Source organism: Stegostoma tigrinum, chromosome 2 (assembly GCF_030684315.1).
Source record: "Stegostoma tigrinum isolate sSteTig4 chromosome 2, sSteTig4.hap1, whole genome shotgun sequence".
In the NCBI taxonomy this organism is placed as follows: domain Eukaryota; kingdom Metazoa; phylum Chordata; class Chondrichthyes; order Orectolobiformes; family Stegostomatidae; genus Stegostoma; species Stegostoma tigrinum.
The window spans coordinates 150457322-150947391 of record NC_081355.1 but is presented as its reverse complement, the minus strand read 5'-3'; the positions used below and the strand labels follow the sequence as shown (position 1 = coordinate 150947391).

General features: G+C 43.5%; 5 protein-coding genes and 1 long non-coding RNA gene across 25 annotated transcripts; 2 read left to right on the top strand and 4 right to left on the bottom strand.

The window, feature by feature from the left end:
• Positions 1-2692: 2692 nt before the first annotated feature.
• On the top strand, positions 2693-231173 carry zbtb47b (zinc finger and BTB domain containing 47b). 11 transcript variants are annotated; one of them, XM_059640211.1, is made up of 8 exons: positions 2783-2847; positions 107819-107919; positions 135059-135146; positions 138040-139422; positions 212264-212411; positions 216877-216992; positions 220135-220279; positions 224751-231173. In XM_059640211.1, the coding sequence occupies exons 3-8, from the start codon at positions 135105-135107 to the stop codon at positions 225140-225142; spliced, it is 2226 nt and encodes a 741-aa protein (XP_059496194.1). In that variant the 5' UTR covers positions 2783-2847; positions 107819-107919; positions 135059-135104; the 3' UTR covers positions 225143-231173. The 11 variants fall into 11 exon arrangements, with proteins under 11 accessions (XP_059496209.1, XP_059496194.1, XP_059496201.1 ...); XM_048521254.2 differs by lacking the exon at positions 2783-2847 and adding an exon at positions 81735-81838; XM_059640218.1 differs by lacking the exon at positions 135059-135146 and having other exon boundaries at positions 2784-2847; positions 224751-231172.
• Positions 225092-249770, bottom strand: klhl40b (kelch-like family member 40b). The gene is made up of 6 exons (XM_048521328.2): positions 248529-249770; positions 247101-247261; positions 240688-240795; positions 239115-239300; positions 235695-235841; positions 225092-232369 (listed from the first exon to the last, which is right to left on the bottom strand). Exons 1-6 carry the CDS (start codon positions 249663-249665, stop codon positions 232258-232260), a joined length of 1851 nt encoding a protein of 616 aa, XP_048377285.1. The 5' UTR covers positions 249666-249770; the 3' UTR covers positions 225092-232257.
• Positions 249771-290357: 40587 nt separating this feature from the next.
• LOC125446597 (protein-cysteine N-palmitoyltransferase HHAT-like protein) lies at positions 290358-353540 on the bottom strand. Of its 5 annotated transcripts, none has more exons than XM_048520319.2 (12): positions 353257-353540; positions 333136-333291; positions 320158-320225; positions 314415-314528; positions 309411-309605; positions 305815-306024; positions 304615-304786; positions 303071-303215; positions 301333-301368; positions 300531-300732; positions 292969-293113; positions 290358-291037 (listed from the first exon to the last, which is right to left on the bottom strand). In XM_048520319.2, the coding sequence occupies exons 2-12, from the start codon at positions 333239-333241 to the stop codon at positions 290925-290927; spliced, it is 1506 nt and encodes a 501-aa protein (XP_048376276.1). In that variant the 5' UTR covers positions 333242-333291; positions 353257-353540; the 3' UTR covers positions 290358-290924. The 5 variants fall into 5 exon arrangements, with proteins under 5 accessions (XP_048376276.1, XP_048376272.1, XP_048376257.1 ...); XM_048520315.2 differs by having other exon boundaries at positions 333136-333288; XM_048520300.2 differs by having other exon boundaries at positions 353299-353540.
• LOC125446626 (uncharacterized) lies at positions 353453-394950 on the top strand. 2 transcript variants are annotated; one of them, XR_007246440.2, is made up of 3 exons: positions 353453-353686; positions 371980-372043; positions 394437-394950. It is a non-coding gene; the product is annotated as an uncharacterized LOC125446626 (long non-coding RNA). The 2 variants fall into 2 exon arrangements; XR_007246439.1 differs by lacking the exon at positions 394437-394950 and adding an exon at positions 381127-381506.
• On the bottom strand, positions 380945-423337 carry ccdc13 (coiled-coil domain containing 13). 4 transcript variants are annotated; one of them, XM_048520264.2, is made up of 15 exons: positions 423017-423337; positions 413376-413524; positions 408104-408246; positions 405487-405585; positions 404281-404397; positions 403291-403395; positions 401780-401950; positions 400254-400430; positions 399814-400020; positions 397059-397213; positions 394236-394319; positions 390542-390661; positions 389859-390007; positions 388235-388349; positions 380945-382230 (listed from the first exon to the last, which is right to left on the bottom strand). In XM_048520264.2, exons 1-15 carry the CDS (start codon positions 423256-423258, stop codon positions 382074-382076), a joined length of 2190 nt encoding a protein of 729 aa, XP_048376221.2. In that variant the 5' UTR covers positions 423259-423337; the 3' UTR covers positions 380945-382073. The 4 variants fall into 4 exon arrangements, with proteins under 4 accessions (XP_048376221.2, XP_048376238.2, XP_048376229.2 ...); XM_048520281.2 differs by lacking the exon at positions 390542-390661; XM_048520272.2 differs by lacking the exon at positions 394236-394319.
• Positions 423338-429053: 5716 nt separating this feature from the next.
• On the bottom strand, positions 429054-440615 carry LOC125447922 (HIG1 domain family member 1A, mitochondrial-like). 2 transcript variants are annotated; one of them, XM_048522716.2, is made up of 4 exons: positions 440497-440615; positions 431757-431864; positions 431240-431374; positions 429054-430253 (listed from the first exon to the last, which is right to left on the bottom strand). In XM_048522716.2, exons 2-4 carry the CDS (start codon positions 431857-431859, stop codon positions 430180-430182), a joined length of 312 nt encoding a protein of 103 aa, XP_048378673.1. In that variant the 5' UTR covers positions 431860-431864; positions 440497-440615; the 3' UTR covers positions 429054-430179. The 2 variants fall into 2 exon arrangements, with proteins under 2 accessions (XP_048378673.1, XP_048378682.1); XM_048522725.2 differs by having other exon boundaries at positions 440486-440614.
• Between the last annotated feature and the right edge of the window lie 49455 nt (positions 440616-490070).

Below are 490070 nucleotides of genomic sequence, written 5' to 3'. Positions count from 1 at the left end.
CAAAATCAGAAGTTGCTGGAGAAGCTCAGTAGGTCTGGCTGTACCTGTGCAGACAAATCAGAGTTAGTGCTTCGAGTCTCGTGACCCTTCCTCGGAACAGCTGAACATTTAAGAATGCCCCTTGATAAAATGGAGAGTTTATCTTCTGTCATTTGGGCCATTGGCCATCTGGGCAGTGATGGTCTAGTGGTGTTGTTGCTGGACTGTTAATTCCAGAGACCCAGGTAATGTCCTGGAGCACGAGGTTTGAATCCTGCCATGGTAGATGGTGGAATTTGAAGTTAATGAAAACCTGAAATTAAGAGTCTAACGATGACCGTAAAACCTTTGGTGATTCTCAGGAAAAGCCCATCATAGGGAAGGAGACCTAGCATGTGACTCCAGACCCACAACAAATGTGGTTGACTATTAACTGCCCTCTTAGTGATGGGCAATAAATGCTCCTGCCCCACCGAACTCATCTCCACCTATCTGGACTCCATTTTCTCCCCTTTGGTCCAGGAACTCCCCACCTACGTCCGTGACACCACCCACGCCCTCCACCTCCTCCAGGACTTCCAATTCCCTGGCCCCCAACACCTCATATTCACCATGGACGTCCAGTCCCTATACACCTGCATTCCGCATGCAGATGGCCTCAAGGCCCTCCGCTTCTTCCTGTCCCGCAGGCCCGACCAGTCCCCCTCCACCGACACTCTCATCCGCCTAGCTGAACTCGTCCTCACCCTCAACAACTTCTCTTTTGACTCCTCCCACTTCCTACAGACCAAGGGGGTAGCCATGGGCACCCGCATGGGCCCCAGCTATGCCTGCCTCTTTGTAGGTTACGTGGAACAGTCCCTCTTCCGCACCTACACAGGCCCCAAACCCCACCTCTTCCTCCGTTACATTGATGACTGTATCGGCGCCGCCTCTTGCTCCCCAGAGGAGCTCGAACAGTTCATCCACTTCACCAACACCTTCCACCCCAACCTTCAGTTCACCTGGGCCATCTCCAGCACATCCCTCACCTTCCTGGACACCTCAGTCTCCATCTCAGGCAACCAGCTTGTAACTGATGTCCATTTCAAGCCCACCGACTCCCACAGCTACCTAGAATACACCTCCTCCCACCCACCCTCCTGCAAAAATTCCATCCCCTATTCCCAATTCCTCCGCCTCCGCCGCATCTGCTCCCACGATAAGACGTTCCACTCCCGCACATCCCAGATGTCCAAGTTCTTTAAGGACCGCAACTTTCCCCCCACAGTGATCGAGAACGCCCTTGACCGCGTCTCCCGTATTTCCCGCAACACATCTCTCACACCCCGCCCCTGCCACAACCACCCTAAGAGGATCCCCCTCGTTCTCACACACCACCCTACCAATCTCCGGATACAACGCATCATCCTCCGACACTTTCGCCATTTACAATCCGACCCCATCACCCGAGACATTTTTCCATCCCCACCCGTCTGCTTTCCGGAGAGACCACTCTCTCCGTGACTCCCTTGTTCGCTCCACACTGCCCTCCAACCCCACCACACCCGGCACCTTCCCCTGCAACCGCAGGAAATGCTACACTTGCCCCCACACCTCCTCCCTCACCCCTATCCCAGGCCCCAAGATGACATTCCACATTAAGCAGAGGTTCACCTGCACATCTGCCAATGTGGTATACTGCATCCACTGTACCCGGTGCGGCTTCCTCTACATTGGGGAAACCAAGCGGAGGCTTGGAGACCGCTTTGCAGAACACCTCCGCTCAGTTCGCAACAAACTGCACCTCCCAGTCGCAAACCATTTCCACTCCCCCTCCCATTCTCTAGATGACATGTCCATCATGGGCCTCCTGCACTGCCACAATGATGCCACCCGAAGGTTGCAGGAACAGCAACTCATATTCCGCCTGGGAACCCTCCAGCCATATGGTATCAATGTGGACTTCACCAGTTTCAAAATCTCCCCTTCCCCTACTGCATCCCTAAACCAGCCCAGTTCGTCCCCTCCCCCCACTGCACCACACAACCAGCCCAGCTCTTCCCCCCCACCCACTGTATCCCAAAACCAGTCCAACCTGTCTCTGCCTCCCTAACCGGTTCTTCCTCTCACCCATCCCTTCCTCCCACCCCAAGCCGCACCCCCATCTACCTACTAACCTCATCCCACCTCCTTGACCTGTCCGTCTTCCCTGGACTGACCTATCCCCTCCCTACCTCCCCACCTATACTCTCTCCACCTATCTTCTTTTCTCTCCATCTTCGGTCCGCCTCCCCCTCTCTATTCCAGTTCCCTCTCCCCATACCCCGCTCTAATGAAGGGTCTAGGCCCGAAACGTCAGCTTTTGTGCTCCTGAGATGCTGCTTGGCCTGCTGTGTTCATCCAGCCTCACATTTTATTATCTGGCAATAAATGGTGGTCTGGCCAGTGACACCCTCATCCCTTGAATGGGTACAAAACGTTGCTGGATTCCCACGCCTGAAGGGTGCAGCCTCTTTGATCAGACAGCTCCGCATGGGCTTTTGAAATGTAGCTCTGTCTGAGGATAGACGCGATCTCTTTAAGAGGGCTGTTCTGTCTATAACCCGCCTCCCATCGACACAATGCGGAAGAGTTTCTCCATACCCTGAGGACTAATTGTGAACCTGGAGTGTCTGGTCTGGCGGGGGAGGGGGAGAAGTGGAGCGGGGGTGAGAACGCACCCAGAGACACAGGAGGGCAGAGGTGTATAGAGAGGGGCGAAAAGAGACGGACAAGAGTTTAAGAGTGTTGTACTCCTGTCAGATCCTACTTGTGGCTAAAGCGGAGGGCGGCGGGCAGCAACACCAGGAACTTGGCTTTTACTCTCGCTGTGCAAACAGAGCGTGGGTAAGTTTTTACAACCGAGAGTTCGCGTCTCTCTCTCCCCGCCCAAGTTCAAGTCGACTTTGCCCGTGCGACCTTATGCTTAACTTTTAAATACATTGTCAATGTTTTTTTTCTGAGCAAAGATATCTGGCTCAGCCCTTGAGCCGCCCCCGTTCAACGCGGTTGCATGTACTTAAAGTAGCTCTTTCCACTTTTAAGTTAAAACAATGATTTTTAATTAAATAAATAATAAATATATGTATATAGAGTTTCTCCTCTCAGCTAGGCCCTCGCTTCCCAGGGCAGTCCTGGTGAATGTAGTGCACACTATTTCAGATTATTCCTGCAGCTGGGAATCCAGTGAATTTATTTAATCCACGCGCTGCCGGCTTTTACTCATCTCCCTCCCTCAGATTGGGGAACGTGTTGGTTAATCTGGGGGTACAGTGGTCCCTGAGACATTCCACTCTCTCTTCCTCCGTCGCCCGCCCCCACTTCGGGATTAACCCAAATTCCTCGTAACAAGTTGATATCCCTTCCTGGGAATTAAAATTATACCCAACTTTTTTTTAAAAAAGCAAATAAAAACCGAAAGAACTGCGGATGCTGTAAATCAGGAACAAAGACAGAAGTTGCTGGGTTTTTAAAATATATATAGCATTCGTAGGTTGGATACAGCGTATGGGGAGGCCATTCTGCCCACTGGGTGGATTCTAGCTCTCTGCAAGCTTGCCCAGTGCCATTCTTCCCTTCTCACCTCTGCCCAAGGTTTCAATGTTAAGATAGTGATCCAATTCTCTTTTGAAAGTCACAATCAAATCTGACCCCACTACACTCAGTCCTTTCCAGGTCCTAACTACTAACTATGCAATACTGGACTTTCTTCAACTCGCTTCTGGCTGTTTTACCATTTATCTTAAATTGACGTCCTTTCATTCTCCAATCCTTCCCACCAATGGGAATGGTTTCTTCCCCCTACCCTCTCTAATTTTGAACACCCCTATCAAATCTGCAGTCTATCTTCTCCCAACAGAAATCAGTCCAAACTTTTCCAAACCACCCTTGTAAATTGAGGGCCCTGATCCCTGGAACAATTCTTGTGAATAGTTTCTGCCTTTACACTCTCCCTAAAGTGCAGTGCGCAGAACTAGATTCAGTCGGACCCAGGTTCGTTCTTTGGGCATAGAGTTTATTAACTACTCTATCTTGCAGCTCCTTCAACACAATACTCCCGCTTATTTCCCCTTCATATTGACTCAGTCAATAATCAATTCATCCCAGTCACAGCTTAACTACTTGCTAAACTGTTGAGGTGCTGGTCTTGGATTGGAGTGGACAAAGCCACAAATCACACCCCTTCAAGGAGCAGCGCTCCTAATGCTTGTAATTTCAAATGAGCCTGTTGGACTGTAACCTGCCGTTGTGTGATTTCTGACCTGCAATATTGACAGATTTCCCATTTCTTTAAGATAAAACTTTTGAAGACCCACAAACAAACCTTAAAACAAAGCTAAATTAAAAGAAAATACATTTTCCATACCTTATGTTGGAATTATAACTGATCAATGACAAAATTACACTTTTTGTTCTGTATAATACAATCAACTTTCTCCAATGTCTCTTTTCCAAATAAATTACAGTATGTGTACTTATAAATTGACAAACAAAATAGTATTTTTTCATGTCAGCTCGTTAACACCAGAAGTCCCTCTTCAAGGGTCTCAAATAATTTGTTGGAGCAGGTGCCTTTTATTTGTGAAACAATCTGACAAAGGGTAACTTTCTTTTTTCTGTCTTGTTTTTCCTAATGTTTCCCCTGTGGTAACAAGGTCAGTCCTCACCGTTTTCTCAGCAACATCCTTCACTGAAAGTACATGTTCCCAAGAGTAGGATTATCCACAAAACGTTCCACAGACAAACATTTCTCAAATTGCACAATGAATAGAGTTTCCTTCAGAACATTGGATACATACACCCCAGGTCAGCTTTAAGTTGAATGCAACCTATTTCCAGTAAGATGAACCTAACTGAGATATGCCACACTCTTGCTGCATCTTTCAACATATTTGTTTAATTTCCACAATTTTCTTTCTGGGTGTTTTGCAAAATTCTTCCCCCTTTAAAGTTGTCACAAAGTAACAGTTGACTTTTACCTTAATTAACTTCCATTCACAGGAGTATGTAGCTGCATTTAAAAGGCACCTGGATGGACATATGAACAGGAAGGGTTTAGAGGGATATGGACCAAATGCTGGCAAATGGGACTAGACTAATTTAGGATATCTAGTCAGCGTGGACGAGCTGGACCGAAGGGTCTGTTTCTATGCTGTACGACTATGACTCCTGATCATTTTTTTTCTGTAGTAGGGTAATCTACTTCAGTATTTTGATCACCAAGTTTCTCTCCTGGATTTTCGGGCTTTATCTCTGTATGTTCCATCAGGGAGTCCCTCTGCTGTAGGACAAGGCTCGTGGTCCTCTGTCTGGAAACTCGGTGTATACAAGAAATGCTTTCCAGCTCCCCAACTCTTTTTGTTTAGCCCCTTTTATCGGTTGATCCTCCAATTAGCTGGTAGCCACTAAAACTTCTTGATCATCCATTTCTCATTCCTTAGTCCTTCTCTTCACAAACTGTGACCTGTCTGTGCCTTCCTGTTCGTTCTGGGGGACTGAAATGAGATCTCCCCTTTTCTATTATTGGAATTCCTTCTGCAAGTTCTCAATCATTTCTTCAGGCCATGTTCACATCTAGGTCACTTTCAGAACATGTGCTACATTTTTCTGGCCCTCCTCATCTTTGCCGCGTATTTACAACCCGTGGATCTTATCTCCAATCACTCATCCAGTAAACGTAACCAATATTTGCATTTACCAGTGGCTTTCCCTGCTCTCCCTTCCATTTATTTGACCCCTTGGGCATATACGTTACAATGGTGCCATTTTTAAGTTGTCCTCTGGGACAAGGAGCTTTGTCCTGCATCCGTTCAAAGAATGGCAAAATCTAGTTGCCGTGTCTACCAAGTAAAATATGACTGTTTATTCACCCCTTTATCTCACGCTTTGAGTCCATTGTTGCAGCTACAGTAAATTCTCCAGCATCTGCAGTTCCCATTACCACTGATACAATTTTAACCTCACTGCGAAGCCTCTTCCAGGGATGCCTAACCTGAAGAAGTTACCCTCCTCCCTCCGGATCAACCTCAGGGAATCTCTCTCCCACTGCAACTCTCTTGTACCTGTCCGTCTTCCCTGGACTGACCTATCCCCTCCCTACCTCCCCACCTATACTCTCTCCACCTATCTTCTTTTCTCTCCATCTTCGGTCCGCCTCCCCCTCTCTCCCTATTTATTCCAGTTCCCTCTCCCCATCCCCCTCTCTGATGAAGGGTCTAGGCCCGAAACGTCAGCTTTTGTGCTCCTGTGATGCTGCTTGACCTGCTGTGTTCATCCAGCTCCGCACATTGTTATCACAGCAGACGATGGAATTTGAATTCAATTTTTTGAAAAAAAATTAAGAGTCTACTAATGAGCATGAATTAATTGTTGGGAAAATTGCATTCTGAGGATGCATGAAACGTTAACTCTGATTTCTCTCCATTGATGCTGCCAGACCTAGAACATAGAACATTACAGCACAGTACAGGCCCTTCGGCCCTCGATGTTGTGCCGACCTGTCATACCGATCTCAAGCCCATCTAACCTACATTATTCCATGTACGCCCATATGCTTATCCAATGACAACTTAAATGTACCTAAAGTTGGCGAATCTACTACCGTTGCAGGCAAAGCGTTCCATTCCCTTACTACTCTCTGAGTAAAGAAACTACCTCTGACATCTGTCCTATATCTTTCACCCCTCAATTTAAAGCTATGCCCCCTCGTGCTCGCTGTCACCATCCTAGGAAAATGGCTCTCCCTATCCACCCTATCTAACCCTCTGATTATTTTATATGTTTCAATTAAGTCACCTCTCAACCTTCTTCTCTCTAATGAAAACAGCCTCAAGTCCCTTAGCCTTACCTCGTAAGATCTTCCCTCCATACCAGGCAACATCCTAGTAAATCTCCTCTGCACCCTTTCCAAAGCTTCCACATCCTTCTTATAATGCGGTGACCAGAACTGTACACAATACTCCAAGTGTGGCCGCACCAGAGTTTTGTACAGCTTCACCATAACCTCTTGGTTCCGGAACTCGATCCCTCTATTAATAAAAGCTAAAACACTCTATGCCTTCTTAACAGCCCTGTCAACCTGGGTAGCAACTTTCAACGATCTGTGTACATGGACACCGAGATCTCTCTGCTCATTTACACCACCAAGAATCTTACCATTAGCCCTGTACTTTGCCTTCCGGTTACTCCTACCAAAGTGCATCACCTCACACTTGTTTGCATTAAAAGCTGAGCTTTTCCAGCAATTTCTGTTCTAGCTCACTAATGTCCTTTAGGGAGGGAAACAGCTGTTCATACCTGGTCTGTTGTATGTGAGACTGCAGACCCACAATTATGTGGTTGATGCTAACCGCCCTCCGGTCAAGTAGGGATGGGCAATAAATGCTGGCCTGGTCAGAGATGCCCTCATCCATGAAATCAGTAAATCAAAAAAAAGGTAAAATCCTGACAGCAGATTCTGTCAACTTGCCATGAGAGCCTTGATTTCTTATATAATGGTGGGTTTTATGTGACTGGTTTTTAAATGTAGAGAGTAGATGCAGCCTCCTAATAATGAGGAAATGCTCTGTAGTTTTAGAATGAAATTTGTTTGGAATGAATTGTTTTCGAATGACTGTGAAAGTGGAGAGGAGAGCAGCAATATTTTTATAAATGTGTCGCTATTTTTAACACAAGAACGACATTTGTGATTCAGCACAATGCTATCCATGTTAAGCCATTGATGGCACCATCAGAATGTTTTTGAGATAATGTATTTTCTGTCTCAGTGCTAAGCTAGTATTTCAATTGTTGATGTACCCCAAATGAGATCTCCGTCCGTGTTAATTGTGTGATTTAGTATTGTTTTGATCTCTCAATTTTTCACTGGAGACGATGTTCTTTTTCTGGGTGACTGGAAAACAGTCTGAGTCAAAGAAGATCATGTTAACTATTAACTAGGCTTTGATGGCATAAATATTTTTCAAACCCATTTCTCCCTTCTAAGACAATATTGCCTCTGCTGGAGCTGAAGTTAAGCAGCTTCAGTGTCTCTAAGAATGGGCTTTTAACTCCTTCGAAACTGTGATGGAGGTGCTGAATGGTTATAAGTTTTGAGGGTGTGTACACATGCATGGACATGTGTGTTCACACACGTGAACCTGCTCCTTTGCATGCTTAAAATGAGAGGTTTTTTGCAGCAAGGCTAGTTGGACTGCCCTTAGAGAGAGCAGCAGGGGAATAGAGGGCCAAGTAGCCTCCTTCTGTACAGTACCATTCTCCTGAATCTGGGAATGGGAATGGATTCCAACCTAATGGAGGTCAGGCATGGGTTCTGGACTGACAGGGTCTCAGTTCGTCCCCACGATTTGAACAGTCTTTTATTCACTTGTTTATGAACTGCCCAGCACCAAGAACCTTTTCTTTGCAGGGGCAAGAGCAGGAGTGGGGCTATTTGAGTGACTTTTATCAGAGAGCCAGCGGCAATAATGATGGACAGAATGGCCTCTGAATCATGCATGTCTGGGCCTCTTGCATCTTTTGGTTAGATGTGGTTATGCGTTTGCCAACTGAACAGTGACTAGAATCTAAAAGTTGCTGATTGTTCCCGAGAGGGTTTGATGCTGCAGTGAAGCGTTCGTAAATACAAGTTAATCTGCCTGGTTTCATCATGCTAGTGCTGATTGTTTGGCAATTGTCCCTTTTGTCACTGTTTGGGAAACGAGGCTGTCTTGGGTTTAATTTTGCCTTTTCCTCTCAATTGTTTTTCTGTTGTACAGAGATTGCCCCTTTTTCAATTTGTTGTGAAATTGCTGACGTGTTTTTGCTTTGTGAAGGCATCTTTTCTGTTTCTATGAATTTCGGTCTGTGTCTGTGTCTAGTTTCTTTCACAACCACACCCCCCCGTAATCTCCATTTTCTGTTATCTCCTCCAACTCTCCAGTTGTAGAGTGATGCAGTACGGAAACAGACTCTTCATTCAAACTCATCTGCATTGACCATTAAACCTGAACTGATCTGGTCCCATTAGCCAACGTTTGGTTCATATATCAATCCAGATTGTGACAATGATATTGTGTGTATGATATAATTTTCCCTTTCTATGGAAGGAATCTGTACCTCTTGCTCAGAACCAAAACTTGCCCTAGCCAATTCACATAGGCAGGAAAACTAAATGCTATTCTCTGAAATCAAGGAGAAATGAAGTCAAACTTACAAATGGGGGCAACTCCTGGCGTCCTTCACGTTGCCATTATTAGTTTTTGGCCATGCCCTCGGTTGCCTTGACCCTCAGCTCTGGAATCCCCTCTCTGCATTTCTCTGCCGCGATTTCCTCCTTTTAAAATACTTGCTAAAACCTACCTCCTTGACCGGGGATAATGGGAACTGAAGATGCTGGAGAATCCGAGATAACAAGGTGTAGAGCTGGATGAACACAGCAGGCCAAGCAGCATCTTAGGAGCACAAAAGCTGATGTTTCGGGCCTAGACCCTTCAGGGCCTGAAACGTCAGCTTTCCTGCTCCTCTGATGCTGCTTGGCCTGCTGTGTTCATCCAGCTGTACACCTTGTTATCTCTTTGACCAGGGTTTTGATACGCGTATCTAATGTCTCCTTGTTGTCATTTTAATATCCCTGTCAAGGGCCTGGAGATATACATACATAACACCTTTAACATAATAAACTAAGTTGCTGTTGGACGTGGGAAGTGGAATTAAACTGAGTTGCACTGCTTCCTGATTTGGTGGGAGTTTTCTTGTGAAAACCCCACAGTTATTTTGAGATTTTACATAATTTAACTTTTTAGAATATTTTTATCTTTATTTTTGCAGTCCAGTTCTCTTTGGGAATTACTTGCTGTAATTTTCCATAGTTTCTGTAAAGATAAAAGACTATGGGGAGAAGGCAGGAGGAGGGTATTGAGTTGGATGATCAGCCATGATCACATTGAACAGGCTCGAAGGGCTAAATGGTCTACTCACGCTCTGTTTTGTTTATTTTTTTGATTACAAGCCCAAAAATGCCATTAATCAGCAAGACTGCAGAGGGTGGTAATACCCCATTAAATCTCAGTATTAGTGCAGTGCAAAAGGTGACCATTCAGCCCATTGTGTCTGTGCTAGCTCTCTGATTGAGCAGTTTACTTGGTGCCATTTCCTCATCAGTCTGCGCATTCCTCCTTTTCTAATAATTCAAAAGGGAATGAGTTTGTTACCTGAACTGAACCTGCCTGAACCACACAATCAGCTCTGAACTATGTACTAGTCACATGACTTTATCCTCATTCAACTTTAGAACGTAGAACATAGAGACCTTGGAGCGCAGGTTCATAGTTTCTTGAAAGTGGAGCCCCAGGTAGACAGGATAGTGAAGTAAGCATTTGGCATGCTTGCCTTTATTGGTCAGTGCAATAAGTATAGGAGAAGGGAGTACAGCATAGGAACAGGCCCTTCGGCCCATCATTTCTATGTTGACCATGATGTCGCTGTAAACTATTGCCATCTGTGTGCACGTGGTCCATAATCCCTCTATTCCTTGTCTGTTCATGTCTGTCTAAATGCCTCTTAAATGTTGCTATTATAGCTGCTTCTACCACTTCCTGTGGAAGTGGGTTCCAGCACCTACAACCCTCTGAGTGAATAAAAATTTCCCTCTCCTTTAAATTGTCTCCCTCTCACCTTAAACCTATGCCCCCTAGTATTTGACATTCCTACTCTGGGGAAAAAGACTCTGACTATCCAAACTTTCCTAGACTTTCACCATTTTATATACTTCAACCTCTGACACTCTAGTGAAAACTATCCAAGTTTGTAGAGTCATAGAGATATGTAGTACGGAAAAAGACCCTTCAGTCCAACCTGCCATCGTCAACCAGATACCCTAAATTAATGCAGTCCCATTTGCCGTCATTTCGTCCACATCCCTCTGAACCCTTCCTTATTCATATATCCATCCAGATGCCTGTCAAATGTCATAATAATACCAGCCTCCACCACTTCCTCTGGCAGCTCATTCCATACTCGCTCCATCTCTGTGTGTGTATAAGTTTCCCCTCAGGTTCCTTTTATGTCTTTCCCCTCTCACCTTAAACCTAAGCCCTTGAGTTTTGGACTCTGCTACCCTGGGGAAAGGACCTTGTCTATTTACCCCATCTATGCCCCCTGATAATTTTATAAACCTCCATAAGGTAACCCCTCAGCCTCCGACGCCAAGGGGAAAATAGCCCCAGTCTATTCAGCATCTCACTATAGCTCAAACCCTCCCACCCTTGCAACATCTGTTAAGTCTTTTCTGAACTCTTTTCAAATTTCGCACCATCCTTCCTACTGGCAGGGAGATCAGATTTGCACAACGTATTCCAAGGTGGTCTAAACAATGTCCTGTACGCCACAATATGACCCTCTTCTCCTATAGTCATTGCACTGACCAATAAAGACAAGCATGCCAAATGCTTTCTTCACTATCCTGTCTACCTGGGGCTCCACTTGCAAGAAACTATGAACCTGCGCTCCAAGGTCTCTTTGTTCAGCAACATTCCCCAGGTCCTTACCACTAAGTGTACAAGTCTTGCCCTGATTTGCCTTTCCAAAATGTACCACCTCATTTTTATCTAAATTAAACTATATCCTCCTTTCCTTGGCCCTCTGGCCCATCTGATCAAGATCTCATTGTACTCTGTAACTATCTTTGCTGTCTACTCTACCTCCAATTTTGGTGTCACCTGCAAACTTACTTACCATACCTCTGTAAGTGATGAAAAGCAGTGAACCCAGCACCGATCCTTATGGCACACCACTGACCTCCTGTCTGACAAGCAACCATCCACCACCACCCTCCGTCTCCTACCTTTGAGCCAGTTCTGTGTCCAAATGGCTGGTTCTTCCTGTATTCCATGTGATATAACCTTGCTAACCCGTCTACCGTGAGGAACCTTGTCGAACCCCTTACTGAAGTCCATATAGGTTACGTTCACCGCTCAGCCATCATCTTTGTTACCTCAATCAAGTTAGTGAGACATGATTTCCGACACACCAAGCCATGTTGACTATCCCTAAGCAGTCCTTGCCTTTCTAAATACATGCAAATCCTACCTGTCAGGATTCCCTCCAACAACTTGGCCATCACCTATGTCAGGCTCACTGGTCTGTAGTTCCCTGGTTTTTCCTTACCACCTTTCTTAAATAGTGACACTACATTAGCCAACCTCCAGGTTTCTTGCACATTGCCTGTGGCTATTGGTGATACACATATCTCTGCAAGGGCCCCAGCTTCCCACTTCCCTAGCTTCCCACAGAGTTCTAGGGTACACCTGATCAGGTCCCGGGATTATTCGCCTTTGCCTTTTAAGAGGCCCAGCATCAGCACCTCCGTAACATGGAAACGTTTCAAGATGTTGCTATTTATTTCCTCACGTTCTCTATCTTCCATATCCTTCTCCACGGTAAACACTGTGTCTCCCCCATTTCCTGCGGTTCCAGACATAGGTGGCCTTGCTGATCTTTAAGGTTCGCTATTCTGTCCCTAGTTACCCTTTTGTTCCAAATGCATTCTTAAAATCCCTTTGGATTCTCCTTAGCCCTACTTGCACACCCTGATTTCCCTCTTAGGTATAGTCCTGCCGCCTTTATACTCTTCTAAGAATTCAGTCAATCCCTGCTGTCTGTGCCTGATTATGCTTCCTTCTTTTCTTGACCAAAGCCTCAATTTCTCTCATCAATCCCTACTCCTACAAGCCTTGCCGTTTACTCTAACAGAAAAATACTATCGCTGGAGACTTATTACCTCATTTTTGAAGGCTTCCCATTTTCCAGCCATGTCCCTTTACCTGCAAACGTCTGGCTGTAATCCTTTTTTGAAAGTTCTTGCCTAATACCGTCAGATATAGAACTTTTACTTTTAGATCATAGATTACTGAATCCCTACGGTGTGGAAATGGGCCTTCGGTCCAACAAGTCCACACTGACCCTCAGAACATCCCTCCCAGACCTGTCTCCCCATAACCCACCTAATCTACACATCCCTGAACACTAGATCCATTCTATCCTTTTCCATTACTATTTTAAAATCAGTAGAATTATGGTTGCTGCCCCCAAAGTACACCTCACTGATACTTCAGTCACTGTGCCTTATTTCCCAAAGGTAGGTCAAATTTTGCATCTTTTCTAGTAGTTACATCCACAGACTGAATCAGAAAAGTCTCTTGTGCACACTTAACAAATTCCTTTCCATCCAAACCCTTAACACTATGACAGTCCCAGTCGATGTTTGAAAAATTAAAATCCCCTACCATTACCACCCTATTATTCTTACAGATAACCTCCTTACAAATTTGTTTCTCAATTTCCTGCTGACTATTGAGGGGTCTATAGCACAATTCCAATAGGGTGATCATCCTCTTATTTCTCTGTTCCATCCAAATAACTTCCCTGGACGTATTCCCAGGAATATCCTCCCTCAGTACAACTATAGTGCTATCCCTAATCAAAAATGCCACTTCCCCTCCTCTCTTTCCCACTTTCAAACCCTCCAATGGCATCTATACCCTGGAACATTAAGCTGCCAGAGCTGTCCATCCCTGAGCCGTGTTTCTGTAATCACTATGATATCCAAGTCACATGTTCTCAGCCATGCCCTGACTTCATCTGCCTTACCTGTTAGGCCTCTTGCATTGAAATAAATGCAGTTTAATTTTTCTGTCCTACCTTGTTCTCTGCTTGGTTCCTGCCTGCCCTGCCTGTTTGTTTGACTTTCTCCTTTTCCCAACTGTATCAGCCTCAGACTGCTGTCTTTCCTCACTGTCTCCCTGGGCGTCCCCCACCTTTACTAGTTTAAATACTCATCGGCACTCTACCAATTGGAGTTTAACCCTGGAAAATGTGAGGTGTTTCATTTTGGAAGGACAAACTTGAAAGCAGAATACAGGGTTAATGGAAAGATTCTTGGCAGTGTGGAGGAGCAGAGGGATCTTGGGGTTCATGTCCACAGTTCCCTGAAAGCTGCCACCCTGCTGGATAGAGTTGTTAAGAAGGCATATAGTGTGCTAACTTTCATGAATAGAAGGATTGAGTTCAAGAGCAGTGAAGTTATGCTCCAGCTGTACAAAAGCCTGGTTTGGCCACATCTGGAGTATTGTGTCCAGTTCTGATCGCCTCATTACAGGAAAGATGTGGAAGCGTTGGAAAAGGTGCAGAGGAGATTTACCAGGATGTTGCCTGGAATGGAGGGAGGGTCTTATGAGGAAAGGTTGAGAGAGCTAGGGCTTTTCTCTTTAGAACGATGAAGGATAAGAGGTGACTTGATAGAGGTGTACAAAATGATCCGAGGTATAGCTAGAGTAGACAGCCAGAGACTTTTTCCTAGGGTGGAGGTAGCTATTACGAGGGGGTATAGTTTTAAAGTGAGTGGAGGTAGATATCAGGGAGACGTCAGAGGTAGGGTCTTTACTCAGAGAGTGGTCGGGGCATGGAATGCATTGCCGGAGAGGGTAGTGGAGTTAGCCTCATTAGGGGCATTTAAGCGGCTATTAGATAGGCATATGGATGGATGTATAAGGTAGCAGTGGATGTTAGATAGACCTTAGGTTTTGGGTAAAAGTTTGCCATAACATCGTGGGCAGAAGGGCCTGTACTGCTCTATGTTCTATGTTCTAAATCTCGCTGCCAGTATATTAGTCCCCTCCAATTCAGGTGCGATCCGTCCATTTTACACAGGTCACTTCTACCTCAGAAGCCATTCCAAAGATCCAAGGAGGTGAAACCTTCTCCCTTGCACCAACTCCTCGGCCACTCACTCATCTGCTCTACCCCCCTATCCCTACCCTGACCAGCTCACGGCACTGCGAGTAATCCAGATATCACTACACTCGAGGACCTCCTTTTTTAAATTCCTGCCTAACATCCTATATTCTCTCCTCAGAATCTCACCCTTTTCCTACATGATTAGTTCCACTTTGTACAATGACCTCCTGCTAGTCCCTCTCTCTCCTTTTTGAGAATATTCTGCATCCTGGCTGAAATATCCTTGCTCCTGGCACCAGGGAGGCGACACACCATTCTGATGCTAGTTTGTTAGCTGCAGGAACATCTTCTGTCCCACTGACTGGAGATTCCGCTTTCACAGTTGACTGCCTGGAACCTGACGTACTCCTCAATACATTACAGCCAGTCTTGGTGCCAGAAACCTGGCTGTCCGTGCTGCATTCCCCCAAGAACCCATCACCCCCTACATTTTCAACCTCTCCTTCTAGATAGTGCACTCCAATCCTGGCAACATCCTGATAACGGAGATAATGGGAACTGCAGATGCTGGAGATTCCAAGACAACAAAATGTGAGGCTGGATGAACACAGCAGGCCAAGCAGCATCTCAGGAGCACAAAAGCTGACGTTTCGGGCCTAGACCCTTCATCAGAGGGTTATCATCCTGATAACATCTTTTTCACCCTCTCCAAAACCTTCACATCCTTTCTGTAGTATCAGGACCAAAAACTGAGCACAACACGCCCAAACGTGGCCTAACTAGAGTCTGAAAGAACTGCAACGTGACTTGCCAACTTTTAGACTGAATGCCCCGACTGATGGAGGCAAGTACGCTCATTTACCACCTTATCCTCTTGGGTTGCCACTTTCAGGAGGCTGTGTACTTGCATCCCAAGATCCCGCTGTATGTCAGTGCTCCTCAGGGTCCTGCCATTGACTCTATACTTTCCTCTTGCATTTGACCTCCCAAACTGCATCACCTCACACTTGTCCAGATTAAGTTCCATCTGCCATTTCTACACCTCGCTTTCCAATTGATCTGAACCCTGCTGTATCCTTTGACAACCTTCCTCGCTATCCACAACCACCAGTTTTCATGTCATTGACACACTTAGTAATCAGACCATGTTTTAATTCAAATCATTTATGTAATTTACAAACAAGAGGTCTCAGCATTGATCCTTGCAGAATACCGCTGACGTCCAGTCATAAAGAAAATCACTATACAACTACCCTCTGTCTTCAATGACGAAGACCATATTGTAAACAGTTTGCCAACTCACCATGGATCCCATGTGACTACCATGAGGGACCATGTCAAATGCTTTAGTGAAGTCCATGTCGACAACATCCACTGCCATATCCACAACAATCATCTTCTTCATTTCCTCAGAACTCAATCGAATTTGTGAGCCAAAAACCTCCCTGCACAAAACCATGCTGACTACTCCAACAAGTCTGTACTTTTCCACATGTGAGGGAATTTGTTAAAAGTGAGTTGACTGGGTGTGTGTCTGAGGCACCAATTGACATTTGCAGGACCTTGCTTTGCACAAATTTGCTGCTGGTTCTCTTGTACGATGACAGTATGTAACTGTCTATGTATGACTGCTTTGGCACATCTTGAGGTTGAGTAGGGTGCTATTAAAAAGTGAGTCTTTTGGAGACACAAGCAGGGAGTTTGGCTATTCCAGTGTGGGGAGGGAAGAGAGGGACACCATGATGATACCGCATGTGGTGCCTCAGTGTGGGTGAGGGTTGGAAGAGGCTAGTTTGCAGATGAAAAGAGCAGATATTAATTCTGAAGTGACAATCTATGATTCTTTTCAGAGAAAGCTTTCAGATGGAGACAGGATCTAATTAAAGTCTGCTTAAAAGCAGGCAGGCAATCATGCTTTGGATCATAAATATTTTGCTTTTCTGACTTTAGATTTTGCAAGATCTGTGTGCACTTGCACCTCACTATTTCAGAGATAGTACAAACTGCAGATGCAGATGCGGTGTACAAGGTAATGAGAGGCATGGATAGAGTTGATAGCCAAAGACTGCACCCAGTCGACTCACTTTCTTCAGAAAGGGTCTAGGCCCGAAACGTCAGCTTTCCTGCTCCTCTGATGCTGCTTGGCCTGCTGTGTTCATCCAGCTCTACACCTTGTTATCTCCACCTGACAGCTTGATGAGAGGCTGAGCTGCGCATGCGTTGAGTGCCATTTGGTAACTTCAAGCTAAAACTGAAAAAGGCTGCAATAGGCTCTGATCTGATTTGTAACCTCAAACTCACATTTCTGCTGATCCCCGATCACCTCCGAAGATCCATACTGGACTCGAAACGTTAACTGTTTCTTTCTCTCCACAGATGCTGCCAGATCTGCAGCATTTCCAGTGTTTGTTTCAGATTTCTAGCATCTGCAGTGTTTTGCTTTTAATTAACCTTTCACTCTGCACCCCACATTAACAAGAATCTACCTAGCTCTGCCTCCTTTCACCACCTCAGAAAGAGAGTTCCAAAAACTTTCATCCCTTCGAGAGTGAAGAAATTTCTCAAATCTGTTTGAAATGGCAACCCATTGAGTTTTAAACAGTGACCCCTATTTTTTGAAAGGCCAAACATTGCATGAATGAATATCAAAGCAAATAGAATTAACTTTTCAAGGTGCACATGAAGCTTCTCCAGAAGAGATTCGTGACTGGTTTGAAGAATGAAGCTCTTCGTTCTTCTCTCTCCACTCATGCTGCAGGTTTCCAGCATTTTGCCTTTATTTCTGATCTCGCAACTCTCGCCATTATTATGATCGGTTTCATATTGGTCTGATCAAAGGAGATCTTCCCTGCTATTCTTCAAAGTGTTACCATGAGCTTTTAATAAACCACCTTGTTCTCATGCTAACATTTCCGTGCTCGGCCTGCTCCAGTGCTCCATTGAAGCTTAACGCTAGCTGGAGGAATAACACCTCACTTTCTGCTTTGGCACTTTATAGCTTCTTAGACTCAACATTAAATCCCACAACTTCAGACCTCTGTCCTCCATTATTCTTCCATCCCCAACCTTTTCCGGCTATTTTATGTTTTGTGCTTTGTTGGCTTTACTGTCAGCAAAGGGGACCTGTTTTAACCCTTTCACACCATCATTCACATCTATTTCATATCTGAATCACTCCTTTGCCACCATTCCATCACTCCCTTTTTATCTTTTGCCCCAGGAACCCTCCTTATCTCTCCCACTTGCTCCTTCTCCCACTCTATCTAAAGAAACACAACTTTCCAGTTCCTTTCTGTGCTGAAGAAGTCATCCTGAACCCAACGTTAACTCCGCTTCTCTCTCTGCAGTGCTGCTGAATTTCTCCAGCACTTTGTTTCTATTTCATTAGATATTTTAACACTTTTCGGACCACGGATTGACATCTGATCTGAACAAGGCTTTGTTGGAGGGACTTGATTTATGTGTCCAGGCCTCTCTTATTTCTAATCATTTCTAAACTAATTATTTCCAATTATTTCTAAATAAAAACCGAAAGAATTGCAGATGCTGAAAATCAGAAATGAAAAGAGAAATTGCTGGAAATGCTCAGCAGGTCTGGCAGCATCTGTGGGGAGAAATCAGAGTTAACTTTCCAGTGACCAATCCTCAGAACTCAATATAATTTGGAGGTGAGAGTTCTATTAATAGGTCCACAGCCGCTACATGAAGCTGCTTACTTCACATCTTGCTCAGGTGTTTGACAAAGTGACACTCTGTCACAATAAGAGGCCATCTCTGAGGTTTGAAGGATGCCAAGGTAGAATAACCTTGAGAGGGCTTTATTTGGGATATAACTTATACGTCTTGGATGTTAGGATACCCAAAATGGGGAATTTCTCTCTCACTCGGTGATAAGCCAGAACAAAACTTAAAATTATCTTTCAAAGTTTTAGTATCGTTTCAAATGTTGCTCTCCAGGTTTTGGATAGTGCTGGAGAAATGTATGATTGACATTTAGCACCCAACCTCGTTGTCACATCAGCATAGGTTAGATTCAAAGTGAGCTCTAGTATGTTACTAACAACGTGTTCTTGACCTTTGGCGTTCACTTGGTAATTGTCACGAACCTACATCAGGAGAAGACATCAAGGAGAGAACTAGGGTTTAATGCTGACTCTTCTCTTTATGCACCTTCTCTGCAGCTGTAACATTGTATTCCTCGCTCTGTTCTGTTACCCTTATGTAGTTTGTATGGTACGATCTCATGGTTCTTTACTCAGAGTAGTAAGGGCATGGAATACCCTGCCTGCAAAGGTAGCAGAGTTGCCAACTTTAAGAGCATTTAAATGGTCGTTGGATAAACATATGGATGATAATGGAATAGTGTAGGTTAGACGGGCTTCAGTTTGGTTTCACAGGTCGATGCAACATCGAGGGCCAAAGGGCCTGTACTGCGCTGTAGTGTTCTATGTTTTATGATCTGCCTGTTGAGCACGCAAAACAAAACTATTCACCGTACCTAGGTGCACATGACGACAATAAATAAAACTAAAATCAAGAGAAATAAGAGCAGGCATCCCAGATAAAGAACAAAATGCACACAAAATAGATCAGCTGGGAACATAAATCCTACATTTTAATTCAAACATCAAAACATACAGCTTTGTCTTTCAAGCAGACAGTGCTAGTTACTTGCTTCTGTATTAAGTAATATTTAAATGAGGACCTGTCTGCAGAAAGCCACAGCATAAAACGATTTGGAAGTCCTCATCCATGAATCACCAAAAATACTAGGAAGCCAAGTTCAGCAGGTATAGGGAAGACACTTGGAATGTTGGCCTTTATTCCAAAGAGAATGGAGTATAAAAGTAATGAGGTTTTGCAACAACTATATGAGGCACTCATCAGTGCACAGCTGGAGTACTGTGGACTGTTCTTGACACACTCTTGAAGTAAAACTAACCTGAAAATCCTAGAATCATAGAATCTACAGTGGGGAAACAGGCCATTCAGCCCACTGAGTCCATACTGCCCCCTTGGGGACTTGATGGTCTAAATGGCCTACTTCAGCTCCTCTGTCTAATGTTCTGATTTTTTTTCAGTCATGAATAGTCTTCTCTGTTTTTTGAGCATCTGTATTAAATTTTCCTATAATCTTCTCTGTTTTAGGGATAACAATCCTAGCCTCCTGATCCTTACGTGACCACTTTGATTTGATTTATTATTGTCACATGTATTGGGATACCGTGAAAAATATTATTTTGCGTGCTATGCAGACAAATCATACCTTACATAAGTACATCAGGGCAGTAGAACAGAATGCAGAATATCATGTTACAGCTACAGGGAAGATGCAGAGAAAGATCAGCTCTAATATATAATAGGTCTGTTCTTAAGTCTGATAACAGCGGGGAAGCAGCTGTTTTTGAATCTGTTGGTATGTGTTTTCCAAATTCTGTATCTTTTGCCTGTCAGGCAAGAGTGTAACCAGGGTGGGAGGAATCTTTGATAGTGTTGGCTGCTTGGCCGAGGCAGTGGGAAGTGTAGATGGAGTCAATGGATAGAAGCAAAAATAGAAATTGCTGGAAAAGCTCAGCAGGTCTGGCAGCATCTGTGGAGAGAAATCAGAGATAATGTTTCAGGTTGAGTGACCCTTCCACAGAACAGCAGATGCTGCCAGACCTGTTGACCTTTCTCAGCAACTTCTGTTTGTTTCTGATTTACAGCATGGGCTGTTCTTTCAGTTTTTATTCACTGGGTGGAAGGCTGGTTTGCGGGATGGTCTGGGCTGTGATCACAACTCTCTGTAATTTCTTGCAGTCTTCCTGGAAAATGATTTAAATGCTTAGTGATTGGTTCAGACTTGGGATGTGATGTCTGATCTTCGTTCACAAGAGCTCGAGTAAGCTAACTCACTCTCTATTGTCATATGAAGTACAACCATAGCTGCCAGTATTTATGGAATCTAATCCAGCGAGTGTCTGTAGGAGAAGCAAGGGGGAGGAATGGATATTAAGGTAGGGGGAACATGGCCAGCTTTGACTCATGAGATGAACCTGGTTTTTTTTTTCTCCAAATTGGTCATGAAGGCCTTTTGCTGTGCTTAGTTTTATTTTTTAATGAAATGGTGAAGGATCCCAATGTGGACGTAAGGATCCTGGCAAAACCAGATTAACTGTGGAGATTGCATCTACGCTCACCTATCTCTCCAAACTGCCAGGGATATATTGCAGACTTTGGGATATGGGAACCTAGAATTTAATTAAATGATTTAAGGCAGCTAACCCCCTCCATTTCGGTTTGTTATAGCTACCTTTTTAATTTGATTGCTTATTAAGAAATCCTGCAATCAAGTTCTGAAACAATTACTTAAACTTTATTGCATGTCACAACTAAATAAGTCCCCTGAAGTAAGCAAATTAAGCCTCACACCCCAACTTGGCTGTTACTTTATTAAAGATGGAATTTAGCTATGACTCCAGCCAACAGTGCCTCACTCTGGGTGTGTCCAAGGTTTGAGCCTTGTGCAGTGTTTCTGTCTGGAGTTCTGCTAAAGAGTCATGGAGTTGAATTCTTGTACAATTTTCTATCCTTCAAGTTTATGGTTTGACATTATGGATGGCCTTCTATCCACAATATTGACGATTATGTTGGAGCTATCATGTTTGTAGCTTGCTTTCTTGTCAGAAGTAGCTTTCCTGTTCCTCCTCATGTTTTTTTTTCCCTTTATTCATTCACGGGATGAGGGTATTGCTGGCCAGGCAGCGCTTCTTGCCCATCAGGCAGTTCAGAGTCGGTGGGTTTGGAGTCACATGTAGGCCAGACCAGCTAAGGATGGCAGTTTCCTTCGATTGGTGAATCAGATGGGTTTTTTCACACCCCCCCCCCCCCCCCCCCCCAGCAATCAGCAATGGATTTACTGTCATCATTAGGTTCTTAATTCCAGATATTTATTGATGGGTCCCCAGAACATTATCTGGATTAACAGTCCATCGATAATACCACTAGGCCATCGCCTCCACACATTTGGCATTGACTGGCACGGTGTCTCAGTAGTTAGCACTGCAGCCTCACAGCACCAGGGACCCGGGTTCGATTCCAGCCTCGGGCGACTGTCAGTGCGGAGTTTATACATTCTCCCCGTGTCTGCTTGGGTTTCCTCCGGGTGCTCCGGTTTCCTCCCACAGTCCAAAAATGTGCAGGTTAGGTGGATCAGCCATGCTAAATTGCCTATAGTGTTGAGGGGTGTGTGGGTTGTAGGGGATTGGGTCTGGGTGGGATGCTTCAAGGGGCGGTGTGGACTTGTTGGGCCAAAGGGCCTGTTTTCGCACTGTAGGAAATCTAATCTAATCTGTCAGTTTGAACACACAGCTTCCCTGTGATTAACTCCTTAAGTTCTTCTGCAGGACAGTCAATTGTCCATGTGCCATAAGGCAGCCAAACAATCTTCAAAATCTCCCCTACCTGCCCACTGCATCCCAAAACCAGCCCAGCTCATCCCCGCCTCCCTAACCTGCTCTTCCTCTCTCCTATCCCCTCGTCCCACCTCAAGCCCCACCCCATCTCCTACCTACTAACCTCATCCCGCCCCCTTGACCTGTCCATCCTCCCTGGACTGACCTATCTCCTCCCTACCTACACTCACCTTTACTGGTTCCATCCCTGCCTTTTTGACCTGTCTGCCTCCTCTCCACCTATCTTCTCCTCTATTCATCTTCGATCTGCATCCCCCTCTCTCCCTATTTATTTCAGAACCGTCTCCTCCTCCCCCATTTTTGATGAAGGGTCTAGGCCCGAAACATCAGCTTTTGTGCTCCTAAGATGCTGCTTGGCCTGCTGTGTTCATCCAGCTCCATACCTTGTTATCTCAAAACAGTTTTGTTTATTTTGCTTTAACTCCTTTTTTTCCAGGCATGGCTTATAGCTTTCAATCCCTTATAACGGTTTATCCTTGACCCTTAACAGTTTATTTCCAGACAGAGTTATTACTGATTCTTTCAATCCATGAGCAGTTATTAAACTTCTGAAGTTTACAGTATCACAGGTTGAGGTAGTGATGGTTAAACAATACCAAACTTGGGTTTAAATAAGTGCCTTTTGATTTCAAAAGAGGGTTCAGAGAGACCACAGGAGGGTGGGTGTTTGTGTGTGTCTCTGGGAGTATGTGTGTACATGTTTTATTGAGATTTAAGCATGGAATTTACTTAGTGGATGTTAGATATAAACTTTATCTGATAGAATGTTTCTGTAAATGCTAGATACGCCCACATCATCTGGCTGCTTTTTAAATGTTAACCACAAACCTTTCTGCAAAGCAGAAAGCAGAGCTTTCATGATGCACAGATTTGTCTGATCTTTAGTAAAGGTCATGTCCCACTTTCCACATAAACTTTAAAATAAAGAATTCTCGTTTGTTTGACCAATTTATCCTTTGTCTTCCAAAGTTGAACTGAGGTATAAACCCTGGAGGTAGAGGAACCAATTTAATCTCTGCTAAGCGCCAATTGTCTTAGCTGGAGGACAGTTATCCTGTATACTTTTGTATTGTTTATTGAGGGGGACACATGAACTTTTTTGTTGAGGGTGTCACTGGCTAGGCTAACATTTAATGCCTGATTCTAATTGTTTAGAATAAGCAGTTAAGAGCCAAGCACATTGCTGGTTTGGACTCACATGTAGGCCAGACCAAGAAAGGATGACATAATGAACCAGATATGTCTTAACAACAATTAATAGTGGTGATACAATCACCATTTTGCTAGCACTTTTTAATCCAGACTTCTGTTAAGTTCAACTTTCAATGCTTAGTGTGGTGGGAATTGAACCCATGGACCTTGAACATTAGCCCAGATTTCTGGATTACTAGTCCAGTGACATTACCACTATGCTACTACCTCCCACTAAAATAAAAGCGTTTTCACATAACTCTGTGTACGTGCACAATCTCAATCCTTCTGCAGTTTTGCATGGAAAAATGCCTTGGCGTATAAGTCTGCTCCTGATCAAAATTGCAATGTAATACAAATAGTTTAGATCGCAGGCACTCCTGTCTGCCACACATGGGCTAATGCAATTTGTTTTTCACACTTTTTATGAAAGATGATGAAATCTAGAGCTTTATTTGCAATGCACAGAAACATTCTCATGGGACAGATGACACCTGAGACAGACTCTTAGCAGACCTTTCCAGCATTTTTAAACTTCAGTATCAGTTAAAGAATGTAGAATGGTGGAATTAACTGGCCAAATGTTTACTGAATGTAAAATGAAGTTTGCAACCTTAAAAAAAAAGTCCTGATAACTAGCAGAATAATAAATTGCAGCGTGTTGCACGATTTCCCTTTCGAATTCGAAATATTGTCTGTGGCTCTGTGGTAGCACTCTCACTTCTGAGTCAGAAAGTTGTGGGGTCAAATCTTACTGTAAAAACTGATGCATATTATTTAAACCAATGCTTGTGTACAGTACTGAGGGACAGCTACGCTGACAGAAGTTCTCTCTCTGTGACCTCTGTTTAAGTTTTTACCTGGCTCCCTCTTCAGTGGATTAAACAAACCCATGACCCTAATTTGCAATGGATGTCTCAATGTCCTGGCCACTATTTGTTTGTCAAATGATCATACTACTCCGATTGAGGCTATTTGGCCCATTAAATCTGCACCAAATCTTTCAAAAAGTAATGCAGCTGTCTGGCACTTTGCTGTTTGTGGGAGCTGTCTCTGCACACATTAACAGCTGTGTTCCCTGTACTACCGAGTATCTACACTTTATGTGTACTTCACGAGTTGTTCCATGATTTGGGAATATGCTGAAGTAGTGAAAAGTGCTATGTAAATTCAGGTCTTTTGCAAAGTGTCATGGAAGACTTGTGGATACTTTCTAATCAATCTGTTCAGAGACATTATTTCACAACTCAGGTAGGTTGGTCTTAAACTTAGGCTTATCTGATTCTAAGAGATAGTAAGAACTGCTGATGCTGGAGTCAGAGATGAGTGTAGAGCTGGAGGAACACAGCAGGCTAGGCAGCATCAGAGAAACAGGAAAGCTGATGTTTCAGATCAGGACCCTTCTTTCCTGCTCCCCTGATGCTGCCTGGCCTGCTGTGTTCCTCCAGCTCCGTACTGTGTTATCTCTACTTGCTTCTAAGGTTGGAACGCCAGCATTTTGGCATAAGAGCCCTACCTAGTCTTACAAGCTGCACTGGAAGTATCAAGCTATATAAAAGCCTTGTCAGGCCACATGTGGAATGTTGTGTGCAGTTTTGGTCATCACATTACCAGAAGGACGTGCAAGTTTTGGACAGAGTGCAGAGAAGCTTCACCAGGATGTTGCCTGGTGCCAAGAGCGTTGGTTATGAGGAAAGATTGAAAAGACTAGGACCGAAATGTAAGCTTTTGTGCTCCTAAGATGTTGCTTGGCCTGCTGTGTTCATCCAGCTCCACATTTTGTCATCTATGATTGTTTTCACTAGAAAGACGGCAGCTGAGAGGAGACCTGATAAAGGTCTACAAGATTATGAGAGGCATAGATAGGATAAGTCAGAGGCTTTTTCCCATGGTTGAAGTTTCAAATACAAAGGGGCACAGGTTCAAAGTGAGAGGGCAGAAGTTTAAGGGAAATGTGTGAGGAAAGGTTTTCACACAGAGAGTGGTTGGAGCCTGGAATGCTGCTAGAGGAGGTGGTGGAAGCAAGCACATCGGCAACATTTGTGAGGCATCTGGATGGTTACATGAATAGGGAGGGAATACTGGGATATGAACCAAATAAGGGCAGAAGGTTTGTTTTTATATTAGTTAGGGCATGACGATGGGCATGGGCTTGGGCTGAAGGGCCTGACCCTGTGCTGTACTTCTCTTTTGTTCTTTTTGTTCTTCAGTGTCAATCTTTTATGCCTGACTACCTTAACAGTCCTATCATTTATTGTTTCTGACAATTTATATTAAAATTTGTCTTTTTTTATAATTTAAATAAGTTAGTGCAGTTTAGTTCAAAAGGACAAAGACTTAAGATTTTATGACTTTTTTAAAGATACCTGAGGATAACTGGGGATTTTCCTAAAGCACTAAAGTTCTGAGGAAGGGTCACTGGACCTGAAACATTAACCCTGTTTTCTCCTTCGCAGATGCTGCCAGACCTGCTGAGCTTTACCAGCAACTTTGTTTTTGTTCCTGATTTACAGCATCTGCAGTTCTTTTGGTTTTTAATTTGCTGAGAGCATTTGACAGCCAATAAATTATTTTTGAAACATGGTAATTGGAGGAGGTGATAGCCTACTGGTATTATCACTGGTCCATTAATCTGGAAAAACTCATCTAGTTCAGTAATGTCCTTTTAGTGAAGGAAACTGCCATCCTTATATGGTCTGGCCAACATGTAACTCCAGACCCACAGCAATGAGGAGTTGACTCTTAAGTGTTCCCTGGACAATAGGGGATGGGCAATAAATGCTAACATGGCCAGCAATGCCTTCATCCTGTGAACGAATTTTTAAGTCTCTATTTTAATGCAGGAAATTCGATCAAGCAATTTGCAGTAAGTGAAATCAAGCAGAAGACTGTATACCATTGCCAAGGAAGTTGTTTCTAGCCCTGTGGGTTGAGGGAACAATGCACTTGTTTTTCCACATGGTCTTTTGGGTATTTTTTATATCCAGTCAGGAGGGATAAATTGGACCTCAATTTAAGATCTCACCTGAAGACACTATCTCTGGTACTGTAGTACATCATTAACACTGCACTGGCACTGGCACTGTCAGCCTAGACTCTGTATGGAGTTTGGACTTGAATCTTACTTTCAGGAAAGTTTATAATCTGAACTGTGGCCATCATTTATTTATTCCTAAATTTACAAAACCTTTCCCTGATTTTGTATCAGTTTTGAACTTACTAAAACTAAAAAGACTGTGCAGTTGTGGAGAGGATCCTGTCGAATCAATTGACCTGTTCTATCCCAAATTTACAAAAACTTTCCCTGAAATTATATCAACTTCTAAAAATCAAAAGGGTGTGCAGTTGTATGGAGGATCCTGTGGGATCAATTGATCTTTTCTATCCTGAATTTGCAAACTTTTTTTCTGCAATGTTACCAATTTTGAGCTTTCTAAAAATCAAAAGTGTGCTGTTGTACTGAGGAATTGGGGATCAATTGATCGTTTCCATCCTACATTTGCAAAACGTTTTCCTGCAGTCATATCAACTTTGAACTTTCTAAAAATCAAGAGTGCGTAGTTGTACAGAGGAATCTGTGGGATCAATTGATCTGATCCATGCTAAATTGCAAAACGTTTTTCTGCAATCACATCAATTTTGAACTTTCTAAAAACCACAAGGATGCGCAGTTCAACAGAGGATAGTGTGGGATCAATTGATCTGATTTGTATAGAAGAGGAGGGTAAGGAAAGTTGCTTAAATTTTGTTTTTCTCTGCATGGTGCAGCAATACACTAGGGAGAACTTGTATGACTGAGAGGGAGAGAATTGGCTGCTTTTAAATCGAAGCAATCCTCATCTGATTGAGAAGCACCAATCAGAGCTGGTAGTGATCAAGGATGTGCCATTGTGTGTGTGTGTGCGCGCTGGTGTGAACATGCTGGATGAGCCGGTGCAGGGACAGAGCTGAGACTGAGAGCTTGGGGGACAGGGGGCTGAGAGACTGTGCATGGACGGCGCAACCTTCCCGCACGCCTTGTGCTCGCCTCAGAGTGCGGGGAAGAAGAGGAGCAGGAGGAGGAGGAAGAGGAGGAGCTGCACTGCACCGCCAAAACTGGCTTCAAAATGGTAAAAAAAGAAAACCCACCCCTCTCTCCTCCTCTTCATTGTCCATTTTATTCTCATCATTGACGCTGCTGAAAAAGAGAGCTTTAATGTAAATACTGTGAGAGCATTATTTTAAAAAAATGTGAGGAGGGGGTTAGAGAATGCAAGCGATGTGTTTTTTTTCCCTGCAATGCTGCGGATTTTCCCAATTTTTTTTGCAGGGTTGGGAAGAGAACCTTTAAACCCCCCCCCCCCCACCTTTCCATTCCAAGGGAGGGAATAAGGGAAAGAATTCAATCCTTCACTCCCGGCAAAAAAAAACAATGGGACCCAGTTGGTAACAAAGAGTTAAATTCCTTCAGATGGGAAATGCTGAAGGGAGGGAGCGTGGCTGCAGAAATAGGCCAGGCCCGCCTTGCCATTTAAAGCAAGTTTTTTTTCCCGCACTCTGGTTTCTTCTCTATCTCCATTCAGATTTGGTTTAAGGAAGAGGTTCCAAGCGGCACCTTGATGTTTCCATTGCTATTTTGTAACGAGTTTTTTTTCCTGCTCTCATCTCCATCTCTAATTTGAATACATTTTGTCCATGGATACATAATCAGGCCTTAGGGAAACATCCCCGTTCTCTCCTGCTTTCTCCTCCTTTTGGGGTTTTGAGCTCCTCTGCTGGGAGTCTGTCATCTCTGTCTCCCTTTTGTGTTTTGTTCTTTCTGTTTTTTCTCTCTCTGTCCCTTTCTCAATGTTTAGCCGAGGCAGCGCCATTTCTCTCTCACCACAAAATGCTGATTGACATCTTAGGACAGAAATAGTTAAAAAAAGAGGAGCATATCCCCCAATGCATTGGATTTCGGATTAAGAAAATGTTTCGCAAGCTGATTGTTTCATTTTGTGCTCATGTTATCCACTCCCTTATGTGTGGTTTTTTTTATTGTCAAAATTAACCCAGGTATCATAAGATGTTACTGTTTTGCAAAACTGGAATTGTTAGAAGGTTTAGTTTATTTTAAGTGCAGATGTCTGTTTGGTTTTTTTTAAAGAACAAGTGCCCACTTTTCAGATGCCATCTGGTGTACAGAATTTTTAAATGTTTTTGTTTAGCAGTGCAGATTTGTGTGATTGAATCAGTTTGTCTTTTGCTCTCCTCGTGACCTGGATCTCCTTAGGCCAGTACTGGAATTCAGTGTATTTAGTTTTGAGAGTGGCTGGATTGAGTAAGGTTGAATGCAGGATCCCAGCTGCAAAGTATAATTGTCGAATGTAATAAAACTTTTAATACCTTTTTGTGTGGTTGGAGGGGTGATGACTACTTCCTTAGCAGACAACTGATATACTCTGAGATGTCGCACATGATGATGGTTGACTCACTTCAAGCCTTAATTCGGCAGTAAAGCACATGCATTGATCTAGCACCTTTTGAATACCTCCATACTAGTGATGTAGATAAAAGCAAAAGAATGTGGATGCCAGAAATATAAGAAAAACACAGAATGCTGGGGAAACGCAGTAGGTCTGGCAACATCTTCAAGGAGATAATCAAGAGTTAGTGTTTTTAACTCCAATATGACTCGAACTATTGATGTATAGTTAACTGTTGTAATGTGGAAAATTTGTCAGCCAGTTTGTTCGCGATTGAATATAGGAGTTGGGAGGTCATTTTGTGGCTGTACAGGACATTAGTTAGGCCACCTTTGGAATATTGTGTACAGTTCTGGTCTCCCTACTAGAGAAAAGATGTTGTGAAACTTGAAAGGTTCAGGAAAGATTTACAAGGATTGGAGACTTTGAGCTGTAGGAAGAGGCTGGCTAGACTGAGGCTATTTTCCCTGGAGCGTTGGAGGCTGAGGGATAACCTTACAGAAGTTTATCCATGCCCCTCATGATTTTATAGACTGAGTAGCCAAGGTCTTTTCCCCAGGGTGGCAGAGTCCAAAGCTAGAGAGCATAGATTTAAAGTGAGAGGGGAAAGATTTAAAAGGGACCTAAGGGGCAACTTTTTCATCCAGGGGTTGGTGCATGTATGGAATGAGCTGCCAGTGCAGGTGATGGAGGCTGGTACAGTGAAAATATTTAAAAGACATTTGGATGGATATATGATTAGGAAGGGTTTAGACAGATGTGGGCCAAATGCTGGCAAATGAGATTTAGATTAATACAGGGTATCTGGTCGGTGTGGATGAGTTGCACTGAAGGGTCTGTTTTCATGCTGTATATCTCTGATTCCATGCCTGTCAAAGTTTCAGTGGACGGGGTCAAGGCAATCTGTTTTTTGGGTGTAAGTGGACATGGAATTAGCAGTGAGAGTAGGATGCCTGCCATACGACAGCTTATATTTACTTTGGGAATAACTCAAGCTTGTATTTCAAATTAAACCCAAATATAGTTCATTCCATTTCCAAACATTTAACCAAAATTTTGAATTTATTTGGTTTGACAATGTACGATCTTTAACGTTTGTGAGCAACACCCAAATTTTCACTGGCACCTCTTTTTCACCATACAATGAATTACCAGTTTCTCGCACTGTGGTGCTGTGGATAGTTGTGACTCGTTATATGGGGGGTCGCCCCATTTTTCAGTTGTCTCTGCCTTACCTTCATCTGATTCGTTGGCTGCGAGAGGCAATGACTTGCATTTTCTTCTCTCAAACTTGTTTGCAGCCATAACGTGGCGTTGATCATCATCCCCTTTATTTTCTGTCTGACCCATCCGCCAACATTTTTGTTCTTGTGGGTTTCCTGTGTGTTCCACCCATCCTATGGCATTCTTGCAAATAGTTTTCTCATGGTATTCGGCCCCTCAAGCCTGCTCTGCCATTCAGACAGGTTGTGTGGCTCATCTGGTGGTGGTCTTGATTCTGCATTCTTGCTTGTTGTCGATACTGTTGACTCCCTTGTTAAAGTAAAATCTGATCACCTCTCCTTCAATGATCCTACCTCTGTTGCTCTCTGAGGAAGCAACTTCGAACACTCGTGATGCTCTGAGAGTGAAATATTCTCCTAGTATCCATCTGAAATGGATGACTCCCTTCTTTTTAAAACTCCATTTCCCCCCAAATTCCAACAACTTGCAGGGGAGCACCCTCTCAGCTTTATGTCCTCCCAGGATCTTGTGTGCAGTCATTCCTCATTCTCCTATATTTCAGGACACCGGAGAGAATTTTTCTGCTCTTGTAAGTAGTGCAACACGATTGTTTGCCACCTTTTGAGGGAGGCTGGAGTCTTAGTTTAATGTCTGTCACATTTAATCGTGCAGCTCTCCCTTGTACTGACTGCTCTGAAGCATCTAAATTTTCTTCTCTGTAGTGGACTTGAGACCGGGTCAGGACTTTTACAGTTAATGGGGAGCTTTGCCAAACAGAGAGACCTAGTTCCTAGGCAGGTGAATAGTTCCTTGAAAGTGGTGTCACAGGCAGACAGAATGGTGAAGAAAGCATTTGTTACGCTTGCGTTTATTGGTCAGTGCACTGAGTATAGGACTTGTGACAATGTTGTGGCTGTACAAGTGGATGTGGGCACAATTACAACATTTTAAAAGACACTTAAGTGAGTAGATGCACAGGAAAGGTTTGGAGGGATATGGGCCAGGAGCAGGCAAGTGGGACTGGATTAGTTTGGGGTTATGTTCAGCATGGACTGGTTGGACCAGAGGGTCTCTTTCTGCGCTGTGTATGACTCTATGACATTGGTGAGGCCACTTTTGGAATACTATAAAATTCTGGTTGTTCTTCTAAGGGAAAAGCTGTTATTAAACTTGGAAGTTTTTCAGGAACGATTTACAAGGACATTGCTGGGATTGGAGTGTTTGAGCTATAGGGAGAGGCTGAATAGACTGGGGCATTATTTTCCCTGGATGTTTGGAGGTTGAGTGTGACCTTTTATAGAGATTTATAAAATCATGAGGGGTATGGATAGGGTCAGCAGCCAACGTCCTTTCCCCAGGGTAGGGGAATCCAAAACTAGAAAGTAAAAGTTTAAGATTAGAGGAGAAAGATTTATCAGGGACCTAAGGGTCAACCTTTTTGTGCAGAGGGTGGTGCGTGAGTGGAATGAGCTGTCAGACGAAGTGGTGGAGACTGGTACAAATACCCATTCAGATGCCTTTTAAATGTTGTATATGAATAGGAAGGATATGGGCCAAATGCTGACAAATGGGACTAGATTAATTTAAGATATCTGGTCGGCGTGGACGAGTTGGACCTAAGGGTCTGCTTCCATGTTGTATGAATCTGACTGAGGAGATGCCAGTGACACCCACTAAGCTGCAGTTGACCCCTTTTGAAGACCACTTCCCTGGAGGTTGTTAAAACTTCAAAAAGATGGTCTGGCGCCACTTCAGCTTCAGCGTGTGATCAGACCTCCTGAATTATATTGCCCGCACCCAACGGGGTCTTTGACTGAATGTGTGCAAAACAAGGGGAGCTAGTGAGTGCCGAGGAAGGGTCTCCGGACCTGAAATGTTAACTCTGCTTTCTCTCCATTGGTGCTGCCGGACCTTCTGAGTTTTTTCCAACAGTTTCTGATTTACAGCATCTGTGGTTCCTTTCGTTTAGTTTTTTATTCGGTGTGTAGCTCAGTCTGGCTGTTGGTGAAAATTCATTGTATATTTATTTGTGCCAAAGGTTTTTATTTTGCTGGTATCCAGCCAAGTAGGAATAAATCTGTTTGCCATTAGGGTGGACTGGTCTAGATGGAATGCTTTACCTTTTAATGGTCACCCACCTCAAAAAAAAAGACACAGATTGGAGTTGTCCAGGTCCTGAGTTGGAGCTGGATCATAGAACCTTTTTTGGGTGTGCAAGTGACCAATGATTATGGGTAGACGACTGATAAGAGAAATATTGAGGATTGTCTGGGATGGGAGTCAGTGTGATAACTTCCTGGATTGGTCCCCTGGGCAGAGGAGATTAATACGGGAGCAAGTGTACAGCTTCTGGCTGCAGGACTCTGGTGGCTCAATCAGAACATCAGACCATTCATCTGAGAGGTACTGTTTTGGGCACAAGTCATCCAATTTCCTTAAAATGCCAAATGAACAAAAATGTACAACTTTTGGCTCTTCCTACCTGTTTTGGCATTTACTTAAATTATCAAGGGACGCAGTGCGCATGTCACTGGGCTAGCAATCTGGAGGCCCAGGCTACTGTCTAGATCCATAACAATGTGGTTGATTCTGAATTGTCCTGTGAGATGACCTTAGCAAGCCATGCAGTTCAACAGCAATTAAGCATGGACAACAAGCACTGGGACTGGCCAATGACCCCCACCCGCCACATCCCATGAAAGAACAGATTTTTGAAAAAAATAAAATGTACCAATAAGGAGGAGTGCCACTCAGCTTCACCAAGCAATTTAATCATGGTTGACCTCCTGCATCAGCTCACTTTCCCACCTATTCCCATTTGCTTTGATTCTGTCACCTGCTCAAACATTTTGTATTTATCCAATAGTTTGAGTCTTCGCAAAAAGATATTTATTCTTTTCATGAAATGTGACTATCGCTGGGAAGTTCAGTGCTTGTTGTGTATCCCTAATTGTCTGCCAGTGGAATAGTTTGCTCACCCATTTCTGAAGGCATTTCAGAGTCAACTACATTGCTGCTGGTCAGAAGTCTCATGTGGCAATGCTGTAAGAATGTCAGATTTGTTTCCCTAAAGGATACTGGTGAACTAGATGGGTTTTTCTGACATTGGTGATAGTTTTCATGGTCAACGTCACTAAAGCTGGCTTTTAATTCCATATTTTATTAATTGGATTTAAGTTCTACCAGCTGTCATGTCTGTGGAACATTAGCTGGGGTCTCTGGGTTACTAGCCTAGTGGCAACTCTCTGGGATAAAGATTCACACTCCTCTTAAGCAAAAGAGTATCTCTTTATTTCTGTTCTAACTTTCTTCCCCCTTATCTTGAAGTCGTAACTCCAGGGATTGGACTGTCCAGGAAGTGTCAGTAGACTCTTCCTATTTACCCTGCAAAGCCCAAAGAATTTCATATGTTTCAATGAGATCACCCTCGCATTCTTCTAAACTCCCGAGAATACTGACCCAATTTAGTCCATCATAAACATCGCTGTTGAAGCACCCCTTTAATCTTCTGTGCTCAAGGAAATGTAAGCAATCCTCACAATTTTACCCTTTTAATTTCAAGTCAACTTCTATGAATGGAGGAATTGACAGAGTCTTGAATGAAGATGACAGAGACACTGAATAATGTGGCTTTTTTTTCAGATTTATATTGATGATCCTACGTTTTCTGTTAAATGAATCTGGTTTTAAGATCTGTGTGTTTTTCTGATTTTTGATGCACAGTAGATTAATGTGTTTTTTAGATTGTGTCCACTGCAATAGTAGGGAGAAGTACAGTATTAATTTCTGCAGCTTCTGAGCAAGGAACAGGATAGTTTTAGTTACATCATTTGTGCACTACATTTGACACATTTCAGTGTCACTTAGATGTCCAGAATCTTTCTAGCCTGCTTTGGCCCCAACATCCCTCCTGATCTCTATGACCTTGTGCAGCCTCAAACCCCCCCCAACCTCCACCATCTCTAACTCCCCATTGGCTCTCTCAAGCCTCCCATGTCTAACTACCTCCAAGCAATCCTACTGCCCATCTGTGTAACCACCTCCATTCTGACAAGCCTCCCTATCTCTGTGACCTACCCTGCTCCTGGTGAATCTTGCAGATTTCAGCTCCACTTTACTGCCTAACTATGGCCTCTGGAGTGTTCCTAAGTTTCATAAACATACCAATGGTATCCTCCCTGGATACTATGGTCCCTCCTTACACATTTCCTTTTCTTTGTCTCTCTGCCTCGTTCTCTGTCTGTCTGTCTGTCTCTCTCTTTACCCCCTTACGCGCTCTCGCTCTTTCTATCTCGCTCCCCCCTCCCTCCCTTGCCCTCCTGTTCATTTGCCCCCTCCCTGTATATCTTACCCATTTGGTTTTAAAATTAATTCAGTCTGGTGTGACACTTGTGGGGAATTTGCAGTCAAATTGGCTCTTACTGTGTGCCAGCTGCATTTAGAATTGTGTGGAGGAAGAGAAAAGTGGACAAATCCAGCTATCAGCTCAATCATGGTTAAGTGAGGTGGTATGTGGGATGCTGGGTGAACCTTTTTGGTGCATACCTCATTGTCTTTGCGAGAAACCACATGACGATGAAACTGATACTTCAACATCTTATTACACGCATCTGAGTGTCTGACTTTACTCAGTTTGTCATTGCTTGTGCAATGACTATATTTAACTTGTATGAGAGAGGTGGGTGTGTGGGGAACAAATTAAAACTGTTAGATACAAATAACTTTATATATTTTCTGATGTATTTGGAGAAATGAAGTTTGAACTGAGGATTCAGCGTCTTTTTCCCCAAACATTGATCCCCCTGTTCAGATGCATCAATCTTCGGGATTTGAATTCGGGTTTGTTTTGATTACAGAATACAAGTAGGAATGTGAGACATGGGGCAGCAGGAGGCCATTCAGCCCCTTGAGTCTGCTGCACTATTCCAGATCACAGCTGATCTCAAGATCACCACAATTCTCCTGTGCAATCTTTGTTGTCATTGGTACATAGAAATGCATCGGCTTCTGTGTTGCATGTAGTTAATAACTGAGCCGCCACAACTCTTGGGAACAGAATTCCAAAGATTCGCAATCCTCTGTTCCTCTGAGGAATTTTGGCAATGCGCTTCTGTTCATGAATGGGAATAAAGTCAGTGTTACAGTTCCATCTGATGACTGCATGCAGGACAATAAGAGTCTGTGATATGAGTGTATGATATATGCACATCTTATTAGGACAGGCTTAGTCCTGCCTTGACATTCCCTGTGCTTGTCTAATGCTTATCATCATCTCTAGGGAGCTGGGGGGTGTAGTGGGAATGTCAGTGGACGATTAATCCAGAATCCCAGTCTAATGTTCTAAGGATATAGGTTCACGTCTCATCAGGGCAGGGATCAAATTTGAATTCAATAGATTGGTTCTCCTAATACCCTTTTAGAGAAGGAAATCTTACCTGGTGTAGCCTTCACGTGACTCCAGACCCACTGCAAAGTGATTGAATTTTGACAGCCCTCTGAAATGGTAGCAAGCCTATAAGTTCAAGGGTCAGTTCGGGATGGCAGTAAAAGCTGGCAAATGCCCACAATCCACAACTAAATATAATAAAAAAAACAAATCAAATTTTAGGATTGGTGTCTAATAGCACAGAAACAGACCATTATGTCTGTGCTGGTTATAAAATATCCAACTGCTGTAGTCCCAATTTCTAGCTCTTGGTGCATTAACTTTGTAAGTGGTGATTTTAATTACATCTTGGGTGTCCTAATGGCTTCTGTTTGTCCCACCGCCCTCAGTTTCAGGTACCCACCACCTCCTGGGTGAAGACCTTCTTTAAAACCCTTCCAAACCTCCTGCTCCTTGTCTTAAATCTAAGCCGTCAGTTATTGATCCTTTACTACCCTACCTGCACCCCTCACAACTATGTACACCTCAATCAGGTGCTTCCCCCCCCCCCCCCCCCAACAAACCTTAGCCTTCTCTGCTCTAAGGAAAATGACCCAAGTTTATTAAGCCTCTTCACATTTGAATTAGTCCAGCTCAGGCGTCATCCTGATAAATCACCTCAGCTTCCTCTCTAGACCAATGTAGGAGAAGGAGGAAACTGTTTTTCCCCTCAAATCTTTTTTATACATCTAAAGTCTATAGCTGTCTTTTTCCCTATATTTTATGACTCGGTAAAATTACTGATGGGTCCTGCGTCAATTGCCGTTTCGCAGTAGAGAGCTTCAAACATCTCCCACTGTCTCTGTGTCAGTGTTTTCTAACTTTAACTCTGGAAGGGAGCATTGAAAAATCAAAAATATGATGCCCTATTTGAACCGCTCTGTAGGTGGAGAAATTACTCAGGAATCTATTTTATCTGACATATTAGTTACTGTTCTATTTGTTATCTGATATCAAACTGCTGTGCAAGTGGAAACAGATTTCTTGTCTATCTCACCCTTTTATGATTTTTTTAAAATAGCATTTTTGGAACACTTTCCCACCCCCTAAAAAAAATTCTATTTTCTGAGGCAAAGAACATCACCCTTTCTAGACTTTTTGAGACTGTTATAAACTTGTTAGTATTCACTTTCTGCTATTCTAGATCCTGCAATATTGCACACTGACATAATGATTTAGGATCATTTAGTCCAGGCCTACTCCTACACTTTTCCTAGTTTGTAGGTTTGTTGTTTGTACTGTTTGATTTATTGTTATTACATGTACTGAGATACAGTGAAAAATGTTGTTTTGCGTGCAGTGGGTGAAGATAGTGGACTATTGGTGTTATCACTGGACTGTTTATCCAGAGACCCAGATAATGTTCTGGGAACCTGGGTTCGAATCCTGCCATGGCAGATAGTGGAATTTGAATTCAATTTTAAAAAAATGGAATTAAGACTGTAATGATGACCATGAATTCATTGTCATGAGAAAACCATCTGGTTTACTTAAGTCCTTTAGAGAAGGAAATATGTGACTCCAGACCCACAGCAATGTGGTTGACTCTTAGCTGTCCCTCTGGGTAATTATGGATAGGTAATAAATGCTGGCCGAGCCAGCGATGCCCACATCCCATGAGTAAATAAAAAAAAAATTACTGGCAGATCGTACCATACAAAATGCAGCAGGGTGGCAGAACGGAGTGCAGAATATAGTGTTACAGCCGCAAATAAGGTTCATGGGGAGAGAGAGAGAGAGAGAGAGAGAGATTAGAATTAACATTTGAGAGTTTCTTTTCAAAATCTAAAAGATAACAGCAGGGAGAAAGCTGTTCTTGAATCTGTTTGTACACGTTTCCAAACTTCTACATTTTTCTGATCGATGGAAGAGAGTATAACTGGGTGGGAGGGGTCTTTAATTATGTTGCTTTCCCGAGGCTGCAGGAAGTGTAGACGGAGTCGGTGGGTGGAAGGCTGGTTTTGGTGATCGTCTAGGCTGTGTTCACAACTCTGTGTAATTTCTTGTGGTCTGGGGGAGAGCAGTTGCCGTACCACTCTGGATGCTTCCTGTGGTGTATTTATGTGGACGTGCTGAATTTCATTAGCCTCTTGAAGTAGAGGCGCTGTTATTCTTTTGTGACTGCTGTGTTGACGTGGTTGGACTAAGACAAATTGTTGGTATTGTCACTCCCAGGAACTTGATGCTCTCCACCTCAGCATCATTGATGCAGAGAAGTACGTGCCCTCCTCTCCCCTTCCTGAAGTCAGTGACCAGTAAACTTGTTTTGCCGTCGTTGATGGAGAGATTATTGCCTTCACACCATGTTGCCGAGAGCACAATCTCTTTCTGTCTCATCGTTGCTTGAGACGTGGTCTCTTCAGCAAACTTGTAAATAGATTTGGGGCAGAATTTGGCCAAGCAGCCCAGAATCTGTGAGGAGTGTACTAGAGGGCTGAGTACGCAGCCTTGCACGGTGTCAGGGTTGAGGAATGTGGTAGATGAGTTGTTGCCTATCCTTGCTGATTGCAGCCTGTGGGTCAGGAGGTTTAACTTGTATAGCCCAGTGTTCTTCTCACACCTTCATCCGTGGCATTTTTCTTTGGCATCATTAAGTCCCTGTAATTTTTTCCCCCCAACAGTTCACTTCTATTTTTATTTATTGTGATCATTTAAACCATGAACTGTTTTAAACCACTGAAAGTCTAGTCTATTGTGCTTATTTGGGCAGTTTGGAGAGGGAGTTTTCGAACTCTGTGAACAAGTCGGCATATTAAAGTGGGAGCCAAGGGAGAACACATTGACCTCGCAATCAGCATTATGAAACTTCTTCTACATTACAGTTAAAACTTTCTAACCTTAGCCGTTTCTGCTTTGTTGCCACCTTTTTATAATTTTAAAAAATAGTCTGGAAGCTTCTCTGGTGGAGTTATGGGCGTTGGCACCAGACCATGTAAGCTGAGAGGTCCCCAATTCGATTTGTTCCCTTCATTTAGTTCCTCTTTGTTTTATATATAGCTGTTCATAGTTGTTCCCGTACTTTGCTGTTCCTGAGAAAATGGAGATGAGCTGCATTCTTGAATATATAAGTGTGTCTAGCTGGGACGTTTCAGAGCGTTGTTAAAGAGTCAGGCACGTTGGAAAGAAAAACTCTCACTTCTTTATATAGCCCTTTTTACGACCACTGGATCTCTCAAAGCACTTTAATGCCAATGAAGTGTTTTTTGTTTAATTGCAGCTGATGTTGGAACTGCAGCTGCCAATACTCATGTAACACACCTCCCCACAAACAGTAGTGCAATAACGACTTGATGATTTTGTCTGAGATGTCATTTGAAGGAATTTTAATCCATAAGTGTCACGGGGATAAGAGGCAGGGATGTAGAGTTGAGGATTATCAGATCAACCGTGATCACCTAGAACAGTACAGCACAGTACAGGCCCCTCAGCCCACGATGTTGTGCCAACCTATTATTCCACTGAGATCAAACTTCCCTGCATACCATACATTTTACTATCCTCCGTGCGCCTATCCAAGAGTCGCTTAAAAGTCTCTAAAGTATCTGACTCCACCAACATTGCTGGCAGTGCATTGCACGCACCCACCACTCTCTGTTATAGGACCTACCTCTGATATCTCATAGAACATAGAACATTACAGCACAGTACAGGCCCTTCGGCCCTCGATGTTGTGCTGACCTGTCATACCGATCTCAAGCCCATCTAACCTACACTGTTCCATGTACGTCCATATGCTTATCCAATGACGACTTAAATGTACCTAAAGTTGGCGAATCTACTACCGTTGCAGGCAAAGCCTTCCATTCCCTTACTACTGTCTGAGTAAAGAAACTACCTCTGACATCTGTCCTATATCTTTCACCCCTCAATTTAAAGCTATGCCCCGTCGTGCTCGCAGTCACCGTCCTAGGAAAAAGGCTCTCCCTATCCACCCTATCTAACCCTCTGATTATTTTATATGTCTCAATTAAGTCACCTCTCAACGTTCTTCTCTCTAATGAAAACAGCCTCAAGTCCCTCAGCCTTTCCTCATAAGACCTTCCCTCCATACCAGGCAAAATCCTAGTAAATCTCCTCTGCACCCTTTCCAAAGCTTCCACATCCTTCTTATAATGCGGTGACCAGAACTGTACACAATACTCCAAGAGCGGCCGCACCAGAGTTTTGTACAGCTTCACCATAACCTCTTGGTTCCGGAACTTGATCCCTCTATTAATAAAAGCTAAAACACTGTATGCCTTCTTAACAGCCCTGTCAACCTGGGTGGCAACTTTCAAGGATCTGTGTACATGGACACCGAGATCTCTTTGCTCATCTACACTACTAAGAATCTTACCATTAGCCCTGTACTTTGCCTTCCGCTTACTCCTACCAAAGTGCATCACCTCACACTTGTCTGCATTAAACTCCAATTGCCACCTCTCAGCCCAGCTCTGCAGCTTATCTATGTCTCTCTGCAACCTACAGCATCCTTCGTCACTATCCACAACTCCACCGACCTTAGTGTCGTCTGCAAATTTACTAACCCATCCTTTACGCCCTCATCCAGGCCATTTATAAAAATGACAAACAGCAGTGGACCCAACACCGACCCTTGCGGTACTAGTAACTGGTCTCCAGGATGAACATTTCCCATCAACTAACACCCTCTGTCTTCTTTCAGCAAGCCAATTTCCGACCCAAACTGCTGTATCTCCCATGATTCCCTTCCTCTGCATTTTGTACAATAGCCTATTGTGGGGAACCTTATCGAACGCCTTGCTGAAATCCGTATACACCACATCAACCGGTTTACTCTCATCTACCTGTTTGGTCACCTTCTCAAAGAACTCAATAAGGTTTGTGAGGCATGACCTTCCCTTGACAAAACCCTGCTGACTATCCCTAATCAGATTAATCTTTTCTAGATGATTATAAATCCTATCCCTTGTAACCTTTTCCAACACTTTACCAACAACTGAGGTAAGGCTCACTGGTGTAAAATTACCAGGGTGTCTCTACTCCCCTTCCTGAACAGAGGAACCACATTTGCTATCCTCCATCTGGACTATTCCTGTAGACAATGACGAGTTAAAGATCAATGCCAAAGGCTCGGCAATCTCCTCCCTGGCTTCCCAGAGGATTCGAGGATAAATCCCATCCGGCCCAGGGGACTTATCTATCTTCACCTTCTGAAGGATTTCTAGTACCTCTTCCTTGTGAACCTCATTCCCACCTAGTCTAGTAGCCTGTATCTCAGTATTCTCCTCGACAACATTGTCGTTTTCTAGAGTGAATACTGTTGAAAAATATTCATTTAGCGCTTCCCCATCTCATCTGACTCCACACACAGCTTCCCACTACTATCCTTGATTGGCCCTAATCTTACTTCTGTCATTCTTTTATTCCTTAAATACCTATAGAAAGCCTTAGGGTGTACCCTAATCCTATCCGCCAAAAACTTCTCATGTCTCCTCCTGGCTGTTCTGAGCTCTCTCTTTAGGACATCCAATCACCTTAAAATTATGACCCCTTGTAATAGTCATTCTGCCCTGGGAAAATGTCTCTGGATATCAACCATATTTATTGCCTCTCATCATCTTGTACACTTTTATCAAATCACCCCTCGTCCTTCTTCGTTCCAATGATAAAAACCCTGGCTCCCTCAACCTTCCCTCATAAGACCTGTGCTCCAGTCCAAACATTGAACGACGCGGCAGTCTCGATGGGCTGAATGGCCTACTTCTGTCCCTATGTCTTGTATATGTTCGACCAGATCATTGGGGGTAACTCGATTGCTGTTCAAATTATACCGTGGGATCTTTTTAAATCCATCTGAAACTGCGGAAGAGGCCACTGTTTGTCTCCTCTGAAAAATGGTCCCTTTGACAGAATGGCACTCCTTGTGTATGTGTGTGTCTGCTTGAGCTGCTGAGAGTCTGGGACTTTGGTGTAGGAATGATGGGGACAACAGCTTTCCTCCCCTAGTCGATAGCCATGATCCAGGTGAGTTTCCGTGAAAGTCCAGTCGTTTTTATGGGTAGCGTTACTAACTCTCTCTTCCATAAAATTCTGGATTTATTTAATGAACTGATTTGTTAAATTCCCCAGCTGCTATTTAAACTCCTGTCCCTACATTATTAGCCCTCCCCTCTGCCTCACTAATCCAATATCATAAACTACTCTGGCAGTGTTCCCAATTATAGATTGCATGTGGGACACTGTGTTTGGACTGTACTGTCAGGCTTGGAAGGCAAAACAAAATCGTACTGACATTAAACCCCACCCCCACCCACTGTCTCTTAACTCCAACCCCTTTGCCCATCCCAAACAAGACTCTGAGGTCCTTCCTCCCAAGGTCGAAGAGCTGGCTTGAATTCTATGATTGTGCTGCAGCCTCAGCACTGGGACAATATTTGTGCATTTTGCCACTTGTTAGTGGGTAGCATTTCACCTTCTGAGTCAATTGATGGCAAGTTCATATGTCATTCGTTAGAATTGGGAGTAAAATCTAAGCTGACATCACACCCTGTCTCAGTGCTGCACTCAGACGGTGACTATAGTCCCAGTCTACACCATGTCTCCTCATAAACCAACCCTCTCCAGTAGGGAATCAACCCCGTGAACGTCCTGAGCACTCGCTCCCATGTCAGTCAATAAACTTGCACTATCTTGCTTGTTCTTTGTTTCTCTGCTCTGGTGCCATCCCCCAACCACCACCAATCCTTCACCCCCACCACACAAAAAAAAACAAGCTTATTCTTTCTCTTTTCTCACCTCACCTCTCCGCTTTGTAAAGTGATGTTATGACTTGGTTCCCAGAGGCTTTTGTTAAAGAGGCAAACTAACCCAGGGCACATGACACACCAGTCAGCTTAAATCAGTGTGACATCTGGGCACGGAGAATGGGCTGCTAACTTTTTAACTGAATAGCTTTGGACGTTCTGATTGCAGTTATTAGGTCTGGAAGTGGCGTTGGTGAGGGTGTGCATTGGCATTTTCCCTTCAGCGTGGAAAAGCTGGATAAAATGGACTCTTTGCTGTACTGTTGTGTTGTACTCTGTGACCATTGGAGCTGGGATTGCTGAGCCTGCTGGCCTCTGTTTGAAAGTCTCCTTGTTTTTGCTTGAAGCCTGCATAGGGATGGAATGTAACTGACTCAAGGCCAGTCTGAAACCTGCACCTAGTGTTAATACTGCCTGGAACATTCCCCTACATGGCTTTGCCCCATTTTGTTTTGCATACGAGAATTCATTGGACCTCGGAAGCTTGCAGTATTGGAGGATGCCATTCTGCCCTACATGTCTGTGCAGATGAGATCAAAGAACACACAAAGCAGAAGCAGGTGCAGGTTATTCGGCCCATTGAGCCTGCTTTATCAGCTCGATAAGATCAGAGCCGATCTGTTTGTTGCGCTAACTCTACTCTGCTGTCCAGGAAGTATGGTGCAATGTTTACATTTTATTCATTCACAGGATGAGGATGGCATTGGCTAGGCCAGCATTTATTGTCCATCCCTAATTGCCCAGAGGACAGTTAAGAATCAACCATATTGCTGTGGGTCTGGAGTCACGTGTAGGCCAGACCTGGAAGGACGACAGTTTCTTTCCCTAGAGGGTATTAGTGAACGAGATGGGTTTTTCTAAAAATGGACAGTGGATTCGTGGTCATCATTAGTCTTTTAATTCCAGATTTTTATTGAATTCAATTTCTGATATCTGCCAAGGTGGGATTTGAACCTGGACCTCTGGAGCAGCAATCAGCGACAATACCACTAGGTCATCATGACCCTTAAGTTGTCCCTACCTCTGAGCCAGGAGGCCTGGATGCAATTCCCACCTGCTTCAGAGGCATGTCATAACATCTCTGAACAGATTGATTAGAAAATATCTACCCTATTTTAATATACCCTTTTCCTCTTCAACACACTAAAACAGCAGCTAATGAACTTAAAAGACCCTATACAGACACCAAGCAAAATGAACGTCATCTACCAAATACCTTGCAAGAACTGTGACAAACACCACATTGGACAAACGGGCAGGAAGCTAGCCACCAGGATACATGAACATCAACTAGCCACAAAACGACATGACCCACTATCACTAGTATCCTTACATTCACATGAGGAAGGACACCACTTTGATTGGGACAACACATCCATCCTAGGACAAGCCAAACAGAGACACGCACGAGAATTCCTAGAAGCATGGCATTCCAACCGGAACTCCATCAACAAACACATTGATTTGGAGCCAATCTACCATCCTCTGAGAAAAAGAACAGGAAATGACATCACCAACCCAAGGAAACCTAAACAGATAAATAGAAAGCGGGACATAACACCAGCGCTTCATCGGAGGCGCACTGATGATGTTACCTAGAATGGTGACGAAACGTCTAAAAACTAACCTTCCAGCTCAGTGAGCAAACTCACATACAGAACCTCAACCTGGGCTACCAATCTTCTCAAAACTTGCTAATAATTCATGGTAGTTGGCATGGTTACCATTACAAATACAAGCTCCACATATCGCAGAATTATTCATGGCGTTCAAATTCGACTAGCTGCCCCGATGAGATTTGAACCCATGAACTCAGGACGATAGCCTGGGTCTCAGTGTCACTAGTCCAGTGATATCATCGGTAGGCCTCTGCCTCCATCACACAGGGATAGTCCTCACTAATGGGGCTCCACTAATGAAGTAGCAAACATTACAAATGTCATGACAATGGAATGATTCTGTCTAGGAACGTGGCCATCTTTCCATTGTACAACAATGTGGTATGTGCCATGGTTTGGTAAGGAGGGAGGCCATTTGGTCTTGTTCCTGTGCTAGCTCTTTAGAAAGGGCTACCCCAATTAATTCAAGTCTTTTCCCCACCACTTCCCGTGCTCGTGTTTACACTTCTACATGTTGGATTTGAAAGTTGCTGTTGAATCTGTCTGTGTTGCGATTCTTGGGTAGCACTGCACTTAGAAAAAAAAAGCTCCCTCACCCACTCCCAATGCCTTTGTTGATTATCTTAAAATAAATTGTTTTGGAATTGGACAGACCAGTTTTATTTGGGTGGGAATTTGATTGCTAGAAAACCCAGACAGCAAAGGTCTGGTTGTGAGTTGGTAGAGTAAATTCTTTAGCCATATGTGGGCATCACACACTGAGTCAGCATTCTCTCTTCATGCAGTCAGCACAGAGCCTGAACTCTAGTGCTTCCAGACCAGTCCGGGACTGTCAGCCGTCTCGGGGGGGCTTGCCTGCCAACTCGGGAGTGTTTCTGACGGCGTTGTAAGACAAATATATACTGATTACAACATTTCAAGTGTTCATGTTCAAGATTATGGGCCAAGTGCTGGAAAGTGGGATTAGAAGCAGCCTGGATGGGCCAAAGGGCCTCTCTGTACTCTCTGACTTATGTCATGACTCCCCAATAGTTTGAGCTTTTGACTTGCCTGAGAGACTTGACAACTGCCATCACTTTTTGTCGAATCTTCTTAGATAAAGCTAAGACTTATCCATTCAGCTCGCTGAATCTGTTCTGCCATTCAGTGAGATCGTGGCTATTCTGACAATCCTCAACTCCACTTTTCTGGCTTTCCCTATAATCCTTGATTTCTTCCCTGCTTAAAAAGCTGTTTATCCCAACCTTGAACGTACCCAGTTACGCAGCCCCACTAATAGCCCCCTATGGTAAAGAATTCCGTGCACTCTAGGAAAAGAACAGGGAAATGGGGGACAGATATTTGAATAAAAGCTGAAAGAATCACAGATGCTATAAGTCAGAAACAAAAACAGAAATTGCTGGAAAAGCTCAGCAGGTCTGGCAGCATCTGTGGAGAGAGATCTGAGTAAACATTTCAGGTCCAGCGACCCTTCCTCAGAATGGAAGGGTCTGACGCTGTGACTGGTTGATGGGCTAAAATGTTTAATTAGATTAGATTTTCACTGTGCCCCCTCTACTGTGACCTATTGGGCCAAGAACAATGTGGTCCCATCACCAGAGTCTCTTCTCAAGGATACAAACAAAAATGTGGCTGTCTCAGGGTAAAATATAACTGTGCAGATCCCAAAGAGGACTGGAGGATGGGGCATTTGCAACAGAAGCTGAATACTCCAAAGTATAATGTTTGCTGGGGTAGGGAAGGGGTGGCAGGTGGTAGGGGAGTGGGGGGGATGACCTTTCAGGGATTAGCAGCAGCACCCGTCAGGTCAGTGGCGCTGTGACTGGCTCTGAGGCTCAGGGGCAACGGGTACAGTCAGTCAGAGCGATACTGATAGGAGACTCAGTTGTGAGGGGGACAGACAGGAGATTCTGTGGCCGCAGAAAAAACACCAGGATGGCTGTTGTCTCCTGAGTGCCAGGGTCAAGGATGTCTGAGTGGTTGCAGAACATTCTGAAGGGGAAGGGTGAACAGCCAGAGCTCAAAGGGATGGGATCCTGCATAATGAGTATATGGAGTTATGTAAGAAGTTTAAAAAGCAGGACCTCAAGGATAGTGATATCTGGATTACTCCTAGTGCCACGAGCCAGTGAGGATAGAAATAGATCAGATGAATACAAGGCTGAGGACCTGGTGTAGGGAGCTGGGTTTTCAGCTGTTGGATCATTGGGATCGCTTTTGGTGTAGAGGTGACCTGTACAAGAGGGATGGGTTGCGCTTGAACCAGAGGGGGTCCAATATCCTTACGGGGAGATTTGCTGGTGTTGCCTGGGAGGGTTTAAACTAGCTTGGCAGGGGGGCCTCTGAATAAGAGAGCGGCCTTGAGAAGTCAGGAGAAATGTATTACTATCGAGAGCAAGTTTACTATTCAGGTTAGCCAGGGGCACAGTAAAGGGAGGAAAAAGGCTTCTGATTTAAAGTGTATTTAAGTCAACACACAAGGCCTGACTGGTCAGGCAGATGAGCTCAGAGCATGGTTTGGCTCTGGGGACTGGGATGTTATAGCTACAACAGAAACATGGCTGAGAGAAGGGCACGACTGGCAGCTCAGTGTTCCAGGATACAGATGCTACAAGTGTGACAATTACAAGTAGGAGTGGAGGGGGAGTGCTGACAAATAGGAGGCTGGAAGAACACAGCAGGCCAGGCAGCATCAAGAGGAAAGGAGCAGTCAACATTTCAGGTATGACCTTCTTCAGGACCTTTTGATAAGGGAGAACGTCATAATGTTGCTCAGAGAAGATATTCTTGAGGGGTATCGAATAAGGCCATGCGGTCATTCTAGGACTATAGTATCGATCCCCAAATAGCTGGCAGGTACGAGAGGAGCAGATGTGTAGAGAGATTTTAGATACCTGTAGGAATAAAAACAAAGTTGCTGGAAAATTTCAGCAGGTCTGCAGCGTCTGTGAAGAAAAAATCAGAATTAGTGTTTCGGGCCCGGTGACTCTTCCTCAGAACTGATGGTGGCTGGGAAAACGTCCAGTTTATGTGCAGAAAATAGGGAGGGACGTGGGGTAGGGAGTAAATGATAGGATGGAGCCTAAAGAGAGAGAAGGACAGTTGGACAGACAAAGGAGATAACAGGGTGTCGAGCTGGATGAACACAGCAGGCCAAGCAGCATCAGAGGAGCAGGAAGCTGACATTTTGGGCCTAGACCTTTCTTCAGAAATGGGGGACAGACAAAGGACTTGATAACGATCAGGCTGGGAGGGTGAATTCCTGTTAATGGGGACTATTGATGACTAACAACAGGTGGTGGGAGTGGCAGGCTATGTGGTAACAAGGCCTGGTGCATGGAGTGGGCGGCTGGGACACGGGAGAGTTTAGGCCCTAAAATTATTGACCTCCAAATTGAGTCCAGAGGGTTGTAGGGTCCCCAAACGAAAAATGAGATATTGTTCCTCCAGCTTGCATTGAGCTTTGCTGGAATGCTGCAGCATGCCAGAGACACAGATGTTGGCCAGGAAACAGGGAGGTGCGTTAATAAAATTGGGAGGTTAATAATAGAGTACCATTGGCTGGAAATTTTTATTTCCCCTGGATTGACTGGGCCACCCAGAGTGTAAAAGGTCTGGATGGGGTGGAATTTGTCAAATGTGTCCAAGAAAGTTTCTGAAATCAATATATAGACGGCCCTACTTGGGAGGGTGCAACACTGGATCGCCTCTTAGGAAATGAGGTCAGGCAAGTGACTGAAGAGTCAGTTGGAGACCACTTTGGGTCCAGTGACCATAACTCTCTTAGTTTAAACGTAGTTATCGAAAAAGATAGGACCAGTCCATTGGGTAAGGTGCTAAACTGGAGCATGACCAATTTTGGGGCCATTAGGCAGGATCTAGCAGAGCTCGATTGGCTGAGTCTTTTTGAAGGAAAAGGATTGACTGGCACAAGGGAGGCTTTTAAAAGTGTGATATCAAGAATCCAGGGACAAGACATCTCTGTTAGGGTGAAGGGAATAGATGGCAGTTTTAGGGCTCCCTGGCTGATGAGGGATATTGAGGATTTGGTCAGGAAAAAGAAGGTGACATACATTGGGTTTAAGCTATCAGGCTGAAGTGAATCCCTGGATGACTATAAAAAGTGCAGGAGCACACTTCAGAGGGAAGTCAGAAGAGCATAAGGAAGGTATGAGATGAATCTGGCAGATAAGGTTAAGGATAATCCCAAAAGGCTCTGCAGCTATTTTAAGAGTACAAGGGTGGCTAGGGAGAGACTAGACCTGTTCTAGGTAGCCATGCAGATTTTCGGATGGAGGCACAGGAGATGGGGGAGATTTTTAATGAATAGTTCTCCTCCGTGTTTACTGAGGAGAGAATCATGGGTGCTGAGGGAATAGGGAAACAAGTGGGGATGTTGTGGACACCATACATGTTATCAGAGAGGAGATGTTTGCAGCCTTAAAGCGCATTAAGTGGATAAATCCCCTGGGCCGGATCAAGTCCATCCTCGGGTGTTGTGAGAGGTTAGGGAAAACGTTACAGAGGCCCTTTCAGAGATTTTTGCTTCATCTTTAGCCACTGGTGAAGTTCTGAAAGGCTGGAGGGTAGCTGATGTTGTTCCATTGTGCAAGAAAGGCAGCAAAGACAAGCCAGGGAACTACAGGCCAGTGAGCCTGATGTCAGTGGTAGACAAGTTATTGGAGAGGATACTTTGGCACAAGATCAACCAACATGTGGATAGTCAAGGTCTGATTGGGGATAGTCAGCATGGATTTGTGCATGAAAAGTCATGTCTGGCAAACCTATTAGGATTTTTGAAGAGGTAACTAAGAGGATAGATGAGGTTTGGGCAGTGGATGTTACCTATATGGACTTTAGTAAGGCCTTTGACAAGGTCCACATGGCAGCTAGTCATGAAGGTTAAGTCACATGGATCCAGGGAGAGGTAGCTAATTGGATTCAAAATTTGTTGTATGGTACAAAGTAGAGGGTGATGGTTGAAGGTTGTTTCTCAGACCGGAGGCCTGTGACCAGTGGTGTGCCACAGGGGTCAGTGCTAGGACCTTTGTTATTTGATATTTACGTAAATGATCTGGTTGTGAATGTACAAGGCATGATTAGTAAGTTTGAGGATGATAAAAATTAGGAGGTATTGTTGAAAGCGAGAAAGGTTACCAAAAATTACAGAGGAATCGTGATCAGTTGGGGAAGTGGGCTGAGGATTGGAAAATGCGGTTCAGTACCGATAAATATGAGGCGTTGTACTTTGGAAAGTCAAACCAAGGTTGGATTCATACAGTAAATGGTAAGGTTCTGAGGAGTGTTGTGGAACGTAGGAGTACAAGTACATAGTTTGTTGAAAGTGCCATCACAGGTAGACAGGGTGGTGAAGAAGGTATTTAGCATGCTGGCCTTCATCGGTGGAAGCATTGAATGTAGGAGTTGGGACGTGATGTTACAGTTGTATAAATCGTGAGGCCACACTTGGAGTGTTGCGTACAGTTTGGTCACCCTGCTTTCGGAAAGAGATAGTTAAACCGGGAAATGTGCGAAGAAGACTTACGAGGATGTTGCCAGGAATGTAGGCCTGAGTTTATAGGGACAGGTTGGCCAGGATAGGACTTTATTCCTTGGAATGTAGGAGAATGAGGGGCGACCTTATTCAGGTGTATAAAATCATGAGAGGCATAGATAGGGTGAATGCATATAGTCTTTTTTCCCAGGGATGGGAAATTGAAAACTAGAGGGCATGGGTTTAAGGTGAGAGGGGGAAGATTTAAGCAGGACCTGAGGAGCAACTTCTTCACGCAGAGAATGGTGGTATGTGGAAATGGGCTGCCAGAGAAAGCGGTTGAGGCAGGTACAATAGCAAAATTTACAAAACATTTGGATAGGTATGTGGATGGGAGGGGTTCAGAGGGATGTGGACCAAACACAGGCAATTATAACTAGCTGAGTGGGCATATGGACCAGTTTGGGTTGAAAGTCCTGTTTCCATTCAGTGTTACTCTTTGACTCTATGAAATTGGGGTAATGCAACCAGTTTCTGCATTATGCTAACAGTGGGCTTTCAGTTCCTTCAGTTTTGAGATGGTGAAGGGTTAATTAGCCACTTGTTTTGGGGAAGCTGGAGAAAGATGCGTTTTATACAAGGAGATGAAAATTTGAGAAGAGGGTAATTGTGGTGTTTGCCAATGGAACCAATTGACAATTGATGTTGCCAATGCTGGATTTTTTTTCTAAGGAGCCAGACTAAAGTCAGAACTTTCTTGTGCTTTGTGTAAACTCTCCGGATTTCTAAATAATATTCTCAATGGGTGGCAGTCTGACCTACAAGCCGTTAAGGTTGAGAGTTCAAGACCCATCCCAGAGAATGGATACGAGAGTCCATGCTCACTGTGCAGGTGCAGTGCTGTTGTGTATAAATTACCACAACCTACCTTCACTTTGGCTACTTAATAAGAAGTCACACAATGAAATTGCACCGAGCAACCGAAATAAGTCTCCATAAATAGCAAAAGCCTCATCCCCCAACCTGGCTGTTACCTGATTAGTGGTACAATTTGGCTACTATTACAGCCAACCTCATCTGTCTCTGGATGTGTCCAGTGTTTGATCCTTGTGCAGTGTTGTTCTCCGGAGTTCTGTGTCCGAGGAATCCAGGATTTGAATTTTTATACTGTACAATTTTCTGTCCTTCAAGTTTATGGTGTGACATTATTGATAATGCTTTAGATTCATTCATCTAAAATATTTACGACTCTGCTGGAACTATCAAGTCTGCAGCTTGCCTCCTTTATAAGAAGTAGCATTTTTGCTCCTTGTTATGTTTAGCATTAACTGTTTGAAGACCCTGCTTTCCTGTGATTAACTCCTTAAATCCTTCTCAGGACAATCATTTGTTTGTCTGACACAAGGCAACCATTTATTAAGCAGATGTCAAAACAGTTTTGTTTATCTAGCTTCAACTCCCTACTTTTCCCAGACATGGCTAATTGCTTTCAATTCCTGTGTACCACTTCGTCCTTGTCCTTTTAACAGTTTATTCCAGGCAGAGTTATTGCAGCTTCTTTCAGTCTATAAGCAGTTATTAAAGTTCTGAGGTTTACAGTGTCCTAGTGCTGAGATGGTGCTATACTCAAGAGTTGTAGCCTGGCAACTTGACCTTCAGCCCACACTGCAAAGACAGTTCATCTGAACTTTTTCATGTTTTTCTGTGTGGGAGTTTGATGCGTTTATCTTAGCTGTCAATGTTTCTTAAATCGCAATTGTGAGTATAAAGTGATTAACGGGCTGTATGTGTTTTAGGAAGTCCTGTGACTATGAAAGGCACTAGATAAATGTAAGTGCTTGGAATGTTTCTGAATCCCTAGCCTGACCAGGAATAGCTGATACCAGCCAAGGGGGCTTTGTGGCCTTGGGCTGGTGACCCCTTGTAGCTTATCAAATAAATTAACACTAGGTCATTCAGCCAAACTAAAACCTATTACAAATATAGCTTTAAATAGTCCTTTTGTATTACAGGAATTGAAAATTGTTGCTAAAAAGACATGTATTGTCAAAGCTTTCATCTTGCACTGATCTGGGCAATATGCAAGAGTACTCAAATATAGTTTTTATCACACCTGCATCAAGTTTTGTACCCTGTTCATTTTTGTTTTGACTCATTGGATATGGGCATCATTGGCTGAGCCAGCACTTATTACCTTTTCAACAGCAATTAGAGACAGGCAGTAGTGAGCTGTCTTCTTGAATTGCTGCAGATCGTGTGGTATATGCATGCTCGCTGGCATTAGGAAGCGAGTTGAAGTCAGGAAGGTGCGTGGTTTGGAGGAGACCTTGCAGCTGATGGTGGTGGTCCCTTACGACTGCCACTCTTGTCCTTCCTGATGGTCAGGAAGATGATGTCGGAGGAGTATTGGTGAGTTGCCCGAGAGTGACTTGTAGATGATACACCCTGGTACCTCTGTGTGTGAGTGGTGAAGAGATTGAATGTTGTAGTTGGACTCGCGCCTATCAAGCAGGCTGATTTTTGTCCTGGATGGTGTCAAGCTACTTGAATGTTGTTGGAGCTCCACCCATCCATGCAACTGGGGAGTAAGTGTGCTCCTTAGCTGAAGCAGGACACAGAACTAAAGCTGACCAACTGAGGGAATGCATCGCTGATGACTGCGCCACCCTGGTGTTTTGAGTTGATAGCTGCTGTTTTCTCTCAGAGGGTTATCTGCCTGTAAACTTGTCTTTCCCAGAAACCAGTGGAGGCTGAATCATTGAATTTGAGGCAGAGTTAAATTTTCCGTAGACATGGGAGCTGATGAGCCGACAGAACAGTGGATGAGACTACAGCCAGATCAGCCTTGATCTTGTTCAGTGGCAGTGCAGGGGCTGAACCCTGAGCTGTCACAGTCCATTAATCCTTCTGTACCTGGGAGGGAATTGCGGCAACTGTGTCGCGCTTTTGCAAATACCTCATTTGCCATCCGGTAACGTCCCTCTGTTGCTTTTCAAAATTGGAACAATTGCTTCCAATTTGACCCATTGTTTACAAAGGCTCATAGCTCACCAGCAGTGACCACGTCAAAGGTGATGGTGGTATAATGATCAGTTTCTGGATTAGTAATATTTATGAGCAAGATGCCCAGGTCTGCAGATTCTGCAAGTTCACAGCCTGCCATCACAGTTTGGAAGGAAAGAGCCAGTAGCAATAAAATTTAAATATATCGCTGTTCCTTCTGTTGTAATTGGAACATGCTATAAAAGTTCTGACCTGATTGACAGCTCCTGCAATCATTGATGGTATTTTGTTTTGGAAAGGTGTATTTTATTCATAAAATATATAGCAGTACATGGTACAGCAGTTCATGTTCAGCATCACAGAACATGCAATTCCGATCAATTTCCTGAAATGTGAGGGAGGTGCCTGTCACACCTCCATTCCAAGTAATATTTACAGTGTTCAACTTGTATGTTAAGCTTTCTCTGCGTACATCTCAAGGGGTTTTAGAAAATTATCTGCTCCCTCTGAGCTATGGCAGAATGCCTTCAGATGGTGGGCTTTCCTCAGTTCACCTCTATAGAGCATCCCCAAGCTTCAGTGCCTCGCATCACACACAATCCAGGACCTGGCCCATCTACAACTGAATGAACAGCGCAGTTTGGGCATCTTTCATTGAACTGATGATTGCTGAGCTGGTTCCAGCAGTAATGGTCTTGGTGGGTGTGCATCCTAGGGAGCACAGAGTCCTGTGTCATGGAGCCGCTGAGGATTAACTTTGACCAGACCCGTCGCGTCTCTTTCCAGACCTGCTCTGCAAAATTGCGCCCTGGAAGGAGCTGGGGGACAGTCTGTTCCTAGCCAACTTGAGGGCACGAAGTGTTGACACCCTGAGCATCCAAAAAGCATTGGACATGGAAGGGTCCTTCTCACCAGCAGCATGGCTACATTTTCGTGCTCATTAGGATGTCAGATGATGGGGCGTTCTGTGAAATGGCTTCAACAGCCTCCTCAGGGAAATATTCATCAAGGTCAGAGATCATGGTAACTGCAGATGCTGGAGAATCCGAGATAACAGCGTGGAGCTGGATGAACACAGCAGGCCAAGCAGCATCTTAGGAGCACAAAAGCTGACGTTTCAGGCCTAGACCCCTGAAGGGTCTAGGCCCGAAACGTCAGCTTTTATGCTCCTAAGATGCTGCTTGGCCTGCTGTGTTCATCCAGGTTCACACTTTGTTATCTTGGATTCATCAGGGTCCGTTATTTTCTTTTATTCCCTCCGTGGCCCAGTGTGGAGCATCCCCACCAGTCAGTGCTTTGTTTTTTTAAGTTTTTATATCTATAAAGGACAGTTTCAAAGCACAGAAAAATTCAGCCAAAAGTAGCATTTTGCGGCAATGTGACCAGACCCATCCCATGCAACAGAGACTAATAAAACGTCTGCACTCTGATAGTTGGGGTTTTAGTACTGAAGATCTCTGCTCAGACTTATGCAGCCACACACAAAGTTGGCCCTCGAGCTCCTAGCAAGATTCGCTAAGTTTCTACCAACACCTCCCACTAACCCCTTCCTCTCACCCACCAAACCTTATCTAGAGTTTTGTATATAATGTCTTTGATGGAAACTGACGATTGCAGGCCAGACTTTGATCGCAATGAGTTTTATGAGCTGTGCCCTGCCTGAAGATGAGTGCACTTAACGTTTAAAATCTGCTGGTTCCACCCTTTAATGAAATAAATATTAATATAGAGAGTATCTGGAATTTGATTTTTTTTTAGATTTAGCCTGAGTGTAAAGGACATCTTGGTGACTTGAAGCCTAGCATGGTGTGGCACAACCGGCCTTGTGTCCATCCAAGTTAACAAGCCTTGGCCAAACAATGGTGAAGTGTAACACCATAACTTTTCAGAGCAAAAATAGGCCATTTAGCTCAGTGCATCTGCTTTACCATTCAATAAGATCATGGCTCAAGTGATAGTCTATCCCCCATAACCCTTAATTCCCTTACTGATTAAAATTCTGTCTACCTTAGCCTTGCAAAAATGTAACTCTGCCTCTGTCGGGAAGAATTTCCTCATCATTACTGTCATAAATGTGTGACCCCCTTATTCTGAGATTGTGCCCTGTGGTTGTAGACAGTTACTCAAGGAAACAGCCTTTCTGTACCAAGTTCTTGTCAGAAGACTGTCCCTCCGTAGGTGGTTCCCGCACGCTAAAAATTCACTGGACTGCCTCCAGTGCCAGCGTATTTCTTCTTAGATAGGAGGCCCTGAAGTGTTCACAGTATTTCAGCTGTTTTCAGATGACCTGATTGCCACTGGCATTCCTGGGTTACAGAATGTGAGGGTCAAACGTGCGTTAACTCGCTAATTTTGGCTGCCTTTGGGAAGGTACCATAGTTTTGGATCTATCTCCTCTGCAGATCTTGCTGCATTGTCCTGCTGTGGGACCATATGACAGAATAGCTGATGTGTTACTGTACAGAAGGATGCCATTCAGCCCATTGTGTCTATGCTGGCTCTTCTAATGAGCATCTTTACCTCATGCCAGTAAAGCACCCCAGGAGTAGATGATGCCACTGAAGGACGTTGTTCAGTAACCTGAACTCTCACCAAGATTGACAGTTACTGATTTCAAGTCCCCCTCCAGAGACCTGGACAAGTAATCCCAGCCAACAGTGCAGCACTGATGGAGTACTGTAGTGTGGGGCTGTTGCCTGTCTTGTGAAATTTTAAAGAGGCCCCAGCAGCCCACTTGGATGGATTTTAAAAATCCTAGGACACAACTTTGTTCACGCTTCTTCTTTGAAGTAGTCCTGGGGCCCTGATAAATATTTATCCTTTGGGCAGAGTCACCTTTTTTGGGAGGGGATTAAAAAAAACAAACAGATGATCGTATTGCTGCTTATGGGAGCTTGTGCTATTCAGTTGACCTCCCAGCCTTGTCAGCTTTGTAAGGGAGAGACGCTTTCAGTTCCTTTGCTTGCTTTTGTGTGAAGAATGAACTCCTGACATTGTTACAGAGTAGTTAGAATGCAGGACATGGCCATTTGACCCATCCTGTCCATGTTGGCTCTCTATAAGAGCAACTTGGCTAGTCCATTTATAATCAAACTTCCAAATGCATGGTTGCTCAAGATCCGTTGACACCGCTGTGTGAAAAGGACAATGGTATCCCCTTACTCCAACATTCCCTGTCACTCAATCAGCAGATCACGTACACCCCACTGGGTGTGTGCCAACTGTGAGTCTCCGTTCCCAGCTACAAGCCCAAATAGAAAACTCTGGCTGCAGAGCGCTCTTGAATGCCCTAATCCAGTGGAAACGGTGTCTGCCCCCTCTCTCTTTTATTTAAGCGATTTTAATCTCCGTTCAGTCGCCCCTCAATATTGTACACCTGAGGTAGCCTGGGCCTCGCCAATCCAACCTGTCCTTGTGATTTAACCCTCTTGGTTTCCAGGAACACAGGATTGGTTCTCTATCTGACGTTTGCTACAATGGTGTAGTATGTGGCAATTAAACTGGAAGTTTTCTGCCCAGCACCATGACAACTGAGAGAATTTGATTGCCTTAAATTGGTAATATCTTTATTCCCTTGTGTGCTTTGTGTTGGCAGCGACTACAGTTCTTTCTCATAATAAAGAACATCTTTTAAAAGCACTCAAAATCCACAGTATTATCTGTAAATGTGTGATGGATTATGTCATGAAGCAGTGATATGTGACCAGGTTGGGATGACCCTGGTGTCATTACATGTCATTTGACCTCCTCCTTAAATATTTATCAGTTGCACAGACAGATTATGACACACTCCATTGCTTTGTGCTACCTTGCTTTTTTACATTGAGCTATGGAGCCTAGTGGGTGCATTGCTGAGCTTGGACCCTGCTTAGTATGGAGCCATCCCATACGATATGAACAGAAACCATTCAAACTGTGTCTGCGTTGGACAGGGTACTAATGTATTGCTAGTATTTCCATCTGCCCAACAACACCAACAACATGTATTTTTATAGCAAGTTTAACATAGCGGAACGCCCCCATGAAGTGCAGTATAAATAAAGACACTTCTATTCAGAGTTGTGATGATGGAGGACCACGCACTTGGTGGGAATTGCAGATTTTAGAGACAGTCTTATCAGAGGAAGGAGAGGAAGAATAGCAATGTGTGAAAACGGTCTGCGTGACTTGTTTTACAAAGTTTGGAGGCTATTGTTGGCTGTAGGAGCAGGAGTAGGCCATTTGGCTCCTTCTGTATCATGGCTGATCATCTATCTCAATACTGCTTTTCTGAGCTAACTCTTGGGAATCTACTGAGCTTCTAGAGCCTCTGGGAGAGACAGTTCTGAATATTCACGCCCTCTGAGGATATTCTCATCTCTGCTGAAAATAGTTTGCCCCTTTTTTAGTTTGGAACTCTATCCCCTGGCTCTAGACCATCACCCTCCCGCCTCCAGACACTACATGCTTTTTGAATCCCCCCCCAGTACACTGGGTAAGAATTTTGTAGGTTTCATTGAGATCGCTGCTCATTGTTTGTTTAAAACTCTGGAGAATACCGGCCTAATCTCCTCAACTTTATGAGGAGAGCGGGGCCAGCCTCACCATCCCAGGAATCAGTCAGGTGAACCTCTGCTGTATCCCCTCCATGGCAGATATATCCTTCCTTGGGTAAAGGAGCCAAAACTGCAATAGATACTTCAGGTGCATCTCACTAAACTTCTATTCAAATGGAACAAGACTTTATTCCTCTCCTCACAACCTCTTGTGATTAAAGTCTCAACATATCATTTGCGTTTGAATACCCTTTATTGTCATGTGTACTCCAGTACAGTGAAAAGTTTGTAATGTTGCCTCTCGATGCCATCTTGGGTACAGAGTACCTACGTACAGATACTTCTAAGTGTTGTTGCAGAGTTTTTAAGAAATAAGTAGGTTAGCATGGGAACTGTTGAAAAATCCCAGAATGATGATAAAGAGATACCTTACCTTAGTTCCAGTCCGTGCCCACTGCTCCCAGAGCACGAGGCCACGCTGCCTCCACGTGCCGGCCTCTATCCAGGACTCGCCTGGCCAGCACTGACTCCGGCCCATTCCCTCTACCGCCGAGTTCCGCTGTACCTTCATGTTGGGAGATCTTTTCTGCATCATATCTTCATCCAGTTTAACTGTTCTGTCAGTAGCTGTGGGGATGGTAATAGCACTGAAAGCCAATTTAAGTGATGTACGAAGCCTGGTGGTAAGGTTCTGTCGTGCAGAACTATATCGGTTCCTGGTCCACCAATATCTTGATTTTTGGAAAATTTACGTCCTCACCTTTTGAATCTGTCCACAGCCTGACCTCCTGTTATCTCTGTAACCTTTTATCCAGTTGTACAATTATTGGAAATTTTTGTGCTTGTCTTATTCTGGCTTCTTGCCTATCCCTGACTTTTAAATCTGCCATCACTGGCAGCCATGCCATCAGCCATCAACACCCTTAGGTTCTGGAATTTCCTCCTTGGCCAGCTCTGCCTCCTTAAAATCCTGCATTGAAAGTTGCTCTTTGAATGGTCTTTTGGTCACCTGTCCTTGTACCCCCTTACGGTGTCAAATATTGTGAAATGATTTTGAGTAATTTACTCTGTTGAAGGTGCTATCTCAACGCAAGATGTTGTCTCATGTGATTTTTTTGGTCTGAGGTTTCAGATAAAGTTAAACAATTCAATTTGAAACTACTTGGGACTTCTTGAGACAGTGTATAAAGAATACTTACTGGCACTGCGTCCTGGCTTCTGCTTTCCTCCCTGTTTGGGCGCTAACTTTTGTTTTTACGGAGCTTCAGCCAGCAGTTTGTGGGTTAGAGTAATTTTTAAAAGGTTTCCCATCATGAAATGGGCCATAATTAGTTTTGGGCCTGTGGTATGTGGTTGTGTACTTAGTGTTTGTTTTGAAATCAACCACTCTTTGTTAGTTAGCCCATGTGTGATATTGTCTGTACTGTCTTTTGGGGTGATGTTCTATTTCATTCGTATGTTTGGTGTGACATGCTTAACATGTTGCTTTCTGTCACTTGGGGTGTTTCGTGAATTGCCTGGACAGTAATATGTTCAAGATGTCAAATCCTAGTGTGGAAATCTGAGCATAGCCATACTCCAATGTAGTACTAAAGGGTCTGAGGGGGAAAGAATATTCTCCTCATCTATGTTAAAATGTAGAGCTTTTGTTTTAAACCCACAGTTTCAATTCCCCACACCGCCATGAGATAAGGCAATTTACTAGTCCCACAATCATTCCTCATTCTTCTTTGGTACAGGCCTAATCTGTTCAAAATTTCTTTGCAAGATAAGTCCTTCGTCTCAGGAATGATTGGAATGAACCTTTTCTGAACTGCTGTTCAGGCTTTTCAAATAAGGAGATCGAAACTGCGTACAGTGCTCCAGATGTCTCACCACAGCTCCGTACAGTTGCAGTAAAATTTCTGTTACTTTCATAACCTATTCCCCATGAAAGTCAGAAGTCACGTGACACCAGGTTACAGTCCAGCAGGTTTATTTGAAAACACATTAAAGTTGAGCCAAAGAAGAAGCAATTATGGTACGAACTTGATCAAATCTCCAGCACAGCTTCAATGATGATGAACTACACCAAGCTCCAGCACCCCTCCTCTGTCAATATGGCCAATTATTCTAATATTGTTGTGAAATATGACTCCCCTGACTTCCTTCATTTCCCATTGCCAATTATCTTTGTTGCAACAATTGTTGTAAGAGTTCATGGCTTTCTTTGTTACCTAGTATTGGATCAGTTTCTCACCTGTTTGTCTTACCTCTCCCTTGACAGTCAAATAAAATATGTGGTTTAAATGTCTTTCCTTTCACTGCCTGATTCCTTGAATCCATAGGAGAGGCCGTGATGCTTTAGCAACGTGAGTGGATTTGTAATCCCGTGCTGTTCTTCTGAGGTTTCGGGTTTTAATCCCACCATGGCAGACACTAAAGTTTGAACATGAGTCTGGAACAAAAAGCTAACCTAATGACAACCTTGCAACTACTGTTGATTATTGTAAAATCCCATCTGGTTCACCACTGTCCTTTTTAGTGAAAGAAATCTGCCATTCTTACTTGGTCTGGCTTATGTGTAACTCCAGACCCACAGCAGTGTGGTTGACTCTTGCCTTCTCACAAGTTATCAATGGATAATAAATGTTGGCAGAGCTAACGATTCCCACATCCACTGAACAAATTGCTTAAAAAATTTCTCTTTTCTATATCGATGCTGTTGTGGGCATATTACCATAAGCAATCTTTATTTGGGCTACTTATTAAGAGATCTCACAGACAATCAAGTACTGAAGCAATGATTTAAACTATATTGCGTGTTGCAACTAAAATAAGACCCCTCAAGCAAGTTAAACTTCACAACTCAACTTGGCTATTACCTGATTAAAGGTGCGCTTTAATTATGATTCTAACCAATAGTGTGTGTCTCCGTATGTGTCCTGGGAATAATGCTTATGCAGCGTTATCCTTCAAAGGTTTCTGGAATTAAATTCGCACAGATTTTTGTCCTTTACGTCTATGGTGTGACAATTTTGATTCTTAGGTTCTTTCATCCAGAATATTGATTACTCTTCTGGAGTCCTTGAGCTTACGGCTTGCTTCCCTATCAGAAGTAGCTCCTCTATTCCTTGTTACATTTGGCCTTAACGTTCTGCTTGAAGACCCAGCCTGTCTTGTAATTAACTCCTTAAATTCTTCAGTCATCTGTCCTTGTGGCATAAGGTAGCAAGTTATCGAGCATTTGTCAAAACAGTTTTGTTCATGTAGCCACAACTCCTTTTCCGCGGCATGGCTAATTGCTTTCAGTTCCTGTATAAGATTGTCCTTCTCTTCTTAACAGTTCATTCCAGACAGAGTTATTGCTGCTTCATTCAACCTGTGAATAGCTATTAAAGTTCTGAAGTTTACACTATCACAAGGTTATTGTTATAAATTGTTGTTCATATCCATCCTCCCTTTTTAAAGTCAGCCATCATCTAACGCATGCTTCTCTGCCCTGGCATTTCCAACCTCCTTTCCTTCCCACACCTTTTGCCGGTATTGATAGATCCTAGCCAAATCTTTCTTTTTATACATCTAACTTTAATCACGATAGCCCCCGCTTCCCGTTCCCAATGGTTAATGCTGATGGCGAGACTCATACTCCTGAATTCAGCTTATGTGAAAGTACCTGTGTTGTTGCTACATTTCACCAGCTGACATCCCAGCCTAGAGTTGAGGGAGAAGTTGTGATGTCCTCTCAGTAGGTATTGTACTAAATTGGTACAGTACAGTGGCTCAATAGTTAATACTGCTCTCTCACAGTGCCAGGGACCCAAGTTCAATTTTACCATCTGGTGACTGTGAGGAGTTGGCCTGTTCTCCCCATGCCTGTGGGTTTACTCTGAGTGCTCCAGTTTCCTCCCATGGTCCAAAGATTCGCATGTTAGGTGGATTGGCCATGCTAAAGTGCTCGTTGTGTTCAGAGATGTGCAGGTTAGGTGGAGTAGCCATGGGAAATGCAGGGTCACAGGGATAGGGTAGGGGTTTGGGTCTGGTGGGATGCTGTTCAAAGGGTTGATATAGACTTGTTGGGCTGAATGGCCTGTTTCCACACTGTTGAGGTTCTATGATCTTATGCGAAACGTTCTTTGGAGAAGTGAGAGAGACAGAGAGAGAGATTGATTTTGGATCTGTATAAATTGGTCACAATTGGGTGCAATTAAGAATGAGTGTAATGAGCGAATTATTCAGTGACTTTCTTGATAGAACACTGGGTGCATGGATTATGCAGTGATTTATTTTATTCATTCATGGGATTTGGGCATCGGTGGCTGGTCCAGCATTTATCGTCCATTCCTAAAAATCAAACACATTGCTGTGGGTCTGGAGTCACATGTAGGCCAGACGAGGTAAAGATAGTAGACTTCTTTCTCTAAAGGGCAGCGGTGAATCAGATGGGATTTTACAATAATTGACTGTTTGCAGGGTTGTCATTAAACTCTTAATTCCAGATTATTATTGAATTCAATATTGAATTGAGCTCGGAGTTTTTTCATTGGAGAAAAGGAGGACGAGTGGGGACCTAATTGAGGTATACAAGATAATGAGCGGCATAGATAGAGTTGATAGCCAGAGACTATTTCCCAGGGCCGAAATGGCTAACACGAGGGGTCATAGTTTTAAGCTGGTTGGTGGAAAGTATAGAGGGGATGTCAGAGGCAGGTTCTTTACGCAGAGAGTTGTGAGAGCATGGAATGCGTTGCCAGCAGCAGTTGTGGAAGCAAGGTCATTGGGGTCATTTAAGAGACTGCTGGACATGTATATGGTCACAGAAATTTGAGGGTGCGTACATGAGGATCAATGGTCGGCACAACATCGTGGGCTGAAGGGCCTGTTCTGTGCTGTACTGTTCTATGTTCTATGTTCTAAATTCCTCTGGACATGGCAGGTTTTGAACCCATGTACCCAGAACATTACCTGGGTCTCTAGATGATAACCTAGTGATATTACCACTAAGCCATCGCCTACTCAATGATCTACTTAATGGGCTAGTGTATGCATGGAAGAAATGTACACATGGGACAATGCTGGAGTTACTGTTAGTGTGAACCACACCATGTAAAAGAAAAGCAGACTTGCATTTAAATATCACGTTTGACAACATCAGGGGTCGCTATATCTTTTAGAGCCACTGACGTGACTTTGAAGTCCATTTTAATTGGTCTCCCTTCTCCCCCGTCCTCCTCTCTTGACCTGTAATCTTTTTCAATTGGCTTTTGCAAGTTTGAATTGAATCTGCTTTGACTGTCTTTTCAGGCCGTGTGTTTGCAATAATAATGACTTGATGTGTGAAATTGTTTCACCTCATTTCTACGAATGGTCCTTCCATTGCACATTTGTATAGCTTAGGCCTTTTTGGTTGCTGATTTCTCCCTTCTGCAGAAATAGTAAATAAAGTAAAATTATGTCAAAAATCATTGTAATTTTGAATTCATTTTTACATTTCCCCTCAACCTTCTCTGATCCAAGGAGCATATTCCCATTATACAGCCTCCCTCTGTGTGGTGAACACTGTTCTTTGGAGGTTTAGGTGAGAATAGGGTTGATGGTAGAGGGTCAGAGGGATGAATTATGTCTGAAAATGTCGGTATTTCAGGTGTTACACTGGTCAAAATAGGTTAGGGTTAGTCTGCTATATGATATTACTACCTTGCACAGTTGATCCAAAAATAGCCTGCTTGTATTCTAATTGTATCAAGTCCTGTCCCCGTAAGTCTAATGCTTGCTGATCCACACTGGCAAGAAGTTTTGGGAACAATGGTCACTATTGTATTGAAGGAAAAGTGACAGCCAGTTCACAGATAACAAGCTACCACAAACAGGAATGTGATAATGATTGGATGATCAGTTTCATGTGATCCTGGTTGAGGGTTAAAGATTGAGCAGTACTCCAAGGGCCCTCTTGTTGTACAGCGGTAGCATCCGTACCCCTGAACCTAGACACTCTGGGTTTAAGTTCCACTTGCTCCAGAGCTGCGTAATAAGATCTCTGAACCGGTTGATTAGAAAAATAGGTGCACAGTTGTTAGCGTCCCTATCTCAGACCAGAGGCCTGGATTCAAGTCCCACCTGCTCCAGAAGTGTGTAATAATATCTCTGAACAGATTAATTGATGAGAAACCTAGGATAAATTTTTAAAAATATGTAAACAAAATTTGAATGGCCTTCCAGAGAGGGACCCTTGTGGAACAGTGTCAGTGTCTCTGCTTCTGGGTTCAAGTCCCACAGTGTCCCAGATGTGTGTTATAAGATCAATATCCTGATTATTACGCAGGGATAACTTCCCTGCTGTTCAAAATAGCACTCTGATTTTTATTTTGCACCTATCTGCAATGCCTTGATTTAGCATCTTGCTCAAAAGATCTTATCCCCATCAATGCAGCAGTCCCTCAGCCCTGCACTGGAAGCTGAGCAAGAGGCTTGTGAACCAGAGGCAAGGGTTACTGTCCATGGGTTAACTAGCAAAATGTCAACAAAGTGTCGAAGTTCATTTTGCACAGTTGTCTGTGTGGTTCAGATTTATTCCGTTTCCTTGCTCAGTCAATCCGACAGAAGAAAATAATTAGCAACTACAAAACCAACCAGCCACAAACTGAGTGAAACCCACGTCATGAGGAATGTGGATCATCTGATGTGCTCCTACTTTGCAAGACTAGGATGAAAGTGCAAGGTTAGTGGTGGGGCGGGGGCAAGAGTGGAGGTTGACTGCTTTTCATTTTTACTCACTCTTTCACTGTTTTAGGCTTTCTGACAAAATTGGAGTTTCTCCAAGTCCTTCTGGTATCAGTTGGTGTTCACATTGCATCTGTTCCCTGCTGGCCCTGCGGTTCATGTACTTCCTGTTTCAAATCACAATGGCCCGAGGGCCTCAGGCTCCGATCTTGAGGGGGAGGGGGTTGGTGCGGGAAGGGGGCTGGAATGTGTTTGTTATAAATCCCTTTAGCATTCTTGGACTGTTGAGTGATTAGCAAGTGTTATTGTTCCTGATTATTACCTGCTGCATGCCTGCGAGGACTGAGAGAAGCCAGAATCTGGTTTTGTTGTTATGCCAGTTTGCAAGAGAATGCATTGTTGACAGTCTGGTTTCAGTGGATTTACTGATCTCTGTTTGGGTGTATTGTGCTAGGTCAACTCTAATTGTCAGAAAACACAAACTGTGAACTTTAACCTTCGAAACTTTGTTGGAGCAGAGTATTTTTAGCTGTGTAGCACTGGGGTGAATTACTGCTTATAATAGTTATTTATAGTGTTTAGCACTGGAAACGATAAATTAGGAGTATGATGCATGAAGTGCATTGGCCTATTATAGTTTGTCAGATGACGCTTTATTTCCTGCCCTGTATGGTATTGATACCCAGTGTTCAGAGAACCTGGTGATGGCCTTGATTCAGTTAATCAATGTTTCCTACAATGTATCTATTTCAAAACACAATTAACTTGGAAAACGTTTCAGCTTGTCCTGCGGTCATAAAAGGAAGCTGCCTTAAAATGGTCCTGTCTGGCTATGCGACAGGGTGGCACGGTGGCTCAGGTGACTAGCACTGCTACGTCTCAGCGCCAGGGACCCAAATTCGATTCCAGCCTCAGCCAACTGTATGTGTGGAGTATGCGCATTCTCCCCATGCCCTCGGGTGCTCCAGTTTCCTCCCACAGTCCAAAGATGTGTAGGTTAGATGGATTGGCCAAGTTAAATTTCCCATAGTGTGCAGGAGGATTAGGAGCATTAGCCATGGGAAATGCAGGGTTATTAGGATAGGGCGTGGGTAGGTTGGCTGCTGTTCAGAGAATTGGTGTGAACTCAATGGCCTGAATGGCCATTTTCCACATTGTTGGGGTTCTATGGCAGGTCCTTCTTTTGAAACTCTGAGCTTGTTGCAAACATCCATCTCTCTTGTTTCCGACCTTAGATTTCAAAAACTTAGCCCTCTGACTGCTTAGAACTGCTGGGACAAACATTCTGAACTGCAGCAATTTCAGATTACATGATCTTACTTTGACAGACTGTGGGCATGTTACTATGCTGAGAGGACAAGTTGCTTTATATTCTAGACAAATGTCAAAGTTATTTTAAAGCTTGGGCTAGGATAATTCTTCAGTTTTCCAATCAAGTTTCTAATACTACATCTCAGTACATTCTTGTTCCATCTACCGTCAATTGCAATGTCAACTATGTTTTGTACCTTTTGTTCTACATTGATTATTTAATTCTCATCCTTGACCCAAGCTAGAATTTGCATTATAAATATTTATAATTAACCTGTTTAGTGTTGTACCACAAGGATTCATTCTGGGTCCTCTTCTTTTTGTGAATGATTTGGATGTAGGCGTGGGAGGGTGGATTAGTAAGTTCGAGGACGATACAAAGGTGGGTCATGTTGTGGACAGTGTGGAGGGCTGTTCTAGGTTACAAAGGGACATTGACAGGATGTAGAGCTGGGCTGAGAAGTGGTAGGTGGCGTTTAACCCTGAAAAGTATGCGGTGATTCATTTTGGAAGGACAAACTTGAAAGCTGAATACAGGGTTAATGGAAAGATTCTTGGCAGTGTGGAGGAGCAGAGGGATCTTGGGATTCATGTTCACAGTTTCCTGAAAGATGTCACCCTGGTGGATAGAGTTGTTAAGGCATATGGTGTGTCAGTTTTCATTTAATAGAGGGATTGAGTTCAAGAGCCGTGAAGTTATGCTCCAGCTATACAAAGGCCTGGGTCGGCAAGTCTGGAGTATTGTCGAGTTCTAGATGGCTCATTACAGGAAAGATGCGGAAGCGTTGGGAAAGGTGCAGAGGAGATTTACCAGGATGTTGCCTGGAATGGAGGGAGGGTCTTACGAGGAAAGATTGAGAGAGCTAGGGCTTTTCTCTTTAGAATGATGAAGGACGAGAGGTAACTTGATAGAGGAGCACAGGATGATGAGGGGCATAGATAGAGTGGACAGCCAGAGATTTTTTCCTAGGGTGGAGGTAGCTATTACGAGGGGACATACTTTTAAAGTGAGTGGAGGTAGATATAGGGGAGACATCAGAGGTAGGTTCTTCACCCAGAGTGGTAGGGATATGGAATGCATTGCCAGGGAGGGTAATGGGGTTGGCCTCATAGGGGCATTTAAGCGGCTATCATATAGACATATCGATGATAGTATAAGGTAGGGGTGGAGGTTAGATAGAACATTACAGCACAGTACAGGCCCTTCGGCCCTCGATGTTGTGCCGACCTGTCATACCGATCTCAAGCCCATCTAACCTACACTATTCCATGTACGTCCATATGCTTATCCAATGACGACTTAAATGTACTTAAAGTTGGTGAATCTACTACCGTTGCAGGCAAAGCATTCCATTCCCTTACTACTCTCTGAGTAAAGAAACTACCTCTGACATCTGTCCTATATCTTTCACCCCTCAATTTAAAGCTATGCCCCCTCGTGCTCGCCGTCACCATCCTAGGAAAAAAGCTCTCCCTATCCACCCTATCTAACCCTCTGATTATTTTATACGTCTCATTTAAGTCGCCTCTCAACCTTCTTCTCTCTAATGAAAACAGCCTCAAGTCCCTCAGCCTTTCCTCGTAAGGCTAAGGCCTTTCCTCCATACCAGGCAACATCCTAGTAAATCTCCTCTACACCCTTTCCAAAGCTTCCACATCCTTCTTATAATGTGGTGACCAGACCTGTACACAATACTCCAAGTGCGGCCGCACCAGAGTTTTGTACAGCTGCAGCATAACCTCTTGGTTCTGGAACTCGATCCTTCTCTTTATAAAAGCTAAAACACTGTATGCCTACTTAACAGCCGTGTCAACTTGGGTGGCAACTTTCAAGGATAAATCAGAGGGTTATATAGCCCTGAGGTTTAGGGCAAAAGCTCGGCACAACATCGTGGGCCGAAGGCCTGTACTGTTCAATATTCTATGTTACGACATGCAGCTGGAGCAGCTCGGGTTTAAACCCAGGCCTCCTGAGTCAGAGGAAGGGAACCTGATCTCCCTTTTCACTACTGGTCATCATCCACCGTTTCGTTCCGTTTTCTGAATGGAGACATAAGAACATAAGAAACAGGAGCAAGAGTAGGCCATCTGGCCTATCGAGCCTTCTCCACCATTCAATAAGATCGTGGCTGATCTTTTCATGGACTGGACTCCAGTTAATTCCAGCATTCATTGGGATTGCTCATCCTTTTGTAGTCAAATACCTCTGATTCACTGAGCTTCTTTGTGGTTTTTTTTTAACGTTCTCATTTGATTGTTGGATGTTTTTAAAATTGTATGACTGTGCATTCTATCAGGAGTGGGGGGATAAAAAGGCTGTCAATAATTTATGATCAGTGATAATGCTGTTCAAAAACACTGGATTTTGGTAAGGCAAATCAGGGCAGGACTTAGATTTGAAAGGTCCTGGGGCATGTTGCTGAACAGAGAGTCCTTAGGGTGCAGTTGCAGGTAGACAGAATAGCCAGGAAGCCATTTGGTATGCTTGCCTTTATTGGTCAGTGCATAGAGTATCAGAGTTTGACGATTGTGTTACAGATGTACAGGACATGGGTTAGGCCACTTTTGGAGTATTGCGTTCATTTCTGGTCTCCCTGTTATAGGAAAGATGTTGTGAAACTTTGAAAGGGCTCCAAAAAGATTTACAAGGATGTTGAGGTTGGAGTGTTTCAGCTATAGGGAGAGGCTGAATAGGCTGGGGCTATTTTCCCTGAAGCGTCCGAGGCAAAGTGGTGTCCTTTCTAAGTTTATAAAATCGTGAGGGGCATGGATAGGGTGAGTAGTCAAGGTCTTTTCCCAAGGTTGGGGAGTCCACAACGAGAGGGCATAGGTTTACGGTGAGAGGGGAAAGATCTTTTAAAAGAGAACTAAGGGGCAACTTTTTCATGCAGAGGTTGGTGCCGGTCTGAAACATGTCTGGACCACCTATGGGGCAGAAGATGCTTGAAGCTTCAGGTCAGATGCCCTGCCTTCGCCTCTGCCTATTCTGAACGTAATCTCTCGATGCCATGCTGAATGAGCTTTCTCTGTTTTGGCCAGTAAACCAGTTGATGTGGTGTATATGGATTTCAGCAAGGCGTTCCATGAGGTTCCCCACAGTAGGCTATTGTACAAAATGCGGAGGAATGGAATTGTGGGAGATATAGCAGTTTGGATCGGAAATTGGCTTGCTGAAAGAAGACAGAGGGTGGAGGTTGATGGGAAATGTTCATCCTGGAGACCAGTTACTAGTGGTGTACCGCAAGAGTCGGTGTTGGGTCCACTGCTGTTTGTCATTTTTATAAATGACCTGGATGAGGGCGTAGAAGGATGGGTTAGTAAATTTGCAGACGACACTGAGGTCGGTGGAGTTGTGGATAGCGACGAAGGATGCTGTAGGTTGCAGAGAGACATAGATAAGCTGCAGAGCTGGGCTGAGAGGTGGCAAATGGAGTTTAATGCAGACAAGTGTGAGGTGATGCACTTTGGTAGGAGTAACCGGAAGGCAAAGTACAGGGCTAATGGTAAGATTCTTAGTAGTGTAGATGAGCAGAGAGATCTCGGTGTCCATGTACGCATATCCTTGAAAGTTGCCACCCAGGTTGACAGGGCTGTTAAGGCATACAGTGCTTAGCTTTTATTAGAACATAAAACATAGAACATAGAACAGTACAGCACAGAACAGGCCCTTCAGCCCACAATGTTGTGCCGACCATTGATCCTCATGTATGCACCCTCAAATTTCTGTGACCATATACATGTCCAGCAGTCTCTTAAATGACCCCAATGACCTTGCTTCCACAACTGCTGCTGGCAACGCATTCCATGCTCTCACAACTCTCTGCGTAAAGAACCTGCCTCTGACATCCCCTCTATACTTTGCACCAACCAGCTTAAAACTATGACCCCTCGTGCTAGCCATTTCTGCCCTGGGAAATAGTCTCTGGCTATCAACTCTATCTATGCCTCTCATTATCTTGTATACCTCAATTAGGTCCCCTCTCCTCCTCCTTTTCTCCAATGAAAAGAGACCGAGCTCAGTCAACCTCTCTTCATAAGATAAGCCCTCCAGTCCAGGCAGCATCCTGGTAAACCTCCTCTGAACCCTCTCCAAAGCATCCACATCTTTCCTATAATAGGGCGCCCAGAACTGGACGCAGTATTCCAAGTGCGGTCTAACCAAAGTTTTATAGAGCTGCAACAAGATCTCACGACTCTTAAACTCAATCCCCCTTTTAATGAAAGCCAAAACACCATATGCTTTCTTAACAACCCTGTCCACTTGGGTGGCCATTTTAAGGGATCTATGTATCTGCACACCAAGATCCCTCTGTTCCTCCACGCTGCCAAGAATCCTATCCTTAATCCTGTACTCAGCTTTCAAATTCGACCTTCCAAAATGCATCACCTTGCATTTATCCAGGTTGAACTCCATCTGCCACCTCTCAGCCCATCTCTGCGCCCTGTCAATGTCCCGCTGCAGCCTACAACAGCCCTCTACACTGTCAACGACACCTCCGACCTTTGTGTCGTCTGCAAACTTGCTGACCCATCCTTCAATCCCCTCGTCCAAGTCATTAATAAAAATTACAAACAGTAGAGGCCCAAGGACAGAGCCCTGTGGAACCCCATTAATAGTGGGATCGAGTTCCAGAACCAAGAGGTTATGGTGAAGCTGTACAAAACTCTGGTGCGGCCGCACTTGGAGTATTGTGTACAGTTTTGGTCACCGCATTATAAGAAGGATGTGGAAGCTTTGGAAAGGGTGCAGAGGAGATTTACTAGGATGTTGCCTGGTATGGAGGGAAGGCCTTATGAGGAAAGGCTGAGGGACTTGAGGCTGTTTTCATTTCATTAGAGAGAAGAAGGTTGAGAGGTGACTTAATTGAGACATATAAAATAATCAGAGGGGTGGATAGGAAGAGCCTTTTTCCTAGGATGGTGATGGACAGCACGAGGGAGCATAGCTTTAAATTGAGGGGTGAAAGATATAGGACAGATGTCAGAGGTAGTTTCTTTACTCAGAGTAGTAAGGGAATGGAACGCTTTGCCTGCAACAGTACTAGATTCGCCAACTTTAGGTACATTTAAGCCGTCATTTGATAAGCATATGGACGTACATGGAATAGTGTAGGTTAGATGGGCTTGAGATCGGTATGACAGGTCGGCACAACATCGAGGGCTGAAGGGCCTGTACCGTGCTGTAATGTTCTATGTTCTAAGTCAGGGTCTCCCATAAGTTGCCGGGAATGCTTGATGTCTTCGGGGACATCCCTGCAGCGCCTTCGCCATCTTCCCAGGAACCTCATACGAGACATAAGGCAATTGCTTTGAGAATCTGATGTCAGGCATACTGGTGACAGCTTGTATTGACTTGGCACCTTGATACTGTGATAAAATAGCCCAAGGCACCACATGGGAGCATCAAGCCAAAAGAAGAGGCAGGGATTACAAAGAGAGGCATCTCCTGCTGTGCCCTGTTGGTTATACCAGTTTGTGCTTGTTTGGGTATTCGCATTTTTGCTCAATATGAAGATTTTGCAGCAAGTGCAACCGAGTATCTGGGACTTGTGAAAACATGACAAATGTTGCATCAGAAGCAGAAATTCCTGGAAAACTGAGCAGGTCAGGCAGCATCTGGAGAGAAAGCAGAATTAATATTTCAAGTCCAGTGACCTCCACCCCCACCCTTCAGAAGAAACATTGTTTCCCCTGAACTAATTCAAATTATTGCAGAAATTATGTTTTAAAAATTTGTTTTTATCACTGGCCAAGCCTTCATTTATTGGCCCTCCGAAGTAAATAAGGGCCAATCGTACTATGTGTAGGGCAGATAATGTAAGGATGGTACATTTCCTTCCATTAGGAACGCAAGCTTTTATGATAGTCGACAGTCACTATTACACCAGCTTTCTATTCCAGATTTTTACTGAATTCAACTTTCAGCACCTATCCGGTTGGGATTTGAACCCATGGCCCTAGAGGTTTATAAGCGTCATGCCACCTAAGGTGAATTAGAATAGACAAGTTCAGTGTTGGATCAGGCACACAAATAGGAATAAAAAGAAGGAAGGAAAGACTGGATAAAGAGGGGGAGAAAAAAGGCAGGATAAATCAGAAAAAGATTTGAATTTAATGCTTGACAATTTTTTTAAACCATTCACAAGCTGAAGGATTGGGGCTCCTCACCACAAATTGGTGTCTTTCTGACCAAAAGTGATTTTTCTTGCTGATAATGATCACTCTGTTAAAGGGTATTTGAGTGTGCTGTTCATTACCAGACTTGATTTTGTATGTGTCTTTATCAACTAATTAATATGCAAATTTGCAACCCTCTGAGTGAAAGGATTTCTCCTCATCTCAGTCCTAAATGATTGACATTGTATCCTGAGTCGGTGCCCCCCCCCTTTTTTTTAAGATTTCCCTGCTAGCGGAAATGATCTCTTGGCATCTAACATAGTCCTGTGCACACAGCATTGTTGGGTGCATACAAAATTGAATGGCCTTGATGCTCTCACACATTATGTAGCACACATGTTTGACGCTCAGGGATGACGACTGTTTCTTTTAATCCGATGCTTATTCAATTCCTACAATAAGGAATTTTACAGCACTGAAGGAAGCCATTTGGCCCATCATGCCAGACCTGGCTGTTTTGAAAGATGGATTCAATTAGCCCCTCCTGCTCTGCCCTTTCCCTGTCCTCTTTCATTATATATAAAAATCGCTTTTGAAAGATAGTATAATTAATAAAGCGAAGCAAGAAATTTTTACCATGCCCTAGAAGTGCTTTTTGAATGTGCTCCCAACGTGGAGTCTTGAGTTAAATCGGTTGTTGTGTTTAAAGGGAAGCTATGCATGTTTGAAGGACAATTTATGTATTGAAAAGGTTTGGTGTTGTAGGATGGGGGAAACTTGTGGGAAGTATAAATGGCATTGAACCAAATGGCCTGTTTTTGTGCCATAAGATTGTATGCATTTTAGTCTGGAATTTGGGGTTATGTGGTGTAAGTGGGAAAGTAGAGTTGAGGGTTATGAGATCTGTCATGTTCTCGTTAAATGGTAGAGCAGACTTGATGGGCTGAAGGGCTAACTCCTGCTTCTATATTTTATTGAACCTGCTTCAATTATCCTTTTCAGGTAGTGTACTCCAAATTAAGTGCTTTAAAAACCTTTTATTATCATTATTCTCTCCCTCACTCTTCCTCTCTTCCCCCATAGTTGTCATTAACCTGTGATCAGATCTCTTGAATCTGTGTCCATTCGTTATCCAGTATCCCTTTTCATGTGCAGTATGGCTTAGTGTACAGAATTGAGGGTCTTTCTGAAAGAAGCCTTGACTACAGCTGTGGAACAGTACTTCCGTAGAATAGGGTAGCACGGTAGCACAGTGGTTAGCACTGCTGCCTCACAGCACCAGGGATCTGGGTTTGATACCACCCTTGGGCAACTGTCTGTGTGGAGTTTGCATGCTCTCCCTGTGTCTGTGGGTTCCCACCATGCTCTGGTTTCTTCTCAAAGTCCAAAGATGTACAGGTTAGGTGAATTGGCCATGCTAAGTTTTCTGTACTGTCCAGGGAGATACAAGTTAGATGGATTAGGCATGGGAAATGTAGGGGTTAGTGCATAGAGGTCTGGGTCTGGGTGGGGTTTCGGAGGGGAAATGCAGACTTGATGGGCTGTTTGACCTCTTCCTGCACTATAGGGATTCTCTGCTTGCTAGGTCACCTTGAGCGCTCTCTTTGCTATGCTGTGTATTCTTGTGCCCCCTTCCTGGCCCCACCTTGGTAATGGTAAAATACACTAATTATGAATAAGATTTCTGCTTCGTGATTCCAACTTCACTTGTAATGCTTGTGCTCTGCAGATTGCATTGCTTCCCTGTTTAGGGCTCGTGCATAGAAATGACATGACAGGAGTACGCCATTCAACCCATAGACTGAGCTTTGCTGCTAACCAGGAAGGCCGACAGGAGAGAGAGAGGGAAACCTGTGTTGGACTGAAAAGTTAGCTCATTGCTGGGTGCTAAGAGGTGGCTTTCACAATAAAAGGTGATAGTGCTAAATATCTGAATGGAAGAGTAGGCCATTTAGCCCCTTGATCCTGCTCTACCAATTTAGATCACTGGCTAATCATCTACCTCAACAGCATGTTCTTGCATAATCCTCCATATTTTTTAATGCCATTCATATTTAGAAATCTATTGATCTCAATTCTGGATATTCTTATTGACTCTACTTCTGCAGCCCTTTGAGGTGGGGAATTCCAAAGATTCAACTGGAAATTCAAATTAGGGCAGCACAGTGCCCTCTCAGTGCCAAGGACCTAGGTTCAATTCCACCCTCAGGCAACAGTCTGTGTGGAGTTTTCATATTCTTCCTGTGTCTGTGTGGATTTCCTCCGGATGCTCCGGTTTCCTCCCACAGTCCAAAAATGTGCAGGTTAGTTGGACCGTTGCCCAGAAAATGAGATTTGTCACGGGAAATGGGAGGGCTAGGATAGTGGGAGGTGGGTGCATTTTGTGGAGAGTTGGTGGGCTAAATGGCCTGCTTCCACACTGCAGGGATTCTGAGGAATATGCTCCAAGTGGGGAGCAGATGGAACTCGTTGAGCATCATCCAAGCATTATTGTGGCCCCTTTTTAAAAAAAGGGAGTGTAGCAAAATGCCATCCTTCATTATAGGTGCTGAGTGTGTATTTCCGACATTGATGTTTACTTGGTGGTTTTTGATGATCATAATGAGTTCTTGAGTTGGAAATTGTTGGGGAAAAATCTTTAGATGAAGCATGAGGTTTGTGCATAAGTGGTATTTTAACAATATGCCCTACATTCTGTTTAACCTGCCTCAGTTTCTCAATTCGATTCAGCAGTGAGTGGTTTAATCTCTGGATGATTAAAGCTCAGGACAGGACCGACTGTAGTGATTCACTATATATACAGTGAAATGATGGGCTTTAAAACCTGGTGTTTTGTGCTGGTATTTCCTTCTGGATTCTGGCAGTGAATTTGTGATGTTATCTTATTCTTTTCTCTCTCTCCGTATCACTCCTTTTGAAAGGTAGAATTTTATTTTATTTGTTCTGAGGACTTTGGAGGTTTTCACCAGAGCTCCTCCAAAAACCTGATGTGTAAACTGAGATGGGAGATTCATTTATCCTGTCACTTTTGCAACCTTGGCATGCCTCAACGCACTATCCAGCTAATGAAGTATGCTTGAAGTGTAATCTCTGTCATAGTGTAGGGGAGCACAGCAAGTTCCCACAATGATCAATGAAGTAATGTTGGTTAGATAATAATTCCACTCCTCCTTTTATTGCAAAGGGATCTTTTAAATCCACCCGAGGAAAGAAAGAGCCTTGATATTACATTTTACCTGAAATACAGCAGCACTGACTGTGCAGTATTCCCTATTTCTGCCCTGGAGTGGAACTTGAATCCATAACTACTCTAGGATGGGTATGGTACTCACTGATCCAGGGATAATTGGGACTGCCCATGTACAGTCAGAGTCAGACAGTATGGAAGCAGACCCTTCAATCGAACTAGTCCACGCTGACCATGTTCCCAAACTAAACTAGTCCCACTTACCGGTGTTTGGCCCACATCCCTCCAAAACTTTCCTATTGTGTACTTGTTCAAATGCATTCAACAAGATTCCTTGTGGTAGACTGATTCGCAAAGTTGGATCACATGGAATACAGCGAGAACTGGCCATTTAGGTACAGAACTCGTTCAAAGGTGGTGTTGGACGGTTGCCTTTCAGACTGGAGGCCTGTGACCAGTGATGTGCCACAAGGATCGGTGCTGCGTCCACTGCTTTTTGTCATTTATATAAATGATTTGGATGTGAACACTGGAGGTGTTAGTAAGATTGCAGATAACACCAAAATTGGAGGTATAATGGACAGCAAAAAAGGTAACCTTGGAGTACAATGGGATCTTGATCAGATGGACCAAAGGGCTGAGGAGTGACAGATGAAGTTTAATTTTGATAAATGTGAGGTGTTACATTTTAGAAAGGCAAATCAGGGCAGGACTTAGACGCTAATGGCAAGGTATTAGGGAGTATTGCTGAACAAAGAGACCTTGGAATGCAGGTTCATAGTTCCTTGAAGGTGGAGTCGCAGATAAACAGGCTAGTGAAGAAAGCGTTTTGGTATGCTTACCTTTGTTGGTTAGTGCATTGAGTAAAGGCCCTGGGAGGTAATGTTGTGGCTGTTCAGGACATTGGTTAGGCCCCTTTGGGAACACTGCGTACAATTTTGGTCTCCATGCTAAAGGAAATGTGGAAGGGTTTGGAAAAGATTTGAGGATGTTGCCAGGATTGCAGAGTTTGAGCTATAGAGAGCGAGGCTGAATGGGCTGGGGCTATTTTTCTTGGAGCCTCAGAGGCTGAGGGGTAATCTTGTAGCAGTTTATAAAATCATGAGGGGCATGGACAGAGTGAGTAGCCAAGGTATGCCCCGCCTAGTTTTGAAATCCCACACCCGAGGGAAAAGACCTTTTGCCTTTCTATAAAGGTCACCCCTCAACCTCCTACGCTCCAGTGAAAAAAGGTCCAACCCTATTGAACATATTTTTATAATTCAAACCCTCCTGGTAAATCTTTTTCTGAACTCTGTCTGGTGCTGAGCCCTTACAGACCGGGAGGTTTTTGGTTTACGTCTGATTTCAGCCATGTGTAGTGAAGCTGAGACCACTTCAGGTAATGTGGGAAAGTAGGTGGAGTTCCTGCTGAATGACTTCTGCTGGAACTCTCACTAATGTAGGCATTAGGCAAGGACAAGAGTGAACTCTGTTATGAAGACCTCTGCAGTTGGATAGCATGTGTGTGCTTGAACAATAGACAACAGAGTGAGGTACTGTCATGGGGGATGTTTGTGTTTGGGGCGGAGGTGCAGATATCTCCCTTGACATGTTCCCTCACTCTGTGCCAACAATTTAGGCTGACTGGGGAGGGAAGAAAGATGAATTTCAGAGCTCGGGACTGAAGTCACAGTTGCCAAAGATGATGTAAGTGGGTGATGAGCAAGAGCCCGAAAGAGTTTTCGGAGTGATGTCGGGCTGGAGGAAGTTTGAGTAAGGTGCAATTTGAACACAAAGTTGAGAATTTTAAATTTAAGGTGGTGTTGGACTTGGGATGAAAGAGCACAGAGCTTAACAGGACTGAAGTGTCGGTTTGGATGCAGAGAGTCATATTCTGGATGAGCTCGGGTTACCAGCAGGTGGAAGATGGGAGGTGAGCCGAGAGGGTGTAGGCATTGTCAAGTCTGAAAGTAATAAAGGCTTAGGTGAGCCATTTCAGCAGATGTTGGATTGGCCATGGAGTTGGAGCATATTCAGTAACACACCTGGCTACTTGACTGTGTTCTGGGATGATAACTGTTAATAGGACACTGGATTGTACATGGAGGGATTAAGGGGAGGAACCGAGACTCGTTATCCTCACCATCCACATGTACATTGTCTGGCAAGATGGGGTGGGGGGAGAGGATATAGTCACTGCATTGTCACCCATGCTGATCCTTAATTTTTAAACTTTAACTTCTTTATTCATGCTGCCAAGATTGATTAGGGGTTCTAAGTGTGCCCTTCTGTTGGTTTGGATAGACAGGTTATATCTTAGAGAACTTAAATTCTAAACAAAAGAGGCTCTGGAACTTACTCCTTTAGCCGCCACTACTTTTAAGATATTCCTGCTTTCTGCTAATTGCTCTAAGTGGCTCTGTCAAATTTTATCTGAGGATGCTCTTTGAAATGTTTTGCTTTGTTGAAGGTGCCACTGTAATGCAAGTTTCTAAAGTAGAGACTCCCACAGTTCAGGAAAAACACTTGCAAAACTTTCATATTGCTTTTCCTGCCCTCCGATATCAATGTTTGTTCTTGAGTGTTGTTGGCTGGCACTATATTGGCAAGATCGCTTAAGGCCCCCAGCATGGCCAGTGTGGGAAACAGAAGAGTGTCATGCTGGGAAAGGGAAATGAGTAGGACAGTGCTTTTCTTTTTATTTTGAGCTCTTTTGTGTGGCACACTGGAGGTTGGCAAGAACACTAGCTTTGCCAGTGCCACTCTCCTCCCGAGAACAAAAAACAGTTAGGACTTCCTGCACATAGTTGCCATTTCCGAGTGATGCAAAGGAATGCTGGTTTGCGACACCACCCCCCCTCCCCAACCATCCTGCATTTTTTTTTGTCTGCGGCATAAAGTAACTGTTTTATTGGCGTGTTTGGAGTTGACAGATGCATTGATTCTGATCAGGTGTTTGAGGGAACTGAGAACATTAAGGAGACCCCAGGTACTCCAGTTTTGAAGATTTTGAGAAAGGTACAGCGCTGCGGTGGTCATTTAACTAAACTAAGACATGCAGGTGTTTACACTTTAAGTGAAAAACTAGTACTAATCTCTTTTACTGAACCCAGTTCCAGTCGGGCAAGAGGTTGTTGGAACTCTTGATCCCAGCATGGTCCAGGTAGGGTATTCTGTTTGGCCAGAACAAAGAGTATCTTACTTTGTTACTTAACCCAGGAATTTTTTTTCTTGTCCCGTTTGGTTTGTATTTTGCTTGAATCTATTTTAATAAATCTGTTAGGCAAGTGAACCTGGATCTTTCAGCTCAGAGGTAGGGACATGACCACTATACCACAAGAGTTCTCTTGTATATGGTTTTTTTTTAAATCAGCATGTCCAGAGAGATCAGTATGCACCTCTGGAGCTGGTGTAGTGTGAACCTGGGTCTCCTGGTTCAGAGGTGGAGACATTTATGTTCATGGTCTTATTTAAAACGTAGGTATTTATTAATTAGTTGCTGTGACAAAATGGCAGTGTGTGAAGATTTAGTGATTTGGGAATCCTCACTGGCTGCCCTGAAATAGAGAGAATTTTATTTCCTCTCCAATCACAGGTTAAAATGTATGAGCATAAGTAGACCGTTCAGCCCATTTGAGTCTGCTCCACCATTCAATGAAATTATGGCCGATCTGATACTCCTTAATTCCACTTTGCTACCTTTTGCCCATAACCTTTGATTCCCTTTCTGAAAATAAAATCCCTTTATCCAATAACCCAGCCTCAGCAGCTCTCTGCGCAAAAGAATTCCATGGATTCACTCCACTCTGAGGGAAGAAATTCCTCCTCGTCTCTGTCCTAAATGGGTGACCCCGTATTTTGAGATTATTAGTTTAGTTTAGAAAGACATAGAGAAATCTTGATGCCTGAAGCCTCTAATTTAGAAATTCTACTTCATTTAAATCTGTGCGTATTACAAAAGGAGAAGAAAGTTTGTTAATTCCATTTTTAAACTCTGCTGTTTAGCACACAGATCTCTAAAAGGAAGCCCTCCCAGCAACAGGTCTTGGTGAGTGATTGGCAGTTTACCAGTAGCTTTGCTATAACGGCCTAATTATATTATTGCTGGGATCCGGAGATTGAAGTAATGTTCTGGCAACCTGGGTTTGAATCCTAGCTGAAGGTGGAATTAAGGATCTAATGATGACCGTCAATACATTGTCAATTGGCTTGCTGAAAGAAGACAAAGGGTGGTAATTGATGGGAAATGTTCATCCTGGAGACCAGTTACTAGTGGTGTACCACAAGGGTCGGTGTTGGGTCCACTGCTGTTTTGTCATTCTTATAAATGACCTGGATGAGGGTGTAGAAGGATGGGTTAGTAAATTTGCAGACGACACTAAGGTCGATGGAGTTGTGGATAGTGACGAAGGATGCTGTAGGTTGCAGAGAAACATAGATAAGCTGCAGAGCTGGGCTGAGAGGTGGCAAATGAGGTTTAATGCAGACTTTGGTAGGAGTAACCAGAAGGCAAAGTACAGGGCTAATGGTAAGATTCTTAGTAGTGTAGATGAGCAGAGAGATCTCGGTGTCCATGTACGCAGATCCTTGAAAGTTGCCACCCAGGTTGACAGGGCTGTTAAGAAGGCATACAGTGTTTCAGATTTTATTAATAGAGGGATCGAGTTCCAGAACCAAGAGGTTATGGTGAAGCTGTACAAAACTCTGGTGCGGCCGCACTTGGAGTATTGTGTACAGTTCTGGTCACCGCATTATAAGAAGGATGTGGAAGCTTTGGAAAGGGTGCAGAGGAGATTTACTAGGATGTTGCCTGGTATGGAGGGAAGATCTTACGAGGAAAGGCTGAGGGACTTGAGGCTGTTTTCATTTAGAGAGAAGAAGAGGGTTAGATAGTGTGGATAGGGAGGGCCTTTTTCCTAGGATGGTGATGGACAGCACGAGGGGGCACAGCTTTAAATTGAGGGGTGAAAGATATAGGACAGATGTCAGAGGTGGTTTCTTTAAGGGAATAGTAAGAATTCTTTAGTAAGGGAATGGAACGCTTTGCCTGCAACGGTAGTAGATTCTCCAACTTTAGGTACATTTAAGTCGTCATTGGATAAGCATATGGACGTACATGGAATAGTGTAGGTTAGATGTGCTTGAGATCGGTGTGACAGGTCAGCACAACATCGAGGGCCGAAGGGCCTGTACTGTGCTTTAATGTTCTATGTTCTAATTGTTGGAAAAACCCGTCTGGTTCACTAATATCCTCCTAGGGAAGGTAACTTTGCTGATCTGGACTACATGTGATTCCAGGCCCACAACAATGTGGTTGACTCTTGACTGTCCATTGGGCAATTTCGGATGGGCAATAAATGCTGGCAGGGCTACTGCATAGTATAAAAGTCTCTTGAGGGAAGTGGGAGCAAGAGGTTTGGTTTGTTTTTTTTGTTTGGATGCAGTTTGGGAAACTTTTCCCGATTTATCTGACATGATGAGCCAAGATGAATGTTCTCATCCATGTTTACCATGCAAATTTCATTCCGTTATATTTCTTTCATTATATACGGGTATCTAGGGTGAGACTGCATTTGTTGCCCACCCTTAATAGCCACTCAGTTCAAGGGCAATTTCGGAGGGCAGTTAGGAGTCAACTTCATTGCTGTGGGTCTGGAGTCACATGTTGGCCAGATCAGGTAAAGATATCTGTTTATTCAGTGTTGATGAACAATCATTCCTGACCTTTTCTGCTACTGGTGGACTAACCTGATCTTTACTGTTTCTCTCCTGGTACCCCAAACACATTGTGCTCACCTTGCCTCCCAGTTTTACCCTGCACTTTGAAACCTCCTCTAGTCTAAGCCTTTCCTTTCACCTTTTAGCATGTACTTTGAAAGATGGGATTTTGGGTGTAGTGATTGGAACAAGGTCAGCCAGGTAGATCTCCCTGATTACGAGTGCCCTGTTGGCACAGGATAACAGCCCCATTCAGGGAGTCCTGGCTGACAGATATGAACAGGAGTGTCAGACATTCTGACAGTCTGAGAGGTGGCTATGAGCAAGCTGTCAGAGTCTATTTATTGTGCCCATTTAAATTAGGATGGCTTGGTGACAGGAGATTGTGGAGTTATTTCATTGAGGGTGCCCAGTTACTGTATCAGCGCTGATAGATGTAGGAAAAGATCGTCCTCCAATACTATGCAAATGCTTATTTTTTTCAGCTGTGAAGCATATTCTGATGCCCATATAGTGCAATGTTGATCTAGGTTTTGAAGCAAAATAGTATGGATGCTGGAAATCTGAAACAAAAACCAAGTGCTGGAGAAACGCAGCACTTTTGGAAGCATCTGTGGAGAGAGGAACCGAGTTAGTGTTTCAAGTCTGGTATGAGTCTGCCTTAAACTTCCAAGAGTCACTGGACTTGAAACGTGAACTTTGTTTCTCCCTCCACTGATGCTGCCAGAATTTGCTGAATTTCTGCAGGACTTTCTGCTTTAATTATTAATCTAGTTGGTTTTTATAATGAACGTTCAAATACAGCTTCCAGAAGGTAAATGGCACAGCAGCTTCTGATGTTTTGGGGCAGGGCCTGTCATAACGGACTCTGCTAATTCCCAGTCTCTGGGCTGTTTTTAGTGACATGATAGAGGTTGGTTCATTTGGTATTTCACTGAGAGTGACTGTGGATTTTCTCCCTGGTAAATGGGTGGTATGCAAGAGGCTACTGGCCCTAGATGTGGGGGAGGTGGTCATCCAGAACCTCTGTCACAGGGATGAGAGGAGTACTGGGTTAGGGTCTCCCAATTTGTCATAGCCGCACAGCTGTCCTGTCATATTGTTGAGGGTGGGGTCCCTTAAAGAGTCAATGCTGCATGCACCCCCTCAGTGATGTTGGTGGAGGGGATTCCCTTCATTGGGTTATATACCCACAGCCCCCTCCCCTTTCTGGGTGATGTTGCTGATTTGGAGGGGGTTCCGCCCCATGGGTCATTTCCCCACACCCCACCCTTCCTGGTCATATTGCTGAGGTTGAGGAAGCGGCGGGGGGGGGGTCACCTCAATGGGTCGTTACCCACACCCCCCCCCCTCCGTGATATTGCATAAGTGGAGGAGGGGGCGTCGCCTCAGTATGTCATTACCCACGACTCCCGCCCCACCATATTTCTGAGGTGAAGGAGGGGCTTCCCCCTGGGTCGTCATCCACACCCCCTCCCCCCCATTCCCCGGTGATATTGCTGACGTGTTGAGGGGGTCTCCACAATGGGCCATTAGCCACACCCCCCCCCCGTCATGTTGCTGAGGTGGGGGGGGTCGTCTCAATGGGTCATTACCCACACCCCCCCCCCCGTCATATTGCTGAGGTGGGGGGGGGGGTCGCCTCAATGGGTCATTACCCACACCCCCCCCCCGTCATATTGCTGAGGTGGGGGGGGGGTCGCCTCAATGGGTCATTACCCACACCCCCCCCCCCCGTCATATTGCTGAGGTTGGGGGGGGTCGCCTCAATGGGTCATTACCCACACCCCCTCCCTCCCCGGTGAGCTCTCACCACCCGAGCGCCCGCCCCCTCGGGCTCTGAGTGACAGCTCTCGGGGCATCTGATGGTTCCACGGGGCTCCTCCGCCGCTCCGAGCGGGCTGGGTGAGCCGAGCCGAGGCGAGGCGCCGCTCCGGCCGCCAGAGCCGAGTGATGTGGGTAAGAAAACACGACCAAGGGCACCGGGAGGGAGCGCGATCGATGAACCCCTTCGCTCTCCCCCCGGCTTAGAAAAGGTGGGTGGGGGGTCGTCCTCTCCCGGGGACCGGGGGCGCGGAGGGAGGGGGGAGGGTGCTGTGCCTGAAGTCGGGTGTTTCGGTGGGGGGGGGGGGGGGAGCTGGTTGGGGGGAGGCCTGTAGGCCGCTGCGAGCCTCCGGGCTCGGTTAGCCTCCCTATACCCAGACGTTGCTGGGTCGGATTTGAAGCTGCTAGCGATGGGAGGCCCCCGTGGCCCGGAGCTGGCCTGGATCTAAGCCCCTCTCCCCGCCACCCCCGGGGATGTAGTATGTGTGTCCCGGGAGGCCGCTGACAGCAATGACACTCCTTTAAAACTGCACTAGACTTGTTGCGAAGGGTTTGCGGTGGAGAATGTAGACTCCCTTTCTTCTTTAACCAACCCCCTCCCCTTTTATGTTATGAGAAGTATGAGGAATGCTCGTGTGCAGTGTCTCGACCGGAGATTGTTGCTAAATTTTGCAGGTTTTTATTCTGTTATTCAGAACGATTATCCCTAGCTGTTAGCCTGAGAGCTTGTTCTCATGCAGTCTATTTTTCGGGGGTGGGGGTGCGGCGGTCTGCCCTTGCACTGTATAGTGTTACTGCTGTTGGACTGACCAGTGTGGGTCCTATGTACAATGTATTATTCCAGGGATAATATGAAATATCAATTGTTATGAATGTAGAGCTGATAATGTAATTCTATGTTTTAAAAATATGTAGTTTACCATCTTGAGTTTGTACTGTTTAAGCATGTTTGGGAATACAAAGATGGGAAAATGTTGACTGCAAATGTTGGAATAGTTTATATTGTATAATCCAATGCTGCTTGGACTTTTCACCTATTCATTTACATTTGTGAGCAACCTTACAATAAATCTGAAATTTCCATGTATTTACATAGTGTCAGTAGCCAAATTTGACACCACTTTTCCTGATTGAAGGTGATGCAGAGTTGGTTGCAGTAATACTGATGAACACTTTATTTGCTAACTCTTCCCTCTGCTTTGAACATCTGACTTTTTCATTTTTATTTAAAATGAAATCTGCAGTTCTCGTTGCTGGTTAAAATTTGTAATGTGTAAGAGAGCAGTAAAGGCAAAGGAGAAGAACTAGGAAGGCCCAGAGAGAAGTGGAAAGAACTTGTCGCATGTTTCGTACTCAGCAAGTCCAGCAACATCTGTAGAGAGAGAGCACATTGAGCTTTCTGATCAAAGGTGAACAACCTGAAGGGTTAACCATTTCTCTCTCCTCCAATTGCTGTCTGATCTGTGGAATATTCTGAGCATGTCTTGTTTTAAGCTCAGATTTCCAACATATATGATATTTTGCCTTGCTGCTGCATGTCTCAATTTCATATTTGGCCAAAATTTCTCCTTTTCCGATTGCCCTTTATTTTAAAAGTCAGTTGTTGAACTGAATGCTGAACAGTTAATAGTTCTAACTTAGACAATGAAAATTTAAAATGTTACTTTTTTGAGATAAAATCCATGTCTACAAAGAGAAAGCAATAAGCATATTTCTATTTCAAATTTCAACTTGTTTTTCAGTAGCTAATTTGTGAACTTTTTACATTACCTTGCAATTTCCTTCAGATATTTACAATGCTGCATCTCCATGTTGTGCCCTGTTTACTCTCGTATTTTGTGGCTAATCTTGTGGCTACCCAGTTTTATAATCATTGACAACATTAGAAACTGGCACCCTCATCAATGGAACAGACAAAGTCCACCTTAGCCCTACCAGATCATGAGGTTTCTTTTTCATTAGAGAGAGGGATAACTGGTCATGGTTTAACAACCCCTCAGGCGAGGGAAGAGGTTGAGAAGGAGAGCCCTTTTGTAGTCATCTCAGCCGGTGCAAGAGTTAAACCCAAACTGTTGATGTCACTCACATTGTAAACCTGCTGTCCAGGCAACTGAGCTAACTAACCCCGTTCAGCCCCTGAAGACTACTCATCCGGACAATAAGATAAATGGCTGGTCTATGCTTTAATCACGTGTACCTACCACTGCTTCATATTCTTAGTATTACTTCATAAATCATACTGGTATAGAGCCTTTCAAGTTTCCATGTCACTTTTTGTAGCAGTACTACCTGTTTTTTTTTAAATTGAAGAGACCAGTTTTAATTTTAAAATGATACCTGCTACTGGATTCTCCCACCAGAAGTTCTATTTATCTTTATCGGATCTAAATCTTTTTAAACACTTTGATTTGATCAGTCTTCTATGTTCAAGTGAATGAAAATTAAGTCAATACGGAATATTCTCAGAAATTAATGCTTTAAATCCTGTTATAATTCAATATGTTTTGTAACCACTCACAGACCAATATATCCTTTCTACAGTCATGAATCTAGTGGAGCATAAATACAGGGGGATTTGGCCAAAGGGAGCTGACACAGAGAGCCAACTTAAAACCTTTGAAGCAGAGTTTTAAATAGTTCAGGTGGGTGATCTGGGCTGTCCTATTACCTGTTTATTGTTTAGCAAAGAGCTGGGTTGGTCCTGGTGAGCTGAGTGTTCTGTGTTGCAAACGTTTATGGTCACGTTCACCTTCTTTACTCAGAGTAGTAAGGGAATGGAACGCTTTGCCTGCAACGGTAGTAGATTCGCCAACTTTAGGTACATTTAAGTCGTCATTGGACAAGCATATGGACGTACATGGAATAGTGTAGGTTAGATGAGCTTGAGATCGGTATGACAGGTCGGCACAACATCGAGGGCCGAAGGGCCTGTACTGTGCTGTAATGTTCTATGTTAAGGATCAGGGCAAAAGCAGGAGACCCAGGTTTTTGCTTTGATACTTTTAATGGTGCTCCTCGTTCTTCTGCGCTGTAAAATGTTTCACTTTCCCTGAACGGCACAGTCAAATTAGGACTTTATTCTTGCTTAGCAACTTTAGGAGCAGCACGGTGGCTCAGTGGTTAGCACTGCAGCCTCACAGCGCCAGGGACCCGGGTTCGATTCCAGCCTCGGGCGACTGTCTGTGTGGAGTTTGCACATTCTCCCCGTATCTGCGTGCGTTTCCTCCAGGTGCTCCGGTTTCCTCCCACAATCCAAAGATGTACAGGCTAGGCGGATCGGCTGTGCTAAATTGCCTGTAGTGTTTCAGGGGTGTGTGGGCTATAGGGGGATAGGTCTAGGTGGGATGCTTCAAGGGGTGGTGTGGACTTGTTGGGCCGAAGGGCCTGTTTCCGCACTGTAGGGAATCTAATCTAATCATCTAATTTTGTGGTTATTTCCCATTTGTTGCTCTTCCCTGCAGTTGTTTCACTTGATGCCTGAAACTTCTCATCTAGTCACTGTTTCTTTCATTATTTAAAAGTAGCCTGACACACAGATGCACATCTCCACCTCGGGTTAGATCCCCACTTGCTGTGCAGGATTCCATTTTTTTTGGGAAAGAGCCATTTCTTCACAAACAAAGTTGTCATAAACCAGACCTGTGAATTCATGTTCCTGTTTTCATGCTGCTGCCACTTTTTTGTACAAAGTGTTATTAAGGCAAGATTATTCCATTTTACGTTCCTTCTTTTAGGGGCTAGGGCTAGTTGACCTCACTGCACTCACCCTTTCTCAAAGGCTTAATCAGCATAGTTAACTGACTGAATCCTGTAACCTTTCAGGCTGATAAAAACTCAGCTATTCACTGAACAAATTTCCAAAACTGTTGCAAAGGCTTGGTAAACTGTTACTGAAGGACTTGCTCTTAATCCTACTTGCATTGAGTAAAGAAGGTTGCAATACACTCTGCAAAAAGCTGAGTGCTGAAGTAGCGAATATTATCAGAACCTCAATTAAGTCTTGTATGCTCAGCCTCTGCTCTCTTGTATGTTTTTTATTCTGGCTCCCTGTTTAGTGGATAAATTCCAGTACATTCAATGGTATGATCATTTCTGGCACATGTGTGCTGAAGTGAATTATTCTGTACAGTTTCTGGCTGGATTTATTTTTTAAAATATAATTTTATTTGTGTAGCATTCAAAACAAAATTATATCAATATCCAGACACCAACCCGAGCAAGGTGTAAAAGTGATTGTTTTCTCTCCTTTTAAGACCTCAATTATTTTTCTTTAATATCTACATATCTTCACTTCCCCTGCCTCATTACCAACCATCCAACCCCAAACACTAGCACAACCGTTTGACTCGCTGTTAAACTGGGTGTTTTAGCTTCCTGTAGATAGTTCTCAGTGGTACCAGTGGTTTATATTGTTGCCATTTATTCTATTTCAGCCATGCTTTAACATTAAGTACCAATGAAAAAGCTACAGTAAACTCAAGGTGCCGTATTTAGTTCATATGACATTATAAAGCTCTCAACCCTGCATCATCGTACCACACTATAATGCTGTTTATCCTGATGTATATGAATGAACTTTGTCATACTGAAGTTATTACTCTTTACAAACCAATCAGTCTGCACTTGCACCACACAGTGTGGTAATCATGCCTTCAAACCAAGGAAATAATGAAGCTATTTGTGGAAATATCTGGTATGTTGCCACCTTCATAAGAGGACAGAATTGAGAGTGAAATCATAAAACAGATCTTTTAAAAATCACTTTACAGAAGTGAATGTAACTTGTGTTTATACTTTTAATATATTAAAAACCTAGTTCCCATACAAAATTACTCTGGAGAAAGTGGTAGTGAGTTGCAGTCTTGAACCGCTGCACTCCATGCAGTGTGCATAGACCCCCAAAACAGGCAGTGAGTGAGGGAGTTCTAAGCTGGTGGCAAATGGAAGTCAGGCCGGTGTGTTGCTTGGAAGGGAACTTGCAGGTGATGATGTTCCCATGTATCTGCTGCCCCTGTCCTTCTACATGGTAGTGCTCATGGGCTTGAAAGGTGCTGCCGAAGGAGGTTTGGTGCATTTATACAGTACATCTCGTAGATGGCACATGCTACTGCTCCTGATTGTTGGTGGAGAGAATGATGTGGGCTGCTTTGTTCTAGATGGTTTCAAGCTTCTTGTGTTGTTGCATCCATCCAGGAATAGTCCCCATTTGTCAACACACCCCTGGCTTGTGCCTTGTTGATAGTGGATAGACTTTGGAGAGCCAGGAGATAAGTTACTCGTTGCAGGATCCCTAGCCAATGACCTGCTCCTGTAGCCACTATTTATATGGCTAGTCAGTTCAGTGTCTGGTTGATACTAATCACTAGAATGTTTATAGTGGGGGATTCAGTGATGGTAACACCATTGCTTGAAAGGGTTCAGAAAAGATTTGCAAAGATGTTGCCAGGGTTGGAGGGTTTGAGTTGTAGGGAGGCTGAATAGGGTGGAACTATTTTCCCTGGAGCATCGGAGTCTAAAGGGTGACCTGGAAGTTTATAAAATCATGAGGGCGTTGATAGGGTGAATATCCAAGGTCTTTTCTGCAGGATAGTGGAACCCTAAACTAGAGGGCATAAGTTTAAGGTGAGGGGGACAAGATTTAACAGGGACCTAAGGGGCAACTTTTCCTCTGGCAACTCGTTCCATACATGCACCACCCTCCGCGTGAAAGCTGGTACAACAGCAACATTTAAAAGGCATTTGGATGGGTATCTGAATAGCAAACATTCAGTGATATGGGCTAAATGCTGACAAATGGAACTAGGTTGATTTCAAGGTATCTATCTGATCAGCGTGGACGAGTTGGACCAAAGGGTCCGTTTCCATGCTTTATGGCTTGATGTGTCTGTGTGAATGTTGAGACAATGGTTAGATTCACTGTTGCCTGAGATTACCATTGTCTGGCATTTGCATGCTGCAGCTGTTATCTGTTTAGGACTTAGCTGTGTGACCATGCATGGTGGAGTAACCAAAATATGGATGAGCAAGATTCGAAGGAGAGTAGATATTTTGGGGGTGGATGGGGATTATGGTGTTGATACAGAAATATGGAAACAAGAAGGTGTGGAGGAACTTTAAAACCAGCGTAAGAATTTTAAAATTGAGTATTTGCTAAACTGGGAAGGAATGCTAATTAATGAACACAAAAGTGACTAGTTTGTCTAATTAACCTGCACATTGATTAGTAATCAGATTGTGTATTTGATCATCTTGGCAGATTTGTGCTCAGTTACACCTTGTGCCTTCTAAATTTGACATTCAGGTCCCTAGCTGATTTCTGACATTCTGTCCTCTAAATCTGTTGTCACCTGAGTCTCCATCCGTTTTGTACTTGCTAGCTTGTTCACTTGTCGCACCGTTTGCTAATGTGCATTGGTTCAGCGACAAGCTGCATCTTTATTTAAAAATGTTTGTCCTTGTGTTAAAAACCCTCCATGGCCTTGCCCCTCTCAGTTCCTAGTTTCCTAAAATGTGAACTTTCCACCCTATATGGCTGTGGGCCACCCTGCCACATGGCTCAGTGTTATACAGTTTTATAATGTTTCTAGTACCTTGGGATGTTTCTGTGCTTGAAAGTCACTATCTAGCTTAATTTGTAGCTGACAGTGATGATGGAAAGGGAAAACCCATCCCTTGACCTTGAGCTAGTCAGCTGTAATTATTCACTAACAGCACCTGCAAATTCTAACACCAAAATTGGCTGCTTTTTAAAACCAGATGTGATTTTTGTGCTGTAATCACTTAGCATTGGTGTTTTGTGTAGTGTGCTGTTCATGGATTAATGCCTTTTTATTGAAAAGATGTTAATTTTGTAGCTACTGTGGTGAAAGATGGGTTGACCACATGTTGCATATTTAGGGTAGAATCCCTACAGTGTGGAAACAGGCCCTTTGGCCCAACAAGTCCACACTGAAACTTGGAGCATCCCACCCAGACCCATCCCCCTATAACCCACCTAATCTGCACCTCCCTGATCACTCCAGGCAATTTAGCATGGCCAATCCACCTAACCTGCACATCTTTGGAATATGGGAGCACCTGGGGGAAACCCGCACAGACACAAGAAGAATGTGCAAACTCCACACGGTCACCCGAGGCTGGGATTGAACCCGGATCCCTGGCGCTGTGCGGCAGCAATGCTAATCACTGTGCCACCGTGCCACCCCAAACCTTTACGAACCTTTTGAAGGCTTTTGTTAAATGTGGAAATCTGTGGTCAACTGACAGCCAAGAACACAAAACTGCATTCATCATCTGGCATCAAAGGTGTTTGTAACACTAGTGCTGTAGTTTCAGGAAATCTGTATTTTAACTATGGATTGATTGTTCATATCTCCCACTTTGTCCTCACCTTTCATGAGCACAAGATTTTTATGGAAAAGGAAAGCCATTGAATCTTACATCATCCACTTGCATATGCTTCAGTTTCTCCCAATGTTGGTTGTTTAATGGTTCCACCATTTTTGCCTTGGTCATCGTATATTTAATGTCTTCATGTTTAACTACAATGAATTTCAAACTCTGCCCTAAACTTGCTAAAGAGAGATTTGCATTTATCTAGTGCTTTTTATGACCTCAGGCTATCCCAGAATTCTTCAATGTACAAAAGACAATCAATGAAGCTTTTTTCGAAGTATAATGCCAGAAGCAGAACAGCAAATTCATGTACAACAAGCTACCACAAACAATAAAGTGAGAATGACTAGATCATCTGTCTGTGGTGTTGGCCTAAGAGACGAATATTAACCAGGATATCAGGGAGAGCTTTATGTCCTTGCATATCTGAGATGTGCACATGGGGGTTCAATTTTTAAAATCTTGTCCAAAGGACAGTGCCTCTGATAATACTGCGCTGAAGATTATTTGGTCAAATGTCTAGAATGTGGCTGAAACCCGTGATCTTTTCACCCATGCATGAAGGTATTACTACAGGGCCATAGGTGACACAGTATCTCTGAAGTAAATTACATGAGAAGATTAGAAGATTTTTTTTCATCCTGTGAATTACCTCTGTGAACTGCTCCATGGTTTATGGCTAGCCCATGGGATCAGCAAGTACTGGATGGATCAGAAGTGAATTGATTCAGTTCTGGCAACGATGCTATGAGGCACCACTGTTCTGGTCATTATAAATTTGCCTCACCTTTTTTATATAAAATGGCAGTTCAGTTCAGTCCTCAAAAGGTCGGCTTGTTCTTTGTTAGAGACATCACGTATACTTGGGATTTAACCCTTACGTGACCTAACCCGAAAATGAACTTTCTCCAAATTGTTTAACCCTATCCATTGACCATGATTCTCTAATTAAATACCTACAGCTTTTTGGCACAGCCTTAAACAAAATGCTGCTGCAACTGCCTTGACTTTGGATTCAGGGATAAAATTGGCTGCTAATCTGCTAGTTGAAATGTTCCATTTTCTATGGTTGTTTTACCTATGTTTAAGTTCCTTGTAATGACACAGTCCATCTCTAGTAGCAGTGAAGTGAGAAACAAAAGTTAGGTCTTTTAACTGAGATGACGGGTTAATGGGTGTTGAGAGTGAGGTGTAAAGAAAACGGAGATCTCTGAACTAAATCTTGGTTCAAAATAAGCCATATTAACAGAAGCTTTGGCAAAGGTTTAAAGTTGAATATTGAGTACTTTGGGATTCCAGTGCACCCTATAAAATATATTTGCCTTCAGAAAGATAGTATATGTATGCGCTGTGCACATTTTGTTTCCCTTTCTCCCCACAAAACCAGTAAATTCTGTATAGCCTGAATATCTGAATAGACTAATACTTGCAGTGCTGCATGCTGATTTTGCTAAAATACTGGATATTTTCCATTGTCATTTATGAAAACAATGATTAGTGTTTGTCAAACTGAGAATTAATGTGAACTCTCTTGAAACCATGTGATTCTGCTGTTTTTCCCTGGCTCTGGGAGACCTTTCTGGTGGTGTGCAGTGACACAAGTTATCAATCATAACAAAATAGGAGAAGGAATTGGTCATTCACTCCTTTTGATTGGCAGCATGGAGTCAATGAGATCAATAGCAACATTCAGGAAGCTTGACACTATACAGGACAATGCCCACTTGATTGGCACTATATCCACAAACATATACTCTCTCCACCACTGATGTTCAGTTGTAGTAGTGTGCACTATGTACAAAATGCACTGCAGAAATTTGCCAAAGGACCCTAGCCCCTTCTAAACCCACAAATACTTCAGTCTACAATGACAAGGACAGCAGATACATGGGAACACCACCGCTCACAAATTCCCCTTCACTATCCTAACTTGGAAACATTGTAACTGTTTCACTGTCATTGGACCAAAGTCTTGGAATTCACTCCCTAACAGAAGTGTGGTCTGTCGAGAGCTCGTGGACTGCAGCGATTCAAGAAAGCAGTTCACAACCACCTTCTGAACTGCAGCTAGGGTCCGGCAATAAATGCTGGCCCAGGCAGTGACCTCCACATCCCGTGAGTGAGTTTAAAAAAAATCGTGGCTGATCTTCTACCTCAACACCACTTTTCTGCATTATTTTCATATCCCTTGATGTTTTTAATCTGTTGTTCTTAGTCTTGAAGCATACTCACCCATTGAACCTCCACACTTCTCTGGGACAAGGACTTGAGAAGATTGACCATCCTTTGAAGAAATTCCTCATTGTCATCCTGAATTGCCTGCCCTTTTGTTCTGAGACTGCGTCCCCTGGACCTAGATCCTCTGGGACAAAAAAAATTCCAATTCTAATTGTGAAAATTTCAATTCCAGTTCACACTGAAGAAATTCCTCCTTTTCTCAGTCGTAAGTGGCCTACTTAAACTAATCCTAAACTCTGTCCCCTGCTTCTGGACAGTGCCTCCCACTCCCACGAAGTGTCTGCTTTTTGAGGATTGATGTTTGCCTTCTAAGGATGGGACTTAAACTAATTTAATAATTTTATTTACTTTGTTTACTTTGTTTTTGCAGTTATTTTGTAGTATTTCTCCGTGCTTCACCTTGCATCCCGTTGCCTTTCAGTGAAAGATTGCAAGGCTGCTTAAATACTGTCATTTTAAGCACTTGTTGAACTACTGATTTTAGCTGGCAGATTCTTGAGTATTTTAAATTCTCCTTTGGGTCCTGCTGGGGGTTTGTGGCATTGGAACATGTGGTGAGATCTGTGTCTTAAAATACAATTTGACCTCTTTTGGGTTCATCTTGGTTGGGCTCTGCTGAGCTGGCAGTTGACATGTGGCCAGAAGCAAAGCTTCTGAAATTGTGTTCACTTTTAGGTTATGCTAGCTAAATGGTGCAACCTCAAACAGGTTGGCTGGTGGCGTTGGATAATCTGTTGTTTCCTTTCCCCCTTGTTTGGCAAAGATATCAATAGGCACACCATAAATTGAGATGAGATTAAATAGGATTCAGATTTCATTATATCTTGTTTTACTATAGCTCATGTAGTTTGTTTTATTACCAAATTCCATTTGTAAAGTTTTTTCCCTGACCTCTTGTAACTACTACTTGTGTTTTTTTAAATCTGTTATATAAGGTAATGGTTTCTCTAAGCTGTTAATTGATTTGAATAAGGACAACGAGCCTAAAAATATTTTGCTGGACATTGTAAAAGTCTTGTGCTGGTGCCTGGCTGTGTTTTGCTGGTGGAAATACTACTTCATTATGTCCTTGTACTTTCATCTGTGCAGTGCACAGTGAGGAAAGTTAACATTTTGGAAATGGAAGTGAAAGTGGAATGACTGCCCAATTCTGGTGCTTCTGTAGTGAGGTCAATGTATTAAAGCTGCTGCTACTATTCATTGCCCAAATTTTTTTTTCATAATTATGATTGTCACTTCTTTAATCCATTTATAGGACTTGGGGTCACTGGCTAGGCTAACATTTAATGCAAATGCCTAATTGTTCAGAGGGTAGTTCAGAATCAACCACGTTGCTGTTTGTCTGGAGTCACATGTAGTCCAGACCACGTAAGGATGGCAGATTCTTTCCTTGAGAACATTAATGAGCCAAATGGCTTTTTACGCCAAAAGTCACTGGATTTGTACTCAACATTAGACACTTTAATTCCAGATTTCTTTTTCACCCATTGAATTCAAATTCCACTATTTACCATGGTGGGGTTTGAACATAGGTCCCCAAGACATTAATGGTACCTTTCGATTAACAGTTGAGTGATAACATCACAAGGTCTTTGCTACCCCTGCTGTGGTTGCTGATATGCAGAGTTTATGTAATCCAAAAAGTAGACATTCTTCCTTGTACAAAATAGCCTGCGTAAGATTGAAGGAGTGCAAGAAATAATTGCAATTTTGAGGCGTAAAATTTCCTGATGTAAGAAAATATCTTGGTTTAGACTTGGAAATATTAGGGCTTTTACCTGCTAGAATAAATAATGTTCTGGAGTGATTTAAAAGATCTGTTTAGGATGAGGTGTAATAGAAAGAAGTAGCCTGTTTTCAATGGTTGTCAGCTCTAGATAAGAGGACGTAGAGATCTCCACTGTAAGAGATTTAGGAAAGACAGCAGTTACAGAGGGCTGTGAGCTGTGAAATGCATTGTGTGCGCACTTCAGATTAGCTTTACTGGGGTGCTTGGAAACAGTGAAGGTATACAGGAACAAGATAGGAACATTGGCAGAAACTGTTTCTTTATGGAGTATTTATACCAGAATTGGCTGTTTTTATGCCACCATTTATTGTGAAAGATTTCAATATAAATACCACTGAAGGTGAAAAATTTAGGAAGCAATAGGTTAAGTGAGTGAGAGGTAAATAGAAGGCTGACGAGAAAGGTTCCCCGGAGCACGTGCTACTCTTGACTCACTGAATCATACTGTCATGTATGGGTTTCAGGTTTGCATGTTCAAGTTCTTCTTGAGACTTGAGTGCATAATCTGGGTTGGCACTGCTCTGTAGCATGAAGGGTGTGCTGCAGTTTGAATGCAGGAGAGTTTTCAGTGTCCTGGCTAATGTTTATTCCTCAAATGGCATCACTGAAAATAAATTCTGAGCATCATAATATTGCTGATTCTGGGAGCTTGCGTGTAAATTAATGGTCATATTTTCAGTTCAGAGGAAGAGTCACCAGAATGGTCATTTTTTCTTCACAGATGCTGGCAGACCTGCTGAGCTTTTCCAGCAACTTCTGTTTTTGTTCCATATTTTCTGTATTGCTAGATTTCAAAAATGTAATTGGCTCTAAATTTGTTGTGTAAATGCAAATATTTCTTTGCACCTAGTGTCTGACCAGCATTGGAAGGCAGGGTATTGTATCTGAGGGACCTTTCACAATGGAGGAGTGCAGTATTTTGAGATTGAGTTGGTATCCATCACAAATTCAGGTGAAGCTATATTGTATTAGATTTTTAAGTGTGTGCATATATATGTGTCAGAATTCATTCTGTGAAATTGTACCGAGGTAATATTGTGTCTGAGCTGTTTCATGTGTTGAGAGAGGTCCCCAGTTCAAACTCATTTTCTGTGGATTTTGAGAGTACCCTGGGATGATTTGACCAGATTCCTGCTTCTATGGCTACACTGCTAGAAATGCACATCTGTCTATGCTTGGCCCAGTGCTAGGTCTGGTTGTGATTTCCTCCAGAGTTGGTTAACTTGCTGTATTAGTTGTGCAGGCTGATTTGCAAATAAAGGCTACGTATTAAAGGGCTTTCAGGAATATGAAAAGAAAGAAAGTTGGAGTGTGGAACAAAGTTTGTGTAAACAGATGTTTGGTAGGAGGTTTTTTAAACAGGATAATAAGACAATAGTTTGATAGATACCTAGAAATAATGTTTCCAAGTCAGAAGTACTATAAATTCTTGTTCCAGTCACTGATCAATCTTGCTGAGATAAATGAAACTACTTGGCAACACAGCTATGCAAACAGTTGCTAAATTCGTAAAAGGCTGAAGATATAAGGGTGTTAGGGACTACTTTTTGAGAGGTAAAAAGTAACTGAATGTATATCAGAGCTGCTACACTTAGTTTCAGTCAATAAATGTGGAGCTGGAAAAGCACAACAGGTCAGACTGTATCCAAGGAGCAGGGAAGTCAATGTTTCAGGCTGAAACCCTTCTTCAGAACTGGGGAGGGGACCTGAGAAATAAATAGAGGAATAGCTGTGGGGCTATGGGGAGGGTAGGTAAAATAGAGGTAGGTGGATGCAAGTGGGGGTTATTGTGGTTGGTCAGTGGAAGGGTGGAGCAGATAGGGGAGTCAGAAGATGGACAGGTCGGGGGAGGAGAGCTTTTGAAGCTGGTGAAGTCAATATTCAGACCATTGTTCGGAAATGTCCAAGGCGAAATATTGTGTGTTCTTCCGGTTTATGTTTGGCCTCACTCTGACAATGGAAGAGGCCAAGGATGGGCATGTCCTGGGGCATGGGAGGGGTATAGTTAAAGTGGATACCAGCAGGAAGGTTGGATTGGTTGGTACATGCAAGTGCTCAACGAATTGGTCCCCGACTCTGCGCTTGACCTCCCCAAAATAGAGGAGACCACATTGGGAGTAATAGATGAGGTTAAATGTACAGGTGAGGAAGGATTGTTTAGGGCCTTGGGCGGAGGTGAGAGGGGAGGTGTAGGGGTAGATATAGCACCTCCTGCAGTTGCAGAGAAAGGTACTGGGTGTGGTGGCTGGGTTGGTGGGGAGTATGGAGCTGATGAGGGAGTCGTGTCGTGATCGATCCCTGCAAAAAGCCGATTGGGGTGGGGAGGAGAATATCTTGTTGGTGTTGGGGCCTACTCCAGAGGTGAATAATATCACAAGTTGATTAGAAAGTATTAATAAAGGAAGTACCACTCTGACTAGATTCTCCTTCATGAAGGAGTTTTACTTGACTGTTGTGTCCTCAATAGTACTGTTGTATTGGGGGTTTCTAAATCACTCTTTGGAAATCTTGGCAAATCTTGTAAAATTAGCTCAAATTTGGCATCACAAACAATATGGAATTATTTTAGGTGCATCCAAGTTAAATAACATTATCTGTTTGCTACCATATAAGGCCTCACCCATCCCTTCCAAAATTGAAGATAATAAAATGTGAGGCTGGATGAACACAGCAGGCTCAGCAGCATCTCAGGAGCACAAAAGCTGACGTTTCGGGCCTAGACCTTTCATCAGAGAGGGGGATGGGGAGAGGGTTCTGGAATAAATAGGGAGAGAGGGGGAGGTGGACCGAAGATGGAGAGAAAAGAAGATAGGTGGAGAGGAGAGTATAGGTGGGGAGGTAGGGAGGGGATAGGTCAGTCCAGGGAAGACGGACAGGTCAAGGAGGTGGATGAGGTTAGTAGGTAGGAGATGGAGGTGCCGCTTGGGTTGGGAGGAAGCGATGGGTGAGAGGAAGAACAGGTTAGGGAGGCAGAGACACACTGGACTGGTTTTGGGATGCAGTGGGTGGAGGGGAAGAGCTGGGCTGGTTGTGTGGTGCAGTGGGGGGGGAGGGGACGAGACGAACTGGGCTGGTTTTCGGATGCAGTGGGGGAAGGGGAGATTTTGAAGCTTGTGAAGTCCACATTGATACCATTGGGCTGCAGGGCTCCCAAGCAGCATATGAGTTGCTGTTCCTGCAACCTTCGGGTGGCATCATTGTGGGACTGCAGGAGGCTCACGATGGACATGTCATCTAAAGAATGGGAGGGGGAGTGGAAATGGTTTGCGACTGGGAGGTGCAATTGTTTATTGCGAACCAAGTGGAGGTGTTCTGCAAAGCGGTCCCCAAGCCTCCGCTTGGTTTCCCCAATGTAGAGGAAGCCACACCGGGTACAGTGGATACAGTATACTACATTGGCAGATGTGCAGGTGAACCTCTGCTTAATGTGGAAAGTCATCTTGGGGCCTGGGATAGGGGTGAGGGAGGAGGTGTGGGGACAAGTGTAGCATTTCCTGCGGTTGCAGGGGAAGGTGCCGGGTGTGGTGGGGTTGGAGGGCAGTGTGGAGCGAACAAGGGAGTCACGGACATGTTTTTCTTGGCTTCATCCCCAAATTTATCTATCTTCTGAAACTGTCCATCAACTGTGTGTGTTGTGGGGAAAGTGATAATGCTCTTGAGCAACTGCCTACCAACATAGGACAAAGACAGAACATATCACCGGGCCTTCCAGGGTAGTGCTCTTGTTTGTTTGGTTAGGTATTGATTTAATTGCATAGTCACCCAGATGAGCAATAGCTTTGTCAGTGGTGAGATTTTGAGCTCTTTAAATCCACTTTCAAGTTAGGTCAGCAGATGCTCCTTGAGAGTGTAAGTAATTGTCTGGTTTCCTCCAAAGCTGCAGCTGGGATGGTCTTGGTGACCTCACAAATGTTGGCTGCTACTCAAAGGCCTTGGCCAGTGAGGGAATTGCATAGGACTAGGAGCTGGGAAGGTGAAGTGGTGGGTATATCTAGATGATGCACATTGTTGAATTGCACACTTACAGATTTAGAGTGGGTAGGTTGGTACCACATTGGGGATCATTATTATACAATGGCAAGCCCATAGTTCCTTCAGGTCATGGTCATTGTACTAATGAAGTATGAACAGTTTACGGAGGAAACTGCTGCAGGTTTTAACTTCTACAGTCTTGATGAGATGGCCTGTGAGTGAGAGTCCTGTCAAGACTGAAACTGGGTTTGAGATAACGGGAACTGCAGATGCTGGAGAATCCAAGATAACAAAGTGTGGCGCTGGATGGACACCTGGCCAAGCAGCATCTTAGGAGCACAAAGCTGATGTTTTGGGCCTAGACCCTTCATCAGAAAAAGGGGGAGGGTTTAAGTTTTGTTTCAGCCTCTGGTCAACCAGGGTGATGATCAGTTCCTTCTTAGTATTAATTTTGTGAAGATGAAATGTGTTGGAGACTGGTTTACTGATACTTAGCTTCAGGAACCATGTCTTGCAGAGGCAGGCCAGTTGTGTGATATTCTTAACTAGTTCATCTTGCAGCCATGGATGTTTGAATCTTTATTGCGCAACAGATGCCATCTTCATAGATAAATTTCTAGGACCATGATGGTGTATCACCCTGAATTGAGCTTAATGTTGAGCATGCTGTATGTATTTTAGTTTTCTCAAAGCATATGTTGGAGTTTTATCCTTCTTGAGATTCTAGTCACAGCCCTCCATTCAGAAACGTACCCTTCCACTGCTACCCTCTGTCTTCTGTGTCTGAGCCAGTACTTTTTTTAATCTATCTTGCAAGCTCACCTCTGACCCTGTGCGACTTTTCCTTCCGTATCAGTTATAGGAGCAGTATAAGGGGCAGTTTCTGTCTTTGATATAGGGGTAGAATTAGGCCATTTGGCCTATTGAAGTCTGGCCCACCATTTGATCATGGCTGATATGCTCCTTACCCCCATTTCCTGCCTTCTCCCCAAAATCCTTCAGCCAATTACTGATTAAAAATCTAGCTCCTCCTTAAACTTACTCATAGTCCCAGCATCCATCGCACTTTGGGGTAGCAAATTCCACAGATTCACAACCCTTTGGGAGGAGTAGTTTCTCCTCAACTCAGTCTTAGGATAAGGGGTAGCAAATTTAAGACACTGACCTGTCATCCCAGAATGCCCTACAAGAAGCAGTATTGCTCCACATCTATTTTATCTGTATCTTTTATCATTTTGAATGCCTCAATTTGATCTCCTCTCAATTTCTAAATTCCAGAGAGTATAGGCCTTAACTGTTCAATCTCTCTTCATATGACAATCCTTCATCTCTGGAGTCAATCTAATGAATCTTCTGAACTGCCTTCAGTGCCACTATATCTTTCCTCAAATAAGGAGACCAAAACAGTGCACAACAGGCACAGTGGCTCAGGAGATAGCACTGCAGCCTCATAGCACCAGGGACCTGAATTCGATTCCAACCTCAGACAGCTGTCTGTGTGGAGTTTGCACATTCTCCCTGTGCCTCGTGGGTTTCCTCTGGATGCTCCGGTTTCCTCCCACGGTCCAAAGATGTGCAGACTAGGTAGATTGGCCATGCTAAATTGCCCGTAGTGTTCAGCGGTGTGTGGGTTATTGGGGGATGGGTCTGGGTGGGTTGCTTCAAAGGGCAGTGTGGACTTGTTGGGCCGAAGGGCCTGTTTCCACACTGTAGGGAATCTAATCTAATCTAAAACACTCCAGGTGCAGTCTTACCAATCTCTTGTATAGCTGCAACTATGCTTCTTTGTCTTTATACTCTAGGCTAGGGCTAGTTGAGGATTTTTGTGTAAACTCCTTGAATTGAATAACACAAGGTCTGATTTCTACCTGAAGGAAGTGCTAGGTTTTGTAATTTTGGAGTATTTGAAATAAAGTGTATTGAGAGTTTCAGTGAAGCCTCACTCTCTGGATTGGTGAGGATAACCCTGCAAAATATTTTTGAGCTTGAAGTTCATCTCATGATTAAAAACTAGAGATGAAACCTAAACCCAGATGAATCTACACACCCACATTATGTATATTTTTGTCTCTCGAAAATATTGGTTTTATAGAATGAAGTGTGAGGTTGGAGTTGACCTTTTCTTCACAAACCGCAACTGCCTTTTTAGTCTTTTGAAAGAAAAACTGTCATTGTTTTCCTCTGTTTTCAGACTACCCCAGCGTAGGTACCTATTGAGTATTTCCTCTGCCACCCACACCTTGGCCTCTTCACTAGCACAGCAGAAATTTCTGATAGTGGCAGGAGGATGCTGTACTTGTTTTTAAATCTGAAAGTTGCTAATTGTCATTAAATTGGTTAAGCCTGTGTGCGTGAATGTAAACTTTCAAAGTTTATTCAAAGGGATGCTTTTTGCAAAATAGGCACCACCCTTTCTATTCAACTAAGTTAAATTTCTGCTGTCCATGCTTTGGACACTTCAGCCAGTTAGTGCATTTAAGAAACAAAATATTCCTTATTTTAAAAAAAGTCCACATTTCTCAAATTCTGCCAATATTTACTTTTTTATCTGGCTCAACCTATCTGAGAAAGGAAAGACACAACAATCCACATGTTTGAGTTGGGCTGTTGGAATCTGCTTCCTCTCTGCTGTAGGGTTGTCTGTCTTCCATGAAAGTGGGTTCCACAGATCAGGATGTATCTTCTGGATCTGCTGGGGTTGTCAGTGCAATCTTTTGCCATAAGCCTGACTGCGAGTGTTCATTTGAGGGAGTATTCTCTCTCTTTCCAACATTCCCCCCCCCCCCCCCCCCCCCGGGCACATGCGCGTGGGCAAGGCCACGCAACCTTCTGAGTATTGTGCAAGCTTTTGGCCAATGGGGTCATGAATGGAATGCAAAACCTCCGTTGGGGTCACACAAGCATCCCTCACTGTTGCAATGCAAGAAGGTATAAAGTGCCCATCCTTGGGTATTGACTGGACAAGGTGCCAGAAAGTCTAATTACTCCTTCTCCAATACACTGTCCTCAGGCTGGTCCTCCCTCTCTTGGTTTCCACTGTTCTCTGTAGTTGATAGCTTCTGCTTAACTTAATGTGACCAATTTTCAGTCAGGTCCAATTTCTCTTACTGAGAGTCAATTTAGAATATCTAATTATCAGTCCATGGTAGTTTGACTGCATCACCACAATCTGGTACGTTGGTTTTTATTGCAAGAAGATTTGAGTATGGGAATAATCATGACCTAATCTAATTATATAGAGATGGAATGAGATCTCACCTAGAGTGTTATGTACAGGTTTGGCCATCGTACCTATGGAAAGGTCAACTTGCCATGGAGGGAGTGTGCAGCACCACCTCCCCCACCCCACCCCCACCCCCACCCCCACCTTTCCTTCCTCTCCAACCCCCCCACCCCCCACCACCACCCAAACCTCAAATTCACCAAACTAATTCCTTGGATGGAGGGATTGTCCTATGGGGAAAGATTTAAATAGATTTGTTTTACATTAACTTGAGTTTAGAGAAATGGAACATCTCATTCACAGTTCTTAGAGCAATTATCAGGGTAGATTTGGAAAGAACTGGCAGGATCTAGAACTGGGGGAAAAGCTTCAAAATAAAGTGCAGGCCATTTAGGACTGCGATGAGGAGGAATTTCTTTTAAATATGGTGAATCTGTTGGAATTCTCTCTTTCGGGCTGTGGATGCTCAAGTTCAAGACGGAAATTTGTACATTTCTAGTTACTAATGGTAGGTGAATTTTTTTTGGAATCCTCTCAGGATTGTGGAGACTCAGTTTTAGAATATGTTCAAGATCAATAGACTGTACAGGTTAAAAACACTATGGGATTCAGGGATAATACAGGAAAATGGTGTTGAGGTGGAAAATAGAGTAATCTTTTTACTCAGTGTTGTGACCTTTTGCCATTCTTTACCCTAGTGGGCTGTGGAAGCTCAGCCTTTGAGTATATTTAAGTTGGAGATTGGTCAATTTCTGATCACCAGTGCTGTATAGGATTAAGAGGGTGGAGTGGATAAACAAAATTGAAGTGTTTGATTAGCCATAATCACATTGAATGGTGGGCAGTCTTGATGTGCCGAACAGTTTTCTCCTGTTCGTGTTTCCAAGATTAGCCAAAATTTAATTGAATGTTGGTGCATGCTTGAGGGGCCAAATGGCCCACTGCTCTTATTTCTTGTTCCTAAAGTGTTTTGAAACAAATCCCAGTGCACATTTGTAAACTTCTCGAGCAACTTTACTCTCTACCTCACGAAAGTCTGTATTGCCCTCAGGTTATAAGTCTTTTTGTTGTTTTTAGAATTGCGTGATGTAACAGATAAAAAGAAAATATCTGCCTCTTTTTTAAGACCTGCGTGCATTTCAGTTGCTACAAAGAAATTGAGTTTAATTTCCAAATGCGTAGGAGAAATTGAATGTATAAAAAGCACCAGTGGGTAGTAATCTTTATCTTGGCTCGAGATGCTGAGTGTTGATAAGATTTCAGTAAAGTTGGGGAGTAACCTTTTTATCAGCGTTGCTGTAGCGGTTTTTTTTAAGTTAAGTAGGTGTATGAAACATTTGTCCTGTGAAAAGAGCTCAGCACGGAGTTAACTTTTTTGAATGTATATGGTAATTTGATTCTAAGAGAAGTAGTACTGGGAGCAAAAGGTGTTTTAAATTATGTTTACTGCAAAAAGTAAAATGTGAAGAGTGGGGCGGAGGTGCTTTGTTTTTTCTACTCTTTCTCGGTAAGTTAATTAGTTGGTAAGAACCTGCTATTAGGTACTGTCTTTAAATTGCTGTAAATTAGAAAAATGTATTAATTAACAGGAAGCAACAATGCTTGAATCTCAGAATGAAGGAAAAGTAAGTTACCTGATGCAAAATAAAGTAATGCAAAAGAAGTTAAGTTGACACACAGCAGCACAGTTCAGTCAGGTGGAATATGCCTCCTTTAATTTTTGGGAAGTCATGAAACTTACTGGTGTGCTAGGTGATCACATGAGCAAGAAGTTCTGCCAACTGAAATATTTTCGAGCTCTTGGTTTCAGAGATTTAATGGTACCTGGAATCACCGTAGTGCATCTATAAGGCTGAGAGTCAGATGACTAGGACATTCAGAAAAGTGGTCACCCCACAGCTTAAATGCAGAAGGTTGGAGGGAGAGCAAAGAGGAATTATGAGAAGAAACTGGCAGCCAACATGAAAGGGAGATCCCAAAATCTTCTATTGGCATACAAATAGTAAAAGAATGGTAAAAGGCAGAATAGGGCTGATTAGGGACTGAAGAAGGGACTTACACATGAAGGCAGGGAGCATGGTTGAGATGTTAAACTAATACTTTGCATCTATCTTGACAAAGCCCTGGGACTGAATAGATTCATTCAAATAGGATATCGTACAACGTGGTTATAATTGTAGGGACACTGACATAACTGTTTAATTCACCCTAGACTGGAGAATTGCAAACATCACAACCTTGTTGTGAGCATAAACCCAGCAAATACAGACCAGTTTGTTTAACTTTGAGTAGTGGGGATGCTTCTCAAAACAATTACTCAGAATCAAGTTAGTATGGGCATGGTATAAGATTAGTTGATTAAGAAGAATCAACATTGATCTCTGAAGAGGAAATAGTGTTAGTTAAATTTGCTGGATTTTATAATCTAGTCTAATGTACTTGCTGTTTAGTGTTGTCTCCTGTACATCGGGGTGATGAAATTCAGACTTGCCTTGCAGAATTGGCCCAATTGGCATTCTGAAAATACTGCAATTTCTCCTTGCTTTTAACTGTGTTTTACTTGATCTGGATCATACAGACAGGATTAGTAAAGCTATTTTGATAAATGCAAAATATTGCAGTTGCTAAAAATCTGAAATACGGATGCTGGAGAAGATCAGTTGATCTGGCAGCATCGATGGAGCGAATTAAGAATTAATGTTTCAAGAGTAGTATGACTCTTGTTTGTAACAACTGTTTTGTTGTCCTGAATGTGTGAATTGTAGTGCACCTCCCTTGTGGCTGGGGGAAAAAAATCAACTGTCACTTTTGCCTCTGAAATCATGAGGCCAGATACACACTATAGTGGTAGTTTTGGGCTTTGTTTATGCAGGATTTGTGATCTAGTGTGATAGTGTAATTATTGCAGAACGAGGCAGCTGATTTGGTATCAGCTTGACAGAATGATAGGATTGGTGTCCTAAAGCAGAAAGTTGCTGGTTCTAACTGCATAGGACTTTAGCATATGGCCTATGCTGATAATCAAGTGAGCTATAAAGTGTGCTGTGTTGTTGGAGATACCATCTTTTGATTAAGATTTTAAAACTGTCTCTGCCTGTTCAGAGGATTGATTGAGAAGTAGGAGTTGGTTTGAAAATTAATAAGTTTGAAAATCTTGCTGAATGATGGATCAGGCTTCATCGGCTACATGGTCTACTTTGGCTTTTGTGATCTTGTAATGTTGAGTGTCTCGTAGTCGGTATTTGAAGTGGAACTCAGTTCTTCTTGTGTGCTGGTTAGGCTGTTCCTCTCGATAGCACCACAAGTAATCAAGTTATCAGATTTACCTCAGTTTATATTTATGCAGCCTTGCAGTGTACAGTTGACGAGCATGTTTGCTCAATGTTGCAACTTGAAGATTCTATCAGTTGTGACATACTTCATGACACATGGTAAAGTTCTATATAAATTGAAACTCCTCATAACCAGCGAATCTGTACTGCATTGTAATGATCTGATCACTTAACTTCTCATACTGTACTGTTTCCATTGTTAGTGTAGATTTGGAGGGAAAATAACCAATTTAGACTGACGTGATGACTCCCTCTGTCTCGTCTGTTGTTGCATTGTTTGAAAGCCTAGATTAGAAATTTGACAATTATTGGTCTCTCCCAATATACCATAAATCTAGCAAGTAATTTGGACTTGCGATTTATTGGACATAAACTCTCGTGAGTGACATTTGGAAATACTGCTGCAGACACGCTTTTTCTGTTTCAGGATGAGAGAAATTGTTAGCTAGCTTACAGCCCCTTTGCTCAAACTGATTGCATTAATACGTTAGCTTCTATTCTGTTCACCTGAACAGGAACAATGAGTCTTCCTAATTTAAATTCTATTAGCTTTATTTCAGGTAATGAAGGTGTCAGGGCCCAAAAGCAGCAGGACTGGCACAATATTCAGGCTTGTGCTGTTGAGTGTCAGGTAACATTTGGGGCCCCACAAATTCCAGGCAACAGCCCTGTCTGCTAAAAGTGTACCTAACAACTTAACCTTGACATTCAGTTGTGTTAGTATCTTCTAATTCTTCCCACCATTGACATTCTGGAGGCTGGTATTGATCAGCAACTTAACTGGTCTAACTACATTAATACTATGGCTTCGAGAACCAGACAGAAGCTTAGTGTTCTCTGGCAAGTGACTTGCATCTTGACTCCCCATGTCCTTGCCACCATTAACTGGGTACAAGACAGTGCACTTCGTTTGGCTGGTTGAGAGAACTCCTATACCAATCAATAAATTTGTCACACTTCAGGATAAAGTAACATGCTTGACTGGTACCTCGATCCACTACCTTAAACATTCACTTCCTCCACCAGCAGCTCACTGTGATCTACATCATGTACCATCTACAAGATACATCGCAGCAACTCACCGAGTCTGCTTTGACAGCATCATCCTAGCAGTTAAAATTAGAAGGCCATTAGGTGACTGGGCATTTATAGCCACGCTCAAGACTCCCATTACCCAGACTTCGTAATGTTTCACCATGCTTTCGTTATTGCTGGGTCAAAACCATGGAACTTTCTCGCTTCCTACCATTGTTCCAGGTTGAAGTCCCAAATGCTCCAGAGGTGTGTAATATCTCTGAACAGATTGATTAGAAAATAGAACTCCTAAGGACTGCAGCTGTTCAAGTGCTTACTGTCACCTTCTTGATTTAGGCATGGGAAAGGGCAATATATACTGCTTTTGCAGTGACTCCCACCTCCTCTGAGTAAAGTAAAATTCTACACACTGGCGTGGTATGCTAAGATTTTGGATTTGCTTACTGGCAGTAATTGACAATAAGTAACAGAGGTGGTTGTAGTGTCCTTCTTCTCACCCTAGCCCACTTTTCACGATACACAATATTGGGGTATCACAACTCCAATAGTCAAGATGCTGTAAGATTGACCATGTTGCCGAGCAGAATTACAGATGTGTGAATTGTCATCAGATTGTTGTGTTAGAGAGATAGTAAGAACTGCAGATGCTGGAGAATCTGAGATAACAGTGTTTGAACACAGCAGGCCAAGCAGCGTTAGAGGAGCAGGAAGGCTACCTTTTGTCTGGTTATGACCTGGAATCTCATTGTCAGATTGCTTAATTGAGTCATACAACAATGGTGACTGCCAGCTTATTTGATGCTAATTGGGTTTCAAGCTACATATGGTCATGCTGCTAATCAGATGTACACCATTTGTCTGATCACCAAGTAGCCAGAAAGAAAACATTTACATCTTTTTGTGCATTCAGAGACTTTGGCAGGAAGGAAGGTAGTTTGGGTCCTAGTCAGAAATCTGTTTGTTTCAAGTTTTCCAAGATTTGGTGATGATTTCAGAGATCAAAATGAATGAGCAGAAATAAATAATACTGTGCATTTATTTAGCGCTTGAAACATTTAAATGATTTGGGACATTGCTGTTTGAGGAAGCCGGAGAAGTAACTTAGAGTTTTTCAAAAAAGGTCTTGAAAGGTGATTTGATCTTGGTTTGATTCTCAGACTTTATCTAAATTGACTGATCACAGCCTGGAGCGTTACTTGGCTGCTATAACCCTGGGTTAAAGATTTAGAAAATATAAACAATTGACGTACTTTGCTTCTGTTAATAAATAGTGCATCCTCTTCACTAGAAATGTGCATACCTAGTCAGAACCGATTGTCTTGCATTACAAATAAGTACACCAACATCCTGTGAGTGAGTTTAACTGGCTTGGGTAGTATTTGTTGTCCATCCTACCTGCCGTTGAAAAGCTGATGAACTGCCTTGTTGAACCTCTGTAGTTTGTGTGCTTAGAATGCAATCATAATACTGTTGGAAAGGCATTACCAGGATTTTAACCCAGTCTTATTGAAGGGATATAGTTTCAAGTCAGAATGCTGTTTGACTTGGAGATATTGCTGTTGATGATGGTATTTCATGCATTTGACCTTGACCACCTAGGTGGGATACTTCATGGGTTTGGAAGATGCTGTTAAAAGAATCTAGGCAAGTTGCGCAAGTCCATTTTCTATATAGTCAAAATATTGTCACTTAGCAGCAGTGATCGAGGAAATGAGTTTGTTTGTTATGATGGGTGAGGAGCTGATTCACCTGGCTGCCTTGTCTTGGATGATCTTGAGCTTATTGTCTGTTGTTGAAACTGCACTCATACAGGCAAGTGGACAGTATTCTGTAATACTCCTGACTTTTGCCTTACAGATAGTGAACAAGCTTTGTAAATTTGGAGGTCATTAGTCAATTAAGTGATGGTAATCATATTGTGTCTTGGAAATGGTTATTGCCTGGCACATGTGTGATTGAATGCTATTTGCTTCTTAATCTAAGGCTGAATGCTGTCAAGTTTTGCACGTGGACGTTGACTACGTCAGTATTTGTTGAGTCATGAATGGTACTGAACATTACAGCCATCAGTGAACATCCCTAACTTGGACCGTATGATAGAGGAAAGGCCATTGATGAAGCAGCTGAAGATGATTGTTGTGGGAGACCCTTAGGGTAGTGGTCCTAGGCCCTTTTGTCCTGGGACTAAATTCATTGACCTCCAAAAATTAGGTACAGTTCCAACTGCTGTAGAACTCTTCTGCAGTTCCCATTGACTTCAATTTTGCTATGACTCCTGATGCCCAACACACTGAAATGTTGCCTTGATCTCAAGGGCAATCATGCTTGCCTCCCTTTTGATTTCTTTTGTCCATGTTTAAATGAAGATTGTAATGAGATCAGGAGGAACTGAGTAGTCTTAGTGGGAATGAGACATGGCACCAGTAAACAGGTTGTTGCTGGGTAAGTACTGCATAATAGCAATGATGATACATTTTGCTGATAGTTTCCTCTCAAATCAAGTCATTAATTGACCCAGTTGGAATTATCCCACTTTTGTGAATAGGACATAACTGGGCTATCTTCCACATTATCTGTAGATGCCAATATTGTACTTGTAGTCAAATGACTGGCTGTGCGGCTGTATCCTAGTAAGGAGAGTTAATTGGCATATTGTTGAGAAAGAAACATTGTGAAAAAAGTAATCTTTCTTTAAAAATAATGAGCCTACAGCACAGAAACCACCTGTTGTTCAGCCCAACTGGTCCTAACTCAAATTAATGTTTCTTTTGTCCTTCCTAACCTTCTTTACAATAACATGGGAAGGAGGAAAAACTGATTAAGTAATTCAGATTGCCACATGAAATTCTACAGGTCATGACTGATAAATTCTTGATTTTCTGTTTATTCCATCTCAAGTGTTTTGTAGGACTTGACTCCTACTGCAAAGTAGTAGTTGCTGCACCTGATTCTAATTTGAGTTGAATTTGTACACCAAAATTTTCAGTCTTCAGAGATTGGTTCAGTTCATGTGTGCACTAACAATTCGGAAAACAGTATATTTTGGTTTCTAGTTGAATGTTTCAAATATCTTAAGCTTTGGTGCATTTATATCAATGTCATCCTTAACTTACATTTATTTCTCAACATAGATAAACATCCCAGAATGCTTCACAGAAGCATAATCTGATTAAAAATACAAATAAACCAAAAATGAAGATATTGGAAGAAGTGCAGAATATCCTGATTAGAGGTAGGTTTTAAGGAATATCTTTAAGGAGATAAGGGGAAGAAAAGGAAGTGTTAGACAATTGAAGAATTGTAAAAGGAGAGGGAGGTGGGTAAGTGAGTTTGGAGCAACTGTAGCTGAAAACATGGCTATTCATGGATTTAAAGATTCACCAAAAATCAGACTTAATGTGTCCAGTAAGAACTTTTAATGTTTGAATTTACAGCTGGTCATCTCAGACATTGAAACAATGTGTTGATAGTTACATGTGTGTCACCAGCATTTAATGTTTTTTTGGGCTGTATGGTCTATTTCTTTAATGAAATATATAATTAAGATTTATATCACAGTCGTGGGCCCTTGTGATACAACGGTAGTGCTCCTACTCTGAACCAGGAGGTGTGGGTTTAAGTCCCACGTGCTCACGAAGTATGTAATAATATCTGTGAACAAGTTGATTTAAAAAAAATCTATATCATGCTGTCCTGTGTTCATGACTTTAAAATAGTACTTTTTGATGAACATGATCAGGCGCTTTGCTCTTGCCTTTGGTTGGTTTTGCTGTTGGTAAGTGTAGAAGGAATGTGGCATGGATTATTAATTTCCTGGGTGGAATTTAAATTCAGTTAGTAAATAACTGGAATTAAAAGCAAGTCTGTGCAGTGTTTTCCAGGAAACTATTGGACTATTGTAAAAAAAAATCTGTTTTGTTGGGGCACATGTGCCATCTTAGCTGGTATGGCCTACATGTAGCTTGGATCCCCTACAGTTTGGAATAGACTGGCATTAAAGTCAAAGAACTGTACAGCATGGAAACAGACCCTTCAGTCCAACTTTCCATGTGGGCCGCTAGTTGTTACAAAATCACTACATCAAAGCTAAAAAGGAATGGGGCCGCATAGACTACCTGATATTGTCAAGCACCAGAAATGGCAACAGTGTAACTTGCATGGTTGATCCTGCAAAGACCTCCTTGCCTCTGGGGCTTGTGCCAAAATTGGGAGAACTGTGCCATGAACTCTGCAAGTCATGACCCGATAATTACATTCACCAAATTATACCTTGCAGCCAATATCCAGGCGTTTTGATCATTATTTTTATCTTCTTGTTTATTTCATTTTATTTCCTACCCCTAATTGCCTTTGAGAAGGTAGTGATGAGTTGGCTTATTGAACTGTTGTATGGTAGGTATACCAATATCCCACCAGCAGGCAGACCCACCACAAGTTGCAGCACTCTGGTATATTGTTGGGCAGCATTTGCCTTGATTTGTTGTCTTCATTGATTTCAGACCCAATTCGCATGACATCAGCTTAATTATTGGAAAGGACCCCTCCTATTTCCTACCCTCTGCCAACTGATGAATCAGTACTCTTTCTGTTGAACATCAGTTGGAGGAAGGACTGAGGGTAGCAAGGCCACAGTTTGTACTTTGCGTGAGTGACTTCAATGCCCATTATCGAGAGTAGCTGAAAAGCATCAATACTGCCAAGGCAGAATTTGAATCATTTTTTTAAAGAAATCTGGAATTAAGAATCTACTGAAGATCATGAAACTATTGTCATAAAAACCTGTTTTGGCTCACTAATATTATTCAGGGAAGGAACACTGCCATCTTTACCTGATCTGGTCTACATGTGACTCCAGAGCCGTAGCAAAAGTCCAATGAAACATGAACACATAAACACAGGGCTGCACTCAGAAATGGCCTAGCAAGCCACACAGTTCTCTCAACCACTCCTAAGTGTCAAGAGGACAAGGCTCACTAGATCTCTCCCTCACCAGTCTACCAGCTTCAAAGGATCTGTCTGTTAAAGTGGCTGTCCCTGACATCAAGGCAGTATAAGAGTGCATGGCACCAGGGACCATAGTAAAATTGGAGTCAATGAAAAACTGGGATGGGGATTGTCATGACAAGTTGAAATCATCTGTTGTTAACTTTTTTTATAAAATGTTAGATTTGTTATAAAACCTGACTCCGAAACTCCTAGTTTCCACAAATCGGTTATTGAATTTTGCAGAAGTAAGTCAGTGCGGTTTGAAATAGTTAATTATATATAAAACGTTTGACTTATCTCTTAAATATCTTTGTCCATTAAAACGGTACAGTTGTTAAATGATAAGAAAAATACGTGCTGCATTTGTGTATTTCTGTTTTATTGGACTTTTGCTTTTACCCTTTAATTTTATTTAAAATTGATGTTCCTCTAATTCCCTTTTAATTGCCTAGTTGCTTGTTAACTGTTTGAAGCTTCTGAAAATTTTCCTCCACAAAGTTTACTAGCCAGAAAGTGTCTTGGGAAAATAGGAATACTCTTGCTATCTCTTGCTCAATTTTTCAGTTTGTAAGTTTAACCTGTGCAAGAGTGGTAAGAATGGAATCGTTACCACAAGGTGTGGTTGAGATGAAGAGCATTAGATGCATTTAAGGAGAAGCCAGAAGAGCACATGAGACAGAAAGGAATAGCAGTATCTGCTGAAAGAATAAACATGAAGAGGCGGGCAGAAGTTTGTTTGGACATAAGCATTATCAAGGAGCAGCTGGGCTGAATAGCCGGCTTCTGTGCTGTTTAATAACTCTTCAATGATGGTTTTCCCACTGTGAATATTGTAACTTTTCAGTACTCCCTGACGGCTTGGAGAGGCAATTATCATTGCCTAGGTCTCTGAATTAATAATCCAATGTTCTGGTGAGCTGGGTGCAAATCCCGCCATGGCAGATGAAGTTTGAATTTGATTTTTAAAAAAAAAAGCTGGAATTAAGAGTCTAACAATGAACATGAAACCATTGTCAATTGTTGGAAAACTCCACCTGTTCACTGATGTCCTTTAGGGAAGGAGACCTGTCCTTACCTGGTCTGGCATACGTGTGACTCTAGACCTACAGCAATGTGGTTGACTCCTAACTGACCTCTGGGCAGTTTGGGTGGCCAACAAATACTGTCCTAGCCAGTGATGCCTACATCCTGTGAATGAACTGAAAAAGAACAAAACGTCGCAATCAGAGCAATCTAGTGCTTGTACTGAGGAAAGGTAAGCTTGTCACCAATTATTAACAGATAGCAGAAAGGCTGCTTCAGGACTCTGCAGCGATGAGTATCTCTGGGAACAGTCAAGGTTAACTAGTGAAATTGCTGCTAGTGCAATATCAAAGGATGCCAGACTACCTTGGCTGTACAGCATAAAATGTAATGTGACTTTTTGTTTCAGAGAGCTCAATGTCAGATTTAATTGAAAATCAAAGAAATTGTACAATCGTAGCTGATTATCACTGTCAATTCCACTTTCCCACAATGTCTCCATATTCCTGAATGTCTGTCTTGGACAATGATTGAGCTTCCACAGCCATTGGATGCAGAGCATTCTAAAGATTCAGCACTGCTTCAGTGAAGAAATTCCTCATCTCAGTCTCAATAAGTGATTATTGCTGGACTGTCAACCCAGAGACCCAGGTAATATGCCTAGGGCGTGGGTTCAAAGCCCATCGTGGCAGATGGTGAAATTTGAATTCAATAAAATCAATAAAAATCTGGAAATAAGTGTTTGATGGTGGCCATGAATCCATTGTCAATTGTCAGGAATAAAACAAGCTGATTCACTGATGTTCTTTATGGAAGGAAACTGGTATCTATACCTGATCTGGGCTACATGTGACTCCAGACCCATAACAATGTGGTTGACTCCTAATTGTCCTCTGGGAATTAGATGTACAGTAAATGATGATAAAATGTGAGACTGGATGAACACAGCAGGCCAAGCAGCATCTCAGGAGCACAAAAGCTGACGTTTCGGGCCTAGACCCTTCATCAGAGAGGGGGATGGGGAGAGGGAACTGGAATAAATAGGGAGAGAGGGGGAGGCGGACCGAAGATGGAGAGTAAAGAAGATAGGTGGAGAGAGTATAGGTAGGGAGGGGATAGGTCAGTCCAGGGAAGATGGACAGGTCAAGGAGGTGGGATGAGGTTAGTAGGTAGATGGGGGTGCGGCTTGGGGTGGGAGGAAGGGATGGGTGAGAGGAAGAACCGGTTAGGGAGGCAGAGACAGGTTGGACTGGTTTTGGGATGCAGTGGGTGGGGGGGAAGAGCTGGGCTGGTTTAGGGATGCAGTAGGGGAAGGGGAGATTTTGAAACTGGTGAAGTCCACATTGATACCATATGGCTGCTGGGTTCCCAGGCGGAATATGAGTTGCTGTTCCTGCAACCTTCGGGTGGCATCATTGTGGCAGTGCAGGAGGCCCATGATGGACATGTCATCTAGAGAATGGGAGGGGGAGTGGAAATGGTGTGTGACTGGGAGGTGCAGTTGTTTGTTGCGAGCTGAGCGGAGGTGTTCTGCAAAGCGGTCTCCAAGCCTCCGCTTGGTTTCCCCAATGTAGAGGTAGCCGCACCGGGTACAATGGATGCCGTATACCACATTGGCAGATGTGCAGGTGAACCTCTGCTTAATGTGGAATGTCATCTTGGGGCCTGGGATAGGGGACCAATAACTCATATTCCGCCTGGGAACCCTGCAGCCTAATGGTATCAATGTGGACTTCACCAGTTTCAAAATCTCCCCTTCTCCTACTGCATCCCTAAACCAGCCCAGTTCGTCCCCTCTCCACACTGCACCACACAACCAGCCCAGCTCTTCCCCCCCCCCCCCCCCCACCCCACCCACTGCATCCCAAAACCAGTCCAACCTGTCTCTGCCTCCCTAACCGGTTCTTCCTCTCACCCATCCCTTCCTCCCACCCCGAGCCGCACCCCCATCTACCTACTAACCTCATCCCACCTCCTTGACCTGTCCGTCTTCCCTGGACTGACCTATCCCCTCCCTACCTCCCCACCTATACTCTCTCCACCTATCTTCTTTAGTCTCCATCTTCGGTCCGCCTCCCCCTCTCTCCCTATTTATTCCAGTTCCCTCTCCCCATCCCCCTCTCTGATGAAGGGTCTAGGCCCGAAACGTCAGCTTTTGTGCTCCTGAGATGCTGCTGTGTTCATCCAGCCTCACATTTTATTATCTTGGAATCTCCAGCATCTGCAGTTCCCATTATCTCTGATACTACAGTAAATGATGGTCTAGTCAGCAATGTTCTTATCCTGTGAAAGAATAAGAAAATTTGCCATGCCCTTTATTCTGAGACTGTGTTATTCTGGTTCTAGGTTCACCAGCCAGGGGAAATGCTCTATTGCCATCCACCCTGACACATCCTGTTAGAATTTTGTTAGTTTCAATGACACACCCCCTTTCTTCAAAACTTTAAGAAGTGCAGACCCAGTTGCTTTAGTGTCTCCTTGTAAGACAATCCCACAAGATCAGGGATTAATCTGGTGAACCTCTATTGCAGATCTTCTGTGGCTCATCTATAAGTGAGCTACCTCCTGGCACTCCTTTGCTGTTAGCTGAGTGTCCTGGGGATCTACCAGAAGAGGCTGTTCAGCCCACTGAGACTATGCTGACCCATAATGCCTTTCTAAGCTAAACACCTTTTGCCACTATATGGTCTATATCCCTCTATCCTGCCTCTTCATATATCTCCCTTAATGCCTCTTAAATGTTGCTATTGTAATTGCCTCCACCAGCTCCTTTGGCAGCAGATTTCAGACACTTTTTGCCCTTTAAGAAAATACACCTGCCTCTCATAGCTCCTTTTAAACTTTATCCCCTTTTACCTGAAACCTCTACTTCCATGTAATTGACATTTCTACCCTTGGAAAAAGATTGCCTATTTTTATTCATGCCTTTCATAGTTCTGTAAACTTCTATCAGGTTGCCACTCATCCTTTGTTCAAGTGCGATCAAACTATGTTTGTCCAATCCCTCCACATAGCTGATACTCTCCAAACCAGGCAATATCCTGGTAAACTGTTTCTATATCCTCTCCAAAGCTTCCACATCCTTCTGCTAGTGTGGAGACCAGAATTCCTTTCTCTTCCAAATGTAGCCTAACTAAAGTTCTATACAGCTGCAACATGACTTGCTAAGATTCATTTTCTGTGCCCCAACCAATTAAGGTAAGCACGCTGTACACCTCCTTGATCACCTTATCCACTTGTGTTGCTGCTTTCAGGGAACTGCGGACCTGCACGCCTAGATCCCTCTGTATCTTAATGCTGCTAAGAGTTCTGCCATTTCCTCCACGCTTCCATCTTTCATTAGGTCCCCCAAAATGCATAACCTTACATTTATCTAGATTAAACTCTATCTGCCATCTTTCTCCCCAAGTCTCTAGCCTAATCATACAACGTAGAACAGTACAGCACAGGAACGGTTACTTCGGCCCATGTTGTTGTGTCAAACATGATGCCAAATTAAACCAATCCCTTCTGCCTGCCCTTGGACCATACTCCTCCATTCCTTGAGTATTCGTGTGCTCATCTAAAAGTCTCGTGCCCCTATCGTATCTGCCTGAACCACCATGGCAGCGTGTTCCAGACTCCTGCCATTCTGAGTTTTTTTTAAAAAAAAAAGTTGTCTCTCATCTGCTCTGAACTGTTTCCATCTCACCTTAAATGTTTAGACAGTTCAATGTTCGGAAAACAATTCTGACAGTCAACCCTATTTATACATCTCATGTTTTTATTGACTTCTATCAAGCCTCCCCTCAGCCTCCATTGCTCCAGAGAAAACAACCTGGAATTTTTCTAGCCTTTCCCTATCCTGCTGTATTCCCTGACAATCCTCCTTATTATCTGTAGCTGCTCAAATCTTGGTGGGACGTCCGCAAACTCACTAATTGGCCCATTTACATTCTCCTCCAAGTCGTTGTATATATTACAAACAGCACTGATTTCTGTAGAACACCACCGGTCACGGATGCCCACTCTGGAAAAACACAAGACAGAGTAGCTGTGGAACAATGACTAAGCCCATTCTGTATTCATCTTGCCAGCTATTGTGGATCCCATGTGACTTCACCTTCTGTCTCAGCTTGCCACTAGAGACTTTGTCAAAGGCTTTATTTAAGTCCATGTAGACAATATCTACTACCCTACTCTTGCCAATCACCATCACTTGCTCAAAAAAAACACAGTCATGTTTGTGAGTCACGATCTTCATGCACAAAGCCATGTTGTCCTTTGCTAACAATCTGTTTTTCCAAGTGTGAGTAAATCCAGTTCTTAAGAATCTTCTCCAATAATTTCCCTACCATTGACATAAAGTTCACTGGCCTGTAATTTCCTGGATTATTCCTGCTGCCCTCTTAAACGAACGATATTGGGCATTCTTCAGCTCTCTGGGACCTCTCCTGTGCTTGAAGAGGATACAAAGATTTTGTAAAAGACCCTGACAGTTTCCTCACCTCTCACTCTCAGCATTTGATAGATTCCATCAGGCCTTGGAACTTGGCCTACCTTAATACTTTTCAAAACATCCAAGACCACCATTTTTAAAATATTCCCCACAGTATCAACATATCCCTCTTGAGACTCACCATGTCCTTCTCCTTTGTGAATGGTCATGCAAAGTATTCATTAAGGACTCAGCCAAATCCTCTGCCTTCCATGTACAAATTCTCTAAAGTGTATTACTGGAGAGGCAGTTAAAATAGTTGAGGAATATGCAGGAGGCACAGAGTGTGATATATAATAGCTTCAGAGAGGTGGTCACACTGCAGGTACATTCAGATAGATGGGTGACTGCTGGGAGAGGGAGGAAGATAGTGCAAGAGTCTCCTGTAGTTAACCCTGTCTCAAACAAGTATAACACCTTGGGTATAGCTGGGGAGGATAGCTTCTCAGAAGAAAATAGCTGTGACAGCCAGATCTTGGGCATCATGGCTGGATCTTCTGTTAAGTGGGGTTTGTCAACGTAAATGAGCAACTGGGTTAAGGGACATTCCAGTTCAAAACACACACAGGTGATTCTGCAGCCCTGAGCAAGACTTTGGGATGATGTCTTGACTCCCTGGTGCCAGGGTCAAGGATGTCTTGGACTGTTTGCAGCAAGTTATCAAAAGAGAGAATGAACACTGTCAGGTGGTTGTACATATTGGTACCAACGACATGGGTAGAGAAAGGGATGTGGTTCTGCACAGTGAATATAGGAAGTTTGGCAGAAGATTAAAAAGTAGTACAGGGATCGTTACCTCTAGATTACTACTGGTGTCTCATGCTAGCAAAAGAAGGTATAGGAGGATATGGCAGATTAACGAGTGGCTGAGAAAATGGTGCGGGGCAGGTGTAGGAATTCAGATTTTGTATCATTGGGATCTCTTCTGGGGCAGAAGTGACTTGTACAAGAGGAATGCGTTGCGCCTGAACTAGAGGTGAACCAATATCCTGGCAGGGAGATCTGTTGGACTACTCAGGAGGCTTTAAGCTAGTTTGGGTTAGGGGTTGTGTTGGGGGGGTGTGTAATTCTAAACAGTCGTGAAAAATGAGAGAGGGTTAAGGATTTGTTTCTTGATTTATTATTGTCACATGCACCGAGACACAGTGAAAAGTGTTGTTTTGCATGTTTATACAAGGAGATTGTACCATAGTGCATCAGGGTAGCAGAATAGGGTGCAGAATACAATGTTATAGCTGCAGAGAACGTGCAGACAGATCAGAATTAACATTTGAGAGGTCCATTCAAATGTCTGACAGTAGTGGGGAAGAAGCTGTTCTTGAATCTATTCGTAAAAGTGTTCGAACTTTTATGTCTTCTGCCCATCGAAGAGGGTGGCAGAGAATATAACCGGAGTGGGAGGATCTTTGAATATATTGGTTGTTTCCCCAAGGCATGGAAGGATGGATGCAGTCAATAGATGGTTTGGAAGTTAAAGGGAGCAAGTTAAAAGTACAGAAGAGAAAGGGGTAAAACTGAAGCATTAAAGTGCATTTATTTCAATGCAAAAAGGCCTGCCAGGTAAGGCAGGTGAATTAAGGGCATGGATGGGAACATGAGACTGCGATATCATAGCTATTACAGAAACGTGGCTGAGGGAAGGACAGGACTAGTAGCTTAATGCTCCGGGTTACAGTTCCTCTAAGAAGGAAGGCAAGGGAGAATGGTGTTTTTGATTAGGCAAAGCATTACTGCTGTACTTAGGATATTCTTGGGGGATTGCCTAGTCAAACTATACGGTTGGAACTGAGAAATAAATGGGACTAGAGATAATGGGAACTGCAGATGCTGGAGAATCCAAGACAACAAAATGTGAGGCTGGATGAACACAGCAGGCCAAGCAGCATCTCAGGAGCACAAAAGCTGACGTTTCGGGCCTAGACCCTTCATCAGAGAGGGGGATGGGGTGAGGGTTCTGGAATAAATAGGGAGAGAGGGGGAGGTGGACCGAAGATGGAGAGAAAAGAAGATAGGTGGAGAGAGTATAGGTGGGGAGGTAGGGAGGGGATAGGTCAGTCCAGGGAAGATGGACAGGTCAGGGAGGTGGGATGAGGTTAGTAGGTAGATGGGGGTGTGGCTTGGGGTGGGAGGAAGGGATGGGTGAGAGGAAGAACAGGTTAGGGAGGCGGAGACAGGTTGGACTGGTTTTGGGATGCAGTGGGTGGAGGGGAAGAGCTGGGCTGGTTGTGTGGTGCAGTGGGGGGAGGGGACGAACTGGGACTAATTTGCTTTGGGAAACCTGGTCAGCATGGGTGAATTGGATCGAAGGGTCTCTTTCTGTGCTGTATGGCTCTCCTACTCTGTGACTTCTGATTTGGTCTGCCCCCTAATTCCCAGACTATGCCAGGAGTTCTAGAATCTCCAACCAGTGGAAATAAGTTTCCTTCATTCACCCTGTCTTAGGTGAGTGTGGCACTGATTGAGCCACAGCTGATATGATGCAGAAATCTTTGCCTTTTCAAATAAATTTCCCTCAACTGCTTGGAGGATGTTAGTTAACTCAGCATGGAAATAGGAATAAACCCCTTCCTTTTCTGCAGTGATCAAGCCATGCTGTTTGTGGAGCCATTCTATTCTATACAGCCCTGAGATGATTACTTTTTTTCGAACAATTGCGAAAAGCTCCACCTTTTTAATGTTTCTTTCCATCTGGTGGGTGGTGGAGAAGCAACCACCTGTGTTTAAAAATGCAAATTACTTCAGTTGGCTTACTTATTCTTTAAATTTATTTTAGCACTGGGAGGCCATTTTTGCAAATGTGCTATTTGATATTTTGAAAATCCAATTTCTTTAAATGTTATTTGACAACACCACATATCCAAAGCTTTCCAAAATTCTGTCTGTTGCAAGGAGGCTGTTTTTGGCAGAAACTTGAGTAGCAGGGTGCAAGCTTGATATTCTTGAGTGTCCTGACTAAAGCTCGCAGAGCTACAAGTTCAATAATAGTCAAGGGCATTTCATTTAACCATGCCCAGCAATCTTCAGTGACCAAATAGAAGAGAATTTTAGCATTAGTGCACTGTTGCAGATGCTAAAGATCTGAAGTAAAGGTGATGAATTTTAGTATGTTTTCCATACTTTGTGTTTCTTTTAATCAGTATTTTCCTGAATATTGTGATCATTCTGGGAAATAAAATACTTTGCTGTGATCCGTCTACTTGTGTCAAATCCATTTTGCTCTGAGAAAGCACTTGAATATGCATCCTGCATTGAAAATGGAGTCTTGAAAAAACTCAGTTTGTGGTACAGGTACAGGCCACTCATCCAACTCGCTGTGATCTTATTTATTCCATCTTGGTGTCTCAGTATGTTCTTCAATTCCTTTCTCTTTACTGGTTGTTTAGCTTCTGCTTCATGAGCAATATCAACTATGTCACTGCTTTTGTTTTTAGCTCAGTACCTGTTTCAGGTACCTTTATGGGTACCTATGGGATTTCCTTGCCCTATGAATTAATGTTCACCACCTTATGTGGTGTCAACTCAGCATTACATACTTAAGGGCACTATATTCACATCTGGTCCCTGTCAAAGAGAACAACATTTACTATGGATTTTGCCCACATTGATGGGATCAGGATCTCTCTTTGTGAGGAATAAATCCCCGTGTATATAGATTTGGGAATTTCTCAACAAAAATATTGGCACAAGTTAAAAAGTTGTCCAAATAAATGGCTGCGAGCTTGCTTTTGAGTTTTTTGAATAGGTGCATGGACAATATTGGCAGAATAGGGGTGAGCCGAAGTTTGATATTTAGTCTTGTGGCTTTAAACCAGACTGAAGTTTAAATCAATATGAGAACAGAAAATGTTAGAAAAGCCCAGCAGATCAGGCAACGTAGATGGGTGAGAAACAGTTAATATTTCAGGTCAATGCTCTTTCCTAGGTGCTTTAAGCAATATGGTTGTAAATACATGACTAATATGCTAATTGAAGCGCAAACATCTGCAGTTAGTGCTTGATGAATTTAAATGTTTTAAATGTCTAATATTATTCTCCAACTATCCATGTATAGGAGCATCTCGTACTCTAAAAGGTTTTACTTGCCCTTCTGAAGTACATCAGTTGTATCTTTTATAGTAACAACATAAAGTGGAGTTATTGGCAAGTTGCCATGTCTGTTAACTTATTTTGCATCAGCTCTCTAGTACTTTTTTTACATATGTTAGCCTGTGTCCAAATGTTTTATAGAATCATACCTTATGAAATCAAGGGAGGCCTTTTGGCCATCGTATCTGTACTGACCAAGAAAGTACTTGTAGAGAATCCCTAATGTGTGGGAGCAGGCCAGTCAGCGCGTCGAATCCACACCAACCCTCTGAAAAGCATCCCACCCAGATTCACCCTGAACCTATTCCAGTATCCGTGAATTTCCTATGGCTAATCCATCTACCCTGTACAACCCTAGACACTATGGGAAATTTAGCTTGGCCAGTCCACCTAACTTTGGACTGTGGGAGGAAACGCATGCGGACATGGGGAGAATTTGCAGACTCCACGCAGTTGCCCAAGGGTGGAATCAAACCCAGGTTCCTCATGCCCTGAGGCAATAGTGCTAACAACAGCCACCACGGTGCCCCACCGTACTGTCCTTTGTAATCTCTGCTTTTGATCTGCACGCTTGTAGCTTCTAGTTCCTCAGGTGTATATCCATGAAAGATCACTCGATGAAGTCAATGCGTAGCAGACTACACCATTGACTCTCAGTCCTTGATGTTAGGAGGAGTGGGGGGAACAGATGCAACAGGCAGCAACCCTTGATATTGACAAAGCATGGAACACTGTACCATCAAGAATGTGAGCCAGAATAGACTCTCTAGTCATGGTCTAAAGAGCACCCTCAGTGCATCATTTGATGGTTGAGCACTTTTATTCAGTTAACAAGGGATTAATTTACTCAAGTTAATATTAATTGCATGTTCAAAAATATGATAAACAATAAATAAGGTAAAGCACTCAGAGTAATCTTGCAAAATTCACCATTGGAAGAGTGGGGCAAATCAGACACTTGGGTTGAAATTTAAACAAAACCTCTCAGTTAATTGTTAACTTGTGTTATTTGTTTAATTCACCATAGCAATGCCTCTGTCAGTCCATTTGCCACCCAATCATAGGTTTTTCTCTTGTAGTATAAATGTTTTCTTCTTTTGAGTATTTTCCTGATGAGTGCAAAACAGGAAGCTTTGTCAGAATAATAAAATGTGAGGCTGGATGAACACAGCAGGCCAAGCAGCATCTCAGGAGCACAAAAGCTGACGTTTCGGGCCTAGACCCTTCATCAGAGAGGGGGATGGGGGGAGGGAACTGGAACAAATAGGGAGAGAGGGGGAGGCGGAAGTGCTTTGTCTGAGTGCTTTGTCAGAAGGTCTTTTCTCAACATTACTGTGTACTAGCGAACAATATTTATTATGTTGAAGGAGGTATATAAATTGTCACTTGTTCTCCCTAACCCTGCCCTAACGAGAATGTCAGGCAAGTTATCAAATGCTTTTTCTATGAATTTGTTACTGTTATATTACAGGGGGGTCCCTAATTTGCAAGTAGCCAACTTACGAACACTGAGTTACCAAAGCGAGCGCTTATAGGGGTTCAATTTTAAAGACCTGCCGTATGAATATTTCCTGTCCTTAGGTATGTTCCTTCATATTGTATTCTACTTCATATTGAGTCTATTCTGGCTCACATTCTTGATGGTACAAATTGACGAGCAAGTGGACTCCAGAAACCCACTAAATGCATTGCATCAGATTAGTTAGCTTGTCTAGTCAAGTGTATTAATTTTTAAGTTTGTTGAGTCTTATTAGCTACCACACTATTCCTTTGTCTCTACAACAAGTTATATCTTATTGCTTCATATTTTGAATATGTTAGAGCTTTTAAAAAAGTCAATAACTATTTTTCCTTTTATCATTTAATCTTTCTTTGCCTTGTAGGTTGCTTGCTGTGCATAATTTTACATTGAATTAAATATTAAACTTGCATTTCCTGATTTTAAAATCTCCATGTCGCAGTGAGGTTTCTTCAAGCTAGTTGAGGGAACTCATCAAGTATATCTGTAGAGGGCAACTGGCTGTACCAGACTTCTGATACATATAACTTACCACTCAAAAGCCTCTGAACAGTCTGGGGCTGCTGTATGTCATTGATTCAAATTCTGGTCTAACCTATTGTGTAAACTTGAAAAGGGGCACAGCGATTTCTTGCAATCTTATAGTGACTTTTCTGAGCTCTGTTGGAATCAGACTGAAAGCTGACAGTTGTCTGACATTGATGAGGTTACTTCAGTTCATTGAAATGAAAGTATTAATTTCAATTCTGTGGACATACTCAATTAGCAGCCACACATTTATATAGTGCCTCTAATGAAACCTCCCAAAGTGCTTCTCAGGACCATTGTTGAGAGCAATTTGACAATAAGCTACAGAAGGGCAACTGATCAAATGCTTGGTCTTTAATGATGGGTTTAAGAGGCATCTTAAAGGAGGGAAGAGCAGTTTGGGGAAGGAATTCCAGAATTCAGTGCCTTGGTAAATTAGGGCATGGCCACCAGAATTGGAGCAATGCCAATAATTTGGAAGATTGTCAACTGGAAGAGACTTCAGAGTTAGGAAGGAGGCTATGGATAGAATTGTGAAGTGCGAATGAGAAAAAATAGTTTTGAACATTAATCAAAACATAACTTCAAAAAGGCAACGACACGGAGGCTTGAACAGCACCAGCAGCTTATCTTAAACCTAACCGAGTGGATCATCTTTTCTAAGTTATGTAGGTGAGATAATAAGTGCGTTGCACAGAAAACAAATCTTTAACTTGTTACTTTCTTAAATAGTAGGAGGCTGAGGTAAAAGAAGTAGGCGATTTGAGAAATATATTTGCATACTGTGGTTGAGACAGTAGTAGTTTGTGGTTTGTAAAGTAAGTATGAGTAGTTTTCCACTGAGGTTTCAGCTGGTAGTTGCAAAACATCCCACACAGTGAACTGTAAAATGGTTGTATTCTTTTTGATCCTTCCCCTTCCCTTTGCATCTTTTCATGCTGAAGTTTTGATTTGACGTTTGTGTGAGAATATTTATGTCAAATCCAGTTTATACACTTGAGATTTCAAGTGTTGTGTAGAAATTCTGCACAAAATTGAATTAAGTGGACCGCAGTGTTGAGATCTGATTTTGTCTCACTTCATAACCTGGTCACACATTGATAAGCTTTTGTAACCGGAAGTCTTCTGAGAGCCTCAATGACTGATATAGCCAAATGGGTTGCGCTCCAGAATTGATCCTGTCATGGATTACAGAAATCCTCAATGAAGCGCATATAATATTCAACAAGATAGGTTCTTGATAAAGGAGTAACTATTCGTCTTCAAGTTGATTGTCAACATTCAAACAGCTCAGTGTCAAGATTTTGCAAGACACAGCTACATGGACAGGATGCCTGTGCTTGTACAACCTGTTTCAGGTTTCTCCTGTCATCTAGTCTCCCTAGCATCTTTTTGACTTCCTTCCTGTTACCAATTTTTGCTTCCTTTCAATTTGGGTTACCTTCAGGTTCCCATCCCTCTGACAATCTAGTTTAAACCCATTTAGAGAGAGATTTTAAGTTAGTAACTGGTTATTAGTAGCAGACAGGAAAGTGAAGTTGAGGCTCCGATGAGATCAGTCATCATGGCAGTAAATGGCAGAGCAGACTCCAAGAGCTGAATTCCCTACTGCTGCTCCTGATTCTTATTTCTTAAAGCTCATGATTTGAAATGGTTCCATTAATTTAGAGCACTGAACAGTACAGCACAGGAATGGGCCCTTTGGCCCACAGTGTTGTGCCGCACATGATGCCAAATTAAACTGACGCCTTGGTCTGTATCCCAGTATAGAAAACAGAAAATGCAACAGTGCCTCCTTTTCATATAAAAGAAAGCAGAAAACTACAGGCTCTTTAGCTGAACATCCATTATTGGGAGAATGTTAGCTATTATTAAAACGTTAGAAGCTTTTATTAGAGTTATAACAGTAATTAGGAAATCTACAAGAATGCTATCCTTCTTCATGAGGGAAATTGAATACAAAAGTAGGGAGAGAAATCAGGGTTAATGTTTCGGGTCCAGTGACATGGTTCCTCAGAATCCGAAACACTAACTCTGATTTCTCTCCAGAGATGCTGCCAGACCTGCTGAGCTTTTCCAGCAGTTTCTGTTTTCGTTTCTGATTTCCAGCTTCTGCAGTTTTTTCAGCTTTTACAGAAGTAGGCTTCAGTTATACAGACCGTTTGTGAGACTGGATCTTGTAGGTAAATCACCACAAGCTACCTTTGCTTTGACTACTTATTAAGAAACATCACAAACAGTCAAGTACTGAAGCAGTGATTTAACCTTTATTGCATGTAGCAATTGAAATAAGACCCCTCAAGTAAGCAAGTTAAACCTTACAATTTAACTTGGCTATTACCTGATTAATGGTGGAACTTAACTATGATTCCAACCGGCAGTGTCTGTTCCTGATGTGATAATGTGTTTGATCCTGGTGCGCTGTTGTTCTTTGAAGTTCCGCTAGTGAAGAGTTCTGGTTTGGAAATGTTACAGTTTCTTCTCCTTGAGGTCTGTGGTGTGATGTCATTGATGATCTTTTAGATTCTTTCATCCAGAATACTGATTACTCTTCTGGAGACCTTGACTCTGCACTTTACTTCCTTATCAGAAGTAACTCCTTTATTCCTTGTCACATTTGGCCTTAACGTCCTGTTTGAAGATCCAGCCTGTCTTGTGATTAACTCCTTAAATTCTTCAGCAGAGTAGTCATTTGTCGTTGTGACATAAGGTAGCCAATTATCAAGCATATGCCAAAACACTTTTGTTCATGTAACCATGACTCCTTTTTCCCAGTCATGGCTAATTGCTTTCAGAAATCCCCTGTGTAACAACTTATCTTTGTCCCTTAACAGCTTATTCGACACAGAGTTAGACTGATCCTTCTGTATGTAACTGTTTAACTTTGTTGATTCTTTTGCTCCATGAACAGTTTTTTGAAGTTCTGAAGTTTAAAATATCACAATCTAAACACTTCGGAAGCAATTCAAAGAAGGTTGACTAGACAACTAATATGGAGCGAGTGTGTTACCTTTATGAGGAAAGGTTCGATAAACTAGGTTTGTACCTGCTGGAGTTTTGAAGAGCAAGGGGTAACTTATAAGATCATATGGGGCCTTGACAGAGTTTTGCACTTCGTGCAGGAGAATCCAGAACAAGGTGTCACTATTTAAAAATCGGACGTTGCCCGTTTAAAACAGAGGATAGGCAAATGTTTTTCTGAGGGTTGAGTCTTTGGAACTGTCTCTGAAAAGAGCCGTTGAATATTTTTAAGGTAGAGGTAAGTAGATTCTTGTTAACCATGGGTTAACAATGGGAAAGGCAGGAATGTGATTTTGAGCTATAATTAGATCACCCATGAGCTGAATGAGTGGTGGAGCAGGCTTGAGTAGCTGAATGGCCAGCTCCTGATTCCTATGTAACATTTAAAACAAAATTGTGGAATAATTTAATCCATCTGAGAAGTCATGTGGGTAGTCTTTGATGCCTTGTCTGCAAAACTGCAACAGTCTCTCAGCACTATGTTGTTTCTTTGGATCGGGCATTAAAGTCTGTGGAATGGGTCTTGAACCCACAAGCTTTCAAGTGAGCCAAGGCTGATATTTAAGTATCTAGTTGTTTTTGCAAATTCTATCTTCTTTAGCCTTAAGTTTTTGTTCTAAAAAAGAAATGGCTACTTCTTAGCCTGATGGTATTACTCACACTCACTTGACTACTGTTCCAGTGAAAAGCAAATTGATTTTTGCAGTGATTGATAAATCCTTTTCTCTGGAAGATTGCGTTTTTAGTGACGAATAGTAGCTATTGTTTTCAGATTTGCACTGTTTCCTTTCTCTCTTTTTTTTGACAAAGTTTTTACTCGGCTTTTGCATGGGTTACATAGAACATTATAGAACATTACAGCACAGTTCAGGCCCTTCGGCCCTCGACGTTGTGCCAACCTGTCATACCGATCTGAAGCCCATCTAGTCAACATGATTCCATGTATGTCCATATGCTTGTCCAATGATGACTTAAATGTACTTAAAGTTGGCGAATCTACTACCGTTGCAGGAAAAGCGTTCCATTCCCTTACTGCTCCCTGAGTAAAGAAACTACGTCTGACATCTGTCCTATGTCTTTCACCCCTCAATTTAAAGCTGTGCTCGCTGTCACCATCCTAGGAAAAAGGCTCTCCCTATCCACCCTATCTAACCCTCTGATTATTTTATATGTCTCAATTAAGTCACCTCTCAACCTCCTTCTCTCTAATGAAAACAGCCTCAAGTCCCTCAGCCTTTCCTCATAAGACCTTCCCTCTATACCAGGCAACGTCCTAGTAAATCTCCTCTGCACCCTTTCCATAGCTTCCACATCCTTCTTATAATGCGGTGACCAGAACTGTACGCGATACTCCAAGTGTGGCCGCACCAGAGTTTTGTACAGCTTCACCATAACCTCTTGGTTCCAGAACTCGATCACTCTATTAATAAAAGCTGAAACACTGTATGCCTTCTTAACAGCCCTGTCAACCTGGGTGGCAACTTTCAAGGATCTGTGTACATGGACGCCGAGATCTCTCTGCTCATCTACACTACCAAGAATCTTACCATTAGCCCAGTACTTTGCCTTCCGGTTACTCCTACCAAAGTGCATCACTTCACACTTGTCTGCATGAAACTCCATTTGCCACCTCTCAGCCCAGCTCTGCAGCTTACCTATGTCTGTCTGCAACCTACAGCATCCTTCGTCACTATCCACAACTCCACCGACCTTAGTGTCGTCTGCAAATTTACTAACCTATCCTTGTACGCCCTCATCCGGGTCTATTATAAAAATGACAAACGGCAGTGGACCCAACACCGACCCTTGCGGTACACCACTAGTATCAGAGATAATGGGAACTGCAGATGCTGGAGATTCCAAGATAATAAAATGTGAGGCTGGATGAACACAGCAGGCCAAGCAGCATCTCAGGAGCACAAAAGCTGACGTTTCGGGCCTAGACCCTTCATCAGAGAGGGGTCTAGGCCCGAAACGTCAGCTTTTGTGCTCCTGAGATGCTGCTTGGCCTGCTGTGTTCATCCAGCCTCACATTTTATTATCTTGGTACACCACTAGTACCTGGTCTACAGGATGAACATTTCCTATCAACTACCACCCTCTGTCTTCTTTCAGCAAGCCAATTTCCGATCCAAACTGCTATATCTCCCACAATTCCATTCCTCCGCATTTTGTACAATAGCCTATTGTGGGGAACCTTATTGAACGCCTTGCTGAAATCCATATACACCACATCTTCTGCCAGGAATCATTTAGAGACCTTCTTAAGTGCAAATTGTTCACAGTCCAGTGCAGGCACTTACTGTGTGTGTCAGCTTCAAATCGTGTATATATCCTGCATCCCAGCTTTTCTGTTCAGAGTTTGAGGACTAGAATGATGTGAATTGGGTGATGCCCATTTGGATATACATTCAAACATTCAAAGAGCAGATGTTATTCCAACTTGTAATTGCAAGTGTGAACCATTTTGGAGATCATCCCTGTTTAATTTGTGGTGGTGTAGACTTTCATCCTCTAAGCTTGGGCCTTGTTGGTGGGATGTTTTGAGCTTTAAAAAATATTGTACTAAAATACTGGCAGTGACATTACTTGAGGTTTTAGCAGCATTGAGAAACTTAACTGGCTGAAGTTAATGTTGTATTAATTGTGACGATCCCTTTTCTGTGTAGCGATGTTTATTTAGTTGGTAAGCAAGATTTCATGAATAACAATGGTAACAACATCTGCTTATACTTAATTTTGCACTGTAGCAGTTACCTACTGTTCCAAACTATTAGCTGATAACTGTAGTGCTCAGCAGTTAGATTTGTAACCCATTTAACATGTCCCATCCTCAGCAGCAGGTAGTTAATGAGTAATTCAGAAACTAATCTTTCTAGAAACACATAACATGACTTTACAAAAAGGTAGCATTAGGAGTTAAGTACTGAATTATTTCACACTGTACCTAGAACATGATGATCTCCTGATTTAGATGTTCTAATTGTTATTTTTCTAGAATGTTTCTTTCTAGAATTTGTAGCCTGCAAATGAAGAGCATAAAGCTAATCGATTTCAAGAAGTAAAATGAAGCGAGTGGGTGCAAAGGTGAGAATAGGGGCACATCTCCAATTATTATAAATCATTTAGTCCAGGATAAAAAAAACAAATGAGAGGAAATAGTATAGGTAAAGATTAGGTGGATAGAGAGAACAGTCAAGAAGATAAGATAGGAACTGGCCCAGATAATTGGGAAGAAGCTCTGACAGATGAATGATGAAATTGGGAGCTTAAAACTCTGAGATGATTAGAGAACAGACTGGAGATATTGCCATGTGATATAATGTACAGAAAGTCTGGAGTTTTCTGAATCAATCATTTGTAGATTGTAGAATTGCACATGAGGCCAGCACTTACTGCCAATCTTTTTTTTGCTTGAGGTGGTGCCTTTGATGACGGCTGAATGACTTGCTGGCTATTGTAGATGGTAGTTGAGTTTACCTCATTGCTACGTGTTTGTAATTTCAGTCCAGTCGTTCAGTGGTTTGCATGTGCTGTTATCTGCTTTTTCACTCCCAAGTTTACCTAACTAATTGAATTTCAGTTCCCAAGCTGCTGTGGTGGATTGTGGATTTTTTTCTGGATCATTAGACCATGCATCTCAATTGTTTGTCCAATAACACAACCAGGAATATTAAAGATAAGAAATAATTTCATGGTGAATGGTAGGGCCTTCAGGAGTGTAGTGGAACAAAGGGACCTTGGAGTTCAGATGCACGGTTGTCTGAAAGTGGAATCATAGGTAGACAGGGTGGTGAAGAAGGCATTTGGCATGCTGGGCTTCATCAATCAGAGTATTGAGTACAGAAGTTGGGAAGTTATGTTGCAGTTGTACAAGATGTTGGTGAGGCCGCATTTAGAATATTGTGTTCAGTTTCGGTCATCTCGCTATAGGAAGAATGTTATTAAACTTGAAAGAGTGCAAATGAAATTTACAAACCCATTGCCAGGCTCAAGGGACTGAGTTACAGGGAGAGGTTGGACAAACTAGGATTTTTTTCTGTAAGGCATAGGAGACTGAGGGCTGATCTTTATAGATGTGTATAAGACCATGATGGGCATGGATAGGGTGAATGCACTGTCTTTTTCCCAGAGTTGGGGAATTGAGGACTAGAGGGCATCAGTTTAAGGTAAGAGGGGAAAGAATACATGGAAACCTGAGAGACAATTTTTTTTTAAACAGAGTGGTATGCATATGGAATGAGCTATCAGCGGAAGTGGTAGAGGTGGGTACGTTAACAACATTTAAAAGGCATTTGGACGAATACCTGGGTGGGAAAGGTTTAAAAGGATGTGGGCCAAGTGCAGGGAAATGGCGTTAGCATGGATGGTCATTTTGGTCAGCATGGACCAGTTTGGACCAAAGGGTCTGTCTTCGTGCCGTAGGATTTTATGACTCGAAGAGCAGGAAAGGCTGTTCAGCTCCTCAAGCCTTTCCCACCGTTCAATAAGATCCTGGCAGATCTGCCCCAGACCTCAACAGCTCCTCAAAGTTCTCAACTGAAATTTTATTTGAAACATCAATCTACCTTCTGAGTCCTAGTACTTAACACGAGAATTGTATTATTTTCCTTGCGTAAAAAAAGTTTTGCTTTCAGACAACGTTATTTTGGAAGGTTGACGCATTTGTGAAAGGGGTATTGTATAGATTTGCTAAATGATATTCAAGAAAAAGAACTTGCAGCACCTTCTGTAGCCTTGGTATGTCCAAAGTAGCTTTACAGCCAATGAAGCTCCCTTGAAATATTGACACTCTAGTAATTAGATTCGATTCTTTACAGTGTGGAAACAGGCCCTTTGGTCCAACAAGACCACACCGCCCCTTGAAGCATCCCACCCAGACCCATTCCCCTATAATCCACATACTCCTGAACACTACGGGCAATTTAGCATGGCCAGTTCACCTAGCCTGTCCGTCTTTGGACTGTGGGAGGAAACCGGAGCACCCGGATGAAACCCAACCCACGCAGACACGGAGAATGTGCAAACTCCGCACAGACAGTCGCCCGAGGCTGGAATCGAACCCAGGTCCTTGGCACTGTGAGGCTGCAGTGCTAACCACTGAGCCACCGTGTTGCCCATGTAGGAAAGAAAGCAGCCACCTTTCACGCAGCAAGCTCCTACAAATGACAAAACAGTAACTACTAGATAATCAGCTTCTGATGATGATGACCAAGTTATCAGTGTTGATCTGGGTTGACCAGGGAAAGCTCTGTAGCTTCTTTTGTATGCAGTGTTGTGGAATCTTTTACATCCAACTCAGACGACAGATTGGGCATCAGGTTAACCTATCATCCTAAAGGCAACACCTCTGACAGTGTAACACTCAGTATTGGCTTTATTCTACAGTACTTTAGTTTTGAACACATGGATTTCAGACTTAGAGTTGAAAGTGAAACTAAGTGACTGCTGATAACTCTGGGATTCAGGCTAAGCAGCTTTAATCATAAAGGTCATAGAAATTGACCTCAAACAGTGAAGTTTTGGTAAAGATATTAAAAATTTGAGAAGTAAATAAAGAAGAATTGTTTCAGCTGCTTTAGCTGCCAACTAGAGTTCATACATTTAGTCAAAGCATGATCAGAGGTTGGAAGGGTTTATTATTATTCTTGGTCTAGGAAAATAAAATATAGAATTTCTTAATGCAGTATTTGAGTGTAAAGTCATCATGGTCATTCTAAATCATAGTCTGCTCTCTTGAGAGAGGGACAACCGGTAGTGGGTTAATGCGAGGATCATCATTCCTCAGGCAAGTAGAGAAGGAGAAGCCTTCATGATAACCTCAGGCTGTGCTGGAATTGAACCCACGCTGAGCCCACACACACTTTTCATTGCAGACCAGCAGTCCACCTAACAGAGTAATAAACCCTTCTGTCCACCTTTAGTCTCTCCTCATAAGACAATTCCAGTATCCCAAGAATTAATCTAGTGAACTCTGATTGTACTCCCTCAATACCAAGTACTGATATGTTTTCCCTTAGATAAAGAAACTGAAATAGTGCATAGTATTACAGTAGTGTTATCATCTGTACTCTATATAGTTGTATCAAGGCATCTTTCCATTCCAAATGGATCTACAGGAGTAATTAGAAAGACCTGGATTTTTTTTGGTTGAAGGTGAAGTCTGTGCATAGTTTAAAGTGATCATGCACTGTCTAGTATGAGAATTGGAAGGAAATTGTAGTTTTACTTTTGAGGATCAGTGAGTATTTCTGCAAAATATTGTCTCGGCCCATTAGGTGAGATCATGGAGCCCGTGATCATTCACTTGGCAATTGGTATGTTGAACAAAAATACTTATGCTTGATTCGGCTTTTGAGGACATGACCAAAAAGATTGAAGAAGGCAGAGTGGGAGATGTTGTCAAAGGTTTTACTAAGGTCCATGTAGACAAGGTTCTGCATGGTAGACTGATTAGTAAAGTTGGATCACATGGGATTCTGGGAGAGTTTGGATACAATTGCTTACAAAATTGGCTTGACGGAAGGAGACAGTGGGTGGTGGTGCAGGGTTGTATTTAGGACTGGAGACCTGTGACCAATAGCGTTCTGCAGGGATCAGTGCTGGTTCCTCTGTTGTTTGTCATTTATATAAAAAAATTTGGGTGAGAAATCGGGAGGCTTAGGTTAGGAGGTTTGTGAATTACAACAACAGTGGTGGCATAGTGGACAGTAAAGAAGATTGACTAAGATTACAAATGGATATTGATCAATTAGAGCAATGGGTTGAGGAGTGGCAGTTGGAGTTTAATTTAGATTAAACGTGAGGTACTGTATTTTGGTAAAAGGACAGGATTTAGGCAATCAGTGGTAGGCAAACAGGTTCTCATACATAGGTTTTTTTCTAGATCTCCTACAGTGTGGAAACAGGCCCTTCGGCCCAACAAGTTCACACCACCCGTTGAAGCATCCCACCCGTCCCCACCCCGTCCCCGCCTGGCCGACCCACCTAACCTGCACATCTTTGGACTGTGGGAGGAAACCGGACACCCGGAGGAAACCCGCGCAGACATGGGGAGAATGTGCAAACTCCGCACATTCGCCCGAGGCCAGAATTGAACCCGGGTCCCTGGTGCTGTGAGGCTGCAGTGCTAACCCCTGAGCCACCGTGTGGCCCTAAAGCTGTCACAGTGGACGGGATGGTTAGGAAGGTGTTTAGCATGCTTGACTTTGTTGCTCAGACCATTGAGTATAGGAACGTCGTGTTGAGACTGTACAGGATGTTGTTGAGCCCACTTTTTCTCACTTCAAAAGTAGGAGGTGTATTTTTAGGATGAGAAGAGAAAGATTTAAAAGGGACTGGAGCGGCAACTTTTTCACACAGTGTGGTGCGTAGATGGAATGAACTGCCAGAGGAAGTGGTAGATGCGGGTACAATTTCAGCATTTAAAAGGCATTTGGACAGGTACAAGGCTAGGAAAGGTTTAGACAGACATGGACCAAAGAGACAAGTGGGACTAGTTCGGTTTAGTATAACTGGTTGGCATGGACGAGTTGGACTGATGGGTCTGTTTGTGTTGTGTGACTCTGTGACTCTTAAGTTTTTTTTTTGAGCTCAATATTTCATGGTCTTGTGCTGAATGACAATTTAAGACATTTGCTGGGCTCAACCAATTAAGTTTAATATTATTTGTAAGTAGCAGTGAAGGTGAAAACAGGATTGCATTGTTGTTCCGCCACAAGATTTCTACTGTTGCGACTGATGTGAAACAAAGTTAATTCCTAAAACTTCAAGAAGTTACAAATAAGCATTCAAAATTGCAAAGGCAAGCTATCCAGAAGCCAGAATTAAAGTACAGAAAATTCTGCAAATACTCAGCAGAGCTGACACCATCTGTGGTGAAAGGAACAGAGTTTGAGGAGTTCTATTGAAGTTCCCAGACCAATAGAGCATCAACTCTGTTTTTCTTTCCATTGATGCTTGACCCCAGAGTTTATATTTTCTGTTTTCCACGCATACGCAGTAAATATCACTTCCATTTTAGTCTTATTACTTGAAACCACTACTCTTGCTTCTTTCTCTACATATGTTGCCAGACTGCTGAGTGTTTCCAGCAATTTCAGTTTTTATTTCCGACTTTGCAGCATCAGCTAAATTTTGCTTTGCTTTCATTGCTCTGATTTTAACCTGTTTTGTAAAATAGACAACTGTGTTTCTCGGCCTGGGGAGATTCCCAAAACCTGAAGAGCATGTGGAGGGGAGTCTTGAGAAGATGCTTGTAAACCAGGAGGAACAGGATTACTTGACTTTACTCTTCATGCTCTCTTGGTACCAGGAATTAGAGCATTTGGTTCTATGACCTACCTCAGTTGCACCCAACCCTGTCACTCGCTGTCGTTTGGACAGGACTCAGCGTCTTGAGTGAAGTTAAACCCAAAATCCCCTCCAATATGATTCACTGCTGCATATAACCAGACTGGCACAACATTCCATTGATATCTCAATAAATGGCATCACCGCTGAGGAAACAGATGCCTTGCTTCACAGAGAAAGCCAACCATCACCTGCCTCTTCCAGCTTGATATCACATCATAGCATGGTACCACACGGAATGAGGTTGCACAGCTCATTGTGCTTGTGCCAGCTCTTTGAAAAAGCTGTCCAATTAATGCAAAACTCCATGTCTGTTGTACTCTGTCCTGTTTATAGCAGAGCCTGCTGGCCCCAGACTGGTCTCAGCAGCTCCTCAGCACCCACCGGATCACTACCAAACGTGATGGTGATGGTATTCTTTGCTCAGAAATGCAAACAAGAAGATTCATTTTGAGCCATTAGTCTGATGTCTTCCACCTATACCACCGTGACTACCACCAAACCCTACCCCCTCCAAACAGGAAAGATGTGGATGCTTTGGAGAGGGTTCAGAGGAGGTTTACCAGGATGCTGCCTGGACTGGAGGGCTTATCTTATGAAGAGAGGTTGACTGAGCTCGGTCTCTTTTCATTGCAGAAAAGGAGGAGGAGAGGGGACCTAATTGAGGTATACAAGATAATGAGAGGCATAGATAGAGTTGATAGCCAGAGACTATTTCCCAGGGCAGAAATGGCTAGCACGAGGGGTCATAGTTTTAAGCTGGTTGGTGGAAAGTATAGAGGGGATGTCAGAGGCCGGTTCTCTACACAGAGAGTTGTGAGAGCATGGAATGCGTTGCCAGCAGCAGTTGTGGAAGCAAGGTCATTGGGGTCATTTAAGAGACTGCTGGACATGCATATGGTCACAGAAATTTGAGGGTGCATACATGAGGATCAATGGTCGGCACAACATTGTGGGCTGAAGGGCCTGTTCTGTGCTGTACTGTTCTATGTTCTATAACTCTTTAAATTTTTGGCTATTTACAAAATTAGTTTATAAAAATTACTGTTGAATTTGTGCCTACCTTGCTTCAGGCAGTGCATTGCAGACTTTTAATTTTTCAAAAAACGTCCTTGTATTTCTCCCTTAGTTCTTTAGCCAATGAAATCCATATCCTTCAGTCACTGATCCTTCTGCTGGAAACATTTCATTTTGTTTGCAATAACAATATGTTCTGTAATTTTGAGCGCCTGCGTTGGCCTTCAACCTCCTCTATTCTCAGACACCGGATCCCAGTTTTATTAGGCTGTCCATGTAGCTGAAGTCCCAAGTTCCTCATGGCATTCTGGTAAATTCTCTTAAATTCCGGCCTGAGATCTTGACATTCTTCCTAAAGTGCAGTGCTCAAGATGCATCTTGTTTGCCAGTTTCCAAGTCTGCTTCAATTAGCATCAACACGGCATAAGAAGTATGCACCCTTGAGACGATTTACATATGAAACTCAGCATGAGTTTAAATGGTCCTAGCACTTACGGTATGTGCTGATTAACTACTTACCCCTGAGGAAAATAATATCTGGCTACATGATGAAAGCAGTCATTGACTCTTTTTCTTCCTTTTGCTAGAAACTTTTAAAGTTACTGTTTACTTAAAACTTAAAGTTTTAAAACTTTATGTAGATTGGAGATTTTAAAAGAAAACTACATAGGGTTCAGAGGCTGTATATGTGGCTGATAAGAATGATTTTGGGTACTGATTCGGTAGAATTGTATTAATATTCAGAAGGTAATCACTGGTAAATAATCTTGATTTTTTTTTCAAAACATTTATCATTCATTTTGTCTGCTTTAAATATGTAGGTGTGTTGCACATTGAAAATTGAGAGCACGAGTAGGTCATTCAGCAGCTACAGCCTGCTGTGCAGCTTTAGGAATTCCGGATGATCTCATTGTAGTCTCAACTCTTTCATTTCTGCCCACATGCCCTTTGATTCTTTTGTTCATCAAGATTGTCCCTGACTTGACCTGAAAAATGTACTCATTTCATGATTATAAAACATAATATGCTGTTACTTGAGCCTTACTTCAATAATGTTTTGTCACTCTTTTAAAATTGTCAACAGCTAGCATTAAATGCCAATTGACATTTTTCATACTGCCACTTTGTATTTAACAATGCAAATATGAAGATTCCCTAGAAATCCACCTTCACAGAAATGGGGTGGACAATGGTAAGGACTTTGTGAAACTGTTAAGATTTTTGTTTGAGTTGGCAGAAGGCCAAATGTCGAAACTTTGATAATACGGTAGGAAGTGCAGGGAAATAAAACTTGTGAATTTACCTAGTCAGTTGCCAGGAGTTTGCTTCTTTTCCTGATAAAGAAAATATCTTTTTCTCTAGGAATACTTGATAAGATGGTTCTATTTTCTAATCAACCTATTCAGTGATGTTATTACCCTTCTTTGAACCCTGGACTCCTGTCTCAAAGGTAGGGACACCATCACTGCACCACGAGAGTCCTTGGCATGTTTTCTGATTGAACATGCAGTTTATACTTGCTTCCTCTCTAGTATTTGAATATACTGTGCTTCAATTTAGTTAATTTATAAATAAGCCTTTGATTATAGCATGTGTTGGTATGGAAGTGAGTTTAATCGCCTGATGACTTCAGTCTGGGGTCACTTGGCAACACAGTTGCATTTCTTAGTCAAAGGATTATAATATCCTTTGTAAATTCTGAAGAGTCCTGTTGGACTCAACTCTGTCCATCTCTCCACATGCTGTCAGAACTTCTGGATAAATGTGAGGTGTTGCATCAGGGCAGGACTTAATGGTAGGGTACTGGGGAGTGTTGCCAAACAAAGAGACCTTAGGGTACAGGTTCATTGTTTCTTGAAAGTGGAGTCACAGGTAGACAAGATAGTGAAGAAGGCATTTGGTATGCTTGTTGAGTGTCAGAGTTGGGATGTCATATTGAGGTTTTACAGGACATTGGTGAGGCCACTTTTGGAATACTGCATTCATTTCTGGTCTCCCTGCTATAGGAAAGATATTGTTAAACTTGAAAGGGTATAGAAAAGATTTACAAGGATGTTGCTAGGATTGGGGGGGTTTGAGATATAGGGAGAAGTTGGATTGGTAGAGATTTATAAAATTATGGTTAGGGTGAATAACCAAGGCTTATTTTCCCCAGGATAGGTGAGTGTGTCAGCCAATATGAATCCCTAAATGATTATCATAAAAACATTGCCTGGCTGTTATCAAATTGCTGTTGGAGCTTGGCACGTATGAATTGGTTGCTATATCATTCTACATTAAAGAAGAGTTTACACAAAACTGTCTGGCTGTAAAATGTTTTGGCCCATTCTGTGATTATGAAAAGTTCTTGTAGATTCATAGACATTTAGCTCACAGGAAGAGACAGTTTGGCCCATCATGTCCACTACAGCAAACAAAGATCTGACTCCACTAATCTCACTTTTCATTTCTTGTTTCATAGTCCTGGAAGCTACGGCAGCATAAGTAAATACCCAAACACTGTATATAGATTGTGAAAATTTCTGACTCAACCACTCTTGTGGGTAGTGAATTCCAGACTCGCTCCGAGTCAAAATTTCTCCAACTCCTCTCTAAGCCTCAACCTCTTACCTTAAATCTATGTCCCCTGGTTATTGATCTCTGTATTAAGAAAAAGCATAGACAGAAAGACACCTTTCTGTGCCTCTTTCCTCATAGCTCAGAGCCTCCAGCCCAGATAGCATCCTGGCAAGTCTTCTCTCCGCATACACTCTTGTGCAATTGCACCCTTCCTATTATATGGTGACCAGAATTGCATGCAGTACCCCTGTTGTGACCTAACTAGCATTTTGTACTGTTCCAAAAAAACTTCTTTTATTTAATTTTCTGTCACTCCATATCCCATTTGTCGTCATAACCGTATTATTAATCTGCCGTGTTATTTTCACGAATTTATGGATATGCTCACCAATGCCCCTTTGATCATCAGTACTTCCAGGTCCTTTCGTAGTGTCATCCAATGACTTGTTAGCCCTCCCCAAGTGCATTACCTCACTTCTCCAGTTGAGCTCCATTCGCCACTGCTCTGGTCAGAATTTCTTCTAGTATTTTATAGTCTTCTGCCTTGATGTGTGTACCTGTATTATCTGTTTCCATTGTGAAGACTGAGACTAAGTAGCAATTGTAACTCTCCCAGCATGCCTCTTTGCAAGGGAAAATTACATGTATGATACAGTTTGTTGTTTTCTAATACTGCTTTGCAGTAGTACTTGGAACAAAAGATCTATAAAAAAACGTCAAATTAGAATTATTTTATCTTTATTCAAACAGTGGCTGCCTCTGTAACAGGATGAATAGGTTTGTTCAAGTAGAGCGGTTTGATTTTTGACCCGGTAGAGGTAGCTATTAACCAAGACATTTCATTGAAATTTTTCCCTCAGCACCTTGTCAAATGAGTCCACTGTAGGAGAGAATAACTGGAGCAACCATGTAAAACAAATTCTTCAAACCCTAGTGAAATAATTTACATTGCCAAAAATGTAGAAGCAGATTGTAAAAATTGTTCTGACTTGTATGGAGCCTTTATTTTGCGCAACCAGGTTAATGTGAAGGAGAAGTGAATGGTTTCAGATTTCGTTATCCATTGTAATGGAAGCAGGGGACTTGACATCTCAGACACATTTTGTTATCGAGTTTAATAACTCCTGAAAGATACCTCCCAAAAACCTTTTTGTAAATCAACAGTCTAACTAAACAATGAAGCGTTTATCTTATTTTTAGTGCATACTTATAATAGTGTCTCACTTGTAAGTTTATGTATATATTGAATTTGTATCTTTGGGAATAGTAAAGATATTACGATTGGTAAAGGATCCTGCCAAATCAGCCTGTGTAGACTCGAAGTCCTGAGCTTGCCTCAGATTCCTGAGTTGTGTTAGGTAAAATTGGTGAAGAATCCTGTCTTCATTGCGTAGGTGCCCCAATAGATGTGATTATTGGAGGTTCATACTTTACAAAATAGCCACCTGGGTGAGCCAATTTGACAGTCAGGGCAGCATATGCCAGTAAGAAGATTTTGTTTGAGGTGAGGAGGACACTGATTAAAATAATTGCAAGGATTTAATGAGCAAGATGAACCAGTATCATGGGTCAGTTGGGATGAATGTCCTATTTCCCTCTAATTTGTAAATCGTCAATTTCTTTGGTCAGATTCAAGTGAGAAGAATGCTAATAGTCACTTTTTAAAGTTGTCATTAGTTGCCAAAGCTTTTGGATGATAAAAAATGACACTCTCCCAACATTTTTAAAAAAAACTTTTATATATACGAAGTTTTGATGGTTTTGTTTTCCCTTTTTTCTTTCAGCTGATAGTTGAAAAGACCACTGACTACCCTTCCACTGAGTATTCTCTGGTGGAGGATGTTGCCCTCCACTTTACTTGTTTGATGGACAGACTGAATGAGCAACGCCTATTTCAGCCAGACCTGTGTGATGTAGACATTGTATTGGTGCGCCAGAAGAATACATTTCCTGCTCACAAAGGGGTACTCGCGGCCTACAGTCAATTCTTTCACTCACTTTTTACACAAAACAAGCAGCTTCAACGTGTCGAACTTTCATTAGAAGCTCTAACATCGCAAGGGTTTCAGCAAATCCTGAACTTTATCTATACATCAAAGCTGCTCGTAAATGCCTGCAATGTGCAGGATGTGCTAAACGCTGCTGCAGTTCTACAGATGAATGATATTGCCACTTCCTGTCAAGAATTAATAGATAGCCGGTCCTTAAACTTGACGACGGTGGCTAGCGATATGTCAAAGCAGGAAAATCGCAGCAATCCCCTTGGCTCTCAGTTTTATCGTGAGATTAAGCAGGAGGTGGATTCACACCCTAAAATCTATGCTAGAGAGAGCAACAATCCATACTCGGTACGTGTGGAGGACAACACTGGGAAACAACACTCACCAATTCAGCCAAAACAGCAGTATTATAAGGAGGAGAACGATGACCAAACGGTGTGCAAGATTGAGGGAGATACTGAGCAATTGGATGATGATTCGGACAGTAGGGGCTCATATAACCGGGAACAGATCATTGTGGAGGTTAATCTTAACAACCAGACTCTGAATGTTTCTAAAGGGGCTGAGGGCATGTCTTCACCTTCAGAGGCTACAGCTGTATTAAGTAGGTGTCCTGAGGAAGAAGAGGATGACGACGAAGAGGAGGATGATGATGAGGAAGAGGAGGAGGAGGAGGATGACGACAATGCTGATGGGGAAGAAGAGGAAGAAGATGACGAAGATGTCACTGAGGAAGAGGAAGAGGATGAAGAATGTGAAGAGAGTGATGAAGATGTGAATGAAGGTGGTGATAACCCTGATACTCCGGAAGTCAAGACTGAAAGTGGGCAAATGACCCGGAGAACAGCAAGAGCTTTGACTGCTTCCAAAGGCTCAACTCCCCCAGCTCCAAGCCGGTCACGGAGACCTGCCAAACATGAAATGAGAACTCGAGGTCGGAAACGAAAGAAGGATTCTGATAGCTCAAATCAGAAGGTGAAAATCGAAGAGAAACAGCACTTCCCTTGCAAAAAGTGTCCCCGGGTATTCAATAACCGCTGGTACTTAGAGAAGCACATGAATGTCACGCACAGCCGCATGCAGATCTGTGATAAGTGTGGCAAGCGATTTGTACTGGAAAGTGAGCTGTCACTGCATCACCAAACTGACTGTGAGAAAAGTATTCAGGTAGGTCATTGATTTTCATTCATACTCCTAATTAGAATCACCAAATGACATTTGTGTTAGAAGCTAGCCAACGTCGCTTCTTTCTGTTTGACACTTTTGAAACCAGTTTGATGTTCTCTTCAAAAATCTAATCCCAGTCTGGGAATGAGTGCTTAAGACATTTTATCAATCCAGAAAAGGCAGTTGGTAACTTGTGAGCATGTTCAAGGAGTTTGGGCTAAACTCCATACTACAGTTGTTTTGGAGAAAAGTAATAATTTTGTTTCTTGTACTTTATCGTTGCAGTTTTCTTAGTCAATGAGTAAGTGATATTTAAATTACTTCCCCAAGTTGCATGATATTTTTGGGTCAAAATCAATTAACGCTATGTAGTAATATAACTGAAAATGACTAGTGACTGACCATTCAGCAGTATTTTCTGTTTAGGATACAGCACTGCAGCACTAAAAGTTAAAATTTTAGAGGATTTTAAGGCTTGAGGTGACTAGCAGAGTGAACTATTAGAGATTTAATACTGCCTATGTGAATTTTAAATTGTGGGCGTTGGAGCATGAGGAGCCAATGAGCAAAAAGAGAACATAGAACAGTGCAGCACAAGAGGTGCCCTTTGGCCCACCATGACTGCACTGACCTTGATGCCATTCTAAACTAATCCCATCTGCCTGCGCAAGTTCCGTATCCCTCTGTTCCCTGCCTGTTTAAGTGTCTGTCTAGATATCTCTTAAACTTTGCTATCATATTTGCTTCTACCATCTTCCAGTATAGCACGTTCCAGGCACCTACCACCCTCCAGGTTTTTAAAAAAACTTGGCCTTGCATAATTCCTTTGACCTTCTCCCCCAACTCATCTTAAACCCATTGTGAAGTACAGGAAGGAAATATAGGGACAGGAGTATTCAATTCAGTCCCTCAAGCATGTTCTGCCATTCAAATACATCCTGACTCATATCTGCTCACAATGGTACCACCTCAACCATTTGTGGCTGAAACTTTCATCCATTACATGGTCACAAATGGAGGCTATTTGGCAAAATATATGTGCGTTGGCTCTTCAAATGAGCATCATTACCTACGGCCAGTCTCCTGCTTTTTTTTCCCCTATACCCTTGCACGTTACCTCTATCCAAATAAACATCCAGTATCCTCAATTGAACCTGCAGGCACTGTATTCCATACTTTAATTATTGGCTGAGTGAAAAGATATCTTGTGTGTTTACAGATCATTTTAAATGTGTGCCTTCTTAATCGTAGGATTTTACAGTACAGAAGGAGGCTATTCGATCCATTGTGTCTGCTGTGACTGCTGAAAGAGCTATGTAGCTAGTCCCACTCTCGGCATCTCCGTAGCCCTCAACCTTCATCGCTTTTAAATATCTATCCAGCTTTCTTTTGAAACCTCCTTTGGAATCCACTTCCACCACTCTCCGAGGAAGTTCATTCCAAATCCTAACAACTGAGTAAAGAAGTTTCTCCTCATCTCACTCCTAGCTGTCTTGCTGACTCTCTTGAAATTGTGACCACCTAGTTACTGACATATCATCTAGTGGAAACAGAGTTTCTGTTTTTACCCTGTCTTTACCCTGTCAAAACTGTTCCTATTTTGAACACTTCTAAAAGGCCATTTCTTGATCTTCTCTGCTCGGAGGAAAATAAGCCCAATCCCTCCACTCTTTCCTTGTATCTAAAATCCTTCATTCCTGGTATTGCCAACAACATTCAAGAAGCTTAACACCTTCCAGAATAAAACAGTCCACTTGATTGGCACCACATCCTCCCTCAGTTGATGAATCAGTACTCCTCCAGGTTGAATGGCACTTAGAGGAAGCACTGAGGATGGCAAGGGCATAAAATATACTCTGGGTGAGGGATTTCAATGTCCACCACAAGAGTATCTTGGCAGCAGTACAACTGATCGAGCTGGTTGTGTCCTAAAGGACATAGCTGCTAGACTGGGTCTGCAGCATGTGGTGAGGGAACCAAAAGAGGAAAAAATATACTTGACCTCATCCTTGCTAATCTGGCAGCTGCAATTGCATCCATACATGTCAATATCGGTAAGAGTGACCATTGCACAGTCCTTGCGGAAACAAAGTCCTGCCTTCATATTGAGAGCCACTGCCATTGTGTTGTGTGGCACTATCACCGTGCTAAGTGGGACAGACTTCGCAGATCTGGCAACTGAAGCCTGGGCAGCCATGAGATGCTGTGGGCCATCAACAACAGCAGAATTGTACTTGAGCACAATCTGTAATCTCATGGCCAGCAAATCTCTCACTCAACCATTACCATTGAACCAGGGCATCAACCCTGGTTCAATGGAGACTGCAGGAGGGCATGCCAGGAGCAGCACCAGGCATACCTCAGATTGAGGTATCAACCTGGTGAAGCACCAAGCAGCAAGTGGTAGACAGAGCTGAACAATCCCACAACCAACGGATCAGACCTAAGCTCTACAGTCCTGCCACATGCAGTTGTGAATGGTGGTGGACAATTAAGCATCTCACTGGAGGAGGAGGCTCCACAACACCACCCTTAATGATGGAAGAGCCCAGCACATCAGTGCAAAAGAAAGCTGAAGCATTCACAGCAGTCTTTAGCCAGAAGTGCTGAGACGATGATCCATCTCGGCCTCCTCCAGTGGTCAGTCTTCAGCCAATTCATTTCACTCTGTGATATCAAGAAACAGTTGGAGACACTGGATACTGCAAAGGCTATGGGCCCTGACAACATTCTGGCAGTAGTATTGAAGACTCGTGCTCCAGAACTTGCCACTCCCTTAGCCAACCTGTTCCAGTACAATTACAACACTGGCATCTACCCAACAATGTGGAAAATTGCCCAAATATGTCATGTTCATAAAAATCCAACCTGGCCAGTTAACTGCCCCATCAGTCTCCTCTCGATCATCAGTAAAGTGATGGAAGCTGTCATCAACAGTGCTATCAAGCAGCACCTGCTCAGTGACACACAGTTTACGTTCTGCCAAGGCCACTCAGCTCCTGATCTCATTACAGTCTTGGTTCAAACATGGACAAAATAGTTGAATTTCAGAGGTGAGGTGAGAGCGACTGTCCTTGATATCAAGGCTGTATTTGACTGAGTGTGGCATCAAGGAGCCCTACCAAAACTGGAATCAATGGGTTTCAGGGGACAAACTCTCTGGCGGTTGGAATCATACCTGACACAAAGGAAGATGGTTGTGGTTGTTGGTGGTCAGTCATCTCAGCTCCAGGACATATCTTCAGGAGTTCATATGGGTGGCGTCTTAGGCCCAACCATCTTCAGCTGCTTCTTGAATGACCTTCTCACCTTCATGAGGCCAGAAGTGGAACTGTTCATCATTGTTCAGTAACATTTGCAATTCCTCAGATACTGAAATTTATGTTGAAATGCAACAGGATCTGGGCAATATTTAGGCTTGGGGTGACAACTGGTAAGTAACATTTGTACCACACAAATGCCAGGCAATGACCATCTCCAATAAGAGACAATTGAACCACCATCCCTTGACTCTCAGTGGTGTTGCCATCATTGAATCCCTTGCTATCAACATCCTAGGGGTTACCATTTACCAGAAGTCAACTAGTCTCACCACATTAATACAGTGGCTACTGGAGCAGGTCAGAAGCGAGGAATACTGTAGTGAGTAAATCACCTTCTAATTCCCCAAACCCTGTCTGTCATCTACAAGGCACAAGTCAGGAATGTGATAGAAAACTCCCCACTTTCCTGGATGGGTGCCGGTCCAACAACACAGGCTTGACACCATCCAGGATAAAGCAGCCTGCTTGATTAGTACCACATCCCCTCCCTCCACCACTGATGCTCTGTAACAGCAATGATGCTGCAAGATGCGCTGCAGAAATTTATTAAAGATCCTCAGGCAGCACCTTCCAAGCCCACGACCACTTGCATCCAGAAGAACAAGGGTAACAGATACAGGGGACCATCACTCCCTGCAAGTTCCTCACCATGCCACTCACCATCCTTATTTGGAAATATATTACCATTCTTTCACTTTCACTGAGTCAAAAATCCTGAAATTCCCTCCCTTAGGACATTGTGGGTCCACCTTCAGCATATGGACCTCAGCAGTTCAAGAAGGCAGCTCACAAGTGAACAAAATAATAAAAAAAATTTATTAAAACCACTCATGATTATTGCCATACCTTTATCACTAGCACTCAAGCTTTCATAGAAAATGTAAACTAGGAGTAGGAGTAGGAGTAGGCCATTTGGACCTCAAGCCTGCCCTACCGTTCAGTTTGGTCATGATCGTTCCTCTCACAATGCCATATTTCCACTTCTCTGTGTATCCTTTGGTGCCTTTAATATCTAAAGGTTTATCACTTTCCTTCTTGAATATACTCAAATATGGCACCATAACCTCCTGTGGTTATGAATTGCACAGGTTGACCACCCCCAAGACGTTTCCTCGTCTCAGTTCTAAATGATTGACCTAATATCCTTAGACCATGACCCCTAGTTCTAGTCTTTCTAACCAGGGAAAACATCCTCTCTGCATCTAGTCAGTCTGTCTAGCCCTGTTGGAATTTTATACATTTCGATCCGAACCTCTTTCATTCTTCAGAATTATCGTGAGTACAGGACTAGTTGGGCAAAGCACTCCTCATAGAACAGTCCTGTTGTTCCTGTCAAGTAAATGCTCTCTTAGTTTGGGATGCCAAACTAAGTGCACTACTCTAGGTATGGTCTAACAATGGCAATAAGGTGTATCTCCTTCTGAATTCAAATCACTTTGCAATGAAGGTGGACATATCATTTGCATTTCTAATGGCTTGATGCACCTGCCTGTTTGCTTTTATGTTGTACAGAGGTATCCAGGTCCCTTTTTAACATCTACATTTTCCAATATATCACCATTGAAATAGTATTCTACCTATAATAGATATTGAAAACTACAATAGTTTTCTTAGTTGGTACAACTTTTCTGGAAAGGAAGGATTTATTCACCAGTCTCCTGAATCTCTCACTTTGTCAATTAATAAACCTCACTGGTCCCTAGGCAAAATATAACATTAAATTTGATGTTCTGGTATAGTATTGTAACAATGTACAGCAAACTATTAGAAAGGCACATGACCGGGTTTTCATTGCAAAGAAATTGGTGAATACAAATAAGGAAATCCTGCAGGCATTCTACAGAACCTTGGTTGCACCCACAGAGTATTGTGGGTTAGTTTTAGTTCCCATATTTAAGGAAAAATAAACCTAAACTGGCAAGACACAAAGTGGAATAGATTGGTCGCTGAAATGAGAGGATTGTCCTATGACGAAGCTGAATAAATTGGCTCTGTATTTTCTGGAACTTATAACAGTGAGAAGTAGTTGCACTGCCACATTCTGAAGGGATTCAACAAGCTAGAGACTAATGTTCTCGGCACTGACCAGAGAATCAAGAATAGGGATTGTAATCTCTGGAAGGCAAGCTGTGAATCTATGGGATTCTCTACCCCAGGGAGTTGTGAATTTTGATTTTTGAATACACTTAAAGTTCAGCTAGATGGATTCTTTTGTGCCTCGAAAAAAAGGCAAAGGATATTGACAGAAGGCGGGCAAATGGAGTTGAAGCCAAGGATCAGCCACGATCGCGTTGAATGATGGAGCAGGCCAATGCCCTACCCCGGTTTCTTATGATGAAGCAAATAAAGTAATCTATAGCAAAGTATCATTGTTTCCTTTTAGATGGCTGTTTGCAGAATTTGCTCTGGCATTAATCCTATACTAAACTGTCCATCTATTTCTGAACAGTTCTCAGTCTGCTACTGTGAAGATAATGGTGACAGACATAGACCTGATCTAGTTTCATAAGTGGCACAGTAGCTGGTATAAAAAATATTTAGCTACTGAAGAGAGAATTCATTCTTTCATGGGAAATGGATACCACTGGTTAGACCATCATTTATTGTCCATTCTTAATTACAGTTAAGATTGTGATGAACCACCGCCTTGAACTACTTCAGTTCATCTAGTTTCAGTACGAGGATCAACAAACATTTAGGAAGGCAAATAGAATGTTGGCTTACAATGTTGTTAGGGAGGAAGCTCCAGGATTTTCATCGTGATAATGAAGCAATGAAACAAGATGACTTGCATGTGCCTACGTTCCCATTTACCTTCTGCTCTTGTCCTCCTAAGTGCGAGAAGTCATGGGTTTGTAAGGTGCTGTGGGTTGCTTTTTGGCTCTGGTGAGCTGAAAAACTAATTAATTTTGTTTGCAGTAAAATTTGTTGGACTCTCCAAACCTTGAAGCTCTTGTCACTGTTTGCATACCTCCTTCTAGCTTCTCATCCTTGAGAAAGGAACAATGTCCCCATCTGCAAATAATCCTGAACACAGCTTGGGTTATCTGCAATGCACTCAGCTGTCAGTGATGCTAGTCCACCATTCTCCTATTGCCAAAAACACCTAGATATAATTTGATGGATAGGAAAATTACAAGCTGATACAAATAAAACACAAAACTACATTTTCAGCGCACTATTAAAGATGTAACATGGATGTAATAATGTTTATTTTCAATTAGTGATCCAGCGAGTAGACCTAATACAGATAGAATGTTGTTCATGAGGAACCTCCTTAGAAGAGAAATTGAGTATTCAGGTTGCTGATCAGTGAGTATATCTACGTTTGGAACACTTAGTATAAGTTTCCCTTTTTTTCGTGAGTTACTCGATTTGTCAACTGTGATTAGAGAATGGGAGTGGTGAACAATATGTTTTGGCGTTTATTGCTGTACTGGGGTAAGAGCCCCTTTCTGCCCCTCTCTCACTTCATCAACAGTCGTGGTGAGTCTGTGCAGTATGGGATTTAAATGGCTAGGTTTGCTGAATATGGTTCTTAGTAAGTGGACCATCGGCTGATACTTGAGCCTTAATTTTTTATTCAATCTTAAAATTTACAAAAAAATGCCAGTTCTAAAGTGATTTGGCACATTTTCTTTGTTACTAATTGCTTTATGAACTCACTCCAAAACTTAATGATAACAAATGGATTCATTTTGTTCCCAGTTGTTCAAAATTTCTATTCTATTGCCCTAGATGTTTATAGACCAGTTGGAGTTGGCAGATTGTGTAAACTGGTATTGCAAATTTTGATGTTTCTAGTTATTCATTTTATAAAACAAAACTTTCCATACACACAATCTTCATACCTTAATTATGTGTGACTAGTCAGTGCTATGATCACGTTCATAACCAGCTACTTATTTTGCAATTTTCTCTCAACATTGGAGGTGTTCAAAATTGTGGATCTTGGCACCTTCACTTCAATTTCTTAATTTTAAGCAGTAACTACTTACGGCTCCTGTGCCCCATGCATTTTGAACATTGTGCTTAGAATTTAGGAACCTGTACCTGCTAGCTATTTTCCATTTCGGCTTTGTCAAGCTTGGAGACCTTCAGGATTCTAAAGTGAACATCAGCCTCAGGAATGAGCTTGTTTTCTGCACTCACGCTGCTGACTTTCATTCGCCTGCCCCTGGGTTTTATTTTGCTTTCCACATCTGGCAGGATCCGAAGGGATCAAGTATAGAGGTCAGCAAAGTTAAATATAGCATTTTTGAGAGTTTTTGCAGCAACCTTGCCCCATCACGCTTTGAATATTTTTTTTTGCTGGGAACATCATTTGTACCAGTTAGCATCATGCTGACACATATGCTAAAAGTTGTGGAGCCCTGCAATTCCTTTCTTTAAATGCCTGCAATTTCCAATGGCTGTGAGATGCTAAAGCTGCTCTCCGGATTCTGTTGGATTGCTTTGGTTTCTTGCACCTAGACTAGCATTGTGTTGCTTTTCCTATTTTGTAGGCAAAGTGCAATAAAATACACTGCTGCCCAACCTATCTCAAATTTTCATTTGACTCAGTTCCTGTTTTTTAAATTTCTCCTTTTGCTTTAACATTGAAATAAACTGACTGCTTCTTTAAGTCCATCGTCCCTCCACTTTACAATTTAATTCCCTCCTTGTTGGACCTCCCAGCTTTCCAAATGATCCTAAAATCTGCTTCTTTGAACCTCTGTTAACGACCACCCCTCTGTTAATGATGTTCCTCAGCATTACGTGTAATGGTTTTGCATCTTTAAGTATTTCATTTTCTGGTCTGTTGCATGTTAATTTTGGATGATGTGGCTATTCTGTGTAACCTAAGAGCACAGTGTGCCTGATCCTGCTGTCTCATTCAGTTTCAAGTTCTGCTTATATTGTTGAATTGGTCTATGAGCTCAGTAACTTCAAAATGCTTTTAAATTTGTAACCCAACTTCCTTAATGGCTTCCTCTCCGAAGACCCCAAGTTCCTTTTGAAAGTGTGCCTGTGAGGTGTATTATGTGAGCCAAACTCTAAAACAACATTAGGGGCTTTTTGTCAATCCACTTGGGAACTTTAGAAAAACATTCACTTGAGCATCTGATTATGGTTAAGAGCCTGTGTAAGCTGACCAGTCAGTTTTGGCTGGAAATTGGGCTTTTGGAGTGCAGAATAGTTAAGTGCCGTCTCTAATCATGGGTCAGACAGAAGAAATTGAAAGGGGAGAAACTGTAAGTGATCTCTTATATAATAAAAAAAAAAGTCCTGTGTTAAGCAATGGATGCTTTATTGTTATTTAGGTGGGGCTACCAAATGATCAGTTTTCTTCTTTGATCTCCCAGTTGACAAATTCCGAATGAGGACATTTTAAAGAATAAATTCCTTCCTTTTAAAGCTGTAATCAGCGCTAACATTTCAACAACATTTGTATGAATGATTCATTTAGTTTCACATTGGGGTCTCCTTTTGTATTTTTGCATGGTAAAAATTATGCCTTTTCTAATAGTATGATAATTCTAATATTTACATGTGACTAAGATTACACAGTGGCAGTGGATCTAGTGCAGCTTACAAGGCTCAGAGTTATTATAGACATGTTTATGGACCAACTGGTCCTCCTAGCTTTGTTTGTCTTGTCCCCTTGTTCTCTGGGACAGTAAATGTGATTTTAACATTCATGATTGCTCCTTTGTGCTCACGAAGGTACTCCATTTTTCTTTTGCACAATGGTGCTCTGTATTTTTTGTCGTGAGATAACAGATGAATCTTAATGCAGACTCGTACTTGATTCCCTGTCCTGCTGTGAACTGGTGAATGCATTATAGTGGCACGCGTGCTTTGCTGTAGATTGTCTTACGATGGTAGCCTGTTTGTGTACTGATCTTCTTGACTTGTACTTTTGCAACTGCCTTTGAAAGATGCGCAGTTTTAAAATTGAAGCTGGAATTAATATGCCCACTTTCTTGCTGCTGCCTGGCTAGTGCTCTTTTAAATAGTTTGGAGTTACTTGGTATCCACCTAGTTACTGGAGAATCGAAGTTCAATCTAAGGATGTTTCTAGCCTGCATGGTTTAATTCTGCTTTATTTTGACATTCCATTTAGTCACCAGTGCGGATTGCTTTTTGTCAAACTTATTGCTCTGCTTCAAGAGCAGATGTTATTGTCATTTGTCTAGTACAAATTTCAAGGATTTAGATTAGTTCAGTACTGCCAGTAGGATGTTGCTAAAAGCACCCCCAGCAATAATTTCTTACAAACCCACGAAGACCATCCTTTTATTGTTGGCTTGCTTCTGAGAAATAACAAGTTGCGGGTCCCACTGTTATTGAGTCAGCTGGTAGTTTGAATTGGCTTATCCTTGCAACTACAACTAAAAGCAACAAGAGAGGGACATTATACCCATTTTGTACGATTGCTTCAACCCTTTATAGAGTGATATTGTCCTAAATGGACTGAATTGCAGTTTCTTTTTTCACTTCACATCATGACCATGTTGAAGTGTGAATTTTGGCAGAATTTTTTTTGTTTGGTTAATGCTTTTGCGTTACTTTGGAAAGACAGTGTAGCTGAGAGAATGTAATTTATCAAGTTTTGCAAGAGCAGAATGAGCTTCTAATCCAGATTTCTTTGATAATTTGTTATGTTTCAGCAACACTAAGCTGCATGTTTGTTGCTCTGACTCTCTAATTTCACAATTTTGTTCTTTTTGTTAACCTTCTGTTTAGGTCATGCGAAATATCATCTTGCTTATTTTAGTATAAGCTTGTAGTGCCTTGTCTTTTTAAGATGGAATTTTATCACTTTGTGCAGTTCTAACATAACATCAAATAGATTATCTTCCAAGAAGAATGTGAAGCGTTTGGAGAAGGTGTAGAGGGGTCTTATCAGAACAGTAGCAGCAATGAAGAACTTCAGTTATGGAAAAAGCTGGAGAAGTTGGATCTGCTGCTCTTAAAGTTGAGAGATGATTTTATTGTTGGTGTTCAGTGGAGTGTTTTGGTTTTAAAAAAGGGATTTGTTTTTGCTGACATTTTGTTGATAATTAGAGGCGACAGATGCTTATCAATGGATAATGAAAGAAATTACAAGAGAAATGAGAGTTTTAGGCTCTGCACATTATAATTTGGCAGCCACTCTGTTTTTAAAAAGCAAAACATTGGTTAAGGGGAAAGAACAAAGCTGGAGTAATTGGCTAGCTCTGGAAGAGAGCTGGCACATGCACATTGGACTGGGTTTCTTCATCAAAATAGGGGAAATTAATGGGAAGTACCCAATCTTAATATTTATACAAAATGCTTCAGTTTATTGTGGCTATGCAACTTGCTCCGTTTGCTGTCATCAATAAATTTAAACCAGCTTCTTGAGAATTTTGCTTTGTTTTTCCTTCCTTTTTCTGTTACAATTCATTGCTTAATTTAGTAGTCATTTAATGCTGCTGACGTTTTTTGCATGTTACCCCACCAACATCTTCCTATGACGGTCCCACATATGTCATCCTGTAATTAGCAGTTGCTATTTGATTATGTTTCTGAGAGAATTCGTACATCAGGTTTATACACAGTTGTTTGTTGATTTCAGTGCTTTAATTATTGTGTGCAAAGTCTACCCTGTACATTAGGCTAGCCATTTGGAAGAGAGCAATACTCTTGTTCAAATTTATCCAATATGTGGCACAAACGTGGTGACAGTTGTATCTGTCAGAAGATAGCTCCAATCTATATGTTACTAACAATGTTAATTTTAATCAGTTATTGCAACAGTGTGTATGTGAGATTTTGTTAGTAGAACTTGTAGGGATTTTGGCCTCTCAGGTGACCTTCCAGAGTATGTTTGTGGTTTATTTTAAACATGGTGTTGTGAGGATGGGTACAATTACATTTAGGTTCAGAACTTGCAAAGGCCTTGAAGAGAAAAAATAACGTGTTTTTCCTCTTATTTATGATTTTGTAACATTTGTTCCCAAATACTGGTTTAATAGCCTTAGATGATTGTGTTTACATGTAGTAATTGTGCTCGCACTTGACAGATGCATGGTTGATAATCCTTGCTCCAAGCCTTTATTTTCTGCATTGTATTTAATTGAAACCATAGTTTCTTTCAAGATGGCAAAGAAATTGCTTACTGTTCAATTTGTCAGCATGGGGTTCTAAAAGATAAGAAAATTACAAGTATTACTTCTTTTGCAGTCAAGTGGAGTGAGAGATTGTATAATGACTTTATCCTTGAAGGTCAAGATGGTGGCACTGCCCCATCATTAGGTTAGTGACTCTCACAGGCTGGCCTAAAGTTATGTATATTGTGGATACGTACTTGCACATTGCCATGTAACAAATGTTATATTAATGTTTGGATATTACTTTCCTTCTATCAGATTACCTTCGAATCCCAAACTGCGGTTCCTGATACTCCTGTATGGACTGTCCTTCACATACCACAGTCTCCATGTACTCTGGAAGATTCCAAATTATCTGTTTCCTCTACCCTTACCCTGTCACCACCTTACTCTCAGTCACACCCCAGGAAGCACTGTGTATGCATATTGAAAGAAATATGGGCAGCACGATGGCTCAGTGGCTAGCACAGCTGCCTTACTCCACCAGGGACGCAGGTTCAGTTCCAGCCTCGGGCGACTGTCTGTGTGGAGTTTGCACGTTCTCCCCGTGTCTGCGTGGGTTTCCTCCCACAGTCCAAAGAAGTGCAGGTTAGGTGGATTGCTCATGGGAAATACAGGGCTACAGGGATTGGGTAGGGGCAATTGGTCTGAGTGGGATCCTCTTTGGGGGGTCAGTGTGGACTTGATGGGCTGAATGGCTTGCTTCCACACGAGGGGATTCTATGATTCTATATTCTTTAACAGGAAAAGATTTTTTTTCTGTTAGTATTATGAAAATCCACTGCTTTAAAATGCTATACTTCTGGTGTTAGTTAAAAAATTGTCTTTAGTTTTCCCTTTTGATCAATTATTGACTGTGTGAGCTACAAGTTGGTATACTCAGGTTGGTACACTGACAGTTTTCTACCAAAGACTACCTTTCCTGCCATAGCCTGATGCAAAATAAAGCTTGATCAACAATAATGTTTATGTCTCCAAAAAGCGTATCTTAGTGTGTTAATGTGGCATTTTCTTTTTGTGACCCACCCGTCCTTATGGCCAGTTAGTGGGTATCATGGTCCTGAAAAATTGTCTTAACGTCGGTTGGGTTTTTATACCAGCAGTATCTTTACCTGCTCAGTTTCTGAATGGAGCCCTGTGCAGAAATGTCTAAAGGACCATAGCCGCTTGCCAGCGCTGCAGAGAGCTAGGCAAGGTTGACAGGCCAATTGCTGTCAGGCTTCTTTAATGCAGTTTCTGGCAATCACTCGAGTGTGATGAGCCATATGTCTACTTTGAAGCACTGCTCAGTTTTGGCATGGACCGTTTAATCCCTGACATTGGGAAAAAATGAAGAATAAATGTGCCTCATAAGATGCATTTCAGATCCAGTCAATTAATTCCAAAATGTAGTAATAGGGTCAACCTGGTTAACAGTTCAGACACAGGATGTGAAAACAAAGAAAAGCTTTTGGTGTTTGTAATATAAATGTTGACCAGTAAATTGGGAGAACGCCTTATTGAGACACTTAACATTTAATTTTGACAAGCTAAGTGAGCCTAGTTTAACAAGTCATCCAAAAGATGGCACTTCCAACAATGCAGCATTCCCTCCATGTTGCATTGGCTTGTCACTTAAGGTTATGAGCTCAAGTACAAGGACACGAAGCTGCACTACCTGACTGAGGAGAATTTGATAATATTGAACCAAGCTGACACTAGATTCTGATGAACCTTCTATCTGAAATCGCAGATGCAGCCTGGTGTATCGAGTGTCTTCTATTTTGGCTTTGGACGTCTTGACATTTTTTTTAAAGAGACACACAGAGGAAATTTCAGTGGCCCTCCAATTTGTGTGAGATGCTTAGCTCTACTGCCTCACAGTGCTAGGGACCTGGGTTCAATTCCACCCTCAGGTGACTGTGTGTGGAGTTTGCACATGCTACTCACGTCAGCATTGGTTTCCTCTGAGTTATCAAGTTTCATCCCACTGTCCAAAGATATGCAGGTAAGTTGGATTAGCCATGGGAAATACAGGGTTGCAGCGATAGGGTAGGGGGTGTATCTGGGTGGATTGGTCTTTGGAGTGTTGGTGTGCACTCGATGGGCCAAATGTCCTGCTTCCACACTGTAGGGATTTTATGATTTGCAAATGCATGACATTAATGTTTTCTTGTATTGCCAGAACCTATTTGGACTTCAGCATTTTCACGCTGTATGTATGATGAATTGTATATATTAAAAATAAACTTTTTATTTAAAAATAATTTAGTTATGCAATTTGATAGAAAACATGACAGTGCTAAATCTGTGTACCTAATATGAGATTCCTTACCCCAGTGCTTTCCCCACTTAACGTTAGTACGACACAGGATGCTAATTTCAAACAAATACATTAAAACAGTAAGCTAAACAATATTGTAGGAATTTAATGCCAGAAGACTGGAATATTCAATCATTTGAATTAAGCAACTTGTAAAATGACAGAAAATAGACTAAGTTGTCAAATACTCTAAACTAGGAAAAGGTATCAGTGTGTAAAAAACTCGTCTGTGCTGCATCATTTAGATGAGCATTAGCAAATCCTATTGAAAGTTTACAGCTTGTGTCACCTGAGTCTGTAATTTCTTTCTAGATCACTTATAAACAAATCGAACTGCCACACTTTCTGACCTTGGCCCTTCAAATATTTATTTACTTTTATCCGAAAAGGTACAAAACACACTCTACCTAGAAATGTTACATGAGTGGCAATGATCGTAAAGGTTGTTATGAAAACCAGTCTGGTTAACTTGTGCCCTTTAGGGAAGGAAGTTTGTTGTCCTTGTTCATGATTCCAGCAATGTGTTTAACCACCATTTGAAATGATACAGCAAATTATTCTGTTGAAGGGCAGTTAGAGATGGGCAGCAAATGCAGGCCTTGCCCGGAGAAGAAAAAGGAATGTTTTAAAATTTGAGCCAATGCCGGGGGTGAAGATTTGTACCAGAAATCTTGTTATAAAGCAGAGTTTGATACCCATGCCTGCGAGAACTAAAACCAAAAGACCCAAAGAGGAGTACCTCGCTCTGTTATCTGTATAAGAAGTGTGAAAAGTGGTATAACCTGCCTTTCAGCAACTTGCAGTGGCTAAATAAAATAAATCCCTGACCACAAAAACAAAGTTGCTGGAAAAGCTCAGCAAGTCTGGCAGCATCTGTGGAGGAGGAGAAAAAAGTTAACATTTCGGGTCCGGTTCTGAGGAAGGGTCACCGGACCCGAAATGTTAACTTTTTTTTCCTCCTCCACAGATGCTGCCAGACCTGCTGAGCTTTTCCAGCAACTTTGTTTTTGTTCCTGATTTACAGTATCTGCAGTTCTTTTGGTTCTTATAAATTCCTGACACTCGCTTTGCAATCAACAAGTAGCAATTTATTTACCTAACTCTAACACTGAACAAATTAATTAAACTACTAACGAAGCAAATAAACCCCCTCTAAGTACTAACTATTCCCGAATGAAACAAGATTCTAATGGTATCCTGTTCCAATAAATACAAATACCTGTGCTTTCTCCTTTTTTCTGGCAGTTTTTCTGTCAGAAATGTTAACTAGTTATGCCATGGGTACCATTGGTATTGAAATGGTGCTTTCTCTAGTACTGAAAGGAGACTTAGAGCCAGCGATTCTTTCTTGAGAGCTAAGGGCTGTTAACTCTGGTGGATGACAGTTCGTTCTCTTCTTGTCTTTGCCCAATTGCCCCAATCTTTTGTAACCTTGATGATATATCAGTTCCTTAAATAAAATTCGTTCTATATTGTCAAAACCAGGTTTAAATTTAATTGGTTTTTGGAATGTAGGTGCCTGTTACAAATTTATTGGCTAAATTCAAAACTTGTTGTCTTTGTTAAAAACTGCTGCTTGGCCTGCTAGCTGTATGGCCTTTTGATGTAAATGTTTCAATTTGGGTGCGCTCTGTGTACTTGAGAACCTTTAATCTGCTGCTCGTAGGCATCCTTTTTTAAACCTCTACACACAGACACGTTTCAAAGAGACCACACAATTCTTTCCCCCTTAGCATTTTACAGCCACTGAATTCTAACTTTCTGCCTCCCATTCCACAAATACTCTACCCAACTTCTCAACACTGTGGTATATGAGAAGCCCATGTTCCAAAATTTCATGTCCTCCACAACGAGTTTCTCAACATTGTTATTGTTTTGGTAAATTTGCATTGTATGTTTTGATGGCTTTTATAGAATGATGTGCCTCAAAGTCACCATTGAGGAATCTCTTGCATGTGTGAAGATCATTTTTGACTAGTTTAGGATGAGTTTGCTCCAACAGTAGTTTTGCTTTGTGGGAAATCTGACAAAGTGTAGCAAAGGACAAGCTAACTTAGAATAAGACTTTTATGCTCATGTATAAAATTTCCCAAAAAAAAGTGAATTTTATGCATAATGGGAACAGAGCATGCAGAAAACAGTTCTTTTGAAGGTTAGATTTGGCAGTGAAATCTGTTAAACCATAAAAGTACACCAGCAAGTGAAACAACGATTACTGAGCACCAAACCATTACTGCTTTAAAAGTAGTTACTCCTCCATATGATTTTTTTTGTAATTGGTGACGTCTTGGCATCAAACTGGTGTAATTAGACTGAGGATTTGTAATCTGGATGTAATTGTTCCATAGCTGGGCTAAATTGCACACTTGGTGTGGTAATAACTTTCAAAGAGAATGTTGTGTGCTCGAGTTTACTAAAATTTGCTAGATGATTGAGAATGCAAAAATACAGATGCTGGCGCTGAAGAAAACATTTCTTTTCACTGTACTCAACTGTGTAAACTTTGTCAGTCAAGGGGTGTTTGTGCAGATGGAACACTTCCAATGATATTCCAGATATGCAGTGTCAAGGATCATTCACCACCAGAAGAAAGATGACAAAAACACTGAACTTCAGTCCCAAAATCGGAAGATTGTATCCGGTTGCACTTGTTTGACCTTCGTTTTATCATTGTTTGAGACAGGCAGTTAATTGCAGCTTATGTGCTGAACTGGGATCTATTTGAGAGATTTTTGTAATGAGACTTTGTATTGGCCTCACATAGGCTTGAATCTAAATGCTAAAAAAGCAAATGTTCTAGCTCGCTAAATTTTAGATTCAATTTGTACCAAGTTTTGCTTGTATGGGAGTACACTGTGGAAAATATGTATTAATGCTGTATGTTTTAACTGTAGGTGTAGTAGGGTCCTTAGAGAAGTTTATCCAGATCTCTCGCAGTCAAATAGTCTAACAATGTTTCCTGCCTCACCTGTGAAGAGGTTTCATTTGGCTAAAGTGTGCAGGAATGCTTTGAGCCGTAGAACTAAAGCAAGAGTTAATATTTCAATAAGAAGGGGCTCTTGTGGTGCAGTGCTACTACTTCTGAGCCAGGAGACCCTGAGTTAAGCTTCCACCTGCTCCAACTGTAATAAGAACTCCGATCGGGTTGATTGGGGGGGGAAAAAAGTTTATATGTATTTTCAGAAAAAAAGAACAGATTTCCTGTTCTTGAGTAGATCCAGAAGAGTGATTTTGTTTTCAAGGTTCATCTCATGATTTTTTAAAATACTGTTAAAGTTTAACCCTTGGTTTATGCAATTAACTGAACTGGTTGTTGAGGCATGCTGCAGGGATTGAAAGAGGCAGGGAACATTACATCCTTTCAGGAATGACCTACCAGATAAAAAACAGAGACAGCAGTTTTCATTTAGGATTGCTGTAGCAACAAGCTGGCACAAGTACAATAAGCCTCCTGCCTTGTAGGCCTCATAATGCCAACTGCATGATAGGTTGGCAAAATCTCAAAATTCTTAAAGAACAAAGAAAGAGGTCAGTTGCCCCATCAGGCCCGCATCTGGCGCTCCGAATGCACATCCCACCAAATCCCATTCTCTTGCTTTCACCCCGTAACCCTGTGGGTCTTCCCTGATTTCAGAAGTCTCACAGCTCAGCCCATCTCGTCTTATTCGTTCTAATATGTTATTCAGCTGCATTTTGATAAAATGCTGGTTTTGCCTCCCAAGTTTGACTAATTTGAATTATTTAAGGATGTATGAGAAGTGATTAATTGAAGGTAGTAGGTTTGAACAATACATGTGGCTTTTCAGCTGTACAAAACTCTGGTGCGGCCGTACTTGGAGTATTGCGTACGTTTCTGGTCGCCGCATTATAGGAAGGAAGTGGCAGCATTGGAAAGGGTGCAGAGGAGATTTACCAGGATGTTGCCTGGTATGGAGGGAAGGCCTTACGAGGAAAGGCTGAGGGACTTGAGGCTGTTTTCATTAGAGAGAAGAAGGTTGAGAGGCGACTTAATAGAGACATACAAGATCAGAGGATTCGATAGGTCGGACAGTAAGAGCCTTTTTCCTTGGCTGGTGATGGCTAGCACGACAGCACATAACTTTAAATTGAGGGGTGATCGATATAGGACAGAAGTCAGAGGTAGGCTGTTTACTCAGAGTAGTAAGGGCATGGAATGCCCTGCCTGCAGCAGTAGAAGACTCGCCAACTTTAAGGGCATTTAAATGGTCATTGGATAAACATATGGATGATAATGAAATAGTGTCGGTTAGATGGCCTTCACATTGGTTTCATAAGTCGGTGCAACATTGAGGGCAATAGGGCCTGTACTGCGCTGTTATGTTCTATGTTCTCTATTTTCTTGACAAGAAGACACATCAGAAAATTAAAACCCTGAGATCCAAGGGAAAGTAGCCATCAGGCTTCAAAATTACCTCACTGGCAGCGAACATTGTCTCTGCTTTTGTGACTTGAAGGCTATTTCTAGTGAGATTTTACGTGGCTCGGTTTCGGATTCCTTGCTGTTTATTTAAGCCCTCTATAGTTAAGTCTAAATTACAGATAAGAAATTTGCTGTTGATTTACAATATATAGTAATGACTTGTTTGAGGAAGGTCAATGTACTATAACTAAGTTTGCAGATGATACAAAAATAGGTGGGAAGGCAAGTGATATAGTTGACGCGCAGTCTGCAGAAGGATATAGATAAGTGAAATGAGTGGGCAAAAACTTTGCAGATAGCATGTAATGTGGAGGATTGTGATGTTGTACACTCTGGCAGGAATAGTGGAGGAGCTGAATATTATTTAAATGTGGAAAACAACAGAACAGAGGGATTTGTGAGTCGTCATGCCTGAATCACAAAATCTGACGTCAGTGTTCAGCAGGTAATAGGGAAGGCAAATGAAATGTTGGCCTTTATTTCAAAGGGAATGGAGGAGGGTTTTGCCACAAACATACAAGGCATTTTTCAGACAGTACCTGGAATATTATCATTAATTTTGGATCCCTTATTTACTGACATTAAAATCAGTTCAGAGAGGTTCACTAACTGATACCAGGTACGGAGGGATTGTCTGAAGAGCGTTTTTGAAAGCTGGGCCTACATTCATTGGAACTTACAAGAACAAGAGGCAACTTTATTGAAACATACAAGGTTCTTAGAGGACTTAACAGGATAGATATGGCAAGATTTTTCTCCCTCTGGGACAGTCTAAGACCAGAGGGCATAATCTCAGAATAAAAAGTCACATATTTAATTTAGATGAGTTTCTTCTCAAGAGGGTAATGAATCTGTAGAATTCTTTACCACATAAGGCTTTTGAAACTGGCTCATTTAGCATGTACAAAGTTACAGGAAGAGGCAGGAGAGTGGAGCTAAAGATTATAGATCGGCCACAATCTCATTAAATGGCCGAGCAGACTTGGTGGACTGATGGCCTGCATCTGCTCCTACATGTCATGTTGTACGTCCACAGATGGTTGGACATGTCGAGATTCCCAGGAAAACCTTCATTTGCTGAGGTCTAGCATGCAAGAACAAGGAGATAATATAGAGCTGTGTAGCAAACTAGTTATACTAGAGCTAGTGTACTACTTACAGTTCTGTTCCCCTCATTAGAGGAAAGTGTGATTTTATTGGACCCTCGTTAATAATTCAGAACTGTAACTATGAGGAAAGATTTGACAGACTGGATCAGTTGTCTTTTGAATAGATGACACCAAGGGAGATTTAATTGAGATATATAAAGTGGAGGGTTCAGGTAGAGTGGATAGGGAAAATCTATTTCTGTTAGCAGTGAGATCAATAACCAAAGTGCATGGGATTTTCCAGTAATTGGTAGAAGAATTATGATTTGATTCTTTTTCAATCAGATGATGAGGTGGATCTGACACTGCCTGAAAGAACAGTAAAGACTCACAACCAGATCACATTTTATAAATACTTGAATATATTTTTTGTGATACTGTGATGCATTTGGCAACAGATGCCCCGAAGAAGGGTTCCTACTCAAAATGTTGACTTTCCTGCTCCTTGGGTGCTGTCTGACCTGCTGTGCTTTTCCAGCTGCACATTTTTTTGATTTACACAAGATTGGAATTGTTCTTTTTTGGCTGGTGTCGACACAATGGGCTCAATGGTTGCTTCTCCCCATGCAATAAGTCTTTGTTTCTAAGCTGGATTGAATCATTGGTGTGCTATGTATTTTGAACATGCTGCCTTCCAAATTAGGCTCAGCAGAAGCTAATAATATCTCCTTGCATCTCCATAGGCCAGGCAACTGCTCTGACTGTGATCTGTTGGTGTTATTAGTTGATATTTTACTGTTACTCAAAGGTGATTCAGCCAAACTGCTAAGAACCAAGACAACAGGAAGTAGCTAGGAAATAGTCACCAAGGAAAAATAAAATACTGGTAGATGTTGGAAATCTGAATCAAGAACTAAAGGTGCTGGCAAAACTCGGGTATGGAGAGAAGCAGTGTTCATATTCAGGTCAACTATCTTTCACCTGAAGAGGTTGTCTAGGTATGGATATAGTATTGATTTAAAGAAAAGAAACCGAGACAGCTGGTGTTCGTAGAATCCCTACAGTGTGGGAACAGTCCTTTCGGCCCAACAAGTCCACACCAACCCTCAGTGCATCCCACCCAGACCCATCCCCCTATAACCCACCTAATCTACACATCCCTGAACAACATGGGCAATTTAGCATAGCCAATCCACCTAGCCTGCACATCTTTGGATTGTGGGAGGAGACCAGAGCACCCGGAGGAAACCCACGCAGACATGGGGAGAATGTGCAAACTCTACACAGACAGTCGCCGGAGGGTGGAATCGAACCCCGATCCCTGCTGCTATGAGGCAGCGGTGCTAACCACTGTGCCACTGTGTTCTTCTCACTGGAGAAAGCTCTTTGTGGTCTTGCCCAAGAATTGGTATTTGGACCAATACTTTTACTGTCGCAAATTAACAATCAGAATGTGGGTATATAGGACATAATTTCAATGTTAGTAAATGTCCAGAAGCTCTGTAAAGGTTTATTTTAAAAGATATGATCTTTGACTTTGTTGTTGAGAAATAAAGTAAAAAATGCAAGGAAGCCACGCTCCATGTTCAGCCTCAGAAGGAATGTTGTGTTCACTCATGGATACCGCACTTCAAAAATAATGTCGAGGCGTTAGAGGGTCTAGAGGAGCTTAACTAGAATGGTATCGTGTATAGACCCTCCTATGTACGTGGGGTAGTTGAGTTTGTTCTACTGGCAGCAGAACTTTTTAATCGACGTAAGGTTCATGATTGGCTGGATGGCTGGTTTACAATGCAGAGAAACACCAATAACATGGGTTCAGTTCCCACATTGGCTGAGGTGACCATGAAGTATGCTGCTTTTCAACCGTGCCTTTCATCCAAGGTGTGTGATCTTCGGGTTAACCATCACCACTTGATACTCTCTCTAATGAGAGACCAGTGCAGTGAGTGCGAGGACTATGGTGATGTTATGGTCGGGCCCTGGGTAGTGTTGTAGAACAGAGAGACCTAGGGGGTTCAGGTACATAATTCTTTGAAATTTGCGTCACAAGTACACAAGTGGTTAAGAAGGTGGTTAGCATGCTTGCCTTCGTTGCTCAGACCTCTGAGTACAGGAGCTGGGATGTCACGTTGAGGTTGTACAGGACGTTGGTGAGGCCCCTTCTGGAGTACAACATTTGAAAGACATTTGGATAAATTTATGAATTGGAAAGGTTTGGAGGGATATGAGCCAAGTGCAGGCAGGTGGGCCTAGTTTAGTTTGGGAACATGATTGGCATGGACTGGTTGGACTGAAAGGTCTTTCCACACTATGACTAAATGTTACATCAGTAACTAGGACACTTGTTTGGCAAATGAGAAATATTTTGAGTTGTTGTGATCGAGAATGCTGTACCTGATAGGATAGTGGAACTGGAATAATAATTTTCAATAGATAACTGGAAAAAATGCTTGAAGGGAATGCAAAATGCAAGACTACAAGGAAGTCAATTAGGAATTGACTAATTATAGACAACTTGCAACTGTAAGTACTGAGAACGTAGTTCCATGCTTTTGGTATCAAATTTATATTACTGCTTGTCATCCTCCATTTCTATCACTCTTGACAGCTTGTTTGTTTGACTTGCATCTAGAGGCTAATTTTTAAGGCATGCTTCCGAAATGATATGTTTGCCATCAAGTTAATTAGCAAAGTTTTACTAAATAGGTTGCCTGGCTCGATCCCTGCAACAGCATAGTTTTGATTCTGTTGCAGTAACTGCTCACTTCAGGTTTGAATCAATCAACAATGTCTGTTATGCAGCTTTATTTAATTTGTACTATGTAGCTGTTCTTCGAGCAAAAGTAACTTACATTTCGTGTACCCAATTAACTTTAATTATCCACACGTGAGGAGTGGGTGTTACTGCCTGGGTCACCATTTGTTGCCTTTAAGAAGCTGGTGGTGAATTACCTTTTCAAACTGCTGTAGTTTGCGTGCTCTAGGTTGATCCACAATGCCCTTAGGGAGGGAATTCCAGGATTTTGACTCAGTGACAGTGAAGAAGTAGAATTATATTTCCAGTTCAGGATGTTGAGTGGCTTGGAGGTGGTGATCATAGAGAGTGTGGGTTGGGAGATGGGCTGCTGAGCATCTTTGAATTTCTGCAGTGCATCTTATTGATCGTCATGTGGAGGTGCCAGTTTTGAGCTGGGCAGTGGATGAAGTCTGAGGTCACACGACACCAAGTTATAATCCAACAGGTTTATCTGAAATCACAAGCTTTCGACGCGCTGCCCCTTTGTCAAGCTGCTGGAGAAGGAGCAGCACTCCTAAAGCTTGTGATTCCAAATAAACCTGTTGGACTATAACCTGGTATTGTGAGTTCTGACTTCATCTTGTTAGTATAGACTGCTGATACCGACTGTCTGTCATGGAGGGGTTGGATGTTAATGATGTGATGCCACTCAAATGGGCAGCTTTGTCCTGGATGGTGTCAAGCTTTTTGACTGTTGAAGTCATGCTCATCTAAGCAAGTGGGGAGCATTTTATCACACTCCTGATTTGTGTGTTGTGAATGGAGTCGGGAAGTGAGTTACTCACCACAGTATTCTTAGTCTCTAATATGCTCTTGTAGCCACTGTATTCATGTAGCAAGCCCAGTGGAGTTTCTGGTAATTCTCAGGATATTGACAGTGGGGAATTCAGTGATGGTAACACCATTGACTTCCAAAATGGTCTCTCACTGGAGATGGTCATTGTCTGGCAGTTGTGTGGTCCGTATGTTACTTGTCAGCCCAAACCTAGATATTGTCCAGATGTTCTGCATTTGCACATAAACTTCAGTGCCTGAGGAATTGAAAATTTGTGTTGATCATTGTGCAGTCATTAGCAAACATCCCCACTTCTGCCCTTACGATGGAGGGAAGGCCATTGATGAAGCAGCTGAAGACATTTGGGTCTTAGGACCCTAACCTGAGGAACTCCTGCAGAGATGCCCTGGAGCTGAGATGACTGACCTTCAGCAACCACAACACCTTCCTCTGTGCCAAATATGACTCCTACCAGTGCAAAATTTATCCTCCATACCTGTTGATTCCAGTTTTGCCACAACTCCTTGATGCTGCGCTCGATGAAATACATCCTTGATGTCAAGGGCTGTTACTCTCACCTCACTTCTGGAATTAGGCTGTTTTGTCCATGTTTAAACCAAAGCTGTAATGAGGTCAAGTGCCAAGTGGTGTCGGTAGAACCCAAACTGGGCATCACAGCAGGTTATCGCTGAGCAGGTGCTGCTTGATAGCACTGTTTATGACACCTTCCATCACTTTACTAATGATCAAGAGTAGATTGATGGGGTGATAATTGTTCGAGTTGGATTTGTCCTGCTTTTTCTGTCCAGGACGTAGCTGGGCAATCCATATTTTCAGGTTGATGCCAGTGTTGTAACTGCACTGGAACAGCTTTGCTGGGGGTGCGGCAAGTTCTGTAGCATAAGTCTTCAGTACTATTTTCAGATGTTGTCAGGGCCCATAGTCTTTGCATTATTGCATGCCTCCAACCATTTATTGATATCGCATGGAGTGAATCGAGTTGGCTGAAGACCAGTATCTGTAATGTTGGTGACCACTGGAGGAGTTTGAGGAATAACATGCACTTGGCACTTCTGGCTAAAGATTGCTGCACATGCTTCAGCCTTACCTTTGGCACTGATGTTTTGGGCCCTTCCATCAACAAGGATGAAGATGTTTATGGAGCTGCCTCCTGCAGTGAGTTGCTTAATTATCCTTCTCCATTCATGACTGGATGTGGCAGGGCTTAGATTTGGTTGATTGTTGGATCGCTTAGCTCTATTGCTTACTGCTTATGCTAATTGGCGTGCAAGTAGTCCTGTTTGCTAGCTTCACCAGGTTGATACCTCCTTTTTAGGAATGCCTGATGCTGCTCCCAGCATACTCCCTTGAACCAGGGTTGATCCCCTGGCTTACTGTTAATGGTTGAGTGAGGGATATATGGGCTATGAGATTGCACATTGTGCTGGAGTGAAGTTCTGCTGCTGTTGATGGCCCACAGCGTCTCATGGATGCTGAGCCTTGATTTGCTCGATCTGTTTGAAGTCTGTCCCATTTACTGCGGTGATAGTGTCACACAACATGATCGAGGGGTTTTCTCAACATGAAGGTAGGACTTTGTCTCCACAAGGACCAAGTGGTGGTTGCTATTACTGGTGCTGGCTGGATAGATGCATCTGCAGCCAGCAGATCGTGAGGATAAGGTCAAGTATGTTTTTCCCTTTTGTTGATTCCCTCACCATTTGCTTCAGACCCAGTCTAACAGCTGTGTCCTTTCAGGTACGAACAGCTCGATCTGTAGTGTTTCTGCTGAGCCACTGTTGGTGGTGGAAGTTGAAATCCACCACCCAGAGTACATTTTGCGCCTTTGCTCTTTCAGTACTTCCTCCCAAGTGTTGCTCACCATGGAGGAATACTAATTCAGTCGTTGAGGGAGGTCGTGACATGTAACTTAGAGGATGTTTGCTTGCTAGTGTTTAACCTGAAGCTGTAAGACTTTGTACAGCCCAGAGTCAATGCTGACGACTCAGGACAACTCCCACCCGAATCTGTATCACTGTCCTGCCACCTCTGCTGGTTCTGATAGTGAGACAGGACATGTCTAGGGATGGTGATGTTGGTATCTGGAACATTGTCTGTAAGATATGATTCCACAAGTTAAGGCTGTTGCTTAACTTGTCGCTTAACTAATCTCAAAAGGGATCAAGGGCTACAGGGAGAGTGCAGGGAAGTGGAGTTGAAATGCCCAGCAGCCATGATTTAAATGGCGGAGTGGACTTGATGGGCCGAATGGCCTTACTTCCACTCTTACGTCTTATGGTCTTGTAGTCTGTGAGACAGCTCTCCCAATTTTGGCACTAGGCCCTAGATGTTAGTAAAGGAGACTTTGCAGTGTTGACAAGGCTTTTTTTTCTTGCTACTGTCTTTTCAGGTGCCTGGGTCAATTCCACGTAGTCCATCCAGTTGGCAGAATGTTGGAAGTTTTTACAATGGATGAATTCTGCCAGTAAAGCAAAGTATTGAGGATTTTGGCCATCATGCTTCAGAGCTGTTCCTCCCCCTTCACAATAAGGGCAACTTTTCATGAGATGCCTTTGATTAGCTATGTTGGAAGAGAAATAGTTGATTTTTTTTTCTTGAAAACTGTTACCCTAGCGTTGAAGATGATTTTGGTACCAGGCAAAGTCACTTGCAGTGTTTTACAGGAGTACAGTACAATGCTACTATTTCAGAATTGAAGAAAATAGAATAAACCTGTTTAGGAGATTTCTGATTAAGGGTCTAGGCCCAAAATGTCAGTTTTCCTGCTCCTAAGATGCTGCTTGGCCTGCTGTGTTCATCCAGCTCCACGCCTTGTTATCTTGGATTCTCCAGCATCTACAGTTCCTATTAACTCTAGACCTGTTTAGGTTTCACTGCCTAAAAGTGGTAGAGATAGGTACAATCAGTGTGTTCAAAGTGGAATTGAATAAGTACCTCAAGACAAATACCTGGAGTTGTCAGAAAAGGGAAAAGAGTGAAACTAGCTGAGTTTCTCTAACACAGAGGTACAATAGGACAAATACAGCTAATCCTTCCAGACAGTAATCATTTGATGATTTGAAAGAGGACAATAGTGCAATATGTAAAGAAGCGAAACATGGAGTTTAAGGGGAAAATGACTGTGGATGTTGGAAATCAGAAACAAAAATTCCTGGAAAAAGTCAGCAGGATCCTTCCCTCTCTTTGGGCTCTACCTCCCTCTATTGTTTACTGTTTACCCCCACCCTCTCTCTTTTGCATAAAACCACTGTTTTCCTCGCTGCTATAAGCTCTGAAGAAGAGTCACTGAACCCGAAACATCAACTAAAAAGCAAAAGAACTGCGGATGCTGGAAAGGCTCAACAGGTCTGGCAGCATCTGTGAAGAAAAGAAATCAGAGTTAACATTTCTGGTCCAGTGGCCCTTCCTCAGAACTGATGGTAGCTGGGAAATATTGGTTTATTTGCAGAAAGTAGGGAGTAGACAGTAGGAGTGATAGTGAAATTAATGCCAGTGAACAAGAAGAAAAATTGGAATGGAAACCCCACAGCTATCTGGACTATGCATCCTCACGCTCTGCATCCTGTAAAGACTCCATCCCATTCTTTTAGTTCCTCCGTCTGTCATATGTGTTCAGATGAGGCCAACTTCGACAAAAGAGTCTCCAAAATGTTTACCTCCTTCCTCAACCGAGGATTGCCCAGCACCGTTTTAGATAGGGCCCTCAACCAGGTCTGACCCATCTTCTACACTTCTGCCTCACCCCTTCTCTTCCCTCCCGCAACAGTGATAGGGTTCCCTTGGTCCTTACCTACCACCCCATCAGCATCCACGTCCAGAAGATCATCAGATGCTATTTCTGCCACCTCCAGCAAGATACCACCACCACCAGACACACATTCCCTTCCCCTGTCTTGTCTGTCATCTGCAGGGACCATTCCCTCTGGGACACCCTGGTACACTCCTCTTTCACCCCCAACCACCCCCACAGATCTACGACACCTTCCTCTGCAACTGACGAAGGTGCAACACCTGTCCATTTACCCCCCCCCCACCCCACCCACCCCCCCAGTATCCAAGGGCCCAAACATACCTTCCAGGTGAAGCAACACTTCACCTGCGCTTCCCAGAATCTAGTCTCTTTCGTTTGCTGATCAGTGTGGCCTCCTCTACATTATGGAAACGAAGTGTAGACTGGGTGGCTGCTTCGCAGAACATCTGTGTTCTGCTTGCAAAAAGATCCTGAGCTACCTGTTGCCTGCCACTTTAACGCACCACCCTGTTCCCCAGCCAACATCTCTCTCTCTCTCTGGCTTGCTTCAGTGTTTCAGCAAAACACAACTTGGGCTGGAAGAACAACACTTCATTTTCTGCTTGGGGACCCTGCAACAGCCTGGACTCGCATAGAGTTCAATAATTTTCGGACCTAAACTCTCCCATGTCCTAGCCCCCTACTCCACACCCCCAGGCCTTGTTATCACATAGCCTGCCATTACCTACAGATTACCTATTGTCAGTCACTAATGATCTCTATTAGCAACTATTAAATCTCCTAGCCAGATTGTTATCAACTTCAGGAACAAAAACAGGAGTTGCTGGAAAAGCTCAGCAGGTCTGACAGCATCTGTGAAGAAAATGTTGGAGTTAATGTTCTGGGTCCAGTGACCCTTCCTCAGAGCTGCCAGACCTGCTGAGCTTTTCCAGCAACTTCTGTTTATGTTCCTGATTTACAGCATCCTCAGTTCTTTTGTTTTTTTTGTTATCAACTCCTCTGTCTATCCAACTGCTTTTCTCTCTATCCTTTCTCCTATCATTTACACCTTACCTCATCCTCCCTACCTATTTTCTGCATATAAACTAAGGTTTTCCCAGCTACCAACTGTTCTGCGAAAGGGTCATCGGACCCAAAATAATTTTTGTTTCCTTCATAGATGCCATCAGACCTGCTGAGCTTTTTCAGCAATTTCTGTTTTTTGTATGGGGTTAAAGGGGCTGTACATGGCATTAACAGAATCATAATGAGTACATGCAAGTAAATGGGAACAATTTTGACGTGAAATTGTTGCACTGTGTTTTCTGTACTGTATGATTCTACGATTCTGGAAAATGGTTAATCTAAAGCTGAAGTTTTGTTCCTTGAGCTTTTGTTGCGCTTCACTGTAATAGTGTGGGAGGTTAGGATGAGCATTCATAGTGGGGTGGAGAATTAAAATGGCAAGCAGTTTAGAGTCTCATTTATGAGAGGGAAACAAAATGATCACCCAGTCTGATTTTGGATCAACAAATATGTACTTTATTTTAAAAAAAAAGTAAATTGTTGTTTCACCATTTATCTAAATATGAGACAAAAGTGAACTCTGCAGTCATCTGTGAAATACACCAGTTGGATTTTTCTTAGTCTGACCAATACTCACTTTTGGTAACTTTTTTTTTGTCAGTACTGTAACATGGTAAAACTATTAGATTTGATAACCATACCTTCAATCAGTCCATACATACAAGGCTAGCTTGATCTGACCATACCCCCTCCAACTTGTCCGCACTGACCAGACATCCCAACATGACCTAGTCCCATTTTCCAGCATTTGGCCCATATCCCTCAACCCTTCCTATTCATATATCCATCCAGATGCCTTTTAAATGTTGTATTTGTACCAGCTGCCTCACCTACTTCTGGCACCTCACTCCATACACGCACCACCCTCTGTGTGAAAGAGTAGCCCCTTGGGTCCTTTTTAAATCTTACCCCACTCACCTTAAATCTATGTCCCTCCAGTGTTGGACTCACCCGCCCTAGGACAAGGACCGTGGCTATTCACCCTATTCCTGCTCTACATGATGTTATAAACTTCTTCTGTAAGATTACCCCTCAGCCGCTGACACTCCAGGAGAAATAGCCCCAGTCCATTCTGCCTCTCTGTATAGCTCAAACCCTCCAACCCCGGCAGCATCCTCAATTCTTTTCTGAACTATTTCAAGTTTCATAACATCCTTCCTATAGAAGAGTGACCAGAATTACACGCAGTATTCTAAAAGTGAGCACACCAATGTCTTGTACAGTTGCAACATGACCTCCAACTCCTGTACTCAGTGTTCTGACCAATGAGGGCCAGTGTACCAAATGTGTTCTTCAAGGAACTATACATCTGCACCCCAAATCTATTTATTCGACAACACTGCCCAGGCCCCAGCATTAACTGTGTAAGTCCTGCCCTGGCTTGGTCTTAACAAAATGCAACAACTCACATTTATCTAAATTAAACTATGCCTGCCACTCCTCAGCCCATTGGCCCATTTGCTCAAGGTTCCATTGTACTCTGAGATAATCTTCACTGTCCACTCTGCCACCAATCTTGGTGTCATCTGCATAGTAACTAACCATACCTCCTAAGTGCACATCATTTATGTACATATTGAAAAGCAGTGTACCCAGCACCGATCCTTGTAGCATACTGCTGGCCATAGGCCTCAAGCCCAAAAAGCAACCCTCTATCACTAACAGAAATAATGGAAACTGCAGATGCTGGAGAATCCAAGATACCGAAGTGTGAAGGTGGATGAACACAGCAGGCCAAGCAGCATCTCAGGAGCACAAAAGCTGATGTTTCGGGCCTAGACTCTTCATCAGAAAAGGGGGATGGGGTGAGGGTTCTGGAATAAATAGGGAGAGAGGGGGAGGCGACCGAAGATGGTGTTACCTAGCATGATGATGAAACGTTGGAACGGAAACAAGCCAGCTCGGCGTGCAAGTCAACAAATTCACCTTCAAAACAACTTGTTAAGTGTGTGCAAGAAAACTTTCTTATTCAATATGCGGATGCACCTATTAGGAAAGGGGCAAAACTTGATCTTCTGTTAGGAAATAAGGCAGGACAAGTGATCATAATTCTTTCAGTTCTGAAAGAGTTATGGAAAAGTTAAAAATTTCTAAATTGGAGCAAGTCCAATTTTGATGCTATTGGACAGTAAGTTTCATAAGTTGATTGGGGCAGACTATTCACAGGTAAGGGATAGTTGGGAAGAGGGAGGCCTTTAAAAATGAGATAACGAGACTTCAGAGGCAGTATATTCCTGTTAGTGGGAATGGCAAAGCCGGAGGTGGAAGGAATGCTGGATGACTGGAGAAATTGAGGCTCTGGTTAAGGAAAAGGAGGCACATGTCAGGTATGGAGTAGGATTGAGTGAATCCCTATGAGGAATATAAGGGGGGAGGAGGAGTATACTTAAGAGGAAAATCAAGAGGACACAAAGGGGACATGACAAATAGAGTTAGAGAATCCAAAGAGCACGCTTTGTCTGTTTGTTTGGGTTTGTTGCTGAGAAATCGGCGGACTGTGTTTATTGGGTACCCATTCTTTTTGAATATGCTGTATAGGTGATTTTCTTCTGCTCTTCGTATTTCCTCTGTGCTGCAGTGTGTGGTGGCTCGTTGAAATAATGTTCTAATGCAGCTTCGTTTGTGGGTGTTGGCATGGTTGCTCCTGTAGTTCAGTATTTGGTCCGTATGTGTTGTTTTCCTGTAGACGCTGGTTTGAAGTTCCCCATTGACTGTTCGCTCTACTGCCCAGGCAAAACGTGCCCAGAAACCATAACCACTCTCCCCTACATCAAAGACATTTCGGAAATGACTGCCAGACTACTCAGACCTCTTCGCATCATGGTAGCCCACAAACCCACCAACACACTAAAACAGTAGCTAATGAACTTAAAAGACCCTATACAGACACCAAGCAAAACAAACGTCATCTACAAAATACCTTGCAAGAACTGTGACAAACACTACCTTGGACAAACAGGCAGAAAGCTCGCCACCAGGATACATGCACATCAACTAGCCACAAAACAACATGTCCCACTATCGCTCGTATCCTTACATACAGATGAGGAAGGACACCACTTTGATTGGGACAACACATCCATCCTAGGACAAGCCAAACAGAGACACGCACGAGAATTCCTAGAAGCATGGCATTCCAACCGGAACTCCATCAACAAACACATCGGCTCCAAATCAATCTACCATACCCTGAGAAAAAGAACAGGAAATGACATCACCAACCCAAGGAAACCTAAACAGATAAATAGAAAGCGGGACATAACACCAGCGCTTCACCGGAGGCTCACTGATGATGTTACCTAAAATGGTGACGAAACGTCTGAAAACTAACCTTCCAGCTCAGCGAGCAAACTCACATCCATGTCTCTCTTATACAGGTCATTTTTACCCCTGAAGAGATTCTAATGATCCAAAAATGTGAATCATTGTCTCTACACCAAATGTTCAGTTACACATTCATCTGCTCTTATCGTCCTATTCCTACTGTCAGTAGCATGATGCACCGGTAGTAGCCCAGATATTACTATTCTTGAGAACCTACTGTTTGACCTCCTACCTAATTTCCTATATTTTCTCTGCAGAACCTCGTTCCTTTGGTACTAATGATATAGGTAGGGAATGTGCACAATGACTTCCTGCTGGTCACTCTCCCTTTTCAGAATATTCTGCACCTTCTCCAAGATATCCTTGACTGTGGTGCCAGGGAGAGAACTTACCATCCTGATGGCTGCACAAATGTCTGTCTGTGCCCTGGACTAGAGAGTGCCCTATTACAATCAATCCCTTGAAACGTGACATACCTCTCATCACAGTAGAACCAGTCTTGGTACCAGAATCCTGGCTGCCACTGCTGTATGCCTGAGAGGCCATCCTCTGCTACACTATCCAAAACAACATACCTGTTTTGAGATGGGAGTAGCCACAGAAAACCCCTGCAACACATGGCTGCCACTTCTACTGGTCAACTATCTACTTGACTGTATCTGCTGTCTCCATCTTCCTGAAACTGCCATCCATCTCACTCCCTTGCTCTTAAAAATGATTTATTTCCTCCAGCTGCCGCTGTAACCAATCTATGCAGTTCAATAGGATTTGCAAACAACTAAACATCCTGCTGAAATAGTTTCCAGGAACATTCAAATTCTCCCTGATCTCCCACACTTAGCAGGTAGAGCACATCACCCTACTAAAAGCTATTTCAGCCCCGTTAACAATCTGCAGACCCAGAAATATAATACACTTTGTACAAAAAAACACTGTTCTAGATCACTTGATATCAATCCTTAAAATTAAAAGTCGATTGAGAGTATAAACATAATTTTAAAAATCCCCTCACCTTACTCACTATTATCGATATACAAATAAAGTAACAGATTAAAATCTAGAAATTTTTTAAGCTTTGAAATCAAACAGCTGGCTGATCAAAATCCTGTAGTTTCAGGTAGTGATTTTTTTTAATCATGCTTTGAAACCGCACTGCTTGTTATTTGCGTAAAAGTTACCACAAACTACCTTTAACTCAGCTACTTGTTGAGAAATCTCAAAGACAATCAATTGTTTAGTTATTTAATCTTTATCGCATGTAGCAACTGAATAAGATCTCTCAAGTAAGCAAGTTAAGCCTCTCATCCCAATTACCCGACTAATGGTGGAATTTAGCTGCATTTCCAGCAAGTAGTTTCTGTCTCTAGAAGTGTCCAGGGTTTGATCCTTGTGCAGTGTTGTTCTCTGTAATTCTGGCCCTGAAGAATCCTGAAGGTGAATTTTTACACCATTTTCAGTCCATGAAATTTGTGGTACAACATTATTGATGATCCTTTACATTCTTTCATGCACGATGTTGATGACTACTCTGGAACCATTAAGCCTGCAGCCCGCTTCCTTATAAATAGTTTCCCTGCTCTTTGTTGCATTTGGCATTAACTCTCTGTTTGAAGATAACAGATTTCCTGCAATTAACTCTTTAAATTCTGCTGTGAGGCAATCATGTGACATGAAGCAGCCATTTATCAAGCAGTTGTTAAAACTTCTGTTTATTTCGCTTCAACTCCTTTTCCTCCCAGACAAGGCTAATTGCTTTCAACCCCTGTATGACAGTTTGTCCTTGTTCTTAACAGTTTATTCCAGACACAGTTATTGCAGCTTCTTTCAAACCATGAACTGTTATTAAAGTTCTGATATTTAAAATATCACAGATGTATTTTTTTAATACGTTCATGTGGGATGTAAGCATCACAGGCGGAGCCAATATTTATTGCCTATGTCTTGTCCTTGAGAATTAGTGGTGGTAGGTAGACTGTCTCCTTGAACTGTTGCAATCCATTTGGTGTAGGCAGGTCGTCAATGACATTAAACAGGGACTTCAGGATTTTGAGCCAATGACATTGAAGGAACGGTTGTGTATTTCCAAGTCAGGACTAAGTAGTTTGGAGGGGAGCTTGCAGGTGTTGGTGTTCTCATATATTTACTGCCCTTGTCCTTCTTGGTGGAAGTGGCCTTGGGTTTGGAAGGTGCTGTCAGAGGAGCCCTGGTGAATATTTGCAGTATATCTCAGAGATGATCCACACTGCTGCTCCTGAGACTGTGTTTATGGATAGCTATTGTGGGCACGTAGGGTCTGGTACTGCATGGCAAAATGCAGGTGTTGATGATGAGCTTTAGGAAGCAGACTACTGAGAGGATACAGTCTGCTTGTGGAATAGTAGAACCAACCCCCTACATAGCCCTGCTTTAAAAACTGTGCAATTGATGTGGAAATGGCTAACAATTGAGCCCGATGTCCCAGTGGAAATTTTCTCCATGTAAATACTTTGTTGATGAATGTGTTGTTGGCAGGAAGAGAACCACAATCTGATTGTTTGGGGAAGTTACTTTCCTTAACATTACGCAGCTAATACAGTACTCAAGTTTCCATCACATGCATTTCCATTTTTGGCCTGATGTTTTATAGTATTCCATAGTTTTCCTGTGCTGTATTATTAAAGCTGCTTCATTCAGACAATATTATTGAATGCAAGAAGAAGGTTAAGAGATTAGTTGATTCCGTATGACTGTTTCAGGCAAGCATACACAGCCTTAACACACTCAACCCAGCCCCCTACTCTCAGAAACAGACAAAAGACAAATAGAAGGGAGGAAAACAAATTGAGACTTAAAGGGGAAATTTTCAGAGGCGAAGAGAATTATAAGTATGCTTTGGCAGGGTGCCACGGTCACAGACAGCGCTCTCTAATTTCTAGAATTTAAAATATCTAGTGGTTTTAAACTTTCCTTGATTTTCTGACTGTCTTTCAACTTCTTCCCAGCTAACCCATCTGAAATCAGGAATTCAGTCTTTCCCAAGCCCAAGTTCCACTAACAGCACAGCATATTTTCATTGGGGTGTCACAGTGGCTCAGTGTTAGCACTGCTGCTTCACAGCACCAGGAACCCAGGTTAAATTCCAGCCTTCAGTGACTGTGTGGAGTTTGCATATTCTCTCTGTGTCTGCATAGGTTTTCTCCAAATGATCTGGTTTCTTTGCACAGTCCAAAGATGTGCAAGTTAGATTGGTTGTGCTAACTTGCCCATAGTGTCCATGGATTTGCAGGCTAGGTGGATTAGCTATGGTAAATACAGGCTTACAGGGAACAGGATAAGGGGCTGAGTCTGTGTGGGATGCTCTTCAGACAGTTGGTGTGGATACGATGGGCAGAATGGCCTACTTCCACACTCTCGGAATTCTATTCCGTGAAGTCCATTTCACCACTATGATTTAAGGTAGCAGTATTTCAAAATTGGTTAAGAATATATCAAACGTGGAGGTATGTATTTCTAGAAGTTGCATGCAGCTTTGCATCTTAATTTTTCTCTAGTGATCTTTTAGTTAAAACTTGTAACTGAGGCCTAGTTGTGAGCAGATTCAGAAAGGCAGGAAGAAGTTCCAAACTATTTTGCCTCCAGACTGTTCTTTCCATCTTCTGCTTTGATTTTTGCAAGAGGTTAGTAACCCCAAACTTAGCTGATTTTTGGATTTCTATTTGATCATAATTTTTTTCCAAGTGTGTCATGAGTGTACTGTTGGAAGTATACATTTTGCTAATTGCAGTTCTAAATGAGTATGTGTTAGTGTTTTGACAGAAAATGGCAAACAATTGGGCTTACATTTGTGGATTAAAATGAAAACAATGCAGTTGCCTAATCTGATTTTGGAGCAGTGACTGCATTGGAAAAAAAGCAAATAGTTTTTTCCCCAAATTGTCAAATGTGCAAGACAAAAGAAACAGCTGATTTCCCTAACTGGTTTATGCTAGTGTTTATGTTCCACAGAGGTCTCCTCCCTCTCACTTTATTTCATTTCAACCTTGTTGTGACCTTATCGAGGCTTATAAAAACATGAGGGACACAGTGAATAGCTAAGGTCTTTTCCCCCAGTTTAGGGGAGCCCAAAACTAGAGACCATGTAAGATGAGAGAGGAAAGATTTAAAAGGCACCCAAGAGACAATTTTTTCACACTAAGGGTGGTGCACCTGCGGAATGAACTGTCTGAGAAAGTGGTGGAGGCTAGTTTAATCACAACATTTAAAAGGCATCTGGATGGGTATATAACTTTTGTATTCCTTTTTTCTTCATGTTGATCCAAATTCTCTCTGAACGCACATGCACTCTTTACCTCACCCTCTCCTTGTGATAGCAAGTTCCACATTGAGTTAAGCTTCTAATGAATTTCTTAAATGCATTTCTTAGTGGCTGGCTTTATACTTAACGGCATATTTGTCTCCCTATATTACTTTAGAAGGATATTGTGATCTGATAATGTTCAGTTACCTAATATAGCCATGTTAGCTTAATCTTCAGAAATGGTGTTATTTTTGACCATTTTAAAAGAATGTGGGTTGCTTCCAAACCCTCATCGCCTTGCTACCTGCATTATTGCTTTCTATCATATTTTTCCTATGAAAATTATTTCTGATCTCTATTATAAGTTGTTTCAGATGAACGTTGATGTTAAATATTGTGATGTGTAGAAATACCATGATATGAAATGTATGAAATATTTGTAAATTGAAATGAAAAGAGAAGTTGATCAGAACCTAGCAGATTGAGTTTACGTTACGTAGGAAGTCCATTGAAGTGAATCGTATTGATGAGATCTGCAGTAATTGGGTAAGTTTTATATTTAAAAAAATTGAGAAATAAAGTAAGAAAATGATTAGGTGATAATCCTTTAAAGAACACTTCGACCTTTTGGATCTTATTGTATTTTTGTTTCATGGTGAAAAATCGTTTGAAATTGAAAACAAACAGATGAGATGTATATTCTGCTGCTTTGAAGTGAGACTTTCTCTGCTTTAATTAATTGGTGGATCTTGGTTTTCACATCAGTGTGACCTGTCATGCCTTGAGTATGTTGGATAGTGATGATGTGTATGATTTAGGTTAAAATTATGACCAGTTATGGTAAAAACAAATAAATTATGGGAAGTAATGAAGATATAGGGCTTGGGTATGGAGTTCTGGTTTGGTGGAGACTGCAATGAGAGAATGTATTGGAATGAGATTTTTGCAGTGATAAACAGTTGTCAGACACAGGTCCAAGCCTAGTTCTGCTCCACAAACTTCTGTCATTGAGTGACAACTTGTGCTTCTGCCCTGTCTGCACTGCATTGTTATTGAGTTATCAGGTGGACAGAATAGATACCAGAGTATGGAACACTCTCGTAACCCCAGCTATATCGTAGAGATTATAAAATAATGAACTTCAATCCTATGCTGTCCTCCTGAACGGTGTACCTGGATTACTCCCTTTCTGATTTTGCCCAGAATTAGCAGGAGCCTACATGCCTTCATCATTTGTAAAATTTGAGAGATAGCATCCTGCCACATCTCGCTGGTATTCAAGTATTGATACGGTATAACATACAGTAATATATAATTTGTGTTTCTCCCCCCACCCCCCACATAAGTTGTCTTAACTAGGTTTTTGACACAGTTTGCATTGCCATCAAAATCCAACATTAGGAAAGGTTTATATTGTGCTCCTGCTACCTTTTCCCAATATCTTTGTATTATAGTCCTGCCTGGTGCACTGCTATATCAGGGCATATACCAGCGAAGATTTCAGGTTTAATTTCTAGTTTGTGCTAGGCTATCTGATTACACTGCTGCACTTCATCTAGTACTCGACCTTCCTGGCCTATGACTAAGGCTGTTTGGGGAAAGAACTCCGTGTTTGTGTGTATCTGACACAATCATTGCCGGTACCTTTATACCGTTGGCTCCCCTTAAAATCATTGGACAAGTGATCCAGAGGCCCAGGATAATGTGTTCGAGGGACAGGATCAAGTCACCACCACCACGACATCTGGTGGAATTTAGATTTGTTTACTAAATCTGCAGTTAAAAGCTAGTCTCAGTAATGGTGACCATGAACCTAGTGGTAGTTAAAGGAGACACAGCTGATTAGAAATCATTCAGGATATTTACATGGAGGCAGGGGGCATAGTAGAGGTGTTAAATGCATACTTTGCATCTATCTTTATAAAAAGGCAGGATGCTTCCCAGGCAATGGTGACAGAGCTACAGTCATAGAGATGTATAGCTCGGAAACGGACCCTTCGGCCCAACTTGCCATGCCAACCAGAGATCCTAAATAAATCTAGCCCATTTTCCAGCATTTGGCCCATATCCCTCTAAACCCTTGCTATTCATATACCCACCCAGATGCCTTATAAATGTTGTACCAGCCTCTGCCACTTCTTCAGTTGGCTCCTTTCATACACGCACCACCCTCTGTGTGAAGAAGTTGTCGCTTGGGTCCTTCTAAATGTTTCCCCTCTCACCTTAAACCTATGCTCTCCTAGTTTTGAACTCCCCTACCATGGGTAAAGACCCTGTCTATTTAACCAATCCATGCCCCTCATGATTTTACAAACCTCTACAAAGTCACCCCTCAGCCCCAGTCCAATCAGCCTCTCCCAGTATCTGAAGCGCTCCAACCCTGGTAACATCTACGTTAATCTTCTCTGAACCCTTACAAGTTTCACAACATCCTTCCTATTAGCAGGGAGACCAGAATTGCACGTAGTATTCCAAAAATGGCCCTGTAGAGCTGAACATGTCCTCCCAACTCCTATACTCAATCCGCTTACTAATGAAGGCAAGTTTACCAGATAGCGCCTTTGCTCCCCTGTCTACCTGCAGCTCCACTTTCAAGGAACAATGAACCTGCATTTCAGTCTTCCCACTGACCCAGTATTCTGCCTTCCTATTATTCTTCCCAAAGTGAATCACCTCACATTTATCTGCATTGAACTCCATTTGCCACCTTTCAGCCCAATTCTGCAGTTTATCCAAGTCTCCCTGCAACCTGCAACATTCTTCCACACTGTCCTTATTTGAAGGACTGTTTCGGGGAGGAGCTTGCCAAAGTCGAGGGGCGTGACCAACAATTGCTGCATCTGTTCACTGGAGTTCAGAGAAATCCCATGTGATTGTTCTTCAACATGTAGCTAACATAGTAATGGGTATTTACTCTTCAATTGAGCTTAATGTCTCACAAGAAACAATCCTATTTATTAGATGCAATGTAGCTAGCTGCACGATGATATGTAAAAAGCTTTTATTGTTTAGTCAAGTAATCTTCTGCATCTCTCTCAAAATAAATTAGTCGTTCAACTAATATCAGCGAAAAGGATTGGTGGCAGTGCGGTTTCCTAAGATATATCAGATGGTTCTAGTGGAGACTAATACTGGGAATGCTGGCATACAGCATTATAATATGGTAGCATGGTGAGATCTGATTATGTCATTTAGGCATTTCTTAAGCATACCATGAGAAGCAGTGTGGATTTTGACTAGACAAGCCTTAAAATAAAATGTCCTATTTGACAAAAGCTATAGCCATCTGAGAAGAAGAAACCAGGGAAAAAAAAACCCAGTCAGACCATTTCATCTTTAAATATTTAGCAGCGTAAAAAATACAGATCCTCAGCTTCAAACTGTAAGTGCTGTAGCAACTTTAAGTCTACCTGTAAATTTCAAATTGGCTAGAAATGATGAGGAAAGGTAATAAGTCTGGTAAAGATCAAGCAGAATCTCACAAGCTGCAACAGGAAATCTGTGAATTGTAACCCCCAGGATATGATGGTCAATATCGGATATCTAGTGTAAAGTCCCTTAGTGGTAGCATGAAAAAAATTGCATTTCATGGGGCATTCCAGATTGTGAAGTTAAAAGACAGTTTAAAGTGCCTTACTAAACAAAATCATACTTTTAATTTTTAATAAAAATCAGGAAAAGCTGCAAAACAACTTTGTTAATAACAATAAACTCATTTTTACAAATTAATAATACACTATAAATTGAATAATTGTGATGAAATTCCGGGCTATTCAACATGGTTTCAGGTTTATTCGAGACAATGTTGGGAAGGGACACATTGTCAAAATTTTGTGATTATGGTGATTATCAACCAAAACTAACTTGAGACGGAATTGTCATTGGAATTTATGATAGACACTCTTTCTGTTATGTCCGAAACAAAAGTTGGAAAGAGATTACCAGACAGTGGTAGAAGCTGAAATCTAAAAATAGCAGAGAATTGTAGGAACAAGAAGAATGTCATCAGACTTCTTCAGCTTTCTAAGGTACACAAAAGCATCACATGATTGACAAATAACAGTGTTCTTAAATCCTTATCAAGAAGTTAGTGTTCCAGATGAGCTTTTTAATAAGTGCAAAAAAAAGCAATATGCAGCTTTGTCACACCAATGCAGCTTTTATAAGAAAATAGAGCATTTCCAGAGAGAGTGCAGAAGTCAAAATGATTGTTCACCCACAGAATTAATAAAGCTAATGTTCATAAAGAGGTTAGCCCCTTACAACAAGCATCTTTAAAAGAAAACCCAGAAAACCAAGACATACTTTTAGTAGAGAATAGCACATTGTATGATAACCCACCTTTGGAAGATAATATTCGTAAGGGTAATAGGTGACACATCTGTTTTAAATATAGTGGCCACGATACAGTTAATGGACAGCCAATTACTTTTGAACTTAACACCAGAATAAGTGTTATTGTATCTGATAAAAAAAAAATTGGCTGACAAGAATGAAACTGCAGCCTTCTGACTGCGAGGTGCAGGAAGACCCCCACTCAAGATCAAAGCAATGCTGAGAGTATTCTTAAAATACAAATAGCAATACTATGGTTAAGAACAGAAATTTCTGTAAAAACAGAATCATCTGTGGAGAGAATGCAGTAGTAAACATTTTGAATCCGTCAATTCTTCAGAGAACAGGTCAGTTTCAGATCTGACTAGACAGTAGAGAACATATGCCTAGTGACAATTTAATATCGGGTACTCCATCTATGGGGAGTATAAGGTAGTGCAGAGGCCAGCTGCAAATCATGTAACTAAAATCAGGTTGGGTCTGAACATAGGAATTAGGAGTGTAGGCCCCATGACCCTACTCTACTGTTCAGTAATCTAATGGCTGATCTGATCGCCCCACATTCTCACTTACACTGATCGCTTTTAGCTTGGAGGTGAAAGGTTAAGAACTGTGGACACTGGAAATTGGAAACTCGGCAGGTTGGCAGCATTCACAGAGCCAAAAACAGAGCTAATGTTTCAAGTCCAGCAACCCTTTCTCAGAATTCAGGTCTCAAAACATGAACTCTGTTTTTCTCTCTATAGATGCTGCCAGACCTGCTGAGTTTCTACAGCACCCTCTGTTTTACCTTTAATTTCCTTCTTCATTAAGAATCTATCCAACACTCCCCTAAAAATATTCTACGACTCTACTCCCACAGTAAGAGTTACAAAGACTCAAACCCTCTGAGTGAAAATTTCACCTCATATCTGTCTTAAATGGATGACCCATTATTTTTAAATATTTCTATTTCCCTGTTTTGTACATGGATCGTTGAAAGTTGCCACCCAGGTTGACAGGGCTGTTAAGAAGGCATACAGTGTTTTAGCTTTTATTAATAGAGGGATCGAGTTCCGGAACCAAGAGGTTATGCTGCAGTTGTACAAAACTCTGCTGCGGCTGCACTTGGAGTATTGCATACAGTTCTGGTCACCGCATTATAAGAAGGATGTGGAAGCTTTGGAAAGGGTGCAGAGGAGATTTACTAGGATGTTGCCTGGTATGGAGGGAAGGTCTTACAAGGAAAGGCTGAGGGACTTGAGGCTGTTGTCATTAGAGAGAAGAAGGTTGATAGGTGACTTAATTGAAACATATAAAATAATCAGAGGGTTAGATCGGGTGGATAGGGAGAACCTTTTTCCTAGGATGGTGACGGTGAGCATGAGGGGGCATAGCTTTAAATTGAGGGGTGAAAGATACAGGACAGATGTCAGAGGTGGTTTCTTTACTCAGAGAGTAGTAAGGGAATGGAACACTTTGCCTGCAATGGTAGTAGATTCGCCAACTTCAGGTACATTTAAGTCGTCATTGGACAAGCATATGGACATACACGGAATAGTGTAGGTTAGATGGGCTTGAGATCGGTATGACAGGTCGGCATAACATCGAGGGCTGAAGGGCCTGTACTGTGCTGTAATGTTCTATGTTCTATGTTTCGCAGTTCTCCCACATGAGGGAACATCTTTTCCACTTGAGGTACTGCATTTCTTCTCACTGCTGTCCAACCTCAGTTTTATTTTATTGAGACTTGGCCCATCTTGAGTTTGCGTATCGTTCGACAGTTGAAACAAAATTAAAGATCAAACTACGTTAGAAAATATATAAAAGCCATGGTATCATTTTGTGAAGTATAGGTAAATAATGCAGGCAGTGAATTTTCTTTTAAATCTACAAATTACGATTCCATTCCTCAAATACTGAAGCAATCTATATCCTGGATAATATCCAGGCAAGGGATGATAAGTGATAAATAATGTTCACGGCTTACAAGTGTTTGACCATAACTATCTCCAACAAGAGACACGCATACCATCACTTTTGACATTCAATGGTGTTACTATTGCTAAATCTTCCCTGATCAACTATGGGAATTAGTACTGTGCATACACTGAAATAGACCAGCCGTATAAATGTTATGGCTATGAGAGCAGGTCAGAGGTGAGGAATTCTGAAGTAGCTAACTTAATGTCCCTCCTGTAGCTGATGTCCCCGGCTCCTTCACATGCAGGAAGTGTGTCCAGCTGCAGCTCTTGTTAGACCGCATGGCGGCTCTGGAGTTGCGGATGGACTCACTTTGGAGCATATGCGATGCTGAGGGGGTCGTGGATAGCACGTTTAGCAATTTGGTCACACCGCAGAGTAGAATTGCTGAGGGAGATAGCGAATGGGTGACCAAAAGGCAGAGGAAGAGCAGGAAGGCAGTGCAGGTGTCCCCTGCGGCCATCTCCCTCCAAAACAGGTATTCTGTTTTGGATACTGTTGGGGGAGATGGCTCACCAGGGGAAGGCAGCAGTGTCCAGGTTCATGGCATCGTGGCTAGCTGTGCTGTTCAGAAGGGTGGGAAAAAGAGTGGAAGGGTGATAGTCATTGGGGATTCAATTGTAAGGGGAGTAGATAGGCGGTTCTGCGGTCGAAAACGGGACTCCCGAATGCTATGTTGCCTCCCAGGTGCACGGGTCAGGGATGTCTCCGATCGGCTGCAGAACATTCTGAAGGGGGAGGGCGAACAGCCAGTCGTTGTGGTGCAAATAGGCACCAATGATATAGGCAGAAAACGGGATGAGGTCCTACAAGCAGAATTTAGGGCATTAGGAGTCCAGTTTAAAAAGTAGGACTTCAAAGGTAGTAATCTCAGGATTGCCACCAGTGCCACGTGCTAGTCAGTGCAGAAATGAAAGAATAGCCAGGATGAATGCGTGGCTTGAGAGATGGTGTAGGAGGGAGGGGTTCAGATTTTTGGGACATTAGAACCGGTTCTGGGGAAGGTGGGACTATTACAAATTGGACGGTCTACACCTGAACCGGACTGGAACCAATGTCCTTGGGGGTGCTTTTGCTAATGCTGTGGGGGAGGGTTTAAACTAATGTGGCAGGGGGATGGGAACTAAACATTGGACAGAAAAGAGGTCAAAAAGAAAGCCTGTAGGGAACTAGATAATGGAGTCAGTGTGACTAAAGAGAATAGTAGTCGGGGAGCAGATGATGAACACAAAGGGACGGGTGGTCTGAGGTGCATTCGCTTTAATGCGAGAAGTGTAGTAGATAAGGCAGATGAGCTTAGGGCTTGGATCGGTACCTGGAAATATGATGTTATTGCAATTACTGAGACTTGGTTGAGGGAAGGGCATGATTGGCAACTAGTTGTCCCAGGACATCGATGCTACAGGCGGGATAGAGAGGGAGGTAAAAGGGGTGGAGGAGTTGCAATACTGGTCAAAGATGATATCACAGGTGTACTGAAGGAGGGCCCCATGGAGGACTCGAGCAGTGAGGCAATATGGGTAGAACTCAGAAATAGGAAGGATGCAGTAACAATGCTGGGGCTGTACTACAGGCCTCCCAACAATGAGCGTGAGATAGAGGTACAAATATGTAAACAGATAATGGAAAGGTGTAGGAGAAACAGGGTGGTGGTGATGGGAGATTTTAATTTTCCCAACATTGACTGGGATTCACTTAGGGTTAGGGGTCAAGATAGAGTGGAATTCACAAGGAGCATCCAGGAGGGTTTTCTGGAGCAGTGTATTCGTAGTCCAACTCGGGAAATGGCCATATTGGACCTGGTGTTGGGGAATGAACCCGGTCAGGTGGTTGAAATTACAGTAGGGGATTACTTTGGAAATAGTGACCACAATGCCATAAGTTTAACAATACTCATGGACAAAGGTGGGAGTGGTCCTAAAGGAAGAGTTCTAAACTGGGGGTAGGCCAACTATACCAAAATTCGGCAGGATCTGGGGAATGCAGATTGGGAGAAACTGTTTGAAGGTAAATCCACATTTGATATGTGGGAGGCTTTTAAGGAGAGGTTGATTAGCATGCAGGAGAGACATGTTCCTGTGAAAATGAGGGATAGAAATGGCAAGATTAAGGAACCATGGATGACAGGTGAAATTGTGAGACTAGCCAAGAGGAAAAAGGAAGCATACATGAGGCCTAGGGGACTGAAGACGGACGAAGCTTTGCAAGAATATAGGGAATGTAGAGCGAATCTGAAACGAGGGATTAAGAGGGCTAAGAGAGGACATGAGATATTGCTGGCAAACATGGTTAAGGAAAATCCCAAAGCCTTTTATTCATATGTAAAGAGCAAGAGGGTATCTAGAGAAAGGATTGGCCCACTTAAGGACAAAGAAGGAAAGTTATGCGCTGAGTCAGAGAAAATGGGTGACATTCTTAATGAGTACTTTGCATCGGTATTCACCAAGGAGAGGGACATGACAGATGTTGAGGTTAGGGATAGATGTTTGCTTACTCTAGGTCAAGTTGACATAAGGAAGGAGGAAGTGTTGGGTATTCTAAAAGACATTAAGGTGGACAAGTCCCCAAGTCTGGATGGGATCTATCCCAGGTTACTGAGGGAAGCGAGAGAGGAAATAGCCGGAGCCCTAACAGATATCTTTGCAGCATCCTTAGACGTGGTGAGGTCTCGGAGGGTTGGAGACTTGCTAATGTTGTCCCCTTGTTTAAGAAGGGCAGCAAGGATAATCCAGGTAATTATTGACCGGTGAGCCTGATGTCGGTGGTAGGGAAGCTACTGGAGAAGGTACTGAGGGATAGGATCTACTCCCATTTGGAAGAAAATGGGCTTATCAGTGATAGGCAACATGGTTTTGTGCAGGGAAGGTCATGTCTTACCAACTTAATAGAATTCTTTGAGGACATGACAAAGTTGATTGATGAGGGAAAGGCTGTAGATGTCATATACATGGACTTCAGTAAGGTGTTTGATAAGATTCCCCATGGCAGGCTGATGGAGAAAGTGAAATCACATGGTGTCCAGGGTGTGCTAGCTAGATGGATAAAAAAACTGGCTAGGAGACAGAGTAGTAGTAGAAGGGAGTTTCTCAAATTGGAGACCTGTGACCAGTGGTGTTCCACAGGGATCTGTGCTGGGACCACTGTTCTTTGTGATATATGTAAATGATTTGGAAGAAGGTGTAGGTGGTCTGATCAGCAAGTTTGCAGATGACACTAAGATTGGTGGAGTAGCAGATAGTGAAGGGGACTGTCATGGATTATCGCAGTATATAGATAGACTGGAGAGTTGGGCAGATAAATGGCAGATGGAGATAATAAAGTGTGAAGCTGGATGAACACAGCAGGCCAAGCAGTATGTTTAGAGTTGCTCGTGTCTCTTGGTGGCGCGTTGTGGTTTGTGTATCCATATAGTCAGTTTTCTTCTGGTTTGGCCTGTGTAGCGTTTCTTATAGTCCTTCCATGGTATTTTGTATATTATCCTGGTTTTGCTGGTTTCTTAAAGTTTAAAATCATTTAAAATCAAGCTTCCTGTAAGATTTGGTATTTTTGCAATTGAGTCATGATGAGTCTAAGATGAACAGCTTCAGATGCATGTTTAATTTGTTTCAGCAAAATTGAAATTGATCAATGGTTAATGGGAAAACTGATTTTGTGTTACAAAAATCCACCAAAGGTAAAATGTGCGACAAGATTATAGATCAGCCACGATCCTTCTAAATGGTGGAAAAGGCTTGAGGGTCGCTAGATTCTCGTCTCCTGTTTCTGAACCAATCAGAATTTAGTGCTTTGTTAATTTATTTTTTAAAATTCTGGATATTTTCAAATTCTGCAAGCAGCATTCTTTTTGAGAAAGAGTGCCAATTGCCAATTGATCGGATTGAATTGAATCAAATCGAATCGTATTGAATCGAATCGAATCAAATCATTTATTGTCATGTATATTTAGTGTAAAAATACAATGAAAAGTGTGTACCTTCACAGTACACACATTCACATTAACTCAGAATTAAGCTAAGGAAGAAAAGATAACTTGAGTCCAACTTTCCATTCCACTGCTGCAGTGCCGTTCAAGGCTTTCCAGCCGCTGCCATGCCTCTGCTGGAGCCCCACTCTTGATCGATCACTGTCACTTCAGCCCAGGATGGAAGGGAAGCATAAAGTGCAATTTCATAGCTCTAAGCTGCAGACACAAATGGTTTCATAACAATGCATGCGCATTAGTCAATTGATGTTCTGAGTCAGAAGTAAAACTCAGCGCTTGGCTTCTAGTTTGTGATGCAGAAGGCGCAAATAAAATGGTATTTTGGATGATCTATTATGGGAATTGGTTATAGAGGATGGTGCAGCTAAATCCCTGTTATTTCAAAATACCTGTTTAATATGCAACAGTTCAGCTAATCTAACATGATGTGCCAACCTTCTCAACATAAATCACAGCATTGGCACAAACATCCATTTCCCCCACTACCAGTATATAGGTGCAGTGTATGAATCACTAACACAATGCACTGCAGCAATTCATAGAACATAGAACAACACACCGCAGAACAGGCCCTTCGGCCCTCGATTTTTGCGCCGACATGTGAGCTAATCTGAGCCACTCCCCCTACACTATCCCTTCATCATCCATATACTTATCCAAGGACTGTTTAAATGCCCCTAATGTGGCTGAGTTAACTACATTACATTGGCAGGCAGGGTGTTCCACACCCTCACCATTCTCTGAGTAAAGAACCTGCCTCTGACATCTGTCTTAAATCTATCACCCCTCAATTTGTAGCTATGCCCCCTTGTACAAGTTGAAATCATCATCCTCGGAAAAAGACTCTCACTGTCCACCCTATCTAATCCTCTAATTCATCAAACATGCTTTGACAGCATCTTCGAAACCCTAGACTCCACTGCTTGGAAGAACAAGGACAATGGATGCATGGCCACACAATCACCTCCAGATTCGTAGAGTCATAGAGTAATACAGCATGAAAACAGACCCTTCGGCCCAAACTGATGCATGATGACTGTGATGCCCACTTATTAGTTCCAGTTGCCCACATTTAGTCCATGTTCCTCTAAATCCTTGCCATCCATGTACCAATCCAAATGTTTTTTAACTGGTGCTACTGTACCTGCCTCAACCACTTCTCTGGCAGCCCATTCTAAATACGTACCACTCTGTGTGAAGTTGATGTCCCTCAGGTCCTTTTTCAGTCTTTCCCCTCTTTGCTTCCATGTCTCACACCATGTTTTCATTGGCAAGCCCAAATCATGAGGCACTCCATCTTGGCATACTTGGTACCTTTACCTCTCATACTGTGGTGTTTTGAGAAGAAAGGCCAACATCACCACCTCAAGGGAAACTGAGGGAATGAGTAGTAAATGCCAATGATGCCCATTTCCCCACAAATAATTGAAAAGAAGAATGGATATCCATTGGTTTCCATGTAATTTCAAATTATTTCACCCTCAGTGTAGGAGTGCAATTTAAGTTGATCAGCCCCAGAGAAACCAAGCGCCACTCATTTTGCGGGGTATGGCAGAAGAGAAATAAAATCCGTGTCACAGGCAGGTGATGCTGCCAGTGGCCTCTGTGGCTGGATGAAGTAAATTCCGGGGGCACGCGTCAAAGGCATTTAGTTTTAGCTTGCAGCTAACTAACTGCTACCTCCCAATTTACCATGCACTTTTATAAAATCACTGCTTGAGTTGGATAGTGCAGAAGTGATGATAGCTCAAAGAACCATCCTATTCCTAATTCATCTTCCCTCGTTCCACATCTCCACACAAGTGTCGGAGTGTCCTCAAATAGTGAAGATAGCAAAAATCCTACCCACTTTTCCAGGTTTTAAAGTTAGGCCATAAACAGTTAACAAATACTTGTAGTCCATGAACTTTGTGTGTATGGGGGATGTATTGTAGAATAATAAGGACGATCTGTTTGCTTTAAAAATTTATAAGCCGGAATATAATAAATATCTTCGGCACTTTTTGCTTACGTACCAGTTTTAACTTCAAGGTGGCTTATACGCTTTCAGTCCGCTACTGTTCATCGGTAATACAGTGGACTTTGCTGAATAACAACTAAGACATCCTTGCAGAGTGTAATTGCAGGAAGTAATCAAAGCAGCAAAAATAATGAATGAATTTAGAACGTCATAGCTTTCTACTCCGGCAAATCTAGAACAGCAGCTTCTACAGACAAGGGTCAAGGATTATGCTTGGCCTGGTGCAAGGTGGGAAGTGCTAGTTTCCAGGAATTGCAGCTGGTAACATTGCTCATGTTAATTATTTGTAGTCTGGCAATTAAAATACAAATGTGAAATTTGTAGACACAATTGAATGTGATTAAAACAGTGGAATAATGTGACTGTGCAAGTTTTTGTGCACTATGGGCAGGTAATTTGCACCTGTATTTCATTATAGCTAAGTATGAGATAATGCATTTCGGTGGAAAGCATAAGGAAACCGGCTGCTTTAATATTAATTTAAAAATAAGAATGTTGTAGAGGAGCTAAAGGATCACCATCAGTTGCTAAAAGTAGTGACAAAAGTGAAAAGCAGCACATTTACGTTAAACAAGCCGTATTTGGAGTACATTGTGCAGTTCCAGTCTCCGACTTACACAAAGAACATGGGGGCTTTGGGAGGCTGAGAAAGACTCTTGAGGATAATATCAGAACTGAAAGGGTATACTTTTAAGAAAAGACCGAATAGTTTGAGGCTCTTTTCTGAATAAAGTAAAACGCTGAGGAATGACCTGAGTGAGAGATCATAGTGACTAAACCAAATGGGAAATTAGGCAGAAATTTCTGCTGTATGTTGCATTTCTCTGTGTGGACCAACTATTGTGAAATAATTTCACGTGACCCCCGTAGGCACAAAGTTAACCGAAGTTTGTATTCACCTTCTTTATTTGACAGGATTTTGATTTGATTTATTACACATGTACTAAGATATAGTGAAAAGTAGTGTTTCGCGTGCTATCTAGGGACTTCATACCTTATATAAGAGTAATAGAACAGAATGCAGAATATAGCCTGACAGCGAGAGAAGGTGCAGAGAAAGGTCAATTCTAATATGAGAGGTCCGTTCATAAGTCTGATAACAGTGGGGAAGAAACAGTTCTTGAATCTGTTGATTTGTGTTTTCAAACTTTTGTATCTTTTGCCTGGTGGAAGAGAGTATAAATAGGGTCTGAGGGGTCTTTGATCATGTTGTCCGCTTTCCATAGGCAGCGGGAATTGTAGAGAGAGTCAGTGGAAGCAAGGCTGGTTTTCGTGATGGACTGGTCTGTATTCACAATTCCTTGTAATTTCTTGCAGTCTTGGGTAAGGCAGTCGCCATATCATGCTGTGAATCGTCTAGATAGGATGTTTTCTTAAGAATCATTGTGAGCATGCCGAATTTCCTTAGCCTTCTGAGGAAGTAGAGGCATTAGTGTGCTTTCTTAACTGTGCTGTTGACGTGAATGGACCAGGACAGATTGGTGATATTTACTCCTTGAAGATCTCAACAATTTCCATCTCAGACTCCTTTCTGTATCAATGGTGCAGGAGAAAAATATTAATCATTTTTGCATTTTCTGATCAAGTGGTACCTGTTTTCATTCATAATTGTCCTTTAACATAACTGGAATCAACCACATTGCTGTGGATTTGGAGCCATATATAGCTTTCATGGATGAAAGGGGAATAAGGAGAATTTAAATTATATTGTATTTCCCTCCTAAGCCTGAGATAGTAGGCTATTGTTTGATTTACTCCTATCGCTTTTTACTCCGGCCCCTTAATCAGCTGGAGCAAAATGAATTGCCCAAACCATGTTTCCCTGATTTCAATGTTTGGGAAAAATCTACAGCAAAATCCTTTTGAGATTAACTCAGAGACATTGCTTATTAACATTATTCAAAGTATTATTCAAAATATTATTCAAAAATATGAGGAAGTTGCTTCACGACTTCACTCATGCACTAAGTACTCAGGCAGTTAAGGAAGACAGGACAGGAGAAGGGAGACAGGTTAAAAATTACAAGTTACTTAAGATGTTGGGGCAGCACGGTGGCTCAGTGGTTACCACTGCTGCCTCTCAGCACCTGGGACCCAGGCTCAATCCCACCCTTTGGCAACTGTTGGTACGGAGTTTGCACATTCTCCCCGTGTCTGTGTGGGTTTTGTCCTGATGCTCTGGTTTCCTCCCACAGTCCAAAGATGTGTAGTTTAGGTGGATTCTGTAGTGTTCAAGGATGTGTAGATTAGGTGGGTTATAGGGATATGGGTCTGGGTGGGATGCTCTGAGGGTCGGTGTGGATTGTTGGGCCGAAGGGCCTGTTTCCACACTTTAGGGATTCTCTGAATTCTATGAATGTGTGTTAAAGACAGCTGAGTAGTTAGCACTGAGATAACAAGGTGTAGAGCTGGATGCATACAGCAGGCTGAGCAGGAAAGCTGACGTTTTGGGCCTAGACCCTCCTTCAGAAATGGGGGAGGGGAAGGGGGTTCTGAAATAAACAGGGAGAGCGGGGCGGAGGACAAAGGAGAAGAAAGGTGGAGAGGAGACACACAGGTCAGAGGTGGGGACGGAGCCAGTAAAGGTGAGTGTAGGTGGCGAGTTAGGGAGGGGATAGGTCAGTCCAGGGAGGACAGACAGGTCAAGGGGGTGGGATGAGGCTCGTAGTTGGGAGATGAGGTGGGGCTTGAGGTTGGAGGAGGGGATAGGTGGAATGACAGGTTAGGGAGGCGGGGACAAGCTGGACTAGTTTTGGGATGTGGTTGGGGGAGGGGAGATTTTGAAGCTTGTGAAGTCCATGTTGATACCATTGGGCTGCAGGGTTCCAAAGCAGAATATGAGGTGCTGTTCCTGCAACCTTTCTGTGGCGTCGTTGTGGCACTGCAGGAGGCCCAGCATGGACGTATTGTCTGATGAATAGGAGGGAGAGTTGAAATGGTTCACGAGTGGGAGGTGCAGTTGTTTGGTGCGAACGAGCACTGCTGCCTCACAGTGCCAGGGGTCCAGGCTCAATTTCGGCCTCAGCTGACTGTGTGGAGTTTGCATATTCTTCCTGTGTCTGCATGGGTTTCTTCTGGGTTCTCCAGTTTTCTCCCACAGTCCAAAGATGTGTGGGTTAGATGGATTCTCCGTGCTAAATTGCCCATAGTGACCATGGGTGTGTAGACTAGGTGGGTTAGCCATGGGAAATGCAGGGTTACAGGGATAAAATAGGGGGATGAGTCTGAGCGCGGTGCTGTTCAAAGGGTCTATGTGGACTTGATGGGCTGAATGGCCTGCATATAGATTAGATTAGATTCCCTACAGTGTGGAATCAGGCCCTTCGGCCCAATAAGTCCACACTGCCCATTGAAGCATCGCACCCAGACCTATAGCCTTATAGCCCACACACCCCTGAACACTATGGGCAATTTAACATGGCCGATCCACCTAGCCTGCACATCTTTGGACTGTGTGGGAGGAAACCGGAGCACCCGGAGGAAACCCAAACAGACACGGGGAGAACGTGCAGACTTCACACAGATAGTCCCCGGGTCCCTGGCACTGAGGCTGAAGTGCTAACCACTGAGCCACCGTGTGGCCCTCAATATACACTGTAGGGATTGTATGATCAGGTCACATGAATTATAAATTCCCAGAGAACAGTATCCAATAACTCTGTAGGTGCTGGGTGTCATGGATTTCCTTGCAGTCTTTCTTCCAACCAACAATAAAAACAAAGTGCTGGAGAAATTCAGCGGCTTTGCTGTGTCTGTGGAGAGTGAAACACAGTCAGCATTTCAAATCTGACATGACTCTTCTTCAGAAGCTTAGTGACTGAGATTGACGTTCCTGGGCAGACTGCCGTCTCAGTCTGCAGCCCTCTCCCTCTGGAGATCAAAAAGAAGCAGACTTTGAATCCCAGAATTGTAGACTTTGGCGATTCAACAAACTTTGATGTCATTCTGTCAAATACACAGGCAGTTCAGGTGCTGAGGGCCTATCTTTGTAAGCCAATTTACAGATCATTAAGCTAGTAGTACAGATTTACCTCCCCCCATTAGAATTTCCATTGCAAGGTGAAGAGGAACTGTAAAAGCATCATTAACATCATGGGTTTTGAGGTTTTCCTTTGTCCAGAACTGGACTGAGGTAAGACAGCTCACTTCCAGCTCCTTTACCGATTAAAAAGGAGGAATTCCGAAGCTTGTGATTATCGGCAATAGACAATGTGATTTCGTGCAGGGGAGGTCCTGCCTCACTAACTCGATTTGAGTTTTTTGAGGAGATAACAAGAGATTAATGAGGGAAAAGTAGTTGATGTTGTCTGCGTGGACTTGGGTAAGGTCTTTGACAAGGTCCGTCATGGCAGACTGGTACAAAAGGTGAAGTCGCACGGTATCAGAGGTGAGCGGGCAAGCTGGATACAGAACTGGCTATGTCATAAGAGAAAGAAGGTAGTGGTGGAAGGATGCTTTTGGAATGGAGAGCTGTGACAAATGGTATTCCATAGAGATCAGCGCTGGGACCTCTGCTGTTCATGATCTATGCAAATAATTGGGAAGAAAACATAGCTGGTCTAATTTAGTAAATTTGCAATGATACAAAGTTTGGTGAAGTTGTGGATAGTGAGGAGGATTGTCAGGGGATACAGCATGGATATAGGTCAGTTGGAGGCATAGGCAGAAATGTGATCTGATGCATTTTGGAATATCAAGTACAGTTGGAAATTATACAGTGAATAGTAGAACCTCAGAGCAGGCAAATTTCATGTACTCAGAGCCCATGTCAGTTTACTAATTGTAAGGTTGTTAAGCTTACAATGAAGCTTCATCTCAGATGATAACTCTGTAAAATATGGAGACATCTAAAAAGCATTAGCAGCTGTATTATCATCATGTGTTTTGAAGTCTACCATTTCCACAGATAGCTGGGCACAGATCACTCATTTTCAGTCCTTTCTGTCAGCTTTAGCTGGAATGTCTGCATGATGCAAGGGGTTCAGGACTTCTGGAAGTACAATTTTGTGATCAGCCTCTGCCATTTGAGTCCATTTTTAAATGAATCAGAATGTGAAGAAGAGGATATTGAAGAGAATGCAGTTACCTTTGGGATTTGTCTTCACGAGGAAATGAGATGGAGGAAAATTTTCACGAGTGGCAGAATGCAACAGGCCTGCTTACAGTAACCTCAGTGTTGGACAAAGTATATTGAATAAATATTGAGTTCTTGTGATGGAGGGATAGCAATAATCATGGATGATTTAAATCTAGAACTTGGAACATTACAGCACAGTACAGGCCCTTCGGCCCTCGATGTTCTGCCGACCTGTCATACCGATCTGATGCCCATCTAACCTACGCTATTCCATGTACGTCCAAATGCTTATCCAATGACGACTTAAATGTACCTAAAGTTGGCAAACCTACTACCATTGCAGACGAAGCGTTCCATTCCCTTACTACTGCCTGAGTAAAGAAACTACCTCTGACATCTGTCCTATATCTTTCACCCCTCAATTTAAAGCTATGCCCCCTCGTGTTCGCCGTCACCATCCTAGGAAAAAGGTTCGCCCTATCCACCCTATCTAACCCTCTGATTATTTTATGTTTCAATTAAATCACCTCTCACCCTTCTCTCTAATGAAAACAGCCTCAAGTCCCTCAGCCTCTCCTCGTAAGGCCTTTCCTCATAAGACCTTCCCTCCATACCAGGCAACATCCTAGTAAATCTGCACCCTTTCCAAAGCTTGCACATCCTTCTTATAATGCAGTGACCAGAACTGTACACAATATTCCAAGTGCGGCCGCACCAGAGTTTTGTACAGCTGCAGCATAACCTCTTGGTTCCAGAACCCGATCCCTCTATTAATAAAAGCTAAAACACTGAATGCTGCCTTAACAGCCCTGTCAACCTGTGTGGCAGCTTTCAAGGATCTGTGTACATAGACACTGAGATCTCTCTGCTCATCTACACTGCTAAGAATCTTACCATTAGCTCTGTACTTTGCCTTCCGGTTACTCCTACCAAAGTGCATCACCTCACATTTGTCTGCACTAAACTCCATTTGCCACCTCTCAGCCCAGCTGCAGCTTATCTATGTCTCTCTGCAACCTACAGCATCCTTCGTCACTATCCACAACTCTACCGACCTTAGTGTCGTCTGCAAATTTACTAACCCATCCTTCTACGCCCTCATCCAGGTCCATTATAAAAATGACAAACAGCCGTGGACCCAACACCGACCCTTGCGGTACACCATTAGTAACTGGTCTCGAGGATGAACATTTCCCATCAACTACCACCCTCTGTCTTCTTTGAGCAAGCCAATTTCCGATCCAAACTGCTATATCTCCCGCAATCCCATTGCTCCGCATTTTGTACAATAGCCTATTGTGGGGAACCTTATCGAACGCCTTGCTGAAATCCATATACACCACATCAACCGGTTTACACTCATCTACCTGTTTGGTCACCTTCTCAAAGAACTCAATAAGGTTTGTGAGGCACGACCTTCCCTTCACAAAACCGTGCTGACTATCCCTAATCAATTTATTCTTTTCTAGATTATTATAAATCCTATCCCTTATAACCTTTTCCAACAATTTACCAACAACTGAGGTAAGGCTCACTGATCTATAATTACCAGGGTTGTCTCTACTCCCCTCTTGAACAGGGGGACGACATTTGCTATCCTTCAGTCGTCTGGCACTATTCCTATAGACAATGACGAGTTAAAGATCAATGCCAAAGGCTCGGCAATCTCCTCCGTGGCTTCCCAGAGGATCCGTGGATAAATCCCATCCGGCCCAGGGGACAGTATCTATCTTCCTACTCTGTAGGATTTCTAACACTTTTTCCTTGTGAACCTCAATCCCACCTAGTCTAGTAGCTTGTATCTCCGTATTCTCCTCGACAACATTGTCGTTTTCTAGAGTGAATACTGTTGAAAAATATTCATTTAGTGCTTCCCCTATCTCCTCTGACTCCACACACAACTACCCACTACTATCCTTGATTGGGCCTAATCTTTCTTAAGTCATTCTTTTATTCCTTAAATACCTATAGAGAGCCTTAGGGTTTACCCTGATCCTATCCACCAACAACTTCTCATGTCTCCTCCTGGCTGTTCTGAGCTCTCTCTTTAGGTCTTTCCTGGCTACCTCGTATCCCTCAAGCGCCCTAACTGAGCCTTCACGTCTCATCCTAACATAAGCTGCCTTCTTCCACTTGACCAGAGATTCCACCTCCTTCGAAAACCACCGCTCCTGCGCTGTACAGCTTCCTCCCTGCCTGGCATGTACGTACTTATCTAGGACACACAGGCGCTTTTCCTTGAATAAGCTCCACATTTCTAATGTGCCCATCCCCTGCAGTTTCCTTCCCCATCCTATGCTCCCTAGTGCGTGTAAACTAGAAATGTCAGATTGGCAATGGTGGTCTGGATGATCAATTCCTGGGTTTTTATTTAAAACAACTTCGTAGAGCAGCATGTTCAGAATCCGCCAGAGAGCAGCTTATATTAGATCTGTTATTGTGTAATCAGATAGGATTAATTAATGACCTTCGAGCATAGGCATCTCTAGGCAACAGTGACTAATATGATTGAAATTTGCATCCACTTTGAAAGTATTGAGTCAGGAGTGTTATGGAACACTCCACAATTGAATAGAATGCACCTACAACGACACACGTGAAGCTTGACACCATTACCAAGCTAGTAACCCAGAAGCCCAGGTTAATGTTTTGGGGATATGAGTTCAAATACCACCAAGGCAGTTGATAGAATTTAAATGATATTAATTTTCAAAAAATCATTTGTTAAAGCTAGTTTCCATTTCACGATGCAGAGATGGGCTGAGAGGTGGTAGATGGAGTTCAACCTGGATAAATGCGAGGTGATGCATTTTGGAAGGTCGAATTTGAAAGCTGAGTACAGGATTAAGGATAGGATTCTTGGCAGTGTGGAGGAACAGAGGGATCTTGGTGTGCAGATACATAGATCCCTTAAAATGGCCACCCAAGTGGACAGGGTTGTTAAGAAAGCATATGGTGTTTTGGCTTTCATTAACAGGGGGATTGAGTTTAAGAGCCGTGAGATCTTGTTGCAGCTCTATAAAACTTTGGTTAGACCACACTTGGAATACTGCGTCCAGTTCTGGTCGTCCTATTATAGGAAAGATGTGGATGCTTTGGAGAGGGTTCAGAGAGGTTTACCAGGATGCTGTCTGGACTGGAGGGCTTATCTTACGAAGAGAGGTTGACTGGGCTCGGACTTTTTTCATTGGAGAAATGGAGGAGTAGAGGGGATCTAATTGAGGTATACAAGATAATGAGAGGCATAGATAGAGTTGATTAGCCAGAGACTATTTCCCAGGGCAGAAATGGCTAACACGAGGGGTCATAGTTTTAAGCTGGTTGGAGGAATGTATAGAGGGGATGTCAGAGGCGGGTTCTTTACACAGAGTTGTGAGAGCATTGAATGCGTTGCCAGCAGCAGTTGTGGAAGCAAGGTCATTGGGGACATTTAAGAGACTGCTAGACATGCATATGGTCACGGTCACAGAAATTTGAGGGTGCATACATGAGGATCAATGGTCGGCACAACATTGTGGGCTGAAGGGCCTGTTCTGTGCTGTACTGTTCTATGTTCTATGTTACTATTTTGGTTATTAACAAATATCATTTAGGGAATGAAATCAATTTAATCAGTGAAATACTGCAGATGCTTAATCTGAAACCGAAACCATAAGACGGTAAGTCATAAGAGCAGAATTCAGCCATTCACTCCATTAAGTCCGATCTGCTATTCGATCATGGCTAGAACATAGAACATTACAGCACAGTACAGGCCCTCGGCCCTTGATCTTGTGCCAACCTGTCATACCAATCTAAAGCCCACCTAACCTACACTATTCCATGTACGTCCATATGCTTGTCCAATGATGACTTAAATGTACTTAAAGTTGGCGAATCTACTACCGTCGCAGGCAAAGTGTTCCATTCCCTTACTACTCTGAGTAAAGAAACCACCTCTGACATCTGTCCTATATCTTTCACCCCTCAATTTAAAGCTATGCCCCCTCGTGCTTGCCGTCACCATCCTAGGAAAAAGGCTCTCCCTATCCACCCTATCTAACCCTCTGATTATTTTATATGTCTCAATTAAGTCACCTCTCAACCCTCTTCACTCTAACAAAAACAGCCTCAAGTCCCTCAGCCGTTCCTCGTAAGACCTTCCCTCCATACCAGGCAACATCCTAGTAAATCTCCTCTGCACCCTTTCTAAAGCTTGCACATCCTTCTTATAATGCGGTGACCAGAACTGTACACAATACTCCAAGTGCGGCCGCACCAGAGTCTTGTACAGCTGCAGCATAACCTCTTGGTTCCGGAACTCGATCCTTCTATTAATAAAAGCTAAAACACTGTATGCCGCCTTAACAGCCCTGTCAACCTGGGTGGCAACTTTCAAGGATCTGTGTACATGGACACTGATATCTCTCTGCTCATCTATCATCTCTCTCGCTGATATGTTTCTCAACCCCATTCTCCTGTCCTCTCCTTGTAATCCTTGATCCCTTTACCAATCAAGAACCTATCTCTTTCTGTCTTAAAAACACTCAAGGACTTGATTCCTTAGTCCTCTGTGGCAATAAGTTCCAACCTCTGGCTGAAGAAGTTCCTGTTCGTCTCAGTTCTAAAGGGTTTAAACAGTGCTGAAGAAACTCAGTAGATCTAGTAGCATCTGTGGAGAGAGAAACTGTTTTGAGTCCAATGTGGCTGTACTTCAAAAGAAAGCTGGTGTCCTTGTCTGTTCTGGCCTGAATGTAATTGCAGCTCCACAAAAATGTGGTTAACTCTTTACTACCTTCTGAAATGGACTAAGAACCCACTCAGATCAATGGTATTTAGGGAGGGACAATGGTAGCTTTAATAACAAGACTGACATCACATGAAAGAATAAATTTTAGAAAGTCTACAACAGTGGAGGCCACTTGATAGGTGTCTTATCCAGCTTAAAATTCACACCCTGCACACCCAAAAAGTAATGCACATTTGAAACTTATTCACTGTGGTAGTGTAGAAAATATGGCGGCTGATTTGCACACAACAAGTATCGGTGTCATATTATCTGTTTTTGTGACAATTGAAGGATGCATCTTGGTCAGGATACTGAAAAATTCCCCTGTGAAATATCTTTGAGGATAGAATGCTGAACCTTGGGCTTAGTTGAACTAAAAGCTGTGTATGATCAGAAATCGGATGGTAGTTGGAAAATAACAACAAATTGTGGTTTCCATAACAGTGATGAATTCTGCAAGAAGGACAGGGCATGTATTTCAAGTACTGTGCACCATTGTATAATGGACAGAGAGTGTACAATGTTGATTCAACCAGAATGATAGCAGGGATGTGGAAATACAGTGTGAGACTGAAGATTCAACACAGAGGGCTAAAAGGGGCTTTCTTTTTTGTTAGTTAGAGTTTTGAAGGGGTGTTTTTAGAAAGATTTTTCCTATTGGTTGGGGATTCAAAATTAGGAATAATGGATTTTAAATTGTCAGGTTGAAAGATTAAGAAAATTCTATATTTGGGTTTTTGGATCTTGAAATGCTTTCCTAAGGGAGTGTTAGAGGCTGAGACCATTACAACTTTAAGGTACCATTGCATAAATATTTGAGGCAGAGGTAAATGTACAGCAGTAGTAGATATGAATCAATGGAATTAAAGTTGGCACTGTTGCAATGTTTTAAATAGTCTTCGCCTATTGTCCAAACATCTATGGGATGTATTTGAACTATCCCCAGAACTACTTGAGTTATGTTTGTAATCAATTAACTTATTTTGATTCCCACAATAGTTTTCTCTTATACAAGGATAAGAAGTTGACTTGTATTAGCTTAATTCATAAATGTAATTCTTCTGCCTAACATCATTGTTGTTATATCCCCAATAGTCTCTTCACAGGGAAGATATTACTCCTGTGAAGTATTTGGTCTCTATCCTGAACAAGCATTCATTCACATGGAAGATAATTCCAAGCAGCCATGAGTTGGAGCACGTTAGACCTCCAAACCAACACTATTTTTGATACCTCTAAAGTGTTTTCTTATTTGTACTTTTCTGTTTGTGTTATATGTTTGAGACTTGATAAAGGACGAAATATAAATTAATAACAGCCCATTAGAATTTTTTTGTGCCTAACTAGTACATGCTGTACCTAGTCCTGAATTGGCTGGTTGTTCAGTGACTTTTAAATATAAGCCTTTGCAAAAATTATAGGATTTTTTGATATCAAAACCAATTACAGTCACAATATTGCATCTTGACATATTGGAGGACAAAGGAAATAAAAATACCAGGATAACTAATAGAATGCAAACTATTTTTATGTGAAGATGAGAAATGGTAACTTGAATACTTTTTAATTTGTTTGAGAGAGAATCTACTTTTTAAAAATCTCTTCCCGATGTTACATTTGCTGAAGATATTGTTCACAGAAATTTGTTACTCGTGTACTAGAGATCATTTCCAAATTGTTTTCCTGCCCTACCACATGGGTCACAGTCCAGAATAACTGCATATTTGTGAATTGTTGTACCTGGCTATCAGCTACCTTGTTGGCAGTTAATCTGATTTTGCTTATAATTGAGGGCCTGTTCCCTAAACCATTAAGATAAAGAGTTGCAAAATCAGGCTTGTGTTCATTCATTGAGTGGCAGGAGATGGTCCAGATTTAGCGTGGTGCTAAATTAAATCTAAAATGTGATGCCCTGTTCTAGTTGCTAAAAGACAAATGAAGCTTTTAAAAGCAGCACAGAGGGAGGGCAAATGCTGACTGGGGAGGCAATGACCGGGTGGTATTGTGGCTAGACTGTTAATCAAGAGAAACAGGGAATGTTCTGGGGAGCCCGGTTTGAATCCAGCTATGGCAGATGCTGGAATTTGAATTCAGTAAATATCTGGAATTAAGAGTCTAATGATTGCCATGATTCCGTTGTCAATTGTTGGAGAAACCCACCTGGTTCACTCGTGCCCTTTAGGGAAGGAAACTGCCATCCTTACCCGGTCAGGCCTACATGTGACTCCAGACCCACAGCAATGTGATTGACACTTAACTGCCCTCTGGGCAATTAGGGATAGACAATAAATGCTGGTCTAGCCAGCGATGCCTTCAAACCATGAATGAATTTTTTAAAAAAAATTCCTCTGCCCAAGAAAAACTAGACGAATAAAACTTAAGTTTGAATATCTAAAGATTGGAGATGATTTTAAAGGGGGGAGAAAAAAACCAAAGGAACTACGGATGTTGGAAATCTGAAAAAAAAATTGCTGGAAATTTTCTTCTTTCCCTTCTTCTTTTGTGTTACTGAGCTCTGATTTCATTCCATTGATGCTGCCAGACCTCCTGAGATTTTCCAGCAATTTTTAATTTTGTTACCATCTTAAGGGAAGAATGTACAATTATTCAGGATAAGGAAAACATTAACCCAGTTATTACTTTCAAGACCAATCCTGTTTAAAGTAAATAAGGGTAACTTTAACATCGACATTATGAAACTTGCATTTACATGAAATATGATCAGCGATCAGAATAAATTTCCAGGTAGAGACATGGCAAAAGTTCATAAAAGCATTTAAGTTGTATGCTACATTTAACTGATTACTGTATTATTGTGTATAGCCTATCTTGTGTACAGCTAAGTCTTTTCTTTAAAAGAATAATAATCAAGCTGAGTATGAAGGGAAAAGAAGATATTGTTCAAATGCTGAAAACTGGAATGAAAGAAAAAGTGCTTAAAGCAATTAAATATCTAACTTGTGTTGTAATCCAGGGTCAAATGCACCCACCCTCACAAGTAATTGAATACCTCAGGCCCATTCCTCAAGAGCTGTTCCCTCATCAACAAAGTTCTGCCTCCTGAAAGCTCCTTGCAGATAATGAAAATGTAGGTATCGAAAGCACAGGTAGTCAAAGTTCCATCAAATGTTCAATTAAGCTTTGAAAAGCATTAAGCTGTTCAATTATGGATTTCACCCTTCCAAACTCAAACTGTTTTTAGAGTGTAACAATTAAATGTATTACTCGCAGTTAGAAATCTTTTGGCTGTTGATATTAATCATTCGAAGCTTGGGATCGGGATGGATTGTTTGTTTCTTTGTGGAGCTTTATTAAATTAATTTTGACACTGAGTCAAGAGAGGAAATATTAGATCAGATGACCACAGCTTGGATCAGAGGTCTGTTTTAGAAGAAGTTAAGATGCAGACAGAGCAATGTTGATAGAGTTCCACAGTTCAAGGCCCTGGCGAGTGATTAAAGACAGAGATGCTCAAGAGGTTGGAGACTTACTGTTAATTTGTTTACTAATATGAGTGTTGTTGGGGTCAGTATTTGTTAAAAACGGAAAGAACTGTGAATACAGGAACAGAAACAGAAGTTGCTAGAAAAGCACAGCAGGTCTGACTGCATCTGTGAAGAAAAAAAAATCAGAGTTAACGTTTTGGGTCCAGTGACCCTTCCTCAGAACAGAGAAACTGTCATTTTCTCAGCTACTATGTGCAGGAAATACGGAGGAGGTGGGGTAGGGAGAAACTATAGGGTATTGCACTTGAGAAGTTTGTGAGCTGCATTTTTGAACTGCTGCAGTCTGTGTAAGCGTGTGATCATCCACAGTGCTTTTGGAGATTTTGACCCGTTGGTGCTGAAGTCAACATAGTGTAGTTCTGTAGTGGGTTATTCACCGCAAGTTCACTTCAATTATGTTACTCATTAAGAAATCCTGGAAGTGTCCAGGGTTTGATCCTTGTGTAGTATTATTTGTCAGTGTTCAGCTACTGATTTGTTCTGATGTTGGATTCTTACACAGTTTTCTCTCTCTTTGGAATTTGTGGTGTGACATTATTAATAAGTCAATGGATTCTTTTATCCCCAACATTGATTACTTTTTGTATAGATCTGATGTCTGTATCCTTCTTATCAGAAGTAGCTCCTCTGTTCCTTGTTTGTGCTCCTGAGATGCTGCTTGGCCTGCTGTGTTCATCCAGCCTCACATTTTATTATCTTGGAATCTCCAGCATCTGCAGTTCCCATTATCTCTGATACATTCAAGGTTAGTTGTCTGTTTTAAAACAAAGCCTTTCCTGCAATTAACTCCTTTAAATTCTTCTGCAGGGCAATCCATGGCCCTTGTGGCATTAAAGTATCCCGTTTAGCAATCAGGTATCAAAGCAACTTTGGCTATGTAATCTCGCTTTCAGTCTCTGTGTAACAACTTGTCTTCCATATTCAAGAAACAGTTTATTCCAGACAGAGTTATTGCTGATTCTTTTAATCCATGAAATTATTAAATTTGTGAATTTTACTTTGTCACAGTTCCATGTCCAGGTAGTGTGCTCCTTCAAGCTAGTAGTACTCCCACGTATCCGCTGTCCTTGACCTCATCCTCTAGGTGATTGAGATTAAGGAACCATGATCATGCAGCAGTTCATCAGGACCTCACAAGAGTGTCAGCTCTGTAATTGTGCTCAAGTCTTAGAGTATCACCTGAAGCCACAAGGTTCTGCTGAAGTAGTTTTGCTAGGATGGAGGGGAAGGTAATTGATGGTAGATTTGAAGCAGGGGAGGCACAGGAGAGAGTATTAATAACAATATCAGCTGAAATGCAAACCAGGAAGGCCATTCACAAGATGACAGAATTGTGATGCTGTACAAGGAGACAACATGTTTGCACCAGCTCTCTGAGCATTTTGACTTTGTACTAAACACCTGCCATTTCCCCTTTTAACACTGCAATGTTTTTATTTAAATAATGATCCAGTGCTCTCTTGAATACCTTTAGTTGAACTGAAAATTGGATAATCAATACTTCAATAAGCTCAGGGAGTTTGAAATGGCTCTCACGCAGGAAGAACTGTGTCAGGGCGTGAGGGGAACTAGAGCAAGATGCAAGTCAGGGCTTGAGTAGGAATATTAACTCCACAGTCCAGGGGAAGTAGTAGGGCAGCTGATAGGATGGCTTCGATGCTAGGTGCAAGTATTTCACAGCATCCTTATGCTTGGAGGAGATAGGGCACGGAAAACTTGACTGGGTCCATGAAAGATAGATAAAAGAAACTGGAGGTTATTTTTGCTGTCCAGGATGATCAGGAGAGAGAATTTTGGCAAATGAGATCAAGATCAGTTAGTACATCATGTAGTCCATCATCCATACCTGGCCATGAAACCAGGTACATTTGTCAGATCAATTCATGTGCGTATTACATGGTCTTAAGAGAGCAGAAAGGAGACTAACAGAGGGACATGCTTATGGTTATGATCCAAAGAATAAGTTCAAATTTAATACATGGACTCTAATTTATTCTTCATTTACTGACCAAATGTACATCATCTGCTTGAAAATCAATATGCCAATCATTTTTACTCATTGAGTTAAAAAATCAGAAAATATACTCTGCAGAAGTCCCCACGTCATTTGCCTGCTAAACAAGAGCTATTGAACCTAATTCTACCTTCCATCCCTTCATCCAACTAGAGGGTGCTGAGTTGTTGCTAGTTTGCATACTGAGAGTGGACTTCACAGTTAGCATGGATGTGAAGGGTATCGCAAAAGAACCTGCTGCTGAAGAATGGTTAGCCCCAGACATTAAATTACTGTAGTGCTTCCATCCCTGCTTCCTCCTCGAACCAGAAAAAAACGAAGATGGAGGTTCAGAAGAGACAAAACATTGAGAAAGGTCAGTGATGAGTGTTCCAGCAGATAAAGGCATGTGAGCCTAACCTGTTTCTGGACACTGTTAGTGAGTAACAGGTAAGTTTTGAGAAATTGTTATTGGAGCAGAGACCATCAGCAGCTTCAACCTAGTATTATAAGTGTTTAACATTGTAAGGATTAATTAACTTAAAGGGTTAAGACGTGACAGGAGAGCTCCAAATTGTAGTCTGTTCCTCAAGCTCAATTTGAGAAGCCAGTGCATCTTTGGTGCCCAGGACCTGCACATATGCAAGTAGTGTCTCCAGCTGCAGCTCCTGGAAGCCTGAGTTTCAGCGTTGGAGTGGTGGCTGGGGAAACTGGAAAATTCATGAGGCAGAGCACGTCATGGATAGCACGTGTAGAAAGGTGGTCACATCACAGAGACTCAGGCTCCACAGGCAGGAAGGGAACAGGTGACCACCATGCAGAGCAGGAGGACTAAGCAGGAAATGCAGGAATCTCATTCCTGTGCAAAACGCGTTTACCATTTTGGATGCTGGAGAGTGGTCCTAGTGCACATTGGTACTAATGACCATGGGTAAAAAGAATGAATGAGGTCCAAAAAGCAGAATACAGAGAACTAGAATTAAAGTTGAAATGTAGAACCTCAAAGATAGGAATTTCAGGATTACTACCAGTGCCAGGAGTTGAAACTGAAGGATATACAGGATGAGCGTGTAGCTGAAATGATGTGAGGAGCACGGTTTCAGATTCGTGGGGCATTGGGTCCGGTCCTGGAGGAGGTGGGACCTGTACAACCTGAACAGTTTACACTTGGGCAGGACTGGGAGTGTTGTCCTTTGGTTGATTCTTGATAGAGGAGTTGGGGAGGGTTTAAACTCGTGTGGCAGGGAGGTTGGAACCAAAGAAGTAGGGTAGTAGATGCAGAAATTGAGGGAGAGATAGAAGCCAAGGCAAACACTACTAAGAACAAGAACAGTCAGAGAAATGCTGCTGAAAAGAGCGGGGGACATGGTCTGAAATGTATGTGTTTCAATGAGAGAAATATAATAGTCAACTTACATGAGCTTAGAGCTTTGGATTAATCCTTGGAACAATGACATTATTGCGATTAGAGACTTGGCTGAAAGAGGGACAGGACTGGCAGCTGAGTGTCCCAAATTTTAGATGTTTCAGATGTGATAGAATGTATCTCTCAACCATACTGAGGGAGGATACATCAGAGGATTTGTGCAATAAGGTAGAAGTCCGGAATGGGAAAGGTGAAATCACAATGCTGGGAGTATGCTACAGACCTCCCAACAGCTAGCGAGAGATAGAGGAGAGAATATGTCGGCAGATTTTGGAAGCATGTAAAAACAGCAGAACTGTTGTAGTGAGTGATTTTAACTTCCCCTATACTGACCAGGAATCACTGCACTAGGGGCTTGGATGGAACAGAATTTGCCTGGACCATTCAGGAGGGATTCTTGACACAATAAGTAAACTGTGACCATAGTACCGTGAGTTTTAAGATACTCATGGATAGGGAGAAAAGCAATCCTCAGGCGATGGTGTTAAATTGGGGGAAGGCAAACTAACAGTATTAGGCAGGAATTGGAGAATTTTGATTGGAGGCAGCTGTTTGAGGGTAAATCTACATCAGACGTGTAGGAGTGTTTCAAATGCTTGTTGATAAGAGTTTCGGAGCAGCACATTCCTGTGAGAGTGAAGGATAGGTATGGCAAGTTACCTGAACCTTGGATGACCAGGAATGTTATGACTTGGTCATAAGAAAAGGGAGGCCGTACCTAAGGTCTAGGAGGAGTGAACTGATGAAGTCCTCGGAGTATTTAAGGAAAGTAGGAAAGAACCTAAACAAGGAATTTGAAGGGCTGAAACGGATCATGAAAAGTCGTTAGCACATAGAATTAAGGAGAGTCACCAGGCTTTTTGTACATACTTAAAAAGTAAGAGGGTAGCCAGGAAAAGGATTGGCCCACTCAAGGACAAAGGAGGGAATCTATGTCTGGAGCCAGAAGAAGTAGGTGAGGTCCTGAACAAATACTTCAGACGGTATTCACCAAAGAGAAGGAATTGGCAGAGGATGATCTCAGGGAAAGGAGTGTCGAGGTTCTAAGCCAAGTTGCTATTAAAGAGGAAGAGGTATTGTCCATCTTAAAAAGTATTAAGGTTGATAAGTCCGCCGGTCCTGATGGAATCTATCCCAGAATATTAAGGGAGGGAAGAGAATAAATTGCTGGAGCATTGACAGACATCTTTGTAACCTCTTTATCACAGATGAGGTCCCAGAGGACTGGACAATGGCCAATGTTGTCTCATTGTTTAATAAGAGTAGCAGGGACATTCCTGGAAGTTACTGGCCTGTGAGTCTCACATCGGTGGTAGGGAAATAATTAGAAGATGCTCAGGGACAAGATCTATACACATTTTAGAAGCAAGTGGATTTATTAATGATAGACAGCATAGCTTTGAGTGAGGGAGATTGTGTCTGACTAACTTGATCAAGTTTTTTGAGGTGGTGATGAAGGTGATTGAGGGAAAAGCAGTTGATGTTCTGTCTGTGGACTTGAGAAAAGTCTTTGACAAGGTCCGTCATGGTAGACTGTACAAAAGATGGAGTCACATGGTATCAGGGTGAGCTGGTAAGATGGATACAGAACTGGCTTAGCCATTGGAGACAGAAGGTAGTGATGGAAGGATGCTTTTCAGAATAAAGGTTTGTGAGTAGTGTTCCACAGGGGATCAGTGTTCAAACCTTTACATAAATGATTTGGAGGAAATGTAGCTTGTCTAATTAGTAAGTTTGCGGATGGTGCAAAGTTTGGTGGAGTTGCAGATAGTGAGAAGGTTTGTCAGAGGATACAGCAGCGTATAAATCAGTTGGAGGCAATGGGCAGAAGGAGTTTAATCCAGGCAAATGTGAAGTGATGCATTTTGGAAGGTCCAGTATAGGTGGAAAATTACACAGTGAATGGCAGAACCCTTTTGGAGTATTGATATACAGCGGGATCTGGGTGTGCAGATCCACAGATCACCAAAGGTGGCAGCACAGGTAGATAAGGTAGTTAAAAAAGGCCTAAGGCATGCTTGCCTTCATTGGAAGGGGCATTGAGTGTGAGAATAGACCAGTTATGCCGCAGCTTTGTAGAACTTTAGTTGGCTACACTTGGAATGTTGCATACAGTTCTGGTCACCACCCTAACAAAAGGATGTGGATGCTTCGGAGACGTTACAGAAAAGGTTTACCAGGATTTTTTTAAAAATCATTCATGGGATGAAGGCGTCGCTGGCTGGGCCAGCATTTATTGCCCAGAGGGCAGTTAAGTGTCAACTACATTGCTAGTAATGAGTCACATAGGCCAGACCAGGGAAGGATGGCAGTTTCCTTCCCTAAAGGACATTAGTGAACCAGATGGGTTTTTTCCAAATAATCGACAATGGATTCACGGCCATCATTAGACTCTTATTTCCCAATATTTATTGAATTCAAATTCCACCATCTGCCGTGGTGGAATTCGAACCCAGGTCCCCCCGAACGTTATCTGGATCTCTGGATTAACAGATCCACTGATAATACCATTAGGTCATCGCTTCACCAATGTTGCCTGGTATGGGGGATTTTAGATCTGAAGTAAAGTTGGCTAGGCTGGGTTTGTTTTCACTGGAACACAGAAGTTGAGGGGCGACCGAGTAGAATCTTACAAGATTGTGAATGGCCTGGATGGAGTGGAAAGTATGAGACTTTTTCCCCCAGAGTGGAGGGCTTGATCACCAGGGGACACAGTTTCAAGGTGTGAGGGTGGAGTGGGAAGTTTAAAAGAAATGTGCGAGGCAGGTTTTTCACACCAAGGTGGGTGAATGCCTGGAACATGTCAGAGGAGGCGTGGAAGCAGACACAATAGCAACTTTCAAGAAGCACTTGGATGAACGCATGAATAGACTAGAGAGATACAAATTCTGTAAGTGAAAACAGTTTTAGCATGGAAGGTCAAGATGTGTTGGCTCAGGCTTGGAGGGCTGAAGGTCCTGTGCTGTGTTGTTCTTTGCTCTAGTCCATAGTCCTTGGGGTTCTGGAATTTTAAATACATATCCTAGTGCTTTTGTAAATGTGGTTGATTTAAATGATTGCACAAGTTGGAAGTTAGGGTAAAAATGAAAGTTGCTGGAATGGTGCAGAAGAACTGCGTACCTTCATGCAATAAACAGGGTGACATGGAATGGAATCTGATACATCATGTTTCTTTCCTCCTTTCCAACATGCTTCTTCAGCATTAAATGATTTTAGATTGGTTTCTTAATAACCTTGATATTAATTGCTGCATACATTGCCTTCCTAAACACAACCAAGTGACCTTTGATTCATCAGTGTTATTTATAGAGACTGGGGACAAGCCATGGTGTGGCTACAGTGATCGTTTTTTCAGCCGTATGTTAATTTTTAGTAAAAACACCCTACGTGTGATGCAGATAAATACACTTCACATCTCTGCTTAGTTAACAAAGATCTACTACCATTCAATGCCAAACATTTAAATCTTTCTCTTTAAACAAAATTTAGAATTCAAATGTGTATGCTGTCCGATACATCACTTCATGCAACGTCTAGGTTTTTGTCCAGGAGTTGCAAGCTATATTTTGACTTAACATAGTTACTAAGATTGTGGACTTGCACAGCATTGTGTGTTAAACCCACCCTGTGAGCTGTCCAGAATGTGATCAGGTGTTGCTCATCCTTCGCAATGACATGTACCTGCTTTAGATTCATTGGCATTTATCCCGTCCTGTAGCATTTATTTTCATTGAGCAGGCCACAATAACAGTTCATCTTCCACACAGTAGGATTGTTTTGCTGCATTAATAGTATCCCTACCTTTTGAGCAAAGAGGCCCAAGTTCAAGTCCTACCTATTCCCGATGTCTGTAATGACATCTCTGAACAGGTTGATTAGAAAATAGTTTTTTAATGTATGTTTCTGTGGTACTGAAGTCTCACATTTTTGCCCATGATGTAATTTATTTGAGCAGATAGTCAAATGCAGTAACTGGGAATTAAAGTAAACACAGTGATTAATGGGAAATATATGCTGATCCAGCCAGTGAGACTCAGTCCCCTGAATTAATGAAAAAAGCACACTCATGCTGTCTCCCTGTTGCCTTGGTATTTTACCAACAAAAGGTTAAAGTACACAAGCGTATCGTATGACAAACAACTGTGTCCAGTGTAAATTCTTATTAATTACAAAGGTAAATAGCCATATTACTAGTGGCTAGCCAATTTGGCAGCACTGTCATATGTACATACTGTGTTACAATCCAATCAAAGCAAAATCTTTGCCTCTAATACAAGCATTGGCACCCTTCTATCTTAAAGGCATTGATTTATTTGAGATACAACTGTAAGGTGCTGGCTGCCCTTCACCATCCTGATCCTTGCTGGGTGTTCGAAATTGAAAAATAAACAAATCTTGGTACAGCTGCAGAGGGTTTGGTGAGGCTGCACCTGGAGTACCGTTTACAGTTTTGGTGGAAAGGATGTACTGTCTTTGAAGGCAATTCAAAAGACATTCATTAGGCTGATTCCTGGGGTGGTGGACTGTCAGGAAAGGCTAGTTGGTTAGGTCTTTATTCATGAGAGTTTAGAAGAATGAGGTGTTTCCACTAATGTGGGAATTTCAACCTAGGGGATGTACTTAAAGAATAAGAAGACATTTGTTTAAAACTGAGTTGCAGTTCTTCTAGTTGTGAGCGCTAGATCATTGCAAGCATTTAAAGAGAAAGTAGACTGATATTTCAAAAATCTATGATCTGTGGCATTGGACTGTTCAGCCATGATCTTCCAGAATGGCAGGGTAGACTTAAGGAGCTAAACAGCCCACTCCTGCTCCAATTTCTTACATTCTTGTGTCACTCTCACTTTACATCTGCAATTCGACTCTTTTGTCCATAACTGAACCAAGGCTGCAGTGAGATCAGTAGCTGACTGATCTGGCAGAACCCAATTTGACCATCAGTGAGCAGGTTGAAGGAGCCGGCTCAAGGCGCTGTTACTAATCAACTTGTTTTCTATTACACAGAGAAAGAAAATGCCTCTGGGTTTTGATTACTTGTAAAGTGAGGATAGAACATAAAATAGTACAGCACAGTACAGGCCCTATGGCTCATGATGTTGTGCCGAACTCGTGATGATGTTGATGAGTAGATGTGATTTTGTTTGTCATGTTTTGAAACCTTTTAAAGCTTCCTTGTTTAAATAGTTTGGTTTGTTTCATTTAATTTTTACTTTTTTTTAAACTTCTGTTTTATTGTTAAAACCAAATCTGCAGTCTTTTTGTGCTTACCTTTCAGTGGGAAAAACTGCAAAGTTAATTTTTTAAAAAATTATATTTCAAGGTATTAACATCAGCTGGGATAATAACGTTTAGATTTCTGTTGGACTGTTCTTCAACTCCACATCCCTTTCTACAGATACCAGAAAGCACCATATTCACTGCCTGCAAGAGACTGTTTATGTAGTGGGTCCTTGGAAAATGTATCTCTTCCCAAAAGAACTAGCATTATTTAAGCTTCCTCTGCAATAAACTTTGCATAGTATCTCTATAATATGACATCTTTGAAAAATTTTCAGAGATTACAACCTCTGATTAAAAACTGCATTATCGATGGCTCCTTCAGTTATCAGGTCACCTTGCTGAACATTTTCATGTTTTGTAGTTCACCATTTAAAACTAAGTGAAGAACTTGCTTTTCAGATTCTGTCCCAATTTTGCTTTTAACTTGGAATACATGTTCTAGATTTCACGCCATTCATTTAGCCAAGTCAAAAATGCTAAATTTGCCAAGACTTACTTTCTTCAAGTGTACCTTCCACCAGAATATCAAGAAACAACACTGATGAGATCAGAGCATTTAAATGGAGTATGCCAGTGTAGCAAATGTACATAAAAAGTCCCATAAAACGGTTTCCGATCATTAATTCCTCTTGAAAGTAGTCAGAGAAGAATGAAAACAATTCCTAATGTAAGTACCTGTGTACATTTAAAGCCACAATTGGACTGACCTGTAGTTCCCTGATTCTGAAAATTTGAATGAATCAAGTCCCTGCATACTCGAGCATTAGCAATAACTTACAATGTTCCAAACTCTGTGTGAATGTACAAGTTGTCATCATTTGCATGTGTATTAAATTGTATTAATGTGTACAATGAATTTCAGGGTCTGGTTGCAAACTGTTACTTGATCATTGGCACTGTCCCAGCTGAGGTAGCACTGACTATCAGTGTGAAACACTTGCTGGCCAGCGTATTCATCAACAGATTCTAAACAAGGGATTCTAAACATGCATTGTCTGATATAAAATGTCACTTCTTTTATATTGATAAAACCTTTAGTTCTCTCAGGGTATTTGCATATACGTGTTAATCAATTCAAATGTTCTAAATGATTAAAGATTTAATGGCATCTTAGGTTTCTTTAACACATCCTCATTTAGTTGTGTGACCCTTTGATCTTTTACTTATAAATTCTACGTCTGACGCCACTTCTATCACTGACACCTGAAGAAGGAGAGAGGCTCTGATAGCATGTGTTTTCAAATAAACATGTTGGACTATAACCTGGTGTGATTTCTGACCCTGTCCACCCCAGTCCAACACCGGCACCTCTGCATCAACGTAAAAGCACACAGTGCTGAAGGTGCAGCTTTGCTGGAGATTTGTTTTCCAGTTGTGCGCGTGCCAGGCTGTGCATACCATGCTTGCTGTGTAAGCCCACAATTTTCTCCTTGTGTGTGAATTAATAATTGGGTACTGTATCAAGACTCGTGCTGAAATAGAAGTTCAGCAAAAATCTTCTTGAATGTCAGCTGAAGGTGTTGTACGGTCTACTACTGTTATCTCTCCTCTGTATTTCAGATTTTCAATAACAGAATTTATACATAAACAATGAAATTTTTTGGTTCTGAAGGGTCATTGAACCCAAAACATTAACTCTGATTTCTCTCCACAGATGCTGCCAGACCAGCTGAGGTTCTCCACTAATTTATTTTTTTCTCTCTGATATCCAGCATTTGCAGTTGTTTTGGATTTTTAATTGTTCTAGTGGTTTGTTAATAATCATGCAATATCTAGTTGACACTAGTGTACTTCTCTCAATTATAGGGAGACCCTGCCCTGGCAACGAAAGCTGTTGGTTTGCCGATATCTGACTACCTCTTAACTGTGTCACCTTACATGAAAGCTGCAGAGTTGTGATTTTTTTTTTAAAACCATTTGCCTGTTACTCGAATGTGAGTAGGTCTGTGTCATCAGATTACTCGTAGAGGTCATCCACAGTTAAATCAACATTTTTCATTGATCTTCAGGTCACAGAAAATTATGTAGCTTGTACGTTGGGTATAAACAGTTGAGATCAAGGAGGTTCTGTAACCTGCCAAAGTTTGGAACAATGTGGTTCTTAGCTCACTACAAACATCACTAGCTGTTTTACAGGTGGGAGGAATTGGAGAGGGAAGGCTGGGTGAGCATCAGTTAAGTAATCCATAGGTCAGCTCAAGAGGAAATTGTGATGAATCGGCCTTTATAATCTTTGATGTTGCAAAGTGTTGATGGCGTTTATATTTGAATGAGTTTAAAATTGTACTATTCCTCTTCATTCATGGGCAAGGCCTCAGAGCGACAGTCATTTTGGGATGAGAGATACACCCTTGCTGCAAGAAAAACCTTTATGCAAAAGTTGATGATAACTTGCAACTTGCTGCCAGTGAGAACGGTGAAAGCAAAACCAATGACGAATTTCAAAAGGAAATTGGATAGGCTCTTGAAAGAGGCAAATGTAGAGTTATAGCAGGGAACTGGAGCTCATTGTCATGCTTGTATGCAATAATACTCTCGAGCGTAAGCACTTCAAGCATTGATGATGGGGAGATTGCTTCTTCTAACTAGAGAGTCTAAACCTAGAAGTCATAGTTTCAGATTAAGGGGTTTGCCTTTGAGGAGAAATATCTTCATGCAGCCTGGTGAATTTCTGGAATTCTGTTCACTGAGTGGAATGTTAAACACAGACGTACGAATAACTTACCATTGGGATCTTAGAGCCTAATACCTGCTCTTTTTTCTGAAATTTTGAGCATTAAGTATTACAACCATTGTTTTTCTTACTCAGTCACCATAAAAATGTTGCCTTGCCGAATGGCAGAATATAGACCTCCACTATCACACTTGCAGTTCTGTGAAATTGAACTACTTCACACATTGTCAGCGCTGACACCAACCCTTTCTTGTCTGTTGTCACAGTAGGTGTTTTGAACAGGAGAAATGTATAGAAGCTATGGAAAAGAGACAGGATCTAACCTTTCTACTGCTAATTTTCCATTTTCTTCAGATGTATATTCTGTGTAAAAACAAACCTCACAGACTTTAAGTTGATTTCTTCATCAGCTGTGCTTGAGTATCTATCAGGGACTACTCTACATAGGCCACCTCTAGATTTTCCATCTCCTGTCAACACTGAAAGAGTTCAGCTGACATCTTACTAAAAAAAGACATTGTGTTCTGTATTTCAGTGTGTCACCTGCGGGAAGGGGTTTAAGAAGCTCTGGTCACTTCATGAACATAATAAAATAGTTCACGGTTATGCAGAGAAAAAGTTCTCCTGTGAAATCTGCGAGAAGAAATTTTACACAATGGCCCACGTCAGAAAGCACATGGTCGGTAAGTGCATTAAATGGTTGAAAACTTTACAAGTTTCAGCAGTGTTTAGTGGAGTTTCCAATATGTCTTTAAGAACTCTTTTTCAAAGCACTGTTAGTAGACCTCTAAGGTTGGCAATGTTTATAGTTCTGGTTATGATTAAAATCTTGGTTGGTAATCTTAAGGTTACTTCCAGTGCCACATGCTAATGAGCACATGCGAATGAATTTTAGAATTAAAAACTAATTGCAGGTTGAAACAATTGATTTTGCATTCTGTCCTTCACGTTGTGTGTTTTGGCGTCTGGCTCTTACATAGAACATTATAGCACAGTACAGGCTCTTTGGCCCTCGATGTTGTGCCAACCTGTCACACCGATCTCAAGCCCATCTAACCTACACTATTCCACGTACGTCCATATGCTTATCCAATGACGACTTAAATGTACCTAAAGTTGGCGAATCTACTACCGTTGCAGGCAAAGCGTTCCATTCCCTTACTACTCTCTGAGTAAAGAAACTACCTCTGACATCTGTCCTATATCTTTCACCCCTCAATTTAAAGCTATGCCCCCTCGTGCTTGCCGTCACCATCCTAGGAAAAAAACTCTCCCTATCCACCCTATCTAACCCTCCAATTATTTTACATGTCTCAATTAAGTCCCAGGAAAATGTGAAGTTGTTCACTTTGGCAGGAGGAATGAAAACAGCGTATTATCTGCAGAATGACTGCAGGATTCCAAGATGCGGAAGGATTTAGATGTTCAGGTGCATCAGTCACAAAAAGTGAATACGCATGTGTAAAACATACTAAAGGCTAATTTCTAAAAAATTACTCATGGGATATGAGCTTTACCCTTCCCTAGTTTCTCCCGAGAAGCTTGTGAGTTGCCTCCTTCAACCGCTGCAGTCTTTTTGATGTAGGTAGACCATAATGTCATTAGAGAGGGAATTCCACCTCTTTGGGAAGCTATCTTCTATGTTCAATTCCTCTTGTAAGAATATTATGTTTCAGTTGTATAGGGCATTTGGGGAGACCAAATCTCAAACACAGTGTACAATTTTGGTTTCTGTCTTTGAGGCGGGATATAAATCATTGGAAGTAGTTCAGGGAAGTTTACTAGATTAATACCAGGATAAAGTGAGTTGTCTTATGAGGATAGGTTGGACAGGCTGGTCTTGTATACACTGGAGTTTAGAAGAGTTAAAGATGAGGGCACCGTGGTGATGTCACTGGACTAGTAATCCAGAACCCCAGACTAACGTTCTAAGGATATAGGTTCCAATCCCACCATGGCAGATGGTTAAAATTTGAATTCAGTAAGAGTCTAGAATAAAAACTAGCATAGTGACAATCATGTCAATGATGATTTTAAAATACCATCTGGTCCTTTACTGCCCTTTAAAGAAGGAAATTTGACATTGCTGTGGGCCGAGAATCATCAATGTGGTAGACTTTTAGCTGCAGTCTGCACAATTTAAGGATGGACAATAAATGTTGGTCTGGCCAGCACCATCTACATCCAGTGAATAAATGTAAAAAAGCCTGAGTGCCTGCAAGGTCCAGATGCTGGGAAGTAGGATTAGAGTGGTGGCTTGCTTATTCCACTGACAGAGACATGAAGGACTGAACACCCTCCATCTGGAGTATTGCGTACAGTTTTGGTCCCCTGATCTGAGAAGGGCATTCTGGCTATGGAAGGAGAGCATTAAAGGTTTACCCAACTAATTTGGGGATTGCAGGACTAACTTAGGAATAGAGACTGGATCAGTTAAAACTATATTCGCTGGAATTTAGAAGAATGAGGGTGGCTGTCATAGCTCTCTATAAAGTTCTCACAGAACCATACAGGTTAAAAACAGGAAGGACTTTTCCTGGTGACTGGGAAATCCAGAATCAGAGTCACTGTCTCGTGATATGGGACTGGCCGTTTAGAATGGAAATCATGATACATGTCTTCACCCAAAAAGCAGTGAGCCTGTGGAATTCTTCTATCACAGAGGTTAAGCCTGATGGTCAGCCATGATCATATTGAATGGCAGAGCAAGCTTGAAAGACTGAATGGCCTACCCTCTATTCCTATTTACTTCGTTTCTTTGAGTTAAGTGTATGAGTACAGGAGTAGGCCATTCAGTCTATCAAGTCTGTTCTGTCATTTGATGGCTGATCTATTTCTCAATCCCATTCTGCTGTCTTCTCCCTGTAACCCTTGATCCCCTTACCAGTGAAGAAGCTATCTGTTTTGGTCTTAAATGCACTCCTGACTTTGCCCCCACAGCCCTCTGTGGCAGTGAATTCCATAGAGTTACTATCCTCCTGGGTGGAAAAAATTCTCCTGAATGAATGATTCATTTATTGTCATGTGTGTTTAACAGTGAATAATACAGTAAAGTACAGTGAAAAGTTTCAACAGTTGCCACAATCTGCCACCATTTTGAATAACTTAAGAATAAAAAGTATAAAAGATGTAACTGAAAGAGAGTCCCGAGCCAGCTGATCAATGACACCTACACCACTGCCTGTGCCAGACCCAGCAACGGTTTTGTTTAACTGTAACTCTGCATCCTTAGACTTTAGTCCTCTCGATATAAAGGCCAGCATTCTATTAGCTAGCTTGATTAGTTTCTGCATCTGTTCATGGCATTTTAAAGACCAATGCACCTGAACCGCCAAGTCTGTTTGGACATCTACTGTATTTAACTTCATATCATCTAGAAAGTACCTTTAATCTATCATTTATTGGGCCAAAGTTGATAGCCTCACACTTACCTACTTTGAACTCCATCTTCCATAGCTTAACCCATTCACCTAATATTTCAATATTCCTTTGCAATTTTATGCTATCGTCTAGACTGTCTACAATACCACCGAACTTTGTGTCATCAGCAAGTTTGTATATACGACTTTCTGTGCCATTATCCATGTGGTTAAAAATAATGTGAATAACATGATATGAGGCACTAACACAGATCTTTTGTGGGACACCATTCATCATATATCTCCCTCCCTCCCACCCACCCACCGCTCTTTTCCCCCCCCCCCCCCCATGTGACTGATCCTACCCATTATTCTTATCTGTTGCCTGCCACTCAACCAATTTCTATATAAGAACCTGAACGGACTTGACAAGGTGGGCAGAGCGAGTACGTTGCATTCAGTTGGTCAATCTAGAACCAGGGTAAATGGTTTTAAAGTTACGGTTTGCCCTTTTATGACAGATGAATCATGGAATTCCTACAGGCCGTTCAACTCAAGTCCACACCGAGTCTACAAAGTGCATCCCACCCAGATTCACACCCCTATCCTTTCCCTGTAACCCTGCATTTCCCATGACTAATCCACCTGACTTACACATCCCTGAACACTACAGACAATTTAGCATGGCCAATCCACCTAACCTGCACACCTTTGGACTGTGGGAGGAAACTCCATGCAGACAGTTGTCTAAGGCTGGAATCGAACCTGAGTCCCTGGTCCTGAGAGGCAGCAGTGCTTAACCACCGTGCCACAGTGCCAACTGAGGAGAACATTTTTCTCTGAGAGTGGTGTGACTTTGAAATTCTTCGCCTCGGAAGGCAAAATCATTCAATACATTTGGATAGATTCTTGCTAGGAGGAGAAGTTGAGTGTTATCAGGGATAAGGTAGATAGGAATGTGAATTTGAAACACTAAACAGATGAACTGTGCTTTATTGGATTGCTGGAGCAGGCCTGTCTACTTTGGCTCCTATTTTATATGTTCAGCACCATTCCTGGCACCTCAGATATTGAAGCAGTCTGCAGCAGAGACTGAACAACGTCCAAGCTTTGAGCTAAGAGGTGGCAAGAAACATTTGCACTATACAACTGCCAGGTGATGCCATCTCCAAGAAGAGTAAAATCTTTAACATTGACCAGAAACTGAACTGGACTGACCAAATTAATACTGTATCTATAAGAGCAGGTTACAGGTTTGGATTTTTGAAGCAAGTAATTAGCTCCTGACTACTTACCCAGAATATATCATCTACTTATCATAAGTTGAAAGTACGATGGAATGCCATCTGCTGCAGGTTCTCATTCAAGCCACATACCATCATGACTTGGAACTATATTGTCATTTTCCTTTCTGTGGTTGGGTAAAAATGCAGGAGTTCCTTTCCTAACATCAGTGTGAGTGACCCAACCCTCCAAACACTGCGGTGGTTCAAGAAAGCAGCTCACCACCACCACCTCCTTCAGTGCAATTAGAGATGGGCAGTAAGTTTGGACCGAGCCTGTGATACCCATGTGAGTCATAATTTTTAAAAAGTGCGAGGAGTGGCTACTCAAATTTGTTATCACCATGTTACTATGACCACCTTAGACTGGATACTCAAATCATTGATTCTCAAGAAGACTATTGAAGAGAAGTGGCAGAGAGCTGGAAAGAAAGGCAGAATCAGTGTTTAAATTCATTAATGTAATGTGCATTTTAAAATGCAGTAACTAGGTTTGTTTGTTTCAGCTCACACAAAAGATATGCCATTTACCTGCGAGACTTGTGGGAAGTCATTTAAACGCAGTATGTCACTGAAAGTCCACTCCCTGCAGCATTCGGGAGAAAAACCTTTCAAATGTGAGGTAAGTGCCATATGCTGTTTGTAACTCCCCTGTTCCCACCACCATCCCCCAACTTCTCATTTAATCAGGAAAGAATCAATAATTGAAACAGAGTTAAAATATAACTTCTGTCTCCTACTTTTCTGTGAGAAGCTCAGTTTCCTTGTTTGTTTCAGAATCAGACGTAACCAATCCCAGATGCACTTATTATGTGGTCAAATAAGATACAAAACCCATTGTCCCCTCTGCCGTCCCTAGCATTCATAACCTTATTCACAGAACTATTACAGTACGGAAGGCATCCATTCATCCCATCATGTCTACATTATCTGCCAAAATGAACATCATGACTTGATGCATATCCTTGTACATTGTTTCCATTTTAATAACTGTCCAACACCACCTTAAATTCCAGTGTTATACTTGGAAAATTTAGATGGAAATACTACTGTATACATCAAGGTGCTTGAATGGCTTTTGGCGCCAAAGGCACATTGTGGCCTGAAGATTACAGTATGGTGCTTCTTGTCAGCCTGGTCTTTGGGAACAACACCATGCAGTAGTTGAGGCAGAGATAGCAACAGTGAAGGTTGGGCTGGTCTGTTGGTCTGTAAGTCTGTAGGTGAACTGGCCAGCTTTGCTCTCACTGACCCAATTTGTTGCAACCACTAAAGGCTTTGTGTACTGTTATGCCAGCACTATGACGTCTACCCTGATAGCTACTTCAGTCAATATGGTACTGCCGTGGATTGGATTGGGAGAATGCAGGCAGTAGAGATACTTTTTATGCCCTGTTTTGGCAACAGTTTAAGATTAAGTCAGCCTCTTCTCAACCTTTGTCTCACATTTGATCTTCAGATGAGTTTCCTGCTTTATTTATGAGGAAAAATTATTCACACTTAGTGTTGAAAATAAGAGCACACAGCTTTAAGGTAATTAGCAAAGGAAACAATGGAGACATGAAGGGAAACTTTTTCACACACTAAGTGTTTAGGATTGTAATGCATTGCCTGTGTGTGGCAGAGGCCTGTTCAGTGGAGGCATTCAAGAAGGAATTAGACTGATAATCTGAAAAGGAAGAATGTGCAGGGTTTACACAGCGAAGATGGTAGAATGTCACTCGGTGAAGTGTTTCTTCAGAGACCCAGCTTCGACACAGTAGGCCAAATGGCCACCCTGTGTAATGAAACAGTTGGGTGATTCTGTGAATGAATATTTCTCTGACTACATTAAGCAGCTTGTGGATGAGGTAAGTAAGATTAGTGAAAGTTGGTGCCTTGCAAGGTGCTCTGTTTACATAGCAACAAGTGATGGCCATTTTGTCTTGTTTGCCATTTAGTTGCATTTATTTAGATGCGAAAACCTTGAAGCTACAGCTTTGATTGAAGGGGATGGAGTGCTGGTTTCATGACGGTATCCATAACTAGAAGGTACAGTTTCAGAGTAAAGTGTCTGCTATTTACGGCTGACGTGAGGAGAAATTTCTTGATCTTTGTACTTCTCTGAACTGTGGAGGCTGGGCCGTTGAACATATTCAAGGCTGAGACAGACAGATCTTTGGACTGCAGGGAGTCACGGGTTAGGGTAAACAGGCAGGAAAGTGGAGTTGAGAGATCAAGATTTTATTGAATGTTGAAGCAGACACAAGACATCATATGCCTACTGCTATCCCCTTTTTAATGTTAATAAGTTCCAGAGGTATCTGAGACAGGAAACTGTATCAAAATATCCACTTAGAAGGTTATCTCTATTCTTAAAATGCTGTTAAATAGTCATTGCGTGCATCTGCTAGACATTTTTTGGCAATCAACTAATTTTTGTTGAAACAAGGTTTTTTTAAAGTGGGGGGGCTGAAATTTTGGCATAGCAGACTCTTGAGGCAGCAATAGTCACATTTACAAGCCTTTTGTCCTCAGAGGGTTGCAATAACTTCCCAAACCTCGCAATGGGGCCACTTGGATGGAGGGGGGGGAGGGGAAAAGCGTACAGAGCTAAGTGTATAACATCTTGTCCATGTCCAGGCTATCTGTATATTTTTAATATTTTTGCGCATTCTTCATCCTTATTCTGAGTCATGGTCCTCTTATACCTAAAAACCATAGGGTCTCAAGCCTACAGGCGACTGAAACATCTCTTGCTGCCCTGCTTCCTCACTGTAGATACCAGCCAATGTTAAGAACCTCTCCACAGCAGTGCAGCTGACGTTAGAGCCCAATGACCTTCCCACCACTTCCCTCATGGCCTCACTTCCCAAGTTTTAGAGTGGTTCACAAGACCGAGTTCCTCTTTCTGTGCATCCTGTGATCAATTGGATAGTTCCTTTCCAATTAACAGAAATTCATAGTGCAAACAGCAATGAAGGTTAGGTGTGAAGTATCAGCTCAGGGGTTCCAGTAGCAAGGTTATTCTAAACAAAAACCAGAAAATGCCAGAAAAGCTCAGTAGGCCTGGCAGCATCTGTGGATAGAAATTAGCGTTAACATTTCAGGCCCAGTGACCCTTCTTCAGACCCTTCCTCAGGTGAGCAAGAATATCTTGTCTTACGTGGGGTCAGGTCCTACCTGCTCCCAAGGTGTGTAATAACAGCTGTAAATTTAAAATACATATTCTGTTGTCATATCTTCTTGACAAAGAAATGCTAAAAGCAACTTACTATAACAGAGGTCCATCTTGGATCTTTTGCTGTGATGTAATTTGGCAAATTCTATTTCTGATTTTTACAATGGTTAAGGCTTGATAGAAGGATCCAGGGTGTGGCAGAGGAAAGAGAGACTAGCAGGAAAATCAAAGCAGTAATGTCTGCATCAGGGTGCTAATGGCACTTTTGTACTCTGTGTACCAGTCAGTAGACATGATGCCACACTTATGCCCAGTGTCTGCTTTTGGTTTTGCAGTTGTATAAAGACAAACATTTAAGCTTTGGAGTTTCACCCCTGCCCGTGTTTCCGTTTGATAGTACCATCTCTGAAGGGACAATTGGTAGCAAGGGAATTGGAGGAATAAAGAGTTTAAAATCATGCGTCCAATTACTTCCTCCTGGTACCTGTTGGAAATTATTGAACGTAGTTCAGATTTATGAAAATCTAAACGTTGATGTATTTGTGCTTACTTTAAGGAGCTGCACTAACCCTTACCTTTTTACACTTGTGTCTTCGATCATTAGAACTGCAATGAAAGATTCCAGTATAAGTATCAGTTGCGCTCTCATATGAGCATCCACATCGGACACAAGCAGTTCATGTGCCAATGGTGCGGCAAGGATTTTAACATGAAGCAGTATTTCGATGAACATATGAAGACGCACACTGGTATGACTTTTCAACTTTGTTAACTAAGCAGCTGTTGTGATCAGAACTCAAAACGCAAAGGACAATTTAACCTTTCTGTCCTCTAAGGACAGTTGTGATGTATCTGACCCAGAATTGTTTGGAGGATGGGGGACGAGGAACGGTAATTATTTCAAATGCATTGATTTTCTGTTTCATTCTGAAAAAATATAAAACTTTTTTGTCACTTACTTTGATTTGTTTCTCCAACACATTCCTGTTTTTGTGTTCCATTCATTATTCTTGTTTCTCCAGTCTTCCTCCAAGATTGCTAACATTTCCACAGTTGACCACTGTCAGTTCGGTATCTTCTATCTAAACAGCACATGTTGACAGGATAATGAAATGTGAGGCTGGATGAACACAGCAGGCCCAGCAGCATCTCAGGAGCACAAAAGCTCCACCTATCTTCTTTTCTCTCCATCTTCGGTCCGCCTCCCCCTCTCTCCCTATTTATTCCAGAACCATCACCCCATCCCCCTCTCTGATGTAGGGTCTAGGCCCGAAACGTCAGCTTTTGTGCTCCTGAGATGCTGCTGGGCCTGCTGTGTTCATCCAGCCTCGCATTTCATTATCTTGGATTCTCCAGCATCTGCAGTTCCCATTTTCACAGCACATGTTGACATCCTATTTGTACCTACTTTTTGAGGTGCCCATACCTGTTTGTAAGCATACTCTTGTACCACATCCATACGTAAAAATGTTCAAGGAAGTTCCTGGCTGGAGGTATGGAGCAGAAAGAGGTTATGAATTCTTCTAAATCATCGTCATAAAATCCCTACAGTGTGGAAGCAGGCACATTGAGTCCACACCAACCCGCCAAGGAGGTGCCCACCCACACCCACCCCAATCTACCTAACCTGCACATCCCTGGACACTATGGGCAACTTAGCGTGGCCAATCCACCTAAACTGCACATCTTTAGACTGTGGGCGTTTTATGGAGAAGACCAAGCCTCCTCAAAATACTAAGAAGGGAGCTTAAACCCTAACTTTTTCTTAATTTTAAAGGCGGATGTGAAGTGCATGTTCCAGATGTGATGTGACTGGTCACACTACTCGATGTTAAGCAAAACACAATTTATTTAAACACTGTGTTGTTAAAATACAAACAAAAGAGGAATTTAGAATAACAAATAATTGAAAACTTAACCTAATAATAGATACAGTGCCTATTACTAATTACCTGTTCCAATATAGTAACATTCCATGAAGACACTCCATAAAGTTCAGATGCAGATTCTTACATGCAATCCAGGAGGAAACAACATTGAGAGATTTCAGAGAAAGTAGGAGCTAGGAATCATTTTCTGAAGTGCCAACCTTTCTGGGACCCAAACAGTTTCTGACAGACAGAACTGGAAAAAACTAGAAAGCCTGACCTGTGAGAACTGCCCACTCCCCTTGCATTGTTTCAACTGTTTTTAAAATAACCTAAACGTCTCTTGAACTTGGCTATCTCCAGTAGCCACTTTTCCACCTCTGCCTTTGCCACCTCGCTTCAAAAAAAGCCCAGGACAAAATAACCTTCTTAAAGTGAACAGCATTATCATAAGAGGAAACTGGAACACCCAAAGGAAACCCACGCAGACATGGGGATAATGTGCATGCTCCACACAGTCGCCCGTGACCTGAACCGAACCGGGTCCCCGGCACTATGAGGTAGTAATGCTAACCGCTGGGCCACCATGCTGCCATACTTTCTTGATTTTGAAGGAATCTGTGGAGTTCTGAGGTTGTGAGAAATGCACTGTTTTTTGCTTTCTTTCTTATAACTCCTGCCAACTTGCTGCAATTTCATTGCTGCTTCTAGTTTGAGATCAGCAAAACTTAGAACCCAGTTCTTCTAAATCTAGATCTGTTTTTGTGTGTGTGTCTCTGTGTGTGTGTGTGTGTGTGTGTGTGTGTGTGTGCGCGCGCATGTGCGTGCGCGTGTGTGTGTATGTACTTCGAGAATGTGTACGAATGCTTATATATACACGACAGAAGTAAAGTTTTAAAATGGTGCAAAGGGAGCTCCATTAGTCAGTGCCAATCTGAGAACAATTAGTTTATTGCTATTTTCCTCCCTTCATTATTGCAACAGTTTCTGTTCAAGCAAGACGTAAGCTTAAATCCTGGTACGTCAGGCAGTTGACCAATTCTGCTGATTGTTGGTTAACAGCCATTTGGTCCCTCGTGGGCCAGCCACCAAATCATTAGTATTTGATCATGCGTTCAGATCTTTGCTGAAAAATCTATACTGTTATTGAGACTGGCTGTAACTTTGCCTTTCCAAAATGAAAATGAAAGGGAAAACTGCTCACTAGCTGCTTGACCTTAGTGAGAATATCTGTCCTTGGCTGTTATAAGTGCTATAGGACCTTTCTCAGGTGATAATTCAAAACTGTGATGATATGAGGTATTCTGACTGTGTAAAACCCATGCCCAGGGATCTTGGTTGTACGCCTCAGGCTAATACATTAAAAAGTCTAGTGTCTGAACTGGGAATTCTGTTTTTTAAAAAAATTATACTGCCATCTCCCCATGTAGCATGGTTCACGTACCTGCCTTTTGATGTGGAAATGCAATACCATGAAGAAAGAATATCCTTTCAGTTTCCACTCATTTTTCCTTTTTACTGCGTACAATTCCATGAATGCGTGGCGTTCTGTTACCTCGTCACAATGGCCATTCATCGAGTATAAGATTAGATTATCTATTTTCACAGTCACTTCAACCATACAGCCATCATAGGCCTCTGCTGTCCTCCATAAATACGTACATGCTACTTCCAAGTCAGATTGGTGTGTGACTTGGAGGGAAACTCAAAGGTGATGAGACTCCCATGGATCTGCTACTCTTGTCCTTCGAGCTGTTGATGATTGTTGATTGGGTAGGTACTATCTTAGAAGCCTCAATGAATTTCTTGTAAATGGTATACACTGTTGCTACTGTGTGAATGATGGAGGGGGTAAAGGTGATGGGTGAGATGTAGATCAAGCTGGTTGCTTTTGTCATTCCAGGTACGTGGAAAGCACTCGGTCATGCTCCTGACTTGTGTCATGTAGATAGTGGCCAGGCTTTGAGAGGCAAGAAGGTGTATTGGATGGAACCAACTGGAATTGTTCTCCATAGAGCAGTGAAAATTAACAGTGGAGAGGACTTTGTGGGGAGTCAATAGAATAATTCCGAATCCTGAAGGAGAAAGTGTTTTGAGTGGCAGGAAATTTAGTAATCAGAGGACACAGATTTCAGATGATGCCAGAAGAACCCGAAAAAGCACAGCAAGTTGTTACAGTCTGAAATATGCTGCCTGAAAAGTGGGTTATAGAAACAGATTGAGTTGTAACTTTCAAAGATGTTTGCATGTATACTTGAAAAGCAGAAAAATATGCAGGATCATGTGGAAAGAACTGGGAAGTCAGACTGACTGAATAAATTACATAAATGGCATAGACATGATGAATCAGATTACTACCTCCTGTCCTTTGTCATTCTGTGATTCTGTAACTTAAAACAACATATGGTTCATAATAAGACATAGGAGCAGGAAGAGGACATTCATGCCCTCAAGCCTGCTACACCATACTGTACAATCATAGCTGATCAACTTTAGGCTGATAGGCACATTAGAGAAAGGAGCAGGAGTAGGACATTAAAGTCCCCAAGCTGATGAATCGGAATCATGTTTTCACCATATCACTGTGCTGACCCAGTCAGTACTGAGTGTAAGAGGCAACCTCTTACCTGCTGCTTTCTCGCTTTAGCTCAAGGCTACTTCAGATCCAGCTTTGTTTGATTGTATTACATGCCTTTAGTTCATTTCTCTGTCATATTTGTTCTTGGGATCTGTCTCTCTCGAGTTTATTATTTGCTGTCCATCACAAGAGTCTTGATAAACTGGCGGACTGCCTTGAACTGCTGGTAACTTGAGGGTTAGTTACGTTATTGTGCAAAAACTGACAGAAGTTTGGATTCTGGAAATCAGAAACAAAAACACAAATTGCTGGAAAAGCTCAGCAGGTCTGGCAGCATCTGTGGAGAGAAATCGGAGTTAACATTTTGGGTTGAGTGACCCTTCTTCAGAACTTTTCTGTAGTTGGACTCATGTACAAACCAGCTCAGGTAAGGATGGCAAGATTCTTTCCCTAAAGGATGCTAGTAAACTGGTTTCAGTTTATAACAATGTCAACTTGCCATCATTTTCTTAATTGCCTTTGTGGAATTTAACTATGGTTCACAAACATAAGGCAGGATTTTACAGAACTAAGGGAAAAATGGGATTGGGACTTTGTGAAAACTTGCTCCAGCTATGAAAGGCAGAAGACATCTTCAGAGCTGTGTCATTGTGTTCTTTGACATGACCTCTACATGATTGTACTCTCTTAGCAATTCAGGGCTGCAGGCTAAGTTTTTATTCTCATTAATGGCTGAGTATAAACTCAAAAATTTAATCTTTTTGTTGCTTCTAGGGGAGAAACCGTACATCTGTGAGATCTGTGGCAAGAGCTTCACCAGTCGGCCAAACATGAAACGGCATCGTCGGACACACACAGGCGAGAAGCCATATCCATGCGATGTCTGTGGCCAGCGCTTTCGCTTCTCCAACATGCTTAAGGCACACAAGCAGAAGTGTTTCCGAGTCACCAACCCCATCACGGCAGACAGCAACCCCCTGAGCCTCACGTCCGCCACACCCCCCAATTCCAGTAACCCCCTCATTAGCCCCCATCCCCAATCACACCCTCACTCCCTCCCTCTGCCCCTCCTTCACTCCCTCCCACCAACTCTCCCCCCTCCCCCGCACCTTCCACCGCCACCTCCCCTCTTTCCAGCTGGACGGATAAATGCCAACAACAACTGAATGGCTGTAAAGGGGCAGGGGGCATTTTGGCCCTCCAAACAAAAAAAAGAGACAAGTGACTGTAGCAGACAGAGAAGCGCGCACTGGGTGTGACGCTGAATATATTCTGTTACCTGGAAGGAATATAACCAAAGGGGGCATACTTAACAGATGGGGACTCAGATTCAAACAACCTTGAAAAAGATCATTATTGACTTATGTAACAAAAAACCTATTTTGGTGTATTATTTACAGTAAGGATGTAGACAAAGGATTTTTGTTTTTTAAATGTCATTATAGGACTAAAGGCTATTACCAAGTAGTCTGAACTACTTTTAAAGGCATCCATAGACTTAAACTGCTCTCACTTTAAAAAAAACTTTTCTGTTTGCGTTTTTGAACATAAATATCCCTGCAGCATATAATGCAAGAAGGACATGTACAGATTTAATGCAGAGAGCAAAGCCCTTCATAAATGTGTTTCTAATATACTTAGCAAGGTATTGTTGGATTCCTCCCTTTTCTGAGCACCCCTTCCTACCTGTCCAAACTCAACCCCACTCCTCTCCAAACCTAATCCCCCCCCACTTCCCAAACCCATTCTTTTGAGCCTCCAAAGTGTATCCTGCTATTTTTTAACACATGTTTAGTTAAGTAAAGCAAGCTGTGCTTGTGTGTAGCAAGTTTAACCATTTACTGTGGCACGTCTAAACCGACTTGACATTTTAGCAGTTAGTGTCATGTCATATGAGTGAACCGGGGCAGTGTTTATTTTACCATGGACTGTATGACTTAACCACAGAAGCAACTGAGGTGAGAGGATAAGAATTAATGGAACTGAGGGGCTCCAGTTTGTGGCCAAGTACAGACACTAAAGAAGGGATGACTGACAAAATCAGTCACGGAAAGTAGGACTTCTCTCTCAGTCAGTTAACAGCCTGGAGGCAGGGAACTGGGTGGATTGCAAAAGTGTGCTCTAACCACCACTTACTCCAGTTCACTTTACTGACTGCTTTGCCTCCAAACTTTGTGGCCATCTTTGTTGGGGCTGACCAGGGAGCCCTTGTTTCTTTGGAGGACCAAGTTAGCACTTGATGATCATGAGCACTGTGGCTTTTAATAGGAAAGCAGAGTTAATAAAGGCAGAAATAAATATTCTTCTAATATTTACAGTGCAGCAGAAGGACAGACCATTCCAATCGTTCTTAAAGAACTGAGCTGGAGAGTTTGAAATTTAAATGGGAATGAAACTGGTCAGTGCTGTTGTGGAGGATTCTGCACTAAGCCAAGGCACAGTGTAATGGAGAGGACTGAGAAAATACATGCAGTAGAAGTCAAGTAAGGAGCATTTGGGTGTTGAAATCTCAGCAGCAAGAAGTATTGGGAAATATGCTGCTTTAAGTTGCAGCTGATGTGAGGGTTTTTGCACCTTTCATTAACTTTAAACTTTATAGACCCCAGGGAAAAGAAAGACAAAGAAATGAAGTTCTCTTGCAAATGGTTGCCTTAAGGGACTCGAATTACAGAATTTAGCAAGACATGGTTGGGGATCATTAGATATATTTGCCCATCAGAGATACTTCCATCCCTCCTCCTACAGGGGAAAATTCAGTTATCGAAACAATATCAGAGACAAAGAAAAACTGCAGATGCTGGAATCCAAGGTAGGCAAATGGGAGGCTGGAAGAACACAGCAGGTCAGGCAGCATCTGGAGGAAAGGAGCAGTCAGCAAGCAGCAGGACTCCTGAAGAAGGGTAATAGCTGAAACGTTGACTGGTCCTTTACTCTGGTTTCTGCCTGTTCTGCTGTTTTCTTCCTGTTTATTGAAACCATATGACAGGCTCACATTTAAAGTGTGGTCAAATTAAAAGTATGACTTGGTACCAGAACTGGGGATTCTCCTTTGTGTATGATGTTAAGCCCAGGTGCATCAGTGGCTTGCTTTCTGAAGTAGGACTTTCAGCACAGACTTCAGTGTTTCAGATAGTGCCTTTGTCATTATGCTGCTCCTCTAGGATTAAAACCACCTTGATTAGCTTCCCCCTGACCAAGGGCTTATGTTTTACTGAAAGGCATAGAGAACAATTGACAGTGGCAGTGTTAGATCTGGTTGAGCTTTTGATTTGGTAACCCTTCCAGTAACTGTTCAAGGTGGACTGTAAGACACACCCAGGGATATTAATTGCATTGCTGCAGCATCCTTCCTGTCTCAGTCCAATTTGCCTGTGACATCTTGACTCTAAAAATGGTGTGCCTCTAAAAGGTGAACTTTTTTAAGAAGGATCGTGGGAGTAGGACAGAGAGGAGCAGTCTTCCATTGGCAGCCCTGATAACAATGCTGCTACAGGTATCTTACCAGAAAGGTCTTGTACTTGACACAGCTGTCTGCTTGTGGTGGATTTTCACACATAGCTTTATGGGAAGAGTTCCCCAAAACTGGAATAATTTCCACATGCTGCCATTTTAGTCAATTTCTGTTCTACTGAACTAATAGATATTGACATCCCTCTAAACTTGAACACTAACCTAGATTTTAAAGCATTACAAAGGGGTGAACTTACTATTTGAAGCCCACCTTAAACTGCAGCGATTACTTTGTTTGGGAACTGTAAAAGGCCTCAGATTTTAGAGTGGAATTTTGTTGAATCATGTGGACATTACACTACATCCTCACCATAGGTTAATCTTCTTGTAATTATTAAAGACGCCCTTTTCCCTACCCATCCTTAAGACTATTTTGTCATAATGCAGGATTAAAATAATAGAAATCTAATTGAAATATTCAATTTGATTGATGTGCTTATAAGCTGCTTTAACAATTTAAATCACTATTTTGCACCGGGGCATGGGAGAAGTCATTCTCTGTTTCTGAACTGCAGATTTTAGAAGAATCATTACTATATTTAATGGTAAGTAACAGCAGAGCAGAATTTATTTGCAAGTGCACTGTTAAGTCTCGAACTATATTTTGTCACAGAATTTAACGTGCAGTATTTGTCATTGTACAGAGACGAGGAGGAAAATGTCAGTGAAGCATTTCAGTATTTTTAATATGCTCTTATCGGATACAGAGTTTAAAAAAATTAAATAAAAAGTTGGTTATTGTAAAGACATAGGACTTTTTAATATTCAATGTTTTGATACTTTTGAAATCTGCCTATTTTGCTCATCAAGACTGCACCTTCAAGCAATAGCAATCTTTGGGTTGGGCATCCTGATACTTATTTTCGGTGTTGGTAATTCAGCCAACTTTTAATTGGAATTTGTGTTCTAACATAGGACCCCTCAGTTGTTCATTAGCATGTAAACCTGCTCATTATCTCAGATACAGCAATGCAGCGTGGTGTAATGGGATGCTAGTCTGTTGTTATAGGATCCAACGGCAATGACAGCAAACTTTGTTCCAAGTTTGCAATTCAGGACAAAACCATGAACAAAGGGGGTTTATGGGATCCTTTGCACAAAACAGTACAATGTGAATCATCCATAGCAGCTGTTACTTTTCCTTCAGATTCTGGTATTTAATTTATATGGTATTCTCATCTTTCATTTTTTTATATATATATATACACGCTAACAGTCGCATGCTAAACGGACTTCAACCAGAGGGAGGGAGTAGTTAGATTCTGTGCTTCCTTTTGCAGCCTTCATCTCTTCATTGTACTTTTTAATTCCTTGCAGTACATAATCCTTCCATTTTATTTAACAATTCTAAAACAGAATTGGATGAAATTATCCCAAATTTTTTAAAAAAAGGTTTTTTTTGCAAAGGCTATTGGCCATCACAAAGCAAGAGAAACCTGTTCAGGTAAATGATATATCTAAGTGCAATCTGTCAAAACTGCAGCTGAGAGTGTCTCAATTGACACGTTTGAGGATTTCCTTGCTTTTTCAGAGGCACCGCCTGTGGTTATCATATTGTTGCCACAAGTATTCTTTTAAAAAAATATTTGAAGTGCTCGTACTAATTGCAAAAACTTCTGGAATCCATCCGGTTAATGTTGAGGTTGTTATATCATTCCATTCATTATGGAAGTACTTAAAGCAGGCATCCTCTGGTTTGCCAAGTCCCGGAGGCTATATTGGGTAAAGGTTCGGTCTCCAGCTGTGTTCATGGAGGATTTTTTAAAAGAATTAATTTAAAGACTGTTGTTCAGAGTTTGAGAAACGTGAACAAGGATAGCATTGGATTGGAGCCTTTTAACCCTTTGTTGACATCCTTATTTCACAGTGAATGTTACTTTTGCTGTACAAAATGAAATCATGGGTGAATTGATTCATAAGCTTCATTTAGGTAAGCTATATTTACAATGAAATCTTGCACCTTAACCCTAATATCCCTTCCTCCAAAGGACCACAGATGAGGGGGGGGGGAAACACTGCTTCATACTGTAGTTATTCCGCTATCTTGTGGAGAGATTTCATTTGAAGCAAGATCATACTGATGTAAACAGCTGCGTAGTACTGCCTCATTCAGGTAGTGTTGTACAGCTTGTTGAATAGGGGAAATGCTACGGATAATATTTGTTGGATACAAGGCCAAAATTTAGCTTGGTCCATTTTAGTAAAGCATTAGGTTTAAGAAAAAAATTAAAATCAAATTTGTGTATCAGTTATAAGTATGTTAATTCTATATTTTACTACATAAACACGTCTTAGTTATCTTGTGTACATAGCATTAATGTAGAATGTTGTAGTCTTGTGGTTTAAAGGAAGATTATGTCCATAGGTGCTACAATTACCAGTCTATATCTGTCATTTATGTACTGCTTAGTGTATAGTGTAGTCAGGATTTGCTGTCTAATTCCTGAAGAAATAAATTCTTTCATTATAATAAAAGCATGGTTTACACCTTTGTATTCTTAAAAATTGTTGTCAACCAACTTGGAACTTAGCACAATTTGCACATTTTTCCTGTAATTCACATGCCTTTCATTTGTCCTTTCAGAGGAGCTTGAAACTATAGAATTCTTCACTTCCCTCAGTCTTTTTGTCCTTCTTCAGTGCTTTTAAAACCTAAGCCAGGTATATACCAAGAAGGAAGAGTTCCAAAGACTGTCAACTCTGAGAATAAAATTCACCTCACCACGGTTTTAAATGGGTGACCTGATTTTTAAATAGTGACACCATCTTGCTTTAGATTCTCCGATGAGAGGAAACATATGCTTCCTTTCTACACTTTCAAGATCCCTTAGGATTTTATACATTTCAGCCGTCGTTTATTTTCCTGAACTCCGATGGACACATACCTAGCCTGTCTGACATTTCCTCATTTTAAAAAAAAACCTGTCCATTCCAGGTATGAGTCTAGCAAACCTTCTCTGAACTGCTTCGATGCATGTATGTCCTTACTGAAAAGAAGTGACTATTACAGGGTGCACTGTACACTAGATGCAGTTTTCTGTGGAACAGAGGCATAACCTCCCTGTTTTTCTATTCCGTTCCTCTCAGGATGAATGACAATATTTCGTCAGTTTTCCTAATGACTTGCTGTACCTGCACTAACTTTATACACAAGAGGGGACCCAGATCCCTCTGTATCGTGGAACTCTGCAATCTTCACTGTTGAGATATTATACTTTCTTTCACTCTGCTAATTTCACATTTAAAAATTGCATCTGGAAGACTATAAAGTACCAAAAGGAAAGCCAAAAGTGCCATAATGTAGGATTCTTTTATTTGGACTAGCTTGGTGAAGCCAATAAGTAGGAGTGGAATTAAAAATTAATATGACAACATCTTTACTAAGAGCCTAAGGGTTATGACTGAAGTCTGAACAGAGTTGTTTAACAATCCACTTCTGGTCTCCCCTGTCTAGAGGAATTTTGAACTGCAAACACAATACCACTGAGTCATTGTTTAGCCCTGACTATTTTCATTGCAGGCTATAATGTTGCCACGAGATTTGAAAGCTTTTTTCCAATTTTGTCGATATTTGTCACCAAGATTTTCTATCCTTGACTTTCACTGCCTCTCTCTAGCAGTGAATGCTTGACAGTGATTATATTTACATTTAGAAATGAATCCTCGACGAGACAGCAGTTGTCATTGCCACACTCGTATACTGCAATCTGTGATTTGTGTGTGAGAATAATTCCACCAAAAATGCCTCTGCTCCCTCTCCCAGATTCAGTCTGAGGACTGGCAAACAAATGGAATTATCTGTCTTGATGCCTCACTGTACAAGAATTCGGTCAAATCTGCAATGTGAACTTCAATGGATTGTGTCCAGATGGCCAAAAACTATAAACGCTGCCAGGTCTCTTCTCAACTGTCAAACAGCCAACATACTGGATGAGAACAAAATAAAAAGCTTCAAAGACACCGAGGTTCTCCTTGAAGTTTGGTAGCATTGATGCTAGTGACTGGGTGCAGCTCACTACCAATCACGCAAGACAGCAACAACATGTCTGTCAAGCTTCGACCAAAGCTTTGAAGCCAAACGTCTTAACAGTGAGACAGAGCAGCAGCACAGAGGGAAGGTAAAGCAAATCATACCCTCAGGATCCCATTACATCAAGTCATCCTGCCTGTGTGACCCCTATGATCTACCGATCGAGGCTTGAGTCACATGAAGACCCTGGCAGAAACCCACGACCCCTGAGTTGTCATCGCACTGAAATCAAGGGACGTTCTGATTATTAGTGGGAATGGAGGAGGTGGCAGTGTAAGTGTAACTTGTCCTGCACTTGCCTGGTCCTCCAGGAAGGTTGTGGTGAGTCCTTGGACTATTCAGTGGGGAGAGGAATATTTTGAGGGACTGGATGCCAGTGGTGAAAAGAAAATTAATAAAAGTAGCTGAATTTTTATATACGTTCTGTGTCGCGAATATATTTTAAACTGCTACTAGTCTGAAAGGTTTGCAAAATAATTATATTGTTCATTACTGTGAAACTTCTATTATATCTATTAATAAATAGGATTAAGTGGTTTTACAGAGTAGTTTATTCAATAATGGAACATTTTTACCTTTGTTTTCAGATAAACAATCATTTCTAAAATGTCTTAAATGTTTTAGAAAAAATACATTATTCCAATTATCCATTATTCAGATACAAATAACCTGTTTCAAAATACCTTGAGCCCTTTCTGTTTCAACCCAATCACTATTATTCCTATTATAGTAGTATTGGCCTTATAACTTGCTCATTCGTAAAATATTTAGTCTCACTGGGAGGAAGGTTGCTGTTGAAGCATATGGGATCTCTCTAAGAATACCAAACCATTCCTTCTTGTCGTCATTGTACCTAAAATCAGGAAAAAAAAAAGATATCTTATAATGGAGAAGTAGACTGTTTGATCCATTGTACTTATTTTTTGGAAGTTGCTAACAGTTCCTCCCCTCCTCTGCTCTTTTGCCATTGCTCTGCGAGCTTCCTCCTATCAATCTTAATTATTTCCAATATAAAAGGGTGGTGAGACATTATACAGGATTATGGTCAGATATCTCTCCATACCTATACAATCACCTAATTTGCTGTTTTCAGTGTGATTAGCTCACCATTTAGAGAGGACACTTCTCAGTGATGTGCAACATTGTGTCTTTTTCTCAAATGTAGAAGGGATTTGTGCTGTGACCCCTACAGTGCATGTAGGCTGCACACTACCCCTGAACTTGTCCTGAACCTGTTTAGCTGGGATTGCAGTCACTGTAGCTGTTCAAAACCTGACACTGCACACCTGGGGCTTTTCACCATAAGTTTGTTCATGACTTCCTGTGTTTCCCATCCCTTAACCCCAAAGGATGTCTGTTGTCAATGTTAGATTTGATAACCAGAGCCTACGGAAAATCTTGCCCTAGAGGTACAGCAGTACAGAGACATGAGGTTGATTTGTTAACTCTAACTTAGGAACAGGGTAACCCCCTGTATCCCCTCTAGTCAGTTCCACCATTCGATTCAGTTGAGACTGACCTGCAATCTAACTTTGCAGAAGAGGCTGAGTGGCCTACTTTATGTTCCTAACTACCTTTGACTAATAAAATTCTCCTAAACAAATCGATTAAGTGAGTCCTGAGGAGAAAGGCATGCTTTGCTGAAGTTTTTTTTATCTTGTATTCATCAGAACAATTGGGCATTCTTGCAATGTAAAGGGGAAAATAGATTCAGAGATAATGGGAACTGCAGATGCTGGAGAATTACAAGATAATAAAATGTGAGGCTGGATGAACACAGCAGGCCAAGCAGCATCTCAGGAACACAAAAGCTGACGTTTCGGGCCCAGACCCTTCATCAGAGAGGGGGATGGGGAGAGGGAACTGGAATAAATAGGGAGAGAGGGGGAGGCGGACCGAAGATGGAGAGTAAAGAAGATAGGTGGAGAGAGTGTAGGTGGGGAGGTAGGGAGGGGATAGGTCAGTCCAGGGAAGACTGACAGGTCAAGGAGGTGGGATGAGGTTAGTAGGTAGCTGGGGGTGCGGCTTGGGGTGGGAGGAAGGGATGGGTGAGAGGAAGAACCGGTTAGGGAGGCAGAGACAGGTTGGACTGGTTTTGGGATGCAGTGGGTGGGGGGGAAGAGCTGGGCTGGTTGTGTGGTGCAGTGGGGGGAGGGGACGAACTGGGCTGGTTTAGGGATGCAGTAGGGGAAGGGGAGATTTTGAAACTGGTGAAGTGCAGTAGGGGAAGGGGAACTCATATTCCGCCTGGGAACCCTGCAGCCATATGGTATCAATGTGGACTTCACCAGTTTCAAAATCTCCCCTTCCCCTACTGCATCCCTAAACCAGCCCAGTTCATCCCCTCCCCCCACCCACTGCATCCCAAAACCAGTCCAACCTGTCTCTGCCTCCCTAACCGGTTCTTCCTCTCACCTATCCCTTCCTCCCACCCCAAGCCGCACCCCCAGCTACCTACTAACCTCATCCCACCTCCTTGACCTGTCCGTCTTCCCTGGACTGACCTATCCCCTCCCTACCTCCCCAGCTACACTCTCTCCACCTATCTTCTTTACTCTCCATCTTCGGTCCGCCTCCCCCTCTCTCCCTATTTATTCCAGTTCCCTCTCCCCATCCCCCTCTCTGATGAAGGGTCTGGGCCCGAAACGTCAGCTTTTGTGCTCCTGAGATGCTGCTTGGCCTGCTGTGTTCATCCAGCCTCACACATTTTATTATCTCGGGAAAATAGATTAACTGCTTTGTGTAATAGACTTCCGTCACATTTTCTTTACATCTCTTCTGGTTCTACATTTTAAACCATGTCGCTCAGTACTGGACTCTCCAGTCAAAGGAAATATTTTCTTACTACTCTGTCCATCTCCCTTAATATCCTAACTTCAATTCACCTCTTAACCTCTTTAATTTCAGGGAAAGAGAATGAATGGATTAAATCACCAGGAAGAAACGAAGAAATTGGGTTTTGAAACTGTCTTTGAAAAAGATATATAGAAATAGTGATATAGATTTGTAAAAGTAATAATAACTATTAAACTAGAGCCATGGGTTCAGAAAGCAACTAACAAAATGAACGCTGGGAGCCGACAAACGAACAGAATTTCTTCAGGGAGAAAACAGTACTGTTGGTTGGGAGTTATAAACATGAAAGCTTATATAGGAGACTGTGTGTGGTGATGGAATTTGAGTTCAAAATATCTGAACTAAATATGGGTCATAACTGTTGTAGTTATCAGTACATCTAGTAAGGAATTCAGGGGACAGGTCTTCGCCCAGAGAGTGGTTAGAATGTGGGACTCATCGCTACAGAGAATTGAGGTGAAAAGCAGGTTCACTTAACAGGAAGTGAAATAAATGCATGACGGAGAAAGGAATAGAAGATTAATTCATGGGGTCAGATTAATTGTGGACCACGGAAGCTCATATGTAGCACAAACAGTGGCACGGACCTCTTAGATCAAGTATCAATATACCCTGTCTCTGTGACCTAGGGATTAGTGAGAAAAGATTGGACTGTTTGGACTTGCACCTTTCGAACTTCAGAAGAATGGGAAGGGATCTTATTGAAACATATAAAAACCTAAGAGGGCTGAATACTGAAAGGATGTTTCCTGTTTTGGGGGAAGTCGAGAACAAGAGACAAATTATATTTTTGAAAAAGGGTATCCTATTTAAGGTGGAGATTAATAGATTTCTTTTCTCCAAGGTTCGTGCGTGGCATTTCCTTTATAAAGAGGGTGGTTGAGTTGGGTCCTTGAACACTGGCAGATAGATTTGTGTCTAACAAAGAACAGGCCCAAAATGGATCTGAGGCCTCAACCAGATTAGCCATGATCTTATTGAATGGCAGAGAAAACGAGGGAACAAGTGCCTAATTTTATGTTCCATCCCTAGTAGCACTTGATGGTTGGTAAGCTGTCTTTGAACCATCACAAGTGAAGTCTCTATAAGAGGTGCTGGCTATTTTACTTCTCTTATTGTGGCTTCTCTTCACTCATCCTGTCAAAGAGTCAGCCTCACCTCCACACTCATCAATTAGTCAGTTTCAAAAGACGTGGAATTTCAAAAGGGAAAGTGCTACATCAAGGGACTTGGGGAGGTCTATTTCTGAACCAGTGAGTGGACCTGGTTTAGGGAGTCTTTGGGACGGAAATGTTTATTAAGTTACAATGTGTGAAACTTACTTCCAAATGTCATTGATTTCAGTTGGGACAAAATCTCCAGATTCAGTTTGTACCATAGTAAACCCACCAATGGCGTATAGACATTTAGACAACGTGACAAGGCTCAGAGAGCTACGTTCCTGAGGAAACTCTGCCATCTCTTCCCACCTGCAGCACAGAGAAATGACAAGTTAGACAGGAAGCAGCACAATGCCCAGAAGATGCCAGAGCTCTTTACAAGTCAACCACAGTGTCAACAGAGGTCTAAAGACTTTTTTGTCTGCAGAGCCCAGCAGAGCATGTGCACTGAGCTGGGGTCAGAAATAAGACTTCTTTCTATCCCCTTCACTGTGTTTCCTCACCTGAGCGAGGCTTGCTTTAAGGATAGTTCTGCTTGGTTCTTTTTGGGCAATGGTTAGAATCATACAGAAGAGGCCCTTCAGCCCATCAAGTCTGTACTGCCAAAATGTACTACAACCTCACTAGTCCCACTTTTCCACAACAGGCCTATTGCCTTGAATGTTATGACATTTCAATTGCCTTAGCACGTACTTTTTAAAGATTGTGAGGTTTCCTGCATCAACCACCCTCCTAGTCAGTGCATTCCAGACTGCCATCATTGGATGGCAATGTTTATCCTGAAATCCTCTCCCAACCTTCAGCCTTCCACTTCAAAAGTGTGCCCCTTGTTATTGATCTTTTGACAAAGGGGGAAACAGCTGTTTCCCATACACTCTGTCCATGCCCCTTAATCTTTTACACCTACACCATATCCTCTCTCAACCCTCAGCTGATTGGTGTCAGCCGGTAACCTCAGGCTGAGCAGGTCAAGGCTTCAAGTCCCATTCCTGAGACCTGCGGACTGAGTCCAGACCGATTGTTCCAGTGAACTCCTGAGGGAGCTCTGCGCTTCACTGACAAGAACTGAAACTGTATATCCCATCTGCTGGCCACAGATTTCAGTATTATTTCAAAGAGTTGGGAGTGTTTCACCCTTTATGCCTCAATCCAGTATTTATCCCTCAATGAATGTTGCTAAATGACCAAATAATTTGCCTTCTGTTCTTGTGCATTGCTGTTGGTAAGATCTTGATGAACTATTGATTGCTGATTATAGGGAGAAGGGATTGAGAAACTTATTAGCTATGATCAAATAACCTAATTCTGCTCTTGTATCTTGTGGTTATTATGGCACCTGATTTTCTTTACTACAACAGTGATGACAATTCCAAAGTGGCTTCCTATCTTCTTAAACCATAAAATATAGGAGCAGAATTAGGCTATTTGACCTATTGCATTTGCTCTAGCATTCAAACCTGGTAATACGTTTCTCAACCCCATTCTTCTGCCTTCTCCTATAACCTTTGATCCCTTACCATTCAAGAACCTACTAAATCTGTCTTAGATACACTCAATGACTTGGTCTCCATCGTGCTGTGCAGCAATCAGTTCCACTACTCTCTGACTGAAGAAATTTTCTCCTCATGTCAGTTCTAAATGGTGGTCCCTTCACTGAAGCTGTGCCTCAGATTCTAGTCTCTTGTACTAGTGGAAATATCTTCTCCACGTCCACTATCTAGGCCTCTCAGGACCCTAAGTTTCAGTCAGATTCAACCATGCCTCATATAACAAGCCCTTTGTCCTCTGCTCTTGTATTCTAGCCCTCTTAAAATGAGTGTTAACATTATATTTTTCTTATAACTGCCAAGTGAACCTGCATGTTAACTTTAAGACAGTCCTAAATTAAGACTCCCAAGTCCCTTTGTGCTACAGGTTTCTAAAGCCTTTCCCCATTCATAAAATAGTCTATGCCTTTATTATTCCCACCAAAATGCATAACCTTATATTTTCCCACTCTGTATTCCATTTGCCACTTCTTTGCCCATTTTCCTAGCCTGTCCAGGTCTTTCTGCTGCCTCCCAGTTTTCAACATTACCTGTCCTTCCATCTATCCTTGTGTCATCTACAAATTTAGCAACAATGCCCTCCGTCCCTTCGTCCAGATAGTTATTGTACAATGTGAATAAATGTGGTCCTAACACTGACCCCTGTGGAGCTCCACTAGTCACCAGCTGCCATCCTGAATAAGACCCTTAATCCCCACTCTGTCTTCTTCCAGTCAGCCAATCCTCTATCCATGCTAGTATCTTGCCCCTAACACCATGAGGTCTTATTTAACAGCTTCCTGTGCAGCACCTTGTCAAAAGCTTTCGGAAATCCAATTAGATCATGTCCACTGACTCTCGTTCGTCTAACTTGTTCATTGCCATCTCAAAGAATTCTAACAGATTTGTCAAACATGACCTCGTCTTGACAAAGACATGCTGACCCTGTCCTATTTTGCCATGCACTTCCAAGTACTCCACAATCTCATCCATAATAATGGACTCTAAAATCTTACCAACAACTGGGATAAGGCTAACCGCCCTATAGTCTCCTGTCTTCTACCTCTTGCCCCTCTTAAACATGGGTGTTACATTGGTTATTTTCCAGTCCTCTGGGACCCTCCCTGTCTCTAGTGATGCCTACAAAAAAATCACCACCAATGCCTCCAAAATCTTCTCAGCTACCTCCTTCAGAACTCTGGGGTGTGATTTATCCACCTGAGACCTTTCAGCTTCCCCAGCAAATTCTCCTTAGTGATGGCCACTACACTCACCTCTGCCCTCGACTTACATTCTGAAATGTTGCTGATGTCTTCTGCTGTGAAAACTAATGCATAGTACCCATTCAGCTTCTTTGTTCCCCATTATTACTTCTCTAGCTTTATTTTCCAGCGGTCCAGTGTCCACTCGACTCTCTTACCTTTTATTAGACACCTAAACATACTCTTGCAGTTTTCTTTAATATTACTAGCTAGCTTACTTTCATATCATCTTCTCACCGCCCTCAACCATTGCTTTTTAAATTGTTCTCTGCTGGTTTTTAAAGGCTCCTCCAGCTTCCCACTAATATTCACCACATTGTACACACTTGCTTTTGCTTTTATCTGTCCCTGACTTCCCCTTGCGTCTTCTTCCTTGGGATGAATTTCTGCTGCGGGCCTTGCAAATTACCCCCAGAAACTCGTGCCATTGCTGCTCCACCATCTTCCCTGCTAGGCTCCCCCTTCCAATGAATCTGCTCAAATCCACTGTCATGTCTGTGTAATTACCTCAAACTTGTTGAAAGTCTCAAGGTGAATCTTTTGCAGTAATCTATTACTTCCCCGTACAGCCTTTGCCTTCTTATATGCATGACACTGCAATCTCTGTGGAGTGTTGCTTTTGATAAACGATAGACTGTAGTCTACAGGGGAAAGTACAGGATCATGCACGAAATTGGCTATAGTGATTTCCCAGGCTCAGTTAGCCTCGAGTGTTACATGCACAGACAGAACACGTGTTACCGTGACATAATTATCTTGGCCAAATACTACCATTCAGGAGAAGACCCCCTTACTCGTTTGCAGCTATGTCATACACCTCGATGCTTCCAGTCAGTCCGCTGTCCGTGACTCCTGTGGCTACCCAGATTTTATCTCGATAGACCGCTGCTCCAAACAAAGAGCGGGCAATCTTCATGGGAGCCAACTCCCTCCATTCGAACCTCTGGGGGTTATACACCAACACTCTGTTCAAGCACTTCCTGAGATTAATAAGTGGTGAGTGTGAATGTTGTGACATTCAGGAAATAGACATTCTTACGTTCAAGATACTCCGAAATATCAGTTGCATTCAATACTGCCTAGTAATAAGGAGTACAATTGCTTATACAGTTTCAAGAAGTCACGTAATAGGTCAAGAATAACTAACTAAGTTCAATCAGTTTGTAGAATTTGGGCAGTGTGGAATTTGACCCCTGAAGTCCACACCTAAGAGTATCCCACCCAGACCCACTCACTCTACCCTATCCCTATAACCCTGCGTTTCCCATGGCTAACCCTCCCAGCCTGCACATCCCTGGACACTATGGGCAATTTAGCATGGCTAATCCAGCTAATCTGCACATCTTTGGACAGTGGGAGGAAACCGGAGCACCCGAAGGAAACCCATACACACAGAATGTGCGAACTCGACACAGATAGTTACCTGAGGCTGGAACTGAACCCGGGTCCCTGGTGCTGAGAGGCAGCAGTGCTAACCAATGCGCTGCCGTTGGATGGAGCCAGTCAGAGGGGATCATTGTTAGTCTCAGGCTGCTAATCAGTCAGGTACTTAACAGCAGGGTACCACTACGTCATGGAAGTTGTATGGCTTAGAAGTAGCCATGAGCCATTAACAGTTCAGTACAGCTGACCACACGAGTGAAAGAAGCCCAGAAGCAGTATTTACTTGGTGCAGCTGAGCAAGATTAGGCTGCAGTGAAATGCAGGTACAGAACCAGCATGGGGAAACATACTTTCTATAAAAAGCTGAAATTGTACTTTTCATTACACGTTCCACAATCTAATGGAGTGCTATCTCTGATTGCAGAGTAACCTACCGCAAAGTGAGTCATAATTGAGGCAATCCATGATAGTGCATCTTTTCAGAGAATTCCAAAGCTAGGACTTCAAAAGAGAATAAGTAGGAATCCCTTGTAAAGAAAGATTGGATCACTCATAGTGTCTGGTAATTGTTGGGGGCAATGCTGAGAAATCCATGGAATCTGACTTGTGTATATTTGTTCAAGGGTTTATATATTGCCATATTTACCTCTGGTTAATTCTGGACATTGGAAATAAGTTGTGCATGTGTGTACATATTGTAGATTGTACTACTGTTACAACTTTGTTTAGTTAAAATTTATCATGATTTGTTTAAAATCTTGGAATCTTTTGCCTTTATTCTCTTCATAGATACCTATGATCTTGCTCTGTCAAGTTTTAAAAAAGGGTTCCGAGTCCCTAGCCAGAATGTAATTAAAAGATCTGGTATTCTAGTCTGGGATCATCAGTATTGCAAATCAAGTCCATTATTTGAGTGGAGAAATAGATTCAACCAGATTACCTTTTGTTATTTGAAAGAAATAATTCACGAATGGAAATACTTACTTATCTTTTCCTTTGCCTCCTATTACGTATACCCGTTCATTGTGAGACACCACAGAATGGCCATATACTTCATATGGAAGTGGATCCGATTCTCCCCATTTAAATGTGCTATAAATAAAGAGATTGTTTTGAAAAAGATGCATCAGAAACTGCCTTGAACAAACTCTTCTGGGTAAAGTCCTCAGTATTTACAAAAGAGTCTCAGAGTTTGAGGATGTCTCAGGTAGGGTTGTAGATGTAGTGTATTTGGATTTTGCAAATCCATTCAGTAAGGTGCCACATCGAGGACACAATGGCCTTGTGGTATTATCACTAGACTATTAACCCGGAGATCCAGATAGTGTTCTGAGGAACCTAGTTCGAATCCCACCACGGCAGATGGTAGAATTTTAATCCAATACATTCTGGAATTAATAGTGTAATGATGACTATGAATCCATTGTTGGAAAAACCCATTTGGTTCACTGATGTCCTTTAGGGAATGAAACTGCCATATTTGCTATGGGTCTGCGTTGGCAAGACCAGGTAATGTGGTTGACACTTAACTGCCCCTGGGTAATTAGGGTTGGGCAATAAACGCAGATCTAGCCAGTGACGCCCACATGCCATAAATGATTTTTACGAAAAATACAGGCAACAATCCCAAAAGACAAGTTTTGAGAGTACTGGATAAAGGGCTTGCTAACTAACAGGCAGCAGAATTGGGATAAATATGTTATTTTAGGTTGGCAGACTGTAACTGCTGAAATGCTTCTAGGTTCAGCACTGGTGCTCTGTTAATGACAATCAATATTAATGACTTGGAAGAAAGGACAGGGTGCATTGTTGCTTCATTTGTTGATGATACAAAGATAACCTGGAAAGCAAGACAGACAGACAGGAGGCTGGAAGAACACAACAAACAAGGCAGCATCTAGAAGAAAGGAGCAGTCAACATTTCGGGTATTACCCTGCTCCTTTCCTCCAGGTGATGCCTGGCCTGCTGTGTTCTTCCAGTGTCCTTTGTCTCTAAGCTGGAAAGCAAATTGTGAGGAAGGCACAAATATTCTACAAAAGTGATTTAATTCACTAAGTGTGTGGGTGAGCTTCTTGAGTGGAGCATTATGTGGAAAAAATGTGAGGAATGGAAAAACAGAATATTATTTAGTGTCCCACATGGACAGGCCAGGAATAGAGCGATATGGACCATGCGCAGGCAGATGGGATTAGTTTAGAATGGCATAAGGTTGGCACAGACATGATGGGCCAAAGGTCCTGTTCCTGTATGGTATGTTGTTCTATGTTAATAGAGACATCTCCCAGTGACCTATATAGACACTTGTCCAGTGACTAATCCCATGCATAACGTCAAGGGCCGAAGGGCCTGTACCGTGCTGTAATGTTCTATATCGCTCTATTCCTGGCCTGTTCATGTGGGACTCTAAATGCCTCTAAATAATATTCTGTTTTTCCATTCCTCACATTTTTCCACATTATGCTCTACTCAAGAAACTTACCCACACATTATTTAAAAAGGGAGAGTCTACCGAATGCTGTAATGCAGAGGTATCTGAGTGCCCTTGTACACACAAATTAGTGTAAACTACAGATGGTAATTAGGAGGGCAAATGCAATGTTGACCTTTATTGCAAGGGGAATGAATATACAAGTAAAGAAATCTTGCTACAGCTGTAAGGGGCATTGGTGAGACACATAGTTAACAGTTATGATGAAGAGTCACTGGACTCAATGTTAGCTCCGTTTGTCTGTCCACAGATGCTGCCAGACTTACTGAGTGTCAGCAGCAATTACTGAACTGGTTGGAGAGCTGTACATTGTTTCTGTATCCTCACTAAGGAAAGATATACCTGCACTACAGCAGACAGCTTAGGGAAGCTGCAGTGAGTGATTTTTGGCATGGAAGAGTTATGAATAAATTGCACCTATACTCATTAGGGTTTAGGAGAAGGAGAGGTGATCTTACCGAAACAAGATTCTGAGCAGTTTGGTAGATCGCTACTGAAAAGATATTTTCTCAAGGAGGGAAAGCAAGAACAAGGGGCACTGTTCCCAAACAACGGAGTCTCCTCTTTCAGACACAGATGAAGATGAATTTAGTCTGAGGATTGTTGGGCTTTTGAATTCTCTTTTCCAGTGAGTAATAGAAGCTGGATCATTGAACAACCGCAAGGCTGAGTTTGTTTTGTGATCTGAAAGGGAGTCGTGTTATGATGGCTGGGGGCTAGGGCAGAAAAATGGGGTTAAGGACAAGATCAGATCTTATTTAATGGTGCAGCAAGCTTTCAAGGGCAGGATGACCCACTTGTGCTTGTGTTCGTATGTCTGTATTCCGGACAATCCTGACAGTGCCAGTATTTATAGAGGATTCCCAGGAGAACCATTGTATTGACTAAGGAGTCACTGGACAAGTGTCTGTATATAGGTTTACTGGGAGATGTCTCTATTAACATAGAACAACATACCATAAAGGAACAGGCCCTTTGGCCCATCATGCCTGTGCCAACCTTATGCCATTCTAAACTAATCCCATCTGCCTGCACATGGTCCATATCGCTCTATTCCTGGCCTGTTCATGTGGGACTCTAAATGCCTCTTAAACATGACTGGATTAAACCCAACCTGTATTTCTCCACTCAATTTTCCAACAGATCTATATCGCACTGTGTCCTTTGACCAAACATCCTCACTACGCACCAATTTTCATGTTGTGACACAGGGTCTCCCAGGACAGTGCTGATATTTACAGCAGGTCCCTGGGATGAATGTCCATATTGGTAGGGTGTTCCTGGGAGAGTGCCTGAATGGACAGGGGTTCTTGGGACAGCGTCCGGTGGGATGGGGATCTCCAGAAGTGGAATAGTATTTACATGAAGTCTCTGAGCTTGTTGAACATTCCTGGAAGTATTTTAGAATCTGTTTTAATCTGTTTGGTTGCTGTCCTTCAGTCTTTCATGTTTTATATGTGTTCAGAGTTTGCACATTTCACTGGAAGAAGATGCTTAATGATTTCCTAATCTCTTTCACGTTTCCAAAAGAAGCCAAACCGAAACTTCAGAGAACAAGTTTCTGAAGATTGACAACTTTGATAAAGTTAACAGGTAGCAGATTCACTCTCAAATGGAAGTCCCTGAGCTTCATTTAAAGTGACCTGTTCACACTGAATTAACAGGTGGAGTTCCCTTCTAACTCAACAAACGTTCTGCTGACCAATAATGCAGAGCAGAAACTGACAAGTTTATAATGCCTTTATAAACTTATCACATCTTCAGCATATCCCAGAGTATTTATCAGATATGTGCTTTTAAATGTGATCGTCAGTTTCAACCTTCCTTCTAACGCAATTATCACATGACAACACCCCCACCACCCAACACATTAACATGGACAAAGGAACAGGAGCAGGCCATTCAGTCCCTCAAGCCTTTTCTGCCATTCACTGAGACCATGGCTGACCAGGAGCTTTACTCCATATACTTGCCTTTGGCCCATATCGCTTAAATTTTGTTAAGCAAACATGTTATCTCTCTCAGATTTAAAATTAACAACTGATCTCAATATCTACCACCCTTTTGTGTGCAGAAGTGTCCTAACATCTCTCTTGAACAATCTACCCTAATTCTCCTAGTTCTAGAATCTCCAACCAATGGAAATATTTTACCTTAACCTATCCTGTCTTTTCCTGTTAATATCTTGGAAGACTTTGATTAGATCACTCGTTAACCTTCAGAGAAAACAAGCCTAATTTGTGTAATTTCTCCTCCTAATCTAGGCCTATTTTCTGCTTTAGTTCTGTGCTATACTCTGACCATACTTTGGGGCAGCACAGTGGCTCACACTGCTGCCTCTCAGCACCAGGGACCCGGGTTTGATTCTAACCTCTGGTGACTGCCTGTGTGGGTTTCTGCTGGGTGCTCCGGTTTCCCCCCTCAATCCAAAGATGTGTGGGTTAAGTGGATTGGCTGTGCTAAACTGCTCGTAGTGTCCAGGGGTGTGCAAATTAGGTGGATTAGCCGTGTGAAGTGTGGGTGGGATACTTTTCAGAGGAACAGTGTGGACATGAGTGGTCTTTTTCCACACTGTAGGGATTCTGTCATTCTACATGGCCAGGTATTGGTGAGGGATACATATTGATGAGGTCAGACTCAAGTAATGGAATGGAGCCTTTATCCTCCATCTGAGAAGCCCCTTGTGTTACACCCCAAACAAGCAGCACTTCCTCAGGACTGCACTGGAGTATTTGCCTTGCTAACTCAAATCCCTGTAATGGGGCTTTGTCGTTTAGGGTCTGAAAGGGTTAATACTGCAGTGCCATAAGCACCACCCATTATTATGATGTCATACGGACTTGAGTAGAACAGTTTAAGATCTTAAACAAGTAAGACCTTAATATCTATGTCCTCCTCATGGTCTCTCTTACAATGTCTATCGTATCAGTGTGACCTGTGACTAGTCACTAACATGCAATAAATTATTATTCGTTACTCCAGCTTCTTTCAGCTAGTTAATGATGAGGGTAGATTAAAGAGTTTGGGACTGTTCTCTGCATGAGGAACATTGAAAGAAGGTTTGATCAAGGCTTTCAAAATCATGGGCAGGTTGGACAGAGGCGATAGGGAGCAGCTGCTCCTGCTCGTAAAAGGAAAAGAACGAGAGGGCATAGGTTTAAAGTGACAAAGGAACAGGAGAAATGTTTTCACTTAGTGAGCAGTTCGGGTGTAGAATGCACTGCCTGAAAATGTGTGGAAGCAGGTTCAATGGAGGCATTCAAGAGGGGAATGAGAGATAATGGGAACTGCAGATGCTGGAGATTCCAAGATAATAAAATGTGAGGCTGGATGAACACAGCAGGCCAAGCAGCATCTCAGGAGCACAAAAGCTGACGTTTCGGGCCTAGACCCTTCATCAGAGAGGGGGATGCGGGGAGGGAACTGGAATAAATAGGGAGAGAGGGGGAGGCGGACCGAAGATGGAGAGTAAAGAAGATAGGTGGAGAGAGTGTAGGTGGGGAGGTAGGGAGGGGATAGGTCAGTCCAGGGAAGACGGACAGGTCAAGGAGGTGGGATGAGGTTAGTAGGTAACGGGGGGTGCGGCTTGGGGTGGGAGGAAGGGATGGGTGAGAGGAAGAACCGGTTAGGGAGGCAGAGACAGGTTGGACTGGTTTTGGGATACAGTGGGTGGGGGGGAAGAGCTGGGCTGGTTGTGTGGTGCAGTGGGGGGAGGGGACGAACTGGGCTGGTTGAGGGATGCAGTAGGGGAAGGGGAGATTTTGAAACTGGTGAAGTCCACATTGATACCATATGGCTGCAGGGTTCCCAGGCGGAATATGAGTTGCTGTTCCTGCAACCTTCAGGTGGCATCATTGTGGCAGTGCAGGAGGCCCATGATGGACATGTCATCAAGAGAATGGGAGGGGGAGTGGAAATGGTTTGCGACTGGGAGGTGCAGTTGTTTTTTGCGAACTGAGCGGAGGTGTTCTGCAAAGCGGTCCCCAAGCCTCCGCTTGGTTTCCCCAATGTAGAGGAAGCCGCACCAGGTACAGTGGATGCAGTATACCACATTGGCAGATGTGCAGGTGAACCTCTGCTTGATGTGGAATGTCATCTTGGGGCCTGGGATGGGGGTGAGGGAGGAGGTGTGGGGACAAGTGTAGCATTTCTTGCGGTTGCAGGGGAAGGTGCCGGGTGTGGTGGGGTTGGAGGGCAGTGTGGAGCGAACAAGGGAGTCGCGGAGAGAGTGGTCTCTCCGGAAAGCAGACAGGGGAGGGGATGGAAAAATGTCTTGGGTGGTGGGGTCGGATTGTAAATGGCGGAAGTGTCGGAGGATAATGCGTTGTATCCGGAGGTTGGTAGGGTGGTGTGTGAGAACGAGGGGGAATGGATGGTTTTATGGAAAGGAATGGTGTGTGGAGATATGGAGGAAAGACTGGAGACTGGTGTGAGGTAATGGTGTAAGTGTACGTATGAGGGGCAGAGACAGAGGACCCTGCTCCGTATCATTAAGTGGCTTTTCTCTCCCACACTGGACCAACCAGACTCTGTTCATCCCAGCAACTAATGAAGAGACTGCAAACTGCCATAGAGTCAGAGAGGTCTACAGCAAAGAAAAAGACACGTAGAGTCTGCACTGGGCAAAAACCATCACCTCACTGTTGTAATCCCATGTTTCATTGCACTCACATCATTTCCTTCCACCCCAACCAACTCCCTCTTCTCCTGACCCCACTGAACTACTGCTGTCACAAGCGTGACAGAAAGCTTGGCCTGACTCACAGTATCAATTTCACAAGTTGAGCCCTCAAGGGAACTGTGCCAGTTATTTCAGTCACAATGACTGTGCTGTAGCCAAATGCTCAGGATGTTCCATCTGACCGAGAGTCCATTACCTTGATTTATGCCCTGTTCATGGAAACCTACTGTCGATCATAGCACATCACAGTGTCCAGTGTCTTCTCCTCTTCATTCACTTCCTTCCCACCAATGACATAGACGGCATTATCAGCTTCGCCCAGACCAAAGAGGCAGCGTGGAGAGGGTAAGGCTGGCATCCCTAGCCAGTCAGAGTCCAGGGGATCAAACTGTTCGCAGGTCAAGACAAAATATTAGAAAGAAACAGCAAACATGAAGTCACACAGCACAAGGCACCAGCATTTAAAATAACTTCCATCCACTAAGTTAGCACTGAAATGCAATCAGTCTTTTCTGATCAAACCTTTCAGCCCAGAGTAGGCAAGCACTTCAGGAGAACCATCTGTACACATAGAGTATAGAGAATGTGGCAACTGCTATCCCAGAGAATGGTAAAAAGTGCAGCAACAATATTGTTACAGTATATTCATCAATAGCCCCCAGAAACTCCTCATTCACAGATTAACACAGTGGCTTCCCAGTTACATTGTGCCCCTGAGCTAAAAGCATACACGTCCTCCCCCAAACCCTTCAACCTCTCTCCTGTCCCAATGGTTCCTCATATTTTCTTTGTCTTTCAGTTCTCTCATCCTGCCTCCTTATGTCTCAGGGAAATACCACAACTCTTGTTCTCCAATTTACAATTCATTTAAGACTATGAGACATAGGTGCAGAAATTAGGCCATTTGGCCCATTGAGTCTACTCTGCCATTCAATCATGGCTTATAAGTTCCTCAACCCCATTCTCCTGCTTTCTGCCCGTAACCCTTACTCCTCTTGATAAGATTTGTTTGTTTTTCTTTGTATAGATAGCTATATAGCATTTCAGTTGCCAACCATCCTTTCCTAATTACATATTTTCCCCATCTGGGAAGAGTCTAAGACCAGAGGGTATAATGTCAGAATACAGGGTTACAGATTTAAGACAGAGATGAGGAGGAATTGCTTATCTGAGGGTAGTGAATCAGTGGCATTCTTTATGGCAGTGGGATGTGGAGGCTAGGTCACTAAGTGCATCCAAGGCTGAGAGATTTCTAATCAGTGAGGGAATCCAGGGTTATGGGGAAAAGACAGGAAAACGGAGTTAAGGATGATCAGATCAGCCATGATCACAATGAATGGGGCAGAAGTGGGCCAATATCTTACATCATCTACTTTGGTGTGCAGGCTTGAGTTGATGCAGTCCGTGTGCTTTGGGTACATCCACAGTACTATAATGTAGGAAGCTGCAGGATTTTGACCCAGTGACAGTAAAGTCAGGATGGTGAGGCATTGGGGGGGAACTTACAGCCAGTGGTGTTCCATGTTTCTGCTGCCTAGATGGAGGTGGTGGTGAGTTTGGAATTTCCATTGTAAATATAGATGTTCCAAAGACTGCCTCCCCACCCTGCCCCATGCCTCTACATTGGACAGAGGGGCTGGAGGGCTGTAACTCACCTGCAGGAAGTAGGAGTGCAATGGGTTCTCCTTACTGCTGTCGTCGTAGTAGAGACCTCCTGCTACAAAGACCTGGTTCTGCTTGGTCACCACGCTGGAGTGGTTCTTGGGGACCTTCGAGGAGACCGAGGCGAAGTAGCACTCATTGGTGGTGGGATCGTAGGCCACCGTGGCCTCGTCGTTGATCATGAAGATGAGGTCCTTGACGAACATGCCGAACCTGGGGGTTTTATTCAGGAGGCTGGGGGGCTGCTCCTCCTTGGCCTCTTGGTTGCCAGGGGAGGGGGCCTGCTCCTCCTTGGCGGGGGTCTTCTTGGCCTCCTTCTCTTGCTCCCCGCCCTCCTCCCTCCTGTGGGCATCCCTGACCTGCTGGATCTTCTGGAGGAGCTCGGGGCTGGAGCTGAGCAGGGGGTAGGCCCGGACCTGCCGCTCCAGGTAGTCGCGGGGCATGAGGAGGAAGCGGACGCAGCCCAGGAGCTGGGCCAGGGCCTGGGCGGGAGCGGCCTGGCTGGAGGCCCAGGCCATCACCGCCTCGAAGACCAGCTCCTCCCGCTCGACGTTGAGCGAGTCGCTGGAGATGATGGCGGTCAGCTCGGCGGCGCTGAGGCCCAGGAAGTCGGGGTCCTTGCTCACCAGCGGGAAGTGCTCGCACGCCAGGTCCCGGGCGGCGACGGCCAGGCGCGGGCAGTCGAGCATCAGGCCGAGCCTGAAGACGGCCAGGCAGTTACTGAGGCCCAGGCGCTGGTGCAGGAACGACACGCAGACGGTGAAGACGGACGGGATCTGCAGCAGGCTGGCGGCCGCCAGCACCTCCTTGACGTTGGCGTCGCTGAGGGGCAGCTCGGAGCTGTACAGGTAACGCAGCAAGGCCTCGACCAGATCAGGCTCCAGCTCCTCGTCGTCCAGCACCAGCTCCCTCCTCGGGCCTTGTCCCGGGCCCGCCTCCGCCAGCAGCCTCGCTCGGAAGTACGGGCTGCAGGCCGCCAGCACCAGGCCGTGACACGGCAGCTCCCGGCCCTTCACCTTGAGCACGCAGTCCACCAGCTTACCGTTCTCCAGCAGGTCCCTCAGCCCCTCCTGCAGCAGAGTCTGCTGGTAAATGCGAGGCTCCTCTGTTGGGTCGACGGGGATCGCCATGGCTCTGCCTTTCCCTGTGTGTGTGTGTCAGCATTGATGGCTGGCCCCCAGCTGTTCCCCCCTCCACATTCCTCCCGGGTTTATAGATAGCACAGAGCTCGGGAATGCACTGAGGGGGGGGGGGGGGGGGGGGGGGAATTTGGAGATAAAGCCATCCTCAGCAGAGCCACATGTCAAGTCAGACACTTGACAACTGGCCACAACACTCTTGTCCAAAAGGCATGAATCATCCTCCAGTCTTAGATCGTACCTCACGATCAAGGATTGTTCTTTGTCTCTCTCTTCACCCTCACCCCCAGCATTATTTTGTGCCCCTCCACCAAATACGTAAGGGGTTTTCACTTTGTTCCGCACTCCTGCCCTTTTCACCCATAGCCCTGCGTATTGTTTCTGTTACCCACTATGATAGTGGCAGTGTAGGACACTCGGGTCAGAGCTTCTCTGCTCCGACTGTTCTCTTCCTTTTTTTTCCATCCCCTCCCCTCTCTCAGACTTCGATACCTGGGCCCAGCCTCTAAAGCAGGGTAAGCAGAGACACCAGGGGCTGGAGCAGGGCTGCCAGCAACCAGCAACCCAGTTCTGAGTGTGGCAGTGGTGGCCCAGAGTGGCACGTGGCAGCTGTCAGTAGTCAGACTGTCTGGAGGCCCCCTGCTTTGATCTGCTAAGGAGAGACTTTGGAGAGAGACTGATATGTTTGTCTTTTTAACCTTGCTTCTTGTTTATCTGACCTAGAGTCATACTGTGTATAGCTGTAATGTAACTTTATTTTTTCTTCATTTCTCTATTCTGTAACCAGTGATTGTACCTAGGTACCTTTGTACGTAAGATGCCACCGCAAGTGGTGACATGTAACTTTTCTCTGTAGTTGTTTTGAGTACATGTGACAATAAAGCTAATTCAATTCAATCCAAGTAATAGAACATAGAACGTTACAGCACAGTACAGGCCCTTCGGCCCTCGATGTTGTGCCGACTTGTCATACCGTTTTCAAGCCCATCTAACCTACACTATTCCATGTACACCCATAATCTCTTACGCCCTTTCAAATCCCTCAGTTGAACCTGCCTCCCTGACACATCCCAGGCAGTGTTCAAAACCCAGGCCACTCACTTTTATGAACAAGTTTTATTCACACTCACATTCTCCTTCTTTTAAAATTTGTTCCCTTTAGGTCTCAATCATCTGAGAATTGGGGACATTTGATCTTTATCTACTCTGTCTAAAGATCTTGGGTCATGTAGCAAAGGGATTCTATGATTCAATGATCCCATGATTGTGAAAGCTTCTTTTTAAAACAGATTTTCTCTGAACCTTCTCCTCTCCAAGAAAAACAGTCACAATGTCTCAAATCTGTCCTCAAAACTGAAGTGTATCATTCCTGGAACCATTCTTATAAATCTTTTCTGTGCTTTCTCCACTCCATTCACATCCCTCCTTAAATGGGACACCCAAACTGTACATAGTTACTCCAGCTGAGGTCTATTCAGTATCCTAAATAGATCCTTGTCCTCTATACGCCTGTTAATGAAGCTTAGAATACTGTGTCCTTTATTAATAGCTCTGTCTCCCTGTTCTGCCACCTTTAATGACTTATGCACATATACACCCAGGTGTTCCTATACCCCATTTAGGGTCACACCTGTCTGTTATACTGAATCTCTCTGTCCTTCCTGCAAATGTGATCTCTCAATTCTCCAAATCGAATTTCATCTGCCACCTATCTCCCGACTCCACCAACTTGTCAATAATGCACAAAAATGCCTCTACTTCCTCAGGAGGTTAAGGACTCTTACAGTTTTTACAGATACACCATAGAAAGCATTCTAGCTGGACGCATTACAGCATGGGAAGAGCTGTTGCCAAACCAAGACCGCAAGAAAGTATAGAGTGTCGTGGACACAGCCTGGTGCATCACACAAACCAGCCTTCCATGTATTGACTTCATCTGTACTCACCACTGCCTGACTTCATCGACTGCCTCAGGAAAGCAACCAACATCGTTAAAGACCCCTCCCACCCTGGTTATACTCGTTTCTGCCCTCTTCTGCAGGGCAGAAGATATAAAGGTTTGTATAAGGGTATGAACAGATTCAAGAACAGCTTTTTCTCCGCTGTTCTTCTGAATGGACCTCTCTGCCTCTGTATCACTATTCTTCACTTTGTTCTATTACCCTAATGTATTTTGAATGGTATGATATGCCTATTGTGCATGCAAAACAAAACATTTCACTGTACCTAGGTACATGTGACAATAACATGTCAAATCAAATCAACTTGAGTATATCTTTTTGAAGTTCTGCACTATCCTCCAGTTTTCAATGCTCCCAGTTTTTGTATCATCTGCAAACTTAAAAATGCCTACCAAGTTACATGTCAGTTGTATACCTATGCAGGAAAAACATGCATTCGAATACCAAATCCGAGGGAGCTCGCTACAAAACTTCCAATTAATCATTCCATTCTGTTTCCTATACCTCATCCAATTTGTATCCACATTGCTCCAGAGCCTTTTATTCAATGAGTTGTAATTTTTCTCAAGTCTGTCGTGGCATTGTGCCAAATACCTTCTGAAAGTCGATGTACGTCACATCAACGGCATTATCCTCAACAACCCGCCCATCCCCACCCAACCCTGTTATCAAAAAATCTGCAGTAAGGTAGTTAAAAATGACTTTACTTCAACAAAGCCATGCTGGATTTCCAAGTTATCCCATATTTTTCCATATGACCATTAATTCTAGCTCAAGTAGCCAGAAATTTCCCTTAAACTGATGGGACTGTAATCACAGGCCTTACCTTTACAAACCTTTTTGAGCAAAGCCCATTACATTTGCGATTCTTCCGCCCTCTGGCACCACTCTCAGGACCAGACAGGATGAAAAGAACATGGCCAGTACCTCCTTGAATATCCTTAGCTGATTCCAATCTGCTCCAAGTGTCTTGTCTACTTCAGGAACTGTCCAAGATAGCCTCCTTATCAAATTTGAATCCTTTTAGTGGCTGAGTTTTCTCCTCTGTCACCATGGACTGGGCAGCTTCTGCCTCCTTGGCAAAGACAAAAGTATTAATTTAAGACCTCTGTCATATCACTTGCCTCTTTGTGTAAATCCTTTATGACCCCTAATCAACCTCACTCCTCCTTTTACTATTGATCTTCCAAAAGTAGACGTTAGGATTTCCCTTTATGTGAAAGATCTTTTTGTAACCCTTCTTTGTTTCTTTTATTATTACTTATTACTCCCTCACCTCCCTTCTGGACCTTCAGCTCGAATTTAGGGTGGCATACTGGCTCAGTGATTAGCACTGCAGCCTCACAACGGCAGAGACCCAAGTTCGATTCCACCCTCAGGCGACTGTCTGTGTGGAGTTTGCACATTCTACCCGTGTCTGTGTGGGTTTCCTCTGGGTGTTCCAGTCTTCTCCCAGAGTCCGGATGTGCAGGTTAAGTGGATTGACCATACTAAATTGCGCAGGGATACGTAGGTTAGGTGAATTACTTGGGGGAATTGCAGGATTACGGGGAATAAGGTTGGGGGGAATGGGTCTAAGTGGGATGCTCTTCAGAGGATCAGTGTGGACCGAAAGGGATGTATGCTTTCGCATTGTAAGGATTCTATGATTTAGAACCTGACGCCTGTCCTAAGAACATTTATTTTCCTTCTTTAATATCTCCTTCATCATCTAGAGACATCTGAATTTGCTCTGCCTTTCCTTTTTGAGGGAATATACCTTGACTGCACCTGCATCATCTGTTTGACAGGAGCCCCATTGTTCTGTGACTGTTTCTCCCCCACAACATTTGGTTCCTGTCTTTTGGCCCAGCTTTGCTCATACCCCATTGGAGGCTACTCTCTGCCAGTTGATTATTCTTGCTGTAGATTGTTCATTGTCATTCTCCATTCACATCTTAAACCTTTAGGGCACAATAATCATTGTCCAAATGCAATGATCAGTCTGTGGGAGAATGATGTTTGAGAGGACAGAGGAGCGGAGTTTTGGAGAGGGTTCCATTTATGATGAACATTGTTGCATTCAGTTGACCGTCTACAAAATTTGTGTGTATTGCCAGACAGGCACAGAATACACTGTTGCAGAGCATGGTAGGACAAGTGCTGAGTTCCAGAATGTTGTGGCAGCAGGAGCCAATGAAGATCAGGGCCAGTGTGACGAACAGGTTGATTTCTGGTTCTGATCTTTGCTGTTTTCTTGAATGTTCCAGGAAAGACAAAGTCCTATTGAGAGTCACTCCCAAGTATGATAGTGTGCTGCTCCTAAAACTGCTCAGAGTGCTTCCAAACTAGTTTGGAACAGTTTGAAGACATTCCTTCACAATAGCTGCATTAGAGATCACCTTGGGCACTGAAGAAAACTGTCAATTAGACAACCACAAGACTCAGCCCTAGCCTCAACACTGTTCAATGTGGATATAAATGACCTACCAACACCCACAATCCATTTGTGTTGATGACATTTACTGTCACACCCAAGCTTCCTCCTTTGGTATTCGGAACCTTAATGATAATGCTACAAAGATGGTGGTGTCTCAGGTTGTATCCCTCCGAAACCATATCCAGCATATTGCACTCAAGTAAAAGCAAAAGCCTAAATTAAAGGGCAAAAAACTGCCTCTGCTGGATTTCTGAAACAAACTCAGAAATTGGAGAAACTCAGCACGTCTGGCAGCATCTGTAGGTAGAGAAACAGAGTTAACATTTCAAATCCGGTATGACTTACTCTTCCTCCATCAACTCTGTGTTTCTCTCCACAGAGGCTGCTGAGTTTCTCCAGCGTTCTGTGTTTACTCCAGCCTATTCCACCTCCACAGTGCCATTCCAGATGGATAGATATTCCCATATCTGTGTATGTATGCACACGGATGGTCAGAGGTTAAAGCAGGATCTCAACCCAACATACCAGCAGGTGTTTCAGAGATAGTAGGAACTGCAGATGCTGGAGAATCTGAGATAACAAAGTTTAGAGCTGGATGAACACAGCAGGCCAACCAGCATCAGAGGAATAGGAAGGCTGACGTTTTGGGCCTACACCCAAAGGGTCCAGCTCTACGCTTTGTTACACCAGGAAGTGACTGTAGTGAGGATTGAGGACAACTTGCTCCCACTCCTGTTTGGTGGGTTCTGCAATCCAATGCATTTTTGGCAGGCTCTACTACGTATGGAGCAGATCATGCTGGAAGAGTTGGATAAATAAGCCCATAAGACATAGGAGTGGAAGTAAGGCCATTCGGCCCATCAAGTCCACTCCACTGTTTAATCACGGCTGATGGGCATTTCAGCTCCATTTACACGCATTCTTCCCGTAGCCCTTAATTCCTTGCAAGATCAAGAATTTATCAATCTCTGCCTTGAAGACATTTAACATCCCGGCCTCCACTGCATTCCACAGGCCCACCACTCTCTGGCTGAAGAAATGTCTCCTCATTTCCATTCTAAATTTACCCCCTCTAATTCTAAGGCTGTGCCCATGGGTCCTAGTCTCCCCACCTAATGGAAACAACCTCCCAGCGTCCACCCTTTCTAAGCCATACATTATCTTGTATGTTTCCAATAGATCTACCCTCAACCTTCTAAACTGTAATGAATACAATCCCAGGATGGGTCATTTGGAGGTTTGTCTATCCCCTCTGAGGCCTTTCACTTCACCTCAGCACGTGGGAGATGAAATCTCTCACAGGGTTCTTAAATTTCATTTTGAATGGTCACAGGTGGGGATCTGCAGGCCAGTCGGTTTAGTATTTATCAGACGGATTATGTTAGAAGCTATTATTACAGATGGTACAGCAGGACACTGGGGGGAAAAAATGAAGATATCAAGCAGAGTCAACTTGGGTTTATGAAAGATGTATCATATTGAACCAGTGTCTGGAGTTTTCAGGGCCCCGTTTGTTAATAATTGTATCCTCTTTGCAGATAGAATCAGTGTGTACATAGGCTGTGCCGGTTTGAATTCGTCAACATAGATGACTGCTATTCTTTGGTTTATTTCTCAGGACAATGCCTTGATCAATCAAAGTCAATCTATTTGCTTTAAAATTTAAACAAAGCTTGGCAGCAGTTACCTTTTCTGATGAAGGGTCTAGGCCTGAAACGTCAGCTTTCCTGCTCCTAAGATGCTGCTTGGCCTGCTGTGTTCATCCAGCTCCACACTTTGTTATCTCAGATTCTCCAGCATCTGCAGTTCCCATTATCTCTTGGCAGTTAGCTGTCAGTCATCATTAACTGACACATTCTCTTCGGCAAAGCCTGTACCAATCAGTCTCATAGTCAATAAATCAACCTGTCCTCTTGCACCGTACAAGTTTTGTTACCCCTTTCATTGGTATTCTTACAAATTGTCCCAATAAGTGACCATGAAACTGTTAACAAGCCCATCTGGTTCACGAATGCCCTCTAGGGAAGGAAATCTGGCCTTACTTAGCCTGGCCCATATGTGACTGCAGACCCACAGTAATGTAGTTGACTCCTAACTGCCCCCTGAACTCAATAAGCCACTCAGTTCAAGAGCAATTAAGGGTGGGCTACAAATGCTCCATTTGCCAACAATGGCCCAAAACCATCAAAAAATTAATTTTTAACATATTGTTTCCAAAATAAATTCACTTTTGCTTAGTTTTTAATTTTGTAACTGTGGCTTCATTTGACAGAAACAAAACAATGCAAATAGGCCAGCTGTGTACTCTGAATGTACTTTAAATCTAAGTCAATTTTCCTGGTAGATATCTAAAAACTGGGTTGGCCGATCCTGGATGGAATATTCTAGAAGATTAGACATTTGTTTATTTGGGGCTGCATATTGCTTAAGGATCCCAGTGATTCACTGTTTGCTCCTTCACATTTCAGAAGGCACAGTCATTTGAACCAAGCTAAACCCCTCCCAGTGTTGCTGTTCATCTTTATTTTTAGCATTTTGAGACCAAACAGAACCTGGTATCACACATCCACGCAGAGGGAGTTTCCCTGACACTGGGGTCGTTATACACAACAAGGATATGTCAAGCCTTGTCATGAATGCATTCAAATATAATGTGGTAAATTAACTTTCTGTATGACGTCCCATTTTGTTTCTACTCTTCCTGCCCTCAACACTTCAAAATGATTTCTCTTATTGGAATCCTGGCATGACGGGCAACTGGTGCTGTACAGGCTCATTGGTTAGCACTGCTGCCTCACAGCACTAGGGACCGGGGTTCATTCCACCCACGGGTGACTGCGTGGAGTTTGCACGTTCTCCCCATGTCTGTGTGGGTTTCCTCCAGGACCTCCAGTTTTTTAGGTGCATTGGTCACAGTGTCCAGGGATGTTTAGGATAGGTGGGTTAGACAAGGGAAATGCAAGGCTATGGGAATGGGTCTGGGTGGGATGCTGTTTGGAGGGGCAGTGTGCACTTGTTGGGCCGAATGGCCTGTTTCCACACTACAGGGATTCTATGATCACAGGGCCCAATGTTCATAAAGAAGCCTGTGCTGTCAAGGCTGAGAGATAATCCACTGTCAGTGTGATAGTAACGTACCCTCGCTGAGCAGTTTTAAGTAAGTTAGCACAACAGAGATGCTCAGGGAAACCTGTTGTTTATATAGAGCAGGTTAGAGGCTGGGAATCATACAGCAGGTAACACACCTCCTGACTTCCTAAAGCCTGTCCACCATCTACAAGGCAGATTCAGGAGTGTGGAATACTTGCCAGTTGCCTGAATGGATGCAGCTCCAACAACGTTCTAGTAGCTTAGCACCAACCAGGACCAAGCAGCCCACTTCATTGGCACCACATCCACAAGATTTCACTCCCTCCACCACCGACGCTCAGTGCAGAAACTCACCTAAGATCCTTAGACAGCACTTCCCAACCCATGACCACTTCTAACTAGAAGGCCAAGGGCAGCAGATACATGGGGATGCCACCATCTTCAAGATCCACTCCAAACCACTCACCATGCTGACTTTTAGAGTCATACAGCACAGAAACAGACTGTTCAGTCCAACTTGTCTTTTAAATATTGTAACTGTTACCATCTCCACCACTTCATCTGGCAGCTCATTCCATACATGAATATGTTTCCCTGTGGGTAGTTTTTAAATCTTTCCCCCTCACCTTAAACCTCTGCCCATTAGTTTCGGACTTCCCCACCTTAGGAAAAAGAGCTTATCTATTCACCCTATCCATTACCCTCGTGATTTTATAAACCTCCATAATGTCACCCCTCAGCCTCTGACTGTTCAGGGAGAAAAGCCCCAGCCTATTCAGTCTCTCCCTATAATTGAGACCCTTCAACCCCAGCAACATTTTCTCGTAAATCTTTTGCGCACCATCTCAAGTTTAACAACATCTTTTCTATCAAAGGGCAACCAGAAATGTGTGCAGGATTCTAAAAGTGGTCTCACCAGTGTCCTGTACTGCTGCAGCATGATTTCCCAACTCAATGTTCTGACCAATGAAGGCACTTGGAAAAATATAACTATTCCTGCACTGTTGCAGATTCTGTCAACAGCTGCCCTGCCTAAGAGCAACCAACTCCGTATTATTCCCAAAATGGAGCAGTGAGGCTTTATAGCATTCAGTTACCAACTTTCCAGGATTTAAAGTTTCACTCCAGAGCCCAGTGCTGGGAAGGTCTCTGAATAAAAGTCATTCAAAATATTAACATCTTTTAACTTCCTTTGAACAATTATTCCTTCATTATTTTGAAGAAAAATCTTGGTGATGGGGCAGAAATGACAGTTGAGAGCCAAACGTCACCAAATGTACAGCCTGTTTCTTAATTATTAATAAGGACAGACTGAATGTCTGAAGATATTTCACTATGTTGACTGTGTTATACAAATTGAACTGAATGATTTGTATTTATTGTCATGTGTATTTTACAGTGAGAAGAACAGTAAAATACAGTGAAAATCTTATCCAATGTTGCCAAGATCCTTCGCTATTTCGAATAATTTAAGAGGAACAAGAGTAATTTAAGTTGAGAAAAAACTTCTTCACCCAGAGAGTGGTGGATATATGGAATGCTCTGCCCCAGAAAGCAGTGGAGGCCAAGTCCATGGATACTTTCAAGAAAGAGATAGACAGAGCTCTTAAAGATAGTGGAATCAAGGGTTATGGGGATAAGGCAGGAACAGGATACTGATTGTGGATGATCAGCCATGATCATAATGAATGGTGGTGCTGGCTCGAAGGGCCGAATGGCCTACTCCTGCACCTATTGTCTATAGTAAGGAAATCAAATAGGAAGATGGAGCTTGAAGAGAGTCCATCAGTCCTGAGGCATCTCATCACCATCCACGATGGCTATGCCGTCATCCTTCGTACCTCACCTCACAACCATACTTTGATCCCAAACAATGTCGGAGTTGTCGGTCCTCAGGTGATTTGTTTCACCACTGAGCCGATGCAAGTTGCCGTCAGATGGGACATCATGTGAAAATCTTCCAAAATAGAAACACAGAAAATAGGAGCAAGTCATTGCCTTCACCGTTCAATTTGATCATGGCTGATTCTCGTTCTCAAAGCATATTCCTATCTTGCTATCTCCTTTGACACCTTTAGCTTCAAGAAATCCAAATATTGCTTTCTTAATCTTGTCCAGTGACTTTGCCTCCACTACCTTTTGTGCTGGAGAATTCAAGACCCTCTGAAGAAATTTCTCTTCATCTCAGTCTTCCCCATGTTCTGAGATTCCATCCCCTTATATTTTGGATGCTTCACCAGAGCAAACTCTACTCCTGCATCTATTCTGTCCAGTTCTATTGGGATTTAATATGTTTTGATGAAATCCACTCTAATTCTTCTGAACTCCAGTGAATACACAGCCCAGTCGATCCATTCTATCCTCCGTGACAAACTGGCCATCGAAGGAGTCAGTCTGGTGAACCTTGGTTGCACTCCCTCTATAGCCTGGTGCTAACTCTGCCTCCTTTTTGGCTGGCCTTAATTCCTTCACCTCATCTGCCCAGCCTCTCAACAAACATCTCTAGGAGCAAAAGCACTTGTAAGCTGTTAGAAATATATGCCATTCCGGAAACAGGCAGCTGAATGGTCAGTTAATTGCATTGGAAAAAACATAACTATGACTAAGCCATTCTCCTGAAACTTTAATCAGACATAGTAAGAACTGCAGATGCTGGATTCAGAGATAACACAGTGTGGAGCTGGAGGAGCACAGCAAGCCAGGCAGCATCAGGGAAGCAGGAAAGTTGACAGTTTCGGATCAGGACGCTTCTTCAGTAAAGAGGGAAGGGGAGGGAAGCTCTGAAATAAATAGAAGAGGGGTGGGCCTGGGGAATGTCGGTGGGATGATGATAGATGAGTGCAGGTGGGCAATGGTGAGGATTGGTCAGTGACCAATCCCCACCATTGCCTACCCGCATTCACCTATCACTATCCCACCTACTTGCCCCAGCCCCACCTGAAACTTTAACCTCTCTTTCCTCTTTTGGGTGCTTGGGACCATATACTGTTGGAGTAGCAGTTAGTTGCACCAATGGCTCATTACATGTCAGTGTGTGATTTTATGTCTGTCGGTTTGCCTGTTTAGCGGTGCCTATATGTTTATTTGTGTCTGTCTGAGAGAGGTGAGAGCATGTGTCTGTGTTTGATTATCTCTAAATGTATTGTGTTTCAATGTGTGTGTGGGTGGAAGTCTGTGAAAATATCTGTGTATATCTGTGTTGGTGTGTAACTACTTGTGTCAACGTATGCATCTTTCTCCGCCTGTGTGTGTGTGTGTGTGTGTGTGTATGTTAATGGATCTCAATGAGACAGTCTGTGCCTGTCATAAAGAATATTTTTTTTATTGTGGATTGAAATGAGAAAGGAACCATTTTAAAATCCAAGGATGACTCAATGATTTTAAAAGCAAGTTACCTAACATTTATTGTTAGTACTGTTTACACAGTTGCTTAATGAAGCTGTAGTTGAAGTATAGAGATATTGGGAACTGCAGATGCTGGAGAACCCAAGATAACAAAGTGTGAAGCTGGATGAACACAGCAGGCCAAGCAGCAGTCTCTGATGAAGGGTCTAGGCCCGAAACGTCAGCTTTTGTGCTCCTGAGATGCTGCTTGGCCTGCTGTGTTCATCCAGCTTCACACTTTGTTATCTTGTAGTTGAAGTATAGTTTGCAGACTAGCTGGTGCTAAGAACCGTGCACACATGGAGGTTCAACCAGTGACCAGTTATCAATAACAAAGGCTATCTGTCTGCAACAATGATGTGATTGGTTCTCAAGTAGCTGAACAAGGTAGTGAGAAACCATCAGATCTCCCCCAGCTCAGGGGCTGTCTCTCTTCTCTGCATTAAAATGTATTTTCAGCCTGAAAAAAAGCCAGTGTATTTTCCCTTGAGTATTTGCTGTAAGTTATGACTTCTAATTAACAAGTCAGAGACATTTACAAGTGTTTACCAGCGAACAATGAAGGCAACTAGAGAAAAAAAGACTGAGAAAGAGCGTTTTGATCAAGCACAAGAACCACCTCAACAGATCCTGCAAACAGAGACCACACTGAATTGCTTCCCTGGTTTTCACTTTGTCCTGTGTGTGCGTAAGAGGCAATTTATAAGGGCATTAGAGATTTAACTTGTAGCTAAAGTGTAACAACTTGGAATACATGGTATTTCTTGTTAAATACTTTCTATCAACCTTGGTCTGAAAAGTCTGATAAATTGTGGGGCTTGACTTGCAGTGGTGTATCAATGTGTATAACTGTGTGCGATTGTGTCAATGTCTGTATGCTTATCTATTTGTATCTGTGTGTGAATGTAGCTGAGAGCATATCAGTGTCTATGATATCCTATTTGTATATGTCTGTCTTTGCTAGTGTGCTTGTCAATATTTCAGTGTGTGAGCGTGAGATTAAGACTGTTGGGATAGTCCGTGTGTCAGTGTCTGAGTGTGTGTGAATAAGGATGTGTGTATGTTCAAGTCAGTCTCTTGACTTCTGTGAATGTTCTCAATGACCTTTTGTGTGTGTGAGCAAGCACACTTGTGTACATGCATGTATGTGTGAGGCTGGGTTTGTTGTGTGTGTTTTTTAATTTATTTTGTGGGACGTGGGCAACGTTGGCTCCGGATTCAATATTGAGTTCAATAATTTTAGTGCCTAAAATCTCCCATGTCTCAGCCGCTCACCCCACACACCAGGCCTTGTTACCACGTAGCCTGCCACTACACACCCCCTGTTGTTAGTCACTAACAGTCCCCATTAACAACTATTCATCCTCCCAGCCTGATGGGTAGCAACTCCTTTGTCTGTCCAACTGTCTTTCTCTCTCTTTGGGCTCTATCCTATCGTTTACTCCCTACCGCACCCCCCTCCCTATTTTCTGCATATAAACTGACGTTTTCCCAGCCACCATCAGTTCTGAGGAAGGGTCACTGGACCCGAAACATTAACTCAGTTTTCTCCTTCACAGATGCTGCCAGACCTGCTGAGCTTTTCCAGCAACTTTGTTTTTGTCCAACATTTAAGTTGTGCTGCCACTTTAATGTGGATCTTCATCAAATGTTCTTTGGAAATCCAAGTACACTATATCTACAGGGTTTCCCTCCTCCACGGTCAATTATATATGATGTAAATATATTTAAATATGATCTTCCTTTCACAAAGTCATACTGGCTCTGACAGATCAAACTATGATTTTTCTAAGTGTCTTGCAATAACTTCCTTAGTAATGGACTCTAGAACCTTTCCTAGGACGTGTTAGGCCAACTCACCCACTGCTTCCTGCTGCCTACCTCACTGCTTTCTTGATTACATTTACCATTTTCCAAATTGCTGAAATTATTCTGGAACTTTAGAAGATTGTAAACATTATTTCTGCTATCTGTGTGGCTGTTTCTTTTGAGATGCAGGCTGTCTAATCCAGGAGACTTATCAGCCTTTAAATTCAAGAGCTTTCCTTGCACATCTTTCCTGATAATGGTGCTCAATTTTGGTTTGGTTTGATTTATCACTGTCACATATACTGAGATATAGTGTAAAGTATTGTATTGCTTGCTAACCAGACAAATCATACCTTATAAAAGTACATCAGGGTACTAGAACAGAATGTAGAATATGGTTTTTATAGCTACAGAGAAAGATCAGAGAAAGGCGGAGCTAAGTTCAGTAAATAGGAGTCTGATGTGGGTATCCTTGTTATCCAGATGTTCCAGAGATGATGTAGAGATGGTGTCTGCCATAGACCTATAGTGACGATGGGTGAACTGTATTGCATCAAGTCAATCTGGGAGGCTGGATTTGGTGTGTGCCATTTCTAGCCTCTTGAAGCACTTCACAATGATGGATGTCAGAGCCCCCCACCTCCCGCAACCCCCGGATGGCAGTCATTAAGGCATGTGGCCTGGTTTTGATTTGGCACCGTGATGATAGTGGTCTTTTTGAAGCAGGTGGGAGCCTCACATCGTGGAAAGGAGAGGTTAAAGATGTCTGCAAATACTCTGGCCGGCTGGTCCGTGCAGGATCCGAGTGCACGGCCAAGGACTCCATCCCGGCCCATCACTTCCTGTGGGTTCACCCTCAAGAAGGCCCAATCTGATGTCTGCGGCAGTGACTGGGTACAGGTACACCCGAAACTGTCGGGGCAGGCTACACTATTTCACTGACCTTCTGTTCTAAACAAGCAGAGAATGCATCGAGCTCATCGGGGAGGGATGCATTGTCAGCGATTCTACACGATCTCACTTTGTGGGCCGTTACATTGTGTAAGCCCTGCCGCAGCAGTGTGTGCTTAGCCTGGGAGTTTAGTTTACTCTGATATTGTCCCTTGGTGTCCCTGATGGCTTTGTGAAAGCCATACCTAGGTTTCCTGTATAGGTCAGCATCAACCAACTTCAGTGCATCAGACCTGAATCTTCCTGTTCATCTGCAGTTTCTGTTTGGCAAACACTCGGATTAACTTCTTCGGCACACAGTCCCCTACCTACATAGCGATGAATTCTGGCGTTAATGGCATGCTCATTTAGGGTAGCCACTGACTTCTTGAATATGGACTATCTGCCAACTCCAAGTATTCATGTAGGAACTTGTCCATTACCTCAGCCCAGCAATGTATGACTGTCATATATTTTGAGTTCATCCCTCCCTATCATCTCTTGATTTTCAATTTTCTTTGAGAATGTTCTACCATGAAGACAGACACAAAGGAAATGGTGCCAATTCTTTGTTTTCTATTATAAGTTCCCCAGACTCACTCTGCAGAGGGCCAGCACTGGCTCTAGTTCCTCTTTCCCTATTCAAGTACTTGTAGAAACTCTAACTATCTGTTTTTATATGGATAGTTTCGTTCACATGTAGGCTGTCACAACAGTACGGCTCCAATACTCCAACATTGACAACAGTGAGCCAGAAATCAAAATCTCCATATTAAAATTGTCTGCAATGTCCAGGCTAGCTGCATCAGCCGTGGTAAATGTAGGGATGCAGAAGGGGATTGGGTCTGGGTGTGATGCTCTTCAGAGCGTCAGTGCAGACTCAGTGGGCCAAATGGCCTCCTTCCACACTGAAGGGATTCTATTCTCTGATTCTAAGTTTACAGCTTGTGACTTGGGCTAAAGGCCTTTTACTGAACTAGAGCTGAGGACAGTGTTGCTTGAGACAACAATGTCAGAATATTTCTGTAGCTCATGATTGCTTTAAGTAAATAGTTTACAACCATTGCAGTTAGGTCCAGATTTATAAGATTGCTTTTGATTTTGTTTTCTCTTGGATCTGTGTGTTGGAGCGGAGCAAAGCATTTGTTCTCCTCCGAAACGAGGCTGCCTGCCTAAGTGCTGCTAATGTATTCGTCGATATCCTTGTCTACATAACTTGCTAAGAATAAATCTGGGATTGTCACATGCTGCATGTTTCCATTTTAATTAACTCAGCTTTGACACATAGAAGAATCAAGTGGGACAATCAGGGTTGCCGTGGATACAAAACAGAAGAAAAGTGATTGAATTAAGATGTTTAACAGTAATGAAAGCTTTTATCGCCTCATTAACTCAGTAACTCTGACAAGTAGTGCTTAATTAAAAGAGCAAAAAAATTTGATGGGAGGAAACAGAAGATTTTGAAAACTGGAGAGGTTTCCCTCCCTCCTTCCATTTGTCATCTTTTTTACCTCATTCTAAGACTTTTCTCACTTCACTGAAACATTCTGTATTCCTCTGGATCGTGTGATAGGAGTCATAACCAGAGTGTGAGAGGCCTCCTCATCCATCCTGTCCCCTGTATCAGTGAGTCGCGAGTATTAGAGTTGAGGGGAGGGTAACGGAGTCAACGCTTCTTGGTTTAAGTGATAATGGAAACTGCAGATGCTGGAGAATCCAAGATAATAAAATGTGAGGCTGGATGAACACAACAGGCCTAGCAGCATCTTGTGTTCCTGAGATGCTACTGGGCCTGCTGTGTTCATCCAGCCTCACATTTTATTAGCTTCTTGCTTTAAGTTGCCACATTTTGAGCTTAAACAGTGTCTCAGAAAGTTGGTGGGACACTCGCGGAACTGTACCTCAGCCAGCAAGTGAGCCTTAGACACCAGGCAAGATATTCCCAGTGATAAATAGCAGTATCGATGCAGTTGGACTGAAGGGTCTGTATGACTGTAAGAGCAGTTGGTAATACTACCCTCTGCTCCTCTGTGGTGGATCGACAAACCTGAATGTTGTGCACAGAACATTGCACCCAGATCAAGTGAGGAGTTGAGCTACGAGCAATGTTGATTTAAATTTTTACTCAGGACAAAATTATGTCAAGAGGTGATTTCTTTATTATTCACTCACAGAATTTATTGCCCGTCCCTAGCTGCCCTGGACAAGGTGGTGAAGAGCTGCCTTCTTGAACATTTTGATTGTGTTGCTTATCAAGTGAGCTGCCTTGTCCTGGATGGTGTCAAGCTTCTTGAGTGTTGTTGGAGCTGCACCCATCCAGGCAAGTGGGGAGTATTCCATCCCACTCCTGACTTGTGCCTTGTAGAGATAATGGGAACTGCAGATGCTGGAGAATCCAAGACAACAAAATGTGAGGCTGGATGAACACAGCAGGCCAAGCAGCATCTCAGGAGCACAAAAGCTGATGTTTCGGGCCTAGACCCTTCATCAGAGAGGGGGATGGGGAGAGGGAACTGGAATAAATAGGGAGAGAGGGGGAGGCGGACCGAAGATGGAGAGTAAAGAAGATAGGTGGAGAGAGTATAGGTGGGGAGGTAGGGAGGGGATAGGTCAGTCCAGGGAAGACGGACAGGTCAAGGAGGTGGGATGAGGTTAGTAGGTAGCTGGGGGTGCGGCTTGGGGTGGGAGGAAGGGATGGGTGAGAGGAAGAACCGGTTAGGGAGGCAGAGACAGGTTGGACTGGTTTTGGGATGCAGTGGGTGGAGGGGAAGAGCTGGGCTGGTTGTGTGGTGCAGTGGGGGGAGGGGACGAACTGGGCTGGTTTAGGGATGCAGTAGGGGAAGGGAAGATTTTGAAACTGGTGAAGTCCACATTGATACCATTAGGCTGCAGGGTTCCCAGGCGGAATATGAGTTGCTGTTCCTGCAACCTTCGGGTGGCATCATTGTGGCAGTGCAGGAGGCCCATGATGGACATGTCATCTAGAGAATGGGAGGGGGAGTGGAAATGGTTTGCGACTGGGAGGTGCAGTTGTTTGTTGCGAACTGAGCGGAGGTGTTCTGCAAAGCGGTCTCCAAGCCTCCGCTTGGTTTCCCCAATGTAGAGGAAGCCGCACCGGGTACAGTGGATGCAGTATACCACATTGGCAGATGTGCAGGTGAACCTCTGCTTAATGTGGGATGTCATCTTGGGGCCTGGGATAGGGGTGAGGGAGGAGTTGTGGGGGCAAGTGTAGCATTTCCTGCTACACTTGCCCCCACACCTCCTCCCTCACCCCTATCCCAGGCCCCAAGATGACATTCCACATTAAGCAGAGGTTCACCTGCACATCTGCCAATGTGGTATACTGCATCCACTGTACCCGGTGCGGCTTCCTCTACATTGGGGAAACCAAGCGGAGGCTTGGAGACCTCTTTGCAGAACACCTCCGCTCAGTTCGCAACAAACAACTGCACCTCCCAGTCGCAAACCATTTCCACTACCCCTCCCATTCTCTAGATGACATGTCCATCATGGGCCTCCTGCACTGCCACAATGATGCCACCCGAAGGTTGCAAGAACAGCAACTCATATTCCGCCTGGGAACCCTGCAGCCTAATGGTATCAATGTGGACTTCACCAGTTTCAAAATCTCCCCTTCCCCTACTGCATCCCTAAACCAGCCCAGTTCGTCCCCTCCCCCCACTGCACCACACAACCAGCCCAGCTCTTCCCCCCCACCCACTGCATCCCAAAACCAGTCCAACCTGTCTCTGCCTCCCTAACCGGTTCTTCCTCTCACCCATCCCTTCCTCCCACCCCAAGCCGCACCCCCATCTACCTACTAACCTCATCCCACCTCCTTGACCTGTCCGTCTTCCCTGGACTGACCTATCCCCTCCCTACCTCCCCACCTATACTCTCTCCACCTATCTTCTTTACTCTCCATCTTCGGTCCGCCTCCCCCTCTCTCCCTATTTATTCCAGTTCCCTCTCCCCATCCCCCTCTCTGATGAAGGGTCTAGACCCGAAACGTCAGCTTTTGTGCTCCTGAGATGCTGCTTGGCCTGCTGTGTTCATCCAGCCGCACATTTTGTTGTCCTGTGCCTTGTAGAGTTGAGGCCAAGATGAGATCAACCATGATTATATAAATTTTGACAGGCTGAATGGCCTACTCAAAGAACAAAGAAAATTACAGCACAGGAACAGGGCCCTTCAAGCCTGCGCCGAACGAGATCCTCTGTCTAACCTGTCATCTACTTTCTGAGGGTCAGTGTCCATTTGCTCCCTGCCCATCCATGTACCTGTCCAGATATATCTTAAAAGACGCTAACATGTCTGCGTCTACCACCTCTGTTGGCAACACGTTCCAGGCACCCACCACCCTCTGTGTAAAGAACTTTCCACGCATATCTCCCTTCAACTTTCCTCCTCTCACTTTGAACTCATGACCCCTAGTAATTGAGTCCCCCACTCTGGGAAAAAGCTTTTTGCTATCCACCTTGTCTATACCCCTCATGATTTTGTAGACCTCCATCAGGTCCCCCCTCAATCTCCGTCTTTCTAATGAAAATAATCCTAATCTACTCAACCTTTCTTCATAGCTAGCCCCCTCCATACCAGGCAACATCCTGGTGAACCTCCTCTGCACCCTCTCCAAAGTGTCCACTTCCTTTTGGTAATGTGGCGACCAGAACAGTACACAGTATTCTAAATGTGGCCGAACCAAAGTCTTATACAACTGTAACATGACCTGCCAACTCTTGTACTCAATACCCCGTCCGATGAAGGAAAGCATGCTGTATGCCTTCTTGACCACCCTATTGACCTGCGTTGCCACCTTCAGGGAACAATGGACCTGAACACCCAGATCTCTCTGTTCATCAATTTTCGCTAGGACTTTTCCATTTACTGTATAGTTCACTCTTGAATTAGATCTTCCAAAATGCACCACCTCGCATTTGCCCGGATTGAACTCCATCTGCCATTTATCTGCTCAACTCTCCAGTCTATCTATATTCTGCTGTAATCTCTGACAGTCCCCTTCACTATCTGCTACTCCACCAATCTTAGTGTCATCTGCAAACTTGCTGATCAGACCACCTATACCTTCCTCCAAATCATTTGCATATGTCACAAACAACAGTGGTCCCAGCACAGATCCCTGTGGAACACCACTGGTCACAGGTCTCCAATTTGAGAAACTCCCTTTTACTACTACTCTCTGTCTCCTGTTGCCGAGCCAGTTTTTTTAATCCATCTAGCTAGCACACCCTGGATACCATGCAACGTCACTTTCTCCATCAGCCTGCCATGGGGAACCTTATCAAACGCCTTACTGAAGTCCATGTGTATGACATTTACAGCCTTTCCCTCATCGATCAACTTTGTCACGTCCTCAAAGAATTCTATTAAGTTGGTAAGACATGACCTTCCCTGCACAAAACCATGTTGCCTATCAATGATAAGTCCATTTTCTTCCAAATGGGAATAGATCCTATCCCTCAGTATCTTCTCTAGCAGCTTCCCTACCACTGACATCAAGCTCACCAGTCGATAATTACCTGGATTATCCTTGCTACCCTCCTTAAACAAGGGGACAGCAAGTCTCCAATCCTCCAGGACCTCACCCGTGTCTAAGGATGTTGCAAAGAAGAAAGGATACTCCTGCTCCTAATTCTTACACCTGTGAGATGAAAAGCTTTCAGAAATATTCAAGAGGTGATTCAATTGCTGTTTTATGAATCTAACTGAATATGTTGATATCACCTGTGACACAGTGTTGTCCAGAGTTGAGAATTGTCAAATCAGCCATGATTCATTGAATGGCAGAGCAGACGTGATGGGCTGAATGGCCTAATTCTGGTCTTAACAGGAGAACCTGAACACACAGCCTGGGCTCAAATCAGGGAAATTTCAAAACCAATTGTTAGAAAGAAAATATAATCAAAAGTGTGGTCTGGAAGAGGAATCTTAGGAAGTGGTGAATGCAGAGAGTGTTGATTTATCTGAATGAACAAAGGACATATTTCTGTCCAAAATTAACACTGTGAGCTGTACAGGACGTGAATCAGATGGAACATAGTGTAGGCTAAATGTAACATGCTTGGGATGAGCAAGTTCCCAAATCTCTGCTCATGTGGGATACTGAATCTTTTGTCTTTAACCTTAGAGGGGGCAAGGGGTCAAGCTGAATTACCCGCCTTGGGCGGGATGTTTGGTGTCTGCCACGTCCAGAGTTGGAGGCAGGCGAAAGCCATTTTTGAGGAGGCAGAATTCGGGGGAAGCAGGGCTGTGCACCCACAAGTGGTGGGTAGCCAGCATCTCTCTTCAATAGACACTTGGTGTTCACTGAAGGAGACAGACTAGGATTGTCTGGTCAGTATCTGGAGGTGACCTCCTGACAATAAATCTCCTGCCTGCCTGGCTTCCACAGGCTCTGTATAACACAGAACATTGAACAATACAGCACAGAACAGGCCCTTCGGCCCTTGATGTTGCACCGACCTGTGAACTAATCTAAGCCCATCCCCCACACTATCCCATCAACATCCATATGCTTATCCAAGGACTCATATGATCACCTCTCACAATTCTAAATTCTACTAAAATACAGGCCCAAACTACTCAACCTTTTCTCCGTAACACAAACCCTTCATCCCAGGATCAAGCCTCGTGAACTTTCCCAGAATTGCTTTCAATGCAAACATATGCTTCCCTAAACAAGGAGACCAGAACTGTACACAATGCTCCCAACTGCAGTCTCACCAACGCTCTGTCCAGATGTAACGGTCTTACCTATTTTTATTTTTAAAAAATCCAAAATACTTTGGATGCTGGAAATCAGAAATGAAAACAGAAATTGTTGGTAAAAGTCAATAGGTCTGGCAGCATCTGTGGAGAGAAAGCAGAGTTAATGTTTCAGGTCCAGTGACCTTTCTTTAGAGCTGATTGGAACCACGACAAGGTAGTACATTTCCTGAAGATGGGGTGAGGGAGGAGGACTAATGGTTGAGGTGGTGACTAAATTGGTTGGGTCTGGCGCTGGCAGCACAAACTGGTGGCGGAAGGGCATCATGATGTCATCAGTGTGGACCCAGCAGCCAGAGACGCGGCTCTGATGTTGGTGGGTCTGGCACAGGAGGTGGTGGCAGATGGGAATCAGCCCAGCAGCGAAAGGTGGTGCCTGAGAATTGGCAGTTTCAGTGTTGAGGTTGGGTCCAGTGTAGATGGTGATAAGGCGAAGGAGGAGGGATGGCAGTGCAGGTGTCATTCATGATGAGCTGGCTCAGGACCAATGGGCTCTCTATTTCTTTTACTTTTCTTATTGTTTCAATTCCTAAAACTATTCAAAACAGTGCTGGATCATGCCGACACTGGAAGTGATTTTCACTGTATTTTACCGGTTGTCTCAGTGAGAAATACATTTGATAGAGTCATAGAGGTCTACAGCATGGAAACAGGCCCTATAGCCCAATTTGTCAATGCCACCCAGTTTCACAATTTGAACTAGCCTCATTTGCCTGCATTTTGTCCATATTCCTTTATATCTATTCCATCCACGTATCTGACTAAATGTTTCTTAAATGCCAAATTGTATTCATTTCCACCACTACCTCTGGCAGCCCATTCCAGGCACTTACCACCCTCATGTGAAAACAGTCCCCCTCTGGACTCTTGTATCTCTCCGTCTCAGCTTAAACCTAGACCCTCTAATTTTAGACTTCTTTACCATGGGGGAAACCTGTTGGCTGTCTACCTTATCTATGCTTCTTGTGATTTTATAAACCTCTGTACAGTCACGCTTCAGTCTTCCAAGCTCCAGAGAAAAAAGTCCCAGCCTATCCAATCTCTCCTTATAACTCAAACCTTCCAGTCCTGGTAGCATCCTAGTAAATCTTTTCTGCACTCTTTCTAGTTTAATAATATCCTTTCTATAGTAAGGTGACTAGAACTGCATGCAGTACTCCAAATGTGGCTTCACCGATATCTTGTACAGCTGCAGTAAGACATCCCAACTCCTATACTCAAAGCGCTGACCACTGAAAGCTAGCATGATGCAATCCTTCTTCATCAATCCATGACCCACCTGAGACTCCATTTTCAAGGAGCTATGAACCTGTACCCGTAGATCTCTTTGTTCTATAACACTCGCCAAGGCCCTAACATTGAATATGTAAGTCTTACCCTGGGTTGCCATTCCAACATTTTTTTTCCCCTTTATTCATTCATGGGATGAGGGTGGCCAGGCAGCATTTATTGCCCATCCCTAATTGCCCAGAAGGCAGTTAGGAGTCAACCACGTTGTTGTGGGTCTGGAGTCACATGTAGGCCAGACCAGGTAAGGATGGCAGTTTCCTTCCCTAAAGAACATTAATGAACCAGATGGGGTTTTCCTCCAACAATCAGCAATGAATTTATGTTCATCATTAGACTCTTAATTCCAGATATTTATTGGATTCAAACTCCACCATCTGCCAGAGGTCCCCAGAATATTATCTAGATCTTTGGATTAACAGTTCAGTGATAATACCACTAGGTCATTGCCTCCTTCTAGCGCATTGCATTCATAAGATTCATAGCCCAGAAAGAGAGACAAATGGAAGGGGCAGAGGTCAGAAGAAGGTTCAGTTAAGAAAAAAAGGTTCACGCCAGCAGATTTGCTGTTAATTAGCTGAGAAGTAGGCAAATTACCTGCAAATGCCGAGAGCTTTTCTTACAGTTCTGTAAGAAAAAAATCAGTGTGTTAGCATCTTTCTGAATGTCCCAGGAAGGGACCTAAAGGATCACACCTGGTGAATATAACAAAATGAAAGTTTTGCACCTTCTTTAATCAACAAAGAAATTTTAAGATGAAAGAGGAATGATACTTCACTGGGATTGAGTGGCTGTGAACATCTCTGGGGAAAAAAATGAGTAAGGCTTTCTTGCTGTTTATGATAACATTGTTACAAATTGTCACATATATTCTGTTCTTTTTCTTTCTATAATAAACTAAAGTTCTTCTGTCAAAAGTGCATTGACAGCCTTGTGTAAATACAATTGCTTACTAATGGCCATGGTAATGAAATTCAATAACAAACTTGTGATCTATCAGAGATAATGGGAACTGCAGATGCTGGAGAATTCCAAGATAATAAAATGTGAGGCTGGATGAACACAGCAGGCCAAGCAGCATCTCAGGAGCACAAAAGTTGACGTTTCGGGCCTAGACCCTTGGGGTCCTGAGATGCTGCTTGGCCTGCTGTGTTCATCCAGCCTCACATTTTATTATCTTGTGATCTATCAAGCCAGATTTCACTGTGGGAAATGACTTTTCCACTTGACTTTTCCAAATGACTTTTTCCGTCATGGGATTGTAACTGCTCACTCATGTCAGTGACAAATATTTCAACCTTTTCAAGCCGGGGGATATAACTCTCTGATTGGATTCTAGATCCAATCCTGGTCAGGCTAATCCCTGATCCCTGGCGGAATCTAATCTCCAATTCTGAAAGATCTTTTGAATGGGAAGAGGGGCTGTTTGGTTTAGCAGGAGCTGTTCCAGGAAAACAGATCATCTTGGGGGAAGGGGCTGTTGTTGGGATGAGTGGATCCACAAGCAATGCTGGGAAGGCATTTATAGCTTCTCCTTGGTTTTGCTTCCATTGAGTATTTCTCCAGGGAAGGCAATGGCTTAGTGGTTTTATCACTGGCTGTTAATCCAGAGACCCAGATAATGCTCTGGGGACCTGAGTTCAAATCCAGCCATTGCAGATGATGGAATTTCAATCCAGCAAGTATCTGGAATTAATAATCTAATGATGACCATGAACCCATTGTTGATTGTTAGGGAAAAGAGAAGCACCTGGTTCACTAATGTCTTTTAGGGAGGGAAACTGCCAACCTCACTTGGCCTGGTCTATATGTGACTCCAAACCCACAGCAATGTGGTTGACTCTTAACTGCCCTCTGGGCAATCAATGTTGGCCTGCCCAGTGACACCCTCATTCTGTGAATGAATTTTTAAAAAAAACTATCCCCAGACCTGAGGAAACCTCAAATGGTCAGATTTAAGCTGTAAAGAAAGTAAATCAAGGGGGCAATCATATTCTGGATCTGAATCTCGGGAGGAGATTAGCTGATCGGTAACTCCTTGGTTAAACCCAAAGGTTTGAGCTCACCTGATTTTAAGGGTTTAAACTTCACTCCGTCCACAAGGGGAGATGATGACCCAGTGGAATTGTTGCTGGTCAGTTAATCTGAAGGCCCAGGTAATGTTCTGGTGACTTGGGTTCAAATCCAACCATGGCAGACGGTAGAATTTGAATTGAATAAAAATCTGGAATGAAGACCATGAATCCATTGTCACTTGTTGGAAAAACCCATCTGGTTCACTAATGTCCTTTAGGGAAGGAAACTGCCATCCTCACCTGGTCTGGCCTACATGTGTCTCCAGACCCACAGGATTGTGATTGACTCTTAACTGCCCTCTGGGCAATTAGGGATGGGCAATAAACGTTGGGCTGCCCAATCAGAACCTCATCCCGTGAATGAATGAAAAAAATTTCCATTGTCTCCTTCCGGAGACAGTATTCATTTTTGGCCTTGTTTCAGATTCCTACATTCTGTAGTATTTTGCTTTCGTGTGAGGTGATAATAAAGCATATGATTGAAAATTCAGTCAAAAAAGGAAGTTTTTATGGCACGTAGCTCTAGTTTGAAAATATCCAGTGAGGATCATGATTGATGCTGTTTGGCGGCCCCTACAGGCTGCTTCAAGGATAATAGAATGGAAGTTTGTTGTCATGTATGGTTTACCTAAAAAATACAGTGAAACTTTTTATAAGTCGCCCCACCGCAGCACCTCAATGTCAGAAATCGTACATAATAATAAGAAAAAAGTAAAATTAAGACAAAATTCATCACAGTTCGGTTACTGATTCCTGGGCTCGACAAAAGCCAATCTTTTTTTATTCATTCGAAAGGATGAGGCTATCACTGGCCAGGCAGCATTTATTGTCCATCCCTAATTGCCCAGAGGGTGGTTAAGAGTCAATCACATTGCTGTGGGTCTGGAGTCACATGTAGGTCAAACCAGGTAAAGATGGCAGTTTCCTTCCCTAAAGGACATCAGTGAACCAGATGGGGTTTTCCCTGACAATCGATAACGGATTCATAGTCATCATTAGACTCTTAATTCCAGATACTTATTGAATTCAGATTCCATGGCAGGATTCAAATCCAGGTCCGCAGGACATTATCTTGGTCTCTGGGCTAATAGTTCAGCAATAATACCACAAGGCCATCACCTCCCCATAAGGAGCAGTGGAATACCCTGAAGATGCAGTGAGGAAGAGACCGCCACACCGGGCTTCTGGAACACTGGGCCGGAAGCCTCCGACGAAGAAGACTGCCATGCTGGGCTGACACATGTCTCCTGGACGAGATTCCATGCTGCGCTGCTGAAATCCCTAGAGGCAAAGAAAACCTCCACACAGTGACGAGACCTCTGCACCGGGACAAGATTGCCACACAGGGCCAAGACAACCTCAGCGGGAGATAGCCACGCTGTGCCAAGATCGCCGCTTCTCCTCCTTCGGGTGCCCAGGCCTAGCCGCAGACCTGGAGCCTCAGCCTCGCCTGAGAGTCTGGGCGTGGGGAGTCTGCCCAGGACCTGCTCCTCTCTTGTAGAGAGATCCCGGGTTGGGTGGAGCCGTATCCAGCTCATCCTGGTGTTTCTGCCACTCGAGACCTCCTTCCTCACCTACCACTCTCCAGACATTCTAGTTGGTCCCAGCTCTTTTGATGGTCTTTCGTACTCCCGCTCTCCCATTAGGAACAAATCCTGCTCCTGGGCCTCATTTTAGGATGACCCTCAGCTCAGTCCACATGTGAAAGAGACATTGACTGCCAGAACCTGGTTCATAATTATATCACACATTTGATTCGGGGATTGTAAATGTCACCACAGCAACAGCAAGATTGTCTGGTTAGACAAGCTGATAAGTCTGAAGTAAATTGAGATTTCTAACCTCCTTGACTGATTTGCAGGGTATATATAAGTCATTTATATTCATATATCATATATATATATATATGTATATCACATATATATATACATAGTTGACCAAACCCCCACACTTATTAGCATTAAAAGCAATTCCCACTTCTTCTATCAGAAGGGCTGTTTTAAAGGTGAAAAGGATGAAAGATTCTTAGTGTCTAGCCAAAATTAGACTGTAACTGTTGAGAATGTGTCACCTCGGTTTTTTTTAGCTCTGCCTTGCCTTTGTAACTCTGTTCTCTTGGATTATGCTCTGTTTCTGGGATTCAGCCCAGATCCAAATGACTCACTCATGGCTCACATATTCCTAACTATTAAAATGTTACACTCATGGGTCGCAGGTGGTGTCACAAGCTAGGATTTGGGGGTCACAAATCTCTGTTACACAGTTACCCTTGGGGCATTTGTAATCTGCAGTAACACCGACCTCACTTCATAATTAGTTTCCACATGTGAGAATGAGACTGAGAACTATGATTGGAGATGTGTTATATGTTAAATACTGGTTAGCGGAAGGAATGAGCAGGGAATTGAGTCCTGATAATCTATGAGCAGTACTTGAAGTGTAAATTTCTTATTCAATCAATTTGGAGTAACACAATAGCTCATTAGTTTGCACTATGCCTTATAGTGCCAGGGGCCCAGGTTTGATTCCAGCCTTGGGTGATTGACTGCTTGGCCTGCTGTGTTCATCCAGCCCCACACTTTGTTATCTTGGGTGACTGACTGTCTGTGTGGACTCTCCATGTTCTCACTGTAACTGTGTGGGTTTCCAGTCCCTATACACCTGTATTCCTCATGCAGATGGCCTCAAGGCCCTCCGCTTCTTCCTGTCCCGCAGGCCCGACCAGTCCCCCTCCATCGACACCCTCATCCGTGTAGCTGAACTCGTCTTCGCCCTCAACAACTTCTCTTTCGAATCCTCCCACTTCCTACAGACAAAGGGGGTGGCCATGGGCACCCGCATGGGCCCAAGCTATGCCTGCCTCTTTGTAGGTTACGTGGAACAGCCCCTCTTCCGCAACTACACAGGCCCCAAACCCCACCTCTTCTCCATTACATTGATGACTGTATCGGTGCCGCCTCTTGCTCCCCAGAGGAGCTCGAACAGTTCATCCACTTCACCAACACCTTCCACCCCAACCTCAAGTTCACCTGGGCCATCTCCAACACATCCCTCACCTTCCTGGACCTCTCAGTCTCCATCTCAGGTAACCAGCTAGAAACTGATGTCCATTTCAAGCCCACCGACTCCCACAGCTACCTAGAATACACCTCCTCCCACCCACCCTCCTGCAAAAATTCCATCTCCTATTCCCAATTCGTCCGCCTTCGCTGCAACTGCTCTCAAGATGAGGCATTCCACTCCCGCACATCCTAGATGTCCATGTTCTTCAAGGACCGCAACTTTCCCCCCGCAGTAGTCGAGAACGCCCTGAAACGCGTCCCCCGCATTTCCCGCAACACATCCCTCACACCCTGCCCCCTCCACAACTGCCCCAAGAGGATCCCCCTTGTTCTCACACACCACCCCACCAACCTCCGGATACAACGCATCATCCTCTGACACTTCCGCCATCTACAATCCGACCCCACCACCCAAGACATTTTTCCATCCCCACCCTTGTCTGCTTTCCGGAGAGACCACTCTCTCTGGGACTCCCTTGTCCGCTCCACACTCCCCTCTAACCCCACCACACCCGGCACCTTCCCCTGCAACCGCAGGAAGTGCTACACTTGCCCCCACACCTCCTCCCTCAACCCCATCCTAGGCCCCAAGATGACTTTCCATATTAAGCGGATGTTCACCTGCACATCTGCCAATGTGGTATACTGCATCCACTGTACCCGGTGTGGCTTCCTCTACATTGGGGAAACCAAGCGGAGGCTTGTGGACTGCTTTGTAGAACACCTCTGCTCGGTTCGCAATAAACAACTGCACCTCCCAGTCGCGAACCATTTTAACTCCCCCTCCCATTCCTCAGACGACATGTCCATCCTGGGCCTCCCGCAATAGAACATAGAACATAGAACATAGAACAGTACAGCACAGAACAGGCCCTTCAGCCCACAATGTTGTGCCGACCATTGATCCTCATCTATGCACCCTCAAATTTCTGTGACCATATGCATGTCCAGCAGTCTCTTAAATGACTCCAATGACCTTGCTTCCACAACTGCTGCTGGCAACGCATTCCATGCTCTCACAACTCTCTGCGTAAAGAACCTGCCTCTGACATCCCCTCTATACTTTCCACCAACCAGCTTAAAACTATGACCCCTCGTGCTAGCCATTTCTGCCCTGGGAAATAGTCTCTGGCTATCAACTCTATCTATGCCTCTCATTATCTTGTATACCTCAATTAGGTCCCCTCTCCTCCTCCTTTTCTCCAATGAAAAGAGACCGAGCTCAGTCAACCTCTCTTCATAAGATAAGCCCTCCAGTGCAGGCAGCATCCTGGTAAACCTCCTCTGAACCCTCTCCAAAGCATCCACATCTTTCCTATAATAGGGCGCCCAGAACTGGACGCAGTATTCCAAGTGCGGTCTAACCAAAGTTTTATAGAGCTGCAACAAGATCTCACGACTCTTAAACTCAATCCCCCTGTTAATGAAAGCCAAAACACCATATGCTTTCTTAACAACCCTGTCCACTTGGGTGGCCATTTTAAGGGATCTATGTATCTGCACACCAAGATCCCTCTGTTCCTCCACGCTGCCAAGAATCCTATCCTTAATCCTGTACTCAGCTTTCAAATTCGACCTTCCAAAATGCATCACCTCGCATTTATCCAGGTTGAACTCCATCTGCCACCGCTCAGCCCATCTCTGCATCCTGTCAATGTCCTGCTGCAGCCTACAACAGCCCTCTACACTGTCAACGACACCTCCGACCTTTGTGTCGTCTGCAAACTTGCTGACCCATCCTTCAATTCCCTCGTCCAAGTCATTAATAAAAATTACAAACAGTAGAGGCCCAAGGACAGAGCCCTGTGGAACTCCACTCACCACTGACTTCCAGGCAGAATATTTTCCTTCTACTACCACTCGCTGTCTTCTGTTGGCCAGCCAATTCTGTATCCAAGCAGCTAAGTTCCCCTGTATCCCATTCCTCCTGACCTTCTGAATGAGCCTACCATGGGGAACCTTATCAAATGCCTTACTGAAGTCCATATACACCACATCCACAGCTCGACCCTCATCAACTTTTCTAGTCACATCCTCAAAAAACTCGATAAGGTTTGTAAGGCATGACCTACCCCTCACAAAGCCGTGTTGACTGTATTTGATCAAGCCATGCTCTTCCAGATGGTCATAAATCTTATCCCTCAGAATCCTTTCTAACACCTTGCAGACGACAGACGTGAGACTTACCGGTCTATAATTGCCGGGGATTTCCCTATTTCCTTTCTTGAAGAGAGGAATTACATTTGCCTCTCTCCAGTCCTCAGGTACGACTCCAGTGGAGAGCGAGGATGCAAAGATCTTCGCAAGTGGCGAAGCAATTGCATTTCTCGCTTCCCAAAGCAGCCGAGGACAAATCTGATCCGGGCCTGGCGACTTGTCAATCTTAATGTTTGACAAAATTTTCAGCACATCAGCTTCGTCTATCTCTATCCCTTCCAGCATGCACACCTGCTCTTCAAAGGTTTCATTCACTACAAAGTTGGTTTCTTTCGTAAAGACAGAAGCAAAAAACTCATTTAGGCAATGCCACACTGATGCCACCCAAAGGTTGCAGGACCAGCAACTCATATTCTGCTTGGGAACCCTGCAGCCCAATGGTATCAATATGGACTTCACAAGCTTCAAAATCTCCCCTTCCCCCACTGCATCCCAAAACCAGCCCAGTTCGTCCCCTCTCCCCACTGCATCCCAAAACCAGCCCAGTTCGTCCCCTCCCCCCACTGCATCCCAAAACCAGCCCAGTTCGTCCCCTCCCCCCACTGCATGCCAAAACCAGCCCAGCTTGTCCCCGCCTCCCTAACCTGTTCTTCCTCTCACTTATCCCTTTCTCCCACCTCAAGCCGCACCTCCATCTCCTACCTACTAACCTCATCCCACCTCCTTGACCTGTCCGTCTTCCCTGGACTGACCTATCCCCTCCCTACCTCCCCACCTATACTCTCTCCACCTATCTTCTTTTCTCTCCATCTTCGGTCCGCCTCCCCCTCTCTCCCTATTTATTTCAGTTCCCTCTCCCCATCCCCCTCTCTGATGAAGGGTCTAGGCCCGAAGCGTCAGCTTTTGTGCTTCTGAGATGCTGCTTGGCCTGCTGTGTTCATCCAGCTTAACACTTTGTTAACTTGGATTCTCCAGCATCTGCAGTTCCCATTATTTCTGCTGAGTGCCCTGGTTTCCTTCCGCAGTCCAAAGATGCGAAGGTCATTGAGTCATTCAGCACAAAAACAGGCCCTTATGTCCAATTCATCCATGCTATCAAGTTTCCCAAACTAAACTAGTCCCATTTGCCTGCATTTGGCCCATATCCATCTAAACCTTTCCTATTCTTGTACCTGTTCAAGTATTGTTTAAATATTATAATTGTACCTGCATCTATCACTTCCTCTAGCAGTTCATTCCACATACAAACCATCCTCTGTGAAAAAATTGCCCCTCAGGTTCCCTTTAAATCTTTCCCCTCCCACCTTAAAAATATGCTCTCTTGGTTTGAACTCTCCCACTCTGGGGAAAAGACCTTTGCTATTCACCTCATCTATGCCCCTTGTGTTTTAATAAACTTCTGTAAGGTCACCCCTCAACCTTCTACACTCCAATGAAAAACGTTCCAGCCTACCCAGCCTCTCCCTATAACTCAAACCCTCTAGTCCCAGCAATACCATTGTAAATCTTTTCTGAACCCTCTCCAATTCAATAATATGCTTCCAATGTCCTGTACAATCTCAACATGATGTCCCAACTCCTGTTGTTAATGGTCTGAGCAATGAAGGCAAGTGTGCTAAATGCCTTCTTCACCACCTATGCACCTGCAATGCACCTTTCAAAGAATTATGTACCGGAACCCCTATGTCTGTCTGATCAACAAAACTACCCACAGCCCTAACATTATCTAAATAAGTCCCACCTTTATTCATCTTACCAAAATGTAATATCTTGCATTTATCCAAATTAAACTCTATCTACCACTCCTTAGCCCATTGGCCCAGCTGATTAAGATTCCATTGTACTTTTAGACAAGCTTCATCACTGACCCCTGTTCAGTCAATTTTGGTGTCATTTACCAACTGGCTCACCATGACTCCTACATTCTCATCCAAACCATTTATATAAATGACAACAAAAGTGGACCCAGTACCAAGGCCTGTGGAACACTGCTGGTCCAGTCCAAAAAAACACTACACCACCACCCTCTGACTCCTACCATAAAGCATATTTTGTATCCAATTGACAAGCTGTCCCCTAATCCCAGGTGATCTAAATTTACTAACCAGATAACCATGCAGAAACTTGTCAAAGCCGTTACTAAAGTCTATGTAGACAACATCTACCACTCTGCTCTCAATTATATTTTTGGCCACATCTTCAAAAAGACTCAATCAAGTTAGTGAGACATGATTTCCCACGTGCAAAACCACGTTGACTAACCCTAATTAATCCTTGCTTCTCCAAATGCATATAAATCCTGTCTCTTAGAATCCCCTCCAACAACTTACCCACCATTGATGTTCGTCTCACAGGTCTATAGTTCCCACACTTCTCCTTACAGCCTTTCTGAAACAAAAACATTACATTAGCCACCATCGAGTGCTCTGGCATCTCACATGCAGCTGTAGATGATACTAATATCTCTGCTGGACTCCACAATTTCTTCCCTAGCTTCCTCTATAATGTCCTGGGATACATTTGATCAGTTCTCAGAGATTTATCTACCTTTATGTTTTTTAAGACCTCCAGCAGTTTCTGTTTTGTAATATGAATCGTTTTCAAGAAATCAATATTTATTTCCCCAAGGTCTCTAGTCTCAATGTCTTTCTCCACAGTAAATACTACTGCGAAATATTAATTTAGAATCTTTCCCATTTCCTGTGATTCCACACATTTATGACCTCATTGAGCTTTAAGGGGGTCTATTTTCACCCTAGTTGTTGGGATTGGCCGTGCTAAATCGCCCATAGTGTCCAGAGATATGCAGGCTAGAGAAATGCAAGGTTACAGGGGTAGGATAGGGTGGATGGGTTTAGGTAATGTTCAGAGGAGCAGTGTAAAACTTGATGGGCTAAATGGCCTCTTTCTGCACTGTAGAGATTCTATGATTCCGTTCTATAACTCAATCACCAAAAATATAGTCAGTTTGTTTCTCTTTATTCCTAATAACTAAGAGAAAAGAGAGTTTCACGAGGTTTGTCAATAAAGTCAAAAATTGCACATTTATTGCTGACAAATGTATTCTTCAATCAAGTGACAAACTGGTTGTCAACTAAACTGCTGTGTGAACGAAACTATATCAGCCTTAATCTCACTCACTCTCATGCACACACACCCAGAGAACAATGAGTGCAAGAGTAAGGAAAATCCTGAGGACCAAGTATCCAAACTAAAAAGGGGAGTTCTCACAGTTCCTTCAGCTTCTTCTCAACAGGTCCACATTGCTTTCAGTTTGAATCCCACCATGACCAAGTGTGTCTACTTCAATGCCAGGAGCGTCCGGAATAAAGTGAGTGAACTTGCTGCATGGGTTAGTACCTGAGACTTCAATGTTGTGGCCATTTCGGAGACATGGATAGAGCAGGGACAGGAATGGTTGTTGCATGTTCCAGGATTTAGATGTTTCAGTAAGAACAGAGAAGATGGTAAAAGGGGCAGAGGTGTGGCATTGTTGGTCAAGGACAGTATTACAGTTGCAGAAAGGATGTTTGGGGACTCGTCAACTGAGGTAGTATGGGCTGAGGTTAGAAACAGGAAAGGAGAGGTCACCCTGTTGGGAGTTTTCTATAGGCCTCCGAATAGTTCCAGAGATGTAGAGGAAAGGATAGCAAAGATGATTCTTGATAGGAGTGAGAGAGACAGGATAGTTGTCATGGGGGACTTCAACTTTCCAGATATTGACTGGGAACACTATAGTTCGAGTACTATAGATGGGTCAGTTTTTGTCCAGTGTGTGCAGGAGGGCTTCCTGACACAGTATGTAGATAGGCCAACAAGGGGCGAAGCCACATTAGATTTGGTACTGGGTAATGAGCCTGGCCAGGTGTTAGATTTGGAAGTAGGTGAGCACTTTGGTGATAGCAATCACAATTCTGTTATGTTTACTTCAGTGATGGAAAGGGATAGGTGTATACCACTGGGCAAGAGTTATAGCTGGGGGAAAGGCAATTACGATGAGATTAGGCAAGATTTAGTGAGCATAGGATGGGGAAGGAAACTGCAGGGGATGGACACATTAGAAATGTGGAGCTTATTCAAGGAAAAGCTCCTGTGTGTCCTTGATAAGTATGTACCTGTCAGGCAGGGAGGAAGCTGTAGAGTGCGGGAGCCGTGGTTTACAAAGGAAGTGGAATCTCTGGTCAAGAGGAAGAAGGCGGCTTATGTTAGGATGAGACGTGAAGGCTCAGTTAGGGCACTTGAGGGCTACGAGGTAGCCAGGAAAGACCTAAAGAGAGAGCTCAGAACAGCCAGGAGGAGACATGAGAAGTTGGTGGATAGGATCAGGGGAAATCCGAAGGCTTTCTATAGGTATTTAAGGAATAAAAGAATGACGAAAGTAAGATTAGGCCCAATCAAGGATAGTAGTGGTAAGTTGTGTGTGGAGTCAGATGAGATAGGGGAAGCGCTAAATAAATATTTTTCAACAGTATTCACTCTCGAAAACGACAATGTTGTCGAGGAGAATACTGAGATACAGGCTACGAGACTAGGTGGGATTGAGGTTCACAAGGAAGAGGTATTAGAAATCCTTCAGAGGGTGAAGATAGATAAGTCCCCTGGGCTGGATGGGATTTATCCTCGGAACCTCTGGGAAGCCAGGGAGGAGATTGCCGAGCCTTTGGCATTGATCTTTAACTCGTCATTGTCTACAGGAATAGTACCAGATGCCTGGAGGATAGCAAATGTAGTTCCCCTGTTCAAGAAGGGGAGTCGAGGTAACCCTGGTAATTATAGATCAGTGAGCCTTACCTCAGTTGTTGGTAAACTGTTGGAAAAGGTTATAAGGGATAGGATTTATAATCATCTAGAAAAGAATAAATTGATTAGGGATAGTCAGCACAGTTTTGTGAAGGGAAGGTCGTGCCTCACAAACCTTATTGAGTTCTTTGAGAAGGTGACCAAACAGATAGATGAGAGTAAACCGGTTGATGTGGTGTATATGGATTTCAGCAAGGTGTTCGATAAGATTCCCCACAGTAGGCTATTGTACAAAATCAGAGGAATAGGATTGTGGGAGATATAGCAGTTTGGATCGGAAATTGGCTTGCTGAAAGAAGACAGAGGGTGTTAGTTGATGGGAAATGTTCATCCTGGAGACCAGTTACTAGTGGTGTACCGCAAGGATTGGTGTTGGGTCCACTGCTGTTTGTCATTTTTATAAATGACCTGGATGAGGGCGTAGAAGGATGGGTTAGTAAATTTGCAGACGACACTAAGGTCAGTGGAGTTGTGGATAGTGACGAAGGATGCTGTAGGTTGCAGAGAGACTTAGATAAGCTGCAGAGCTGGGCTGAGAGGTGGCAAATGGAGTTTAATGCAGACAAATGTGAGGTGATGCACTTTGGTAGGAGTGACCAGAAGGCAAAGTACTGGGCTAATGGTAAGATTCTTAGTAGTGTAGATGAGCAGAGATATTTCGGTGTCCATGTACACAGATCCTTGAAAGTTGCCACCCAGGTTGACAGGGCTGTTAAGAAGGCATACAGTGTTTTAGCTTTAATTAATAGAGGGATCGAGTTCCGGAACCAAGAGGTTATGGTGAAGCTGTACAAAACTCTGGTGCGGCCGCACTTGGAGTATTGTGTACAGGTCTGGTCATCGCATTATAAGAAGGATGTGGAAGCTTTGGAAAGGGTGCAAAGGAGATTTACTAGGATGTTAGAGATAATGGGAACTGCAGATGCTGGAGAATTCCAAGATGATAAAATGTGAGGCTGGATGAACACAGCAGGCCAAGCAGCATCTCAGGAGCACAAAAGCTGACGTTTCGGGCCTAGACCCTTCATCAGAGAGGGGGATGGGGAGAGGGAACTGGAATAAATAGGGAGAGAGGGGGAGGTGGACCGGAGATGGAGAGAAAAGAAGATAGGTGGAGAGAGTATAGGTGGGGAGGTAGGGAGGGGATAGGTCAGTCCAGGAAAGACGGACAGGTCAAGGAGGTGGGATGAGGTTAGTAGGTAGATGGGGGTGCGGTTTGGGGTGGGAGGAAGGGATGGGTGAGAGGAAGAACCGGTTAGGGAGGCAGAGACAGGTTGGACTGGTTTTGGGATGCAGTGGGTAGCGGGGGTCGAACTGGGCTGGTTTAGGGATGCTGTAGGGGAAGGGGAGATTTTGAAACTGGTGAAGTCCACATTGATACCATTAGGCTGCAGGGTTCCCAGGCGGAATATGAGTTGCTGTTCCTGCAACCTTCGGGTGGCATCATTGTGGCAGTGCAGGAGGCCCATGATGGACATGTCATCTAGAGAATGGGAGGGGGAGTGGAAATGGTTTGCGACTGGGAGGTGCAGTTGTTTGTTGCGAACTGAGCGGAGGTGTTCTGCAAAGCGGTCTCCAAGCCTCCGCTTGGTTTCCCCAATGTAGAGGAAGCACCGGGTACAGTGGATGCAGTATACCACATTGGCAGATGTGCAGGTGAACCTCTGCTTAATGTGGAATGTCATCTTGGGGCCTGGGATAGGGGTGAGGGAGGAGGTGTGGGGGCAAGTGTAGCATTTCCTGCGGTTGCAGGGGAAGGTGCCGGGTGTGGTGGGGTTGGAGGGCAATGTGGAGCGAACAAGGGCATCACGGAGAGAGTGGTCTCTCCGGAAAGCAGACAGGGGTGGGGATGGAAAAATGTCTTGGGTGGTGGGGTCGGATTGTAAATGGCGGAAGTGTCGGAGGATGATGCGTTGTATCCGGAGGTTGGTAGGGTGGTGCGTGAGGACGAGGGGGATCTTCTTTGGGCCGTTGTGGCGGGGGCGGGGTGTGAGGGATGTGTTGCGGGAAATACGGGAGACGCGGTCAAGGGCGTTCTCGATCACTGTGGGGGGAAAGTTGCGGTCCTTAAAGAACTTGGACATCTGGGATGTGCGGGAGTGGAATGTCTTATCGTGGGAGCAGATGCGGCGGAGGCGGAGGAATTGGGAATAGGGGATGGAATTTTTGCAGGAGGGTGGGTGGGAGGAGGTGTATTCTAGGTAGCTGTGGGAGTCGGTGGGCTTGAAATGGACATCAGTTACAAGCTGGTTGCCTGAGATGGAGACTGAGAGGTCCAGGAAGGTGAGGGATGTGCTGGAGATGGCCCAGGTGAACTGAAGGTTGGGGTGGAAGGTGTTGGTGAAGTGGATGAACTGTTCGAGCTCCTCTGGGGAGCAAGAGGCGGCGCCGATACAGTCATCAATGTACCGGAGGAAGAGGTGGGGTTTGGGGCCTGTGTAGGTGCGGAAGAGGGACTGTTCCACGTAACCTACAAAGAGGCAGGCATAGCTGGGGCCCATGCGGGTGCCCATGGCCACCCCCTTAGTCTGTAGGAAGTGGGAGGAGTCAAAAGAGGAGTTGTTGAGGGTGAGGACGAGTTCAGCTAGGCGGATGAGGGTGTCGGTGGAGGGGGACTGGTCAGGCCTGCGGGACAGGAAGAAGCGGAGGGCCTTGAGGCCATCTGCATGCGGAATGCAGGTGTATAGGGACTGGACGTCCATGGTGAAGATGAGGTGTTGGGGGCCAGGGAATTGGAAGTCTTGGAGGAGGTGGAGGGCGTGGGTGGTGTCACGGACGTAGGTGGGGAGTTCCTGGACCAAAGGGGAGAAAATGGAGTCCAGATAGGTGGAGATGAGTTTGGTGGGGCAGGAGCAGGCTGAGACGATGGGTCGACCAGGGCAGGCAGGTTTGTGGATTTTGGGAAGGAGATAGAAATGGGCCGTGCGGGGTTGGGGAACAATGAGGTTGGAGGCTGTGGGTGGGAGGTCCCCTGAGGTGATGAGGTTATGAATGGTGTTGGAGATGATGGTTTGGTGCTCGGGTGTGGGGTCATGATCGAGGGGGCGGTAGGAGGTGGTGTCAGAGAGTTGGCGTCTGGCCTTGGCGATGTAGAGGTCAGTGCGCCATACTACCACTGCGCCCCCCTGTCTGGATGTTGCCTGGTATGGAGGGAAGGTCTTACAAGGAAAGGCTGAGGGACTTGAGGCTGTTGTCATTAGAGAGAAGAAGGTTGAGAGGTGACTTAATTGAAACATATAAAATAATCAGAGGGTTAGATAGGGTGGATAGGGAGAGCCTTTTTCCTAGGATGGTGACGGCGAGCACGAGGGGGCATAGCTTTAAATTGAGGGGTGAAAGATATAGGACAGATGTCAGAGGTAGTTTCTTTACTCAGAGTAGTAAGGGAATGGAACGCTTTGCCTGCAACGGTAGTAGATTTGCCAACTTTAGGTACATTTAAGTCGTCATTGGATAAGCATATGGACGTACATGGAATAGTGTAGGTTAGATGGGCTTGAGATCGGTATGACAGGTTGGCACAACATCGAGGGCCGAAGGGCCTGTACTGTGCTGTAATGTTCTATGTTCTATGGCAGACAACGAAGTGTGGGGCTAGATGAATAGAACAGGCCAAGCAGCATTGTAGGAGCACAAAAGCTGACGTTTTGGACTGAGACCCTTCATCAGAAAAGGGGGATGGGGGAGAGGGTTCTGAAATAAATAGGGAGAGAGGGGGAGGCAGCTCGAAGATGGATAGAGGAGAAGATAGGTGGAGAGGAGAGTATAGGTGGGGAGGGGATAGGTCAATCCGGGGAGGACAGAAAGGTCAAGTGGCAGGATGAGGTTAGTAGGTAGGAAATTGAGGTGCGGCTTGAGGTGGGAGGAGGGGATAGGTGAGAGGAAGAACAGGTTTGGGAGGCGGGGACGAGATGGGCTGGTTTTGGGATGCAGTGGGGAGAGGGGAGATTTTGAAGATTGTGACATCCACATTGATACCATTGGGCTGCAGGGTTCCCAAGCGGAATATGAGTTGCTGTTCCAGCAACCTACGGGTGGCATCATTGTGGCACTGCAGGAGCCAAGGATGGACATGTCGTCTAAGGAATGGGAGGGGGAGTTAAAATGGTTCGCGACTGGGAGGTGCAGTTGTTTATTGTGAACCGAGCGTAGGTGATCTGCAAACTGGTCCCCAAGCCTCCGCTTGGTTTCCCCAATGCAGAGGAAGCCACAACAGGTATAGCGGATGCAGTATACTACATTGGTAGATGTGCAGGTGAACATCTGCTTGATGTGGGGGCAAGTGTAGAACTTCCTGCAGTTGCAGGGGAAGGTGCCGGGTGTGGTGATGTTGGAGGGGAGTGTGGAGTGGACAAGGGAGTCCCAGAGAGAGTGGTCTCTCCGGAAGGCGGACAAGGGTGGGATGGGAAATATGTTTTGGTGGTGGGTTCGGATTGCAGATGGTGGAAGTGTCAGAGGATGATGCGTTGGATCCGGGTTGATGAGGTGGTACGTGAGGACGAGGGACATTCTGTTTTGGTTGTTATTGCGGGAAGGGGGTGTGAGGGATGAGTTGCGGGAAATGCAGGAGACACGGTCGAGGGCGTTCTCGACCACTGCGGGGGGCAAGTTGCGGTCCTTGAAGAACGAGGACATCTGGGATGTACGGGAGTGGAATGCCTCAACATGGGAGCAGATGAGATGAAGGCGAAGGAATTGGCCCAAGATGACTTTCCACATCACCGCATTCAGCTCCTGCAGACTTATCTTCTTTGCACCCAGCCAAGAGGACCCATTTCACACCATCCCGTGTCGGAAAGTTCTTCACAATATTTATCATTTACGCATGTTCTTGTCATTTTCTCCTCAAATACTGCTGAAAGCTGGGCATGTTACTGAAGGGTTTTCTTTTTACACTCATCAGGACAGATGCAAGAATGTAAAATTTCAAACACTCACAGCATCTTACACTACATGAGAAAATAGAAGTAGTAATGTGTCTCATTTACCCATGCTGTAAGTTACATTCGTTCAGATACAGGGTCATGTTCTCAGCAAACAAAAGGAGTATGTTCAAGCCTTACACCTCTTTTGGATTCCCTGAGAGCTTGGAGGATCTAGAGCTGAGAGAGATTCCTGATGAAGGGTCCAGAACTGAAACATCAACCTTCCTGCTCCTCTGATGTTGCCTGACCTGCTGTGCTCTTCCAGCTTCACATTTTATCGGCTTTGACTTCCAGCATCTGCAGTCCTCACTATCTCCTCAAGCTTCCTGTTGCTTTCTCTGATGGTAATGCGTTTGTTAGCCAACATTAACCTGCCAACCAATCCGTACTTTTTCTTCTCCCGCAATAGAAATTGTTCTAATCATTTGAAATTTGGCACTCTTGCATTGATCCTGATGAGAGCAAGACAAAAAAAAATCCAGATTTGTTTTGCCTTCGTTTATGTGGGAGCTTCCTGTGCACTAATCCTAAGGTTGCAAAAGGTTTTGTACCGCCTCAAACAATGTCTTTTAGAGTCATAGTACAGCATGGAAACAGTCCCAACTCATCCATGCCAACCAGGTATTCTAAAATAGTCCCATTGACCAGCATTTAGCTCATATCCCGCTAAACCTTTCCTATTCATGTACCCATCCAGGTGCCTTTTAAATGTTGTAACTGTACCAGCCTCCACCACTTCATCTGGCAGCTCATTCCATACATGCACCATCTTCTGCATGAAAGAGGTACCCCTTAGGTTGCTTTTAAATCTTTCCTCTCTCATCTTAAACCTAAGCCCTTTAGTTTTAGACTTCTCTAACCTGGGGAAAAGACATTGACTATTAACCCTATCTATGTCCCTCATGATATAAGGGACCCTCTCAGCCTCCAACACTCCAGGGAAAATAGCCTCAGCCTATCTAGCCTCTCCCTATAGCTCAAACCCTGGCAATATTCTTGTAAATCTTTTCTGAACCCTTTCAAGTTTAACAAGCTCCATCCTATAAACAGGGAGACCAAAATTGAACACAGTATTCCAAAAGTGGCCTAACCAATGTACTGTACAGCCATAACAAGACTCCCCAATCCTGTACTCAATGCATTGACCAATAAAGGCAAGCGTCTACCTGCAACTCCACTTTCAAGGAACTATGAACTTGCACTCCAAGGTCCCTTTGTTCAGCAACACTCCCCAAGACCTTACCATTGAGCGTTAAAGTTCTGCCCTGATTTGCCTTTCCAAAATGCAGCACCTCACATTTATCTAAATTAAACGCCATCCGCCACTCCTTGGCCCATTGGCCCGGCTAATCTTTTAAATGTGATTGACATCATTAGAAAGGAAAGAGGGTTGGGGTGTGGAGGCATGTGTGGGACTGGAGAAAACTGGGGCAGAGGTTTTAAAGAGGTAATGGATTAAAGTGAAAAGTGAAGTGTTTGGAGATGAAAGCCCTCAGGCCTCGAGAAAACAAAGCTCCAAACTGAGGACGAGTCCAATTTAACATTTATTTCCGTTGTGTATGTGAAGTGCTTATAAATTAACACAGTGCAGCTTAAAGGAACAGTGAGGCAGGAAGTCAGTGTACAGGAGTTCACAGTTAGTTATTTATATTTATCCTTCACAAGCACTTGAGTCAGAGTGGATTTCTGTTATAAAAACTTCAAGATTGAGCAGAATAAATTATACTTTCGAAAAGTAATGTGCCGAGCATTACAGATACCTAGATGGAGAAGAAAGCTCGCAGAGCAGTAATGAATGAATGATAATTGTTCAGGATCTCAGTTAGTGTTTTTTATCGCAGACTCCATCACTCAAAACCCACAAATCTCCATGTGGCTTTCCCAGTAATTGCGTGCATTAGACTGTGTGTGTGTGTGTGTGTGTGTGTGTGTGTGTGTGTGTGTGTGTGTGTGTGTGTCGGGGTGTGGAGGGGGGGAAGTGGGGAGGGTTGGGTGTGTGTGTGTGTTGGGTTGTGGAGGGGGGGGAAGGGGGGAGAGTGTGTGTGTGTGCGTGTGTGTGTGTGTGTGCATGCATGTGTGTGAGTATGTATCTGTTTGGGGTGGCATCTAGGTGTGTGTGGATTTGGAGCCAGTCTGCATTTCCAGCCTCAGTAGGGGTCCAGCCCGTCTCTGGGAACCCCCTGTGTTGTCAGAGATGAGGCAGCCTGATTTTCAGTCGAATTGAGAGAGAGTTTCCTTCACACAAATTCTGAAGATTGGAAAGTGGATATCAGCCACAATGAAGTCGGTCATGGGCTGGGGGAGGTCAAACTCAAGTGATCTCCTCCAGCAACCTCTGGAGCAAGATATTCACAGTCTGAGAGGAGTCTTTCCTCCTTTACACACAGTGCAGGAATTGAGGGAAGAAGGGGAATTGATCTGTTCGACCTTGTTACAATTTAATTAGGTAATTTGTCTGTTCCTGCAATCAGAAACTCTCCACACATGACAAATGAACCATTTGGTAACTGCCCAAGCTAGAACTTTCCTTGATTCATTTGCGTTCCTCTCTTGGGGAGTTCTCTAGTCCACTTTCTCTTTGTCAGCTTCTATTGCCAACCTTCGCTCGTTCTCCTTGATCAGCTGTACCCCGCAGTACGTCACAAAAAGAACACTCAATAGACTCCAGGGGAATCCTGAAATTGAGAGATAGACAGAGAGAGAGAGAAACAGTTTCTCAAGAGACTGGAGCTGGATTCATTGATATCATGCTTTACCGAAAGCCTTCTCTGTGAGTGGCTCAAGTCAAATCACCTCCTTCGAGTGTTCTCAGGCTGGGAAATAGCACCTTCAGCACAGGAGGTGGCCATTCAGTCTCAGACGCCTTTACTGGCAATAGAATTGACTTAAGAGAAAGGAAGGTCACTCTCACAAATAAAGCAGGGTTCGTCTTAAAGAAAATTTATTGAGAATGGAAGGGATAGAGTGCGAGCATGTGTTCACTTATTCTCCTTTAATACTCCTACCCGTCACCACCAGTTCCATGGCCACCAACACAATATCCAGGCTTGTGCTGGCAAGTGGCAAGTAACATTCATGCCACACAAATGCCAGGCAATGACTGACTCCTAATCACCATTCCTTGTCATTCAATGGCATTATCATCACTGAATCCTCCACTATCAACACCTTTTGGCCCAACAAATCCATATTGAATCTCAGAGCATCCCACCCAGACTCATTCCCCATTCATCAGAAACTCAACTGGATTCGCCACTAGATTGGGTCAGAAGCTAGGAATAATGTGGCGAGTAACTCACCTCCTGACTCTCCAAAGCCTGTACACCATCTACAAGGCACAAGTCAGGAGTGTGATGGAATACTCCCCACTTGCCTGGATGAGTGCAGCCCCAACAACACTCAAGAAGCTTGACACCACCCAGGACAAAGCAGCCTGCTTGACTGATAACACATCCACAAGCACCTACTCCCTCCAACACTTAGACTCAGTAGCAGCAGTGTGCACTATCTACAAAATGCATTGCAGAACTTCACCAATGATCCTCAGGCAGCACCTTACAATCATGACCACCTCCATCGAGAAGGACAACAGCAGCAGATGCATGGGAACACCACCCCCTGCAAGATCCCCCCCAAGCCACTCGCCATCCTGACTTGGAAATATATCGCCATTCCTTCACTTTGCTGGGTCACAATCCTGGAATTCTCTCCCTGAGGACATATGTGTCAATCCATAGTAAGTAAACTGCAGGGGTTCAAGAAGGCAGCTCATCACCACCTTCTCAAGGTCAACTAGCGATGGGCAATAAATGCTGAGCCCAGCCAGTGACGCCCACATCCCACAAGTGAATAAAAAAACTCCCTCCTGTATTTTGTCCTAATTGCTACTCTTCTTGTTCCCACTTAGATAATGAATGTTATTTAACTAGGGAGGGCATCACAGCCCAATATTGCTTAACATCCTTGACTTGTATTATTCAGCTTACTGGAAATGGGAACAGGGAGCTGAGTACAGTACTCTACTACAACTACAGGAGCTATTACCCGTAGTTCAAACATGGTGCTTTTAGGAGCTGCACAGCCAAGGACTATGGTCAGGGATGAATGATTGAATGCGGATTTTCCCCCCATGTTTCTTAGAATCAGTGTGGAAACAGGCCCTTTGGCCCAACAAATCCACATTGAACCTCTCAGCATCCCACCCAGACTCACCCCCCTATAACCCACCTAATCTACACACCCCTGAACACTATGGGCAATTGAGCATGGCCAATTCACCTAGCCAGCACATCTTTGGACTGTGGAAGGAAACCGGAGCACCCGGAGGAATCCCACGCAGACACAGACAGAATGTACAAACTCCACACAGTGGCCAGAGGCTGGAATCGAACCTGGGCCCCTGGTGCTGTGAGGCTGCAGTGCTAACCACTGAGCCACTGTGTTGCCCCCTATGTTACTCATAGACCCTTTCCTCCTGGCACCCAGGCAGTGATTAGCATTGGTGGATGCCTGGCAACAGTGGGAAATGATGATGAAAGTAAACCTGCCCAAGGTCAACTTTGCTGAAATGTTGTTAATTAGCTCCACGGCCTTTGATAAAGCTTACCAGTGAGGAACAACCTTCCAGCAACCAAGAGAGCAAAGTCAACACTGTTCAGTGAAAGGACGTTGTACAAAATAATGGCCCAGAAGTTGGCAGCACCAAACACTCCTCTGATTCTTCGGGACATTGCCTCAGATAGTTGGTTAGCCTGCGAAGAAATTTTAAAAAAACACATTTAAATCACACCATTGTCCTTCTGGCTGACAGAGATAGTAGGGACATCAGCTGGGCAGGGTAACACAATAAAGGAATACAATAAAAAGGTACAAATATACTGAAACAACTGCGGATGTTGGATATCAGACACAAAAACAGAGATTTGTGGAAAACCTCAGCAGGTCTGGCAGCATCTGTGGACAGAAAGCAGAGTTAATGTTTCGGATCCAGTGACCCTTCTTCAGAACTATAACAGAAGAGGTGATGGTAATGTCACTGGACTATTAAAGCAGATGGTCAGGCTAATAGAGTCATAGATTCATACAGCACGAAAACAGACCCTTCAGTCCAGCCATCCAAACCAACCATAATCCCCAAAAGAACTAGTCCCACTGCCTGTGCTTGGCCCATATCTGTTCAAACCTTTCTTATTCATGTACTTCTCCAATCTTTGGGACATTGTAACTGTAGCCACGTCCACCGCTTCCTCAGGAAATTCATTCCAAACAGGCACCATACTCTGTGCAAAGATATTGCCCTCATGTCTTTAAATCTTTCTTCTCTTACCCTGAGTCTTGAACTCCCCCACCCTAGGGAGACGACAACTGCCATTCACTTTATCTATACCCCTCTACAAGGTCACCCCTCAACTTCCTACGCTCCAGTGAAAGAAATCCCAGCCAATCCAGCCTCTCTCCATAACTCAAACCTTCCACACCTGGGAACATCCTGGTAAGTCTCTTCTGAACCCTCTCCAGCTTAATGATATCTGGTGACAAGCAGCTAGAGAAATGCAAATTCAGTTAATAAAAGCCTTGTTTCCAAAACAATGACCATTGTCATAAAAACTCTCCAATCCAGGACCACAGGAATTCTGTCCTCAGAGATAGTAAGAACTGCACTTGCTGGAATCAGCGATAACACAGTGTGGAGCTGGATGAACACAGCAGGCCAGGCAGCATCAGAGGAGCAGGAAAGCTGATGTTTCAGGTCAGGACCCTTCTTCCCCTGGCTTGCTGTGTTCCTCTGGCTCCACACTTTGTTACCACCGATTCCAGCATCTGCAGTTCTTGCCATCCCAAAGATTGCAGCTGTTCAAGAAGGCACACTGCCCCTTTCTCCAAGGCAATTAGGGACAGGCAATAAATGCTGGCCCAGCCCGACCACAATATTATTGAAAGTCTGGAGTCGCAGACCAGGTAAGAATGTCAGATTTCCTTCACCAAACTCTACCTGAACCAAGAGCTAATTGGCACAGGATTAACGAGATTAAAGAAGCAAATGCATGGCTGAAAGATTGGTGTGGGAGACGTAGGCTCAAATCTGTGAACACTGGCACCAGTACTGGGCAAGGAGGGAGCTGTTCCAATGGGACTGGCTCTACCTGAATCATGCTGGGACCACAGTCCTGGAGAATCTTGTAACTAGGGCTGTGGATAGGACTTTAAACTAGCAGATGGATTGGTTCACTTGCTTGAGAAGTTATAAAATCAACAGTAAAGGAGGAGGCAGAATTGCAGGTTAGTGACAGGGCTGATTGTTACCAGAAATGAACCATAAAAGTGAAGGGAAATTTGATAAACAAACAAACCTAAAGGTTTTGTATCTTAATGCACAGAGCATTCAGAATAAGGTAGACCAACTGATGGCACAAATCAAGACAAGTGAACATGATCTCATAACCATTACTGAAATGTGGTTATAATGAAATCAAAACGGGGAACTTAACATTGAGAGACACTTGAGCTTTCGGAGAGACAGGAGGGGTGGAAAAGGCGTTGGGGCAGCATTATTAATAAAGAGATGGAAAAGGGGCAGCTGCAAGGGGTGATCGAGCTCGGATAATATAGAGTCTATTTAGGCTGAAGTAATAAAACAGGAAGGGAAAGAAAACTTGGTAGGAATAGTGTACAGGCTCCCGAACAGTAAGCACTCTGTAGAAAAAGCTATACAACAACAAATAATAGGAGCATATAGGAACAATACAGGAATAATTATGAGGGATGTTAATCTTCATGTCGGTTGAGTTAATTAGATTGGAAAGGATAGCTACAACAACAAATTGATAGTCTGCAATACAGATGGCTTCCTAGAGCACTACATTATGGAGTCAACCAGGGAGCAAGTATCTTGGATCTGGTAATGGGGCAAGTTTAATAAATGACTTCAGTGTAAAAGATTCTTTAGGAAACAGCAATCATAACATGACAGAATTTAACATTCAGTTCAAGAGTGAGAAATTTGAATCAGAAACAGGGATCAGAAACAACTACGTTTAACTTAAATAAAGGGAATTTCAATGAAATGAGGACAGTGTTAGCTAAAGTGAACAAGCTTTCCTGATCCTATGACGTTGCTTGGCCTGCTGTGTTCATCCAGTTCTACACCTTGTTATCTCGGGTGCATTGATTAGCAGGAAGCAAGCAGTGGCAGATATTTAAGGAGGTTCATGACTCTCAGCAAAAACACATCACAGTAAGGAAGAAAGATTCTAAAAGAAAGATAAACCAACGATGGCTAAGCAAGGAAGGTAAGGGGAATATTAAGTTGTAGGGAAAATCATATAAAAGACAAAAGTCAGTGATAGCCCTGAAGACTGGGTTAACTTCAGCATCCAGCAAAGGAAGACTGAGAAAGAGAGTAAAGAAAGAAAAAGTAAACTATGTGGGCAAAATAATGAGGAATATATATATTTAAAAATACTCTTATTGTCAGTTCTCTTCAAAAAGGAAGAGAAAGGTCAAAGAGAACACAGGCCCCTTAGAAAATGAATCGGGGAAATGGTTTGGAGAACCAGGCAATAGCAGAGGAGTTAAACAGATATTTTTCATCAGCCTTTATAGTGGAAGATACTTTAAACATTCTGTTCATACTAAAGTATATAGTGGAGAAATTAAATACCACCGTCATCAGTGGAGAGGTGGTCTTAAACAAACTAATGGGGATAAAGGCAGATAAATATCCTGGCCCTGAAGGCTTTCTTCTTAGGATCCTAAAAGAGTTAGCTTCAGAGATAGCGCATGTATTGGTTGTAATTTTCCAAAAATTGTTGGATTTTGGAGCAATACCAGAGGATTAGAAAACTGCTAATGTGATACCCCTAATGAAAAAGGGAGGGACGGAGGCAAAAAGCAGGTAACTATAGGCCAATTAGCCTAACATCTATTGTTGGAAAAGTATTGCAATCAGTTATTAAGGAGTAATAGTATAACAGTTAGAACATCATAATCTAATCAAGCAGAGTCAGCATGACTTTATGAAAGGGAACTTGTGTCTGACTAATTTATTAGCGTTCTTTGTAGCAGTTTCAATTTGAGTGGATAGAGGGGAACCAGTAAATGTGTTATATTTGGAATCCCAGCAGGCGTTTGATAAGATACCTCACAAAAGATTAAGTCAGAAGGTAGTAGGTGTGTTGATGTATACTACTAGTGGCATGAATAAAGAATTGGCTAATCAGCAGGAAATAATGAGTTGGGATAAGGAATTCTTTTTCAGGTTGGTGACGCTGTAACAGTTGGGGTTTCACAGGGATCAATGCTGGCACCACAACTGTTCACAATATATATTGATGACTTGGAGGATGAAAGGGAATATATTGAAGTCAAACTTGTAGACAACATAAAAATAGGTGGAAAGGCAGACTGTGAGAGCGATACAAACAATTTATGGGGAGATATTCGGAGGTGAAGTAAGTGTGCAAAAAGTTGGCAAATTTGAGTATAATGTGGGAAAATATGAAGTTCTTAATTTTTGGAAGGGATAACAAAATAACATTATTATTTAAATGGGGAAGATCTGCAGAAAGCTGCAACACAAAGGGACTTGGGGTAAATTGTACATGAAACACAGACAGCTATAGCACAGAGATGCAGCAGGAAGGCTAATGGAATGCTGACCTTATATTGAGGGGTGTTCTGAGGAAGGGTTACTGGACCCGAAACCGTAACTCTGTTTTCTCCTTCACAGATGCTGCCAGACTGGCTGAGCTTTTCCAGCAACTTTGTTTTGTTACTTATTTTGAGGGGGTTGGAGTATAAGAGTAGGGAAGTCTAACTGCATCTGTACAAGGTGCTGGTGAGATCACATCAGGAGTGCTGTGTCCCCTTATTTAAGAAAAGATATTAATTCATTCGAAGTAGTTCAGAGATGGTTCGGTAGGGATGATCCCCCTGGTATGGAGAGATTCTTTTAAGAGCAAATGTTGAACAATTTGGGACTCTGCTTTTTGAAGTTTAGAAGAACGAGAGGTGATCTCTTGAAATGTATAGGATTCTTAAGGGGCTTGACAGGAAAAATGCTGAGAGGATGTTTCCTCTCATGGGAGAGTCTAGGATCAGAGGTCACAGTCTTAGAATAAAAGGATAACAAGATACGACTTAAGTGAGGAGGATTTTCTTCTCAGAGTGTTGAGAGTCTTTGAAACTCCTTGCCACAGAGAGCTGTGGGGGCAATATCCTTGCGTATACTTAAGGCTGAGATAGATAGATTCTTGATCAGTCACAGGTTACGAAGAAAACACAGGAAAGTGAATGTGGGGAATGTCAGATCAGCATGAACTTATTGAATGGCAGGGCAGGTTCCAGGAGCCAAACAGCCTACTGCGTTCCTATTTCTTTTGGTCTGAGGGGCATTAGTGAACTAAATGGATTTTTGCAACAAGTGTTACACAATTACCCTTGGACTGGATTTTCATGACCAAACTTTTATTCTATACAAATTTGACTATCTGCCATGGTGGGATTCAAACTCTTGTCCCTAGAGCATTAGCCTGGAATATGTGATCACTAATCCACTGACATTACCACTGCATCACATCATCATCCTTTCAGATAATGTACATTCGGGACATGATCCTCAAATGTATACAGATGGCTAACATTTCACTGAGCTAAATTGCAAAGGCCAAACCTAGAGAAGAAATATTTCATTTTTAAATAAACCTCCAAAACTCAATCAAAAATATTAACGGTGACAATTCAAATTGTGCTTTCCTTCAAGATATTCTCTGTTGTCCGATGTGATGTCATCATAAAATGATGTCACTGTGAAAATAATGTCCAATAAAGCAATGATGTCCCAAAAACGTTACCTCGACTGCATTCTCTCCCTCTGCCTTCCTTTCTTCTCTTTCCAAAGGAAAGGTTTGGGGTCTTTTCCATTCAAGACGATATGACATACGTCTAGAGTAGGCCATTCAGCACATTGAGTTTGCTCTACCATTCAAGGAGATTGTGGCTGCTCTGATAATCCTCAACTCCACTCCCCTGCCTTTTCCCCATCACCCTCAATTCCCTTGCAGACTAAAAATCCATCCATCTCAGCCTTGGATATACTTAATGAACCAGACTCAACAGTCCTCTGTGCTAAAGAATTCCACAGATTCACTACCCTCTGAGAAGGGATTCCTCTTTATCTGTGACCCCTCATTCTGAGATTGTACCCTCTGGTTCTAAGCTCTCCCACAAGGGAAACAATTTCTCCGCATTTACCTGTAAAGTCTCCTAAAAATTTTGTATGTTTCATTAAGATTGCCTCTCATTCTTCTATACTCCGATGCGCACAGGTCCAACCTACTCAACCTCTCCTCATAAGACAATCCCTCCATACCTGATATCAACCTAGTGAACCTTCTCTGGACTTCCTCCAATGCCAGTATAACTTTCCTCCAACACCATGGCATTTTTTTCCTTAATGGGCTGTGGGTGTCGCTGGCTTGGCGAGCGTTTATTGCCCTCCCTAAATTCAAAAGAACACAACCATTAAGAGGAGTAGACTATCCAGCCCATCAAATCTACTCTTCAATTATGCTTCAACCCCACTTCCCTGCCCACTCTCTTCATCCCTTCATTCCTGAAAACACCTAGAATCTCTCTCTGTCTCCTTGACTTAAATATATACAACAATGGAGCATCCAAATCTCCTGATTAGAATCCCAAAGATTCACAACCCTTGGGGGTGAAGCAATTTCTCATCTTAGTTCTAAACAATTATCTCCTTATTCTGAGACCATATTTTATGCCTCTTCAGAATCTTGTTGGTCTCAATGAGATTATTGCTCATTCTTCTAAACTCCAGGGAAGATGGAGTCAATTTCTTCGGCATGTCCTGATTGGACACCCACTTCATTCCAGGAATAAATTTAGTGAACATTCACTTCTGATGCAAGTGTATATTTTCTTAAACATGGAAACCAAAACTGTGCATCTAATTATGATCTCGCCTATACAATTGCAACAAGAGTTCTTTATTTCTGTACTCCAACCGATCCTCCAATTAAGGCCAATCTGCTCTTTGTATTCCTAATTGTTTGCAGTACCTACAAATTTCACATTTTTAATACAGTATTTTGCTTTCATGTTCCTATAGCAAACGTGAATAATTTCACACTTCCCTACATTGTCATCAATCTCCCATCTTGATGTCCAGTCCCTTAACTTGTCTATCCTTTCAACCATTGTATCCTCCTGATAGCCTATTTTTCCACCGAGCTTTATTTTTTTAAAATCCATTCACAGGATGTGGGCATCAGAGGCTAGGCCGGCATTTATTGCCCAGAGGGCAGTTAAGAGTCAACCACATTGTTGTGGGCCAGGAGTTACATGTTGGCCAGACCAAATTAGGGTGGCAGTTTCTTTTCCTACAAGATATTAGTGAAACAGATGGGGTTTTCCCCTAAAATCAATAATAGATTCATTAGACTCTTAATTCCAGATTTTTAATAATTCAAATTCCACCATCTGCAATGGCAGGATTTGAACACAGGTCCCCAGATTGTCACCTGGGTTTCTGGATTAACAGTCCAGTGATAATACCACCAGGCCATCACCTTCACTTACTATCAGCAAGTGTCGACTCATTATTGTCTCTTTTCATCTCAGTCATTCATGGGGATTGTAAAATAGCTAAATCCCCAGCACTTACCCCTGTAGCACTCCATCATTCACCAAGTACCCTATTTATGCCCTCTCTCTGCTTCCTGTCTACGAATCAATCCTGTCCCAATGCTAATATAGTACCCTCAATTCCATCAGTCCACACCTCGCATATTGATTGTCTGTGAGTGGGGAAAGCAGGATAGATGGTCCAAATGGTTTTCTCCTATTCCTGTTTCTTGTATTTGCCCCAAAATGACAGAAGGGGATTTGAGTTAATGTCTCTTCCAGAAGGGAGCACGTCTGAAAATGATGCACTCTGAAAATGTGAACTTAGATTTTATACTCCAATTCTGGGATAGGGCTTGAGCCCTCAATCTGTTGACTTGAGAGAAGTGCGCATTACCAACTGAGCCACAGACAGGTCTGACCAGCTCCATGCATGCAACTCCCAAGCTCAGGAGGTGCAGGAATTCCCAGCTACAAAGGGTTTTGTTAACCAACAACGGAAATGTTGCAAGTTTAGGATCTCACCTCAATAGAAGCAAAGGGTTCCAGCTGGAAGAACTTTTGCACCCACAGCTCAAAGTTGAGGCCAAAGCAGTTACACACGGACCAGATGTAGACCACGTTCTCCGGGCCGAGCCAGAGTGTGGTGATAAGGAAGGTGCAAATTGTCGCCAGCAGCTCCTTCAGAATGTTGTCATGGTCTTCTCCCAAATAATCATAGACATACCTGGGAAAAAAGGAACACTATCTTTGTAGCTCTCGTGTCCAGGCTTACCCTCTTTTCTCTTGCTGGGGGTTCATGATAATTAGCTTCAAACATGCAAGGCCCTGCAAGGCCAGGCTTTATCCTGTTTACATTTGAGAATCTCCCATTAAAGATGGTGGTATGGGTTAGGGTTGTGATGGTGGTGGTGGGTGGTGGGAGTTGGGGGGTGCGTCACAGTTGAGCAGTGCAATGCTCTGATCTCCACCACTTCGCCCCTGTCTTTGCCCTCCCCTCCCACCCAGAGGGAGCGCCATTTGGATGAACCTCCAGCGAGGAGCTGTACCAATGATGTTCGCCACAAAAAGAATGAACCTGCAATTGTATAGTGCCTTTCGCCACCTCACACACTGCCCTGAAGCACTTAACAGCCCAGGAATCCCTCCTGGAGTGTCACGGAGAAATGATTGCTGACAATCTGCGCCAAGAAACACCGCAGGAATGTCATTACTATCAGAAACTCTGCCACCACTTTCTCATGGCAATTAGGGAAGGGCATCTATGTGGCTTTGCCACCTCCCGGGTGCAAATAAAAACAGATCAAAACAAAGATTGGTTACTTACTTACACAGCCAGTCATTTATCCCTCTGTCAAAGTGCCTGAAATATAGATCATATAATTATAATTACAACACTTAAAAGACATTTGGACAGGCACATGAAAAGGAAAGGTTTAGAGGGATATGGGCCAAACATGCGATTAGTTCAGTTAAGGAAACCTGGTCAGCATGAACGAGTTGGGCCGAATGGCCTGTTTCCATGTTGTATGACTCTGTGACCCTAATTAGTAGTTTCCACTGGTCTGAGGGCTTCTTCCTGAAGGCACAAAAGTAAACAGGTGCAGAAGCTCCATTTACTTCACTACACGGACCAGTCACTAATTACTGAATCTATCCAGATCATTCCTAAAGAAGCCAAACCACGTTCCATATGATAATTTCACCTTGTATTGTTCCTTTATTTTTCACTGCAACAGCGTGTTGGAACTCCCTCCCTAACATCACTGCGCATGGACAGTCACCGAGCAGACTGCAGCCATTCAAGAAGACAGCTTGCCACCGGCTTCCCAACTAGGAAGCCAGCAGTGAGATCCAGCAGCACATACACACCAAGAGTTTTTATATACACGCCTAACAAATCAGTCATCACCTTCCACCAAACAAACATTCTGTCCACCCAGCCCCTGAATCCGAACCCTGAATAGATTCTTTAGCTCAGAAGTCACACAACACCAGGTTATAGTCCTAAGGTTTATTTGAAATCACAAGCTTTTGGACCGCTGCTCCTTGAAGGAGTGTGATTTCTGACTTCTTCCACCCCAGTCCAACACCGGCACCTCCACATCTACTCTTCAGCTAATGGCAACACTGGACAAGTTAGATCATGAAGTGATGAAAGCTCTATTTTGCATATAAATTATTGAGTCCTGAATCCAGAATTAGAGGCAGTAGGCCAGCTCAGTTATATTTATTTAAAGTAAAGTTCAGAAAGTCGATTTTGGAACAGCAACAAAAACAAATCAGTTCTAAGCAAAAGGAGATAGCAAAAACTGCATATGCTGGAGTCAGATTCAATACAGTGTGGAGCTGGAGGAACACAGCCGGTTAGGCAGCATTACAGGAGCAGGACAGTCAATGTTTCAGGTCAGAACCCATCATTAGAAGATTTGATTGGAGTCCTTACAATCACGAGGCACTTGGAAACAGTAAATAAAATGGCTCAAGTGTACAAATTGAAGACGATTAGCAAAAGTAGAAAGAAGAAAAGCTACTTTGCACAATGCATAACTACAATTAGGTCTACACCACCTGATAGGGTGGCAGAAGCAGATATAACAGATTCAAAGCAATCTGAATAAAGTTTTGAAGAAAAGCAAATTACAGTGATGACAGAGGAAAAGCCAGGGAAGAAAATTGGACAGGGAGTGATAGTAGGAACTGCACATGCTGGAGAATCTGAGTTAACAAGGTGTCAAGCTGGATGAAATTGGACTGTTCCCTTGAAACAGCGAGCACAGACTGAATGGACCGAGGGTCCTCCTTCTGTGCTGTACTGCCCTGAATTCTATGAACAGCCGACAGCGCAGACCTGCCACAGCCTATACGCACAGTTTGATCTCTTGTAATGTCAGTGTCTGAAAGCTTGACAGGCAGAAAAATTCCATTGTTACCATAATGGATGCAAAATACACAAGCAAACTATAGGGACCAGCTCCTTTTTGCAGTAATCCCAGAGCTCTCTTTATCTGTCCGTCAGAAGGACAAAAGGAAACAGAATAAAAAGGAAGAAAAGAGACACTTACGTTTCAGCAAAGACGTACAGCATGGTGATGCATTTTGGTGGCTTGGGTGGGTCAAGATAGTCAAGTCTGGCCACGGTTCCAATCATTCCGAACATCACCGCTGCCTTTATCCAGTCGTACACCAGGTTGAAATAAGCCAAACAAGCTTTGCCATGGAATCAGGGAGGGAGATAAAAGCAAAGGCACATTTGTCAGTGAAAATATTTCAGTGCCATTAGTAGTGGGTTGAGTTTCTATTTGGTAGGGTGTCCTTTATATTAGAGGGCTCAGGGCAGAGTAGGTAGAATCCGTCCCTCTGAATTAGAAACACCAGATTCAAGTTCCAGCTCAGATGTGATGCCCCAAGGAAGGTGCATTCATAATGTTACCCAAACAGGTTGGGGAGACAATGGCCTGGTGGCATGATCATGAAACCCAGACTCAGGTAATGTCATGGGGACCTGGGTTCAAATCCCACCAAAGCAGAAAGTGTAATTTGAATTCAATTTTTAAAAATCTGGAACCAAGAGTGTAATGTTGTCAATATTGTTAGAAAAAGAACTGCCATCCTTACCTGGTCTGGCCAACTTGTGAGTCCAGACCCACACTAACTTAATTGTCCCCTGAGATAACAGGAACTGCACATGCTGGAGAATCCGAGTTAACAGGGTGTGGAGCTGGATGAACACAGCAGGCCAAGCGGCCTAACTGTCCCCGAGATGGCCACTCAGTATGAAGGCAATTACAAATGAGCAATAAATGCTAGCCTTGCTAGCATTACCCACATCCTATGAACAAATAACAAACTTGGAAGACTTCATTACTAGTATACTTCCTTTAAAAGAAAATTAATTTTTTAGAAGATAATAAGGGGAGGAACTGGATGAACACAGCGGGCCAAGCAGCATCAGAGGAGCAGGAAGACTGACGTTTCAGGTCTGGGCCCTTCTTCAGAAAAACTTTTTTCAAACGCTTCTTTGCAAAAATAGCAGTTTTGGGTTGAGGAGAATTCAGGTTTCCATAGTACAGCTTGTAAAAGCTGGGAGAAATACAGACAATAGCACAAACTGAGAGGAAGGGAATGTGACAGAAGGCCATAAGGAATAGGAGCAGGATTAGGCCATCTGGCCCATCGAGCCTGCTCCACCATTCAGTAAGATCATGGCTGATCTTTTCATGGACTCGTCACCACTTACCTGCCCACTCACCATAATGCTTAATTCCTTTACTGTTCAAAAATCTATCTTTACTGAAAAACATTCAATGAGGCAGCTTGAGCTTCTTTGCTGGGCACAGAATTCCACATGTTCACAACCCTTTCAGAGAAGAAGCTCTTCCTTATTTTGAGGCTATGACACCCCCCCCCCCCCCAGTTGGAGATGAAGTTGCAGCTGGGGCAAGACCGACATAAAAGAAAGCCAAGGAAGGATTTGAAAAGGAAGTGAGGAAGCCCAAAGCCTCAGTGAGGTCAGGGATAATGGTCAAGCAAGATTTAAGAGGAGATGTTTGGGCACGGGAATGGAGCTGTGGGAGTCAATGGACTAATGGGAGAATCCAGGACTTACCTAATGCCCAGTCGGAAAGGCGTGCCACCAATTTCAGGTCCGAAGGGATGGTCAGAATGTATAGGTAATGGAAGCAGATATCCACAAGGATTATTACAGCAAGGTGCACAATGGCATACTTCCTGATGTTCCACATTTCATTCTCTTTCCGAACAAGCTTTTCTTGGTTCACCTGTGATACGGGAGGTTCAGAGTAAGAGAATTTTCTATAATAGGAAATTCTTTCATAGACTCAGAGTGCCACTGTACAGGAGGAGGCCATCAGGCCCATTGTATCTGTACTGCCTCCTGAAAGAGCTACCCAGCTAGTCCCATTCTCCAACCCTTTGTCTGAGCCCTTTCATCCCTTCCAAATATATCTCCAGCTCTCTTCTGAAGCCTCCTATGGAATCCTCCTCCACCACAATCCCAGGAAGTGCATTCCAAATCCTGACAAACTCTCTGAGTAAAGAAGTTTCTCCTCATCTCATTCCTAGCTCTATTGCCGACAATCTTGAAATTGTGGCGTCTAGTTACTGACATAGTGGAAACAGAACAACCTGTCAAAATGATTCATAATTCTGAACACCTCCATAAGGTCACCTCTTAATCTTCTCTGCTCCGAGGAGAATAAACCCAATTTCTTCAATCTTTCCTTGCATCTAAAACCCCTGGACAGGGTCAAATGCTATTTGACAGATCTCACCCTTGACCAATGTTGCTCTTAATTTCTGTGTGTGGCCTTTCTGTTGTTCTGTGTGGGGTCCCTGAGAGGGCCAGCTGCTGCTGCACTGCCTATCTCTTCCCTGGCAAATTCTCATGTCCATTCAGACAAGCAGCTACATCATCTCAGGTCTTGAACAATCTTGTAGATAGTCACTCCAACACAGCACAAAGGCAGTGCAATACTACCAAGAATACCTCTGTTTCGATCAGAGATTCAACCAAAACCCCCTCTTCCCTCTCTCCTGGGTTAAAAAGATTCCATGGTGTTTTTTTCTAAAATAGAGCAGAAGAGATTTACCCCTGCGTCCTAGCCAATATACCAACATCTGGGTTATCTAAGTACTATTCTGGCTGCTGTGGGATGCTACTGTTCCTGAAAGTCACAACAGTGACTATCATCTCTCACTGGTTGTAAAAGCACTCTCGGACATCCTGAAGGTGTATACATAAATGCAAGTCTTTCTCTGATCTCCTGGGCATTGTTTTGAAGCTCACCTGAGCGTGGAACTGATCGAAGGTCATTACCGGTCCGAAGAAGAAGAAAGGGAGGTAGAAGTTGTACACCAGCAGATCCAGAATCGAGTAGTTCCCATCTTTCCTCTCGGTGTTTTCCAATGCAAAGCTCATACATCGCATGATGGTGAAACCACTTCCTCCATAGAACAGGACATCATGCAGCTGGAAGGTGCCTGTTACAAACCCAGTCTAGGATGAGATGGACCGGAGAAGAGTTCAGGTAGGGAAAATTCAACTGCACGAAAACGGGGATCTCCAAAACAGGCTAACCAAAAAGTGGATCTACAAAGATCTGGCCCAATACCATATTGCAACCCTCCAGGAATCATCAGAACAACATTTACTTCATTGCACTGGATATTCTTTTGAGCGAAGGACTCGAAGAAATGTGTTCTGCAGGTGAATTTGCTGTGCATTCTTGAGGCAGGCAGTGAGAGCTGCCTTCTTAACACATAAAGCAGCACAGCTTTAGCCTGAAGAACCCTATTGTACCGAAACACATCATTACAGAGACAGTAAGGATTTGGCCTCTAAAGTAGGAGCATGAGAAACATGAGAGGGCAAAGACACCGATAGTCAGTATCGGCAGACAGCAAAAAGGGGGATGGTCACACAGTGGTAATACTATTGGACTAACCATTCTGTGTCACAGACTAATGTTTTAAAGACTCATGTTCAAATACTGAAGCTGGGAGAATTTAAATTCAATTAATAAACAGAGAGAAGACATGACCCACTATCTCTCGTATCCTTACATACAGATGAGGAAGGACACCACTTTGATTGGGACAACACATCCATCCTTGGACAAGCCAAACAGAGACATGCACGAGAATTCCTAGAAGCATGGCATTCCAACCAGAACTCCATCAACAAACACATTGATTTGGAGCCCATCTACCACCCTCTGGAAAAAAAGAACAGGAAATGACATCACCAACACAGGAAATGACATCACCAACCCAAGGAAACCTAAATATATAAATAGAAAGCAGGACATAACACCAGCGCTTCACCGGAGGCTCACTGATGATGTTACCTAGAATGGTGATGAAACGTCTGAAAACTAACCTTCCAGCTCAGTGAGCAAACTCACATCCAGAAGAAACTGCTCATTTCATTAACAGACTGTCATAAAAACTCAAAGTTCTGCAGAGGAACAGGCCCTAAATAAAAGACCTTCTGATTTAATTGATCTGATTCCCTCTATTCCTGCCTATTCATGTATATGTCAAGATGACTCATAAACATAGCTATTGCATCCATCTGCATTTCTCCTCTGGCAGTGCGTTCTGGGCACTTACCACTCTCTGAGTAAAAAACTTCCCTTCACATCTTCTTTAAACTTTCCACCCCTTTACCCTAAACTTATGTCTCCTAGTAATTGACATTTCCACCCATGGGAAAAAGTCTCCAACTATCCATTCTATCCATGCCTGTTAAAATTTTGTGAACCTCTATCATGGTGTCTCTCATCTTCTGACGTTCAAGTGAAAGCAAACCAAGTTGATCCAATCTCTCCTCATTGCTAATGCTGGTCACAGGTCTTCAGTCAGAAAAGCACCCTTCCACTACTACTCTCTATCTAGTTCTGTATTCAGCTTACCAGCTCACCACAGACCCCACGTGACTTCACCTTTTGTGTCAGCCTGCCATAAGGAACCTAGTCAAAAGCCTTGCAAAAGTCCATACAGACAACATCCAATGCCCTGACCTCAATCACCTCTGTCACTTCCTCAACAAACTCAAACAAGTTTGTGAGACAGGACCTTCCCCACAAAAAGCCGTGCTGCCTATTGCGAATAAATCCACATTTTCTCAAATGTGACTAAATCCTGTCCCCAGGAATTTTCTCCGATAATTTCCCTACCACTGACATATAGCTCACCAGCCTGTAATCTCCTAGATTATCCCTGTTGCCCATTTTAAGAAAGGGGAACAAAGTTGGCTACTCTCCAGTCCTCCGGGATCTCTCCAGTGATTAAAAAGGATATGAAGACATCGAACAAAGCCCCAGCAATTTCCTCACCAGCCTCCCTCTGTATTCTGGGATAGACCCGATCAGCTCCTGGAGAGCTGAATACCTTAATGCTTTTCAAAATGCCCAGCACCTCTTTTTTCTATTGACATGCCCTAGAATGTGAGTACTGAGACTCACCATCTTTTGTGTCCTTTCCCTTTATGAATACAGATATCATGTATTCATTAAAGACCTCTTCCACTTCCTCTAGCTCCATGCATAAATTCCCTTCTTTATCCTTCAGTAGACCTACCCTTTCCATAGCTCCCCTCTTGCTCCATGTATATGCATAAAATAGCTCGGGATTTTCCTTAGTCTCATTCACCAAAGGCATTCCATGGCCCCTTTTAGCCCTAATTCCTTGTTTGAGTTCTTGCTCGCTATTTTTGTACTCTTCGAGGGCTCTGGCTGTCTTGAGTTTCCTAAAGCTTATATATGCCTCGTTTTTATTTCCAACTAAGCTCTCAATTTTTCTTGTCATTCAAGGTTCCTGAACCTTGCCATCCTTATTCTTCATTTTCACAGAAACATTCTGGTCCTGAACTCTGATCAACTGGCATTTAAAAGATTCCCACGTGCCAGATGCAGACTAAATTGCCACCCCTAATCGAGGTTCTTCAGCTCCTGTCTAATATTGCGGTAGTTAGCCTACCCCTCCAATTTAATACAGGTATTTCTCCTATAATGTGATAGTTGTGTTCTTGAGTGACCTTGCACTATAAAACATCGCCATAGAAAATCGCATTACACGGAAATTGCTACACCTGTACAGCAGAAAGTTTGCACTATCTAAACAGAGTCCACTATTCATCAATCACCTTACAGCCAATTTACGTTTATGAAACACACGCTATAACAGAAATGCCTGCACTTTCACCCAAGGGCTACTCTTATCTTTATCCATAAATAACTTCAAACTTACGGAATTATGGTCACTGTTCCTGAAATTCTCCCGCACTGAAACTTCAATCAACTGGCTGGGCTCATTCACCAATAACCAGGCCTAGGATGGCCCCTTCTCCAGTTGGACTATTTACACATAGTTTCTGAAAACCGTCCCAGACACACCTAACAAATCCTTTCTCCTCCAAATCCATCCAAGCCCTAGCGCCAAGACATCCCCATCAGTACAGGGGAAGTTAAAATCACTCACCATAACATTTACATTTTTCCATAATCTGTTCACATATCTCTCCCTCTATCACACACTAGCTGTGGGAAGCCTGTAATACAATCCCATTCAAGTGACTGAACCCTTCCTAATCCTAAATTCTACTCATGTAGTCTTGCTGGATGAACCCTTCAAGGTGTCTTCCCTCAGCAGTCCTGTGATATTCTCCCGAATCACTAACACAATTCCCCCAACTCATTCCTACCCCACTCTATCATGCCTCTCTGGAATGTTAAGCTGCCAGTCCTGTCCATCTCTCAACCAGCTATTTACAACATTGCGCAGTGAATGAAAGGATGAGGGGACAGAAGGAAAAGTGGAAGAGGGAAATCATTATTGAATGGAACAAGCTCCAGGGCCTGCTCCTATTCGAGACACTCTTACCTGCCAAGAGCTCACGGGTTCGAATTTGAATGTTGCTAAGCTGCAGAGGCCAGCAGCGAAACACAGCCACTTCTGTTTAGCTAAACCGATGCTGTACAGCAGAAGGCAGTGGACCAGGATCAGCGTCAGGTATGAGAGACCCATTGTAGCCAGAACTGCCAGCATCCCGTAAATCATAAAATACATGGATCTGTACTGTGTAAAGACAGAACACTGGTCATATAATAACTGTTCACAATATTAAAAGGTATAGATCATCCAGTGGGGGATGGCAGCATATTTGTCACGTCACCATACTAGCAATACAGAGGCTGTGGGTTCAAAGCTCACCGATGCATCTTGTGGAATTTAAATTCAATTAATAAAGTCTGGAATTTAAAGTTAATCTCAGTGATAGTGACCATGAAAACTATCATCAGTTGTTGTTAAAACCTATCTGCAGTGGAAATCTGGCATTCTTACCCAGTCTGGCCTCTACGTGACTCCAGACCCACAACAATAATTAGGTACGGGCAACAAACAGTTATGTCCAAGAAAGTTTCTGAAATCAATATGTGGAGGGCCCAACTCAGGAGGGTGCAACACTGGACCTCCTCTTAGGAAATGAGGTCAGGCAAGTGACTGAAGTGTCAGTCTGAGAGCACTTTGGGTCCAGTGACCATAACTCTCTTAGTTTTAAGAGATAATGGGAACTGCAGATGCTGGAGAATCCAAGATAATAAAGTGTGAAGCTGGATGAACACAGCAGGCCAAGCAGCATCTTAGGAGCACAAAAGCTGACGTTTCGGGCCTAGACGCTTCATCAGAAAAAGCTGATGAAGGGTCAAGGCCCGAAACATCAGCTTTTGTGCTCCTAAGATGTTGCTCGGCCTGCTGTGTTCATCCAGCTCCACACTTTGTTATCTCTTAGTTTTAACATAGTTATGGAAAAAGATAAGACAGGTCTACAGGTTAAAGTGCTAAACTGGAGCATGGCCAATTTTGGAGTCATTAGGCAGGATCTAGCAACAGTTGATAGGGTGAGTTTGTTTGAAGGAGAAGGAATGACTGGTGAATGGGAGGCTTTTAAAAGTGTGAGATCAAGAATTCAGGGACTGTATGACTCTGTTACAGCGAAGGGAAAAGCTGGCAGGTTTAGGGATCCCTAGCTGATGAGGGATATTGAGGGTCTGGCCAGGAAAAAGAAGAAGGCATACATTGGGATTGGCAAGTTCAATTCAATACTGATAAGTGTGAGGGTTTGCACTTTGGAAAGTCATACCAAGACAGGATTTATACAGTAAATGGTAAGATTGTGAGGAATGTTGTGGAACAGAGGGACGTTGGAGTGCAAATACATAGTTCATTGAAAGCGGCATCACAGGTGGAACGGGGTGGGGAAGAGGCATTTAGCAGGTTGGCCTTTATTGGTCGAGGCACTGAGTATGGAAGTTGGGATGTTACGATACAGTTGTATAAGTCGTTGGTGAAGTCACACTTGCAGTACTGCGTATCGCTTTGGTCACCCTGTTTATAGGAAAGACACAGTTAAACTGGGAAATGTGCAAAGAAGCTTTACGAGGATGGTGCCAGGAACGGTAAGCTAGACTAGAGTTATGGGGAGAGGTTGGCCAAGGTAGGACTTTATTCCATGGAATGTAGGAGGATGAAGGGTGACATTACTGAGGTGTATAAAATCATGAGGGGCAGAGATAGGGTGAATGCATACAGTCTTTTTCCCAGGGATGGGGAGTAGAAAACCAGAGGGCATAGGTTTAAGGTGAGAGGGGGAAGATTTAAGAAGGACCTGAAGGGCAACTTCTTCACGCAGAGAGTAGTGCGTCAATGGAATGGTTTGCCAGAGCAAGTGGTTGAGGAAGGTACAATAGCAACATACAAAAAACGTTTGGATAGGTACATGGGTGGGAAGGGTATGGACCAAATGCAGGCAATTGGAACTAGCTGAATGGGCACCATGATCAGCATGGACCAGTTTGGGCCAAAGGGCCTGTTTCCAACCTGTGTAACACTACGACTCTATGACTGTAAATGCTGCCTTGTCAGCATGAAAGAACAAACAAAAATACCAAACTGAAAAGATGAGCAAACAGACATGGGTCAGGATCACAGTCCAAAGGCTTTTACCTCAATTCAATATTGTCAGCCAAAATCCAGCCTCTGCCAATAGGTTGCATCGCTGTGTGGTGTACAAATTCTTCTGTGTCCAGAGCAGCTATTATGGGCTAAATGGCCTTCTCTGTACTGTATCATTCAGTGAAGTGCCTCAGTTTCTATTGAAGCTTTCCAGTTTATAATTTCAATGCCAATTATCTCACTGACTCCAAATTCTGGCAATTGCAAGCTAGCCATCATTGGGCAGGTGTGGTCTATAAGCTACTTTTCAAGGGGCACAAACTGTTTCAGCATAGAATATTTTTGATAACCTGAGGAATACCCTGGGAACTGGGCAGAAACAACCTACATTTTGCGTATCAATAACCCTGTGACCAGACCAAACCCGTGAGAATACGCAGCTGGTAGATATCATTAAATCTCCGTCCCTTTTGTAAAACCATGCTTTCGGAAAAAGCCGACACAAGCAGGGCTTGGGACGCAGCTTCCCCCCACTCCACCCCCCGCCCCCGAAGTCTGGGGGATTAGCGTCACCTCAGACCAAGGTGGGCAATAACCAACAGCTGTCCGGTAAGATCACTTGCACAATTTCAGAGTAAGACTCTGTGTCTCCGTTTCGCAAAACCTGTCAGTGATAACGGGAACTGCAGATGCTGGAGAATCTGAGATAACAAAGTGTGGAGCTGGATGAACACAGCAGGCCAAACAGCATCTCAGGAGCACAAAAGCTGACGTTTCGGGCCTAGACCCTTCATCCTTTTGATAGAAAAGGGCCATGCGGGGTTGGGGAACAATAAGGTTGGAGGCTGTGGGTGGGAGGTCACCTGAGATGATGAGGTCATGGATGGTATTGGAGATGATGGTTTGGTGCTCGAGGGTAGGGTCATGATCAAGGGGGCAGTTGGAGGTGGTGTTGGAGAGTTGGCGTTTGGCCTCAACGATGTAGAGGTCAATGCGCCATACTACAACTGCGCCTTTTTAGGATGAAGGGTCTAGGCCTGAACGTCAGCTTTTGTGCTCCTGAGATGCTGCTTGGCCTGCTGTGTTCATCCAGCTCCACACTTTGTTATCTGATATCGCAAAACCTGTCAACCTGGTCTGAACACAGCAGGTGGCAGTAGCAACACTGGTCCCCATTCCCAAGGTAGAGTAAAAGTGAAGGTAATGTCACTATACTCCCAGAAGACCACCTTCTCATTAGAGACAGAATATGAATGGTGCTGGTCTGACCTGAGGGGCCATGAGCCTCAAATAAGGTGGGAGGTTGAGATAGAAAGCTCTTCACAGTAACCTCAGCCAATGCAGGAATTGAACCCATACTGTTGGCATCACTCTGCATTGTACACCAGTCATCCAGCCAGCTGAGCTAATCCATAGCAAAAGCACACAGGCACAAGCAAGCCACCTCTTGGAGGGAGGATGGAACGAGGAATTGGCCACACTGGAAACTCCTGGAAACAACATCTTCGTGCACAGAGATTAGCAGGCCGGTGGACAGGCAGCTGGGCAGACGGGCAAGTGACATCGTCCTGGGAGTGTGGGCGCATGAGACTCCTCAGTGACCACCCTCCACCCTCAGAAGGGTCAAATGAGGAGGCAATGGCTGTGTGGTATGATCATCAGACTATTAATGCAGAAACTCAGCAAATGTTCTGGGGACTTGAGTTTGAATCCTGCCACAGCAGATAGTGGAACTGAATTCATTAACAAATCTGGAATTAAGAGTCTAATGACGACCGTGAATCTGTTGTCGACTGTTGTAAAACCATCTGGTTCACTTCAAAGAAATAAATTGCCATCCTTACCTGGTCTGGGTCTGTGTGTGACTCCAGACCAAAAGCGATGTGGTCAACTCTTGAGTGCCCTCTGGGCAACTACAGATGGGCAATAAATAGGGTGGCATGGTGGCTCACAGCACCAGGGACCCAGGTTCAATTCCACCCTCGGGCAACTGTCTGTGTGGAGTTCGCAAATTCTCCCCGTGTCTGCGTGGGTTTCCTCCCACAGTCCAAAGTTATGCAGGTTAGGGTGGATTGGCCATGTTGAATTGCCCATAGTGTTCAGGGATGCGTAGATTAGGTGGGTTTTGGGGGGGATGGGTCTGGGTGGGATGCACTATGTTCAGTGGGGACTTGTTGGGCCGAGGGGCCTGTTTCCACTCTGTAGGGATTCTATGACTCTATGAAATGCTGGCCTAGCCAGGAGATGCCCACATCCCGTGAATGAGTTAAAAATAATTCCTGCAGTCTGGATGTGGCAGACTAGTAATTGGGTGGGGGGTGTCTTCATATGGCTCTGCCATTGTTCATCCATGGCCCCTGCTTAAACTGGCAGCACCCGCTGTCACTCAGGACCCATGCCTGATTCTCCACCTCGCCCTCACACTGCTGCCCATGCTGTCTGCATTACCTCTTCCTGCCTTCACCTAGCTCCTACTGATCACTCAGATACTTCATTGTGGAGAGACTCTCGATTGCAAAGTGTTTGGAAGACTAACATGGGGCAGGTTTGGAAGGATGAGTGGCCTACTCCTGCTCCCTGTTTGTATGATGGCCATGACCATGGATTATCCCAATGCCTAGGCTCTGGGGAGGCGGGGGGGGGGGGGGGGGTGAAGAATCACAATGCCAACCACCTGCAGCCACAGAACGTGGCACCCTCTGTTACTCAGACAGTCCGATTTCACATGGAACGGCCACTGTGCTGGACACAGCTTCCAACCGTCATCTCCCGAAGATTTCACTTACCAAAACACACTGTAATCACAGTTACAAAATCCCACAGCATCTGAGTTAGTTCTAGAACGCCTCAATAAATAGCATCCCTTTGGACTTCTGCATATTCCAAGGAAGAAACAACAACATTAACAGGCAGAAAGGAAGTGGCACCCACCTGAGGAACCGTCATGGAAATAGCTTTACCAAACAGAACATGGCCAGATAAGGCGAAAAGAATGTAGTTTCGAAACTTGGTGAACCACATAACCCACTCAAAGTCAGCAACGTCCTGCAAAACAAAACACAGGGAACTCATACTGGCCTGGCTCTTCAAGGCCCTTAACATGGCTCAGGGGGAGTCCTCTCGGCTCAGAGACAGGAGGGTACAAGGCTCGGTAATGTGAACTGCACAATACAGATAGAGGCCATTCAGCCCAACAGGTCTATACTTCCTGAGGAAGGGTCACCGGACCCGAAACATTAACTCTGTTTTCTCCTTCACAGATGCTGCCAAACTTTTCCAGCAACTTTGTTTTTGATCCTGATTTACAGTGTCCGCAGTTCTTTCGGTTTGTACTAGTATTTATTCCATACCTCTCTTCATTTTCACTGGCATCTATTGAACACAATTAACAAACCAACACCATCCCTCCCCAAGGATTCCCCCCACCTTCCCCATTTACTGTTACCCCGAATTGATGCACTGTTTCTTTATGGAGTGCTAAGTAACATAAGAACAATGAGAATATCTGAATACAGGCATTCAATAATGCAGGTCATGCTGCTCATCTATGTTTTACACATCTCTGGAACAGGAGCAGGCAGGTCTTGAACCCGGGCCTCCTGGCTCAGAGGTGGGGACATTACCATTGTGCCACAAGCGCAAAGGATGACAGAACAGTCACCATTTATGGAAAGGATGGCGAGAACGGGATTCAAAGCCACGTTTGCATCGCAGTCCATCACCTTAACCCCTCAGTCACTGCACCACATAACATGAGTGCTCCCAGTCCCTGTACTCCTACAGCTTTATTATTCAGCTGGCTACCCGATCACCGATTGCCTTCCACAGTGGGCAGACAGTTGCAGGTCATCACCTCTCCCTGAATAAAAGTGGTTATAATCTTGTATGACTCATATCCAATCTCCCCTTGACCGCCTTTTGGGTGGCTCAGTGGTTAGCACTGCTGCCTCACAGTGCCAGGGACCCAGATTCGATCGCATTCTCGGGCGACAGTCTGTGTGGAGCTTGCATATTCTCCCCGTGTCTGTGTGGGTTCCTTCCCACAGTCCAAAGATGTGCGGGTTAGGTGGATTGACCAGGCTAAATTACCCATAGTGTCCAGGGATGTTTAGGGTAGGTGGGTTAGACATGGGGAATGCAAGGGTAGGGGGCTGGGTGGGATGCTCTTTGGAGGGGCGGTGTGGACTTGTTGGGCTGAATGGCCTGTTTCCACACTGTAGGGATTCTAGAATTCTTAACTCCAGGAAGATCCACCTCATTTTCATCGGCCTAACCTTGTTCCAAAATATGGTCAGCCCTGGAACCATTGTGGTTAATCTCTCTCTGTGTCTCCTCAAAGATATTATATAAAGTGAGCTGATCAGAACCTACAAAATAATGCAGATGGTGCCTTAAATAAGATAAATAAAAGTTCAGCACAACATTATGGAAGCAAATTACTGTAGATGCTTGAATCTGAACTAAAAACGCTGGAAATCACAGTGGGTCAGAAAGCATCCAGGGAAAGAGAGAGGGAAAGTGAGAGGGAGCAAGGTAATGTCTTGAATCCAGATGATTCTTCATCAGAGCTGAAGAGCTTATTATGAGCTTCATCAGAGCACCCTTTCCCCTCCAGCCTGTCTGAGGGCTGACAGGATATAAATGGTCCGAAGACATTAAAAGCAAGTAAGGTTTTGTTTGTTTTAGTTTAACTCTGGGATTAAATTAGATTAGATTAGATTCCCTACAGTGTGGAAACAGGCCCTTCGGTCCAGCAAGTCCACGCCGCCCCTTGCAGCATCCCACCCAGACCCATCCCCTATAACCCACACACCCCTGAACACTACAGACAATTTAGCATGGCCCATCCACCTAGCCTGCACATCTTTGGACTGTGGGAGGAAACTGGAGCACCCGGAGGAAACCCACACGGACACAGGGAGAAACTCCGCACAGACAGTCGCCCAAGACTGGAATCAATACGTCCAGTTGGGCACACTTCATTCTCCAGTATTTCCCAGGAGTGGAGAAACTTTATCCAAGTTCAGTACCCATGAGGGTGGCCTCAACCGGGATCTTGGATTCATGCTGCACTACAGGTGACCCCACTATACAATCTCTCTCTCTCTCTCCCATTCACATACAATCTCTACAGGAGATTCTCCTCTTGCAGGACGTGGGAGGTAAGAGTCATTAGCCTGCACCTCACAGCAGGTTCCCACTGTCCCTGTAGCACTTGTTGGTTTTGTTTTGGTCTGCCCAATCTTTTCCAATGGCTGAGCAAGTCTCAGGAAACCACATCAAACATATGTAGGCCATTCAGCCCCTCGAGCCTGCTCGAACGTTCAATCATGGCGAATCTCTGTCTTTCAGATACCACATTCCCTTTTCGCCTCAAACTATGATTCTGTTGCTGAACAAGTCTCTACCGCCACCTTAAAAATATTCAGTGATGTGTCCCCACTGTCATACAGCCACAGAGCTGTACAGCACAGAAACTGACCCCTTGGTCCAACTCATTCACACCAACTATTTTCCTAAATTAATCCAGTCCCATTTTCCAAATTGCTCTAAACCCTGACTTCTGACGTACGCATTCTGATGCCTTTTAAAGTCAATGGCCTTGGGGTATTATCATTGGACTTTTAAGGAAATGTTCTGAGGACCCAGGTTCGAATCCTGCCACTGCCGATGTTGGAATATGAATTCAATAAATATCCAGATTGTCAGGAAAAACCCATCTGGTTTATTAATGTCCTTTAGGGAAGGAAACTTTCATCTTTACTTGGTCTGGCCTATATGTGACTCCAGAACCACAGCAACTTTTAAATTAAAAAATTCATTCACAGGATGAGGGCATCACTGGCCAGGCAGCATTTATTATCCATCCCTAAATGCCCAGGGGGCAGTTCAAACACATTGCTGTGGGTCTGGAGTCACATGTAGGCCAGACCAGGTAAAGATGGCAGTTTCATAGAACACAGAACATAGAACATTACAGCACAGTACAGGCCCTTCAGCCCTCGATGTTGTGCCGACCTGTCATACCGATCTCAAGCCCATCTAACCTACACTATTCCATGTACATCCATATGCTTATCCAATGATGACTTAAATGTACCTAAAGTTGGCGAATCTACTACCGTTGCAGGCAAAGCGTTCCATTCCCTTACTACTCTCTGAGTAAAGAAACTACCTCTGACATCTGTCCTATATCTTTCACCCCTCAATTTAAAGCTATGCCCCCCTCGTGCTCGCCGTCACCATCCTAGGAAAAAGGCTCTCCCTATCCACCCTATCTAACCCTCTGGTTATTTTATACATTTCAATCCCTAATGACTCTAAAAATGTGGTTGACTCTTAACTGCCCTCTGGGCATTTAGGGATGGGCAAGCTACGCCCTCATACTGTGAATGAATTTTAAAAAATGTAATTGTACCAGCCTCCACCACTTCCTTTGACAGCTCATTCCATACACGCAATACCCTCTGCATGAAAATGTTTCCCCTCAGGTTTCTTTTATCTCTTTCCTCTCTCACCTTAAACCCATGCCCTCTAGTTTTGGACTCCACCCCCCGGGAAAAAAAGACCATGGTTATTCACCCAATCCATGTCCCTCATGATTTTATAACCCTCCATAACGTCCCCCTTCAGTCTCCAACACTCCAGAGAAAATAGATCCAGGCTATTCAGCCTCATTCTACTGCTCAAACCCTCCAGAACTGGCTGCTTGAGGTATAGAATTTTATTGTTGTACAAGCCTCCGAGAGAAAATTCCTCCTCACCTCTGTCCTACTTTTAAAACAGTACCCTAATCCAGATCTTGCTACCCTCAGTCAAATCACACCCTGCTCCGCGGAACTCCAGTGAAAACAAGTCCAGCTTGTCCTCACAAAACAACTCCCTCATTCCAGGTTTTAATCCAGGGAACCTCCTCTGAACTGCCACCCGACTGATTTGTACCTTCCTTGAAAAAGGAGACCAAAACTGCACACAGTATTCGAGAGTGATAATGGGAACTGCAGATGCTGGAGAATGCAAGATAATAAAATGTGAGGCTGGATGAACACAGCAGGCCAAGCAGCATCTCAGGAGCACAAAAGCTGACGTTTCGGGCCTAGACCCTTCATCAGAGAGTATTCGAGAGGTGGTGTCACCGATGGTCTGGATGACAGAACCAAGCCTGGCCTATATCCACTGGAGTTTATAAGAATGACAGGTGAACTTACTGAGACAGACACCTTTCTGAGGGGTTTGACAGTGTAGGGGCAGAGAGGACAATTTCCCCTTGTGGGGGGAGTCTGCCCCTTGTGGGGACAGTTAAGAGGAGGGATCTCCCACTTAAGATGGAGATGAGGAGGAATTTCTTCTCTCAGAGGGTTACGAATCTTTGAAAACCAGTGAGCAGTGGAAGCTGGGTTGTTCAATACATCCAATGTTAGATAACAAGGTGTGGAGCTGGATGAACACAATCGGCCAAGTAGCTTAGGAGCAGCAAGGGTCTAGGCCCGAAACGTCAGCCTTCCTGCTCCTAAGATGCTGCTTGGCCTGCTCTGTTCATCCAGCTCCACACCTTGTTATCTCAGATTCTCCAGCAGCTGCAGTTCCTATTATCCCTCACATTCAACGTTAGGTTATTTAGAGTTACAGTTACAGTCACAGTCTGAAAAGCCGTGATCATACTGAATAATGTAGCAGGCTCAAGGGGCTGAATGGTCTAGTTCTGTTACTGCTTTCACTTGGATCAGCACAGAGCAAACAACAATCCAGAACCACCACCTCATCCCTCACCCCTCCTAACTTCTAAGCATCATTGTAGCATTGAGTGCCGTCTACAAAATGCACCGCAGCAACTCACCAAGACACCTCCAACAGCACCTTCCAACCCCACAACTATTTCCATCTGGAAGGATAAGGTCACCACCCCGTGCAAGTTCCTCTCCAAGCCACTCATCACCCCACCTTGGAAAAATATCACTGTTCCTTCACTGTCACGTTTTGAGCCACGGTCAAATATTTTATTCCAAATACAACACTTGATGACTTTTACTTCACTTCCAGCATGTTATTAGGAGCCAGGTGTAAATATTTAACACAGACTGGTGACATCTGAGAGTATATTTCTATGAATTGCAAATGAGAATAAAAGCAGCTACTTCTGAGAAATTGACAGCAATGACATAGGATTGGCTCATTTTCCCAAAATGTTGGGATAGGTGATGAATCAGATCCACCAGGCACAGAGACATTACCACTGCACCACATGTCCCTGACAAATATTTGTCACACCCAGAGTTTTATTTTTCAAACAAATTTCTCTCATTGGTCTCTCCTCTGTTCTGATTTCTCCACAGCCTCACACTCTCATCTCCAGTCTTCACCAGCTTCAAGCCTTTGGAGGCTTCTACACTGTCTCTAATTTACCATTACTCTCAATTTCAATCATTTGTCTGTTGGTGGTTATGCCAGGTCCTGTGCTTTGGAACTTCCTCCAACCCCATGGCCAAATAAGTCTCTTTGGCCATCTACCACATTCTCCCTCTGTCTTCCTTTAAGACCCTCTCTCCAGCCCATGGCCAATCACACTTTGACCAATTTGAGTCCCATCCCTCAAAATGACCCCATCAACACAACTCTCTGGGATCATCCAGCATGCTGGTGTAAAGAAATTCCTTCCAAACTATCACTGACTTACCATTTTCCGACCAATATATGCCCATCCTTGCTTGACGCTCTGTTTAAAGCTTCGTCGGCTTGCGTTATCTGTGGCAGAGCAAATATTAAATTCAGTGATGACAAACAGGCACAGACTGAGAAACAGACGATTCATCAAAAGGAAGAAAGGTTTATTTTTGGCAAAGACTTTGGTTTTGTTCATGCAGGGAAAATAGATACCCGGTCTCATGTATCACAAAGTGTGGAGCTGGATGAACACAGCAGGCCAAGCAGCATCTTAGGAGCACAAAAGCTGACGCTTTGGGCCTAGACCCTTCATGAATGGTCTAGGCCCGAAACGTCAGCTTTCCTGCTCCTAAGATACTGCTTGGCCTGCTGTGTTCATCCAGCTCCACACTTTGTTATCTCAGATTCTCCAGCATCTGCAGCTCCCATTATACCTGGTCTCGTGCTCCCTTTCATTGGCTCCATTCTGCAGACCGTCCCTTACTCCGTCCAATACACCCACCCACAGACACACACCGATACACACACACACACACACATACACACTCACTCACTCACACAAAATACAAATAAAGATGTCTTGCACCATCTTCCACTCTGATAGAGAACAGGAGTAGGCCATTCATCCCATCAACCTACCTCACCATTCTGAACTATGGTTAATTCACCATGCCTACTGACATTTCCCCACATAACCTCCATATCCCTTTAGTCTCCAGAAGCCTATCAATTTGTATCTTGAACACACACAATGTTGAGCTTCCACCATCCTCTGGGCAGAAAATTTCACAGACTCCCCATCCTATGAATGAGGACATTTTCAATCATCTCAGTCTTAATCTTAGGATCAGGGATTTCATTTATGTCACAAAGATAGAAAATGCTGGAGAAACTCAGCAGGGCTGGCATTATCCGTGGAGAGAAAGCAGAGTTAATTTATCAACCCTTGGGAACTGATTGGTAGCTAGGAGAAGGTGGTATATATGCTGAAGACAAGGGGTAAGTGGGTAAAATATCCCCGGTTCTGCTGTGACCAAACAGGAGGTCTCCTCTATCTATGTCTACCCCTTTGGACTAGAGATAGAATTTTGTCAGCTTAGCCTTCCCTCCAGATTCTGAAAGTTCCTTCTTCCCATTCTCCTCAGATTATCAAAAGCTAACATTGAGAGTTCCCTAAATGCTACTTCCAACATGTCCCTCACCTGCCCCCTGGCTTTCTCAGGAAAAGTCTGCTTTTGGGGGTGAGGTTTTAGAAAGACGGTTAAGTTCTAAACGGTCTCTTTCAATTCAAAATAAAATGGAACATGTAACGTCCTATTAGATCTGCCCAGCAATATGCTGATGTCACCTGGTTGCCAAGAGACTGAGGTGGGGGAAGGGGTCCGGCTTAGATTCAACTGAAATCCAAGAACTGGCTCTTACACAGAGCAGAAAGAAATGACAGAAATAGGGATGGAGAGGGGGATTGGCTGCATAGCTCTTTTGTGGTCCACAGAAGACATGATGGGTCGAATGGCCTCCATCTGGACTGTAACATTCTATGATTATATAAACAGCAGTAGAAGAGACCGTTCTCTGCTTGCGACCAAACAGAATTGGATTGGGAGCACAGTCTCTGGTGCAAGAGGAAGCCGAAGGAAACTGGACCAGTCAGCTTGGATGTCACCCAGACAAGGTCAGTTCCCCGTGGAAAGGTTGTTTGAGCACACTCAGAAGTCACGGAAATGACATTCAAAAAGCGATTGATGATGGTACAGTGCAGCAAAATGTAAAGGAGAGAGCCTGTTGGCAAGTAGTAATCATTCCTACCTGGCTCCTGTAAAGACAATAGTTTGTCAAGAGTGCTGTGTAATGTATAAACAAAGCATATAGGCTTTCTTCTGTGTGGAACTAGAGAGGGTTTGGGGAGATATTACATGTTCTTTACCGAGTCATGGCTAGTCAGCATTATTTTTAGCATATCTATTACGGTTATAAAGCTCATATTTCATTTTTCTTTATTTTTTAAATTGTGGGATGAAATGGGAAAAGAACTCTTTTAAAACCAAGGATCACTGCACTTTTTTTTAAAGCAAGTTAGCGGCTACTCACTATCGGTATTGCTTACACAGCTGCAGTAGGAGAAAGGTGTGTACAAATGGAGATTCAGCCAGCAACAAGTACCTGATTGGTCTGTGTAACAGTGACCTGTTACTGATGACAAAGGCCCCCCTGCCTGGCAACAATGATGTGATTGGTTCACAGGTGGTTGGCTGGCTTGGCACTGTGAACAAGATAGGGAGAAGCCTTTAGAACTCAACCAGATTCAGAGCTCTGATTTCCGTAGTAAAGGGACGTTTAAACTGGAATAAAACCAGTTCCTTGTCCCTTCAGCAGTCACTTTGAGCCGTAACTTTTGATAAACACGTCAGAGACCTTTGATAAGTGTGATCCGGCCACCCTGAGCATCTTACAAACAAGTGAAAACATCCGGAGAAGAAAGATTGAGAAGCAGTGTTCTGATCAACGTAAGCTGATCTTGCAAACAGACACCATTGAACTGCTTGCCCAGGCTTTGCCTGCATCTACAATGGCTATTCCCTTCCTGTGTGTGCGAGAGAAAGGGGGAGTTTACGGGAGTGCATTCGGGGGTCAGTTAGCTCAGTTGGCAATGTGACACTAACAGCATGGTCTTAATTCTCGTGCTGGCTGAGGTTACCATGAAGGACTCTCTTTCTCCATTTCACCCCTCATCTGAAGGCCTAAACTACATGGATTATTGGTAGTGACCCACAGACTAAACTAGCACCAACTGACCCTCTCCCTAATGAGGGGCTATGGTGAATTTACCTTTTATATAGGGGGATTAGAGCTTTAACAAGTAGAGTTTACACTGACAGTTCATAATTATCTACTGCAGCTCGAACCTACGACTTGTAATAAATCACAATGCTTGTTCAAAAAATTTTTTCTCATCAAGTTGGGTCTAAAAGACAAGTAAACTGGGAAAGTCTGTGCACTTTTCAGAACTCTTTAACTTCGGCAATGACCCTGAGAATAGTGGGGCTTGATTTCCAGCATGCTATCCCACTGAAGCATAACACACTAAAATTCTTACAAGGCGAAATCTCGTCATGAGATCCTTTGAGTAAATCATCGGCAACTCAAATCTGTTTTTCAAAAGTTATTGGTCTCGACGGGAATCGTAACGTGAAACGAAAACTCACACAGGATTTAGAAAGCGTTTTACTGGGCTAGAAAACATGTTCATAAATGTTTCATTAACTTGTGAAACACTTCAGGATCTGTGACTATTGATTTTACAGCAAGGTTTCACACATTTGTCTACAACCTATTACACCTTTCGTAAATATATTGATTTTCTTAGCTAGAACATTTAAAAGACATTTGGACAGGTACATGGATGGGAAAGGTTTAGAGGGATTTGGACCAAATGCAGACAAGTCGGACTAGCTTAGTTTAGGAATGGCATGGATGAATTGAGGCAAACGGCCTGCTTCCATGCTGTATGACTCTATGACTCTAGTGCATTCAACTTAGAGAGAGACAGAGACATGATGAATCCTTTGAGAACGCAACAATTCCACATAAACACAGCTTTAACTGACAGCGCCGCAGGTGCACAAAATTTTGAGTGACCAATTTAAAAGATGAGACTGTTTGGGATGACAATGCGAAAAGCCAAATTGACTTGTCCAGATATTTCTAACAGGTCTATAGTCAGGTGTGCTTCTATGATTGGAGAGAGTGCTAATAATTACTTTAACAACCGACTTACAATGACCTGAGATAACAAGGTGTAGAGCAGGATGAACACAGCAGGCCAAGCAGCATGATAGAAGCAGGAAAGCTAACATCTCAGGCCTAAACCCTTCTTTAGAAATGGTGGAGGGGTTTCTGAAGTAAATAGGGAGAGAGGGGGAGGCAGATGGAAGCTGGATAGAGGAGAAGATAGGTGCAGAGAAGATAGACAAGTTAAAGAGGCGGGGATGGTGCCAGGAAAGGTGAGTATAGGTGAGGAGGTAGGGAGGGGATAGGTCAGTCCAGGAAGGACAGACAGGTCAAGGGGGTGGGATGAGGTTAGTAGGTAAGGGATGGGGTGGGGCTTGAGGTGGGAGGAGGGGATAGGTGGGAAGAAGGACAGGTTAGGGAGGCGGGGATGAGCTGGGCTCTTTTTGGGATGCGGTAGGGGGAGGGGAGGTTTTGAAGCTTGTAAAGTCCACATTGACACCATTGGGCTGCAGGGTTCCCAAGCGGAATATGAGTTGCTGTTGCTGCAACCATCGGGTGGCATCATTGTGGCACTGCAGGAGGCCCATGATGGACATGTCATCTAAAGAATGGGAGGGGGAGTTAAAATGGTTCGCGACTGGGAGGTACAGCTATTTATTGTGAACCAAGCGGAGGTGTTCTGCAAAGCGGTCCCCAAGCCTCCGCTTGGTTTCCCCAATGTAGAGGTAGCCACACGGGGTACAGCGGATGCAGTATACCACACTGGCAGATGTGCAGGTGAACATCTGTTTAATGTGGGAAGTCTTCTTGGGGCCTGGGATAGGGGTGAGAGGAGAGGTGTAGGAGCAGGTATAGCACTTCACTTCACAGGGAAAAGTGCCAGGTGTGGTGGGGCTGGAGGGGAGTGTGGAGCAGACAAGGGAGTTGTGGAGAGAGTGGTCTCTCCGGAAGGCAGACAAGGGTGGGGATGGAAAAATGTCTTTGGTGGTGGGTTCGGAATGCAGATGGTGGAAGTTTCGGAGGATGATGCGTTGGATCCGGAGGTTGGTGGGGTGGTACGTGAGGATGAGGGGGATTCTGTTTTGGTTGTTATTGCAGGGAGCAGGTGTGAGGGATGAGTTGCGGGAAATGCGGGAGACACAGTCAAGGGCGTTCTCAACTACTGAGGGTGGATGTTGCAGTCCTTTAAAAATGAAAACATCTGGGGTGTGCAGGAGTGGAATGCCTCATCCTAGGAGCAGATGAAGCAGAAGCAAAGGAATTGGGAATAGGGGATGATAGTTTTGCAGGAAGGTGGGTGGGAGGAGGTGTATTCTAGGTAGCTGTGGGAGTCAGTGGGCTTGAAATGGATATCGGTTTCTAGGTGGTTGCTGGAGATGGAGACAGAGATCCAGAAAGGAGAGGGCGGTATCAGAGATGGTCCAGGTGAACTTAAGGTTGGGGTGGAAGGTGTTGAAAGAAGTGGATGAACTGTTCGAGCTCCTTGTGGGAGGACGAGGCAGTGCCGATACAATCATCAACGTAATGGAGGAAGAGGTGGGGGATAGGGCCAGTGTAGCTATGGAAGAGGGATTGTTCCAGGTAGTCAAGGTTCATTGATACACACTGTAAATTCAGCAGATTTCTGGACTTGTTTGCTGCATGCTCACAGAATCATTCAGTACAGAAGAGGGTCTTTGGCCCATCAAGTCTGTACTGGCAAAGCTCCAGTAGATCTACCTTTCAGCAATCGGTCCATAAACTTTGAACATTATGACACTTCAAGTTCTCATCCAAGTACTTTTTAAAAGGTTCTGAGAATTCCCACCTCAACTCCCTTCCCACATAGTGCATTCCAGACCCCCACCAGCCTCTTGGGGAAAAGAAGTTGTCGGATTAGGTGTTATGGAATGCACTGCCTGGAAATATGGCACAGGCAGGCTCAATCAAAAACATTCAAGAGGGCATTAAAGTGGAAACAACGCTCAGGGCAATTCTGGGGGCGAAACATTTTTTGTGAGACATGAGACACGGAGTTGAGATGGACATCAGCAGTGACATAACTGAATCATAGAGGCCATTTGATGGAATGAATAGCCTTATCCTAATCTTCAGACCTAATCTGGTATCAGTGCCCCACAAATTGCCAGAAGTAATCCAATAAAGTTCCAGAATACTGATCCAACCTCATTTCTGCTGTTCATCGGAATGATAACAGTGCTGGAGGAGGACATTCGGTCCATTAGAAACTCAACTGCACTGTAAATACAGTGGCCACAGGACCAGGTCAGAAGCTAGGAATACTGCAGTGAATAAATCACCTCTGGACTCTCCAAAGACTGTCCACCATCTACAAAGGCTTGAGGGTGGCACGGTGACTTAGTGGTTAGCACTGCTACCTCACAGTGCCAGAGAGCCAGGCTCAATTCCAATCTCAGACAACTGTGTGGAGTTTGCACATTCTCTCCATGTCTGAGCGGGTTTCCTCCCACAGTCCAAAGATGCGCAGGCTAGGTGGATGCCAAATTGCCCATAGTGTTCAGGAATGTGTGGATTAGGTAGGTTATAGGGGGATGGATCTGGGTGGGATGCTCTGAGAGTTGATGTGGACTTGTTGGGCCAAAGGGCTTGTTTCCACACTGTAGGGATTCTATGTGTTCCAAGGCACAAGTTGGACCAGCTTGTGATAGAGTCGACTAGGGGACAGGCTATTCAGGATTTGGTGATGTGTAATAAGATAGGCATGATTAGGGAGCTGAAGACGTAGGACCCCCTCAGGACAGTGACCATGATTTGATAGAATTCACAGACAGAGGTCATTTGAAAGGACAAGCTGGAATCCAATGTAACGGTATTACAATTGAGTAAAGTAACTCCAAAGACCTGACAGAAGAGGGGCCAGAGTTGATTGGAAGGGGGTGGAGGATGGTGGAGCAGCAATGGCAGGAGTTTCTGGAGGTAATTCAGGAGGCACAGCAGAAATTCATCCCAAGGAAGAAGAAACATACTAAGGGGAGGATGATGCAACTATGGCTGACAAGGGAAGTCATGGACAGTGTAAAAGCAAAAAGGGGAGAAAAAAAACAATGTGGTGAAGATGACATAGAACATAGAACTGTATGGCACAGGAATACTGTGCCAATGATGTTGTGCTGAACATGACGCCAATCCCTTCTGCCTGCCCTTGCCCATATCCCTCCATTCCTTGCATGCTCATGTGCTTATCGGAAAGTCCCTTAAGTGCTTCTACCACCACCACACTAGTGCATTCCAGACCCAACAACCCTCTGTGTAAAAACACTTGCCTCTCGCGAGTCCTTTGAATTTTCCCTCTCCAATTTTAAATGCATGCTGTCTAGTATTAAACATTTCTACTCTGGGAAAAAGATTCTGACCGTCAATCCTATCTGTGCATCTTAGAATTTTATACACTTCTATCAAGTCTCCCCTCAGCCTCTGTCACTCCAGAGAAAATAACCTGAGTATTTCTAGCCTCTCCTTATAGCTCATTACCTCTAATCCAGGCAGCATCCTGGTAAACCCCTTCCGCACCCTCTCCAAAGCCTCTGCATCCTTCATGTAATGTGTGACCAGAATTAAACACAATATTCTAAGTGTGGTCTAAACAAAGTCGTATAAAGCTGCAACATGAAACCCTGACTCTTGTACTCAATTCCCCGAGCAATAAAGGGAAGCATGCCATATGCCTTCTTCATCACCCTATCTACTCATGTGGCTGCTTTCAGGGAGCTATAGACTTAAACCCCAAGATCCCTCTGAACATCAATGCTGTTCAGAGTCCTGCCATTAACTGTATACTTTTTCTTAACATTTGATCTCCCAAAGTGCAGCACCTCATACTTATCTGTCTTAAACTCCATCTTCCATTTCTCCACCCATCTCTGTAACTGATCTATATCTTGCTGTACCATTTGAGAACTTTCTACACTATCCACAACGTCACCGATCTTTGTATTATGTGCAAACTTACTAAACCACCCACCTATATTTGCATCCAGTCTTTATAAATATCACAAATAGCAGAGGTCCCTGTGTGGATCCCTGCAGAACATCACTAGTCACAGACCTCTAGCCAGAAAAACACCCTTCCACCACTACGCTTTGCTTTCTATGGCCAAGCCAATTCTGAATCCAAGCAGCCAAGTCACCGTGGATCCCATGCAACTTAATCTCCTGGATGAGCCTACCATTAGGAACGTATTCAAAAGCCTTACTAAAATTCTTGTAGGCAATATCCACTGCTCTATCCTCATTGATCACCTTTGTCACCTCCTTGAAAAATTCATTCAGTTTAGTAAGACATGACCTGCCCTGCACAAAGCAATGCTGACTGTCCCTAATTAGGCCACGCTTTTCCAAATGTGCATAAATTCCATCCCTAAGGATTCCCTCCAATAGCTTCCCAACCACTCACTGGTCTGTAGTTTCCTGGATTATCCCTCTCTCCCTTCTTGAATAGAGGTACAACATTAGCTACTCGCCAGTCCTCTGGGACCTCTCTAGCGGCCAGCGAGGATACAAAGATCTTGTTCAAGGAGCAATCTCCTCTCTTGCCTCTCTCAGTAACCTGGGGAAAATACCATCAGGCCCTGGGAACTTACCCACTTTAATGCTCTTCAAGAGACCTAACACTAGTTCTTTCTTTATCTCAAAGTGCCAGAGCATATTAGCATACTCCGCACAAATCTCACTGTCCTCCATATCTCTCTCCTGGGTGAATACCAATGCAAAGTACTCATTTAGGATCTCAACCACATTCTCTGCCTCCAAGCACAAGTTCCCTGCTTCATCCTTGAGTGGTCCTACCTTCTCCCTAGTTATCCTCTTGTTTTTTAATGTATCTATAGAATATAATATTCTCCCTGATTAATAATGTTAACTCCTCCACCTCTTCTACCTTCCTCTCTATCTTGTCGAAAGCAATGGAACCCTGGAACATTCAGCAGCCAGTACAGTCCCTCTGTCAACCAAAGTGAGAAGTGGTTAGTGAGAAGCCAGAGGTTTGGGAACAGAGGTTTGCTTTACAAACCAGCAGAGGATAACCAAAAAAAGCAATAAGTGGGGAGAAGATAAAATATGAGGGTAAGCCATCTAGGAATATAAAAGAAGATTGCAACTGTTTTTGAGAAGGTAAGAGAGAGGCAAAAGTGGACACTGGACTGCTGGAAAATGAGACTGGAGAAGCAGTAATGGGGGACAAAGAAATGGCAACAGAACTGAAAAGATACTTTGCATCAGTCTTTATGATGGAAGGCAGCAGCAGCGTCAGCATACCAGAGCTTCAAGAGAGTTGGGGTCAGAGGTGAGTGGAGTGGCCATCACAAAGCAGCAAGGGCTGAGAAAGCTGAAAGGTCCGAAGGTGGATAAATCACCCAGACCAGATGAACAACAGCCCAGAGTTCTGAAGGAGATAGCTGAGGAGAGTGTTGAGGCATTTGTGGTGATCTTTCAGATCCCTGGAGACAGGGAGGGTCTCAGAACACTGGAAAGTAGCAAATGTTAACATCCCTGTTTGAGATGGGATGGAGGCAGAAGACAGGAAACGATAGACTAGTCAGCCTGACCTCGGTAAGATTTTAGAGTCCTTTATTAAGGATGAGATTGCGGAGTACTTGAAAATGCATGGTATGATAGGGCTGAGTCAGCACTGCTTCATCAAGGGGAGGTCATGCCCGACAAAGCTGTTAGGATTCTTTGAGGAAGTAATGAGCAAGTTAGACAAAGAGACACTGCATGTGATCTAAGATAACAAAGTGTGGAGCTGGATGAACACAGCAGGCCAAGCAGCATCTCAGGAGCACAAAAGCTGACGTTTCGGGCCTAGACCCTTCATCCATGAAGCGTCTAGGCCCGAAACATCAGCTTTTGTGCTCCTGAGATGCTGCTTGGCCTGCTGTGTTCATCCAGCTTCACACTTTGTTATCTTGGATTCTTCAGCATCTGCAGTTCCCATTATTTCTTCTACTGCATGTGATCTATTTAGATTTCCAGAAGGCCTTTGACAAGGTGTTGCATATAAGGCTATAAAATAAAATAACAGACTATGGTATTAGGGGCAAGGTACCGTCATGGGTAGAGGATTCGCTGACTGGCAGGAAAGGCAGACAGTGGGTTTAAAGGGGTCTTTTTCAGGATGGCAGCCAGTGACTAGTAGATTTCAGCCAGGGTCTGTCTTGAGACCACAACTATTCACACTAAATATTAATGACCTGGAGAAAGGAACTTAGGGCGGTGTTGGTCAGTTTGCAAAAGACACAAAAATACTGGAACCGACAGGGATTGTTGAGGAAGCAGGAAAGCTGCAGAAGGATTTGGACAGGCTAGGAGAGTGGGCAAAGAAGTGGCAGCTGGAGTACAATGTGGGAAAATAAGTGGTTATGTACTTTGGGCAGGAAGAATAGAGGCAAATGCAATGTTAGCATTCATTTTGAGAGGGTGGAAATAAAGAGCAGGAATGTACTGCTGAGGCTGTACAAGGCTCTGGTCAGACTACATTTGGCCCCTTATCCGAGGAGGCCCAGAGGACGTTTCATAGAACATAGAGCATAGAAAAGTACGCACAGTACAGGCCCTTCAGCCCACGATGTTGTGCCGTGGAATAATGCTAATCCAAAAACAAAATAACCTAACCTACATTCCCCTCAATTCACTGCTGTCCATGTGCATGTCCAGCAGTCGCTTAAATGTCACGAATGACTCCGCTTCCACGACTACCACTGGTAAACTATTCCATGCGCTCACAACTCTCTGGGTGAAGAACCTCCCCCGACGTCTCCTCTACACCTTCCTCTAACACCTTAAAACTATGCCCCTTCGTGGCAGTCAATCCTGCCCTGGGAGAAAGTCTCCAAGAATGATCCTGGGGATGAAGGGCTTGTCACATGAGGAGCAGCTATGGACTTTGGATCTGTACTCGAGTGAGTTTGGAAGGATGACAGGGATCTGACTGAAACTTACTGAATGCCGAGACTCCTGAAGAGTGTGGCACCCACAAGCACCCACTTCGTCCACCACCGACACTAAGTAGCAGCAGTGTGCACTATTTACAAGATGCGCTGCAGAAATTCACCAAAAATCCTTAGAGACCATCTTCAAAAACCCATGACCAGTTCCATCCAGAAGGACAAGGACCGCAGATACATGGGAACACCATCACTTTCAAGTTCCCCTCCAAGTCACTTGCCTTCCTGACTTGGAAATATATTAGATAACAGGATGTAGAGCTGGATGAACGCAGCAGGGCAAGCAGCGTCAGAGGAGCAGGAAGGCTGACAATTCAGGCCTCTGGACAAACCTCAGGGGATCCCTCACCCACTGCAACTCTCTCATCTTCGATCCGCCTCCCCTTCTCTCTATTTATTTCAGAACCCCCTTCCCCTCCCCCATTTCTGATGAAGGGTCTAGGCCCGAAACATCAGCCTTCATGCTCCTCTGATGCTGCTTGGCCTGTTGTGTTCATCCAGCTCTACACCTTGTTATCTCGGATTCTCCAGCATTGTCGTTCCTACTGTCTTGGAAATATATTGTTGTTCATTCACTGTTGCTGTATCAAAATTCTGGAATTCCCTCCCTGTACGTTTTGTGGGTGTGTTTACACCAAACGGACTGCAGCAGTTTAAGAACACAGCATGCCTTCCCTAGGGAAACTAGGAATGGGCAATAAATGCTGGCCAGCCAGCACTGCCCACATCCCATGAAACAGTTAAAACGTCATGTCTACACTGGCTTTCCAAAAGGGCATTGTGACTTATTGGCATTCTCCTGCCTTTTCCCTCACCCTTGAACACTGATTATTTAAACACTATTAATGCCCTCTCGAATGCTTCAGGGCAGTGCGTTCCAGACCAAGACTACTCCTGTGAGGAAAAGTTTTTCTTCACGTCATATTTCCTTCTTTTGCAAAACTTCTGCTTTCCCTAGACAGGGATGTGTGTTCCTGTTGGTACCTGTTCTTTTTTTAATTGTACATGGGCATGGGACATGGGCATCTCTGGCTGGGCCAACATTTATTACCCGTTCCTAGCTCTCCTTGAGGAGGTGGTGTTGAGCTGTTATCTCAGACCCCGGCAGTTCATGTGCTGTAAGTAGACCAGTAATGCCCTTCCACAAGCTGTAATTACTCCTGCAATTATTTTCAGGATGGAATTCCAGGATTTTGATCCAGCATTACTGAAGGAACAACGATACCTTTCCACATCTGGATGCTGAGTGGCTTGGAGGGGAACTTCCAGGTGGCTGGTGTTCCCATTTTTCTGCTGCCCTTGTCCTACTGGATGCAAGTGGCTGTGGGTTTGGAAGGCACTGTCTGAGAATGGTTGCTGAATTTCTGCAGTGCATCCCTGTGGATGATACACACTGCTGTTACTGAGCGTTAGAGGTAGTAGAAGAATGACTCTTTGTAAAAGGGAGCTGTCTCTAAGAGTATGTACATAGACAACCACAGCTTGAGATACAAAGTAAAATTTCCCATGAATGCTAGAAATGAGGTTTGTAAAAGGCAGTAAAAAGAAGCAAATCAATGACCGCTGAAAATAATGTTATTTTGTGTCGCAGTGTATGTAAGAGATCTCACTTGCAATACAAATGCTTCAAGTATCCTACTAAACACTAAAAGCTGAGTTCATGGTTAGCATTCTGTCCCTTTGCCAAACATTTTGTTTTCCAATTAGACAGTTTTAATGGCTTAGACAGTAGTGTTTTACTTAATTTATTTCTCCTTCTGTGATGTGAATACTCCATTCATTTCCATTCCTGCTATAGATGACTTCTAAATCATCAGACAGCTCTCTCTCACACACACACACACACACACACACACACACACAGTCTCACACACACACATCCAGACACACTGACACACACACACACACACACAGCCTCAGAGTCCTAAGACAGTGTAACAACATAAAAGTAATGTCAGTACATTTTAATGCCTTTTAAGTTTTAATGGCACTATTTGGGAGAGACTTCTGGAAATGTTTATGAAGGCTTGCTGCTATTGAGCCCTTACCAGCTGCCACTGACAATTTGCATGGATTTTACAGCATAGGAACGTGTCACTTGGACCCATTGCTTTGAGTTAAGGTTTATTCTCAACACGTTCATCCTTCATCTGTCAATATATTCTTCTGTTTCGGTGGCTAAACAGTTAAAACACACACAGAGCACCATTTCAAAGGGAGGGAAAGAGGGTTGTCAGAGGATGGAGCAGGAGGGAGAGCCAGTGACTGTTGAGGGGTGTAAGCCTCCTTCCAGTTACCTGCTGAAGCTTCACAGATCCAGCTTGCTGCCCACAGAATGGCCAGAGATAACACCACAGCATAGAGACACAGCTCCACTTTGGGTAAAGCTGCTTTGACACCCATATCTGCAGCTCACAGACACTGGGAAAGGAACAGCAAAACTGGACAGGCTGCTGGGGGAGAAAAAAGGAAAGAAAGAGACAGAATCATAAATTAGAGCACAGGATTTGAACTATAAAAGTACCACCACTGGCTATCAACTCCTGATATGCTGTTTTGCAAATGCAATTTGCATTAGCTCTGCCAATAACAACATTTGTCCCTTTTGGGATTCCTCTGCACACTCTTAATGGTAGGGAGAAGCCACTTAAAATAACCAGCCTCATATCAGTGTTGCAACAGTGAGGAGAGGACAGTCATTAAATTTCTGTTGATTAGCATTACTGGAAGTGAATGGCGAGCTTGTTCCTTCAAACAGTACCTACACACGCACCCACCAATTTCTGGGTATACTCTCCCTGAACACAGTCGCCTTGAACTTGCATTCAAGGAGCTTTCAATCAAATAACACCTTTAAAGGAACATTAGCACAGCCTTCACTATACGAAGAGTGTGACCTCAGGCAGGAATCTGTAACATTATTAGCATTCCATCAACTAGTCAAGACTTGCAGACTTCTATCTCGGTTCAGAGTCAGGCAAAATCATATTTAGCTCTATATCATATCTCAGCCACAAAACTGACCTTTGGCATTAGTCCATCGGCCAGTCTCATTGACAGATGCACTACAGCAGGCCTTGCGTCTTTAGCTGGGGAAGATCAGGCAGGCCAAAAGGACAAGTGAATCTGAACTCCACTTATGAAATGAAGGCAAAAATGTGAGGTCAGATAATCCCATTATCCACCGCAGTATAATGAAGCAATGGTGGTGTGGTGTGGTGTGGTGTTCCCACGTGTATCCTGACTGGGAAATACATCACGCTTCCCTCAGTGTCACTGGGACAAAATTCTAGAACTCCCGAATGACATAGAACATAGAACATTACAGCACAGTACAGGCCCTTCGGCCCTCGATGTTATGCCGACCTGTCATACCGATCTCAAGCCCATCTAACCTACACTATTCCATGTACATCCATATTCTTATCCAATGGTGACTTAAATGTACCTAAAGTTGGCAAATCTACCACCGTTGCAGGCAAAGTGTTCCATTCCCTTACTACTCTCTGAGTAAAGAAACCACCTCTGACATCTGTCCTGTATCTTTCACCCCTCAATTTAAAGCTATGCCCCCTCGTGCTCGCCGTCACCATCCTAGGAAAAAGGCTCTCCCTATCCACCCTATCTAACCCTCTGATTATTTTATATGTTTCAAATAAGTCACCTCTCAACCTTCTTCTCTCTAACGAAAACAGCCTCAAGTCCCTCAGCCTTTCCTCGTAAGACCTTCCCTCCATACCAGGCAACATCCTAGTAAATCTCCTCTGCATCCTTTCCAAAGCTTCCACATCCTTCTTATAATGCGGTGACCAGAACTGTACACAATACTCCAAGTGCGGCCGCACCAGAGTTTTGTACAGCTTCACCATAACCTCTTGGTTCCGGAACTTGATCCCTCTATTAATAAAAGCTAAAACACTGTATGCCTTCTTAACAGCCCTGTCAACCTGGGTGGCAACTTTCAAGGATCTGTGTACATGGACATCGAGATCTCTCTGCTCATCTACACTACTAAGAATCTTACCATTAGCCCTGTACTTTGCCTTCTGGTTACTCCTACCAAAGTGCATCACCTCACACTTGTCTGCATTAAACTCCATTTGCCATCTCTCAGCCCAGCTCTGCAGCTTATCTATGTCTCTCTGCAACCTACAGCATCCTTCGTCACTATCCACAATTCCACCGACCTTTTGTTGTCTGATATCATGGAAGTAATTGAACCATGTGGACTACAATGATTCAAGGAGGCAGCTCACCTCCATCTTCTCAAGGGCAACTAGGGACGGGCAACAAATGTTGGACCAGCCAAAAATACCTATATCTAATGAACAAATAAATAAAAGTGGGACATCTCCATTTCTCACTATAGACTGATGCAAGGTCATTGACAAAGCAGCTAAAGATGGTTAGGCGTAGGATGTTCCTCTGAGGAACTCCTGCAGTGGCCAACATTAGATCTCATCTTTTTCCTCCTGATGGATGATGTTGCTCGTTGAGTCTGGCAATTTGGAGAGTTATTGAACTGATATTAAAATATTATTTGTAAAGAGGTAAAGGCCTCAAGTGGTCAAATAATTGAACAGTAGACATTTCCTGCAAAGGCTTTGTCCTAGGAACTCAACGTTATAAAAATTGAACACTCCTTTGTCCAATTTTACGTATTAACTGGCACTGTCACAAAATGAAACCAGGAGACCACAGTATTAAATTGGGTCAGGAACAAAAGAATGACGAGAGTAAGATTAGGGCCAGTCAAGGGCATTAGAGGGAAGTTGTGTATGGAGTCCAAAGAGATAGGAAAGACGCTAAATGAATATTTTTCATCAGTATTCACACAGGAAAAAGACAATGTTGTCAAGGAGGATACTGAGATACAGGCTACTAGACTAGACCGGATTGAGGTTCACAAGGAGGAGGTGTTAGCAATTCTGGAAGGTGTGAAAATGGATAAGTCCCCTGGGTGGTTGGGATGTATCCGAGGACTCTCTGGGAAGCTCGGGAGGGGATTGCAGAGCCTTTGGCTTTGATCTTTATGTCATCATTATCTTCAGGAATAGTGCCAGAAGACTGGAGGATAGCAAATGTTGTCTCCCTGTTCAAGAAGGGAAGGAGGGACAATCCTGGTAATTATAGACCAGTAACCCTTACTTTGTGGGTAAAGTGTTGGGAAGGATTGTAAGAGATAAGATTTATAATCATCTAGAAAGGAATAATTTGATTAGGGATAGTCAACACGGTTTTGTGAAGGGTAGGTCGTGCCTCACAAACGTTACTCAGTTCTTTGAGAAGGTGACCAAACAGGTGGATGAGGGTAAAGTGGTTGATGTGGTGTATATGGGTTTCAGTAAAGTGTTTGATAAGGTTCCCCACGGTAGGCTATTGTATAAAATACGGAGTCATGGGATTGAGGGTGATTTAGCGGTTTGGATCAAAAATTAGCTAGTTGGAAGAAGACAGAGGGTGGTGGTTGGTGGGAAATGTTCATCCTGGAGTTCAGTTACTAGTGGTGTACCACAAGAATCTGTTTTGGGGCCACTGCTGTTTGTCATTTTTATGAATGGCCTGGGTGAGGGCGTAGAAGGATGGGTTAGTAAATTTGCGGATGACACTAAGGTCGGTGGAGTTGTGGATTGTGCGGAAGGATGTTGCAGTTTACAGAGGAACATAGATAAGCTGCAGAGCTGGGCTGAGAGGTGGCAAATGGAGTTTAATGTGGAAAAGTGTGAGGTGATTCACTTTGAAAGGAATAACAGGAATACAGAGACTGGGCTAATGGTAAGATTCTTGGTAGTGTGGATGAGCAGAGAGATCTCGGTGTCCATGTGCATAGATCCCTGAAAGTTGCCACTCGGGTTGATAGGGTTGTTAAGCAGGCGTACGGTGTGTTAGGTTTTATTGGTAGAGTGATTGAGTTTTAGAGCCATGAGGTCATGTTGCAGCTGTACAAAACTCAGGTGTGGCCGCACTTGGAGTATTGTGTACAGTCCTAGTCACCACATTATAGGAAGGATGTGGAAGCACTGGAAATTGTGCAGAGGAGATTTACCAGGATGTTGCCTGGTATGGAGGGAAGGTCTTAGGAGGAAAGGCCTTGAGGCTGTTTTTGTCAGAGAGAAGAAAGTTAAAAGGTGGCCTAATAGAGACATACAAGATGACAAGAGGATTAGATAGGTGGACAGTGAGAGCCTTTTTCCCCGGATGGAGATGGCTAGCACGAGGGAACATAGCTTTAAGTTGAGGAGTGACAGATATAGAGCAGATGTCAGAGGTAGGTTCTTTACTCAGAGAGTAGTAAGGGCGTGGAATGCCCTGCCTGCAACAGCAGCAGACTCACCAAGTTTAAGGGCATTTAAATGGTGATTGGATAAACATATGGATGATAATGGAATAGCGTAGGTTAGATGGGCTTCAGTTTGGTTTCACAGGTCGGCGCAACATCGAGGGCCGAAGGGCGTGTACTGCGCTCTTGTGTTTTATGTTCGAGAACCGGATGTCGTGAGCCAACTTGCCAAATTCAAACAGACATGGCAGCCCAGTGGCCTCTCCCAGTAGCCTAAACCCTCCAACCCTGGCAACATTCTTGTTAATCTTTCCTGAAGCTTTTCAAGTTTCACAACATCCTTCCTATAGCAATAAGGCCAGAACTGCACACAGTATGTCAATTGTGGCCTAACCAATGTACTGTAAAGCTACATCTTGACCTCCCAACTCCTACACTCAATGCACTGACTAATAAAGGCAAGCGTAGCAAACACCTTTTATCTCAAGAGGGTTGGAATATAAAAGCAGCGATGTGCTTCTGAGGCTTTACAAGGCTCTAGGCAGGCCCCATTTAGAATACTGTGTCCAATTTTGGGCCCCACACCTCAGAAAGGACATACTAGCCATGGAGCGTGTCCAGCGGAGATTCACACGGATGACCTTTGGAATGGTAGGTTTAACGTATGATGAACAGCTAAGGATCCTGGGATTGTACTCATTAGAGTTTAGAAGGTTGAGGGGAGATCTAATAGAAACTTACAAGATAATGTGTGGTTTAGAAGGGGTGAAAGCTAGAAAGTTGCTTCCGTTAGGCGGGGAGACTAGGACCCGTGGGCACAGCCTTAAAATTAGAGGGGGTAAATTTAAAACTGAAATGAGACGATATTTCTTCAGCCAGAGAGTGGTGGGCTTGTGGAATTCATTGCTGCAGAGTGCAGTGGAGGTCGGGACGTTAGATGTCTTCAAGGCGGAGATTGATAAATTCTTGATCTCAGAAGGAATCAAGGGCTATGGGGAGGGTGCAGGGAAGTGGCGTTGAAATGCCCATCAGCCATGATTTAAATGGCGGAGTGGACTCGATGGGCCGAATGGCCTTACTTCCACTCCTATGTCGTATGGTCTTATGGTTTTATGGCTCACTATCCTTTCTATCTGTGACTCCACTTTCAAGGAGCTATGAACTTGTACTCCAAGGTCTCTGTTCAGCAACACATCCTCAGGACCTTACCATTAAGCGTATCAGTCCTGCCCTGATTTGCCTTTCCAAAATGCAGCACCTCACATTTATCTAAATTAAACTCCATCCGCCACTCCTCAGTCCATTGGTCCATCTGATTAATATCCCATTGTACTCTGAGGTAACCTTCTCACTATCCACTGTATCCCCAATATTAGTGTCATCTGCGAACTTACTAAACATACCTCTTATGTTCACATCCAAATCATTTATATAAATGACAAAAAGCACTGGACCCATTACCAATCCTTGTGGCACACCGCTGGTCACAGGACTCCAGTCTGAAATGCAACCATCTACCACCACCCTCTGTCTTCTACCTTCGAGCCAGTTCTGTATCCAAGAATTCTCCCTGGCTTCTATGTGATCTAATCTCACTGACCAGCCTACCATGAGGACCTTGTCAAACGCTTTACTGAAGTTCATATAGATCATTTCTACCGTTCTGCCCTCCATCAGTCCTCTTTGTTGCTTCTTCAAAAAACTCAATCATGTTAGTGAGACAATAGACAATAGGTGCAGGAGTAGGCCATTCGGCCCTTTGAGCCGGCACCACCATTCATTCTGATCATGGCTGATCATCCACAATCAGTATCCTGTTCCTGCCTTATCCCCATAACCCTTGATTCCACTATCTTTAAGAGCTCTATTCGTCTCTTTCTTGAAAGTATCCAGAGGCTTGGCCTCCACTGCCTTCTGGGGCAGAGCATTCCATATGTCCACCACTCTATGGGTGAAGAAGTTTTTCCTCAACTTTGTTCTAAATGGCCTACCCCTTATTTTTAAACTGTGTCCTCTGGTTCTGGACTCACCCATCAATGGAAACATACTTCCTGCCTCCAGTGTGTTCAAACCCTTAATAATCTTATACGTCTCAATCAGATCCCCTCTCATCCTTCTAAACTCGAGTGTATAGAGCCCAGTCCCTCCAATCTTTCAATATGTGATAGTCCCGCAATTCTGGGAATTGACCTCGTGAACCTACGCTGCACTCCCTCAATAGCAAGAATGTCCTTTCTCAAATTTGGAGACCAAAACTGCACACAATACTCCAGGTGCGGTCTCACCAGGGCCCTGTACAGCTGCAGAAGGACCTCTTTGCTCCTATACTCAATTCCTCTTGTTATGAAGGCCAGCATGCCATTAGTTTTCTTCACTCTAACCGGTCTATAATTCCCTGTTTTCTCTCTCCCTCCTTTCTTGAAAAGTGGGACAACATTAGCCACCCGCCAATCCGCAGGAACTGATCCTGAATCTATAGAACATTGGAAAATGATTACCAATGCATCCACAATTTCTACAGCCACCTCCTTAAGTACCCTGAGATGCAGACCATCAGGTCCCGGGGACTTATCAGCCTTCAGACCCAACAGTCTATTCAACACCATTTCCTGCCTAATATAAATTCCCTTCAGTTCATCCATTACCCTAGGTCCTTCAGCCACTATTACATCTGGGAGATGAGGCATGACTTACCATGCACAAAGCCATGTTGACTATCCCTAATCACTCCTTGCCTTTCCAAATACATGTAAATCCTGTCCCTCAGGATTCCCTCCAACAATCTGCCCAGCACCAATGGCAGGCTCACCAGTCTATAGTTTCCTGGCTTTTCCTTACCACCTTTCTTCAATAATGGCACCATATTAGCTAACCTTCAGTCTTCTGGTACCTCACCTGTGGCTATCGATGATGCAAATGCCTCAGCAAGGGGCCTAGCAATCACTTCCCTAGCTTCCCAGGATTCTCGGGTACACATGATCATGTTGCAGCGATTTACGCATTTTAAGACCTTCCGCACCGCCTCCTCTGTAATATGGACACTTTTCAAGATGTCGCTATTTAATTCTCCATGTTCTCTATCTTCCATATCCTCCTGCACAGTAAACATTGATGCAGAATGCTCGTTTTGTACCTCTCCCATTTCCTGCAGTTCTACACACAGCCGATTTTGCTGATCTTTAAGGGGCCCACACTCTGCCTAGTTTTCCTTTTCTCCTTAATTTCTCTTGCAAATCACACTAAAATCTGTGCCCCCTAAACTCTTACAAGTCGGAACATTCTCCCCACCTATTTTGCATTTACCTTCGAAAACTTCAGTCCTAACTTCTGAAACAAACCCGAAAGAACAGCGGACGCTGTGTACTCCTAAAAAGCTTTTCTGATGAAGGGTCTAGGCCCGAAACATCAGCTGTCCTGCTCCTAAGATGCTGCTTGGCCTGCTGGTTCATCCAGCTCTACACTTTGTTATCTCAATTCTCCAGCATCTGCAGTTCCTACTATCTCGGAGATGGTTGAAGGTTGTTTCTTGGGCTGGAGGCCTGTGACTTGTGCTACAGGGGTCGGTGCTGGGACCTTTGTTATTTTTTATTTACATAAATGATCTGGATATGAATGTACAAGGCATAATTAGTAAGTTTAAGGATGATACAAAATTAGGAGGTATTGTTGACAGCGAGGACGGTTATCAAAAATTAGAAGGATCTTGATCAGATGGGGAAGTGGCTGAGGATTGGCAAATGCAATTCAATACAGCTAAGCGTGAGATATTGCACTTTGGAAAGTCAAACCAAGGCAGGAGTTACAAAGTAAATGTAAAGGTCCTGAGGAGTGTTGTGCAACAGAGGGACCTAGGAGTACAGGTACATGGTTTGTTGAAAGCGATGTCACACGTAGACAGGGTGGTGAAGAAGGCACTTAGCATGCTGGCCTTCATCGGTCGAGGCAGTAAGTATGGGATTTGGGATGTAATGTTAGAGTTGTATAAATCATTGGTAAGGCCACAATTGGAGTGTTGTGTACAGTTTTGATCACCCTGTTATAGGAAAGACAGAGTTAAATTGGAAAGTGTGCAAAGAAGATTTACGAGGATGTTGCCAGGACTAGTAGGCCTGAGTTTATAGGGACAGGTTGGCCAGGATAGGACTTTATTCCTTGGAACGTAGGAGAATGAGGGGTAGCCTGCTTGAGGTGTATAAAATCATGAGGAGCATAGATAGGATGAATGCATATAGTCTTTTTCTCAGGAAATTGAAAACTAGAGGGCATGGGTTTAAGGAGGGAGGGGGAAGATTTAAGCAGGACCTGAGGGGCAACTTCTTCACGCAGAGGATGGTGTGTATATGGAATGGGCTGCCAGAGAAAGCGGTTGAGGCAGGTACAATAGCAACATTTAAAAACATTTGGATAGGTACACGGATGGGAAGGGTTTAGAGGGATATGGACCAAATGCGGACAATTGTAACTAGCTGAGGGGGCAGCATGGACCAGTTTGGGCTGAAGGGCCTGTTTCCATGCTGTATTACTCTTTGAATCTATGAATGGCCCATCAAAAGATATGAGTGGGAGAATGATAGCTTATGTTTCAACATTACCATTCATAGCTTCTACTGCAGATCAATTTCAGCTCATTCAAAATTTGCCCGTGGTGTTGAACTCTGAAGTCAGACTCAAGAATCATGTTCCTTATGATCACATCACATTAGCCTACTTAACAGAATAAGAGCCCAGGGTGCTGGGGCTGATATGTTAGCATGGATAGAGGATTGAGCTCAGTAATGAAAGACAGAAAGTTGTGATAAGGAGTCGCATTTTCAGGATGGCAACCTGTAACTAGTGGAGTAGCACAGAGATCAGTGCTGGGCCACAATTATTTCCAATATATGTTGATGACTTGGTTGAGGATAGTGAATATATCATTGCCAAGTGTGCAGATGACACAAAAATAGGTGAAAAGGCAAGTGGTAGGGATGATACAAAGTGTCTGAAAAACCAGTCCAACCTGTCTCTGCCTCCCTAACCTGTTCTTCCTCTCACCCATCCCTTCCTCCCACCCTAAGCCGCACCTCCATCTCCTACCTACTAACCTCATCCCACCTCCTTGACCTGTCCGTCTTCCCTGGACTGACCTATCCCCTCCCTACCTCCCCACCTATACTCTCCTCTCCACCTATCTTCTTTTCTCTCCATCTTCGGTCCGCCTCCCCCTCTCTCCCTATTTATTCCAGTTCCCTCTCCCCATCCCCCTCTCTGATGAAGGGTCTGGGCCCGAAACGTCAGCTTTTGTGCTCCTGAGATGCTGCTTGGCCTGCTGTGTTCATCCAGCTTCACACTTTATTATCTCGATTCTCAAGCATCTGCAGTTCCCATTATCTCTGCATCAGAATATGAACAGGTTAAATGAGTGGGCGGAAACGTGGCAGATTAAACATAATGTGGAGAAATGTGAGGCTGTACATTTTGGCAGAAGGAACAGAGGAGCTGAATATTATTTGAATGGCAAAAGACTGCAGAAAACTAAAGCACAGAGGGATTTGAAAGTCCTTGTCCATAAATCACAAAAACCTAGCATCCACGTTCAGTAGGTAATAGGGGAGCCAAGTGGAATTTCAGCCTTTATTTCAAAGGGAATGGATATAAAATTTGGGAGATTTTGCTAAAACTAGACGAGGCACTATTCAGATCACAGTTTGAAGACTGTGAAGAGCTTGGGGCTGCTTATCTAAGAAAGATATCCTGTCCTTGGAGGCAGAGCAGAGAGTGTTCATTAGGCTGATCCTGGGTATGGGGGGGGACTGACTTATGAGGAAAGGTCATGCAAGTTGCAACAGATAAGTTTTATCTTTAGAATTTAAAAGACTGAGAGACAAGCTTACAAGATTTTTAAGTACTTGACAGGGTAGAGATGGAAAGATTGTTTTTTTCTGGTGTGAGAATCTATGACCAGAGAACATCATGTCAGAATAAGGGTTCTCCTGTAAGACAGAGATAAAGTGAAATCTCTTCCCTCTAAAGGTAGTGAATTTGTGGAATACTTCAATTCAGTGTGATGTCAAGGCTGGGTTATTAAGTATATTCAAGGATGAGATAGATTTTTAGGGAATCAAGTGCTGTGAGGAAAAGCCGGGAAAGTGGAGTTGAGGATTATCATGTGATTGGTGTGATCTCATCGAATGGTGGAGCAGACTCGACAGGCAGAATGACCTACTTTTGCTCTTTGGTTTTATGATCACTAGGAAGTTGACAACATGCTGTTTCCTTGGTGACTGCACACAAAATACATTCAAAAAAGGAATGTGATTAAAAATAAAAGGTCAGTTCAATCCGTAATACTCAGATGTTGCACTACTGGTTCTTCATGTAACTCCCTGGGACTGTGCATTCTCTAAAATGGGACTGCTGATTATAAAATCAATGGTCTGAAATGTGATATTCCCTTACTATAATATTGGCATTTTCTCAAAAGCAACAGGCTCTCCAGTCCATAATTCTGCAGTTCTGTTTATCATCCTTCAAGCTGTAGCATTAATCCACTTCCAAATGTCCTCTGTCCCACTTTCCTGTAACCATCCATCTCCCCTACTCATGTCAACATGCTCACTTTTTCAAATTGATCTCTTTTTGTAGTGTATTCACAACACTCTGCATCAAAATGGTCTCTTCTCCAGTCTACACCAAATCTTGAGTTTAATGTTGTGCTCAAGATAACTGTACACTTCCTTTTACTGTCTGCTTTCCCACATTCAACATCAATTTTAACAGCTTCACTGAATCACCCCACAGTCCCATTTAGGCCATAAGACCATAAGACATACGAGTGGAAGTAAGGCCATTCGGCCCATTGAGTCCACTCCGCCATTTAAATCATGGCTGATGGGCATTTCAACTCCACTTCCCTGCACTCTCCCCGTAGCCCTTGATTCCTTTTGAGATCAAGAATTTGTCGCTCTCTGCCTTGAAGGCATCCAACGTCCCGGCCTCCACTGCACTCTGAGGCAATGAATTCCACAAGCCCACCACTCTCTGGCTGAAGAAATGTCGTCTTATTTCAGTTTTAAATTTACCCCCTCCAATTTTAAGGCTGTGCCCACGGGTCCTAGTCCCCCCGCCTAACGGAAACAACTTCCTGGCGTCCACCCCTTCTAAACCATACATTTCTTTCCACCTAAAGCATATCTAATGTAATGCCCTGGATTTGACTTTAAGAATTACAGGATGTGGTGAGGCTAGCATTTACATTATGTCCCAAATCACCTTCAAGAAGGCCATGGGAGACTGTCCTTCTTGGCCATTTCAGAAGAAAATCCTGAGTCAATGCAATGCTCAGGATTAGGCGTCACAGTATGTACAAGGGCAAGAATGGAAATTTGCCACCATTAGCCATCCAATATGCTGCATAGTTTGAGCAATAGTTTGACAAAAAAGTGCTCTGTTGACCAACATTTCACATTAAGTGTGTGTTTAAAGATGTTCAGCCTCCAGGGGATAAGACAAGATAGTACCAGCACAAAGGTACGCTTTTCAAACAGCATTACTACTCCGACAGTACCCATCTGTTGCTAATATTGTTGGATAAAAGCCAACTTGATTGGAACCATGTCCATCACTTTAAACATTCACTCCCTCCACCAACCAAAGCTAAGGAGCAGCAGTGTGTACCATCTACAAGATGCGCTGTAGATATTTACCAAGATTGATTTGGCAGTTTCTTCTACCACCCAGAGGGTCAAAGGCAGCAAATGCTTCGGGACACCAGTCAGTCCTCAGAACCACTCACCATCCTGGTGTGGAAATATATTGCTGTCTCTTCATTGTCACTGGGTCAAAATTCTGACCTCCACCCCTGGCAGCATTGTGGATGTACCCACCTTCCAAGGACAGCAATGGTTCAAGATGGCGGCTCACCATCACCTTCTCATGGGTAGCTAGGGATGGGCAATAAATGTCGCCCTAGCCAGCAATACTTACATCCCACAAAAATCTTCTCAAACTGTCATGTCATTTATTTCAAATTCAGGGGTCTGTTAAATGAGGTTGTTACAACGATATCTCCACACTGCAAACATATGGTGCCCTTGGTGCTTAATAGCCTACCTGAGGCAGCCATAAGACACACTGAGATACCAGGCTCCCGCTTCTCCTACTTACAATATTCCAACAGCAGTATGGTTTCCTGGTTATACCTCACTCATTCTTCCATGTGACTTGCATCCATTATTCACTCATCTGTGAATTGCTTAATCATTTCTATGAACCCTTTTTTTTAATGAGAATCACAGGACTCCAATGCCTCCTACAACCCAACAGAACATTGACTTATTGGTCAAGGAAGTGTCTTCAAGCAGCAGTAAGGGGAGGTTTGAGGAAGCCTCTCAGCAAGTGGTGCCTGGCCTCTGCACCAATTAGCGGGTAGCAGGAAGATGCTCAATGGAAAACGGGCTGCAAATTGAAGAGAGTGTTTGGGAGATTTGGAGGGAAGTATAGCAGCAGGGGCTAACACTGAGATCTTAGAGAGCTGGGAGCTAATTTTGTTCAGTGCAGATTGCATAATAATTAAGTTAGCATCAGGATTTTTGCATCAATTGGTATTTGGAAGCGGGGGAATAGGAGACCAACTGAGCAAACAGTGGAAGAGTGAACTTTGTTGTAGCAAAAGCAGATGATTGTCTGAGGCAGCATAGAGTTAGTCACTGGTACAAAGATAGAAGTTACAGATTTTATTACTGAGAGAGAAGGGAGTTGGAAGCTCAGCTCTGAATTAAATATGGCACGAATTTGCCAACAGTATCGTCATTTAGCTGACAGCAGTGTCTGGAGAAGGTCAACAAGTATCTGTCAGGGGCCAAAGGCTCGGTCTTCCCAACGCTGAACTGGGAAGAGCTGTGCCTCCACCAATATTCGATAGATAGTGGGGGCATTCTGAGGATGGTTAGAGAAATGGAGTTGATGCTGTGGTCGGGGTTCTTGGGAAAACATTTGTCATGTCTTGAGGTTGTGGCCAGGAGACAGTGTGGAAATAAAGCGGCCATGCATGGAGTCTTTGAGAAGCCTGAGTTGTCAATGTTTGAAAGGAACAGAAGTTGAGGTTAGATAGGAGAGAGAGAAACTAAAGAAGGACCAGTCCCCGGACTGAGCAGAAAAGACAGAAGGCTAAGGTGATGTGGTTAACTAGCTCAAGAGGAACACAGGGGTTCGGATGAACAAGGAGTGGCAGCGAATGTAGTGAATTTCAATTGGGCCATATCTGAGTCAGGCAGGAGAGAAAGTTGAATGGAAAGGTTCGGATGGAAATGTAGGAGGAATGAACTTGGAATTGTTTTCTTCACTTGAAGTTCTCTCCAGCTGGCTGGAAAGAGAGGACATTAATTTACTAGGATAGGAGAACGGTGTTTTATTGGAGGGGTGATGATAACTTTTGAGGGATGAGAATGGAGATGGAACAGTAGGGGACGGGTGACTGAAAGCAGGCTCGAAAAATTGTGGAGGGAATTCCAACAACCTGCCATCAATATGTACAAAAGGATATATTTGGGAGAAGGGTATTTCTGGGGTCAAACGACCAGATTGGGGTAAAGTTATGGAGTTGGAGATTTTAAATTCTATGTATAGGATAATGAGAAATTGTTGTGGAGTAACAAAGGCAGAACTGACAGGCAGGGAAGCTTCAATGTGCAACAGGATACATACATCTGAATATTCAACACAATAATCTTCACAGAACAGAGGCATTGAAAAGAGGCAAGGCTGAGGTGGGGCGATGGCTTGGTCACGCTGGATTGAGAAGGACTTCTGGCTGAGGATAAAAGGTGAGAGTCGGTAGTAAGGGATCAGAGGTTACAGGATGGTCAAGTTCAATTACAGGATATTTTGATTCACCAAATCCCTACAATATAGGCGCAGGCCATTTGGCCCATCAAGTCAGCACTGAGCCTCAGAACAGCATCCTGTCCAGGCCACACCCCTACCCTATCCCTGTAACCCTGCATTACCCATGGCTCATCCACCTAGCCTGCATATCCCTGGATACTATGGAGCAATTTAGCGTGACTAATCCAGATAGCCTGCACATCTTTGGACTGTGGGAGGAAACCCACGCAGACACAGGGAGAATGTGCAAACTCCACAAAGACAGTCGGCCGAGGCTGGAATCGAACCTGGGTCCCTGGTGCTGTGAGGCAGCAGTGCTAACCACGGAGCCACCGTGACAGCCCCATTAGTCTGTGACCTTACCAGTCTGGCAATGAAGGGCTGATCACGGGATGAAGGAGAGGCATTCCACCAATACTTAAAGCTCAACGTCATCCAGGATAAAGCATCCCGCTTAATTGCCATTCCATCTGCCAGCTTCAACATTCACAGCTTTCACCACGAATACACAGTAGCATCAGTGTGTACCATCTACATGATGCTCTCCAATGACTCTCCAACCTCCGGTGGCAGTACCTTTATTACAAACATTCCCCCAGCGTGGGTCACAAATTTGTCATGATTTTGAACAGGATGTCCCAATGGTTCTGATCCTGGGGGAAGAGAGGTGAACTAGCCTCCCATTCTTCATTCAAGCCCTTATTCAGTTGGTCACAAAGTGGTGAATTTGAAACAGTTCCCTTCTCTCACAGGGACCGCTTCCAAATGCAAATGTATTTATGTTTTACAAAGGAGTCAAGACAACTTTGTTTTCTTGAATTAAGATGAATGGGGGTGGAGTTTATTAGTTACCATGCATGAAAAGCGATAGACAAAAGAGAAACCTGTAAGTGTCTCCAAGGCACCTCAGACAGCACCTTCCAAACCCATGACCACTTCCATCGTGAAGGACAATGGCAGCAAATACATGGGAACACCACCACCAGCAAGATTCCCTTCAAAGCTACTCACCATCCTGACTTGGAAACATATCACCATTCCTTCACAGTCACTGGGTCAAAATTACACCCCTTCAAATGGCATTGTGGTCCTACCTATAGCACAGGGACTGCAGCGGTTCAAGAAGGCAACTCATTACCACCTTCTCAAGGGTAACTACAGAAGGGCAATAAATGCTGGTCCAGTCAGTGACACCCAGACCCCATGAATGAATGGGTGGCAATACAGATTCACTCCCTGGGAATGGCCCCAGTTTCTTGATTTGCAACAGAAATGATGTCCTCACATCACCATTGTCAGTGCAGCATATCCATCTAAAACCAAAACTTCCCCATCTCTGTTTAACCAGCTTTCTCCCGTAATACTACTGAAACTGCTCAAAGTCTTCTCCTCTCTCCCTGATAACGTGATGGAGAAGATCAACTGTGGAAGGGCGACATCAGAACCTTTTCTGATCTGCAACATGGTCAGACAAGGTGGTTGTGTTCTGGACTCATGCTTTTTGACAGAGTTTTCTTTCTGCTATGATATGCCTTCAGGTCATCCCCTGAGGGTGTCTATTTAGATTTCAGAACTGACAGAAAGCTGTCCAGCCTTGCTCAACTGAAATCCAAGACAAAGATTCACTAAGTCCACAAAGTTGCCCTGCATTAACAATGAAGCACAAGTGCCCCACACTGAGGAACAACAACAGCAAACACATCAACTTCTCTCAGCTCTGATGAAGGGTCTAGGCCTGAAACGTCAGCTTTTGTGCTCCTGAGATGCTGCTTGGCCTGCTGTGTTCATCCAGCTTCACACTTTGTTATCTAACTTTCTCAGCATGTGGTTTGACCAAAAACATCAGGGAGACAATTACTTGCCATGGTCCAAATCTCATGTTGTCATTGATCTATCTGGAGGGTGATACTGTGTACTGTTGATGGGTTCCCATCTCTAGACTCCACTACCACCAATCTGTTACATGATGCTGCAATCAACATTCACCATGTCAAAGGTACATACAGGCTGGTTAACAGTGTGTCAAACAACAGCAAACTGACTGAAAAACCAAGCTGAGAATCTACCCAGCCTGTATCCTCAGTTCACGTCTCTCCAGTGGCGAAACAGGGCAATCCAGACAAGAGACTGAACAGTTTCTACTCCCTCTGTCACAGATGTGTCCTCCCCATCTCCTGGTAGGACAAAGTCACCAATGTGGAGGCCCTGGGGTTTGCTAACTCCACCTGTACCCACTCATGTTTAAATCCATGATGTCCACATCAGCTCAGCAGGGCTCACGAAATGGTCGATGGTCATTTCCTAAAGACCTTCATCCAAAATCTTTTGATCTGAGGCCTAAATTTCCAGCACCATGTCCCAATATCCCCAAAGCCACATTGCCACATGTCCCAAGAATTTTGTGAATTGTATTATTTCAGGATATTTAACCGTTTAAAAAAAAACAAGAATCGTCTTCCCCATTATTCATTATTCAGTGCCCACATATACCCCTACCCCTGGCCCTATGACAGTGCTCTCTGCCCCTCTCTCAAATCAACTTTTAGAATTCCGGGTTCCTGTCTAATTGATACCTTAGGGTCAGTGTCATCATTGGGACGGGGGTGGGGTTGGGTGTATATTGAGCATTTTCATGAGGCGAGAGAGACAAGAAGGTCAAGGGGCCATTTGCATTGAACCAAGAAATCCAGGAAAATTAAATCATTTATCATTTCTCATTTTTGTTTGCTCCCAAGTTTGGTGCTAGCTGATATTTTGTTTTGTCTGTTGTTTTATTAATCTTCAGTATGGATTTATAACTCAGTAAATTTGGTTTCTCTTTAACCCCAGTTTATAAATATACTGGCTACTGAATAATGAATAATGGGGAAGACTATTCTTGTTTTTTTTTAAACGGTTAAATATCCTGAAATAATACAATTCACAAAATTCTTGGGACATTTACACTGAGCAGATACAGAAGAGTGGGGTGAGGGTTGATCTGCCTGCAGGTATCCTGTACTATGTGGGAGCAGGTACATGTCAGGTATGCTGCGTATTTCTGAAAGAGCTGTGGTCAGAGATTCCAGTTAAAAACGCAGAACTTCATTTTAACAAAAAGTAGGCACAATTCAACATTTGATTACCATTCGTTGGACGATGGTAAATTGGCCAGTGACTCACTATCTCCAGTGAGCCCTACCTACACTACAAGAATACTTGTAAATGAGATACAAAGGTGGTGAACGTGGACAACTCGGAGACAGCCACCAATAGCCATGACCTCAGAAGGGCAGAGGATGGGATAAGCAGTTGTACTGTGGTACAGCTAATCAGGGGAGCGCTTACACACTAAATGGTAGGGCCCTGGACAGTGTTGCCAAACAAAGAGACATTGGGGTGCAGGTTCAAAGTTCCTCAAAGGTGGAGTCACACATAGACAGGGTAGTAAAGAAGGTGTTTTGTATGCTTGCTTTTATTGGTCAGCACATTGAGTATAGGATGTCACGTTGCAGCTGCACAGAACATTGGATAGCCACTTTTGGAATACTGTGTTCAAATTTGGTCTCCTTGCTATAGGAAAGATGTTCTGAAGCTTGAAAGGGTGCAGTAAAGATTTACAAGGATGTTGCTGGGGTTGGACAGTTTGAGCTATAGCAAGAGGGTGTCTAGGCTGGGGCTATTTCCCCTGGGCCATCAGAGGCTGAGGGGTAATGGAATACAGAGAGGCATGGAAAGGCCTCTCTGTAAATAGAGAAAGTATTTTTTCTTGCAGAGGAGTCCGAAACTAGAGGGCATGGGTTTAAAAGGGATACAAGGGACAACTTTTGCATGCAAAGGGTGGTATCATAGAATCCCTACAGTGTGGAAACAGGCTCTTTGGCCCAGCAAGTCCACACTGACCCTCGGAGCATCCCACACAGACCCATGCCCCTATAACCCACCTAATCTACGCATTCCTGAACACTATGGGCAGTTCAGCACGGCCAATCCACCTAGCCTGCACATCTTTGGACTGCGGGAAGAAGCACACATAGACATTCATTTGAGGGTGGAATTGAACCCAGGCCCCTGACGTTGCAGGGCAGCAGTGCTAACCGTCAAGCCACCATGCCACCCATGGTGTGTGTATGGAACGAGCTGTCAGAGGAAGTGGTGGGGGCTGGTCCAATTACAACATGTAAAAGGCATCTGGATGGGTATATGAATAGGAAGGGTTTAGAGGGATAAGGGCCAATTATTGGCAAATGAGACTTGATTTATTTAGGATACCTAATCAGCATGGATGAGTTGGACTGAGGGATCTGTTTCCATGCTGTACATATCTATGACTCTAAATGGAAAGCTGAGCTGGTTGACAAGGGGCCTGGAGGAAACAGATGCCAACGTGGCTGAAAAGAAATATTTGTGTTCTCTGGTTACCCACTCTCCCAGCGCGAGATTTTGGAGCTAGGATCCCACATTCCCCAGCCTTCTAATTCAGAATAAATTCTCTCCAGTTCAAAACGGTGTCTGGCTGCCATTTCCCACATGGTTGAAGAAACTGTGTTACAGGATGAAGTCCCAGGGAATGGAAATCGTTCTGTATGAGGGCAGATCCATGGGAGGGAAGTGAAATACAGGCTTGTTCCATGACACCAGAATTAGGTAACTTCCTCAGGATGGCCATTCCTCATGGCAGCTCCTGCACTGGAATGCCAGCCCACTTGTAGACAGGTTCAAAACTGAACAGAGGCAGCACATTAGCTCAGTGGTTAGCATGGCAGCCTTAGTGCCAGGAACCCAGGCCACGGACTCAAGACCCAGGACATTAATGGCAAGGGTCATGCTGATGTCAGAAATCGCTGAGGAGATGTGAAACTTCTAGTGTCAGTGTAGCAATTCCACTGTCTTTTGTTATGCGGTTTTAAAATTACACCGAGTGTTTTGGGATGGTGACAGACTGGTAGAGGAGAAAGCAAGTTCAAAAACCAGTCTTCAAACCCCAATGTCTTATAAAACTTGATTTATTGCAATACTGACACCATACCAATAGACCCAGGAACGAGAGATGTACCAACCTCTGACCTTATCGTTACATTATTATCATTATCTACCTGTTCTGCGTTCAAATCGACGTCCATTGATGACCTAACTCCGCCCACACAGTGCTATTTATGCCCTCTGGGAAGCAGCTTCACGATTGGACAGCTCTAGAGCAGCAAAACACACCACCAAAGGTATCTGTTAGGAATCCGAGCCTTTAAATAAATCCGTCACCAGGAGACTGGGAGTTGAAAGCTGCAGGCTGACATTCTAGTGGGATACAAGGGGGTGGGATGCTGAGAGAGGCCTTTGTAAACCAGACCTTGAAACAGGGTCCTATCTATCTACCTTCTCAGGAGGGTACAAACGATCCCACAGCATCATGCTGAAGGGCAAGGGAGTCCTGACTTGGCCAACAATTAAGTGTTCACAGAGTCATGTAGCACAGAAGCAGGCCTTTGGTCCAACCAGTCCATGCCAACCACAATCCCGAACTGCACCTGCCTCATTTGCCTGCCCTTGACCCGAATCCCCTCCAAGCATTTTTTTTATTCGTGTACTTATCCAGCAGTTCACCAGTTGGCGCTTTCTGGTCAGGTTCACTTTGCTGTCCTTGGGATCTTGCTGTGCGCGCACCTTTCCTACCTCGCCTAAATGGTAAACAGGACTGCAGACTGGCTCTGCAAAAAAAACTCTCAAAACTCTCGGGGGTCGAAAGCGCAATACAATTTTGCTAAAATCACGTAACATTTTGACGACCAGTCAACCTGCCTATCTACCATCCGAGAGAGAGAGAGAAAAGAGAACTCTTTCGTCTTAGCCAATATTCCGCATTGAGCCAGCTCGACCCTTGGTTTTAAAGAAAGTTTTTAATAATTAAGCAGCTCCAATGCTTTATAGGCAAAGGCTGAAAGCTGTGAGCAGAGGGAGCTGTGTAATCCGGTCTCCCTGTACCGTGAGCTGGTGAGAGTACTGCATTGGAGCCGGTTCAGCCGCACGCTATTCTGAGGTACTGCAGGGGCTCTCGCCAGCTACACCGACACTCGATAGCCATCAGATAGATAGATAGCTCGAATCCCACCTTCCCAACCCCCTCACAACTCTCTTCCCAAAATAAAACCACGCGGGCGCTTCTCCCCTACAATTCAGTCATTCCTTAACGCACCATTTGCAAATATGCAGCATGACATTATAATCTGCTCCGGCTAAACTGTAAACGTGCAAACCGAAAAAAAAGCCTCTTGCCTGTACAGTATAGCAAGGCACTTACGTCGAAAACAATGTTTTGTTTGATCTTCCCTCATGCACTGACCTTGAGTCCAAGTACACAGCTACACCTTGGAGATGGGGGATACTGAAGTTTATTTTGTAATTTTTTTTAACAAAAACAAAATAAAAATAGCCGAGGCGAAAATCTCCCTCAGGTCTAACTCATTGCTTCCTCGTCCCAGTCATTGTACTGATAACCGGTGCCGGCTGCAAGGCAGAAGTGTGGAGTAGTGAATTATTTTTACGTGCAACCCAAGCAGAGAAAGTTGGCTCAACCGGCTCCTCCTCCTCGCAGCTGTCTATCAAACCCTCCCAGGTTCGACTGTGAACAAGGAGAGAAAATGAGAAGGTTCCCTAAACGAGAATAGACGTCCACTGATGAGCTGGTCATTAGCCTTGCCTCCTCTCCCCATGAAACCATCAACCAGCAAGTGGGTGTAACATTTTTTAAAAATCAATTGACAGGTAACCTTGTTTCAGAGATAGTAGGAACTGCAGATGCTGGAGAATCTGAGATAACAAGGTGTAGAGCTGGATGAACACAGCAGGCCAAGCAGCATCACAGGAGCAGGAAGGCTGATGTTTCGGGCCTAGGCTTATGACAGATAACCTTCACAGGTTGCTAGAAAAGCTCAGCAGGTCTGGCAGCATCTGTGAAGAAAAAAAAATCAGAATTAACTGATTTTTAAAAATTCACAGATGCTGCCAGACCTGCTGAGCTTTTCCAGCAACTTTGTTTTTGTTCCCGCTTTGCAGCGCCAGAAGTTCTTTGGGTTTTTATTTTGACAGATTGCCTGTTTGGTTTCTGTTGTATTCTCATGTGATAGGAATTAGAGCAGGCCATTCAGCCCTTCTGGGGCTGAATTCTATGGGATCATGGTTGATCTGCAGCCTTGCTCCATGTTTTTGCCTTTGGCCTGTATCATTTAATAGCTGTGTTTAAAAAAAATTACTTATAAGATTTTACCTTTTTAAAATTAACAGCTGAAGGTGCAGACCATTATTGACAACTCTGAAAGAGCTTTCCAACTAATTAATGCCCCTTCTCAACCTCGTTGTACAGCTTGTTTTTGCCTTTCAATTATTTTCTAATTATCTTTTGAAAGTCATTATTGAATCTTCCTCTATCAACCTCTCAGGGGGCTCATTCCTGACTATAATTGGCACAATTCTATCTAGTATTCTGATAGCATGAATTGTCAAGTCAATCTCTAGTTTCATCTCTTCCCTGTTAAAGGGCCAAGCTCTCAGGTGTTTGGCAACAAGAGAATGCAGGTCTTGCCAGCTTTGTATCTGAAATACAAACAGAAAGTTGCTGGAGAAACTCAGCAGAACAGAGAAACTGTTAACATTTCAAGTCTGCTATAACTCTTTGGAACTGCAGGGGGCTGGAAAAGTGATGGCTTTTAGCTTTGTTTTGTAAAGCCTGATTCCAGTCAGTTTCTTATTTTGAAAAGAACTGTTCCTTTGAAATTTACCGTTAAATCCAGTGCCATATCTCAAAGGGATTTGTTTAATGGGGCAGGTTTCAGTAAATATTTTCTAAGGCAATCTTTTAGAGATTGCAGAATCAACGTAGCCAGGTTGAATCCAGTTGAACAGCAGAACAGGCACAAGAGACTGTATGTCCTCCTAAAGAGGTGTAATTTCAGGCTCACAAATCATGCTTTTTGGTTCAGATTGAACCCAAATGCTCCCACCCTATGTCTCACACTATCCTCGGAGGAACAAGTTGCTAAAGCATTCTGCTCCGCCCAAGGTCTCAAGGAATTATGGAGAGTTGTGAGCATAAAATGTTGCCTGGAATGGAGGGAAGGTCTTACGAGGAAAGGTTGAGAGAGCTAGGGCGTTTCTCTTTAGCACGATGAAGGATGAGAAGTGACTTGATAGAGGTGTACACAATGATCAGAGGTATAGATAGAGTAGACAGCCAGAGACTTTTTCCTAGGGTGGGGGTAGCTATTATGAGGGGACATAGTTTTAAAATGGGTGGAGGTAGATATAGGGGAGACGTCAGAGGTAGGGTCTTTACTCAGAAAGTGGTCGGGGCGTGGAATGCATTGCCAGAGAGGTTAGTGGAGTCAGCCTCATTAGGGGCATTTAAGTGACTATTAGATAGGCATATGGATGATAGTGTAAAGTAGCATTGGATGTTAAATAGAACTTAGCTTTAGGGTAAAAGTTCGGCACAACATCATGGGCCGAAGGGCCTGGACTGTGCTGTACTGTTTTATGTTCTGTGTTCATAGCCCAGATCATCACGAAAACCAGCGTTCCTTCCTTCCGTCTACAATTGTGGTGCCTCGGGAAAGCAGCCAACGTAATTAAAGACCCCTCGCATCCCGGTTATACTCTCCTTCACCCTCTTCCCTTGGACAGAAGATAGGAAAATTTGAAAACATGTACGAAAAGATTCAAGAACAGCTCTTCCCCACTGTTATCAAACTTTACAAATGGACCTCCCTTATATTAGAATTGATGTTTCACTGCACCTTCTCCATAGCTGTAACACTATATTCTGCGTTCTGTTCTGTTGCCCTGATGTACTTACAAATGTATGATTTGCCTGGTTAGCACGCAAAACAATACTTTTCACTGTGTCTCAGTACATGTGACAATAATAAATCAAGTTAAATCTGTTGCTAAATTCAACTTCCTTCTGATAGGCTTAGATTTTAATTAAAAATCAAGTACTGCAGATTCTAGAAATCTGAAATAAAGTTCCAAGGTGCTTGGAACTATGATGTTGTTGCTATGACAGAGACTTGGTTAAGGGAGGGACAGCTTAATGTTCCAGGATACAGATGTCTCAGGTGGGTTAGAGGGTGATATAAAAGGGGCGGGGGAGTTGCACTGCATGTTGGGGAGAATATCACAGCTGTACTGGGGAGGACACCTTGGAACAGTGAGGCAATATGGGTGGAGCTCAGAAACAGGAAGTGCACAATCACAATGTTTGGGGTTTACTATAGGCCTCCCAACAGCCAGCCAGAGATAGAGGGACAGATATGTAGGTTGATTTTGGCAAGCTGTAAAAGTAACAGGGTTGTTGTCGTGGGTGATTTTAACTTCCCATATATTGACTGGGACTCACTTAGTACTTGGGGCTTGGATGGGGCAGAGTTTGTAAGGAGCATCCAGGAAGGCTTCTTGAAAAAGTATGTGGAAAGACCAACTAGGAAAGGAGCCATACTGGACCTAGTATCGGGGAATGAGCCCGACCAGGTGGTTGATGTCTCAGTAGGTGAGCAGCTCAGGAACAGTAAACACAATTCAGTAAGCTTTAAGTTACTGATGGATAAAGATAGATATAGTAGTCAGGCAAAGGTGCTAAACTGGGGGAAGGCTAATTACAACAATATTAGGCAGGAACTGAAAAATGTAGATTGGAGGGAGATGTTTGAGGGCAAATCAACATCTGATGTATGGGAGGCTTTCAAGTGTAACTTGCTGGGAACTCAGGACTGGCACATTCCTATAAGGATAAAGGATAAGTATGACAAAATTAGGAACCTTGGATAACAAGAGATATTGTGAGCCTAATCGAAAAGAAAACGGAAGCATTTATCAAGGCTAGGAGGCTGGGAACACATGAAGCAAGGGCGGAATACAAGGAAAGTCAAAAAAAACTTAAGGAAGAAGTCAAGAGTGCTAAAGGGGGTCATGAAAAGTCATTGGCAAACAAGATTAAGGAAAATCCCAAGGCTTTTTATACTGATATAAAGAGCAAGAGGGGAGCCAGACAGAGGGTTGGTCCACTCAAAGACAGGGAAGGGAATTTATGTGTGGAGTCAGAGGAAATGAGTGTCAGTATTCACCATAGAGAAGGACTTGGTGGTTGATGAGTCTGGGGCAGGATGTGTAGATGGTTTGGGTCATGTTGAGATCGAAAGTGAGGAGGTACTGGGGTCTTGAAAATCATTAAGGTAGACAAGTCTCCAGGGCCTGATGAGATATACCCCAAAATGGGCCTTGAGGAAAATCCTTGTATCCTCATTGGCTACAGGGGAGGTCCCAGAGGATTGGAGAATAGCCAATGTTGTTCCTTTGTTTAGGAAGGGTGGCAAGGATAATCCAGTCAATTACAGGCTGGTGAGTGTCAGTGGTAGGGAAATTATTGGAGAGGATTCTTCAAGACAGGACTTACTCCCACCTGGAAATCAATGGGCATATAAGTGAGAGGCAACATGGTTTTATGATGGGGAGGTAGTGCCTCACTAATTTGGTTGAGTTTTTTGAAGAAGTGACGAAGATGATCGACGAGAGTAGGATGTTGTCTACATGGACTTCAGTAAGGCCTTTGACAAGGTCCCTCATGACAGACTGATACAGAAGGTGAAGTCGCCTGGGGTCAGAGGTGAGATTGCAAGACGGATAAAATAACTGGCTCAGTCATCGAAGACAGAGGGTAGCAGTGGAAGGATGCGTTTCTGAATGATGGGCTGTGACTAGTGGTGTTCCTTAGTTCCGTCTATCTTCATCTGTCAGTCCTGGTGAACCTTTGCTGGACTCCTTCGGTATCAAGAATGTCATTCCTTAGTCCAGGAGGCCAAAACTGCACAGAACACTGAAGGTGTGGCCTTCACCAATGCCCTGTATAACTGCAGCAAGACATCTCTACTCTGATACTCAAATCTTCTCACAATGAAGGCTGGTGTGCCATTAGCTTTCCTCACTGCCTGCTGCACCTGCATACCAACCTTCAGTGACCATTCCATCACGACACCCAGGTCTCATTGCACCTCACCTTTTCCTAAACTGCCACCATGGAGAGAAAGCAGGAATATGGCATTGAGATGAATGATCAACCTTGATCAAACTGAATGATGGACCAAGTTCACGGGGCTGAATGGCCTGCTCCTTCTCCTAGTTTCACTGTATTTATGGGGAAACCAGGGGTAGACAATAAATGTTGGCCCAGCCAACGACTCCAACATCCCAATAAAAAATAATTTTATCTGTGAATCTGGTAAGTTGTGACTCCCTCTGATACACATTGTAACATTAGTTTGCATTCTGAAGGGATTTTCCAAAAACATTCTACTTAAACTGAGGGACCTCTAAATTCCGAATGATAGCCCTACCTACTTGCACCTCCATGGACATCCCAAAGAGCTCGGACTTTTCTCTCTGGAGAGAGGGAGGAAGAGAGGTGACCTGATCGAGGTGTACAAGGTAATGAGAGGCATGGATAGAGTCGATAGCCAGAGACTTTTCCCCAGGGCAGGACTGACTGCTATGAGGGGTCATAGTTTTAAGGTGTTAGGAGGAAGGTATAGAGGAGACGTCAGAGGGAGGTTCTTCACCCAGAGAGTTGTGAGCGCATGGAATACTTTGCCAGTGGTAGTCGTGGAAGTGGAGTCATTAGTGACATTTAAGCGACTGCTGGACATGCACATGGACAGCAGTGAATTGAGGGGAATGTAGGTTAGGTTATTTTATTTTTGGATTAGGATTATTCCACGGCACAACATCGTGGGCTGAAGGGCCTGTACTGTGCTGTACTTTTCTATGTCTATGTCTATGTCTATGTCTATGAGTAATCTCCACAATGCCAATACCCTTTAAAACAGGAGCTGTGATCGGATTGCCTTATATTTGAGGAAGGCGTCTGAGGAAGGATTACCAGACCGAAAACATTAACTCAGTTTCTCCTTCACAGATGCTGCCAGACCTGCTGTGAGCTTTTCCAGCAACTATGTTGTTGTTGTTGTCATCTTATATCTGGTTGATTAGAAATGCACCGGGCTGTGCCGTATCTCTGCTAGAGAGAGCTGAAAGAGAATGATACCCGAGAGGTGGGTCTTTGGATATAGTGGAGAGATTAAAGTGGGTTATATTTTTGTTATTCATTCATGAGATGTGGACCTCATTGGCTAGGGCAGCATTTATTGCCCAGCCCTAGTTGCCCAGAGGGCAGTTAAGAGTCAACCACATTGCTGTGGGCCTGGAGTCACATGTAGGCCAGACCAGGTAAGGATGGAGTTACCTGCCCTAAAGGGCATTAGTGAACCAGGTGGGTTTTTCCGACAATCAGCAATGGGTCATGGCCATTGATAGACTATTATTTCCAGAGTTTTTAAAATTGAATTCAAATTCTACCATCTGCCACGGTGGGATTCAGACCCGGATCCCTGGAACATTACCTGGGTCTCTGGATTAACAGTTTGGTGAAAACACCACTAGGCCATTGCCTCCTACATACATGCATTTCAACACATTTAAATATGTTCATGGTAACATAGCAGATATGTCACTGGGCTAGTAATCCAAAGAGATTAAACTGGATTTAATGGGGGGAGTGAAGGAGTGTTGTTGGAGTGCTCACCTCTCCCCCCAGCCAGCCTGAGGCTGATGCCAGTGAGCCTGCCCTGCAGATATAACATGCCATGGGCAGAGAAATTGACCAACAGTAGAACATAACAATACTTTCCACCCCCACCCTCATGCTGTAACGTGAAACGACCCCTATCCTCTCGACCTGCTGAACAATCTAACTAATTCCCAGCTGCATCATCCCCAGCAATGCGAGAGCTCAGCCGTGGGCAATGCCTGGACTCTATAAAATCGGGGTGGCATGGTGGCTCAGTGGGTTAGCACTGCTGCCTCACAGTGCCAAGGACCCAGGTCCAATTACACCCTCAGGCAATTGTGTGGAGTTTGCACATAGCCCCTGTGTCTGCGTGGGTTTCCTCAAGGTGCTCTGGTTTCCTCCCACAGTCCAAAAATATGCAGATGAGGATGGATTGGCCATGCTAAATAGTCCATAGTGTGCAGGGATGTGCAGATGAGGTGGGTTAGCCATGGGAAATGCAGGGTTACAGGGATAATTGGGGGTCTAGGTGGGACACTATTTGGAAGGTTGATTAGGAATCGATGTGCTGAATGAACTGCTTCCACATTGTAGGGATTCCATGTGCTAGGACCTTCATGTCTATCCCACGAGAGTAAGTCCTGGGGACATTAGGCCAGGGAAGGATCCTTGAACCCAGTGAGAGGGGAGCGTGGGGGTGTGGCTTGGATCTGTATGAGCAGATGACACGGAAGTGAGGGTGGTTGGCATCTTAAGGTGCCCTTGATGGACACAATGCATCCCTTTTGGTCAGGTAGACCTAGCTGCCTATCACCATCTGACTGCCCCCCCCCCCCCCCCCCACCAACCTGACTCCCCCGCCCCCCCCACTGACTGCTCACTATTACCCCTGTGCCCACTATCTCTGGAATGCCTATCTCTGCCCAGGATGTGTGTGCTACAGCATGGAAAGCATATTATTCAGGTCCACGGACCTGGTTAAGTCTGAATGACCCAAATGATTTGGTGAAATATGACAGGAGGGCAGCGGGTTTGTGTGTCGGATCCCTCAGCTGGGGGCGGGGTGGGCTTGATGAGGGTTGCAAAGGTGTTGGTCTCACGACCCAACCCTTTCTTTACCCACTTGAAGGGAGCGTCAAAAATCCAGCCCCTGTTTTCAAATCCCAGCGTGGGAGTTGTGGAACATAATTCAGTAAATGAAACAGTTCTTAAGAAAAAAACTGGTATCAACTATATTGTCATAAAAATCAATAACTTTAGGGAAGGAAATCTGCCATGCCGGCCCCATATCTGACTCCAAACCTTCAGTGGTTGACTCTTAACTTCCCACTGAAAGCAAACCACTTGATCTTCACCAAAGTGCACAGAGACTGGAGTCTTGCAAAGCTGGCAGTAAGAGAAGGATTAAACACTGCCTTGTCAGCAATGCCCACATCCTATGAATGAATAAATAAAAACACAGTTTAGGTCCAAATAGCCATGACCTGATGTGTCTTCACAAACAGTTACACTTTAGTGGGAAGAGCCAAAACATCCTTTAGCATTTCTGGACTTATCGGGTACGAGATTAATTAAAATTCGGGTCCTTTTCTCTTTAGCCATCATACCATTGGGCTGTGAGCCAGCAGCAAGTGTCACTCCCTCTGGGTCATGAATAGAATGCTGAACCCTTTGAGTTAAAGTATTCTATTCAAAATGTTTTGAGAGGCTGGTCACAGTATGAGAAGCCCCCTCGCACTTTCTGTTTCACACCTATAAACCATAACTCAGTACCTTCACTGACATGGCCTTTCACACAGGACGGTCTTCATTGCGGCAGTATACCACTGTGATTTGGAGCTAGACTTGCACAGCAATTCTTACCTCTACACAACACCAAAGAGCTGGGGCTGCACCAAGTGGTGTGTGTCTGTGATAATGGGAACTGCAGATGCTGGAGAATCCAAGCTAATAAAATGCGAGGCTGGATGAACACAGCAGGCCCAGCAGCATCTCAGAAGCACAAAAGCTAATAAAATGCGAGGCTGGATGAACACAGCAGGCCCAGCAGCATCTCAGAAGCACAAAAGCTAATAAAATGTGAGGCTGGATGAACACAGCAGGCCCAGCAGCATCTCAGAAGCACAAAAGCTAATAAAATGTGAGGCTGGATGAACACAGCAGGCCCAGCAGCATCTCAGGAGCACAAAAGCTAATAAAATGTGAGGCTGGATGAACACAGCAGGCCCAGCAGCATCTCAGAAGCACAAAAGCTAATAAAATGTGAGGCTGGATGAACACAGCAGGCCCAGCAGCATCTCAGGAGCACAAAAGCTGTGTGTCTGTGTGTGTTTCTGACTCACTTTCACATTCACCTGCGTCTTCCCACGTTCCCAGGTGTAAAGCAGAGCATGTCAGACCTTCACAGGTACTTCTTACGCGGTGCTGATTGTGAAGGGGGAAGTGAATTGGCCTCATGCTCCTCTTCCTGAGAAAAGCAATCTCTACATGAATGGGCAAGCTCCGATCCGATGAGCCTACGTCACATCAATCCTGTATTAAAGATCCCGAGAACTTGTTTATGACTCAACGTGAAGAAATCACCTACATGCCTCAAAATCCAATTTCCTTCCCATGCAACCTTGTCTTGTTTGTCTGTACTTCAGCACCTTCCGTTAGTATTCAGTCTAAAAAGGCATTTGACAATATTTAAAAACTGTCTCTAAAATATCCCCAGTTATAAGCTTCAGGTTAAAAGTAATTGTTACAGAGCATGTGGTTAAAATTTGTCTTAAGGCAGTCAGATCAGGATCATTAGATGGAAGAAGGATAAGTCTTTTCAAACAAAATTGCTTGGACTTATTTAAGGTGGGGGGCAGGATGATATCAAACAAAGGAAAATAGCGATCATCTGTGATTTAACAGAAAACTGGAATGCATCCAAAAAGCTGATTGCTCAGCTTGTCATTATAAAATAATCACTCCCTGAGGGATTGATTCACTGCGTGGGTTGGTTTATTTAAAACAGTAAGGCACATTGTAAGTTATGGTGCAGGCACTGCAGCATTTCTGTGCGAGCGGCTTGCAAGCTCACAGCAGGCCAGCTGACAGGCAGCATCACAACATTGTGTACATGTACCACGTGGAGTTCTTAAAAGGTAAACTCTGTTAAAGGAAAGGTGTGTATGCAACACTCCCCTCCTTTCCAAAATAACATTTAGCAATTTACAGTAATGAATGAACATGTGAAAATCTGTAACATATAAACGATTTGCCGAGATGTCCAGACTGCTACCACAGCAAGCAGTTGAGGCCATTACATTGTATGATTTCAAGGAGTTGGATACAGCTGAGGGCTAAAGGGATCAAAAAATACAGGAGGGAAGTAGGAAGTGGCTGTTGAGTTGGATCATCATCCATGACCATAACAAATCGTGTACAAGGCTCAAGGGGCCGAATGGCCTCCTTCTGCTGCTACTTTGTATGTTTCTATCTCATGAAGGTGGGTTTGGAGATTCTGCTGATTTCTACAAGCTTCAGTAACTTTTTGTGCCATTTCTGTTTGTGTTGTCGTAGACTATAGTTACTGTTCCAGAATTTGTTTAATCTGATGTATTATAGTCAGGTTTTCTTTTTCCAGCTTAACCACTGACTGGCCAACAACTTCTGTTTTTGCAACTTCTGCAGAGATGGCCTGGAACTGAGAAACTAGGGAAGGCAAGCTGCTGTCCTGACCTGGTCTTGACTACACCACGCAGCAATGTGTTTAACTCTTAATTGCCCTCTGAAATGGCCCAGCAAACCACTCTCTTCAAGGGCAATTAGGGATGGGCAGCTAACAATGGTCTTGTCAGCAAAGTACACATCCTGTGAAAAAACAAAAGGGAACGGTTCTGTCTGGCCTTGGCAAGAAAACTCTTAGATTTCACCTCCCAGTGCCATAATCTCTTGCAATGGAATGAGAACTAGCACAGACACAAGTGGCCAAATGAACTCTTTCTGTGCCGAAACCATTCCATGTTTCTGCAAAAGGCTGGCATTGACACATTTGGGCTGAATGGTACCCTTCCAAGCTGCATGATTCTAGTAAAACATTTATATGTCAGAATTTGGGCCCAGGCCTTCTGTGCAAGAAAAACAATAGTTTTTAAATTTCCCTCAAATTTATGGGTTAGTATGGAGTAGCATGTGCCCAGTTAGTTGCTCCTCTTAGAGTTTAATCTGGTGATTCACACAGACACATACAAGTATGGTAAGGGTTACCTTCTGCTCAGGAGTTCAGTAGTCCTCATCTTAGAATTGCTGTGCCATTTTTACAATTGTGACATCTATCCGATATTTTAAGCTATTACAGTGCAACATCGCATCAGACCACACAAATAAAGATTAAAGGTTGACATCACTGCAATGTCAAGTCACTTCAAGCCATCAGGTAAACATTTGCAGCTACTCCAATGAACCCTTTCCTTCCTTCTTTCGGCTCAGTTCTGCACTTTGCTGCAATCGCCTTTTTCTGGATTCAGGGAGGCAGGGTTATTTTTCTGAGTAATTTCTTACCTCTGGATTAGGCCTGCCCATGGACCTTGCTGGATCCCATGCATTCCTCAGAAGGTCATGCTATCCATTTGATGTCATCCTCAGAACATCCAGGCAGCTGCTCCAGTGCAGTGTTGAAGGAGAACCGCAGTGTCAGAGATACTGTCCCACAGAATAGTATGCCTTCCAGTGCATGGGGTTTTGTCCCCAGAAAGCTGTTTTTATTTTGCCCGCTTTTCCTTTTTGCAAATTGAGTCAATTTCTGCCCTGAACATTTAATATCAAATGGGAAAATTATCCAAACCAGCAAGCAACCAGAGGAATGGTCACTAGACCTGATACATTAACTCTGATCTTTTCTTCACAGATGCTGCCAGACCTGCTGAGCTTTTCCAGCAACTTCTGTTTTTGTTCCTGATTTACAGCATCTGCAGTTCTTTCGGTTTTTATGAGGAATTTCAATGTCTATGAAACCCAGTCTGAATGTGAGTCAGTACATTAAGAAGAATCGGACGGGGTATTGAGTACAAGAGTTGGCAGGTCATGTTGCAGTTGTATAGGACTTTGGTTCGGCCACATTTGGAGTACTGTGCATAGTTCTGGTCGCCACATTACAAAAAGGATGTGGATGTTTTGGAGAGGGTGCAGAGGAGGTTCACCAGGATGTTGCCTGTTATGGAGGGTGCTAGCTATGAAGAAAGGTTGAGTAGATTAGGATTATTTTCATTAGAAAGACAGAGATTGAGGGGGGACCTGATTGAGGTCTACAAAATCTTGAGGGGTATTGACAGGGTGGATAGCAAAAAGCTTTTTCCCAGAGTGGGGGACTCAATTACTAGGGGTCATGAGCTCAAAGTGAGAGGAGGAAAGTTTAAGGGAGATATTCTTGGAAAGTTCTTTACACAGATGGTGGTGGGCGCCTGGAACGTGTTGCCAGCAGAGGTGGTAGACGCAGACACGTTAGCGTCTTTTAAGATATATTTGGACAGGTAGATGGATTGGCAGGGAGCAAATGGACATAGACCGTTAGAAAATAGATGACAGGTTAGACAGAGGATCTTGATCGGCGCAGGCTTGGAGGGCCGAAGGGCCTGTTCCTGTGCTGTAGGTTTCTTTGTTCTTTGTTCTTCTTCGTTGAGAAGGGAGAAAGCCGGAGCAAAAATGTAAAAGTAGATTAGATTTGTAAGCTGGAGTTTGCGAATAAACAAACGTGAAGAAGGTGTACTTATGCTTGTTGCATCAGCTGTGGCTCAGTTCATACAAACCACCTTCACCCTTGAGGTTCTGGGTTCAAGCCTCACCTTTGGGCATAATCACAAAAGTCAAGGCTGCCAATCTGGCACTGAGGGAGTGTTACATGATAGGAAATGCAATAGATTTAATGAGACATTAAACTGAGTTCCCATCTGCTGACTTAGTTTGATGTGGAAGAAGAGCAGGAGAGTTTATTCCTGGTGTCCTGTCCCTTAATCAACACGACAAAAATAGACTACCCTGTCATTGTTGTTTTGAGAGGTTGCTGTATGCAGGTTGGTTTCTGTGTTTCCTGCATTACAGCAGCAACAGTCCTCCAAAAGACATTCGCAGTCCAGTGGTCATGCAAGGCACTGTATGAATTCAAACCCTTTTATTTGTTTCCAAAGTGTCAGGTGTAGCCAAGTTGACATTTCTCTTGCTTCAGTCTTGGAAAGATCAGGTCCCATTCCAGAGGCTTGTGCACAAATCCAGGGTGAGCTTCAGTGCCAGTTATGAGGGAATGCTATACTTCAAATGACACACTATGCTACAGCCTCATCAGTCCTCACTGGGAGGATACGACATCCCATTGAGTGTAGGAATCGCCCTGTGCCAGCTGTGAACAGGAGGGTGTGATATTTTGGGGTTTAGTAATGCTTTTCAATTCTGACAATTATATTGTGAATTGAAATAACTCCACAGAGGCCGGTACCCTGCTCCCTTTATTTACACATCCACAGTATATAGACTCTGATCAGCTAGCTAAAGCCAGTCCCTGGATTGTGGAGGATCCCTTACACTCCTGTTTACAGCTGTCAGCCAGAGCTCCCTGATTGGCCCAGATTAAGAGCCCCTCCTGGCCAGCCATGTTCCAGCCACCTGGCCAGCCTTATGCAAACATATACAGATTGTGTGTACAAATTGACTGTCGCCATTCCAAATTAAAACAGTACCTATGCTTCATATGTGCTTGGTAGCATGTCTTGTGGCATTCTTGGATCGCAGGAGATGCCGTATCAATGCATGTATCAGTTACTTTTCTGGTGTGACAACAATTTGATAGGATTTTTAATTGAGCTTTGTCAATCTCAAAATAGGTAGAACCCACAAGTAGTGAATTCTTCAGGGGTACAAAGGTAGCTCCACCTTAATATTAGTGGTAGTGTCACTGGGAATGTAGGAAGCAGAGAGAGTGTGGGAATACTGTAGACCATAAATGCTTGAGGAAATGTAATCTGTCAAATTGGCAACTTTTTGTTTCATCCCTAAAGCCCAACTTGGAGAAAGTTATTTATGCCATAGCCTTCACTGCACTGACTGAGTAAGTGAACTGTTGTATTCATCAAGACAGTCCCCAACATACATACCATAGCCTCCAAGGAGAGAGGAGACTACGACAGACGGAAGTGAGGATCAGTAGATTTTCCAGTTAGCTGTGTAAATCACGATTAAAGCACAGACAATTTCTTCTGTCACTGCACCAGTAAAGGTGAGGCAGGCCATCATTGTGAGCAGTGAATTTGGGAAAATTATGTCACTACCTTCCCTAATGGAAGGAATTAAATGTCACTTAGACTGGTATACTCTATGAAACCGAGTATAATGTCCTGGAATCAAGGGTACCAATCCCATCATGGTGAAATTTGAAGGACAGTGTATCTAATGCACTGTGATACCCGGTCCCAGAGGTGAAAGGACTGTTTACTATTCAGGATAGCCAGAGGCACCGTAAAGAGAAAGACTTCTGGTTTAAAATACATTTACTTCAACGCATGAGACCTGACTGGTAAGGCAGATGTGATCAAAGCATGGTTTGGCTCTGGGGACCGGGATATTATTAGCCATTACAGAAACATGGCTGAGAAAAGGGCAGGACTGGCAGCTCAGTGTTCCAGGATACCGCAGCTACAGGTGTGACAAAAAGTAAGCGACAAAGGAGAGTTGCCCTTTTGATAAGGAGGGACATAACATCAATGCTTGGAGCCGATATTCTTAAAGGGTCATCAAATGACACCATATGGTTAAAACTGAGAAACAATTGGTGGATGATCACTCTATGGAGACTGTATAATAAGACCCCCAAATAGTCAGCGGGTACTGGAGGAGCAGATGTATAGAGAGTTTGCAGATAACTGTAGAAATCATAGAGTAGTATTGGTTGGATATTTTAATTTCCCCTGTATTGACTGAGCCACGCTGAGTGTGAAATGCTCGGACTGGGTGGAATTTGTCAAATGTGTTCAAGAAAGTTTCCTAAATCAATATGAAGATTAGATTAGATTCCCTACAGTGTGGAAACAGGCCCTTTAGCCCAACAAGTCCACACTGCCCCTTGAAGCATCCCACCCAGACCCATCCCCCTATAGTCCACACACCCCTGAACACTACGGGCAATGTAGCATGGCCAATCCACCTAGCCTGCACATCTTTGGACTGTGGGAGGAAACCAGAGCACCTGGAGGAAACCCACGCAGACACGGGGAGAAACTCCGCACAGACAGTTACCCAAGCCTGGAATTGAACTTGGGTCCCTGGTGCTGTGAGGCAGCAGTGCTAATCACTGAGCCACTGTGCCGCCCTTATTTGGGAGGATGCGACATTGAACCTTCTCTTAGGAAGCAAGGTTGGGCAAGTGACTGAAGTGTCAGTCTGAGAGCACTTTAGGTCTGGTGACCATAACTTTCTTAGTTTTAACGTAGTTATGGAAAAAGACAGGTACACAAGTTAAGGTGCTAAACTCGAGTAGGGCCAATTTTGGGGCCATTAGGCAGAGTTAACAGAGGGGGAAGGATAGTGTATCAAACTCAGTGTGATCCCTGGCTCCAGAGAGGGATGAAGAGTTAATCTAATGTACTGTGACACCCGATCCCAGAAAGTGAAAGAACTGCAAAAAAAGAAGAAAACTCTCTTAATTATGGTAAAAGCTCACTTGGTTCACTAATATCCTTTAGCGGAGGAAATCTGCCTTCCTTATTTGATCTGGCCTCATGTCACGAAGTAATAGAGTCTTACAGCATGGAAATAGACCCTCCGGTTTAACTTCTACATGTCAACCAGGTTTCCCAAACTAGACTAGTCCCACTTAGTACTTCCAAACATTTTCTGAAGAAGTGTTCTGACCCGAAACTTTCCTGTTCCTCTGATGCTGCTTGGCCAGCTGTGTTGCTACAGCTCCACACTGTGGTATCTCTATTTCCTATTCATGTTTACTTTTCTGAGACCAAACTCCAATGAACAGCGGTGCCTGAAGCTACACAGCATAGGCATCAGTTGTGAAAGTTCACTGCTCTTTTTTGATCAGATGGGCTGAGAAGTGGCGGATAGAGTTTAATTCAGATCAATGTGAGGTGCTACATTTTGGAAAGGCAAATCAGAGCAGGACTTTGACACTTAATGGTAAAATCCTGGGGAGTGTCGCAGAACAGAGACCTTGGAGTCAGGTTCATTATTCCTTGAAAATAGAGTTGCAGGTAGAAGGATAGTGAAGAAGGTGTTTGGTATGCTTGTCTTTATTCATCAGTCATCGAGTATAGGAGTTGAGAGGTTATATTGTGGCTTTACAAGACATTGGTTCGGCCCCTTTTGGAATACTGTGTTCACTTCTGATCTCCCTGCTATCAGAAGGATATTGTTAAACTTGGAAAGGGTTGAGAAAAGATTTATAAGGATATTGCCGGGTTGGGAGGATTTGAGCTATAGGGAGAGGCTGAATAGGCTGGAGCTATTTTCCCCGGAGTGTCAGAGGCTGAAGGGTGACCTTAAAACCCTGGGGGGCATGGATAGGGTGAGTAGTGAAGGTCTATTCCCCAGGGTAGGGGAGTCAAAAACTAGAGGACATAGGTTTAAGGTGAGAGGGGAAAACTTTAAAAGGGACCTAAGGGGCAACTTTTTCATGCGCGGAGTGGTGTGTGTATGTGGAAATGAGCTGCCAGAGGAAGTGGTGCAGGTGGATGTAATTATAACATTTTAAAGGTGTCTGGTTGGGTACATGAAGAGGAAGGGTTTAGAGGGATATGGGACAAATGCTGGCAAATGGGACGAAATGAATTTAAAATGTCTGGTCAGCATGGATGAGTTGGACTAAAAATTTGTTTCCATACTGTACATCTCTAAGACTGTATGTACTTGTCCAAATGTCTTTTAAATGTCATAGTTGTACCTGCACCTGCCACTTCTTCTGGCAATTCACTTCATATACACGTCACCCTCTGTGTGAAAAGGTTGCCTCTCAGGTCCCCTTTAAAGGGCAGCACAACGGTTTGGTGGTTAGCACTGCTGCCTCACAGTGCCAGAGGTCTAGGTTCGACTCCACCATGAGGCAACTGTCTGTGTGGAGTTTGCACATTCATCCTGTTTCTGCATGAATTCCTCTGGGTGCTGTCGTTTCCTCCCACAGTCCAAAAATGCGCAGGGTAGGTGGATGGCCATGCTAAATTGCTCATTGTGACCAGGAATGTGCAGATCGGGTGGATTAGACACGGGGAATGCAGGGTTACAGGTATAGGGTATGGGGGTGGCTCTGGGTAGGATGCTGTTTGGAGGGTTGGTGTGGACCTGATGGGCTGAATTAGCCTACTTCCACATTGTGGGGATTCTGTGATAAATCTTGCCCCTCTTACCTTAAAATTATGCCCTCTAGCTTTGAACTCCCCTACCCTAGGGAAAAGACCTTTGCTATTCACCTTATCTGTGCCCCTCATGATTGTATAATTCTCAAAATATCACCCCTCAATCTCCTACATTCCAGGGGAAAAATGTGCCAGCCTATCTGGCCACTCCTTATAAATCAAACCCTCCAGTCCCAGTGACATTCTTGCAAATCTTTTCTGAATCCTTTCAATCCATGTCCAAACACCATGATGATTTCAGGTGCTGAGCCACTTGATTACGTGAGCAGGTTATTGCTGAGTGGGTGCTGCTTGATGACACTTCTCATCACTTTACTGATGATTGAGAGTAGACTGATAGGGCAATAATTGGCTGGATTGGATTTCTCCTGCTATTTGTGTACAGGACATACCAAGCTAATTTTCCACATTGTAACTGTACTGGAAGAGCGTGGTTCAGGGAGCGGCAAGTTCTGGACCACACATCATCACTACTACTTTTTGGATATTGTTCAGAGCCTTAGTATTATTAAATTAAATAAATCTATGACATCCTACGTTGTATAAATTTTCTTGGTTACGTCCTCAAAAAACCTCTGTCAAGTTTATGAGATATGACTTCCCAAGCACAATGTCATGTCTAGTATCCTTTATCAGTCCTTGCCTCTGCAAATGCACACATATCCTGTCTCCCAGAATCCTCTCCAACAACATACCCATCGCTGACATTAGACTCAACAGTCTATAGTTCTCAGGCTTTTATTTTAAGCCTTTCTTAAATAAAGGCAACATATTAGACAACCTCCAGTCTTCCAGCACCTCACCTAACCAATGTGAGTCCAATCAATGTGGCTGGCTCCTCACCACCATCTGAAATGGCTTAACCATGCAGTTCAAGTGAAGTTCGGGATGAACACTAAATGCTGGCCCAACTAGCAATGCCTACATCTAATGAATAAAAAAAAGCAACGTCGCACTAATGTTGTTGGCTCATTTCATCCAACCCTTCAGCTGAAGCTTTGCCACTCCTAGAGAGATCTGTGATATAATTCTTATTGATTTTTATCTAAACTGAACATCAGCTTCCATTCTATGGAGGGGTGAATTGCTTTGACCTTCTGCAAAACCATAGCCAGGGTATCAGATTCTTAACCCTCTCATTGTTCCTTTGCTGGCAGCGGGGTGATGAGTAGAAGCCATTGCAAAAAAACACTCTGGGAGAAGAGGAAATCTGAAATAAAAGCAGCAAAAGCTGGAAAATCCAAAGTGGATCACGTACCGATGGAAGGGCATTGATCTGAATCATTAAACTCTGTCTCTAATTCCACAGACACTGCATTAATTGCTAAGTCTTTTGCAGCATTTTCTGTCTTTATCGCATTGAGACTCTCATTGTGGATGAGAAACGCTGACAATTATTTAAGAATTTTTTCGATGTGCAACCGTGATGCCAAGTGCTGGAACATGCTGGTAGATGCTTGTCTTTGATTGGTTTGAACTCAGAGGGCCAAAGGGCCTTTTTCTGGGCGGGGGACCTCTATGACTCTATGAAATCAGACTGAGTGAGCATGGAGTAATTCAGATGGCAACAATTGTAGGAGCAAAACTACTCAGTAAAGTTGTGTTTTCCTAATTTGTGGAGGAGCAGGGGATGTGCTAGAATCATTCGGATTATCTCAGCCACCCGTGAACAGAGACGACTAAACTCCCTTCCAGTTTTCCTCTGCCCCTAACTTGTTTTCCACTGTCCTTTGCTTTGTCTACATGTTTATCCGGAACTAGAGTCTACTATTTGTAATAAATAGTAATTCTTGTAAATGCAGGAACCTGGTCTATGCTTTCTATCAACCTGGGTCTGAAAATCAGGTAAATTGAGGAATATTATTTTCCTTATTATTAATTGAAATTATTAAAATTAATAATAATTATTAATTAGTATTAAATTATGAATATTATTATCCTTATTTTAAAATCTTTAACTTCTGTGACAATCCAGAGGCTTATTTACAGGCTGACCATTCGATCAACATTCTCATTTTCTTGTCTTTTTCAGTTTGTCACATGCTATGTGAAGTTGCCACAGCGCTGGTGGACCATTCCTCTCTCGTGTGGATTTGGTAGGTGCTTTAACATCTGGTTACCCTCTCCATTTACCCCAGCTGGGGAGCAGCACCTGAAATGCACTGATTTGTCTGTGCTAGTGACTGGGTTATTTTGTGAATAACGAGTTCTAGGAAGGTTCTTGAAATCAAGGCATTCCCATTGAGAAGCGAGAGATCCCCCTTGAGCCACTCCAGCTCCTGCTTGATTTCTTTTTTGTATTTATAATTATCTTAAAGGAAAGACAAGCACAAAACTATCTTGACGAGCTATGTTTTTAATCTCCTCAAGGCAATCACTTCTTCAGGAAAGTCGAAAATAAGGACTTCTGTTTTGAATCCCTACAGAAAATGTGACAAAGCCTCTGTGTGTAAGGGATGAGTACAATGCATGAGTGAATAAAGACCAAGTCTAAAAAAAAGGCTGGAAGTAAAGTTGAATGCCATGGGATAGGATAGAATTATGTTAAAAAATTCCAGAATCCTATGCTGTGGGTTAGATAGTGTCCCCTAAGGTGGAATTTAAATTTGAAGTAGAGGCATTATGACACTGCAGGCCATTCAGTCCATTAGGTCCAGGCGGCTTTGTGCAGAGCGATCCATTCAGTCACATCCAGTCAGCTGTGTACCCTGTTGTCCTGTAAGTTTATTTCTTGTCTAGCTTTCCTTTGAAATCAGTGATCTTCTCAGCTCCATTATCCTCACAGGCAATAAGGTACAATTACCACTGGCTGTGTAAGAAAATTCCTCCTTATATCCCCTCTGCTTGGCTTTTCCAAAATCTAAAATCTGTGTCCCTGGTCTCTGTACCATCAGCTAATGGGAAGGATTATCATGTCTACCTTATCTGTATTTGTCGTAATCTTGTAAACTTTTATCACATCTACTAGCAATCTGTGGGGTATAAGGAGCATAAGCAAGATTGCAACATGGAATTGCCATTGGATCAATGAACCCAATCAAACCACAGACTAAAGTTTAATCCATTTTTTAATATCATTGTTGTAGTCCCAGAAGTTGAGGAAGTTTCTTCTTAGGAAGAACCTTGGGATCAAGGATGTCTCTACCATTCCAGAGCTGTGAATCCTGAGATGACTAAAAAGTCCAATGTTAGACCATAACATATGGGAACATGATTAGACAATTTGACCCATCAAGTCTGCGCTGTCATTTGATCATGACTAATATGCTTCTCAACCTCATTCTCCTGCCTTCTCCCTATTACCCTTGATGCCCTTACTTATCAAGAACCTATCAGTCTCTGTCTTAAATATACTAAATGACTTGGCCTCCACAGCCATCTGTGGCAATGAAGTGCACAGATTCACCAATCTCTGGCTGAAGAAATTCCTGCTTATCTCAGTTATAAAGAGTTGGCCCTTTCTTCTAAGCTGTGCCCTTGGGTCCTAGTCTTTCCTATTAGTGGAAGCATCTTCTCCATGTCCAGTCTATCTAGACCTCTCAGAATTCTTAAGCTTCAATGAAATCCCCCTTCTCCTTCTAAACTCCATTGAGTATAGACCAAAGTCCTCAACTGCTCCTCATATGACAAGTCCTTCATCCCTGAGATCATCTTTTTTGGGCACCCACCAAGAGCAGCACATACTTCCTTAGATATGGAGTCTAAAACTGTTCATGATATTCCAAATGTGGCTGTACCAGAGCCTTATACAGCCTCAACAGTGCATCCCTGCTCTTGAATTCTAACCCTCTCGAAATTAATGCTAACATATGCTATCCGAATTGCCAAGTGAACCTGCCTGTTACGTTAAGGGAATCCCGAACTTGGACTCACAAGTCCCTTTGTGCTCAAATCTCTGAAGCCTTTCCCTATTTTGAAAATAGTCTATGTATTAATTCTTCCGACCAAAGTACATAATATCATGCTTTTCCACATTGTATTCCATTCTTCTTTGCCCAGTCTCTTAGCCTCTCCAAATCCTTCTGCAGTCTCCCCACTTCCTCAAAACTATCTGTGTTCTTCCACTTATCCCTGTATCATGTGAAAACTTAGCAACAATGTCCTTGGCTCCTTCTTACAGATCGTTAATATATAATGTGAATAGTTGCAATCCCAACACTGACCCGTGTGGAACTCCACTAGTCACTGGCTACCATCCTAAAAACAGTTCCTTTATCTCCACTCTCTGCCTTCTGTCAGTCAGCCAATCCTACATGAATGCCAGTATCTTGCCCCAACACCATGTGCTCTTACCTTATTTAGCAGCTTCCAGTGCAACACCTTGTCATAGGCCTTCTGGAAATCCAAATAGATCATGTCCACTCCACTGACTCTCCTTTGTCTGACTTGCTCATTGCTACCTCAAAGAATTCTAACAGATTTGTCAGGCATGACCTCCCCTTGATAAAGCCATTCTGACTCAGCCCAATTTTACCATGCATTTCCAGGAACTCCGCAATCTCATTCTTTATACTGGACTCTAAAAACTTACCAACGACCAAGGTCATGCTAACCATCTTTTGCCTCCCTCCCTTTGTAAACAGGAGTGTCACATTAGCCATTTTCCAGTCCTCTGGGTCACTTCCTGACTTCAAAGATTCCTGAAAGATCTCCACAATCTCCTCAGCCATCGTCTGTTCCATTCGGTCCAGGTATCCCCTTTATCCATGTTGGATCCATGTGCCTGTCACAGTTGAGGCAGTTGGACGTTTGAAGACCTGGGTAGGTGGGATTCTTGGGTTTCTGCTCCCTCCTCACACTGTTTTCACTTGGTCTCCTCCTGGCCCTGTCATGGAGGCTCAAAAAGGTTGGCATTTTCACTTCTGTTCCTTCTCCAGTTTGAGTGGTCTTGGGTAAGAGATTCCCATGAGTCAGTGGAAATGTCACGTATGTTCAGGAAGCTTTGCCTTTGAAGCATTTGCTGTACCCTGCTGCTAACTGCTTGTTCAGGAATCATAACGGACCTTACAGCATTGAACCTGCTTGATCCTTCCATCCTGTCCCAGAGTAGACAGACAGTCATGGAGTCATACAGCACAGAAACAGGCCCTTCAGTCCAACTCATCCATGCCAGCCAAGTTTCCCAAACTGAACCAGTCCCACTTGTCTGCATTTGGCCCATATCCCTCTAAACTTTCCTATTCAGATACCTATCCAAAAGTCTTTTAAATGTTGTGACTGTACCTGTAACTACCACTTACTCAGATAGTTCATTCCACATACAAACCTTCTATGTGAAAATGTAGCCAACCACCACCCCCCCCCCCCAAATCCCCCACCCCAGATCCCTTTCAAATCCTTCTCCTCTCACCTTAAAAAGACGCCTCTTAGTTTTGAATTCTCCCACCTGAGGGGAAAGACCTTTGCTGTTCACCTTACCTATACCTGTCATAATTTTATTATTCTCTGTACGATCACCCCTCGACCTCCTGGGCTGCAGAGGAATAAGTCCCAGCCTGTTCAGCTTCTCCTTCTAATTCAAACTCTCCAGGCCAGGCAACATCCCTGTAAATGTTTTCCGCACCTTTTTCAATATAATAATATCCTTCCTATGGCAGAACAACCAGAACTCTACATAGTACTCCAAGAGTGGCCTCACCATCATCCTGTTCAACCTCAACATGACATCCCAACTCCGATACTCAATGGTCTAAGCCTTTCAGCTCTTTTTTTAAAACTGCTAATCCACCCTGCTCCATTTCACATATCCACTTACAGTAAAATAAATTCTTTCCACTCCCAAAGGTCCATTTGATTTTGATACTCTTAAGTTCTGCACTCACACAATTCAACAATCTGTTTCCATTTCCACAGTGTACTAAAATCTAAAACTTTTAATTTATTTGTAATACTGCTGGCAGGTTATATATTGAGTTTGTTTATTCAGTCCACCTGTAGCAAATAAATTCCTTTAAGATAATTTTAGGGAAGGGGAAGTACAATGGGGAGAAAAATGAAGGTCAGAACAGGAATGTAAAAGTCGTTATCGCTGCCCCATTTTCCCCGCTATTGTCACAGCTAATTTGTCAGCTGATTCAGAAACAAGAAGCCAGATTTGAGTGAGGGTCTCCATCTGCTTTAATTCCTAATCTTTGGGGAATGGCTTTGCCTCAAACCCCACCGTTGCCCCTCCCACTTGATTTGCGTCCATAAATGAAACCATAGCATTCTCAGATACAGAAGGACATCTGTCATGGCCATTTCAGAGGTGCTGATGGTGAGAAACCTGACTCGGGAAATCTATCTCTTAGCATAGATCCATTTTTGGAGCAGACGACTTTTACTGTTTCACATTCCTTGAGCATTACTTTAGAGTTGCAAGTGTTTGTTATTTTCTAAGTCTGTGTCCTATTTACATTTGCTGTCAAAGTTTTGACCATTTCCATCCAGATTTGTTCTTATTAAGGAGCCAGTTCACTGTGGCATCAAATCCACAGACGCCTGTATCTTATACCAAGGCTGTTTTCTTCATCTGTGAGTGGTAGCAGGCTATTTTCCCCAGAAGCATGTCAAACATTAACAATTCTATCCTCACTATCCACCACATACACAGGTCATGAAACGTAGGAGCAGAAGTAGGCTATTTGTCTATCAAGTCTGCTGCTTCATTCAATGAGATTATGGCTTTTCTGATAATCCTCAACTCCACTTTCCTGTTTCTCCCCATAACCCTGGATTCCCCATATGATTAAAAATCCATCTCAGTCTTAAATAACCTCACACTTCTGCCTCTACTGGCCTCTGTGGTAAAGAATTCTGTAGATTCACAATGCTCTGCAGGGAAGAAAATGTCCTTCTCATCTGTTCTAATTAGGTGACCCTTTACTCTGAGATTATGTCCTGTGGTCCCAGATTCTCCCACAAGGGGAATTAATCTCTCCCCATCTATCCTGGTAAGCTCCAAAAGAATCTTATTGGTTTCAAGAATTTTTGCACAATCGGGAATGACATCCTGGCCAATCTTAAGTGCTGAGTAAGGAGACAGGTTTTCAGTATCCACACCTGTCCCATCTGAGATCAGCTACTCAGTACATCAAGGGAAAGAATCTAGTGTAGATTTTGAGTAGTTCTCTTGTTAGTGGAGGCTCAACAAAACAAAAGGCCTCTCTTGAAAAATACCAAAGTATACTGTGGATGTTGGAAATCAGAAACAAAAACTGAAATTGCTGTAAAAACTTGGCAGTCTGGCCGCACCTGTTAAGATAAAGCAGAGTTAATGTTTCCGGTCCAGTGACCCTTCTTCAGAACTCCCAGGCCTCTGCTGTACTGTATGATTCTATGATACCAAGCCTTAGAGTTTTTTTTGGTTTGTATTCTCCCTTTCCCTACTGGCTGTTAATTAGCTCTTTTCTGGCTGTACAAATTTTGCTAACGCAACTGCATATGTACAAAAAGCCAAAGTTATGGTTGAAACGGCTGAAGTCCTGAGAGCCACTTTTCAAGAAACCGCCAAAACTAAGATTACATAGTATTTCCATGCACAGAAACAGGTCACTTGATCCAAATGGTTCATGCTGGTACTTACGTTTCACACACACAAACTTCTGCTAACACTACTTCACCACAGCGAACCAAAGTAAGTACTAGTCTTTTCGGCTTCATACGTTCTTCCAGATTCTCCTTAAATCCTTGTTATTCGTGTTCCATTTTCTCACCACTCTTTAAGCAAAGAAGTTTCTCCCAACTTCCTTATTATATTCACTTGTGACTATCTCGTATGTTCCTGCATTATAGCAGAGATTAGATTTCAAGAATACTTAATTGACTGTAGAACTATTTGGGGCACCCTGGCTTGAAACAGATTTTATATAAATGCAAGATTTTCTTTTTTTTTTAACATCCCCCAATATATAAAATTCCAGGATAGAAAAGAAAGTTGATTACCAAATAGTAACCTTATTAGCAACCCAAGTCTTTAAAAGCATGATATTAACAGGAGAAAGGACAGCTGTGACAGCCCCGTTGGTCTTAGCAGAAGGTGGGATCTCCACAATAAGTGAGTTGGTGCAAGAAACGGCAACATAGCTGCCATGTTATTGGACTAGTAACCCAGAGGCCTGGTCCAAATGTGCACAGATTTGAGTTCAAATCCCACCAGTGACCACTGGAGAATTTTGGATCAGTTCAGTACTTAGGTGAGCAAGAGGTGGTATAGAAAAACAGTGGCCGACAAGATTAGGGAGATTCTCAAGATATTCTACAAGTATATCAAGGGGAAGAGGACAACTAGGGAAAGAGTGGGGCCCATTAGTGACCAAGGGGACTATCTGTGCATGAACCCAGCAGACACTGAAGTGTTAAACATGTATTTCACATCTGTCTTTACTCGGGAGGAGGATATAAGTACGGAACTCGAGAAGATGTATTCTGAAGTTCTTGAGCAGACTGATTTAAGATGTGAGGAGTTATTGGAGGTTTTGCGGGGATAAACATGGACAAATCCCCAGGTCCTGAAGTTGTACCCCAGGCTGCTGTGGGAGACAGGAGAGAAAATCACAGGGGCCCTGAACCAAACTTTTAAATCCTCTCTGGTTTCAGGAAAGAGGCCAGAAGACTGGAGGACAGCTAATGTGGTTCCACTTTACAAGAAGGGTGGTAGAGATAGACCAGTGGGTCTTACATCAGTGGTGGGGAAGCTATTGTAGAAAATAATGATGGAGAAAATTAATCTCTGTTTAGAGAAGCAAGGTTTGATCAAGGACAGTCAGCATAGCTTTGTCAGAGGGAGTCATGTCTAACAAATTTGAATTTTTCAAGGCAGTGAGTAAGTGTGTAGATGAGAAGGATGGTTGATATAGTTTGCCTGGATTTCAGCAAGGCCTTTGACAAAGTCCAACACGGAAAATGGACGGATAAAGAAAGTAAAAGCTCATGGGATCCAGGGTAACTTGACAAGGTGAGTAATAATTGGCTTCGTGGAAGAAACAGAGGGCTGTGGTAGAAGGCTGTTTGTGTGACTGGGGGCCAGTGTAGGAAACTGGGGCTAGTCTTTTCTCCCAGGTTAGGGGTGTCCAAAACTAGAGGGCATAGGTTTAAAGTGAGAGGGGAAAGATTTAAAAGGGAGCGAGGGGCAACATTTTCACAGAGGGTGGAACGTGTATGGAATGTGCTGTCAGAGCAGGTAGTGGGGGCTGGTATATTAACACAATTTAAAAGGCACCTGGATTGGTACGTGAACAGCAAGGGTTTAGAGGGATAGAGCCAAATGCTGGCAAATGGGACTAGATTAATTTAGAACATCTTGTCAGCAGGACCGAATTAGACCAAAGGGTCTGCTTCTGAGTGTACAACTCTTGACTCTGTGACTAGTGTAGATATGGTGTATTTTTGGTGGTACAGACTCATTGCGTGTACAGCCTCTTCTGTACTGTGATAATAACTAAATAATGGTGATCAAGTAACTAGCTGATTACACTGGTGGCTCTGATCTCCATAATTACAAGACGCTTTGAGAGATTAGTAATGGCTCATATGAGCTGTAGCCCTCCAGCCTGCCGTTATTCCTTCCAATTTGCCTAGCGGCGCAATAGGTCTACGGCAGATGCCACATCCCTAACCCTATACTCATTCGTGGAACATCTGGATAATAAGGATATCTACATCAGGTTTCTACTTATTGACTACAGTTCCACCTTCAACACCATAATCCCAACCAAACTCATCACCAAATAGGTCTCTGCTCCATCCTCTGTAACTGCATCGTTAACTTCCTGACCGACAGACCACAATCAGTGAAGGCAGGCAACAGCACTTCCTCCACCACAATCGCAGGGATGCATACTCAACCTCCTACTGTACTCTGCACACTCATGACTGTGTGGCCAACTTCTGGCTGAATTTCATCTACAGGTTCACTGACAATACCACCATTATAGGCCAGATATCAAACAGTGACAAGATACATTACAGGAAAGCCATACGGTGCTTGGTGGTGTGGCGCAAAGACAACAGTCTCTCTCTTAATGATAGCAAAACCCAACAGCTGATCATGTACTTCCGGAAACAAGGACCAGGGAGCCTAGATGGAGAGGGCTGACAGCACCAAGTTCCTAGGTGTGACCATCATCAACCATATTTCCTGAACCATCCAAATTTGTGATGGCCAGGAAGGCACAACAAAGCCTCTTCTCCCTCAGGAGGCTAAGGAAATTTGGCATGTCCATAAGGACTCTCAGCAACTTTTACAGCTGCACCATAGAAAACATTCTATCTGGATGCATCAACTCCTCTGCCCAGGACTGTAAGAAACTACAGAAGATCGTAAACACAGCCCAGTCCATCATGCAAGCCAACCTTCCATCCATTGACTCTATGTACATTTCCCGCTGCCTCAGAGAGCAAACCAACGTCATTGAAGACCCCTCCTACACCAGTTATAATTTCTTCTGACCTCTTTTGTCAGGCGCGGGATACAAATGCTTCAACACAGGTACCAACAGGTTCAAGAACAGCTCCTTCCCCGCTGTTATTAGATTTCTGAATGGATCTCTCAAATTTCAAATCTAATGTTGATCCTGCTTTTTCTACACTTTCTTTGCAGCTGTAACTTTGTATCCGTCGCAGTATTCAATCACCCTGTAATGCTTACATGTTATGATCTGCCTGTACTGCACGCAAAACCTTTCTCTGTATCTAAGTACGTGACAATGATAAATCAAATCAAATCAAAAAAGTCCATCTAGTTCAGTGATGGAAGGAAATTTTCCATTCTTATCCTGTCTGGCTGACATGTATCAACTCCTGAAGGAAGAGAGTTTTGGAAGATCGTGATCAATTGAGAACTTCTTTGCTGGCTTATGTATTTACTGGAAACCAGCAACTTCTGGAGGTATATCTATCTTCAGTCTCATTACTTTCTCCATTACCATTCGTTAAACTTACAGTCTATTCCTACCATTGATTTATTTCTCATTCCTTCAACTGTAAGAAAATTAAGCAAGCTGCTTAAACACTTCCTGTTAAGAACACGAAGGTACATTTATTACTAAATGAGGCAAATGCATTGAACACATTTAGATCTAGTAATCAGCTGCATTTGTTTGCAATGTATACATGTTCACTGAAGTGACGGTGAACAGTGATGGCTAACTGATGTCTTCCTGCTATGCAGATATTAATAGTTCGTGTATTCTTTGGGCAGGCACCTCTGGCTGTATCTGCAACCGGGAACTTCCCTGGCAATGTAAACCAATCTTGATGGAAAAAAAACGAATATACAGAGTTGATACATGCCAGACTTCTGACCTTACGATGGAGAATGCCAAATTGCTGGTAATTTATTCAGACGAATCTTGTATCTTCATCTGCTCACTTTTGCATGTGCTTTTGCTCCACAAAATGGGTTCCTGGTGGAATGACTGCAACATTGCTTTTGATTAATTTTTTTCCAGAACTTGCATCAACAAAACTGAAAATGTTTGCTGAATATGAAAGCTGGTATTGAGGTTACCAGTGGGATAGTAACTCATTTTCTTGATCACTTGAACCTTATAAGACACTTGGCACATCACCTCTACTGTTGGAAGTCTGCCTCCTATAGGGTAGATTTGCAATCTTTGATAGCTGGTTGCATGCAGTAAAGTGAGTTTTATTTGGAGTCAACCTTAACAGTTGCTGGGTCTATTGGAAAGGAGCCACCCTTACAAACTGAGTTTAATCCCTTTCATTGACATGTAGACATCAGAAAAGGTACAACTGTTTCTGGTCCCAACTGCTTCCTGTATTCATTGTCCCTCTTGCAACATTACTGTAATTGATCCAGCCTTGAAGTGGGCTCCATCTGGGATTAAAACCTCCAAGAGTCATTTAAGGCACAGTCAGGTAGCGTAATAAGAGTGAGCGCAGATGAGCTGAGTGACTTGCCTCATTTGACATGTTGCATGACTTTTGCTCCTCAGTCCTCTTAACTTAAAAACGGCAAGAGAGAAACCAAATGATTGGGCTCATTGGGTGGGTATCAGACAATGACTAGTTTGCAATAGTCTGGGCTGATGTGGCACTGAATTAGGTTTGTCCTTTCCTCTTTTACCATGTCTGTTCTGCAAATGCTTCCTTAACAATAAATAAAAAACAGCTGAAGCACTCAATTTAAGTTTTCTCTTTGTGCTGTCGAAGAGCCTGTAGGAAGACGTGCTTCACTTGGCCCATTGTGTCATGGTATAATTTCAGGTCTTCTTCTTTGGCTTTTAAAGTGCTTTGCAATGCTGTCTTTAAGGCTTCATTCTCATCCATCTGTATGGCGAGTCTGAAATAAAATAAAACACAGCTTTACATTCAGATTAAACCATCAACACAAATTGATAACTTGAGAATACAACAATTTCAGGGTAATACAGAAAGGAGGAGACTAGGGATAAATGGTTACGGGTATATATATCCTACTGGAACAGGCTCTTCAACCCACCAAGCCTACACTGATACCTATTCTTTGGACTGTTACTTCTTGCCCATTCGCGGTTTCTATGCCTCTGCTCACCTCCCATTCATGTGTCAATCAGGATACGCCATAAATGTTGCTAACATTCCTGCTTCCACCACCTCCACTGGCAGTGTGTTCCAGGCGCCCACCACCCTCTGCATGAAAAGTTTTCCCTGCACTTCTCCCCTAAACTTTTCACCTCTCACCTTGAACCTGTCCCTCTTGAAGTTGACCTTTCCTCCCTGGGAAAAAGCTTCTGACTATGTACCCTATCTATGCCTCTCATAATTTTGTAGACTTGTATCAGGTCACCCCTCATCCTGCTTCTTTCCAGTGAAAACAATCCAAGTTTATCCAACCTCTCCTCATAACTAAACCCGCCAGACGATGTGCTTCTGAGGCTTTATAAGGCTCTAGTTAGGCCCCATTTAGAATACTGTGTCCAATTTTGGGCCCCACACCTCAGGAGGGACATACTAGCCCTGGAGCGTATCCAGCGGAGATCACACGGATGATCCCTGGAATGGTAGGTTTAACGTATGATGAACAGCTAAGGATCCTGGGATTGTGCTCGTTCGAGTTTAGAAGGTTGAGGGGAGATCTAATAGAAACTTAGAAGATAATGTATGGTTTAGAAGGGGTGGACGCTAGGAAGTTGTTTCCGTTAGGCGGGGAGACTAGGACCCGTGGGCACAGCCTTAAAATTAGAGGGGGTAAATTTAAAACTGAAATGAGACGACATTTCTTCAGCCAGAGAGTGGTGGGCTTGTGGAATTCATTGCTGCAGAGTGCAGTGGAGGCCGGGACGTTGGATGCCTTCAAGGCAGAGATCGACAAATTCTTGATCTCAGAAGGAATCAAGGGCTACGGGGAGAGTGCAGGGAAGTGGTGTTGAAATGCCCATCAGCCATGATTTAAATGGCGGAGTGGACTTGATGGGCCGAATGGCCTTACTTCCACTCGTACGTCTTATGGTCTAAACCTCTGCACCCTCTCCAAAGCATCTATATCCTGTTGGTAGTGAGGCAACCAGAACTGCATGTAATATTTCAAATATGGTCTAACTGAAGGATATATAATGTATGATCAATTTTGGAATTCAGATTTCTTTCCAAAATAGAAAGGAAGACAATTGAATTTTGCTTAGTACTGTGAAGTTTTCTTTGTCGCATAAAAGATCAGGAAGTATTTTGGACAGTGACCTAAATACAGAATTTCTAATTTCATCCTTACCTGGTCTGGCCTACATGTGACTGCAGAACCACAGGAATGTGGTTGACTTTTAACTGTCCTCTGGACAATGAAGGATGGGAATAAATGCTAATCTAAGCAAAGATGCCCATAGCCCATGAATGAATTAAAAAATGTTTTCTTACTATTGAATTTATGACAGATAGCACATTTGATCTTGACTTCAGAACTGATAGCTCAAAGTTTGAGCTCAGGACAGTTTTGCTTCTAGCAGGAGAACCCTATTTTTCGATTCAGTTCAGGGGGGAAAAAGTCACCTTCAGCAAAAGTAGTCTCTAGACTGTGAGGGATCCAATCTGCGATAGCTTGGAAAAAGTCTTCAAGTTGTTAGAACTAAGTAAGTTTAGACAATCAGATATCTCAGATTAGACCATTGTAAAACATTCATGACAGGACTCAAAGGAATTTTCAAACAAATGAACAGCCTTAGCAGTCCACGGGAAAAAAACTGGGAAGTATCATCTAAGATTTAAAAAGCTGATATATCAAGTGTTATTCTCAAGTAGCTGTACCATGGACACGATGGGCTGAATGACCTCCTTCTGTAAAGTAAGTGGCAGCTGTATCTCAGTTGCAGCACCCTCAAGTGAAGCATGAGGGTCCAAGACCCACTTCAGGAATTCACATAATTTAGGCTTTAGAGTAATATGGAAAGAGTGTCATGATTTAGATGAGATGTTAAAATCAAGGCCCCATTAAGTTGCTCAGATGAGTGTGAATGATCCTAAAGAGGAAATGTCCTCGTATCCTGGCTCATATTTATTCATCACAAAACACTATCAAATTCAGAATATTTAGTGTTTATCTAAATGTTGTTTGTGGGACCTTGCTGTGAGCTATCACATTTGTCAACTACAATGACTGTCTTGCACACCTCAAAAATACTTCATTGCATGTGAAGCACTTTAAGCTCTTCTTCGTTCTCAATCTTGGAAAGTAACCAGGATTACTGCCAAAATCACAGGCTGGAAACCCGACTTTGAAAGAACAAACAAATATAGCAGGGTCATCAGCATGTGCAAGAAAAATGCTGGTTTATATTTTTGAATGGGACTTTTCAATACCCTTTTGCTACTCTCCCATATTTCTACATTCTTATTTTAAATTTTTACCTTAGTCTGAAAGTCTGGGGCTGAAAACAATGGAACAAGGGTAAAGGCATCATCAACACCACTGCAACAGTGGAAAACACATAGCGGTGTTATTTGAAAGTTTCAATCAAGGTCATTAAACCCTAACTTCCTCCCTTTTATTTATCTGATCTTGGACCCAACTATAAAATGCTTCTTCTTTGTTCCACATTGTACTTCACTAAAACGGAGGGCTCCTTTTCAGATTTATTTGGGTAACATGTGACTAAGGAACTACAGTACGATATCTGAATAAAGCTATTGTACATGCACATTATGTCTTTAAATTATACACAATTATAAATGTTTAAAAGTTCACCCAACTTTAAAATAAAGAAACCATAGTTTCTAGGGATGTACAACCAGTAGTACAAGAAGGCAACTCACCATTACTTCCTCAAAGGCAGTAGGGTATGGGCAATAAATGCTAACCTTGCCAATAATACCCACATCCCATTTTAAAAAACCACACAACAGGTCACAAGTCAAAGAACAGAGCTACAGGTTTATTTCTCACCGTTGAGCGCAGCTGAACAGGTGAGACAGCATGTTTCATTAACCTCTAAATAAGGGAATTGAAATGTTAAAGAGTTGTTTCCACTCTCTAAACACCATAGATAGTCGACAATTTGAGCTTCTATTCTACACTGTGAATTCCTTTTATTGAATTTTTGTACAAAGTGAAGGAAGCCTTTATTTATCTTTTATTCATCCACACTCAAAGAGAAAAAGCATCTGTGCTTATACACGATGAATTCTATTTACAGTTTAAAACTTTAATGCAAGAAGCTGCTGTAGCATGATAATGGGCTTGAGATCGGTATGACAGGTCGGCACAACATCGAGGGCCAAAGGGCCTGTACTGTGCTGTAATGTTCTATGATCTCAGGTAAGCCATTGCAGATCGGTAACAAACAACACATACAAATAAACAAGACAAGAAATCAGAATGTTACTTTATCAATTTTTAATGAGAGCTGGATGTTACTAGTGGGGCCAATATTTATTGTCCGTCCCTAATTGCCCGCAAGAAGGTGCGGATAGCTACCTTCTTCAACTGTTCCAGCCCATGGTATGTAGATGTAACCACAGTGCTGTCGCAAAGGGAGTTCCAGGATTTTGAGCCAGTAACAGGGAAGGAACAGTGATATCCAAGTTGGGATGGTTAGCAGCTATGAGAATTTGCCATTGACAGTGGGTTCCCATTTGTTTCCTGCTATGTTCTTCTAGGTAATAGAGGTCACAGATTTGAAAGTGCTGTGTAGGAGTCTTGGTGAGTTATAGCAGTGCACATCTTTTACACTGATGCTACTCTGCATTGGTACTGAAGAGATTGGGTGTGATGTAGGGCTGCCAGTCAAGAAGCTGTTTTTCCCATTCTTGAGATAAAGTGTGGAGCTGGATGAACACAGCAGGCCAAGCAGCATCTCAGGAGCACAAAAGCTGACGTTTCAGGCCTAGACCCTTCATCAGAGAGGGGGATGGGGAGAGGGGGAGGTGGACCAAAGATGGATAGAGGAGAAGATAGGTGGAGAGGAGAGTATAGGTGGGGAGATAGGGAGGGGATAGGTCAGTCCGGGGAGGACGGACAGGTCAAAGAGGCGGGATGAGGTTAGTAGGTGGGAAATGGAGGTGCGGCTTGAGGTGGGAGGAGGGGATGGGTGAGAGAAAGAAGAGGTTAGGGAGGCAGGGATGAGCTGGGCTGGTTTTGGGATGCAGTGGGGGGAGCGGACGAGATGGGCTGGTTTTGGGATGCAGTGGAGCAAGAGGAGATTTTGAAGCTTGTGAAGTCCACATTGATACCATTAGTCTGCAGGGTTCCCAAGCGGAATATGAGTTGCTATTCCTGCAACCTTCAGGTGGCATCATTGTGGCAGTGCAGGAGGCCCATGATGGACATGTCATCTAAGGAATGGGAGGTTAAAATGGTTCGCGACTGGGAGGTGCAGTTGCTTATTGTGAACCGAGCGGAAGTGTTCTGCAAAGCGGTCCCCAAGCCTCCGCTTGGTTTCCCCAATGTAGAGGAAGCCACAACGGGTACAGTGGATACAATATACCACATTGGCAGATGTGCAGCTTAACATCTGCTTGATATGGAAAGTCATCTTGGGGCCTGGGATGGGGGTGAGGGAGGAGATGTGGGGGCAAGTGTAGCACTTTCTGCGGTTGCAGGGGAAGGTGCCGGGTGTGGTGGGGTTGGAGGGGAGCGTGGAGCGGACAAGGGAGTCCCGGAGAGAGTGGTCTCTCTGGAATGCCGACAAGGGTGGGGATGGAAAAATGTCTTGGGTGGTGGGGTCAGATTGTAGATGGCGGAAGTGTCGGAGGATGATGCGTTGTATCTGGTGGTTGGTGGGGTGGTATGTGAGGACTAGGGGGATTCTCTTTGGGTGGTTATTGCGGGGGCCGGGTGTGAGGGATGTGTTGCGGGAAATGTGGGAGACACGGTCAAGGGCGTTCTTGACCACTGTGGGGGGGAATAGCTGCAGTCCTTGAAGAACACGGACATCTGGGATGGGGGAGTGGAATGCCTCACCCTGGGAGCAGATGCAGCAGAGGCAAAGGAATTGGGAATAGGGGATGGAATTTTTGCAGGAGGGTGGGTTGGAGGAGGTGCATTCTAGGTAGCTGTGGGAGTCGGTGGGCTTGAAATGGACATCAGTTATCTTCAATCCACCTCCCCCTCTCTCCCCATCCCCCTCTCTGATGAAGGGTCTAGGCCCGAAACGTCAGCTTTTGTGCTCCTGAGATGCTGCTTGGCCTGATGTGTTCATCCAGCTTCACACTTTGTTATATTGGATTCTCCAGCATCTGCAGTTCCCGTTATCTCTGATCATAATTTCCCTTTCTTGAGTTTTGCTTGAGCCTTACTCATCCAGACAAGTGGAAAGTATTCTATCATAATCCCACTTTATGCCTGTCAGTGGTTAACAGGCTTTGGAGACATAAGGTGAGTTACTCGCCACAGAAGTCCTAGCTCTGATCTGCTCTTATAGCCACAGTAACCTCCTTAAACCATTGCACTCCATATGGTGTAGGTACATGCACAGATACAATGTTGTTCCAAATCAGGATACTGTGTGGTAGACAGGAGCCTCCCATAATCACCACAACCCTTTCCCAACCCGATGTAATAGACCGTTCCCGGCAGGAACTCTCATTTGACATGGCTATATTCACATGTCCTTACCACGTTCAAATAAGTACACAACATACTCTCAACATAAGCACTGTTGGATGGATGTAATTAGGGACCAAACATCGTGCTTTATATTTTCATGTAGCTCAGTCTCGTGGATTTCCCAATAATCTGTAATTTCTTGAGTGGTTTTGTGAAAAAATAGGAATTATATAGGAATATACTGATATAAAATTATTCTACCATATTTAAGTAGCTCATTATGTTGTACCAGCACAAGGATGTAGACCTCTGTAAAACAAAAACAGCTTACCGGGTATTCAGTTCTTCCACTTGAATATCCAAAGTTGAGGTCAACGGCCTCCCAGGAGGTAGGTCCCCACTACCACACAAGCTCTGACATTGACGGACGGAGCTGCTGGATGAAACTTCATTGAGGAAAACAGGACAGAGATGAGTTTTAATTTAGCAATGGTCAGAGAAGTAGGAAGTGAATTTGATATGTGCAGGCTTTCAAAACCCATTTGATAACATCAACTGCATTTTATACAAACCACCTGTCAACTTCTAAAGAACTCAACATTGGGCGTCTCTTATAAATGGTGGCAAATGCAATTCCACCAGTCTTGATACTCTGACCAATTTCACCCGTTCAGTAAAAACAGCTCAGACTGAAGAAACTCAGTAGGTCTGTCAGCATCTTGATACAAGCACAACGGGCATGTGCCTGATCTAAGCATGGCCATTCCACTGCTGACCACTAACCCAAGCAGACTGGCCCCATCCAACCTGAACACTCTGCGCTCCTGAAAGCCCTGGGTATTTCACCTTGATGTGCTCCCCTGTCCCAGGTACTGATTCATTTGGGAAAAACTTGATAGTGAAATGTTCCATTAGCAGAATCATATTTCTCACTCACATTTATTTTCTGGTTTCAACTGCTGCCTGTATTCTAACTCACAGCAAACACCATTCATCAGTTGCCACTCTGCTCAGTGACTGGCAACACCTGAAGTTTGAAATACACAGCATTTTCAAAGCCCTCCCTAGCTGTAGCCATTGAACACTTGAGATTCTCTGTCCCTCAAATTCTAATGTTTTCTGCACTCATGATCAATTTTCATCACTTCAAAACTGATGGCCGTGCTTTCAACTGTTTAAGCCCCATGCTGTGGAATTACATCTATAAATCTCATCAGCACTCTCCCTCTCTTCCTTTGACACTCTTCAAAATCCAACCTGTTCCTACACTTCTTTATCTGCTTCAGTTTCATCTTTTGTCTGTTCACATTGATGTGAACACTAATAGGATGTATTACTACTGTGGAAATGCAAGTTGTTGTTGACCTTGAAGGAAGACAGAATCAACATGATCATTGCTTTTGTTGTTATGCACTCAAAGTGAGACTTGATTCTACTTTGGATTGGGAGACACTTCTGCCGCTCCAATTACAAACCTGAAGAAAACTCCCATTGCACTGCATCAATGCTAACTCTCAAATTCCTACATTACTTGTTCTAGATTGGAGATCAGGCAAGCAACAGCCTGACAGTAATGCACACGGAATCAAATCTTACACTCAATGTTCCACACACCATTTCCACCCCTAGGAATGTTTTGTTCCACCAGCAGGACACTGATATGAGGGAGTTGCCCTGACGGTCATCAACATTGACTGCGGACTGTATGAAGCGTCATGGCATCAGGTCAAAAATGGGCGAGGAAACTTCCTGTTAATCAACACGTACTCAGCTAATGAATCAGTAATTCTCCATTTTGAACACCACTTGGAGGTATGAGGCAGTATCCTCTACATTGTGCTGTAACAGTTTAGAGTGCTGAATCATCCCTAGTCAGAAAACATTGATAATTTCTGCAGGGGACGAGCAGAAAAGACCAGTTGAATGCTTAAGCATAAGACTACAAATGCACTTACTTGCTTTATTTTTATTTGAAGGTTTGTCATGGGTCTTTCCTGCATCCAGTTTGGCTTTTCCAAGTTGTTGTTCCAAAGTCACAGACCACCGGCGCTGCTCTAGAAGCTTCTGTTCAGTTTCTAAAATCGTGTCATTGCTATCTTCTAACCTAAAGCATAGTCCATTTAAAAGGAGAGGTGACCTTATTAAAAACATTTAAGATTCTTAGGGACTTTAATGTTAGATGCTGAGAGATTGTTTACTCTTGTCGGAGAGTCTAGGACCACAGCGCATAATCACAGAGTAAGGGATTGTACTGTTTAGACAGAGGCCAGAAATGTCTTTTCTCAGAGAATTGTGAATTATAGCAATTCTTTACTGAAGAAGGGCTGTCAAGGCTGGATCATTAAGCATTTTCAAGGAGTGGCAGATTTTTAAGTAGTAAGAAAATTAAGCATTAATGAACAAAGGCAGGAAAATGGAGTTGAGGATTATCAGACCGGCCATGATCTCATTGAATGGTGGAGCAGACTTGATGGACTGACTACCCTTCATCTTATTGTCACTGGTGTTGTCATTAGTTCTTTTAAAGCTCAGCAGACCTCTCAAATTTAGATTGTAAAACTAATTATCTCACTAACTTTAAAAATTCCCTGAAAATATTAAACAATTCTCTTCAACTTAATTTGTGCCCTGATCTTACCTCTTCTGTAGTATGGTAACTAGCTCCATTAGTTTGTCCCTTTCTACTTCTGCGGCTTGGTAAAAGGCTTTATATTCTGTGCATTGTATCTGAAGAGCTTTCACATCAGTTCCATTCACGCTGTGGAGAAGAGAGATCATGTAAAGGATTCACAGCTTCATTACAGAATGCTGTAATTAGCAGGACAGACTAGGATGCAATGGCAAAGCCTTAGAGTGAAGGGAACGCTCTCAGAACAAAGATGAGGAGAAACGTCTTCAGCCAGAGAGTGGTGAATCTTTGGAATTCATTGCCACAGAAGGCTTTGGAGGCCAGGTCATTGAGTATATTTAGGACAGAGTTCGATGAATTCTTGATCATTAAGGGGAGAAGGCAGGAGAACGGGGTTGAGAAACTTATCAGCCATGATTGAATAGCAGAGCAGACCTGATGGGCCAAATGGTCCAATTTCTGCTCCTATATTTTATGGCCTTTTTGGTTTAAATTGATACACTACATGTTAAGGCGTTCAGGGGGCCATTCAGTTTCAGCATACAGTAGAGCGTGATGGTGTTGTCCAATACTTGCTCAATACTCCCCTGACAACGTACCTAAACTCTCCTGTTGGTGCCCCATTTCTAATTACAATAAATTTGAGGTAATCCAAATCTCTCCTATAACCTAAATCACATCAAGATCCATTCACTCTGCTCTCTGAACTATATTAATTCGTGCTCCCGGCAATGAGTCAGTTTTAAAAATTGTTTCTCCTCACCCTATGTCTATAATTTCTTCCAGCCCTACAACGATCCAAGTCATTTGTGCTCTTCCAGCCACATTAAATGAGCACATTCTAAGTCGGGGTTGTGTTCCTAAAAAACCTGATTCTTAAGTTTGGGTTTGGTGACTAAAGTAACTTTTTACTTCTCCTCTAGCCTTTAAGTTGAAATAAAGTACTTTAAATGGTTAAATTCATACACTGGCAAATGAAATAAATTAACATAAAAGATTTCTAAAAATGTAAAAGCAAAATATGATGTTCTAATTACAGTAACAACGTTTTAATCTAGTAACAAAGCTTCAGAGCGGAAACAGCAAGACTGCTTCCTGGGTCTGTGCTGGACATTTTGCTCATCAGGCTCCACTTGCTGGGGCTGTCATTTGTTCCTGTGACCACTGTAAAGTGGTGTTTTCTGGGACCTCCAAAGGTCCCTTCTTAGAGGCCAGTGCTGCTGTCTCTTTGGTCTGAAGGGGCAAATGCTCCTTTGGCTATGGGGATTGGCCTTCCTTCCCATGCCAACTAAGTATTTGTTGTCACTGGGCTCTCACTGACATTTTTTTCTTGCTCTCAGTGATAGTTGCCAGGACTGCAGTGGATGGTGGTTCATGGCCATTGGGGCAGTGTGCCAGAGCTGCTGGGTGCAGGTTGATGGGGCAGAGGGTGATGACCATTCTGGTTTGGATGGAGTTTGGCATTGCTGTGCTGCTGGCTGTGTGGAGCCCATAGTTCTGGCCTCTGCCTCAAATGGCTGATGCTTAGGGAGTCTGCTGAGTTCAGGTGGGGCTGACATTCCTCCAGAAATAGGCGAGATCTGGGTCTGCTGTGCCCTCAGCCATGGTTGATGCCCTGAGGCCCGCAGAGGATGGAGAGCTATCAAGCTAACTCATGGCCAGTTTGCTGAGGGTCTCGGTGTGGCTCCGTCCTGTCTGATGGGTCCTAGGAGCTGCGAGTAGCTGATTGATGATGGCTACAGTGGGTGGGAGTAAGTAGTGGCATCAATGGGCCTGGTGGGTGGGGGCTTCTTGACAGTGGTGTAGCACTGAGTTAGGCCACAAGACAGAAGGCTAGGAACAGCTTTAAGTCTGAGAAAGGGAGAGGTTGAAGCAAAAAAGCACCATTCGGGTTAGGTAATGTAAACATCAAAACTTATCTTGCGACATCAAACAAGATTTCCGATCCTAATGACTTTAAAGCAAAACGTTGCTAAACAGAAGTGTTAAAAATTAACTCCTTATAGTTCCAATTTTAATCACACTAATATTAGCAGCCATGTCTTCAGCTGCTTAGACTTGAAGCTCTCAAAATTTCCTCCCTAAACTCTCCACCTCTCTATTTTTCTCAATTTCAATGCATTGCTTTAAATCTATATTTTTGACCAACATTTTCCTTATTTGCTCTAACATGATACTGAGTGTCAAATTTATCCAACAATCTTCCAGTGAAGCTCAAGTGGACATATTACTATGTTAAAAGGTACTATATAAATGCAAGCTGTTGCTGCCAATCATCCCCAGAGCCATTCAGTAAGAACACTGATTTCATCCAAATAGTATTGGATTATGGCAGTTCAACATTCAGTTTCATGTCCTCTGGGATTGTTTTGACTGGGCTGCATCTAGTTGGTAAGCAGAGGAAACTTCCAATCTATTAATCAGAGGTACTTCTTATAACATTTGTTGACAGGATGTGGCCAGCATTTATTGTGCATCCCTAATGGGCTTTGAGAAGGTGGTGGTGAGTACCTTCTTGTAGTGTTGCAGTTGTTAGGAAGAAGGTTCACCCACAGCGATGTTAAATACCTTTAGGTCAGTACGGTTAGAGGAGTATGTTCCAACTAATTTTATATTCAGACCCCCAACATTATAAATCTCAGCTTTTTTCTCCCACTTGTGTTCTGGAAGCAAAGTGTCATAGAGCTCAGTTAGAAGAACAATTAATGGTTAAGGTTAACCCAATGGATGGTAACTCAGGCCAGTCCTTGTGGGGTTGCCCACATCCCAAGAATGTAAGAGCACTAGTCTACAGGCTGACACTCAATTTACAAGCAGAAACTGAAGCATGAGGATCTGTTACAGAAAGTCGTGCAATGCTGGTCTGAGGTAACTGACTAGCTCCAATGTGACTGCTTGGAATTGGCTGACTGGCCCATATTCAAGAACTCAGTGGCCAACCTAAATGAATTTGCCATTACTGTCCCAGACTGCATCCATAAGTTCTCTGTAGAGAACTGCGTGCCAAAGTGAGCGGGACAGTGGCTCAGTGGTTAGCACTTCTGCCACACAGATTCAATTCCACCCTGAAGTGACTGTCTATGTGGAGTTTGCACATTCTCCCCATGTCTGTGTGGATTTCCTGCGTGTGCTCCTCTTTCCTCTCATACTCCAAAGATGTGCAGGCTAGGTGGATTGGTCATGCTAAATTGCCTGTAGTGTCCAGGGATGTGCTGTCTAGGTAAATTAGCCATGGGAAATGCAGCATTACAGGGATAGGATTGGTGGATATGGGCTGCTCTTAGAAGGGTCGATATGGAGTCGGTTGACGAAATGGCTTGCTTCCACGCTGGAGGAATTCTATGCTTCTAAACTAATCTGAGTGCTTCCCCAACTGGAAACCATGGATGAACTGGAAGATCCACTCCTACCTGTTCAAGTCTGGTGACCCTGACCTATATAGGAAATCTAGAATAAGCAGAGTTAACACTTTGAGTCCAGAGACTGTCTTTCAGAACAACTTTGAATTCGGATCACTGGACCCCAAAAAATTACCTCAGCTTTCTCTCCACAGATCCTGCCAGATCTGCTGAAATTTTCCAGAAATTTCTGTTTTTTTATTTTTGATTTCCAGCAACCACAGTACTTTCATTTAGTTTTTATTCAGATTCAGAACCTTATTCAAAGCAGAAAGCACTCATTTCAATGCAAAGGATGAACTAACCTGGCACATCTTCCAATAGCATTCCCTGAGAGGGGTCGTACTGTTGCACATTCAATTAGGGTGTGCCCCATTTTAGACAATGTTCTGTTGAAATCAACATAATAAATGTAATAACTTTTGGGTAAGGTATGATTACCTCAAAGTTTACTGAAAAGATGAGTCACAGTGGATTTTCAATTTTATCAATAATTTTACACACAGACCAACAAGTTCAAGGAGAAGCACGGGAATTCCTAGAAGCCTGGTACTTCACAAAGAAAGCCATCAACAAACACGTAGAGCTCTACCCTATATACACTCCACTGCGATGGGAAACTGGAAGTGAGGTAAACCAGCTCGACGGACTCCAGAGTTTAAATAACAGGCGGGAAAATACAATGGCACTTCATCGGAGGCTGCACTGATGATGTTACCCATTAGGGTAATGAAAATTCTGCGGAACAACGCACCAGCTCAGCGAGCGAATCAACCACAAGTTCAAGGACAGCTTCTTCCTCACTATAACTAGTCTCCTAACTGGGCCTCTCAAATTTCAAATCTAATGTTTATCTTGCTTTTTGTATAACTTCTTTGCAGCCATAATCGTGTACTTGTTCTGTTCAATCCACACTATGATCTTTGTGTCTATGTATATTATGATCTTCCTCTACTACATGCAAAACAAAAAATATTAGGTACATGTGACAACAATAAATAAAATCAAATCCAACCCTTTCTCCCCCTTTTACTCGAGCTCTCAAAGTATATATTCATAATTGCATAAAGTTTCACTTAAACAGACAAAAGCAGCTGAAACACAAATTTCACTCAGCTACAAATGGTGTTGCTTTCACACCAGCCAACCCCTACTTCTTCGCTAACTAGGATTGGTCTCTGAACTGATTTATTTTCTCCTCCTTTACACTTGAAGCTGTTTTCTGCTGTGAGTAGCAGCAGTTAACCAGCCACGACAAAACATTAGTTGAAACGGACTGTCAGCCAAGGCTTCTATTTTGTTCTGGGCCCTACTAATGAGAGTCTAATTACTTGCCGCATTTCAATTGGCTAACATTTAAGACATTACAAGCAGGAGCAGAGAGAGGCTACCATAACCTTGACTCTCTGACCTGGGCAATCAACTGGGAGCACTGGAATGTACTCTTTAACATATAACTCCTAGTTTACTTTCAAAATTAGGGTATGGTTGGAGTCTGGTTTGCTGGCCTCTGGTGTTGAGTGGTGGGACATGTTCCATTACTCCACTCCACCAACTTTTGAGCATCAGCGATGCAGGTAACTCATTCTATAGAGAAATGACTCAGCAACTTTGTTAACAAAGTGTGAAGCTGGATGAACACAGCAGGCCAAGCAGCATCTCAGGAGCACAAAAGCTGATGTTTCAGGCCTAGACCCAGCAACTTTGGCATCCTACTTTATTTCTACACAGCAGCCATCTCCTGGAATCTTTAAATTGCAACAGTGAAAAATTACCTCACCCAAACCTCAGACTAAACAAACAGGTCACAAAGTACTGTAATAAATTAGAAATAAGATAAGGAAAAAGATGGTAAGTATAAATCTGGTAGTGGAGAAAGGGACAGCTCACTGGTCAGATATAAGAAAATAATTGGAGAGACATAGTGAAAAAACGATGAGACAAGCAAGCCCAGGGGAAAGCAATGCAGCAGAAATCCAGAAAAATACTATAAAGCATTCTTTCAATATCACAACAATCAGGAAAGAAAAAGCAGCCTGAGAAAACGTGCAAACAAGAAAGATGCAAAGTAAGTTTGAAACTAAGGCTGAATATAAAGTGGTAAATATACAGAATGATTATTCCTTCCAACTGTTCGTAATGAGTTATTTGTGCTCAAAGGCTGAGGGGAGATGACTGGACTTCAAAGAAGACAAATAAAAGGGAACAGATATTATTTATCTGAAGGTGTGGAGAGAGATTTGTGAAGTACTGGCATTTGTTACAAGGAAGTAATCGGGTACTGGGGAGACTTCAGAAGGTTGGAAATAGATGTGACGTTGATACTCTAGAAGTGTGCAGAAAAGCCAAATGCAACTTCAGACCAATTAGTTTTTATCTATACTGGCTAGATGGTTTTGTATTACATGTAAAATAATGAACTGAAAAAAGAATTTATGCAAGTTTCAGGAATCCCAATGGTAAACAACATTTTATTTAACAATAGTCAGCATTGAAAAGAGAAAGTTATTTCCTCACAAATCTCATTGACTCCTATGAGGTAGTGCAAACCAAGTAAATTGTGACAAGCTTGCTGAAGTGGTGTACCTTGACTACGAAAAGACTTTTCACGTAGTTCCTCATGAAATGCTACATTTCAACTCAAAGATGAAGGAATTTGTAATGAACGCCAGGTATGAAAAAGAAACAGTCTGAGGAGTAGGAAGAAACAATTGCTTAGTTGAGGCATTTTATCAGAGTAAAACCAGTACATTTATCTAATATTGCACCCTCTTTGTCCTCCTTTTGGTTTTCGAATTCAATTCGTAATAAAGACTTAACCTTAGATGTTTGAATACCTTGGTTCTACCACTTATTTGAAAACAATGCTGACTAACTTGAAACGACAGAGGCTGTCACCATTTTTTTTATTTGTTCAAAGGATGTGGGCATCACTGGAAGGCTCAGTATTGAAAGCCCATCACTAAATGTTCTCGGGAAGGTGGTGCTGAGGGTTCTTTGTGACAACTGAACAGCTTCTCAGGTCTTTAGACAGGGTAGTTCAGAATCAAACATATTACTCTTTAATAAGTTACACATAGTCTGGGCTAGATGGCCTTTACTCATTCCATGACTTTTTGTTGACTTACTGAGCAGAAAGTGGTCTCCCTGTGAGTTCAGTGTCAGCTGAAACAGAACTCTCAGTTGAATGTCCATTGGTATTGTCCAGCTGAGCTGAGGAAGAACAACACCTGGGGAGATTCACAGGCACCTGGTCACCTGAAAGCTTCTTCTCCTGATGTTGCTGTGAAATATAATTCAGAAAGGTGATCATAATCATTTTGTAGCAACAAGTGAGATGCAAAATGTGATGCCTTCAAAATGATACAAGAAGATGGCAAGGAACCTATGGCTTGGCTTAATGTTTGAAACATAGAAAATTCCTGCAGGAGTAAGCCATTTTGCTCTTTCAGCCTGTACCACCACTCAACATGATCATGGCTGATCATGCAATTTCTGTATCCCACTCCCGCTTTCTCTCTATACCCCTTGATCCCTTTAGCCACAAGGACCACATCCAGCTCCCTCTTGAATGTATCTAACAAACTGGCCCCAACAGCTTTCTGTGGTTGAGAATTCCACAGGTTCGCAACTCCAAGTGAAAAAATCCTTCCTCATCTCAGTCCTGAATGGCTTAACACTTACTCTTGAGGAAGATAATAAATCTGATCATTTTATCTATCAATCTATTCTTCTTTGAAATTACCTCAATTATTCCTGCACTACTTATGATTTGCTACGAACAAATCCTAGATTGCTACTAGTCATTTAGTAGTAATGACTAGTAGCAATGGAAGCGTCTCTCATCAATCTGGTGTCAGCAAGTAAAGCTTGATTTTTTTCCTTTGTGTACATAGAAAATATGAGCATCACTCACCTGACCAGTCCTAAGCAATGCCACACACTCACACTTCCAGTAACAGATTTTGTTTTACCCCTACCTTTTGCTTTCTTCTGCAATATCTCAATTTAATTGCTCCACAAGATTTCTCTCTTTGACAAAGCTTCCAGTCACCTAAACTAATATCTCCTCTGTGTCGTATTGTCAAATTTGTTTCTGCTTCTGCTTTAGTTGCATCAGTAACACAGACTAAAATCTGCATCCCACCAACATTTGTAGAAGTAACTCTTGCAAAACCAGGTGTGACATACTGAGAATGGTAGACCTAATAATGAAAACTTTGAAATAGAACTAATCTCAATTTCCAGTGATGAACCTTTGGCAGCTTGTAATAAAAACAGGAAGTGCTCAGCTGGTCTGAGTGTGTGTGTATGTGTCTGTCGATTGGCGGCGGCTGTGAGGGAGGGGAGGAGAGAGAAGAGAGCAAGAGAAGAGAGAGAGAGAAAATAGGTCAATGCTACCAAACCTGCCACATTTCTCCTGAACTGGCTTTTTTTAATTACAGATTTCTGACAACCACAGTATTTTGCTTTCCTTTGGTATTTTGCTCCAAAGTGGAATCATTTTTGGGAAGAAAGCTCGCTGATACACTTATTTGGAAACAAATGATCTTTGTAGTTTGTGTGGATGGCTCCCCATGCTTTTGTCATAATTTAAGGGGATCAGGTACAAGTTTCTGTCAATAGTATTCCATATTTTACAGAAAATGGTTAGTGTCATTGTTCCCTTCTATTCTGCAGTAGCTTCAATTCCAAATCTTTGACCAAGGATGTAATACTGGTGTATCTCCCAAACGGATCTGTTTAAAATGATGCAGCAATCTCTGGATATTGCTCTTGTGAAGCACCTTGGAATGATTTTCCATATTAAAGGCACTAGCTAAATTTGTGTTGTTATTACTGTTATTGCCACATGTCCATTAATTGTAGTTATTAGACATTAGAGTAAAGGTGATAGATAGCTGGTTTGAGGCTAATTTAAAGTGAAACCGAGAGATTTGGTTAAAAGGTTTACCAAGAGTTAGAGAGAAATTAGTACACAACTTCTTTTTCAGGGAGCAATGTGTAAAGAATCTGGTGGCTGTCACAGCAGGGAATCAATAGGTAGCAGAGATTGTGAAGAAGTTTGCAATATAGCAAGTACAAGAGTACAACCCTTGTCGTAGGATTAGATAAAGAAGGGTTAAGAGGAGGATAGTTGGGAGTTTAAATGCCAGCTGAATTTAATGGACTGTTTCTGGGCTGTAGACTTGCTGTAACTGAATGCTAAGAATCTCTTCTTCAGACAGTTCTAGGGAATGCAGAACCACCTCTCAAACTCTCCAAATGCTATCCTGCCACCTCGATTTAGCCTATCATTTTCTGTACGTTGCAGACTCTCATTCAATATGCAAAGCAAGATGCCTGTGAAATTCTAATGCTAACTGTGAATTCACCAATGTAAGGGTGTCAAATTCTGGTAGTGCTGGAGTGGGAACAATATCATTAGTGCCTGGAGGTCATTGGAGAGTTCAATGGAGGTCATCCTACATCAGGAGACAGTGTCAGTGAATGACCTGGACCTTGACCCCACGCCTGGCTACTATTTCCAAGGTGAGTCCAAAGAAAACTGATTTGGAGCTTCATGACAGAATAGTCAACAAACTTTGGACAGAAAGGAGTTCATGAAGTCTGGGGCATGGAAGGGATCTTGGTCCATGTTCTAAATGAACACTGAATATAATCAGAGGATCTAGGCCCGAAACGTCAGCCTTCCTGCTCCTAAGATGCTGCTTGGCCTGCTGTGTTCATCCAGCTCCACACCATATAATCAGAGGTGTCTGAATTGAAAACTCTCAAATCTAGAAGGTCTAAAATGTTGTTTCAAACCAGTCACAAAAAGCTTCTATCTAAGATTTCAAACCTCAGAGATGGCATCATGTGGATCAAATCCATGCTGGATACCTTTAGTAACAGTTGTTTGATCTCTTCCTCAAGATCTTTCACTTTAGCTTCCCGCTCAGTCACCATCTGTTTTAATTCTCCAATCACAGAGCTCTGCTTCTGGGTTTCACAGTTCTGCTGCTGGCTCAGAATTTGCTTAGTGTCCTTATTCTTTGACTCATGCTGACTTAAGCAGCCCATAATCTCCTGCATTTGTTTCTGCTGCTTCTGTAAAATAGCCCATTGTATAAACAAGTGTTAATGTTAAACTGCAAACATTTTCTTCTCTTTATCCATTACAACAATCATCGAAGTATCAATATTACGATTCTTGCCAGTCAGGAATAGTGAATGCACGGATGGAGATGAAGGGATGGGAGGGGCATGCAAATGATTCAGTCTTCATTCAATTATTCACTATTTTCACTCCTATTTCAATTTAAGTAAACAATATTTCTTACCAGCAACGCACCAACCAGCTCATCATCATGCTTCCCTTTCTCGAGAAGGGTCACCACTTGACTCTTCAAGATCTTGAGCTCACTCGACAGAACTTTGTTCCTGGCTTTAGATCCATCAAATTTATTTTTGAGTTCCTCATGGTCTTTCTTCAACCTCTCGTGGTCACCAGTCATTTTCTAAGCAAATATACTATCATGCACAACTTGTATAAAACAGGACATACTTTTAAATTACTATTGATATGACAGCTTTTACTGTTGGACAGTTGACCATCTTTAACTGATGGGGCTAATTCTGCCATTATGTCTCACAGATTGCTTGACCCTACAAAGATGTTCCAATATCCTGATGTGTTGACAATGTTTTATTCTTTCCTTCTTCCACGCCTCCTGCTTACTCATTCTAATAACAATCCAGCATTTATCAAGAAGATTTACTCTTCTCTTTTGACACTCTTGGTTCCTCAGTTCTGCATCTAATTCTTTCTCCATTGCTACGCTCTTCCTTTATTCACTGTGCTGAATTCAAATCATCCAGCTGCCTGATTAAAAAATGTCTGCAAACGGTTGCTTCGTGGTAGAGAACTTGAATGTTGCTGAAAGGATACCTGCTTTCAAAACTTTTTTTTTCTATTCATCAGAATAAATGCAATGATGTCAAATTTAAATGATAACAACAATCTATAATACAGGAGAAAAGGGTGCTGATAAGACACAAGATTTGAATGTATTCCCTTCATTTTCCTTGCCCTTTTGTTAATTATCCAGGAGCCTGGGGCTCTCTCTAGCTCCCATTACTTTCTCCATTCGCAATAGCCTTGGCCAATCAGAGTTGACTCACCAGCCAAACAGCACCCTTTACCCTGTGATAACAAGGTGTAGTGCTGGTTGAACACAGCAGGCCAAGCAGCATCAGAGGAGCAGGAAAGCTGACGTTCTTCTGAAGAAGGGTTCAGATGCAAAACGTCAGCTTTCCTGCTCCTCTGATGCTGTTTGGCCTGCTGTGTTCATCCATCTGTACACTTTTTTATCTCAGATTTTCCAGCAGCGACAGGTTCTACTATCTCCGAATCAATTTTAACCCTTTATCTTGTAGTGTAATTGTTGTGATTGTTTGAAATTTGGCATTGTTGTGTTTCACCTACTAAGCAAGGTGTAAAGCTTCGGCAACAAGATAATCTTTGCATCAATGTAGAATAATGTTTGTAGAACTTGCTACTTGCCTTCCATAGTTGAATGGTTATGATATCTTAGAACTATGTTTATGCCTAGTTTGAACAAATAACAAATAACAAGGTCCTATGACATTCTTGAAGACAAATAGAAAAGTACAAGCAATGCAAAGAGAATACTGAACAATTCTGCATCAAACAAAATACCTCCACCATCCCCCATTCATAATACTTGTGGCAACTCAACTGTGACTTTGATATTTGGAAATTAGCCTCGAGAGCTTCATGAATGGAAATAAATGGTGAATTTCTCATGGGAAGTGCTATATTATTCAGAGATTATTAAGTACTTACGTCCAATGCTTCCTTTCTTTCCTTCTCTAGTGTACGAATGTATGCTACATTTTTATCTTGATTTGACAAACGTCGCAATCCTGAAATACCTAGCATTTCCTCTTCCACGCTGTGTTCAGATGATCGTCCTTTCTGGCCACTTAGCCCCATTTGGCTTTCCAACTCTTGGACCTAGTTAAACATGAGAAATAATAAGATACGCAGGAATAGACTGAGCCACAATGATTTTTTTGCATTAAAATTGATTACAAATCTCATATATCCTCCATAACATTGCTAATCACCAGCAGTTTCTTCAATCTGCCGTCACCTCCACACAGACCACAAGAAGACATAACATGGCCAGACACACTAGTCACCCTACCGTACATCAGAGACATATTAGACATGACCACATGACTACTCAGACCCCAAGGTATTTTCGGCACAACATCAAGGGCCGAAGGGCTTGCACTGTGCTGTAATGTTCTATGTTCTATGTATCAGGGTAACCCACAAACCAACAACCATGCTGCAACAGCAACTAATGAACATAAAGGATCCCATTACCTACAACCAATAAAACTAATGTATTATACAAAATACCATGCAAGGACTGTGAGAAACAGTATACAGGCCAAACTGGAAGAAAACTGACAATAAGAACACATGAACACCAATTAGCCACCAAGAGCAATTCTCACTGGTCTCAATGCACACAGCCAAAGAAGGACATAAATTTGACTGGGACAACCCATCCCTAATAACACAAGCCAAACAGAAACATGCCAGGGAATTCCTGGAGGCCTGGCATTCCAAATGGAACTCCATCAACAAACACATCAAACTGCCCCCGATAAACAAACCACTGAAAAACAGAACTGGAAGTAATGACACCCTAGCAAACCAAGGCATGTAAATAATAAGTGGGACAGAACACCAACACTTCACCGGAGGTGCACTGACGATGTTACCTAGCCAGGTGATGAAACGTCTGCAATGAAACACACTGGCTTGGCGAGCAAGTCTACAACTTCATCCACAACCTGAGCTACAAAACTTCTTAAAAACTTAAAACTGTATAGCATAAAGAAATCTGGATTTGCAAGGTATTTGGAAAAAAATGATCCAAAAGAACTGTAATTTGCTGCCTTGTTTGAAAGAGTCGATTTGTCTTCCAGTTTTAGGGCAAGTTTTTTTAATCTAACATGCAACCAGTTCATTCTTTTGTTCAACAACACCTTTGATTAATCTATAATATTGGGCCACATTTATTCTCTTAGATTTGACAACTACATATATTTCTCCATTTAAATTAGTAAAGACAATGTTTTAAGACTTGGTTACAGTCAGTAAACTAGAGACAAAGTTCTAGCTCACTGCAGATCTCCTCCTCCTAATAAGAAAATAAATGCCAATGAGTCAGAAATAACCCAACAGTCGCTATGCCGACACTACAATTTTAGTTACCAGCACAGGTAAATGAAGAATAACCTATCCCCCAGTCCACAACTCATTTTGGGATGTCTTACCTTCTTCTGTAAGATTTGGATCTGCTGAGCTCGGCCACGCCATGTCCCCTTGTTATTCAGCAAATGCTGTATATTCACATCTTCCCCCACTTCATTAGCCAATGCCTAGTAAAAATAAGGAAATCTTCACTGCATGTTGGATGACCACTCTGCGCAACACCTACATTAGCCCACGTTTCTGAATGCGTGTCACTTTAATTTTCTGTCCCATCGCCATTCTGACATGTCAGAACCTCTGCCTGCTAAACAGTTACTTTGAAGCTCAATAGAAGCTGAGGAACAGTGCCTCATTCTTCTTCTAGGCATTTTCTAGCCTTCTGGACTCAACATCCAGTTCAACAATTCCAAATCATAACCTCTGCCCCTATTCTTTTGGTAATCAGCTGTTAGCAGTGATTTTGCTGCCCCCATTTAAACTTCTTCTAGATGCACCTTTGTTTTATCTACTTTTCACATTACCATTTCCTATGCTTTACAACATTTTTTTGCCATATGTCCCCTTTACTTGGCTTTCAACCATTCAGGAGCCCTTTCATTCTTTCCTCTCTTTCCATCCTACACATCCATACCCTTGCTTAAGATCTGATATAGCCTTAACTTTTTCTCATTCTGATAATACTTCAAACATTAACTTCAGACTAATTTTTTTGCTTTCATGTGCAATGAAGTCACATGAAATTTACACATGGGAACAACAACCTAACTTACACCGTTTTCAATTCAAAAAACTGCTTAATGCAACTGCAAATGTAATGTCAATTTAAACCAGGCCTAGTTCTACTCTCAGTTGAAGTCAGTCGAAGGGTATATAACACTGGAATTTCATCCTATCCTGCTCATTTCCCACATGACTAGTTAAAACATCCCCCGTATGTTTGATTTCATGTATAAGCAACATGCTCATTTCTAATAGGGGCAGTGATGGATGGTAGGAAGCTGCTGTTGTAACCAATGAAACTTACTAGCGTTACCATAAGTTAGATGGCATACCTTGTGTGCCATTTTCAACTCTTGTTTGACACTTAGTACTTGGTTTCGAGACTCAATCAGTTTTAGATTGGTTGCTGTAAGTTTTTCCTGTAGGGCTTTTGCATCAAGGCTGTCAGGCTGTTAAAAACAAATACCAGAATTCAACAACTAATTACAATGTGACCCAAGGTACAGATTGAGGATCATGGTTATCATTGTAGTTTTCACAATTATTTTTGTGAATAGTGCCACAAATTGTTCAAATGAAAATAATTAATTGTGACACCTTGAATGGGAACAGCAGAAACGAGGAAACAGAGAAAAGAAAGTGATAGAACAGGATCTATTACCTTGGCCTTTTCTCGATCTGTCACTGTATTACCATTGTATATAATATAAATGAGTTTCTCAAACGTCTGCTGAAGGTACAGCAATAAAATGGGATCAGAACTGAGAAAAATCATGGAGAGAAAGCAAACGGTAATGGAAAAAGACCTAAAACTCATGAAGAGAACAAAGAAAATAAGGGTACATAAAAATAACAAAGCATGATTGATGCTTTGAAAACTTCTATCATATTTCCTCTTAGCCGTCTCCTCTCCAACAGAACCAGTCCCGCACCTATCCAGTCTATCTCCATAACTGCAGTTACAGTGGGCAGGATAATGAAAGTGAGGAAGACGAGGAACAATTTGAGGAAACAGTGCAAAAGCCAGCTGCAGACACAGATGTAGAAACAAATATAAATAAAATATCAGATGACTGAGAAGAAAATTAAGATGTTTGCACCTCAAAAAGAGGCCATCATGTCCACATCAGTGAAACAAAGATCTGACTACACTAATTCCATTTTACAGCTATTGGTCCATAGTTCTAAGCAACACAAGTGAATATCTAAATACAGTTTAAATGATACCAGAGTTTCACCTTTCAAGCAGTGAGTTCCAGACTCCAACCACCCTGCGTTAAAAACTTTGTCCTCAGCCTTCCTCATAGCCTTCTGCCTCTTCTCTTAAATCTATGCGCCAAGATTATTGACCTCTCTACTCATGGAATAACAGCTTTCTTTCCACCCTGTCTCTGGCCCACATATTCTCAGGTGTCTCTATTAGGTGTGGGTGGCAACATACGGAGTAGGAAATTTAAAAAAAACACATGAGATGAACAACAAAAGACAGAGGAGAGGCAAAAAGAGCAACAGAGACACAGTCTTTTTTTTTAACTGACCAGTGAGCTGTTTTGTATGCTGGAAGGCAATTCTCTGTTGGTGTATCCAGATGATTCTTTGGTGCTGACTGTCTGGCTGCCTGTTTGAGCAGCCTCAGGCTATTAAAACAAGCATTATATAATTGAGAGCATAAAATGTTACAACTATTAAATATCAAAATGATGACAGGAACAGTAGGCAATTATGTTCTCACTTTTTCAGCTTATGAAACAAATTTACCTGACAGCAGTGTCAAAAGGACTAGCATGATTTTCAACATTAGGACTGTTTGAGATGGCACATGTGTGCCACTCCCACAACCAACACTGACCCATTGTGAAATGGTGGTTTTCTCTAGCATATGTCCAGGTGACAGCACTAAGATTGATGCTGAAAAAAATCTGACCTCCAGTTATCTTGGTACAGCGTATAAACTGGCTGTATTTAGTCAGACAGCTTGTGCAGGGAGTGCAGGGCAATGGCTCCAACACTATCCTTCAGGAAAGGTCTGGAAAACACAATCATGGTTTCTAGAATACACCTCCTCCCACCCACCCTCCTGCAAAAATTCCATCCTCTATTCCCAATTCCTCTGCCTCCACCGCATCTGCTCCCAGGATGAGGCATTCCACTCCCGCACATCCCAGATGTCCACGTTCTTCAAGGACTGCAACTTGCCCCCCGCAGTGGTCAAGAACGCCCTTGACCGCATCTCTCGCAACAGATCCCTCACACCCCGCCCCCGCCACCACCGCCCAAGAGGATCCCCCCTCGTTCTCACATACCATCCCACCAACCTCCGGATACAAAGCATCATCCTCCAACACTTCCGCCATCTACAATCTGACCCCACCACCCAAGACATTTTTCCATCCCCACCCTTGTCTGCCTTCCGGAGAGACCACTCTCTCCATAACTCCCTTGTCTGCTCCACACTCCCCTCCAACCCCACCACACCCGAAACCTTCACCTGCAACCGCAGGAAGTGCTACACTTGCCCCCACACCTCCTCCTTCACCCCCATCCCAGGCCCCAAGATGACTTTCCATATCAAGCAGATGTTCACCTGCACATCTGCCAATGTGGTATACTGTATCCACTGTACCCGTTGTGGCTTCCTCTACACTGGGGAAACCAAGCGGAGGCTTGGGGACCGCTTTGCAGAACACCTCTGCTCAGTTCGCAATAAACAACTGCACCTCCCAGTTGCGAACCATTTTATCTCCCCCTTCCATTCCTTAGATGACATGTCCATCATGGGCTTCCTGCAGTGCCACAATGATGCCACCCGAAGGAACAGCAACTCATATTCCGCTTGGGAACCCTGCAGCCCAATGGTATCAATGTGGACTTCACAAGCTTCAAAATCTCCCCTTCCCCCACTGCATCCCAAAACCAGCCCAGTTCGTCCCCTCCCCCCACTGCATCCCAAAACCAGCCCAGCTCGTCCCCTCCCCCCACTGCATCCCAAAACCAGCCCAGCCTGTCTCTGCCTCCCCAACCTGTTCTTCCTCTCACCCATCACTTCCTCCCACCTCAAGCCGCACCTCCATTTCCTACCTACTAACTTCATCCCGCCTCCTTGACCTGTCCGTCTTCCCTGGACTGACCTATCCCCTCCCTACCTCCCCACCTATACTCTCCTCTCCACCTATCTTCTTTTCTCTCCATCTTCGTTCCGCCTCCCCCTCTCTCCCTATTTATTCCAGAACCCTCTCCCCATCCCCCTCTCTGATGAAGGGTCTAGGTCCGATACACCAGCTTTTGTGCTCCTGAAATGCTGCTTGGCCTGCTGTGTTCATCCAGCTCCACACTTTCTTATCATGGTTTCAAATTTCAATTTCCAGGCAACTCTTCAGTTTGCAGCCACTGCAAAGACAGGCATTTAATGCTGTACTGCATCCTTGCTATATAAATGAGAACAGCTGTAGCAAAATGATGCCAAGATATTACAGAATCTCAGCCTTTTGTGAAGCATAATCGTAATAAAATCCAAAAATACTTGAGATTCAATGTTCCGATTCAGGATGAAATGCTTACGGTACAGTCTGAGCATCAAACAACAATTTAAGATCAGATTAACTCCAAGTGAAAGAATTACTTCTTGGTGAATCTGATATGAGTAGAAACCCAGCATCATTTTTACAAATTTCTGACTGAATTAACAAAAACTAGCATCTACCCATGGATTTTATATTCATGGCACAACCATGTAAAGAGATTTCTAACCCATATGAACAAGTCCATTTCTCCAGACTGCTCTAGTGTCAAGGATAATAGTCTATTCACAATACTTTCTGGAATACGGAGGACATGCCCTGGTTCAGGAATTGATAATTATTCCAACATTACAAAACTCCTTGTTGCTTGTCTCGCCTAAATTATTTAGAAGATGAAATGTCTCAAATGACTTCACATACACTAAGGTAATGTGACTGTTGTTATGGAGGTAAAATATATTTATAACTAAACACATCTCTGGCCAGGTAGCACCTTATTTAAGTCAGATGAAGAGTTCTGGTGGAAATATGTTTCTTTTGTACCCACGGGTTGATACGCAGGGGTGAAAGATTGAATATCATTATTGCCAATTCCTCATTGTGCCTCTGAGATTCTATGAGAAAGGTGCAGCCACACCTCCTTTTCCAGCTCCCGTAACTTGTTGCCCAGCTGCTTGATTTTGGATTTTAGGTTCTCATTTTCCACGGTTAGCTCACGGTTCCGCTTGGACAGCTCGATGATTTTGGTTGCCGCCACATCGCCTGCTATACCAGCTGTACCTGCAACACAGTTATACAGTTTAGCTAGTAGGCACAGTGGAAAGGGTGGACGCTGGGAAGTTGTTTCTGTTAGGCGGGGAGACTAGGACCTGTGGGCACAGCCTTAGAATTAGAGGGGGTAAATTTAAAATGGAAATGAGGAGAGATTTCTTCAGCCAGAGAGTGGTGGGCTTGTGGAATTCTCAGTGAAGGCCGGGATGTTTGATGCCTTCAAGGCAGAGATCGATAAATTCTTGATCTCACAAGGAATCAAGGGCTACGGGGAGAGTGCAGGGAAGTGGAGTTGTAATGCCCATCAGCCATGATTTAAATGGCGGAGTGGACTCGATGGGCCGAAATGCCTTACTTCCACTCCAAATGTCTTATGGTCTTATGGTTTCAAAGAGCTGCCTGCACAGACTGTCTGTTTCATTAACAAGCAAGTGCTATACCATATTAACCAAACCTCCCCTAGTTTTCAATCTCTCCCCTTTACTGCAGTCTTCAAGGAGGTCTCAGGACATTTTTGTCAGGGTTATGAATTTATAACGCGTGGACGAAGTCAAGATACTTAGGAACATAGCAGCAGGAGTAAGCCACTCAGCACATTCAGCTAGTTGTACAATTGAATTAAATGATTGCTGATCTTCTACCTCACCACTACTTCCCTATAGGCTGTCCCCATAATTACCCAATCTCATTAGTATCCTGAAATCTATCAGTTTCTGCCTTGACAATGCTTTATGATTGAGCTTCCACAGTCCTGAAGATTCACCACCTCCTAAATGAAAAATTCCTCCTCTTGTACACTTACTGGTACAGTCCTGGTGAGTGTGGCTGGACAAAGAAACCTTAGAGCGCAGGTTCATACATCCTGGAAAATAGAGTTGCAAGTATTCAGGATAGTGAAGAAGGTGTTTGGTATGCTTGTCTTTATTGGTCAGTGCATTGAGTATAGGAGTTGGGAGGTTATGTTGCAGCTGTACAGGACATTGGTTAGGCTACTCTTGGAATACTGCGTTAACTTCTACTCTCCCTGATATAGGAAGGATGTTGTGAAACTTGAAAGGGTTCAGAGAAGATTTACAAGGATGTTGTCAGGATTGGAGGATTTGACCAATTGAGAAAGGTTGAATAAGCTAGGGTCATTTTCCCTGGAGTGTTGGATGCTGAAGGGTGACATTATATAAGTTTATAGGATCATGAGGGGCATAGATAGAGTCAGTAGATAAGGTCTTATCCCTGGGGTAGCGGAGTCCAAAACTAGAGGGCACAGGTTTAAAGTAAGGGGGAAAGATTGAAAACGGTCCCAGAGACAACTTTTTCAGGCAGAGGGTCGTGCATGTATGGAATGAGCTGCCAAAGAAAGTGGTAGAGGCTGTACAGTTACAACATTTAACAGGCTTCTGGATGGGTATGTGAATAGGAAGGGATTAGAGGGATATGGGCCAAATGCTAGCAAATGGGACAAGATTAATTTAGAATATCTGGTTGGCATGGATGAGTTGAACCAAGGGGTCAGTTTCAACACTGCACAGCTCTATGACTCTACCTCAATTTAAAATGGCCTATCCTTTATTCTGAGAATTTGATGTCTGTTTCTAGACTTACCAACCAGGAGAAACATCTTACCTATATCAACCTTGTAAGAATCTGAGGGGTAAGGTAAACGTGCATTTGGAAAAACAGGATTCAATTAGGAGTAGTCAGCATGGCTTTGTGAATGGGAGATCATGCCTCACAAATTTGTTAAGAGTTCTTTGATGAAGTGACCGCGGAAGTTGAAGAGAGCACGGTGGTAGACGTAGTCTATATGGAGATAATAGGAACTGCAGATGCTGGAGATAACAAGGTGTAGAGCTGGATGAACACAGCAAGCCAAATAGCAGCTTTCCTGCTCCGAAGATGCTGCTTGGCCTGCTGTGTTCATCCAGCTCTACACCTTGTTATCTCGTAGTCTATATGGACTTCATTAAGGCCTTTGATAAGGTTCTACATGGTAGGCTACTCTGGAAGGTTAGATTGCATTGAATTGAGGGAGAGCTGGCAAAATGGACACACAATTGGCTTGACGGTAGGAAGCAGAAGGTGCTTTTTGGACTGGAGGCCTGTGACAAATGGTGTGCCTCAGGGGTCGGTGCTGGGCCCATTGCTATTTCTTAGCTATATCGATAATTTGGATTAGTAAGTTTGCAGACAACACTAAAATAGGTGGTATCGTGGACAGTTATCAGAAATTGCAGCAGGATCTTGATCAGCTGGGGAAATGGGCCAAGAAATGTAAAATGGAAATGAAAATAAAATAGGTAAGGGTGAGGTGTTACATTTTGGAAAATCAAACCAAGATAGGAGCTTCATTTTGAATGGTATGGCCTTAAGGAGTGTAGTGGAACAGAGCGACTTTGGAGTTCAGGTGCATGGTTCTTTGCAAGTGGATTCACAGGTAGACAGGGCAGTGAAGAAGGCTTTTGGGACACTGGCCATCATAAGTCAAGGCATTGAATATAGAAGTTGGGAAGTTACGTTGCAGTTGTACAGGACGTAGGTGAGGCCGCACTTTCCATTTTACACTTGGAATACAGTGTTCAGTTTTGGCCACCTTGCTATAGGAAGGATGCTTTTAAACTGGAAACAGTACAGAACAAATTTACAAGGATGTTGCCAGGACTCAAGGGACTGAGTTACAAGGGAGAGTTTGGACAAGCCAGGACTTTTTTTCCTTAAGGTGTAGAAGTGTATAAGTGGTGAGGATAGGGTGAATGCACTGAGTCTTATTCCCAGGGTTGGGGAATCAAAGAAACACCGCTTTTTTTTTTTGCACAGAGGTGGTACGTATATGGAATGAGATGTCAGCAGAAGAGTTTGAGGCAGGTACATTAATAACATTTAAAAGACATTTGAACGAATGCATGGGTAGGAATGCTTTAGAAGGATATGGGCCAAGTGCACAGAAGTGGGGTTAGCATGGATAGATATTATGGTCAGCATGGACCAGTTGGGTCAAAGGGCCTGTCTCTGTGCAGTAGGACTCTATATATCACAAACAGCAGAGGTCCCAGTACAGATCCTTGTGGAACACCATTAGTCACAGTCCTCCAGCCAGAAAAACACCCTTCCACCACTACCCTTTCCCTTCTATGGGCAAGCTAATTCTGAATCCAAGCAGCCAAGTCACTGTAGATCCCATGCACCTTAATCTCCTGGATGAGCATACCATTAGGGACCCAGTCAAAAGCCTTACTAAAATTCACATACATCTCATCTACTGCTCTATCCTCAACGATCACCTTCGTCACCTGCTCGAAAAATCCAATCAAATTAGTAAGACATAATCTGCCCCACACAAAGCCATGCTGCACTGTCCCTAATTAGGCCATGTTTTTCCAAATTCACGTAAGTTCTACCCCAAAGAATTCTCCTGAACAGCTTCCTAAGCACCAATGTAAGTTTCACAGTTAATCCCTCTGGCCTTCTTGAACAGGGGAACAACATTAGCTACGTGCCAGTCCTCCACTGGCCTATCCAGTGGCTAGTGAGGATACAAAGATCTTGGTCAAGGCCCTAGCAATCTCCTCTCTTGCCTCTCTCAGTAACCTGGGGAAAATACCATCAGGCCCTGGGAACTTACCCACTTTAATGCTCTTCAAGAGACCTAACACCACTTCTTTCTTGATCTCAAAATGCCCTAGCATATTAGCATGCTCCATGTACTTCTCCTGGGTGAATACTAACATAAAGTACTCATTTAGGATCTCATCCACATCCTCTGCCCCCAAGCATCCTTGAGTGGCCCTACTCTCTCCGTGGTTATCCTCTTGTTTTTAATGGATGTCAAAAAACCTTGGGATTCTCTTTAACCCTGCGTGCAAAGGTCATTTCATGGCACTTCCTTGCTCTCCTAATTCCCTGCTTGAGTTCTTTGCCATTTTCTTCATATTTCTCACAGGCGCTGTCTGATTTTAGCTTCCTAACCCTTACATATGCATTGAACCTGGCTTGACAGTAAAGTCTGAGTGGGGATATGCTGGGTCATGAAATTACAGATTATGATTAATACAATTCTACTTTCTGATGACCCACAGTTCCTCATGGATGCCCAGTCTTGAGTTGCTAGATCTATTCAAAGTCTGTCCCATTTGGCACAATGATAATGCCAAAAATACAAATGGAGGATATTCTTAATGTAAGCTTGAGACTTTGTGTTTGCGACAAGTGTACTCTGCTCACTCTAAAATTTCCCTGGCAATCTGGGGATTTACAGGGTGGATATGCTTGCTGACCCAGTGTATTTTGAGTGGTGTTTCGGTCAGGGAAATATTTGCAGGAATCTCCAAACAGCAAAGTTCAATGTGTATCGGCCTAACAGTGTTCCCCTTTTCCTACAAACATCTATGTACCAAACATGTTACATTTCATGTCGTGCAATTCCATTTGTTGCTGTTTGGAGAATAACTTGTAGATCTCCACAATCTCAACCTGAGGGCATTGATTTAAGATGATTGTCAAAAATAAAACAGGACAAATGTAGTAATTTTTTTACTTTGTTTAGAAATTAAAAGCATAGCTTGATACACTGGTAGACAATACAATAGAAGTCTTTAACAATAAACTGGGTAAATAATTTGAGAAGAAATGAAAGTGCATGGATTTGGCAAAGATAAGGGAAATAGGACAACGTGGATTGTCCACACAAGGAACTGCATAGACTTAACAAGCTGAATGGTTTCCTTTCATACTGTATAGCACCTAGAATCATGCAAAAATACTGGAGGCCAATCAGTGCTTTCCATTTAGGAATATTTTTTATCAGTTAACGAAAAATGAAAGAAAATATTCTCATCTTAGCTCCTGGACAGATGATCAGTCATTTATACTTAAAGACCCACCGAAAACATTCTAAGATTATCGTCTTATCATTTCTCCAGACATCTGTTATTTTATCATTTTTGAACTTAACAAGGTTGAATTGTATGTCACCTACCTAATTCTAGGAATCTACCATTATTGATAATTACTTTATAAAACTGACATGTGGTATTCCTAAAGCACCTCAACATCCCATCAGAGGTGCAGCTTCATTCCTTCTGGAAGTCATTCAAACAGAAATCCACATACCAGTACAGCAGCCCACATTCCAGCAGTACGTTTACCTGCCAGAGCAAGTCGATCGTCTTCACTTTTCTTTTTCAGGTGTTTAAGTTCAAAATTCTTTTCATTAAGGAGCTTGTAAAGCCGTCCATTCTCATCCCTTAGCTCATGGATCTGCTCCTGTAGCAGTTCGTTCTCGTTCTCCAGCAAGCTGGAAAGTTCAAGGTTTCAAACAAAAGACAACTTACTACAGACATGCAAACAAGGAGGGCCAAGGGTACAGCCCCTGCTCCATCCGGCCAGTGTTAGACAACAGTGATATCTTGATACCTCACAGCAAACACACAAACCAAAAACAAAGTTGCTGGAAAAGCTCAGCAGGTCTGGCAGCATCTGTGAAGTAGAAAACAGAGTTAACGTTTCGGGTCCGGTGACCCTTCCTCCCCTTTCTGAGGAAGGGTCACTGGACCTGAAACTTTAGTCCTGTTTTCTCCTTCACAGATGCTGCCAGACCTGCTGAGCTTTTCCTGCAACTTTGTTTTTGTTCCTGATTTACAGCATCGGCAGTTCTTTTGGTTTTAAATACACGAACTGCAACACTCCCAGAAAACCTTTGATTTACAGGGACAGGAGAAAATAAACACGCAGGTTGATTTAGGGAAACAAATATTTGAGAACTTCCTCTCCAGGCCCTTACCAATTGAAACTAGTCCAGCAGCTCACTCAAACATTAATAATTTTTTACAGAGCCTACCTTTCATACAAGGTGATCTCCAATCCTGCCAGAAATAAGTTCAGCATATTTTTGCAGGAATTCAACAATCTATCAGCCACTGCACGAGTGGCAGCCTGTTCCAGAATTCCACTTGTTTTTTGGGAATAGCTCCTGGCGTCTAACCTACAAACACCGAAAATTGTGGGCCTAGTCCACCCCAAGCTATTTAACTGGAAAAAACTGTCATCTTGAACACAATCTATTCCCTTCATCATTTTATAAACCTCAGTCTGATCATTCCTAATATTCCTTAAAGTTATGTTGACTTATATGATTAACTAAAATTCTAAAAACTGGAAATTAATCTTGTGGCTTTGAATCCTGAGTTGGCTGGATGAGGGCAGCTCCTACAACACTCGAGAAGCTTAACGCCATCTGGGATAAAGCAGCCCGTTTGACTGGTACACGAACATCCACCTCTTCCACCACAGACGTGCTCAGTAACAGCCATACATACAATCTAAAGATGGTCTGCAAAAGCTCAGCAAGGGTCCTTAGTCAGCACCTTCAAAACTCATGACTGCTAACACTAGGACAAGGCTTATATGACCTCCTGCAGGCTCCACTTAAAGTCACTTGTCATCGTGATTTGGATATATATCACAGTTACTTCAATCTCATTGGGTCAAAATCCTAGAACTTCCATCCTAACAGCACGATGAATGTATCTATGCCAAATGAACCGCACTGCTCAAGTACAAGTCTCACACCACCACTTCTCATGAGCAATTAGGTCAGCTTAGCCAGGGATGCCTATTTCTCATAAATGAATAACAAAAACAAGTTCAATCTGATCAGGGAAGGAACAAACAGGTCAGAAGGTGGAATTTGAATTCAACTGTTAAAACATGGCACTGAGAGCTAGCAACATTGTCGATGACAACTACCAATGATATGTGTAAAAACCCATCAGGTTCACTAATGTCCTTCAGAGAAGGAAATCAGTCTTCCTTAACTGGTCCAACGTAGGTGTGATTTTGCATCCACAATGAAGTTGCCTCTCAAATGGCCTAGCAAGCTACTCGGTTAAGAGTAATTGTGGTTAGGCAACATATGCTGGCCTTGCCAGCGATGCCCGCATGTCATGAAAGATTTTTTTTTACAAAAGAAAGCATGGAAACAGAAAACACTCGTTATCATTTGGTCCACTGGATTTATTATTCTCACACATCATGGTATATAATTTCCAATTGCACTATTCTGGTGCAATTGCTTAACCTAATCATACTGAAATCTTTACAAACGGATTAATCAACACCTAACTAAAAAATAGAGTGAAATTTAGTTGAGCAATAACATGCACTTCCTAACTCTTTGCATCTTTCTACTTCTTGTTCTTACTTTTACATGCCCAATAAAAGTACCTCTTTGACAAAGCTACTTTATATTGTACCTTTATCATAGTAAGATGTCCAAAGATCATTCACAGCTATGTTATCAGACAAAATTTGACAGCAAGCTAAAAACTGAGACATTAGGATGGGCAGCCAAGTGCTCGAGATACATTTTAAGCAGCAATTTAATAGAGGATTAGCAGGTGTTAGGATACATTTGGGTTTATACAAGATGGAAGTGCGATAACTGTGTCTACCATTCACACAGCATTAATTCAGTTCAAAACGCTTCCACTCTGCACAAATTTCTCTATTGAAGACTCTGTCCAATTTATTAAAGGCAGTTTGACAAAAATCACCACCAGCAACAGAAGTCAGTGTTAGAAAAGCTGAGAATTTTACAAGTTACATCAATAAAATTCAAACGGCTTTCCATAAAGACATTCCCATGGTCCCAGCTTTACAGGATCCATTGATGATGGGGTTTTGCTTCTCATTATTAGAGGGGTCAGTAACGAAGAGGCATAGTATTAAGGTAAACAGCAGGTAGTTTAGGGGGATTGAATAAAAAACATTTTCACCCAGAGGACTGTGGGCATCTGGAACTCATTACGTGAAAGGGTGATACAGACATTTAAGAAATATTTAGAAGAATACCACAGCGTTCAAGGATATGTGCCAAGTGATGGAAAATGAGATTGGAATAAATTGATGTCAGAGATAATGGGAACTGCAGATGCTGGAGAATCCAAGATAACAAAGTGTGAAGCTGAATGAACACAGCAGGCCAAGCAGCATCTCAGGAGCACAAAAGCTGACGTTTCGGGCCTAGACTCTTCATCAGAGAGGGGGATGGGGAGAGGGTTTTGAAATAAATAGGGAGAGAGGGGGAGGTGGACTGAAGACGGATAGAGGAGAAGATAGGTGGAGAGGAGAGTATAGGTGGGGAGGTAGGGAGGGGATAGGTCAGTCCAGGGAAGACGGACAGGTCAAGGAGGCGAAATGAGGCTAGTAGGTGGGAAATGGAGGTGCGGCTTGAGGTGGGAAGAGGGAATAGGTGAGAGGAAGAACAGATTAAGGAGACGGGGACGAGCTGGGCTGGTTTTGGGATGCAGTGGGGGGAGGAGAGATTTTGAAGCTTGTGAAGTCCACATTGATACAATTGGGCTGCAGGGTTCCCAAGCGGAATATGAGTTGCTGGTCCTGCAACCTTCGGGTGGCATCATTGTGGCACTGCAGGAGGCCCAGGATGGACATGTCATCTAAGGAATGGGAGGGGGAGTTAAAATGGTTCGCGATGGGAGGTGCAGTTGTTTATTGCGAACTGAGTGGAGGTATTCTGCAAAGCGGTCCCCAAGCCTCCACTTGGTTTCCCCAATGTAGAGGAAGCCACAACGGGTATAGTGGATACAGTATACCTCATTGGCAGATGTGCAGGTGAACATCTGCTTGATAATGGAAAGACAACTTAGGGCCTGGGATGGAGGTGAGGGAGGAGGTGCAGGGGCAAGTGTAGCACTTCCTGTGGTTGCAGGGGAAGGTGCCAGGTGTGGTGGGGTTGGAGGGGAGTGTGGAGCGGATAAGGGAGACCTGGAGAGAGTGGTCTCTCCAGAAGGCAGGCAAGGGTGGGAATGGAAAAATGTTTCGGGTGGTGGGGTCGGATTTTAGATGGTGGAAGTGTCGGAAGATGATGCGTTGTATCCGGAAGTTGGTGGGGTGGCATGTGAGAACTAGGGGGATTCTCTTTGGGCGGTTATTGCAGGGGCGGGGTGTGAGGGATGTGTTGCGGGAAACATGGTCGAGGTTATCCATCTTCGGTCCGCCTCCCCCTCTCTCCCTATTTATTTCAGAACCCTCTCCCCATCCCCCTCTCTGATGAAGGGTCTAGGCCCGAAACGTCAGTTTTTGTGCTCCTAAGATGCTGCTTGGTCCACTGTGTTCATCCAGCTTCACACTTTGTTATCTTGGAATAAATTGATGTTTGATGACCAGCATGGACATGATAGGTCAACAGACTTGTTCCATGCTGTAAAAGTTCTGTGTCTCTACAAACTTTCACTCTAATAGCCTGTTATCCACATACAAATATTGCTCAGTGCGCTGTAGTGTTCTATGTTCTATGCTTTCCGACCAAAACACAGATGATGAAGTTGGATAATAAAATGTGAGGCTGGATGAACACAGCAGGCCAAGCAGCATCTCAGGAGCACAAAAGCTGACGTTTCGGGCCTAGACCCTTCATCAGAGAGGGGGATGGGGAGAGGGAACTGGAATAAATAGGGAGAGAGGGGGAGGCGGACCGAAGATGGAGAGTAAAGAAGATACGTGGAGAGAGTATAGGTGGGGAGGTAGGGAGGGGATAGGTCAGTCCAGGGAAGACGGACAGGTCAAGGAGGTGGGATGAGGTTAGTAGGTAGATGGGGGTGCGGCTTGGGGTGGGAGGAAGGGATGCGTGAGAGGAAGAACCGGTTAGGGAGGCAGAGACAGGTTGGACTGGTTTTGGGATGCAGTGGGTGGGGGGGAAGAGCTGGGCTGGTTGTGTGGTGCAGTGGGGGGAGGGGACAAACTGGGCTGGTTTAGGGATGCAGTAGGGGAAGGGGAGATTTTGAAACTGGTGAAGTCCACATTGATACCATATGGCTGCAGGGTTCCCAGGCGGAATATGAGTTGCTGTTCCTGCAACCTTCGGGTGGCATCATTGTGGCAGTGCAGGAGGCCCATGATGGACATGTCATCTAGAGAATGGGAGGGGGAGTGGAAATGGTTTGCGACTGGGAGGTGCAGTTGTTTGTTGCGAACTGAGCGGAGGTTCGCAACAAACAACTGCACCTCCCAGTCGCAAACCATTTCCACTCCCCGTCCCATTCTCTAGATGACATGTCCATCATGGGCCTCCTGCACTGCCACAACGATGCCACCCGAAGGTTGCAGGAACAGCAACTCATATTCCGCCTGGGAACTCTGCAGCCATATGGTATCAATGTGGACTTCACCAGTTTCAAAATCTCCCCTTCCCCTACTGCATCCCTAAACCAGCCCAGTTTGTCCCCTTCCCCCACTGCACCACGCAACCAGCCCAGGTCTTCCCCCCCACCCACTGCATCCCAAAACCAGTTCAACCTGTCTCCGCCTCCCTAACCGGTTCTTCCTCTCACCCATCCCTTCCTCCCACCCCAAGCCGCACCCCCATCTACCTACTAACCTCATCCCACCTCCTTGACCTGTCCGTCTTCCCTGGACTGACCTATCCCCTCCCTACCTCCCCACCTATACTCTCTCCACCTATCTTCTTTACTCTCCATCTTCGGTCAGCCTCCCCCTCTCTCCCTATTTATTCCAGTTCCCTCTTCGATGAAGGGTCTAGGCCCGAAACGTCAGCTTTTGTGCTCCTGAGATGCTGCTTGGCCTGCTGTGTTCATCCAGCCTCACATTTTATTATCTTGGAATTCTCCAGCATCTGCAGTTCCCATTATCACAGATGAAGTTGGGTTGACTACCCTGTGTGACATACCTGGGCCGACACCTGCTGGACATATTGAAGCATTACAATTTATCAGGACAAATATTCAACCCGAATTCAGAGAGATCAATATAGTCAGAGGATTAGGAACCAGTGACTTACAGATGTGGGAGTGTCAGAAGCAAAAACAACCAATAAATAGTGAAAGTACTTAGGCACATCTGCGAAGAAAGTAGGTGTGATCCTTTGCTTACAGTTAACGCTCTTGACTGTGCTCAGTGATCTGCATTTGAAGCATTAACTGTTCTCTCTCCATGTCAGATGCTTGACCTGAGTACTTTCAGTATTTTTGCTTCAATTTTCCGAATTACAGCATCTGCAGCATTGCTTTTATGAGGACTAAGTTTAACAGCTCTACTTTAGGGGAAAGTTCTGGAACAGGGCTTTCCAAATTGGATGTTGGGTGCTGAAATTTTGGGTTGCGAACTCTGATGCAAAGAATACTGTTGTAGAAACCAAACCAAGTTACAACTATGTTCCTGCTGTAACTGGCACTTTGCACTCCTTCCGACCTCTCACTCTCACAGGTCAGTACACACACCCTTTATGCAAAAAGGGAGCCAGAGGGATGAAAACTACAGACTAGTTGCTTAACATCTGTCATACGGATGATATTTGGAACTTTTTGTTAGTTCACTCATGGGATGTGGATGTCACAGGCCAGAATTGATTGCCCATCCCCAATTGCCCTTGAGAAGGCTGTGGTGAGCTGCCTTCTTGAACCACTGCAGTCCATGTGATGTTGACCCACAACACCATTAGGGAGAGAATTCCAGGATTCTGACCCAGTGATCGTGATGGAACAGTGATACATTTCCAATTCAGAATAGTGAGTGGCATGGAGGGGAACTAGAGGGTGGTGGCGTTCCTTGTATCTGCTGCCCTTCTCCTTCTAAATGGAAGTGGTTGTGGGTTTAGAAGGTGTTGTCAAAGGATCTTTACTGAATTTCTGCATTGAATCTTGTAAATAGTACACAAGGCTGCTTCTGACCATCAGTGGTGGAGGGAGTGCATGTTTGTGGAAGTGGTGCTAATGAAGCGGGCTGCTTTGTCCTAGATGGTGTCAAGATCCTTGAGCGTTGTTGGAGCTTCACCCATCGAGACAAGCACGGAGTACTCTATCACACTTGTGCCTTGTAGATGGTGGACAGGCTTTGGGGATTCAGATGGTAAGTTATTAGCCACAGTATTCCTAGCCTCTGATCTGTTCTTGTAGCCACTGCGTTTATGTGGAGAGTCCAGTTGAGATTCTGATCAGTGGTAACCCCAAGGATATTGCTAGTTGGGAAATCAGCGATAGTAATGTCATTGAATGTCAAAGGATGGTGGCAGACTGGAGGTGGTCACTTCTGGCATTTGAGTGATGTGAATGTTACTTGCCACTTGTCAGCCCCCAAGCCTGTATATTGGACTGCTTCAGTATCTGAGGAGTCGCGAATGGGGCTGAACATTGTGCAGTCATCCCCACTTCTGACCTTATGATGAAGGGAAGGTCATTGTTAAAGCAGCTGAAGATGGTTGGGGTGGTGACACTACCCTGAGGAACTCCTGCAGTGATGTCCTGGAGCTAAGATGGCTGACTTCCAACAACCTCAACAATCTTCCTATCTACCGGGTTTGACTTCAACCAGTGGAGGATTTGTCCCAATACCTATGAATTCCAGCTTTTCTAGGACTCCTTGATACCACACTCAGTCAAACATGTCCTAAAGTCAAGGGTGACAATCTCACTTCACCTCTGGAACTCAGATGTTCCATTTATATTTGAATCAAGGCTATAATGAAGTCAAGAGCTGAGCGACCCTAGCAGAATCCAAACTGGGCATCACTGAGCTGATAGCATTGTTGACAACATCTTTCATCACTTTATCATAGAAATCACAGAATCACTGGGGAGTGGAAACAGGCCCTTCAGCCCAACAAGTCCATACCGATCCTCAGAGCACCCACCCAAACCCATCCCCCGACAACCCACCTAATTTACACATCCTGGAACATTATAGGCAATTTAGCTTGGCCAATCCACTTAGTATTTGGACTGTGGAAGGAAACTGGAGCACCCAAAGGAAACCCAAGCAAACACAGAGAGAATGTGCAAACTCCACACAGGCAGTCATCTGAGAGTGAAATTGAACACAGGTCCCTGGCGCTATGAAGCAGCAGTACTAACCACTGTGCCACTTTACTGATGATTGAGAATCGACTGATGGGGCGGGAATTTTCCACTGTACTGGAAGAACTTCTTGGCTAGGGGGATCAGAAGAATGGGAGCACAAGTCTTCAGTAGTATTGCCGAACTGTTGTCAGGACACATAGCCTTTGCAAAAACCAATGCCTCCAACCATTGCGCAATATCACGTGGAGTGAATCAAATTGGCTGGAGACTGATATCTGTGATGCTGGGGGATATGCTAGGCTATGAGAATACAGATTGTGCTATGTATAATTCTGTGCTGTCATGGCCCACAGTGCCTCTTGGATGCCCAGTCGTAAGTTGCTGGATCTGCTCTCCTATTTAGCACTGTGGTGGTGTCACATAACTTGATAGAGGGTTTTTTTTCAATTTGATTTTGTTTCCACAAGGACTGTATAATGGTCACTCTTATTGATACTGTCATAAAATCCCTACAGTGCAGACAGAGGCCATTAGGCCCATCACACCCTCTGAAAGCATCTCACCAAGACCCCATAATCCTGCATTTACCATGGCTAATCCATCTAACCCACACAACTCTGGACACAATGGGATAATTTAGTATAGCCAATCCACTTAACCTGTAGGGGGAAAACCACAGCACATGGTAGAAACCCACACAGACACGGAAGAACATACAAGCTCATCCAAGGCTGGAATCAAACCCAGGCCCATGGCACTGTTAGGCAGCAGTGCTAACCACTGTGCCACCATGCTTCATGGACAGATGCATCTGCATGCAGGCTGAGGTCAAGTGTATTTTTTTCCTCTTGTTGGTCCCCTTACCATCTGCTGCAGATTATGTCTAGAAGCTCTGTCCTTTAGGACCTGATCAACTTGATTAGTAGTGCTGCTGGCAAGCCATTCTTGGTGGTACACATTGAAATCTCCCACCCAGAGTACATTTCACATCCTTGCCACCCTCAATGTTCTGGTCTTAACTGCTTTTTGTAATGAATTCCACTGGCTCAGCACTCTCTGGGTGAAGAAATTTCTCCATATGTCAGTCCTAAATGGTCTACCCCATTTCCTTAGACTGTGATCCCTGGTTCTGGTCTCCCCGAGATTGGAAACATCGTTCCTGCATCAACAGAAGTGTTACAGCATTCGGCTTATCATTTCTGCGCTGGCTCTCTCGACTGGCATCATCACTGTGCCATTCTCCTGTCTTCACCGATTGCGCAGTTTCATCCAAATAATCATCCAGCGCCCTCTTGGATGCCGCAATTGAACCTATCTCCCTTACATCTCCAGGCAACCCATTCCAGACCCTGACTGCTCACTGTGTGAAAAGGTTTATTATCTCCTCCCATTTGCTTATTTTGCAAATTACCTTCTGCCTGTGCTAAGTATTTGAGATTAAGAGTTGTTACAGTGCAGAAGGGATGGGAGGTGCATGGAACATCTGTCCTATTGTGTTTGTGGCAGCTCTTCCAAATGAGCATCATCATCACTTTGCACCATTCTCCTGTCTTTGCTCCTGCACATTGATTGTTTAAAACAGAAACAATAATGCCCTCTTACACCTATATGTGTGTATGTATGTGAATGTTTGTGGGTGCATATAAATGTATCAGTTTGTTTGTATCTAATTCTGTGTTATGTATGTGTGCACATATATATGGATTTTTGTGTATGTATTGGTATGTCAGTATATAACTATACATGTGTATTATATGTATTTTCATATATATGTATGTGCATACATGTATTAGTATGGGTGATTATATACATCAGAATATATGTCTGTGTGTGTATATGTATATTTTTGTCTGTACAAGTATCGGTATGTGTGCATGTCTGTGAGTGAGCACATATGTATGTATGTGTGTGTGTCAATATTTGTATATTATAAATTTGTAAAAGGTGTGTGTAATTACCTTTTGCTGATGTCGGTGGTGCTGCAGGTCTGGGCCTTCACCAGCTGCAGCCCCAGGTCTTCCTCCAGCCGTATAGAGGCGTCCGCGGGGCCGGGGCCGGGGCCAGGGCAAAGGCCGTGCTCCTTCTCCTTCCCGCTGCGGGCCAGCGTCATCCTCTGCCTCCTCCTCTGCTGCTGCTGCTCCTGCAGGGCCTGGAACTGTTGCCTCAGGCCCTGAGTCACCAGCTCATCCGCGCTGTCCATCGAGTAAAATCCCAGCCTTGCCCCCCTCCCCGGTGCAGATTGTTTCCGCCGATTCCCTCCTTTCCACTCGATGTCGGAATCTCTGATGGCGGCCGCCGCTGCCAACGTCGCTTGGCAACAGTAACCAGGGGAGACGCGGCCTACCTAGCCACCCCGCCCTCCTTATCCATTACCCTGCTGCTCCTCCTCTTTATTGCTTTTAAACCCTATTCCTTTATACTTTTCCTGATTGGCTTGACTTTTAAAAATATATATATTAAACAGGGCATCTGCCCGCACCATCACTGTTCAAAATGTATTTTGGTTTAGTCTCATGCAGGGCTCCTACCAATATTAAAGATTGACCTCTCTGATGAAGGGTCTAGGCCCGAAACGTCAGCTTTTGTGCTCCTGAGATGCTGCTTGGCCTGCTGTGTTCATCCAGCCTCACATTTTATTATCTTAAAGATTGACCATCTGCTCCACTCGGAAAGAGGTGACAATTATCACCACTATTTCCGACCTTCCAGGGCCGCTGTATCTAATTCATTTGTCCCGGTTCTCACCCTTCATCCCAACCCACCTCTCTCCGAATAAAACGTGTACAGCACCCTATTGATGTCTGCTTGTGGTTTATCAACCTCTAGCACAGACGAGTGTTTATAGAGTCATAGTGCAATAGAGTATGGAAATAGGCCCCTTTAGACTAAACTGGCCTATGCTGAACATAGTATCCACTCAGCTAGTTTCCATTGCCCGCATCCCTCTCAACCCTTCCCATCTGTGCATCTATCCAAATGTTTTCCAAACATTGCTATTGTACCGGCCTCAACCACTTCCTGTGTAGAAAAGTTGCCCTTCAGCTTTTTCTTAAATCTATCCCTCTTGTCTTAAACAAATGCCATCTAGTTTTCAATTTCTCATTGCCGGGGGGGCGCGGCGTGTTGGCGGTGGTGGGTGGATGGATGGAGAGAGAGAGGAGGGAATAACAATATGCATTCATCCTATCCCTGCCCCTTAAGATTTTATGCATCCCAATAAAGATCACCCCTCATTCTCCTCTGTTCTCAGGAATAAAGTTCTCTCCTAGCCAACCTATCCATATAACTAAAAGGCCTGCTAGTCCTGGCAACATCTTGTAAATCTTTGCACATTTTCCAGTTTAACTAGGTCTTTCCTATGACAGGGTAACCAAAACTGTACACAATACTTCAATTGTGACCTCAATGGCTAATGCTAGAGAGTTGTATAACATCCCAACACGCTAAATTCCACCTTCACCACCCTGTCCATCTACAGCACCAATTTCAATTAACTATACCCTAGGTCCCTCTTTCACAATAGTCCTCACAACCTTAACATTTACTGAAGACGTCCTATGTGGGTTGCATTTTGGAAAGTCAAAAACTTAACCATATTGAAATGCATTTGCCAATCCACAGCAAATTCCCCATCTGATCAAGATCCCTCTAATTTTTGGCAACCTTCTTCACTATCAACAATACCACTTAATTTTGTATCATCTGCAAACTTACTAATCATGCCTTGCACATTCACTATATACCAATACATATCCTGAATCTCATCATCTGGTACACAGCATGTACTTCTTCCACCGCCAACAGTACATACCCTGTATCCCAAACACTTCTCCCATACTAACAAGCACTAAATCCTATTGTATTGGTGTTGGTTAATGCCTCAGTTGTCACTGAGAAAATGCCATAATAGTCACTATGGAAGATTTCATATAGTCTCACAGGTAGAACATTTAAAACGTCTTGCAGGAGACAGGATATTTGACTTTCCTGAAAGTCTCTAACAGTCAATCAAAATTCAATTATAAATTGTAAACTGGTTGCTAATAAGTAAACTATATTTTGTTAAATATAAAAAAAAGTGTTTCTCTCAGACCAGCAAATAGTTTCTCTACCACACTAGACCATGCGGACTGAAGCTTCCTAGAAGGTGGCAGCAATCTTCATGAGATCATCAAGCACACTGAGATGTTATGTCCACACAAAACTACCCAACATAGACATGCCCACTCCACTTCACATCCTATAGTTCATCGAATTCTCTCATTATAGATTTCATGCTCCCTTTTACTACAGACTGGTCCCCCTCCTTTGTCAAGTCTTTGTTATACTCCTCTCCATAAAATTCCACTGGAAGTCATATGCGTTCTACTGGGCAAATGAATATATTGACAAGCTTCTTTAAAATTAAAAAGGTTGTGTTGACAGTAAAGAACGTTATTAGAAACAGCCACACACCATTCTTTATATTTGGTATGATTCGTCTAAATCTTTATTGCTATTCACCAGGGTCTGTTGCATTTCAAGGAGACATCATTCACACGAAATTCACTTCCACCTGCAAGTGAAAACATTCTGTACATTTATTGTATCAAACCCTTTCAGAATTAAAAAAGCTGCTATCCTGAGTCCAGGGTAAAGGAGTCCATTTTCTCCTGCTTCAGTAAATTTTACCATGATTCATGAACAGAGCACCAAATATTAAGGAGAGTGGGCAGTAGAGAAAAAGGAAACTTTAAGCCAGTTAGCTTGACATCTATTATGGGAAAGGTGAAGAGTTGATCATTCAGGTGTTCATAGATTGAACACAAGCACTTAAGAGGAGTCAGCCAGGTTCTGGCAAAAGTTAAATTATGTTAAGCCAATTTATTGAAGTTATTCAAAGGAAAAACATGCAGTGCATAAAGAGAGTCTGTAGATGTATTGTACTTCTCAAATGCCTTCTGGAAATTCAAACTGGCACATCTGAAGTCAGTAAAGAAAACAGCTCTGGTGTACAGGGCAACAGATGAACATGGACAGAAGATTGGTTTCTGCCAGCCAGCCTGTGATATGCACAAATGGATCTTTGTCTGATGAGCAGGATGTCATGAGTGGAGTCCTGCAATGGTCTTTGCTAGCTGGTCAACTTTTAAAAGTTACAGCAATGAATTAGATTAGTGGAGCAAAGGTACAGTAGCTAAATTCACAGCATACCACAAAGATAGGACCTTACACTGTGAAGATTAAGGAGACAGGTTATAGATGGATAGAATGAATGAACAAAAATTCTGACGGAGTATATAACATGGGAAAACATATTATGGAGTCAGAAATATTCAACACTGAAACAGACCCTTTGGTCCGTATTGTCCATACCAACTAAGAATCCTCAACTGATCTAGATCATTTTCAGCATTTGACCCATATCCCTCGAAAGCCTTCCTACTCATGTACCCATCCAGATGCCTTTTAGTTGTACCAGCCTGCAACAATTCCTCTGGCAGGTTACTCCATACACACACACCACCTTCTATGATGAAAAAGTTGCCCCTCTGGTCCCTTTAAAAATATGTTTCTTTCTCTCACCTGAAACTTATGGTTTTGAATTCCCCTACCCTGGGGAAAGACCTTGATTATTCACCCTATCCACACCCCTCATGATTTTGTAAACATGAGGTCACCCCTCAGCCTCTGAAGCTCTGGGGTAAAAAAGGCTGTCTATAGCTCAGACCCTCCAAATCCCAACAACATCCTTGAAGGCATTCAAAGTTTTACAAGCTTGACAGCATCTTTCCTGTAAGGGGGGAAAAAAACCAGAATTGAATGCAGTGTTCTAAAAGTGGCCTCAATGTCCTGTGCGCAACTGCATCAAGACATCCCAACTCATACCCAATACACTGGCTGAAGGGAAGTATCCCAAACACCACCTTCACCACTCTCTTCCTGCAGCTCAACAGTCATGGGACAATACACACGCACCATGAGGTCTTTGTTCAACAGCACTCCCCCAAGCCCTACCATTAACTGCACAAGTGCTATCCTGGTTTGCCTTATGAAAAGGCAACATGTCACATTTAACAGACTATTACAGCACAGTACAGACCCTTCAGTGCTCGATGTTGTGCCAACCTGTCATACTGATCTGAAGCCCATCTAAATCTACACTATTCCATGTACGTCCATATGCTTGTCCAAAATTTATCCAAATTAAACTTCATCTGCTACTCTTTGGCCCTTTCACCTGTGATCGAGATTCTGTTGTATTACAAGATAATCTTCACTCTCCATTACACCAACCTTTGGTTTTATCTGCAAGCTTAATAACCAAGTCTCCTATATTCACATCAGATAAATTTTTAATGATGACAGAAAGGAGCAGATCCAGCACTGATCCTTGTTACACACCATTGGTCACAGGCCTTCAGTCAGAACAACAACAAGTTTCTACAAATCCTCTGCCTACTTTCAAGGAAATTTTATATCCAATTGGCTAGTTCCTCTGATTCCATGTAATTGAACCCCACTAACCAGTCTGCCATGCAGAACCTCATATGGACTTCAAGGCATTTGACATGTCCAACATTGCCAATCTTCCTGGTCACCTTGCGTCTGAGAGATTGAGGTGCTGAGGGATTTAAGTATTCCAGCATGAGTCACAAAAGGTTAGTCTTCAATTACATGTAATGGAGGGAGCTAATGGGAAAGCATCCTTTATTACAACAGAAATTGAACATTAAAATCCTTTTTATGTTCAATTTCTGTTGTAAAGTAAAGTGCTGGAGAAACTCAGGCAGGTTTGGCAGCATCTGTGGAGAAACAAAGTTAACATTTCAAAATGAGATGCAACTCTTCTCCATGTGAATTAGTCATGATTGTATTGAATGGCAAAGGAGGCTCAAGGGTCAGTATGACCTACATCTGCTCCTAGTTTGTATGTTCATAGATAGTGCAGCAGTCAAGAGTCACTGACTCAAAATGTTAACACTAATTACTGCTGATACTGCCACACCTATTTCTCTCCAGCAGTCTTATTGCTTGATAAGTATTAGTTTAATTCAATAGCAACATTCATGGCTGTCATTCATGCTCAAGATGTTCTGAGCTTTTCAAATTCCTCCATGACCTGTCCTTATTTGCCTCTAGAGCAGATAACCTTGTCCATCAATTCTAGCTACCATTAACAACAGTTCTCAGTTACAGTGGTCCAGAACTCAAATTTTCCCCCCCATACATCTCCACCCCTTTCCTCCTTCAGCATATTCCTCAAAACCTACATCTAAGACCAAGCTTTTGGGCGTCAGTTCCAAGATCTCCATAATGTGGCTCTATCACATCCTCATTTCAAAACACTGCAGAACATTTCAGAATGTTTTACTGTGTTAAAGGTGTTACATGAGTAGTACTGAGGGAGTGCCAGGACATGACTACCTATTCGGCTGAATGTAAAACGTTCTGCAGAGCAAAAGCTTCTTCTAGTATCCTGGCCAACATTCAAGACACAGAAGACAAAGATCATTGATTTCAACTTTTGTTTATGGAAATTTAGTTTAAAGTGATTTAACATTTTGCCAGTCTAGGTACACTAATATTAGAGGAATGTACCCTGTCTGTCTCCTCCCACCCTATCTTCTCCTTTATCCATCTATCTGCCTCCCCCTCTCCGTTCATTTCGGAATCCCCTTCCCCATTTGAAAGGTCTCGACCCAAACCATCAACTTCCCTGCTCAGTGTGCTGTGTTCCTCCAGCTTCACTGCTCTCAGATTCTCCAGCATCTGCAGTTCCTACTATCTCTGTACATAAATTCATTTATTTTCTGATACAGTGCTGCATCTGTTACTGTGATGCTGATTACATTCAGCCTCAAATTCCATTATTTTAATGTTTTTATTTTTAAAATATCTTGAAGAGCCACTTTATTCCATTATACATTAACATCTGAAATCAGGTGATGCAAATGAATAAATATCTATTTAAGCAATATAGTCTCAATTCAAGTACATTTTACACATAAGGCATCTTTTGCAAAGGTGTTTATTCTAAGTGATATCATTGAATGATGTAGTGGAATCCCATTGTAACTAGCAAGGTAACTTGATTAAAAGTATAATCAAACATTGAACCACTCATTCAAGTACAGTGAAAATAACCATTTTTATATTCATAATTTACTGCAAAAAAGATCCTATATTTAAATTGTCTGTAATATATCTCAATTTCACACAAACTAACATTTTTGAAGAATTTAGATGTCCAGTTTAATCCAGTAGCATTTAAAAATGCATCAATGAAGGTTCAAGGCAAGGTGTAAGAGTTACAACCTACAACCCTGCTTCAATGTTGAAATAGTAGTTCAGCCTCTTCATTTTTTTGCTTATTTCCAAATCAAACCAGTTTGTGCAATTTCAAGTGCACTTGACCTTGACATTAGAATTAATAATGCTGCAGACTCCAGAATGCACTGGAGACTAACATCTTTTAAGAAGATGAATAAAAATCAATACAATGGAAAAATAACTGCTTTTTGACCAATTGAAATTCAGAGTGGAAATACTTGAAACAAGAAGTACTCTGATAATCCACTTGGAAACAACTTTGTCCAAGCATGCAGCACCTCATGTAATTTGAAATGTCTAAAGCTGGTCTGAATTACAGCAGTAAACACAAGCATTTTACAGATCTGACATGCAGCAAAAACAGTGTAATGTGATCTCAAGTACTGCATCTCACTAGAACCAGCCAGGTGAATGTTAGTTTAACATATGCAGCTAACACCCTCTAAACAATTTGATGGCAAGATACACTTAGCTATATCTTGTCAAAATTGAGCTAAATCAATTCTTTACCAAAGGTTTGCAATGTATGACTATGCAATGGGGCATCAGATTAAAAACAGTTTTGTTTGCAAATTGGATAAAAATGGTATTCCGCACCCTGCGGTGCTAACAAACCCTTGGGAAAACATCCCTCGGCAGTAAATATTAGTATACTGTATAAATCAAGCTTGAAAAATCAAAACTAAGTTTTAACTATCTAATAAGTACTTAACCAAGGTGAAAGGAAAAATCCTGATCACCTCAATGTGAGGTACATTTGAAAGCCTAAGACTTCAAATTCCAAGAACAACAGTAAACAGGTCCAACTTCATTTGTGAAGCAGAGCATTTTTCTGTTCCTTGGGCTTCACAACATATTCTTTGTACATAGAGTACAGAACACCTGTAATAATAAAAGACCAGTTAAGATATATTACCAAGATTAGTATTTGAAGCAGATGCCATGTTGACATTTAACACTAGGTTAGCTAACTGCTGGATAGAAAGGGGTCAGCACTGAATAGACTAAAGGAAATGCTGAAAGTGCACAAGTGGGAACAGATCTATTCTTGTCATGGTGGCTAAATATCAACAATTAGTTGGACTGAATAGCCTGTTCCTGTTTTCCAAAAGAAAAATGAACTTTAAAAAATTAAAACTCCGTTGAACATTAAATTCCATAGTTTTACAACTTGAGTTTTATTATAAAAGTCACAATAATCATCAGGTGCAGATATGAAATAAAATTGACAATATAGGCCCCTTGTGGCACAATGCTAGTGTCCCTACCCCTAGGCCAGGTCCAAGTCCCATCCATTTTGTTTGGGGGGGGGGGGGGCATGCGGGTGCTTGTAATAACACCTCTGAACAGGTTGATTAGAAAAAGCTTAGATCTTCAAGCATGTTTAAAAGCAAAACAAAAAACACAAAAAGTGCCCGATTCTCCACTGAGTAGGCAAATCCAAGATGGCACAGTGGTAGGCATAGTTGACCCACTTGGAAGTTAGAATGCTAGTATGGAATATACATAAACACTCTTAAAAAAGGTCAATGTGCTTTCCTTTTCCCACTTGAATACCCCAGGAGTATAAATGTCTTGAGGTAGTGAGTGTCTCTACCTCAGGGTCAGAGAGCCCAGGTTCAAAGTCCCACCTTCTTCAATAGTGGGTCAGAATGTTTTAAAACCAGTTGATGAAAAATACCCAGGCTTAGAAGAATTCAAAGTACACCTTCTGGACAATTAGTATCAAAAGAAAACAAGGAAAAAGGCTTTTTTGCAGAACTTGGTGGTGGATATTTAAGACAAAGCAACATTCATCTGACACAGCATACCTCATGATATTGCTCTATATGTCAGGGATCTTACAAACAATGGAAATTATAGCATACCTATAGTCATGGCTCCCACTACACATCCCTGGGCAGCCACACGCATGTGGATAAGATGTACAGACATTTTTCTGTTCCCTCTCGTCTTCAGTTTGTACAGTCCATAAGCCACCACAGATGCAAACCCAGCAATCCCTGAAAAAGCAAATGGAATGTTTGTTTTTTTTCCCCCCTAATACCCAAATCTATTTTGAGAATCATGGAACTCTTCAAGATCAGTTTCTACAACACATTGTACTTTATTATTTTAAAGATTACACTGTAAATAGTCAGCACTGACTAAATTTGAGTGAGTTTCTATTGTGAACCTCTAGCCATGTGGCAAAACTTGAGTCACTAAAGTGTCATTTCCTTTCAAGACTTTGACCACTGAATTCTAGTAGCTAGTGGAAAATTTGGTTTGACTGCTTTCAGCATATCTACTCTACTAATTGCATTTGCTCAGTCACTCCATATACAAGGACCAATGTGTAGCAATTGATAAAATAGGGATGATGAATGATTTACAGTTACTTACCAACAGGGACAAATGGGGACTCCTTAGATTTTCGAATGAGCTTTGAGGTTTGGTCATCTTCTGATGGAAGCATAGGGACCAGGCTCACATTGCTTGAAGACATGGTGGCTGCAAAAAATGACTAAAGTTAGTCAAGTGAAATAAAAGCCAGTTTTGTAGAAATGCTGCCAGCAGTGATGCAGTAGCTACAAAACAGGGGTTAGCCTTCAATTAGCAAATAAAAAAAGGTCAGAGAAAAAAGGAGAGGCATTGAGTTTACAGTCAACCATCCCAGTTATGTAAACTGAATCTTATCCCGGAAGCTGATAGTCATCTTTTCGCTTGCTGCTTTCAAGAAAGTATTATTTCCTGATGAAAATTTAAATGTCTAGTTTCAATTTGATTCAGACATGCAAGTGATTTGCAGAGATACATAATCCAAGCTAGAAATACTTGCACACTTCCCATAAATCACATGATTTTCTGACTGCTGGTCTTTAACTGGAAATTGCCTCAACCCCTTGTTTTGGTTACAGGAAATTCTCATTTATGAGACAAGGAACATAATCCACAAGTTACTCATGGGCAAGTCACAATGACATGGCAATTTCTATCTATTTCAGTGAATAATGCAAGTTGGAAAAGTGAAACCAGAGCAGAGAGATTTATAAAATAGAATAAAAGGGCTGACTGAACTCAAGAAGTGAAAGGGAAATTTTCAGAGAATACTTTAGATTATGTAGCTAGGATGTGGGAGATGAACCAGATCACCCTAATACATGGAGGTCAGCATGTTAAATCACCATAATGGACTGTTTAGAGACTTGCTGTCACTTCAAAAAGGAGAGGACTTCATAGTGCTTTTCACAAAGGTGCAATGTGAATAAGGTTTCTTGAATTGCTTTGCAGCTCATGAACATTCATTGTTGTGTGTAGTTACCATTATAATGTAGGAAATGTAACATACAATTCACACATTGCATGGTAGCACCAAAACATTGGAGAATGATCATCTGTTCTAGAGAGGTTAGTCAAGGGGTTAATACCAACTATCCAATCTCTTCCACATCTGGCAAAACAGATGGCAGCTCGGTTTAGCAACAAAAACAAGCTGCTGGAAACACTCAGCAGGTCTGGCAGCATCTGTGAACAGAAATCAGAGTTAACTTTTTGGGCCTGGTGACCCTTCCAAAGAAGGTAATTTAAATGTGGCCAACACCTCTCAGTGCAACATTCCCTCAGAACTGTCAGCTCAAGTCTGTTCCCAATTTTCTAGAGTAACTGTGACCCATTAATCAGAAGATTAGGGTGTTTTCTAGAGAAGAACGTTATCATTCAATGTCAATGAAGGAGGTCACCACCTCATCATACCACCACAAGACACAGGATGGCATTGAGCTTGCTTCACACGTTTGGGAGCTGCAAACTGGAACTTCCTGTTTAACAGCACTGTGAAACTTTATCTTCACCACACAAACTGCAGCAGCTCAAAGTAGTCAATGCATCACTATTTTTCCAAGTCCAATAGGTGACAGGTAACAAATGCCAGCCTTGCTTTGCACATTTTCAGACAAATAACGTTGGAGTTTCAATCTTTTTAGAAAATTTAACCTTTAGAAATTGAAAGTATGGCTGTGCACCTATGAAATCTTTAGCAGTTTTGTAGGACAATATTCATATGCCACAGAACTAAGACTAGGTCTAAGAATTACGTGAGGAATAAGAGAATGGTCAAAGAAAGAGTAGGGCCGATCAGGGATAGCATAGGGAACTTGTGTGTGGAGCCTGAGGAGGTAGGGGAAGCCCTAAATGAGTTTTTTGCTTCTGTCTTTACGAAAGAAACGACCTGTGTAGTGAATGAAACCTTTGAAGAGCAGGTGTGCATGCTGGAATGGATAGAGATAGAGGAAGCTGATGTACTGAAAATTTTGTCAAACATTAAGATTGACAAGTCGCCAGGCCCGGATCAGATTTGTCCTCGGCTGCTTTGGGAAGCGAGAAATGCAATTGCTTCGCCACTTGCGAAGATCTTTGCATCCTCGCTCTCCACTGGAGTCGTACCTGAGGACTGGAGAGAGGCAAATGTAATTCCTCTCTTCAAGGAAGGAAATAGGGAAATCCCCGGCAATTATAGACCGGTAAGTCTCACGTCTGTCGTCTGCAAGGTGTTAGAAAGGATTCTGAGGGATAAGATTTATGACCATCTGGAAGAGCATGGCTTGATCAAATACAGTCAACACGGCTTTGTGAGGGGTAGGTCATGCCTCACAAACCTTATCGAGTTTTTTGAGGATGTGACTAGTAAGGTTGATGAGGGTCAAGCTGTGGATGTGGTGTATATGGACTTCAGTAAGGCATTTGATAAGGTTCCCCATGGAAGGCTCATTCAGAAGGTCAGGAGGAATGGGATACAGGGGAACTTAGCTGCTTGGATACAGAATTGGCTGGCCAACAGAAGACAGCGAGTGGTAGTAGAAGGAAAATATTCTGCCTGGAAGTCAGTGGTGAGTGGGGTTCCACAGGGCTCTGTCCTTGGGCCTCTACTGTTTGTAATTTTTATTAATGACTTGGACGAGGGAATTGAAGGATGGGTCAGCAAGTTTGCAGACGACACAAAGGTCGGAGGTGTCGTTGACAGTGTAGAGGGCTGTTGTAGGCAGCAGCGGGACATTGACAGGATGCAGAGATGGGCTGAGAGGTGGCAGATGGAGTTCAACCTGGATAAATGCGAGGTGATGCATTTTGGAAGGTCGAATTTGAAAGCTGAGTACAGGATTAAGGATAGGATTCTTGGCAGCGTGGAGGAACAGAGGGATCTTGGTGTGCAGATACATAGATCCCTTAAAATGGCCACCCAAGTGGACAGGGTTGTTAAGAAAGCATATGGTGTTTTGGCTTTCATTAACAGGGGGATTGAGTTTAAGAGTCGTGAGATCTTGTTGCAGCTCTATAAAACTTTGGTTAGACTGCACTTGGAATACTGCGTCCAGTTCTGGGCGCCCTATTATAGGAAAGATGTGGATGCTTTGGAGAGGGTTCAGAGGAGGTTTACCAGGATGCTGCCTGGACTGGAGGGCTTATCTTATGAAGAGAGGTTGACTGAGCTCGGTCTCTTTTCATTGGAGAAAAGGAGGAGGAGAGGGGACCTAATTGAGGTATACAAGATAATGAGAGGCATAGATAGAGTCGATAGCCAGAGACTATTTCCCAGGGCAGAAATGGCTAGCACGAGGGGTCATAGTTTTAAGCTGGTTGGTGGGAAGTATAGAGGGGATGTCAGAGGCAGGTTCTTTACGCAGAGAGTTGTGAGAGCATGGAATGCGTTGCCAGCAGCAGTTGTGGAAGCAAGGTCATTGGGGTCATTTAAGAGACTGCTGGACATGCATATGGTCACAGAAATTTGAGGGTGCATCCATGAGGATCAATGGTCGGCACAACATTGTGGGCTGAAGGGCCTGTTCTGTGCTGTACTGTTCTATGTTCTATGTTCTAATTACAAGGACTAAGAATTACATGATAAATTTGAGATTTTGGAAAGCTTAGATTCAGAAACTGTACCAGACTGAAAACCTGCAAAGTCACTCCATTATTTGAAAAAGGGAAGGAAAGAAAAGAAACTCAATAATCCCAGAGTTGTCAGTTCCAGTTGCAACTGTGGGGAACTTAGTAGATTTGATGATTAACAAGGAAATTGGATCCAAAAGTGAACATGGGTTTTGTAATGATAAAAAAGGAAGATACTGCAGGTGCTGGAACCCCAAAGAACAGTCATGTGGGACTGGAATTGTTAACTTTTTCTTGCTTCACAGATGCTGCCAGGCTGCTGAGTTTCTCGAACACTTTACACATTTTACTAGATGACTTTTCTCCCCCCCATTATGGATAGAGAAATCTGTATGAAGATTACCTATTATAGGTAAGCAGGAAAATAACTGAATAAAGGTTTGCACAGGTTAGCAAGTTAAAAAACTCTTGGAAACGCAAGATAGTAAATGTTTAGGAAACAGAAACAATAACTAGCTTGCTCTGATTGATAGAATATATCAAATCCAGTCCTCATTCTCCCATCATTTATAAGTAATAGTGACTTGGATCAAGGAACAGGTGTTGTTTGTAGATGATTAAGCTACATTAAGCACAGCAAGTACAGTAGTTTGCATAGTAGGAACAAATTCCAAAGAGACAAAGACTAAGTGAGTGAATTTAATCTGCAATAGGTTTGGATCAGTAAGAAAATTCCAGTTCATCTTTCAATCCGTGGGAAATTAAGAGCTGTTCAGAAGCAGTGGTAGTGTCCATGTTTGGACAATCTATAATTGCCAAATGTAGCACAGTACAAAAAGTTGACAAAGAAAAGAGGTGACCGAGTCATCTTTGACTCCTTTGGTGACATTCCCCTCTTGGTCAGATGTGCATTCAATGTCCTATCTGTAGTCATGAGAACAAAAGTCAAGACCGATGTTCTAGTGCAATATTGAAGGGATGCTTTGTGGTCTTTCAGGTAAGACGTTAAATAAAGGCCCTCTCTCACATAAAAGATCCAGTGGAACTATTTCAAAGAGCAGAGGAGTTGTCACTTGCACTCTGATCAATATTTAAGCCTCATTTCAACAGAAAAAACAATTTTGATCACTGTCACGCATTTGTTTTCTGAAGTTTGCTACATGCAAGGTGGCAGCTGCATTTCCTACACAATGACCACATTTTGCAAGTACTAACTGGCTGAAAAGCTGCCGTCACAAAAAGGTGCTTTATAAATGCGAGTATTTTAATTTGTTGGAACGTTGGCTTTTATCTCAAGTGAGGTGTACAAAATGATAGAGATATAGATAGGAAAAAGTCTCTGGCTGACTATTCTAGGGTGGAGATAGCTATGAGGGGGCATAGTTTTAAAGTGAACAGAGATAGATATGGGGAGACTTTAGAGGTAGGTTCTTTACTCAGTGTTAGGGGCATGGAATGCATTGCTAGAGAGGGTAATGAAGTCAGCCTCATTAGGGGCATTTAAGCAGCTATTAGATAGGCATATGGATGGTAGCATAAGGGATGGAGGTTAGACAGACCTTAGGATTAGGTGAAAGTTTGGCACACCATCATGGGCCGAAGGGCCTGTACTGTGCTGTACTGTTCTATGAGCTTAAATATGAAGTAGTGACAAAGCTACACTTCAGCTGAAGAGAATCTTGAACAACAAGTCTCAAGAAAGCTATATTGGCCTGGAAAGTGTACAAGTACAGAAGGGAGCAGGGTTTAAATGGATTTAGCTAAGATGATACATTTCCAATGGTGATAAATCCACAGGAGGACAGAATATTAAAATTAGAGTTAGGTCACTCATGAGTGAAGTGTGAAGGTCCTTTCCCCACACAAAAAGAAATTAACTCTACCTAAAAGCCAGCAGGCACTAGGCCTGAGGTTGCTGGATTTCTTGGAACATGTGCGGGTGAACAAGGGAGTAGAGATATCAAAAGGCTACACAGTCTAAAATGGATGGTAGAATAGGCTTGGGGTGTCAAATGCTGCCCTCCTACTATTCCAATATCACAAAAGAATGTAACTGTATTAACAATCTAATAAGCAACCACCAGAAATCCTGTGAACAAACTGAAAACCACAATCAAGCTTCAAGATCATGGATCCTACAGAACAAAATGACATAACTTCTGCAGCACTTACATGATCTCAGGTTGTTTCAAAATAAAAACAATCAGTGAAGCATTATCTCTGACAACATAAAAAGCACAGACACGTTACACACAGTAAAGTCACACCACCAATACTGAGCAGATAATCTGTTGGGTGGGTCAGAATGTTTCAACCAGTACCAGAGACAGGTCAGCAAGCTCAGTTGGCTGCCTGGATTGCATGTGAAGTGACACCAACAGCATGAGTTCAATTCCCACACTAGCTGAGGTTACCAATACTGGGAGAGAAAAATAATGTTGGAAATCACAACAGACCAGCCAGTATCCATGAAGAGAGAGCAAGCTAGCGTTGAGTCTGGGTGGCCCTTCGGTACAGATTCCAGCATCTGCAGTAATTTGCTCATTATGAAACACTCCTTCTCAACCCCTCCCCTCACTTCAGGTGTGATGACCTGAGCTTTAAGTCACCAGTTATCTCTCCTTAAATGAGAGAACAGCCCAATAATGACTTTACCTTTTACCACCCTATATTGCATGTTTAATTTGCTGAAGCAGGATTTAAAACACACACTGACTCAGAGGTGACAGGATAACCACTGAACCTTGCCTAACCCTCAGGCTATCATCCAATCAAAAAACAGCAGGAGACCAAAATCCTAAATATGGTATTTGTATGGTATTTGTATGTAATTCAAGGGAAAGCAAGCAAGACCTTGAACCTCACACCCATCAAGTCTGATCAATTAAATGAACACTAACCAGAAAAGTGCCACACACATTGGTACATGAACCAATGCTTCTGGAGTTATAAATAATGTATTTTGCTTAAAATAATGTATCAAATTTCTCTGAAGCAGCAGCACTAAAACAATGAAAGAATATGCCAAGCCAACAATAAACTAAGAGTGACAAATGTACCAAAGCTACCTACTATCTGCAAGGCTTGAGTATCATGGAATACTCTACATCTGCCTATTGTATTAGTTGCCAAAACAAGAGAAACGCAATATAATCCAGAACAAGCAACCTAACTGTTCTCATGACTTTCTTTGACATAAAATGCATTACAGTAACCTGATTGCATTTCTTTGACAAATTCCAAACATCTAGAAGAATAAGTGAAATCAGATGAATGCGTACATCTGGCACCAGGCACCACAGAGGAATACAGCAGCTCAAAATTTTGAATTTCTATAACCCCACAACCTCAGGATGCCTAACTCTACTTTACAGCTAAAGTGTTGTGGGTGACAAATTATGGCAGGAAATGAGCACACAGCAAGTTTCAGATAATACAGGATCAGTGGTGTTCAGCATTGTCCTAAGAGAGTGCTGATGGATCTTCAGCAACATCAAAATCAGGCTTGTGCATATGGAGGGAGGTGGGGGTTGGGGAGAAAGAGAAGATGGGCATCTTTGAATGGAAAATGTCTGCTCTGAAAAGGAAACACCCCTGAAACTGGGTAGGGTCAATTTAGATTTCACTGGAGGTGGTGGGTGACTTGAAGCTGGTAGCAGCTGGATAGCCCACTTTGCTGTGTGGAAAAGGTAAGAGTCACTGCCCATTGGGCCAGGTGGAGGAGGGCTGGTCAGCACACTGGACCAGGGCAGGGGTAAGAGGCATAATGTATACTTCGATAGCAGTGATGGACAGGGGTGTGGGCAAAACTTTGGGCAGTACACTGAGCTGGGGCAAGTGGGGATGAGCTGGATCGCCCATTGGCCTGAGGCTAGTGAGAGGGCAACAGAACAGCACACTAGGCCACGGATAGAAGCTGACAGGGCCCTTCCTCCAGGGTAGTCAGGTTGGTCCGAGGGAGGAAAGCTGTGCAGGATTCAATGCCCATCTTAACTGGGGAGGGGTAGCCGGCCGAGTCCCTGAACAGAGCTATGAAGCACAGAAACAGACCCTTCAGTGTCAATGCAGACCATTATCTAAAACTAATCTAGTCCAACCCACCTGTGCTTGAACAACATCCCTCCAGATATTTATTGGTGTACTTAGCCAAGTGTCCTTTAAAATATTATAACTGCACCCCCATATTGACAACTTACTCTGGAAGTTCATCCCACACACCCATCATTAAACAAAAATTGCCCCCCATGGTTTTTTTTAAACAAGCTTTCACCTCTCACCTCAAAAGTATGCCCCCTAGTCTTGAAATCCCCACCCTAGGGAAAGGACACTTGCCAGTCACCTTATCTGTACCTCACATCCTCATAAGGTCATCTCTCAACTTCCTACACTCCAATTAAAAAAGTCCCTGCCAATCCAGCCTCTCCTTATAACTCAAGCCCTCCATTCCCAGCAACATGCTGGTAAAACTCTAAAAACTTTGTCCAGCCTAATCATATACTTCCTAACAGGCAGGCAGAACTGGACACAGCATTCTAGAAAGGATCTCACCAACATCCTGTACAACCTCAATGTAACATCCCAACTCCACTACTCAAGAGGAGTGAGTGAAGATGATATGTGCACTAAATATCTTCCCAATCATTCTCTAGATACATGACACAGTTAAGAAATATGTACCTGGGCCCTTAGGCATGGTTATTCTACACTAGGCAAAGTCCACTATTTAATTGTTTAAGTTTTGCCTTTGTTTTACCAAAATGCATTAATCCAAATTAAACTCCAATCAGCCATTCCTAAACCCAAGATCTCTCTAATCTGGGATAGCCTTCTTCACTGGAAGAAGTCAGTAGGTCAGGCAGCATGGGTGAAGAAAAAAAAAATCAGTTAACATTCCGGTTGCAGTGACCCTTCCTTAAAGGATGGTGGTTGGAAAAATGTCGGTTCATAGTCAGAAAATGGGGAGGGGGGTGCGGGGATGGGTTTGGGGGGTAAAATCTCCCTCTCCATTTCTGCCTGTTCTGAGGAAGAGTCCCCGGATCCAAACCGTTAACCGATTCTTTTTCTTCACAGATGCTGCCAGGCCTGCTGAGGTTTTACAGTGTCCGCAGTTCTCCCGGTTTTTAACCTTCTTCACTGCCCGCTATACCATGGCATCTGCCATCGACAAGCTAACTAACTAACCACACCTTCTTTATTCTTACCTAAATGACTAACAGAAGGAGCCAAAGAAATAGGCAGGAACCTACATCCAGCTCACCTGATCCGATGAACGCGTGATCAAAAGAAACGTATCAACCCCGCACACCGGCTCCAACTAATACCCATAGCCCCGCTGAGCCGGTGGATGTCACCCCTTGGATTGGGGCGGGACCGGAACTGACATCACAGCCGTGTCACGCGGCTGCGGTAGCATGACGTCAGAGGATATATCGCCGTCATTCTGCCCACATGACATTGCCATCTCTTATTGACAGACCCCTCTCTAAATCTACCATTTACAACGATAACTATGTTCACACATTTCAGAATCGAACCATCGCGTCGACAGTTCAGGTTTATCTGAATGTCTGCCAGTTATTCTTTGAAAAGTGTTCAGAGCGTGCCGCTGGTTGCTATGGTGACGCTGCCCGGCCACCAGCCGACAGCTCCTGCACTTTTATGAGATTCGGGGGATAAAAGAGGAATATTTGCATCGATCAGGTATTTAGAAAGTAGTAGTTTTCTTTTTTAAAAGTAAAATGTATTCGATCTGCGCACTTCATAATTTATAAAATCATCATTCATAATTCCCATCATTCATAAAATGGACTATGCTTACGTCATGGGACATCTGCGTGATTGACGTTAAGAGATAACCAATCCGCGACCGGAGGTTGCCGTGACGCACACGGCGTGGGGCTTAGGCTGTGTAAATGAATGGAAATTTTTACTATTGGGCAACTAACAAATAATTTCTGTAGACACGTATACGACCCTGTTGCTTAATACTTGGAAAGAGCTTTCCGGGAATAGCTTCGCCCAACTTTAACCCAAAAATTTATTCATTAACAGGATGAGGGCGTCGCTAGCTAGGCAGCATTTATTGCCCATCCCTAATTACCCATAGGGCAATTAAGAATCAACCATATTGCAGAGGATCTAGAGTCACATGTAGAACAGGCCAGACCAGGTCAGGATGGCAGTTTCTGTCCCCAAAGAACAGTATTGAAATAGATGGTTTTTTTACTGATAATCAACAATGGATTCATGGTCATTATTAGTTTCTTAATTCCGATATTTTATTGAATTCACATTCCACCCTCTCGTGGCAGGATTGGAACCCGGGTCCACAGAACGTTATTTGGGTCTCTGGATTAACAGTCCAGCAATAATACCAATAGGCCATTGCCTCTCCTGTTAACGCATAATTAAAAAGAATTACACAATTCTCTTATTTTTTAACCATCAAATAAGGAGGCAACTGGGCTTTCCACAATCTCAATATGATACTGCAGTTAGAATCTCCATTTTATGAAGGAAAGAAATTAATAAGGAATTAACCTTTGTGGGAAACAATACTTTACATTTAATTAATAATATTAGCTTATCACTTGTCCAGTACACCTTTCCTGCTATGTCTCAATACATAGCGATTGCTCCTTCAGGATCATCCGTTCTTCGATGAAACAGATGAAGGGTATAGATGCCCCCCATTCCTAACCCCTCATTCCTCCCCATTCCACTAAACCCTTGTCTTGTTAGCCCTGAAATGTATTACCTCAGACATTTTTGGGGTGAATTCCATCTTCCACTGTTCTGCCCAGTTGAGTGGTCTGCTGATCTCCATCCCCAACTGGGGTGGGGGTCCAGCCTTAGAGAGGTGCTGGCCAGCCAGATGAGCTGGTAGCCCCACAGTCACCACAGTGGCAGATTCAAGAAGTAGCCGCAGCCGAGTCTGCAGGCGTTCCCCAAAGAATAGGAACTCAGACTTCGGGTATATCTCGGGCATCAGCAGGACCAAATTGTCAGACTGCAACAAGGTGGGGTTGTGGGTTGATGTGTGTGCCAGGCCAAGTTTGAGATGTCAAGGGTGGAGGGTTAAAGGGGCAGTGTGGCTCTGCCCCCAGTGGCTCAGGTATCACCCAAAAGAGCTGCCTCCTCTTGTGCAATTCAACAATATACGCTAATAGGCTACCAACTGCTAAGGGCCTACCCTTCCATGAGTAACACAGTGGGAGAAACAAATTAAAACATTTCTGCAGTCATTAGTTGCTTGGTTAAGAGCTTGAATAGGTCCAAGATTGACAGGCTGCCTGATACTGCTGCTGCCTTCCTGGTAAAATGTGGCAGGAAAAGTCACACACTGTAATTTACAAGCCCCGCTGCCTACCAACATGCTGGTTGAAGGCTATAATATCCAGACTGGAAGGAAATCCAATGAAACACATTGGTCTGACTCATAAGACATAAAAAGGTACAGCACAAGAACAGGCCTTTCAGCCCACAATGTTTTACCGAACACAATGCCAAATTAAACTAATCCCTCCTGCTTGCCCTTAGTCCATTATCCCTCCATTCCTTGCACATCCATGTGCTTATCTAAAAGTCCCTTAAATGCCTCTATAACATCTGCCTCCACCACTACCATAGCATGTTACAGTCTCCTACCACTCTCTATGTAAAAAGCTTGCCCCTCACATCTCTTTTGAACGTTCCCCCCCCAACCTTAAATGCATGTCCTCTATTATTAGAGTTTTGTATACTTCAAAACCAAGCACCAGTACAACCAAGTCAATCATTTCCAAGTATTCAGAGATAGTGGGAACTGCTGATGCTGGAGAATCTGAAATAACAAGGTGTAGAGCTGGTTGAACAAACAGGCCAAGCAACATCAGAGGAGCAGGAAGGCTGACGTTTCGGATCTGGACCCTTCTTCAGAAAAAGGGTCTTCTGAAGAAGGGTCCAGACTCGAGACGTCAGCTTTCCTGCTCCACTGATGCTGCTTGGCCTGGTGTGTTCATCCAACTCTACACCTTGTTATTTTGAAGTATTGTGGGGTTAGTAACTTTTTTACCCACTACAGGGCCCTGTCATTTTTTTTGTGATGTTAAGTGCAGGAAATATTGTCCAGGATACTAGGAGATCCCTCCAAGTCCACCTGCACCCAAGCAGGCAGGTGGATCCTTGGTTTAACATCGCCTTTGAAAAACAGCATGGCCTTAAAAAGAGGCTTTAATCAGAACTAAAAGGATGGAGATAGAAGTCACTGATGGAACAGTCTGAAAATGTAGAAGGATGTGAGCAGGGTGTCATATAGTATTAGGTCAGCCTGGGATTCAACGAAGCAGTTGTTAATTAAATGAGGTGAGGGACTCCATGATGGCAATCATGTGAGAAGTCACCCAATTTGAAATGGTGTTACAGCAACTCAAGAGGGCTTGTGGTTCAGAGAAAGTTGCTATGATTAGAGAATAGGGAGGTGATGGCCTAGTGATAATGTTGGTGGACTGTTATTCCAGAGACTCAAGATAATGTTCTGGGGACCCGTGTTCGGATCCCGCCAAGCAGAAACCACTAGCCTGCACTACATGCGACTCCAGACCCACAGCAATGCAGTTGACTGTTAACTGCTCTCTGAGCAATTAGGGGTGACCAATAAATGCTGCCTGGCTAGCGATGCCCTTATCACGTGAATGAATAAAGAAAAACAATCTATTTCAGTGATGTTGCTTGAGGGGTTAACGTTGGATGCTAGGGGAGAAATCTCTTGCTAACTCAATGAACCTGCAGCTCTTGAGTGACAGTACTTCAATTTAACATTTCATCCAAAAGACAAGGCCTGCCTGCCTGTCCGAGCTTCAACTTGAGCCCACAACTTCCTGACTCATGCTACCCACTGAGCCTTAGCAGACACATGGGGGTTGTGGGGGAGAGGTGTGCAGTCAACTGCCAATCAGAATGACTTCCGACTCACTGCTGTTGATCTCATAAATTTCCAGAAATGGATCCTTTAACAGGAACTCACTAAATTTCTCAAAAGTTGTCACGTGTGCGCTGTCAGTCTCTTTTATAGTTCCTTGTTGCCTGTAACCACATCAAATTAAATTTGACACCTAAATATTTCTGAGGTGAAGTCAGAATCATAGTCAACATTTTATATAACCTCATTATCCTCAGGTAGTGAATTTGTCAAAAAACAGCAAATGTTTTTCCATTCTCAATGTAATATTAATTCAAAGACTGAAAATCACTGGTCAGTCTAAGCAAGAAAGAGGTATTAGAAAACACAGTAACATTAAAGATTGACAAATGCTGAAGAAAGAGAATAGGGAGGTTATGAGGAACGGGCAGGAAAGTGGAGTTTCACGTAGGATTAAAGGAAATAAGGGAGAAGTAGGCCATTCAGCCTATCAATCTTGCTCTGCCATTCAACTAGATCATGGCTGATCATTAACCCTTAATGTCTTTAACATGTAGAAATCTATCTATTTCTGTTTTGAATGTTCTCATTAACTGAGCCTCAACAGCCCTAAGGAATAGAGAATACCAAATATTCTTGGATACATGAATCCATGAGTCCAGAATTGGCTGAGTGATAGGAAACAGAAAGTTGTGGTTAATGGATTTTTTTTGGCTCAGGAATATTTGTTGTGGAGTTTTCCAGGAATCAGTGTTGGGAACATCATTTTTCTTAATGTCCTACAACTTGGTGTACAGGGCACAATTTCAAAAGTTATGGATGCCAGTAAACTTGGAAGTATTGTGAACTGTGAAGAACTTCAAGGAAGTAAAGATATGTTTGTGGAATGAACAAACAAATGGCAGATGAATTTAAATATTGTAACATGAAATGATTCATTTTGGTAGAAAGAACATGGAGAGACAACATCAAAGTCAGCTGTAAAGGGGTGCAGAAGCAGAGGATTAGAGTGTTTATGTGAATAAGTCATTAAGGATAGCCAGGTAGGTTGATAAAGTGGTTAGGAACTGGTATTGAAGTAGCATAAAGGACAAGCTCAACCTTCACTGGAGGATTGTATCCATTTTTGTGTGTCACACTTAGGCATTGGAGAGTGTGAAAGAGAATCACAAGGATGGTTTATTATGACTGTGTAAGAAGGACTATTTTTCAACCCTCTTTTTAATCGCTGTCGGTCAGTCACAATAAATTTTTTTTTAATCACACAGCCATCACGTTAATTTCAATGCAGTTGACTAAATGAACACAAAGGAGCCAAAATTTCTTTGAGTGAAAGAAATAGATATGTTGTTAGTAATTCTGAGAAAAGATAATAAAATGTAAGAGTTCACAAACATAGGTAACAATTTCAAAACGGAGAGGGTGATACCAACCGGGAGAATAAACTAATCAGCTCAAAAGTCCTTAGAGTTTTCGATGTGAAAGTGAAAGCTGAGCCCTTTCCTATTTAAGATAACAAGATATAGATCTGGATGAACACAGCAGGCCAAGCTGCATTAGAGGAACAGGAAAGCTGGCGTTTCGGGCCTGGACCCTTCTTCAGAAATGAGGGAGGGGAAGGGGATTCTGAAATAATTAGGGAGAGAGGGGGAGTCGGATGGAAGATGGATAAAGGAGAAGATAGGTGGAGAGGAGACAGACAGGTCAAAGAGGCGGGGATGGAGCCAGTAAAGGTGAGTGCAGGTGGGGAGTTAGGGAGGAAAATAGGTCAGTCCAGGGAGGACGGACTGCTCAAGGAGGTGGGATGAGGCTGGTAGGTAGGAGGTGGTGGTAGGGCTTTAGGTGGGAGGAGTGGATAGGTGGGAGGAAGGACGGAAAGGTTAGGGAGTGGGGACGAAATGGTCTGGTTTTGGGATGCAGTGGAGGGAGGGGAGATTTTGAAGCTTGTGAGGTCCACATTGATACCATTGGGCTGCACTGTTCCTAAATGAAATATGAGGTGCTGCTCCTGCAACCTTCGGGTGGCATCGTTGTGGCACTGGAGGAGGCCCAGGATGGACATGTTGACCAAGGAGTGGGAGGGGTGTTGAAATGGTTCACGACTGGGAGGTGCAGTTGTTTATCGCAAACGGAGAGTAGGTGTTCCACAATGCAGTCTCCAAGCCTATGCTTGGTTTCCCCGATGTAGAGGAGGCCACACCGGGAACAGCGGATACACAATACTACATTAGCAGATGTGCAGGTGAACATCTGTTTGATGTGGAAAGTGTTCTTGGGGCCTGGGATGAGGGTGAGACGAGAGGTGTAGGGACAGGTGTAGCACTTCCTGCAGTTGCAGGGAAAAGTTTCGGTGGTGGTGGGGCTGGTGGGGAGTGTGGTGCGGACAAGGCAGTCACGGAGAGAGTGGCCCCTTCGGAAGGCAGACAACGGTGGGGAGGGAAAAATGTCTTTGGTTTTAGGGTCAGATTGCAGATGGCGCAAGTGCTGGAGGAAAATGCATTGAATCCGGAGGTTGGTGGGTTGGTACGTGACGATGAGGGGGCTTCTGTTTTGGTTGTTATTGCGGGGAGGGGGGTGTGAGGGATGAGTTGCGGGAAATGCGAGAGACATGGTTGAGGCATTTCGACCACTAGGAAGGGAAGTTGCAGTCATTGAAAAACAAGGACGTCTGGGATGTCTGGGAGTGGAATGCTTCAAATCGGGAGCAGATGCGGTGGAGGCGAAGGAATTGGGAATAGGGGATCGCATTTTTGCAGGAAGGTGGCTGAGAGGAGGTATATTCTAGGTAGCTGTGGGAGTCAGTAGGCTTGAAATGTAGAGCTGGATGAACACAGCAGGCCAAGCAGCATTGGAGGAGCAGGAAGGCTGATGTTTCAGCCCTAGACCCTTCTTCAGAAATTGGTTTCCAGGTGGTTGCCGGAGATGGAAACAGAGAGGTCCAGCAAGGAGAGAGAGGTATGGGAGATTGTTCAGGTGAACTTAAGGTTGGGGTGAAAGGTGTCATTGAAGTGGATGAACTGTTCGAGCTCCTCATGGGAGCACGAGGCAGCGCCGGTACAGTCATCAATATCACAGAGGAAGAGGTGGGGGATAGGCCCAGTGTAGCTCAGAAGAAGGATTGTTCCACTGAGGACGAGTTCAGCTAAGCGGATGAGGTTGTCAGTGGAGGGTGACTGGTCAGGCCTGCAGGACAGGAAGAAGTGGAGGGCCTTTAGGCCATCTGCATGGGGATTGCAAGTGTATAGGGACTGGACGTCCATGGTAAAGATGAGGTGTTGGGGACCAGGGAATCAGAAGTTTTGGAGGAGGTGGAGGGCATGGGTGCTGTCACGGACATAAGTGGGGAGATCCTGGGCCAAGGGGGAGAAAATGGAGTCAAGATAAACGGTGGATAAGTTCAGTGGGGCAGGAGCAGGTGGAAACAATGGGTCAACCTGGGCAGTCAGGTTTGTGAATTTTGGGAAGGAGATGGAAACAGGTGGTGCACAATTGGGGAAAGATGAGGTTGGAGGCTGTGGGTTGCAGGTCATCTGAAGTGATGAGGTTGTGGAAGGTTTGGGAGATGATGTTTTGGTTGTCGGGGGTGAGGTCATGATCAAGGTGTGGTAGGAGGAGGTGTCAGAGAGTTGGTGTCTGGCCTTGGTGATGCAGAGGTTAGTGCGCCATACTACAACTGCACCTCTCTTTTCCTTGGGTTTTATGGTGAGGTTGGGGGTTAGAGCAGAGGGAGCGGAGGGTTGCACGTTCTGTGGGGGAGAGGTTGGAGTGGGTGAGAGCGATGCAGAGGTTGAGGCGATTGATGTCTTGACGGCAGTTGGAGATGAAGAGGCTGAGGGAGGGTAGGAGGCCTTGGGCTGGTGTCCAGGAGATGGGGGTGTATTGGGGTCAGTAGAGGGAGGGTTAGGCTCATGATTAAAGAAGTAAGTGTGGAAGCGGACGTGGCGGAAAAACTGTTCAACGATCAAGCGTGAGTGGTATTCATTGATGTTAGGGTGGAGGGGGGTAAAGGTGAGCCTTTTACTGAGGACTGACCATTCTTCCTCCATGATGGGGAGGTCTGGGGAGGATGGTGAAGACCCGGCAGGGCTGGGTGCTATCCCCACCCTCACCTCCTATTGACCAGCCTCATACCGCCTCCTTGACCAGTCCATCCTCCCTGGATTGACCTATCCCCACCCATACTCACCTTTACTGGCTCCATCCTCACCTCTTTGACCGGTCTGTCTCCTCTCCACCTACCTTCTCCTTTATCCATCTTCCATCTGCATCCGTCCTCTCCCTAGTTATTTCAGAATCCCCTTCCCCTTACCCATTTCTGAAGAAGGATCCAGACCCAAAATGTCAACTTTCTTGCTCCTCTGATGCTGCCTTGGCCTGTTGTGTTTCTCCAGCTCTACACCTTGTTGTCTCGGATTCTCCAGCATTGGCAGTTCCCCCATCCCATTACTATTTGGCTGTTGTCTTGATTCTTCAGCAGTGGTGAAATTTGTAGAGTGCTGAGCTCTCAGTGAATGGTTGTTTTCCTAAGTTGTGCCAAACATGATGCCAAATTGAGAGGTGACTGCACACAGGGAAGGAGTGTGGGAGCAGGCATTCTAGCTTCTGTTTTGCATCCATTTTTCTTTTTATCTCTGGTTTGCCAAGGAAGCTATTAAAGTATGGTTCATTTGTATATTCCTGAATCTACTTCCATTGTTTTGCCAACCTGGATACTCTGCAGGAAGCCTTTTACCTCCCATTGTGTGACCTTACCCTGTTCTGAAGAAAGGTCACTGAAATAACTCCATGAAGGCTGGTATCCCATCATCAAGTCAAGTGCATGGTACATGACACTGATCCAGCTCGCACAGAGCCTGCTCCTAGAGTGACCAGAGCCCCTGACACACCTGTTTATATTGGAGATAGGGAGAAACTTCTTCAGCCAGAGAGTGGTGAATCTGTGGAATTCACTGCCACAGAAGGCTGTGGAGGCCAAGTGATTGAGTATATTTAAGACGGAGATAGATAGGTTCTTGATTATCAAGGGAATCAAGGGTTACAGGGAGAAAGTAGGAGAATGAGGTTGAGAAACTTACTAGCCACGATTAAATGGCAGAGCAGACTTGATGGGCCGAATGGCCTAATTTCTGACCCTGTGTCTTATAGTCTTATTATGGTCTTTTGGACTCCCAGGTTAACAGCTCCAATTAGGGAATTTATATTCAATGAGACCCACTTGGCTGACATTGTTCCAATCACTACAGTCTTGCTTAACTCCGCTTTCTTTGGTTTTTTTGGTTTTTCTGTTTACTGTTTAACTCAGTGTCACCTTTCTTCCAGATATGCCCATCTTAAAATTCTGCACCTCTGTCTGACAGGATTTCCATTCTAATAATTTTTCTAGTTCACCGTCATTAGTTTTGTTGTTGCTCCTGTATTTGAAAAACTTTTGCTAAAACTTGCTTCCACAGCCACATCACATTCTTCAGCTCAGAGTCACCCACATGGATTTCAACTCCAGTCTCACCCTTTGTATTTTGAATCCACTGAGAAATCCAGGCATCTCCATGATATAAAATGCTCCTCAGAAAGCTGTTCTTGGCGCATCCTGGATCCATACTCAGTGCCATGCATCACCATACACATACTCTTGATCCATTCTGAGGAAGAGTCATTGGACCCAAAATGTTAAATCTGCTTTAGAACATAGAACAGAGAACAGTACAGCACAGAACAGGCCCTTCAGCCCACGATGTTGTGCCGACCATTGATCCTCATGTATGCACCCTCAAATTTCTGTGACCATATGCATGTCCAGCAGTCTCTTAAATGACCCCAATGACCTTGCTTCCACAACTGCTGCTGGCAACGCATTCCGTGCTCTCACAACTCTCTGTGTAAAGAACCCGCCTCTGACATCCCCTCTATACTTTCCTCCAACCAGCTTAAAACTATGACCCCTCGTGTTAGCCATTTCTGCCCTGGGAAATAGTCGCTGGCTATCAACTCCATCTATGCCTCTCATTATCTTGTATACCTCAATTAGATCCCCTCTCCTCCTCCTTTTCTCCAATGAAAAAAGTCCGAGCTCAGTCAACCTCTCTTCATAAGATAAGCCCTCCAGTCCAGGCAGCATCCTGGTAAACCTCCTCTGAACCCTCTCCAAAGCATCCACATCTTTCCTATAATAGGGCGACCAGAACTGGACGCAGTATTCCAAGAGATAATGGGAACTGCAGACGCTGGAGAATTCCAAGATAACAAAATGTGAGGCTGGATGAACACAGCAGGCCAAGCAGCATCTCAGGAGCACAAAAGCTGACGTTTCGGGCCTAGACCTTTCATCAGAGACCAAAGTGCGGTCTAACCAAAGTTTTATAGAGCCGCAACAAGATCTCACGACTCTTAAACTCAATCCCCCTGTTAATGAAAGCCAAAACACCATATGCTTTCTTAACAACCCTGTCCACTTGGGTGGCCATTTTAAGGGATCTATGTATCTGCACACCAAGATCCCTCTGTTCCTCCACATTGCCAAGAATCCTATCCTTAATCCTGTACTCAGCTTTCAAATTCGACCTTCCAAAATCCATCACCTCGCATTTATCCAGGTTGAACTCCATCTTCCACCTCTCAGCCCATCTCTGCATCCTGTCAATGTCCCGCTGCAGCCTACAACAGCCCTCTATACTGTCAGCGACACCTCCAAGCTTCGTGTCATCTGCAAACTTGCTGACCCATCCTTCAATCCCCTCATCCAAGTCATTAATAAAAATTACAAACAGTAGAGGCCCAAGGACAGAGCCCTGTGGAACACCACTCACCACTGACTTCCAGGCAGAATATTTTCCTTCTACTACCACTCGCTGCCTTCTGTTGGCCAGCCAATTCTGTATCCAGACAGCTAAGTTCCCCTGTATCCCATTCCTCCTGACCTTCTGAATGAGCCTACCATGGGGAACCTCATCAAATGCCTTGGTGAAGTCCATATACACCACATCCACAGCTCGACCCTCATCAACTTTTCTAGTCACATCCTCAAAGAACTCGATAAGGTTTGTGAGGCATGACCTGCCCCTCACAAAGCCATGTTGACTGCATTTGATCAAGCCATGCTCTTCCAGATGGTCATAAATCCTATCCCTCAGAATCCTTTCTAACACCTTGCAGACGACAGACGTGAGACTGACTGGTCTGTAATTGCCGGGGATTTCCCTATTTCCTTTCTTGAAGAGAGGAATTACATTTGCCTCTCTCCAGTCCTCAGGTACGACTCCAGTGGAGAACGAGGATGCAAAGATCCTTGCAAGTGGCGAAGCAATTGCATTTCTCGCTTCCCAAAGCAGCCGAGGACAAATCTGGTCCCGGCCTGGCGACTTGTCAATCTTATTGTTTGACAAGATTTTCAGCACATCAGCTTCGTCTATCTCTATCCATTCCAGCATACACACCTGCTCTTCAAAGGTTTCATTCACTACAAAGTTCGTTTCTTTCGTAAAGACAGAAGCAAAAAACTCATTTAGGGCTTCCCCTACCTCCTCAGACTCCACACACAAGTTCCCTATGCTATCCCTGATCAGCCCTACTCTTTCTTTGACCATTCTCTTATTCCTCACATAAGTGTAAAATGCCTTTGTGTTTTCCCTAATTCGTTCTGCCAAGCCTTTCTCGTGCCCCCTCCTGGCTCTCCTCAGATCATTTTTGAGCTCCTTCCTTGCCTGCGTGTAATCATCTCTAGCTGAACTATCCTCAATCCTTTTTCTGGCTATATCATTAGTACCAATATGTAACACGATTTCTGGCTGTTCGCCCTCCCCTTTTAGAACCTTATACACCCGATCAGAGACGTCCCGGACCCTGGCACCAGGGAGGCAACATACCTTCCGGGAATCCCGATCCTGACCACAAAATCTCCTGTCGATTCCCCTAACTATCGAGTCCCCTACCACGAGTACTTTTCTATTCTGCCCCCTTCTCTTCTTTGCCACAGTGTCAGGCTCAGTGCCAGAGAACTGACTACTATGGCTTTCCTCTGGTAGGTCATCCCCCCCAGCAGTATCCAAAACGGTATACTTATTGCTGAGGGGAATGCCCACAGGGGATCTCTGCACTGTCTGTCCCCTTTCCTCCCCCTAACTGTAACCCATCTATCCTTGTCCTGAGCCTTAGGAGTGACCAACTCCCGGTAACTCCTCTCAATTACCCCCTCTGCCTCCCGAATGATCCGTAGTTCATCCAGCTCCAGCTCCATTTCCCTAACACGGTTTTCAAGGAGCTGTAGCTGGGTCCACTTCCCGCAGATGTAGCCAGCGGAGACATGTGCCACGTCTCCCAACTGCCACATTCTGCAGGAGGAGCAAGCAACTGCCCTAGCATCCATACCCCACTTATCTGAACACCCACTCAGTACTAAAGTAGAAAGCTTACTTCAAGTTGCTATAAAATTAATAACAAACTTATTTTCAATAGAGAAAGTTTAGAATGAACCTTACCTTATTAACTAGGTTAGAGGAGGAGGGCGGGTGGGAGACACTACATTTGTAGAGTCTCGGGTTTAGCCACCTTGCTGATATACATGGTCACTGCTTTCCTTCCCGGCTGCCCCTGCTTTCTGTCCATAGATACTGGCCGACCTGTTACGTTTTTCCAGAAATTTCTGATTTATTTGTGTGTGAACTTATTCTGCCTGTGTGAATTAAACAGGGTGCAAACACTGATTTAGTAGTCTATTTTCACTCTCCATGGACAAAGTCGTCATTTTACAGCAGCCAATTTAGAATTCTGTATTGATTCTCCGGACTTGCGTCAATCTATAGTCAGGTGATCACAACAGCTATCTAAGGTCAGTATTAATCTTCCTGAAAAATCATTTTAGTTCATCAAGGTCTCCAGTATTAAATTTGGATGATGCAAGTTGTTTGTCATTAGGCCTTCAGAGATAATGGGAACTGCAGATGCTGGAGAATCCAAGATAACAAAGTGTGAAGCTGGATGAACACAGCAGGCCAAGCAGCATCTCAGGAGCACAAAAGCTGACGTTTCGGGGTTAGACCCTTCATCAGGGGCCTAGGCCCGAAACGTCAGCTTTTGTGCTCCTGAGATGCTGCTTGGCCTGCTGTGTTCATCCAGCTTCACACTTTGTTAACTGTCATTAGGCCTTGTTTTCTGTTTTCATTCCAAGGATGAGGAATTTCAGTGATGAGAATAGATTGAAGAAGTTAGGCTTTTTTTAGAGGGGTGGCACAGTGGCTCAGTGGTTAGCACTGCTGTCTCACAGCAGCAGGGACCTGGGTTCAATTTCACCCTCAGGCAGCTGTCTGCGAGGAGTTTGAATCTTTTCCTCATGACTGTGTAAGTTTGCTCTGGGTAACCCGGTTTCCTCCCACAGCTTAAAGAGGTGCAGGTTAGGTGGAATGGCCATGCTAAATTGCCCACAGTGTCCAGGGATGTGCAGGGTAGGTGGATAACCCATAGGAAATGCAAGGTTAGGGGGATAGAGTACGGGCTTGTGTCTGGATTGGATGCTGCTCAAAAATCAATGTGACTCAATGGGCCAAATGGCCTGCTTCCAAACTTAGGGATTCAGCCTTGTTACAAATCTGTGATACTGATCCTGTGATTCTCTGATTCATTCACAGACTGTGGGTATTACTGGATGGGTCAACATTTATTGCTTATCCCTAATTTTTTATTCCTTCATTCATGGGATGTGGAAGTCACTGACTGGACAACATTTATTGCCTATGCATAGTGCTGTTGTGAAGGTGGGTGTGAGCTGCCTTCTTGAACCGTTCCTGTCCATGTGCTATGGATTGAACCACAATGCCCTTGGGGAGAGAACATTTTGACCCAGCACAGTAAAGGAACGATGATATTTTTCCAAATCAGGAAGGGGAGTGGTTTGGAGGGGAACATGAAGGTAGTGGTTTTTCTCTGCACCTTTTCTGAAGCTGTAACACTGTATTCTGCATTCTGTTCTATTATCCTGATGTACTTGGGTAAGGTATGATTTGTCTGGTTACTACGCAAAACAATACTTTTCATTGTATCTCAGTACGTGTGACAACAATTAATCAAATCAAAATGAAAATCTTCTGCCTTTGTCCTTCTAGATGGAAGTGGTGTGGATTTGGAAGGTGCTGTTTAAGGATCTTTGGTGAATTTCTACAGTGCATCTTGTAGATAGTATACACTGCGGCTGGAGGGAGTGGATGCTTGTGGATGTGGTGCAAATCAAATGCGCTGCTTTGTCCTGGGTGGTGTCAAGCTTGAGTGTTATGGCAGCTGCATTCATCATGGCAACCAGGGAATATCCCATCACAACCCAAACTTGTGACTTGTGGATGATGGACAGGTTTTGGGGAGTCAGAAGGTGAGTTACTTGCTTAGCCCCCTGACTTGCTCTTGTAGCTACTGTGTTTATGTAGTGAGTTCAACTGAGTTTCAGGTCAATGATAATCCCCACGATGTTGATAGTGGGGGATTCAATGATGGTAATGCTCTTGAATGTCAAGGGTGGAGATTAGATTGTCTCTTATTGGAGATGTCATTGCTAGACATTTGTGTGCCACAAATTTTAATTGTCACTTATCAGCCCAAGCTTGGACTTTGTCTAGTCTTGTTGCATTTGAATATGGACTGCTTCAGTATCTGCAGAGTCGTGAATGGTGCTGAAAATTATGCATTGATTAGCGAACATTCCCACTTATGATGTTGTGATAAGAGAGAAGGTCGTTATAGAAAAAGCTGAAGATGGTTAGGCCTAGAACATTGTCGTGAGAAACACAGGAACGTCCTGGAACTGAGATGACTGGCCTCCAACAAGTGCAACCATTTTCCTATGTACTAGATATGACTCCAACCAGTGGAGAGTTTGCCCTTGATACCTATTGATTCCAGTTTTGCTCGTGTTCCTTGATGCCACAGTTGTTTGAATGTGGCCTTGATGTCAAGGGCTGTCACTCCCACTTCACCTCTGGAATTCAGCTGTTTTGTCCATGTTTGACAAGGCTGTAACAAGGTCGGATCTAAATGGCCGTGTTGGGACATAAACTGAGCATCAGGGAACAGATTATTGCTGAACGAGTACGTCTTGATGGCATTGATGATGCCTTCCATCACTTTACTGACAATTGAGACTAGACCGTTGAAGTGGTAATTGGCCAGACTGGATTTGTCCTGCTTTTTGTGTACAGGACATAGCTGGTTAATTTTCCACATTGTCAGGAAGATACCAGTGTTGTAACTATACTCGAAGAGTTTGTCTAGGGGTGTGGTAAGTCTTGGAGTCCTTCAGTACTATTACTGAAATGTTGTCATATATATATGTGTGTGTATATATACGATAAATATATAGCCTTTACAATATCCAGTATCTTCAACCATTTCTTAATATCATGTGGAATGAATCAAGTTGGCCTCAGGCCAATATCTGTAATGCTGGGGACCACTGGAAGAGGCTGAGATGGATTAGCCAATTGACACTTTTGGCTGAAGATTGCTGTGAATGTTTCAGCCTTATCCTTTGCACTGATATGCTAGGCTCTTCCATCTTTGAGGATAGGGGTATTTGTGCATGCTCTTCCTCTAGTAAATTGTTTAACTGCTCACACCATTCACAACCAGGTGTGGCCAGACTGTAGAACTTAGATCTGATCCATTGGTTGTGGAATCAGTTAGCTGCATCATTTGCTGCTTATGCTGTTTGGTATGCAAGTAGTCCTGTTTGGTGACTTCACCAGGTTGACACTTCATCTTCAGGTATGCCTGGCACTGCACCTGGTATACCCTCCTGCAGTCTTCATTGAACTGGGGTTGATGCCCCAGTTTGAAGGTAATGGTTGAGTGGGAGATATACTGTGCAATGAGGTTGCAGATTGTGCTGTTGTGCAATTCTCCTGCTTTTGATGGCCTCCTGGATATGTGGTTTTGAGTTGTAAATCCATTTGAAGTCTGATCATTTAGCATTGTGATAGCACTACACAACACGATGGATATTATTCTCAATGTGAAAGCAGGTCTTCATCTCCACAAGGACTGTGCAGTGGCCACTTTTATGATGTTGCCATGGACAGATGCATCTGTATGTTTTTCTCTCTTGTTGGTTCCCTCACCACCTGCCGCAGACCCAGTCTAGTAGCTATGTCCAAATGGACTCGACCAGTTCAATCAGTAGTGCTGCTGAAAGCCATTCTTGGTGATGGACTTTGAAATACCCCACTCAGTGTACATTTTGCACCCTTGTGACCCTCAGTGCTTCTTCTAAGTGTTATTCAACATGCATGAGCCAATATGAGTGCAGTACATGGTAACCAGCAGGAAATTTCCTTGTGCATGTTTAACCTGAAGCCATGAGTCAATGTTGAGGACTCCCAGGGCAACAGATCCCCCCCCCCCAACCGACTGTATGCCACTGTGGTGCCACCTCTGCTGGGTCTGTCCTGCCGGTGAGACAGGACATATCTAGGGATTGTGATGGTGATGTCTGGGACATTGTCTGTAAGGTATGATTCAGTGAGTATGACTGTGTCAGGCTGTTGCTTGACTAGTCTGTGAGACAACTCTCCTAATTTTTTCACTAGCCCCCAGATGTTAGCTAAGAGGACTTTGTACGTTCAACAGGGCCGTTTCTGCAATTGTCTTTTCTGGTGCCTACATCGATGCCAGTGGATGGTCCAGTTTCATTTCTCAATTGAAACTTCATAATGATTGATACAACTAAGGGCATCCTGGGCATTTCGAAGGACAGTTGAGACTAAAACACATTGCTGTGACTCTGGAGTCACATGTGGGCCAGACCAGGTGAGGATGGCAGATTTCCTTTTTTATTCTTTTTCTTTTTCTCTTCTCTTTTCTCTTTTATTTGACTTAGCAATTGTTGAAGAGCTCTGTTGTGGTGACAGCATTGACAGTGCTGTGTGAACACAGTGCAGACTTAGGTGGGCAAAGCACAAATTCGTAGCAGCAGTAGAGGCAAGTTTATGTTCCTGTCAGCATCTGAGTCCAGCACAGATTCGTGGATGTGGTGGCAGAGGTAAGTTCGAGCCTGAGACCAGGTGGTAGCAGCAGTGGTTGCAAAGGTGAGGTGGGCCTGAAGTGGACTCATGGCAGTGACAGAGTTGGATTTGGGCCAGTGCAGTACCTGGCTACATCAGTGGTGTCTGAATTGATGAGGTCCAGCAAGGACCCACAGTGGTGAAGGCATTGGTGAAGGTGAGATGGCGCCAGAGTGGCAACTTTTGTTCCAGCGGTGGGGGGAGCTGACCACCAGGCCCATGGCAGATCCCTTAAAAAGAAGGCTTGTAATGTTGGACACATTTTCATTATCTCTTTACTTTCCTGCCTTTATATTCTATGTTTTGGTTTATTTTTCTGTGTTTTAAGATGGTGTTAGAGAATGGTGACAGTACCCAAAATTTTTTGCTGTCTTTTGTAACAAATACATGTGACAATTCATAAATCAAATCAAACAAATAGTTTCATACTCGGCAGTAGATTCTTAATTCCAGATTTATTTTTATTGAGTTGCTCAGAAGCCAGTTATGAATCAGTTGCGTGGCTGTGGGGCTGGAATCACAAGAGGGTCAGAGAGAGTAGAGATAGCAGATTTTATCCTTTAAAGGGCATTGGTGAACTGATGTCTTTATGATCATTAACTCTCCCCCATACTTAAATCACTTAGCTGTTATCCCAATACAGGGTTCAGCAGTGATTCCTCTCTGGTTCCCCTCTTAACATAGAACATAGAACATTACAGCACTGTACAGGCCCTTTGGCCCTCAATGTTGTGCCGACCTGTCGTACCAACCTGAAGCCCATCTAACCTACACTATTCCGTGTGCGTCCATATGCTTATCCAATGATGACTTAAATGGACCTAAAGCTGGCGAATCTACTACTGTTGCAGGCAAAGCGTTCCATTCCCTTACTACTCTCTGAGTAAAGAAACTACCTCTGACATCTGTCCTATATCTTTCACCCCTCAATTTAAAGCTATGCTTTCTCGTGCTTGCCGTCACCCTCCTAGGAAAAAGGCTCTTCCTATCCACCCTATCAAACCCTCTGATTATTTTATATGTTTCAATTAAGTCACCTCTCAACCTTCTTCTCTCTAATGAAAACAGCCTCAAGTCCCTCAGCCTTTCCTCGTAAGACCTTCCCTCCATACCAGGCAACATCCTAGTAAATCTCCTCTGCGCCCTTTCCAAAGCTTCCACATCCTTCTTATAATGCGGTGACCAGAACTGTACACAATACTCCAAGTGCGGCCGCACCAGAGTTTTGTATAGCTTCACCATAACCCCTTGGTTCCAGAACTCGATCACTCTATTAATAAAAGCTAAAACACTGTATGCCTTCTTAACAGCCCTGTCAACCTGGGTGGCAACTTTCAAGGATCTGTGTTCATGGACACCGAGATCTCTCTGCTCATCTACACTACTAAGAATCTTACTGTTAGCCCTGTACTTTGCCTTCCGGTTACTCCTACCAAAGGGCATCACCTCACACTTGTCTGCATGAAACTCCATTTGCCACCACTCAGCCCAGCTCTGCAGCTTATCTATGTCTCTCTGCAACCTACAGTATCCTTCGTCCCTATCCACAACTCCACTGACCTTAGGGTCGTCTGCAAATTTACTAACCCATCCTTCTACGCCCTCATCCAGGTCATTTATAAAAATGACAAACAGCAGTGGACCCAACACCGACCCTTGCGGTACACCACTAGTAACTGGTCTCCAGGATGAACATTTCCCATCAACTACCACCCTCTGTCTTCTTTCAGCAAGCCAATTTCTGATAATTTCTGATTGCTATATCTCCCACAATTCCATTCCTCCGCATTTTGTACAATAGCCTATCTTTCCATTTAACTCCACACTCCCTGTCTCTTTCACTTTCCCTTCCCCCCGACTCAGAAGTTAAAAGTCCTGCTGCCCACCCTATTTATCCTTTTTGCTGGAACACTGGTTCCAGATCGGTTCAGGTGGAGACCGTCCCAATGGTACAGTTCCCCCCGGTTCCAAAACTGATGCCAATGCCCCGTGACGTGGAATCCCTCTTTCCCACACCAATCCCTTAGCCACGTGTTTACTCCCCTAACTTTCCTTACTTGCCTCTAGATCAGAAGTTTGTGCATTTCAGTCCCACTATAGACCTTAATGCAACAATAGACTATACTGTAGTGCCAGATGTACTGTTTACAGGAATCTTAAACTGAGGCTCTTTTTGCCTCGAGCTAGATGTAGGTGACGTAATGGGACTAGCGTAATGAAAATTGGAGAGTTGCCCCCACATCCTCACTATCGTCATTACAACAGAATTCTGAGGGATAGGATTTATGACTATTTGGAAAAGCATAGCATGATTAAAGGGAGTCAGCATGGCTTTGTGAGGGGCAGGTCATGCCTTACAAATCTTATTGAGTTCTTTGAGGAAGTCACAAGACAGGTTGACGAGGGTCGAGCAGTGGATATGGTGTACATGGACTTCAGCAAGGCATTTGATAAGGTTCCCCATGGCAGGATCATTCATAAAGTCAGGAGGTATGGGATACAGGGTGATTTGGCTGTCTGGATTCAGAATTGGTTGGCTGACAGGAGGCAGAGAGTGGTTGTAGATGGTAAGTATTCTGCCTGGAGGTCAATGCTGAGTGGTGTCCCGCAGGGCTCTGTTCTAGGGCCTCTGCTCTTTGTAGTTTTTATAAATGACTTGGATGAGGAGGTTGAGGGGTGGGTTAGTATGTTTGCTGATGACACAAAGGTTGGAGGTGCCGTTGATAGCATCGAGGGCTATTGCAGGCTTCAGCGAGACATTGACAGAATGCAGAGCTGGGCTGAGAAATGGCAGATGGAATCAAACCTGGATAAATGCGAAGTGATGCATTTTGGAAGGTTGAACTTATATGCTGAATATAGGATCAAAGGCAGGATTCTCAGCAGTGTGGAGGAACAGCGGGATCTTGGTGTTCAAGTGCATAGCTCCCTCAAAGTTGCCACCCAGGTGGATAAGGTTGTGAAGAAAGCATATGGTGTTTTGGCTTTCATTAACAGGGGAATCAAGTTTAAGAGCCGCGAGGTTATGCTGCAGCTCTACAAAACCCTGGTGAGAACACACTTGGAATATTGAGTCCAGTTCTGGTAGCCCTATTATAGGAAAGATGTGGAGGCTTTAGAGAGGGTGCGAAGGAGGTTTACCAGGATGCTAGATAATAAAATGTGAGGCTGGATGTACACAGCAGGCCCAGCAGCATCTCAGGAGCACAAAAGCTGACGTTTCGGGCCTAGATCCTTCATCAGAGAAGGGGATGGGGTGAGGGTTCTGGAATAAATAGGGAGAGAGCGGGAGGCGGACCGAAGATGGAGAGAAAAGAAGATAGGTGGAGAGGAGAGTATAGGTGGGGAGGGGATAGGTCAGTCCAGGGAAGACGGACAGGTCAAGGAGGTGGGATGAGGTTAGTAGGTAGGAGATGGAGGTGCGGCTTGGGGTGGGAGGAAGGGATGGGTGAGAGGAAGAACAGGTTAGGGAGGCAGAGACAGTGACTGTATCGGCGCCGCCTCTTGCTCCCCAGACGAGCTCGAACAGTTCATCCACTTCACCAACACCTTCCACCCCAACCTTCAGTTCACCTGGGCCATCTCCAGCACATCCCTCACCTTCCTGGACCTCTCAGTCTCCATCTCAGGCAACCAGCTTGTAACTGATGTCCATTTCAAGCCCACCAACTCCCACAGCTACCTAGAATACACCTCCTCCCACCCACCCTCCTGCAAAAATTCCATCCCCTATTCCCAATTCCTCCGCTTCCGCCGCATCTGCTCCCACAATGAGGCATTCCACTCCCGCACATCCCAGATGTCCAAGTTCTTCAAGGACCGCAACTTTCCCCCCACAGTGGTCGAGAACGCCCTTGACCGCGTCTCCTGCATTTCGCGCAACACACCCCTCACACCCCGCCCCCGCCACAACTGCCCAAAGAGGATCCCCCTCGTTCTCACACACCACCCCACCAACCTCCGGATAAAACGCATCATCCTCCGACACTTCCGCCATCTACAATCCGACCCCACCACCCAAGACATTTTTCCATCCCCACCCTTGTCTGCTTTCCGGAGAGACCACTCTCTCCGTAACTCCCTTGTTCGCTCCACACTGCCCTCCAACCCCACCACACCCGGCACCTTCCCCTGCAACCGCAGGAAATGATACACTTTCCCCCACACCTCCTCCCTCACCCCTATCCCAGGCCCCAAGATGACTTTACATATTAAGCAGAGGTTCACCTGCTCATCTGCCAATGTGGTATACTGCATCCATTGTACCCGGTGTGGCTTCCTCTACATTGGGGAAACCAAGCGGAGGCTTGGGGACCACTTTGCAGAACACCTCCGCTCGGTTCACAATAAACAACTGCACCTCCCAGTCGCAAACCATTTCCACTCCCCCTCCCATTCTTTAGATGACATGTCCATCATGGGCCTCCTGCACTGCCACAATGATGCCACCCGAAGGTTGCAGGAATAGCAATTCATATTCCGCTTGGGAACCCTGCAGCCCAATGGCATCAATGTGGACTTCACCAGCTTCAAAATCTCCCCTTCCCCCACCGCATCCCAAAACCAGCCCAGTTCGTCTCCTCCCCCCACTGCACCACACAACCAGCCCAGCTCTTCCTCTCCACCCACTGCATCCCAAAACCAGTCCAACCTGTCTCTGCCTCCCTAACCTGTTCTTCCTCTCACCCATCCCTTCATCCCACCCCAAGCCGCACCTCCATCTCCTACCTACTAACCTCATCCCACCTCCTTGACCTGTCCGTCTTCCCTGGACTGACCTACTCCCTCCCTACCTCCCCACCTATACTCTCCTCTCCACCTATCTTCTTTTCTCTCCATCTTCGGTCCGCCTCCCCCTCTCTCCCTATTTATTCCAGAACCCCCACCCCATCCCCCTCTCTGATGAAGGGTCTAGGCCCGAAACGTCAGCTTTTGTGCTCCTGAGATGCTGCTGGGCTTGCTGTGTTCATCCAGCCTCACATTTTGTTATCTTGGATTCTCCAGCATCTGCAGTTCCCATTATCACTTTACCAGGATGCTGCCTGGACTGGAGGGCTTGTCTTACAAGGAGAGGTTGACTGAGCTCGGACTTTTCTCTCTGGAGAGAAGAAGGAAGAGAGGTGACCTGATCGAGGTGTACACGGTAATGAGAGGCATGGATAGAGTCGACAGCCAGAGACTTTTCCCCAGGGCAGGATTGATTGCCACGAGGGGTCATAGTTTTAAGGTGTTAGGGGAAGATATAGAGGAGACGTCAGAGGGACGTTCTTCACCCAGAGAGTTGTGAGCGCATGGAATAGTTTACCAGTGGTAGTCATGGAAGCAGAGTCATTAGTGACATTTAAGCGACTGCTGGACATGCACATGGACAGCAGTGAATTGAGGGGAATGTAGGTTAGGTTATTTTGTTTTTGGATTAGGATTATTCCATGGCACGACATCGTGGGCCGAAGGGCTTGTACTGTGCTGTGCTTTTCTATGTTCTAACAGCACAAAAGCATCATCAAGTTGGGATCTTGCTGTGCACCGACTGGTACTCCATTGCCTACATTACAACAATGGTTACACTTCAAAAAAGAATAATTCATTGGCTGTAAAGTGTTTGAAAAGTTCAGTACTCAAGGTAGGTGCTAAATAACTGCAAGTCTTTTTCTGTTTTGGTTGGGTTTGTCAGGTATCAGATATATCGACGAACATAGATCACAGATGTTTCAATGAAGTCTGGACACAGAAAATCTTTAATCTTTTTCCAAGGCGGGGCAGTTTCAAGGTCGAATAGCTTACTCTTGCACCTGAATTGTTGCACCTCAGGCACAGGGAGAGAGGATAAGAATGAATTAAAAATGAAAATATTGAAGCATAATATGGAAATAAGGAATAAGTAAACTGATAAGTTAATTTTTTTCTGTTAACCGAATGTCAAGTGTGGACTTCGGGCGGTGGTGTTAACTTCCCACCAGGAGGTGGTGTTGTTCGATGGTGAATAGCTGTTTTCTCTCAATCTCGATAACTGTAATGTCACTGTTCCAGGCTTCAGTCCTAGGTTCTCTCAGTGAAGGACTGTGGACATGCACCAGTGAGTTTGATAAAGCTGCCCTGCAGACATCAAACTAATCCTGCTTTTTAACAAGGCATCTTCAGGCAGAACTGCAGAAACAAATGGACATGGAGCATGGAGATGATCAGGTGTAGAGCTGGATGAACACAGACCAAGCAGCGTCACAGGAGCAGGAAAGCTGACGTTTCGGGCCTAAACCCTTCAACAGAAATGAGAGGGGAGCGTGGACATGGACTTTACCCTGTCAAGTTACAAGATTGGATAGTAAAGCTTCTGCAAGCAATACAGCCATCATTTGCTGGAGAGTTGCCAAAGAGAGTTAATTAGTTATAAGGAGATACCATGAAATATTGGGACTTTTTAAAACTGGCACACAGATGACCAATGAAGAGTTTATTATAAAGGCTTCCCAATGCACGGATGTTAGCTAATTAGCAGCCAGTTTACTGTCTTCAAATTTTTGTTTTTACTGAATTCTTCCCTCTCTTTTTTCCCCCATCTTTCCTTCCTTGTATCTCTCTCCTTTATCCTCCCAGCTTGCCTGTGTCTTTTGTCTGTTCTGCCTCCATTCCCTTTACTTTGTCTCTTCTGGCCTCACTTTGTGACATGAAGGAAGACTCTAAACAAGCTTGTTTTATTTATTTAGGCGCAGGATGTGGCTTTGGATTAATTCACAGGGTAACTCACACACTCGCTGAAGAAAAGGGAGTAATGAGCTGCCTTCTTAACTGCAAGTGAGTGAGTGCCATTTCAGAGGGCAGCTAAGACTGTATTTACTATGGGTCAGGCGTCACATGTAGTCCGGACCAGGTAAGGCTGCCAGATTCCTAGTCAATCAGTTTCCTAAGGAGCCTAGTTAAGGTGAATAGCAGTGATCTTTCCCCTAGAGTAGGGGAGTTCAAAACTAGAGGGCTATTTTTAAGGTGAGAGGAGTAAGATTTAAAAGACACTCAAGGGGCAACATTTTTACATGGAGGGTGTTTGGTATGTGGAATGAATTGCTGGAGGAAGTGGTAGATGCAGGTAGATTTACAGCATTTAAAAGACTTTTGGATAGGTACACAGATAGGAAAGGTTTAGAGGGATATGGGCCAAATGCGGGAAAGTGTCATAGCGTCATAGGGATGTACAGCATGGAAACAGACAAAGAACAAAGAAAATTACAGCCCTTCGGCCCTCCAAGCCTGCGCCAATCGAGATCCTCTGTCTGAGCCTATCATCTATTTTCTAAGGGTCCCTTTGCTCCCTGCCCATCCATGTACCTGTCCAGACACATCTTAAAAGACACTAACGTGTCTGCGTCTACCTCCTTTGCTGGCAACATGTTCCAAGCACCCACCACCCTCTGCGTAAAGAACTTTCCACGCATATCTCCCTTAAATTTCCTCCTCCACTTTGAACTTCAGTCTAACTCATCCATGCCAACTAGTTATCCTAAATTGATCTAGCCCCATTTGCAAGCATTTGGCCCATATCCCTTTAAAACCTTCCTATTCATGTACCCATCCAGATGCCTTTGAAATGTTGTAATTGTGGGACTAGTTCAGTTTGGCACACCTGATTGGCATGGATGAGTTGGACTGAAGGGTTTGTGTTTGTGCTGCATGACTCTGTGAACCACAGTTTTCTTCCTTTGCTTTCTGAGTTACCGTCAATTTTTTATTTATCCATGAGTAGCCACAGTTTCAACACATGTAAATAAAAATTGCAGCTGCATATATAATTTTAAAATATTAACTAAATTACACATAGCCCAATTAACCCCCAACTCTAATATCCTCCCAACTTTAGCCAGCCTAACCTGAAAATTGCACAACATCTTGGGGATGAATGTGTACTTGTATATATTTTGATTTTCATGTATACGTACATTTTGTTTATCATATTGGTGCCCTCCCTGCATGCTTATTAGGGAGACTGGTTAGTTCACTTGCTCAAGTTGATTAACATATGGTTCAAAATGAACACCTACAGCACAGGTATGACTCTTGATCCGGCTGAAGTAGACTTACAGCGTAATAGACTCATAGAGGTGTACAGCACGGAAACAGGCCCTTCGGTACAACACGTCCCAAATAAATCTAGGCCCATTTGCCAGCATTTCGACCATATCCTCTTAAACCCTTCCTGTTCATATATCCAACCAGTTGCCTTTTAAATATTGTAATTGTACCAGCCTCCACCACTTCCTCTGGCAGCTCATTCCATACACACACCACCCTCTGAGTGAAAACATTTCCCCTAAGGTCCCTTTTAAATCTTTCCCCTCTCACCTAAACCTATGCCCTCTAGTTTTGGACTCCCCCCACCCCATCCCAGGGAAAAGACCTTCCCTATTTACCCTATCCATGCCCCTCATGATTTTGTAAACCTCTGTAAGTTCACCCCTCAGCATCCGACACTCCAGGGAAAATAGCCCTAGCCTATTCAGCATTTCCCTATAGCTCAAATCTTTCAACCCTGGCAACATCCTTCAAAATTTTTTCTGAAACCCTTTCAGTTTCACAATGTCTTTCCCATAGCAGGGAGACCAGATTTGTATGCAGTATTCCAAATGTGGCCTAACTGATGTCCTGTACAGCTGCAACATAACCTCCCAACTCTTATACTCAATGCACTGACCAATAAAGGCAGGCATACCAAATGCCTTCTTCACAATCCTATCCACCTGCGACTCTGCTTTCAAGGAACTATGAACCCGCACTCCAAGGTCTCTTTTTTCAACAACACTCCCCAGGACCTTACCATCAAGTGTGTAAGTCCTGACCTGATTCGTCTTTCCAAAATGCAGCACCTCACATTTATCTAAATTAAATTCCATCTGCCAATCCCATTGGCTCATCTGATCAAGATCGCCGTTGTACTCTTGAGGACTTGAGACCTTTCTCCTTGCCTACCCTCAAGAATGGAAGGCAATGCAGTCCACTGACCAAAACCTGCTAAGAAGATGGAACAAAAACCAAGTTGCTTGAAAATCTCAGCAGGCCTGGTAGCATCTGTGAAGGAAAAAATAAAGTTAACGTTTCGGGTTCAGTGACCTTTCATCAGAACTGCTAAGTAGATAGTTCAGAATGAAACCTCAGCAGATAATGAGCCCATGATATGCCTTTTGGGCACAGTGTATGTCACTTAACAAAGCCTATAAGAATGACTATAATGTGAAAATCAGACCAAGAGCTGCCGTTTCCACTAGTGGGAGCTCTGAGAGCTCCACCAGCCTGCAGATTGACTTTTATATCATGCATCGATATCGCTGGAGTAGGTGCAATGGGGAGATGGCAATGTATTGGTACTGTCAGTGGTCTAGGATCCAGGCTAACGGTCTGATGAAATTTGAATTCAATTAATGTATCTTGAATATAAAATTATTGATTAAATTTTATGTTTGATGAGCTTAGGACAGTAGATGTTGTCTACATAAAGTTTACTAAGACATTTGACAAGGTCCCTCATTGTAGGCCAGTCTAGAAGATTAAGTCACGTGGTTAAGATCGCAAATTGGATATAATATTGGGTTGGTTATTGAAGGCAGAGGGTAGTTATGTAGGGATGTTGCCCTGACTGGAGTTCTTCGACCAATGGTGTTTCACAAGCATCAGCACTGGGATCTCCGTTGTTTTGTAATTTGTATAAATAATTTGGATGAAAAGTAGGTGGTCTGATTAGTAAGTTTGCAGACAACATGAAAATTGGAGGAGCTGTGAATTGTGAAGAAGATTGTCAAAGCTACAGCAGTAGAGAGAACAGCTGGGAAGTTGGGTAGTGAAACGATAGACGGAATTTAACCCGGACAAGAGTGAGGTGATGCATTTCGGGAAGTGAAATGCAAGAGGAAAGTATAGCGTAAATGGCAGCACCCTCAGGAGCTTTAATACAGAAAGATCTTGGGATGAATCATCATAGAATCCCGACAGTGTGGAAACAGGCCCTTCGGCCTAACAAGTCCACACCAAACCTCAGAGCATCCCACCCAGACCCATTCCCCTATAACCCACCTAATCTATGTCTCCCTGAATAATACAGGCAATTTATCATGGCCAATCCACCTAATCTGCACATCTTTGGACTATGAGAGGAAACCGGAGCACCCAGAGGAAATGCATGCAGATACGAGGAGAATGTGCAAACTCCACACAGACAGTCGCCCGAGACTGGTATTGAACCCGGGTCCCTAGCGCTGTGTGGCAGCAGTGCTAACCACCATGCCGCCCCAAAAACATTGCAGGCAGCACCCACTGCCGTTACTTGGATGCATATCAATAGTTCCTTGAAAATGACAACACCAGTGAATAAAGTGGTTAAGAAAGCATATGCTTGCCTTCGTTGGTCAGAGCATTGAGTGTAAAAGTTGGCAAATCATGTTGCAGCTGTATAAGACTTTAGTTAGGCCACATTTAGACTATTATGTTCAGTTCTGATCACCACACCATAAGAAGAATGTGGAACCTCTGGAGAGAGTGCTAAAGAGATTTACGAGAATGTTGCCTGGATGGAATGTATTAACTATAACGAAAGGTTGGAAAAACTTGGATTGTTTTCACTAGAATACGGAGCATGAGCAGCAACCTGTTATACTTATATAAAGTTATGAGAGGCATGGACAGAGTGGATTGTCGGAATCTTTTTCCCAGCGTGGAAATGCCAAATACTAGGGGATAAAGGGTTTAAGGTGAAAGAGGAACAGTTTAAAATGTGCAAGGCAAGCTTTTTATGCAGAGTATGGTAGGTATCTGGAACATGCTGCCAGGGGAAGCAGTAGAAGCAAAGATGAGAGCAATGTTTCAGAGGTATTCAGACAGACACATGAACAGGCAGGAAATAAAGGGATACGGATTATGTTCAGGCGGATGGGATTAGTTTAGAATGGCATCATAGTCAGCACAGACATGGTGTACCATCCTATTTTCTGTGTTCTAAAAGCTAGCCTTGGTAATAGTAACAGCGAAATCTGTCATTCATTGTCATAAAAACTCTTTTGGTTCCCTAATATTCTTTAGGGAAGGAAATCTGTCCTTACCTGGCCTGTCTTACATGTGATTCCAGACCCATAGCAATATGATTGACTCGCCACTGCCCTCTGGAATTGCTGAGCAAGCCACTCAGTTTAAGGGGGAATTAGAGAAAAGCAATAAAAGACAATGCCCACATCCCAGAGAATGAAGAAAAAATGCTGCTGCAGCTTTGAGACAGGAAGGCAATGCAGACCACTGACCAAAAACTGCTAAGAAAACAATTCAGAATTAGTCCAATTTCACCTGCATTTTTGGGTTATACATCTATCTTTACCTATGTGTTATGTATTAGAAAATGCTGAAGAAAACACTTGCATGCATCACAGCAAGGGGGCTTTAATAGACTGGTAAATAAAAATGAGCTCATTAAATTGCATTTTATGCCCCCACTTCTCCTGATATTCATCTTCCATCTCTCCACTTCTTTCTTCTTCCCTTCTACTCCTCATCCTGTTCCATTTTCTCCTCTTGCCTCCTCCTCCTTTCTGCTTGTCCTTTCCAGCTATTCCTCTCCCTCCACCTTCTTCTCTTCCAATCCTGCTTCAGTCCCCTTCCTTCTCCATCATTCCCCTCCAACCAGCCTCCTCCTCCTCCTCCTCCCCTTTCCCTCTATCCAACCATATCCTTTTCCCTACTCACTCCGGTCCACCTCCTGCCCTTCCTATTTATATAACTCCCTACTCCTTCAATTCCATTAAGTCTTTGCTCCCTTTATCAGAGCCAAAATAGTTACAAAAGTAATCCAGGGCGCAAAGTTTTGCTGATTATGCACAGTCACTTACTCTGAAGCATTGAACTAGGATAACCTTCTTGTCCTGAAATAAGCTGCTAGCCTTTTAGAACAAAGCTCCTAGCTGAAGCACTGAAATTCTGTTGATTTATTGACAAAGAGCTGAAGGACAAAGTGATCTCAGTGGGCAGTTGAATTTGGCACTGATCATTGTGTCAATGAGACACAAAGTTCAAACCCCAGTGGAGACTGAGGCAGCTTACTCTAGCAATTTATAGACAGCGAATTTTTATGAATTTGTAACTGTGCACAATATCAGGAAACTGTCCCTCAAATTGAGATTATTTTCCCTGATTTTAAAGTTACACGTGACTCCAGACCAGCAGCAATGAGGTTGATATTTAATTGCCCTCTGTGATGGCCCATCAAGACACCTAGATCAGAGGAGATTAGTGTTGGGCAACAAATACTTGCCAACAATGCCCACATTTCATAAAAGGTTTAAAGGGACCGGTTTGTGGGAGCTTGTTGCACACATGTTGTTTGCTGCATTCCTTTCTTACAATGCAGCATTAACTGCACATAAATGTTTGCAAGGTGATATGGGATAATGTTAAATGCACTAGATAAATAAAAGGCTTTTTCATGACTCAGTAAGATTTATAGGTTAGTTAGCAAAGACCATTTTGTTGAAATAATTTGATTAAGATTGAAACGATAAATTTTCCTAAATGGTTGATATTCCAATGTAGGCCTTCAAGCTAAAAAGCTAGTGTCTAATTTACTGCCCATCGAAAGCAGGACAAATCCAATCTTGCACATTACCACCCCATCAGTCTGTTCTCAATGGTCTGTAAAGTGATGGAAGGCATCATCACCAATGCTATCAAGAAGTACTTTCTCAGCAATAACCTGCTCACTGCTCAGTTTGTGTTCCACCAGGGTTATTTAGCTCCTGACCTTGTTACAGCCTTGGTTCAAACATGGACAAAACAGCTGAATTCCAGAGGTGTGGTGAGAGTGACTGTTCTTGACACTGATGCAACGTCAAGGAGCTCTAGCAAAACTGGAGTCAGTGGGTATCATGGAGCAGACTCTCTGTTGATTGGAGTCATCCATGATACACAGGAAGATGTTTGACATTGGTGGAGGTCATTCATCGCCACTTCAGGACATTGTGGAAGGAGTTCCTCAGGCTAACATCCTAGGCCCAAGCATCGTCAGCAGTTTCATCAATGACCTTCCCTCCAATTTAGGGCAAAAGTGGGAATATTCATTAAAACTTGAAAATAGGTACAGGAGTAAGCCATTCATGTCTTTGAGCCTGTTCTGCTAATCTGGCTGATCATCCAATTCAGTACTCTATTCCCACTGTCTCCCCATACACATTGATTGCTTTCATCGTAAGTGCTATATCCAACTCCTTGAAAATATTCAATATTTTGGTCTCAATCAGTTTCTGAGGCAGAAAATTTCACAGGTGCACAACTCTCTGCAAAGTAATTTAACTCATCTCAGTTCTAAGTGATCTATTCCATATCCTTTGTGTGTGATCCCTATTTCTGGATTCCCTAATCATCAGGAATATCCTTCCTGCATCTACCCTATCAACTCCTATTTCTGTCCCTCCCTTCATAGCCAGAACCTTCTTCCTCAAATAGGGAGACAGAAACTGCACACAATGATGGTTGCACAATGTTTAACAGCATTCGCGACTTTTCAGATACTGAAGCAAATTGTGTTCATTTGCAAGAAGGCCTGGACAGTAATTTTATCAGTAAATTGCTAGAAATATTTGCGCCATGACCATTCCCAAAGCTTGATTAACATTCTGTCCACCTTAAACATGCACTCTCTTCACCAATGATCCGTAGTGGCACAATGGCACTACTTTAACCACATGAGAGTGTTTGTTCATTGCCAACTTCTCAAGATCTATTAGGTCCTTGTCAGTGACATTCACATCTGTGAATGAATAAAAACAATTTTGGTGGCAGAGAGAATTGTTGGCACAGGCCAGTGATCCTCCAACACAGATTTTGCTGAAATACATTTCCTGTGTATAACAGATGCAAACTTTATGAATTAAAATGCACTTGATGACTTTTACAGGTCAAGAGAATTCCGTTAACGGAAATCACGTTTTATTCACTTGGGAATCCATTGTTTCTGTTCTTTGATGAGAATAATAAATTGGAAAAGGATTCCTGGACCCTTTATAATTGAGTTGGAAATCCTCTTGTACAAAAGGAAAGGAACTTATGTTAATTAAATGATCTAGACTAGTTTTCATCATCATGAGGCATTCATATTTGACTAACTTGCTGGAGGTTGCTGGTAACAGAGAGAGTTGGTGAAGGTAATGGTGTTGATGTGGAGTACATGGACTTCCAGAAGGCCACACTGCATACTTGTGAGGAAAGTAATAGCTCATTGAATAAAAGGAACAATAACAAGATGGCCGCAAAATTGGTTGGCTGATAAGCGACAGGAAAATGGTCAATGGCTATTTTTCAAGCTGGAGGAAGACTTGCAATTGGGAATGTTGCTTTTTCTCGTAGATATTTATAATATAGATCTTGGTGTCAGGGAACAATTTTGACATTTGTGAGCAATAAAACACTTGGAAATATTGTCAATAATGAAGAGGATAGTGTAGAACTTGAAAAGGACACCAATAAGTTGGTGGAGGTAACTGTGTAGCAGATGCAGTTCAATGTAGGAAAGTTTTTTTTAATAACTGAATCAATGGAATGAAGGTATTACTAGCAAGGCCAACATTTATTGCACAGAGGGCAGGTAAGCATCAACCACATTGCTGTAGTACTGGAGTCATATGTAGGCCAGACTTGGTAAGAATGGCAGTTTGTTCCCTTAAAGGATATCAGTGAATCAGATGGGTTTTTCCTAGCAATCAGGAATGGTTATCATTAGATTTTTAATTCTAGATTATTATTGAATTCAAATCATCTACTGTGGTGGGATTTGAACCTGGTCCCCAGAACATTATTATTGTCTCTGGATCAAACAATCCAGCAATACTACCACTAGGCCATCACCTAGTGATATGTTTTGGCAGGAGGGAAATGGGCAGCCAATTTAAGATAAGGGGTACAATTCTAAAAGACATGCAGGAACAGAGAGACCTGGGAATATTTGTGCCAGATCATTGAAGGTGACAGGACAGATAGAGACAGCAGTTAATAAAGTATTTGGTATCAAGTATTCTCGGCTTTATTAAGGAAGTGATGTTGTACTTGTATAGATACTTGTTAGACCTCAGCTGAAGTATTGTGTATAATTCTGGATGTCAGACTTTGGAAAGGATGTGAATGCATCATCGTCAGTGCAGAAGCGATTTACAAAAATATTTCCAGGGATGAGAAACTTCAGTTACGAAGATAGTCGTCAAGCCATACACAGATTGGAGAGGTTGGAACTGTTCTTTATGGATAGGAGAAAGCTAAAGGAAGAGTTGATGGAAGTTTTCAAAATTATGATGCCCTGGGTAGAGTAGATAAGGAGAAACTGTTTTCATTCATAGAAGGATCAAGAACAGACACACAAGGTTTTAATGTGATGTGAGGGGAGAAAAGCATTTTCACATGACAAGAGTTTCAGTTCTGGAATGCACTTCCTGCCAGTGGAGGAAGTGGAATGCCTCAATTGAAGCATCCGAGAAAGCATTAGATGATTATTTAAATAGAAACAAGTATGTAGGGTTCTGGGGAAAAGACGGAAGAATAGAACTGAGTTATAATGCTTGTTGATAGTACAGATACAATGTGCTGAATGGCCTTTCTGCACCATGACACTTCTGTTATTCTGTGCTTACTACACTGCAACTTCTATACTGTCCTTAAATATGAGCTGCATTTTTCACCGTGTAATCTCTCCTTTCGAAAATTTGACTTCTTACATCACTGTAATATTGCCCTTCTATGTGCATGTTTCAGCCCATCTGCTGCTGAAACCCTTAGCTATGCCTTTGTTACCTCCAGATTCAAGTCTTCCAAGCTCTCCTGGTCTTTCATTATGCATCTCCACAAACTTCAGTTCATTCAAGACTCTGTTGTCCATACCTCATACTCCCACATATCACTTGTTGCCCTACATTGACTCCTAGTCCAACAATGCCTCAATTTTAGAGTTCTCCTCTTTGACATTAATTCCCTCCATGGGCTTAGCCCTGTCTATCCCAGCCCTAAAAGAACCCTTTCAGAGCTCTGAAACAGTATGAAATGGAATGAAAATCATGAACAATCCCAGCACTCCAATGATGAATGTACTTAGCTGAACCCTGACCTTTGGGCCAGTGACTCAATTCCACTGCATAATTATTTATTTGTTTACAGGATGTGGGCTTTTCTAGCTAGACCAACATTTATTGAGCATCCCTAGTTGTCCCAGTGAAGGTCGTGGTGAGCTGCCTTCCTAATCCACTACAGTCCTTGTGAGGTATCCACAATGCTCTTGGGGATGCAGTTCCAAGATTCTGACCCAGTCACATGAAAGGAATAGCAATATATTTCCAAGTCAGGATGGTGAGTGGATTGGAGGGGACCATGCAATTGGTGGTGTTCTATATATCTACTGCGCATGTCCTTCTAGTTGGTAAAGGTCAGGGATTTGAATGGTGTTGTTGAACAACCTTAGTAAATGCCCACAGTGCATCTTGTAAGTGCTGCCCACTGCTACCACTTTGTCAGCCGTGAAGTATTTGAACATTGAAGGCAGTGGATAGTGTGTTAATCAGGCAGGCTGCTTTGATATAGAGAGTGACAACTTTCCTGAGTGTTACCAAATCTGCATTCACCAGGTCATTGGTTCATTGTAGATGATGGATAGGCTTTGGGGAGACAGGAGGTAACATTCCAACATCCAACCTGCCCTTGCAGCCACAAGATTTATGCATGAGAAGGTGGCCAATATTTCTGAATAAAAGTACAGGCAGCAGTAACAGGTTACCCTTAGCTCACCAGGGATATTGTTTGATGCTGTCATTGGGAACACAAAATTAAAGGAAAAATATGAAGAAAAACATTCAAGAGCATCTGGAGGACGTCGCGGAGGACTCCTGAAGTTCGTGGAAATACAGTTCAACTAGAATGAGAAAATTGAGATAAAATCATCGATTGCAAACAATTTTTAGCGCAGACCACATGAATATTTTGACAGTTTGAATGAGTCAACATTTTCTGCGGAATTTCCGACCCAGCGTTAAGAGTTCAACAGACAGGTTTTGGTTTGGCTGAGAGAGATAAAGCTTACAGATAAAGGTGGGGCAGCTGAACTATTCGTTTCCTTATCATCATCAAGAACTGTGGATTATCAGAGGAATGTTGCTTACTAACAGAAAAATGTTTGTAGTTCTTAAATGCAATGTAAGTAATGTAAAGCCCAACTGGTCAACATTGGTATTTTTATGACATGTAAGTCAATTTCCATTTTTCTTTGTCTAACTTGATTAGCTTATCCCTGTTTCTTACAGACATCTTGCTTCCCCCAAACACTCTCTGTCTCAAACACTTGTATATCCAGTAAATAATGAAGTAGTTTTCAGCTCCCTCTCTGCTGAGAGCACCGAAGCGCAAGTTTGGGATAAACCTAAGGCCAATTTGCATCAGGCAGTCTGTGGCCTCCTGCAATTCAAATCCTGCAGGTGAAGTGGATGGCTGATTCAAATGAAATGATTGGCAGCTGGGGAGAAACAACACTTTCCACGCTACAGGAAAAAAGATAAAACAGTGTGAGACTGGCTGAGTACTCTTGCACAGACCTTGTACCCACATGAGGGGCTGAATGACTCCTTCTGTGAGGTAGCCATTCCATGATGTAACATTTTCTTTGCATGAGAGCATGGGTAAAGAATGGATGCTTGCCTTTCCAAATCCACAAGTAGAAAGCAGGAAAACTCCAGAATGCTGATTGAATGTTTACGTTGATGGAATGGGCTAAACAACTGGGGTACATTGTCCTGAACAGTGTTGAGCTTCCTCAGTATTGTTGGACCTGGAGAAAATGGAAATATTCCATCACACTCTTGGCATGGGTGCAGTAAAAGTGCTTTGGACTGTGAGAAGATAAGTTATCCACCTCAGAATTCTCAGCCTCATAAGACCATAAAAGAGAGGACAGAAGCAGTCCTTACAGGCCAGCGAGTTTGTTTCACAAATAAGTGGGATCACGGTTAATCTGATAAACCTTAACTTCACTGTTCTGCCTTTTCCCATAACATTTGACCCCCTGACTGGCTTTTTTGTTCTGAACCAGTTCGTATGAATTTCCTTTGCTCCGCCTGTTGTGTGCTGTCGCCACCATTTAACAAACATGATGTCCTCTATGTTGTCATTCCTCCACTCTAGCACTACCCTTTTAGGGTGAGGTGTGATATCACTGTGGCAGGCTCTCCTGTATGCCCACAAAAATCCAGGTCATCCGACTCAGTAATGGCAGAATGAGGCATATGTTATGTTATGAGCATAGTTACAAATTAGGTTAGAAGTTGAATAGACTTCTACTAATGGCCTACCGTGCATCATGCATGTCCAACTTTGAACTTCAAGATCTGAATCTGCCCCATTTAGTACAGTTTAGTGTGTGCTTCATGTGAAAATGGGACTTACTTTTTGAAAGCACTGTGCAGCAAGTCAGTCCTGCATGTACTATCATGGACAGATGCATCTTCAATATGTCGATTAGCGAGGGTGAAATCTTGAAGGTTTTCCCTCTTATTAGTTCCTACACCGCTGGAAGAATCTGGCAGCTCAGTCCGTAGAGGTGCTACCAAGCCACTCCTTTGATGCACATTGAAGTCCCTAGTCTAAAGTACATTCTGAAGAAGGGTCCAGACCTGAAATGTCAGCTTTCCTGCTCCTCTGATGCTGTTTGGCCTGCTGTGTTCATCCAGCTCTACACCTTGTTATCTCAGATTCTCCACAATGGCAGTTCCTACTATCTCTACATTCTGGATGGAATCTTACTGGAGTTGAAATGACAGGGACCATGGTGAGATGTTGGGGGAGGTCCATTGTCACATTGAGGTCACCTCACTGCATCTTAAACACTTCTTACAAATGATGTGGTGAGACACTCATGATTGCCACAGGTTGCAATTTTTTTAAACTTATGAAGATAAGCAATGGCCTAATGACATTATTGTTGGATTATCGAGCCAGAGATGCAGGTCCTGGGAACCTGGGTTCTAATCCTGCCATCGTAGACAGTAAAATTTGTAATCAATTAAAAAGAAAACTGGAATTAAGAATCTAATGATGATCATGAAATCATTGTTGATTCTTGGAAAAACCCATCTGGTTCATTAATGTCCTTTTGGGAAGGAAATTGCCATCCTTACCTGGTCTGTTCTACAAGTGACTCCAGACCCACAGTGATGTAATTGGCTCTTAACTGCCCTCTGGGCAATGGGAGATGGGCAGTAAAAACTGGTCCAACCAGCAACACTCACATGTGAGAATTTAATTAAAAAAGGATAATGCACCATGAAAACCAGAGCAGGTTCTTGGTGGGATCATATCACCGTTTGCTGCAAAGGTTGGACACCGAGCATCAAAATCTCAGGCATGTTTAAAAGGCAACAGCCACCATGCAACCTACATCCATCGACATTGTCACCTAAGATGTGTCAGCCTCTATGATTCCTCATGGGACATCTCTGACCCACTTTCAGAATGCTCTCACACTTCAATGGTGTATTGTGACATGCACCAGTAACAATCATAGTAATACTGCAGCATGGACACAGTGTGCTCAGAGAACCATACCCAGCTCATGGCCTGCAGCTCCTGGTTTTTCACTCAATGTAATAGCTATCAGTCACTGTCAGCCTGTCTGGATGCTCACAGGATCACTGCCCTGCATTGCCTCTCCTGTAGCACTTTCTCCCCTCAGCCAGAGATGCCAGGCTCACACTATTACACAATTAGTGCTATAGTACAGACATGAAGCCAGGAAGCTTGTCACAGATGTCAGCAGGCCTCAATCTCTTTAAAGGGGACAGCCTTCACTCATGAGATTCTGGCACAGTTCAAAGAACAAAGAAAATTACAGCACAGGAACAGGCCCTTCGGCCCTCCAAGCATGCGCCGTTCGAGATCCTCTGTCTAAACCTGTCATCTATTTTCTAAGGGTCTGTATCCCGTTGCTCCCTGCCCATCCATGTACCTGTCCAGATACATCTTAAAAGACACTATCATGCCTGCGTCTACCACCTCCATTGGCAACGCTTTCCAGGCACCCACCACCATCTGCGTAAAGAACTTTCCACGCATATCTCCATTAAACTTTCCTCCTCTCACTTTGAACTCATGACCCCTAGTAATTGAGTCCCCCACTCTGGGAAAAAACTTCTTGCTGTCCACCTTGTCTATACCCCTCATGATTTTGTAGACCTCAATCAGGTCCCTCAATCTCCATCTTTCTAATGAAAATAATCCTAATCAACTCAACTTTCTTTATAGCTAGTGCCCTCCATACCAGGCAACATCCTGGTGAGCCTCCTCTCCACCCTCTCCAAAGCATCCACATCCTTTTGATAATGTGGCGACCAGAACTGTACGCAGTACTCTAAATGTGGCCGAACCAAAGTCTTATACAACTGTAACATGAGCTGCCAACTCTTGTACTCAATACCCCGTCCGATGAATGCATGCCGTATGCCTTCTTGACCACTTTATTAACCTGCGTTGCCACCTTCAGTGAACAACGGACCTGAAACCCAGATCTCTCTGTACATCAATTTTCCCCAGGACTTTTCCATTTACTGTATAGTTCGCTCTTGAATTAGATCTTCGAAAATGCATCACTCGCATTTGTCTGGATTGAACTCCAGCTGCCAGTTATGTGCCCAACTCTCCAGCCTATCTATATTCTGCTGTAATCTCTGATAGTACCCTTCACTATCTGCTACTCCACCAATCTTCGTGTCATCTGCAAACCTGCTAATCAGACCACCTATACCTTCCTTCAAATCATTTACATATATCACAAACAACAGTGGTCCCAGCACAGATCCCTGTGGAACACCACTGGTCACAGGTCTCCAATTTGAGAAACCCCCGTCCACCATTACTCTCTGCCTCCTGTTGCCTAGCCAGTTTTTTATCCATCTAGTTAGCACACCCTGGACCCCATGCAGCTTTACTTTTTCCATCAGCCTGCCATGGGGAACCGTATCAAATGCTTTACTGAAGTCCATGTTTATAACATCTACAGCCTTGCCCTCATCAATCAACTTTGTCATGTCCTCAAAGAATTCTATTAAGTTGGTAAGACGTGACCTTCCCTGTACAAAATCATGTTGTCTATCACTGATAAGCCCATTTTCTTCCAAATGGGAACAGACCCTATTCCTCAGTACCTTTTCCAGCAGATTCCCTACCACAGACATCAGGCTCATCGGTCGATAATTACCTGGATTATCCCTGCTACCCTCCTTAAACAAGGGGACAACATTAACAATTCTCCCGTCCGCTGTGTTTAAGGATACTGCAAAAATATCTGTTAAGACCCCGGCCATTTCCTCTGTCGCTTCCCTTGATAACCTGGGATAGATCCCTTCCGGACCTGGGGACTTGTCCACCTTAATACCTTTTAGGGTACCCAACACCTCCACCCTCCTTATGCCTACTTAAACTAGAGTAATCAAACATATAGCCCTAACCTCAACATCCATCATGTCCCTCTCCTTGGTGAGTACCAATGCAAAGTACATGTTAAGAATGTCACCCATTTTCTCTGACTCAACGCATAACTTTCCTTCTTTGTCCTTAAGTGGGCCAATCCTTTCTCTAGTTACCCTCTTGCTCTTTATATATGAATAAAAGGCTTTGGGATTTTCCTTAACCATGTTTGCTAAAGATATCTCAATGTCCCTTTTTAGCCCTCTTAATTTCTCGTTTCAGATTCGCCCTACATTCCTGATATTCTTCCAAAGCTTCGTCTGTCTTCAGTCGTCTAGACCTTATGTATGCTTCCTTTTTCCTCTTAACTAGTCTCACAATTTCACCTGTCATCCATGGTTCCCTAATCTTGCCATTTCTATCCCTCATTTTCACAGGAACATGTCTCTCCTGCACGCTAATGAACCTTTCTTTAAAAGCCTCCCACATATCAAATGTGGATTTACCTTTAAACAGTTTCTCCCAATCTACATTCGCCAGATCCTGCTGAATTTTGGCATAGTTGGCCTCCCCCCAGCTTAGAACTCTTCCTTTAGGACCATTCTCATCTTTGTCCACAAGTATTGTAAATCTTATGGAATTGTAGTCACTATTTCCACAGTAGTCCCCTACTGTAATTTCAACCACCTGGCAGGGCTCATTCACGAACACCAGGTCCAGTATGGTCCCTTCCAAGTTGGACTACATACAGACCCACCTTAACCCTGTATTTCCCACAGCCAACCCACCCTAACCTGCACATCTTGGGACTGTGGGAGGAAACCGGAACACCCGGCGGATGTGCGGGTTAGGGTGGATTGGCCGTGCTAAATTGTCCCGTAGTGCCCAGGGATGTGCGGGTTAGGATGGGATTGGCCATGCTAAATTGTCCCGTAGTGCCCAGGGATGTGTGGGTTAGGGTGGGATTGGCCATGCTCAATTGTCCCGTAGTGCCCAGGGATGTGTGGGTTAGGGTGGGATTGGCCATGCTAAATTGTCCCGTAGTGCCCAGGGATGTGCGGGTTAGGGTGGATTGGCCATACTAAATTGTCCCATAGTGCCGAGGGATGTGTGGGTTAGGGTGGGTTGGCCGTGCTAAATTGTCCCATAGTGCTCAAGGATGTGTGGGTTAGGGTGGGATTGGCCATGCTAAATTGTCCCGTAGTGCCCAGGGACGTGCGGGTTCGGGTGGATTGGCCGTGCTAAATTGTCCCATAGTGCCCAGGGATGTGTGGGTTAGAGTGGGTTGGCCATGCTAAATTGTCCCGTAGTGCCCAGGGATGTGCAGGTTAGAGTGGGTTGGCCATGCTAAATTGTCCCGTAGTGCCCAGGGATGTGCAGGTTAGAGTGGGTTGGCCATGCTAAATTGTCCCATAGTGCCCAGGGATGTGTGGGTTAGAGTGGGTTGGCCATGCTAAATTGTCCCGTAGTGCCCAGGGATGTGCAGGTTAGGGTGGATTGGCCGTGCTAAATTGCCCATAGTGCCCCGGGATGTGCGGGTTAGGGTGGATTGGCCGTGCAAAATTGCCCCGTAGTGCCCAGGGATGTGCAGGTTAGGGTGGATTGGCCGTGGGGAAATGCAGGGTTACATTGATTGGGTAGGGATGGTGCGGTATAGGTCGAACTGTGTTTGGTTGGTTGGCGTGATGGGCCAAATGGCCTGCTTCCTCACTGATGGGATTGTAGGAAACAGATAAAACGTTTGGGCAAATTCGTTTGGCATAGAAACGACAACATGGTCCTGTGTGCCAACGTGAGCAGCTTCTACCAACCAAATGCACCGCAGGTCTGACATACTCCCTCCCATTGGTGACCGGTGAGATTCTTAGGCCAGACCAGATTATTCCGTCACAGGGTCATCATTGTGTGAGGATGACCGTTTTGCTTAGTGTGTTGGACAGTGGGTGGGGTGGATGGGAGCTGGCCCCCTCTGCCTGCCTTATCCAGGCCCATTTACAATCATGTCCCTCTCGATCAGATCTACTTCAGCAGCACCCCCACGCCTGGCCTCTGCCAGGGAGAATATCCCAGCTCCTCACCTGTGATGTGGTCTCCAAAACCCCTCAGCCCTAGTCAATCTCCTTCCCTCCCTTCCCAACTCCAACCTCCCCAAGATGTGATGGCTCTGATGGGACTCACTCCCCTATCACTGAAGCCCAACCCGGGGTCAATGAGTCAGGAAACAGGCCCTTCGACCCAACCCGTCCATGCTGACCCGATATCCTAAATCAATCCAGTCCCATTTGCCAGCATTTGGCCCATATCCCTCTAACCCCTTCCTATCCATGTCCCCATCCAGATGCCTTTTAAATGCTGTAACCGTACCAGCTCCCCCCCCCCCCCCCCCCCAACTTCCTCTGGCAGCTCATTCCACACACATACCACCCTCTGTGTGAAAAAGTTACCCCTCAGGTCCCTTTTACATCCTCCCCCTCTCACCTTAAACCTGTGCCCCTCTAGTTTTGGACTCCTGCCCACCCTGAGGGAAAAGACCTTTTCTATTCACCCTATCCATGCCCCTCATGGTTTTATAAACTTCTATAAAGGTCAAACCCTCCAACATCCCTGTAAATCTTTTCTGACCCTTTCGAGTTTCACAGCATCCTTCCTACAGCAGGGAGACCGGGATTGAACACAGTTTTCCAGAAGTGGCCCTAACCAATGTCCTGTACAGCCCCTACATGACCCTCCCAACTCCCTATACCCAACGCACAGACCAATAAGGGGAAGTATCCCAAACACCTCCTTCTACCTGGTATGGGGGATCAGTTATAAGGGAAGGATTGATTGTTGGAATGCAGAGAGAGGCTTGTTGGGAAATGTAGGGAGAGAGTCTCCTTTCAGTTGTTCAGGATGTGATTAATCAACCCTGTGTAACTCACTTCAGTTATAGATTGTTCAGCATTTGTCACAGATTAGCAGCAATCTGTGATCTGCTTCGCACACACTCCTAAAGCCTGGTGCAGTGCCGAAGAGCAAAGTCTGTTTGCATAGCTGAGAGGGGAAGGACAGCCTGAAACCCAACACAACACACACAAACAGGCAAAGAGAGACTTTCACTCAAATCACATTTTCTCATTCCCGAACGGCGTTCGGAAACGACGGGCTGCAGCTGAAGGAAATGAAGCCTGTGGACTAGGCCTCAAATCCAAACTCTTCCCTTTCCCACTCCGAACCTCCCCAAAGTCCCACCTTAACAACCACTGGGCTCTATTGGGAATGTTGGTGGTGGGAGTGAATGGGAAGGGGTTTGGGTCCATTGGGAATGTGGGTGGTGGGGGTGAACGGGAAGGGATTTGGGTCCATTGGGAATGTGGGCAGTGGGAGCGAACGGGAAGGGGTTTGGGTCCATTGGGAATGTGGGGGGTGGGAGCGACCGGGAAGGGGATTGGGTCCATTGGGAATGTGGGGGGTGGGGGTGAACGGGAAGGGGGTTGGGTCCATTGGGAATGTGGGGCGTGGGGGTGAATGGGAAGGGGGTTGGGTCCATTGGGAATGTGGGGGGTGGGAGCAACTGGGAAGGGGGTTTGGGTCCATTGGGAATGTGGGGGGTGGGAGCGACCGGGAAGGGGTTTGGGTCCATTGGGAAAGTGGGCAGTGGGAGCGACCGGGAAGGGGTTTGGGTCCATTGGGAAAGTGGGTGTTGAGAGCGACCGGGAAGCGGTTTGGGTCCATTGGGAATGTGGGTGGTGGGAGCAACCAGGAAGGGATTTGGGTCCATTGGGAATGTGGGGGGTGGGGGTGAACGGGAAGGGGGTTGGGTCCATTGGGAATGTGGGGGGTGGGAGCAACTGGGAAGGGGGTTTGGGTCCATTGGGAATGTGGGGGGTGGGAGCGACCGGGAAGGGGTTTGGGTCCATTGGGAAAGTGGGCAGTGGGAGCGACCGGGAAGGGGTTTGGGTCCATTGGGAAAGTGGGTGTTGAGAGCGACCGGGAAGCGGTTTGGGTCCGTTGGGAATGTGGGCGGTAGGAGCAACCGGGAAGGGATTTGGGTCCATTGGGAATGTGGGGGTTGGGGGTGAACAGGAAGAGATGTGTGTGTGTGTGTCTCTCTATCACTGCGAAATTATCTGTGTTGATTTAATATCCCCCACTCCCACCCTTGAGCCTGTGGCAACTGCTCTCTGGGAGAGGAGTCAATTGTTGATTGGTCGTGCTGTGTTCCTGGAGTTTAGGAAATTATCTTTGAGTATCTTTTTTTGATGTGTGGTCTAAATTTAGCAGCATCCCCTCAGCAACCAGCTAACCCTTTAACATCTCAACCCTCTCCCCCCTCTTGACTGAAAGCCTGCTATTCACAGCTGGGAAATTGACCTTGTTCAGACACTGAGAGTTGCAGGCCCTGGCTTCAGGCAAGGCCTTCCCTTTAGGCCTCATCTCTCTCTCTCTCTCCCTGGGAATGTTATCTGATCAAACCTCATCCCAGCGAAACTACGCTCTCTCTCTCTCTCTCTCTCTCTCTCTCTCTCTCTCTCTGCTCTGACACATGTTCACCAGAGATTTGCATGTGGTAGTGAGGTCTCTGTTATTTTTTAAATTGTGTTTTAACAATTTCCTATTTAGATAGTCGAGATTTATTTCTGGTGAATTGTTTATCTATTTCTGTGGCGTCATCTCCTCTGGGGTTTTATTTTCTTTAGCTGGGTTTTCCCACTGCTCCTGGTCCTCCAGTATCCCAGTATGCTTTGGTACAGAGGGAGGCCACATTATGTGAGAGGTTTTGATCAAATTCCCCTCTGGCAGTCGTCATGGATAGGTGCCATGGAGTTGTTGGACATTTCCAAGGGGATCAGTCTGTAATCATTGGGCTATTGATATGAAAAGCTGCTTCATGTTGGTAGTTCCTGAGCAATCTTAGAATATCGTTGCTTCCCAGTTTGGTTTGAAAGGTCCCCCAGTGTGCACTATCATCCATTGCCCACTCCGCCATGGTCCTCTGTATCCCAGGGTGCATTATTTATAAACAGTGGTCTACAAGGATGTTGATATTGATTCTGTCATCTGATACAGTCTGTCATTGCTGCACCCTGGTAGCTCACCTGGAAACCATTCAATGATGCCTGAGGCCCACTTCGTGATGTTTAAAGCTGTGGCAACGGTTAGGGTTAATGGAACGATTTTCGGGGGTGTGGAGGAGCAGAGGGATCTCGGGGTTCATGTGTACAATTCCCTGAAAGCTGCCACCCGGGTGGATAGAGTTGTTAAGAAGGCGTATGGTGTGTTAGCTTTCATTAATAGAGGGACTGAATTCAAGAGCCGTGAAGTTATGCTCCAGCTATACAAAAGCCTGGTTCGGCCACATCTGGAGTATTTTGTCCAGTCCTGGTTGCCTCATTACAGGAAAGATGTGGAAGCGTTGGAAAAAGTGCAGGGGAGATTTACCAGGATGTTGCCTGGAATAGAGGGAAGGTCTTACAAGGAAAGGTTGAGAGAGCTAGGCATTTTCTCTTTAGAACGATGAAGGATGAGAGGTGACTTGGTAGATGTGTACAGAATGATCAGAGGTATAGATAGAGTAGACAGCCAGAGACTTTTTCCTAGAGTGGAGGTAGCTATTATGAGGGGACATAGTTTTAAAGTGAGTGGAGATAGATATAGGGGAGACGTCAGAGATAGGTTCTTTACTCAGAGTGGTTAGGGTGTGGAATGGATTGCCGGAGAGGGTAGTGGAGTCGCCCTCACCAGGGCTTTTAAGCAGCTATTAGACAGGCATATGGATGATAGTATAAGTTAGGGGTGGAGGTTGGATAGACCTCAGGATTAGGGTAGAGGTTCGGCACAACATTGTGGGCCGAAGGGCCTGTACTGTGCTGTACTATCTATGTTCTATGTTCTATGTTCTAAAACCTTCCTGGATGCTCCTTGTGAATTCTGCTCTATCTTGACCCCTAACACTAAGTGAATCCCACTCAATGTTGGGAAAATTAAAATCTCCCATCACCACCACCCTGTTGCTTCTACACCTTTCCATAATCTGTTTACATATTTGTACCTCTAACTCACGCTTATTGTTGGGAGGCCTGTAGTACAGCCCCAACATTGTTACTGTGCCCTTCCTATTTCTGAGTTCTGCCCATATTGCCTCACTGCTCAAGTCCTCCATAGTGCCCTACCAGTAATGCAACTCCTCCACCCCTTTTACCTCCCTCTTTATCCCACCTGAAGCATTGATACCCTGGGACAACTAGTTGCCCTTCCCTCAACCAAGTCTCAGTAATAGCAATAACATCTTACTCCCAGGTACTGATCCAAGCCCTAAGTTCATCTGCCTTATCTACTACACTTCTCACATTAAAACAAATGCACCTCAGACCACTTGTCCCTTTGTGTTCATCATCTGCTCCCTGCCTACTCTTCCCTTTAGTAACGTTGACTTCTTTACCCAGTTCCCTACAGGCTTTCGTTACTACCTCCTTTCTGTCCACTAAGCTGTCTAATATTTGGTTCCCATCCCCCTGCCACATTAGTTTAAACCCTCCCCCACAGCATTAGCAAAAGCACCCCCAAGGACATTGGTTCCAGTCCGGCCCAGGTGTAGACCATCTGATTTGTAATAGTCCCACCTTCACCAGAACCGGTCCCAATGTCCCAAAAATTTGAACCCCTCCCTCCTGCACCATCTCTCAAGTCACACATTCATCTTGGCTATTTTTTTCATTTCTGCACTGACTAGCACGTGGCACCGGTAGAAATCCTGAGATTACTACCTTTGAGGTCCTACTTTTTAACATAGCTCCTAGCTCCCTAAATTCTGCTTGTAGGACCTCATCCCGTTTTCTGCCTATATCATTGGTGCCTATTTGCACCATGACAACTGGCTGTTCACCCTCCCCCTTCAGAATGCTCTGCAGCTGATCTGAGACATCCCTGACCCGTGCACCTGGGAGGCAACATAACATTCAGTTTCAACCTCAGAACCACCTATCTACTTCCCTTACAATTGAACCCCCAATGACTATTGCCCTTCCACCCTTTTCCCCACCCTTCTGTACAGCAGAGCCAGCCACAGTGCCATGAACCTGGCTACAGCTGCCTTCCCCTGGTGAGCCATCTCTCCCAACAGTATCCAAAATCGTATACCTGTTTTGGAGGGAGATGACTGCAGGGGACACCTGCACTGCCTTCCTGCTCTTTCTCTGCCTCTTGGTCACCCTTTCTCCCTCAGCAATCCTAATCTGTGGTGTGACCAATTTGCTAAACGTGCTATCCACGACCCCCTCAGCACCATGTATGCTCCAAAGTGAGTCCATCCACAGCTCCAGACCCATCATGCGGTCTAACAAGAGCTGCAGCTGGACACACTTTCTGCTCATGAAGGAGTCGGGGACATCAGCCGTGTCCCTGAGCTCCCACATTGAGCAAGAAGAGCATAACATGGGTCTGAGATCTCCTGCCATTTTGCATCTTAAACCTAACTTAGATAAGTGAAAAAGGAACGAGAAATGTTTTTACCAATCACATGATACAAAAAAATGAAATAGAAAATGCCTTACCTTATCTACATACCACTGAAACTTTTTGTTTGGTTAGAGGAGGAGGGTTTAGTGTCTCAGGTTCAGCCACTGCCCAAATAAATGAAGGCCACTCCCACTCAAGGTAAGCTTTTTAAAGTGGGAAAACTTAACCTTCCCGGCAGCCTCCTGGTGCGCTCTCTCTCTCTCTCTCTCTCTCGCTCCTCCTGAAAATGATGGCCGCTCTCGCTCAAGGTAAGCTTTTTAAAGTGGGAAAATGTACTAACAGTAAGTCCAAGGTAGCCTCTAATTCCAGCCCAGGCCTTGCTCAGAGTGGTCAGAATCTGAACCTCCTAATGGGTGATGAATGTAACAGAAATTTGGTCAGATTAGGCCATTCAGCTTTCGAGCCTGCACTACTATTCAACATAATCATGGCTGATCATCCAACTCAGCAACCTGTTATAGAAATGTAGAAAATAAGCACATGAGTAGGCCATTCAAATATGTCTTCCTCTCCTATAATAGGCTGTTTTCAACCTGGAATGAGAAAGAGACAGGTATTATGGAAGATGAAAGTGGGTGGTACAGCTATTATTGTTGGCGTGGTGGCGAGGTATCCAGAGCAGGTTAGTAGGCAGAGCAGAGGGCACGTAGGGTGAGTGGAGCCAGGGGTTATGGCAGGTTAAAGTAAGTGAAGAAATGAGGAAAGATAGTGCTGGTGAGAGTGGCAGAGCATAAGTCTTTGTGGGAGGTGGGTATAGTAGCAGAAAGAGAGTGGCTACCAGGTTTCAGAGTGAAGATGGTGACACTTGTGCTGGCAGGGCGGAGAAGGTGATTGATCTTTTTCTTGCAAAGCTGGGCATTCTGCCAGACAGCTGAGACCGCACTGACCCAAATGGCAACCTCAGACCATGGTGGCATGGATTGGAATCAAAGCCTCCACTGGTGGTTGCATCTCTGCATCGCTCTGTCCAGAAACGCATCCAGGGATATACCCACAAAGCAACGTGCCAATTTCCTCTTGTATGCCCCGTCAAGAGCAAATGTCCAGAAATGTGCAGAGCAACTCCAGACGGACAGAGCTTGTTCAAGTGCACAACAGCCTTTTAAAGATGGTGGCAGTGGTAGGGATTTTGGGCAATTCCAGGGTCTCTGGTGAGTGGGGGTTTGCTCCGGGAATGGTGCCTGGTAAGAGGGGATGTAAATCAAGTATGCTATTCACCATGTGGGGTGAAATGCCAAGTACTGCTTCATATTCATTAAAGTAGGGCAAGAAAACCTGCACATCCCACAGAAGTTGACATGACTCGCACTCACACAAAAAAAGTAAGATTCAGCCCAACAAACTCTTATCACTGTCAGTGCTTTATCCAATTGGTGTTCAACATGGAGGAGTAGCTGAGGGCTGGTGGTAGGTGGTAATCAGCAGGAGGTTTCCTTGCCCATGTTGGAGCTGATGACGTGAGACTTCATTGGCTCCAATATCAATGTTGAGGACTCGCAGGCAACTCCCTGCTGACTGGGTATTGCTGTACTACCATAATCTCTGGTGGATCTGTTCCTTTCAGGGAGCCACAGATTCAAACAGCATGGAAACAGACCAGCATGGTCCAACTCATCCATACCAACCAAATTTCCCAATCTAAACTGGTTGTGTTTGCCTGTGTTTGGCCCGTATTCCTCCAAACCTTTCCTATCCATGTAACTGCCCAAATGTTTTTTAATAAACGTGAGAACGGTACCTAGTAGTTCATTCTACACACAGACCACCCTCTGTGTGAAGAAGTTGCCCCTCAGGTCTGTTTTAAATCTTTCTCCTCTCCACTTAAAAATATGTCCCCTACTTTTGAACAACTCCTCCCTCTAGAAAAGAACTTTGCTATTCGTCTTCTCAATGGCTCATGATTTTATAAACATCGATGGCCCCATCATCTACGTTCCAGTGAAAAATGTTCCAGCCTGTCCAGCCTACTTTTATAATTCAGACCTCCATTGCTGATAACATCTTGGTAAATCTTTATGAACCCTCTCCAGTTGAATATATCCTCCCTATAGCATGGCGACCAATACTCCAAAAGTGGCCTCACCAACATTCTGTACAGCCTCAACCTGACATCCCAACTCATCCCATTTCATCCAAGACTCTGACTATACACAGCTGTTGGCGTGCTGAACTGAGGCTCCCCTTATTCAACCCTGAGTCAATCAGCTGCGGTCATTGTATCTCCATGCCAACCAAGCTGCTTCCTCCGTCCTTGCCTCTCACACGTTGCAGGAAATTTTCATTCATAACTGGGATGGCTGGATCCTGACTGTCCAGAAAGCTTCTTCAGAGTGCCTTAGCTAGAGAGAATATTGCATTGCAAACCAGGACACTAAACCACTCCTATACTCAATGATCTGAGCAATTAAGGCCAGTGTGCTAAATACCTTCTTAATCACCCTGTCTACCTGTCAAAGAACCACGTACTCTGAATTTCTAGGGTCTCTCTGTTTGACAAGATTATCTAGGGCCCTACCATTAACTGTGTAAGCTCTGTGCTACCTCACATTTATCTAAATTAAACTCCATCTGCCACTCCTCAGCCCATTGGCTCAATTGATCAAGATCCCTTTGTAAACCTAGATAAACTTCTTCACAGATGACTACACCGATTTCAGAGTCATCCATCCTAAATTTGCATCCAAGTCATTCACAAAAATGACAAATAACAGTGGACCTAGCACCGATCCTGCAGAACACTTCTGGCCACAGACCTCCAGCCCAATAAACAACCATCCACCACCACTTTTTGTCTACTGCTGTCAAGCAAATTTTGTATCTAATTGGCAAGCACTCCCTAATTCCCATGTGACCTAACCTTACTAATAAGTCTACCATGCAGAACCTTGTCAAAGGCTTTACTAAAGTCCATTCAGACAACATCTACCACTGTGCCGTCATCTATCTTCCTGGTTACGTCCTCAAAAACCTCAAACAAATTTGTGAGATATGATCTCCCTTGCACAAAGTTACGCTAACTATCCCTAATCAGTTCTTGCCTCTCCAAATGAAACTATATTCTATCCCCCAAAATCCTGTCCAACGACTTACCTACCAATAACTTCATGCTCACCGGTCTGTAGTTCCTGGGCTTTTCCTCGCAGCCTTTCTTAAATAAAGGCACAACATCATGCACTCTCCGGTGTTCTGGTACCTCACCCATTATTGCCATTATTGTTCCATTATTGCCGTCCCAGACTTGTAGATTTTCTACGACTATATTCTAGCTCCTTTCAGGCAAATGAATTCTGGTGTTAGCATCACACACTGTCTATTCTGCAAGAGCCTGCAACATGCAGGACATTTCATCCAAGACTCTGACTATACACAGCTGTTGACGTGCTGAACTGAAGCTCCCCTTATTCAACCCTGAGTCAATCAGCTGCGATCATTGTACCTCCATGCCAACTAAGCTGCTTCTTCTGTCCTTGCCTCTCACACATTGCAGGAAGATTCCGTTCATAACATGGGATGGCTGGATCCTGACTGTCCAGATAACTTCTTCAGAGTGCCTTAGCTAGAGAAAATATGTGCATTGCAAACCAGGACACTAAACACTGCCTAGACCTACAGAGGAATCAAATCTTAAAGTTTACCTCATAGCTTCAGCGTGGTTTATCTGTGGCTCAGCAAGTGATGTTCTTGGTTTTTTATTAAGTTAGAAGATTGTGGGCTCTGATCCCACTCTGAAGGTCTTGTGTATGTGACTTAGGCTGACACTCTAGTCTAGTCGTGGAGCATACACTATCTTTCAGAAAGATGTCAAACCTCATGTGGTCAAAGAAAATCCCAAACCCTGCTTTGAGGAAGAGTGATTTTGTCCTTCCTGAAACTAAATTGGAGCTGTGGAGTGAGCAGCACTTTATACAATACCGCCATAATAGTCCTGCTCTTCTGTTGGCAGTGAAGAAGGCTATCACA

Bases quoted from the DNA above. Each gene is read 5' to 3' on its own strand.
- LOC125446597 (XM_048520319.2), bottom strand. From the start codon at position 333,241: ATGGGTGTCAAAGCAGCTTTACCCAAAGTGGAGCTGTGTCTCTATGCT. The intron at 306,025-309,410 runs GTAAGAGTGTCT...ATCTCATCCTAG, and splicing joins AACCCGTGAGCTCTTGGCAG to ACTGGGTTTGTAACAGGCAC. The intron at 300,733-301,332 runs GTAAGTAACCAA...CTTTTTTCCCAG, and splicing joins ATAAATGACTGGCTGTGTAA to GTATGTCTATGATTATTTGG.
- zbtb47b (XM_048521304.2), top strand. From the start codon at position 81,745: ATGGTTCCACGGGGCTCCTCCGCCGCTCCGAGCGGGCTGGGTGAGCCG. The intron at 81,916-138,039 runs GTGGGTGGGGGG...TTTTTCTTTCAG, and splicing joins CTCCCCCCGGCTTAGAAAAG to CTGATAGTTGAAAAGACCAC. The intron at 220,280-224,750 runs GTATGACTTTTC...TGTTGCTTCTAG, and splicing joins ACATATGAAGACGCACACTG to GGGAGAAACCGTACATCTGT.
- LOC125447922 (XM_048522716.2), bottom strand. From the start codon at position 431,859: ATGTCTTCAAGCAATGTGAGCCTGGTCCCTATGCTTCCATCAGAAGAT. The intron at 431,375-431,756 runs GTAAGTAACTGT...TTGCTTTTTCAG, and splicing joins GTCCCCATTTGTCCCTGTTG to GGATTGCTGGGTTTGCATCT. The intron at 430,254-431,239 runs GTATGCTATAAT...TTATTATTACAG, and splicing joins AGTGGGAGCCATGACTATAG to GTGTTCTGTACTCTATGTAC.
- ccdc13 (XM_048520264.2), bottom strand. From the start codon at position 423,258: ATGGACAGCGCGGATGAGCTGGTGACTCAGGGCCTGAGGCAACAGTTC. The intron at 408,247-413,375 runs GTAAACGTACTG...ACTGTGTTGCAG, and splicing joins CGATCGACTTGCTCTGGCAG to GTACAGCTGGTATAGCAGGC. The intron at 403,396-404,280 runs GTATGCCATCTA...TATTTTTACTAG, and splicing joins AGTTGAAAATGGCACACAAG to GCATTGGCTAATGAAGTGGG.
- klhl40b (XM_048521328.2), bottom strand. From the start codon at position 249,665: ATGGCGATCCCCGTCGACCCAACAGAGGAGCCTCGCATTTACCAGCAG. The intron at 239,301-240,687 runs GTAAGTATTTCC...TATTAATCTCAG, and splicing joins GGAGGCAAAGGAAAAGATAA to GAAGTGCTTGAACAGAGTGT. The intron at 235,842-239,114 runs GTAAGGGGGTCT...TCTGTGCTGCAG, and splicing joins TATGACATAGCTGCAAACGA to GTGGGAAGAGATGGCAGAGT.